This window comes from Schistocerca cancellata, chromosome 9, assembly GCF_023864275.1.
Source record: "Schistocerca cancellata isolate TAMUIC-IGC-003103 chromosome 9, iqSchCanc2.1, whole genome shotgun sequence".
In the NCBI taxonomy this organism is placed as follows: Eukaryota; Metazoa; Arthropoda; class Insecta; order Orthoptera; family Acrididae; genus Schistocerca; species Schistocerca cancellata.
The window spans coordinates 264671285-265248000 of NC_064634.1; positions in this window are offsets into that span (position 1 = coordinate 264671285).

A 576716-nucleotide genomic window follows, 5' to 3' on the forward strand; every position below is an offset into this window, starting at 1 on the left:
AATTTTCCAATGTTACAACCTCTCGATACACCACAGCATCATCTGCAAAAAGCCTCAGTGAACTTCCGATGTCATCCACAAGGTCATTTATGTATATTGTGAATAGCAACGGTCCTATGACAACGGTCCTGCGGCACATCTGAATTCACTCTTACTTCGAAAGACTTCTCTCCATTGAGAATGACATGCTGCGTCCTGTTATCTAGGAACTCCTCAATCCAATCACACAATTGGTCTGATAGTCCATATGCTCTTACTTTGTTCATTAAACGACTGTGGGGAACTGTATCGAACGCCTTGCGGAAGTCAAGAAACACGGCATCTACCTGTGAACCCGTGTCTATGGCCCTCTGAGTCTCGTGGACGAATGGCGCGAGCTGGGTTTCACATGACCGTCTTTTTCGAAACCCATGATGATTCCTACAGAGTAGATTTCTAGTCTCCAGAAAAGTCATTATAGTCGAACACAATACGTGTTCCAAAATTCTACAACTGATCGACGTTAGAGATATAGGTCTATAGTTCTGCACATCTGTTCGACGTCCCTTCTTGAAAACGGGGATGACCTGTGCCCTTTTCCAATCCTTTCGAACGCTACGCTCTTCTAGAGAACTACGGTACACCGCTGCAAGAAGGGGGGCAAGTTCCTTCGCGTACTCTGTGTAAAATTGAACTGGTATCCCATCAGGTCCATAGGCCTTTCCTCTTTTGAGCGGTTTTAATTGTTTCTCTATCCCTCTGTCGTCTATTTCGATATCTACCATTTTTCAGTCCGGAAACTTTTCTGTTTGAGTTCTCATGTACCGATTGACGGGAAGTAGGTCGTGGTGTCGGGCGATCCGTGGATGTCCCCTTGTTGGGTTCCGACGGATCAAATTTAGTTGGGCTCACCACCTGTTTCACCTAAGTGAACGACAGCAGACCGACCTCCCTTCAGTCTTTCTGAGTGTCACCGGTGTTTAATTATCTGATGTCACCAATTTTTAATTTTCGGGTTATAGTTAATTGTTTTGCGTTCTTAAAATTTTGCAAAATTATTTTTTAAATTTATGTTTCAAGCTTAAACACAGAGGCCTCCTGCCTTTAAATACTGGGTAATACATTTTAAAATTTTGAAGTTTAATTGTGACCCTCAGCCATTGGTATTACAACCTGCGTATGCTGCTTCTTTAAATTATTTTATTGCTATCTTAATTGGATTTTTATCTTGTTGATTTTTAAGATATCTTGTTGTTAAACATGCTGGTCTTCTGCCCTTAAAGGTCTATGGTAATAATTCTGAAGTTTTGAAATTTAATCCAGGCCCTCGGTCATTTGTGTTGCACCTTGTATATGTTGCCTTTTGGGTTTTAAATTATTTTATTGCTATCTTAATCGAATTTTTTAGTTTTTTGAAGATTTCTTGTTGGCTTATGCCTTCAAAGGACTGTGGTAATATGTTCTAAGATTTTTGGAAATTAATTGTGGACCTCAGCCATTTGTATTGCACTTTGCGTATGTTGTTTTCTGAATTATTTTGTTGCTGTTTTAGTTGGATTTTTAGGTTGTTAAGACTTCTTGTTGGAGACCTTCAGCCGTGAAAGAGTTGCTAAATTACAATAAAAGACAATTAGAAGCAGAAACTGACTTCAATCCTTGGCCCTTTCCACAATCCAATTACCTGTTATGCCCAAGGGGTTTAGCGGGCGTCTCAATCAACAACTGATATCTATCGGATAGCAGGATGTGGGAACATTTAGTCTTAACATTAAGGGTAACTCCTTCCACTTCCGAATCGTTTTGGAGCCTCCTTACAAAGCCATAATAATCCAGAAAAATAGCAGGAATGATTCAAAACTCATAGAGAAGAGCATAAGAGTAACACATGGTTGCTTTAGAAGAAAGGTGGCATACACGAAATTTCACCATATGTGAGCGGAAAATATATGTTACGTAAAACACATTGAATGAAGTGTTGTGAAACGAATTCATAACACCCAGAAAACCTCGTCTATATCAGAGAATGTGATATCTGGAAGTTAGTGTCTTCAAACCCGGCAGAAAGATCTAGTCTTCCCAAGAAAAATTGGTTTATATAATGCTTGCTCCATTATTAATGACGAATCTGTAAAAGCACTGGTTAGAAAAGCATCGAACGCTACGACTACTGCATGCTGGACCACAGCAGGGAAGTTCGCTGTCTTGTTGACGTGTACAGATTGTCCTCATTATCATATCCCGACTGATTTACTGCAGCGGATATGGACCAATCTGCTTCGACAGCTTACCACCGTATCTTCACAGCACTTGTGTCACTAACCAGTATTCATTCTCCCAAGAATCTCTAGCGCATCAAACGCATAAACACCGAAAGAAGTCCGGCCGCTGTGCCCGAGCGATTCTAGTTGCTTCAGTCCGGAACCGCGCTGCTGTTTCAGTCGCAGGTTCGAATCCTGCCTCGAGCATGGATATGTGTGATGTCCTTAGAACAACTTTGAACATGGCTGACGTTTGCAGCAACCGTATACACAAATTTAAAAAATATGTAAAAATCTGCCAACCGGTTGCATAGATTTTCTATACACCTTGACCAGGTTTCGTCACCTCTAAGGGTGACTTCATCAGAAGGTAAGGTAATTACCTAAAATGAATATGCCAGATTAAATATCTTATCTAATAAAAGTTTACATTATTGTAAACGAGTGTAAAACAATTAGTGCTTACTTGAAGAACATATCGTCAAAGATTAACAGTGATTTAAGAGCTGAGTTGCTCAAGTCATACATTAAAATATAAGACAAAATGATCTTCAAAAAATCAAACATTAAAACATAAGTAACACCGGCGTGGTGTGAAGAGACTGATTGTGTGGCGACTAGTCAACGTAATGTAGGGCGCGCCACAAGCGGGCCACTAGTAACGTGAACAGAACAATTTTGTATATTACACATTTTCTGAAGTAAATCATACATATAAATTATTGAGTAACATTTATAAATGAGCTTGAAACGCGATAAAACTGTACAAAGTTTTACGTAGCACAGGTAAAACCAGAGTTAAATACGACTGGAATTACATACGTAATGAATAACATCAGTTCATAACATGACACAAAATTTGAAAAGAAAGCTTGCATAACTAGGGCACATAGGTCATCAGGTGTGTTAGTAATGAGCGTAAGTTAACAGAGGTAAAATAATGTTTCTGAAAAGGAGGAGAGAACCTGGATTATAAGTATCATAAAAGTGAGAGCACTGGTTTAAAAGCATTAAAGAAATTTCTATTTTTCAACGGTACTTGTTCTTTCAACATGTCATCTTTGTTTGGAGTGTGCATGAAAATTTCAAGTTTTTTCAAGACATCAAGTTTTCTCCCTTTCTTTTCTCTATGCAGAATTGTCATTTGATTTAATTCTTTCGGGTTATGCCCTGTTATGAAAAGACGTTCTGCAAATGTTGAATTGTGCACATTAGGGCCTTTTTTGCCTTAAAGATGTTCTTTGTATCTTACGTTGATAGCTCTTCCTGTCTGTCCAATATAAAATGCTGAACATGTATTACAGGAAATTTTATATACCCCTGAGCCACGTAAAGGTTCATTTGAAGCTTTTAGATTTTGAATTAAATTTTTTTGTGAAATATTATGTGTGGAGAAAGCAAACTTGCAGCCGTCTTTTTTAGTTAACAGGCGCTGAATCCTATACGATATGTTACCTAAATAGGGTATTGAGATGTACTTTTTATAATTATTATTAGTTTGACCAGTACCTAAAGTGGTGACTCTTTCTTTAGTTCTTTTCTTTAAGGATGTTTTCCACTAGTGAGGGTTGATAGGCATTATTAAATGCTACTGTCTTAATTACATCAGTTTCTTTCTGCAGTTTTTCTGGTGATAAGGGAGTGACCACGTCACGCTGAATTGCTGAATGAAAGAAAGCTTTCTTATGAGATTGAGGGTGTGTCGAGTCTACAGGTACGGTACGATCAGTACTCGTGGGTTTTCCGAAAAATGTCAAAAATTATTTTATTCTCTATTATCGCCAACTTCAGATCTGGGAAATTTAATTTGCAGCGTAATTACCTTACCTTTTGATAACGTCACTCTTAGAGGTGACGACACCTGGTTAAGGTATATAGAAAATCTATGCGACCTGTTGGCAGATTTTTACAAATTTTTTAAATTTGGTGTCCTTAGATTAATTAGGTTTAAGTAATTCTAAACCTCATATTTTAAGTCCCATAGTCCTTAGAGCCATTTGAACCATTTTTGAACCGAAAGAGGTGGGGCAAAATGCATTCTGAATTACTCTTCATTCTACATATGGTCGAAGTACTATAGGGTGAATGCAGTGCAGCTTCGCGTTGGGAACGTAGAAGGGTCAGGGGGAGCTCAGATTCCAGTGACCGAGCACCTCTCTCGCTTCGCAGCTCCAACAGCATTCGGTAAATCAGTTTTTATTGCAAATGTTTCTGGGACAAACGTGATTTATGTGCGACGAGCGCGGGTCGCCCGATCGTTCTGGTACCCGAGTACGCCGCAGCCCCGATCGCCTGCGAAAGCGGCAATCCGCATGCACACTACTGTGCTGCTTCGTTAGTGCACGGTTCTCGTGCGCGCTTCGCACGCGCCAGTTAATTAAAAACAAACAGGCGATAAATTATCGGCACCTACGAATTATCAGCTTATAACATTATCCCAGGAGATAAAAGTAGAAATGTTCACATCCTATCCCTCTCCGTTATTGGCTCTCTTCCAGTTTGCAACGTTAAACACAGTTTTATAGGTGTTCTCACACGCGATACTTCAATCCTTGAGTGGTTCCAGGATAAGTAAAACGTGATGATGTGATATTAAGTAGGAGAATGCAGGCTGTTCCTTGTGACACGAGTCAAACGGGTTAACATCACGTTCACGACTGTATTACTAGATACGGAGCAAAACGTCAGGCATGATAACAATAAGAAAGGAAATCGAAAGTGTTCTTTTCAATGTACCAGTGGCATCTAGACGGATATTTGACCCTAATCCTTGCGAACAGCTTGAGTGCACGTGTTTAGGAGACTGAAAGGGCTGCCTTTCCAACAAGCCGAGAATAGCTGTATATCTCGACTTGTATAAAATGAAAATAATATAGTAACCCAGCTAATATCGTCGAACCAAAGCTATATTTGCCATGATGTCTAGGAAGACAGTTGCTTTAGGACACTCCTGCCTACAATGCATTTTGTCATAAGGCGAAATTTTACTTTCCAGTGGCAGCAGCTGCAGTTTTATCAGGAGGAGCCAAAAGATAGCCTACTAACCAAATTACGCGTGCTCCGGGCTAAAACATTTGATTTGCCGTGGAGAATGGAGATAGATCCATACCCACACAAAAATTAATGACTCGAACGAATGGTATTAGGTCCCGGTAACCGTCGACATATCTTCAGGGAGACTCGATATCGTGTGTCTAATGTATGGCACTGGTCTTGAAAATGAAAGTACAGTACTGAACGATAGGAATTTCTATCTGATTCATGAAGTTTCTGAAGCCAGTGAGAAAACTAAATTGAACATTAAACACCAAAACAGCTGAGCTTTGTTACGATTACTTAAAACATCATCTTCTTCACATCTGTCAGCAACAGTGAATAACTCTTGTTTATTGCTATGTTCCTTTTCCCGTTTTCCAAATTCCTCTCTCTCTCTCTCTCTCTCTCTCTCTCTCTCTCTCTCTCTCTCTCTCCACCTCAATTTCATCTTTCCATTATCATCAATAGATTTTTGTTTCGTAATATCAGCTGGCAGTTTACTCATAAGGAGTAAATTAATAAAATCGAATTACATGTTATAGATTAATGTGATAAAACAAATGTAGATCAACATACGCTTTTGGAATGGTTGCCTGCTGGCAAGAAACGAGAGAACAAGAATATACTGAGTACTTTAAGAAATAAGGAGGACACATATAAATTTACTATAACCTGTTTAAAAAAATTAAAAAAAATATCCTATAATTCGATGGACAACCGTGAATAAAAGTAAATTAAACGTGCAGCTTAATCGCAAAATGGTGTTTGTGTAATCATGTAATGCATTAAAATGACGTTTCCATTATATGAATTAATTACTGACGGAGTCAGTAACGTTTAATTTACTGGCTCAAATTTCAAAGTTATACCCAGTTAGTGACGTTTTGACGTCAAAGTCTCACATCAATACTTCTAAGCTGCGGTCAGACGATGTAGTGGAAGGAGAGATATCAGTTAAGAGCTTTCTTCCAATTCACACAAGAAAAGAAATTTTGAATTCTGCTTGTTTCAGGTTTAAATGATAATGTGATGAATTTACGACCAGTTACTGATCAGCTCTTACTACAATATCTACCATAAGTTCAATAATGAAAATGCGTGGTAAATATTTATCTATATCTTAACAATTCTACGACGAAAGCCACAATTCGATCAGAGTATACAACATGAAGTGGTGCTTGTGTATTACCCGAGAATTGGGGTACTCAACTATACAAACTGTGCAGTTGTCAAAATTCGTGCTAGGTCTCTCTGATGAATACACTTACATGCCTCTGACTCCATTGTCCATACAGTTAGTTCCTGAGCATTTAGTACTAGAGAGATATCCACGCCTTGTTTGCACTCAATGCATTTGACGTAAGAAACATGTTTACTGATGTATTAGGCAGCGTCCCACGGCACAGCTAACAGCTGAGTTCTATATGAGTTGCTTACATCTCACGGTTGACTTGACAGATTACAAAAACGTAATATTAGTTCTAGCAGGGGGAAAACTGACAGAAAGCTCAGCAGCGAGGTTGACTCCGCAGTCAGAGGTTAAGTCAGATTCTCTTCCCAAAGCTCTGATGGCAGAAATTCGTCACACCACTTTGAATTACACCAAAAACAACCTGCTGACTGCAGTTCATGAAATTTACGTATTACTTCATCCATAAATCGGCACCGTACTCTTTCTAAATATTTCTTCCTCTATAGGCAGCACATCTTCAACTTACCCAAGTTTAAGCTTATCCTTTAAGGATATTTTAGAATCCGTGACTATTAATTTTTTGTAAATAAGTTACATAAAACGGCAAAGAGTCACTTTTTTTTAATAATTATGTTTCATTCCATGAACCGCTTTTCGAAGTTTTCAGGTTCATCTTCAGATGGTTTCTGGAGGTTACATAATTATTTCTAGCATAATGACGGGTGCAGGCTTTCTAAAGTATGGGTGACACTTTTCCGTTACTGTCCATCTGCCTGCTTCTATTTTGATGGCCAGTTGGTACATCACTTCACATACATTTAAACAATCTATATTAATTTACTCTCCGACAGCCATACTTTGCCAGCATCCAGCACTTGATGTACAACTGTTGTTTGTAACAAAGATCATGACAAAAAGATACAGCTTACAGCTGGTCTTTGGTTGAGCCAAGTATATCTTTGACTTTCTTCGGTGCGCGAAAGATGGTCGTTATTTCCTGCTTCTTTAACATTCTTGTGATCTTGGCTCTTAGCGGTCCAGCAAACGGCAGAAACGCCAGACGTTTTTGCTTCCTCTTCCTCTGGTTTCTCCTCCCGCCTGTCGTCTGCACGCAAGGCGTGTCTTATTTGTGTCTCGGTGCAGCCGTGCTTTCGGAAGGTTTTCCGCAGATGTGCTAACTCAAGCAGCAAATTCTTGCAGTCACAGATCGACCTGGCTCATTGTACGAAGGTGTTCAGCACTGAGTTACGTTTTGCTGGATGGTGGCAGCTCCGAGAATTGAGATATAGGTCCGTGTGCGTCTTCTTCCTGTAGACCGAGTGTCCCAACGTACCGTCCGGATTTTTCTTGATCAAAATATCCAAGCAGGTGAAACAACCATTCTCTTCTACCTCCATGGTGAATATGATGGTGTCATGTACGTCATTGAGATGGCGTAGGAACTCCTGTAGTTTTTCCTTGCCATGGGGTCACACTACCAAAGGGTCGTCTACCTATCTGTAGAACACCTTTGGTTTATGGCGGGAGGTGTTCAGTGCCACAGCTTCAAAGTGCTCCATGTACACGCTGGCAATAACCGGGGCCGGGTTGGAACCCATGGCAACACCATTTGTTTGTTCATAGAATTTCCCCACCAAATTTGAAGTACGTTGTGTTAACACGAGACGAAAGTGTCTGAGTGTGTCCTCATCGAAGTGATCTTCGAATAGAGGTAAGAAATCACCCAGCAGCACTCGGGTGAAAAGAGAAGTGACATCAAAGCTGACTAGTAGTTCATTCTCGTCCAGGCGTAACTCTTGCAGTACCTTAACAAATTCGGTCGAGTTCTTGACATGGTGAGGGCAGTGACCCACGAGTGGTATTAACAGCTGTGCTAGGTGCTTGGCTACACCATACGTCGGAGAATTTATGGAGTTCAGTAAGGGACGTAGAGGGACATTTTCCTTATGGATCTTCGGGAGGCCACACAGTCGCGGTGGAGCCGGCGCCCGATGGTAAATCTTCCAGATGGTGTTTCTGTCAAGTCCTGAGCTGTTGAGGAGATCGATGGTCTTGCGCGTAAATGAATAAGTCGTCTTTTTCCCCACTTCTTTGTATGCTGGATCTTGTAGCAAGGTGACAATCTTTTGCCAGAAATGTTTTCACTTCAGTACGACTGCCGCATTCCCTTTGTCTGCTGCTAAGATCACTACGCCCCTGTCATCGCGTAGGTTCAACAGTGCCTTGCGCTATTCTGCCGTAATGTTGTTCTTCGGCATTCTTGCTTTCTCGAGTACCCTTCTGGTCTCCCTCCTCACTTCCTCGGCTGCTCTGGCCGGAGTCCACGTATGGCTTGCTCGACGTTGCTCATAACGTTACGTTTTGGTAACGGTCTTGGAGTCGGAACAAAGTTCAGGCCTTTCGACAGCACGGAGTTTGTTGGCTCTTCCAGTGCTCTTTCTGTCAGATTTTGACGGTGTTAATATTGCTGGCTTTCTCCTCCTGTTGACATCCTCCCGGAAGTCTGAAGAACTCCTCGCATTGTTTGTTGGTTGCTTTCTTCTTGTGGAGCTCACTGCTGGCGTACGTGTTGCCGTCCAGTCACTCCCTGGTGTATGCTGGGAGGGTGGAAGCCTGGTACAGACGGTGGGTGTGCAAAGTCCTGACGTTGTTGTCCAGATCCATTTTGGTAACATGTATGTGTTCCCATACCAAGGTTGAGCCAGCCCGTCGTAATAAGCGTTTTGTCCTCACCGTGTTGACAGGATGCAGCAAGTTGTGAAACTGCGGCATCCCTTCTTGTCCCGACACCTTAGCAAGAGGGCTGCTGAGCAGCTTTCCCTTTTTGATTCGTAGATCCTGCAGCATCTTGCAGCTGCGCTGGACATCCTCCCCGTAGAGGTGTGATATACGCTGTTGCAGTCTTTCGCGGCTTATTCCACTGCTGAATTCTTCTCGGGTTATCAGCCGAGTGGTGGAGTCGTGATGTAACCTCCAGAAACCATCTGAAGATGAACCTGAAAATCTTCGAAAACCGGTTCATGGAATGAAACATAATTATCAAACGGCTCTGAGCACTATGGGACTTAATATCAATTGTCATCAGTCCCCTAGAACTTAGAACTACTTAAACCTAACTAACCTAAGGACATCACACCACACCCAGTCATCACGAGGCAGAGAAAATCCCTGACCCCACCGGGAATCGAATCCGGGAACCCGGGCTCGGGAAGCGAGAACGCTACCGCACGACCACGAGCTGCGGACAAAACATAATTATCGAAAAATGTAACTGTTTGCAGTTTTATGTAAGTTTTTTTTACATTCAGTTAACAATCACGGGTTCTAAAATATCCGTAATGGGTAAGCTTAATCTGTTGCTACCAGGGCAGGTAATTTAACAATGCGCGAATTTCGGCAATGTAAACTGAAAATAACGAAACCCATCCTTGCAATGAGATTTAACGAAAAGGGTCTCTCAGAAAACTTGATTCCAAATTATATCTGAATAAAAATGAGTCAAAACATGTCAGTCAAGATTGCAAAAGCACGATGTGAAAATATTTGGTTAAAAGCCGCAATCGAATCTCATTACAAAAAGAAAGATCTTCTCAATTCAAAGCTGTACAATATGCCTTTAGAACTAAGCCATAAACGTGTTGTTCATGTACCCATGGTCTTTCTAGACTATGTCAGTTTATATGTCAACAGGGTCGTACTACCATCTCCTGTAGACATGAGAAAAAGATTAATGCTCTGATTTCAAAGAATGCAGTACAGCCCCCAGCATCTCTTCTCAAGTAGAACACAAGTTTCTTGACAAAGTGATAAATACTACAGAAATATCCATCAGTAGTAATGAATTAAAGCTATTAAACAAAGGCCTTAAGCACAATATTAGCTTCTAACTATATAAAAGCAACATTAAAGGCCTAATACTTAGCACAAAAATGGCATGAACAGTATCTAAACTAAAACACAATGAACAAAATGCTATAGCCCATAAAGCAAAATACATCATTATGAGAAAAATTCACCAGAACAAAAGGTACAAAAGATGAGTACTGAACATAGGACATTATGTGACACAAACAAGAAACTTTCAATCGAGAATGACCTTGTTGTCAGAGCAGACATGAGCAGCACATCTATTGTCATATATGAACCAGATTATATTAACAAAGCATTTGAATTCTTCAGGAAGAATAACATACAAGAAATAGCATACTACCCATCTCAAAAGTCCAAGATAAAATTATAAAGGTACATAAAACTACATCTTCTTGTTGACACCAACAGAATCAAACCACTGTGCAGTGATGAACCCATCAGCACCAAAACTGAGATCACAACCTAAGATCCACAATCCAGAATGGGCAATACATCCCGCTGTGAACTCCATCCATAGTACAACCTATAAAATCTCCCAAGAACTTAAAGATAATATACGCAAGGCATACATATTCGAAAATAGCCCCCCCCCCAATCATAAGCAATTATGAGCGCATCAATAGCATGGAAGATATCCCCAGCCCAGCCACAGCTAGTTTTGCATCTCTTGACATAGTTAACTCATATAAAAACATACATGTCAACTAAACAATCAAAATAATAAGAAATAATTTACTCAAACATGGAACAATGGGTAGAGCTGTAATCCACGAACTCATAGAGATCCTGGAGCTTATATTGTCACACTACTAATTCCTGTTAAACAACAAGTTTTACGTCCAGGAAGATGGATTAGCAATGGGTAGTTGTCCTGCTGGCTTGCTGGCAGACACCACACCCACCAACACCCACCCACCCACACACACACACACACACACACACACACACATATATATATATATATATATATATATATATATATATATATATATATATATATATATATATATATTGAAACAACGTTTTTAGATGCCAAACCCTAGATAAGCTGCTTTACTACAAACGATGTGTTGATGCCACTCGCATTATGTTCAATGGAACAACTGAAGAAATAGAAAATTCAGCCAAGAAATTACACAACAAAATTCACTCATTATGTTCAATGGAACAACTGAAGAAATAGAAAATTTAGCCAAGAAATGGCACAACGAAATTCAATTCAAAGAAGAACATGAAACACCAGAAGGCATTAACTATCTTGATTTAACAAACTGATATAAAAATCAAAAGCATAAATTTCAAATTTTCAGAAAGCCAACAGCCACCAGTATTACCATGCACAAGACCTGTTGCCATCCAGACGAACATAAAAAAACATTCCTCAGAACAATGGTTAGCCATATTCTTAAAATCACAATGGACACAACTGAAAGACAAAAAGAAACGGAAATTATTAAATCAATTGCCTCCAGCAATGGGTACAACCATGCAGTAGTATATAAACTAATCAATACAGAAAATTAAATCAACCAACTGCTGAACTACCACCCACAAACAAGAAGACCACATTTATAAGCCTTCCTTTCCTAGGAGAGATTTCTCGCCAAATTGTCAACCTCTTCGATACATACTACATAAAAATAATCTTCTTCACCGACAACACAATGCAAAATAAAATCATACACAGCGCCAAAACTACTATACAACAGTATCAGAAGTCAAGTGTATACAAACTCACTTGCAACTCATGTCCAAGCCTCTACATTGGACAGACTGGTAGAAGCTTCACAACACGATTTAAAGAACACAGAGATGTACTCTGTCTTAACAACCTGAATAAATCCAGCACAATCATTCTCCAAACAACACAGAAAAATATCTCCAAATACTCCATTTTGCCAACAAAGGTACCGCACTTGACCTTCTTGAAGAAACTGAAATATTTATCTACACAAATACATCTGTCTACTTACTCAATGACCAAACTGAATTGAAAAACAAGTTTTTCCTTCAGAATCTGGAAGATTAACTACTTCAAAACCAGTAACCACTCAACCAACCGCACACCACCTCCCCATCGCACTTCTCCCTAACATCCCCTGCCCTGCAAAAATCCCTCTCCTTACATCCCAACTACATCGGTGTCAATGTAAATATCCTTCCACAGAATAAAATGTGAATTATATTCCTAATTGGTAAATCCTTGAACCGTTAAATAAATCAATACTTTCATACATATTACTTCTAGATGGAACAAACAGAATCTGCCTTTACCAATATTCTAGATCACGTTTATATAATAACAAAAATAAGTCAGCAGTTCACATGATCTTTTGTTCTTGGTTTTTAAATATAAAGTGTACGGTCATACAAACATCTGTAGACCGTTACAAACACTGTAACTTTCCTGCATATTACCTGTAGCTAAAATAAACAGAATCTACTCTTACTAATATTCCAGATCATATTAATGTAAGAACAGAAATAAGTCGACAATTCATTTGAAGGTTTCTTATTACATAAAATTTAAATTTAAATAAAAAGGTGGTGGTCATACAAATAGCTGTATCACATTGCAAACACAATAACTGTGAATTATTGACTCCTAAGCATTCATGCTTATCTTGACGAAAATATTTACTATAAACTGACTGTATTCTATGTTAATATACAAACAGAAATAAGACATAAGATCATTTATAGTTTGTTAGTGTAGTATTTCATTTATTTACTTATTTTATTTTGTGCTCTCATGTAATCGCCTGTCTGATTAAAGTATTTGCCCTTATATCGACTTTAATACATATAAAGACAACTAATTACATCTGTGTGCAAATTAGGCCTACGCCATATCTTTTTGTCAAGATCGTTGTTACAAGCAACACTTGTACAACACATGCTTGATGCTGGCAATGTTCTTCTGTCGGATTGTAAATTAACACAGATTGTATAAAAGTGTGTGAAGTGATATACCAGCTGGGCATCGAATGGAAACCAACAGATGAACACTAACGGAAAAAAGCCGCCCATACTGTTGCAAGCCAGCAGGCAGCATTGCTAGAAATAATGATATAACCTCCAGAAACCATCTAAAGATGAGCCTAAAAATGTTCGAAGACCAGTTCATGGAATAAAATTTAATTATTCAAAAAAGTTACTGGCTCCTGTTCTATATTTCCCATTTACCCACAGCTGATGTGAGACAGAGATGCAGTACCCTTACTTATATGGAGAAGGAACATAATTTGGTGAACGGTGGACAGCATCTTTGCATCTCAGCGAAGTTCGGCAGAAATATTCGCCTCAAATAAAATCGAAATGTTTGTTTGTTATTAGATATTATTTTCTACGTTTTTAGTGGTCAGCAAACACTCAAACGCACACACACACACACACACACACACACACACACACATATATATATATATATATATATATATATATATATATATATATGTATGTATATAGTACACACGTTACAGACGATACTCATGTTGACAAGAGCTCGAACTTTTGGCTGCAGAACTGTCGACATGGAACCCAGCAATTCTACCACTGTGTAGTTATTTGTAATGGAATTTTGGCACTTAATATTGCTTCGAATCCTTGTGGTCCTAATTCATATTACGCATACGGAACCATGTTTAGTCTGAAGGCACCAGGTAAATGGTGAAGAGCACATTAGGTATTATAATTTGCGTAATCGTCACGGGGAAATCGCTGAACAATGTTACAATAATCTATCGTATCTGTGTCCGTCAACCCTGAAGGTGTACCGAGATCTTAGGGGAACCTCCTGTACATAACTTTATACTGAGAAATTCCAAAGACAGAAAGTGGCCATGATGGAGTTCGACAACGATGAACTCTTTTGTATTGTCCTGTGTAGAAATGGAGAACACACACACCAGATCAAGAGACAAGTTGCGTTCCGGCGAGTCGGCAAGATAAAGGAAAACAGGGTCTCAGCCTCGCTTCGACGTCAATACTGTGCAAAAGTCGAGCTCTTCAAAGGCGCGCAAGAATGTTCGGAGCTGCGATGAAAGCGGCTGTACGTTTCGCCCTGCTGTATGAGGAAGACAGGTTCCGGAATTCCGTTAATAGCAGGCGAGCAGAAGGAGCTCCTCCGATGGCGCTAGCTGACAAACGGGATATATCGTACCAAGTGTCATAAACTTTCCCGAGGGGATCGGCAGAATGCCAACCAAGAGCAGAGGCAGGGCTGCACCAAGTTTTGCCCCTCCCGAAGAACTGTAGATCGAAAGCAGGGTAAGGCAATAAGAAAGAAAGTCGGTTAATCTGGCAGAGAAGGGAGGCTGGCTACGTAGACCTCCTGTGAAGAGCGAATTAGAATTATGCGCACAACGGAACTTGTGGTATACCCCTCGTATAGTCGTAGCACGGATATTTTTGTTTGAATAATGCCTGTAAACACAGAAAATATGGATACTGTGATGATTATAGTCAGAACAGAACTCCAGAGGCATAAACTGAGAATAGCATAGCATGTAAGGAATCAGCAATGCACTGACGCCACATGAATATAATTTTACTCACCTATTATACACCCTGAGCATTCCATGCGACAATAGCCACAGCGTCATGCGTTTATTCTGATATAAATCTCCTGTGTTCTCCGCTCTTTTTGTAAATTAAGGATAGGTTGCATTATCCATTAAAATTTATGTTTCCCCAGGAAGCACTCGATATATTGCTATCGATTGTTTCACAAGGATGGAGCTTTGTTCATCAAGACCCATATTTTCACGTAATATAAGTTAATTATGATCTAATATGACAGACACATTCAGCTAATCTAGAAAATTTCTTGAAATTGTCGGTCTCTTTCTGTACTTTGCGAAAGGCTTGAAATTTTTTTAAAAGTATGTGGGACATCCCCTCATAAAGAACACTGCATTAGTATAATCTGAGTAAATTGCACCAGATTATCAATCAACTCCAAGATTATGGAATCATATCTCCTAAACACAGTATGATACAGTGGTATACTATTGGAGATAAATTCAGTGTTGTATTTGGATACTATCTGCAAAATTCCTTGCATATACAGTAATTACTGATGAAGACATAAATTAAAACTTCATGCATGACACAGCAGTTTACTATATGAATAGCGTAAATGGAGCCGGCAATAAACTATTAACTTTTTTGAAATGTTTTGTGAAGTTTTCAGTAGGTCAATAAGCTCTCTGATTCTCAAATACTGCATGAATGTAGTCTGGATATTAGCCTCAAGAATTATATGCCGTTTCTAACTGTAAAATGTTGTTTTTGTATCATCTCTATATGACCTCATCCCCCGAAAAGCTATGTATTGTACAGTAAAAGGAGTGACAAATTAAGATCTCATGCCTGATTCGGCACTTTTAATGCATAAGCGATGTTTTTTCCTTCCATAATTTTGTGGAGGGTGACAGGTAGAAAAAGTTTCGCTGATGTTTGAAACTATGTGCAAAGCTTGTAGCAAGTCACTGTGCGCTTTAATCCTCACGTACCCTACGGAAACAGCCCACATATTGGCACATGGTGAGTTAAGCTGCCTCCAGGCAAACATCACTTTATAACTCCAGTACTTCAGCTGTGTGGAACCATTCACGTAAGATTAAACCCTTAGTGGCAAGACTGTGTAAGCATTTTAAATTATTAAACTACGCCACTATTTGTATTAAAATTAGATTTATGTTTCCCCAGGAAGCCGTTGGACAGCCAACTTGCTATCGAGACTGAGATTCGTGCCTTAGGATAGTCACTTATTATTATACCCTATGTGATCAAAAGTATTCGGACACCTGCCTGAAAATAACTTACAAGTTCGTGGCGCCCTCCATCGGTAATGCTGGAATTCAATATGGTGTTGGCCAACCCTCAGCCTTGATGACAGCTTCCATTCTCATAGGCATACTTTTCAATCGGGTGCTGGAATGTTTCTTGGGGAATGTCAACCCATCATCACGTAGTACTAGACTGAGGAGAGGTATCGATGTCGGACGGTGAGGCCTGGCACGAAGTAGGCGCTCCAAAACATCCCAAAAATGTTCTTTAGGATTCAGGTCAGGACTTTGTGCAGGCCAGTCCTTTACAGGGATATAATTGTCTTGTAACCACTCTGCCACAGGCCGTGCATTATGAACAGGCGCTCGACCGTGTTGAAAGATGCAGTCGCCATCCCCGAATTGCTCTCCAACAGTGGGAAGCAAGACAGTTCTTAAAACATCTAAGTATACCTGTGCTGTGATAGTGCCACGTAAAACAACAAGGGTGCAAGAACCCTCGAAGAAAAACGCGACCACACCATACCACCACCGCTTCAGAATTTTACTGTTGGCACTACACACGCTGGCAGATGACGATCGCGATACCCACACCCTGCCATCGAATCGCCACATTGTGTACCGTGATTCGTCATTACACACTATGTTTTCCCACTGTTCAATCGTCCAATGTTTACGCTTTTCACACCAAGCGAGGCGTCGTTTGGCAATTACCGGCGTGATGTTTGGCTTACAAGCAGCCGATCGACCATGAAATACTAGTTTTCTCACCTCCCACCTAAATGTCATAGTACGTCCAGTGATTCCTGAAGCAGTTTGGAATTCTTGTGTGAGGGTCTGGGTAGATGTCTGCCTATTACACATTACGACCCTCTTCAAATGTCGGCAGTCTCTGCCAGTCAACAGACGAGTCGGGCTGTACGCTTTGGTGCTGTACGTGTTCCTTCACGTTTCCACTTCAGTATCACATAGGAAACAGTGGACCTAGGGATGTTTAGTAGTGTGGAAATCTTGCGTACAGACGTATGATACAAGTGACACCCAATCACCTGACCTCGTTCGAAGTCCGTGAGTTCCACGGAGTGCCCCATTCTGCTCTCTCACGATGTGTGATGGCAACTGAGGTAGCTGATATGGAGAACCTGGCAGTAGGTGGCAGCACAATGCACGTAAGATGAAAAAGTATGTTTTTCGGGGGTGTCCGGTTACTTTTTATAAGGATAGTTTAAGTTGCCTGGGTCAAGAAAATTAATTGGAAGTCAAAATCATGTCTTATGGTCAGTGACGTAATAAGTTTATCGTGAGACAGTTTCCGTGAACCAATCCGGCAAAACCTGTAATTAGATCAATGGTCAACTAGTTTCGGATGTTCTCTTATAATTACATTCTGAAGCTATCGAAGTATCGTAATTGATGTTCGAAAACTACAGATACTGCCACATTTAGCTCGTTTTAGTCAAACGGCGGTGGTCTAATTAATATTACGGTGCAATTAATATAATCACTTAAACAATGATACAAATGTATTGATAACTAACCCAAATCAGTTGCTATTGATTAATATATATGCTTGTGATTTATGTATGAACCATATCCTGTTTCATTTTGACTGAGGTATATTAGTTATGATATTCGTTTTTCTATATTTTACGCACTGTCTTCGTATGAGCCTGGTGCAATCTATATACTGTGAACGCGATTTACATGCAAGACCACCAGATATCCGTGAAGGTCGCTCAATACTATTTGAATAAGTGATTCGTACTGAAAATTGACATTTAGCGTCGTTAGATAGTAGAGAAATATATATCTGAATCATAATTCGTCTGACGCTGTACTAATGACGTAACAAGTCATTCTAACACAAGAAGACACCTATTTTTCAGACGGGCAGTTGGGATTTCCGGACGGTGTTGAGTTAGATGGTGTGTACTAGTAGCATGAGTCTTATGATTCCATTACATGTTACAGTTTTATGACAATAGTGACTGTGCCAAACTGTTCCGTTGTCTTGAATGATAATACACACAGATTATGTAAAGTTTTTCAATCATTTACAATCACCTCAAATATTTTATGATGCCATGTACTTACAACTATGTCAAAATGAGCTGGACAAGTCGCTACCTCGTATTCATCAAAACTTAGTCAACGTATGATACCTCTCGTAACATTACTGTTCAGAGGACCTGACTTGGAGAAGTCGATGGGTAATGTGACAAGCTCATGAATGGGGATTGTCATGTTGAAAATGCTTGTGTACCTGATATAATATTAAAGGATGCAAGTGACTGAACTGTTCATTTCCCCACAAGGTTCACTCTTCCTTTAACAAAGATCAGAGGCTGCATACAATAATAATTCATTGAAGAGTTTGGCATGAAACGTCCCCTTAGAAAAAGTATACACGACTGTGCTTAAACTGACACACAATATTTTTTTAGCGCAATGCAATCTGACTTTCAGAAATCCCTACAAAGGAATGGCCCTGACTAACATTAACCTATACGTTTCACAAATCACTTACCTCACCAAAAATCTTCGTTACTCGAACTACTGCAATACAGCGAGCGCCACTACTGCCAGCTAAATAAAAGATTCAAACTAATGCATTTCTTCCAATTAATCGCAACTCATTCTCTTATAGTCCACCCCTCTTAAACTAACTTAAATCTACTGAGCTCAGATGCTAAACTAAGGGACGAGGCAATGCAGCAGCATAAAACAATTAACACAAACATCAAGGACAAAAATTTTAAATAGGCAAAGCAATTGCAGTACTACAACTAATATAAGGCACTGTGCAGCAAACAAGAAAAATAAATCAGTAGTAAAACTAGCTTAGAAGAGTAACACAATTTAAAATTCAGTAGCGCTATGCCTGGCAAACAGCAGCAGCAAATATAAAAAAATATAAAACTTATATCTATACATGACAAAGCTCAAGCAGAAAAAATATTACAGTAAAAATGTCCATGTTTAATACCTATGTCACATCTTAACACTAGAGTGATGCATCACGAGAACTTACACTAGCAGATAAGTTACCAAATCGTAAAGAAATTATTTATGCAATTCCTGTGAAGGGAAATGTCTATTTATGTGCCCTCATTTTCTTGGAAGTAGATCATAAATTTCTTATTGACTGGATCTGTAGGCATAAAATAACTGTATTAGTACATATATTAAATTTTATTTTAACCAATGCTGCAGTGCAGCTAGGAACTAGATATTAAAGAAAATGAGCAATTATGTACAAAGGACGGCATGAAACATCATTCATTAGCCATATGGCATTTCATAAGGTAGTAAAAATTCCCTCAATTCTAGAGAAAGACGCTTGTCATAATCTGGTGTGCAGATGTAAGCGTGTCGTATTTGCGGTGCTTTCTACAAAGGTATGTCAAAAATGAGGATAATGGCCTCCCTTTTTTTTTCTTTTCTACCTGTGCCTCTGAAAGGCTTTTTTTCTGGGCGTCTGTCGCACAGCTGGGTGCCCACAACGCGTTACGTGCAGGTGGTCACTTAACTTTCTTACGGAAATATTTACGACAGCAGTTTCTGCTACAGTGACAGTGTCATATAAAAATATTTCACAGGTCAAGAATTTGCGTTACAAATCTGTAGAAACCAAATGCTATTGATATAACAGTGTCCAAAAAATTTTCGTCGGCATTGTAATACATTCATGCATTTACATACATTTCATAACTCTTAAAGTACGATTCTTGGTTTCCAACATCCTTATTCACAAACCAGAGTCCCTAACCACTACTCATTATTCCTTACCTCATTATACATATACATATTCATCGACACTTCTTCAATATTTCATCATAAGAGATATGTAGCATAATCAAATAACTCATATAGCATCAACCTATTAATCATAAACATACCTCAGCAGCATAATACACATCGTCGTCGTAATAATAACATCATAACACCTCAGTCAAATGTCAAAAACGTCGTTGCTTTCTGCAATAATTTCAAAACCTAAAGAAAATTCTCTGCTCATTTCAGTAGTGTAATCTACCTCAATCGTACTTTAAAAATCATGATCTCATACCAAATACATCATTCAAAGCTCTCATAGTATCACAATGGGTCCGAAAAAATATGAACAGTTCACACAGTACAGACAAAATACAATTTCGTAAGTGTGAAGTTATCCAACGGTGTAATTGTGTAAACATGTGTCACTGATGTAAACAAAAAGTTTATCTCTCAGTTAAATGATCAGATAGCTATGTAATTTATGTGTTAGAGGAATATGGTACCGATGTGTAAAGTTGTATAAGCAAATACCATATCAGCTAGGGCTCCTTGTGCTTGCCAAACACATGGTACACAAAGTAGGCGTGTACCCCCCTGAGGATTATTGTAATTATACCCTCAGGTGTTACAGATTACAAGAATGGAATGAAATGTATTACAGAAAACATTTGTATCATTGTACTTCAAAAATCTTTAAAAATAAATGATTTAAGTACAAAATTAATCACTCAAATACGTGTCCTGTAGCGCTAAATGTGCGTCTTGCTGTAAGATAATCTCTGTGGAAGTGTCGTAGTTATTGTCCTCTGAAAGCTAAGTTCTGCAGAAGTCAATGTACTTACCTCATGATAAACAAAAGTGAAATGCTTTGCGTATAGATTACTTAATTAGTACGCTTATTGTTGTGGTGAAGAAATTACTGTGCTGTAACGTATTGTTGTGCTACGGAAAAGGCTGTCTCATTGTAGCTATACCACAAAAGTTACTATTAAACATGTTTTATTTTCCAGAAGAATTCAGAAAAACTATGCAGATATAAAACAGATACACCGCAAAGGCGACATTGTAAATTGTCACTCATTAGTAACGTCGTGATAAAATCGTGTAGCTGTCACATAAACTAACCACTGTGTCATCTGGTATCTCTCAGAAAGTACTTTAATTCAGAATGTATTTCCAAGTAAACCAAAATGTTGCATTAAAATCTCATTAGCAGTACTGGTAAATGTTCTAAGTATGTCAGCCTTATAGTCGTTACGTAATTGTGCAACTAACAAGCAAGAATGCACACACACAATAACACTGTGACGTCTGTTCACAATAAAAATGCATTCGTAATTTCTGTTTAACTAAGTTCTCTTGGTTCTTGACTGGATATTTAACTTCAAACATTGTTGCATGATAACAGTTTCTAAGTGTGACAATGCATACTAGAAATGTGAAGCAAAACGTTTTATGGCAAAGACAAAGTTAAAAAGCAGATTGTCTCTCAATAAACGGTTTTACATGTGAAATGTGGTGCAATCCTTTACTCTTCCTAGTACACAGAGTTTCAACTTCAACGCAATTATCATGTGGTATCCGTCGGTAAAGAATACTGGAATTTTTCTCAAGGTTAGCGTCTATGTTATTTTTCTCTGAGCCAGCCGGCGCACGCGGCAGCCTGCGGTGCGACTCATTGTCTGTTCCTTTGTTGGCGCGCGTCGTTACTGGGATTAGGAGACCTAACTTCTACAAATTCACCGTGACAAGAGGGCCCTGCTCTGTTTGAAGCTCACCAGTTCTGATGAAATTCAGGTCTGTCGTTATGATTATATAGTCTGTCGTCATGTCGGTAGTTCCTGTACTTTCTTTCTTGTCGCTTAAATGGTGGAGAATTTCTCCCTGAGTCATAACTGCGCGCTGGACCATTGCGTCTAAAGTTATTCTGTCTCCCTTGATAATAATTATTTTGGTTCCCATATTGTCTGTTTCTCTGATTGTCTCTGTGATAGTCAACACTGCAGAGAGGTGATCTTTCCCTGTAATTATTACTACTCTGCCAACGGTTGTCATAGGGGTGGTGTCTGTTTTGGTCACGATTTACATTGAAAGAATATACTTGTCGTATATTATTTCTGTCATCGCAGAATTGTGACAGATGTGATCTGTAATTGTTGTGCTCCTGTTTTCGCATTCCGCGATTCTCAGTGTCAATTTCCAGTTCTTGTAACAGTCCCTGAAAGGCTTCAATGTCGTGTTTGCAACGTCCTGCCAAAATAATATGTCGTAAATGTTCAGGTAATTTGATTAAGCAAATGCATATGAGTTCTGAGGGGTTGTATGGGTTTGACAGGTACTGATTCTTGTACAACATGTCTTCAAAATATTTCACAAGACTGGAAAATTCAGATTGTTCGAAATGTTTCATCATTATGATGTTATGTTTTACTCGGTCTTGTGTAGCTTGAGACCAATATGCTGAGAGGAAGGCATGATAAAATTCTCCTTCACTGTGACAATCGTGAATGACCGATCCATTCTTACAGCTGGTTCATTCTCCAAGTAGCCACACATAAATTCTAATCTGTGCTCCAGTGACCAGTTGGGAGGAAAACAATGAGAGAATTGATGGAGCCATGCTTGTGGATGAACGTCGTTGGCAGAATTCTTAAACGTTTTGATTTTCGTGTAGTAATGAACAGCTTATAGTCAAAATCATCATGTCGGCGAGTCGCATGTCGGTCATTGTTACGTCGTGTCGGCGGTTCAATCTCAAAATTCGGTGCACATTGCCAATTTCTTTCATAACTTCCGAAATGCCCTGTGTTATTATTTTGTGGCTGTTCCGCATTTCTATGTCCCTCTTCCCATATTGGGGTGCGAGTGTCCTCTGAAATACGTAATTCTTGTATTACCTGTGTCAGCTGATCTTGTACTTCCCGGATTTCTCTTTGGTGTTGCGTATTAATTTGATTCTGATTTTGTTTGAATTTCCTAATTTGTTCGCACTCTTCTGTGTCATTAAAGACTACTGGTTTTGTGTCATTCAGATTATCTTCTACCTTCGTAGCTAAATTATTTAGCTGATCCAAAAGTTCAACTACTTTCTCTGATAATGAACTAATTTCCTCCATGTGTCTTTCTGAACCAATTTTCAGAGTATCTACTGTGTCCTTTAAGTTTTCTTGAGTTTTTGAAAGTTGCGTAACCAAATCGGTAGATACAACTCAGTCAATTTTAGCTTGCAAGGTCTCATGATTTTCATGAACAATAGTTTACAGATCTTTTATGGCTGCTTCGTGATTCTGTAATGCATTTTCATGCCACGAAAAAATAGGTTGAAAATGCTCACAAATTTGTGTTTTTACGTCATTACAGACTTTTTGACATTTCGATTCAATGTTATGAAACTCAGTAGTTAAATCTTCACATGTTTGTTCAAGCTTATGTTCCACTGAGTCTAACTTTTGAAGCTTTTGTTCCATTGTGTCTAACTGTTGCTGTGTTTGCCTCTGGTGTTGTTCCATTGTGTCTAACTGTTGCTTTTGAAGCTTTTGCTGTGTTTGTCTCTGATTTTGTTCCATTGTGTCTAACTTTTGAAGATTTTGTCCCATTTGTTGCATTAATTGTAATAACAATGCATTAGTGTTTGGAATCTGTTCCTCTACGCTTTTCAGCAGTGCATTTGCACCAGCAACATTCACATTTTGACAAGCAGAAAATGTGTCTTGACCCATTTGAGAAAACGGTGAGAACCCAAAACCTGAGCCTACAGTATTTACAATATTGTGTTCTGTCATTCCCAATTCCTGAGGCGAGGTGTTGCCGACCGATCGATCGATAATGCTTCCCTGTTTACTACCTGTTTCACTGTCTACACCATTATTTGGCGCCCGCTCCATTTCGCTACGCACAGTTACCAAATTACTACTTTGAATATTAGTTAATTCATTACATGGTGGCGTTAACACACTGCTTTCGTCTTCACTGTCATTTCTCAGTTTACTTTGGAGCCTAGTGTTACGTTTTTCACACGCCATTATTGTCACAATATTTCACACGACAACACAGAAAAACACAATTTGAAGAGCAAAAATAGGGGAACACATTGACATAGCACTGAAAATAATATCTAGTTAATTGCAAGCGTAACTTCGAAATACTTAGTGCAAATCTACATGCATGCCACAACTGCTTTACTGTACAACAATGAAAGGCTGCAACTACAAAGGAGATTCTCTCTACAATTACGCGCTAGCAATAAACAATAGCTACACTAATTACACAAACTACAAGAAAAAAATCAGAAGATTCCAGTGAGGTATCCAAGGCTAAGGGTCGACATATGAAACGTCCCCTTAGAAAAATTATACACGACTGTGCTTAAACTGACACACAATATTTTTTTAGCGCAACGCAATCTGACTTTCAGAAATCCCTACAAAGGAATGGCCCTGACTAACATTAACCTACACGTTTCACAAATCACTTACCTCACCAAAAATCTTCGTTACTCGAACTACTGCAATACAGCGAGCGCCACTACTGCCAGCTAAATAAAAGATTCAAACTACGGAAGTCACTAACTACTGATAGGGATAGTTAGCAAATGAAAGATTTTAATAGAGAACAAACACTGTATTTACCTTAATAATCATAATATATATAGCAGTTCAATTTCAAAACTCCGCCATCTCTCTCCCCACATCCACCACTGCTGGCGGCTCACCTCCAACTGCGCAACGCTACACGCTGTTCACATCCAGCTGCCGCTGCCCAACACTACAATGGCAGACAACAATGCAAACTAGCCACAGACTGCACACAGCACAGCCAGTGATTTTCATATAGAGCGCTACGTAACGTTGCCAATAAGAAAACATAAACAGCCTATTACATAAAGAAAACATAAACAGCCTACTTACAGGCAATCATTCTTGGCCTTTATGTATAGAAATCCAGAGAACATTAACTTGTGTAAATCTCTATTATGACGTGATTTGGCACAGCCATTATCAAATCTATGTGATAAAAGTAGACATAAGGAGCATTTTACATCAGTATATGAACAAACATATTTACAAAGAACTTAATATTTCTTAATAGATACCAAAGAAAACAAGGATGGAGAAATTCTATTTCGTCAACTGATACTGAACATACAGTAGAAAGGTGCTACGCTCATATATTGATTAGTTGTCTGTGATAGTCATCATCACACTGTAATATGGCACATTAAAACATTAAAAATTTTATTAATAAAATACTTCTGCTCTCCATATAAAAGACGTAGAGCATCAAATGTCGTTAAATATCAAAGTGATACATATACCTCTTTTTTCAAGTTTTACCATAATAAAAATTTGCACTAATTTATAAAGAGGTATTAAATGTGATTAAATATGAAACTGATACATCGACCTCTTTTTTTTCAAGTTTTACCTCAATAAAAATTTGCAGTAATTTATAAAAAGATGATATGTCAAAACATTTTGAGTAAAACATTAGGATTCACTCTTTTTATTTCATTAATAGCGTTTAAATGCCACATATCAATTATTAAGTAAAAGTATTTCGAAAATATAGATATATACTAAATTGAAGTAAACAAGTATAGTCCTTACACACACTGTGTAAAATACTATCAACATATTTATGACTGTAAACTTAGACTTAAAACACATGTGTTAAAATAATTTTACTAGAAAATAAAATAAGATCAAAGGTATACACTCATTTCACATCACGATTCCCAACCCTCTGGACCCTGCATATATATCACTGGCAAAGACATTCCTACAGGTACCACCATCCTTATCGGAACTGACGGCTATGAGGTAAAAGCTCTCGTCACTAATTACAGATCTGCACGAAACTTCCTTCCATTTGAGTATTCCGTTGGAAAAGAGATGGTGAAAAGGTGTGAAGGAAAGTCTTGTTAGTCGTACAGCTTCAGCAGACGGTTCCCAGTTGTCCTATCTGTCACTTCGTGTGCTTGGTGGGTGCTGAGCTGTGCTGCGGTATCCACACTTCCGCTACTTCAGCTCGCCCGACGCAGCAGTCCTGCCACGAATATGTACGTCGCAGCCAAGCAACTAGCCTGTTTACTGTACTCCAATTACTAGCATCAGAGTCCATAATAAAGGTGAATCCTGGTTATTTTGATTTTACAGATTGCACCATCCTAATATTATTAACCTACGTTCCGACTGCTTAGAAGGTGAATTGTAATTTTTCGCTGGTGTATACACATATTATTTCCACTATCTCTGGAAGGGAAGACCTTGTAAAAAATTAACTGTTTAATTTATACACTGAGTAATCAGTATAGATACCGAAGGGAGAATTGGAAACGGAATTAAACATTCGGGAGGAGATATAAAAATTTTGTGGGAGGAGATAAAGGACTTGAAAGTAATGGATAGCATCTTGAAACGATGAAATGACTATCAAGAAAAGTAAAAGTAGGATAACTTGATGTAGTTGAACAAAAGCAGTGGATGCTGAGTGTATTGGCTAAGGGATATAAGTGAGTTTTTCCATTTAGGGAGCGACGTATTTGACGGTGAGTGAAGTTGAGGGAGGACCCAAGAAGTAGACTGGGAAGAGTAAAATGTTTACTCGTTAATATTAAATGTTAGGTGATATTTTCGTATGTTTATGTCTAGAGTTTAATCTTGTATGGAAGTGAACTGTGGACAATGAAACTTCAGACAACAAGAGAATAAAAGATTCTGTAAAGTCGAGCATCAGGAAATGTTGAAGATTAGATAGCTATGTATGAATATTAATGAGAAGCCAAGGATTCAAATTAAGAAGAAAATGATAATTGATTGCACAACGTATGAAAGGATCAGTCGATAGAACATATCATGTGGTATCAAGTCTCAGGAGGAGAATTTGGAATACTTAACATTATTTCATTTTGACATTGCCAATACTATGAGTGTTACAAAGATGAGTAAATGCTGGTGACTGACAGTTTCTCATGATTTAAATAGTACTAGTACGTTAATTTACAAATTATTAGGTGCACTTAGACTAATAACTAATATCAGTTCTTGGTGTTTGCCTACTTTTAAGCAAGTTATGACTATTTTAGACATTATCCACCTTCACTACGTGCACGTTAATTTTTGCGCTACTTAGGACGTGGAGGATAAAGGAGATGAATTGACGTTTTGTATATTCTACATAGTTCACATTGAATTAGTCCTACACGTTCGCAGTTAGTCAGAGACGTGCAAATAATCAGTCAAAGAGAATCTCATCCATATCACATCTCTGTGTGGTTGGTGAAGAAGCCTCAGATATCACTGTTGCTCTGACATGACTGGCCCTGGTGAGTAGGCGCTTGTCTTAAGGTTTCAATAAATACTGCAATGCAGTGTTTAAAGCAAAAAAATGGTCAGTCGGTACAAAGCAGAACTCACTGGGGATGAACTCTTTCCTAGTATAAAACATGTAAATTGCACTAGTGTCTTCTGCACTAAAAACAACCCATGAAAGTGACTATTGCAGAACTATGCACTTTTCAGACAGTTACGTCTGAGGAAATATTTCATATTCATCTCTGTCTGCCGAAAAGTTTTAGCTATTTGCATATGAACTATTGGAAACCTAAGTTACACATTCAGTTCCACTGTTGTGCTGGACCGCCAGTGTTTCTTCATACTCTGATTGTATTTCGAAATGAAGTGGAAGGTGTATATGCCATGAATTGCTGTAGTTCTAATGGAATTCTTCATAGTAGCAGACGACCATACAAAAGAGCACAACTCTACTAAAAAAAAGGGTACTTGTAAAACGTAGATTACATCTAGCTGCAAGTGTTACATATCTGATTCCAGTACTCTGTAGGAGCACTGGCTATTATTCGTAAGAAAACTGCATTTGAAAATGTAGATGGTGTGTGTATGTTACAAGAGATTTCAATTTTATTGGAGTATTTCTTAATAGCAGGAACAAATACCAGACGTACCAATACTCAAGTGAAGAGGACTGACGGTCTCACATAACGAAACCCGCAACGTGTTGGATATTCTACTAGAGAAATAGGGGCGGGGGCTACCAGGTGTATTGTAGACGATCTTTGTAAGTGTAGACTTCCTTTGACAATATCACAGATAGCAAAAGAAACATTTTGAGGAAGGGTACTTGCTAAAGGCGGTCACAGACCCGGAAAATTTTAATAGGTGATCTTAGTTAATCCAACGCCAACATAGACGATGTATCTATTGTATTAAAGTTGCAGAAAAGTATTTTTCTCTGATTTATGAGCACATTAAAGCGATATACCACGCTTTGAAATTTTGTGTTGAAGCGAATAATACCTAAATCAACGCATGTACGAAGCAAACTTTACCTATTCCCTGTTAAAGATTCCGGATATAAAGCGCATATGCGGAGCTACTACTGTTATGCAGAAGTCTGCTATTTTTTTTTAAATTTAGACACATTATCTGGCTACCTTTCAGACAAGGAGAAACAGTGTTGTGTCGATATTTATTCTATTTATCTTCTTCTTTTGCTTGTATCTTTGTCCCACATCATTATAGCACGGTTATTAACAGATTAGACATGGTTACTTTAAGGGGTGGTCGGATACCCTTCATGTCACCGCCTTCCTACCCCCAGAGAACGGGATGTATACACCCAATCATTTTGGATGCATTCGTATTCATGTAAAACCGGCAAAAGGGTTCTAAATGATTGCGGAATGTTTAAATGAGGTGGAACTTGATTACCAGAACGATACACGCATACTAGGATTTGTAAAACCGTAAAAAAACCTGTATAAAGGCTGGCTGGCATACCGAGCCCCGTCGCTAATCAACCAGCTGTGTGGACAAATAGCTTCTGGATGTTCAAGTGTACATTTTTCTTTAAATATGCGAAGAGGGAAAATAAACTGGAATCGACTGTTGGGTCTTTTATCTAATTTCAGTGATTAGTCTTCGTAGTCATGTGCAACGTGCTAGTAGGACCCTGATTTATAACTTTTTATAGCTGAAACAATTCTTGTGTCACAAGTAATTAATGGGCTATCCGATCATTATTCACAGTTACTGTGAATATACCACACACCGTGCAACACTCAGACAGGTACACACATAACAGTGACGGATATTATTGAGAACAGGACAGAATGTCTTAAGAGTAAGTCAAAAGTGTGTTAATATTTGAGAATTGTTTTCTTAAAAAGGTATCCAGTAAATCCATAAAAAAAGTAAGAAACAGAAAAGCAAGGCAATTTAAATTTCTTGTAAGAAGACGAGGGAAATCTATCTAAAAGAGAAAATAAGTCATGATTCGACGTTACTTGCATTGTCAAGATATACTGAAATACTTTAAGCAAAGTATTCTCTAGACCAGGAATGAGTTTTTTACCACCGCTAGTATGCTTGTTATGTCCTCCTTGCTTCGTCCGCCATGGCTTATTTACCTCTCTCGGCAGAATCGCCTAGAAAATGAATGTTTGGAAAACACTAACAAGACGAAGGGACATGATGGCAGCACAACTAAATAGAAAGTTAAAAAGAAAGACCCATTTTTTGTGTAAAACATACTTTTGGAGTGAGATATATCACTACTACCTCCTGGGAAGGGGATGAGAAGAGAGTGACACGGAAAACGCCGTAAAAAGATTTGTGGATATTTATTTCCTGTATTTAGTTGACTTGGAACAGTTGTAAAGAAAGGCAATTGGTCTCTTAGTTGTGCTGTTTAGAACGAGCGCTGCAGCTAGCCTGTAACTGTGTTCTGTTCCAGGAGCAAAGATCATGTCCCACAGACGAATACCACAGATTAATTTTATATTCTGTCTGTTGTTGTATGGTGTGGTTAAAAAGATACAGACATAAGTGTGTTCAACATTCCGCGTGTCCATTGCAAAAATCGCCAGGCGCATTTTGTCTTATGGTCGGCAGATTTCTGCTGTTTCATTTTTGTCATGTTTATCTAGAGTCAGCCCAAACAAATGCTGCTCACTATACCCTTTGTCGATGAAAATCGGTGGTTTGTATTCACTTACAAACAAATTATTTTTGAAGCTGTATTGTACGTGACCATTAGATGGACCGATCCCAAATTTATCTTCGGGGGTATGCATTTCATCGAGATGTATTACAATGGAAAATGAAACAGGAAGAGCAACCAGTGGTACAGGGGAGACTGCAGCGCCATGGCCCACACTGACTTCTACCATCACGCATCAGCGGTACTTAGTTGCTTTTATCGTGGCTTGAGATAAAACGTGTGTCTGCTGTCCACATCTGGAAATCTTTAAGATTATCCAGTCGAATTCATTTTAGATTGAAAATATTCGGAATGAAGCTATTTGGTGTAAAGGAAACGATGTTTGTGACGCTGCAAAACTTGATGATGGTTTCGACTTCTTGTCTCACCGTCAGAACATGTGAAGTGTCTTATGTCCATTGTACGCAATTAAAAAATTGTGGATATAAAGTATTTCTAAAAGTATTCCCTTTTGCCAATTTTAAAGTGTTAAACTATAGTTCTTTTTTAAGCAGTTTTACATAATAAATTTTCTTTCAACTGTCATCAAGCGATTGTGTGGAAAGGTTTATGAAATGCACCATTAATCTAATTAATGTAAACGTGCAATTATCACATGATAGTGTTCAACAGATCATCAAAATATCAAAAAATAGTTCGAAATAAGAAACAAAAATTAAGTATAGACAGTGGGTTAATGGTACGGAAAATTAATGTTATAAACGAGGCTATTACAAGTCTTAAACGGATGCTGGAGAACAAGAGTAGTACCAGAGTTGTGGAAGACTTCAGAGATGATACTTTTCCACAAAAAGGAAGAATAAATCTTCTAAATACTTCTTACAAACTCTTCTAAAATTGTGATCATCTGAAGGAGAAATACAGCTGACAACATCCTAATCGAGAAAAACGCTTTCGATAGAAGAACAGAAGTTTGTTTCGGAAATTTATATAAAAACGAAGATAACGCACACTTTTAATTGAAATAATAAAGAGTTCATCCCAACGCATAGAAATTATAAGAAAGTCAGGAAAAGAGGAGACAGGCCCTTTAAATGTCTGGAGAATAGTTCGACAAGTACGTAACTGTTCTCCTGCTGTATTCAATGTATACTTAATGACAGATTTAGGCAGCGGAAACAGGTGGGTTAAGCAAAGTATCAGGTTAAAATCAGGACACACAAAGATGAGTAATCTGTTCTTGTAGCTGATTACCAAATTTATTATTCAATAGACCAGCAATATTCACTTTGCAATACGTGTCCTAGATCAAATAAGCAAGAGCACTCGCCTAAATGTTTCGGTACAAAAAATAAAGTAATGATCAAGGAAGACATATTTCCATTCTATCAAAAATAGAATTATCTGACCCATGAATCGAGGAAGTGTCCCATTTTACGCTTTTAGGCAGCAGTATTAGCTGTTAATATGCAAAATACGCCACCAATAAATATGAAATGACATGCGGCAGAGCACACAGCACACTACATGAAAATATAAGGAATCATGCAGAACTCAGATTGTGCAGTTAGTGTCTACCACTATTCTAGCACACAGAAATTAGTCTTAGACATTAACTAAAAACCACAAAAGCAGAATACACAGCGATTAAATGAAATTTGTAAGGAAAGAGAAAGATTGTGCTGTCAGAGATCAAACATTGTAATTGTTGTGGTCGTCAGTCTGAAGAGTAGCGATATACAAGGGTTGGTCAAAACCAGGGAAAAACAGCGACAGGCGCACACTTGAACATAACTGCATATGGTAGTCATCCTTGCAAGATGGGCAGTTGTATTTGAGCACGAACAGCACCTGAGCAATGTCGTTAATATCATGCAAGCGTTTGTCGGGATCAGAATAGTACTCTGTGTAGTTGTGAGCATTACGTCGGAAGTAAGTGAACGCGATGTCGTCAAATTGTTTGTGCTTCAGTAACCAATATAGCTGAAGTGCTTCAAGAGACACGGTATCGAAGATCTATACCTTGTAGAGGTGAACCGGGAAAACGTCTGCCGCTAAGACACAACGTGGACGAAGGGACGCGTTGAGCGATCGTGATAGACTGACTAACACACTCGTGAATTCTGTTAACACCAAAACAGTACGAAGGGCACACCATAATCTGGGACTTAAAAGGTAAGGCGACCGCGACTCGTGGTCTTGCGGTAGCGTTCTCGCTTCCCGTGCTCGGGGTCCCGCGTTCGATTCCCGGCGGGGTCAGGGATTTTATCTATCTCGAGATGACTGGGTGTTGTGTGTCTTTCATCATCATTTCATCCTCATTCACTCGCAAGTCGCCGTAGTGGCGTTAAAGAACTTCTGGAGCGGCGGCCGAACCGCCCCGCGAGGGGTCTCCCGGCCACCAATGCCATACCTCATTATTCATTACAGGGTAAGGTGAAATTTCAAAACCACACAAAATTGATGCAAATGCCCATAGCCGGAAACCGTCGTCCCGAAGCAAACGTGGACAAAGTCATAATGGAAGAAAGTCGTTTGGTCAGATGAGACTTATTGCACGCTTCCGCGAACTCCTGGTCTATTTTACGTCCCAAGATTGAAATATGGCTAGAGTTCGGTAATGATTTCGGCAACTTTTTCGTGATTTTCCACGGTCTCCAAGGCTAGTCTGGAAGGTCACATTACTGCCAAGGACTTTGTGATCCTGTAGGCTGGTGAGGCCCATTCCATTGTAACATCCACTCACTAGCCACCTCCATCATCCTTACATGAACCTACCTTTATACTCGAGGATCAGACCCAATATCTTTCAGCCACCCTTGCCAGGGTATTAGTTAAGATTTGTCAACGTATGTCATATGTTTTACCGTTTCCTTTTATTGTAATACATTGAACTAATTGTAATTCATGTTTAATTTCTTGGATAACAAATTCCTTACACTGTAATTTTTAAGTCAGATAAACAGGGCCACTTTACATGCGTATAGGCAACATACCCGACAACACCTTAATACTGGCAGCCGTGAACAATTGGAGGCCCTTGTTCCCCAGGGACATGTAAGTGCTCTGTTGTGAATAGCTTGAAGTCGACGGCCTGACTTGTTAATTGTTATTGGTGCCATCACGCCGGTTGGAGTTTCAACTGTTAGCTGCTCGACCGTTAAAGCAAGCGAGCTTTCACGGAAAACTGTTGCGTTCACTTGTTGTGGACAATATGGTGAAGCTTTTCGCAATAGGCAGTTATTTTGCTCTCATCCAATGTCTGAACTACATTTTCCTGTTTCCCTTTGGCCCTATTTGATATTTATGTCTTTCCTCCTGTCCACTGTTGCGAGTTAAAGGCGCTCGTTTGTGTCTTGATACTTGGCTCTGTCTGGCCGATGTTCTGGGCGCGAATAGCGATTTGTTGCGAAAGCGTATTACATTTCAAATTTTGTTGTTTGCTCGTCACGTTACTTGTTATGTGTGCTGTTCCCCTTTCTGTCATTTTGTTCTATAGATTTCGTTCCCTAACTTCTTTTACGTCGTGCTCGCCGCCATTCTTTAGACTGTCTTGAATCTTATTAACTTAGTGTTCATGACACTGTCAATGTCAATGGCCTTGGCGTAGTGGACCACCCGGTTCCCATCAGATCCTCGAAGTTAAGCACTGTCGGGCGTGACAGTCTAGGCCGCCATGCGCTGTTGCCATTTTTTCGGGGCGCACTCAGCCTCGTGATGCCAATTGAAGAGCTACTCGACCGACTAGTAGCGGCTTCTGTCAAAGAGATCCTTCATAACGACAGGGAGAGCGGCGTGCTGACCACACGCCTCCTACCCGCATTCTCAGATGAGGATGACACGACGGTCAGATGGTCCCGATGGGTCACTTGTTGCCTGAAGACGGAGTGCTTGTGCAAGATAATGTAAAGCTTAATTATAAACCACCTGACTCACATGTTATCTATTTTCTTATGTTTTACGACAATAGTGTTTATTCAGTGCTCGCCAACCTTTAATTAGTGGACGGTTTGAGCATTTAATTTGAACAGCCTTTAGCGCTTATTGGCTGCCAAATTGGTTAGTTTCATTGACGTCCTGCTTTTTATTAGGATACTGTTTAACGCTTCCCCTCACTGTGAAATATGTTTTATCCATTCAAGTAGAATAGCGTACAGCCGTGTGTAGACGGGACGGAGTAGCCACTATTTAATGCATTGTTTTATCAGGGGCCTCATTGTATGCTTTGGTCGATTTGGTGTCGTTCAGCAAAAAATTTTTTTAGAACAATTATTTATTTTTGTAAGACAGCTGGCCTGCTGAATATATCAGGTCCGTATTACTTGCCATCTGCTGTTTTTCGAAATAGCTGCCTGTGTGACAATTATCGTGTCATTTGTTTATTTACGGTTACTTCCCACCGGGCTTAGTTGATTCCGCCTGTAACCTCTGAGTGGCTGAGCGGTTCTAGGCACTTCAGGCCGGAACCACGCGACTGCTTTGGTCGCAGGTTCGAATCCTGCCTCGGGCATGAATGTGTGTGCTGTCCTTAGGTTAGTTAGGTTTAAGTAGTTCTCAGTTCTAGGGGACTGATGACCTCAGATGTTAAGTCCCATAGTGCTCAGAGCCATTTGAGCCATTTTTTTGTAACCTCTGAAATTGAGCTTTCGGCTTGCTTTGATGTTCGATATGTCAATTGTAGATCATTTAAAGCAATTGATGTCATCTAGATCCCGTTTGAGTATATCTAAGCGACATAGTTTAGAGCCCATCCTTAGTATAATGTTAACCTGAAGTTTTGTTCGGCCGTCAGTGTGTAGGCTTAAGATCTTCCAAAATAGTTATTAATTTCTGTAAATCCTGAAGCACCTTCACTGATCTGAAATTTGTAACGTGGTCGGCAGTCATTGTTCTTGTTATCCTGTATTTGTCATTTGTAGTAAATACTATTAAGGTTTCTTGTAGTGTAGCTCTTTCTGTTTAATTTGATCGTCGTTAGGAGTAAACTGGTCTAGATGGCCTATGCCTCATTTTCTTTGAGGAAAATTATATGCAGATTTACTGCTTTAAATAGCTTCGCCATGGTATGTATTTATCATGGCCTTTCAACCGTTTCTACAGTGGCTATATATATATATATATATATATATATATATATATATATATATATATATATATATATATATATATATGTGTGTGTGTGTGTGTGTGTGTGTGTGAAGTGGAAACGGTGGAGAATATTTTATCAATTCTTTGAAGCAACCAGACAGTGAACAGACAGTGAAATTCACAGCCACCGTTTCGCACCAAAACAATTAGAACTATTTTTTATAATTGTCAAAAAGTGTCCTACAATATTTCTCCTTTGCCACTTAATCTTACGTCTTATAATTATAAACGAAGCTATGAAATATTTTTAAAGCATTAGATTATTTTATTATTGGAAGTTTTCGTCCAGCTTCCAAATATCTCTTTTTTTTTCATTTCTCACTCACTGATTGGGAAAGAAATTTCGCAACTTAATTTATTATTGTTCTAATATACCTCACCGTACGAAAACAACAAATTCTTTACATTCATGGAGCCATTTGCCTTCTTCATGAGATTATCAGATCTGTCTACAGTACTATATATCAGTTCTGCTTCACTATATTTAAAACACTTGAGGCTATTGCGGTATATGTGTAACAGGTCATGGCATGTAATATCTTAGGTCATGAAAAAGACAAATGGCTCTATGACTGACTTTGACGTTTGCTACAGTGAGATTTAGGAGAACAACAACAAATTAACTCCCGCATACATTTTTTTCTATCACTACGTGAGAAATAAATGGAGAGTTCTGGAACTAGACAAAAATTTCGAGATAACTCGTAATAAGAAAATAATCTACTGCTTTAAAATTATTGAAATAAAAGATTAAGCAGCAAAGGAGATATCTTGAAGAGCAGTGTTTGGCAACTATGTAAATTATGTCTATATCTTTTTTCACGAAAAAGCCCTATAAAATATTTTCCACCACAGACCTCTACAATTTAGATAACAACAAGATAAACATTAGCAATTAGAATGCAACGATTTAAGGAAATGAGCAATTAAGACAGTATGCGATTTATTTAAGCAAAATATATTTTACAAAAGGATGAGCAAAGTACATTTCTAACAATAAAAATGATAATTTACATTTAGAGCAGAACTTCCAGTCTATGGAGGCATCGGAAGACAATAAATATTGTTTTGTCAGTGGTGGAGTTTGGCGTTCCATGGAATCATTGCTACAATGTCTAACTCTCTAGATAGAATTCATGGAAACTATCCTAAAATTATCCTGTGTATTGTGAGAGTACTTTGAAGTTTGTGCTGTTTTCAGAAATGCATTGGTTTTCTTGCAGCTATTAGCGACAGGTATTTCTCCAAATATTCTGCTACCCTACTCGTGTTGATAAAGTCCATTTGTTCCTTTGTAAATCAAAACAGCGCGAATCCATTTAATAACTAGAAAGAAATCAAAATTCGTATTCACTGCGTTACGAGACAAAACTTGGTTCACGACTCATAAATTTCCTTATATTACACAGAGTTGGCATGCCGAACTGCGCCATCACCTCAGTCAAGAAAAATATCGGCTAATACAAGAAATTCACAAAGGAGCAACGTAACATGGAACTAACTTGCTACCTAAAAAACTATTAACTCCACGTGTCATGCTGAAGCTATGACGCTTGAGTGCTTTTTTAAAATCATGAGCCTTTAAAAATGCCGAGAAAAATTAAAAAAAAATACATCTACGTAGATTTCACACCGGAATATTTGTATGTACATACTCTGACAAAGATTTTCTTTCGTAAGCTACGGAAACGAAATTTCACATCCAGGGATATCTTTAACAGGATACAGGCCCCTAACATACGAAAAATATCACTTAAAAAACAAAATCCTAATTCATCAATAGAATGTCAGACGGTTACTAAAGCCAATGAGTTCCGTCCTAGACGTCTGCCAATATCAATGGTCTTAAACACTTGCTTCAATACAATGAGCAGATTTCCTGAAATCGAAGAAAGGGTAAGAAAGGTAATGGGATAGAAGGGAAATGACGACTCTCTGTTGCACGGGGTTTGCGGCATAGCAATGGCGAAACTTAAAGAAATGTGTCGGCGGTCGACTCGAAGCCGGATGCTTACGTTTCTCTATAGTGATTGCCTTATGCGAATCGGACACGCCTTTTCGTCTGACCTGATTTTATGAATTGCTGCGTCCCTCGTCCACTGCAGCTTCTACTCCCTTTTCTTCCCGTAGGGATTCGAACGATATTTGTGTATGGGCACAGAAACATATGTTATGGAGTCGTCGCGCTCGATCGTATGAATGTAACTGAGTGTTACCTTTTCTGTCACACATGTCTGACAGGACAGACAACACTCAGTTACATTCATACAATGGCTTTCATTTAATGTCCAAACAAAATGTAATTAGAAAATTCATCTCTGGCTAAAATTTTTCACGAATGTTGATAGATTTTGTAACATCTGCCAAAGTAAAGTCAGTACTACCGGCTCTTGAAATGAAGAGTTAATGGTACGGTACTAGTGAAACTTCCTGTTTAGTGAACTCTTTCGGTATCAGAAGAAGAGATTGGCTACTCTCTGGCAAGAAATATACAATAGTTTTCAGAATGATTGTAGCTGTGTACATTGAAACTTATGGTGCACGAAAACTTTTTGTCAGCTTAAAATATTTTGTTGTTCTGAAAAGTCATCCAATATCTTTATTTTTTGCGGATTTTTTAAGTGCGTACAGAGATTTATACGAGTTGTTCGAATAACCCAAGTACATCAAGTATTCGTCTCCGCTATCGGCAGCCTTGCAGCCTATCGAAGTAGTCCAAAAGAGTAGGACACCGGTAACGAATTCTCTGGTTCAACTGCTCGTCCGGTCATACAGATTTAACTGCCCGTAATTCTAACAGAACCTGGATTCGTACGAAAAAATGACGTTTTGCCATTCGTGCACCCAGGTTCGTCGTTGAGTACACCATCGCAGGCGCTCCTGTCTGTGATGCAGCGTCAAGGGTAACCGCAGCCATGGTCTCGGAACTGATAGTCCATGCTACTGTAAACGTCGTCGAACTGTTCGTGCAGATGGTTTTTGTCTTGCAAACGCCCCTATCCGTTGACTCAGGCATGCGGATAAGATGCCTGTCATCTCGACTGCTAGTGATACGAGGCCGTTGGGATCTAGCACGACGTTCCTTATTACCCTCCTCAACCCACCGATTCCATATTATGCTAACAGTCATTGGATCTCGACCAACGCGAGCAGCAATGTCGCAATACGATAAACCACAATCGCGATAGGCAACAATACGACCTTTATCAAATTTGGAAACGTGATGTTACGCATTTCTCCTCCTTACACGAGGTATCACAACAACGTTTCACCAGGCAACGCTGGTCAACTGCTGTTTGTGTAAGAGAAATCGGTTGGAAACTTTCCTTATGTCAGCACGTTGTAGGTGTCGCCACCGGCGCCAACCTTGTGTGAATGCTCTGAAAAGCTAATCATTTGCATATCACAGCATCTTCTTCCTGCTGGTTACGTTTCGCGTCTGTAGCTCGTCATGTTCGTGGTGTAGCAATTTTAATGGCTAGTAGTGTAAGTAAGCGTGACAGACACGGACGGCGAATAACCCCAGCAAAGATACGTACTGCAAACGAGGAAATCCATTGACATGGGTGGCTTTGATGAAACGCATATTATTATTATGCAGAGCCTCTCAACGAGTACCTCGAAAACTGCAGAGCTGGTTAAATGTTCAAGTGCCACTGTCTGAACAGCTACGGAAAGAGGTAAAAGACAATGATACTACCAATCGGCGCTAAATGGTTGGACGTCCACGAATCTTCACAGAACGTGGGTTTCTGAGAATTGTTTGCTCTGTAATGTAGGGTAGATGATGGTGATGTATGGTATCTCTGCCAACAGAGCACAGCGCTACAGCACGCACAAGTGTTTCGGGGCAGGCGGTTCATTGATCATTGTTGAACATGGAGCTCCACAGCAGACCATCCCTACGTGTTTAAATGTTGACCCAACAACATCGTCAATTACTGTTGCAGCGGGAATGGGATCATCGGGATTAGTCTGTCGATCAATGGAAAGGTGTCGGCTCTTCGAGTGGATCTCATTGTAGCAATACTAGTCGACGTTCGTCTTCACAAACGCCGTCATCGAGGAGAAGCACGGCTCGATATGTGCAGGCCAGTGGGAGCAGTATTATGCTATGGGAGACATTCTCTTGCGCTTGCATGGACCTGTGGTAGTGAACGAAGACACGCCGAGACCAGCGAAACTCCTGCATCCCCTCATGCCGCGAAGGCGATGTCACTTTCAGCAGTATAATTGTCCGTGTCTAGGAGCCAGAACCATGCTACAGTGGTTTGAGGCACGTTTTAGTGAACTCATGTTGATGTCTCGGCTACCAGGTTCGCCTGATGTAAATCCTATGGAACCCATCTGGGTCGCTGTTCGGTCATATCACAGCTTACGTAAACCAGCGGTCCGTTATTTATCCGAATTACATGACCTGTGCATACGTACCAAATGGCACATACCTCCACAAGAACCTTCCAACAGACTGTCGCAAATCTGATGCACAGAAGTAGTATTTCATTCAAGCATGTGGTCATAATGTTTTGGTTCATCAGTGTGAGTTTCGCAAATAAATGAAAAATCACTATTAAGTAACGTAGCGGCCATGGGGTGTGGAGGCAGAACGGCAGTCAAGCAAATACCAAAATGTTTGAAGCATGGAAATCACTGATACTGTGCGTAGTAGGTTCTAAGTACAAAATGTGGCAAGCAGATCAGTTCTCAGGTAAGGTATTCCATGAACATTTTGGGAGTTCTTCGTCTATACTGTGCAAACCACTGTAAACTGCATGGCAGAGGATACTTCCTACTGCAGAATTAATTAAGATTTTTTCCCTTTCCCTTTCACGTATGGAACCTTAGTTCTCTGTATGAGCTAATCTTGTCTTCGCGATGCTGACGGGAGCGATACGTGGGGTCTTGTAGTATATTGATAGATTCCTCCTTTAAAAATAGGTTTCGAATCTTGGTAAGTAGACTTCCACGAGATGGTATTCTACTACCTTCATGTGTATGGCAGATCAGGTTCTTAAGCATCTTCCTGATGTTCTTCCATGCATGAAACGAACCGGCGACCATTAATGCTGCCTTTTTTTGTCTACATTCAGTATCATCTGTTGAACTTATTTCGTGCAGTGATTGTCTTGGACCCGACCGTTGTTACCATAGTATGTCTTCTTAAACATGCCAAGGTTGTTTGTAATACGAGAATGACTGTGAGTAAATGTGCATTATACTGTTGTTTTCACGATTCGGAATATCTTAATTGTCTGATTAATTTTTGTCATTTTGAAACAGACTTCAGCGTAAAAAAGGCCAACTCAATCATTTAAAGACGAAAAAATGGTTCAAATGGCTCTAAGCACTATGGAACTTAACATCAGAGGTCATAAGTTCCCTAGACTTAGAACTACTTTAACCTAACTAATCTAAGGACATCACACACATCCATGCCCGAGGCAGGATTCGAACCTGCGACCGTAGCAATTGTAGGGTTTCGAACTGAAGCGCCTAGAACCGCTCCACCACAGCGGCCGGCCTAAGACGAAGTAAGAAAATGCATTAGAGATATCTTGTGTTCGGAAATACCGACCCATAGTGTTCTATCAACGCACAACAGGCTACGAGGTACCAGACTGCGAATTAGAAACCCTTGATTTTCACAGAAACAAAGGTAATTGGCGTTACAAGCCGAATAAATTATTACTGCATTATTCCACTTTCACAAGCTACTCGAGACAATGGACCGCTGACGTTAAAAAAATTCCATTCTGTAGGTGGAGTCGTCCCAGCGGCTTATAGCTGTGCGCCGATCTTGGACTTGATGCTTTGCCCTCGGCGAAGAAGTTCACCAGCGACTGAGCTATCAAAGGTGCTCTCACGAGCCGTCATCACCTGCTTCACATCCGCCAGTACCTCATCTGCAACCTTACAAGCTACCAACCTACTGCTTGGTGTGAAGTTTTGTGAGCCGTGGTGTTCCAAATCGATTTACCTTTGCGCGAATATCTTCTTTGCCTTTTACATCGATAGAGATCAGTGCTTCTGGGGTGCATCCAGAGCGCACGGTAAAGGGAAGCGGATGCTCCCTATGGCTCGCTTGGTGAGTGGTCGCCACATAAAGAAGATTAGATTGCTTTCGTTGAGACACCATGTGCTATGGCTTGCAGTGGTAGTTGTGCACTCGCTGTTGACCTGAGTGGCCAAGGGATGGAACACTCCAGTGTCGCCCGCCCGGCTAGCCGCCCGGTCTAACGCGCTAGTTCCCGAATGGGAAGGCTTGCCGGTCCCTGGCAAAAATCTGCACACCGAAGTCCGGTGTGCCGGCCAGCCTGTGGATGGTTTCTACGGCGGTTTTCCATCTGCCTCGGCGAATGCGGGCTGGGGCCCCTTATTCCGCCTCAGTTACACTATGACGGCGATTGCTGCAGAGACACTGTCTCCACGTATGCGTACACCATAATTACTCTGCCACTCTAACATTTGAGGTTACACTCATCTGGTATGAGACGTTCCAGTTGAGGGGGGAAACGAGGAGTCGACTGTGGCCGAACCGCACAATAAGACTGAGTTCGGTGTGGGGCAGCGATAGGATAGGTGGACCACTGTGGCGTGTTTTGGGATTGTGAACCACTGAGGGCTACTGACTGTCGTCCTAACCGCCCTCTGCTTCAGGTCTGCTGTGCAGCGAGCTACCTTAATTTATAAACTGTATTTTTCTTACTTGTCACTTCTTCTTCTGTGTGTTGTTGCTTTTAGGACGCTTTAATTGTCGAGTGCTATTACTAGTGTTCCATAGATTTCGAGTTTGTTTTGAATACAGTCGGAGTGAGTCCCTTCAGTCAGCCATAGTGCCAGTAGTGTCAGTGTCGTCATAACCGCCGTCTGCTCCAGGTCTGCTGTGCAGCGAGCTACCTTAATTTATAAACTGTATTTTTCTTACTTGTCACTTCTTCTTCTGTGTGTTGTTGCTTTTAGGACGCTTTAATTGTCGAGTGCTATTACTAGTGTTCCATAGATTTCGAGTTTGTTTTGAATACAGTCGGAGTGAGTCCCTTCAGTCAGCCATAGTGCCAGTAGTGTCAGTGTCGTCCTAACCGCCGTCTGCTTCAGGTGTGCTGTGCAGCGAGCTACCTTAATTTATAAACTGTATTTTTCTTACTTGTCACTTCTTCTTCTGTGTGTTGTTGCTTTTAGGACGCTTTAATTGTCGAGTGCTATTACTAGTGTTCCATAGATTTCGAGTTTGTTTTGAATACAGTCGGAGTGAGTCCCTTCAGTCAGCCATAGTGCCAGTAGTGTCAGTGTCGTCCTAACCGCCGTCTGCTTCAGGTCTGCTGTGCAGCGAGCTACCTTAATTTATAAACTGTATTTTCCTTACTTGTCACTTCTTCTGTGTGTTGTTGCTTTTAGGACGCTTTAATTGTCGAGTGCTATTACTAGTGTTCCATAGATTTCGAGTTTGTTTTGAATACAGTCGGAGTGAGTCCCTTCAGTCAGCCATAGTGCCAGTAGTGTCAGTGTCGTCCTAACCGCCGTCTGCTTCAGGTCTGCTGTGCAGCGAGCTACCTTAATTTATAAACTGTATTTTTCTTACTTGTCACTAATTCTTCTGTGTGTTGTTGCTTGTAGGACGCTTTAATTGTCGAGTGCTATTACTAGTGTTCCATAGATTTCGAGTTTGTTTTGAATACAGTCGGAGTGAGTCCCTTCTGTCGGCCATAGTGCCAGTAGCGTCAGTGTCGACCTAATCGCCGTCTGCTTCAGGTCTGCTGTGCAGCGAGCTACCTTAATTTATAAACTGAATTTTTCTTACTTGTCACTTCTTCTTTTGTGTGTTGTTGCTTTTAAGAAGCTTTCATTGTCGAGTGCTATTACTAGTGTTCCATAGATTTCCAGTATGTACGCCATAGTGCCAGTAGTGTCAGTGTCGTCCTAACCGCCGTCTGCTTCAGGTCTGCTGTGCAGCGAACTACCTTAATTTATAAACTGTATTTTTCTTACTTGTCACTTCTGCATCTGTGTGTTGTTGCTTTTAGGACGCTTCAATTCTCGAGTGCTATTACTAGTGTTCCATAGATTTCGAGTTTGTTTTGAATACAGTCGGAGTGAGTCCCTTCAGTCAGCCATAGTGCCAGTAGTGTCAGTGTCGTCCTAATCGCCGTCTGCTTCAGGTCTGCTGTGCAGCGAGCTACCTTAATTTATAAACTGTATTTTTCTTACTTGTCACTTCTTCTTCTGTGTGTTGTTGCTTGTAGGACGCTTTAATTGTCGAGTGCTATTACTAGTGTTCCATAGATATCGAGTTTGTTTTGAATACAGTCGGAGTGAGTCCCTTCTGTCAGCCATAGTGCCAGTAGCGTCAGTGTCGACCTAATCGCCGTCTGCTTCAGGTCTGCTGTGCAGCGAGCTACCTTAATTTATAAACTGTATTTTTCTTACTTGTCACTTCTTCTTCTGTGTGTTGTTGCTTTTAGGACGCTTTAATTGTCGAGTGCTATTACTAGTGTTCCATAGATTTCGAGTTTGTTTTGAATACAGTCGGAGTGAGTCCCTTCAGTCAGCCATAGTGCCAGTAGTGTCAGTGTCGTCCTAACCGCCGTCTGCTTCAGGTCTGCTGTGCAGCGAGCTACCTTAATTTATAAACTGTATTTTCCTTAGTTGTCACTTCTTCTGTGTGTTGTTGCTTTTAAGAAGCTTTCATTGTCGAGTGCTATTACTAGTGTTTCATAGATTTCGAGTTTGTTTTGAATACAGTCGGAGTGAGTCCCTTTAGTCAGCCATAGTGCCAGTAGTGTCAGTGTCGTCCTAACCGCCGTCTGCTCCAGGTCTGCTGTGCAGCGAGCTACCTTAATTTATTAACTGTATTTTTCTTACTTGTCACTTCTTCTGTGTGTTGTTGCTTTTAAGAAGCTTTCATTGTCGAGTGCTATTACTAGTGTTCCATAGATTTCGAGTATGTAAGAAATAGTGCCAGTAGTGTCAGTGTCGTCCTAACCGCCGTCTGCTTCAGGTCTGCTGTGCAGCCAGCTACCTTAATTTATAAACTGTATTTTTCTTACTTGTCACTTCTTCTTCTGTGTGTTGTTGCTTTTAGGACGCTTTAATTGTCGAGTGCTATTACTAGTGTTCCATAGATTTCGAGTTTGTTTTGAATACAGTCGGAGTGAGTCCCTTCAGTCAGCCATAGTGCCAGTAGTGTCAGTGTCGTCCTAACCGCCGTCTGCTTCAGGTCTGCTGTGCAGCGAGCTACCTTAATTTATAAACTGTATTTTTCTTACTTGTCACTTCTTCTTCTGTGTGTTGTTGCTTTTAGGACGCTTTAATTGTCGAGTGCTATTACTAGTGTTCCATAGATATCGAGTTTGTTTCAAATACAGTCGAAAAGAGTCCCTTCAGTCAGCCATAGTGCCAGTACTGTCAGTGTCGTCCTAATCGCCGTCTGCTTCAGGTCTGCTGTGCAGCGAGCTACCTTAATTTATAAACTGTATTTTTCTTACTTGTCACTAATTCTTCTGTGTGTTGTTGCTTGTAGGACGCTTTAATTGTCGAGTGCTATTACTAGTGTTCCATAGATTTCGAGTTTGTTTTGAATACAGTCGGAGTGAGTCCCTTCAGTCAGCCATAGTGCCAGTAGTGTCAGTGTCGTCCTAATCGCCGTCTGCTTCAGGTCTGCTGTGCAGCGAGCTACCTTAATTTATAAACTGTATTTTTCTTACTTGTCACTTCTTCTTCTGTGTGTTGTTGCTTGTAGGACGCTTTAATTGTCGAGTGCTATTACTAGTGTTCCATAGATTTCGAGTTTGTTTTGAATACAGTCGGAGTGAGTCCCTTCTGTCAGCCATAGTGCCAGTAGCGTCAGTGTCGACCTAATCGCCGTCTGCTTCAGGTCTGCTGTGCAGCGAGCTACCTTAATTTATAAACTGTATTTTTCTTACTTGTCACTTCTTCTTCTGTGTGTTGTTGCTTTTAGGACGCTTTAATTGTCGAGTGCTATTACTAGTGTTCCATAGATATCGAGTTTGTTTCAAATACAGTCGAAAAGAGTCCCTTCAGTCAGCCATAGTGCCAGTAGTGTCAGTGTCGTCCTAATCGCCGTCTGCTTCAGGTCTGCTGTGCAGCGAGCTACCTTAATTTATAAACTGTATTTTTCTTACTTGTCACTTCTTCTTCTGTGTGTTGTTGCTTGTAGGACGCTTTAATTGTCGAGTGCTATTACTAGTGTTCCATAGATTTCGAGTTTGTTTTGAATACAGTCGGAGTGAGTCCCTTCAGTCAGCCATAGTGCCAGTAGTGTCAGTGTCGTCCTAACCGCCGTCTGCTCCAGGTCTGCTGTGCAGCGAGCTACCTTAATTTATTAACTGTATTTTTCTTACTTGTCACTTCTTCTGTGTGTTGTTGCTTTTAAGAAGCTTTCATTGTCGAGTGCTATTACTAGTGTTCCATAGATTTCGAGTATGTAAGATATAGTGCCAGTAGTGTCAGTGTCGTCCTAACCGCCGTCTGCTTCAGGTCTGCTGTGCAGCCAGCTACCTTAATTTATAAACTGTATTTTTCTTACTTGTCACTTCTTCTTCTGTGTGTTGTTGCTTTTAGGACTCTTTAATTGTCGAGTGCTATTACTAGTGTTCCATAGATTTCGAGTTTGTTTTGAATACAGTCGGAGTGAGTCCCTTCTGTCGGCCATAGTGCCAGTAGCGTCAGTGTCGACCTAATCGCCGTCTGCTTCAGGTCTGCTGTGCAGCGAGCTACCTTAATTTATAAACTGTATTTTTCTTACTTGTCTCTTCTTCTTCTGTGTGTTGTTGCTTGTAGGACGCTTTAATTGTCGAGTGCTATTACTAGTGTTCCATAGATTTCGAGTTTGTTTTGAATACAGTCGGAGTGAGTCCCTTTTGTCAGCCATAGTGCCAGTAGCGTCAGTGTCGACCTAATCGCCGTCTGCTTCAGGTCTGCTGTGCAGCGAGCTACCTTAATTTATAAACTGTATTTTTCTTACTTGTCACTTCTTCTTCTGTGTGTTGTTGCTTTTAGGACGCTTTAATTGTCGAGTGCTATTACTAGTGTTCCATAGATATCGAGTTTGTTTCAAATACAGTCGAAAAGAGTCCCTTCAGTCAGCCATAGTGCCAGTAGTGTCAGTGTCGTCCTAATCGCCGTCTGCTTCAGGTCTGCTGTGCAGCGAGCTACCTTAATTTATAAACTGTATTTTTCTTACTTGTCACTTCTTCTTCTGTGTGTTGTTGCTTGTAGGACGCTTTAATTGTCGAGTGCTATTACTAGTGTTCCATAGATTTCGAGTTTGTTTTGAATACAGTCGGAGTGAGTCCCTTCAGTCAGCCATAGTGCCAGTAGTGTCAGTGTCGTCCTAACCGCCGTCTGCTTCAGGTCTGCTGTGCAGCGAGCTACCTTAATTTATAAACTGTATTTTTCTTACTTGTCACTTCTTCTTCTGTGTGTTGTTGCTTTTAGGACTCTTTAATTGTCGAGTGCTATTACTAGTGTTCCATAGATTTCGAGTTTGTTTTGAATACAGTCGGAGTGAGTCCCTTCTGTCAGCCACAGTGCCAGTAGCGTCAGTGTCGACCTAATCGCCGTCTGCTTCAGGTCTGCTGTACAGCGAGCTACCTTAATTTATAAACTGTATTTTTCTTACTTGTCACTTCTTCTTCTGTGTGTTGTTGCTTTTAAGAAGCTTTCATTGTCGAGTGCTATTTCTAGTGTTCCATAGATTTCCAGTATGTACGTCATAGTGCCAGTAGTGTCAGTGTCGCCCTAACCGCCGTCTGCTTCAGGTCTGCTGTGCAGCGAGCTACCTTAATTTATAAACTGTATTTTTCTTACTTGTCACTTCTGCTTCTGTGTGTTGTTGCTTTTAGGACGCTTCAATTCTCGAGTGCTATTACTAGTGTTCCATAGATTTCGAGTTTGTTTTGAATACAGTCGGAGTGAGTCCCTTCAGTCAGCCATAGTGCCAGTAGTGTCAGTGTCGTCCTAACCGCCGTCTGCTTCAGGTCTGCTGTGCAGCGAGCTACCTTAATTTATAAACTGTATTTTTCTTACTTGTCACTTCTTCTTCTGTGTGTTGTTGCTTTTAGGACTCTTTAATTGTCGAGTGCTATTACTAGTGTTCCATAGATTTCGAGTTTGTTTTGAATACAGTCGGAGTGAGTCCCTTCTGTCAGCCACAGTGCCAGTAGCGTCAGTGTCGACCTAATCGCCGTCTGCTTCAGGTCTGCTGTGCAGCGAGCTACCTTAATTTATAAACTGTATTTTTCTTACTTGTCACTTCTTCTTCTGTGTGTTGTTGCTTTTAAGAAGCTTTCATTGTCGAGTGCTATTACTAGTGTTCCATAGATTTCCAGTATGTACGCCATAGTGCCAGTAGTGTCAGTGTCGTCCTAACCGCCGTCTACTTCAGGTCTGCTGTGCAGCGAGCTACCTTAATTTATAAACTGTATTTTTCTTACTTGTCACTTCTGCTTCTGTGTGTTGTTGCTTTTAGGACGCTTCAATTCTCGAGTGCTATTACTAGTGTTCCATAGATTTCGAGTTTGTTTTGAATACAGTCGGAGTGAGTCCCTTCAGTCAGCCATAGTGCCAGTAGTGTCAGTGTCGTCCTAATCGCCGTCTGCTTCAGGTCTGCTGTGCAGCGAGCTACCTTAATTTATAAACTGTATTTTTCTTACTTGTCACTTCTTCTTCTGTGTGTTGTTCCTTTAGGACGCTTTAATTGTCGAGTGCTATTACTAGTGTTCCATAGATTTCGAGTTTGTTTTGAATACAGTCGGAGTGAGTCCCTTCAGTCAGCCATAGTGCCAGTAGTGTCAGTGTCGTCCTAATCGCCGTCTGCTTCAGGTCTGCTGTGCAGCGAGCTACCTTAATTTATAAACTGTATTTTTCTTACTTGTCACTTCTTCTTCTGTGTGTTGTTGCTTTTAGGACGCTTTAATTGTCGAGTGCTATTACTAGTGTTCCATAGATTTCGAGTTTGTTTTGAATACAGTCGGAGTGAGTCCCTTCTGTCAGCCATAGTGCCAGTAGTGTCAGTGTCGTCCTAACCGCCGTCTGCTTCAGGTCTGCTGTGCAGCGAGCTACCTTAATTTATAAACTGTATTTTTCTTACTTGTCACTTCTGCTTCTGTGTGTTGTTGCTTTTAGGACGCTTCAATTCTCGAGTGCTATTACTAGTGTTCCATAGATTTCGAGTTTGTTTTGAATACAGTCGGAGTGAGTCCCTTCAGTCAGCCATAGTGCCAGTAGTGTCAGTGTCGTCCTAATCGCCGTCTGCTTCAGGTCTGCTGTGCAGCGAGCTACCTTAATTTATAAACTGTATTTTTCTTACTTGTCACTTCTTCTTCTGTGTGTTGTTGCTTTTAGGACGCTTTAATTGTCGAGTGCTATTACTAGTGTTCCATAGATTTCGAGTTTGTTTTCAATACAGTCGGAGTGAGTCCCTTAAGTCAGCCATAGTGCCAGTAGTGTCAGTGTCGTCCTAACCGCCGTCTGCTTCAGGTCTGCTGTGCAGCGAGCTACCTTAATTTATAAACTGTATTTTTCTTACCTGTCACTTCTTCTTCTGTGTGTTGTTGCTTTTAGGACGCATTAATTGTCGAGTGCTATTACTAGTGTTCCATAGATTTCGAGTTTGTTTTGAATACAGTCGGAGTGAGTCCCTTCAGTCAGCCATAGTGCCAGAAGTGTCAGTGTCGTCCTAACCGCCGTCTGCTTCAGGTCTGCTGTGCAGCGAGCTACCATAATTTATAAACTGTATTTTTCTTACTTGTCACTTCTGCTTCTGTGTGTTGTTGCTTTTAGGACGCTTCAATTCTCGAGTGCTATTACTAGTGTTCCATAGATTTCGAGTTTGTTTTGAATACAGTCGGAGTGAGTCCCTTCAGTCAGCCATAGTGCCAGTAGTGTCAGTGTCGTCCTAATCGCCGTCTGCTTCAGGTCTGCTGTGCAGCGAGCTACCTTAATTTATAAACTGTATTTTTCTTACTTGTCACTTCTTCTTCTGTGTGTTGTTGCTTTTAGGACGCTTTAATTGTCGAGTGCTATTACTAGTGTTCCATAGATTTCGAGTTTGTTTTGAATACAGTCGGAGTGAGTCCCTTCAGTCAGCCATAGTGCCAGTAGTGTCAGTGTCGTCCTAATCGCCGTCTGCTTCAGGTCTGCTGTGCAGCGAGCTACCTTAATTTATAAACTGTATTTTTCTTACTTGTCACTTCTTCTTCTGTGTGTTGTTGCTTTTAGGACGCATTAATTGTCGAGTGCTATTACTAGTGTTCCATAGATTTCGAGTTTGTTTTGAATACAGTCGGAGTGAGTCCCTTCAGTCAGCCATAGTGCCAGTAGTGTCAGTGTCGTCCTAATCGCCATCTGCTTCAGGTCTGCTGTGCAGCGAGCTACCTTAATTTATAAACTGTATTTTTCTTACTTGTCACTTCTTCTTCTGTGTGTTGTTGCTTTTAGGACGCTTTAATTGTCGAGTGCTATTACTAGTGTTCCATAGATTTCGAGTTTGTTTTCAATACAGTCGGAGTGAGTCCCTTCAGTCAGCCATAGTGCCAGTAGTGTCAGTGTCGTCCTAATCGCCGTCTGCTTCAGGTCTGCTGTGCAGCGAGCTACCTTAATTTATAAACTGTATTTTTCTTACTTGTCACTTCTTCTGTGTGTTGTTGCTTTTAGGACGCATTAATTGTCGAGTGCTATTACTAGTGTTCCATAGATTTCGAGTTTGTTTTGAATACAGTCGGAGTGAGTCCCTTCAGTCAGCCATAGTGCCAGTAGTGTCAGTGTCGTCCTAATCGCCGTCTGCTTCAGGTCTGCTGTGCAGCGAGCTACCTTAATTTATAAACTGTATTTTTCTTACTTGTCACTTCTTCTTCTGTGTGTTGTTGCTTTTAGGACGCTTTAATTGTCGAGTGCTATTACTAGTGTTCCATAGATTTCGAGTTTGTTTTGAATACAGTCGGAGTGAGTCCCTTCAGTCAGCCATAGTGCCAGTAGTGTCAGTGTCGTCCTAATCGCCGTCTGCTTCAGGTCTGCTGTGCAGCGAGCTACCTTAATTTATAAACTGTATTTTTCTTACTTGTCACTTCTTCTTCTGTGTGTTGTTGCTTTTAGGACGCATTAATTGTCGAGTGCTATTACTAGTGTTCCATAGATTTCGAGTTTGTTTTGAATACAGTCGGAGTGAGTCCCTTCAGTCAGCCATAGTGCCAGTAGTGTCAGTGTCGTCCTAACCGCCGTCTGCTTCAGGTCTGCTGTGCAGCGAGCTACCTTAATTTATAAACTGTATTTTTCTTACTTGTCACTTCTTCTTCTGTGTGTTGTTGCTTTTAGGACGCTTTAATTGTCGAGTGCTATTACTAGTGTTCCATAGATTTCGAGTTTGTTTTCAATACAGTCGGAGTGAGTCCCTTAAGTCAGCCATAGTGCCAGTAGTGTCAGTGTCGTCCTAACCGCCGTCTGCTTCAGGTCTGCTGTGCAGCGAGCTACCTTAATTTATAAACTGTATTTTTCTTACTTGTCACTTCTTCTTCTGTGAGTTGTTTCTTTTAGGACGCTTTAATTGTCGAGTGCTATTACTAGTGTTACATAGATTTCGAGTTTGTTTTGATTACAGTCGGAGTGAGTCCCTTCAGTCAGCCATAGTGCCAGTAGTGTCAGTGTCGTCCTAATCGCCGTCTGCTTCAGGTCTGCTGTGCAGCGAGCTACCTTAATTTATAAACTGTATTTTTCTTACTTGTCACTTCTTCTTCTGTGTGTTGTTGCTTTTAGGACGCTTTAATTGTCGAGTGCTATTACTAGTGTTCCATAGATTTCGAGTTTGTTTTCAATACAGTCGGAGTGAGTCCCTTAAGTCAGCCATAGTGCCAGTAGTGTCAGTGTCGCCCTAACCGCCGTCTGCTTCAGGTCTGCTGTGCAGCGAGCTACCTTAATTTATAAACTGTATTTTTCTTACTTGTCACTTCTTCTTCTGTGTGTTGTTGCTTTTAGGACGCTGTAATTGTCGAGTGCTATTACTAGTGATCCATAGATTTCGAGTTTGTTTTCAATACAGTCGGAGTGAGTCCCTTCAGTCAGCCATAGTGCCAGTAGTGTCAGTGTCGTCCTAATCGCCGTCTGCTTCAGGTCTGCTGTGCAGCGAGCTACCTTAATTTATAAACTGTATTTTTCTTACTTGTCACTTCTTCTTCTGTGTGTTGTTGCTTTTAGGACGCTTTAATTGTCGAGTGCTATTACTAGTGTTCCATAGATTTCGAGTTTGTTTTCAATACAGTCGGAGTGAGTCCCTTAAGTCAGCCATAGTGCCAGTAGTGTCAGTGTCGTCCTAACCGCCGTCTGCTTCAGGTCTGCTGTGCAGCGAGCTACCTTAATTTATATACTGTATTTTTCTTACTTGTCACTTCTGCTTCTGTGTGTTGTTGCTTTTAGGACGCTTCAATTCTCGAGTGCTATTACTAGTGTTCCATAGATTTCGAGTTTGTTTTGAATACAGTCGGAGTGAGTCCCTTCAGTCAGCCATAGTGCCAGTAGTGTCAGTGTCGTCCTAATCGCCGTCTGCTTCAGGTCTGCTGTGCAGCGAGCTACCTTAATTTATAAACTGTATTTTTCTTACTTGTCACTTCTTCTTCTGTGTGTTGTTTCTTTTAGGACGCTTTAATTGTCGAGTGCTATTACTAGTGTTCCATAGATTTCGAGTTTGTTTTGAATACAGTCGGAGTGAGTCCCTTCAGTCAGCCATAGTGCCAGTAGTGTCAGTGTCGTCCTAATCGCCGTCTGCTTCAGGTCTGCTGTGCAGCGAGCTACCTTAATTTATAAACTGTATTTTTCTTACTTGTCACTTCTTCTTCTGTGTGTTGTTGCTTTTAGGACGCTTTAATTGTCGAGTGCTATTACTAGTGTTCCATAGATTTCGAGTTTGTTTTCAATACAGTCGGAGTGAGTCCCTTAAGTCAGCCATAGTGCCAGTAGTGTCAGTGTCGTCCTAACCGCCGTCTGCTTCACGTCTGCTGTGCAGCGAGCTACCTTAATTTATAAACTGTATTTTTCTTACCTGTCACTTCTTCTTCTGTGTGTTGTTGCTTTTAGGACGCATTAATTGTCGAGTGCTATTACTAGTGTTCCATAGATTTCGAGTTTGTTTTGAATACAGTCGGAGTGAGTCCCTTCTGTCAGCCATAGTGCCAGAAGTGTCAGTGTCGTCCTAACCGCCGTCTGCTTCAGGTCTGCTGTGCAGCGAGCTACCTTAATTTATAAACTGTATTTTTCTTACTTGTCACTTCTGCTTCTGTGTGTTGTTGCTTTTAGGACGCTTCAATTCTCGAGTGCTATTACTAGTGTTCCATAGATTTCGAGTTTGTTTTGAATACAGTCGGAGTGAGTCCCTTCAGTCAGCCATAGTGCCAGTAGTGTCAGTGTCGTCCTAATCGCCGTCTGCTTCAGGTCTGCTGTGCAGCGAGCTACCTTAATTTATAAACTGTATTTTTCTTACTTGTCACTTCTTCTTCTGTGTGTTGTTGCTTTTAGGACGCTTTAATTGTCGAGTGCTATTACTAGTGTTCCATAGATTTCGAGTTTGTTTTGAATACAGTCGGAGTGAGTCCCTTCAGTCAGCCATAGTGCCAGTAGTGTCAGTGTCGTCCTAATCGCCGTCTGCTTCAGGTCTGCTGTGCAGCGAGCTACCTTAATTTATAAACTGTATTTTTCTTACTTGTCACTTCTTCTTCTGTGTGTTGTTGCTTTTAGGACGCATTAATTGTCGAGTGCTATTACTAGTGTTCCATAGATTTCGAGTTTGTTTTGAATACAGTCGGAGTGAGTCCCTTCAGTCAGCCATAGTGCCAGTAGTGTCAGTGTCGTCCTAACCGCCGTCTGCTTCAGGTCTGCTGTGCAGCGAGCTACCTTAATTTATAAACTGTATTTTTCTTACTTGTCACTTCTTCTTCTGTGTGTTGTTGCTTTTAGGACGCTTTAATTGTCGAGTGCTATTACTAGTGTTCCATAGATTTCGAGTTTGTTTTCAATACAGTCGGAGTGAGTCCCTTAAGTCAGCCATAGTGCCAGTAGTGTCAGTGTCGTCCTAACCGCCGTCTGCTTCAGGTCTGCTGTGCAGCGAGCTACCTTAATTTATAAACTGTATTTTTCTTACTTGTCACTTCTTCTTCTGTGTGTCGTTGCTTTTAGGACGCTTTAATTGTCGAGTGCTATTACTAGTGTTCCATAGATTTCGAGTTTGTTTTGAATACAGTCGGAGTGAGTCCCTTCTGTCAGCCATAGTGCCAGTAGTGTCAGTGTCGTCCTAATCGCCGTCTGCTTCAGGTCTGCTGTGCAGCGAGCTACCTTAATTTATAAACTGTATTTTTCTTACTTGTCACTTCTTCTGTGTGTTGTTGCTTTTAAGAAGCTTTCATTGTCGAGTGCTATTACTAGTGTTTCATAGATTTCGAGTTTGTTTTGAATACAGTCGGAGTGAGTCCCTTCAGTCAGCCATAGTGCCAGTAGTGTCAGTGTCGTCCTAACCGCCGTCTGCTTCAGGTCTGCTGTGCAGCGAGCTACCTTAATTTATAAACTGTATTTTTCTTACTTGTCACTTCTTCTTCTGTGTGTTGTTGCTTTTAGGACTCTTTAATTGTCGAGTTCCATTACTAGTGTTCCATAGATTTCGAGTTTGTTTTGAATACAGTCGGAGTGAGTCCCTTCTGTCAGCCATAGTGCCAGTAGCGTCAGTGTCGACCTAATCGCCGTCTGCTTCAGGTCTTCTGTGCAGCGAGCTACCTTAATTTATAAACTGTATTTTTCTTACTTGTCACTTCTTCTTCTGTGTGTTGTTGCTTTTAAGAAGCTTTCATTGTCGAGTGCTATTACTAGTGTTCCATTGATTTCCAGTATGTACGCCATAGAGCCAGTAGTGTCAGTGTCGTCTTAACCGCCGTCTGCTTCAGGTCTGCTGTGCAGCGAGCTACCTTAATTTATAAACTTTATTTTTCTTACTTGTCACTGCTGCTTCTGTGTGTTGTTGCTTTTAGGACGCTTCAATTCTCGAGTGCTATTACTAGTGTTCCATAGATTTCGAGTTTGTTTTGAATACAGTCGGAGTGAGTCCCTTCAGTCAGCCATAGTGCCAGTAGTGTCAGTGTCGTCCTAATCGCCGTCTGCTTCAGGTCTGCTGTGCAGCGAGCTACCTTAATTTATAAACTGTATTTTTCTTACTTGTCACTTCTTCTTCTGTGTGTTGTTGCTTGTAGGACGCTTTAATTGTCGAGTGCTATTACTAGTGTTCCATAGATTTCGAGTTTGTTTTGAATACAGTCGGAGTGAGTCCCTTCTGTCAGCCATAGTGCCAGTAGCGTCAGTGTCGACCTAATCGCCGTCTGCTTCAGGTCTGCTGTGCAGCGAGCTACCTTAATTTATAAACTGTATTTTTCTTACTTGTCACTTCTTCTTCTGTGTGTTGTTGCTTTTAGGACGCTTTAATTGTCGAATGCTATTACTAGTGTTCCATAGATATCGAGTTTGTTTCAAATACAGTCGAAAAGAGTCCCTTCAGTCAGCCATAGTGCCAGTAGTGTCAGTGTCGTCCTAATCGCCGTCTGCTTCAGGTCTGCTGTGCAGCGAGCTACCTTAATTTATAAACTGTATTTTTCTTACTTGTCACTTCTTCTTCTGTGTGTTGTTGCTTGTAGGACGCTTTAATTGTCGAGTGCTATTACTAGTGTTCCATAGATTTCGAGTTTGTTTTGAATACAGTCGGAGTGAGTCTCTTCTGTCAGCCATAGTGCCAGTAGCGTCAGTGTCGACCTAATCGCCGTCTGCTTCAGGTCTGCTGTGCAGCGAGCTACCTTAATTTATAAACTGTATTTTTCTTACTTGTCACTTCTTCTTCTGTGTGTTGTTGCTTTTAGGACGCTTTAATTGTCGAGTGCTATTACTAGTGTTCCATAGATATCGAGTTTGTTTCAAATACAGTCGAAAAGAGTCCCTTCAGTCAGCCATAGTGCCAGTAGTGTCAGTGTCGTTATAATCGCCGTCTGCTTCAGGTCTGCTGTGCAGCGAGCTACCTTAATTTATAAACTGTATTTTTCTTACTTGTCACTTCTTCTTCTGTGTGTTGTTGCTTGTAGGACGCTTTAATTGCCGAGTGCTATTACTAGTGTTCCATAGATTTCGAGTTTGTTTTGAATACAGTCGGAGTGAGTCCCTTCAGTCAGCCATAGTGCCAGTAGTGTCAGTGTCGTCCTAACCGCCGTCTGCTTCAGGTCTGCTGTGCAGCGAGCTAGCTTAATTTATAAACTGTATTTTTCTTACTTGTCACTTCTTCTTCTGTGTGTTGTTGCTTTTAGGACTCTTTAATTGTCGAGTGCTATTACTAGTGTTCCATAGATTTCGAGTTTGTTTTGAATACAGTCGGAGTGAGTCCCTTCTGTCAGCCACAGTGCCAGTAGCGTCAGTGTCGACCTAATCGCCGTCTGCTTCAGGTCTGCTGTGCAGCGAGCTACCTTAATTTATAAACTGTATTTTTCTTACTTGTCACTTCTTCTTCTGTGTGTTGTTGCTTTTAAGAAGCTTTCATTGTCGAGTGCTATTACTAGTGTTCCATAGATTTCCAGTATGTACGCCATAGTGCCAGTAGTGTCAGTGTCGTCCTAACCGCCGTCTGCTTCAGGTCTGCTGTGCAGCGAGCTACCTTAATTTATAAACTGTATTTTTCTTACTTGTCACTTCTGCTTCTGTGTGTTGTTGCTTTTAGGACGCTTCAATTCTCGAGTGCTATTACTAGTGTTCCATAGATTTCGAGTTTGTTTTGAATACAGTCGGAGTGAGTCCCTTCAGTCAGCCATAGTGCCAGTAGTGTCAGTGTCGTCCTAACCGCCGTCTGCTTCAGGTCTGCTGTGCAGCGAGCTACCTTAATTTAAAACTGTATTTTTCTTACTTGTCACTTCTTCTTCTGTGTGTTGTTGCTTTTAGGACTCTTTAATTGTCGAGTGCTATTACTAGTGTTCCATAGATTTCGAGTTTGTTTTGAATACAGTCGGAGTGAGTCCCTTCTGTCAGCCACAGTGCCAGTAGCGTCAGTGTCGACCTAATCGCCGTCTGCTTCAGGTCTGCTGTGCAGCGAGCTACCTTAATTTATAAACTGTATTTTTCTTACTTGTCACGTCTTCTGTGTGTTGTTGCTTTTAAGAAGCTTTCATTGTCGAGTGCTATTACTAGTGTTCCATAGATTTCCAGTATGTACGCCATAGTGCCAGTAGTGTCAGTGTCGTCCTAACCGCCGTCTGCTTCAGGTCTGCTGTGCAGCGAGCTACCTTAATTTATAAACTGTATTTTTCTTACTTGTCACTTCTGCTTCTGTGTGTTGTTGCTTTTAGGACGCTTCAATTCTCGAGTGCTATTACTAGTGTTCCATAGATTTCGAGTTTGTTTTGAATACAGTCGGAGTGAGTCCCTTCAGTCAGCCATAGTGCCAGTAGTGTCAGTGTCGTCCTAATCGCCGTCTGCTTCAGGTCTGCTGTGCAGCGAGCTACCTTAATTTATAAACTGTATTTTTCTTACTTGTCACTTCTTCTTCTGTGTGTTGTTTCTTTTAGGACGCTTTAATTGTCGAGTGCTATTACTAGTGTTCCATAGATTTCGAGTTTGTTTTGAATACAGTCGGAGTGAGTCCCTTCAGTCAGCCTTAGTGCCAGTAGTGTCAGTGTCGTCCTAATCGCCGTCTGCCTCAGGTCTGCTGTGCAGCGAGCTACCTTAATTTATAAACTGTATTTTTCTTACTTGTCACTTCTTCTTCTGTGTGTTGTTGCTTTTAGGACGCTTTAATTGTCGAGTGCTATTACTAGTGTTCCATAGATTTCGAGTTTGTTTTCAATACAGTCGGAGTGAGTCCCTTAAGTCAGCCATAGTGCCAGTAGTGTCAGTGTCGTCCTAACCGCCGTCTGCTTCAGGTCTGCTGTGCAGCGAGCTACCTTAATTTATAAACTGTATTTTTCTTACTTGTCACTTCTGCTTCTGTGTGTTGTTGCTTTTAGGACGCTTCAATTCTCGAGTGCTATTACTAGTGTTCCATAGATTTCGAGTTTGTTTTGAATACAGTCGGAGTGAGTCCCTTCAGTCAGCCATAGTGCCAGTAGTGTCAGTGTCGTCCTAATCGCCGTCTGCTTCAGGTCTGCTGTGCAGCGAGCTACCTTAATTTATAAACTGTATTTTTCTTACTTGTCACTTCTTCTTCTGTGTGTTGTTTCTTTTAGGACGCTTTAATTGTCGAGTGCTATTACTAGTGTTCCATAGATTTCGAGTTTGTTTTGAATACAGTCGGAGTGAGTCCCTTCAGTCAGCCATAGTGCCAGTAGTGTCAGTGTCGTCCTAATCGCCGTCTGCTTCAGGTCTGCTGTGCAGCGAGCTACCTTAATTTATAAACTGTATTTTTCTTGTCACTTCTTCTTCTGTGTGTTGTTGCTTTTAGGACGCTTCAATTCTCGAGTGCTATTACTAGTGTTCCATAGATTTCCAGTTTGTTTTGAATACAGTCGGAGTGAGTCCCTTCAGTCAGCCATAGTGCCAGTAGTGTCAGTGTCGTCCTAATCGCCGTCTGCTTCAGGTCTGCTGTGCAGCGAGCTACCTTAATTTATAAACTGTATTTTTCTTACTTGTCACTTCTTCTTCTGTGTGTTGTTGCTTTTAGGACGCTTTAATTGTGGAGTGCTATTACTAGTGTTCCATAGATTTCGAGTTTGTTTTGAATACAGTCGGAGTGAGTCCCTTCAGTCAGCCATAGTGCCAGTAGTGTCAGTGTCGTCCTAATCGCCGTCTGCTTCAGGTCTGCTGTGCAGCGAGCTACCTTAATTTATAAACTGTATTTTTCTTACTTGTCACTTCTTCTTCTGTGTGTTGTTGCTTTTAGGACGCATTAATTGTCGAGTGCTATTACTAGTGTTCCATAGATTTCGAGTTTGTTTTGAATACAGTCGGAGTGAGTCCCTTCAGTCAGCCATAGTGCCAGTAGTGTCAGTGTCGTCCTAACCGCCGTCTGCTTCAGGTCTGCTGTGCAGCGAGCTACCTTAATTTATAAACTGTATTTTTCTTACTTGTCACTTCTTCTTCTGTGTGTTGTTGCTTTTAGGACGCTTTAATTGTCGAGTGCTATTACTAGTGTTCCATAGATTTCGAGTTTGTTTTGAATACAGTCGGAGTGAGTCCCTTCAGTCAGCCATAGTGCCAGTAGTGTCAGTGTCGTCCTATTCGCCGTCTGCTTCAGGTCTGCTGTGCAGCGAGCTACATTAATTTATAAACTGTATTTTTCTTACTTGTCACTTCTTCTGTGTGTTGTTGCTTTTAAGAAGCTTTCATTGTCGAGTGCTATTACTAGTGTTCCATAGATTTCGAGTATGTAAGAAATAGTGCCAGTAGTGTCAGTGTCGTCCTAACCGCCGTCTGCTTCAGGTCTGCTGTGCAGCGAGCTACCTTAATTTATAAACTGTATTTTTCTTACTTGTCACTTCTTCTTCTGTGTGTTGTTGCTTGTAGGACGCTTTAATTGTCGAGTGCTATTACTAGTGTTCCATAGATTTCGAGTTTGTTTTGAATACAGTCGGAGTGAGTCCCTTCTGTCAGCCATAGTGCCAGTAGCGTCAGTGTCGACCTAATCGCCGTCTGCTTCAGGTCTGCTGTGCAGCGAGCTACCTTAATTTATAAACTGTATTTTTCTTACTTGTCACTTCTTCTTCTGTGTGTTGTTGATTTTAGGACGCTTTAAATGTCGAGTGCTATTACTAGTGTTCCATAGATATCGAGTTTGTTTCAAATACAGTCGAAAAGAGTTCCTTCAGTCAGCCATAGTGCCAGTAGTGTCAGTGTCGTCCTAATCGCCGTCTGCTTCAGGTCTGCTGTGCAGCGAGCTACCTTAATTTATAAACTGTATTTTTCTTACTTGTCACTTCTTCTGTGTGTTGTTGCTTGTAGGACGCTTTAATTGTCGAGTGCTATTACTAGTGTTCCATAGATTTCGAGTTTGTTTTGAATACAGTCGGAGTGAGTCCCTTCTGTCAGCCATAGTGGCAGTAGCGTCATTGTCGACCTAATCGCCGTCTGCTTCAGGTCTGCTGTGCAGCGAGCTACCTTAATTTATAAACTGTATTTTTCTTACTTGTCACTTCTTCTTCTGTGTGTTGTTGCTTTTAAGAAGCTTTCATTGTCGAGTGCTATTACTAGTGTTCCATAGATTTCCAGTATGTACGCCATAGTTCCATAGATTTCGAGTTTGTTTTGAATACAGTCGGAGTGAGTCCCTTCTGTCAGCCATAGTGGCAGTAGCGTCAGTGTCGACCTAATCGCCGTCTGCTTCAGGTCTGCTGTGCAGCGAGCTACCTTAATTTATAAACTGTATTTTTCTTACTTGTCACTTCTTCTTCTGTGTGTTGTTGCTTTTAAGAAGCTTTCATTGTCGAGTGCGATTACTAGTTTTCCATACATTTCGAGTATGTAAGCCATAGTGCCAGTAGTATCAGTGTGGTCCTAACCGCCGTCTGCATCAGGTCTGCTGTGCAGCGAGCTACCTTAATTTATAAACTGTATTTTCCTTACTTGTCACTTCTTCATCTGTGTGTTCTTGCTTTTATGAAGCTTTACTTGTCGAGTGCTATTACTAGTGTTCCATAGATTTCGAGATTGTTTTGAATACAGTCGGAGTGAGTCCCTTCAGTCAGCCATAGTGCCAGTAGTGTCAGTGTCGTCCTAATCGCCGTCTGCTTCAGGTCTGCTGTGCAGCGAGCTACCTTAATTTATAAACTGTATTTTTCTTACTTGTCACTTCTTCTTCTGTGTGTTGTTGCTTTTAGGAAGCTTTACTTGTCGAGTGCTATTACTAGTGTTCCATAGATTTCGAGATTGTTTTGAATACAGTCGGAGTGAGTCCCTTCAGTCAGCCATAGTGCCAGTAGTGTCAGTGTCGTCCTAATCGCCGTCTGCTTCAGGTCTGCTGTGCAGCGAGCTACCTTAATTTATAAACTGTATTTTCCTTACTTGTCACTTCTTCATCTGTGTGTTGTTGCTTTTAGGACGCTTTACTTGTCGAGTGCTATTACTAGTGTTCCATAGATTTCGAGTTTGTTATGAATACAGTCGGAGTGAGTCCCTTCAGTCGGCCATAGTGCCAGTAGTGTCAGTGTCGTCCTAATCGCCGTCTGCTTCAGGTCTGCTGTGCAGCGAGCTACCTTAATTTATAAACTGTATTTTTCTTACTTGTCACTTCTTCTTCTGTGTGTTGTTGCTTTTAGGACGCTTTAATTGTCGAGTGCTATTACTAGTGTTCCATAGATTTCGAGTTTGTTATGAATACAGTCGGAGTGAGTCCCTTCAGTCAGCCATAGTGCCAGTAGTGTCAGTGTCGTCCTAATCGCCGTCTGCGTCAGGTCTGCTGTGCAGCGAGCTACCTTAATTTATAAACTGTATTTTCCTTACTTGTCACTTCTTCTTCTGTGTGTTGTTGCTTTTAGGAAGCTTTACTTGTCGAGTGCTATTACTAGTGTTCCATAGATTTAGAGTTTGTTATGAATACAGTCGGAGTGAGTCCCTTCAGTCAGCCATAGTGCCAGTAGTGTCAGTGTCGTCCTAATCGCCGTCTGCTTCAGGTCTGCTGTGCAGCGAGCTACCTTAATTTATTAACTGTATCTTTCTTATTTGTCACTTCTTCTGTGTGTTGTTGCTTTTAAGAAGCTTTCATTGTCGAGTGCTATTACTAGTTTTCCATACATTTCGAGTATGTAAGCCATAGTGCCAGTAGTATCAGTGTGGTCCTAACCGCCGTCTGCATCAGGTCTGCTGTGCAGCGAGCTACCTTAATTTATAAACTGTATTTTCCTTACTTGTCACTCCTTCATCTGTGTGTTCTTGCTTTTATGAAGCTTTACTTGTCGAGTGCTATTACTAGTGTTCCATAGATTTCGAGATTGTTTTGAATACAGTCGGAGTGAGTCCCTTCAGTCAGCCATAGTGCCAGTAGTGTCAGTGTCGTCCTAATCGCCGTCTGCATCAGGTCTGCTGTGCAGCGAGCTACCTTAATTTATAAACTGTATTTTCCTTACTTGTCACTTCTTCTTCTGTGTGTTGTTGCTTTTAGGAAGCTTTACTTGTCGAGTGCTATTACTAGTGTTCCATAGATTTCGAGATTGTTTTGAATACAGTCGGAGTGAGTCCCTTCAGTCAGCCATAGTGCCAGTAGTGTCAGTGTCGTCCTAATCGCCGTCTGCTCCAGGTCTGCTGTGCAGCGAGCTACCTTAATTTATAAACTGTATTTTTCTTACTTGTCACTTCTGCTTCTGTGTGTTGTTGCTTTTAGGACGCTTCAATTCTCTAGTGCTATTACTAGTGTTCCATAGATTTCGAGTTTGTTTTGAATACAGTCGGAGTGAGTCCCTTCAGTCAGCCATAGTGCCAGTAGTGTCAGTGTCGTCCTAACCGCCGTCTGCTTCAGATCTGCTGTGCAGCGAGCTACCTTAATTTATTAACTGTATCTTTATTTGTCACTTCTTCTGTGTGTTGTTGCTTTTAAGAAGCTTTCATTGTCGAGTGCGATTACTAGTTTTCCATACATTTCGAGTATGTAAGCCATAGTGCCAGTAGTATCAGTGTGGTCCTAACCGCCGTCTGCATCAGGTCTGCTGTGCAGCGAGCTACCTTAATTTATAAACTGTATTTTCCTTACTTGTCACTTCTTCATCTGTGTGTTCTTGCTTTTATGAAGCTTTACTTGTCGAGTGCTATTACTAGTGTTCCATAGATTTCGAGATTGTTTTGAATACAGTCGGAGTGAGTCCCTTCAGTCAGCCATAGTGCCAGTAGTGTCAGTGTCGCCCTAATCGCCGTCTGCTTCAGGTCTGCTGTGCAGCGAGCTACCTTAATTTATAAACTGTATTTTTCTTACTTGTCACTTCTTCTTCAGTGTGTTGTTGCTTTTAGGAAGCTTTACTTGTCGAGTGCTATTACTAGTGTTCCATAGATTTCGAGTTTGTTATGAATACAGTCGGAGTGAGTCCCTTCAGTCAGCCATTGTGCCAGTAGTGTCAGTGTCGTCCTAACCGCCGTCTGCTTCAGATCTGCTGTGCAGCGAGCTACCTTAATTTATTAACTGTATCTTTCTTATTTGTCACTTCTTCTGTGTGTTGTTGCTTTTAAGAAGCTTTCATTGTCGAGTGCTATTACTAGTTTTCCATACATTTCGAGTATGTAAGCCATAGTGCCAGTAGTATCAGTGTGGTCCTAACCGCCGTCTGCTTCAGGTCTGCTGTGCAGCGAGCTACCTTATTTTATAAACTATATTTTCCTTACTTGTCACTTCTTCTTCTGTGTGTTGTTGCTTTTAGGAAGCTTTACTTGTCGAGTGCTATTACTAGTGTTCCATAGATTTCGAGTTTGTTATGAATACAGTCGGAGTGAGTCCCTTCAGTCAGCCATAGTGCCAGTAGTGTCAGTGTCGTCCTAATCGCCGTCTGCTTCAGGTCTGCTGTGCAGCGAGCTACCTTAATTTATTAACTGTATCTTTCTTATTTGTCACTTCTTCTGTGTGTTGTTGCTTTTAAGAAGCTTTCATTGTCGAGTGCTATTACTAGTTTTCCATACATTTCGAGTATGTAAGCCATAGTGCCAGTAGTATCAGTGTGGTCCTAACCGCCGTCTGCATCAGGTCTGCTGTGCAGCGAGCTACCTTAATTTATAAACTGTATTTTCCTTACTTGTCACTTCTTCATCTGTGTGTTCTTGCTTTTATGATGCTTTACTTGTCGAGTGCTATTACTAGTGTTCCATAGATTTCGAGATTGTTTTGAATACAGTCGGAGTGAGTCCCTTCAGTCAGCCATAGTGCCAGTAGTGTCAGTGTCGTCCTAATCGCCGTCTGCATCAGGTCTGCTGTGCAGCGAGCTACCTTAATTTATAAACTGTATTTTCCATACTTGTCACTTCTTCTTCTGTGTGTTTTTGCTTTTAGGAAGCTTTACTTGTCGAGTGCTATTACTAGTGTTCCATAGATTTCGAGTTTGTTATAAATACAGTCGGAGTGAGTCCCTTCAGTCAGCCATAGTGCCAGTAGTGTCAGTGTCGTCCTAATCGCCGTCTGCATCAGGTCTGCTGTGCAGCGAGCTACCTTAATTTATAAACTGTATTTTCCTTACTTGTCACTTCATCTGTGTGTTCTTGCTTTTATGAAGCTTTACTTGTCGAGTGCTATTACTAGTGTTCCATAGATTTCGAGATTGTTTTGAATACAGCCGGAGTGAGTCCCTTCAGTCAGCCATAGTGCCAGTAGTGTCAGTGTCGTCCTAATCGCCGTCTGCATCAGGTCTGCTGTGCAGCGAGCTACCTTAATTTATAAACTGTATTTTCCTTACTTGTCACTTCTTCTTCTGTGTGTTGTTGCTTTTAGGAAGCTTTACTTGTCGAGTGCTATTACTAGTGTTCCATAGATTTCGAGTTTGTTATGAATACAGTCGGAGTGAGTCCCTTCAGTCAGCCATAGTGCCAGTAGTGTCAGTGTCGTCCTAATCGCCGTCTGCTTCAGGTCTGCTGTGCAGCGAGCTACCTTAATTTATAAACTGTATTTTTCTTACTTGTCACTTCTTCTGTGTGTTGTTGCTTTTAGGACGCTTTAATTGTCGAGTGCTATTACTAGTGTTCCATTGATTTCGAGTTTGTTATGAATACAGTCGGAGTGAGTCCCTTCAGTCAGCCATAGTGCCAGTAGTGTCAGTGTCGTCCTAATCGCCGTCTGCGTCAGGTCTGCTGTGCAGCGAGCTACCTTAATTTATAAACTGTATTTTTCTTACTTGTCACTTCTTCTGTGTGTTGTTGCTTTTAGGACGCTTTAATTGTCGAGTGCTATTACTAGTGTTCCATAGATTTCGAGTATGTTATGAATACAGTCGGAGTGAGTCCCTTCAGTCAGCCATAGTGCCAGTAGTGTCAGTGTCGTCCTAATCGCCGTCTGCTTCAGGTCTGCTGTGCAGCGAGCTACCTTAATTTATTAACTGTATCTTTCTTACTCTTCACTTCCTCTGTGTGTTGTAGCTTTTAAGAAGCTTTCATTGTCGAGTGCTATTACTAGTTTTCCATAGATTTCGAGTATGTAAGCCATAGTGCCAGTAGTGTCAGTGTCGTCCTAACCGCCGTCTGCTTCAGGTCTGCTGTGCAGCGAGCTACCTTAATTTATAAACTGTATTTTCCTTACTTGTCACTTCTTCATCTGTGTGTTCTTGCTTTTATGAAGCTTTACTTGTCGAGTGCTATTACTAGTGTTCCATAGATTTCGAGTTTGTTTTGAATACAGTCGGAGTGAGTCCCTTCAGTCAGCCATAGTGACAGTAGTGTCAGTGTCTTCCTAAACGCCATCTGCTTCAGGTCTGCTGTGCAGCGAGCTACCTTAATTTATAAACTGTATTTTTCTTACTTGTCACTTCTTCTGTGTGGTGTTGCTTTTAAGAAGCTTTCATTGTCGAGTGCTATTACTAGTTTTCCATAGATTTCGAGTATGTAAGCCATAGTGCCAGTAGTGTCAGTGTCGTCCTAATCGCCGTCTGCTTCAGGTCTGCTGTGCAGCGAGCTACCTTAATTTATAAACTGTATTTTTCTTACTTGTCAATTCTTCTGTGTGTTGTTGCTTTTAGGACGCTTTAATTGTCGAGTGCTATTACTAGTGTTCCATAGATTTCGAGTTTGTTTTGAATATAGTCGGAGTGAGTCCCTTCAGTCCGCCATAGTGCCAGTAGTGTCAGTGTCGTCTTAACCGCCGTCTGCTCCAGGTCTGCTGTGCAGCGAGCTACCTTAATTTATTAACTGTATTTTTCTTACTTGTCACTTCTTCTTCTGTGTGTTGTTGCTTTTAGGACGCTTTAATTGTCGAGTGCTATTACTAGTGTTCCATAGATTTCCAGTTTGATTTGAATACAGTCGGAGTGAGTCCCTTCAGTCAGCCATAGTGCCAGTAGTGTCAGTGTCTTCCTAACCGCCGTCTGCTTCAGGTCTGCTGTGCAGCGAGCTACCTTAATTTATAAACTGTATTTTTCTTACTTGTCACTTCTTCTTCTGTGTGTTGTTGCTTTTAGGACGCTTTAATTGTCGAGTGCTATTACTAGTGTTCCTTAGATTTCGAGATTGTTTTGAATACAGTCGGAGTGAGTCCCTTCAGTCCGCCATAGTGCCAGTAGTGTCAGTGTCGTCCTAATCGCCGTCTGCTTCATGTCTGCTGTGCAGCGAGCTACCTTAATTTATAAACTGTATTTTTCTTACTTGTCACTTCTTCTGTGTGTTGTTGCTTTTAGGACGCTTTAATTGTCGAGTGCTATTACTAGTGTTCCATAGATTTCCAGTTTGATTTGAATACAGTCGGAGTGAGTCCCTTCAGTCAGCCATAGTGACAGTAGTGTCAGTGTCTTCCTAACCGCCGTCTGCTTCAGGTCTGCTGTGCAGCGAGCTACCTTAATTTATAAACTGTATTTTTCTTACTTGTCACTTCTTCTGTGTGTTGTTGCTTTTAAGAAGCTTTCATTGTCGAGTGCTATTACTAGTTTTCCATAGATTTCGAGTATGTAAGCCATAGTGCCAGTAGTGTCAGTGTCGTCCTAACCGCCGTCTGCTTCAGGACTGCTGTGCAGCGAGCTACCTTAATTTATAAACTGTATTTTTCTTACTTGTCACTTCTTCTGTGTGTTGTTGCTTTTAAGAAGCTTTCATTGTCGAGTGCTATTACTAGTTTTCCATAGATTTCGAGTATGTAAGCCATAGTGCCAGTAGTGTCAGTGTCGTCCTAACCGCCGTCTGCTTCAGGACTGCTGTGCAGCGAGCTACCTTAATTTATAAACTGTATTTTTCTTACTTGTCACTTCTTCTGTGTGTTGTTGCTTTTAGGACGCTTTAATTGTCGAGTGCTATTACTAGTGTTCCATAGATTTCGAGATTGTTTTGAATACAGTCGGAGTGAGTCCCTTCAGTCCGCCATAGTGCCAGTAGTGTCAGTGTCGTCCTAATCGCCGTCTGCTTCAGGTCTGCTGTGCAGCGAGCTACCTTAATTTATAAACTGTATTTTTCTTACTTGTCACTTCTTCTGTCTGTTGTTGCTTTTAACAAGCTTTCATTGTCGAGTGCTATTACTAGTTTTCCATAGATTTCGAGTATGTAAGCCATAGTGCCAGTAGTGTCAGTGTCGTCCTAACCGCCGTCTGCTTCAGGACTGCTGTGCAGCGAGCTACCTTAATTTATAAACTGTATTTTTCTTACTTGTCACTTCTTCTTCTGTGTGTTGTTGCTTTTAGGACGCTTTAATTGTCGAGTGCTATTACTAGTGTTCCATAGATTTCGAGTTTGTTTTGAATATAGTCGGAGTGAGTACCTTCAGTCAGCCATAGTGTCAGTGTCGTCCTAACCGCCGTCTGCTCCAGGTCTGCTGTGCAGCGAGCTACCTTAATTTATTAACTGTATTTTTCTTACTTGTCACTTCTTCTTCTGTGTGTTGTTGCTTTTAGGACGCTTTAATTGTCGAGTGCTATTACTAGAGTTCCATAGATTTCGAGTTTTTTTTAATATAGTCGGAGTGAGTCCCTTCAGTCAGCCATAGTGCCAGTAGTGTCAGTGTCGTCCTAATCGCCGTCTGCTTCAGGTCTGCTGTGCAGCGAGCTACCTTAATTTAAAAACTGTATTTTTCTTACTTGTCACTTCTTCTTCTGTGTGTTGTTGCTCTTAGTACGCTTTAATTGTCGAGTGCTATTACTAGAGTTCCATAGATTTAGAGTTTGTTTTCAATACAGTCCAGAGACAGGTAGTGCTATTTTTATTGTTTTCAACAAGTGGCTAGCAATCACAGTTTAGTCAATAATCAGCGGCCTTTAGTGAATTAGCAGTCTAGTTAAAAGTTGATTATCTCTCTTCAGTAAATGGATTCCTTAGGATGGATAGGATGTGTGACTGCTGTGTACGGACGCAGGAGGCCACTGTTCGCTGACAGCTGAAGGTGTTGATGGCCGCGGTCAGCCGTCTTCAGGCTGCTGCCTCGGTGGTTTGCGGCAGTGGGGAGTCCGGTGCGTCGCAAGGTACACCCCAGGAGATACATGCTTCATCCACTGTCCCTGCAGTCGAGACATCTTCGAGGGTACCGGGCGCGGTTGGGCCACCCTCACCCCAAGGGGAGTGGCGGGTTCAGCAGCGTTCGCGGCGCACAAGGCGGAGTGTAAATGTGGAGGCTGGCCGTGTGGCATCGACACCTCTGCCTGTGAGTGGACATGTGGCTGCTCCTTCAGCAAGGTCCGAGCAGGCACACGGGGGGAGGGGTTTATTAGTTATTGGGAGCTCCAACGTTAGGCGGGTGATGGAGCCCCTTAGGGAAATAGCGGAAAGGTCGGGGAAGAAGGCCAGCTTGCCGGAAGGTCTCATCCGAGATGTGGAGGAGGCCCTACCGGCGGCGATAGAGAGCACTGGGTGCACCCGACTGCAAATTGTTGCTCATGTCGGCACCAATGACTCCTGCCGTCTGGATTCAGACGTCATCTTCAGTTCGTAAAGGCGGTTGGCGGAATTGGTGAAGGCGGAAAGCCTCACTCGCGGGGGGAAATCAGAGCTAACTATTTGTAGTATCGTTCCCACAACCGATCGCGGTCCTCTGATTCGGAACCGAGTGGAAGGCTTAAACCAGAGGCTCAGACGATTCTGCGGAGATCTGGGGTGCAAATTTCTCGACCTCCGTTATCGGGTGGAGAAATGTAGGGTCCCCCTGAATAGGTCAGGCGTGCACTACACGCCGGAAGCGGCTACGAGGGTAGAGGAGTACGTGTGGAGTGCACATGGGGGTTTTTTAGGTTAGAGAACTCCCTCCCTAGGCCCGAGAAGTCGCCTCCTGAGACGCGGAAAGGTAGGAGTAGGCAAAATGCAACAGGGAATAACAACATTAATGTGCTAATAGTAAACTGCAGGAGCGTCTATAGAAAGGTCCCAGAACTGCTCTCATTAATAAACAATCACAACGCCCATATAGCACTAGGGACAGAAAGTTGGCTGAAACCAGACGTAAACAGTAATGAAATCCTAAATTCAGATTGGTATGTATACCGCAGAGACAGGCTGGAAAGTGAAGGGGGAGGCGTGTTCATAGCGATATGAAGTGCAATAGTATCGAAGGAAATTGACGGAGATCCGAAATGTGAAATGATTTTTGTGAAGGTCACAGTTAAAGCAGGCTCAGACATGGTAATTGGATGTCTCTATAGGCCCCCGGCCTCAGCAGCTGTTGTGGCTGAGCACCTGAAGGATAATTTGGAAATTATTTCGAGTAGATTTCCCCACCATGTTATAGTTCTGGGTGGAGATTTTAATTTGCCGGATATAGACTGGGAGACTCAAACGTTCATAACGGGTGGCAGGGACAAAGAATCCAGTGAAATTTTTTTAAGTGCTTTATCTGAAAACTACCTTGAGCAGTTCAACAGAGAACCGACTCGTGGCGATAACATATCAGACCTTCTGGTGACAAACAGACCCGAACTATTCGAAACAGTTAACGCAGAACAGGGAAACACCGATCATAAAGCGGTTACGGCATCGATGATTTCAGCCGTAGACAGAAATATTAGAAAAGGAAGATTTTTCTGTTAAGCAAAAGTGACAAAAAGCGGATTACAGAGTACCAGACGGCTCAACACAAATGTTTTGTCTCAAGTACAGATTGTGTTGAGGACCAGTGGACAAAGTTCTAAACCATCGTACAATATGCGTTAGATGAGTATGTGCCAAGCAAGATCGTAAGAGATGGAAAAGAGTCACCGTGGTACAACAACCGAGTTAGAAAACTGCTGCGGAAGCAAAGGGAACTTCACAGCAAACATAAACATAGCCAAAGCCTTGCAGACAAACAAAAATTACGCGAAGCGAAATGTAGTGTGAGGAGGGCTATGCGAGAGGCGTTCAATGAATTCGAAAGTAAAGTTCTATATACTGACTTGGCAGAAAATCGTAAGAAAATTTGGTTTTATGTCAAAGCGGTAGGTAGATCAAAACAAAATATCCAGACACTCTGTGACCAAAATGGTACTGAAACAGAGGATGACAGACTAAAGGCCGCAACACTAAATGTCTTTTTCCAAAGCCGTTTCATAGAGGAAGACTGCGCTGCAGTTCCTTCTCTAGATTGTCGCACAGATGACAAAATGGTAGATATCGAAATAGACGACAGAGGGATAGAGAAACAACTAAAACCGCTCAAAAGAGGAAAGGCCTATGGACCTGATGGGGTACCAGTTCAATTTTACACAGAGTACGCGAAGGAACATGCCCCCCTTCTTGCAGCGGTGTACCGTAGGTCTCTAGAAGAGCGTAGCGTTCCAAAGGATTAGAAAAGGGCACAGGTCATCCCGTTTTCAAGAAGGGACGTCGAACAGATGTGCAGAACTATAGACCTATATCTCTAACGTCGTGTATCGAGAGGTTGTAACAATGGAAAATTGTACTGAAATGCAGGAGGATCTGCAACGAATTGACGCATGGTGCAGGGAATGGCAGTTGAATTTCAATGTAGACAAGTGTAATGTGCTGAGAATACACAGAAAGATAGATCCTTTATCATTTAGCTACAAAATAGGTCAGCAACTGGAAGCAGTTAATACCATAAATTATCTGGGAGTACGCATTAGGAGTGATTTAAAATGGAATGATCATATAATGTTGATTGTCGGAAAAGCAGATGCCAGACTGAGATTCATTGGAAGAATCCTAAGGAAATGAATTTCGAAAACAAAGTAGGTTACAGTACGCTTCTTCGCCCACTGTTTGAATACTGCTCAGGGGTGTGGGATCCGTACCAGATAGGGTTGATAGAAGAGATACAGAAGATCCAACGGAGAGCAGCGCGCTTCGTTACAGGATCATTTAGTAATCGCGAAAGTGTTACGGAGATGATAGATAAATTCTAGTGGAAGACTCTGCAGGAGAGACGCTCAGTAGCTCGGTACGGGCTTTTGTTAAAGTTTCGAGAACATACCTTCACCGAAGAGTCAAGGAATATTTCTCCTTCCTACGTATATCTCGCGAAGAGACCATGAGGATAAAATCAGAGAGATTAGAGCCCACACAGAATACTACCGACAATCCTTCTTTCCACGAACAATACGAGACTGGAATAGAAGGGAGAACTAATAGAGGTACTCAGGGTACCCTCAGCCACACACCGTCAGGTGGCTTGCGGACTATGGATGTAGATGTAGACGAAGCCTCTCCGCCGTTTCTAGGTTCCCAGCTGAATACGCAATACACACACTCCAGGATCGCCGTGGTGTTATGAACCGCGTCACGGCCGGTGTGTTCGCTCGCCTGGGGCATAGCGACCGGAAACTTCCATTGGGCGTCCTTGTATGAGCCGTAGGTGTTGTGATACGGCAGTGGGACCGTGACTTCTCATCTGGATCGTAAACATCCTGTGGATCTGGCATGCTTTGTTCGCTTGTTGTGGAGACTTCCTTTGTTTAGTGGTGAGCGTTGATGAACTGCCTTGAAAAACTGTTGATCTTATGGGGAAACCTATCAGCTTTATCGGACCTTCGTTGACAACCACCACGCGGTTTTAGAAAGAGTGTAGGTATTAGGGCTTAGAAATATTTGTCCTGATAATCGTGAAGTAATTAGTGCCGAATGAGGGCACGTTGGTGACAGAGATTACCATTGTGATTAACTAATGGCCTAATTGTTTAAGACACTAGTTGGAGCCGTAAATATGTTTATATAGTTATTTTGAGAACAATCCTTAATCAATGGTAGTTTATAAATCCCAAGTAATTAAATTTTGTTCCTTCGTGGAAATACGAGGTGCATTCAAGTTCTAAGGCCTCCGATTTTTTTTCTCCAGACTGGAAAGAGAGACAAACATGCGCGTTTTAAAATGAGGCCACGTTCATTGTCAATACGTCCCAGAGATGGCAGCACCGTACGACAGATGAAATTTTACCGCCAGTGGCGAGACTGAGAACTGTTTTAAATACTTAAAATTGCGACGTTTTCCTTACTTGAACAGCGTGCAATCATTCGTTTTCTGAATTTGCGTCGTGTGAAACCAATTGAAATTCATCGACAGTTGAAAGACACATGTGGTGATGGATTTATGGATGTGTCGAAAGTGGCGTTCGAGGGTGCGACAGTTTAATGAAAGCAGAACATCGTGTGACAACAAACCGAAACAACCTCGGGCTCGCACAAGCCGGTCTGACGACATGATCGAGAAAGTGGAGAGAATTGTTTTGGGGGATCTCCGAATGACTGTTGAACAGATCACCTCCAGAGTTGGCATTTCTGTGGGTTCTGTGCACACAATCCTGCATGACGACGTGAAAATGCGATAAGTGTCATCCAGGTGGGTGCCACGAATGCTGACGGACGACCACATGGCTGCCCGTGTGGCATGTTGCCAAGCAATGTTGATGCGCAATGACAGCATGAATGGGACTTTCTTTTCGTCGGTTGTGACAATGGATGAGACGTGGATGCCATTTTTCAATCCAGAAACAAAGCGCCAGTCAGCTCAATGGAAGCACACAGATTCACCGCCACCAAAAAAGTTTCCGGTAACCGCCAGTGCTGAAGAAATGATTGTGTCCATGTTCTGGGACAGCGAGGGCGTAATCCTTAACCATTGCGTTCCAAAGGGCACTACGGTAACAGGTGCATCCTACGAAAATGTTTTGAAGAACAAATTCCTTCCTCCACTGCAACAAAAACGTCTGGGAAGGGCTGCGCGTGTGCTGTTTTACCAAGACAACGCACCCGCACATCAAGCTAACGTTACGTAACAGCTTCTTCGTGATAACTTTGAAGTGATTCCTCATGCCTCCCTACTCACCTGACCTGGCGCCTAGTGATTGTTGGCTTTTTCCGACAATGACTCTCCGTGGCCGCACATTCACCAGCCGTGGTGCTATTACCTCAGCGATTTTCCAGTGGTCAAAAGAGACTCGTAAAGAAGCCTTCGCCGCTCCTATGGAATCATGGCGTCAGCGTTGTGAAAATTGTGTACGTCTGCAGGGCGATTACGTCGATAAGTAACGCCAGTTTCATAGATTTCGGGTGAGTAGTTAATTAGAAAAAAAAACGGAGACCTTAGAACTTGAATGCACCTCGTATGAGCGGGTTCACTATAAACTGCGTGAATTCTTTTCCTCGAAGCCTTTGTTTATACACTCCTGGAAATGGAAAATAGAACACATTGACACCGGTGTGTCAGACCCACCATACTTCCTCCGGACACTGCGAGAGGGCTGTACAAGCAATGATCACACGCACGGCACAGCGGACACACCAGGAACCGCGGTGTTGGCCGTCGAATGGCGCTAGCTGCGCAGCATTTGTGCACCGCCGCAGTCAGTGTCAGCCAGTTTGCCGTGGCATACGGAGCTCCATCGCAGTCTTTAACACACACCGCCCGCATCTCGTGGTCGTGCGGTAGCGTTCTCGCTTCCCACGCCCGGGTTCCCGGGTTCGATTCCCGGCGGGGTCAGGGATTTTCTCTGCCTCGTGATGGCTGGGTGTTGTGTGCTGTCCTTAGGTTAGTTAGGTTTAAGTAGTTCTAAGTTCTAGGGGACTTCTGACCACAGCAGTTGAGTCCCATAGTGCTCAGAGTATAAAAAAAAAAAAGTCTTTAACACTGGTAGCATGCCGCGACAGCGTGGACGTGAACCGTATGTGCAGTTGACGGACTTTGAGCGAGGGCGTATAGTGGGAATGCGGGAGGCCGGGTGGACGTACCGCCGAATTGCTCAACACGTGGGGCGTGAGGTCTCCACAGTACATAGATGTTGTCGCCAGTGGTCGGCGGAAGGTGCACGTGCCCGTCGACCTGGGACCGGACCGCAGCGACGCACGGATGCACGCCAAGACCGTAGGATCCTACGCAGTGCCGTAGGGGACCGCACCGCCACTTCCCAGCAAATTAGGGACACTGTTGCTCCTGGGGTATCGGCGAGGACCATTCGCAACCGTCTCCATGAAGCTGGGCTACGGTCCCGCACGCCGTTAGGCCGTCTTCCGCTCACGCCCCAACATCGTGCAGCCCGCCTCCAGTGGTGTCGCGACAGGCGTGAATGGAGGGACGAATGGAGACGTGTCGTCTTCAGCGATGAGAGTCGCTTCTGCCTTGGTGCCAATGATGGTCGTATGCGTGTTTGGCGCCGTGCAGGTGAGCGCCGAAATCAGGACTGCATACGACCGAGGCACACAGGGCCAACACCCGGCTTCATGGTGTGGGGAGCGATCTCCTACACTGGCCGTACACCACTGGTGATCGTCGAGGGGACACTGAATAGAGCACGGTACATCCAAACCGCCATCGAACCTATCGTTCTACCATTCCTAGACCGGCAAGGGAACTTGCTGTTCCAACAGGACAATGCACGTCCGCATGTGTCCCGTGCCACCCAACGTGCTCTAGAAGGTGTAAGTCAACTACCCTGGCCAGCAAGATCTCCGGATCTGTCCCCCATTGAGCATGTTTGGGACTGGATGAAGCGTCGTCTCACGCGGTCAGCACGTCCAGCACGAACGCTGGTCCAACTGAGGCGCTAGGTGGAAATCGCATGGCAAGCCGTTCCACAGGACTACATCCAGCATCTCTACGATCGTCTCCATGGGAGAAAAGCAGCCTGCATTGCTGCGAAAGGTGGATATACACTGTACTAGTGCCGACATTGTGCATGCTCTGTTGCCTGTGCCTGTGGTTCTGTCAGTGTGATCATGTGATGTATCTGACCCTAGGAATGTGTCAAAGTTTCGCCTTCCTGGGACAATGAATTCACGGTGTTCTTATTTCAATTTCCAGGAGTGTATGTCCTTCATGTGTTCCAGGTAGCTTAATATTTGTGCTTGGAAGTCCTAGAGTTTGTACTGACGGCTGACCGGCGTTAAGTATGCCATGCCTTAGTGGTCCTATGTTACCGCTACGAGTGACTATTCAGTCACCTGATGCCAGTATCTATGCCCATTGCTTCTGGGCCTGATGCCTGAGACTGTTATTACTATTATTCTGGAGAAGACCTGCAGCCTTACTGATGTGTAGCACTTAAATCTTTACGTGGCTCAGAAAGCAGTTGATTTGAGTGCTGTGTAAGGCTTAAACTGGTTCTTAACTGTGTTAGCGTCTGGCAGTTTTCCTTCGCTTACGTTTCTTTGTAATATTTGCTTTCTTTAGTTCATTGTATACGTGAGCATTAAATGTGTAATAGGATCCTGTTTATTCTCTGGGAAATTTTATCCCTAGTAAACTTGCTTCAAAGTATTTTGTATTTATTACCCCACCAAGACCCTCACCGGTCAACCACCTAGCTCCAGGCTGTCGCGACAGTTAACTTGAATAGCTTAGTAGCACTCGAAAATCAAAGTTCCCATCTACGAGCCTCGGTTGGGCATACAGTTTTAATCTGGTGGACTTTCAGCGCACTCTCCTTTGCAGAGTAAAGCACATTCTCTGTGGGTGGAGTTCGGGATAACGGTATAGAAGAAGACAGATTACGTGTAACAAGTGCGCGTTCGGGAACTCCGCTTCGTCAGTACCAGATAAGGCCGCAGCAGACGGTAGAGTTGGCGCTGCGGTGGATTCGGCGTGATGTGTCCCAGCAGGGGGGTGCTCGGTGGTTTGTCTCGGGGGCGGCAGTAGCTCAATCCCGAGACGTATGGCGCCTGGGGGAGCGCTTGAGGCCAAGACGGATCGGCGGCTGGCGCTGCCGTCTTACCGTCTGGAGGCTCAGCCGAGCCTCCCCGCCACCCTCCAGCCGCCAAATCCCAGCGCGCTGGGGCACAAGTAGGCCGAGCGCAACAGCTGGTGGTGAGGGGCTGCTCCTTACGAACACACGTGGCAATAGTGGGACTCTTAAACATACAGGAATACAGAAATAAAAGTCGCTCAGGATTAAAATAAATGGAAACTATGGCGAACTCAAGGCGATGTGCCTGCAGGAAAAATGCGAAGATGATAAAAAGGTCGCCGGAAGTACTGATTCGGCTTGTAAACAAGTGAGACAAACTGAAAGTGATACCGTCAAGATTAAGAGTGTAAGAGGCATTCCATAGTGAAACGCAGTCGATAGGTGGGACCGGTGGAAAGAGTACACTTAAGGTATGTGAGAGGGAGGAGTAAGTGTTGACATGATAGAACAAGTAATAGCAGCCTATGCGGAAGACATATAGGATCCAGTCTTGGGATTAGGACTTAGCAGAGCTTTTATAATATGTGATGAAATAAGGTTAAAATGGTTTTAAGCGCTATGGGACTTAACATCTGAGGTCATCAGTCCACTAGACTTGTTCTAACTACTTAACCCTAACTAATCTAAGGACATCAAACACATCCAAGCCAGAGGCAGGATTCGACCCTGCGACAGTAGCAGCAGCTAGATTCCGGAATGAAGCGCCTAGAACCGCTCGGCCACATCGGCCTGCGAAACAAGGCGGGAAGCAGAATTGCGCCCGTAATTTCAGTCTACACAAGGTGATTCAGCTGCCCGTATCGATGGGTTCTATGCAACCCACGACGCCTCTAATATCATAAGGTAGATTTTCATATTCTCTCGCTCGTTATGCTCAAACTGTTAGACTTACAGAAAAAATGAACAGTACATTATTGTTGGAAATTTAATGTAGGTAAATTTTGTACTAGGACACGTTATGTATAGAGGCCGTAGTTTGAATGCTATTGAACAAAAACGTACAAAAGTGACCATCAAATGAACCCCCATACTCGGCCTCCATCGGTCACGATTTCTGGTACCTTGTTCATAGTACTCTCTTCTATCACTGTACCAAAATTTGCGACTGCACGAAATATTTCCAGCATTCGACATGTTTTGATCTTCATTTACTGGCCTAATTACTCCAGCACCTTAGTCGAGCACTTAAAAATTGTAAAATTTGCTTTTTTCTACATTTTGTCTGATAAAATTGTGAATATTGGCAATAAAAAATATAGTTACATTGTTGTGTTCGTCAGCTTCTCTGACTGCGAAACTGCTGTGCTTACAAGGCTTAAGTTTCGATCAAATGGTAAATGTCATTTGTTTCAGTGTAACGTATACAAAAAGTCATCTTCCTTTCGTTACCTTCATAGGCATATTTAAATTAATAATGTTAATAAAGTAGCCAACTACACTGGCGTAGTAAGAGCCGAATCTGCAGAGACAAAGAGGTCGAATATCAGGAATGGTTAGTGTAGAGGGAACTTCTACAATGGTAGGAGTCGGCGCCACGAACAACGTATTAGACTGGACTGGTGAGTGAATGGGTGTGAGTTTGTTGGAGCATTTGAACGTCACTTTCTACGTTTTTCCTGAATAACTGAAAAATGTGGTTTTCAAAGAAAATGAATCCATGCAAAAAATTTAGCTACATTAAATTTCCTACAAAAAGGTAATGTTCGTTTATTCTGCATGACTATAAATTCACACATTACGAGCCACAGAATATCAAACATTCACGCGTGGTTTTAGAAGACGTTTCAGGTTGCATAACATGCATCGGTAGGGGCAGATGAGTCACCCAACACATTGAAAAAGCAATGACGGAAGTAAACGAAAGTTCAAGAGTGGGATTGAAACTTAGGGTGAAAGGACGTCGAAGATAAGAGCCACTGATGACTCTGATGTCGTCAGTCAAAGTGAAGAGGGCAGGGTCTGTTGAATGGAATGAACTGTCTGCTGAGCTGGCACTCTGGGTTGACACTCAAGCGAAGGGAGACGCAATCCGCAGCTGTAAAGTGAAGGTGGAGGAAGGAGAAGGGAAACGAGGATCAGCAGAAACGAAAATAGCTACAAGCTTGACATCAATATCAGTGACGAAGGAACAGACGAAGGTAATGAAACACAACATGAATGGACATCTGTGTATTGGTTCAGAACTAGTGACACGGCCACAGCATTTGTGTTCTGCATTATTTTAAAGTTGTATTGTGTATAAACACCCACTAAAATCTTTATGATGAATACTAAACAAGAGGTGAGAGAGCCGCGAAGCCACCCAACTCGAACAACATATTCGAACCAGATACTGCTGGGTACCAACAAGAGAGATCGAGCACAGAACAGAAAGACTAACCCAATTATGGAGAGTAACGCTATATTTACGGCAAACCTGGATAATAATGAAAGAAGGTTGGAAACTTGGAAGAGTCGTGTGTACACCGGAAGGCAGCGGATATTAACAGGCAAAACGTTTCCAGGATTAGATGTAGAATCTGACCGTAATTTACTGGTTATGAAACACAGATTAAAACTGAACATTAAAACTGAAATGTAGTAAATTATGGAGACGGTACCTAAATAAATTAGAAGAAAGGATCATTTAACAAGACTAACTGGCACAGGGGAAATAAGTAGAAGAGAATAAGAAATGGTAGGTTTGAGATAGGGAATAATGAGGATCAAACGGACAAAAAGACTAAGCGTTCTAGAAAATTGTGGATGATACAAATGGTATAGGATTTAATTTGAGAAAGTAGTAAAAATAAAAATGCTGGAAACGAAGTAGGAAAAAATCATGTCCTAAATAACAGACGACTCACTCAATCTGCAGCTGTAAAGTGAAGGTGGCGGAAGGAGAAATGAAACAGAAAGGAAGGAACTCTTGCTGTAAGCTACAGAGGGATTGTATGTAGAATCAGCGACGAAGAGTGAAAATGTGTGACAGACCAGGATTCGAACCCAGGACGACACTGTTACTACGCAGTTGCGTTAATCACTGCGCCATCTAGCCACAGTGCTTAACACAATTGTTCGAAATACCTCAGCACGCCCCTTGGCCGACCCACATCATCATCTAGCCCCACCTATCGTCCATGTCCTCCATGCTCGCTAAATTCAGGTTTCCGCAGGAGGCCGAACGTAACTACGCATCCGCACTGAATGTGGTGAATTCATTGCCCAAGGAAGTGAATCAGTTACATATGAATGGTGATGTCTGTTCTCTGAATAAACGGATAACACTCATTCATATACCCCATAACGAAGTAGCGCAGCCCGCATCTCGTGGTCGTGCGGTAGCGTTCTCGCTTCCCACGCCCGGATTCCCGGGTTCGATTCCCGGCGGGGTCAGATTTTGTCTCGTGATGGCTGGGTGTTGTGTGCTGTCCTTAGGTTAGTTAAGTTTAAGTAGTTCTAAGTTCTAGCGGACTGATGACCATAGATGTTAAGTCCCATACAGCTCAGAGCCCTTTGAACCATTTGAACGAAGTAGCTGCGATAAACATTGTGTCCAGAGGGTGCAGTGATTAACGCAACTGCCAAGTAAGCGGGTGATTCCGGCGTCGAATTCCAACCCCGTACGCACTTTCACTCGTCGCCACTGATTCCGCATGATGTTCCGAGGAAACTGACATCAATAGCTTCCTTTCCTTTTCTTCCCTTTGTGCCCCTTCCTCTTTCAATTTACATAATATGTAGGTACTTACATGAGTAAGAATAGGCTGGATACTGTCTATAGGAAAAAGAGAGTGCTTTGATGAAAAGAGAGACTAACTGGAAGGCTGAACCTTGGAAATGAAGACAATCATGTAGGAAAGGAAAGGTAGTATATGAAGATTAGTTGGGCTTTATGGTACTGCAGAAGAATGTGACAGATAGTACATGCTGGTGAGGTGGAGTGTATGATGCTGCGAGAAGAATTTGAAAGAGAAATCAGACTTAAATCGAAATCTGTCCTAGAGGAGACGAGATTTCCAAAGCACTTTTCTTTAGAGTGCAGCCTTAACAAACTACACCATCAAGCGTGCAAGATATATAACGCAGGCGATGTACCCTCAAATTTTAACATGAATGTGATAATTCAAGTTCTAACAAAAGGCAGGTGTTTACAGGTCTGTATATTACGGAACTATCAGTTTCAGTTAGCAAAGGTTGTACAAAACTAACTTGTATTAGCTGCAGAAGAATATGTAACATTTATAAGCAGACATCCGGAGAGATCAATTAGAGTACTGAAGAAATGTGAGACACATAATGCGATACAGAACCTACGACGAATCCTAGAATAATTATTTATGTATTTATTTATTTATTTATTGCTTGTTTAGTTCCACCAGATTAAAGTCGTAAGGTTCTCTCTTACATCTGACAATGAACAACACATAAAGATATTACAAAACATTGAAAGGTATAATAATAACTATAGTTCAAAATGTTCAAATGTGTGTGAATTCCTAAGGGACCAAACTGCGTAAGTCATTGGTCCGTAGACTTTTTTTTGGTCAGCAGTCTACTGACTGGTTTGATGCGGCCCTCCACGAATTCCTTTCCTGTGCTAACCTCTTCATCTCAGAGTAGCACTTGCAACCTACGTCCTCAGTTATTTGCTTGACGTATTCCAATCTCTGTCTTCGTCAACAGATTTTGCCCTGTACAGCTCCCTCTAGTACCATGGAAGTCATTCCCTGATGTCTTAGCAGATGTCCTATCATCCTGTTCCTTCTCCTTATCAGTGTTTTCCACATATTCCTTTCCTCTCCGATTCTGCGTAGAACCTCCTCGTTCCTTACCTTATCAGTCCACCTAATTTTCAACATTCGTCTATAGCACCACATCTCAAATGCTTAGATTCTCTTCTGTTCCGGTTTTCCCACAGTCCATGTTTCACTACCATACAATGCTGTACTCCAGAGGTACATCCTAAGAAATTTCTTCCTCAAATTAAGGCCGGTATTTGATATTAGTAGACTTCTCTTGGCCAGAAATGCCTTTTTTGCCATAGCGAGTCTGCTTTTGATGTCCTCCTTGCTCCGATCGTCAACGGTTATTTTACTGTCTAGGTAGCAGAATTCCTTAACTTCATTGACTTCGTGACCATCAATCCTGTAATTAAGTTTCTCACTGTTTTCATTTCTACTACTACTCATTACCTTCGTCTTTCTCCGATTTACTCTCGAACCATACTGTGTACTCATTAGACTGTTCATTCCGTTCAGCAGATCATTTAATTCTTCTTCACTTTCACTCGGGATAGCAATGTCATCAGCGAATCGTATCATTGATATCCTTTCACCTTGTATTTTAATTCCTCTCCTGAACCTTTCTTTTATTTCCATCATTGCTTCCTCTATGTACAGATTGAACAGTAGGGGCGAAAGGCTACAGCCTTACTTACACCCTTCTTAATACGAGCACTTCGTTCTTGATCTCCACTCTTATTATTCCCTCTTGGTTGTTGTACATATTGTATACGACCCGTCTCTCCCTACAGCTTACCCCTACTTTTTTTAGAATCTCGAACAGCTTGCACCATTTTATATTGTCGAACGCTTTTTCCAGTTCGACAAATCCTATGAAAGAGTCTTGATTTTTCTTCAGCCTTGCTTCCATTATTAGCCGTAACGTCAGAATTGCCTCTCTCGTCCCTTTACTTTTCCTAAAGCCAAACTGATCGTCACCTAGCGCATTCTCAATTTTCTTTTCCATTCTTCTGTATATTATTCTTGTAAGCAGCTTCGATGCATGAGCTGTTAAGCTGATTGTGCGATAATTCTCGCACTTGTCAGCTCTTGCCGTCTTCGGAATTGTGTGGATGATGCTTTTCCGAAAGTCAGATGATGTATATCGCCAGACTCATATATTCTACACACCAACGTGAATAGTCGTTTTGTTGCCACTTCCCCCAATGATTTTAGAAATTCTGATGGAATGTTATCTATCCCTTCTGCCTTATTTGACCGTAAGTCCTCCAAAGCTCTTTTAAATTCCGATTCTAATACTGGATCCCCTATCTCTTCTAAATCGACTCCTCTTTCTTCTTCTATCACATCATACAAATCTTCACCCTCATAGACTTTCAATGTATTCTTTCCACCTACCTGCTCTCTCCTCTGCATTTAACAGTGGAATTCCCGTTGCACTCTTAATGTTCCCACCGTTACATTTAATGTCACCAAAGGTTGTTTTGACTTTCCTGTATGCTGAGTCTGTCTTTCCGACAATCATATCTTTTTCGATGTCTTCACATTTTTCCTGCAGCCATTTCGTCTTAGCTTGCCTACACTTACTATTTACTTCATTCCTCAGCGACTTGTATTTCTGTATTCCTGATTTTCCCGGAAAATGTTTGTACTTCTTCATTTCATCAATTAAGTGAAGTATTTCTTCTGTTACCCATGGTTTCTTCGCAGCTACCTTCTTTGTACCTATGTTTTCCTTCCCAACTTCTGTGATGGCCCTTTTTAGAGATGTCCATTCCTCTCCAACTGTACTGCCTACTGCGCTATTCCTTATTGCTGTATCTATAGCGTTAGACAACTTCAAACGTATCTCGTCATTCCTTAGTAATTCCGTATCCCACTTCTTTGCGTATTGATTCTTCCTGACTGTCTTGAACTTGAGCCTACTCTTCATCACTACTATATTATGATCTGAGTCTATATCTGCTCCTGGGTACGCCTTACAGTCCAGTATCTGATTTCGGAATCTCTGTCTGACCATGATGTAATCTAATTGAAATCTTCCCGTATCTCCCGGCCTTTCCCAAGTATACCCCATCCTCTTGTGATTCTTGAACAGGGTATCCGCTATTACTAGCTGAAACTTGTTACAGAACTCAATTAGTCTTTCTCCTCTTTCATTCTTTGTCCCAATCCCATATTCTCCTGTAACCTTTTCTTCTACTCCTTCCTCTACAACTGCATTCCAGTCGCCCATGACTATTAGATTTTCGTCGCCCTTTACATACTGCATTACCCTTTCAATATCCTCATACACTTTCTCTATCTGTTCATCTTCAGCTTGCGACGTCGGCATGTATACCTCAACTATCGTTGTCGGTGTTGGTCTGCTGTCGATTCTGATTAGAACAACCCAGTCACTGAACAGTTCACAGTAACACACCCTCTGCCCTACCTTCCTATTCATAACGAATCCTACACCTGTTATACCATTTTCTGCTGCTGTTGATATTACCCGATACTCATCTGACCAGAAATCCTTGTCTTCCTTCCTCTTCACTTCACTGACCCCTACTATATCTAGACTGAGCCTTCGCATTTCCCTCTTCAGATTTTCTAGTTTCCCTACCACGTTCAAGCTTCTGACATTCCACGCCCCTACTCGTAGAACGTTATCCTCTCGTTGATTATTCAATCTTTTTCTTATGGTAACCTCCCCCTTGGCAGTCCCCTCCCGGAGATCCGAATGGGGGACTATTCCGGAATCTTTTGCCAATGGAGAGATCATCATGACACTTCTTCAATACAGGCCACATGTCCTATGGATTCACGTTACGTGTCTTTAATGCAGTGGTTGCCATTGCCTTCTGCATCCTCATGTCGTTGATCATTGCTGATTCTTCCGCCTTTAGGGGCAATTTCCCACCCCTAGGACAAGAGTGCCCTGAACTTCTATCCGCTCCTCCGCCCTCTTTGACAAGGCCGTTGGCAGAATGAGGCTGACCTCTTATGCCGGAAGTCTTCGGCCGCCAATGCTGATTATTTATCAAAATTTAGGCAGTGGCGGGTATCGAACCCGGGACTGAAGACGTTTTGATTATGAACGAAAGACGCTACCCCTAGACCACGGGTTAAATAGACTTACACTACATAAACTAACTTATGCTAAGAACGGCACACACACCTATGCCCGAGGAGGACTCGAACCTCCGGCGGGAAGGGCCGCGCACTCTGTGACAAGACGCCTAAACCGCGCGGCCACTCCGCGCGCCTAATAACAATAGTAATAATGATAGTACTAATAAAATTAATAGTAGTAGTGGTCAATGCGGCAGACTTCCATGTGGCTACCCAGGTTCGAACCTGGTACTGCCACGTGGGAGGACTGGACTGGACTGGGGTGCACTCAACCTCGTAGTGTCCACTGACGGGTTACCTGAGTGAAAGCGGCTGAAAGGTCGCTACGTCGACATCGGCCGAGAATACTGCCCCACGCTCCTCCATACCGCTTCTGATGATGAAAGACTAAGTATGACAAGGCGGTCGGTCGTCTACCTCATGGGCTTCAGAGCCGATGTTAGGACTTCTTTTTGTCTTGTTTAGGAAAGTGGACTTCGTTTCAGATGCGAACTGAGCTGAGAGTAGTTCATCGACAGCCGTCACGATCGCTAAATACAGATAATTGAGTTTTTTGGATCTAATATGAAGTACACTACAGAGTTTTGAATACTCAAATCATCCCTATCGATGTCTTGTATATAATTAGTGACTAAAATAAATTATACATTAACAGATGACGGTTGCATTTTTTGATACGACACACACCTCATAGTTAGTATACCGAATGAATAGTCGTAAAAATGAGGAAGTTGCGAGTGTGACAGACGTCACGTTTCCTGACTTCTGTTGATAATGACACACAAAGAAATAAGTATCAAGCACTTCACCGGTCCGGTGATGTTAGAAACGCAACGCTGAATACCACTACTACTATGTTGACATCAAAGTGTTCGTAATTTTTTCTTCACACATTGATTTTAAGGTAAACGTGAATGAATTATTGTTTCTTATAAGACACATGAGAAATAGTTCCGTTAGCCATCAAGTTCTCATAGAGATTTATTTGTTGCATGTAGTAACTTCAGAACGCCCGCAACGACAGACATGCTTGTTGCAGCGTCGCTTCCGGAACGAGGAAGTGCACCGAGCACAGATCGAATTCGCCCCTCTTATTAACGATGAGGGTCTGTAACATGAATCGTCGACAGATTTAGGTATATTCCGTGTAAGTTTTCCGCTGACATTGTACACTAGTGTATACTCATTGTCAAGTTTTTTGGTTGTGTAGATATCTAATAATAATGTTAATTAATTTGGCGCATTAAGATATTATATTGTTACTGTACCTCTGGTCTTACATGTAACACTTCGTGAATGTAATAATTTGTCAAAATTATGTATATTTTACTGGTCCACAAATAGGAAAACTAAATGTAAAACCTGGATAAAGCCCTATCGCTACGGCAGTAGTGCAGTGGGACTGCAAAAGGTGGACTTACCCCGCCAGGCGCTACATTCCTTTGTGGCGAGTTTCATTTAGAGTTGTGATTGTGATACCGAGTGGTCAGCGGGAGCCATGTTCATCTGTTGTGGTTAATTTGTATGTATAAACTGAGACAAGAAGAGCTTGCAAGCATGTAAATTGTACAGTGGACTATCGACCATGGTATTGGGACTATTCGGTTAAATTTACGACACCAAACAGATTTATATCAGGACGTAGCTAACATCAAGAAGTAAGATTGCTTTTCCGTCAATTTAATGTCCACTGTAACTCCCCACAAGCACCACGACCTTCAGCAGAACTAAATCTGTACATCCAATGCACCAGGTACTAAGTATTGAATAACAACTTTTGTGGAGTTCTACGTTACGTGCACTTCTGTATTACGTGCGCACACCCATGATTATCCAGTCACTTCCCTCGCCAGGTTCCTCTCCAACTGAATTAACTCCAAGTATCCCGTTTTTGTTAATACGACAATGTTGGCAGTAAGACATTTTACAGTTTTATTAATTTGGTAGAGTATGAAGTTTGGTTAGATTACTGCACAGCAGTAAATGATTTACTATAAATAATTTGTCATTTTAAAGTTTCCTAAAGTGTGTTCATAAACGAAGCTTTTCATTGAAAGAAGAAGCTGCCATTAAAAAATAAACAAAGACAAAAACATAAGGGGCATATAGCTTCTAAGTAAAAGTTATAAAAAGGCAGCAGTATTATTTCACTTTGAACAGGTCTGTAAACTTGTAATTGTTTCTTTATTTGTTTATGTTGCTTTAAAGTAGCTTTTCAAGTTGTGTAAACATTTACAAAGCCAGTCTGAGTTTGAGTACGATGAGAGACTAGTTACTAGCTCCCCCGAATAACTGTTGAAGTAATTTTGCATTATTCATTATATTAAAGTTGTTAGTAAAGGTATTTGCTATTTTCTTAATTTGTGTGTTACTATTTTACAACTGATCATGGTTCATCAAACCATACAAGTTTAAGGGACGCCATAAGCTGCTTAATTTGTGTAATAAATAAAGATTAAGGCTCCTTCTGGTGCACGAGTGGCAATCAGTACAATCATTTATTCTGCACCAAAACTTTTCTTTTTAATAGTAAGCGCACTGGCCATTTATATAGAGGCTCTTAATGTGCAAATTTCCGAAGCTCATAGTAATCAATTCTGTTTCAAATGATGATCCTTCTTGTGATAGTTGGTGAAAATAATAGTAGTCCATGCTATTGCCAGACTGACTTCGTTAGTAGGTTCATATGCCTCCTGCATTAGTTCGTTATACTGCGTAGTAGTTTTTGCTAGTAATAAGTGGTATTGTGAGACAGTGTGTCATTTATAGGCCATTCTGCGTTTTGCATAAGGTCTAGCTGTTGTGCATGGCAAGTGTCTCTATAATATCGAGACTAACTGTGTTAGAAGAGATCAGTTAAGGTATAAAGTGAAATTAGTTTTCTTAGGTGAAGTTTATTCTCTCTTTGCCATAAAACTTAACACCGCAATGGTTAATTACGCTGGCGACAGCATGTATATATAATTACAGCCTACTTTCGTAATAGTACGTCAATTCAAAACCGTTCCTTTTGCTGTTGTTACTGCTCCACTTATTGCGCGATTACGAAACTATAGAGCGATTCCTTGTCATTAACTACAGCCACGGTCAGGCTAAGTGATTCACAGAAGGTTAACATTATCTGCGAATGCCGATTTCGTAAGAGCCGACAGTGTTACAGGTCGATTTGCTGGCGAACCTGGAAGCGGATTTGGGTGGTTTGCAGCATTCTGTTTGCCACATTCTGCTAGGTGAATACCGGGCCTGTAGCTAAGTTCAGCCGGAGTTACAGGATTCGTACATATGTTGAAAACTTTCGTTCACTTTCACATGTATAACACTACACGCAGACAATTGCGGCACACACATTCCGTCTCGGGGATGACCGGGAGACACCACGAAAAGCATATGTCTTCTCCTTCTTTTTACAATGACGAATTCGTGTACAACCATGCCGATACTGCGTCGGTGTGGGACAAAAGTACGAGAAAAAGAACTGGAGTATACTAACTTCAAAACGGCTCTTTGACGCTAGAGATCCTGGTAGAATTTGTGTCGCTGCAGCATACAACTATAGCAGAGAGGAGAAAACTAATTTATATTCTTTCGAAGTAAACAGTTGAAATCTAGTAGAATGAAAATGGTTGACTGAATTCAACCTAGATCATCATCAGGAAAAAAGATAGGTTGTTTGGTTCTGCGTTTTACTGAAGCTACTTGACCAAGTCTAGGGATTATTTGTTATAGTTTAACAAAGACTGTAAGGAACAGTACATAAGCTATACTCATGCAGATAAGACAAAATTGTGTTTTCAAGCGCAATATACGTCACCTCCCTCCTCGTGCCGTTTCCTCGAAACTAAACCGCCATTTCTGTTTTCAGAACGCGCAACACAAGTGTCTGCTCTCTGATTTTGCTCTGCCATGGCGGAAATGTGTGAATGTGAGCAACGGAGCGAAGACCTTTTTTTTCGTGTCAGCGTAGCACATAATAAATCTGTCAACACCGTTTCATTTTCGGCGGACGTATACGTCCTGACAGAAACCTAATCACGCATTTCACGCCTCGTGCGTGGCTGTCAACGTATGCTTATCAGCAGTTCCGCTTTTGCTGTGTTCTTTCCCCCTTCCCCTTTTAACTTCCGGCGTGCCTGTTCCAGTTTGTTACCACAGATCATTCAAATTGCAACGGCGGTCCTTTGTTCCGTTTTCCGTTGTCAGAAGTGCCCGTGCCCACCACTTTCATTTTCTCTGTGTTGTGACTTTCTCAGCTGACATTTCAATAACACCGGAGGCAGATTCAGTCAGAGGTTCGAGTGGATAAGGATGTTCTCGACGAGGAAAGTGAATCGGGTCCGTCGGAGTAGAAAGCAAAATCTCATTTTGTTCTGAGTAGTTTAATAAAGATCAGCATTCGTATTGCCTTAAGGAACAAAAATTCCGTGAGACGTTTAAAGAGACATCGAATGCTGTCTGTGTCACTGGTATTAAGTCACTTCTGAAATTCTTGGAATTCCAAGCAAGGTTTTATAGTCGATTTGAAAGCTTTTAATGTTCTTTCGATTTGTAAAGTACTTGTAGCAGATGTCGGTGGACAGACACGAATACAGAATGGGGTAGAGTTACGTAGAGTTTGTCGCTCCGACATGTTACAATAATCTGTTTTCTTGAACATTTTACTAATACATGTTATGGTACAACAATACAGTTGTATTTTGCAGGATAAATAGGCTGAAAAAAGTAGAGGAAATGTCTACATGAAATGAGCGACAGTTTATGAAAGTGTGGCTGGCTCTGAGCACTATGGGACTCAACATCTTAGGTCATAAGTCCCCTAGAACTTAGAACTACTTAAACCTAACTAACCTAAGGACATCACACACACCCATGCCCGAGGCAGGATTCGAACCTGCGACCGTAGCAGTCCCGCGGTTCCGGACTGCAGCGCCAGAACCGCTAGACCACCGCGGCCGGCTGAAAAAGTTTCTTGGGCAGTATATTGTATCGCTGTAACAAATTTATTATATAATAGTTTAGAGCCCTCTGCTTGGCTCCCGTAGACTGCACAATAAACACAGATTCTTTCCGTTTTTCTTCAATCGAATTTTTATGTTGTCCACAAACTCCAACACCCTTTAATCTTTTCTCGTTAATTAAGGTCATAGAAGCATGTACTTCTGACCGAAAAGCTGTTATGGTAGCTTGAGTTCATGGTTTTTTGTTAATCATGCCTCATACGTTCTTTTGGTGATACTTAAATAAAAATTTTCATCCCGTATCATATCTTATTTTACATATAACCAAGATGTGAAATGCCAGTTTTCATAGATTTAGCTTTCAAAGTATTTTGATACACCGACATATTTTCTTAATATTTTCTGTACCCTATTTAAGTTCCTAAAACGGTGAAAGAAGAATTTTTTCTTTCTAATGGAGAAGTCAAAAAATTTTTATAGTTTAATCTTTGAAAACGATTTCATAATGAAATAATTTCATAAATTTTTTCATCCCGTATTTCACTCTGTTAGGGAGTTGAACTTACAAAACCAATGAAACACGTAATTGTTCTTCCTTATTACTTCTAACTTAGAAGTCAAATAACTATTTTCGTAGTTGTAACTATAAAAATATTTTAGTAATTGCTTACTACTGATTTACTTCCAAAAAGATTTTCCCACACTATTTCACCTTAGTAGTTGACGTTCCAAATATACTGCAACTAGTATTTTTATTTCTGACTCAGAAACCAAACACCAATTTACGTAACTCTAGCTACGGATGTGCCTTAATAGTGACACATTTTCAAAAAGCTTTTCGTTACGTACTTCACTCCTTCGGAGTGGAATCTCGAACAATTCCATGTTAAACGATGTCTACGGTATAAGATCAACGCCCTTTCCATATTTCAAGATTCTACTCTTAGCAATCGGGGTCTGGGGATAATGTCATTCGTTAGTAATCAGAACGTCCTCAGTTGTGGTTTCTAACCTCATCACTGTTGAAATTTTGAATATAAATCATTCTTAACACACTCTTGCTTGGGGTGGGGAACTATCCCTTACAGACAGAAGAATCAGCAATGATCAGCTGCGTGAGGACGCAGAAGGCAGTGGCAACCATTGCATTAGACACATGACGAGTGTCCGCAGCACATATGGCCTGTAACTGGAAAAGTGTTATTACTTCGTCTCCCTTAGCGAAATATTCCGGCCTTGTCCACCAGAACCGTATGTTGGAGGGGAACGCCAAAGTTTAGGTGACCACGAGGAAAAGATCGCATAAATAATGAAGGGATAACGTTCTACGAATCGGGGTGCGTAATGCAAGCAGTCTGAATGTGGTAGGGAGTCTAAGAAATCTCAAAAGGGAGATCCAAAGGCTCAATCTAGATACAGTGTCGGTCAGTGAAGTGAAATGGAGAGAAGCCGGAGTGTTGTGGTCAGATGGGCATAAGGTAATATCAACATTAGCAGAAAATGGTAAACCATTAGTAGGAATCGTAATGCACAGGATGGTAGAGCAGAGTGAGAGCTACTGTGAACAGTTCAGTAAGAGGGCTATTCTCATCAGAAACGACAGCAAACCAACACCGACAGCAAGCGTTCAGGAAACCATCTCGGCGTTGCAAGCAGAAGGTAATGAAAGTATCTGAGAATACTTAACGAGTAATTCAGCACGTAAAGGGAGATGAAAACCTAATAGTCATGGGAGATTGGAATGCGGTTGTATGGAAAGGAGTAGGAGAAAGGCTTACGGAAGAAAATAGGCTTGGTAATATGAATGATAGAGCAGAAGGGCTAACTCTTACAACAAATTTCAGATAGTAAAAGCGAATACTCCGTTCAAGAATCACAAACCGAGGAGTTACATTTCGAAAAGCGCGGAAGATACGGAAACACTTCAATAAGATTACAGCACAGTCGGGTAGAGATTCCAAAATCAGATATTCGATCGTAAGGTTTACCCAGGAGGAGATATTGTTTCAAATCACAATTCTGTAATGAAGAAGAGTAGGTTGAAGTTTAAGTGACTACTGCGGAACTATCAGTCATTGCACAAAGAGATGGGATACGTAAGCACTAAGGAATTAAAAGATACGACCGAAGTTCCTGAGCCTATGGGTACTGCAGTAACGAATAGCTAACTAGGCAGTTCAGTTGAAGAGGACTGTACATCTACAAATAGGGCAATCACAGAAGTTGGAAAGAGGAACATAGAGACTTGGTAGGTAACTGCTTCGAATCAATGCACAACGGAAAAAAATATTTCAGTTAATAGACGAACGAATTAACTGCAAAACGTTCAGGAAAATACACGAATACGGAAATACAAGTCACTTAGGAATGAAAGAAATAGGAAGCAAAAGGAAATTAAGGTTAAATGGCAGCATGAAAAATGTGAAGAATTAGAAGTGAAATGATTGTCGAAAGGACTGACTCAACAATCAGAAAAGATAGAACAACCTCTGTTAAAATAAAAGCAAGGAGGGTAACATTAATAGTGCCACGGTAATAACATTGTTAAACAAAGAGGAGAGAGCGAATAGTTGTAAGAAAATACATTAACGCCCTCGTTGATAAGGAGGACATGTCTGATGAGATAGAAGAATGAATAGCAGTTGATAGGGAAGATATAGGCGTCCACTACTAGAATCAGAACGTGTGTGGGGGGGCTTAAAACCAAACAAGGCAGAAAGGTTAGATAACATTCCTACGGCATTTCGAAATACATTGGCGGGAAACACCAACAAAACGACTATTTATGTTGGCGTGCAGACTATATGAAACTGGCGATGTACCCTCACTTTCGTGAAAATATCATCCAAGCGGTTCTAAAGATGTAAGTACGGCAATAATCACAGTCAGCTTAACAGCTCATGCATTTAAGTTGCTAACAAGAATGATATACTGAAGAATCAAAGAAAATGAGAATCTATTAGACGAGATGAGTTTGGCGTTAGGGAAGGGGAAGGCTCCGGAGACGCAGTTTTAACGTTGCGTTTCACAATGGAAGCAAGACTGAAGAATCAAGACACGTTCATAGTAAGCATGTACATTAAAAAAAGCTTTCGACGGTGTTAAATGGTGCAAGATGTTCGAAATTCTGAGAAAAAATGTAGCTAAGTTACAGCAAAAATGGATCTATCATGTGCAAGAACCAAGAAGAAAGAACAAGAGCTGAAGACCCAGTACGAAGTGCTCGGATTAAAAAGGGTGTAATACAGGGACGTAGTCTTTCGCCCCTATTCTTCAATCCATACATCGATGAAGCAATGACGAAAATCAAAGAAAGGTTCGAGAGTGGGATTCAAATCCAAGATGAAAGGATTTCAATGATAAGATTTGCTGATGACATTGCTATCCTCAGTGAAGCTGAAAAAGAATTACAGAATTTCCTGAATGGAATACTCAATCAAATGAGTACAGATTACGGTTGAGAGTAAATCGAAGAGTAATGAGATGTTTCAGAAACAAGGGCTACGAGAAACTTAATACCAGAATTGGAGATCACGAAATACATGCAGTTCAGGTATTCTGATGCCTAGACTGTAAAATATGTTATGGACGCAGCGAGAAGAGTATAAGAAGCGTAGTAGCACAGACAAAACGGGCGTTTGTAACCTCCCCCTTCCTAAATGGCCTACTGGATTGCGATATAACTGACCGTGATCGCATATGCTTAATGAATTTGTACTGTGAGTAAGGTCGTCGTTACCGAAGGAATATAACGCCGGTTAGTTGGAGGAAAGTGTACAACAGACTCTTCTGAAGGAAGAATCTGACCTCAACTTAGTGCAGTCACTCACGAACCACACAAGAGGGAAAAAGGGTACCACGTGATATTTAGTACAAAATCACTGATAACATATAAAAAACACTTACTAGCTGAAAAGAAGGGATAATTAAACGGTCGCCAGCCCACTAAGGCAACGAATGTCCAGAATTTTGAGAAAGGTAATGGCAAATAAATTTAAGTAAATAATCACTAGCGTGGCAACGGGAGATTAGCATGCTTTATCGCAGCAAAATAGTTCACGTGAAAATAAATTGATCAGGAAGCACTGAGTCTGTAGTTCCTCTGAAAGACTAAATTCTGCAAGTAAAGGTAAGTGAAATTACTGGTTAAATAAATGACAGGGCTTAGCTTAAAATTGGTTATGTAAAAAAATGACTTTCAGTAACCTCAGTATAACGTAATGCAAAATTTAGAAAAGGGCAAGCAATTTACTTTTGATTATTCAAAGACAGAATTGAATTTACTGTAATCAAATGAACGGTTGGTTTTACTTTTACAGTAACAACAACAAAATACATACCAGGCTTGCAGAAATCACTCGCTAAGCTAAATACAGAATAATGGAATTAGCGCAGTCTTAATTTGTGCTATACTTTTAGATATTAGTTTTGCCAGTGCAATTTTACTTTACTGTATGTAACCTCTGTCATGCAACCTCTGTCATGCAATACAAGAATGAACAGTAACTGAGGCAGAAAATGTAGAGTGAAACTGGTAGTTACCAAATACACATAACTGGCAGTAAATATTTAATCAGTTTTCATATTCTTGCAACACTCGGTGATCACATTGAAAGTAAAAGGGACCCTTCTTGGTAGTAATGTCTGAGGACAATGACAATACAGGTGCACTACGAGTTTAACTGTTGCAACTTATTATTCAAGGTACTCAAACTTTGTGACAGAAATGTGGCTGGGTGACGCCTCTACATTATTATATCCCGTCACCTGACAGCCTTACAATGTTGTAACAGTGCGGACGACGAAGGATGTAGCCGACAACAATACTCAGCTGCCGTTGCTGCTGATGCTGCTATTCGAGGAGAACCGCGAGTCGTCTGCAGATCTACGGATAATTGTGGGACTGGTAATAGTGGGAATTGTAGCCTCCTCCGCCTGTCCACTCCTACCGTGCCCTCAATACTCACAGGTTAACGAATCAGTCGCGTCTGCACTGGCGTGAGCTTGGCTGCACACCGCGCTGGCGCCCAACAAGCACTTCCGCACTCCTTCATCTCTCAAGCTGCACTGCTTCCTTTCTGCTTGCAACGCGACGGAGATTGTCCATATGCAAAGATACACAATGGCACAGCTAATGCCATCTTGCCGTTACTATCGGCAGAGTTCAACGAAGTTCGCTTCGCTATTACCCAGCAATTTACAATATTTTCTTTACAATTACAATCACTTATACAGTCGACATTAAATATACAAGTACATCGATTACGTATTAAATACTAGTTTCTGTAATACTGCTTATAGCTTCAGAATCAAAAGTACAGTGCAAGTTATCAACGGATATAAAACGGCGAAAATTTTGGATGGTGCAGACTGTAGTTTATCTGCATTTTCGGTGTTACACGTTCCCGTCCGAGAGAACCCTGTTAGTATTAAACATAGGCCGAAACTGAGGAAGAATTTGCTGAGAATGTTCGTTTAGGGCGCAGCATTGTCAGGTAGTGAAACATGGACTGTGAGAAAACTGACAGAAGAAAGTCGAAGTTGCGATGCTACAGAATAATGTAGAAAATGTGGTGGGCTGGAAAGGTAAGGAATGAGGAAGTTCTCTGCTGAATTAGCGAGGAAAGGATAATATGAAAAGCAGTGACAAGAAGAAGGGACAGGCTGATAGGATATGTGTTATTAGGGACTAAATTAGATGCTGTTAGACGAAGCTGTGGAGGGTAAAACCTACAATGAAAGATAGAGATTTATGTACATCCAGCAAATAACTGAGGCCGTACCTTGCAATTTCTACTCTTCGATGAAAATGTTAGCACAGGGTTGGAATAATTCTCGGTGGGTTGATGACACAATGTAAGTTTTACCGGTTTGAGCTACGTGTTAATGAGTCACTGAATCACTCTGGCCCTTTTTTGTCCCTTTAGAGTTTAAATTTCGGAAAACAGTGGAACAGAGACTTCTTCATTTCTAATAGGGAAGCCAAATTCATATTCTCATACATTTGATTTTAAAATCAAATAGTTCATGAAATGTATCATTCCCTATTTCACTCCCACAGAGGCTGAATTTCCAAAAACACTTAAACACCTATTTATTTATATGCAACCGAGAAGTCAAATACCCACTTATGTAGATGTAGCTTTAAAATTCCTTAGTAGTTATTTAATAAACAGTTGTTTTTTTAAAAACTTCTACCACATTGTAAACCCCTTAGGGACTAAAGTTGCCAAAATCTTGGAACATGTTTATCGCTATTTCTGACCGACAAACAAACAACCAATTTTCGTAGGTTAACAAGGGCGTATTTTCAAAACCTCTCATATCCTCTCTCTATTCGCTATGGATGGAACTTGGAAAAATACCTGTATAAACGGCGCCTACAATATAAGATCAGCACCTTCTGCATATTTCAAGTTTCTGCTCTGAGCGGTTTGGCCTGGGCGATGATGAGCCATTCATTAAGAACATTGCCGTCTATATATGTAGACAGAGTATTTATTTTCTTATACTCTGCTTTCAAGTTAATCAATCTTTTTCAATGTGTCAGAACTTTCTGAGAGTTAAAAAGGATGTAAAATGTATGTTGCGTCTAAAATGATACTTTGCAATGCTAGAAACGTAATACTCAAAACAGTAATAGGTGTAATACCCTTGTAAAAATCCTAATGTGCTCGTTTATCTACACTCCTGGAAATGGAAAAAAGAACACATTGACACCGGTGTATCAGACCCACCATACTTGCTCCGGACACTGCGAGAGGGCTGTACAAGCAATGATCACACGCACGGCACAGCGGACACACCAGGAACCGCGGTGTTGGCCGTCGAATAGCGCTAGCTGCGCAGCATTTGTGCACCGCCGCCGTCAGTGTCAGCCAGTTTGCCGTGGCATACGGAGCTCCATCGCAGTCTTTAACACTGGTAGCATGCCGCGACAGCGTGGACGTGAACTGTATGTGCAGTTGACGGACTTTGAGCGAGGGCGTATAGTGGGCATGCGGGAGGCCGGGTGGACGTACCGCCGAATTGCTCAACACGTGGGGCGCGAGGTCTCCACAGTACATCGATGTTGTCGCCAGTGGTCGGCGGAAGGTGCACTTGCCCGTCGACCTGGGACCGGACCACAGCGACGCACGGATGCACGCCAAGACCGTAGGATCCTACGCAGTGCCGTAGGGGACCGCAGCGCCACTTCGCAGCAAATTAGGGACACTGTTGCTCCTGGGGTATCGGCGAGGACCATTCGCAACCGTGTCCATGAAGCTGGGCTACGGTCCCGCACACCGTTAGGCCGTCTTCCGCTCACGCCCCAACATCGTGCAGCCCGCCTCCAGTGGTGTCGCGACAGGCGTGAATGGAGGGACGAATGGAGACGTGTCGTCTTCAGCGATGAGAGTCGCTTCTGCCTTGGTGCCAATGATGGTCGTATGCGTGTTTGGCGCCGTGCAGGTGAGCGCCACAATCAGGACTGCATACGACCGAGGCACACAGGGCCAACACCCGGCATCATGGTGTGGGAAGCGATCTCCTACACTGGCCGTACACCACTGGTGATCGTCGAGGGGACACTGAATAGTGCACGGTACATCCAAACCGTCATCAAACCCATCGTTCTACCATTCCTAGACCGGCAAGGGAACTTGCTGTTCCAACAGGACAATGCACGTCCGCATGTATCCCGTGCCACCCAACGTGCTCTAGAAGGTGTAAGTCAACTACCCTGGCCAGCAAGATCTCCGGATCTGTCCCCCATTGAGCATTTTTGGGACTGGATGAAGCGTCGTCTCACGCGGTCTGCACGTCCAGCACGAACGCTGGTCCAACTGAGGCGCCAGGTGGAAATGGCATGGCAAGCCGTTCCACAGGACTACATCCAGCATCTCTACGATCGTCTCCATGGGAGAATAGCAGCCTGCATTGCTGCGAAAGGTGGATATACACTGTACTAGTGCCGACATTGTGCATGCTCTGTTGCCTGTGTCTATGTGCCTGTGGTTCTGTCAGTGTGATCATGTGATGTATCTGACCCCAGGAATGTATCAATAAAGTTTCCCCTTCCTGGGACAATGAATTCACGGTGTTCTTATTTCAATTTCCAGGAGTGTACATTCGACTGTGGCGAAGTGTTCATGGAGAATCAGATTCGTTTTACGGTATATACATTCGATTTTCAGGACAACTGGAATAGCTAGGTACGCATCTGTGCATGCTCGAATTCCAATAATTACACTATCACTACTTTTAAAGGGGCGGAAAGGCACAGTAGGAAGGCGTAGGTTTGGCATTCGGTGGGATTTGCCCTCTCTGAGCTCGAACAGTGAGGCATTATGTAATGCACAACGTTTTCTGTGTACTTTCTCCCACCGGAAAGTCTTGTGGGTGTCGAACAAATCACACAACCCTCTTTGAGTATTATCTCGCTCTTGCGTTCACACAAATGGGAAAGATCCCAAGAGGAACATCAATACTTGACAACTCGTCGAACAAAGCCACTCCCTTTATGAATGAATAACGCGTCGCCTATGTAAGTCGTTTAAAACGTATCCTTCCAAAATCATGTTAAGAGGTTTTATATTTTATAACGTTCGAAGCCAGAATCGCTAGTGCAGAGGACTAACAAACAATCAATACGCATCTTGTGGTTGAAGACGTATTGAATACTCGTTACATTTTGTTCATCGTCAGACTGGTTGTTACGGCCATGTGGACATAGTGCACAATTTGGTTGACAACGGAGCAGCTTGACCGCTGAGGAACAAGTCGAAGCATTCACACTTTGATTCATAACAGTTTTGACAAACTAAAAATAATCACAACAGGTTTAGACGCTGTAAAAGTGGGTACAACTGTTGCCTGAACCGGTGACAAAATGACTTGTTCCATCACCACATTTCTCTTAGACTGACACAACTGGATAATGTTTGAGTCGGTGCAGTAAATATTATACTGTATTACTTCGCAATTATGGTGTGCTATACAGAGCGCTACAACATATACAGACCACTTCTGTCTTTCTGCAACTGGACTTCACCCTCTGTCAGATCCCATTGTTTGTTGCTATCAGAAACAGATGCACCTCATCCTAGTCGCCTGTTATTAAATACATCTCCCATTATTTTAAGGCAATACACAAATCAATCTGCAACTGTGGATGACCTGAAATATATTAAAAGCTGGTATAAATCCTACAGAAAACACTGGTTCCATGATGCAATCAATTAGAGCACTGAAATCAGAAAAAATTTATCGCTTTTTCCTGCGTCTTGTTATACAGCAGAAAAATATAATCGATGAGACTCATTGAAAGTAGTTGGCATTTGTACACATGACACTGTCGTCTTGGAGATTACGTACAATAACAATTATCGACGGAGCTTCCAATGATGAATATGGTGCCAACTGTCTCTAAAAGCTTTTTAAAACTGTGTTTCCTATATCTAAGTAGTTGTTTGGCAGTAAAATAGTATTATAGCGAGGAACAAATGTTTCTGAGGTATCGGGAACGACGTCCAAGTGTAGCATGCCTTCATGGTACCCACTGGGTGTTTAATAATTATAAACACTTGGGGCTGCTGGAACACAAATAAGCTAGAAATATACAGCTATAGGTAGTGCGACAGAAAGAATTAGGAATACCTGATTCAGCATCATGATATTACTGAAAACAAAGCGTAGATATATTCTGTTAGCCGACAGACAACCACCATTAGGGGCAGCACTTTGCTGAGCATGCCAAGGCTCAACTATGCTCAACGAGAGCCGTGAGGCTTCATCTGATGTCTATAGTCATCTTAGCCTATGGATACCCGACGACAGTAGTAGGGAAAAGTTAATAAAAGTGAATTTTGTTAGTGTGGGTTGCCTACACCAGGGGGAGGTATGCACCCAGGGGCAAACCTATCGTTCTCCTTTGAATTACAGGTATTTAACCTATCGTTCTTCTTTGATTGACAGCTACTTATTATATAGTTATGCTTAAACGATCCTTCCTCTTGACTGTCAGGCACTTAATATTCCCCTGCCCCCCTCTCCCCACCACCCCGCAACCTCTCAGGAAACCTCCCCCCTCACTGCTACAGGTACGGTTTCAGGTCTGTGTTATTGGAATAGCCCCTCTCACTCTTACCAATTTCATTGACTACTTAAACTGATCAATTATTTAACCTCTCCCCCCTCTGGTAAATCCCCTCCCCTCCCAACCTCCCTCCCGCAAATCGGCGGAAAAAAGACGCAATTGATCAGTCATTTGAAGGGAATTCGATTGTGGTGTATGGAATATTGTTCATACAATTTAGACAATGTATAGAATACTGTTTAGTTACATTTGGCAGTGTGTGGAACATAGTTTATTAATTTAGTGAAAGAATTTGGCAAGAAATCGGTTGCTGTGTATGGAATACTGCCTAGTCAATCTAGAAAAAGTGTAGAATATTGTATATTTTAAAAATTTAGGGGATTCCAGGTAGTGTATAGAATATAGTTTATTATTTTAGATAATTTTTTCAGGAAATCGCCCACCACTCTCTCCACCCCATCCCCATCCACAAGGGCGCTTCCCCTCTCTACCTCCCATCCTCAACCTGGAAATGGGGGCTCTGCAGTGGAGAGCAAACTATCACGAAGGGAAATTCAAGGGTACATAGTTTTTTCTATAAACAAAATCAGTTTGCGGGGCTTGGATTTCACTTGCTCATTATTCTCTGCTGCTTGAAAAGATGCAAGCCTTGTGAGAGTAATTACATCGCTCGCACTTCCTTTTTTATTACGATTGCTCGAGGAATACCGTAATGGAAGACACATCAAATGTAATTACACACAGTTAAAAACCTTACGATCGTGAAGCACGCACCGCCCACTGTACCCAGTCCACTAGACCCCACAGGAAGCAACTGCACACACTACCAGGAGTCAGTAGGCACCAGCAGCCCCTGCAAAGCGAAGACGCGATTGTCTGTTGCCGAACCACGCGCAGTTGCCAGCTTCTGTCCTGCAAGGATGAGGCAGCAGCATCCCTTTGATACATGACACCTGAGAAATACCTGTCGAAATAAGTGTTCAACTAGGCACCGTTACTGCCGCGATAACGCACAGCTGCAGGTCGAGTGCTATAGGAATGTGTTCCAATGCTTTCCAGAACAGCACAGGGTCCATTGTTCCTAGCAATCGTTATGGGACAAGCGAGCTGCATATAGTCATGCACGTGTGTTTACCCATCCAGTGTGGCTGACTCATTGTTGCGAAATGTTTGCATAGCGATTCACTATTGCAAGTACATCTAAAAGGTTCACAGTGTTAATCAGACATCACATGGCTATGTTAGTAAAACACAAGTCACTCTCTGGGCCACGTGTAAGTGTTCACCATTGCCTGCGCGATGCCTCTCTACCTGTGGATACTGATGTCACTGGTCGGGCTATAGAAATCTGCACAGAATAACATCGACTGCTTTCTCCCCCGAGATCCCAACGGGACAGCCCGTCCATTACCCATCAGTCCCTTTTCAGAGTTGGTAAAGTGTGACAGAAATAGTTAACCGTCACTTTTGCTGTAGTTTTTGTGATGTATCAGCTTGCCTGAATGGAAATTCTGGCCCTAACTTGACCTGTTAACGAAAATAGCCCAGATTAACACCGAATTCATTCTTTCTGATACTCCTAACGGGATAGCCGTCCTTCACATTTCAGGCCCTCACAGAAATCTAAGTGTCCCAGAAATAGTTAATAGTCGCTTTTGTAGGTGTTTTCGTGATGTCTCAGCATATCTTCATGGAAATTCTTGCCCTAACAAGAGCTGTTTACAAAAATGGCCCAGAATAACGCCGAATGCATTGCTTCCGATGCTCCTAACGTGGCACCTCGCTTCCATCACGTCTTACCCTACAAATAGTTAATTCCTGCTTTCAGCATACGTCTCTGACACGCAAACGTTCTCACTTCTATGTAGAGGCTCCTACGTCCCAGCACAAAGCATGTCATATGAATGAATGGGGAATTTTCATTGGCTGTTCCTGAATTTACCTGCCAAATTACTGATGCTGTCAGTGTGGAAGCACTGTCCGCATTTTTCTTTCTGCAGACTAGACGCTCAGTGGAAAAACTATTCGGTACAGATTGCCATATTTCACCGACAGTCAAACACTGTAAAGAGGCCTACAGATCGTCAAATACATCCCACATACTCAAGAGGCCACAGTGCAATGCTGACGGAGGAAACTGTCTCCGTAAACATGGCCCATGGCAACAGCTGTCGATGAACGTGTCAGCCAGATAGAGGCCGTTCGGCCGTGGACGACCCCTTACCCCAGAAGCTTCTGAGTGGAAGGAGTTAGAATGCTGTCAATACTCCCACCTCAAACACTTGTTCTACTGAATCTCGTCAAATTTCCGCAGAGTACACGCGGTCCCAAAAGCAACTAAGCGCATACTGGGTATTAGTTCCCTCTTTACCTGTCCAGGCGAATCGTGAGTCAAATCATCATAGTTCAAAAGGTTTCTCAGACTCTCCGGACCGGTGTACAAAGGATAGCATGCTTGCTGCTACGCTTTGTACGGCCATCTCCAGACTCACAAGAATATTGGGAACCAGACATATATTTATCAGTGTAAGTATAATTAAATATAAGGATTGCTGCCACAGTGCGACACCAAGGAATGTACTGAATATGTCTCCTCTTACGATGTGGTTCTGCAACGAATCTCAATATCTATAGCGCACATAATTTTCCATGCAGGAAAATTATTTTTTCTTTTCCCTTACGCATGTCGATTTGCTGAATCAATACCTCCCTCACGATAGGACAAGCAATAGCGACCACCAGACACTTGCACATAAACCACGAAGACTGTTGTACAAAGGCGTGGTTGGTTCCCCTCGGCACAATGGCGTCACTGTTTCTGCTCCCGACCTGTTTGCTTACTTACTTGCTTTCTACGCACATCTCCAGACTCTAGGAGCATAAGAATTCATGTATTTTCACATGATTTGCCAGAACATACCATTTACGTGATACTTCTCGATATCAACCACATAGGAATATCGACCACATAGGAATATCGCTTGCTTAGCAGTATCGCTCGCACAACATAATTTCGAAGTTATACACTCGAAATTAGTTATCTAGAAACCCAAAACTTTGCGAGGTGCATCATTCTGTAAATCACTGAGTAACGAGAAACTTATCTCGTCTGCAAAGACCTTTACGTGAAAATTGGAAACAATTAGAGGTAACTGATATTTCCACTCGCGAATACCGATGTCAGTGATGTAACAGAGTGGAAATCATCCCTATAATTTACAAAGTCAACAAAGCTGTTTCCCATGTCTAGGAAACTAGCAACCGTGTCTTTCACACGTCTCTCATTTGATCGATGCACACACCACAATCGATGTTCCCTCAACTAAATCAAAGCGCGAAATGTGCGGAAGTAGTCAACTGCACAATTTAAATGGGAAGCAATAATGGTCGAGCGCAAACACATGTCCATATTGAAACTTCTCAAATTTCCACGCGATCGTGAAATATGTCAAGCACATACTAAGTATTAGTTCGCTATTCGGCCGTCTAGAGGACAACACGGTTAAGTCAGCTACATTCCTGCATCCCAACAGGCCTCTCCATTCATACAACTCCTACCGTTAGCTGGAAACGTGAATCATTCCTGCCACAGGCCACCGCCGGCGCACGACGCCTCCCTAGACAGAATCGTCCTAAGAAATCAGTCACAAACATATTTAGTCACTATACTTACGATTAAATTTTACGATTGTGGTCTCACTTGAACGATATTCGACAGTTAAGTATCAGAAATACACCCTGCTGATTGCTGCAGTCCTGGAAATAGAAATATCTGTACTATTCTTACGACTTGACATACTTTTCCCTTTGCTATCACAGTATTCCACGTCAAATCCATACCTTCCTCACAACTGGACACATTCATTCCCTTTGCACATGTCGGAACACACACACACATACTTTACAAGCCTGACGATCAGGGCGAACCTGTCAAGCATCGCCTACTACTAAGAATAATACTTGGCCAATAACTGATTGCTGACGATACGAAATAATATTGAGAGAAAATCAGCGATGGATGGTCATGTCTCGTAAGTTTCTCCTGCGAGTGATACCACTGTGTCCTAGAAAGAGTTTCGTAATTGTCTTACAAACCGCCAGATGTTAAAAGACACGATCGCAACAACTAGTTTATGTTACTGACACCAGCGGTCTTGATTGTACAGGGGCAAACAAGTATCCTTGTTAAAAGCTTTACTGGCTTTATAAATAGAGATATGGCATTACCTCCAGGGGACGTGGTTTTTCCACACAAATACCTCCACACTCAATATATACGGTGATCGTAGGAGGGTATAATATCAGGCCAACAGTGGAGTTACACGTCACCGACGATGCAACCTCCTAATAAAATTACCGATTTTTGAAAGTGATTCGATTAAGGAGTGTCATATGAAACTGGTATTTGCACTGAATCATGCTGCCACTAGATATTTCTCCAGTATTTGTAATGCATTTTGTCTCGATACCATGTCAGAGGTTAAGTGATATATCCACTGAGTTATAGGCGTCGGTTGATTGACAACAATCACAAACAGTTGTAGATGGTGTGCTGATTGAGGTCGTAAAAAACGTACACCATCTTTTCAGATCTCTAATGCTACACTTTCAGTAGACATGATGTTTAGGACTTGAAATCAAGTCTTTCTATCCAACGACAAACCTGTGTTATATCCGATGGAAAAGTCCTTTAATGATCACAGCCTCGAGTGCATCATATTTCTAGCCTCATATATCTCTAAACGAGTCACCTATCTCGAACTTCTCTGCTACAGAAAATTCCAGTGTGGTTTAAGGTAGTCCCAATGCACCTTGAAACTACCCCTTAGACACTGTGCTACCATCCCTCCAGCTTTGCGCATTTGATCGTTCCAATGTAAGTCGGAACTGAGTAGAAGTCGGAGAAAGCTATATATACCACCTGCTGCACCCTGTGTAGAAACAGGCTAAGCTGAGTTCTTGCGACAGGACTGTGTTTTGACCATTCGATGGACACTGGAACATGTTGCCATAGCCTTGCGAACTTTGCATGATGTGTAAAGTCAGTGCTAAGCAAAGCCTGCTCCTGCAACGCGAGGTAGTATAAAAGACAGTTCAGGAACTGGGGGAAGGACGTGGATTTTGCTTCTGCATTGTGGTGCTTTTCCAAACTACAAACAGATACTACAGATCCACGTCCCTCAGGGACCATTCACGTCTGTCACCCTAACATTCTATCATCGTTATTCTGTAGCATCCGAAAGAGAAAAATTACCAAATATAGAAGCTCCACTAACTTCATCCGACAGAGAACTTGATATCATTTTTACCAAATCTCTCACCTACCATATATCGAAAACAAATACCGAATGTGTGCCGTCATCGAGTAAACGCGACAATCCTATTAAATATACAGGTATTGATCCTCTGCACAGACTACTTTAAAGATTCATCACCTGTACTGTAGGACGATGACCGTATCCCACAGATAACACTGTAAGTCGCAAGAGACGCTCCCTGTAACCCTGTGTCGTTGTTTGAAGCAGTGTCGTTTCTGCTGTAAAACGCTTTGTACACTGCCATACATTTTGTTTTTCTGCCACGACTTCGAGGTCTGTATCAGGTTCTAGACTGACAATGACACGTTCCGATCCATTGCCTCATGCAGAAAACAAGACGTCATACAGTGTAAACCGCGTTGTCACTGCTGCTGCCATAACACACCAATCACACACTGAGTGATTTTAAGTAAAAGATAGCTACAAAATAAGGAAATTGGAAGAGTTCGGCGGCGTTGTGGAGAGTTTCCAAACTGCAGTCCCAAGGTGACAGATGACCTCCACACTTAAACTCATCTGTCACAGTGACGGAATAGCTGATGGCTCAGCGTTCCATTTTGACTGATTCCTCATATTGCAGTCATGTATGCGATCACTATTTCGGTCCTAGTGTAGTGGGACGCGAAATGGAAGCGTCACCCATCCACCAGTGTCAGCCCAGTTTGCAGGTGAATATAAGTTTAATTTAGTTTGTTTATGTATTTTTGTAAAATTTTGTAATCATGGTGAATTATCTAAAAGTTTTGTATTTTTTTATGTTTCATGTACGGAGAGGGCGGCGCAACGAACGGAGACAGCATCTTCGCTGCCGCGACCAGAGAGGAAATTGCTGGCCACAATACGTCGCGGGTCGACAGCCAAAGAGCAAGAGAAGATCCTGGAACCGAGTTGTTGCGTCGTGATTCTAAAAATTGAAAATGAATTTTTTGTACTCTTTTTTTATAACAATGACGTCATAGAGAGCTTAATCTTATTGGAAAAGTCAGTCCTAGTTTGTCAACGGTCAAGTTCACATCTGTATGTAGGAAGCTAATAAAATAGTGGATACTACTAAAGTTGAAACACGTGTTCTGAGGATTTATTCATGAAGAATTATGTGAATTGATTAATAATATATTTGACAGGATTATTGAATTTTGACAGCGGTCATCGCAACTTTTAATCTGAAAAGTTTATTCAATGTGTGCTTCTAATATCGATTAAACCAGGATAACGTGTGTCAATATAATTTCTGAGGAGAAACAAACGACATCTAAAATTGAAAAAGTTTACGTAAACCAATTGGCCCAAGTGATGTAATTATTTGCATACGACTCAACTGATGTTTTACAGTTTCGTTCAAGAACCATTCTGTGACAATTTAAAAAGAATATAAATCATTTTGAAGTGGGTTGTAACTAACGTAGGTGACGAAGTCTGCACATGGTCATATGTCGAAAGAAAATCATTTATGAGAAACTTACGTCGTTACACTACACTAGCCATCCACAGAAGGTGTTGCTCTTCCACCAAATCTCTTCCTCCAACTGAAACAAGCATTGGCAGTCAAACAATATGTGGTAACCAACAGTGTGCCAGTGGACAGATGGGATGGATAAGACACCATCGATATACTGTAATGATAAGCATCACAGTTGTTAGTGCGAACAATTTTAGCAATTTTACGGTAATTTCAACACCGACCAATGACGCAACAGCATGTTTCCAAGTCTCAATATCATAGGTAAACTACCACTTCTCTACTTTGCGAGTATCATTGCGAATCTAGATAGATGACTGTGCAGTATGTCCATCCATTGTTAATTCTCAAACACATACATCATCGAAGTATACCAGACACGCTCTACATATTTCTAGCACCTCGAGCATAGTGCATTATTTACAATCTACCTCTATGCGGATATTAGTCACAGAGCATTTTCACAGTCTTAGGATAAAATTAGAGACTGAAAGATCCCCTCCCACTGTCTTTGACCAGCCCACCCTGCAGCACCATCACCGATTTAATCTGCAGCTGACCAGAAGTATACCACTACATTCCGTGTCTCGTGAATGAATGGACCTTGCTGAGTCCTATACAAGTGTACAAGAGTCCTCCAGAGCGTCCATGTCGAGGAGGTTAGCACTCCTTATCTATGTATAGTAACAGATTTGAAAGTGTCGTGACGTAATAGCAGACGTGTAAGAGGAACAAGAAACAGATGATTTTTATGCGCGATTGGACCTTCAGACGGTTGCAGTTCAAGGCTTTTACATGAATCCACTCTATAAATTTTAAAGCATTGTTATAGTGTCTGGGATCAGTTCCAGGAGGGAATAGGTAAGAGAGAACATAAATGCAAACACTCCTAAGGCTACACGGTTCTGTACTTAAAACATGTTGTAATGTTAGATCGCTTGAGTTTCTGGCCTATCAGTTGTGTGGAATGCAGCGCTGTTAATACTGAAGTTTAAGAAATATATTTCCAGCGCATGACACACATCCTTCTTGCAGGTTTCTCTATGATAAACTACGGTAAGAAACTGTCAAACGAAAAAAAAATCATTTCCTTGAAACGGTGGTTCTGTGTGATACATGCACAATATAGCTCTCCAGAGATGTATGGCATCCACTGTTCACATCCGATCACGGTTCAGAAATTATACTATGCCCACATCAGTTCTATATAAAATGATCGCTAGTAATGGAGAATACCTATTTCAAAGATAAACGCATCGCAGCGGAGTCCGACATGTGAAATTACAAGTCATGCCTCCACTAACTCTTCTATGCGTTTACTTTGTAATAGTAATTCAAGGCGATGTGTCAGCCACACTGGGCGGGTAACCATACATGCACGGCTAGAACCAGCTCGCAAGTCCTGTTAGGATCGCTAGGAAGAATGCACCCTTTGCTGTTCTGAGAAGCATTGGAACAGATTTCTGTAGCGTTGGACCCACAACTCTGTGTCATCATGCCAGCAACAGTGCCTAGGTGAACACCTATTTCGACAGGTATTAGTCAGGTGTCATGCATCAAAGGGATGCCACCGTCTCATCCTTGCGGGACCTGAACTGACACCGGCACGTGGTACGAGCAATGTCAATGCGAGGGGGCTGCCAGTGCAATCTGACTTCTGGGAGTGTGTGCGGTAGCGTCCTGTAGGATCTAGTGGACAGGGTACGGCAGTTGGTGCTTGCTTTGCGATCAAAAGGTTTTTAACTGTGGGTAATTACGTGTGATGTGTGTTTCATGATGGTATTCTTTGCACAAACAGAATAAGGAAGAAATCCGATCGATGTAATTACGTCTCACAAGACTTGCATCTTTCCAAACAGCAGAGAATAATGAGCAAGTGAAATCCAAAGGCAACAAACAGATTCCTATTTATTAAAAAAATACCCCCTTGAATTTCTCTTGGTGAGATCCTTCCTCTCCACTGCAGAGCCGAGAGTTTCCAGGTAGAGGAGAGGAGGGGAGAGGGGATGGGGGCGAGGGGGTCAGGGAAGTGGTGGCAGGAGTAGTGATTGATTTCCTGAAAAATTCTTTAAATAAATATATAAACAATAATTCATACACTGCCTTGAATCCACTAAATTGTTTAAATAAACGATATTCCACACATTGTCTAGGATGTTTAAACAATATTCCATACACAGTAACCGATTTCCGGACAAATAGTTAAGCTAAATAAATAATCTATTTTCCATACACTACCATAAATAACTAAGCAATATTCTATACGTTGTCTAAATTGTTTAAACAATATTCTATACATTACAATAGAATTCTCTCGAAATGACCGCCAATTTCCAGTTGGGAGGGTGAGAGGGGAGGGCATTTACCAGAGGTGGGTGGTTAATCAATTGATCAATTTAATTAAGTTATTAATGAAACTGGTAAGAGTGAGAGAGGCTATTCCAAAAACTCAGACCTGAAAGCATACCTGTAGCAGCAATGTGGGTTGTTTACTGAGAGGTGTGGGGTGGTGAGGGGAGGGCGAGGGGGCGAGGGAATAACAGGTTAAGTGCCTGTCAATCAAACGGCAGGATCCTTGTAGCAGAACAGTAGATTAAGTACCTGACAATCAAAGGAAAGCTATAGGTTAAGTGCCTGTAAATCAAAGGAGAACAATAGGTTTGACCCTGAGTGCATACCTGCCTCTGGGGTAGGCAGCCTGCACTAATAAAATGCACCGGTAAGAACTTTTCCCTGTTACTGTCTGCCACGAATCGACACTGCATGAGGCTGCAGCAATGAGGACAGAAAACACTGTTTCCACTGCATGTTCCACAATGATGTCTGATGCACCTCAGCTCGTTCCAGCGAAACAGTCACAGCACGGTTGCTACAATGCAGTGCTCAGGAAAAGACTGGGTCACTGTAACTTTTCTTTCAGTCATCAACCCCATGAATTGTTTGTTCTTCTACAGTTCTTTATCTTTACAGCCATTAAAGTTATTCCTTAATGTCTTACAGATGTCCTATCAAACCGTTCCTTCTTCTTGTCAGTCTTTTCGAAGCCTTTCTGTCCTCGCCGATTCTGCACAAATCATCCTCATTCCTTACGTTATCAGTCCATCGTATTTTCAACATTCGTTTGTGACACCACAGCTCAAACGCCTCGATTCTCTTCTGTTTCAGTATTCCCACAGACCAAATTTCACTACTTTGTTATGCACTACATCAAACATATATTTTCAGAAATTTCTTCCGCAGATTAAGGCCTATGTCTGACACCAGTTTACTTCTCCTGGCCAGAAATACCCTTTTTTCCACCGCTAATCTTCTTTCCTCTGTCCGCCATGGGTTCATTTGCTGATTACGTATAATTCCTTAACCTCAGCAATTTGATAATCACCATTTCTGATGTTAAGTTTCTTGCTGTTCTTATTTTTGCTACTTCTCATTGCTTTCCTCGTCCTTCGATTTATTCTTAAAGCATATTCTGTACTTATTAGACTATAACAGATCCTTTAATTCCTCTTCATTTCCGCTGAGACTGGCAATGTCGTCGACGAATCTGACCGCCGATATCCTTTCACCGTGACCCTCAGACCTATTCTTCTACCTTTCTTTTGTATCCTTCACACGCTTGTCTTACTCCCATTTTAATCTGTGCAGTTCTTGGTCATCCAGTATTTTTGTTTCCTCTTGGTTATTCTAAATATTGTATTTTTCCCGTCTCTCCCAATGACTTGCCCCCATTTTTCTCAGAATTTCGAAAATCTTTCACCATTTTATATTGTCAAACATTTTCTTCCTGGTCGACACATGCTTTGAACGTATCTTGATTATTCTTCACTTTTGCTTTTATTTTTAACAACAGTGACAGAACTGCCTCTCTGGTTCGTATCTTCACCTTTCCAGAAGCCAAAATGATCGTCATAGAGATGTTCAAATCTCAGTTCCATTATTCTGTATATTATTCTTTTCAGAAACTTGGATACATGAGCTGTTAAATTGATTGTGCCACATTTTTCTCACTTGTTGGCTCTTGCAGTCTTCAGAATCGTGTGGATGCCTTATTTGATGGTAAATCGTCCAAAGTGCTTTCAGATTCCTATTTAAATACTGTAATATAGGTTTGATCTTTCGTCACGTATCCATTCCTCCCCTTTACAGAGTCCTTCAGTGTATTCTTTTGATCTATCCGATCCCCCCCTCTACATTTAGCAAGCTCACCACCCTTGCTTTTACTTTCACTGATGGTTCTTTTCACTTTTCTATATGATGAATGAACCCTTGCCATAATATTTCTTTTTCGAAGTCTTCCTGTTCATTTTATTCGTAAGAGACTCGTACATCTGATTTCCTGAATATCCTGAATATTTTTATAGTCTCTTCTTTCGTAGGACAACTGAAATATTATTTCTCTTGCCCATGGTTTCTTCGCAGCTACCTTCCTATTACCTATATCTTTCTTTCCAATTTTTATGGTTCCGCTTTTTAAAGATGTCCATTCTTTTTCAACTGAATTTCCTACTGAGCTATTCATTATCGCAGTAGCTCTAGTCACAGAGAACTTCAAGTATATCTCTTCATTCCTTAGTACTTCAGCATCCCACTTCTCTACACATTGTTTTTTCCTTTAAACTTCAGCTGGCTCTTCATTATTAGTAAATTGTGATCGAGTCTATATCTGTTCCTGAGTACGCCTTAAATATCTGATTTAAGAATGTCAGCCAAACGTTAATGTAATCTATCTAAAATGTTCCCTATCTCCGGGCCTTTTACATGTGTATCTCTTCCTCTTGTGATTCTTGAACAGGGTTTTCGCTATTAGTGGCTGAAATTTATTGCAAAACTCAATTAATCTTTCTTCTCACCCACATTCTTCTGTAACTCTTTATTCTACTCCTTCCCCTACAACTACATTCCAGTCTCCCATGACTATTAGATTTTCATCTCCATTTACATACTGGATTATCCGTTCAATATCCTCATATACTTTCTCTGTCTCTTCATCATCTATTATTGTCAATGCCGGTTTGCTATCTATTCTGATGAGAACAACCCTAACATTGAACTGATCGTATGAAGTCATTCTCTGCCCTACCTTCCAATTCAAAACGGATCGTACTCCTATTACACCATTTTCTGCTGCTATTAACATTATCATAAACTCCTAACTTCGTCCGAGCAGAAATTCTTGTGTTATTTCTATTTCACTTCACTGAGGGTTGTATCTCATGGCCACAATGCCTTACACCGTCCCCCCCCCCACCCCCGCCTAAAATTCCCTCTATGTCGCTGAGTTTCTGCCTTAGTTTAAAAATTTTGAAGTACAATATCACGGAGAAAAATGAGAAAATGCGGAGGAAAGACAGACCCAAAATCAAAAGTACAATGAAGGTACCAACTGCTGCCGGAACTATCCAAAGCCCCTTCTTTGAAAGTTGAGATTCAGCATGTTGGCAAAGGGTTCTCGAAACTGGGGCATTTGCTAGCAGGACCAGTAAGCCGCAGAGATAAACTGACAAAAAGCGACTGTCGCGCGGAGTGGTCTCCCGCCGGAGGTTCGAGTCCTCCCTCGAGAACGAGTGTGTATGTGTGTTGTTCTTAGCATAGGTTAGCTTAAGTAGTGTGTATGTCAAGGGACCTCTGACCTAAGCAGTTTGGTCACTTAGAAATTCATAAACTCATTTCAACATTTGAATGAAAAGCGAAATGGTCGTTATGAACCTCACCAGCAACGACAAAGTGTACTAAGTGACCAACCAACGATATTATCATATTACTATTTGTCCTCGGAAGATGTATCTGTCCGCAGGTTTGTATCAGTGAAACAGGCAGCTTCAACAGATCGAGTGAGGAAAGCCAATTGTTTCCTGGACCAAGACCAGTTTGCTAGGTGACCAACAAGTTAGCCGGCCGGAGTGGCCGTGCGGTTCTAGGCGCTACAGTCTGGAGCCGAGCGACCGCTACGGTCGCAGGTTCGAATCCTGCCTCGGGCATGGATGTGTGTGATGTCCTTAAGTTAGTTAGGTTTAAGTAGTTCTAAGTTCTAGGGAACTGATGACCTGAGAAGTTAAGTCCCATAGTGCTCATAGCTATTTGAACCATTTGCACCACGACAAGTTAACCGGTGCTGCGTCCTGTCTGTGGACTCACACTTATTTCATTTATCTATGTCACTAATTCCGATACGATAAAAATGCTCGTTGGTGGAAATGGAATTGCTGAACAACCTGTACCAAGAGGAGGTCGCTGCCACTGATGGAACCGGGAGGCTGATTTTGCTCCACATACGTTGCCATGATAATTGTTCATCGGACTTGGAGCTGGGAATCAATTCCCAGGGGTCAACAAAGATTTGGACGTGAGTTCCGGCAGCTTCAATATGTCAGCCCTCAAACAGCTGATGGCTACTTAGAACTCGTGGAAGAGTCTCAATTTAAAGTTCACAAAACCAATGTAAACGGGGGTCACACTAAAATGAACAGACGAGACGTAAATGTACATAATACCTGGGTGATCGTCGAATTGGAGTGCAGAAAATGTAAGACGGACGCCAGAATGGCCCAGTTCACCGAGGTTCCGTGGAATCGTGACAGCTTCGTATTGCAACCTGGAAACATAATGCCTTCATAAAGAGCGACCGACAACGGGTTCAGTATTTTAGTTATCAAGGAAGCTATGCAGGAAAAGCTGTGCGATGTAATGTGGCCTGCAATACGGCCGCAACGGCAGCAACCGAACCTATGTCACGGTATTCGGTCACAGGCTTAAGAATGGGTTGACAATAAAGACAACTCTTAGCCCGCAGGCGATGTCTGCCCACTGATCAATCTTTGAATAAAAATCATCAACAATGGCTGCATAAGACTTTTGGCATGAGAAGTTGCCCAAGTTCTACCAACGGACTTATCAAAGAGGCCGGGGGAGCGGACAGAGTTTGAGGACACTCCCTTGTCCTTTAGGTGGGAAACTAGGCCGCAAAGGTGGGACAATCTGCAATAATCAACGGTATGAAGATGCAGAAGGTAATGAAAACCACTGCGTTAAAAGAGCAAATTATGTCCACGGCACATGTGGCCTGTAAGTGAAAAAGGTGTCATGATCATCTCTCCATTAGCGGAAGATCCCGGACTTGCCCCCTTCGGATCTCCGGGACAGGACTGACAAAGAGGAAGTGACTGTGAGAATAACGTAGAATAACCAAAGACGGGACCCCACTGTACTACCTGGAGCTTGGAATGTCAGACGCGTGAACGCAAAACGAAAGCTAGAAAACCCGTAAAGGGAAATGGAGAGGAGCACTCTAGACATAGAGGGAAGTGGGGAGTCAGCAGAATGAAACAGAACGAAGGAAAGGATTGGCATGCATAGAAATCCATTGGTTTGCACGCCAGTGCGCTGTGCGCGTCTCATACCACTTTTATTTTGTAATCGTGGCACTATTCTGTACTATTATAGCGAAGTCAGCTCGTGTGCCGAAGGTCAACCTGGTATTTCACACATCTTTATGACTGGTAGATTACTTATCCAGTTGCTGTCTTGTATATTTCTCACTTTACATGGATTTAAGACGAATGTGCTACATGTACTACTACTTTTAAACAATGTGATGATGATGCCCCAGTAGGGTGAAACGCGTCATTGACATCAAATAATTTCCCAAGTCTGGCTGTTTTTATTCTGGAATAATTCTAAACCAGTTGCAACCCTCCACGATCGAAAAGAATTATTTTTACAAGGGATTTTATTTATTTCCGAAATATCGCCTCTGTCATTATCTCTGGAGACACGACACTCCTCTCAGTTACTTTCTTTGGTCGTCTCACAGGTCAGTATAAACTAAACTTAAAGGGGTTTGTTCGTGACCTGGTTGTGTTGTGTGTCACATGTTGTCATTAGATGATGGAATTACTTAATAGTCGATTACAGGAAATACGGCCTATGAACCTTCCAGAGAGTTTTAGTACAAATCTTCTGATTGCGAAGTTTGTCGGAAGCTGGTAATGTACACAACCTGCAGCAGGCTTGCGCCATTCTGTTACCGTCCTAGATCGTCTCATGAGTAATGGAGAAAGAAAACATATCGTTCTGAATTTTATGTGACGTATTATAATAAAACACTTCCTTCCTTCCAAAAGTTTCTTCTTTTCATCGTAAAATCGAATGTTCTAAGTGACCGCGACGTAATCGGATAGTACGTAATCGATAGTACGTGTTCTGTGATTGTCTGTTCCCCGTTGCTGGGAGCCAAGATGACGCTCGGCAAAAGGGGCCCACGTAAGAAGCAGCGGACGGCGCTATAGCAAAAATGGTTCAATTGGCTCTGAGCACAATGGGACTTAACTTCTGAGGTCATCAGTCCCCTAGAACTTAGACCTAGTTAAACCTAAGTAACCTAAGGACATCACACACATCCATGCTCGAGGCAGGATTCGAACCTGCGCTATAGCACCGTGCTTGGCTAGCAACAGGTAAGATGACTGGCGGAAGCAGTGGGCAGTTGGAGGTTAGTGTTTACCGAGAGCATGTGAGCGCTGAGTTTGGCTGAACATAGCTGGAACGCCGCGGTCTGGGCTTTGGAATGTTATCGATGCCGTCACGCTGGTTGGGCGTTTAACTGTCAGAAGGAAGTGACCCTGCTCAGGCAACCTTGCCTGCCTATATCATGGACTATGCCGAGGGCTTTTGGTAACAGACATTAATTGACTTTGTGAGCCCTTTGTTTACAGATATTGATTTTGTTCTTTACGTGCGTGTGAATAGCTGCATCCTGCTTCCTTTGGTGCCTTCTTGATAGTTGTATCATTATTTCAGTCTGGCTCTCGGTGGTAAAGGGACACGTTTGTATTTTGATGCTAGGTTCGTATTCGCGATTTGTGGCGAATGTGCAATACGTTTCAAATGTAGTTGTCAGATTGCAACATTAGTGAGCAGCGTGGCTGGATTGCAGCGTGCGCTAGAGGTGCTTCCTGTTATATCATTTAATAAACTCCCTGCCCTGTTTTAGGTGTCACAGTTGCCAGTTGCCGTTAAGTTGTGTTGTGTTTTACTAAAGCAATATTCAAGACATTTATTGTTAACGCCAACTGTAATATACCTACCTTCGTAACATCAACGGTTCCGAATGTTACTAAAATAGTGCTTATTCAACGTTCATCACCCTTTTCGTGGTTTTGGCCTATCATTAGATTACTGTTTGCTGCGTGCTGCTTGCCCGACTGGCTTTAATTTGTTAGTAAACTGCTTAGTGCTGTCAGTGCGTGTCAATTTACTTTTTATGCATTGCTTTTATATTTAAGTTGAATAGTCTTTAATTCTGCATGCATGTATGTTTGCGTGTGTGTGTGTGTGTGTGTGTGTGTGTGTGTGTGTGTGTGTGTGTGTGTGTGTGTGTTACAGAACAGATCAGCCATTGCCTATCAGTGACCTCATGTTACACTTCAGTCCGTTTGATGACATTCACCTAACAGATTTAATAGCCCATCTGTAGGAAAGGTATTTGTTTTGGAGGTCAGTTGGTAACATCAAGTCCGTCATTTGCTGTTTTCCAAAATGGATGCCTGGGTGATTATTATTTTGGTATTTGTTTCTTTACCACGTCGCCCGCTAGGCCATGACCATCCTGTCTGTGTATCTGATCGGCTACTGCCGTTGTCTGCTTATCTGTTATCCCTGAGGTTCAGCGTTGGCCTCTCCGTTCTTCAGTTATTCAAATTGTACATGGTTTGATGTTAATAGCTTCTCTTAAAATCATCGATGAAATGTGTGTGATATCTTATGGGACTTAACTGCTAAGGTCATCAGTCCCTAAGCTGACACACTGCTTAACATAAATTATCCTAAGGACAAACACACACCCCCATGCCCGAGGGAGGACTCGAATCTCCTCCGGGAATAGCCGGAAATAATCCACCCCTTTAGAAGTTCTAAGCAACACTGCCTAGAGGGGACCTTTAGTATAAGATCGGCCTACTGTTTTGCTTGGCCTTCGTGTTGTTCAAATGGCTCTGAGCACTATGGGACTCAACTGCTGAGGTCATTAGTCCCCTAGAACTTAGAACTAGTTAAACCCAACTAACCCAAGGACATCACACACATCCATGCCCGAGGCAGGATTCGAACCTGCGACCGTAGCGGTCTCGCGGTTCCAGACTGCAGCGCCAGAACCGCGCGGCCACTTCGGCCGGCCTTCGTGTTGTAAAGTTACTTACGGACATGTTGTGGGTTAATCAAATATCTGGCAGATCCTATAGCAGGCACACCAACTGCAAAGCTTGTTTCATCGACGGAGGGCGTTAATACAGTTACCCATTAACTTTAAAATTCTGTATGTGGTGTCTGTTCTTTCGGACAAGAGTAAAAGGACAGACACCACCCATATAATAAGGCAATGATCCCTTCAGTGCAGATGTACACTGAGTGCCAACTTGTACGGGAATCGGCCAGATGCAGCGATAATGAACAAGGGCCCTACATCAGTAATGTGTGGTATATGTTGAGAATTTGGAATTGACGGGAGGCGTGTTACGATAGTCCGAGCAGCTTCGGTGACCGCATTGTCTGGATGCTGCAGTGGTCAGTGTATCTGTAGTGGAAGCAGGCGGCCTGGGTTCGAGTACCACTCCGCCACAAATTTTCTACTTGCGTCATTGATATAAATCGATGGTCAAAGGCAACTAATGTCTTTAATGCCCCTAGTGTGTCTGTGTCTTAAAAATTCTGTTTAGTCTTGATCATGGTTGCTTTCTTCTTTGCTTTACGCCATTTTTGTAATTGCTAAGTATAATCATTAGTTCCATCAATTTATGTTCTTAACCTATAATTGTCTGTTTGACTCACACCGCAACTGCTTGGTACTTTTAAATTAATTTTTGCTCCACTGTGATATTCCTTTATTATCAGGCTTCTAGTTGATCTGTGCTGTCGGTGAGAATAATTTCTTGATCAGTATTCATCTGTAACTTTAAATGGTTGTACTGTTCTTATATGTAACCTTAAAGTATTTTGGCTTACAAATTGAACACATATTCTGTTAGGCCTTAAAGTTATTTTGCAGTTGCTGAGTAACCCGTGTGCAGCTCGCGTATTTGCCGTTGGTAGGTTCGCATCATGTAACAGGGATAGTGGCGTCTCGTTTCCTTCTTGTGTTGACTGGCGCCACTACGTTTGCTAACGTTGTCTGTCCGCGAGAGGCAGCAGCAACGTTTATCGATATCTAGTAGCGTAATACTATCTTTGGAAGGACGTCAAGTGTTTTCCGGGTCAGGTGTGTCGGGAGTTCGGTTGGGACGGAGTTGGAGGGAGGTCCAGCAGCATGAGGACATGCCGGGACCACTAGCAGCACGCAGGCATTGCTGAATCGAGGGGCTGTAGTTGCGAGGACCACAACCTCGGTATCCACTGGACCCAGAACGTTTGAGTTGAGTAAACATTAACCCAGCAGTGAAACCTCCACTATTTTGAGATCACGCCGTTTGTTCATGTGTTGCTGCTCGCAGGATCGCTGAGAGGAAGAGCAACTATTGGGGGTTTCGAGTTGGTGAAATTAATTAGCCATGCTCCACTTCTTATTCTAATCATTGAATTCTCCTTGTTTATTCATGAAGTTCAACCAGTGGTATTTTTCTGTAAGTGGCCGATAACGAATTAGTTACCTGCCCTGGTGGAAGCTTATTTTCACGGCAGTGTACTTTTCCTCGCCTTGCCACTGCTGTCCAGTAAGGCGTGTAGTTAGACAGCTTCCTTGATTGTGGTTCGGATATTTTGTTCCTTTGGACAACCTTAGTTGTAGTGGTTCCTTCTGCTTCTGGATGTTCTAAACACTGATTCTGAAGAGGCAGTGCTGTCCGCCGGTTCCGCCTTGCCTGGGTTATTCCATCGCTGTGTTAGTTACCAGACGTTAGGTAGATTTAGCAAGAGCGTTGGCCTGCGTTTAAACTGTCACTAGTTAGAGTTGCCATCCGTTAAGTGAATACAATTCTTGGCTGCGTGTCTCGTTGGTTACGAAGTTGAGCGACTTCTCCCAGGCCGAACCTTGGAGAACTGTCTGAGGCCCACCTCTCTCTTGTTTTGATCACATTGTGATGATTGTGTTTTTTAAAGAAATATTTTAGTGTCTCTTGAAGAGGTTTAACTGTTCTTAAGAATTGTTATCCAGGCCTTCAGTCTTTACTGTTTTTTAGTTATTACTATTGGGGCCTTCAGCTGGCAAATAATTTGATTTTCTGGTCAATAGGCCTTCAGCTGTGAATGAAATTTGTCTAAAGAAAATTTTAAGTACGTATTATCTCTCAACAGTGAAATTTTGAAGATTTTGTTTTTTAAAAAAAATATTTTAGTATCTCTTGGAGAGGTTTAACTGTTCTTAAGAATTTTCTATCCAGGCTTTCAGCCGCAAAATAATATGAATTTCTGGTCAATAAGGCCTTCAGCCATGAGTGCAACATTTTTATGAATTTTTTTACTAGACGTTGTCATAATAGTCAAATATGATAATTGTTCCTTATTGTCAACCTCATTTACCATTGGTTTCCAATAAAGTGTACGTGATTTTTTTTAAAAAAAAGAGCAACCAACGGTTACTGAGTAAGGCCGCGTGCACACCCAATCCTGCCTTCCCTAAGTCCTTTGTTTCACTGAGTACAGTCAATCCTTTTCTTGAATTTCCTGTCAACTACAAACGACACAGAGTGATTAACAATTTCATAGCAGCTGCTGTGTACTTGAATTATTTGGTAATTTTCTGGGTGCTTCTACGTGGGGCGACTTCTGTTGTTTCTTAATTATCACTCTACTCACATGCATTGCAAGGATTAGATGTAGCTGTATGTGCATTCTCATTGTAAATTATTCTGGTCTCAGCACCCCTCCACCTCACCAAATAGCTCCCTGCCACTTCATAAGAAGCTTCTTCTTCCGTTAATTAATTTAAGGCTCTGTTGAGCCTTAAAGCAAGTGTGATATATTGACCGAATTTTGAATGCTTTTAGCAGTGCAGCTTACTGTTGATAGTGGAAGAAACTTGCGGTACGAAGAACGAACAACTGAGGTTTTCAGTAGTGCAGTTATCTGATGGTGACAGTGAGCAAGTGAGACATAAAAAATCAGTTAATTAAATTCAGAATCGCGAGTTTGCAAAATAGTATTTAAAATAAAACTCATGTTTTACGACTATGTGTTACTAATTTGTTACTTATAAACAACCATGGACCTTGCCGTTGGTGGGGAGGCTTGCGTGCCTCAGCGATACAGATAGCCATATCGTAGGTGCAACCACAATGGAGGGGTGTCTGTTGCGAGGCCAGACAAACGTGTGGTTCCTGAAGAGGGCAGCAGCCTTTTCTGTAGTTGCAGGGGCAAGAGTCTGGATGATTGACTGATCTGGCCTTGTAACACTAACCAATTCGGTCTTGCTGTGCTGGTACTGCGAACGGCTGAAAGCAAGGGGAAACTACAGCCGTAATTTTTCCCGAGGGCATGCAGTTTTACTGTATGGTTTAATGACGATGGCGTCCTCTTGGGTAAAATATTCCGGAGGTAAAATAGTCCCCCATTCGGATCTCCGGGCGGGGACTACTCAGGAGGACGTTGGTCTCAGGAGAAAGTTAACTGGCGTTCTTCGGATCGGAGCGTGGAATGTCAGATCACTTAATCGGGCAGGTAGGTTAGAAAATTTAAAAAGGGAAATGGATAGGTTACAGTTAGATATAGTGAGAATTAGTGAAGTTCGGTGGCAGGAGGAACAAGACTTTTGGTCAGGTGAATCCAGGGTTATAGATACAAAATCAAATAGGGGTAATGCAGGAGTAGGTTTATTAATGAATAAAAAAATAGGAGTGCGGGTAAGCTACTACAAACACCTTAGTGAACGCATTATTGTGGCCAAGATAGACACGAAGCCCACGCTTGCCACAGTAGTATAAGTTTATATGCCAACTAGCTCTGTAGATGACGAAGAAATTGAAGAAATGTATGAAGAAATAAAAGAAATTATTCAGATAATGAAGGGAGACGAAAATTTAATAGTCATGGGTAACTGGAATTCGAGAGTAGGAAAAGGGAGAGAAGGAAACGTTGTAGGTGAATATGGATTGGGGGGGAAGAATTGAAAGAGGAAGCCGCCTGCTATAATTTTGCACAGAGCCCAACTTAATGATAGCTAACATTTGGTTCAAGAATCATAAAAGAAGCCTGGAGATACTGACAAGTTTCAGATAGATTATATAATGGTAAGACAGAGATTTAGGAACAAGGTTTTAAATTGTAAGAGATTTCCAGGGGCAGATGTGGACTCTGACCACAATGTATTGGTTATGAGCTGTAGATTAAAACTGAAGAAACTGCAAAAAAGGTAGGAGTTTAAGGAGATGGGACCTGGACGAACTGAAAGAACCAAGAGATTGTACAGAGTTTCAAGGAGAGCGTAAAGGAACAATTGACAGGAATGGGCGAAAGAAATACAGTAGACGAAGAATGGGTAGCTTTGAGGGATGAAGAAGTGAAGGCAGCAGAGGATAAAGTAGATGGAAAGACGAGGGCTGCTAGAAATCCTTGGGTAACAGAGGAAATATTGAACTTAGTTGATGAAAGGAGAAAATATAAAAATGCAGTAAATGAAGCAGGCAAAAATGATATACAAATGTCTCAAAAATGAAATCGACAGGAAGTGCAAAATGGTTAAGCAGGCATGGCTAGAGGACAAATGTAAGGATGTAGAGGCTTGTCTCACCAGGGATGAGTTAGATACTGCCTACAGGAAAATTAAAGAGACCTTTGGAGAAAAGATAACCACTTGTATGAATATCAAGAGCTCAGATTGGAACCCAGTTCTAACCAAAGAAAGGAAAGCAGAAAGGTCGAAGGAGTATATAGAGGGTCTATACATGGGCGATGTACTTGAGGACAATATTATGGAAATGGAAGAGGATGTGGATGAAGATGAAATGGGCGATATGATACTGCGGAAAGAGTTTGACAGAGCATTGAAAGAACTGAGTCGAAACAAGGCCCCGGCAGTAGACGACATTCCATTAGAACTACTGACAGCCTTGGGAGAGCCCGTCCTGACAAAACTCTGCCATCTGGTGAGCAAGATATATGAGACAGGAGAAATAACCTCAGACTTCAAGAAGAATATAATAATTCCAATCCCAAAGGAAGCAGATGTCGACTGATTCGAAAATTATCGAATCATCAGTTTCATAAGTCACGGCTGCAAAATATTAACGCGAATTCTCTACAGACGAATGGAAAAACTAGTAGAAGCCGACCTCAGGGAAAATCAGTTTGGATTCTGTAGAAATATTGGAACACGTGAGGCAATACTGACCCTTCGACTTACCTTAGAAGCTAGATTAAGGAAAGGCAAACTTACGTTTCTAGCATTTGCAGACTTAGAGAAAGCATTTGACGGTGTTGACTGGAATACTATCTTTCAAATTCTGAAGGTGGCAGGGGTAAAATACAGGGAGCGAAAGGCTATTTACAATTTGTACAGAAACCAGATCGCAGTTATAAAGAGTCGAGTGACATGGAAGCAGTGGTTGGGAAGGGAGTCAGACAGTGTTGTAGGCTCTCCCCGATGTTATTCAATCTGTATATTGAGAAATCAGTGAAGGAAACAAAAGAAAAATTCGGAGAAGGTATTAAAATCCATGGAGAGGAAATAAAAACTTTGAGGTTCGCCGATGACATTGTAATTCTGTCAGATACAGCAAAGGACTTGGAAGAGCAGTTGAACGCAATGGATAGTGTCTTGAAAGGAGGATATAAGATGAACATCAACAAAAGCAAAACGAGGATAATGGAACGTAGTAGAATTAAGTCGGGTGATGCTGAGGGAATTTGATTACGAAATGAGACACTTAAAGTAGTAAAGCAGTTTTGCTGTTTGGGGAGCAAAATAACTGATGATGGTCGAAGTAGGGAAGATATAAAATGTAGACTGGCAATGGCAAGGAAAGCGTTTCTAAAGAAGAGAAATTTGTTAACATCGAGTAAAGATGAGCGTCAGGAAGTCGTTTCTGAAAGTATTTGTATGGAGTGTAGCCATGTATGGGAGTGAAACATGAACGAAAAACCGTTTGAACAAGAAGAGAATAGAAGCTTTTGAAATGTGGTGCTACAGATGAATGTTGGCGATTAGATGGGTAGATCACATAACTAATGAGAAGGTATTGAATAGAATTGGGGAGAAGATGAGTTTGTGGCACAACTTGACTAGAAGAAGGAATCGGTTGGTAGGACATGTTCTGAGGCATCAAGGAATCACGAATTTAGTATTGGAGGGCAGCGTGGAAGGTAAAAATCGTAGAGTGAGACCAAGAGAGCAATACACTAAGCAGATTCTGAAGAATCTAGGTTGCAGTAGTTACTGGGAGTTGAAGAAGCTTGCACAGGATAGAGTAGCATGGAATGCCGCATCAAACCAGTCTCAGGACTGAAGGCCACAACAACAACTACAACAACAAACAAATGTTGTTTTTAATTATTTATAGAGAGTATTTTTTATACCCGTTTCAGTATTACGTAGAAAATGGGATATAGCTTCTAATGAAATTCATCAATGGGACTAGTGAGCCTATCGCAAAGAATTTTTTTGGAAGTCAGATATGAAAACGTAGTTTCACATTTTTTACGCAGTTACTCAGATGCATATTTTTGATAAATATCTTGGATAGCTTTGACCACAGGCAAGATGTGTCTGAACTTTAATGGTAATACTGAAGTGGCCGTCACAAAATAAGGTATCTTAAGGTCACATGCACTCCGTGAAGTCCGCTGGCATTAAGCGCTGTGATTCGCCAGCCTGACAGCTTTGTGAACAGTAGTGTGTCAATGCCAGCTGAATGTTCACTTCCATACGATATCGTGTGTTCAGAAGTGGTTCAGTCTTCCCTCGAATCTATGACAAAATGTACCACCGCAGCTGTAGCTTGTAAACTGACCTCCCCCTCTAGCATTACGTTTGCTCCAGAGTAGTATTCGATACCAGTAATATTTTTCGAAATTTGGTTAGGTCAATATTATCTCAGCTGTTTTTCTGAAAAACTTCGTATAATTTTAGACACAATGTGTTGTATTTCAAGCTAAAGTTTATGAAAAGGAATTACTTTAGTTTCGTTGTTACAGTCGATATGTACTACCTCGGAATGTAAAGTTAATTTTCTTTAGAAACATTTGAAATTACAAAATATTTGGCACATTTCAGATTTTTGTTATTAATTACGTAATCTAATACTGTTTATTGTGTTTATTTCTGGGATCATTTATAAAATAATAATCTAAACCAATATAAATTCATTTGTCAAGAAAAATTGTCAACCCCTTGGAATATTGTTATTACCGCAGAGTGCAGTTGTAAACACGCCTCTGACTTGATCGGATGGATGAACAATGTAATTTCGCGTTCGTTAATGTGAAAATTCAAAAGACAGAGTGATATAGTAAAATGTGAGACAGAAAATTATCGTAAAAATAAAAATTCTCGAACGACACTCTTCAAAATTATGTAGATCAATTGAACCATGAGAACCTAAATTGTGAGAATTTCAGTTTCAAGAGTCAGTCCCCTAGACATGAGGAACTGGAACCAACTGTGCGAGAGGAGGTAAGTAAAATGCTTATGGTACATCTTACTCTTCTCGTATCTTCTGCAAAAGACTTCACCGCAGTGTGCAGTAGCAACATCACAGATGGGAGGGATACGTTAAAAGCTCTAGGTACAGCGGTGGAGATATTTTTCCTCACATACATCATCAGCCGAAGTCCCCCAACCACGTAATAAGATGGACGTCCATAACTTCCTTGATAGTGCACTGACTTACGTTCTGGGAATTAATGGCGTTCGGCAGTAGCAGTCGAATTTCGACATCGTGCTTTTTTTTTTTCTAACGGAATTATATTGTTTCATCTGTGGAATTTGAAAGAATGTACTGAGAGAATTTCAAAGACATATGATAACAAAGCCGCAAACCACTGCCAGAGTGAGATGTTCCTGAAACGTCTGCCCTATTATACCAAATGTAATTAGGTACTTAAAACAGGTATGGTTCGTGCGTTTATTATCATGGCTATCATTCCCAATGCTGAAAATTTTGACATTCATCGTTGCTACACACTATAAAGCTGTGCAGTATAAGCTACAAAGTGATTATGACGAACGAAACGCATTCACAGGTGTGATTACGGTTAACCATCAGCTTTATAATGGAATGACAACAATGAAAATTTGTGCTGGAGCATGGCTCGAACCCGGTCGTCTTAACCGCACCGGTTTTCCGTGCGCGATTCACAGCCTGACTGAACGTTCCGTACGCCGTCGTTCATTTGTCACCACCCGCTCTCGTACACATTATGTGATTGCCGAAAAGGTGGAGGACATTTTCATTTTAAATCCGTTGCTTGAAACTATTGGATAAATACGATGTTCTGGAGAAACAATACTGCACGTTGAATTCCATCAGGCCTATGTTATAAGGTATCTCTCACCTTCGAGAGTCACCGGTGTTCCATAGTAGATCTGTTATCATAAATTACTCGAAGTGTGAAGTTTGATGAGTGTGCAAACCAATTTTCGTTTCCTGAACGACCGTTCCAGCGTTCTCCACATGTCCTTTTAAGAGGGTCTGCCAATCCACGAGTGGAATGGGTGGGACGGAGGGAATTCGTCATATTGATACCATACTGAATACTAATTGCCTTATGTCCAGCGGTATGTCTTTCTATAACTGCGGCAGTAGCCTGTCTTAGGAACTCGAGACACTTGGCCGTATTTAGGTCCCCATCAATAAAAAAAGGTAGCAATGATGTTGGTGTTGAAAAATAGGCACCAAACGATGATAGACGTAGAGTCTGTTTTTTATCCAATTGTTTGAATCAGCGTGGTTTTCAAGTGACGATTGGAGCATATTGCAAAGATTGAAATCGATATTTCTTCCTTAAACAAAATTTTACTTAGATATTCCGCTTTACTTCGCAATTTTCGTCGATAACTTTCGGAGAGATTTAACCAATTCTATAAGTCATTTCCATCAAGTGTAGCTGCAGCGAAATTTGAGGAGGATGAAATGCGATTGGAAGTTCTGTTTGCTGAAGAGTCCTCATTTTGATATCTCTCGTACTTTCGAAATACCTCTTAGTGACTTTTGCATTGTTGTTACTGCTGCTAAAATGTTAGTTCCATTTCTTTCCTCAGTTGTTCTCCTTTTCCCTTGGCATAACTTATTTTATAATTTCTAGACCATTTTTAAAAAGTTTCATATGACAGAACGTTAGTGCTTGGCCAGCTCTGAGTAGCCTTCAGCCTACAAACACACCGCTGCTCCAGTAGATTGGCGATATTCACCAAACACTGTATTCAATTTTTCTAATGTAGTACACCTTGTGGATGTACCAGTAGTTACAAGAGCATGCTACGTTATTGATACGACAGCAGAACGCAGACTGATGGACATCAAGCACGCAGGTAAACAGAAGAACCATGGGTGAGTTACGCGCTTCCTTTCAGTTGGTATAATAGGGACTATTTTTGCGGAATCTCTCCCTCAGATGGCGTAACGATAATTTACGGTGTTGTTATCTTGATGTTGTTTTATAAAGTCAGTTACCTCGTTGAAGCTGTCTTAGAAGTTTCTTTCAAATGCCACATAAAGTAGTGCGTAGTTCCATTAGAAAAAAAAAAAAACAGACGAAGTCGAAAAATTTGGAAATTTGAGGTAAGTTCTTACGGGACCAGACTACTTAGGTCAGCGGTTCGTAAGCCTACAAAGTACTCAATCTAACTTAAACTAACTTACGTTTTGGACAACACATACACCAATGCCCGAGGAGAGGACTCGAAAATTCGGTAGGGGAAGCCTCACGGACCGTGACAAGGCGGCATAGACCGCTCGGCTACCTCGCGTGGCCACTCGAAGTCGGTGCCGCAATTCGGTTCTGGCGTAAATTCAAGCACCGGGCACGCCAGACGGGAACGTTTGAGCAGAGAGGGCTGTGAAGAAGGCGTAAGCCAATGCCACACTGACCGACCTCTCTCTAGGACAAGAAAGTGACGGCAGCGGCTTCTACGCGAAGAGAACATACGCGCCGGGCCAACTGGTCGCGGCTAGTTCTACACAAGTGTCAAGACAAGCGACCTGTGTAGAAGCATCCTCCGTATTACTTCACTTGTTATTGATACGTTATGGTGAAGGACGCTGTTTAGTTTTCATGTCACCCTTTGCTGGCTACGAGTCTGTATTTCTCAAAGTAATGTCATTTATTTTCTGTAATAAAATTAATTAATACGATTTGCTAGAATTGTTGTCTAGAGTTACGGGAAAGCAGGTTCCCTAGACACCCCATATTTGACGAATGGATAGGATACTCCAAATTCGGTGGCTGTATACGATAAAAAGTACTTTCGAATGTCAGGAAGTCCGCCATATTATCAGCTATAACTTGGAGCAAACCGCAGCTCCAGCGACTTAACCCTGCTTCCCACGGGCTGCATGAAGTATCTATGGCCAGACTTCGTGACGAAATTAGCGTATTTGGTTTGGGGGGTCACGAATAAAACTCAGAGCGTTAAGTAGAGAATACAATCACTTTCAAGTAACTTACGCAATGTAAGTACCGTCCAGCGGGAAAGCTGTCTAGAGGCACGAATGTTGTTCTGTGTTCTATATTGACGTGGCGTTCGGAGTGACATCTCACGGCAGTGATGGTAGAACATCATGACGGAAGTAACACGTTTACAACCAACATAACTACTGTGCCTTGAGTCTATACTAGTAATTTAATGTGTATGGAAACCTTGCTAACGTGGCACAAAAAAAAAAACGAAAAAAGGAACATGAATGTCCTTAACGTTTATCAAATGTTACAACAATATTCCTCTTGTGAAGCAACTAAGGTGCGTTGTTGAGACTCACTGTTGCAGTTCATTGTCGTGGAGTCTCTGTGGTAGAGTTCCTTCCCACCCCAAGCCAAGAATCATTCCATATGCAGGTTTCATTCACGGAAAGCTGACAGTCTAGTCATCTGTCGCGCTGATGAAATATCGTACTGTATGTAAACGAAGCAAAGTTGCTGAGGTATTTTTCGGAAAACGTTTTACACCACATTTTTGGACTTGCATGATTTTTCTCTAGGCAGTTACTCTCAAATGACTCCAGAAAAACCATGGTAAACAATATTTAATTATTTCAAATGGTTCAAATGGCTCTGAGCACTATGCGACTTAACTTCTGAGGTCATCAGTCGCCTAGAACTTAGAACTAATTAAACCTAACTAACCTAAGGACATCACACACATCCATGCCCGAGGCAGGATTCGAACCTGCGACCGTAGCGGTCACGCGGTTCCAGACTGAAACGCCCTTAACCGCACGGCCAAACCGGCCGGCTTTAATTATTTGAAATTGTCTCATGATGGGGTGATAATGGGGTGATAATCTTTTCTGTATTGGCCACATTTATTGCGATACTTCAATGTTCGAAGAATTTTCAGTGTACTAGTAGTGTGAATTACAAATATTAATCTGAGGAAAGCAGAAATTAGCAGTCTGAGCTTGTTGTCATATTTCCGAAACGCATTCCTCAACCATCTGTAGAAGTATTTCGAAGTCTTGGGTATTCCCCTGCAAGAAATTTCTGAATTTGATTCAAGAAGATAGAGCTCATGTCTTAACAATCTTTAAAAGTCCCTAATATCTTTACCGCTAGTAGAAATTAGTTTACCAGTGTTTTATATAATTTGAAAGTGTCACAGACAAATAATATCTTTCATCGTACCAAACAGAAAATCTTGTTTGCATCGGTCTGACTGAACGGGAGCAGGAAGCTGCAAAACTTTCTTTAAGTAAACAAAGTAGGGCTACAAACAATGAAGCGTTTTGCTCTACTCTTAAATAGTTAAAGAACACTAGTTTTGCCATCACCTGGATGTCACTTAAGTGACTTTTAAGTGCCTACTCAGTTATCGAAGTGGGAAAACGGAAGCTACATTGTAACGAGGAATCCGAGCTACGTTTCGTTTCGGGCAATTCTCCATATCACTTAGAGGTGAACAATAGGTTCAAAGGCAGAGTGAAAAAAGTTGGTTTATCGGTATTAGATCCTACAACCTTTTGGTCTATAGCTAAACGCTCAGCCATTCAGAATAAAAGAAAAAAGAAAACAAGAAAATGGCATGACTCATCATGGTTATGCTTTCTGCTAACTCACGGCATTGCTGCACTCTCGACTCATTTTCACAACGTAATTTTAATTCATCATCATTCACAAAAATTGTACGAAATGCTTACAAAATGTATACAAAAATCTTCATCGTTTATCAGTGTATCTATTATGGAAAACCGGATTAAAATCCGCCCAACAGTTTCTGAGACTAGCTTGCAAATAGACGGGCAGTAGGATGCGACTTATAAAATACGGCGCTGCGGTCGGCAACGCCTATATGAGACAACAAGGGTCTGGCGCAATTTATAGATCGGTTACTGCTGCTAGAATGGCAGGTTATCAAGTTTTAAGTGAGTTTGAATATGGTATTACAGTCGGCGCACAAGCGATCTGAAACAGCATCTCCGAGGTAGCGATGAAGTGGGGATCTTTCCGTACGACCATTTCACGAATGTAGCGTGAATACACTCCTGGAAATGGAAAAAAGAACACATTGACACCGGTGTGTCAGACCCACCATACTTGCTCCGGACACTACGAGAGGGCTGTACAAGCAATGATCACACGCACGGCACAGCGGACACACCAGGAACCGCGGTGTTGGCCGTCGAATGGCGCTAGCTGCGCAGCATTTGTGCACCGCCGCCGTCAGCGTCAGCCAGTTTGCCGTGGCGTACGAAGCTCCATCGCAGTCTTTAACACTGGTAGCATGCCGCGACAGCGTGGACGTGAACCGTATGTGCAGTTGACGGACTTTGAGCGAGGACGTATAGTGGGCATGCGGGAGGCCGGGTGGACGTACTGCCGAATTGTTCAACACGTGGGGCGTGAGGTCTCCACAGTACATCGATGTTGTCGCCAGTGATCGGCGGAAGGTGCACGTGCCTGTCGACCTGGGACCGGACCGCAGCAACGCACGGATGCACGCCAAGACCGTCGGATCCTACGCAGTGCCGTAGGGGACCGCACCGCCACTTCCCAGCAAATTAGGGACACTGTTGCTCCTGGGGTATCGGCGAGGACCATTCGCAACCGTCTCCATGAAGCTGGGCTACGGTCCCGCACACCGTTAGGCCGTCTTCCGCTCACGCCCCAACATCGTGCAGCCCGCCTCCAGTGGTGTCGCGACAGGCGTGAATGGAGGGACGAATGGAGACGTGTCGTCTTCAGCGATGAGAGTCGCTTCTGCCTTGGTGCCAATGATGGTCGTATGCGTGTTTGGCGCCGTGCAGGTGAGCGCCACAATCAGGACTGCATACGACCGAGGCACACAGGGCCAACACCCGGCATCATGGTGTGGGGAGCGATCTCCTACACTGGCCGTACACCACTGGTGATCGTCGAGGGGACACTGAATAGTGCACGGTACATCCAAACCGTCATCGAACCCATCGTTCTACCATTCCTAGACCGGCAAGGGAACTTGCTGTTCCAACTGGACAATGCACGTCCGCATGTATCCCGTGCCACCCAACGTGCTCTAGAAGGTGTAAGTCAACTACCCTGGCCAGCACGATCTCCGGATCTAATACTGTTTATTGTGTTTATTTCTGGGATCATTTATAAAATAATAATCTAAACCAATATAAATTCATTTGTCAAGAAAAATTGTCAACCCCTTGGAATATTGTTATTACCGCAGAGTGCAGTTGTAAACACGCCTCTGACTTGATCGGATGGATGAACAATGTAATTTCGCGTTCGTTAATGTGAAAATTCAAAAGACAGAGTGATATAGTAAAATGTGAGACAGAAAATTATCGTAAAAATAAAAATTCTCGAACGACACTCTTCAAAATTATGTAGATCAATTGAACCATGAGAACCTAAATTGTGAGAATTTCAGTTTCAAGAGTCAGTCCCCTAGACATGAGGAACTGGAACCAACTGTGCGAGAGGAGGTAAGTAAAATGCTTATGGTACATCTTACTCTTCTCGTATCTTCTGCAAAAGACTTCACCGCAGTGTGCAGTAGCAACATCACAGATGGGAGGGATACGTTAAAAGCTCTAGGTACAGCGGTGGAGATATTTTTCCTCACATACATCATCAGCCGAAGTCCCCCAACCACGTAATAAGATGGACGTCCATAACTTCCTTGATAGTGCACTGACTTACGTTCTGGGAATTAATGGCGTTCGGCAGTAGCAGTCGAATTTCGACATCGTGCTTTTTTTTTTTCTAACGGAATTATATTGTTTCATCTGTGGAATTTGAAAGAATCTACTAAGAGAATTTCAAAGACATATGATAACAACGCCGCAAACCACTGCCAGAGTGAGAGGTTCCTAAAACGTCTGCCCTATTATACCAAATGTAATTAGGTACTTAAAACAGGTATGGTTCGTGCGTTTATTATCATGGCTATCATTCCCAATGCTGAAAATTTTGACATTCATCGTTGCTACACTATAAAGCTGTGCAGTATAAGCTACAAAGTGATTATGACGAACGAAACGCATTCACAGGTGTGATTACGGTTAACCATCAGCTTTATAATGGAATGACAACAATGAAAATTTGTGCTGGAGCATGGCTCGAACCCGGTCGCCTTAACCGCACCGGTTTTCCGTGCGCGATTCACAGCCCGACTGAACGTTCCGTACGCCGTCGTTCATTTGTCACCACCCGCTCTCGTACACATTATGTGATTCCCGAAAAGTGGAGGACATTTTAATTTGAAATCCGTTGCTTGAAACTATTGGATAAATACGATGTTCTGGAGAAACAATACTGCACGTTGAATTCCATCAGGTCTATGTTATAAGGTATGTCTCACCTTCGAGAGTCACCGGTGTTCCATAGTAGATCTGTTGTCATAAATTACTCGAAATGTGAAGTTTGATGAGTGTGCAAACCATTTTTCGTTTCCTGAACGACCGTTCCAGTGTTCTCCACATGTCCTTTTAAGAGGGTCTGTCAACTAACGAGTGGAATGGGTGGGACGAAGGGAATTCGTCATATTGATACCATACTGAATACTAATTGCCTTATGCCCAGCGGTATGTCTTGCTATAACTGCGGCAGTAGCCTGACTTAGGAACTCGAGACACTTGGGCGTATTTAGGTTCCCATCAATTAAAAAAGATAGCTATGATGTTGGTGTTAAAAAACAAGCACCAACCGATGATAGACGTAGAGTCTGTTTTTTATCCACTTGTTTGAATTAGCGTGGTTTTCAAGTGACGATTGGAGCATATTGCAAAGATTTAAATCAATGTTTCTTCCTTAAACAAAATTTTACTTAGATATTCCGCTTTACTTCGCAATTTTCGTCGATAACTTTCGGAGAAATTTAACCAGTTCTATAAGTCATTTCCATCAAGTGTAGCTGCAGCGAAATTTGAGGAGGATGAAAAGCGATTGGAAGTTCTGTTTGCTGAAGAGTCCTCATTTTGATATCTCTCGTACTTTCGAAATACCTCTTAGTGACTTTTGCATTGTTGTTACTGCTGCTAAAATGTTAGTTCCATTTCTTTCCTCAGTTGTTCTCTTTTTCCCTTGGCATGACTTATTTTATAATTTCTAGACCATTTTTAAAAAGTTTCGTATGACAGAACGTTAGTGCTTGGCCAGCTCTGGGTAGCCTTCAGCCTACAAACACACCGCTGCTCCAGTAGATTGGCGATATTCACCAAACACTGTATTCAATTTTTGTAATGTAGTACACCTTGTGGATGTACCAGTAGTTACAAGAGCATGCTACGTTCTTGATACAACAGCAGACGGAGTAGGTGAGTTACGCGCTTCCTTTCAATTGGTATAATAGGGACTATTTTCGCGGTATCTCTCCCTCAGATGGCGGAACGATAATTTACGGTGTGGTTATCTTGATGTTGTTTGATAAAGTCAGTTACCTCGTTGAAGCTGTCTTAGAAGTTTCTTTCAAATGCCACATAAAATAGTGCGTAGTTCCTTAAAAAAATAGATGAAGTCGAAAAATTTGGAAATTTGAGGTAAGGTCTTATGGGACCAGACTACTTAGGTCAGCGGTTCGTAAGCCTACAAACTACTTAATCTAACTTAAACTAACTTACGTTTCGGACAACACATACACCCATGCCCGAGGAGAGGACTCGAAAATTCGATAGGGGAAGCCTCACGGACCGTGACAAGGCGGCATAGACCGCTCGGCTACCTCACGTGGCCACTCGAAGTCGGTGCCGCAATTCGGTTCTGGCGTAAATTCAAGCACCGGGCACGCCAGTCGGGAACGTTTGAGCAGAGAGGGCTGTGAAGAAGGCGTCAGCCAATGCCACACTGACCGACCTCTCTCTAGGACAAGAAAGTGACGGCAGTGGCTTCTACGCGAAGGGAACATAAGCGCCGGGCCAATTGGTCGCGGCTAGTTCTACAGAAGTGTCAAGACAAGCGACCTGTGTAGATGCATCCTCCGTATTACTTCACTTGTATTTGAATTATGGTGAAGGACGTTGTTTATTTTTCATGTTACCCTTTGCTGGCTACGAGTCTGCATTTCTCAAAGTAATGTCATGTATTTTCTGTAATAAAATTAATTAATACGAGTTGCTAGAATTGTTGTCTAGAGTTACGGGAAAGCAGGTTCCCTAGACACCCCATATTTGACGAAAGGGTATGATACTCAAAATTCGGTGGCTGTATACGATAAAAAGTACTTTCGAATGTCAGGAAGTCCGCCATATTATCAGCTATAACTAGGAGCAAACCGCAGCTCCAGCGACTTAACCCTGCTTCCCACGGGCTGCATGAAGTATCTATGGCCAGACTTCGTGACGAAAATGGCGTATTTGGTTTGGGGGGTCACGAATAAAACCCAGAGCGTTAAGTAGAGAATATAATCACTTTCAAGTAACTTACGCAATGTAAGTACCGTCCAGCGGGAAAGCTGTCTAGAGGCACGAATGTTGTGAACGTGGCGTTTGGAGTGACATCTCACGGCAGTGATGGTAGAACATCATGACGGAAGTAATACGTTTACAACCAACATAACTACTGTGCCTTGAGTCTATACTAGTAATTTAATGTGTATGGAAGCCTTGCTAACATGGCACAAAAAAAATGAAGAAAGGAACATGAATGACCTTCACGTTTATCAAATGTTACAACAATATTCCTCTTGTGAATCAACTAGGGTGCGTTGTTGAGACTCATTGTAGCAGTTCCTTGTCGTGGAGTCTCTGTGGTAGAGTTCTTTCCCACCCCAAGCCAAGAATCATTCCATATGCAGGTTTCATTCACGGAAAGCTGACAGTCTAGTCATCTGTCGCGCTGCTGAAAGATCGTACTGTGTGTAAACGAAGCAAAGTTGCTGAGGTATCTTTCGGAAAACGTTTTACACCACATTTTAAGACTTGCATGATTTTTCTCTAGACAGTTACTCTCAAATGACTCCAGAAAAACCATGGTAAACAATATTTAATTATTTGAAATTAGCTCATGATGGGGTGATAATGGGCTGATTTCGCGAAGCGAAATGTAGTGTGAAGAGAGCTATGCGAGAGGCGTTCAATGAATTCGAAAGTAAAGTTCTATGTACTGACTTGGCAGAAAATCCTAAGAAATTTTGGTCTTATGTCAAAGCGGTAGGTGGATCAAAACAAAATGTCCAGACACTCTGTGACCAAAATGGTACTGAAACAGATGATGACAGACTAAAGGCCGAAATACTAAATGTCTTTTTCCAAAGTTGTTTCACAGAGGAAGATAGCACTGTAGTTCCTTCTCTAGATTGTCGCACAGATGACAAAATGGTAGATATCGAAATAGACGACAGAGGGATAGAGAAACAATTAAAATCGCTCAAAAGAGGAAAGGCCTCTGGACCTGATGGGATACCAGTTCAATTTTACACAGAGTACGCGAAGGAACTTGCCCCCCCCTTCTTGCAGCGGTGTACCGTAGGTCTCTAGAAGAGCGTAGCGTTCCAAAGGATTGGAAAAGGGCACAGGTCATCCCCGTTTTCAAGAAGGGACGTCGAACAGATGTGCAGAACTATAGACCTATATCTCTAACGTCGATCAGTTGTAGAATTTTGGAACACGTATTGTGTTCGAGTATAATGACTTTTCTGGAGACAAGAAATCTACTCTGTAGGAATCAGCATGGGTTTCGAAAAAGACGGTCATGTGAAACCCAGCTCGCGCTATTCGTCCACGAGACTCAGAGGGCCATAGACACGGGTTCACAGGTAGATGCCGTGTTTCTTGACTTCCGCAAGGCGTTCGATACAGTTCCCCACAGTCGTTTATTGAACAAAGTAAGAGCATATGGACTATCAGACCAATTGTGTGATTGGATTGAGGAATTCATAGATAACAGGACGCAGCATGTTATTCTCAATGGAGAGAAGTCTTCCGAAGTAAGAGTAATTTCAGGTGTGCCGCAGGGGAGTGTCATAGGACCGTTGCTATTCACAATATACATAAATGACCTGGTGGATGACATCGGAAGTTCACTGAGGCTTTTTGCAGATGATGCTGTGGTGTATCGAGAGGTTGTAACAATGGAAAATTGTACTGAAATGCAGGAGGATCTGCAGCGAATTGACGCATGGTGCAGGGAATGGCAACTGAATCTCAATGTAGACAAGTGTAATGTGCTGCGAATACACAGAAAGATAGATCCTTTATCATTTAGCTACAAAATAGCAGGTCAGCAACTGGAAGCAGTTAATACCATAAATTATCTGGGAGTACGCATTAGGAGTGATTTAAAATGGAATGATCATATAAAGTTGATTGTCGGTAAAGCAGATGCCAGACTGAGATTCATTGGAAGAATCCTAAGGAAATGCAATCCGAAAACAAAGGAAGTAGGTTACAGTACGCTAGTTCGCCCACTGCTTGAATACTGCTCAGCAGTGTGGGATCCGTACCAGATAGGGTTGATACAAGACATAGAGAAGATCCAACGGAGAGCAGCGCGCATCGTTACAGGATCATTTAGTAATCGCGAAAGCGTTACGGAGATGATAGATAAACTCCAGTGGAAGACTCTTCAGGAGAGACGCTCAGTAGCTCGGTACGGGCTTTTGTCAAAGTTTCGAGAACATACCTTCACCGAAGAGTCAAGCAGTATATTGCTTCCTCCTACGTATATCTCGCGAAGAGACCATGAGGATAAAATCAGAGAGATTAGAGCCCACACAGAGGCATACCGACAATCCTTCTTTCCACGAACAATACGAGACTGGAATAGAAGGGAGAACCGATAGAGGTACTGAAGGTACCGTCCGCCACACACCGTCAGGTGGCTTGCGGAGTATGGATGTAGATGTAGATGTAGATAATCTTTTCGGTATTGGCCACATTTTTGCGATACTTCAATGTTCGAAGAATTTTCAGTGTACTAGTAGTGTGAATTACAAATATTAATCTGAGGAAAGCAGAAATTAGCAGTCTGAGCTTGTTGTCATATTTCCGAAACGCATTCTTCAACCATCTGTAGAAGTATTTCGAAGTCTTGGGTATTCCCCTGCAAGAAATTTCTGAATTTGATTCAAGAAGATAGAGCTCATGTCTTAACAATCTTTAAAAGTCCTGAATAACTTTACCGCCAGTAGAAATTAGTTTACCAGTGTTGTATATAATTTGAAAGTGTCACAGACAAATAATATCTTTCATCGTACCAAACAGAAAATCTTGTTTGCATCGGTCTGGCTGAACGGGAGCTGGAAGCTGCAAAACATTCTTTACGTAAACAAAGTAGGGCTACAAACAATGAAGCGTTTTGCTCTACTCTTAAATAGTTAAAGAACGCTGGTTTTGCCATCACCTGGATGTCACTTAAGTGACTTTTATGGGCCTACTCCGTTATCGAAGTGGGAAAACGGAAGCTACATTGTAACGAGGAATCCGAGCTACGTTTTGTTTCTGGCAATTCTCCATATCACTTAGAGGTGAACAATAGGTTCCAAGGCAGAGTGAAATAAGTGGTTTATCGGTATTAGATCCTACAACCTTTTGGTCTATAGCCAAACGCTCAGCAATTCAGAATAAAAGAAAAAAGAAAACAAGAAATGGCATGACACATCATGGTTATGCTTTCTGCTAACTCAGGGCATTGCTGCACTCTCGACTCATTTTCACAACATAATTTTAATTCATCATAATTCACAAAATTAGTACGAAATGCTTACAAAATGTATAGAAAAATCTTCATCGTTAATCAGTGTATCTATTATGGAAAACCGGATTAAAATCCGTCCAACAGTTTCTGAGACTAGCTTGCAAATAGACGGGCAGTAGGATGCGACTTATAAAATGCGGCGCTACGGTCGGCAACGCCTATATGAGACAACAAGTGTCTGGCGCAATTTTTAGATCGGTTACTGCTGCTAGAATGGCAGGTTATCAAGTTTTTAAGTGAGTTTGAATGTGGTATTACAGTCGGCGCACAAGCGATCTGAAACAGCATCTCCGAGGTAGCGATGAAGTGGGGATCTTTCAGTACGACCATTTCACGAATGTAGCGTATATATTAGGAATCAGATAAAACATCAAAACTCCGACATTACGGCGCCAGGGAAAATGTCCTGCAAGAACGGGACCAACGATGACTGAACACAATCCTTCAACGTGACAGAAATGCAACCCTTCCGCAAATTGCTGCACATTATTGAGATTATTTAGGATGCCTTGCAACGTGCTGTTCAGAAGAGATCTTCTCTCCTTTGTACTCTTATGGATATAATGAGGGCCCTGCGGGATTCATGGTCTCATTTAGCTCCAGCACTTTCGTGACGAAAACACTTACAGCCGTCCTTATGATTTGATTTTATTTTGTCGCCACCAGTTTCAACGCTTCAATGCGTCATCTTCAGGCTCTTTTTGATGATGTACAGGTTGATATGATCCCCATGCATAACCCATCATTACTGGATACGCAGATAATGTGTGAGCACTCTGATCGTCAACTGCCAACTTACATATGAGAGTTGTGTCGTTCATGGTAGAGGTCTGCAGCTGGTTTCTATGGGCATACAAATAGACTGACGTTACAGAACAATTAGATATAGTATCGTTTAACAGAGTGAGACAATATCATATATATCAGGACTCAGTTTCGTCCCATGTAATCGTGACCCTTACGAAAATATCTCCCCCACCTAGCCGGATAGCGCCCTCCTATCAAGTTGATTTGTCTCCTAAGATTTTCGGCGTACATATACCATTGCTATCTTAGTTTACTACAATAATGTACTTATCTGGAGACTCTTTCTGGGTATGTACCCTGTGGCGTGCAGGTTGTAAGCTATGTTTGTGAGATGGAAGCTTCAAAACACAGGAAACAAATGGTACTGGACGGTATGTTATCTGACCAGCTCTTGTTGTCCGCCGTGGACTTGTTAGACTTGTTAGAGCACAGTGTTTGAAGTTTAATGTCTAATAACACTGTGCTCTGTCCGCAGGCTATTGAAGTTCGCAATAGTTAACGGCGACAATGTCCTTTTTTTGAGTCACCAGTCATCTGACTGGTTTGATGAGGCCCGCTACCAATTCCTGTCCAGTACTAACCTTTTTATGTCACAGTAGTACTTGCAAACTACGCTCTCAATACTTTGTTAGCTGTATTCCAATCTCTGTCTTTCTCTACGGTGTTTAACCTCTACATACTTCTTAAGTACCGTGGAAGTTATTCCCTGGTGTCTTAACATGTGTAAGTTCATCCTGTCCCTTCCCCTTGTCAATGTTTTCTACTTCATTCCTCGCCGATTCTGCTGAGAACCTCCTCACTCGTCACCTCTTAAGTCCACCTAAATTGCAACTTTCTTCTGTAGCACCAAATGTCAAAGGATATGATTCCGTTCTATTCTGGTTTTCCCGAAGTTAATGTCTCACTGTTGCACAATGTTCCATACGTATGTTCACAGAAGTTTCTCCCTCAAATTGAGACCTAAGTTTGATAATATTAGACGCTTCTTGGTCAGGAATGCTCCTCGTTTTTGTTAGTGTTAGTCTGCATTTGTCTTCATTGCTCCGTCCGTCATGTGCTATTTTGCAGCCTAGGTAACAGAATTCCTAAACTTCATCTACTACATTACCACCTATTAGGCTGTTACTAAGTTGTCACCCGTAGTCTAGGGGTCGCCGGCACGGTAGATGAGCATGTTCAGGCAGAGGGTTAGCTACCCTCTGTAGTAAAAAAACTGAAAGAACGGATCAACGAAGAACCTGAACGGGTGTCATCGGACGTCCGCCCCGAACAATTTCAACGAATAACATAGAACAAAATGAGATCAACTATTAAAAAAAGGGGGTATCGTCGTTGATTCACAAGTAAAAGCGCCTTCGGCCCCAGGTTCTAAACTGGTTAAATTTTCATTCATAATCAGCTTTGGTGGCCGAAGGCAGAAGAATCAGCAATGATTAACGGCATGAGGATGCAGAAGGCAACAGAAACCACTGCATTAAAGACACGTAACGTGTATTCACAGGACATGTGGCCTGTAATTGAAAAAGTGATCGGCGGTATAGTACACCATTCTGATCTCCGGGGGGGGGGGGGGGGCGCAAAGGGGGAGTTGACCATAGGGAGTAGATTGAATAATCAACGAAAGGATAACGTTCTACGAGTGCGGGCATGGAATGCCAGACGCTTCAACGTTGTAGGGAAACTATAACATCTGAAAAGGGAAAAATCAAAGGCTCAGTATACCTACAGTAGGGGTCAGTGAAATGAAATGGAAAGACGACAAGAACTTCTGGTTAGATGCGTATGGGGTAATATGAACAGCGGCAGAAAGTGGTATAACATGAGAAGAATTCGATATGAATAGAAAGACAGGGCAGAGAGCTGTTCCTGTGAACGATTCAGTGATAGGATTATTTTTATCAGAATCGATAGCACACAGCAGTGACAACTATAGTTGTGGTATACATGTCGACATCGCAATCTAAAAATGAAGCGATAGAGAAAGAGTATGAGGATATTGAAAGGGTAATACAATACGCAAAGGGACATGAATATCTAATAGTCATGGGGGACTGGAATTTAGTTATAGGGGAAAGCGTAGAAGTAAATGTTATAGAAGAATATAGGTTTGTGGCAAGGAATGAGAGGAGAAAGACTGATAGAGTTCAGCCAGTAATAGCGAATACTCTGTTCAAGAAGCACAAGAGGAAGACGTATACTTCGAAACGTCTGGATGATACGGGAAGATTTCAGATTACATCATGATCACACAGAGATTCCGATATCTGACTCTCGATTATGAGGCATACCCAGGGGAAGATACCGAGCGAGACGGCGCAGTGGTTAGCACACTGGACTCGCATTCGGGAGGATGACGGTTGAGTCCCGCGTCCGGCCTTCCTGGTTTAGGTTTTCCATGAATTCCCTAAATCGCTCCAGGCAAATGCCGGGATGGTTCCTTTGAAACGGCTCGGCTGACTTCCTTTCCCGTCCTTCCCTAATCCAATGAGACCGATGACCTTGCTGTTTGGTCTCTTTCCCCAAAAGCAACCTCAACCAGGGGAAGATATAGACACTGATCACAATGTGGTAGTGATAAAGAGTAGGCGAAAGTTGAGGAAGAATCAGTACACAAAGAAGTAGGACACGGAAGTACACAGGAATGATGAGATACCCTAGAAATTCTCTACGGTTGTAGATACAGCAGTAAAGATTAGTCCTGTAGGCACTACAGTTGAAGAGGAATGGACATGGGCGCTCAACTGCGTGGTCTTCAGTGCCCATGCAAAATAACAACTTTTACGCAGTCGAAGTTCTACGCTCCCCAACCTAGCCACTGTCACCATTGATGATGATGATGGTGATGAAGAAATAATGAGGACATCACAAACAGCCACTCCCTGGCAAAAGCAAGGGTGGTAACATTCAGAGTGAAACCGAAATTCCATTGTTACATGTTGAAACGTCCCCTTTGAACAATTGTAAACGACTGTGCTTAACCTGACACACAATATTATTTAGCGCAACGCAATCTGACTTTCAAAAATTCCTACAAAAGAATGGCCCTGACTAACATTAAACTATACCTTTCACAAATAACTTACCTCACAAAAATCTTCATTACTCGAACTACTGCAATACAGCGAGCGCCACTACTGCCAGCTAAATAAAAGATCCATACTACGGAAGGCACTAACTACTGATAGGGATAGTTAGCAAATGAAAGATATTAATAGAGAACAAACAATGTATTTACCTTAATAGTCATAATATATATATAGCAGTTCATGACAAATTTCAAAACTCCGCCATCTCTCTCCCCACATCCTTGGTATATATATCTGAGCTCAGTAGATTTAAGTTAGCTTAAGAGGGGTAGACTATATAAGAAACTAACTATGATGACTTGGAAGAAATGTATTGAGAAGCTATATGAAAATGGTTTGGGCAAAAAAAAAAAAAAAGGATACTGTACAGTGGAGAAAAATCATTTTAGACAGAGGATGTGAACAGAATACAGAAAGCAAGCTTAAATAGGACTTTTGGGAATAATGATGAACGAAGGGAGATCTCCATGCAAAATACTGCAGTAAAACAAACCCTGTCCTTTCCTTTTGTGTTATTCCGCTATATGTTTGTGTACCCTTGCGTATTTGTGCTTTTCCTGTCTTTATGTGTTTAGCTGATGAGAGCTATGTTGTAGACATTTTCTAATACTCTGTTATTTACTTCGTAAAGATGTTTAGACATTATTTATACTGTTTGGTTGCTCACATGTGAAGGTGGTGCTTCAAACGTTCTTCTGATCTTTTATGTATTTACTTATGTCATAATTCCTATAACACTGATGTACATGTTTATTTCTATTCTGTTGTAAAGCCTGTACTACAAATGTTATCTGTATTGTTATGTTTTTAATGATGTATTTTGTACCTTTGTAATTGTATTCTCATGTTGTAATATTGTAATTGACACCAGTTAATCAAATTAAGTAACTTGTAAGTTCCATTTCACTGCACACGTTTCTGTTGGTCATACTATATGGACAATATGTGAGAAGTTGGGACTGTTAGTGTTTGCACGTGTGTTAATAATTCAGCAAGGGACTGGATAACAGCATTGCTGGTTCTAAGGACAATTCCAAAAAACTTTGTGAGTGCACAAGTGGTGGTCTATGGACTTGCTATATTATCTGCAAGACTCTTCAATGGTGATTGTGCACCTGTACAGTCACAACAGATGGCTGCTAACCGTCTCTACAAGGACTACAGCGGGTCTACACCTATGATGACCCACCAATACCATTATTTCTACAAGGACTGCAGTGGGTCTGCGCCTCTGGTGGCCCACCAATATCATATTCTCTACCAGGACTACAGTGGGTCTGCTCTGTGATGACCTACCTACCAATATTCTTCAAAACTTCGACTGACTCTGCTGTGGGTTTGCTCTGTTGTTGCCCATTACCAGTCAGCATGTCAAGAGTCAGCACTGTCTTTCTGTTGGAAGGACACCACTACTTCTTCAAGACTGCATGGAAATCCACTACTTCTGTGTGCAATTTTTTTTACTAATGAGACTTTGTGAAAAAAAACTGTAATTACTATTACGATGAATGATCAGGACTGTCTTTATGGACTGTGAGAAAATTTTAGCTTTTGACCAACATTATATCAATAAGTGTGTGCATTGGATATCTTTGTTAGTGTAATTATGAAAATTATTTTCAAATCATTATTGGCCACTGCCCAAAAATATTTTGTAAAATTTTTTTTGGGTAGCATGGGGGCTATGTAAGTAGGCTGTTTATGTTTTCTTATTGGCAACGTTACGTAGCGCTCTGTACGAAAATCACTCACTGGCTGTGCTGTGTGCAGTCTGTGGCTAGTTTGCATTATTGTCTGCCATTGTAGTGTTAGGCAGCGGCAGCTGGATGTGAACAGCGCGTAGCGTTGCGCAGTTGGAGGTGAGCCGCCAGCAGTGGTGGATGTGGGGAGAGAGATGGCGGAGTTTTGAAATTTGTCACGAACTGCTATATATATTATGACTATTAAGGTAAATACATTGTTTGTTCTCTATTAATATCTTTCATTTGCTAACTATCCCTATCAGTAGTTAGTGCCTTCCGTAGTTTGGATCTTTTATTTAGCTGGCAGTAGTGGCGCTCGCTGTATTGCAGTAGTTCGAGTAATGAAGATTTTTGTGAGGTAAGTTATTTGTGAAAGGTATAGTTTAATGTTAGTCAGGGCCATTCTTTTGTAGGGATTTTTGAAAGTCAGATTGCGTTGCGCTAAATAATATTGTGTGTCAGGTTAAGCACAGTCGTGTACAATTGTTCAAAGGGGACGTTTCAATGTAGAGGGGAGAGCGGATAGGTGAGAAGAAGATGTCGCTGATGTGATGGAAGAAGAAAGAGGAGTCGATTTAGAAGCGACAGGGGATCCATTATTAGTATTTAAGAGAGCTTTGGAGGACTTAAGATTAAATAAGGCAGAAGCGATCGATAAAATCCCATCAGAATTTCTAAAATCATTAGGGTAATTGGCAACAAGACGACTATTCACGTTGGTGTGTAGAATGTATGAGTCTGGCAATATACTGTTGTTAGGTGTCAAACAAATAACACACCTTACACTGAATTCCTGAAACAATTCCGATTAACTCGATATGTCTCACGACATACTAACGTGGAACTGAACGAATCACTAGTAATTGTACGCAAGCAATTTCACGGACCCCAGCTCCGAGACACAATTCTGAGGGAAAGAGAATTTTACGAGGGCAACGGAAGTCCCATGTAGGCCGGCACAGTTCCCCACATCGGACACAATGAGATGCCCACCACCACAGCGTAGGCCGCCGACCAAAAGTCGCCCTTGTCCTTGTTTTTAACGATGATCCTTCGGAAAAATTTTCCACAGGAACACGTCGGGAGAGGCCAGATAGATTTTCCGGAAGTAAAATGTTTGGAAAAACCCAACACGAAACATAGGTGACTCATTGTAGCCACCTGCGTTAAAAACTTGCATGAAAGAAAAATCTGTTTATCTCAGTATCACGGAGAAAAAGTTAAACTTTGCCCTACGGAAGAAACGACGCCTGTGATTGACTGCCAAAGCTCTAGCGGACACCATGCTTGGCTGAAAGGTAAACGCTTGGCCACCAGCTTTGAAATAGGCAAATTGCGGGCAGGGTAATTGGCTCTTCACTTACTGATGTCGTTGAGTGTTTGAGCAAGGCGACTCGAACCAGGCTGAGAGGATTACGAGAGTCTTTATGTGAACACTTGTTCACAGGCTCGTCTTAACTCGTAATGAGTTAAACTGCAAAGTCTCCTAGTAAGGAGAATCGCACCGAACACTGACAGTTAACTCTTGCGAGCGGCCGGCCGGTGTGACCGTGCGGTTCTAGGCGCTTCAGTCTGGGACCGCGTGACCGCTACGGTCGCAGGTTCGAATCCTCCCTCGGGCATGGGTGTGTGTGAAGTCCTTAGATTAGTTAGGTTTAAGTACTAAGTTCTAGGAGACTGATGACCACAGATGTTAAGTCCCATAGTGCTCAGGGCCATTTGAACCATTTCTTCCGAGCGATTTGAGGGCAACGACGTATGCGTTGTTCCAGCCAAATAGCGTGTACTATGCTAAGTAGCTAGGGAATACCTAGGAGTCTCGGATTCACAAAAGACGTAGGGAATGTATCCGACTGGTGTTGAACAGTTGAGAGAGATTTAGAACAGATTCTCAAGCTCACTGCTCGCGCCGACAGCCGTCACTGCTGCCGACGACGTAAGGTAAACAAACGTGCGCCCTCTCCACGCCAGCAAGTATGCAGTTGACAGTCAGAACTGCGTTCTTCTCCGTCTCTCCTGCTATTTTTTTTTTTTTTTTTTGTTTTTGTACGCTCACGATGACCTGTACATATACATATTCCCGATTGTCAGGCCTAACTGAAGCACAAACGAGAGATGTCCCATCTAATGAAAAGGACTGATCAGCCACTGTACAGTCATCAATTGTTTTAACTGTGTACTTCTTTTTGATTGCTCTTTACCGACCCCCGTTCAATTTTGGGTGTTTTCATTATGGATTTTAGCGTAATTAGTATCTCTGGTCCCAACTGTATTTAATATGTTTGTATTTTTATCGACCCCAGACATGGTCATCAACCATTGAAGAACCATATTACTGTTAGGAATTTCGTTTCACATTTGTGAAAACTCAGCATCAATATTTTACCATCATGTACGGAATTTTCATAACATTACTATGTCATGAATTTGTATTTAGAGTAAAAATAAACCTTAATTCTAAAATATAAGATTTGCATATTTTGCGAACAAATTGCTACGCCTGAACCCATACACTAATTTCTTGTCGATAACGTTTCCACTACGGGTAGTGTGGTGGAACCGTCATTAAGATCATTGTCTGATTAATTTACTGTCCATACTGCTGCACTCTTCTGAACTCTGCATGTGTGACAATGTCTCTTCCTACCTTGCACGCCAAAGGTTCAACCCAAATTCCTAAAACACTCACAGAGCGTCCTTTCGCAACTTGTAAGTAGGCTCTTTATGTTTTTATGTTGGTAACACCACGTAAAGCTCTGTATGAAAATCACTGACTGTGCTGTGTGCAGTCTGTGGCTGGTTTGCATTGATGGAATATTTACTATTGTAGTGTTGGGCAGTTGGATGTGAACAGCGTGTAGCGTTGCGCAGTAGGAGGTGAGGCGCCAGCAGTGGTGGATGTGGGAAGAGAGATGGCAGAGTTTTGAGAGCGGATGATCTGGACGTGTGTCCGTCAGAAAAACGAAAATTGTAAGACTGGATGTCATGAACTGATATATGTATATTATGACTTTTGAGCACTATTAATGTAAATACATTGTTTGTTCTCTATCGAAATCGTTCATTTGCTAACTATATCTATCATTAGTTAGTGCCTTCAGTAGTCAGAATCCTTTATTTAGCTGGCAGTATTGGCGCTCGCTGTATTGCAGTAGTTCGAGTAACGCAGATTTTTGTGAGGTAAGTGTTTCATGAAAGGTATAGGTTATTGTTAGTCACGGCCATTCTTTTGTAGGGATTACTGAAACTCAGATTGCGTTGCGCTAAAAATGTTGTGTGTCAGTTTAGTGTTGATCACAATAAGTAAAGAGAGAAATGTCTGAGTACGTTCAGTTCTGCTCAGCTGTTTGAAAATACAATAACGTAAGAGTTTTATCAGCACAGTAAAATCATACATTTTTCTAAGGGGGGGGGGGGTTTCAAACTGAGGTAGGAAGATAGATCAGAACCAGTCACACACGTGTTAGACCATCTGACTATCAGAAAAATATCATCCACGCAGTTCCAAAGACTGCAAGAGCTGTCGAGCGCGAGAATTATCACAAAATGGCTCTGAGCACACTGCGACTCAACTTCTGAGTGCATCAGTCGCCTAGATCTTAGAACTAATTAAACCTAACTAACCTAAGGACATCACACACATCCATGCCCGAGGCAGGATTCGAACCTGCGACCGTAGCGGTCACGCGGTTCCAGACTGAAGCGCCTTTAACCGCACGGCCACACCGGCCGGCGAGAATTATCACACAATCAGCTTAACAGCTCATGCATCCCAGCTGCTGACAAGAATGACATACAGAAGAACAGAAAAGAAAATTGAGGATGTGTTAGATAAGGATCAGTTTGACTTTAGAAAAGGTAAAGGCACCAAACAGACAACTGTGACGTCGCGGTTGATAATGGAAGCAAGATCAAAGAAAATTCAAGGCACATTCAAGGGATTTGTCGACTTGGAAAAAGCGCTCGACAATGTAAAATGGTGCAAGATGTTCGAAACTCTGAGAAAAATTGGCGTAAGCTATAGGGAGGGACGGGTCATATACAATATGTGCAACAACCAAGTGGAAATAATAAGAGTGGACGACTAAGAACAAATGCTCCGATTGAAAACGATGTGAAACAGAGATGTAGTCTTTCGTCCCTACTGCTCAATCTGTACATTGAAGAACTAAAGATGGAAATAAAAGAAAGGTACAGGCGTAGAATTAAAATGACACGATTCTCTGATGACAATGCTGTCCTCACTGAAAGTGAAGAAGAGTTACATAATCTGCGGAATCGAATAGACACACTAGTGAGTACAGAATATGAATTGAGAGTAAACTTGAGAAAGACGAAAATAACTGGAAGTAGCAGAAATGAGAACAGCGAGTAACTTCACATCTGGATTGATGGTTCAAATGGTTCAAATGGCTCTGAGCACTATGGGAGTTAATATCTGAGGTCATCAATCCCCCAAACTTAGAAGTACTTAAACCTAACTAACCTATGGACATCCCACACATCCATGCCCGAGGCAGAATTCGAACCTGCGACCGTAGCAGAAGCGCGGTTCCGGACTGAAACGCCTAGAACCGCTCGGTCACAGCGGCCGGCTATTGATGGTCACGAAGTAGCTGAAGTTAAGGACTTCTTTTACCTAGGCAACAAAATAACCAATGATGGAGGGTGCAAGGGGGGCATCAAAAGCAGGCTAGCAATGGCGTAAAGGGCATTCCTGGCCAAGAGAAGTCTACTAGTATCAAACATAGACCTTAATTTGAGGAAGAAATTTCTGAGAGTGTACGTTTGGAACATAGAATTGTATAGTAGTGAAACATGGTCTGTGGGAAAACCAAAACACAAGAGAATCGAAGCATTTGAGATGTGGTGCTACAGACATATGTTGAAAATTAGATGAAGGTAGTGAATGAGGAGGTTCTGCGCAGATTTGGAGAGGAAAGGAAATGTGGAAAACACTGACAAGGAGAAGGGACAGGAAGATAGGACATCTGTTAAGACATCAGGGACTGACTTCCAGGATACTAGAGAGAGCTGTAGAAGGCAGAAACTGTATAGGAAGACAGAGACTATAATACATCCAGCAGATAACTCAGGACGTAGGTTGCAGGAGCTACTCTGAGGTGAAGACGTTGGCACAAGAAAGGAATTCTTGGCGGGCCGCTCCAAACCAGTCAAAAGAATGATGACTCAAAAAAAAGTTTCTCGGTGTTTATTTTTTCATATTTATTCGATTTACACTGGACCTGTCTCTGCACTCAAAATATTCTTTCCATTCAGCAGATCTTGTAATTCTGCTTCACTTTCACTGAGGATATCAGTATCATCAGTGAATCTTAACTCTGATATCCTCTCATCTTTAATTTTAATCTCACTCTTGAACCTTTCTCATATTTCCGTCATCGCTTCTTCGTCTTATATACTGAACAAGTGGGGCGATAAACTACATTGCTGTCTCACACCCATTTTAAGCCGTGCTCTTCTTTCTCAATCTTCGGCTTTTATGAGTCGCTCTTGGCCTTGCACATAATGTACCCGTCCTTCCCAATAGCTTGCTCCTACTTGCTGAGGATTTCGAGCATATTGCGCCATTTGGCACTGTCGAGTCTTTTTCCAGATCGACAAATCGTATTACAGTCTCTTAACTCAATTATTTGTTGCCAGTAGATGTTATCAGTGATAGCTGTGGTTTTTTTTCCCAATCGGAGGGCTCGCGGAAAGTCCGCAAGTGGAAAGTCTGTTTGTTACGCTGCCTTAGTGATGGAACGTCCCATACCTCGGTTACACCATTTTATGATCATATGTCTTTATGTTAACACCACATCTTAAAAACGTTCTTTAAAACGTTCTTCTAGACGTTGCAGGTTCATTTGTCAAAAGGGTAGGGAATCGCCAAGGACTGTGTAGATCCACGTTCTCAGTAAGCTGCCAGAGGTAAGACAACCATCTGTTTTCGTCCGCCTTGGGAGCCCCTGCATATGAGAGCTCGACCGTCAGCTCCATGCGCGTACACGTACAGCACAGCGTGTGAGAGGGCCGCAGTCGAGGGCGGCGTTTTCTGCTCCGCGGAGATGATGCCCGGCGCCGGCGGGCACGTCTTTGTTTTTGCGGGGCGCCGCGCCGGAGGGCGGTGGGCGGTTCTGAAGCGACGCGCAAAAGCTGTCTGCCCCTCCGCCCCCGCTCTGGAACACTTGCCGCGCGCAGCGGCCCCGGGCGCGTCGGCGAGACCGCGCGCTAATGGCTGCGCGCGTGTTTACGCCGGTCTGAGGAAGGAACGGCGAAGAAAGCGCCTGTCGCGGCCAGGAAATGACGCCCCGAGGCCCTCTGGACCTCCGACCCTCTCCATAGCTTGTCTCCCATTTGTGTGGACCGCCTGAGATCTTTGTCTGTGCTCTACACCGCGCGCCAGACCGCAACGCTTCTGTCTCATCTCACCTCTTCTTACCACAGAGCATAAATGTCCTTTTTTTTCGCAGTACTGCCTGGCATGGTTGATTATGCGTGAAACTCATGTATCTCCGAGTCCCTACTAATCACCATTTCATTTTCTACGCGTAAAAAAGAGGAGAAAAATGATGAACGAAAACGAACAGCGGTAGATTTGTTCCACTGGCTAAGGTATGAATGACAAAAGACAGTGGGTTTACCTCCTAGAGAAGTAAAACATAGTAATTACGCTGAACGGGATTTACTAAGCTATTTAGCTAGTGCAGTCTGATGTGACGGGCGTAAATGCACTCGCCAGTAAAACGGAGGGTTCTTTGGTTTGCCCCAGGTCGAGACCGAGTTCATATTGTAAAATATAAAATATTAGTTCTGTTTATTACAACACAGGGTGATTCAATTCATACTTGAACCACAAATATTTCGAACATGGGAGACTCTGTCGATACGTGGTTTTCACCGAATTGAATTCTATGCAAGGGTACCTACGTGGTGCATTCAAGTTCTAAGGCCTCCGATTTTTTTTCTCCGGACTGGAAAGAGATAGAAACGTGCGCATTGTTTTAAAATGAGGCCGCGTTCATTGTCAATACGTCCCAGAGATGGCAGCACCGTACGGCAGATGGAATTTTACTGCCAGCGGCGAGAATGAGAACTGTTTTAAATACTTAAAATAGCGACGTTTTCCTTACTTGAACAGCGTGCAATCATTCGTTTTCTGAATTTGCGTGGTGTGAAACCAACTGAAATTCATCTACAGTTGAAGGAGACATGTGGTGATGGAGTTATGGATGTGTCTAAAGTGCGTTGGGGGGTGCGACAGTTTAATGAAGGCAGAACATCGTGTGGCAACAAACCTAAACAACCTCGGGCTCGCACAAGCCGGTCTGATGACATGATCGAGAAAGTGGAGAGAATTGTTTTGGGGGATCGCCGAATGACTGTTGAACAGATCGCCTCCAGAGTTGGCATTTCTGTGGGTTCTGTGCGCATAATCCTGCATGACGACCTGAAAATGCGAAAAGTCTCATCCAGGTGGGTACCACGAATGCTGACGGAAGACCACATGGCTGCCCGTGTGGCATGTTGCCAAGCAATGTCGATGCGCAACGACAGCATGAATGGGACTTTCTTTTCTTCGGTTGTGACAGTGGATGAGACGTGGATGCCATTTTTCAATTCAGAAACAAAGCGCCAGTCAGCTCAATGGAAGCACACAGATTCACCACCACCAAAAAATTTCGGGTAACCGCCAGTGCTGAAAAGATGATGGTGTCCATGTTGCGGGGACAGCGAGGGCGTAATCCTTACCCATTGCGTTCCAAAGGGCACTGCGGTAACAGGTGCATCCTACTAAAATGTTTTGAAGAACAAATTCCTTCCTGCACTGCAACAAAAACGTCCGGGAAGGGGTGCGCGTGTGCTGTTCCACCAAGACAACGCACCCGAACATCGAGCTAACGTTACGCAACAGTTTCTTCGTGATAACAACTTTGAAGTGATTCCTCATGCTCCCTACTCACCTGACCTGGCTCCTAGTGACTTTCGGCTTTTTCCGACAATGAAAGAGACTCTCCGTGGCCGCACATTCACCAGTCGTCCTGCTATTGCCTCAGCGATTTTCCAGTGGTCAAAACAGACAGCCTTCGCCGCTGCCATGGAATCATGGCGTCAGCGTTGTGAAAAATGTGTACGTCTGCAGGGCGATTACGTCGAGAAGTAACGCCAGGTTCATCGATTTCGGGTGAGTAGTTAATTAGAAAAAAAACCGGATGCCTTAGAACTTGAATGCACCTCGTACAACAGTGCAGTTTTGTACAACAGTTACGAATTTTTAAATGTGGGAGTCCCTATTGACAACAGAATCCAGTAAGTGGAATAAATGAGAATTTCAATGGTATCTGTTGCAGGAAGCAAGTTCAAGTAGATTATTAGTTATCGTACCGTGAACATAGTAAACACCGACCGTTGTTCCATCCTGTTTGCTGCGCGTTGTCGCTGCGCAGTCTAGGGCGCCTTGTCACGGTCTGGGCGATTCCCCCCCCCCCCTCCCCCCGTAATATTTTCTGTGCAAGTTTTAGGTGATTCTCAGCGTACAACAACAGTTACTTACGTTTTCAGAATCTACAGTATTTCCATAGTGGTGTCATGAGAATTTACAACTGTCTCTGAAGATTAACGCCTCGTTTCAAACAGATATACTGCAGTCTCTCACTTGGAGTACACTTTCACTTACAGTTATGCCTAAGATATTGATCATACAGCTCGCCTACTATAAGACAATGCTGTCGTTTTAGCCGATGATTGATGACTGGGCAGTGTGGTACCGTGCTCGCCCGGATGTAGACGAAGGTCTACGGTGGCGTACCGAAATGTGTGTGGCCACGGCTACTCCGCTGTTGCTCATTGGTCGATTCGGCTTGCATCGATTGTCGTTTGTTGAGATTGTATTGCCAGGTACCAACCTTGCTTTGGCATCTCGATCTTCGGACGACAAAATACAGCCACCGCAAGCTATAGCTACAACACTGCAGGCCATTAAACCTGCAGCAGCAATAGCAAATCACTAAATGTTACTCATTGTCCACCCACAGTGTAGTCGTAAGAATACATCGTTAAATACATATGTGGTTTAGGGGTATACAGAACTCTTAATTTAATCCATAGTATATCCAATTCTGGCAGCAGCAATTGATTTAAACTGGCAGTACTTCGAGGAACATCTGGGTTCTAATGATAATTGTGGGTATGACACTTCATTTTGTTTCAGCCCTATGTCAGAGTCATCAGCTCTAGTGACAGGCGACTTCTTACGTGATAGTCTATCAGCAGCTCATCAGCACAAGAAGTGACAGTGTGACGTCTTAACACTGCGCAAGCTCAATTTGATAATTACATGAATTAAACAATTAATCATAATCAATAAGAAACATAATTAACTAATTACATGCTAACTGAAGCAGTATTTCTTACGATAAAAATGGTGATAACGACTGGAGAATATGTATAGTTGGGATATTTTAGTTTTAACTCAGCAGGATTATCAGAATATATTCGGCCTCGGCTGATGCGCGAGGGGGCAAGTTAGCGCGTTCGTGGGTAGACACGTTCGGAGGTCCCCAATATTGTAAGTCAGGATAGCAGGCTAACCCAGTGCCGTCTCGAAGGTGGATGAGCAGGCATAGGGATACTGGAAAACGACCTGGAGTAACAGAACGTAGTTTCCAGGGGCAGACACCCCTTCACTTTGGATCCTGTGGATGGGTCCACAAGCGGACTCGGCACAAGGAAAATTGGTCCACCTTGAGTTTTATTGTAGTCGACATTAGAGAACTGCCAGCACTTGTTAAAGTATAGAGTTGGCCTCCATGTCAGACAACCGTAGACTAAGATGTAATTAGAAGCAGAGACAACATTTGGTGAGCTATAGTGTCTGACGTGACTGCTGGCAAGAATGGTGAGTAGCGGAGCGAAATGGGACTAGTAAATGAGACGCGACTCGGAGGTGGGACCGAACGGACGTGTACCAAGTATCACTCAGTCTTCATTGCGTGATAAGCTTTGCTATTCCTCATTCTAGGCTAGTAATAATGCCTAGGTAAAGTCGCACAGGCAGTGGACATTAACAATGTTGTGAAGTGTATCTGTACTGCTAACACACTGCTGAGACTTTGACGCAGGGAGTTAAAGAGTGATGCTTATGTCACGCGCGGGGCATCACTTCCGACTGTGGAATTATGTTGAGCGCAGCGTACTATTGTAAGCGTACTGTCATATCGCTGGCTTGATTGTGAATAGAGATGGGCAAACTGAAACACGTAACTGTTTCGAAACAAATTAAACAGTACATTGTAATGTTTCGATACGCTGTTTCGAAACAGTGAAACAATTTGTGTTTTGTAATCTAATAAACCTACACATTTTATCATCTTGACTGTCCACTGTATAAGTATGTCCACATAAACACAAATGAGTTGCGAGAGCGCTAATCATATCACAGAAAGTATGAAATTATCACTTAGGCGTCTTGGCAGTTTCGTATTTCTGCAGCAAAGGCGCTGCTTTCGTGTCGTGTGACTTTCATACTTTTCAATTGGCTGAGGACAGCCATAGCTGAAGACAGAAGAACCACCACGAACGGAACTGGAGGTGGGAGCAAACTGCAGAAACAACGGATATGCTACTGGGATTCCCACATTCCGTTAGTATGGGTAATATACCCATCCTGCTAAATTGCATGCACACAAAGGGAATCATTGTGGATAATAGGCACAGTGACTATAGACTCACAAATAACGCCAAATAATTCGAATAAATAACAAAATATAACAGAAAAAATTTTGTCTTTCAAGGTGTTTCGAACCGTTATCATAAATTCACCATGCTTCCTAGTCCTTTCCGTTCACCATTACACTATCAGTGATACGTCAAACAGATTGCTTGCAATTATACCTACATCAAATTTATGTCTAATAATTGTCACTCTACGCCTCTTTTTATTCAAAATGTTGTAGGCTTACTTACGTTTCTTAATATGATTACTGTACATACACAGAGAAGCGTATGTTATCAAAAAGTGTAATTTAACTTAATGATTTTCACATATTTATTATTTTGAATGTGAATAGTATGCGTTCTTTTATTGCTTGGTTAGTGTTTATAAAGCAGATGTTACGCCATTTCGGAATGTGACAGTCAGATAGAAACGAAGCTTTATTTTCGGATATCTTAAGCTTCATGCTATTGCTTGTCAAAAAGATTTTGACACTCTTGAAAGTGTTTCACGAAGTGGTATGTTAAATGTGTTTCAGTACCTGTGCCGAGCCCGAATCTCGTCCGACACAGAGGGGAATGAAACATCACTGTTTCGATACAATTAGTCCGTTCCAAGCACTGGTGGACTCAAGCAGCCTTATTTTGAAACAATGATACAGTTTCTGTGTCTGGCTCGAGACCGAATCTGGTCCGGTTATACGAGACAGGGGTGGAATGAAACACCACTGTTTCGAAACAATGAACCGTAGCCGTTTCGAAACACTGAAACAGTTCCACGTATCGATACACTGTATCGATACATAGAAACAGCGGCCAAGTCTAATTGTGAAGTATCTTTGCAGGCAGCCGCGTTTGCAAAGTCGAGCACTGGACACGGAGCTGTTATGTTGTGCTGTGGGTAGCTCTACATATGGAAGGCTTTGGTATGGATGTTCGAGTGTTGCTACAAGTGCCGTTACAGTGAAGTAATGAGATCGGGAGGTGAATTCAGTGAAACGGGTCGCAAGGTAGTAATGAAATATTGGCAGTGTCGCCGATGAAGTGTTTGAGTATCCGCTCGTTGCGTGTCGTACCGTACAGCATTAATCATCTGCGCCGTGTTCGGTCTCCCAGAATGAACTAATGTGAATCAGTAAAAATTAATTACCACAAAAGAGTGAAATCAATTGCGAGCGTGAGAACATGAGTTCAGTCATCGCGTATCCGCATCATCAACAATCAGCCGCGCCACGACGGTTACGCGCACGCTCGTACAAGTGGGAATTAATAGCTGAAAAATTAACTCTATGAACAGTTGTATATCATTACTAATGTCAAGGAGGACTGGTACCATATATCTGAGTATGCGTGACGAGCGTAAGAACTTTCGTTCGATCATTCGGCTTCCGCATCATTAACAATCACACTCGTCGCGTTGTTTAAGCGTACGATCGTCCAAGTGATGGCGAAAAACCAGGGGCAACAGATGAAAGGATGCAGTAGAACCGCCAGGAATATCTGCCAGGGAGCCGGAGTTGGGAAGTGCGTCCAACGGCGTAGACGGATGCAGTATTTACGCTGCTGAGCGTGCAGTGAAGGCTCAATGTCCGCCAAGCGGAGTGGCCCCGCAGTTCGAGGCGCCGTGTCACGGACCGCGCGGCCTCTCCTGGTGGAGGTTTGAGCCCTCCCTCGGGCATGGGTATGCGGGTTTTTCTTAGCATCAGTTAGGTTCAGTAGTGTGTAAGTCTAGGGACCAATGACCCCAGCAGTTTGGTCTCTTAGGAATTCACACACATCTGAACATCAGCTCAATGTCCGCATTATTGTCACAGCGAAGGGCACGGTTGTCATGTTTGTATTTGTTTTTTGTCCGTCATTATCTTCACCTGATTCCGTACGAATTTTGTTCATTGCGTCTCCTTCGGGCCCTCGCATTTTGTGCTTACTTGACAAAGTATGACTCTCTTAGAGCGCTTTCTAATGAGTCTGTTTTGTCATTACATTTGCCAGTGAGCAGCTGCTGGTACCCCAATGGCAGTTTCATGTAGCATTATCTCCTCATCACTATGTGGTTGGCCCAGGTAAGGATTCCCGTTTACAAGAGTCTCGAGAAACTGTATCAGATTGCGGCACCCCGATGCTTCGTAATACCTTCCTAACATAGTAACCTGTTTAATCATTTCTTGGGTGTCCATCTGACCATCAGCTCTTTAGGAAAACCTCTCTGATTCGCCGTAAGTTAAGCAGTTTGCAGCAACGCTAGGTACGTGCTCTACTGTTGAATCTTCCAAGCATCCACAGACAAATTACATTGTCTATATTAGCGGCGATGACTCTGACAGCACCATATCATATTGAGAAACCCCTGACTTGGGAATTGATTAAGAGTGGTTATCTTTTTAAACTTGATAATTTTGAATTAGGAGAAAGCGTTTTAAGTCGATACAGTCATAAAATTTTGACCCTGGATTTTCTCTAAATTCTGGCTGACGGGCTCCCAAGATTTCATGGCCGACCACTCAGTGAATGCTGTAGTGGCCCCGTCTCCTGTCATCAGAGTCGTGCAGTGGTGCCTCCATGCGTCCGAGTAGACTTGGCCACTGTTTCTATGTTTCGATACAGTGTATCGATACCTGGAACTGTTTCGGTGTTTCGGAACGGCTATGGTTCACTGTTTCGAAACAGTGGTGTTTCATTCCGCCCTTGTCTCGGATCTCGAGCCAGACACAGAAACTGTATCGTTGTTTCAAAATAAGACTGTTTCAGTCCACCTGCGCCTGGAACGGACTAATTGTATCGAAACAGTGATGTTTCATTCCGCTCTGTGTCGGACGAGATTCGGGCTCGGCACAGGTACTGAAACACAACATACCACTTCATGAAACACTTTCAAGAGTGTCGAAATCTTTTTGACAAACAATAGCATGCAGCTTAAGATATCCGAAAGTAAAGCTTCGTTTCTAGCTGACTGTCCTATTTTGAAATGGCGTAACATATCCTTTATAAACATTAACCAAACAATAAAACAACGAATACTATTCACATTCAAAATAATCAATATGTGAAAATCATTAAGTTAAATTACACCTTTTTTTATAACATACGCTTCTCTGTTCATGTACAGTAATCATATTAAGAAACGCAAGTAAGCCTACAACATTTTGAATAAAAAAAGGCGTAGAGTGACAGTTATTAGACATATACATAAATTTGATGAAGGTATCATTCCAAGCAATCTGTTTGTCATATCACTGATAGTGTAATGGTGAACGGGAAGGGCTGGGAAGCATGGTGAATTTATAGTAACGGTTCGAAACACCTTGAAAGGCAAAATTGTTTCTATTATATTTTGTTATTTATTCGAATTATTTGGCGTTATTTGTGAGTCTGTAGTCACTGTGCCTATTACCCACAATGATTCCCTTGCGTGCATGGAAATTAGCAGGGTCACACGACGCCAAAGCAGCGCCTTTGCTGCGGAGAAACGAAACTGCCAAGACGCCTAAGTGATATTTGGCGTTATTTGTGAGTCTGTAGTCACTGTGCCTATTACCCACAATGATTCCCTTGCGTGCATGGAAATTAGCAGGGTCACACGACGCCAAAGCAGCGCCTTTGCTGCGGAGAAACGAAACTGCCAAGACGCCTAAGTGATAATTTCATACCTTCTGCGATATGATTATCGCTCTCGCACCTCATTTGTGTTTATATGGACATGCTTATACAGTAGACATTCAAGATGACAAAATGTGTAGGTTTATTAGATTACAAAACAAACTGTTTCACTGTTTCGAAACATTACATTGTACTATTTCATTTGTTTCGAAACAGTTACGTGTTTCAGTTTGCCCATCTCTATAGCGTTGTGTACTGCGCGCCACTTACTGCAAGCGCTCGGCCGATCATCGTACATCGTACACCATTAAGCTTTTTTTTTTTTTTTTTTTTATGGACTTGTAGTCCGAGGTGAAGGTTCAGCATCACCGGTCTGTTGCGGTCTAACTGTGTTGGTGGGCCAGTAAATTTCTTTTTTTTTTTTTTTTTTTTTTTTTTTTTATGGACTTGTAGTCCGAGGTGAAGGTTGCAATACAGCATCACCGGTCTGTTGCGGTCTAACTGTGTTGGTGGGCCAGTAAATTTCCACTGTGCAGTGACTTTGTCACTGCAATTCACTTTGGAGGTGTGGCGGTGGGGCTTGTAGTCCCGTACCACCCTCTTACGGTGATAGTACTACATGAGTCAGGCAGAATTTATTGCCTAACATGGGCAGGTGCAGGTGTGGCGACACCATTAAGCATGCGCTCCTCTCATATATCGGTCTGTGTCGGGCTGCGAGTTGAGTTAAAATAATTTAGTCTTTGACGTTCCTTGTGACCAAAAAATTCACGGCAATGCGCTGTTGCCTCTGGCTGAATTTCTACACGAGCGAACCCGTTTACACATTTATCTCATCTCGTGCGCCAGCTCATTCTGCTGGGCAGTGAGACGTGTTTTCTTATCTCTGATTCTAGCATTTCTTCCTACGTCTTTTCAAGTTCTCTCTGTCCTTTTTGTTCAAGAGAAGAAATAGTCTTCATGGTTGCGCTCACTTCGCCATTTGCAAGCGCTACCTGATCTCGCGCAATTTGGACATTTTTCGTGCATCTCGAGGTACTAATCTGGCTGTCTTAGCCTGACATTTACGCTCCACCGCTATTTCTCGCGTCTCACCTGACGTTCGCTTAATGTTTACTACCTTACTTTTACGCCATTGACTTCATTTCTGACATGATTTATGTATTCGAAAAACTCTGCAGCCCTCCTTTGAATTTCCTTAATTTCTTTCATAACTTACTCTTCTCTCTCTTACTCCTTCTCTTGTCACTTCTGAATTTCCCTAACATCTTTAATGAGGATATCCCGTCATTGGTGTTCTTCCGGCCGTCTCTTTTCTTGCTTTTCCTGTGGTCTCTTCTCTGCCTCTTGCATAAATTGAATCATCGATTGTAATTGTGCGCTTTCAGTTACGTACCCTGGAGTCAATTACTCAATTACTCCATGACGTCTTGTGCGTGAAATAGGACTGTAACTTTCCCTGATTTTATCTCTTTCCGTACTTACAGAATATACAAGACCTGCCGCCTCGGCGTCGTTTTCACTTTTATTTCCCGAGTAAACTGAACCCTCATCACCGGACTATTCTGCATTTCATGATAGCGCTATATCTGCAAACTGATTTCAATAAACTTCTTGCGCTGTTCTATTCTGTTCTGAATCAATGGCTGGCTCTTGTTTCACTCAGGACGACACTATTGCGCAGCCTTTCTCATTATACAAACAAACTTTGCTTCTTGTAAGCATTTAAATACATTGCTACTTACACAAGTCTGACTCTTACGGATCACGCTCCAAGACGCTTTTCTGATTTTCTTCTTAATAATACACACATTTATGCATAAGGCTATGAAACATGCCAATGACATTCTGTCATACACAGCCCCAAAATAAAATGTCTTCCACAAAAACTTGTATAACACCGCTGGCAACAACGAAGCATCAGCAATGAAGCGACGCAGACGTCACTGACAACAAAACTAGAAAGAAAAGCACAAACAAGCCATACATCGAAATAGAATGACTACACCATACTACTAATTGCTAAGATACAACGCATAGCGCCAAAGCTGAGTATAAATGTTCTCAGTGCACCATAGTCTCGCTTTGAAAAAAGAGAAGAAACACGCCTGTTCCTCAACATAACGCACTAACTACCTGGTGGAGAGAGTATGAATGACAACATTGGTGTATTTGAGTTTGCTAAGTAATAAGTTCTATCAAACCCTTAATAATCACAACTTTCCGGAGAACCAGATGGTAAATCTTACACAAAAAATGACGAACACAAATCAGATAACGAATTGTTTTTGATAAGCAAAACATACATTGGAGCGGAAGCTACACAAGTTCTGCCCTGAATTAATGTCTCTTACAACTCAGTCTCACTGGGTCTACTCGTATCCAACGGAATTTCGAATGGAATAGTCCAAACTATGATTCGCCTGAGAACAGGGAGCTGTAAACATCATTTAGAGGAACATTTACTAGCTGTGACCATTTAATAACCATATGTCCAGCAGAACTTCACGCTTTCACCTTTGTTCAGGCGGCACCAGAAAACATCGCGCTGTAGGGAGGAGTTGCGGCTGCTGTAATGCTCTGAAGCTCCACGAAAATATGCAAACTACGCTATCTGTCGTTCTCAATATCAAAACGGAGAAACTTCCCTTTCAGACCCCTGAAATCCAGGTAGGTTTCAGTGTGAGGTTCGTTGGTCGGGCCAAACCAATTTGACTCACAGTCACGACGTAGCGGGCTGGAATTCTCAAATGTCAGACGGCCGACTCGGCACTAATAAGTTCACCCTCGTGACACACGATATATCTGAGATGATATGCAGTTGCACAGCCGGTATAGTTGTAAACTGCCACAGGCTTTTAGTCCACCACAAGATACCGCCCGCAAGCCGAACTCACTAGGGAAACACCTGAAGTTCTCCACTAGAGAAGGACGAGAGGAAGAAGTGCACCTTTGAATCGCAACCATTTTTCACAAACACTCGGTAGGGGACCTGAGTTAGCAAAACGAAACCGCGTCCACATAGCACAAATCAATCGAATTTTATTCTACTCATTGAATCTCCTCTCTTGACCGTTCTGCTGGCCTGGTGGCCAGTCGAAACACTGCGCCGGGTTTCCCACGCTGGGGCAAAGCCTCTCCTTCGCGTATACTGAGGGGAATCAGAGCCTCCAAATCTCTCTTGTGTGAAAAAGGAAGACTTTAGACTAATGAAGCGTCACTCTCAAGGTAAGTACAGTCATGTTTTGGTAAAAGACAGAGTCCTTCATTTACGGAGTGATCTAATTCTTCTGGGCCGAATTTTTCAATATCTGAAAGAAGGCTGTAAAGCTTACCAGACAGTCGTGACTTCTAAATATGGTATTCCCGCTCACAAAAAAACCTGGCGAAGTCCGGGAGTCATAATGGGGGCTATAGACGTATCTCCACTAGAGACATCCGCCAGTCACTCTGTTCGTATCGTCCCAGCCTCTAACATGAGAATAAATGGAGTTTCATAGCTTTCCCACCGTTTGCGGAGAAGCTTAATTTATTGGAGGCTCTCTTAAATAGCTTTCTCTATCAATTTTCAGCCATCCGGCCAGATTCCATGATACACTGGCGCCGGGCGTACTTAAAATGTTTTTCGGACAGGCACCCTTCTTTCCGACCCGGTGAGGCAGGGGGAGAGACTTTTGACCAGAAGTCCCTCTGAAGGTCAGAACCACTGAATAGTGTTCATCTCTCCCTCGGTTCTTGGTCGTCTCTCCTACTGCCCCCCCCCTCCCCCACTTAATAAAAATAATATTCAGGTCTCACATGTAGTTACAAGAACATTTTGCACACTATTTACTCATGCAGAAAAGTCATTAATCACACGTGGCAGAGGCATTACCCAGATCAAGCCCAAAAAATATGAATTATTATCTACCTGTCTTTGTTGTTAAAATGAGGGTGTAGAATGTCACGTCTCAATGCCTATTATAGTTTTCACATGAATCTGTACACTTCCCAGAACAGTTTTATAGACTGAAGACTAATTTATATTACGATATGATGTCAGTGTCTTAGGCATGAATTTGTCACCTGACGATAAGGATTTTGTATTTCGTTTAACATGATGCTGTGAATACTACCATGAACCTGATGACGTCAGGCGACTGAAACTGGTTGTACAAGTTGTAGCGTTGCTCTTGGGGAACGAAAATAAAAAGAACTGTTACTTTTTTTTTAATGTCGAAAAAGTGAATATTTTGGTGGGCCACTTGGCAACAGAATCAGGGATTGATTACACTATTATAATAACATACGTTGAGCATTAAATACCTGAATAAGAGCAGCATATTGATATATATATATATTTATATTTGATATCGTTCGGAAGAAACATTATCATTTCTCTGCATTTTTATAGTCGCGATGTAGTCATACCCGGATCAACACTAAGGGACCAGAAGATTTATAGACTTTAAAAGAAATGCAACACTACACAATTAAAAAAAAAGGAGTTGGTTCAGAAATAATAGGAAAACGATAATGTTCCTTCTGCCTCATGCTGCATTCGGCCCATCAGCGTGATCGTATTTCTGGTGATGAAGTAACACAAAAATAATTATCATACAGGTAAATAAGGAGATGGAATCATCAAGGTTAATTTAAGAAAATAAGCACACTTATCTTTAACACACGTTTTTTAATGCTACGTACCTTTTCATATTAAATTACAATAGATGACCATTGTGGTTAGATACTTTATACATAACAGTAAAAATGTCCTCTTGACGCTGTCTGTTCGATATCAGTTACAAGAAACTACATGTTTTCTGTTTGAAAAAAATAACAATTAGCATATTCACTCAATACTTTCACTTAGAATATAAAATACAGTTGCGGAACGCAGCAAGTCCGTGTCCGCCTCTCATGGAATACAAACAGTAAAAGGTGAGGCGCCAAAAACCTCATTTGTCTTGAAACAACAGAATTCTTTTTTACACCATTAATCGATACATGTACATAGAGATTTACTGGCACCGCGCAAGAACGGCAAAAATAAAGAATAATAGATTCTGTCGCTGCTATGCGATGGTTCATTTCTTTTACTTTACAATTGTTCGATAACTTTAGGCCATCAGGCGTTTACTATTGAGCGTATATTAATGTTTGTGAGGCGAAAATTACTAATATTACAAAGTATTCTACTAGCAGTTCAAGGCAGTAATAAGTCGTTGTTCAAATATATAACACATGGGTGGGGGAGGCACCACCGCCTGAAGATATGTTAAAAAGGTGTTTGTTTTTATGCCGCCGGCCGAAGTGGCCGCGCGGTTCTGGCGCTTCAGTCTGGAACCGCAAGACCGCTACGGTCGCAGGTTCGAATCCTCCCTCAGGCATAGATGTGTGTGATGTCCTTAGGTTAGTTAGGTTTAACTAGTTCTAAGTTCTAGGGGACTAATGACCTCAGCAGTTGAGTCCCATAGTGCTCAGAGCCATTTGAACCATTTTTTATGCTGTCAGTGGGTGCCCGATGTGCCATGAATCGTATGATGAGCATGGCAGGATGTATGAGTGACGACACCGGATTCCACGTTATGTGGCTTGTTGACAACTACTGATCATTAAAATTGCTACACCAAGAAAATGCAGATGATAAAAGGATATTCATCGGACAAATATATTATACTAGAACTGACATGTGATAACATTTTCACGCATTTTGGGTGAATAGTTCCTGAGAAATCAGTACCCAGAACAACCATCTATGGCCGTAATAACAGCCTTGATACGCCTGGGCATTGAGTGAAACAGAACTTGGATAACGTGTACAGGTATAGCTGCCACTGCAGCTTCAACACGATACCACAGTTCATCAAGAGTAGTGACCGGCGTATTGTGACGAGCCAGTTGCACGGCCACCATTGGATAGACGTTTTCAGTTGGTGAGAGATCTGGAGAATGTGCTGGCCCTGAGCAGCAGTCGAATATTTTCTGTATCCAGAAAGGCCCGTACAGGACCTGCAACATGCGGTCGTGCGTTATGCTGCTGAAATGTAGGGTTACGCAGGGATCGAATGAAGGGTGGAGCCACGGTCGTAACACATCTGAAATGTAACGTCCACTGTTCAAACTGCTGTCAATGCGAACAAGAGGTGATCGAAACGTGTAACCAATGGCACCCCATACCATCACTCCGGGTGATAGGAATACAAACTTCCAATAAGCGTTCACCACGATATCGCCAAATACGGATGCGACCATCATGGTGCTATAAACAGAACCTGGATTCATCCGAAAAAATGACGTTTTGCCATTCGTGCACCCAGGTTCGTCGTTGAGTACACCATCGCAGGCGCTCCTGTCTGTGATGCAGCGTCAAGGGTAACCGCAGCCATGGTCTCGAGCTGATAGTCCATGCTGCTGCAAACGTCGTCGAACTGTTCGTTCAGATGATTGTTGTCTCGCAAACGTCCCCATCTGTTGACTCAGGGATCGAGACGTGGCTGCACGATCCGTTACAGCCATGCGGATAAGATGCCTGTCACCTCAAGTGTTAGTGACACGAGGTCGTTGGGATCCAGCACGGGGTTCCGTATTACCCTCCTGAACCCAGCGAATCCATATTTTGCTAATAGTCATTGGATCTCGACCAATGGGAGCAGCAATGTCGCGATATGATATTCCTCAGTCGCGATAGGTGATGGTACGCATTTCTCCTCCTTACACGAGGCATCAAAACTACGCTTCACCAGCCAACGCCGGTCAACTGCTGTTTGTGTATAAGAAATGGGTTTGAAACTTTCCTCATGTCAGCACGTTGTAGGTGTCGCCACCGGCGCCAACCTTGTGTGAATGCTCTGAAAAACTAATCATTTGCATATCACAGCATCGTCTTCCTGTCGGTTAAATTTCGCGTCTGTAGCACGTCATCTTCGTGGTGTAGCAATTTTAATCACCAGTAGTGTAGACACGATAGGAAACTACGTTTTCGAAGTTAACATTATAAACACATTGTGAGGGTGAAACAGGCGGAACAGAGTGTAGAGGCAACGACAACATAAGAGCTCCGATGGTGGAGCATCTTGAGCCGGCATTGTGCAACAGATGCTCAGAAATATCTACTAGGTATTTTTTTCTGAACGGTAAAACACGATGGTTACACATCTGAGTGCTGAAATTGTCAACAAAAAATTCGGCTTTTCCTTTCGATTGAGAAGAGAATCTTGCACTTCGGGTACGTTGAATTCCATTTTGTTGGAAAAACTGTTGAAATTACGATGAAGAAATCTGCGAACAACTATCCAAAAACGTCTGTGGGGCAATCGTTCTAAGTAAAAGGAAAAAAAAAGAATCAGATGTTTTGGTTGTACTAGCACTAGTATTAGAACGCACAGGAAAGATAAAAGGATATTTGCTAAATGCATCAACAATTCTGTGCCATTTTGTGTTCCAGAAAGAATGCATATAGATGCATTGCCAGGAAGCATTAGATGGAGGCCAATTGAAAAATTCTTGGTGTTCTCCTGCCGCGTTATCAGCGCATGTATTTCGAGAGGCGGTCATATCTTCTGTTTGTATATCCAGCTCTCGCTGTGTATAACACTGACGCCCTAGCTGCTCAGTTCATACGATTACCCACTGTCGTTTATGTAACAGTTGCAACACAAGTTTAAGGTGTTCTGGGTGTTATCGAGAGGCGAATGATTACGCTCTTTGGCTGTTACACAGCCACGATTTCCTGCATAATGCACTAAGGGGCATGTATGGCGACTCTGAAGCTTTTACAGGTGTAGCGGACTAGTGGGGCATGCCCCTAATTCCAAGGAGCGATCCTTGTACATGTGCTTCATCCACTGATCGTTTATACCCTAGCTGGGTTAGGGGCATGTATCTGGCAGTCATGGAGGAAGTTCCCAGCTGGCAAATGGAGCGTGGAGTCCATTCATAGTCGAGAAGCTGAGTGGGCGTCTCCAGAGCAGCGCTTGACTAAGTGCACGACACCAGCAATCCGCAATACGTTTTCGATGGCGGATCCACTCACGCAAAGGCCTGGATAGTGGTTGGAGTGGATCCTTGTGCGTAATAATTCCCGGACAACGTGTAGTATGGATCCACCCCACTGTATGTTAGATCCTCCTATGTTAGGTTCGACGCTTCCACCACATTCGGTGACGATGAAGTGCGAGAGAGAGAGAGAGAGAGAGAGAGAGAGAGAGAGAGAGAGAGAGAGAGAGAGAGTGCGGGACCCGTGCCTGAGAACACAGCACATTAAATAGCTTAATTGCGTAGTGTTTACAATAGAATAACATCAGGCCCCTAATTCCAAGGAGCGATCCTTGTACATGTGCTTCATCCACTGATCTTTTATACCCTAGCTGGGTTAGGGGCATGTATCTGAGTTGGGTGGTGTAAACAGTAGTAGCAGACCACAATTGAAATGTAAAATGAGCAGGTACTTGTGGAAAATCGAGGCAGCAACAGCATGAGAAATCAGCTCCGTACAAAGGGCAGCTCTCTGTTGCAGCTCCCTACACGTTGGAGTGGAAGTCAAGTCAATATGCAGAACTGTTTCCAGACTTACAGTTTCCATCAACTGTACCATTCCCGAGTCTGTAGGAATGATCTCTCATGCATCGGCGCAGGGTAATGAATTATTCCCTTACTTCAAGTTTCTGTTATATTCCTTGCGCAGCCATGAAACATCGACTGCACACCATCCAGCGCAGCGTCGCTAAACGGCTTCAAGAAGGCGGTGACTCCTTCCTTGCTTGTGTCCGTCCTGACCCCCACAGTAGCCGACACAACATCCTTTGCTTGCAACAGTTGCCGAGTCTCATATATGACAGCTACGATACGGTGGTTAGTATACTCTCAACTATCTGGCTCGATTAATTTCATGCTTTTCCCATCTGAAATGCTTCCATGAAGCTCATCAAGAAGAGGGAAATTCTCCGGACCTTTAGCAGGTAGACGAATATTACCGATATAAAAATCAAGCCACAACTAGTTATGTTAGCAATAAGAGCACATACATATCGAAAAAATGTGGAAACTTTTGCAAACTTTGGAATAATACTCTTGGCTTTGCAACTTAATAAAAATATCACGGAGTTCAGTAGCCTTGTAAAGAGAGTGAGTCTCTTATTTATAGAGAGGGCGAATTTCAGTTGAATTCGGCATGGAATCCTATCGTTGATAAACTTCATGACCTCCGTAGTCGGTGCAGTTCTATGATGAAACCACGGGAAGAGAATCGAACTGATATAGATGCGGCGAGTTCTCACCACTGAGGGTGCGCGGCGCAGCAGAATCGGACCCATTCAAGAAGCGCATGCGCAACGCCAAGTGAATCCACCATGCATGTGCCGGCCGGGCCTCAAATACCAGAGCTCAGTGCGTTTTCGCCAGTATCACCTGAAGATGGCCACAGGACTTTGCGCCGAAATATTGTGGCAGTAAGTTACAAACGTCCGGCAGATCGCCCGAAAAGTTTGTGGAGCAATATATGTACGCCGGGTAAGTTCTAACTCTTACTCTCCTGCAAAGGCTCAAATGGCTCTGAGCACTATGGGACTCAACATCTTAGGTCATAAGTCCCCTAGAACTTAGAACTACTTCCTACACTTTAGTCATAGATTGCTATCCTATACCCTCTTACCACGTATCAGCGCAAAAGTTTCTCAGCAGCTGCGCACTTGTGCATCAGTAGGAGGCAATTCTTTCAGCAGCAGCTAAAGTACATTTACCCGCCAATTTTGAGTGGTATTGTGGTCTAGAGCATACAGCAAGGTGAATGTATATACATGCACATTCAGAAAGGGGGCAAAACCCCCATCAGACGTCCTAAGTTGCGTTCTATACACCAAGATGAGCACCTCTGGTTCATTAAGTCTGGGGTAGTGGAACTCGACGTAGTTGTCTCTAGGACAAACAGCTCCAGCACAAGCAGATGTCTCTATGAGTAACGGAATTCATCCTGAGTCAGTCCTACTACATCACGATTATTTGCTGGAAAACATTCCTCCTATGTTCATTCATTATCGTCTTTTTCCATACCCCATGTCTGGCAACAATATCTCATTAGTTGATCACATTTCCCACCAAAAATAAATACATTACTTTCGACTCTAGCATTTCTCCCCTCAATTCACAAGTGGGAGCGGGTAATAGCGGAAAATGAGGGTGGGCTGGGGGTGGCTGTATGACAGTCTCGAGCACTCTCTGGCGGCTGTATTGTGGAATAGAAAAGTTGGTATTCGAACTTTAAGGAGAAATTACACGCAAAGGTGACTGGAAAAAGTGAGGGTGGGGGGATATGGAAAGTGAGAGCAGGGCAGCGGAATGTGTGGAGGGCAATACAGCTGCTGGATAACACTACCAAGAACACATATCCTGCCAAAACTCGAAATAAATAAAGGCTGTACCTTATGTCCTTCCTCACCAGCAGCTCATCACTGACACTTTTCCCACTAGTTCAGAAGTGGAGGAGGGGATGGGAAGTGGGGGAGGGCAAGAGGGAAGTAAGGGATGGGAGGGGGCAAGTGAGGAAAAATGGGGAGGGGCAGGTTAAGTGGTTCAGAAATGAACTGGAGAGAGGCCGACAAATGAGAAATAGGGGAGGAGGAGAAGAAAGAGGGGGAGGGCTGATGGGTTTCTCAGATGGATCAATTATCCCCAGGGCCTCATAAATCAATTACCATAACAATAGGTGTCCCCAGGAAATCATAGATTAATTAGCACAACAACAGGTTAAGGGGATTATGTCAGCAGGGTAGTTAATTAGCATATCAATGTCGTATCAAAAGTTGCGTTGTGCTCTCTTTGCGCCGCTACTCCTGTCATACTGTGCCTTCTTTTTGTCAGTGTTTGCCATAAATTCCTCTCCTCGACGATGATGCAGAAAACCTTCTCATTTCTTACCATATCAGTTCTAATACTCAACATTTTTCTATAACACCACATCTGAAATCCTTCTAATCTCCCACAGATCATTTTTCACTTTCATACAATGCTGTGCTCCGAACGTCTGTTCCCATAAGGCCAGTGCTAGTCTGCTTTTTATATCCTCGTCACTCCATCCGTCATGGGTTATATTGCTGCGTAGATCATCAGCGAATCCTTTCACATTGATCTTAATCCTACTCTTGAACCTTTCTTTAAATTCCACCATTGCTTCTCCCATAGACAAACTGTGTACTACACGTTTCTCCCTGTAGTGTTCTTCCTGTTATTGTCAGAATTCACTTCAGCTTCCACCATTTTGTGTTGTCGAACGCTTCTTTCAAGTCGCCAAATACGATGAAGGTATGTGTTGAATTTTCTTCAGTCTTGCTTCCATTACCAGCTGCAACGTCAGAACTTTCTCCGCGGTGCCGTTATCTTTCCTAAAGCCAGACTGATCATCATATAACAGATCCTCAGTTTCCTTTAATATCCATGTATATATTTTTCTTGCCAGCAAGTTGCATGCATGAGGCGTTCAGCTCAGTGTGTGAAAATTCTCGTACTTGTCGGCTCTTGCTATCATCGGAAGTGTGTGAATGATGTTCTCCCGAAAGGCTGACGATCTACTACCAGTCTCACACGTGCTACACTCCAATGTGAACAAATATTTTGTTGCCACTATCACGTTATGAAACAAATCCATCCACTCATAACTCAATGTACTCTTTGCACCTATGCTCTATTGCCTCTGCATTTAACAGTTCAGTTCCCATTAACCTCTTAGTGTTACCGCCCTTATTTTTAATTTCACCGAAATTTATTTTCAATTTTATATATTCCAAGACAGTCCTTCTGATAAAAATTGCTTTTTGGATTTCTTTTAATTTTTTGTGCAGCCATTTCGCCTCACATTCCCCAAACTTCTTATCTGTTTCATTCCCAAGTGACTCGTATTTCTGCAATATTGACATTCCCTGAACATTTCTGCATTTCCTTCATTCGTCGATGAACTGAGGTACTTCTTCTATTACCCATGTTTTCCTCGTCCTTTTTGGAAATGTCCATTCCTCTTCAGCTGGGCTTCTGAGTAACTCGTTACCGCCCGCGTCTCGTGGTCGTGCGGTAGCGTTCTCGCTTCCCACGCCAGGGTTCCCGGGTTCGATTCCCGGCGGGGTCAGGGATTTTCTCTGCCTCGTGATGGCTGGGTGTTGTGTGCTGTCATTAGGTTAGTTAGGTTTAAGTAGTTCTAAGTTCTAGGGGACTGATGACCATAGATGTAAGGTCCCATAGTGCTCAGAGCCATTTGATTAGCCAACTCGTTACCGCAGTATCTATAGTCTCAGAGATCTTCAAGCGTATCTCTTCATCCCTTAGTATTTCCGTAACCAACTCCTTTGTGCACTGAATCTTCCTGAAGAACCACTTAAACTTCAGTTTCTCTTCATCACTACATTGTAATCAAAGTCCACATTGATTGGCCATAACATTATCACAGTCTACCTAATAACCGGTAAGTCTACCTTTGATAGGATAACAGCGACTACGCATCATGGCATGGAAGCAATGAGGTCTTGATAGGTCACTGGAGGGAGTTGGCATCACAAGTCACCTAATTACCGTAAATTCCGTGGAAGGGGCAATGAGTACTGGCGCCACATTCAATCGTGTCACTCCTGTGTTCGATCGGGTTCAGATCTGGCAAGCAGGGCGGCCAGCACATCAATTGAAACTCGCCTTTGTGCTCCTCGAACCACTCCTTCATATTCCTGGCCTTGTGACATGGCGCATTATCCTACTGAAAGCTGCCGCTGCCGTTGGGAAACATGATCGTCATGAGGGGGTGTATGTGGTCAGCAACCAGTGTACGATATTCCTTAGCTCATGGTGCCTTGCGCGAGCTCCAGTGGACCCATGGATACCCATGTGCATATTCCTCGGGCATAATGGACCCGCCGCCAACTTGTCTACATCCGGCAGCAGAGGTGTGAAGGAGCCGCTCCCATAAAAGACGACGGACTGACGCCCTCCCATCGCCATGATGAAGAAAGTCTCGGCATTCATCACACCATGCCACGCTCTGCCACTGCAGCAACGTACAGTGCCGATGGTCACGTGCCAATTTTAGCCGTAGTTTCCGATGCCGTGGTGTTAACTTTGGCACACGCATGAGTCGTCGTCTCTGGTGGTCCATCGTTAGGAGTGTTCGATGCGGTGCCTGTTCAGACACACCGGTAGTCTGCCCAGTATTAATATCTGATGTTAGTCCTGCACCCATCTTATTTAATCAGTCTAATCAACCTACGACGTTTGACATCTGTAATGAGGGGTTGACCTACTATACGACGTCTGGACGTGGTTTCACCGTGGTTTCGTCACGTGTTGAAAACACTTACCACAACACTCCTAGAACATCTGACAATTCGTGCAGTTCCCGAAATGCTCGTGCCGAGCCTTCGTGTCTTCACAATCTGGCCTCGGTCAAACACAGGTAGCTCGGGCGGTTTCCCCATTCTACGCACTGACAGCACGCCACTGATACTGCATCCACCTAGTGTGTGTCTGACCAGCAGTCATTTGTCGCCAGTTGAAGCTGCTATCGCCTGACGGGTTTATATCGATGGTTCAAATGGCTCTGAGCACTATGGGACTTAACTGCTGAGGTCATCAGTCGCCTAGAACTTAGAACTAAAACCTAACTAACCTAAGGACATCACACACATCCATGCCCGAGGCAGGATTCGAACCTGCGACCGTAGAGGTCGTGTGGTTCCCGATTGTAGCGTCTAGAGCCACTCGGCCACTCCGGCCGGCGTTTATATCGATGATAGGTCGTTGGTCATGACGTTCTACCTGATCGGCACATATCGGCTTATACGTACAGCTTACAATTCAATATTTGATTTCGGAAATTCTGCCTGACGAATAACGGTACCTAACTGAAACCTTGTAAGTATATCCCAGCCTTATCCACGCACACCTCAGCTCTTGCGACTCTTCAGCAGATTATTCATTATTTCGGGCTCAAAGTTTATGTAGAACTGAATTAGTTTCTCCTCTCTCTGTCTTACCAACAGGCTCACATTCTCCAGCAACCATTTTTCTTCTCCTTCCCCTAAGACAGCATTCCAATCACGGATGACTATTAGATTTTCACATACCCTTTTCGTACTGCATTACTCGTTTAATATCTTCAAGTTCTTCCTCCATCTCTTAATCTTCTGCTTGCAACGTCGGCATCTAACGTAAGCATCAACCTTTACTGTCGGTGTCAGTTTACTGACGATTCTGATGAGAACAATCCCATCACAGAACTGTTCACAGTTTATGAACAGTAGGGCAGACAGTGAGTTCTTGTGAACAATTCTGTGATAGGGTTGTTATCATCAGGGTCGACAGCAGACAAAAAAAAAGTTGAGGTATATATGCAATGGCCCAAGCAGAATATGAATAGATAAAGAAGGAATTTGAGGATATTGAATGGGTAATTCAATACGTAAATGGAGATGGAAACCTAACACCCTTGGGCACTGCAATGCGGATCGGATGTAGGAGAAAGAGTAGAAGAAAGCAGAATATGAACTTGGTAGAAGGACTGAGAGAGGAGAAAGACTGAATTTTGCAGTAAATTTCAGATAGTTATGGTGGATACTATCTTCAAGAGGTGTGAGTTACAAGATGATTTCAATTGTATTGCATCATGCAGGCAGAGATTTCGAAATCTGATAAAAGACTGTAAGGTTTACCCAGGAGCAGATAGATTCAGATCACAATTTAGTTACGATTAAGAGTAGACTGAAGTGTAAGAGACTCGTCAGGAAGAAACAATGCGCTAAGAAGTGGGATACATACATATTAAGGAACGAAGACATGCGCTTGAAGTTCTCCGAGGCTGTAGATACTACAGTATAGAATACCTCAGCAGGCGTTTCAGTTGAAGAAGGAGGAAAATCTCTAAGGAGGGCAGTGAATGAAATTGGAAAGAATGATATAGATACAGGAGTGTTAACTACGAGGGAACAATGGGTAACAGAGGGAATACTTCAGTTGATGAACGGGGAAGGAACAAAATTGTTTATGGTAATTCAGGAATACAAAAATACAAGCCACATAGGAATAAAATAATTGGGAAATGCACGGAAGCTGAGGCGACATGGCTGCATCAAAAATGTGAAGAAATCAAAAAAAGAAATCGTTGTCGGAAGGACTAACTCAGGGAAATAGAAAGAACGTTCTGTGATATTAATACCGAGGGCAGTATAATTAGTACTAGAATGGTAATACCCCTCTATGAGGGTGACTACTTATCTTATGACATGACAGAAAAAGAAACAGGTGTCGATAGGGAGGAGATAGGGGATCCAGGATTAGCCAGTATGTAACTGTTTTGCAGGACTCGCGGTCAGATAAAGAAGAAAGAATAGATAACATTCCATCGAAATTTCTAAAATCATTGGCGGAAGTAGGAACGAAACGACTGTTCACATTGGTGTGTAGAATGTGTGAGACAGGTGACGTGCCATCAGACCTTCAGATAACCATCGTCGACACAGTTCCGAAGTTAGCAACAGCCGACAAGTGCAAGAATTATCACAAAACCAGCTAAACACCTCATGCTTCCAACATGCTGGGAAGAATAATATATAGAAGAATGGAAAAGAAAACTGAAGAAATGTTAGCTGATGATCAGTTTGGCTTTAGGGAAGGTAAAGGCACTAGGGAGGCAGTTATGACGTTGAGTTTGATATGGAAGGAAAACTTAAGAAAAACGACAATGTGAAATGGTGCAAGAAATTTTAAATACTGAGAAAAGTAGGTGTAAACTATAGGGAAAGATGGGTAATGTATATAAGTACAGGAACAAATAGGGAACAAGAAAAGACGAAGAACGAACTGATAAGACTAAAAATGGGTTAATACTGAAAAGTACTCTAGAGTGTAGAATATGGATTAAGAGTAAATCGAAGGAAGACGAAAGCAATGAGAAATAGCACAAACGTGAGCAGCCAGAAACGTGTCAGAAATGGGAGTCACGAAGTATATGAAGTCAAGGAATTCGATTATCTTGGCAGCAAAAGAACTAATGATGGATGGAGCAAGGAGGACATCAAAAAGCAGACTAGCACCGGCAAAAATGGCATTCTTGGCCTAGAGATGTCTACTACTCTAAAATTAGCCTTAATTTGCGGATGGAATTTATGAGAACTTACATTTGGGCCACAGCTTTGAATGGTAATGAAACATGGACTGTGGGGAAACTGGAACAGAAGAGAATCGAAGCATTTGACATGCGATGCTATAGATGAATACTGAAATTTATGTGGACTGATAACTTAAGGTTTGAAAAGGTACTTTATTAATGAATGGACTAATACTCTTACAACAAGAAGGGATAGGACGATTGGGGTTGTGTTAAGATGTCAGGAAGTAACCTCCATGATTCCAGGGGGTGCTGTACAGGGAGACACAGGTTGGAATGCATCCAACAAGTAATTGAAGCCGTAGGTTACCATTGACACAGGAGATAATTTAGTGGCGGGCCGCATGAAACCAGTCAAAGACAGACCAAAGAAAAGTGGGCAATTGGTTGTGCTCGTAAGGTAGGTGCTTCCGTAAGCATAGTATTCGAAGTGTTTTGTTTTTCAAGAGGCTCCGTGTTGATGATTTATACCGTATACCGGGAAAAGGGGAAAGTGTCATGCGCTAAGTCACAAAGTGTGATCATGACGGATGGACATTGAAGAGGTCTGTGAAGATAAATAACTGCATAACTGAAAGTCGCACTCACGAACACTTTCACCACCAAAACAAGGCGAGGGTATCGCTATAAGCAAGAAACTACAGGTCGAACCAGTAATCAGTGATGCAGGTACCCCTCCCACCACCTCCCCCACCCCTAAGAGTGAAACATGGCGGCGGTTTGGTGAGGATGTAGGTAGAACCAAGACAGAAGGGGAATCGAAGTGTTTGGAATGTGATACCACAGAAGAATTTTGAAAACCATTTTGCCTGATAAGGAATGAGGAGGTTCTCCGTCGAATCGGTGAAGGGTAGAGTATTTGCGAAACACTGACAAGGAGAACGGACAGGACGGTAGGACATGTGTTAAGACATCGGGCGAGAAACTTCCATGGTACTACGTAGTACTAGTGGAAGCAGTATAGGGTAAAAACCGTAGGGAAAGAGAGAGATTGGAATAGATCCAGCAAATAATTGAGGACGTAGTTTGTATGTTGGAAGAGTTACGCTTAAGTGGAAAGGTTGGCACAGGAGATAAATTCGTCGGAGGATGACTTTTGGCAGCACCTACCGGAGATCCAAATGAAAGGGATATTCCGGAATCTTTTGCCAATGGCGAGATCATCATGAAACGTTTTCAGTTATATGCCACATGTCCTGTGGATACACATTATGTGTCTTTAATGCAGTGGTTTCCACTGGCTTCTGCATCCTCATGCCGTTCATCATTACTGATTCGTCCCCAATGGGGGAGTAATGATTGCAACTTAGGAACACTTTCAAACCTTACAGGCATTAGCAGAATGTAGGTGACTTCTTAATCCGGAAGATTTCGCTCAACATTACTGATGAAGTACTAGTATGTATCTCAATAGGTACACACTGATAGCAAACCTGCAGAGAGATGAACGTTTTGCGGTTGATACTCTGAAGGCGACGGTGCAATGTGCTGGCATGGAGACGACTCTCTTAGTCTGAATTGTGATTGACGAATTGTTTAGCTGTACGAATTTTCGGGGAGAGGTAGTTAATATGAGACAAGTGTCCTACAAAGCATTTGTATGTACGATTCTGTCGCTTTAATCTCCTATTCCTGTTTGAACTGCGAGGAGAAGTTGGGGATATTCATAATAAGAGACAGTATGTACCTAAATATTCTGAAGTCGAAATTTGTATGAAACAGAACTTACATTTCGTTTAGTTTATGTACCCACTTTCTGGGTATGTGTCACTTTGATGTCAGTGTCGGGACTGCGCAAGATGGAGAAAGGGGTTTTTGTGATCAAGTGCTCGTAACATTCTGAGGCGCAGCGCCTTGCATCGCGACTGTGTAAGCAAGAGACGGAGGCGAGCAGGTAGATTCAGCGAGTCATGGTTATCTCATAACTCAAGCTGTCAGATCCAGGAGCTGGCTGCAAGTAGCTTCGACTGGGCCGAAAGGTGTCAGAATCTTACGGACTATGAAATATACGTAGTTGAAAAGTATTTTGGAAACAAAACTGACCTGTAGTGGCTATTACGACTTCCATTAATTATTATTAATTTCTTTTATTATTGGTGTGAATGATGGGGGAGGGGGGGCAAAGTATTAGATGAAAGAATAGTCTCATGTATATTAACTGAGTATACGTTAGCCTGAGAACTGTGCACTGAGAGTGTGTATCAGACTGAGGGGAAATTGTAAACTGCAGCTAGATCGTTTATGGCACAGACAAAAACGAGATTTATTTCACAATAGTATTGTTATTTAAAGAGGGAGTTATTTTAATATTTGCGGATCTTATAAATTTGTTTGGAAACTTCTCGTGAAAGTTATTAAGTTCTGCTTTATCAAAAGTATAGGACGCGGGATTGCGCGGTGTAATACTGATACTGAATCGGTTACGATGTATATAAGCCAATCAGGAGACTGTAAGTTCGAGCGTATTTTGTGGCCTAAGATAATAGCTTGGTAAAGCCTACGCGCAGTTCGGAGCTCTGCCTTCATGTTCGGATAATTTTAGGTAATAATGATTTAAACTTGACCGTGGAGTGCTGGAAAGTGGATGTGAATGTATGACAAGAAAGAACGCGTGAAAATTTGATTTTAATATTCAAACTGTGTCTTTTGAACAATCAAAATCCGCGGGCACGTTACAGAAGCAGTGAGCGCAAACTGAACTTTCTTAGTGGTCAAATTTCATAACATTTGAGCGAGCATGCGGTCACAGATACTTCGTTTTGTAATCCTTTCCGGTTCTAGGTTTGGTTCGATACCACAAGCTAGCTGTTACAATTGAATGTGACTTCATGTGTATGATGAATCTGTAACTTAAGAACAGCTCGGACTTGGCAGTGTTTTTCTATCTCCCTATATCGGAGATTTTATTCGGAGACTACCTCTCAGTTAATTGCTCAGCCAACCCAATACTGCAAAACATTTTCATGCGACGTATAAAGATGTCTAGTGCGGCTAGTTTTCACAGCAGCCGACGAGCATTACGCATCTTTCTAACAGGTAAATGGTGTGGACAAGATTCCATAAGAAGAAATTCGCCGCAAGGTGAGTGGACAGTATCTATATAACGAGTGCAAATAACTCCGCCATTGCAATTTCCTTTAAAACCTCTAAATGTTTGATCCATCAAAGGAAGCGGCTGTGCACCCAGCGCCCTGTTCATACTGTTGTTCGTGGCAGTAGTTGTCGAGCACCCTATGAAACTGCAGCTTCGAAACTGCAATCAAGTTCCTCAACGCCGTGAACTTCATGAGCTAAGAGTACTGTAAGCAAAATACTGGGACCAGGGTTTCAATGATATAGAATCTCTGTCCCCATTCTGTTAGCAACACGGTTTTGAATAATGGAGTCGTGAAGAATTTTGTCGAATTGACGATCCGTAAGAGCAGTTAAATTTACAGTTCCTAGCCATGCTCTTCAGTTCGTTCATTGAAAGACATGATTATGACGAATCTCATATTGAGATAATCATTTCCTTTGGGTATTTTAGACGTGGACACAAATTTGTGACTCCTTACAAGGATCACAGAGCAATTCAGATGAGTAAAATAATTAATCTGACGCAGTGTTATGCTCTACAATAGGTTTGTTATACGAGTCAAACTTTGAACAATAGCTAGCGTGCATTAAGATACTTAAGATTCGCTTTATAAACGTCGTGTGTGTGTGCCCGTGTGATTTTTTCTTTTTTTTTTGTGTGTCTTAGGTGTGGAAGTACTGCAAGGTAAACCCTTTACGTGATATTTGGATACATACTTTCAGACACGGCGCCTAGAAATTTAGATTATTCGGATACTTTAGAGAACAGTCAGGATGCCAGCTTTGGGGCTGTATTTTGATTCTCTGCTTAATTTAATGGATGTTAAAATCCTGCAATGGAATTAATGGCTTAAATACTAGGATCTGACTGGCGAAGAAGGTTGCGGGGGGGGGGGGGAGAAGGGGTCGGGGCTTGTCATGTAGTAATGATTACTAAAAACTACTCAACAGCCAAGATCGAAAAAATATTTTTTTACTTAAATAAAAAATATTCTTACGATCTTAGCTATTGAATGATTTTTAATGATTAAACAGATCGTCCTTCAGTTCCCTCGAAATGAGAAAATTCAGTCACAGTGATCTCGTCATTGTTAAGGGTGATGACGTCACTAATAAGAGGGATGACGTCTCCGATCAGAGCGATGGCGTCACTGATAAGGACGATGGGGCATGTGACATTGTGGGTAGGTGGCAGACCTAGAACTACGAGAGCCCACAGCCAAACAATGTCACGTTTGCCATGTCAAAAAATATTGACAGTACCTATTATCACAATACGACAGATATTCTAAATGCACATAGCTTTTATCATTTTCTTACGAAAACATTTATTTTCAGACGTTTAGCTCGTGTGATGCTGTGGGCAGCAAGATGCGCAACTCTGACCCCGATAGAACATATGTGGGACCAGTCGGACGGCAACTTCAATCCATTGCCGGTATCCTGGGGTGTGAAGGACCAATTAGAAGAGTTGTACGCCATCTTGCCACAGGGAAACATCCAAAGGCTGTATGACACCCATAGTAATGGGTTCAATGCATGCATCCATGCTAAACGTCACAGCAATTAGTGGTTCATAATGTGAATTCGATTGTGTTACTGTTTAAATAACATCACATACAATTTTCACGGGCGACGTTCTATTTCTATTGCTCTTCTTTCTTTATGTGCTTCACTTTCTTATCAATTGATGAATATATCTGAATGCTGTAGTTAGAGATGTCAAATTAAAATATGGCTACATCTTATCGAAATCTACACCTTGAATCAGTGTCTTTTGCAGACTATTTAGCCTGGACTACTAATTCGCTGGAGGATTTTCGAAGACTTACCCATAGCCGTAAAAAAATCCAGAGACTCTATATGAAGCATAAAAATCGTAGAGCGAAAGTCGTAAAACATTCGTTGTTTTAAACTATCGTTTCTGGTGTATGCTTGTATCTAAGAAGCAAGAGTGGACTGAAACATATCTGTAGTAATAATAGACAAGGGGCTGAAACCGAATTATATAAGAAAAACCTTCGTATCCGACTGTTCAAGAACTTTGAAATAAAGGTACTTCGTTATGGTAGGGATGCATGAGCTTTACGATCATCGGATAAGAGAGTTATGACAGTCCGTGAGATAAAGTTCATCCATCGAACAACAGGCTACACAGAAAGGGATTAGAAAGGAAAATATGGATACACTATAGTAAAGTGGACTTCAACTGCTCTGGTCTTTTTACTTCACTACAGAGGAAAATGGTTGTAACCGGAAACACAACAAACAGTTGTGTACTATATACCAAATTGTAAAACAACTGTGAGACGCCCAATAAAGGGACGAAAGAGGAAATGTAATTTCAGGCAGTAACAGCCGTCCTATTGAGATGTAAGGATAATGATCACGAGAATGATGGCATTTTTTAATCACTGCATTTTATCAGTTAAATGACTTATGACCGGTCCTTAATATCCTTTCAGCATTTCAAGTAAGTATAACTAAGAGGTTCAAATGGTTCTGAGCACAATGGGACTTAACATCGGAGGTCATCAGTCCCCTAGAAAGTAGAACTACTTAAACCTAACTCACCTAAGGACATCACACACATCCATGCCCGACACAGGATTCGAACCTGCGACCGTAGCGGTCGCGCGGTTCCAGACTGAAGCGCCTAGAACCGATCGGCCACAACGGCTGCAAGTATAAATAAGACAAATTCTATGTATGAAAGATTCACTGGTATCTTAAACATAGGAGCAGATACTTGAAATACCGAACGAAATTATTAATTGAATGACATCTTTAAACAAAAGATTATTATCTCAAATCTGCCAGATGTAACATTCGGTATCTTTACATCTACCTAATATTGTAAATACAGACAGCCAGGCAGTTTCTCAGTTCATTAACATTTATAATTTTAGAGCATACAATGATAATTAGGTGATGCACCACATAACAAAAAAAGCTGTCTTCCGCCATAAATAATCTGTATACTAAACAACTTACATCAGTGTGATGCTTTGTAGTGTTTTCCATGCACGCATTCCGGCTCCAGGAATAACGTGTCAGCGAGCGCTTTGGCAGGCGGCATCTGGCTCTGTGGATCAGTCCCGGAATGAGCCTTCTTTATGCTCTGCTATTTTCTAAAGCATCGGCAGTAGAATTAATTTATAGTCAAAGTTATCACGCTGGTCATAATCCCAGCCACCATAAAATTTGATTGCTTGGAAACTTTACGGTCGTATTGAATTCCGAGCTTATATTGCTGCAACAAGAACCAACAAACAGGAAAAAAGAGAGAAGAATTTCAATCACTTTGCGGTTCCGGCGTTGTATCATAGATTGTAGGTCAGCTATATTCAGCCAAGGCACGTAAACGAACTTTAGTTCGGCTTCTTATTTTCCTCCTGACTATAAAAAGAATTTCAGTAATCTGGGACTCGAAAAATACAACAAATGTTCGTAATTACAAAAATGTTATACTACGTAAGCTTTTAAACTGCTTAAACTATTCAATAATCATGTGCACATAGGCCTAATCAAATAATTCATGTTACGCTAGTATAAGTCAGCACCTATAGTAAAGCCGGTCGCTGTGGCCGAGTGGTTCTAAGACGCTTCAGTCCAGAACGGCGATGCTGCTACGGTCGCAGGTTCGAATCCTGCCTCGGGCATGGATGTGTGTGATGTCCTTAGGTTAGTTAGGTTTAAGTAGTTCTAAATATAAGGGATTGATGACCTCAGATGTTGAGTCCCATAGTGCTTAGAGTCATTTGAACGCACAATAAAGCTGTGGGCCGATATACTCAGTAAGGCTTGAAGATTGCCATAAGAACTAAGTAGCACCTGTTTTAGAAACGACATGGACTTAAAAAAATGGTGTAATTCTAAAAACAACACCCTTACTCTGATGGAGGAGCGTACACGCTACCTAACGCAGTCTAGTGAGGAATTCGGAGTTGAAAAATTTATCAAATAATAGGCATCACTTGCTATTCTCATATACACCCTAAGACACAAGAAGAGACGTAGCATGGAAGTATTAGCCGAATGGGACGGAAGTCGGTAAATAAATTGCACATTTACAGGCAAACAAATAATTACAATTTCAGAGAGATTGAGAGGTCCGTCCAAGAGAAAGAGTTTCACAAAATGAGCAAGTCACTAACACCTTGCTCCATATCTGCAAGCAATTTTTCGTCTTCGCACTGGTTGATGAAATTGTTGGATGTCCTCCTAAGAAGGGATATCATCCGAAGTTATGTCCAACTGACCCCTTAGATCGTCAAAATCCTGAGTAGGTTGGAGGTCCAGCCCTTAACGCTCCAAACGTTATCAATTGGGGAGAGATCCAGCGACCTTGCTCGGCAAGAAAGCCTTTGGGAAGCACGAATACTGATTGTAGAAGGACACAAAGGAACTACACTTTTGGAAATTGAAATAAGAACACCGTGAATTCATTGTCCCAGGAAGGGGAAACTTTATTGACACATTCCTGGGGTCAGATACATCACATGATCACACTGACAGAACCACAGGCACAATGACACAGGCAACAGAGCATGCACAATGTCGGCACTAGTACAGTGAATATCCACCTTTCGCAGCAATGCAGGCTGCTATTCTCCCATGGAGACGATCGTAGAGATGCTGGATGTAGTCCTGTGGAACGGCTTGCCATGCCACTTCCACCTGGCGCCTCAGTTGGACCAGCGTTCGTGCTGGACGTGCAGACCGCGTGAGACGACGCTTCATCCAGTCCCAAACATGCTCAATGGGGGACAGATCCGGAGATCTTGCTGGCCAGGGTAGTTGACTTACACCTTCTAGAGCACGTTGGGTGGCACGGGATACATGCGGACGTGCATTGTCCTGTTGGAACAGCAAGTTCCCTTGCCGGTCTAAGAATGGTAGAACGATGGGTTCGATGACGGTTTGGATGTACCGTGCACTATTCAGTGTCCCCTCGACGATCACCAGTGGTGTACGGCCAGTGTAGGAGATCGCTCCCCACACCATGATGCCGGGTGTTGGCCCTGTGTGCCTCGGTCGTATGCAGTCCTGATTGTGGCGCTCACCTGCACGGCGCCAAACACGCATACGGCCATCATTGGCACCAAGGAAGAAGCGACTCTCATCGCTGAAGACGACACGTCTCCATTCGTCCATCCATTCACGCCTGTCGCGACACCACTGGAGGCGGGCTGCACGATGTTGGGGCGTGAGCGGAAGACGGCCTAACGGTGTGCGGGACCGTAGCCCAGCTTCATGGAGACGGTTGCGAATGGTCCTCGCCGATACCCCAGGAGCAACAGTGTCCCTAATTTGCTGGGAAGTGGCGGTGCGGTCCCCTATGGCACTGCGTAGGATCCTACGGTCTTGGCGTGCATCCGTGCGTCGCTGCGGTCCGGTCCCAGGTCGACGGGCACGTGCACCTTCCGCCGACCACATCGATGTACTGTGGAGACCTCACGCCCCACGTGTTGAGCAATTCGGCGGTACGTCCACCCGGCCTCCCGCATGCCCTCTATACGCCCTCGCTCAAAGTCCGTCAACTGCACATACGGTTCACGTCCACGCTGTCGCGGCATGCTACCAGTGTTAGAGACTGCGATGGAGCTCCGTATGCCACGGCAAACTGGCTGACACTGACGGCGGCGGTGCACAAATGCTGCGCAGCTAGCGCCATTCGACGGCCAACACCGCGGTTCCTGGTGTGTCCGCTGTGCCGTGCGTGTGATCATTGCTTGTACAGCCCTCTCGCAGTGTCCGGAGCAAGTATGGTGGGTCTGACACACCGGTGTCAATGTGTTCTTTTTTCCATTTCCAGGAGTGTACATAAATTGCCTGCCAGTGAGCACCGATTTATACCAATACAGCACGTTGAAAATTTGTGACAGTCAGACATTCGAACCCTGATTTCTTTGTTACCAAGCAGATGCGCTAAACAATATGCCATCCGGCACATTGATCGCTACAACTGCACGGATTACCATAGGACGCTTCCCGTCAGTTCGAAATTCTCAACTTACACTGCCCACTACTGGGGTAGTGGCCCTTCTCATTAGCCTAATTACTCACTGCATCTCGCCGATTATTGCCAGAGTTCGTGCTCGGTGTGAATCTGCACTGAAAAGATCATTGGCTTCATCGGCGTAATTACATACACACATCAAAACAGTTTTGCATCACCTTAGTTCAGAGAGTTCCAGAATATGTACAGAAAATTGAAATTGTGATAAACTAAACATCATTTCCGCCCCTTTTATTGCTAATGAAAAACTACGAAGTGAATGTTGTACCACCATACAACGAGACCTTGATAGGTGGTGGTCAGATTGCTGTACACATCGGTACCTCTAATGCCTCGCAGCACGTCCTCTTGCAGTCGTGCATGGCTATATTCGTCGTGGCGTACTATTCACAGGTTCATCAAGGCACCGTTGGTCCATTTTGTCCCACTCCTCAATGGCGATTCGGAGTAGATCCCTCAGAGTGGTTGGTGGGTCACGTCGTCCATAAATAGCCCTTTCCTATCTATCCCAGGCATGTTCGATAGGGCTCTTGTCTGGAGAACATGCTGGTGACTCTAGTCGAGCGATGTCGTTATCATGAAGCAAGTCATTCCCAAGATGTGAATGATGAGGGCGCGAACTGTCGTCCATGAAGACGAATGCCTCGCTAATATGCTGCCGATATGGTTGCACTATCGGTCGGAGGATGGCATTCACGTTTCGTACAGCCGTTACGGCGCCTTTCATGACCACCAGCAGCTTACGTCGGCCCCATATAATGGCACCAGAGAGGTAGTACTGACGCTGTGGTTGATAATGGAGGCAATACTAAAGAAAAATCAAGATACGATCACAGGATTTGTCGAAGTGCAAAAAGCGTTCGACAATTTTAAATGGTGCAAGATGATAAAAATTCTGAGAAAAGTAGGGTTAAGCTGAAGGAAAAGAAGGATAATATACAGTATGTAAAAGCACCAAGAGGGAAGAATGAGACTATAAGATCAAGAACGACGTCCTCGAATTAAAAAATGTGCAAAGCAGGGGTGTGGTCTTTCGCTTCTACTGTTAAATTATATATCGAGAAAGCAATAAGAGAAACGAAAGAACGATTCAAGAGTGGTATTAAAATTCAAAGCGCAGAAGAATTACAGTATGGGTTGAATGGAATGATCAACCTAATGAGTACAGAATATGGATTGACAGTCAACCGAAGAAAGACAAATGTAACGAGAAGCAGCAAGAATCAGAACAGCGAGAAACTTAATATCACGACTGGTGATCACGAACTAACTAGATGTAAATAAAAAAAAAATATGCTATCTGATCAGCAAAATAAATCGTGAAGGATTGAGGAAGAAGGACATATAAGGCCGACTAGCACTGGAAAAAACTGCATTCGTGTCCAAGAGAATACTGTTACTATGAAAAATAGCTTTCAGTTTGAGGAAGCAATTATTGAGAATGTGCGTATTGAGTCCACGATTGTATGGTAGTGAGAAATGGTCTATGGGAGAACCGAAACAGAAGAGAGGTGTGGTGATACTGAATAACGCTGGATATTTGGTGAACTGATAAGGTAAGGAATGTAATGGTTCAAATGGCTCTGAGCACTATGCGACTCAACTTCTGAGGTCATCAGTCGCCTAGAACTTAGAACTAATTAAACCTAACTAACCTAAGGACATCACACACATCCATGCCCGAGGCAGGATTCGAACCTGCGACCGTAGCGGTCACGCGGTTCCTTTAACCGCACGGCCACACCGGCCGGCAGGTAAGGAATTTGAAGGTCCTCCGAAGAATCGGGTGAGGGAATGAACATACGCGAAACAGTGACAAGAAGAACCACAGAGGTTATAGGACATCTGTTAAGACTTAGGGGAATGACTTTCATGGTAGAAGAGGGGCCTGTAAAAGGTAAAACATGTAGAAGAGGACAGAGATTCGAAGGCGCCCGGTAAGTAATTGACGACCTACGTTGCAGTTGCTAGTCGGAGATGGAAAGATTGGGAGAGGACAGGAATGCGTGGTGGGCCGCATCAAATCAGTAACAAGACTCATGATTCAAAAGAAAAAAAGTAGCAACGATGATATCCTACATCCTACACCCCATTTTATAACCATTCATGTCAAGCCGTTCTGTTTTTACATTTCAGCAAGATAATGCCCACCCGCACACGGTCAGAGGTTCTCCTGTTCGCCTTCCTGCTTGCTAAGACAAATCTTGGCCAGCAAGGTCGAGGGATCTCCTCCCAACTGAGATAGTTTGGAGCAATATGGGAGTAGCCGTCCAATCAATCCCCGGCGTTCACGATCCTAAGCGCCTGTTGGACAAAATATGGCATGATACTCCTGAGGACAATATCCAAGAAATACATCAGTCAATGCCAGTCCGACTAACTGCTTGCATAAGAGCCAGAGACGGACCACCGCGTTACTGACTTGCTGAATTTCTGAATATCTGTCCGCCCCATTAGCCGGTGCGACTGATTGCCACGTAGCAGGCTTGGAATCAATTTTCGGATGGAGATCTCCGGTTGGAAACTGAGTGTTTTGTTTTGTCATCGTCCTTTCATCATCGTCGACACGCAAGTCGTCCAGCATGGCTTCAGTTGAATGACTGGGGACTCCTGACGTCAATGCCGTACGATCATTGTCGAGACCTTTATCCTGAATAAATCATCCAATTTTTCTGAAATTGTAATCATTTATTTGTCTATGGAAATACATCACATTTACCGATTTCCGACCCATTCATGGTTCGTAGATATTTTTGTCTTAGTGTATATTTGTCCTACATTATAATTTACATGGGCAGTGCGCTACGACAGGGTCGGCATTTATAAGCTATCTGTTCCGGGAAGTTTTACGGGTATGGAATTCCTAGTAGGCTCAGACACATATACGTAAGCAGTCTGTAAAAAGCTGGGTCACAGGGCAGAACACAGTGCCTTGAACAATAAGAAAGGGGAAGCACTACGCTCCATATCTTGATTTTACGAAGGTCATTCAGTAAGTGATACAACGTGCTACGGCGTAAAGTCAAGTTCCGGCACACCAGACGGGAACGAGAGACCAGAGACGTCTGTGACAAGACGTCAGCCAATTGCATGCTGACCGATCTCTCTCTAGGACAGGGCTTAACAACTGGCCGGTTGTGAGCGCGAGTACTCGCGTCTGCTCAGGCACGTGTTCGCGAGCAGGTGCAAGGTGGAGGAGTAGGGGTGGGAGGGGAGGGAGGGGAAATGCGCGCGCACGTTTGAATGTGATCTCGCGTTCTTAGCAGATTTAACTAGCCATCTGAATGCTTTGAACATTTTACTACAAGGTAAAGATACGGTAATTACTCACTTCATAGATCGAATACGAGCTTTTAAAATGAAATTGACACTTTGGGAGAGTCAGCTGGAACAGGAAACCTAGCTCATTTTCCTAAATTATCATCCATGCAAGATGTTCACAAGGACTGTGAACGTTATTCACATAGTTTAGTTGTTCAGCGCTTTCTAGATCTGACAGCACTAGACAGTGATTTTGATCTGTTCTCTCCAAATTCAGCGAATATTTAAGAGATTCGTCCTGAGCTGCAGCGAGAAATTATTGACCTGCAGTGTGACAGAGAATACAGATACAAATTTCAGAACAAGAAAAACATTTTGGAATTCTACAGACACTTCCCTCAGGATAGATTTCCTCGTTTGCACAAACTGGCGGCTACAATAATATCAATGTTCGGTTCCACGTATGTTTAAGAACAACTGTTCTCTGCAATGAAATGTAACAAGCCGCGCCTCAGAAACGCATTGTGTGATCGAAATTTAAGCAGCACGCTGCGCCTAAAATGCACAACAACAATTACTCCGAACATAGACGCAATTGTAAAGGGCAAAAAGTACAAGATAACCGAGAATCCCACACTTCAGTGACACCTTTTATTGTGTAACAGTTCACAAATTAATGCGAATGTAGAGGCATACACTATGCTAATAAAATTATGTGGCATGTGTACATTCTCCTTTATTTGTTTCATTTGTCGCAGTAATAATTCGTGAGTGATATCCCTGCAGGTGGCCGCGGATTTACATTGACTGGCGGCAGCTGTTGTGTACCCCACGTGACTTTCCCCACTCTCCGCTCTGGTCCGGTAGTGGGGGTAGCGTGCTCGCACCGCTACGTGCTCGCGCCTTGCTGCTCACAGCCTGCTCCGCGAGCTCGTATGTTGTGAAGTCCTGCTCTAGGATGACAACACTACAGCAGCGGCCTTCTTGTGAAGAGAACATAAGCGCCGCGCCGACTGGTCGCGGAACAGTTCTACAGCAGCATCAAGATTAGGCGCTTCAAGACCAGTGACTTGGGAATTTTATATACTAAAGAAAGTTGCTTACCTGCATGTCACCCTTTGCTTGCGACACGTGTGTGATAAGTCAAAGTTAAGTACTGTCATTTTTCAATTCGTAATAAAGCTCATTAATACAATTTATCTGAATATTGTCTAGCGATCCGAGAAGGCAGGTTTCCTAGTCACCCCACACTGCACGGGTAGACAATAATCCAACACAACACAAGTTTTTTTCTGGTCCAGTGCCGGTGGAAAAAATGCGGAATTTGTTGAGGGACATCATGGAATATTCCCGATTCAGCCAGAATACACTACTGGCCATTAAAATTTCTACACCAAGAAGAAATGCAGATGATAAACGGGTATTCATTCGACAAATATATTGTACTAGAACCGACGTGTGATTACATTTTCACTCAATTTGGGTGCAAGGATCCTGAGAAATCAGTACCTGGAACAACCAACTCTGGCCGTAATAACGGCCTTGATACACCTGGGCATTGAGTCAAACAGAGCTCGGATGGAGTGTACAGGTACAGCTGCATATGCAGTTTCGACACGATACCACAGTTCATCAAGAGTACTCACTGGCGTATTGTGACGAGCCAGTTGCTCGGGCACCACTGACCAGACGTTTTCAATTGGTGAGAGATCTGGAGAATGTGCTGGCCAAGGCAGCAGTCGAACATTTTCTGTATCCAGAAAGGCGCGTACAGGACCTGCAACATGCGGTCGTGCATTATCCTGCTGAAATGTACAGTTTCGCAGGGATCGAATGAATGGTAGAGCCACGGGTCGCAACACATCTGAAATGTAAAGTCCACTGTTCAAAGTGCCGTCAGTGCGAACTAGAGGTGACCGAGACGTGTAACCAATGGCACCTCATACCATCACGCCGGGTGACATGCCAGCATGGCGATGACAAGTACACGCTTCCAATGTGAGTTCACCGCGATGTCGCCAAACACGGATGCGACCATCGTGATGCTGTAAACAGAACCTGGATTCATTCGAAAAAATTACGTTTTGCCATTCGTGCATCCAGGTTTGTCGTTGAGTACACTATCGCAGGCGCTCCTGTCTGTGATACAGCGTCTAGGGTAACCGCAGCCATGGTCTCGAGCTGATCGTCCATGCTGCTGCAAACGTCGTCGAACTGTACGTGCAGATGGTTGCTGTCTCGCAAACGTCCCCACCTGTTGACTCAGAGATCGAGACGTGGCTGCACGATCCGTTACAGCCATGCGGATAAGATGCCTGTCACCTCAAGTGTTAGTGACACGAGGTCGTTGGGATCCAGCACGGCGTTCCGTATTACCCTCCTGAACCCACCGATTCCATATTTTGCTAACAGTCATTGGATCTCGACCAACGCGAGCAGCAATGTCGTGATATGATATTCCTCAATCGCGGTAGGCTACAATCCGACCATTATCAAAGTCGGAAACGTGATGGTACGCATTTCTCCTTCTTAGAGGAGGCATCACAACAAAGTTTCACCAGGCAACACCGGTGAACTGCTGTTTGTGTATGAGAAATCGGTTGGAAACCTTCCTCATGTCGGCACTTTTTAGGTGTCGCCACCGGCGCCAACCTTGTGTGAATGCTCTGAAAAGCTAATCATTTGCATATCACAGCATCGTCTTCCTGTCAGTTAAATTTCACGTCTGTAGCAGTCATCTTCGTGGCGTAGCAATTTTAATGGTTAGTAGTGTAGTTTCATGAAGTTCTGATAGGTGGCAACGCTTTACGTAGCCTTCAAATTGGCATCTGTAACGGAGGTGCTTTCCAAGCAGAGGGTTGTCGCTGTGTATCTTTTGGCATTGAACAGTAGCACGGTGAATCATTGGAGCAAGCGTCTGTCATCTTCGCAACACGGTGGCGCATACCTGTCACGGTTTCTTACGTGTTGGTTAGCCGGCCGCTGCTGTGGCACCTGCAATGTTGGAACGTGTGGACACTCTCATTGTGGATGATGGATGGACCGCAGTCAAACACCTCGCTGCTCAAACGTTCGTTTCTGTTGGTAGTGCTCACATACTCGTCCACCAGTAGGGGTACACAACGGTGTGTGCCAACTTTGTTCCTTGCCGCCGAACAAAAAACCATATAGAACATCGAAGGACCGTCTGTGCGGAACTGCTTGCGCATTACGGGGCTGACAGCAACAATTTTTTGGTGATCTTTGTCACAGGGGATCAAACAAAACGGCAATCCATGGAGTGGTGGCACAGCATCTCTAATCCGAAGAAAATATTTAAAGCCGCACCCTTAGTCGGTAAAGTCATAACGACGGTCTTCTGGGACTCTGAGAGGAGTTATCCTGTCTTTTATCATGCCTCATGGTGCAATAATCAACTCTGAAGTGCGCTGTCCTACCCTGAGCGAACTGAAGAAACGAATTCAGCATGTTTGTCGAAACAAAAATGCTAACCACGTTCATCTTCTCCATGACAATACGAGGCCTCACTCTCGTCTGGGCACAAACATCTTCATTGGACTGCTCTTCCACGCTACAGCCCGGATCTGGCTTCTTTCGACTCCCAATGAAGGAAACACCCCGCGGGAAGCAATACGTGAGTGATGTAGAGGTAATAGATGCAGCAAGACGTTGGGTCCGACGTCGACCAGTAGAGCGGTACCATGTGGGCACACGGGCCGTCCTAGTAACGTGGCGTAAGCCCGTCGCATTAAACGGAGATTGTGTTAAAAAGTAGGATTTTGTAGCCAAAAGAGTGATGAATATCATGGTGTCTAGGATGTCAGAGTTATTCCACTCTGATTTCAGGAAAACAACATTTGCTTTAGTTTTGAACGCCGCTCTGTGGCGAAACAAGCTCTGTATCATGTGAGAGATATAGAGGCGAGCGAGTATGCCGTGATGTAGCCCTGTGCATTGCTACTAGCGCCACTACATCATAACGCACCTGTGCGTACAAAGTATTGCACCATAATTTAAGGATGGAATTAAAACTAAAGTCGCTTTTCCAAACTTTGTCGCCATATGCTTAAGTATATTAATATTTAAATTGTTAAATCTCAGAGTGATCAGCTGAATACGTTTCCCTAAATACATAGTTTTAAATAAAAAACAAGCGTCGCTAAATAATAAAGTCACAAAACCAAAAATCGGTCAGAATGTGCTAATGTTGGGGAGAGTCTGATAAAACAGGGTAGTCTGATGAAACAGGGTATCGTACTTTTCACGTCTGATATGTGCTGCTATTTCCCGGCAAACATAGTAACCTCTTTCCCACTTGATTCTTGGAGTAGCTGCAGTTCGTTAAAAGCAACCGTGAGTTCTCTCGGTGGAAAAGTGTATTTTTACAGTGTTGTGTTGTAATATTCGACTGTGAATTGTGAGTCTGTGTTTGCAAGACACTATTTTGAAGAGTGTGAAGTACGTATGATATAAGCTAAACGTTGTATGCACTACAGATCGTTGAGTGTTTCAAAATGTTTGTCCCGCTAAAGGGCTATTGAAATCAATTTGTTCCTAACATGGCATTGTAGGATAAAACAGGGTGCCACTAAGATTCATAAAATAGAGTATTACACCGTGTTATAGAACTGATTTAAAAATCGCCGTTTGCGTTCTTCAAATTGTTTATATAGTTTGTTCAATTGGAATATTTATTTTATTATTATTATTATTATTGTTCACAGGATCAAACATAAATTATGTCATAATTATGGCGCCTTATAAAAGGAAAACTGCCAGAAGAGAGTATGAAAGAAGCTGTAGCGGCCGTTTTGGCCCAAACAATGGACTATTTGAAAGCATCAGAGTCTTTCGGGGTTCCTCAGAGTACTCTGGAAGCATGTGTTAAAAAGGCCCGGAGTGGAATGTGTTTAGAGGATGCTAGAAAGAAAGGTAGGTCTATTTACTATTTGAGAAGAAATTAATTAAACGCTGATATTATTATTAGTATTGTTGCGGTTGTTGTTTTACGTCTAGGGTGCTACAAACCTTTATTTAAACAGGAGCAGGAAAATAAACTGTCTGAATATATCCCATTAATGGAAAGCAGATTGTTTGGTTTGACCATCGACGAGGTGCGGAGCCTTTCTTTCGAACTGGCAGAGAAAAATAGCTTGCCGCATAGCTTCAGCAATACTAAGAAGATGGCAGGTAAACGCTGCTTCTATTCGTTTTTGAAGAGAAATCCATAAATAAACCTGCGTTCTGCCGAGCCAACATCTCTTGCCAGAGCAATGGTCTTTAACCGTGCAGTAGTGAAGCAGTTCTTTGGTTTTCTGTTAGGACTTTATAATAGGTACAACTTCACAGCCGATAGACTCCATAATGTGGATGAGACAGGAATAGCAACAGTCCATAATAAGCAATCAAAGGTGCTTGCCTTGAGAGAAAAACGTCAGTTTGACGGTAGCCTGTATGAGTGCTTCTGGAATTTATTTGCTCACATTGTTTGTGCTCCCTAGACAAAGAACCAAGCCTGAGCTGCTGGATAATGCTCCGCCAGGATCTACCGCTGAGTATCACCCTATCGGATAGATGCAGAGAGAAATTTTCCTGTTGTGGTTTAGACGTGTTGTTGGATTTTCTAAACCAGCTGCAGAGAAACCCTTTCTTCTGCTCTTGGATGGTCACTCAACACACACAAAGAGTAATGAACTTATTGATATGGCTATAGAAAACCATGTTCATCTCTTATGCTTTCCCACACACCACACCCACCGAATACACCGCCTGGATGTCGCATTCATGACCCCACTGGGTAATTATTACTCTCAAGAAGTTCGAAAGTTGCTTCAGTGTCATCCTGGACGTGTGTTAACCATCAATCAAGTTCCAGGGCTGTTTGGGACAGCATTCATGAAAGCTGCTTCTATTGAGACTGCTGTAAATGTGTAATATCTCTTTATATTCGATGAATTATTCTGATACAATTCTACCCTTTAATGACGTTTATTAATTTTCTATCTTCATACTCGCAGAATCCATGCGAAAAGTAGTTCATACAATAGCTATGCCATGAGCGCATAAGTATTCTTTGTAGTACTCTCTCTGGTGGTTGTTAGAAAAGAAAAAGAAAGGGAGCTTCCGAGATTGTCTTCGTGCCGATTAGCCTGAGCTTGGTTTGGATGAACTGTAATCTGATTATTGAGATTTATCACAGAAGCTAACTGATACGAACTGTACGATTAAAAGGAAATACATATAGATGGCTCCTTCAAATAAAAGGTGTGTGTTTTAAATTTGAGAATTAATGATATTTATCGATATATTGCGTAGTTGTTAATCAGAAGGGACTTCCGAAAGACTGGATACGAACCTGCATTTAATAATCCAAGATCTCCATTACTTCTTCGGAAGGTTAAACTTCATCAAAGCCAAATATCCGCTTGATCTGAGGTTTCCCGACTGATTATACAACGCTCCCAAAATTACGAGGCATTTTATTTGTACAGATTAGCAGATTGCCGCAAAGCACGAGCCTGCAGAGAAGAAGAATCATCGCCTGATTTCATTCCAACAAGTAAAATTTCAGAATCATTTTGAGTGACTGAGCTATGACTATGTTTCCTATCATGATTGACTGATTTTCGAAGGAATTGAGAGCTACAGAATTACGTAGATAGGAGGAAAAATTACAGTGGCGACAGTATGACAGGACTCTCTTGGATTGTTATATAATATATGCATTTTTTGTTTCATGAAACCCAACGAGAACGAGAGGTAACTAATCTGAAGAGAGATTCGGTGCCCAAAGTAAAAGATTGCTGATACCAAGAAACGATTTCAACTATTGGACAACACCGAGACTTCAGAACAAGGCCAGAGAAATCTAATTTTTTTATCCTGTAGTTAAAATAGTTTCAAATCAATTTAGAAAGAACTTTTTCCAGATAGTAGTTAGATGTAGAACTGTATATTGTGTGATTTTCGTATCAGGACATTGAACTTTATACCTTCTGTGAAGTAATTTGAAAGTTAAGTGTGTCTACGACAGTAAATTTGAAACTGTATTTAGTGATTAGAACCTGATATTGAAGGTTATTTATTGGTATTGACTAGAGCGGCATTTGAAATGTCATTGAATCAGCAACGAGACGTGCAACAGCCATCAGCTGTTTGCGCAGGAGCAGAGGCCACGGATAGCAATTCTGAGACTGTTGTGGCTAGCGATAGCAATATAAATAATCCCGCTGGTTCAGAAAACATTCGTACAACAGCTGATCAGAGTGTTGTGACACATTAGTTGTTATTATGCAACAGTTGTCTCTATTAGCCGAAGGCCAAGCGGAGGTAAAACGAGACTTATCCATTATACAAAATGAACTCCAAAATCAATTAGCCGAAAATCAAACACAATTACAAAATCAGTTAAGAGCAACCTTTACCGAATTAGATCAGAGATTACATACCCAGACACAAGAAATAAAAGAACAGGCAGTAAGTACCGAACAGAATCTTATTGCTCAAATTGAGCAAGTCCGCCAACAATGCCAAGAAAACAATAGTAAATTAAAAGCGGAACTAACCGAATATGTATCCGTCAAAATTGACACGATACAAAAACAAGTAGAACTGTTTCCTCAAGTAATACGAGCTCAAGGGGACATATAGTGTTCCGTAGCTATGATACCAGAAATTATAGAATCCCAAGATAATCTAAAGAAGCAATTTGACGAAGTGAAGGAAAAACAGGAGACAGTGGAACATAGAATGAATATACTTGCGGGAAAGTTTTCAGAAATGACATTAGAGCGGCAAAATTTTCCTTCAGAAACGATAGAAGAAACTGTGAAAGTAGCTTTGCAGTCAATTTCGGAGAGTTCCGAGGAGAATTTTTTCAACAAAGGGTTAAAGGAAGTTCGTGAACAACTTGGCGAAGAATTCTCGCGTTGGAAAGAAAATATCGAAAGATCACTAAATCTCTCGCAGCAGGATTTAGAAACAGCGAGAAGTAGGAAACAAAACTCTCAATCTGCGCGTGACATTCCGCCTACGTCAAGATCCGATGTAGACAGAACTGGAACGTCACAAGTTAGATTCGATATAACGGATAGCCCCAGGGAAAAGTACGAACAGGATGATTTTTGGAATCGTAGTACCGTTGAGGAGAAGATGATTAAAGAGAGACAATTTCAAATCTTTAACCCTGACAAAAAGAATGTTCATCCTGTAGTCTTTATTCGAAGTTTCAGAGGTCTATTTCCACGATCTTGGACAGAATGGCAAAAGATTAGTTTTGTATCTGGATATATACAAGGATCAGGAGCATTGTGGGCATCCGAACAAACATCTTCCTGTAAATGTTACAAAGAATTTGAGCAGGCTTTTCTAGCAAAATATTGGTCTGCTGGAATACAAGAAAGACTTAGTCAGGAAGTATTATATCCTGAGCCTTTCTCATTTTCTAGAGGATCTCTAAAGAGATATTTTGAGAAATACATTAATAAATCTTTGTATTGGGATGTACCGATTCCTTTGCCGGATATACTTAGGATACTCAAGTCCAGACTACCCACCAGTATAAGGAATCAACTGTTATATATAAATGATAAGGATATAGACTCATTTATGACTACGCTTGATCGTATTTATATAATTGAGGCGGACAATAAAAGGGCAAGAGAAATGTCATATCAAAGAAGAGTAATAGAAGCGAATCCGAGCTGCAACTCGAGTGGGAATGGCAGTAAAGGTAGCAGTAACAATAATCATAAACAACTACACTCTCCGAGGAGACTTAGAAATGGACAAAATGCAAACAATAATTATTACCATAATGGAAACTTTAGTAATGGTGCAGCGAGGGTCTATTTTAGGAGCAATAGGAATTTTAATCGATATAATCCAATGTATGGCAACACAGGACAGTTCTACCAACACCAGCAGAACAACAACAATAATTACACGAATCAAGCAAGACAATATAGACCGAATTCACCACAACAACCGATAATCACTGAAGTATCTGAAGAGACAAATACCAATCGGACCAACAGTCAGTCAAACTAAACATGACCGCATCGTGCACCGGAGGAGCGGTCAGGGGATCTGTTAGGGGCGAAACAGTAAAATTACAATTGTTAAGATATAATGATGGTGAGCTGTTGACTGAAGAGTTAACAAAGGATTTAATAACGTGTCATAATGACAGATCGAGTGTTCCGGTATCGGAAGTATTTGTTGAAATGGAGAAAGTTTCAACGAAGGTGATATTAGACACCGCCGCTTCCGCCAATGTCATCTCAGGCGCTCTTTTTCGGAGAATTGTTAGGAAGAAGAAGGTACCAATTTTGCCAGTACAGAACTGCAAAATCATCGGAGCTGTTGGAGCACGCTCTCCCAATGTCAAAATACAAACACAATTAGAGATGAAAATGGGAAATGTAGCAATAAAATGCACGTTCCTTGTAGTGGAGAAGTTATTAGTGGACTGTATTCTTGGTATTGGGAGTATGCAGGAGTACGATTGTCAGAGTGATTTTTTGGAAGGAATAGTTAAATTTAGATTAAATGGAGAAGAGATAGCACTGGATTTAAATAGAAAGGAAACGGTGCATGAGAAATATTGTCGCGGTGCCATAATTCAATTAATTGACACTACAAACGGTTGTTGGAAGGAGCTTTCAAAGGATTTTGATACAACAGGAGGACTTTAACCAAACAACAATGATAAAAGCTAGTGAATCAAATCAGCTTACCGGAGAACAAAGGCAGCAGTTTCATTATTTGTTAGAAGCATATGAAGAGATTTTTGATGAGAAACCAGGAATTATTAAAGGGTATATTTGTCACCTACAAGTGAAGCCACATCAGACTTACTGTTACACGCACTATCCGATCCCATGGCGTTTAAAACAATCTGTTCAAAGGGAGATAAATAGAATGTTAGAATGAAACTTGATTGAGCCATCAACTAGTCCATATTGTTCTCCGCTCTTAGTCGTCCCAAAACCTGGAGGTAACGTTAGATTAGTTCTGGATGCGAGAGAGATTAATAAAATAATAGTACCTGTAAGAACTCATCCGGAAAATATAGATGAATTAATTCAAAATTTCCAAGGTGTTTTGTACTTAACTAGTGTTGATTTGAGAAGTTCGTATTGGCAGGTCCAAATGGATGAAGAATCTAGGAAATATACCGCGTTTATCTATGCTGGGAGAAGTTACCAATTTAGAGTTGTCCCGTTCGGACTTAATATTAGTGCCGGAATATTTATTTCAGCGTTGGATTATGTTCTTAGACCAGAATTACGTAGTCGTATAACTGTGTTTGTTGACGACTTATTAATAGCCACGAAAACATGGGAAGAGCATTTGCATATTTTGGAAAGGATTCTTGCTGTTTTCAAGAAAACCGGAATTACAGTAAACTTACAAAAGTCTCATTTTGCTTTACCACAAATTAAGTTCTTAGGACATATGATAGATGCGAAAGGTATCCTGCCTACCGAGAAGAAGATAAATGCAATTCGAAATTCTCCATCACCACGGAATAAAAGACAGCTGAAGGGATTTATAGGTATGGCATCGTTCTTCCGTCGTTTCATAAAGACTCAAGCCATGAATTCTGAGGCATTAAACCGGCTTCTACGGAAGGATGTGCCATGGCAATGGATTGAAGAATGTGAACTAGCTTTTCGAGACATTAAAGACCAACTCGTTAACGCATCCTTATTATATCACCCTGATATGAATTGTGAGTTCTGTCTGTCCACGGATTCATCGGATGTTGGATTAGGTGCTTGTCTCTTCCAAATAAGGAAAATAAAAGGGGTACCAACATTCTGTCCGATAGCATTTGCTAGTCGAGTGTTATCGCCCTGTGAAAGAGCCTATACGACCACAGAACTTGAAGCACTTGCGGTTATCTGGGCATTCAAGAAGTTTAACTATTATTTATATGGTTCGAAAACGATTGTGTATTGTGACCATCAATCACTAACCTTTTTGCAAACATGTAAATTATTACATCCTAGACTGTCACGTTGGACAATGACACTACAACAGTACCAATTTAAAATTATTCATGTGTCTGGCGAAGAAAATATCATTGCGGATGCACTGTCAAGATCCCCAGAAGATTTAACGCCGGAAATAGAATCAGTAAATACTTCGGATTTTCCAGTATTACTGTAGCAGGACAATATCTACAAGACTTATTATGTACATCTTTGTAGAGATATGGGAAATTTACCACGAAAAGACCCTCGATGGAAGAAGATAATTCAGCTAAAGGAACAACAAAATACAAGGGCTAGTTTAGATCACTATAAATTAGTAAATGGAGTATTATTCTTCAGATGTGGGAAGGATAACAATCCACGGTGGTGTGTATGTATCCCAAAGGAATATGAGGAAACATTAATTTGGTTTACCCACTTATCATGGGGACAATTTGGTGTAATTAAATGTGCCAATAAAATAGGAGCATACTGTTATTTTGCGAATATTCGGAGAAAAGTGCACCAAACAATACAAAACTGTTTACTCTGTCAAAAGGGAAAACCGGATAATAGAGGTAGTAAGCATGTTCTGCACTCAATTATTCCACGAGAGCCAAGGGCGTTAATTTCGTGTGATATCTGCGGCCCTCTCCCACGATCAAGAGGAGGAGTCAAATTCATTGTTTGATTCTTTGACGTGTTTACAAAATATGTAAAACTATATCCATTAAAGTGTGCTACTGCCAGAGCTGTTGTAGTGAGATTGGTGCGTGACTATCTTCCGCATGTAGGTTTACCGAAATCCATAATTACAGATAATGCCAGAATTTTTACTGGATTTAAATGGAAGCAAACATTAACACAGCTTGGTATTCGACAAATTTTGACATCATGTTACCATCCACAAGGTAGTCCAATAGAACGAGTTTTCCGAGAATTAAACCGATTTATGCGTACATACTGTCACAGTAAACAAACATCATGGGCTGATTATTTGTCAGAATTTGAAGAAATATTTAATAATCTGACACATACCTCAAGTAACTTTACTCCAACAGAGCTTATGTTTAGTAAGATTGAAAAGAACTTCTGGATAAACCATCTGCCAAAGTATGAAGACCAGAATTTAAAATGGGAGGGAAAGATTCGACTCGCACTTGACAATTTAACAATGAAGACAATACAACGAAAATTGACATATGATAAACGGATTCACCGGATTCAGACGTTTCATCTTGGAGAAAAGGTTTTATTGAGGCGACACATCCATTCCTCGAAACTGATGAAGAACATAAAGAAATGGAATCTTATTTATACCGGACCATATGTTATTGTAAATATACCAAATCCGGGATCATACTTGTTGGCATATCCCGAATCGAAAAGAATAAAGGGATTATTCCCGCATAATGATATTAAGAAATTTTTTGAAGGATCGTAGATCTGTGATACCAAATATGAAGAAGAATTTAGAGTGGAATGTGACTATGAGTCGAATGTGTATATAAATATCAAGAAGTTTATGTTGTCTAGAGGTTAAGAGACAGGAAGATTACTCCTGTGATAGGTTAAGAGACAGTGAGATTACTCCTGTGATAGGTTAAGTGACAGTGAGATTACTCCTGTGATAGGTTAAGAGACAGTGAGATTACTCCTGTGATAGGTTAAGAGACAGTGAGATTACTCCTGTGATAGTTTAGCACAAAAATTTTAAGATAGGTAGAAGAATTTGTTAATTACTAGTGTTTGTAAGTGTGGACTATGAGCAGAAGCCACAGTGATATACAATGAAAGTGCATCTACATTTCCTCAAGATACGGCACTTATGTGAGAATTGCGTGTGAAACTTGAACAGTGTGGGATATGTAGGTAAATACGCTGTGTGTATGATGTGCGCTGTTCGCGCAAGAAAACAAATGAACTGTGAAATGCAGCAACAGTCGATAATGTCACTGTTGCAAACAATTGAAGAAACTCTCTGGTTGCGCGAGAGAAAATTATTATAATTTTTAGATTTTTTCATTATGCCTTCTTTACCAGGAGAATTAATTTAAGAATTTTAATTAACATTTTAAGAATAGCAGTTGGTGTTTCATATTATGGACATAATTGTTGAAATATATTTCCATAAATGTTCATGAGAAGATGAAGAAGATTCTGCGAGTGGATGATTTGTTAAATGAACATACGTCATCATTAATGATATTTATTTGCAAGTGGATCTATAAATCAATTAATTATAAGAATAATGAAAATTTTTCAAATTATTCCTTTTGTGGAGTCAGTGTCATATGCCTATGTTTAAAATTTTTCATCAGGTCTAAACTTAAATTTTATCCATAATTTCGTAATTGAAAGCAAACCTCGGACAGATTCAATTCTCTACTTCCACCTGCACTATAACAAACCGAAGATTAGATCTAAAAACTTTTTTTGAGAGGAATACATTCGATATGAGCTACAACAAAATTTAAATGCCCACAGTCTATTTGACAATATTTTGGACAATCAGCAGTTGTAATTGGTATTGAGGACTACAAAAAAATTTGCGATTGTCAGACTGATGGATGTTCCACTCTAGTACAGATGGAAGAATATAAGAATCCATTCCGATTTTGAGTTCAACGATGAAATATGGACTTCGTTGCCTTAATCCACTCTCTTCCAGGGGTTTATTCAGTCAGAACCTTTTCTTATTCCACTGTAAAGCTGTTTCATGTTCCTGAGATCATCTTGCTGTTTCTACGGCACATTACCAGCTTCTATCCTGTACCATAAGCCATCGCCTGTCCTCCGTGCCGCCTCCACCAAACGCTGTACGTCGCCTACCCGGTGTCCGTACCCAGTGTTCCTGTTCCATCGACTTCACAACGAGATTATCGGCTACATCGTCGAAAGAAGAATTTTGAAAATTTTTTGAGCAATATTGTAAAATTTTTTTTGGCTATGAGGCACTTTTCCTTCGATCTAATCTATGGAGCTTCTATATATTCAAAATTACTGGATTTAGGCTTTCCTATCTTCTTTAATGCCTGAGCTGGGGTCTATTCTTCCGGGTTTTCCAGGGTTTCCCTGTGAAGGCCAGTTCCCAAATGGGTAGACCTTTTTCGTAATTACACCCATCTACATCTTCCCTGGTTATGTACTCGGGATGTGGGTATACCCCGGTACATGTAAAAGCTACAGCTTAGGTATTCTCGTAACTTATTGTCTTAACATGTTACCCATACTCTCTATAGTAAAATTCTACTAATTCAAAATATTCTTCTTTTGAATAAACAACCCAACAAATTTTTTCTGTTAGCTCGCAAAGTTTATCATCATTAACTTTGCTCGCTTGGAGGGGCAATTGTAATATCTCTTTATATTCGATGAATTATTCTGATACAATTCTACCCTTTAATGACGTTTACTAATTTTCTATCTTCATACTCGCAGAATCCATGCGAAAAGTAGTTCATACAATAGCTATGCCATGAGCGCATAAGTATTCTTTGTAGTACTCTCTCTGGTGGTTGTTAGAAAAGAAAAAGAAAGGGAGCTTCCGAGATTGTCTTCGTGCCGATTAGCCTGAGCTTGGTTTGGATGAACTGTAATCTGATTATTGAGATTTATCACAGAAGCTAACTGATACGAACTGTACGATTAAAAGGAAATACATATAGATGGCTCCTTCAAATAAAAGGTGTGTGTTTTAAATTTGAGAATTAATGATATTTATCGATATATTGCGTAGTTGTTAATCAGAAGGGACTTCCGAAAGACTGGATACGAACCTGCATTTAATAATCCAAGATCTCCATTACTTCTTCGGAAGGTTAAACTTCATCAAAGCCAAATATCCGCTTGATCTGAGGTTTCCCGACTGATTATACAACGCTCCCAAAATTACGAGGCATTTTATTTGTACAGATTAGCAGATTGCCGCAAAGCACGAGCCTGCAGAGAAGAAGACTCATCGCCTGATTTCATTCTAACAAGTAAAATTTCAGAATCATTTTGAGTGACTGAGCTATGACTGTGTTTCCTATCATGAATGATTGATTGCTCGAACGAATTGAGAGCTACCGAATTACGTAGATAGGAGGAAAAATTACAAATGCATTCCGTAAAACTGGAATCTTCCCATTGGATGCTGATGTTTTCCCTGATTTGGTGTATCAGCCTGCTGAAACAATAGGCACTGATCCCCGGTTGGACAAAGATGATGTCCCACCTTCTGAGGCTACTTCAGAATCATTAAACAGAGAAACATCTTCTCCAACCACACCAGAGTCTTCCCAATCGGATAGGCCTAAGCCTTCAACTTCAGCTTTCCACGTCTCTCCGAAAGACATAAAAGCAGTTCCGACAGCTGAAAGAGAGGAACAAAAATATGATAGAAGAAGAGGAAAGGCACCTGTTCTTAAAAGTTATAAGGAAGAATTAAGTCATCTATGAAAAAGAGGAAAACTCCCAAAAGGGTATTTCAAACGGGGCCACACTGTAACAGTTCTAGGCCTATTGAAGTCGGGAATGTTGGATAGAAGTAAGCAATGAAAGTTGGAAAAGTACGGGAGTATAGCACATCGTCAGAAGGGGAAGGAGAACATAATAATACAGCTTGCATTTACTGTAAAGAACGTTTCTCCAATTCTATGTCTGAAGAAGGCTGCGTGAAGTATTATAAGTGCAGTGAATGGGCTCATAAACAGTGTGCCGCCATTAATGATGACGATGATCAACCATATAAATGTGATTTTTGTACATGAAGTGATTTTCAGGGTTTGTAAATGGAGTTTTTTTCTAATTTTCATTAGAATGTACTACTCTGTTTAGCCAACTAGTCTGATAAAACGGGGTAGTTGACACAAGTGTAAAAAATTCTTTTCTGTGACGAGGCGTTTCTTTAAAATGTATGTTTTTCATGCCAAATTGTAAGCACACATATTGGAATATTAGTCATTATAAACTCAACAGATTGGCACATGTAGTTCATTACATGTTCCCTTTGTTTATTAAGTACCCTGTTTCAACTGACTCTCCCCTTTGTCAAAATTAACTGTTACAAGTGTCAACTTGATCGGAACAAAATTTGGTCAGAATCCACGCTTTTACAAAAAATTGAAGGCGCTAAATATTAGACTTACAAAATGCAAAATTCGTATGAAGTTTCAGTTGGATGTAAAAACATTAACTATCGGACCCCATTACGCTACCCCTAATAGTTTTCAAGTAATTGACTGAGAATTAAACTTGAAATAAAAACGTTCATATCAGTAGTAGATTAAGTATCATTTGTACTAATGATAGAAAGTTCTGATTACACCACTGATTAAATCCATTAATTAATAAAGCTATAACATGTTTCAAGACTTGATAACAATCAATACAAGGTCTCTTAAAATTGTAGCTTAGAGATCATGTTCTACTGTCAGTTCCGTTCAAAAAATTTTTTCCAGAAAAATTTACACGCAGTCGGGTTGAAACTCTTTCTGAGATTAAAGCCAACGTTACTCCACTGATATAAGAAATACGAAAATTGTAAAATTATACACAACTGGGTTATAAAATGATTTGTGTCCGAGGAAGACGTCGTTAGATGCTTCTACTTGGGGATAGAGCTGATGACGGCAGGTGTTCCCTTCGGCCGTCCGCTGTGCCCATGGATAAAGACGGTCTGAGAGGTAGTAACATGGTTCGACTTCACTTCGCTGCCACACGGTCCGCGACAGTCAAACGCCGGCTTACGCGCTGCCCCGAGGCCTACGGGAAAGACAGGCCGCGGCTCGTGCGTCATAAAGGTGGGCCTGAACTCGCTCGCTTGCTCATCTTAGCAGATATGCTACGTTTCTACACCTGTTAAATCGTAACTAGGTCTGTAGGGAGAAACGGGAATTGGATATTCTATTGGAATCCAGTATAATGGAGTCTTACTGTTATTCGTCCTACAATGATCGGGAGCGCATAGGCCTACTTATCGGTTAAGGCTGTGCTGGGGTACAGTACAATTAAAATCATGCCAAAATGTTTATCAGTTGCATAAGGCACCACTTCTTGTATGAAGTGAGGACTGCTAAACAGAAGAGACTAAATGCTATAAATAAGCCGTTATGCCATTCATGTCCAGTATTGATTTTAAATTAAATTTTGTTGACGTACTGTTAATCAGTAAGACTTCATAATAGGAGATTCCAGTAGAAGATGCTATTCTCGTTAGTGATCTAAAAGGTTGTAGAAGTGGTTATGAAATTGCAGTGGTGTAGCCGATTTATTTATATGAGTGACTGCATTGTGTATTTTGCTAGTTTCTGCTCGATCTATAAAGAACTTTCTTAAATTGTCTACATGTCCATAATGTAGGTTTTTTATGTCGATAAATCCCCTTCCTCCCTCCTTTCTGCTTAAAGTGAATGTTTCTGTTGCTGAATATATGTGATGTATTCTATATTTTTTGCATTGTGATCGTGGAAGTGTATTGAGTGCTTCTATGTCTGTGTTACTCCATTTCACTACTCCAAATGACTAGGTCAATATTGGTATAGCATACGTATTTATAGATTTTGTCTTGTTTCCTGCTGTCAGTTCTGTTTTCAGTAATTTTGTTAGTCTTTGCCTATATTTTTCTTTTAGTTCTTCTTTAATATTTGTATTATCTATTCCTATTTTTTGTATTTATCCTAGATATTTATAGGCATCGGTTTTTTCCGTCGCTTCTATGCAGTTGATGTGGTTATCCAATATGCAATCTTGTTGTTTAGTGTGTTTTCCCTTGACTATGCTATTTTTCTTACATTTGACTGTTACAAAAGCCATAATTATAACATTGCTGAATACTTCTGTTATCTTTAGTAATTAGTTGAGTTGTTGATTTGTTGTTGCCAGTAGTTTTAGATCATCCATGTATAGCAAATGTGTGATTTTGTATTGGTATGTTCCAGTAATATTGTATCCATAATTTATATTATTTAGCATGTTGGATAGTGGGTTCAGAGCAAGGAGGAACCAGAAAGGACTTAGTGAGTCTCCTTGGTATATTCCACGCTAAAACTGTATTGGCTGTGATGTGATATTATTTGAATTTGTTTGGATATTAACTGTGCTTTTCCAATGTTTCATTACTATGTTTAGGAACTGTATCAATTTAGGATCTACTTTGTATATTTCCAATATTTGTAGTAACCATGAGTGGGGTACACTATCAAACGTTTGTTGGTAAACAATGTATGCGTAGTGTAGCTACCTTTGTTTAGTTTTAGCTTGATATATCACCTCTGCATCAATTATCAGTTGCTCTTTACATCCTCGTGCTCCTTTGCAACAGCCTTTTTGTTCTTCATTTATAATTTTGTTCTGTGTTGTATGTGTCTTTAGTTTCTGTGTAATGACTGAAGTTAATATTTTGTATATTGTTGGTACGCATGTTATGGTGCGATATTTTGCTGGGTTTGCTGTAGCCGGCCGAAGTGGCCGTGCGGTTAAAGGCGCTGCAGTCTGGAACCGCAAGACCGCTACGGTCGCAGGTTCGAATCCTGCCTCGGGCATGGATGTTTGTGATGTCCTTAGGTTAGTTAGGTTTAACTAGTTCTAAGTTCTAGGGGACTAATGACCTCAGCAGTTGAGTCCCATAGTGCTCAGAGCCATTTGAACCATTTTTGGGTTTGCTGTGTCTGCTTGATCTTTAGGTTTCAGGTAAGTTATTCCATGTGTAAGTGTATCAGGGAATGTGTAGGGGTCTGCAATGTAACTGTTAAATAATTTAGATGTGAATGTGTTGAGGTGAACTTGTTTAGCCAGAAATTTGCTATTTTATCTTTTCCAGGGGCTTTCCAATTGTGAGTGGAATTAATTGCTTTGGTGATTTCATGTTGCAAAATTATCACTTCAGGCATTTGTGATATCATCTTGTATGTGTCTGTTTCTGCTTGTATCCACCATGCATGCCTGTTATGCTGTACTGGGTTTGACCATATGTTGCTCCAGAAGTGTTCCATGTCTGTTATGTTTGGTGGATTGTCTATTTTAATGTGTGTGTTATCTATTGTATTGTAAAATTTCTTTTGGTTTGTGTTGAATATTTGGTTTTGATTCCTTCTATTTTCACTTTTTTGTATCTTCTAAGTCGTTTGGCCAATGCTTGTAATTTCTGATTCTTTTCATGTAATTGCTCTATCGCTTCTTGTTGTGAGATTTTACCTAACCTTTTTCGTTTTTTGTCTAATATTTCATTTCTTATATACTGTGTTAGCTGTCCGATGTCTTTCCTCAGTTTTTCTATTCTGATCTGTAGCCTGTGTTGCCATGCTGGTTTTGTGGGTTTCTTCTGTGTGTTAGATGGTTCTGATGTCTGCCTAGTGTGTATATTTAGTGTAGTGAGTGCTCCTATATAAACCAGTAGTTGTAACTCTTCCATAGTTTTATTTTCATTTACTTTGTTGTTTATGATTGTGTTGATAGTTGTTATTGTTGTTTCGACATGTGGGCTATTTGGTGGTCTATGCAATAATGGTCTAATGTCTGTATTTGTGTCTGTATACTATATATGTCAGGTGAAATTTTTCTTCTGTATCTAACATGCGTGTCACTTCGTGTTCTATTTGTGCTTGTTCTGGTGACTGTCTTGAGATTTCGTTTTCCTCTGATTGTTTAATTGATGCGTGTTGTTCTTTGTTTGTTTGCTCTGGGATGTTTGAGTCCATTACTGTATTTTCTTCTTCTTCTGATTGCACATTATTTTGTCCCTGTATTTGTTGTACTTGTTCTTTGATGTTTTCTAATTCCGACTGGGGTATCCTGTTATTTTTGATTATTACACGGATCTGATCAGCTAGTCGTTGTTCTGTTAAAAATTTTAATCCTGGGTACCTGGTAATAAATGTTGTGTATACTTGTGATCTGTATCCAGTTGTGTTGGTTTCTATGTTTGTTGCTTTGTAATAACAGAACATTAGGTGTCGGTTAACTTCATCTGACCATCTCATCCTCTGTCGTTGTTTTCCTTCTAGAGTGGTTGCAGGAAGCATATCCAGCAAAACACCTCTATTTGGATTTAAATCATTTTCCGTGTGGGTAGCAGTGTCGTTACCATTGTGGACGGGCATAGGGTTCAAGCGCCGTCCCGGCCATGAGAGCGCTTGTCCGAGGCTTCATTAGTTCTGTCCTGAACCAACTACTCACACTAAGAGGGGGGTTAGCCCTATTAGTGTTTTGTTCTTTTCGTCGCCTTTTACGACTGGCAGAACATACCGGAGGCCTATTCTTTTCCCGGGCCTCCACGGGTATTATTATTATTATTATCAGGAGTACTGCTGTGTTGTGCGTGCGAAATTTTCGTAATTATAATTGAATCCGTTAGGATTCAAAACTTAATTTTAATTATAATTCCTGATCCCGCTGAATAAACAAAGAGTAGACATATTTCTTTCAGTGAACGAAAGAAGAATGTGCACTTGCAGACTAGAATCTACGCTCAGTATGTTCTCCATCGCTTTCTGGTTGACAACAGAAATAGTTTTCATGAGTTCATAGAGGTCGGCGAATAATGTACCTTACTTCTTATGAAACCCCGCCGCCCCACATCTCGTAATTACATTTAAATTAGTTTAATCAGACAATCGATCGAACTAACTTTTAACATGAAACGATGTTCTCGAACAAGCTTTTGGGTCTGATTATTAGCTTCCAATGGATAACACTGCCTTTAATTCCTCTTAGCTTCCGTAGACAGTTGTCTCATAATGCACATTGTGGACAATTTATATGTACGTGTTCACTTTACTTAACCAATGAACTACATTTAAATTAACTTGTCACTCAGTATACGGATTATTAAAGCGGTACAATGACTGGGTTAGTGAATAATGAGATAGATTTCAAAGATTAGTGTGAACTCACGCTCGATGTTTATTCATCATTAACTTTAAAAAGTTCATTAGACAGTACACTTCCGTATAAAAATGAATAAAACTGGTTTCCGCTATTAACTAACAATAACACCGCGTTAACTGTGAGTATGGAACATCCTACCGCTTGTATTTCTACACATGAACACGCCGAGCATCGCGAGCATTATATGGACACATGGGTGAGAAACACTTGAAAAATCGATCAAACTTTCGCACATATATTCAATGTACCACCTAGTGGCGGTCACTTTCTGATACATTCTACAGCATGCAGCACTGTGAGACGATGACAGAGAGTCGCTAGAATGCCAACAACTTTATTTACTTCAGTTCCCAAAAAGTAGTTACATTTCAAAATACCACGAGTATACTCGTCTTCTGTACTTGCACACGAATGACTGATACAGACCAGAGATAATTCTGTCGCAGCACTGATACCATGGGCGCCATTGGATGGAAAGACACGTGGTCCTTCTGTGCACTACCACAAGGAAACAACCTAATATTCCGACACAAAATGTACAGTAAGTCGTATCGTATGTCTAATTTGAAGAAACGGATTACCTGCTTGTAATTGTCCTCACTATAAAATCAGCACACGTTAACAAGCGATCGTACAAAGGTAGGAAGACAGTGAATTTCGTTAAATCGAATGGGAATTTGAACTGCGAACTCGCCTGAAGCATAGTAGTTTACACTAATTATTCCTAAGAACCGGGAGTGGCCTGATTACTGCAAACTTAAAGGAGTATCCGATTCCATTGTCTGATCACTACATGGGGCCAACGGTCCGATACTCAATGCAATAAGGCTATCTCAAAAAAAAAAAAAAAAAAAAAAAAAAAAAAAAAAAAAAAAAGATCGTCCCCCTACATATCCCGACACTGAAACGTCGGTTAAAACTGATAAGGCAATATAATAACGTACTCGAGTAAAATTTCTAGTACTCTAATACTTTCATAATTCCGATACTGAGTAGAGTGTGTCGGTGTCTGTCTCACCTAGTCTCCGAGCCGAAAGTATTTTTTTGTTTGCTACAACGGTATAATTCGATCTATCCCTGGGTTGACAGTTAAAAGCGTTACGTACGCTACGCAGTTTAACAGTTCACTGGAGGCTTCTGGAGATATCTTCTTGTTCTACTCGGCAGGGAGTCTCATGTGTTACCGGAGTGTGACACTGAGGCATTGAGGCCTGCCTCAGCTGTGAAATTGTGTGTAATATCCAGGCACTGTTCAGTCCGGGCTTAACAAATCTTGCCTTTTTTTCGTACTATGATTCGTGTATGAATGTGATTACCTAATCACATTATGGCGTGTGCAGAGGGAACGCTTGTGTCTTTATATCACGAATCAGGTTACAAACCATTTTCAAGCTGGATTTGTGAAGCAAAGTGCGCTTATAAAAATAGGAAATTCAAACTGCACTTACAAATCAAAGCAGGTGATGAAAAACAGAAATGAATTTTTTTTTTTTTTTTTTGTATAAGAATTGTCTTTGTGGTACAGGGTACTCTGCAACAAATTAAATTGTATTCCTACACACCATTTTTTCTAGCCAATTTTTTCTAGCCATAAAACATAATGCGGTCGAGAAACAAAATAGATTCGTAAATACGAGAGTTATTGATCTTGTTTGTTCCTTGGGTAAGCATTCAGAGGAATCCTTGAAGATAAAAGCACAGGCAGCATAGGAAGCCACTTGATAACGAGATGTTAACTAACGTTTTCTTTACTTTCTAGAAATAAAGTGTTGTACAGTATTAATCTACAACTGTTCTGTTCAGATCACGTTGGATTCCTGCCACTGGCCATCGCAATTTCTCTCCGTCCGTGCTGACTTACACAGTAGACGACACAACAAATTGTATTCTTACATGTCTCTGTAACATTTGTTGCTGCTCTATGAAGCAGATGGTAGCGGGAAATAAAGGATTAATTCATCATTGTTCTGACGTTCAGAGCTGTCGAACAGTGATGCACGGTTGTGCCAAGCTACTTTGGATTACTATACCTACTCTGGACAGATAACGTAGAAAGAGACCTCAGCCTCTTTGGGGATCGATTGCAGAAACCTAGGTTCTCATGAATAATTTCTTACATGTTCTTCCGTTGTATCCATTTCCCATTGTCTATTAAATTTGACACACATCTAAACCAGATCTTCCGCTTACTCGAATCATTGTGACTTAACGCTGCCGTAGCTTAGAAATTGCAAAGATCCTAAACCCCAGTCTCAGAGACAACGGCCAATATGGGACATGGCGTGTCGCACTTGCTTTGCACTGTCCATCATTTTGCTTGTTAGTAGCCTCACTGCAAGGGAAGATTATTTCCTTTATTATCGATTATTTTCGAAAAGTGATTGTACCAGTTGCAGAAATTTTTATATCTCACGACTTCTGTTCGATACTCTTGAATCATCATATACACCTCCGTCCTATCCAATGTATCAGACAGAGATAATTACGAGGTGCACCATCACAGTCGTTAAGCAACTAGTGCCGGTCTCTTCGGCCGAGCGGTTCTAGGCGCTTCAGTCCGGAACCGCGCTGCTGCTCCGGTCGCAGGTTCGCGCACTGCCTTGGGTATGGATGTGTGTGATGTCCTTAGGTTAGTTAGGTTTAAGTAGTTCTAAGTCTAGGGGACTGATGACCTCAGATGTTAGGTCCCATAGTGCTTAGAGCCATTTGAACTGTTCGAGTAGCTAAACCGAGATCACAAGGGACTCACCAAATCCCATCTTCACTTAATTGGCTGTTTCCACTACCTTGTAATATACTAATGGGAATATCTATGTGGTGTGACATACATATCGGCTATTTCAAGAAAGTATTACATGTGTAATATACTAACGGGAATATCTATGTGGTGTGACAGACATATCGGCTATTTCAAGAAAGTATTACATGTGATGATGATGATGTTTGGTTTGTGGGGCGCTGAACAGCGTGGTTATCAGCGCCCGTACGATTACCCAATCTTTACTCAGTCCAATTGCGCCACTTTCCTGGATGATGATGAAATGATGAGGACAACACAAACACCCAGTCATCTCGAGGCAGGTGAAAATCCCTGACCCCGCCGGGAATCGAACCCGGGACCCCGTGCTCGGGAAGCGAGAACGCTACCGCGAGACCACGAGCGGCGGACAACATGTGATGCACTGATTCATTTCCTCTGCCTGCACTGTTAAAAGATTTCCTCATCGCCGTGTTCCACGTTGGTAACGGACAGAAAGAAGTAATGGAAACTTCGTGTATAGATAACTAAGATTCGTGCATGCAGTGACGCATTGTGGCTTTTATGACTTCGATTTCGATAAGCATTTCAGCTCTGATCCCTAGGGCGGTTTTTCTAACCTAAAACGCTTTCATGTGCACGCCACACATGCTCTACCACAGTAGTAGTCGCTTCCTGACCTATTAAGGGGAAACCTACACTTCCACACAACAGAGACCGAGAAATACGCATCTGATACCGTTGCAAAGTCGTCTAGGCCTTTGCTCCAAACCAGAGGATCTTGATGGACACTGGTCACGGTGCTACAGTGAGCTCACAGTGCACAACGTATACAATGTTTTCGTCAAATCATCCATTCCCCGAAAGGTACAGCGAATGTTCTTACAACCCAAGCGGCAGGCATCATTCGTACCGTCATGTGCGACTATTACTAGCCGAGTGCAAGCTGTACGCTCGATAGCCACCGGCAGGGCATGCTTCACGTCACGGACGGGTCCCCCTGGGAAACAAACCTAGAGGACATCGGCGTTCTATCCCGACCTATCTGTGAGTGGCACCATTAGCCGCCTAACATTGGAACTCTCAATTACTAGCACACCCACCCTCTGCACTTGCCCGGACTGGGCAAGAAAATAGGTCACTGGCCCAACAGGAGAGGCATCCCGTTCAGGCTCAGAGTTGTTGTCAACACTGAATAGCAGCAGGTACCTGTTGCTAAAGCATAACGAGCCAGTCGCGCAGCACGTTCCCTTTTTAAGTTCCGCCAAGTGACACGCGAACCCATCGTAGCCATTCCTTCTCGAGTGAAGACGGTCCAGTGAGATATTGCGTATCGGAAGATGCACCGACAATCAGGCCACCAGGGGATTCCAACGGCAACGAAGATGTCGCAGGTCTCGTTATCGGTGCCCTGATGTCGCCGTCCTTAGGTTGGTTAGGTTTAAGTAGTTCTAAGTTCTAGGGGACTGATGACGTCCGATGTTAACTCCCATAGTGCTCAGAGAAATTAGAACCCTTTAACGAGGCGAATAAATAAACACAAAAATCTGTTTTGCAGAGTTCTGAGACCGCAAGATCCATAGTCTTTTAAAACAGAAATAAAATTATCTCATGAATGTTGTCGTACTGACAGTTGCCTTTTAATAGAGACTCTCCTAACACATAAGCTGTTGTTGTTGTGGTGGTCTTCAGTCCAGAGACTGGTTTGATTCAGCTCTCAATGCTACACTACCCTGTGCAAGGTTCTTCATCTCCCATTATGTACTGCAACCTACTACCTTCTGAATCTGATTGGTGTATTCATTCTTAGTCTCCCTCTACGATATTTACCCTCCACGCTGCCCTCCAGTACTAAATTGATGATCCTTTGATGCCTCAGAACATGTCCTACCAGCCGATCCCTTCTCCTAGTCAAGTTGCGCCACAAATTTCTCTTCTCCCCAATTCTCTTCAATACCTGCTCATTAATTATGTGATCTACCCATCTAATCTTCACCATCCTTCTGTAGCACTACATTTCAAAAGCTTCATTTCTCTCCTTGTCCAAACTATTTATCATCCATGTTTCACTTCCACACATGGCTACAGTCCACACAAATACTTTCAGAAACGACTTCCTGACGCTTAAATCTATAATCGATGATAACAAATTTCTCTTCGTCAGAAACGCTTTCTTTGCCATTGCCAGTCCACATTTTATATCCTTTCTACTTCGACCATCATTATTTATTTTGCTCTCCAAATAGCAAAACTCATTTACTACTTTAAGTGTCTCATTTCCTAATCTAATTCCCTCAGCATCACCCGAGTTCATTCAACTACATTCCATTATATCCTCTTTTCAAAACACTGTTCATTCCGTTCAACTGCTCTTCCAGGTCCTTTGCTATCTCTGACAGAATTACAATATCATCGGTGAACCTCAAAGTTTTTATTTCTTCTCCTTGGATTTTAATACCTGCTCCGAATTTTTCTTTTCCTTCCGTTACGGCTTGCTCAATATACAGATTGAATAACACCTTGGAGAGGCTACAATCCTGTCTAACTCCCTTCCCAACCACTGCTTCCCTTTGGTGCCCCTCGTCTCTTATAACTGCCATCTGGTTTCTGTACAAATTGTAAACAGCCTTTCGCTCCCTGTATTTTACCACTGCCACCTTTAGAATTTGAAACAAGTATTCCAGTCAACATTGTCAAAGCTTTATCTAAGTCTACAAATGCTAGAATTGTAGGTTTGCCTTTCCTGAAGCTATCTTCTAAGATACGTCGTAGGATCGGTATTGCCTCACGTGTTCCAACATTTCTACGGAATCCAAACTGATGTTCCCCGAGGTTGGGTTCTACCAGTTTTTCAATTCGTCTTAAAGAATTCGCGTTAGTATTCTGCAGCTGTGACTTATTAAACTGATAGTTCGGTAATTTTCGCATCCGTCAACACCTGCTTTCTTCGGGACTGGAATTATATTCTTCTTGAAGTCTGAGGATATTTCGCCTGTCATACATCTTGCTCACCAGACGGTAGAATTTTGTCAGGACTGGCTCTCCAAAGGCTACCAGTAGTCCCAATGGAATGTTGTCTACTCCCGGGGCCTTGTTTCGACTCAGGTCTTTCAGTACTCTGTCAAACTCTCCACGCAGTATCGTATCTCCCATTTCATCTACAGTTACATCCATTTCCATAATATTGTCCTCAAGGTCATCGCCCTTGTATAGACGCTCTGCATACTATTTCCTCCTTTCTGCTTTCCCTTCTTTGCTTAGAACTGGGTTTCCATCAAAGCTCTTGATATTCATGCAAGTGGTTCTCCTTTCTCCAAAGGTCTCTTTAATTTTCCTGTAGGCAGTATCTATTTTACCGCTAGTGAGATAAGCCTCTACATCCTTACATTTGTACTCTAGCCATTCCTGCTTAGCCATTTTGCACTTCCTGTCGATATCATTTTTGAGACGTTTGTATTCCTGTTTGCCTGCTTCATTTACTGCATTTTATATTTTCTCCTTTCATCAATTAAATTCAGTATATAATAAAGCTACTGAGTGAAATAAATATGCAAAGTCTGATGCACTGTTCTAAATTATACGCTGTGTACTAACACGAGGGTTAAGCGTAGTCTCTTATGTGGCGCTTCTGACGGCGGAAAAATTACATGTGCAAACTGCCTCAGACTGGGATATGCACTAACGTTTACGCAAGAACAAAATGTTAGGTGAAGTAGGTAAATCAACTTCTATACTGCTGTCTAACTCAGTGGTGTGTAATATTACGGTATATTGTTAATTTTTACTTGTTGACCGTCTAACTATAATTGAATAAACACAATTATCGTACCACGTGCAGTTCGCCTTTATTTTCTTCAAGGTATCTCCAGTCGTCTAGAATATGTCCAAATGTTTACTATTGGTTTACATTTTGGGAAAATATATATATAGGTTATAAACTGTTTTGGTGGTTGATATTTCTGTGGCTTAGTAATACTGTAAATTCAGCTTACAGTTTCCGTGGAAGACAATAGTACGAGGGTTGGAACCTGAATAGTGGCAACTATTTATTTACAACAGATACAAAAGAGTTAGGTGTTTCAACCTGTTAGTGCTCTTCACAGTAGTCACCAGTGCTGTGTAGAACCAGTTGCCAGCGGTGTGAAAGGCGTAGTATACCGTCAGGAGAGCCTATTCTGTTGATGGTGCGAATGGAGCGGTTGACTGCCTACCGAATCTCTGGAACAGTTCTGAAGCGAATGCTACGAAGCGGTTCCTTCATCTTCGGAATCAAATCAAAGACACAAGGACTTAAGTCCGGTGTGTATGAAGGATGGCACAGTACTTCCCAGTCCCACCGACGGAACAGAGCAGCACCAGCTTGCGCTGTATACGCCCGGGCATTGTCGTGCAAACTGATGGCTGGGTTGCGCAGAAAGTACCGCCCGCTCCATTCGCACCATTAACAGAACAGGCTCTGCTAACGGTATACTACGCCTTCCACATTGCTGGCAACGTGTTCTACACAACACTGGTGAGTACTTTGAAGGACAGTAACAGGTGCAAACATGTAACCCTGTTGCCTCGGTTGGGTCCGCCCCAATAGCTGAACAGTCAGCACGTAGGAATGCCACGCACGGTTCCACGGGTTCGATTCCAGGCTGGGGTGGGAGATTTTCTCCCCTCAGGGACTGGATGTTATGGTGTCCTCATCCTCATTTCATCCCCATTGTCAACGCGCATGTCGTCCAATGTGGCGTCCCACTCAGTAAGACTTGCACTTGGCGGACGAACTTCCCGCCTGGGAACACCCAGCCACTGACGCCATAAGATCTTCTCCAGTTTAGTATCGATTGTGAATAAATAGTTGTCACTATTTAAGTTCCAAGCCTCGTAAATTCCACATCTAACCATACCCACTACAAGAAGCCTGCTGCACTGAAATTTATGTTGTATAGATTAAACAGGATTCCACTCTACAAGAGAAACTGTGAAAAAGAAATGAGTACAGTGGGTGTGATACACATGTAGTACACAGTCTCAATCAAAAAATAAGAACATAAATACAAAATAAACATAACATTTCCAAAATACAAGGTAACTCACTAGCTGCAAACTCATAAACACACACACGCACACACAAAATAACAACATCACACAGGAAAGAAGCAGATGGTACACTATACTTACACACACAGATTAAAACAAAGAGCGGCAAACATACTAAAGAAACAGGGCATCCAAATAGCACATAAAACTGTGCAAATCCTCGAATCAAATTTAAGCCAACCGACAACCAAGAAAGACAAATTACCAGGGTCAGGAATATACAAACTTGGATGTCATAGTCGTGATGCAGTATACATAGGCATGACATACAGGAATTTTAAAACATGATACAAAGAACACATCAGATGTTGAAAGTACTAAACAAATCATTTCACATTTGCAGAATACGTAAAACACCATAACCAGAACCCTACAAACGTGGAACAATATAATTCGCATATAATTAGAATAAACAACTATGACATATACCATGTACAAATGCAAGAAAACTTATACATCCAGAAAGCTATTTATGAAAACAAAAATGTGATAAATGTGCACACACACATCAGCACAGACTCCCTACTGCACTTAATAAAAGAAATGATAAGATAAAATGTATCCCTCTTGCACATTCAGCCAAATTAAATCAAATATATATTTTCCCCTCTCTCTCTCTCTCTCTCTCTCTCTCTCTCTATCTCTCTCTGTCTTCCTCTCCTTCCCGCCTCCTTGTCACAGACTCACAGACACATCCACACACAAACGTATACACTCACCCCATACAACCCCACAGCCCCACACACATACACTCACACATAAGACACATACACCTAAGCCACACACACACACACACACACACACACAATCAGATCAAATATATCTACAAAAATTTAAAAAAAAATATTGCACTCGAAACCTGGCAGTAGCAATAAATTTTTGAAAGCAGCATACGACAGTCGGCAATATAAACCCAAAGAAGTATCTAAACAAGTGTTTAGTTCCTAGTGTTGTAAAGTTGGGAAACAGAAATCGAAATGGCACTTATAAGAAGAAGAACAGCGCCACAAATGGAACTAAAACACAACATGTAGAGAATCGTCGAAGCATCCTGTAAGCAGAATTTAATATATTACTACCCCGTAGAAAAACTAGCCACCAGAACTGTTTATAACCTACACATACAGGGTTATTGCAAATGATTGAAGCGATTTCACAGCTCTACAATAACTTTATTATTTGAGATATTTTCACAATGCTTTGCACACACATACAAAAACTCAAAAAGATATGTGACCCTTCAGTGATTCGGCAGATATCAAGCCGATAATCAAGTTCCTCCCACACTCGGCGCAGCATGTCCCCATCAATGAGTTCGAAATCATCGTTGATGCGAGCTCGCAGTTCTGGCACGTTTCTTGGTAGAGGAGGTTTAAACACTGAATCTTTCACATAACCCCACAGAAAGGAATCGCATGGGGTTAAGTCGGGAGAGCGTGGACGCCATGACATGAATTGCTGATCATGATCTCCACCACGACCGATCCATCGGTTTTCCAATCTCCTGTTTAAGAAATGCCGAACATCATGATGGATGTGCGGTGGAGCACCATCCTGCTGAAAGATGAAGTCGCCGCTGTCGGTCTCCAGTTGTGGCATGAGCCAATTTTCCAGCATGTCCAGATACACGTGTCCTGTAACGTTTTTTTCGCGGAAGAAAAAGGGGCCGTAAACTTTAAACCGTGAGATTGCACAAAACACGTTAAATTTTGGTGAATTGTGAATTTGCTGCACGAATGCGTGAGGATTCTCTACCGCCCAGATTCGCACATTGTGTCTGTTCACTTCACCATTGAGAAAAAATGTTGGTTCATCACTGAAAACAAGTTTCGCAGTGAACGCATCCTCTTCCATGGGCTGTTGCAACCGCGCCGATAATTCAAAGCGATGGGGTGTCAGGGCTTGTAGCAATTGTAAACGGTAAGGCTTCTGCTTTAGCCTTTTCCGTAAGATTTTCCAAACCGTCGGCTGTGGTACGTTTAGCTCCCTGCTTGCTTTATTCGTCGACTTCCGCGGGCTACGCGTGAAACTTGGCCGCACGCGTTCAACCGTTTCTTCGCTCACTGCAGGCCGACCCGTTGATTTCCCCTTACAGAGGCATCCAGAAGCTTTAAACTGGCAGTTGGTGGATCTTTGTTCAACTTCGTCCTGAAGTGTCGTTGCACTGTTATGACTGACTGGTGTGAGTGCATTTCAAGCACGACATACGCTTTCTCGGCTCCTGTCGCCATTTTATCTCATGCGCTCTCGAGCGCTCTGGCGGCAGAAACCTGAAGTGCGGCTTCAGCCGAACAAAACTTTATGAGTTTTTCTACGTATCTGTAGTGTGTCGTGACCATACGTCAATGAATGGAGCTACAGTGAATTTATGAAATCGCTTCAATCATTTGTAATAGCCCTGTACATTGTCCCAAAATGTAAAGTAAATAGTAAAAATATGATCATCTTCCAGGCCACTGAAGTTGCCTTGCAGAGAATAAAGGCGAAACGCATAAGGCACGAATATCGTGTTTCATTCAGTTGGGGTTAGACTATCAACAGGTAAAAATTAACAATATAGCGTCATGCACAAGTACGGTTCATTTCTTCACAGAGGCGCGGGGAAAAAAACCTAAATTACTCTGTATCGGACAACCACTGCTGCTGCTACGGCTGCAGAGGCATATTCTTGTCTCGACGTCTGTTGTTTGTTTGTATTATATGGCTCCTGAAGCAGAGAGAGAGAGACTTTTTCTTCAGTTCAGCATTTACTGTGAGGGCTCTGTCAAACAAGAATAACTGTAACATGTATTCAAGCATAAGTAATTCCTGCTGTAGGAAACTACATTGCTGCACGTTTAGCTCACTCGTGAAATCTCCAAGACATGCTCTTCGTGTTGTAATCGCCTCGACTGTGTCAGATAGAGCGTGATCTGGCACTTCAGAACTGCTGGTCCGACGCCCTTAAACAATTCCTGAGTGTTCTGTAACGGGTAGCAAGAATAAATCCACCTGCGCTCAGATTACTCATTTTGTAGAGCATATATCGGAGATTCAATGCACGTGGGGATGGTGGCCGATCCCAAAGACCTGGGACATGGTGTGCTGTCAGTAATCTGGTCCCAGTTGCAGACAGTGCACCGTGGGTCACAGCGGAGTATGTTAGCATGACATGGACCAAGTTTGGCTGAAACGAAGTCAGTGCTCGCTACGCAGTAGCTGTCCATGGACCAAGTGATGACGCTTAATGATGCAGGCTGACCTGGCGATAGCTTGCAGCAGAGATGGTTTCATCGAAGGAGTGAACTCATCCCGCTGACGCCAGGCTGATGCCATCTGTCGATGGTAGTCCTAAGCAGGTAATTGGCTGGATGGCTCTTAGTTCAATTCACAGCCCATCATAACTAAGGCCCAAGTGTTACCTGCAACAGCGGACATTGGTAGAAGGACGATGCTCATCGGGTAAACACGGCGCTGGCCCACCGCGTACTGGTCGCTGCCATGATATCCCAGTGTTGATAACATATATATCTGTTTCCTACAGTTTTACGTGTATATAAGCGATGCAGTCTGCAGCTAAACCTCCTAGATACTATTACGACGGTAGCATTAAGCCAAAATTGTAGCTTTCTCTGCTCTTATGATGAAAGGCATCACTCTTCTAGGGTTCCTTCTTCCATTTTTTGGGCAATTAATAAAAGAATTTAGCCATTGTCGAGGCTAACGTGTCCTTAATTCTGAGAATAAATATTAACATTTGCAAGAGAAGTACTTCTTTACCATATTTTAACTCCATGAGATATACAAAACTTACCGAATTTACTTTCAAATTAATAATTACTCTTCTGACCGATTTAATGTGGCCCACCATGACTTCAGTTCAGAATTGCACTTTCACACAGTAACCTCATTTCTTATTTGTAGGATATATCCAAATCTCCGATTTTCTCTACAGTTTTTACATTCTACAGCTCCTTCTAGTGCCACGGAATTTAATATCGTCGATCCCGTGGAAAATGTCGTCATTACTAATTTGATCAGTTCACATAATTTTCAATACCCGAACATAGCGACACATTTCAAATGGTTTCTTTCTCCTCTTTTCCGGTTTTCGCACGGTGCATGATCTACTTCCTTACAAAGTTGTTATTCCAGAGGTATATCCTGAGAAATTTTTTGTCAAATTAAGCCTTCTCTTGGCCAGGAATATGTTCTGGCTTGGTCCACCATGTGTTATTTAGTTTCCAATGGAGCATAATTCCTCAATTTGGTCCATTTTAGTGTTAAGTTTATCGATAAGCTCATTCCTGCTTCTACTCTTTACCTTGTTGATTCTTCAGTTTACTCTCATTAATATCCTGTACTTTTTGTAGTGCTTATTCTGTTCAGTACCTCGTGACATTTATTAATAAAAGAAATAAGTTTCTTGTATGGTTCTGCTATCATTGTGAAAATTTTGTAAATAAAACCAACCATATCGCTTAATAGATTTCCTTATCGGTTACGCCGTTTCGGCTAGTATCATCATAAGTTATCAAAAACACTTTGAACTTGCAGAATAAGCTTCAGTATCTGTATGAAAAGCTAATTCTAAACGCATTTTGCCATAGATTACCCTTTTTTTCAGGATTTCGAACATCTAGCACAATTTTGCATTGTTAGTCCTTTTTTAAAGGCGAACAAAGCTTATGAACGTGAACTGATTTCAATTAAACCTTGCCTCGTTTATCATTCCTAACATCAGAACTGTTTCCTCGATGGTTTTACGTTTCCGAAAGCCAAACTGATTGTCATATAATAAATACCCAATTTCATTTTCCATTATTATGTATGTTATTAACGCCAGTAATCCTGATGCATCAGTTAATTATACAACAGTTGTCGCCTTATCTGTAATTGCTTCCATCTTGATTGTACAGATAATTACCTACCGCTTTGAAGTAATTCTACCGGCTACTACTACGTTGAACTAGTTTAGAAAGTCCTCACTTGTTTTAGTAACTTTAAAATCTTTGCTGTTAGCCAGAATACGTCCAACTATTATCTGAATAAGATAATCAAACTCCATATGCCCACCTCCCTGGATCCCTTTGGTCTAACTGAGTTTAAAACAAGACGCTTAGATGATAGGTGCATATACCAACAGTATCGAATCGTAGTTACCTTCCTCCTACTTCAGTGTGATGTAGACATGCTGATACTCATATCCTCAAGCACACCAACAAAGTAAAAAAAAAGAAAAACTATACTATACAATATACTATGCAATACTGTACAATACCATACAACAATATTATAATACGGTAATGTCACGAATATTTACAGTTACCTGAAAAGTTAGCTGCTCCTTCCCTTAAAAGCACCTTTGCAGATAAGATTAATGGTTATGTTAATCTGATGTGAAACTAACAAAAAGGAACAACGTGAACTGCCACTGTAAACCGGTAGGTCAGTATTCCGTAAGACTGACTGTTTAAACTTCTGTCATATGTAAAATCGTTTAACGCGAACTAAGTTATTCCATTAACAAATAATCCCTCTGGTAAGAATTTTGTTTAATCCAGTACTCAGCATTAACTGTAGTCGTTATATTCAGTTTCAATACGGCACAAGCTATGTAAAGATTAATCTTTTACCTTGTTCCTATGAAGCAAAAGCGTGTTGGTAATTTCCTCTACTATATATATATATATATATATATATATATATATATATATATATATATATATATATATATATATATATATATATATAAAGGTATTCAGAAGAAAGATCTTTTCAATGATTACAAAGTCATTTGCCGTAGTAAGGATGAGTAAAATTTATGGCTTCATACATTAGCTGCCGCGCGGGATTAGCCGAGCGGTTGTGGGTGCTGCAGTCATGGACTGTGCGGCTGGTCCCGGCGGGGGTTCGAGTCCTCCCTCGGGCATGGGTGTGTGTGTTTGTCCTTAGGATAATTTAGGTTACGTAGTGTGTAAGCTTAGGGACTGATGACCTTATCAGTTAAGTCCCATAAGATTTCACACACATTTGATCACATTTTTCGATACATTAGCTCTAACATTTTCACCTGTGACAAGGTTGCACACTCCATCTGTGAGAGGGCTTTGTGCTGGTAATAAAATAAGAGGCAATGAAACTCTGCTCACTGCTTTACCTAAGAAATGCAGAACTGCAGCTCCACTTCATGAATGCCTATTTGTTAGTCCGTTATAATACTGTCTTCACACTTTGTAATATTCATTTATCTCGTTTTGTTACGTAATAACCAAGCTGCATCTGTTTTGACGATAGCTTGACCAAGGCAAGATGCCGGTTGCTATCATTTCAATACTAAACTGAATTAACAAACAAGAAAGTACATTTCTGCTGCTTGTCTAACGCGCAACATTGTCGTTGTGTGCTCACTGAAACTAATTTACTGTTTAGGAACAGGAAGTGGGATCAGTATTTGTCAGTATAATATTGCATATACGATTTTGTTGTCTCAACAAAGATAATTGCAGACCTATTTGCTTAAATGGAAATCCGTCACTATTACTACTAATCACTTGTAAGCAGATTACGATTTGGCAGTCGCATTGTTCAAAGCTGCCCTAAGTGAATCAGTTCACTTCTAGTAACACAGTTCTCAGAACGAGCGAAATTTACAGTCTGTGTTCGATCCAAAATTTGGCAGAAAATTGTGGGTTTCACGGTGAAGGAGATATCACCACACACATATGGGGTGTCTTGAGATTACTTCTGATTCTGTGATGCGCGATGCATGACTATTTCTGCTTCTTGGCGCCCTCGATTCTAGGTCTTGTAAAACTCCTCTATTTTCTTTCTTCTAAATTTGAAATTCTTGCGATATAATCTTCTGAACTGAATTTCTGAATTAGATTTCTTCTCGAAATTTTGATGTGCTATGGCAACAATATAATAGCAGTTGTTTTCCAGAAGTCTCTGAGATATATTCATCTCCTCATGTTAGAACTGATTTCCCCGCATCAGTGCAATTTCTCTGTGATATTCAACGTCTCTGTTGTCAATCACAACGAGAACTGTTCTGTATTCCGCATAACAGTCAGGTTATCGATAATTAACTATGTGCTCGTGTCCATCCGCCTATATATCTCAGATTCCAGACCAAGAGTGACTTCTTTCATTTGTTACTTCCACATCTACAAACTTTTTTCATAGATTAAGCATCCCCATCTGGGCAAAAGCTTCAGAATACAGACACATTTCATGTAATTATATTGACAGAATAATATCAGAAATGCATACACTAGACTGCCTTACATTTTTGTTTATATTAAGAAATGAAATAAACAGAAATCACAGTGGATGAATAAGAACAAACTGTACGATCCATCGAAACGTTAGACTGGTGTGAATCTCTCTAGCGGTAAAAAAGGGGCAGGAAATATGTGCGTCATAAATTTGTCCGAAAGTCTTATTACGTTTCTCTACACCAACAGATTCTAAACACCATCTCGAATACCCTCATGATTCAGATACCCGCAACGGAGTATTTCAGGAATGTGCAAGGAATGTTAACTATACCTACCGCAGTATTTGATTCCAAGTCTTTCAAATCTCAGTTTGACACCAATGCCGAATCCCCTATGTCTTTTGTACTGTCACCAATTTCTTCTTCGTTTCGTATACTGCCGATACCCGCAACGGACTATTTCAGGAATGTGCAAGGAATGTTAACTATACCTACCGCAGTATTTGATTCCAAGTCTTTCAAATCTCAGTTTGACACCAATGCCGAATCCCCTATGTCTTTTGTACTGTCACCAATTTCTTCTTCGTTTCGTCCTCAACCTAATCCTCCCAGTCGTACATGGCGTCAATGTACTTTTTCGGCCCACTCTCTCTTTTCGCTGCATTTAACATTGTAACTCCTGTTCCTGTCTTAATATTGACATTCCTGAGTTTTTTCTGACTATACTCCTCACCCGGACGTTCTCTAACATTTATTAACATGTTTCCCATGACCATTTTATTATAGCTTCCCTGCACCCCCTGCTTATTTCATTTCTAATTGATGTTTGCCGCTGTGTTCCAGTTTCTCCTGAGCATTTTTATATTTCTTTCGTCAGTCAGTAGGTATCTATGATTTCGTCACCGTAACCTACCTTATACCAAATTTTTTTCCTATATCTGCTATTCCTCTTTTTGGAGATGAACATCAACTTAACCGTCATCTGTGGTATTCCTTATCGCAGTAGCTACTGCCCCAGAGAACTTTAACCGCACAGCATCGTTCCCAGTAGTTCAGTATCCCTCTCCATTTCACATAGCTCCTTCTGAACCTACCTTATTGGTTTTAAAATGTGATCGGAGTCTAATCACTTCATGGTTACATGGGATTAGCGCGAACTTCAATGCAAGACGCTTATAACAGTTTCCTCAATGAAAATTTGTCTCGCAACGTGGCAGATAATCCAAAGAGATTCTGGTCGTATGTGAAGTATGTTAGCGACAAGAAACAAGCAATTCCTTTTCTGCACCATAGAAATGGAGATACTATCGAAGAAAGTGTTGCCAAAGCAGAGTTACTAAACACAGCCTTTCGAAATGCCTTCACAAAAGAATACGATGTAAATATTCCAGAATTCGAACCGAGAAAAGCTGCCACAATGAGTAAAGTAGAAGTAAATATCCTCGGAGTAGTGAAGTAACTTAAATCACTCAAAAAAGCAAGTCTTCTGGTCAAGACTGTATACCAATTAAGTTCCTTTTGGAGTATGCTCATGCATCAGCTACATACTTAACAATCATTCGTTCGAAGCAAAGTCCGTACCCAAAGACTGCAAAGTTCCACAGGTCTCATCAATATTCAAGAGAGGAAGTAGGAGTAATCCACTTAACTACAGGCCCATATCGTTAACGTCGATATCCAGCAGTATTTTAGAACATATATTGTATTCAAATATTATGAATTACCTCGAAGAAAACTGTGTATTGACACACAGTTAACATGGGTTTAGAAAACATCATTCCTGTGTTGAGTGCCATTGACAAGGGATTTCAGATCGATTCAGTATTTCTGGATTTCCGGAAGGCTTTTGACACTGTACCACACGAGTGGCTTGTAGTGAGATAGCGTGCTTATGGAATATCGTCTCAGTTATGTGACTGGATTTTTGATTTCCGGTCAGAGAGGTTACGGTTCTTAGTAATTGACGGAAAGTCATCGGGTAAAACAGAAGTTATTTCTGGCGTTCCCCAAGGTAGTATTATGTGCCCTTTGCTGTTCCTTATCTACATAAACGATTTGGGACACAATCTGAGCAGCCGTCTTAGGTTTTTTGCTGATACTGCTGTCGTTAACTGACTAATGAAGTCATCAGGAGATCAAAACAAATTGCAATACGACTTCGAAAAGATATCTGAATGGTGCGAAAATTGGCAGTTGGCTCTAAATAACGAAAAGTGTGTGGTCATCGACATGAGTGCTAAAAGGTATTCGTTAAACTTCGGTAACACGATAAATCAGTCTAATCTAAAAGCCGTAAATTCAACTAAATACCTAGGTATTACTATTGCCAACATCTTAAATTGGGAGGTACACATAGTGAATGTAGTGGAAAAGGCTAACCAAAGACTGCGTTTTATTGGTAGGACACTTGGAAAATGTTATAGATCTATTAAGGAGACTGCCTACCCTACGCTTGTCATTCCTCTTCTGGAACACCTGAAACGTCCCCTTAGAAACATTAATGAATTACTGTGCTGATAAACCTCTTACATTATTTGATTTTCAAACAGCTGAGCAGAACTGAACGTACTCAGACATTTCGCTCTTTACTTTTCCCGACCAACACTAACCTGACACACAATATTTTAGCGCAACGCAATCTGACTTGTAATAATCCATATACAAGAATGGCCCTGACTAACAATAACCTATACCTTTCATGAATCACTTACCTCACAATAATCTTCGTTACTCGAACTACTGCAAAACAGCGAGCGCCACTACTGCCGGCTAAATAAAAGATTCTAACCACTGAAGGCACTAACTACTGATAGGCATAGTTAGCAAATGAAAGATTTTGATAGAGAACAAACAATGTATTTACCTTAATAGCGTTCAAAAGTCATAATATTTATAACAGTTCATGATATCCAGTCATACATATTTACTGTGTCTGATGGACACACCGTCCAGATCATCCGCTCTCAAAACTCCGCCATTTCTCTCCCCACATCCACCACTGCTGGCGGCTCACCTCCAACTGCGCAACACTACGCGCTGTTAACAGCCAACTGCCCAACACTACAATGGCGAATATTCCAACAATGCCAACCAGTCACAGACTGCACACAGCACAGCCAGTGATTTTCATACAGAACGCTAGGTGACGTTACCAACAAAAAAACTTTAACAGCCGACTTACACACTGCTGCGCGGTGTGGGATCCTTAGCAGATAGGACTGACGGACTACATCGAAAAAGTGCGAAGAAGTGCAGCACGTTTAGTATTATCGCGAAAAATGGGAGAGAGTGTCACAGAAATGATATAATATTTGCACTGGACATCATTAAAAGAAGGGGTTTTTCGTTGAGACGGAATCTTCTCACGAAATTCCTATCACCAACTTTCTCCTCCTAATGCGAAAATATTTTGTTGACACCGACCTACATAGGGAAAAACGATCACCAAGATAAAATAAGGGAAATCAGAGTTCGTACGGAAAGGATTAGGTGTTCATTCTTTCCGCGCGCTGTAGGAGACTGGAGCAAGAGAGAATTGTGAAGGTGGTTCGATAAACCCTCTGCCAGGCACGTAAATGTGATTTGCATTGTATCCACGTAGATGTAGATATAGATGTCACTTCTCAGTCGTACATTTTATTCCCAAAATCTCCTTGTCGTCATGGTGTAATCCATTCGAGATCTTCAAAGTGTCTCCAGGTTGTTTTCTGAAAATGGTATGATACAAACCAAAATGGCACTGAAGCATACTGTAGATAAGCCCAAATTTCCAACACAAGAAGAGACCCCACGAGCCGTTGAAAACGTTAAGATGATTTCACAGCTAATATAATGAAAGAAGAAACAGTTACGTCCTCACTGAACGTCCGAGAACGAAAGCACATCAGCTGCACTGAATGTATCAAGAATATTGTTGCTTCATCTACGTCACAAACGTAACAAAGTAGTTAACGTTTTTCTAATACTGATAACGTACATCTGCGCTACGTTAAGTTAAACAACATTCAAGAATAGTCACATTGATAACGAGCATTTCTTCTTACTGAATTATAACACAGTAAATATATGGAAAAAATAACGAAAACAGTGACTAGGAGTATCGAAATATTGCGGCGAACACTTGTATATGTACAGTATTTTGTAAGCAAATCTTGATAATAAAGATATATGATCACTGTTACTTTTAAGGAAACACGTAGTTCAGCGAGCAACGCAATTCCAACATCCAAGATTTATTTTGTTCAGTTTTCCGATTATAGTGTAAACGCAAAAAAAGATGACTACGGTGCAAGATAAGCAGAAAAGAACACAAGCAAACCTCATATAAAATACCTATCTAAACATATACACTTGATAACGAGAATAAAAACCCGAAACGCGTCGTACCAAGCATGGAAAAATATGTAATTTGTGCAGTGTTTCATTATTTAAGTCATGAATGGTTCTGTTGCTGGCAATCCGAAATCATCAATTGTCCTGACTGAAATTAAGTTGTTAGTGCTCAGCCAGCAAATGAAAGCAATATGCAAGTTGAAAAACATGAAAAGAAGATTACAAAACGATTGCACACTTAAAATTAAGTAAGGTTTTAGAAACTGCACAATTGCAATCACAATATCAGGATACACAGGATAAAGACAACTTTCAGTAACACAATTCCTGGCACAGTACGTCGCTCAGATATACACAACAGATCTCAATATAAAACAATAATACACCGTGCAAACAAAATTCCATAGAACAAGAGGTAAAGTAATTAGATAACACTAAGTAAATTGCATTGGCTAATGTCTTCAACTCATTCGTGTTAGACAAAATGCAGAAAAAAATCGCTAAAAGGAAGAAATTCTGGATGCTTAAAAGGAACTAATATCATAACCACATGCCTGGCCAGCATACCTTATGTAGATCACGTTTCCATAGAAGTAGGGAACCTACTTAGGTCACATAAAATGGAAGTACCTTTCTTCACAGATAACAAACTGCAGTAGAAAACAGTGTACACCTTAGAAGAAAAGAAATTATCAGGCTCATGAATATACGAAATCACATGGAAAACTCGCTTATGGTACATAATACGACAGACTCGCTGGAATTTACGTAGTACATTCAGTGAGCTCATCGACTCTTACACACGTAACCAATCCGCAAAATCTGCAATAGCAAAGCACGTAAAAAACACCTGGACATCCATTCAGAAACATAGACGAACCACTTAGGACACTCTGCAACATAGATGAAACTCTTAAGATACGCCAACACTTCCATAAATTGTATATAATCGATTTAAGGGAGAAGTTGGAAATTTCTATACGCCATAAAAAGCAAAAGAAAACAATTCTCAATGACGATCTATGTAGAGAATCAGTTTATTTCTCCTGGAAATGGTAACTAATAAATTCGATAAGATATTTTCATTTCCTTCTCGACACCACTTAAAATCTGTAACAAAATTGAACATAAAGCTTAATCGATAACTTAAGAGACAGTAAGAGTTAGTAGCTGTAAAATAAATTTGTAATTTACAACTTTATGTAAATAATGTAATCCACAAAAAATTTAACATCTCTGACTGCATACTAACTCTTTGTGAAATCGTGCTGTTATAATATCTCTGTAACATATTTTGATTGCTAAAACAAATAGTGTGAGTTATGGTTTGCATGTGTTTTGTATTCTGAATAATAGAGTAGGCACAATACCTGTATGCAACACACAAAAGTACTATTTGTAACATTAGCATAAATATTACAGCCCAAGATAGATTTTGTTCAATTTTACAATTGCAGTACAACATGAAAAAAGACGACCACGGTGCTAGAATAGCATAGAAGCACACATGTAAACTTCACATGAAGTAATTATGTAAACAGATGTACTTGACAGAATAAATTCCCAGAATGTGTAGTGTTACGCATTAAAAAACAGGTAGCTGGTGTTCTGCTTCATTCTTTAAATCAAAACATTATTGTTTCCAATATGCATGAGGTGAAAGTTAAGAACGAAATGTTTTACTTATTACTGTCCTTTTAAAGTATGAAAGACTTGAAGGATTCGCTGCAGAAATTATGTACTCCATACATAGCTTAGCACTTGTGTCACAGTGTTATTTGCCATACTCCGAAACAGCTGTACAGATTCTGACGTAGTTTTACATGTATATTCGGTATGTCTGAGAATCGGTCGTAATCTGTTTTTCATACCACTAAAGGATAACAGTGGTCTACCTCAAAAATTCTTTTCTTATGTTTTGGACAGAACTTTTTTTTAAATTTTTTATGATGTGGCACTAAAAAATACATGCAACCTTAAAAAATACACAGAACCTTCAATTTTCACCCTTCTACCACCAATCCCTATATTCAATAGCGATTTTAATAACATAATAATTTACAACTCCGGTCGATAACTGATCAGTTATCACTTGATCTGTTATACCCGCTAGGTGTCTACCGGTAATAGTCTTTAACTATTCGATAGATAGATAATTGAAGAAAACGTATCAAAAGCAACGACTCTAATATCACTCTTTGAATCGACGCAATTAGACCGAGAAGTTTAACTAGGTAGGATAAGTCATTAGCCAAACCGACATTTAGGCCTAGCGCACACGCATCGATTTTTGTCGTACGGAAAGATATCGTACGAACAAATTCTTTTAGTGATCAAAGAAGTTCCTATATTCTCCTTTGTTCCTCTAAAAGAATTTAATGGTACGAAATTTTTACGTACGATAAAAATCGATGTGTGTGCGCTTGGCCTTATTCATAATGCTGGTGAACACGGGCCAAAACGAAATTGCCGCTATGTTTGTATGCTCATGGACGAGCCGTGGTTCGGCTGCAATTGTTAAATCCGCGTGATCTACTGTAGAAACGCTAGAACTAATAGTGGCCGACGTACGATCAAAGAATAAATACATTATTACTATACTGCTTTTCATCATTGAGTTATTCAATTTGTTCTACTTAGGTGTGTTTTGTACAGTGCACAATGTCAAAAATGCGCAAAGGGACTTCTTTGGGACCTCGAACACATAAACCTGCAATCATGCGAAATACAAAATCCAAAAGGACAGAAGAACAAATCCACCAAGGTAACACTAATGCGCGTGTGGGCATGCCGCAATTGCGTCAAGCAAAATCAGAAGATGAAAGAGTTGAAGCGAATGAACAAAGAAGATTAGAACAAAGATAAGCACGTCGTTTTATAGTCAACCGACGAAGAGCAAATGAACAACAACGTCGCCACTGTGGCGTAATGTACAAGATCCATCCGCCAAAACATTCTCATAACAATTGTTAGATATCGGAGATGGAAAAGTTACTACAGGTGGAACTAGATGCATAAAATTACCGACTGATTTCTGCACAATCATTAATTCGCAAGATCCTCTGACTGACCAGATAGTTCCCTATATACACACACATACACTAAACATGAGTGGATGGCAGAAAGAGCAGTTTTAGCAGCAAAAATTGCGGACGTCAACGAATTGAATCTCAAGATACAGCAGTTTTTGCCAGGGGACTTGTGTCATACAATTCTACTAATATAGTTTGCGATGCCACCGAAGCTGTGAATTATCCAACAGAGTTTTTGAACTCATTGGAATTACCACGCATACCACCGCATAATTTACAACTGAAGGTTGGATCTCCGGTTATTTTGCTTAGATTTGAGCACAGCATGTTTTTCACACTTACAACTATACGTGGCATGCTCTCGAGTGGGCAAGTCATCCAGTTTGTTTGTGTTAACTAAAGATGGGATAACAAAAATATTGCACACTCTATTGCATTAAGGGATTGATATTGTTTTTAAGTATAATTTCAAAGAATAAATTACAATAAATTAAAAAAGTAAATGTTTGGTGTTTTGTCATTTTTATATTCTTTCATCGGTCAGAGCACTCCCTGCCTCTTCGACTCATACACCACATCATCACGTACATACAATAAGTTAGCTATTTTTTCTACCAAAATATTCCCTAGAGATAATTTATATGGCAAAACAACGTTTGGCGGGGCAGCAATAACATATGAAGATTTTCAGAGGCGGAACGAAGTTCGCCGGATTCTTTGAAAGTAATTTTCTTTAGATATATATTAGATTAAACATATGGAATTCTTATCATATTGGTCCTCACTTCTAAAGCAGAAATTTTTCTGTTGAGCAGTCTGTTTATAGTTTCTCAGCTACACTTAACAACTTTTTGTTACATTTGTTATCATAGACCATTTGTAAGTTGTGTTTGATTACTAGGTTCTCATGTTCTTTGACACACTTCTCGATTTCTCTTCTAATACTCTTCATAATGTTTTGTCTTTGCTTTCGTATTCCTAAAATAATATGTAAGTCCCTTTTTGCTTTTTTATAGTTATAGGAGTAAAGAACAATACTTTATACAAGGTGTTACAAAAAGGTACGGCCAAACTTTCAGGAAATATTCCTCACACACAGAGAAAGAAAATATGTTATGTGGACATGTGTCCGGAAACGCTTACTTTCCATGTTAGAGCTCATTTTATTACTTTTTTTCAAATCACATTAATCATGGAATGGAAACACACAGCAACAGAACGTATCAGTGTGACTTCAAACACTTTGTTTCAGGAAATGTTCAATGTGTCCTCCGTTAGCGAGGATACATGCATCCACCCTCTGTCGCATGGAATCCCTGATGCGCTGATGCAGCCATGGAGAATGGCGTATTGTATCACAGCCGTCCACAATACGAGCACGAAAAGTCTCTACATTTGGTACCGTGGTTGCGCAGACAAGAGCTTCCAAATGCCCCCATAAACGAAAGTCAAGAGGGTTGAGGTCAGGAGAGCGTGGAGGCCATGGAATTGGTCCGCCTCTACCAATCCATCGGTCACCGAATCTGTTGTTGAGAAGCGTACGAACACTTCGACTGAAATGTGCAGGAGCTCCATCGTGCATGAACCACATGTTGTGTCGTACTTATAAAGGCACATGTTCTAGCAGCACAGGTAGAGTATCCCTTATGAAATCATGATAACGTGCTCCATTGAGCGTAGGTGGAAGAAGATGGGGCCCAATCAAGACATCACCAACAATGCCTGCCCAAACGTTCACAGAAAATCTGTGTAGATGACGTGATTGCACAATTGCGTGCGGATTCTCGTCAGCTCACACGTGTTGATTGTGAAAATTTACAATTTGATCACGTTGGAATGAAGCCTCATCCTTAAAGAGAACATTTGCACTGAAATGAGGATTGACACATTGTTGGATGAACCATTCGCAGAAGTGTACCCGTGGAGGCCAATCAGCTGCTGATAGTGCCTGCACACGCTGTACATGGTACGGAAACAACTGGTTCTCCCGTAGCACTCTCCATAAGGTGACGTGGTCAACATTACCTTGCACAGCAGCAACTTCTCTGACGCTGACATTACGGTTATCGTCAACTGCACGAAGAATTGCCTCGTCCATTGCAGGTGTCCTCGTCGTTCTAGGTCTTCCCCAGTCGCGAGTCATAGGCTGGAATGTTCCGTGCTCCCTGAGACGCCGATCAATTGCTTCGAACGTCTTCCTGTCGGGACACTTTCGTTCTGGAAATCTGTCTCGATACAAAGGTACCGCGCCACGGCCATTGCCCCGTGCTAATCCGTACAACAAATGGGCATCTGCCAACTCCGCATTTGTAAACATTGCACTGACTGCAAAACCACGTTCGTGATGAACACTAACCTGTTGATGCTACGTACTGATGTGCTTGTTGCTAGTACTGTAAAGCAATGAGTCGCATGTCAACACAAGCATGGAAGTCAACATTACCTTCCTTCAATTGGGATAACTGGCGGTGAATCGAGGAAGTACAGTAGATACTAACGAATCTAAAATGAGCTCTAACATGGAAATTAAGCGTTTCCGGACACATGTCCTCATAACATCTTTTCTTTATTTGTGTGTGAGGAATGTTTCCTGAAAGTTTCGCCGTACCTTTTTGTAACACCCTGTATAAAATGACATGAGTAGCACATTTGTACTTATCCTCAGAATTTTCTGTCACACTCGTTCTTACTGTCTTTTATTGTTAAATGTGTTTTGATGCACCTTTGGTGCCGTATTTCACAGTTTTTGTAGGGAAATAGCGGAGTTTAAATTATGTCATCCTCATAATTCCTCTCCATGACATTAGCATAGTGGCAATGAAGGAAACATTCACTTACTGCAGTTACACTTGTTTTGTTTCTCATGTCATCCTGTAATTTCTTTTTCTCTCCTGGTTATTACATACTACTCACCCAATTGCGCAAGTTCTTCTATTCGTCTTCTGCCATCTCCTACCTCAAAACGAGGTTGAAATTTTCACTTCATATTCTGATATTTACCAGGAGGTGTAAACTGTGTATCGTAATGCTGCTACTAATTTTACTCATACATTGACCAAATTGATAGATTTCATGTGAAAAACTTCACACATTGTGGATTCGGTGGTGAATAATAAAGAATACCTATTTAAATATAAGAAGTTTTCAGATATTAAATTTCTGGAATAAACAAATTCACTTACACATAAATATGAAGAATTATGTCGCCTATTGACACCAGATTCATTGTCAGTACTTCTATGCCTGTTTCAGAGGTGGGATGCTTATTTACTGTAGATGACCACATTGCTGACGAAACGTCTACCAGAGTCATCGTTATGCTTGTGTTCAGTAGAATGAGAGTATTTATCCACACGAGCGGCATATTCTTCTTTCTCAGCCATTCCTTGGTTTCTTGGTAATTTCCTGAACTTGGATACCTGTGTCAACTATCAGTTTGGCGGCCAAAGTGGTTGCTTGTGTAACCTGGGCATAAAACTGGTTCTGCATATTTGTATGCTCTGTCATAGATGACATCCTTCTCGATGTTTAACTGATATTACTATAATAATGCATGTGACTTAAGAGAAGAAAGAGAGAAGTGACGCAATAATCTTTTTGTGTTTTCTTGAAGTACACACATGACTAATAGCGAGGTATGTATGGCTTTTACTAGCCCTTTTTGATTTATAAAAATGAGACTGAATGTCTCACATTCTTCCTTCTGAAATTCTGTTAGTTATGGCGTTGGCTAGTTTCTGAAGATGTGAATTTTAGTAGGCACTCTGTAACTCTTTGCCCTGAGGATTTACGAAGATTTCGAAATTCTCAATTCAATTTTGACCTCTCTCTCTCACTCTTCCTCTCTCCTCCCCTCCCTCTCTCAGTCACACCCACTCTCTCTCTCTCTCTCTGTCTCTCTCGTGCACACACACACACACACACACACACACACACACACATACAAGGAAATAGGCACGGAATTAAAGCAGTGATGTGGAATAACCGTAATGTTGGGAATGAGAAAAGTCGTTGAAAAACGTAATGAGTAACGCAGAGGAAACTTCAATAAGGAAAGTTCCCTAAGTAGTAACAGCTGGGCAAAGCAGCCAATTCCAGACGGTAGTGAAGCAGAAAGCTACGGTGATTGTCGTAATGTGAACATTATCGCAATTATGTCACGAAAGCCATTACAGCAGCGAGGCGACAGCTGCTGCCAACATTAGGGACGGCTGGGATCCTCGCCTCCATAGAGAGGTCAGTGTTCACAGCGATTACAGCGGCTGAGGCAGGAAAGAGGGGACGCGACGGACTGGAACTTTCCCCGCGGCGTGCTAAGAGCTGCAGCAGCGTCTGTAACACAATGCTAATCCTGACTCCGCTTCGTCCCAAAATGGTGAGGTTTTGAATTGCTAATTTATAACCGTGGCAAAAGGCAGGCTTATGTGAGCGTTGTAGATGTGGGTATAGACGGCGAAGAGCCCTTCCTCCTCGTTTTTACATTAACAATTAACAAAATTATAAATGTAGGTTGGTTCTAAATCTTAAATCTCCGAAAATTCTCCAAATACTGCTTTAAAATAGTGACACATCCTTAAATTCCAGTATGGGCTTTATTTTATATACCTACTGTAGTGCAATTTTATAATATACGCAGTATATACATGAACTGGCGGAAAAAGTCGCAACACCATGAAGGAGTTGTGTGGCATAAATGGAAGTTGGTAGGCGTGTTTCTATATGTGCAGAATGATTTCTATTCCAATTTCGCCCCAGTCTCATAAGAGAAGTCTAGTAGCGATACTATGGGGATGTTAATGAGGCTTGCTTTAGATACACGTGCAACGGTCGTGAGCATTAGTTACCTTTGGGATTGGACACGGTAAGCTGATGTTAGTCAAACTTAACTTTCTTTGAACGAGGTCGCGTAATTGGGCTAAGAAGAAAATGGCTCTGAGCAGTATGGGACTTAACTTCTGAGGTCATGAGTCACCTAGAATTTTGAACTACTTAAACCTAACTAACCCAAGGACGTCACACACATCCATGCCCGAGGCAGGATTCGAACCTGCGACCGTAGCCGTCACGCAGTTCCAGAATGTAGCGCCTACAAATGCTCGGCCACTCCGGCCGACTTGGGCTAAGAGAAGCTGGATGTACTTGCTGCGATATTGCAGAAAGATATGGCAGGAATGTATCTGTTGTACATAATTGCTGGGAGCAGTTGTCGCGAGAATGTACGGTCACAAGAAGGTTGGGCTCCAAATGGCCACATGGCACCAACGATAGGGAAGACCATTGTATTCGGTGTATCGCTCTGGCTCATCGTATCGCATTTACAGCAGCAGTCTGTGCAGCAGTGGGCAAAACAGTGGCGCATCTAACTATTACAAATCGGTTACTTCAAGGTCCGTTCCTAGATAGATGTCCTGTAGCGTTCATTGCATTTAGCCCACACCAACACCAGTGGAATCAAGCGAGAGCTCACTGGAGGGTAGGGTGGAGGTCTGTTGTGTTTTCTTATGAAAGCTGGTTGTGCCCCAGGGATGCCAGCGATTGATGTGTGTTGGTTAGAAGAAGGCCAGACCATGGCTGGCAATCAATCTGTCTGCCTGACAGACACACTGGACCTACACCCAGAGCTATGGTTTGGGGTGCGAATTTGTATGACAGCAGGAGCACTATCCTTATTATCCCATACACCCTGGTTGCACGGCTTGACTGCCAATCTGGGAAATCGGCGTGTCATGTCATTCATGAACGGCATTACACGGGGCGTTTTCCAACGACGTACCTCTCCCCAGATGATACTGCTCTAAACCAGCATACGCTACAGACTGGTGACTAGTTATGTTGCCCAACGAGATCAACAGGTCTGTCTCCAGTCGAGCACATATGGGACATCAACAAACGCCTACTCCAGCGTCATCCACAAGCAGCATTAACCGGCGCTGTAAGGCCCGACCAAGCGCAACAGCCATGGAAGCTCATATCACAAACTAACAACCGCCACCTGTGCAACTAAATGACTGCAATTTTGCGTGCTTGCTTTCAACATTCTGACGACTAAGACGGTTATTAACGTATCATTTCATATTCGCAATGGCTTATCTCGCACTTATATTAACCACTAACGTTGCAACGTTTGCAAGTAACTTACGGAAGTTCAGCCAGGTAACACTTTCAGCGACTTCTGATAATTCGGCGGGAGAACACCCCGCCATTTTCAAGGCAAACTGTAACGGACAGGCGATGTACATACAAATTTAAAACCTCAGTTCTCGGACTGATGCAGGAAAGATAACACACACACTGAACACTAGTACCATCAAAGATGACCAAAGTCAGAGCTATCGATAGTGAGACTACCAACTCGCAGGTGAGATAGCTTTGACTCTGTCCCACTTTTTTCGACAAGGGAGTTGGATTCCAAACAGTGTTTAAACAAAAACCTCCACCCCAGTTAACGAGATTTCTCGCTAATTTAATCTCAACTGCCTCCTTAATAACACTGTCCCAGTTGCTGAACGTGCATGCCAATATCTCAGTGTTATTATATAACATGGGGTGACCAGTATCCAAGCAATAATCGGCAATAGCAGATCTACTTGGCTGCTGTAATCTTATGTGCCGTTTATGCTCAGTACATCGGTCCTCCAAGGTCCTGATTGACCAATATATGCCATGCCGTAGCTACAAGGAATGCGATATACACCCTCCTTACGCAGACCAAGACCATCCTTAACAGAACTCAAAAGCTCTCTAATTTTAGAAGGAGGCTGGAAAACACATTTCACATCGTATTTCCGTCAAAAACGACCGATCTTGTTGGAAGAGTTTCTACGTAAGGCAAAAAGGCAGTAGACGTAGGTATCGACTCAGAATTATCACCAATTACCCGATGTACAGTTGGTCGATAGCGAAGAGCACATTCAATATTTCTATCACTGTAACCGTTTTGACGAAACGTAACTTCAAGGTGGGACAGCTCAGCTGTAAATGTCTCAGCGTCAGAAATAACATGTGCCCTGTGTATCAAGGTACGAAATACCCCTTCACGCTGAGCCGGATGGTGACAACTATTAGCCTGTAAGTACAAGTCGGTGTGAGTACGTTTCCTGCAGACTGCTTGTCCCAATGATCCAGCATCCTTCCTCCTAACCAACACGTCAAGAAAGGAAAGGCAACCATCATCTTCCACCTCCATCGTAAAACGAATGTTCAGGTGGATCGAGTTCAGCTGTTCTAGAGAGGCATTAAAATTCTCCCTACTGTGCATGTCAGGATGTGGCTGAGGTGGAAGTGGGGTTTAAAAAAGAACAAGTGTTAATTTTTCAAATCCGGTCGGAAAACTGCCTCCCGTTTATTGAGAAAACATCTACTGATTGACCTAGCCGGGGTACATTATGTGAGTTTAGCGGCCCTAAGGCGCAAACAGATTAAGCCGGGGCTCGAAAAGTGCACGGAGGCAACCGGCCAATGCGTCTGATCTCGTCGGGGACCTGTCAGTAAAAGAGGGCGATCCACAGGCCTCGTCCGCGCAGCTCGGCGCTGTGGGCGCTCAAACGTGATCTCCTGGACCTTTCTGATTGTCTGCTGTGGGAGCTCTGCCTAGGCAAGCGACACTTCCCTAAGCGTCACCCCGTCAGCAGAAAGGTTGTTTGTTCGTCGAGCACGTGAACAAGCCGTGGGATGGCGGCACATACTGGAAAAATCTGATGTGTCGCCAACCCATGGCTCGTGCACGGCTTTGTGAAGATCCATTGCCATCCATAGGTCACGCATTTAAAAACAAATTCCCTTTTCTTTTATTGAAAATAAAGGACTCCCGTACTCAATCTGTCAGCACCTGTACACTACCATGAGACCGAACAACAAAGTTATCGTCAATATATCTAAAGAAACAGGCGGGTTTCAAAAGCGCTGACTGCAATGCACGTTCCTCGAAGTCTTCCATAAACAAATTTGCGATCACAGGAGACAAACGACAACCCATTGGAACCTCATCTGTGTGCTCGTAATACTAGACATTGACTAAAAAGTAAGTGTAAGTCATCAGATGCCGAAAGAGCTTAGTTAATTCAGCACCAAACCTAGCCTCAATTAACCATCTAAAATTAGAGCGCTTTTGAGTTCTGTTAAGGATGATCTTGGTCTGCGTAAGGCGGGTGTATATCGCATTCCTTATTGCTGCGGCATGGCATATATTGGTCAAACTATCAGGACCGTGGAGGACCAATGTACTGGGCATAAACGGCACACACGTTTACAGCAGCCAAGTAGATCTGATATTGCCGAACATTGATTGGATACTGGTCGGACCATGTTATATGATAACACCGAGATATTGGCATGCAGGTCCAACTATTGGGACAGTGTTATTAAGGAGGCAGTTGAGATTAAATTAGCGAGAAATTTCAATAACATGGATGGAGGTTTTTATTTAAACTGTGTTTGGAATCCAACTCTCTCTCATGTCAAAAAACAGAGAGACAGAGTCAGTAATACCTCACCTGCGAGTTCGTAGTCACACAATCGATAGCTCTCACTTTGGTCATCTTTGTCGGCACTAAGAAGGGAAAACAGAAAGGTGGAAGGAGTATATAGAGGGTCTAGACAAGGGCGATGTACTTGAGGACAATTTTATGGAAATGGAAGAGGATGTAGATGAAGATGAAATGTGAGATACGATACTGCATGAAGAGTTTGACAGAGCACTGAAACACCTGAGTCGAAACAAGGCCACGGGAGTAGACAACATTCCATAGGAACTACTGACGGCCTTGGGAGAGCCAGTCCTGACAAAACGCTACCATCTGGTGAGCAAGATGTATGAGACAGGCGAAATACCCTCATACTTCAAGAAGAATATAATAATTCCAATCTCAAAGAAAGCAGGTATTGACAGATATGAAAATTACCGAACTATCAGTTTAATAAGTCACAGCTGCAAAATATTAACGCGCATTTTTTACAGACGAATGGAAAAACTGGTAGAAGCCGACCTCGGCGAAGATCAGTTAGGATTCCGCAGAAATGTTGGAACACGTGAGGCAATACTGACCCTACGACTTATCTTAGAAAATAGATTGAGGAAAGGCAAACGTACATTTCTAGCAGTTATAGACTTAGAAAAAGCTTTTGACAATGTTGACTGGAATACCCTCTTTCAAATTCTGAAGGTGGCAGTGGTAAAACACAGGGAGCGAAAGGCTATTTACAATTTGTAGAGAAACCAGATGGCAGTTACAAGAGTCGAGGGGCATGAAAGGGAAGCAGTTGTAGGGAAGGGAGTGAGACAGGGTTGTAGCCTCTCCCCGATGTTACTTAACCTCTTATATTGAGCAAGCAGTAAAGGAAACAAAAGAAAAATTCGGAGTAGGTATTAAAATCCATAAGGAAGAAATAAAAACTTTGAGGTTCACCGATGACATTGTAATTGTTTCAGAGACAGCAAAGGACTTGGAAGAGCAGTTGAAAGGAATGGTTAGTGTCTTGAAAGGAGGATATAAGATGAACATCAACAAAAGCAAAACGAGGATAATGGAATGCAGTCGAATTAAATCGGATGATGCTGAGGGAATTAGATGAGGAAATGAGACACTTAAAGTAGTAAAGGAGTTTTGCTATTTGGGGAGCAAAATAACTGATGATGGTCGAAGTAGAGAGGATATAAAATGTAGACTGGCAATGGCAAGGAAAGCGTTTCTGAAGAAGAGAAATTTGTTAACATCGAGTAGAGATTTAAGTGTCAGGAAGTCGTTTCTGAAAGTATTTGTATGGAGTGTAGCCATGTATGGAAGTGAAAAATTGACGATAAATAGTTTAGACAAGAAGAGAATAGAAGCTTTCGAAATGTGGTGCTACAGAAGAATGTTGAAGATTACATGGGTAGATCACATAACTAATGAGAAGGTATTGAATAGGATTGGGGAGAAGAGGAGTTTGTGGCACAACTTGACAAGAAGAAGGGACTGGTTGGTAGGACATCTTATGAGGCATCAAGGGATCACAAATTTAGCATTGGAGGGCAGCGTGGAGGGTAAAAATCGTAGAGGGTGACCAAGAGATGAATACACTAAGCAGATTCAGAAGGATGTAGGTTGTAGTAGGTACTGGGAGATGAAGAAGCTTGCACAGGATAGAGTAGCATGGAGAGCTGCATCAAACCACTCTCAGGAATGAAGACAACAACAACAACAACAACAACAGTGTTCAGTGTGTGTGTTATCTTTCCTGCATCAATCCGAGAACTGAGGTTTTAAATTTGCATGTAAGTCGCCTGTCCGTTACAGTTTGCCTTGAAAATGGCGGGGTGTTCTCCCGCCGAAATATCGGCGGTCGCTGAATGTGTTACGTGGCTGAATTTCACGGAAGTTATTTGAAAGTAGTGTACGCCAGGAGAAACGCAGATCTCATTTGCAACGATATTCACTTAAACATGTTACCTAGAAAATGGTATTTCCTGACTTCCGCTGCTCTACAGTAGTTATTTTTTAATGCTGCGAATTTGTTCGGTCACTGTACATGTCATGTATCAATTGGAAATGTTGTTGCCAAAAATCTTCAGAAGTTTTTGACCGATTTACATCAAATTTGTACACGTTACTCCGCGGATGGGCAACCGACCAGCAGAAGAAATTCATGGGACAGAGAGAGAGAGAGGGGCAGAGAGAGAGAGAGAGAGAGAGAGAGAGCAATAGCAAGGCGCTCGCACTTGAATCTGTCGGGGTATGAATGTTCGGTTACTTCCATCGCCTCTTGGCAAGCTTTGAGTTTGCTACTCACTACGCAGACGAGTGAAAGTTTTGCTTACTCAGCGCATGTACAGTCGTGGACAAAACGAGCGAGACCCCTCGCCTTTTCGTTATGCTGATCCGCACGGCTTTAAAGTCTGCTACACAGCATAACAGGCAAGGCGACGAAGTGCTACCAACATACTATGCACTTGCGTGAAATTGACAAATTATCTGAACTTTTTTAGGCTGTTTTCAATAATTTGTAAGACTATATTAATGCTGATTAGTGTGTTAAATAGAACACGTAAATATAAGACAGAACTGAAAGAAGAAACGCTAATTGGTATGAACTGTACCAATAAAAATGAATTTCAACTTATCGAGATAACATAACTGTTTTAGTAAGACAAAGAACGCCGCATCGTTACGAATTAGCAAAATATTATCCGCTTTCGGCCGCGAAACGGTCTGTGTCAACGTTCAAACCAGTCATACTGGATTACCGTTGCTGACTTACCATGAAAGTGTGCAAATTTAGCAATGCGTGAAGATTCATAACGAAATTCAGTTAAAAATCATTCAGTGCCACACTTAAGTCAATTCCATTATTGACAGAAGCGGAAAAAGTAGGCAGTAACATGTATGAAATTCTACAAGAGTGTCATATTGACATGCACAGGGCGCCAGTACAGAATAAAGGTAGCGATAAAACGTATTGGGGCCGCGAGAATTTCTTAAAATTGCTTTACTGATATTCTACCTGCCTCCATCGAGATTAGAACCGAAAACAAACCAGACCTTCCTTTCACTACGCTAGCAGACAACCCATGCAAACCTCTATTATTACCCCAGACATGAATAAGCCGGCAATTTCGCAATGAAAATGGCATATTGATCTGCAGATTCTGTTGCATAGAGCTTAATGGACTCAAAAACATGAATTTTCTTCCTTTATGTCACCGCTTATGTGACAACCATTCGGGATGTTTATCGAAATAACAAAATACTGTTATTAGAGAGTAAATTTAGTAGGATATTTCTGCACCACCCCAGGAAATAAACGGCTCCACAGCTGCCAAGCGTATTCTACACAGTTTCAAATTCTCCACTAGACTCGCCACAGCCGCAAAACGTTCATTAGCCTCAGTGTTTCTTAAGCTAGCTAGCAATGGGAATGTTGGCACTTCTAAAACGCGGTAGCATTAATACTGGGATGTGAACTACCACGTGTATAGGCAAATGGATTCTATTTGCATTCCTGTAAACGTGATTTGGATCGAAAGCGTAGCTACGATTAATATGCTGATGTATCGACTGCAACTAGAACATTTCGAATAAAGAGTAGGGGGTGTTATTTATGCAGCCCTCATCTTCAGTATCTGTCGTAGCTGTTTTCGTTGTTAGGATTTCGTCACCTAAACCGGTAAAAACGGAACCCTACAAGTCTCACTTTCTTGACCGTCTATCGGTCTACCCAAACTTTAAAACCCGTTTACCTCCATAGACATAATAAGCGGAAATGTATCGCACTTCTTGTGGTAACCGGTCCCCTGGTGATGTAAAAAAGTGAGCTTCTATGTCAACGCAATCTAAAGATACGGCCGTTTAAAAAAAAAAAATTTACGTGAAAGGTCAAAAAATGGCTCCAAGAACTATGCGACCAAACTGCTTACGTCATCAGTCCCTAGCCCTATAACTACTTAAACCAACCTAACTTAACACACATCCACGCCCGGGGAAGGATTCGAACTGATGGCGCAAGCAGACGTGGGATCCGCGATATGACGCCGTTGAAAGCACGGCTAACCCGCGCCGGAAAGCTGTTAATATCATCTGATGTTGCTAACAAGTTATTTACTTCTGGTGAATGATTTTCTGCGCAGTTCATATAAGATAGAATAACTAAAATATATTTGATGTTACGGAAGACGAAGGGTGCCTAATTCATTTCCCTCTCTTTACTTATTATGTTACATTCGCAATCTGAGCACACGTATTATCCATAACCACACTTTAGCGCCACACAGATACGTGAATGCAACACATTGGAGTACAGTTTTAGACATAAAAACTGACCGCCGGCCGCCTGCCACAGAGACTAAGTCCGAGTCTATTCACATAACGTAGCCAATAAAACTGACCGGCCATCTGCACAATCTGGCAACACTGTAAGATGCGGAAGCGTTAGGAGGAAGTGTTGTCTACTTCCGAGATGTTCTCGGATTGTGTGAGCCCGTGGTCTAGTGCTAGCCGGCACAGTAGCTCAGCGTGTTCGGTCAGAGAGCCGGTTGGCCTCTGTAATAAAAAAACTGAGTGGAAGGATCAACCACCGAACTTGAACAGGATGTCCTGCGACGTCCGCAATGACCAAACACAACGATCGATAATGAAAAATAAAAAAAGAAAAGAAAAAATGATAATCGTCATGCATTCTAAGCTTATGGTCTCCTGTTCGTGTCCAACAAATTTTTTTTTTCCACATTTCGGTCTAAAGTTATGATTCTGATTGAGCATCGAAGATAAATCGCTTAACATTCTACCCACCAGCAATGACAAGTATTCCAGAAACAACTCCGCAGGACAGCTCGTGGCTGCGCCGCGATCATAACAGCTTACGCTCGAGCGTTTCCTCACGCTGCAGCGGCTACCGGCCACCGGCCAGACGCCACCCGCCGCCTGAAATCCGGCGCCGCCCATGTGAACGCGGCGCCACGCTGTCAGTGTATGTATCAACTGTCATTTTCGAATTTGAAGTTCTAGTTATCATCTTGCAGTTAAACATTCGATTTTGCACACTTGAAAATCATGAACTACAGTTAAGCATTGTAAAATTGAGTCGCAAGTGGAAAAAGGTGTAACACCTGAAACACAACGTTTATTTTTGGTATAACAGAGGGGTGAATGCAGAGGAGGCAGCTAGAAAGATTTGAACTGTGTTTGGAGCGAATGCTTTTGGTAAAAATACGCCAGAAAAAGATATTCGTGTTTCAACAAAGATCGTTCTGGCATGAATGATTTTCCACATTAAGGAAGTCTCGACTACTGATATATGTGATAGATTACCATTTAACCATCATGCGACATTTGCATTCAACAGGCAAAGTTCAGAAGCCTGGTGTAGGAGTACTGCATGCTCTAATTCGAAACAACAAAAATCAACGGAGTGACTATTATTGAACGTCATCAGGTCACTCATCGAGCATTCCTTTCGGTCGAAGTGTAAGAAAATCGAGCAACAAAACTACATCACCTGTGCTACTGTATGATAACGCACTATGTTGATTTGAGAAACAAAACAATCCAAGAGATTGATAGAAAAGTCGTCTGTCAGGCACTTGTATTGATAGGGAAGTCCTCTCTCAAGCACTTGTCCCTCTCGTCATATATTTGTAAAATTTTACCTTTCCCGCTCTTGATCGATCAACCGTCAAGGCAATTCATTTCTAGACGGAAATACTCTTAAAACTACTCTGGTTTAATGACATCGTTAGAACCAGTAGGCTTCTACAGGCGTAGAATTTGTAAACAACTTTAGCATTGTCAGATCGTTTTAGATATCGTGAAAGAAAATTCTGCTGCTGATTAATTTCTCTTTGATAATTACTGTTGCGTTTAGTAAACTAATGGAAAATGCAATTAAAATATTCACTGTACTAATATAAATTAAATTCAGCTTACTACAGAAACATCACGACAGCAGTCTATCTTAATAAAGCATTATGTGTCTGTGAGACGATCGAACCTATTTTAACACGAATTAGTAGGATATTACCAACTTTTGACTTCGAAAAGATCTGTATTTATTTCATTTCCTGTACCATTCGCAAGTATTATGAAAATGTGACATTTCATAGATAAAATTATGTATTCACAACAACAAAAAATATGTCGGCAGAAAACAAAAGTGGCATTATGAATTTGGCAGTACCGTAAGGTTTTCGCTCTGACACTAAGAGTTACTGAAAGTAGCAAGACGAATTTTGCTCGAGCGTTTTCTTACGATTCCCTTATTGAGTTTTTATCTGCCTGCTTGTAGCTGTGCTACAAAAGAATTAAAAATCCGGCTTTCAGCGAGTCGCGAATGGCGAACGAAAGCAGCTTGCACCTGTTAGCTAAGCATGTTACCTGGGAACTGGTTATTTCCTAAACTGGGAAGACGTCCTTTTGTGATTGAATTGTTGGCAAATGTCAGTCAGACGGGTGCCGTTGGTCTAAGTGTTACGGTGTGTTGAATTTGTGCCAATGATTTTTCTACAGGTTTCTTCTGTCCCAAATAGAGAGTTGAAATATCCCACTAGTATTTTCACGTCATCCTGGTGAATTTTGCTCATAGTATTTTCGAGTGTGTTCCAAAATTTTTCGACATTTTCGGAGTTTTTCTTATTTTCGATGTTGGTGGGGACACGTGCATTGATGAGTGTATATTTTTTACTGTGGCTCTGAATGAGCATAGTCATAAGTCGCTTGTTGATGGGCCGGCCACGGTGGCCGAGCGGTTCTAGGCGCTTCAGTTCGGAACCGCGCGACTGCTACGGTCGATGGTTCGAATCCAGCCTCGGGCATGGAAGTGTGTGATGTCCTTAGGTTAAGTTAGGTTTAACTAGTTCTAAGTTCCAGGGGACTGATGACTTCCGGTGTTAAGTCCCATAGTGCTCAGAGTCATTTGAACCTTTTCATTGTTGATGGGTGTGATTTCTTTGACAGAGTTGATGATAGATCTGTGTTCGAGAAATGCAATACCGAAGATTGGTACGCCTTTCGCTACCTTTTGTTGTATTTTGCTTTTGAAGACGCAATGGTTTCCCTAATGCAAGGTTTCATTGTCAGTTAGTCGTGGTTCTTGAAGAGCAAGGATGAGAATTTTTTGTCGGTGGATTTCTTTTGTGAGATTATTTAGTTTTCGTGTTTGGATCATTGTATCGATGTTTACTTTTAAATGTATGTTTCTTCCTTGTAGGGAAATTTACCAGAGATCTTCGATGTTCTCTGCCGTGCTAACCTGGACTCCCCAGAATCCGAAAATCCAACTGCCGCCTGTCGACAGCCGGGTTGTGTACCACCTGGGGTAAAGTTGACTTTGCTTGCATAGTTCATGTTTGCTTGTGTTTCATTGGTTTGGCTTGGGTGATACGAGGACCGGACAGGACCAGAGGGTGTTGAAGCCTTTGAAAGCAAATATTTTCAGCCAAGCTCATTGAGCTAAGAGACGGTGACCAGAGTAGCGGTGAATTTCACTCAGACGTGTCTGGATTTTGGGTTCAACGGATTTGGTAGCCGTTCAGGATTGTGTTAGTATTTGGTTCACCCCTAGTATTTGATTTCCTCGGTACCACCCATGTGGGGGAGGGTTTCCCCTATCCGCCACACGCGATTATTATTATTATTATTATTGTCATTATGTCATCAGCAAATCCGATATGGTGTATCTTCCCACCACTGAAATAGATGTGTATTGTTCGATTCAGTATTTCCATCACATAAATGTGGGTTATAATTACGTTACATTGCTGCTAGAAGACATATTTCTCACTTTTTCTTAGCCAGTTGCTACCTGTTACTCCATCATAGGAATTTATGTGCGCAGCATTGTTGCAATACAGACGTTCAAATTATCCGATTTCTGTAATTTCGTTTCGATACCAGATAGTTCTAATCGGATTCAGCTAGGCAGTCTTAATGTGGATATCTGACTACGACTCTCATCATGTGATAGACTGGGCAAATCACATTCTTAATCGGACTGTTGAATATAGATCACTTATCTCTGACAGGGCCTGAATTCTTAAACACTGTGGAAAATAATAATCCAATGTGCTTATCACAAATACGTTATTTAAATATAAATACATGGACTAACGAGATAAAAGTTTATTTACAGGAGCAGAGCCCCATCCATCATAGCAGAGCAGTGCGTGATTGGTTTCAGGCCCAAGAGAGGATAAAGCTGTTGTCGTTTGTTCCACGATCACCAAACATCAACCAGATAGAGAATATGTGGGCAGAGGTAACAAGGCCATTGCCACGTGGATCTACAAAAGCAAGCGACCTTTGGACAAATATAGAAAACATATGTTGGGAAGTAAACCATCACGCTACACTGTCGACGACTTAATGAAATCAATTCACTAAGCCTTCCAGAAATCTTACGTAAGGATCGTGGGTGGGTTGGTTACTAAAAGTATAAAAAAATGTTCAAATGTGTGTGAAGTCTTATGGGACTCAACTGCTAAGGTCATCAGTACCTAAGCTTACACACTACTTAACCTAAATTATCCTAAGGACAAACACACACACTCATGGCCGAGGGAGGACTCGAACCTCCGCCGGGATCAGCCACGCAGCCCATGACTGCAGCGCCCTAGACCTCTCGGCTAATCCCGCGCGGCTACTTAAAGTATACTCGTCCACAAAACCCATGTGGACAATTATCTGATAATCGGTCAAGATTTGCTTTGTGGCAGCTCTTTACCATACAAGACCATTTACTTTCAGGCTCCTCCTTACAATTCTTGCAGTGCAAGGTAATTGAAAAAACTCATCCACTCGACGCCAACTGAGGAACTGAGTGGTGCATGTGTTGTTCAACACACAGTAGTTGTCAGACTCACTAGAATCAATGACTGTGTGTGTGTGTGTGTGTGTGTGTGTGTGTGTGTGTGTGTGTGTGTGTGTGTGTGTGTGTGTGTGTTTTCGTGTTCATGCACAATCTGAATCAATACTATTAACATTAGAGAGAAAACCAACAATAAATAATTCATCAAATATGACTGAAAAGTATTTTAATGCGATGGGAAGTTACTAACTGAATTTTCACCCAACCCACGTCCTGCATATTACGTTAAGTAAGATGTATTAACTCCATAGTATCGTTAGCAGAGACAGTGCGCTCTTGTTGTCGAGGCTCGCGACAAGCGCAGCGATCAGCAGTGCCCAATGCCGCCGCGATTTGTTTATGTTGGCTGAGCGTGGATACTGCAGCAGACGCTTCGCCATAAACAGAAAGAAATCACCTTGTCTCTGACCGCAGTGAGCGGATATCACTGCCTGCGTGTTCTTATAGTAACCAACGTGAGACTCTACTCACAGGAGCCATGGAGCAATTGCAATGGGTATCATGTCATTAGTCATCAGAATATTAACCAGTGATGAAATGTCCACTCTATAAGAATCCCAAGAAAATAGGAACCTTCTCACAAAGGAATGTGAGGTGATATCAAAATTTATCCAACATACAAAAATTAACTGCAGGGCTTTCATGTATGCAGTAGTAGCACACAAGGAAATATTATGTCTTGGAAGCGTATATTTCATTTCTTCTTCTCATTTTAACGCCCTTGTTTTAGTATGAAGTGGGAAAATAAACACGAAAAACTCAATTTCCTGAGAAGCATATAAGTCATTTCCTCTTCTCATATCATAACTTTTGTTTTAGTATGAGGTAAAAAAATAAACAGTTTAGGGTTCTGAAACATAATATGACACCAGATTCTTTTCGTAGGCGCTATCGGAAACGCAAAAAGCAGGGAGCTGTCCATTGTTTTGTCCAAAAGTCTGTTTCCTTTCATGCATTACTCACGTTAGGAGATTCTTATTTAAGGACTTGTGGGCATCAAGTTCTTCAGCAGAACAAGCCTTATGTTATTGTGCTAATTACGGTATGGAAAAAATGCAACAAAGACGAGTTCCCCTGGAGCACATGTCTGTATTCAGCAATGACCGCCAGCTGCCACAACACTTCACAGAATCCTTGCGGCGGGCAACACAACAGTGCGTGCACTTCAGACTTCATTCAGTAAGACGTCAGGAGATGGATGGAAACGTCAAATTAACGTTTCTTTCCGAGTCGTATTCAACCCAGAATGAGGTGTTATTAAGGTAGTTGAACGTTCTAGCAATTACACTTATATAATTCCTATTTGAGTATTCAGATAGCCAAAAGAACCCGTTAGTGCGAAACCATCTGGAACTGCATTAACATCAAACTGCAAGAACTTGAGACAATACGTGGACTCTTCTCTTCGCTAGGTGACCTATTACTGATATTTAGGATTCTCACCTGCCTAGGCGTAATGGAAACGGAACTTCAGAGGCGCTTTCCGCTATTCTTGACAAACATGAGAAACTTGTAATCACTGCGAGTTACAACTGCGTGATGATAATGGTTCAGGTTGTCAGTAGTTGTGGTGGTGTTATGCTGTCAAACTGCTTACAGCAACGTTAACGGTGGCGCACATAATTTAGCGCTGACTACCTACCTAAGTAAAGATAGTGTTGTGGCGTCGTCGCTTGTCTTTATTTGGCCTCAGCTTGAGTAATCCGATTTAACGAACATAGTACTACATTCGCGGGCTGCTAATGATACAGTATGACTACAGAGATCATCGTGCGGGTACTACATTAATTCTGCAATGAATTGCTTAAAAAATGTTACCCTCAGCTATGCAGCTGGAATGACTCATTACACAGGTACTCTATGTTGCACTTGGTTAAGTGATCAGTTCGCTGCAATCCTGCTTCTTATGTTTGTAAATACTTGTATACGTCAAAAATGGTTCAAATGGTTCTGAGTGCTATGGGACTTAACATCTGAGGTGGTCAGTCCGCTAGAACTTAGAACTACTTAAACCTAACTAACCTAAGGACATCAGACACATCCATGTCGGAGACTGGAGTCGAACCTGAGACCGTAGCTCTCGCGCGGTTCCAGACTGTAGCGCCTAGAACCGCTCGGCCACCCTGGCCGGCATACTTGTATACTGACCATTCGTTATTTGACTAAATATGAACTACAATCTAATTCGCATGTATATGGCATGGGTTAGCTCCGCACGAAGGTATGACTAAGGATTGGTTTCCGTTGGAGTCCCGTTATTTTGATGGCAAGACTAATGTTCGCGAATCACCGCTATTGCCTCAAAAAACAATTGCATCTTAAATATCGAAGGACCGACGTCCGCACTGTCACAGCGCGTTGAAATACAGCAACGACAGCAGATGAAAATTTGTGACCGACTGAGCTTCGAACGTAGACCTGCTGCTTACTAGACAGACATTCTGACCACTGCGCTATTACTTTTTTTTTAAGTTTGAGAAGAATTTCAGCACCAGGTAGGCGGAGGCAAAGAGGGCAGGGGTCGAAAATCCGAGGCCTGGCCACAGTGCCTCCCCCATACCTGTCACTGAGCAGCTGCATTATTCACATGTATTCCATGTTTGCACTCATATATTCCTTTAAATTGTTGAACAAAATTGAAGTAGTAATTAAGGTAAAATAAATTACAGATTGTCGCCTCCAATCGTGTGCGATCCTTGTGGAACATAACTTATAACAGTGAACAGGGTGACGGAAAAATAAATAACAACCATTCATTCAGAAATATATTCACGATTTAAGTTATTATGCACTGGATGCATATGAAGTCTGCAAGGAAGCCATATATTTTTCAACAAATGGAAGAAGTTTCGGAGCCGGAGGGGGTTTGCCAAATTAGAACAGTTGTGATTTAAGAACCGACGTAAAAGAATATTCCAGGAATAAAAAAAAGTGAAAGAATAGTATTCTGCTTCTAATCAATAAAACTGTCCATCTCTTTGTAGCCCACATAAAGCAATAGATAAAAATTTTTAAAAACATTCCTTATATTTGTTATTCTTCTTCAGCTTAAAATGTTCTTCTGCAATATAAAACATGCACTCTTCTAAGTTTTGTTTATTACGACGTACAACACAAACTGTCCCAGAACCCACGAATAACTGTTATTCTTTGCGGACGGGTAACATTTCCAGTCAGGTTTAAAGCTTCAGTTATCGGTACATGACTTTCTGCGGTTCTGTGGATAGTGCTAATTTCTTCCTAGAACAGAAAACTTTAGATGAGCCGCGGAGACCCAAATAATTATACAGGAAGTTTCAGGAGGAATAATAAATATTGTAGGAGGTGGTAGTATAGACAAGTTGCAGAAAAAATGCCATATTACATGTGTCCAACTTTTATTTCGTACATACAGCTGGGTTCAATGCATTTATGTTTCGTATGTTGGTCCTTACAGGACCCAGTTGTCTACATTTCCTTGAAAATGATTTCCAGCGTTATTGGAAGAGGTTTATTTGGCTACAGGAATGCCTATGTTCCTCCAGCATGACGGGGATCCTGCAAATTCTAGGCGTCAGGTGACACATTATCCAGACCTAACATTTTCTGGAAGATGGATCATTAGATATGGGCACTTTTCTTGGCCTTCAAGGTCCCTGGACGTTCTCTCTTTGGATTTTTGCCTGTGGGGATGGTTAAAGGCGAAGTCTACAAAGAAAAAGTAAACCCAAGAGCCGATTTGATCGTTCGGATTATGAATAGTGCAGCCCTCATAAAAGAACGCAAAGACGACCTCAGAAGATCTAGAAGTGGTGTTATCAAGAAAAGTCAAACGTGCATTGAAGTTGGTGGGGAAATTTTTGAAAATCAACTTTGAACGTCCTCATTTGCCTTTGATTTGAGTTTGTTAGCGTTACGTACACTCTTTGCCATAAAACTCGACCGGCGGCCGGCCGCTTCAGAGGCTAAGTCCGCGCCGATCGCGACATAGGACAAAAAAACTGGCCAACTCGCTAATTCTCTAAGTCCGGTTATCTGCACAATCTGGCAACACTATAGACTGCGGCACTTCCTGGAGGAAAACTTGTCCCAAGATAGAGAGACTCTGGCCTGATTACGCCTGTGGTCTAGCGGTAGCGTGCGTTGTTTCTGTTCATAATGTCAGTGGATCGAGAGCAGCTGGCATAAAATATTTTTATAGCCTCTTCTGTCTGAATGCTGAAGACGTGAATGTAATGGTAGCGCAGATTCAATCTATTTCACTTTGTGCCACACCGATATCAAAATTTTATCTAGTAACGATTTTGCGGCATATTTCCTGCAGACTGTCCTCCTCTGGACGCCGTATGCGGCAAAGCTCCGGGATCCATTTGCTGGCTACTGGCAGCGGCCGTGGCGACAGCAGCGGCGCTGCACTCCCCCGTTCTTTATCGAAAGCACCTGCTACCGCTCATCGCTTTTGATGATTTAAAACGCTTTATTATTAAATGTTGCTCCACAGAAAATTTCTACAATTTCCATTCACGCTCAAAAGCAACGGAGACAGACGCCCTGATTAGTAGGCGGGTAATCGGCAAGAGCTGAGTATGGCCCGAAATTAATTTTATAGACTGGGACGAAATTAAACCACCTCACTACATTCGATGAATTTATAAATGCTTCATACCTCGTTTCTTTTCCTTTCAAACTTAATTATTTGTGCAACTTTTGGTCAATGTTTGGATGTTTTCGTCAAGCCAGAGTGAGCGTCTGTGGTGTAAAGCGTATTACAGTTCTTGTTTCATTCCTTATGGTAAGTCTATGCGATAAACTGTGTGAATACCTTGCAATGCATGCTCTGTAGCAGTGCAGGCACACTGCACATTTGGAGTTCCACGTACGGGTTCGTGAAGTATTTATTGTTGATCGGAAGTGATTCGAACTTATAGTACAAGCACTGCAACGCACAAGGGAACCTCTGAGCTAACGACACACTGGCGGCCACAGGCGGACTATAGTCACTGCGATGTTGCCTGAGCCTCAAAACGCAACCTTAAACACACAAACAGAGGAGGTGGAGATTACTGTTTTAACATCCCGTCGACCACGATGTCATTAGAGACGGAGCACAAGCTCGGATTAGGGAAGGATGGGGAAGGAAATCGGCCGTGCCCTTCCTAAGGAACCATCCCGGCATTTTCCTGAAGCGATTTAGGGAAATCATTGAAAACCTAAATCAGGATGGCCGGCCGCGGGATTGCACCGTCGTCCTCCCGAATGCACACACAAACAGGTGTTACTTATGTGAAGAACGCCGTTCTTGGAGTCCAGAAATTAAATATACTTTCTAATTGTGTCATCTTGCAGTGGATTATATCGTACGAGTCTTCGATGTGGAAAACGAATGTCAAGTGAATTTAGCGAGGTAACGCCGACCTACACCCGGAAGTAAATGCACTATCAGAGTGTTGACAAATACTTGCTACGACGCTGCCATTTCTCGGCTCTCTGACGAGGCAGCTCTTCAGCGAAATGCTTGCCGTGATTCTCCGATACGGTTCTTCAGAGTGGAGACGCGCGCGCAAGTTTGGTTTTTATGCGGCGTTCTCCCCTGATGGTTTCTGACGTCGCCTTGTGGGCTATGTATACATATGAGACATTCAATTATCATTAATCCAGAATGATACAAGTTTCAGCTTCCGGCGTGGAAGAAGGCTGTTGACGCCGACATTATATCATTTCAACGTAGGGAAAGCAAAACGGATCATTCAATGTTTCTCATTCAACATAAAGCATGTGAGATAAATTTCCGTAACGTTCATAATCATCTAAAAATACAAACGAAGTAAAAATACACCGGAAGCTTATTCGAATGGAATATAATGTAAGATACCAAACGCTTTGCACCTCGATGTCGAATTTGTCCACTTGCAATCGTTTGCAGCATGCACATAGAATGTCATGATTACCACGAGAATGAAGAAATGTGTTGGTAAGGATGGAAGCAAGAAGAGACGCAGTCAACAAATATTCTATTCCTCATGGCATTCATTTCATTTGACACGTAAGAAGAGGTAAAGCGGGAATTTACTTTCGTTAACACGAAAGATATGCCGCACATATTGATAACGAGGAAGTCTGCGTCTTCATACGTTTCCTCCTTGAAATCTGTATGCTCTATTATATACTAAGTAGCCCGATCATTGTTTCAGTAATGTTACCCTCTTGTTTGACCCCGTAACGATGAACAGATTCCAAATGCATGTCTCTGCGTGAAAGTAGCTGTTCGAACCCTTCCTGGGTTGTTTTTTGTGTTTTATTGCTTGGAATTCCTGAAGCAGACCACTGTGCCTTCCCCCCTCGTGGGTTAGGTCTCAAAACTAAACCGCTTTGTATCCAATGGCATAATTTATTCATACAGCATCAGCATAAGACTCTTCCGAGTGAGAGAATGACAATAACTATCGTAACAAGAACAAGCAAATAATGAATGATGTTTATTCCAACGCAGAACGAGAATGGCTTTAAATATAAAAATCTATATCTATATCCATATCTATTGATCTTTGAGTTGGCACAATGCAAATATATTCTTAGCATTTAGTTACTGAATTTAGTTCTGGATGTTTGCAGAGAAAAGGAAAAGTCGGTACTTCTCGCTAGTGTAATATAATGTGAACACGACTCAAGCAGGTCCTCAAGCAGGCACTGCTGCATTCTGTTCCCTGACATTGCTCTGATGACGGTTAATGCAGATAGTTCCGATTACGAAATACAAAACGTATTGTAGGTTAGTTCCTAGGATAGTAACATTGAATTTGCGTTGTAGATGGCACATGAACGTGATGACTATCCATATTACTCATCAATATAAAAAGACAATATTTTGGGAATTTAGTAGGATTACTCAAAATGAATTCTGAAATTGGGTGACTGACCGCACAGGTGCTAAACGTCGTCAAGAGTATACGATGTCCTAATCGCATTAGGAATATGAAGATCGTCTTCGACAGCTCGCCACTTTCACATTGCTATCTCCACCCTACTCCAGACAGCTCTCGGTGGAGTTGCACTACGTTGCCAATGTTATGGAAGGCCTTCAAACCGACAACAGACCACATATTGAAAAATACAAGCGAATTCTCTTGCAGCGTAAGCTTATTGTAACTAATCTAAAAATTATTGGAGAGGAACATTGTCCTATTCAAAAAAAGTAAAATGTTACACACTATTGACGTCAAACGGACATTATCTATGTCCTGTCTTGTGTCCTACTCATCTATAATATCAAGTGTACTATGAAATGATTATATATAATGGATTATAAGGTAATGCATTGATACCAGATGGTGGGGGCCGGCCGATGTGGCCGTGCGGTTCTAGGCGCTTCAGTCTGGAACCGCGTGACCGCTACGGTCGCAGGTTCGAATCCTGCCTCGGGCATGGATGTGTGTGATGTCCTTAGGTTAGTTAGGTTTAAGTAGTTCTAAGTTCTAGGGGACTGATGACCTTAGAAGTTAAGTCCCATAGTGCTCAGAGCCATTTGAACCATTTGAACTATTTAACACAAAATGACATTAAAAATTTAAGTTATTCACGAGCAGCTAGTTGAGAATATGTATGAACATTAAATGACACGACGAACCGTCATGTTCTGCATATGGATTCAAACCCAGCTCATGCAGACTAAGCAAAGATTTCGTGACTGACGGAAACTAACAGTCATTCCTGATTAGGCATACAGAGAGTGATATACCTCGATTTTAGACAGTATCAGTTAGCAAATATCAACTTTAAATTGCATAACGCAAACACTTTTAACAGACGTGAATTCCTACCCAGCATCTATTGTCCCTGTTAACGAACTACGAGAGATGTTAAATATTGCTTCTTCACAACTAACTTACTTGAAATGCCGTGAGGTAAAGCTGTGTGTTGGACACGGATTCGAACCCGGAACCTAATCGGATTGCCATCGAAGCACAGTCAAATGTGACATATCGGAATTTCGCGGCAGTAACTAGATGTTTTAACTGAAATGACGAGACGAAACATTAATTTTTTCCTTCCCAGGACTCCAACCCGGCACCTATCGCTGTTATATTCTAGAGAAAACTAACGTTAAATATGGGTTTGTTGCACCAGCAGTGACATGTGAGCATGTTTGAACTGAAATAATATGACGAAGAGTTCAGCGCTCACTGGGAATAGAGCCCCACACATATCGTTGTTGACTACACACAAAGAGACGTCAGCTACCGAATTTTTCTCCACCAGCTGCTCAGAATAGCATCTTGAACTTACAGTCATCTCGCAAATAATTCTGTGTCTCACTGGGAGTTAAAAACGTCGGATATCGTTAGTGTTGACAGCGAATGAAAATACATTAAAAATCAAAATTATTATCCACCAGCAGATAGGTGTTCTCATGCTAGAGCTTGATAATACATAATTAAATCTTTAGTGCCGGGCCAGGATTCGATCCCATTCACGCATAATATGTGAAGGTGTTGAGGAATCTGCAGTTTTGAACAAACAACAAATTGTAGTCGAGCTGTATTGCCACGAAGGGATCAAATTCCGCGTTAAGGGCGGTCTGAGTTGCATTCCCAGTTCAGAACCAATTTTATCGACATACAGAAGCTCAAATAAAAGATGGAATAAGTGTCCTGTGACCATACATAGCGTTTGTGTCGTCACTTGAAATAAATAACTAGTATAAGAAAGGTTACTGGTGATAGAGTTTCTACATGTCGCCACTCCAGACTTTATTGTGGTTCAACCTACCGTCTACTTGGTAAAGAAGGAATATCATCTTTAATGTGAATTTTCAGACCACGCAGCCATTATATCTCCTTCATTTGGTGTAGCCAGGAGAGAATGGAATCTGTCTCTCCCTATCTAAAATCATTGACAGAAGTGGGAATCGAACCCAGACCATAGGTATAACAACCTACCATCCGTCCAACAGACCACGAAATCCTCTTCTCTGCGAGTCATTTTTCTATCGTAACGCAGTTGCGCCACACTGGATGAGAATTCTGACACACAGGCTCCCTGTAGTAATTTGCAGCATGTTCAGTAAATTCATTTACTTGGTTGACCGAATCACCATGAACTAGCTGCCTCGGCTACCCAGTGCATACATTCGACTATTTTGTAATCACAGAAATAAAATCACGTTACTGCCACCTACACACAACTGCCAACATTGTAGGATGCAGAAGTTTAAATAGGAAGTGTTCCTTTCCACTTGAGCTATTCTATTGCGCTATCTGTTACTAGAAAACGTCGTTCAGTCCAAAAGAAAAGCTGTAACTGTTTGTCTCTCAGAAGTCAAGACCTGGCCATATGCATAATCTCACAGTGCTGTGGAATCCAAAAGTTCTGGAGGAATAGTTGCCGAGCTCTGGAGCTGTTGTAGCTACGTGTCAGCTTGTAGCATAGATAAGATGTCGCGAGTTCGAATACATTCAGTGCTACATTTTTTAAAACGCAATTCTGCTCTCTGCTGAAGTTATCAATCTAATGGAACTTTGAACATAATTCCCTTCACTTCTCAACCCAAAGTAGTCGCATGTGGAAAAAGGACTAACTACTGTGACATTTTGTTCTATTCAGGTTTAATAGACAGCAGGCAGCAGATGCATCTCGAAGATGTGCAGGGAGAGCGCATCGTGCCATAATATGTCAGAAAAGTATTTTCTACATTAGCCGTCGTGTGGTAGTGATATTTGATTCTTCTTCAAACTTTGATTTAACTCAGAACAAATTTTCTACATGCATGTAATCAATAAACTGCATGTGCATTGTCAGACTGTCATAGGTAACATCAGAGAATTCGCATATATCGTTGATGATTAATTTCTCTCTCATATTTTCTATTGTTTTAACAACACTAAAGGAAACCTTACGAAAATTGTGCACTGTATTATAAGAAATGAAATAAAACTAACCATGATAACCTTACGACGAAAGTATCTGTACACAAGCATGCCTCTATCGACACGAATTAATAAAATTCTACTCACTTAGATTTTGATTGGGTCTGTGTTTAATTGGTATGCTGTGTCATACTCAAGAGGTATGCAAATGTGGCATTTCATAAATATAGTTACGTATTCCTAGAAACCCAAAATTCGCTTGTCAGCAGCGGAAAGAGGCGTTACCTGTTGTGCAGCATTGTAAGTTTTTCAACATTGCACTATGAGCTGAAAGCATTTTCTTGCGATTTCCTTATTGATGTTTGATCTGACTGCTTGTAGCTCTTTCACAGAACGGATAAAAACGTTTCAGTCAGTGAGACTGGAACTGCGAACCGTAACAGACGCTGTTTCACAGGTCAGCACGTTACCACACAGCTGGCGAGGAGGTATGGGTCTCAGCTTCCTATTACGACGACAATAGTAAATAGAACTCGTAAACCGCTATTTAAAGGTCGAGATTAGTTGCGATTTCCACCAGCAACGACTTTCCTGGGCTGAAAACCGTAAATTTTCAATCTTTTGTTACCCTTCAAGCTATAATAACTCAGATTATTCAATGGAAAAGACAGGTAAAATCAAGTGAACTTTGAGGCTTAATTCCGTGCACACCAGGAAGTAACTCGTCGATCACAGAGTTGCCAAACATACGTTGCCTTGTTGCCAAATCTCAGTTACAGTACCAGCAGGAAGAAGACGAACCGATGTGATCCTACAGCGGTCTGGGAAGTGACCATAGCTAGTGTCTCCAAGTCGCGGCTGCTACGGCCTGGAATACGTAATGCGTCTGATTCGCTTTCTGTAACTAGGTTTGGGGACTGGAGCGAAGTTACTAATAATACTCAGAACTGACTGCAAACTGAGCATCATAAATCAGTAACTCTCATTATTGTTTTTATATTTCTTTCGTAAGTGCACTCAAAAATAAGAAAGTCATTCACAGGCGTTTTCGTGCCTCGCCGATAGTCGAGCACAACATACAAATAAAAATAAAAAAAGAATGTAAATGCCTGAACCCACGCATTGCACCTGTGATAGCTCGTTCCACCAGACCATTGTGGCCACATTACCCAGCCCCAGGAGTGTGCTGTAACGGATGATGTGCTTAGCTTACAAAATTAGTCACGGTGGAAAAAATGCGAGTCTATTAAATGGTCAAGTAGAAGCAAGCTTCTGACGCAGAGATTATGCTATTCTCATGTCAGCAGGATGTAAAGACTCTTCTAGGCATTATAGGCTGGATGTGAAGCCATTTTGATTTTTCACAAATTCAGCAAATTTCTTAGTTCGAGAAAATCCACTGTGAAGTGTGAAGTTGCGGGATAATTCGATTATTACTGTTATTATTAATATCATTTTATTCATACTGCTGCTGTAACACAAGTGCTTGAACATCATTTAGTGCCTTTTGGTCACTATAGAAGTAGTTTCCCAAGTACAGGTTCTTTCCCTGTATTCATAGTATTGTATACGTGTGTGTAAACGCCTTCCAATGACCACTCAAGAAAGACAAGGATACACAGTCTAGCTTCAATATTATAAATACGCCTCAGTTTGTGGATGAACTCAGACTTAGGTTGATAACAATTTTGAAAATATAGCAGCACTGTACCCATTGGTGTTAAACTCGTTTTCAACCAATGATTCCCACAGCTACAGGGATACTACTTGTGATACCTCCTAGACAAAATACTTACGCAGTGTTATCAGACGAAAAGATCAACCTGACACAAACTGTGGGAAGTTTGTTTTACAACCTTCGTACCTGGATATTCAGCTTTTTCCTATTTGAGATATCTGTGAACGTTGCTGCTTAAGACGATTTAAGCATAAATTAGTTTCCCTCAGCTTCGACAATGTTTAAAGAAATCGTCTTATCGGCACTAAATCGTGGTTTGTGAATTGTTTACCGGCCGTACTCTTCCGTATTTTGCCGGTTGGAAGGCGAAAGCTTACTGACAAATTTCACACAGAAATTACTGTTACAGTGTACTTATGGAGCCAAATGAGACAATTGCGTATTTTCCGGTGAGAAAGAGCACTGGCAAACAGTCTTCGCTCCATTAGGTTATTTAAACTGGTGTCACTCTAAGCTAGAATTTATGGTCAGCGACTAAGTGTAAGGTCAACGTTTCGAATGCGAGTTTTGCGACTGTGAAATACTTTTATACATTATAGAAGCGAATATTAAATTTGCACTAATATTGCGAAAATTTTGTACTTGGACAGCTTAGAATGAAAATACTTCTGTTTATTGCAAAGGGAAACAATAGATTTTCTAAAACACTGTCTGTCATACACTACTTGAAACAGGTCATGTCGACCAAATCATGTGGAAGAACTAACAGCAACGTATATCGGAAGGCAGTAAGATCTCTTGCCTTTTGGTTTGTCAGTACTCGATAGCCATTTCTAGGCGAAAGTAAATGAAAAAAGGCAGTGCGTTTTTTTTACCAAGTAACGTCTTCGTCAATTACTTTAGTTTTAATGTAATCTACGAGTAATTGCTGGTGTTTGATATTAACATGAAAAGGATTCCGTAGACAGGGAAAGAACCTGTACTTGGGAAACTACTTCTATAGTGACCAAAAGGCACTAAATGATGTTCAAGCACTTGTGTTACAGCAGCAGTATGAATAAAATGATATTAATAATAACAGTAATAATCGAATTATCCCGCAACTTCACACTTCACAGTGGATTTTCTCGAACTAAGAAATTTGCTGAATTTGTGAAAAATCAAAATGGCTTCACATCCAGCCTATAATGCCTAGAAGAGTCTTTACATCCTGCTGACATGAGAATAGCATAATCTCTGCGTCAGAAGCTTGCTTCTACTTGACCATTTAATAGACTCGCATTTTTTCCACCGTGACTAATTTTGTAAGCTAAGCACATCATCCGTTACAGCACACTCCTGGGGCTGGGTAATGTGGCCACAATGGTCTGGTGGAACGAGCTATCACAGGTGCAATGCGTGGGTTCAGGCATTTACATTCTTTTTTTATTTTTATTTGTATGTTGTGCTCGACTATCGGCGAGGCACGAAAACGCCTGTGAATGACTTTCTTATTTTTGAGTGCACTTACGAAAGAAATATAAAAACAATAATGAGAGTTACTGATTTATGATGCTCAGTTTGCAGTCAGTTCTGAGTATTATTAGTAACTACGCTCCAGTCCCTAAACCTAGTTACAGAAAGCGAATCAGACGCATTACGTATTCCAGGCCGTAGCAGCCGCGACTTGGAGACACCAGCTATGGTCACTTCCCAGACCGCTGTAGGATCACATCGGTTCGTCTTCTTCCTGCTGGTACTGTAACTGAGATTTGGCAACAAGGCAACGTATGTTTGGCAACTCTGTGATCGACGAGTTACTTCCTGGTGTGCACGGAATTAAGCCTCAAAGTTCACTTGATTTTACCTGTCATTTCCATTGAATAATCTGAGTTATTATAGCTTGAAGGGTAACAAAAGATTGAAAATTTACGGTTTTCAGCCCAGGAAAGTCGTTGCAGGTGGAAATCGCAACTAATCTCGACCTTTAAATAGCGGTTTACGAGTACTAGTTACTATTGTCGTTGTAATAGGAAGCTGAGACCCATACCTCCTCGCCAGCTGTGTGGTAACGTGCTGACCTGTGAAACAGCGTCTGTTACGGTTCGCAGTTCCAGTCTCACTGACTGAAACGTTTTTATCCGTTCTGTGAAAGAGCTACAAGCAGTCAGATCAAACATCAATAAGGAAATCGCAAGAAAATGCTTTCAGCTCATAGTGCAATGTTGAAAAACTTACAATGCTGCACAACAGGTAACGCCTCTTTCCGCTGCTGACAAGCGAATTTTGGGTTTCTAGGAATACGTAACTATATTTATGAAATGCCACATTTGCATACCTCTTGAGTATGACACAGCATACCAATTAAACACAGACCCAATCAAAATCTAAGTGAGTAGAATTTTATTAATTCGTGTCGATAGAGGCATGCTTGTGTACAGATACTTTCGTCGTAAGGTTATCATGGTTAGTTTTATTTCATTTCTTATAATACAGTGCACAATTTTCGTAAGGTTTCCTTTAGTGTTGTTAAAACAATAGAAAATATGAGAGAGAAATTAATCATCAACGATATATGCGAATTCTCTGATGTTACCTATGACAGTCTGACAATGCACATGCAGTTTATTGATTACATGCATGTAGAAAATTTGTTCTGAGTTAAATCAAAGTTTGAAGAAGAATCAAATATCACTACCACACGACGGCTAATGTAGAAAATACTTTTCTGACATATTATGGCACGATGCGCTCTCCCTGCACATCTTCGAGATGCATCTGCTGCCTGCTGTCTATTAAACCTGAATAGAACAAAATGTCACAGTAGTTAGTCCTTTTTCCACATGCGACTACTTTGGGTTGAGAAGTGAAGGGAATTATGTTCAAAGTTCCATTAGATTGATAACTTCAGCAGAGAGCAGAATTGCGTTTTAAAAAATGTAGCACTGAATGTATTCGAACTCGCGACATCTTATCTATGCTACAAGCTGACACGTAGCTACAACAGCTCCAGAGCTCGGCAACTATTCCTCCAGAACTTTTGGATTCCACAGCACTGTGAGATTATGCATATGGCCAGGTCTTGACTTCTGAGAGACAAACAGTTACAGCTTTTCTTTTGGACTGAACGACGTTTTCTAGTAACAGATAGCGCAATAGAATAGCTCAAGTGGAAAGGAACACTTCCTATTTAAACTTCTGCATCCTACAATGTTGGCAGTTGTGTGTAGGTGGCAGTAACGTGATTTTATTTCTGTGATTACAAAATAGTCGAATGTATGCACTGGGTAGCCGAGGCAGCTAGTTCATGGTGATTCGGTCAACCAAGTAAATGAATTTACTGAACATGCTGCAAATTACTACAGGGAGCCTGTGTGTCAGAATTCTCATCCAGTGTGGCGCAACTGCGTTACGATAGAAAAATGACTCGCAGAGAAGAGGATTTCGTGGTCTGTTGGACGGATGGTAGGTTGTTATACCTATGGTCTGGGTTCGATTCCCACTTCTGTCAATGATTTTAGATAGGGAGAGACAGATTCCATTCTCTCCTGGCTACACTAAATGAAGGAGATATAATGGCTGCGTGGTCTGAAAATTCACATTAAAGATGATATTCCTTCTTTACCAAGTAGACGGTAGGTTGAACCACAATAAAGTCTGGAGTGGCGACATGTAGAAACTCTATCACCAGTAACCTTTCTTATACTAGTTATTTATTTCAAGTGACGACACAAACGCTATGTATGGTCACAGGACACTTATTCCATCTTTTATTTGAGCTTCTGTATGTCGATAAAATTGGTTCTGAACTGGGAATGCAACTCAGACCGCCCTTAACGCGGAATTTGATCCCTTCGTGGCAATACAGCTCGACTACAATTTGTTGTTTGTTCAAAACTGCAGATTCCTCAACACCTTCACATATTATGCGTGAATGGGATCGAATCCTGGCCCGGCACTAAAGATTTAATTATGTATTATCAAGCTCTAGCATGAGAACACCTATCTGCTGGTGGATAATAATTTTGATTTTTAATGTATTTTCATTCGCTGTCAACACTAACGATATCCGACGTTTTTAACTCCCAGTGAGACACAGAATTATTTGCGAGATGACTGTAAGTTCAAGATGCTATTCTGAGCAGCTGGTGGAGAAAAATTCGGTAGCTGACGTCTCTTTGTGTGTAGTCAACAACGATATGTGTGGGGCTCTATTCCCAGTGAGCGCTGAACTCTTCGTCATATTATTTCAGTTCAAACATGCTCACATGTCACTGCTGGTGCAACAAACCCATATTTAACGTTAGTTTTCTCTAGAATATAACAGCGATAGGTGCCGGGTTGGAGTCCTGGGAAGGAAAAAATTAATGTTTCGTCTCGTCATTTCAGTTAAAACATCTAGTTACTGCCGCGAAATTCCGATATGTCACATTTGACTGTGCTTCGATGGCAATCCGATTAGGTTCCGGGTTCGAATCCGTGTCCAACACACAGCTTTACCTCACGGCATTTCAAGTAAGTTAGTTGTGAAGAAGCAATATTTAACATCTCTCGTAGTTCGTTAACAGGGACAATAGATGCTGGGTAGGAATTCACGTCTGTTAAAAGTGTTTGCGTTATGCAATTTAAAGTTGATATTTGCTAACTGATACTGTCTAAAATCGAGGTATATCACTCTCTGTATGCCTAATCAGGAATGACTGTTAGTTTCCGTCAGTCACGAAATCTTTGCTTAGTCTGCATGAGCTGGGTTTGAATCCATATGCAGAACATGACGGTTCGTCGTGTCATTTAATGTTCATACATATTCTCAACTAGCTGCTCGTGAATAACTTAAATTTTTAATGTCATTTTGTGTTAAATAGTTCAAATGGTTCAAATGGCTCTGAGCACTATGGGACTTAACTTCTAAGGTCATCAGTCCCCTAGAACTTAGAACTACTTAAACCTAACTAACCTAAGGACATCACACACATCCATGCCCGAGGCAGGATTCGAACCTGCGACCGTAGCGGTCACGCGGTTCCAGACTGAAGCGCCTAGAACCGCACGGCCACATCGGCCGGCCCCCACCATCTGGTATCAATGCATTACCTTATAATCCATTATATATAATCATTTCATAGTACACTTGATATTATAGATGAGTAGGACACAAGACAGGACATAGATAATGTCCGTTTGACGTCAATAGTGTGTAACATTTTACTTTTTTTGAATAGGACAATGTTCCTCTCCAATAATTTTTAGATTAGTTACAATAAGCTTACGCTGCAAGAGAATTCGCTTGTATTTTTCAATATGTGGTCTGTTGTCGGTTTGAAGGCCTTCCATAACATTGGCAACGTAGTGCAACTCCACCGAGAGCTGTCTGGAGTAGGGTGGAGATAGCAATGTGAAAGTGGCGAGCTGTCGAAGACGATCTTCATATTCCTAATGCGATTAGGACATCGTATACTCTTGACGACGTTTAGCACCTGTGCGGTCAGTCACCCAATTTCAGAATTCATTTTGAGTAATCCTACTAAATTCCCAAAATATTGTCTTTTTATATTGATGAGTAATATGGATAGTCATCACGTTCATGTGCCATCTACAACGCAAATTCAATGTTACTATCCTAGGAACTAACCTACAATACGTTTTGTATTTCGTAATCGGAACTATCTGCATTAACCGTCATCAGAGCAATGTCAGGGAACAGAATGCAGCAGTGCCTGCTTGAGGACCTGCTTGAGTCGTGTTCACATTATATTACACTAGCGAGAAGTACCGACTTTTCCTTTTCTCTGCAAACATCCAGAACTAAATTCAGTAACTAAATGCTAAGAATATATTTGCATTGTGCCAACTCAAAGATCAATAGATATGGATATAGATATAGATTTTTATATTTAAAGCCATTCTCGTTCTGCGTTGGAATAAACATCATTCATTATTTGCTTGTTCTTGTTACGATTGTTATTGTCATTCTCTCACTCGGAAGAGTCTTATGCTGATGCTGTATGAATAAATTATGCCATTGGATACAAAGCGGTTTAGTTTTGAGACCTAACCCACGAGGGGGGAAGGCACAGTGGTCTGCTTCAGGAATTCCAAGCAATAAAACACAAAAAACAACCCAGGAAGGGTTCGAACAGCTACTTTCACGCAGAGACATGCATTTGGAATCTGTTCATCGTTACGGGGTCAAACAAGAGGGTAACATTACTGAAACAATGATCGGGCTACTTAGTATATAATAGAGCATACAGATTTCAAGGAGGAAACGTATGAAGACGCAGACTTCCTCGTTATCAATATGTGCGGCATATCTTTCGTGTTAACGAAAGTAAATTCCCGCTTTACCTCTTCTTACGTGTCAAATGAAATGAATGCCATGAGGAATAGAATATTTGTTGACTGCGTCTCTTCTTGCTTCCATCCTTACCAACATATTTCTTCATTCTCGTGGTAATCATGACATTCTATGTGCATGCTGCAAACGATTGCAAGTGGACAAATTCGACATCGAGGTGCAAAGCGTTTGGTATCTTACATTATATTCCATTCGAATAAGCTTCCGGTGTATTTTTACTTCGTTTGTATTTTTAGATGATTATGAACGTTACGGAAATTTATCTCACATGCTTTATGTTGAATGAGAAACATTGAATGATCCGTTTTGCTTTCCCTACGTTGAAATGATATAATGTCGGCGTCAACAGCCTTCTTCCACGCCGGAAGCTGAAACTTGTATCATTCTGGATTAATGATAATTGAATGTCTCATATGTATACATAGCCCACAAGCCGACGCCAGAAACCATCAGGGGAGAACGCCGCATAAAAACCAAACTTGCGCGCGCGTCTCCACTCTGAAGAACCGTATCGGAGAATCACGGCAAGCATTTCGCTGAAGATCTGCCTCGTCAGAGAGCCGAGAAATGGCAGCGTCGTAGCAAGTATTTGTCAACACTCTGATAGTGCATTTACTTCCGGGTGTAGGTCGGCGTTACCTCGCTAAATTCACTTGACATTCGTTTTCCACATCGAAGACTCGTACGATATAATCCACTGCAAGATGACACAATTAGAAAGTATATTTAATTTCTGGACTCCAAGAACGGCGTTCTTCACATAAGTAACACCTGTTTGTGTGTGCATTCGGGAGGACGACGGTGCAATCCCGCGGCCGGCCATCCTGATTTAGGTTTTCAATGATTTCCCTAAATCGCTTCAGGAAAATGCCGGGATGGTTCCTTAGGAAGGGCACGGCCGATTTCCTTCCCCATCCTTCCCTAATCCGAGCTTGTGCTCCGTCTCTAATGACATCGTGGTCGACGGGATGTTAAAACAGTAATCTCCACCTCCTCTGTTTGTGTGTTTAAGGTTGCGTTTTGAGGCTCAGGCAACATCGCAGTGACTATAGTCCGCCTGTGGCCGCCAGTGTGTCGTTAGCTCAGAGGTTCCCTTGTGCGTTGCAGTGCTTGTACTATAAGTTCGAATCACGGTAGAAGCCGCTGACTACAACCTTTTATTTTCCATTTTATTTAATGGAGTTGCAAACTGCTAGTAAAAATTTCTTATGCGAAATCTGAAGAATGCCTTTAAACATCAATCTTCGTCCGATTTCGACTTAGTAAATTAAGTTAATATCATGGATTTCTGCTTTGCAAATTCCAAGGTGCTTCACTGTAAAATAGGTCCTGAAAAGATTCAAACCGACTGTCAACGATATAAATTTGAGCTTTGTTCGTCATATAGGTCTAACATGTCGGAAGGTTGTTTATGAAGTGCACCTGTTCATTAATATAGTTCCCATCTTCTAAATTTTTGCAATAGCATTTAACTGTAGACGTTTTCTAACACCGGCGTTAGCAATGCCTTTCCGTTGTCTGAAACCTTCAAAACGACAAATTTTTCTAGTTGAAATCTGATGACCTTAACTATCACTTCCGATCAACAATAAATACTTCATGAACCCGTACATGGAACTCCAAATGTGCAGTGTGCCTGCACTGCTACAGAGCATGCATTGCAAGGTATTCACACAGTTTATCGCATAGACATACCATAAGGAATGAAACAAGAACTGTAATACGCTTTACACCACAGACGCTCACTCTGGCTTGACGAAAACATCCAAACATTGACCAAAAGTTGCACAAATAATTAAGTTTGAAAGGAAAAGAAACGAGGTATGAAGCATTTATAAATTCATCGAATGTAGTGAGGTGGTTTAATTTCGTCCCAGTCTATAAAATTAATTTCGGGCCATACTCAGCTCTTGCCGATTACCCGCCTACTAATCAGGGCGTCTGTCTCCGTTGCTTTTGAGCGTGAATGGAAATTGTAGAAAATTTCTGTGGAGCAACATTTAATAATAAAGCGTTTTAAATCATCAAAAGCGATGAGCGGTAGCAGGTGCTTTCGATAAAGAACGGGGGAGTGCAGCGCCGCTGCTGTCGCCACGGCCGCTGCCAGTAGCCAGCAAATGGATCCCGGAGCTTTGCCGCATACGGCGTCCAGAGGAGGACAGTCTGCAGGAAATATGCCGCAAAATCGTTACTAGATAAAATTTTGATATCGGTGTGGCACAAAGTGAAATAGATTGAATCTGCGCTACCATTACATTCACGTCTTCAGCATTCAGACAGAAGAGGCTATAAAAATATTTTATGCCAGCTGCTCTCGATCCACTGACATTATGAACAGAAACAACGCACGCTACCGCTAGACCACAGGCGTAATCAGGCCAGAGTCTCTCTATCTTGGGACCAGTTTTCCTCCAGGAAGTGCCGCAGTCTATAGTGTTGCCAGATTGTGCAGATAACCGGACTTAGAGAATTAGCGAGTTGGCCAGTTTTTTTGTCCTATGTCGCGATCGGCGCGGACTTAGCCTCTGAAGCGGCCGGCCGCCGGTCGAGTTTTATGTCAAAGAGTGTACTAACAGCTGTATCTCTGTCCTCAATAAAAAGTGGACGCATTTTCATGGAATTTTTTTATGCATTTCGTCTGTACTACCGCCTGCTAAAATATCTACTATTCCTCTTGAAACACCCTGTATATGGATATATGTGTGATGTCTGTTCTTTCGGACACGTCCGAAAGAAAATGTTTCATGGCATTCTGCAACGACCTACGATCTAGTTGTACGGGCTGATAGAGATTTCAGAGCTGCTTGGCTGTCTGAATAAAAGTGGATGCTACGATATTTGTAGGGTCTACTCTTATTCTCCTCCGTGCACTTGCTGATAGAAGATGTCATGTAATACTGTGGCCATCTTCCCTAAAGAGATTCTAGGCAGTACACCAGACCCGGTACATTCATCTGTTCTCGACCTCTCAGCAAACCACTATATTATGTCTCCTGCACGGTTTAGTGGTTCGTTCTTCCACTGCTCCCTGCCTCCAACTGTTAAAGGGCAGGGTTTATTGAAACAGCTACAAGTTATTGTATAGTTAGTCGGCATTTCCCGAGCCAGCGCCATACTAATTTGGGATTCCGTATATTCTAACTATATCCAGCTATATCCAATTTTTAGCCTTTATGTCCCTGCCGCTGTCTCCATTTTAAGCCACAGGTGTAAGGCTGGCATGTCTAGCGTAATATCAATCCCAAGAGTGGATGTCCTGCTAATTCCATCTGTTTGTGAAAGCAGATCAGTCTCTGCACTTTGCCAGACTCCATAGCAGCCACCTTCTGTTCGACTTTGTTCATATTATAGGCCTATAAATTACCAATGGTCTTTTTACAGTGGTGTATATCCAGTAATTACTGGGTTTAGACCCAATTTTACCCTACAGCAGCTTCTAGTGCTTATAAGATTGTCTTTCGCAGTGGAACAAATTATTTATGTGAGGTGTTCATAATATTTTTCCTTCTAGGGCTACCCCTAGATACATTACAACCCAGCTATATGTATGTTCAATAAAAATTGGACACATGTTATATGTCATTGTTTCTGCAATTTGTCTATACTATCATCTCCTACAATAATTACTATTTCTCCTGAAACATTGTGTATAATTATTTTTTTTTTTTTATTTTTTAAAAAAAAAAAATTCTTTATTAATAATCATTGTAATTATACAAATTTAACCCACTTCCTTAAGCTCATTAGTGGGTCCTAATAGTTATACATTTATATGTTATTATGCAGCTAGTTATTAGTTTTAAAGTGAGCTACTGTTACTTTCACAACAATGGGCACTTAATATCTATATCTACTGTCTATACCTAATTCCTATAACTAAATTAACTTATGTATACTGCAGCGTCACATGTGTGCCAGTAAGAATATAAACCTACTTAATATGCCTTGTTCTTCGAGCTAAACCCGAAGAACATGCCCCTGGCACTGGGCAGGCCACGACTTTATGATTCGCTGCAGTTGCTATTCTAAGTTCCTAAAAAACTAAGTCCTACAACTAACTTATCCTACGTCATAATCGGTGTGTCTTAATCGGTGGTTGGTCCCTACTCCCCCTAGTCCTGCGCATGGCGGATCCTAACTTGGGTGAAGTCAGCCAGTCCACGCACAGGCGGTATGGGACTAGGGCTCTTGGTCACAATCGGTAATTACTATCCTTGTTATTACTGTCTCTCTCTTAAATATTCATTTAGAACTTTACGTGATACCTCGTTTGCCAAGGTATTTAGAGTCTGAAAAGTCTCCTCTCGTCGAAGTAGTTGGTGTGTGTCATGATTAGGAAGTATGTCTCGTAAGGTGTTTGCGACATCATTGAAGAGGGGACATTCGTAAACAACATGTTCGGGTGTTCCCTCCGGATCGCCACAGTCGCACGCTGGTGTTGCCCTTTTCCCAAATCGACATAAGTATGTCGGGTAGGGTCCATGGCCAGTGAGGAAGTGAATCAGACCTCGTGTAGGCTCGAAGTATTTCATACCCAGGCGTTCCCTCACATCAGGTAGAAACTGGAAGGTTCGTCGTCCAGCCTCTTCTGCAGCCCAAGTCTCCTGCCAGAGTTCCTCCCCTCTTCTCCTTATTTCTCTTTTGTCCCCCACTCTGATACCCATAATGTCTACAGTCTTTTCGTAGTTATCCCTCTTTGCCCAATACCAGGCCGCCTGTTCCCTTATTTTGATGTCCAGAGGGCAAAGCCCCATTATGACTAATAGGGCCCCCCCTGGAGACGTTCTGTAAGCACCCACAGCTCTTAGCAGCATGCTTCTTTGGACCCTTCTCACTGCCATGGCGGGCACTACCCTCGTGAGCCTGTGCGCCCAGACTCCCGAGCCGTAGCCCACGACTGATGTTAGAATGCTGTTGTGATATAGCCTGATTAAGTGTGGAGGGAGATGGAATCTTTTATGTCCTATTGAGATGAGATTGTTTAGTATCTGAAGGGCTCTCTGGGTGACGGTTTCAATATGCTTACCGAAGCTCCACCTCTCATCAATGATGACTCCTAGGTAGCGTGTCTCGCGTCGTCTCAGAACTGGTGAGTCGTCTATTCTAACAGTCGGATTTCTAATGAGATGTCCTTTTAGCAAGAGATAAGTAGATTTGCTGGGCGATATCGTCATTTTAGTCGCATGGCACCACTGTTGAAGTTTGTCTAGTACTGTCGCTATCTTTGGTTCGATGTCTTCGCGGCTACGGCCGCCGACCAACAGGAGGAGGTCATCCGCGTAAGCTATCACCTCTAGCACCTCTTCACTTTGTTGTAGTCTGTCTAACAAAGGCTCCATGTGGATGTCCCAAAAGAGGGGTCCTAAGACGGAACCTTGGGGACATCCTTTAGTTATTGTCTTGCCAATTCTTTCGCTAGAGGATGATAGCCAGACCTCCCGATCCTCGCAATAGCTCCTCAGACAACCATATAGCGGCCCTGGACACTCCTTCTCCCGCAGGCAGGAGAAGAGCGAAGGCCACCACAGGTTGTCGAAGGCGCCACTGATGTCAGCCATGATGCCAACCACGTATTTGTGCGGGGTCGAGCCACAGACCTCGGCCGCCAGGGCGATTGCATCAGATGCCGACCGCCCCGGCCGGAAACCGAACTGCCTGTCACTCATCCCGCACAACACTCGGTGTGCTGTCAGTCTGTCAGCTAGCAACTTTTCTAGTATTTTCCCAAATATATCCAGTAGGCAAATCGGCCTGTAGGATTTCGCTTCTGCGGGATCCTTATCTGGTCCTTTCTTAATGATGACTACATGTGCCTTTTTCCATGTCTTAGGGAACTTACGCTGTCTAAGGCATTCATTGTACAAGTGCGTCAGTGGTGCAGTCAGCTGAGGCGCCAGAAACTGCACCACCTCCGCCACAATGCCGTCTGGCCCAGGTGCTTTCCCTCTTTGTAAGGATCTTATATGTGCCGCCACCTCCTCTTCTGAGAAGGGGTAGACAGCTGTCTCGTTGGTGTATAGTTCCCGATCTTGATCTCTGAGTAGCTGCTGCATCTCTGTTTCCCCATCCGCATTGTCGTCAGGCAACAGGGAGTGGAGGAGGACCCCCGCAGTCTCCTGCCAGGACTCCGTCATCCTATCCCCGTACCTGACTGTAGATAGCTCCAGAGGAGAGCGGATTTTCTCTCTTACTAGCTTATACGGGAGCCCCCATGGGTCAGTGACCAGCTGATTGAGAACAAAGTTTTCCCAACTTCTCACTCTGACTTCTCGAAGTTCTTTTTGGAATTTTCGCTTTTCTTCCCTGTACAGCTGCAGCCACCTTTGTCGTTCCTGCCAGACGACACTGTGTTGATAGTACCTCCTCAGCCTTCTGACAGACTGACGCAGTTCGCTTAGTTCTGCAGACCATGGTGACGGGGAGGCCGCCATGGCCCTCCTCCTAGTAGGTACGGCTGCCCTCACCGCTCTTGTAACTGCGTTCACCAGTTCCTCTGCCCTCCGGTCCACGTCCAAGTCTAAGTGCATGTCGTCTTCCGGTAATGGAGGAATGTCACACTCCCTCGCTAGTCGTTCCCAATCTGCTCTTTTATAGTTTAGTTGTACTTCCCACCCCGTGGCCCAGTGGCTCTCTCTTTTCCCTATGGTAAAAATTATCAGATTATGGTCGCTTGTGGTGGCATTCTCTGTAACTCTCCAGTTTTGAAGGCTATTGGCTGTGTTCGGAGTCACAAGGGTGATGTCAATGTTTGTGCCCTGTCCCCCACCTGCAGCGTAGGTGGGAGGATTGCCGGGTCTGTTGGCCACCACAAGTTGTGATTCCATAATAAATTCTTCGACCTTTTCACCATTTGCATCTCTTGTGCCACTGTACCACAGGGGGGATTTAGCGTTAATATCAGCAGTTATTATGAGTTTTCTTCCCCGCAACGCCGTGGTAACTCTCGCAAGGTGGTCTAAGTGAAGTTCTATATTGTCCCCGTACTGAAAGTACATATTGATGAGAGTTATAATTCCCGTGGGGGATTGAAGCTCCACGACGTTGCAGTGGCTAGTTGTGAACTGCGAGAGTATGGTGACCCTCAGTAGTTTATTAGTGATTATAATTGCCGCCTTCGGGTCATCCCCTCTACTGACTATTTGCCAGCTAGCAGCAGCAAAAGCTATTTTCCCAGCCAGGGAGTATGGCTCCTGTAGACAGAGTACATCAAGTCTCCTCTCCTCCACCTCCCTTCGGAGCTCCTGCATTACGAGTCTGCTGTTGTGTGTGTTAAGCTGTCCTATATTAATTTTAGTCATTATGGGTAGTAAGTGTGTATTCGGTCATATGGCCAGGTCTTATTCCAGTCAAAAGCGATTCGTCCATGTGCCACAACTGATTGTTGGTAGATGTCGTCAAGATTAAATTTCTCTCCTCGTCTTTCGAATGCTTTCTTGAGCAGGTCGCGCAAGGCTCCAAAGTCGGTGGGGAGATTCACAGATTTTAGCTGGATTCTGTCAACAGCCTCCATAACCGGAAAGGTTATTTTCCTACCGTCTTCGTGTCCTACCCGGACCACATGTCGTAAGGCAGTGGTCAGGGTAGCCGGCTGCTCCAATCTGGATAGCTGCATGGTGTACTCCAGGTTGGGGTACACCCTGACCGGATCGACCGGTGGCAGCTTAACTATTGACGTGCATTGTGTGGTGGGGCTCATACTAGAACTCGTCACTACATTTTCTTGTATTGGTTGGTTGTTTATGTTACTGTCCTTATAAGATGCTGGAGCCGCAGGATGCCCTTGCCGCTGTTGTTGTTTCGGCTTTGTTTCCCGGCGTCCGGAGGAAGGAGTTTCTGCCATGGGGAGATTTGTTTGTATTCCTATATCCATTGTTGGAAAATCAGTTTGTACTGCTATGTCCTTGGTTTCAGTTTTGAAGACTTCCGTAAGTGACTTCAGAAAGGCCTTGAATCTATTTGCCCGCATGGCATCCCTCCTCCTTTTGCTCGGGGACTTTCGCTTTGGCATCCTGTTCGGTATGCTGGGCTCAGCCATAATCAGTCCTAGAAATCAGTCTCTGCTCCAGCATTCTGTATGTGGGGCAGTTCCTACCGGTGGTTCCACAAGACTTCTTTCCTCGATTTTTACAGGGTATGCAAACTGCCGCCGCCTTGCAGTCTTTGCGGCTATGACCTTTTTCCCCACACTTGGTGCACGCCGGCTCCCTGGTACACAGCCTTAGGATGTGGTCCAGGTCGCCACAGTTGTGGCAACGAGGTACCACGACATAGTCCCTTGTATTGATGGCATGAAAACCAACATACAATCTGCCCATTGTTGTTACATTTTTCCACATCGGTGCCGATACTTCGGCGACGTGATGAACAACATCACGACCCCGCGGCCCAGTCTTAAATTTCAACTTAAAGTTGTTCTTGAATTCATCCTCATTCATTTTATCAAAGTTTTGTAACCTTATTGTTTCTGCTAGTTCCTCATTTGTCATGATTGCAGGTACGTCATATAAAATGACGAGAGGGTTTCTTTTTCTCGGTGGTTCACATTTGACCACCGAGTTTAGTTTCTGGTTGTTCAGTAGCTTTTCTTTGTCCTCCTCCGAGGCAACTTCAACGATCACGGAGTTTCTACTTGGTTTTACCTTATTAATTTTAATCTTGTCTTTGACAGGGTCTATGGTTCTTGTAAAAATTTCCTGTATTTTTTTGACACTGGTGTCCTGCCCAGGTAGAGTCCTGAGGAAGACAGCTGTGTCTGTTCTCTTAGTGACCTTATCAATAGTATCTCTAGTTGTGCTCTGTAGGCGCTTGGTGGGCGCCTGCGCAGCCACAGCTGCCCACGTCTTCGCCGGTTGCCTTCTCAACCTGTCATTTTCTTTCTCGAGTTCTTCTACTCTTCCCTCAAGTTTGGCGTGGGCAATAGCCCATGCAGCCAGTTCATTTTTTATGATGCCAAGTCCTGCTTGGCTGATTTTGCCGTTCTTTATTTGTTGCTCCATGAGCAACGCGATTCTAGAGTATCTCTCCATTACTGTCTCATTCTCTGCCTGTCCCTGCTCGTCCTGGGGAGAGGGATCAGGCGCAGCGGAAGCTCTTCGAGGCGCACACGAATCACTCGTCTCAATTGCAGCCATGATTTACGAGTGATCAAAAAGGGGGTGGGAGCCCGTCTCTTGCCCCGGACCGGCTCCTCTGGCATGGGGGGGGACTCTTGCAGCTCGCCCACCGACCTCGCCCCTAGGTCAAGGGCACTCCAGAGCTGCAGGGTTCAGCACGCCGTTGCCAGCGCACTGGTCCCCGTCGAAGGCCTCGTCGTCGACGATTTCACTCGACGCTCCTCGGCAAGTGCACCCCGCACTCCGGAGAGGCGGATGCACCCCTCGCCCTTCGCCGCCTACTAGCCCGAGTTTCCACCTGAAGGCCAAGGACCCACTCCTACTCAGGTGGTGGGTCGGTCCCCCAGTCGTTCGGCGGTCTGGGCCCATCTAACCTAGCCCAGGCGATGTCACCACCTCCTGGGTATGGCAGAACACGCCCCGGTTACCCAGGGGCGCGGCGAAGCACCCTTGCCGACTCGCGCCGCGATCCCACGCCGACAAACGAGGTCGCCGGCATGCAGAGCACCTGCTGGTCTGTGCCCTGCGAACAGAAAGGGACTGGTGTTCGGTCCCTCGACACAGCTCCCCCTGTGCCACGCACCCTTCGCTTTCGCATCGGGTTGGGTCGCAGCTCTCCCTTTTGACGCAAGGCAGAATGCCAAGCTTGACGTCTGGCACCACGGGAAGGCGGAAAGAGCCACTTGGGAAGGAGAGGCTATGTAAGACGCATCACTTCCCCGAGTGAGGACTGTCGCGGCACGCTCGACGTAAAGCGATACGCTTCAGTGCGAGCCTCCGTGCCTTACGGCGCGCTGGTGACGGGCGGGCCCGCACCAAGACGCGCCGTCGAGCGACTGACCTCACGCCAGACGTGTATAATTATTTGGCTCTCGACGGGTCATCTAAAGTTTTCAGTGCTAGACGCACGGCATCGTCCGAACCCTGACGCACGACATCGTCCGAACCCTCGCGGGAATACAGTGTGGCCGCGAGCGAGTGGAATAATGGTCGATGAGGAGGGGGGTGGGGAAGGGAGGGGGGAGTACCGCACATGTGGTATACGGCAAAGATGGGAATTCGCGTCTGATGAGGAGCGTGTGTAGATATGTGCTGCAGAGAGGTTGGTTGCTGTGTCCCGACAGTGCCCACCGTCGGAGCTTCGAGTCCTCCCTCCGGCATTGTCCATATTTTAAGTTAGATTAAGTAGTGTGTAAGCTTACTTGGTCCCATACGTTCTCAACACAAATTTACAAAATTTTAAATCCAAAATACTGCATCTCGGTTCCTACAATAGTGCAATAAGTGCGCACTGGTTAGATGTAACTGAAGTGAGTCTCCATCTGATTGTGGTTAAGGGCGAACCCCGAGCGAATGGCCACGAACAGTTGGGAGCGGAAACTTAATGTCATCGGAACCGTGTTGAAGGACCATGATATGCGATCGTTAGAGTGACTGCAGAAAGTTCAGTTTATAAATACATACATACGTAGCAAAATTTATCATGTCACAGCTGTCTTACCGATACTGCAGGTCACTGCACATAAAATATTAGCTGTAGCCTCTTGGTATGTGTGGAAACAAAATATCTTCAAAGTACCCTTTCACACGGCGACTTTGCACAGGCAAAACAGAGGACTTGGAATTAAAGACGTGCCTTTAAACTAATACATGCCACTAAGACAAGCATCACGAAACTTCTGTTCCTCTCGCTAGATCCTGGAGATAGGAACGCTCCTGTTAATGTAGCACGCCAGCCTAGATTACGTCCGAAAGTACTATGGCGATTGGAGCTGTATAATTCTTCCACCAGCACAAACCAACACTAGAACCGTCTATGATTATATTACCAGACATCGTCTACACAAACCAATTCCGGTGAATTAACCTACAAAAAACTGGAGAAACGTCTGGAAAAATATCAACAATAAAATTATACCAACTAGAGTCAGTGCCGTATGGTGCGACGTTGTAAACGAAACCATACCCTCAGCGGAACGATTACGAAAAATCAAATTGAGACCATGTTCATACTGCGACAAATGTGGGCTTCTAGAAACTGTAGCGCACATCTTCTTATGTGAAAATAGAATCAGAATTTGGAACTGAACTACGAAGAAATTAGCACTATCCACAGAACCGCAGAAAGTCATATACCGATAACTGAAGCTTTAAACCTGACTGGAAATGTTACCCGTCCGCAAAGAATAACAGTTATTCGTGGGTTCTGGGACAGTTTGTGTTGTACGTCGTAATAAACAAAACTTAGAACTTAGAAGAGTGCATGTTTTATATTGCAGAAGAACATTTTAAGCTGAAGAAGAATAACAAATATAAGAAATGTTTTAAAAAATTTTTATCTATTGCTTTATGTGGGCTACAAAGAGATGGACAGTTTTATTGATTAGAAGCAGAATACTATTCTTTCACTTTTTTTTATTCCTGGAATATTCTTTTACGTCGGTTCTTAAATCACAACTGTTCTAATTTGGCAAACCCCCTCCGGCTCCGAAACTTCTTCCATTTGTTGAAAAATATATGGCTTCCTTACAGACTTCATATGCATCCAGTGCATAATAACTTAAATCGTGAATATATTTCTGAATGAATGGTTGTTATTTATTTTTCCGTCACCCTGTTCACTGTTATAAGTTATGTTCCACAAGGATCGCACGCGATTGGAGGCGACAATCTGTAATTTATTTTACCTTAATTACTACTTCAATTTTGTTCAACAATTTAAAGGAATATATGAGTGCAAACATGGAATACATGTGAATAATGCAGCTGCTCAGTGACAGGTATGGGGGAGGCACTGTGGCCAGGCCTCGGATTTTCGACCCCTGCCCTCTTTGCCTCCGCCTACCTGGTGCTGAAATTCTTCTCAAACTTAAAAAAAAGTAGTAGTGCAGTGGTCAGAACGTCTGTCTAGTAAGCAGCAGGTCTAGGTTCGAAGCTCAGTCGGTCACAAATTTTCATCTGCTGTCGTTGCTGTATTTCAACGCGCTGTGAGAGTGCGGACGTCGGTCCTTCGATATTTAAGATACAATTGTTTTTTGAGGCAATAGAGGTGATTTGCGAATTAGGCTTGCCATCAAAATAACGGGACTCCAACGGAAACCAATCCTTAGTCATACCTTCGTGCCGGAGCTAACCCATGCCATATACATGCGAATTAGATTGTAGTTCATATTTAGTCAAATAACGAGTGGTCAGTATACAAGTATGCCGGCCAGGGTGGCCGAGCGGTTCTAGGCGCTACAGTCTGGAACCGCGCGAGAGCTACGGTCTCAGGTTCGACTCCAGTCTCCGACATGGATGTGTCTGATGTCCTTAGGTTAGTTAGGTTTAAGTAGTTCTAAGTTCTAGCGGACTGACCACCTCAGATGTTAAGTCCCATAGCACTCAGAACCATTTGAACCATTTTTGACGTATACAAGCATTTACAAACAGAAGAAGCAGGATTGCAGCGAACTGATCACTTAACCAAGTGCAACATAGAGTACCTGTGTAATGAGTCATTCCAGCTGCATAGCTGAGGGTAACATTTTTTAAGCAAATCATTCCAGAATTAATGTAATACCCGCACGATGATCTCTGTAGTCATACTGTATCATTAGCAGCCCGCGAATGTAGTACTATGTTCGTTAAATCGGATTACTCAAGCTGAGGCCAAATAAAGACAAGCGACGACGCCACAACACTATCTTTACTTAGGTAGGTAGTCAGCGCTAAATTATGTGCGCCACCATTAACGTGGCCGTAAGCAGTTTGACAGCATAACACCACCACAACTACTGACAACCTGAACCATTATCATCACGCAGTTGTAACTCGCAGTGATTACAAGTTTCTCATGTTTGTCAAGAATAGCGGAAAGCGCCTCTGAAGTTCCGTTTCCATTACGCCTAGGCAGGTGAGAATCCTAAATATCAGTAATAGGTCACCTAGCGAAGAGAAGAGTCCACGTATTGTCTCAAGTTCTTGCAGTTTGATGTTAATGCAGTTCCAGATGGTTTCGCACTAACGGGTTCTTTTGGCTATCTGAATACTCATATTGGAATTATATAAGTGTAATTGCTAGAACGTTCAACTACCTTAATAACACCTCATTCTGGGTTGAATACGACTCGGAAAGAAACGTTAATTTGACGTCTCCATCCATCTCCTGACGTCTTACTGAATGAAGTCTGAAGTGCACGCACAGTTGTGTTGCCCGCCGCAAGGATTCTGTGAAGTGTTGTGGCAGCTGGCGGTCATTGCTGAATACAGACATGTGCTCCAGGGGAACTCGTCTTTGTTGCATTTTTTCCATACCGTAATTAGCACAATAACATAAGGCTTGTTCTGCTGAAGAACTTGATGCCCACAAGTCCTTAAATAAGAATCTCCTAACGTGAGTAATGCATGAAAGGAAACAGACTTTTGGACAAAACAATGGACAGCTCCCTGCTTTTTGCGTTTCCGATAGCGCCTACGATAAGAATCTGGTGTCATATTATGTTTCAGAACCCTAAACTGTTTATTTTTTTTACCTCATACTAAAACAAAAGTTATGATATGAGAAGAGGAAATGACTTATATGCTTCTCAGGAAATTGAGTTTTTCGTGTTTATTTTCCCACTTCATACTAAAACAAGGGCGTTAAAATGAGAAGAGGAAATGAAATATACGCTTCCAAGACATAATATTTCCTTGTGTGCTACTACTGCATACATGAAAGCCCTGCAGTTAATTGTTATATGTTGGATAAATTTTGATATCACCTCACATTCCTTTGTGAGAAGGTTCCTATTTTCTTGGGATTCATATAGAGTGGACATTTCATCACTGGTTAATATTCTGATGACTAATGACATGATACCCATTGCAATTGCTCCATGGCTCCTATGAGTAGAGTCTCACGTTGGTTACTATAAGAACACGCAAGCAGTGATATCAGCTCACTGCGGTCAGAGACAAGGTGATTTCTTTCTGTTTATGGCGAAGCGTCTGCTGCAGTGTCCACGCTCAGCCAACATAAACAAATCGCGGCGGCATTAGGCACTGCTGATCGCTGCGCTTGTCGCGAGCCTCGACAACAAGAGCGCACTGTCTCTGCTAACGATACTATGGAGTTAATACATCTTACTTAACGTAATATGCAGGACGTGGGTTGGGTGAAAATTCAGTTAGTAACTTCCCATCGCATTAAAATACTTTTCAGTCATATTTGATGAATTATTTATTGTTGGTTTTCTCTCTAATGTTAATAGTATTGATTCAGATTGTGCATGAAAACGAAAACACCCACCCACACACACACACACACACACACACACACACACACAGAGAGACACACAGTCATTGATTCTAGTGAGGCTGACAACTACTGTGTGTTGAACAACACATGCACCACTCAGTTCCTCAGTTGGCGTCGAGTGGATGGGATTTTTCAATTACCTTGCATTGCAAGAATTGTAAGGAGGAGCCTGAAAGTAAATGGACTTGTATGCTAAAGAGCTGCGACAAAGCGAAGCCTGACCGATTATCAGATAATTGTCCACATGGGTTTTGTGGACGAGTATACTTTTAGTAGCCGCGCGGGATTAGCCGAGCGGTCTGGGGCACTCCAGTCATGGGCTGTGTGGCTGATCCCGGCGGAGGTTCGAGTCGTCCCTCAGGCATGAGTTTATGTTTTTGTCCTTAGGATAATTTAGGTTAAGTAGTGTGTAAGCTTAGGTACTATGCTCCTTCAGAGCCCCAGTAAAAAATATACACTCATCAATGCACGTGTCCCCACCAACATCGAAAATAAGAAAAACACCGAAAATGTCGAAAAATTCTGGTTCAAAATGGTTCAAATGGCTCTGAGCACTATGCGACTTAACTTCTGAGGTCATCAGTCGCCTAGAACTTAGAACTAATTAAACCTAACTAACCTCAGGACATCACACTCATCCATACCCGAGGCAGGATTCGAACCTGCGACCGTAGCGGTCGCTCGATTCCAGACTGTAGCGCTTAGAAGTGCGTGGGAAAAATTCTGGAACCAAGTCGAAAATACTATGAGCAAAATTCACCAGGATGACGTGAAAATACTAATGAGAAACTTCAACTCTCTATTTGGGCAGAAAAAACCTGTAGAACAATCTTTGGTACAAATTCAACACACCGTAACACTTAGACCAACGGCACACGTCTGACTGACATTTGCCAACAATTCAACCCCAAATGGACGTCTTCCTAGTTTAGGAAATAACCAGTTCCCAGGTAACATGCTTAGCTAACAGGTGCAAGCTGCTTTCGTTCGCCATTCGCGACTCGCTGAAAGCCGGATTTTTAATTCTTTTGTAGCACAGCTACAAGCAGGCTGATAAAAACTCAATAAGGGAATCGTAAGACAACGCTCGAGCAAAATTCGTCTTGCTACTTTCAGTAACTCTTAGTGTCAGAGCGAAAACCTTACGGTACTGCCAAATTCATAATGCCACTTTTGTTTTCTACCGACATATTTTTTGTTGTTGTGAATACATAATTTTATCTATGAAATGTCACATTTTCATAATACTTGCGAATGGTACAGGAAATGAAATAAATACAGATCTTTTCGAAGTCAAAAGTTGGTAATATCCTACTAATTCGTGTTAAAATAGGTTCGATCGTCTCACAGACACTTAATGCTTTAATAAGATAGACTGCCGTCGTGATGTTTCTGTAGGAAGCTGAATTTAATTTGTATTAGTACAGTGAATATTTTAATTGCATTTTCCATTAGTTTACTAAACGCAACAGTAATTATCAAAGAGAAATTAATCAGCAGCAGAATTTTCTTTCACGATATCTAAAACGATCTGACAATGCTAAAGTTGTTTACAAATTCTACGCCTGTAGAAACCTACTGGTTCTAACGATGTCATTAAACCAGAGTAGTTTTAAGAGTATTTCCGTCTAGAAATGAATTGCCTTGACGGTTGATCGATCAAGAGCGGGAAAGGTAAAATTTTACAAATATATGACGAGAGGGACAAGTGCTTGAGAGAGGACTTCCCTATCAATACAAGTGCCTGACAGACGACTTTTCTATCAATCTCCTGGATTGTTTTCTTTCTCAAATCAACATAGTGCGTTATCATACAGTAGCACAGGTGATGTAGTTTTGTTGCTCGATTTTCTTACACTGCGAAAGAAAGGTGTCTCAGTTGTGGCAACAAATGCCAGCTGTGTTGCACACACCCTGGGGGCAGAATTCGTAGCCCAAAACACACTTTTGGAATTATCAGATGTAAAATATCATGTTCTCGTTACTCTTTCCTCGAGTTTACGTCTTTTGGTGGGGCACAGCCTTTATTTCTTCTTAGGAAGTTGACAATAAAGGCAACAAAATACGTCACCAGTAACAGTACTGCATAGGAATGGTCGATGAGTGACCTGATGACGTTCAATAATAGTCACTCCATTGATTTTTGTTGTTTCGAATTAGAGCATGCAGTACGCCTACACCAGACTTCTGAACTTTGCCTGTTGAATGCAAACATCGCATGATGGTTAAATAGTAATCTATCACATCTATCAGTAGTCGAGACTTATTTAATGTGGAAAATCATTCATGCCAGAACGATCTTTGTTGAAACACGAATATCTTTTTCTGGCGTATTTTTACCAAAAGCACTCGCTCCAAACACAGTTCAAATCTTTCTAGCTGCCTCCTCTGCATTCACCCCTCTGTTATACCAAAAGTAAACGTTGTGTTGCAGATGTTACACCTTTTTCCACTTGCGACTCAATTTTACAATGCTTAACTGTAGTTCATGATTTTCAAGTATGCAAAACCCAGTGCTTAACTGCAAGATGATAACTAGAACTTCAAATTCGAAAATGACGGTTGATACATACACTGACAACGCGGCGCCGCGTTCACATGGGCGGCGCCGGATTTCAGGCGGCGGGTGGCGTCTGGCCGGTGGCCGGTAGCCGCTGCAGCGCGAGGAAACGCTCGAACGGAAGCTGTTATGATCGCGGCGCAGCCACGAGCTGTCCTGCGGAGTTGTTTCTGGAATACTTGTCGTTGCTGGTGGGTAGAATGTTAAGCGAATTATCTTCGATGCTCAATCCGAATCATAACTTTAGACCGAAATGTGGTAAAAAAAATAGTTGGACACGAACAGGCGACCATAAGCTTAGAATGCATGACGATTACCATTTTTTCTTTTCTTTTTTTTTCTTATTGTTCATTATTGATCGTTGTTTTTGGTCGTTGCGGACGTCGCAGGACATCCTGTTCAAGTTCGGTGGTTGATCCTTCCACTCAGTTTTTTTATTACAGAGGCCAACCGGCTCTCTGACCGAACACGCTGAGCTACCGTGCCGGCTAGCACTAGACCACGGGCTCACACAATCCGAGAACATCTCGGAAGTAGACAACACTTCCTCCTAACGCTTCCGCATCTTACAGTGTTGCCAGATTGTGCAGATGGCCGGTCAGTTTTATTGGCTACGTTAAGTGAATAGACTCGGACTTAGTCTCTGTGGCAGGCGGCCGGCGGTCAGTTTTTATGTCTAAAACTGTACTCCAATGTGTTTCATTCACATATCTGTGTGGCGCTAAAGTGTGGTTATGGATAATATGTATGCTCAGATTGCGAATGTAACATCATAAGTAAAGAGAGGGAAATGAATTAGGCGTCCTTCGTCTTCCGTAACATCAAATATATTTTAGTTATTCTATCTTAAATGAACTGCGCAGAAAATCATTCACCAGAAGTAAATAACTTGTTAGCAACATCAGATGATATTAACAGCTTTCCGGCGCGGGTTAGCCGTGCTTTCAACGGCGTCATATCGCGGATCGCACGGTGCTTGCGCCGGCGGTGTTTTTATGTCTAAGGCTGTACACTTGAGATATTTCGTTTCCCATGAAATGGTGGCAGACGATGCTGTGGTGTCTTCGAAGCGCGAGCTTCGTCAGTGCAAGATATCTCATCACAGCTGAGCGTACGTTTTCTTCCTGCTGCTAGTCTAATGGACAATGGCAATACTGTAGACTACTTTTTTACAACTGTGTGATCATCGATTTATGTTCGTGGGTGGTTTATAATTATGTTAGTAAAATCACTCGATATTTTTATGTCCTTTAAATTACATTTGCTTCATGATTCGTATTGAAGACGTAGGAAACGTATGTTATTTGGTCCAGGAAGCACGTTCCAACATAAATTGATGCTTACACTGACATTTATGTTGCGAATTAGTCGTCTTATCCATCACATGGATAACGAGGATGCTCCGTTTCGCTACAGTTGTTTCATAGCTAACAAGGGAACCTCCCTATAAGTTGGCGCAGTGGATAGGCCTTGAAAAACTGAACACAGATCAATCGAGAAAACAGGAAGAAGTTGTGTGGAACTATGAAAAAAAAAAGCAAAATATACAAACTGAGTAGTCGATGCGGTCTGTGATGTCCTTAGGCTAGCTAGGTTTAAGTAGTTCTAGGTCTAGGGGCTGATGACATAAGCAGTTTGGTCGCATAGTTCTTGAAGCCATTTTTTGACCTTTCGCGTAAATTTTCTTTACATAAACGGCCGTATCTTTAGATTGCGTTGACATAGAAGCTCACTTTTTTACACCACCAAGGGACCGGTTACCGCAAGAAGTGCGATACATTTCCGCTTATTATGTCTACCCGTTCTGGAGGTAAACGGGTTTGAAAGGTTGGGTAGACCGATAGACGGTCAAGAAAGTGAGACTAGTAGGGTTCCGTTTTTACCGGTTTAGGTGACGAAATCCTAACAACGAAAACAGCTACGACAGCTACTGAAGATGAGGGCCGCATAAATAACACCCCCTATTCTTTATTCGAAATGTTCTAGTTGTAGTCGATACATCAGCATATTAATCGTAGCTACGCTTTCGATCCAAATCACGTTTACAGGAATGCAAATAGAATCCATTTGCCTATACACGTTGTAATTCACATCCCAGTATTAATGCTACAGTGTTTTAGAAGTGCGAACATTCCCATTGCTAGGTAGATTAAGAAACACTTAGGCTAATGAACGTTTTCTGGCTGTGGCGAGTCTAGTGGAGAATTCGAAACAGTGTAGAATATGTTTGGCAGCTATGTAGCCGTTTATTTCCTGAGGTGGTGCAGAATTATTCCACTAAATTTACCCTCTAATAAGAGTATTTTGTTATTTCGATAAACATCCCGAATGATTATCACATAAGCGGTGACATAAAGGAAGAAAATTCATGTTTTTGAGCCCAGAAAGCTCTATGGAACAGAATCTGTAGATCATTTTACCATTTTCATTGCGAAATTGCCGGCTTATTCATGTCTGGGGTAATAATAGAGGGCTGTTTGCCTGGGTTGTCTGCTAGCGTAGTGAAAGGAAGGTCTGGTTTGTTTTCGGTTCTAATCTCGATGGAGACAGGTAGAATATCAGTAAAGCAATTTTAAGAAATTCTCGCGCCCTCAATACTTTTTATCGCTACCTTTATTCTGTACTGCCGCCCTGTGCATGTCAATATGACACTCTTGTAGAATTTCATACATGTTACTGCCTACTTTTTCCGCTTCTGTCAATAATGGAATTGACTTAAGTGTGGCACTGAATGATTTTAAACTGAATTTCGTTATGAATCTTCACGCATTGCTAAATTTGCACACTTTCATGGTAGGTCAGCAACGTTAATCCAGTATGACTGGTTTGAACGTTGACACAGACCGTTTCGCGGCCGAAATCGGATAATATTTTGCTAATTCGTAACGATGCGGCGTTCTTTGTCTTACTAAAACAGTTATGTTATCTCGATAAGTTGAAATTCATTTTTATTGGTACAGTTCATACCAATTAGCGTTTCTTCCTTCATTCACGCATTGCTAAATTTGCACACTTTCATGGTAGGTCAGCAACGGTAATCCAGTATGACTGGTTTGAACGTTGACACAGACCGTTTCGCGGCCGAAAGCGGATAATATTTTGCTAATTCGTAACGATGCGGCATTCTTTGTCTTACTAAAACAGTTATGTTATCTCGATAAGTTGAAATTCATTTTTATTGGTACAGTTCATACCAATTAGCGTTTCTTCTTTCATTCTGTCTTATATTTACGTGTTGTATTTAACACACTAATCAGCATTAATATAGTCTTACAAATTATTGAAAACAGCCTAAAAAAGTTCAGATAGTTTGTCAATTTCACGCCTGTGCATAGTATGTTGGTAGCACTTCGTCGCCTTGCCGGTTATGCTGTGTAGCAGACTTTAAAGCCGTGCGGATCAGCATAACGAAAAGGCGAGGGGTCTCGCTCGTTTTGTCCACGACTGTACAGTGCCATTCCACCGTCGCAATATTTTAACAGCAAAGAGAAACATGTTTCCAGCTCGGACGCGAAATTATGTGTCGTATACTCATGTTAGTGCCAAGACTGGGGAGAAAAGCTCACCACTTTGAACGGATGATAGGATCAGTATTTTCGCTTCCGTATGAGTGCTGAAAAAATGCACACATTACACACTGCTTGCTGCTTTCGTTTGTGCTACACATCGATGGACCACGAACGTAGCCAGTCGGCGACAATTACTGGATAATTACAGAATACTCGCGAAATGTGCCGATTTGAACAACGTCAGCAGGGGTCTTAGCTTGGTGGACAAACTAGATATTGGTTGTCAGTTCAAGCGTTACATACTGTGTTACTTGTTTGTTAATTTCGTACAAGTGTTTCCGTGCGTCTCCACTGAGTTCTTCGCAAAACGTCTGGAATTAATGAGAGATAAGTCGATGTTGATGAACGTCGTCAAATGTGTTCAAATGTGTGTGAATTCCTACGGGACCTAACTGCTGAGATCATCGGTCCCTAAGCTTACACACTACTTAATGTAACTTAAACTAGCTTACGGTAAGTACAACACACACACCCATTCCCGAGGAGGAGCAGAACCTCCGACGGGGGCGGGAGGGTGTTGGGGCGCTAGCCATGACAAGACGCCCAAGACCGCGCAGATACTCCGCGCTGCGATCGTCGTCAATTACTGGAGAAATGGACGGAGAATTATATATTTACAGTGTGCAAAGATGAACCTGTTTGCTTGTTGTGTAGTGAATCACTATCTGTTGTGAAGCGATGTTATATGAAAAGGAACTTTTCTAAGAAACACGTCGATTAGCAACAGGGTGCAGGGAAATTGCCGAAAGTCAGAGTTAAAATATTGATTTCCAAAGTTCATCGAGACGAACAGTTGTTCGCCAAATTGGTGTGACGGCTGAGGACATAAAAAACAGTTCGTGTAGTCGTGTTGCCACATTCGAAGCATGTGTGATGGCTTTAAACGAGAGCACTGTTTTGTCTAACATAGCTCCGTTAACTGTTCTCGTTCGTGGTGTAGATTTTGTGTGCAATACAACGTAACAATTGTTAGCATTACAGCCATTAAAAGGAAGCACTACTGCTGAAAATATTTTTGGAGAAGTGTCAAGAATCACCGAAAAGTTCTCTTTACAGTGGCGTCAACATGCTGTAATTCGTTGCGATGCCGCACCTGCGATGGTCTGTTCATCCGAAGGTTTCATTAGCATATTAAAAAAAAAAAACAATCTGCTGAATTAAGTACTGATAAAGCAAATTTAACAGTCCTTCACTTCATTATTTACCAACAAAGTTTATCTGCTGCCCGCTAAGTAAGAATATGACCGAGGCCCAAAGGTCACCAAATGTTGTCTGTGCCTGCTTTACTTTCACCAATAATCGGATGGACATATGTTACACAAATTTATTTATAAGATATAATTGTAGATACAGTCTACAATATCGATCAGTTGTTAACAAACTTTTTTAAAGAATAATGTACACATTTTCTGTGGAAACCAAATGTGAGAAAGAAAAGTATGTATTTGGATCTGCTGTGAATGTGTGCGGTTTTACTTCCATTCTCGCAAAAACTTTTAAAAATGATAGTAGGGCATTTAAACAAGTAGAAAATGGTTTTCCCAAACATATTCTTTGTCCATACATAAATTTTAAACATAAATTGTATACACAAGAATGTATTGTTTGGTTTTCCTCCTTGCGGTCAGTTTTCACTGAAAGTAGAAAAGTTATATTTATAGCGTATTGACTTGTAATTAGTAGCCCGACTCCTCCAAAGTCGGCCGGCCGAAGTGGCCGTGCGGTTAAAGGCGCTGCAGTCTGGAACCGCAAGACCGCTACGGTCGCAGGTTCGAATCCTGCCTCGGGCATGGATGTTTGTGATGTCGTTACGTTAGTTAGGTTTAACTAGTTCTAAGTTCTAGGGGACTAATGACCTCAGCAGTTGAGTCCCATAGTGCTCAGAGCCATTTGAACCTCCAAAGTCGTCTGAACACAGGATGTTCCTAGTCCCTTCATGTGTACATTATGTCCACTACTGGCCGTATTGGATGAGCCTTGTGCCTTCATGTTTACCATCAGTAAATTGTTCAAATTCAAATGGCTCTCAGCACTATGGGACTTAACATCGGAGGTCATCAGTCCCCTAGAACTTAGAACTACTTAAACCCAAGCAACCTAAGGAAATCACACACATCCATGCCCGAGGCAGGATTCAAACCTGTGACCGTAACTGTCGCGCGGTTCCAGACTGTAGCGCCTAGAAATGCTCGGCCAATCAACTGGCTTGGCCACTTGTGGATGATGGTGGTCACCAGAGGTTACAGTGGTGTGTAACATTCACTAGACAGCTTATCACTGCAGAAAACCATTCGATAATTAAATGACAATGACAACCGATAAGCAACTACATCATCCCTCAGCTATGCATAGTACACAGATTAACACGAGGGAAGGAAGTTCGCCATTACATGCCAAATGGCATTAGTGATTGATACGTTGGATGAACTGGGGTCCCTTTCATAATTGATAACAGTTCTCACCGACGAACGGTGTAAAAGCCTAATATTTTCCATGTGGTCTGTATCTTTCACAAGACTATGCAGTGATCAATGATGGCTGAATGAAAGAGTTCCTATATGTAAGACAGTAGTAGTGATAATATATTTTGCAATAAGAGACAGATATTAAAGTAAGTTATGTGTGCTCGCTTCATTAGTTTACCGCGTAGAAGTTCCTCTCTTAGAGGCAACTTCTATTCCCAAGTCGTTGGAAATTGTGACCTTCATCACTTGAAATTCATTCAACTTATTCGAAGCGATCGGGAATATTGTTTAGATCCAGTTATCAAACTTCGAAATTAATGCTACGGCAGCAGCTGTTTCTTCTAACTCCAATCCACAATGAAAAGTTAAGAAAACGCTGGAAGTTGAGACCTGTCTAGTGTTCTCGTTAATTTTAAATTCTTAGGAAGTTTTCCTTCATCGGAATCTGCGTTGTTGCCCGCTTGTACAAAACAAAGCGTTCTTCATAATCTTTCGTATCAGTTTTTTCTGCTTGTCAATCCGTTAGCGTCTGAACGTTCTGAAACTAGAGAGGATTCGCCCAGCATATGAAAACAGATCATACTTTACGATTACAAGAATATATGACTTTGTTTCTTTAGGAGTCAATGTAATTATTCTGAACAAAGTAGCCAGAAACCTCTGCTGTCGTAAAATTTCAAGCCATATTAGAATGTGCTACTAAGAGACTTCCTCCATAGCAAATAATGACGTGCGACACTATAACCGACATACCGCACATCCTTGTGAGTACTGCTGGAAGGAACGTTTATCTGTCGCCAATTTAGGACATAGCGATGTTTTAAAGAGAGAGCTACATACACCCTACTTTCAGCTCGTTAAGACTTTAACACCCTAACTGCATGTTACTGAAACAATTACAATGTGGTGATACTGTTATGACAAAGTCGCTGTAGTTTCTGTCGTGGCCTTGAATCCAGAGACTAGTTGGACGCAGCTCTTCACGTTAGTGTCCTATGCAAGAATCTTCAGGGTCTGCCATATCCCTCGACATCTTTTCAATCGGACTATGGCATAAATTTCTTTTTCCCCCATGTACTGTGTCCAGTCACAATATTTAAACAATATCTATATAACTGATCACTGGCTGATATGTAAAAAATTTAACTGTATATTAACAGAAGTTGCTGATCTAGTTGGCATTTATGTTTATAGGCTATCAGTCAAGAAACTGATTAAATTGAATTAATAATATTTTTTCATGGGGGTGCGAATAGATTTCTCTCTTTGCAGAAAGGAAATTAGGGTCTTCATTGACCAACTGGTGTTAAATTTCTGTCTTAAACTTCAGACAAATGTTACTGTGGTTAGCTCTTGTAATACAGCTGACACCAACACTGCACATTATACTTACCACAGACAGTCATAAAAAACTTTCCTGAAATCCTTTATAAGCGAATGGCTGCCTCTTCTGTGAAATGGTGCGCCTGATTTAAGACGCAAGAGTTCACGTAATGCACTGCTACGAAACACAGCGTGCAGGATGATACTGTATTCTGAGTTAGTTGTACATCACCATTCGATTCCATGTTTTAAAAGTTTACGTGAATCGCAAATACCGCCTTGCAGGATTCGACAAATTCGTCAGAGTTCACGCTTATCTGTAGCCTTTGTCGAGAAAGAGCTTGGTACATGAAATTGGACTTACTAATTATCTAGGAATTCATTGATCGTACCGTCATTAGTGTAGATTACATTTTCAGAATTTCTATAGATGAAAACTTTCGTATCATTTAAAACAATGAGCAAATTTTCGTCCCACAGCGGACGTAATATGATAAAGTACAACTTTTCCTTTTAACTAGAACTACTCCGAAGAAAATCTTAAGTTCTAAACGCTATGCCATGGAGTATGCATCCCTCGTCCAGAGAGTACATAGTGAAGTCGCTGCAGTCGCATAGCAAAACTTTGCATCATATCGATCTTACACATATACCGAGGAGTTGGTAAGGGAATGGAGAGAGCATATTACTCCCCGTGATAGACAATAAGTCACTCACGACTTTAACTACCACTACTTTACAATAACTGTCCTATTTAAAAACACATAACTCTTCATAAAATTATCATACGAAATTCAATATTGCAGCTTGTCTTGTTTCGTCAACGATTACTAGTACCACCAGTGAATTTCGTCATTAACTTTGAAGTTTTAACTCTGTGAATTCGAGAAATAAGATAACTTGCATTAACTTAAGTCCGAATTTACAGTGAGCATAACGGATCAGTACTTAATCGGCTTATTCTCGTTTGGTCCTGCATGACATTGAGTTTAGTAACCAATGCGGAGTTTCAAAAAGGACAGGTGCCTTAAATTTACTTTAGCTCCTAATATAAAGGTGGAATTAACAATTTAACCCTGGGGTTTCCGTTCGGAAACTGGCTAAAACGGAAACGACGGGAAAACCTCGACTTAATATCGGTCAACCCTGGTTTACATGAATTTAGCAAAACATAAGTCATCATAGAATTTGATTACACTTCTGACAGTTTTATAATTGACGCTGAACTACGAGCTATGAAATAAAATTTATTTAAAGGAGAGTAGGAATAAAAAGACGCCACGACAAGGACAGAGTGTTGAAAGTTGATTACTTAGTTACATGTTCCAAAGATCATTTGACCGATTATTATCGAAATGGTGTCAGTTTACAGAATATACACATATGTTTGGTGTTAACGATAGCGAACACATCATAATTTTTAGTTCTGCTCATGTAGCTACACTTTTTAGTGCCTACCAGTTTCTAAGTAGAAATTTGCCAGTGGAATAGAAAGAGTTGTCCAGGAGAAATTATTTTAAATTAGATTTAAAACTTGTTTCTCAACTTGTTAGATATTTTATATTACTGTGAAAATGATGAAAAACTTCTGTTGCTGCATATTGATCTCCTTTCAGAGGCACTATCAGCTTTGAAAATGGGTAACAAAGGTGACTGTTTTCTCTAATGTTTTAGGTGTAGGCATCACTGTTCCTCTCAGATCTTGATGGATTAACTATGACGAATATCATTAGCGAATATATGTATTTCGAGGACGCTGTTAAAATACGTAGCTCCTTGAAAAGGTACCTACTTGACATCTGTGGGTGAACACCACATATGGATATTGACGTAGGGACTCCAGCCGGAACACGTCACCTCGGCACCCTCTTCATATGAGTAAGCCGTCGTACCAACTGCCTGTAGGTCCACAGCGCTGGTGCGAGCGCAACTGCCCTCTAGCTCAAAGCACGACCGCGCACCGTTGGTGAAAACTCGCGGAATCGGTAAATCGATATCAAACACTGTGGGCATATTTTGATCACCGAAACCAAGACCGTCATTTATTAATGTCAGACAAAACAGGGTTGCAAATCTTCCTTAAGGGGTACCCCTTATATCTGTTTATAATGTTGTCAGATAGCTGGATTTCAATAGCTTCTTTCATTACAGAGTCCCAATAACGCGATGGAGGCGCAGCCACTTGTACTCCATCGTACGACATTTTATGTCGTTCAGTAAGACAAATTTCCGCAACCGCAGATTATCTGGTTGAAATAAAAGTCTATGGAGATGGTGCTTCACGCTTAGTTTGTGGACCGTCCAATTTGTTTGTCCAAAACAGACTTCCCCGCAAAGACAGGGAATTTTGTAGACACCGGGCTTCCTCAAACCCAAATTATCTTTCCTGACTCAAGCAGTGCTCTAGTCTTAGCTGACGGACAGAATAGATTTTTAATGTCAAATCTCCTTAAAGTTTCTCCTATTTTGCAAGAGATGCTTTCCTTGAAAGGTGAGAACGCTGCCGATTTGGTTGTATCTTCTGTTGGTTCCCGTGAAGATCCCATCTGTAGAGCACGACTGATCTGATTGTCGGTATAACAAATCTGCTTGAACACTGCTTTTAGACGATCCAGTTCCTGCGTTAAGCTATCTGCATCTGAGATTGCATAAACTCTTTTTAACAACGTACGTAGGACCCCTTTGCGTTGATACGACGGATGATAACCTGATTCACGAGGATATCGGTCCGTATGTGTGGGCTTACGCGCTGTGGACCAACAGGCGGTGTATAAAGGATCCGCCACTGAGGTTTTATTTCAATTCCGGTGAGTTAATGCGACGGCTTACTCATCTGAAGATGGCGGCCAGGTAGATCGCCGAAACATTGTGTCAAGATGATACCCGATGTCCGGATGGAGACCCGATTTGAAAATCATCAATTACCGTACCGGAAAAGTCTACGAAGCCATAACACCGCATATTATTCCTGCTGCTCGTTATTGTGCAATCAATACTTTCTTTCTAAGTGATGAGTTACCCCAGAAAATTATTCAGTTTGGTGGTTACTGAGTGGAAATATGCAAAATATGTCAGGGGCTTTATACGTTTGCTTCCAAGATTAGCAGTTATACAAAGTAGTTGAAATTAATTGTTTGAGAATTTCAGCAATATCCTTCTTCCAGTTTAAGGAACAGGATAGGAGTTGATTTTCATAGTGTTGATCTGGAATGTGGTGGCTGTAGTCATCCTTCATAGCGTCTATTGGGTGACAGATGCATAGGAAGAAACGCCTCAGGTACGATTCGCTTGACCCTCTCAGCTCCGGTCAGCAATGGTGACGGGAATACATGCAGCATAATTACAAACAAATTGTATAATAGCTCCTTAGTTAGAGCTATAAGAAACGGATTGTACACTCATTTGGATATTTTTGTTTAAGTAGGTTGACCTGAATCCATTTTCTTCAAAAATAGTTCAAATGGCTCTGAGCACTATGCGACTTAAATTCTGAGGTCGTAAGTCGCCTAGAACTTAGAACTAATTAAACCTATCTAACCTAAGGACATCACACACATCCATCCCGAGGCAGGATTCGAACCTGCGACCGGAGCGGTCGCTCGGCTCCAGACTGTAGCGCTTACAACCGCACGGCCACTCCGGCCGGCTCATTTTCTTCGGAAATGGTAACTTTACAGATAAGAAAAATTTTAGTTTAAGAACTGTAGCCGGCCACGGTGGTCTCGCGGTTAAGGCGCTCAGTCCGGAACCGCGGGACTGCTACGGTCGCAGGTTCGAATCCTGCCTCGGGCATGGATGTGTGTGGTGTCCTTAGGTTAGTTAGGTTTAAGTAGTTCTAAGTTCTAGGGGACTCATGACCACAGCAGTTAAGTCCCATAGTGCTCAGAGCCATTTTAAGAACTGTAAATATGCTCATTGTTGTAGTTTCAAGTAAATTCACAAATGATCAAGGTAAATGGTACTACATGATGGGAGAAGTGCATTAACATGATCATACTCACTGGCAGTTCCATGTTAAAGTCACTCCCATCATATTTACGTTCACAACCACGCGTGATCGTAGGACACGGCGACAAGAATATAGTTGAATCAGCCAGTTACCATGCTGCATCCCATCCGTCAGTTCAGGGTTCCACGTGGGTTTCGCCTATGGAACAAATTAAAAATTCTTGTAATCATCTCTGTATACATCCACTAGTCATATCAGTTCACTATTATTCATTGAATAATTCTCACAACAATTACAATTAATCTCTGCGTACATGGAAAGAAGTACCATTTTGAAATAAACTAGTTCACCAGCCACCATTTTCAATAAGAACACCCACTTTTGGACAACAATTTTTTTTAATGTTATGTTGAGCAAGAGCGTTGCGCGACTTACATCTCGTGAAACAAGTAGCGTTATCAGAGATAGTAGCGGTCAGCTTCTTGATTCTCGGCAGATATTCGTCCAATAATTGGTTTTAAACTAGCGCACGTGTGATAGTAGGTATATCCGCTTTGCACTTTGACATATATTTTGAACACATCTAGGAGCGTCACAATGTATTTACACTACTCTCTTCCATTGGGAGGAGGCTGTAGACGTCTACGGAAATTAAATGTGGTGGTTTGTCCGGAAGAACTCAATGAAGAAATGCTTTGCTACCTCGATTATTTGGCTTCGACTTTTGTCACACAGTGGACAATTTCAATAACCATTGCACATTTCTCCCAATGATTCCATAATAGCAGTAGGAACCTATTTTACTTGCACACTTCAAAATAAAAATGACCCCACATCACATGTGTGTGCCAAATAAGAATATCTTCATAAACTGTCAGAATACTTATGCACCACTTCTGCGATTGAGGATTTCTTTTAAGAATGTGTCCTCATTTACTATCTGGTAATACTACTTTGGTTTCTCAATACCACGTTTCCGTTTACATATACAATGAAAAAATCGTACTCTTGAATCTATAAATGCCATCTAGCCAACCTAAGATGTAACAGTTTATACTTCTGAAGAGAGTTCAGCATACAAAGATCTCAGCATGCAAAAAGAATCGGAAACGCTCACTCAAGGCTATCACTTCGAACTCAGTAATAGTATAAGATACTCCCAGTCATTGTTGAAAAATCCAAAAACCTATCAGGATGATGCAAATTGGAGAACATATTAGCCCTAGTTTAATTATTACAATCGTTTTTCTGACATACTGGTGTCCGCTGCCAGGTTACATCCTTCTTCAGCAATCGAAGCAATGGTTCAGCATTCATAGACTGATCTTGAACCATCCGTCTGAAGAATGATGCTAATTCCATATACCGAAAAATTCTTAATCGCTCGTACGTTCTCACTGTCAGATGGATTAGCATTCGAATCTATGTGATTACTGAGATACTCGCTTCGTTCTAGAGCAAAATTTGGCTTCTGAAAACTAGCGGTAATCACACTTTGCTTAAATGCCACATACACTTGTGTGATTGGGGCAAAGAACTACTCGTGTGTTGCTGTTGTTGCTATTAGGAGATGGTGCGCAAGAAAATGGTAGTTGACTCCTCAGTTTTTGTCCAAACATTGCATCTGACACCAAAATAAAAACTCCTGAGCTAACCTTCAATCCAGAGCGATGAACCTTGAAATGATGTGACCATCCAACATAAATGAAGGCTGTATATTATATTGAATCTGGTGTTATTAGCTATTGTCAATAAAAATCTCTGAGATCCCCCATGAGACTTTTGTATTACATCAACCACCACAATGATTTTATTAGTCACCTGAGCATCGAGTACAACAAACACCATTCATCCTGGTTTAGGCACTAAAAGAAGTGGGCTACAAAATGGACTGATAGACATCTCTCTCAAATCTCAAACCAATATCCTCTTAGTTTCGTCTTCAGCAGCCTTCTACAGTGAGCAGGGAATCTGATAAAAGCTGTGCCAAAACTTTTATTGAGTACACAACCATATACGTCATGTCCTTTGTCGATGTCAACTCATGCCTGAAAAACATCTAAATATGTGTCTGACAATTAATGGTTTTGCTGGACTTCCGAGACCAGTGGAAGCGCGCACTTTTTCCATAGCAGTAAATTCTCTGTGTTATGGCTTTTCGGATACATAGCAGATACAGCTGATTCTGCCTGATGTGTTGTCTTTCACTCCCTTCTTGCTTAATAGACTCTAATTGGGTAACCGCTACCTAAATCCAGATTGAGACACGACCTTCTGAAAAGTCGAGCTTTTCGTCTTTTTCACAAAAGAGGTCTACATCTACATCTACATTCATACTTCGCAAGCCACCTGACGGTGTGTGGCGGAGGGTACCCTGAGTTCCTCTATCGGTTCTCCCTTCTATTCCAGGCTCGTATTGTTCGTGGAAAGGAGGATTGTCGGTATGCTTCTGTGTGGGATCTAATCTCTCTGATTTCATCCTCATGGTCTCTTCGCTAGATATACGCAGGAGGGAGCAATATATTGCTTGAATCTTCGGTGAAGGTATGTTCTCGAATCTTTAACAAAAGCCCGTACCGAGCTACTGAGTGTCTCTCCCGCAGAGTCTTCCACTGGAGTTTATCTATCATCTCCGTAACGCTTTCGCGATTACTAAATGATCCTGTAACTAAGCGCGCTGCTCTCCGTTGGATCTTTTCTATCTCTTCTATCAACCCTATCTGGTACGGATCCCAGACTGCTGAGCATTATTCAAGCGGTGGGCGAACAAGCGTACTGTAGCCTACTTCCTTTGTTTTCGGATTGCGTTTCCTTAGGATTATTCCAATGAATCTCATTCTGGCATCTGATTTACCAACGATCAACTTTATATGATCATTCCATTTTAAATCACTCCTAATGTGTACTCTTAGATAATTTATGGAATTAACAGCTTCCAGTTGCTGACCTGCCGCCATCATGCCCTACAGGAGATTTCAACTTCGTCGTCGCACAAAAGTTTACAAAAATATAGAAAACATTGAACTTACTACAACATCTGGCGACAAGAAGAATCGCATACCAGTGAAGAGTGTTGCAGCCCACGCTCTCGTCGATGGATCTTGTGTATTTCTTGGATGTTCACTTAATTTTAACTTGGATATAAACGATATATTCTCATATGGAAATGGATGGTTCACTGTTGCCATAGTGAGAGGTGGTAGTGGAGTTTCTAGTGTACCAGGACTTGAAAGTTTTAATGATAGAGATGCAGTCTACCATTAACCTTCAATCACTACGAACATGAATTCGCTACATTTTCTAGTGTAATTGTATTTTGAGTCTGCACCCGGACTCTAAGAGATTTCATGCCAGTCGCTCCAATAATCTTACAATATCTTGCTAGGAATATGGGCAAATTCTTCTGTTCCTATGTTGTGAAAGAAATTCACTGACAAAACTTTCACAGAAGCACCTATGTCTAAAATTATATTTACAGATTCACCTTCTACCACGACCCGTATCATAGATTGCAGTACCCTCAGACATGTCTTGTCACGTGTTTCAGTATTGGCAGTAGGCTATTCTCTGTTGTCCTCCCCTTTGCTGCACCTCAAAAATCTTACTACTGGCAATTTACCCCAACCCCGTCAATCAGCTTCCTGTCTGGCGTCAGAGGCATATGGTCTTAGGTAGTCTGACTAACGTTCTGTGGATGATTTTCTTCGTTAGTCACTACTGTAATTACTGGCAGTCGACTTCATCAGTCACTGTTGCTAGTAAGTTGCACCATATTTTAATTCCATTGCTGATTATTTTGATTATCGTGGTTCATTGGGTTATAAGGTGTTTATTCCTATTGTCATTGTCTCAGTTCGGTAGGATATTATTCCAACTACACCTCTCTGAGCCATGACTTATAAAACTGAATGTCTGTTTGTTGTCCACTTGCCGATTCACATTTGTTTTGTGTGCCGGCTGACTGCTATTTCTAAATTTTCTAGGCCGTCTGCTGCTGGATTAGTCGCATATCTTGCTCATGCATTTTCTTGCATAAGGTCAGTGGCACCGAATCTTCTAAATTACGTTCCGTTACATGCAGGAGTTTTTCCCTGATATCTATGGGCAGATTATTGTTTAATTATCCGACATTATCTGTTTTTGCTAGTGGTCGATCTCAGTACTTTGGTTTGTTTATATATTTCTCGAAGTATTTTCTGAAACGTTGTTTTTGCAACGAAAATTGTTCAGAATCCAAGACTTGCTTGCATTACGTTTCCTGTCTACTATGCAACCAATTCTTATTTAAGAATGCCCTTTCGTAAGTATCATATGTCTACGTAATTTTAGTTACCCAACTTTCTCCTTCACTTTTTTATACCTTCTGCTTATCGTTTCATGATCTAGCTAGAACATTTTTGAATCCTTTTATAAGGAGTGCCTGGTTTATTAAATTGTTTCTCAGTTATGAACATCTGAAACTGTCCATGCTTCAAAGTGCCTCTTCCATAAGTATAGCAACGTAGACATTTGTAGTGAGGTAAGCTACAGGGACTCTTGGGTAATATACAATATGTACAAGAGCCAAGAGGAAATAATAACAGTGGACGAGAAAGAATAGAGTGCGCGAATTAAAAAGGTTGTAAGACAGGAATATATTCTTTTTCCCCTACAGTTCAATTTTCAAATTGACGAAGCAGTGATGGAAATAAAAGAAAGATTCAGGAGTGGAATTGGAATCCAGGGTGAAACAACGTCAGTGATATGATTCACTGATGACATTGCTATCCTGAGTGAAAGTGAAGAAGAACTATATTATCTCCTGAATGCGATGAACAGTATAATGACTACAGAAAATGGATTGAAAGTAAATCAAAGAAAGACGAAAGTAGTGAGAAAAAACAGGAATGAGAACAACGAGAAACTAAATATCAGGATTAATGGTCACGAAGTAGATGAATTTATTGAATACTACTACCTAGGCATCAAAATAACTAATGACGGACGGAGCAAGGGGGACATCAAAAGAAGAAAAGCACTGGCAAAAAGGGCATTCCTGGCCAAGAGAAGTCTACTAGTATCAAACATAGGGCTTGATACGAGAAAGAAATTTTGCGAGAATGTGCGCTTGGAGCACAGCTTTCTATAGTAATGGAACATGGACTATGGGAAAACGGGAACGGAAGAAAATCGAAGCCTTTCAGATGTGGTGCTACAGACGAATGTTGAAAATGAGGTGGAGTCATAAGGTAAGGTATGAGAAGGTTCTGCGCAGATTCGGAGAGGAAAGGAATGCGTAGGAAACACTGACAAGGGGAAGGACATCTGCTAAGACATGAACGAACGACTTCCATGGTGCCAGAGGGGGCTGTAGAGGGCAGAAACTGTAGAAGAAGACAGAGATTGTAATACATCCAGCTGATAATTGAAGACGTAGGTTGCAAGTGCTACTCTTAGATGTAGAGGTTGGCGCTGGAGTAGAATTCATGGTGGCTCGCATCAAACCAGTCAGAAGACTGATGAATCAAAAAAAAAAAAAAAAAAAAAATGTGGGTATCACCTCAGGATTTTAACTCATGTTATTTGTCGGTTCTGGATGATATGACAATGCTTCTCCACTATATGTTTCACAGCTCGAGGTATAAATCACGTGCTAATGTGTAACCATCTTGTATTGCCCCTTGCACCTATTCTGCTTCTTTAGACTCGTTCTTCACTTGAAAGATTGCCTGAGTTACACGTTGGTCAACGTTAGAATCTATTTGTCGTCGAATACTGTGTATATCCTCCTGGATTTCTGAATCATATGCTACAATGCAACCAGGTTAAGTTTGAGAGACTGCCTACTTAATGTGCTCACCTACACGTTGGTTAACTCGCTCTTCCATTACCTGAGCCCACGTATTCATTTCTAAAGAAATTAATCGATTATGCTAATCAGACTTTTCCTGAATTGTTTTCTCACGGACTGAATTAATACTGGATACTAGTCCTAACAACTCCGCAACAGTGTAGTAAGTAGTTTCCTGCCGGGTTTCCTATTCTTTTATTTCGCTAGTAAGCTATGTCATCTTTTGTGGAAATTGTTCATGTGACATTTTTAGTTCTAGTTGCCAATTATGTAACTTTTGTGGCAATACTTGCCTGTTGCTGAGCAGTCGAAGTTACTTCGTTCTGTATCACAATAAAGCCCTGCTTAGAGCGCAAACTTGCTAAGTCCTCCATGCTGGGTAGACGGGCTCACTCCTCCTTAGTGTTCATTTTGGACTGCCTAACAGAAAGTGATCTTAAATGTCTTAACATTTTTACCATTGGTGTGTAGAATGTATTTCGCAAAAATATCACCCAGTCAATTCCGAAGAGTGCAAAAAATAAATCACCCTCTTACATCAACACTATCTGAAGTCGGGTTCAGGTCACGAATATTACTAAGTCACTCCTTTCGGGCACTAGTTGCATAGAGTCTAGTCAAAGAAGGAAAACTACGGGATATATCTTGTGGAATTTTTCTTAGCGCTAGGATGGAGTGTCCTGAGCTGAGTACTAAAAATCCTTACTGGTGGGCTGTGATCGTTTGAGGGGGGGGGGGGGGGAGGGTGGGCGTTTATAGGGCACATTTTAGGTTTATCTCGAATAACACGGCTCGTAGGGAAAATGTTTCGCAGTACAAATATAAGTTACATTAAATTTACTAAAAAAAATACTATTCATTTATTTTCTGGACTAATACTTTCGATATATGAAGATAGGAAGAAGAAAGAACAGATACCATTGATAACCGTGCAGCTTCTCTAGAATAAGTGATAATTACTTGAAACCCTCAGCTGCCGACAGGTGTTGTTGACATAACTCGATGGGAACAGCTGAAAATGTGTGCCCCGACCGGGACTCGAACCCAGGATCTCCTGCTTACATGGCAGACGCTCTATCCATATTTTTTTCTTCAATCTCATTTTTTTCGGTTTCGTTCGTTACATCTTCTCGGGGTGGACGTCACAAGACACCGGTTTCAGTTCGTCGTTGACCCATTAACTCAGTTTTTTTTTCTTTATTGCAGAGGCAGCTAACCCTGTGACCGAGCACGCTGAGCTATCGTGGCGGCGTGTGCCCCATCCGGGAATCGAACCCGGCATCTCTTGCTTACATGGCAGACTCTCTATCCTTTTAAGCCACCGAGGACACTGCAGAGACTTATCCAGTGCATAAATTATCATTTATTCTAGAGAAGCTGCACGGTCGTCAATGGTATCTGTTCTTTCGAGAATAGTTACTATCTTCATATATAGTTCAATGCCTACCCGGCCATTGACCTTCGTCTGTGCGAATGCGCACAGGTGGCCCGAAATTCTACGGATATTGTCACCTAAGTGGGGGTGGGTAATGAGTGGATGGGCAAAGACGGGCAAAGTATCTATTAGGAATATTACGTAAGTAGACTGTGAACAGCTGGGAATGTGGGTCTCACGGAAACCGTGCACGGGATATATTCCTGCAGTCGCACCATTCATCTGTGCCCGACTCAGATGGATACAGCGTCTGCCATATAAGCAGGAGATACAGGGTTCGAGTCCCGGTCAGGCCACACATTTTCAGCTGTCCCCATCGAGGTATGTCAACAACAATCGACGTTACAATGGATAACTGTTTAACATTAATGTTCATCTTTAAGTGAAGTGAATTAATAACAATTATAAATTGTGTGTAGCACAGCTAAGTGCAGAAGAACCGTTTAAGGGATAAATTGTGCTCTGGGAGTAACAAGATCCAGGGCGGCGATCTGTAAGGTTAAAGTGCAGGGAGAGGTACGTCACCGAATTGTGTTCTCGCACTTCCCTCCGCCATAGATCTGAAAACCGAAGGCTGAGCGGGTGATTCGCCACTCTGTCTGTCCAGCTACGTCACAAAAAGCAAATACACGGCGATTCATAAAGTTATGTGGACGCACTACGGTGCGCCAAAAGAATCACGGGCGACGCAGTGTGCAGACATGCTTTGGCTTTCGTTTATTTTGCGCAAAATGGGCTAGCACTACATGGAAGATAGATGTGACTTACAGTGGAGAAATAACACAGCCATACGGCTGATATAATACATATACCTTGATTTCGACACCTCTAAGGATATCTTCATCAGAATGAAAATTTACAGTTACACTGCCGGAAGGGAACAGTCATAGTTTACAGCTGGTACGCTCCAGTCAAAACTCGAAAATAAAAACCGTTCTAGCCTTTCACACGCACGCCTTACAAGTAAGATCAGACTCTTTACAAGGTGTACGTATATTATCTTTAATTTTTGATTTGAGCATGGCGTCTGTGAATTTTGACTATTTCCTTACATTACGAATTTTAAATTTTCATTGTGATGAAGATATCCTTAGACGTCTCGAAACCTAGGAAAAAGTCAGTTACATGTAACCGGTTGGACGTGTTATTTCTCCATTGAAACTAGTAAACGAAAGACGGTCATGCTCAAAACTATAATATATGTGTTACTGAAGCACATAATCCATGTGGTCAGGCTCTACTTAAATTTCTGCAAAGTGTTGTAAACTTGTAGAGTGGAAACAGAATCTTAGTCATCTACTACAGCTGCTGTAGTGTTCTTCCGGGAAAGGCAACTTGCTCTGCATTAACGCTGTTCGCTTTTCAGTTTACAGACACATCATACCTGCCCCTCATTTACCGTGCAGGTTTGTTATGTGAGCCGAAAAAAACAGATATACAGAGCTAGTGCTTACATAGTGGAGCTATTTTCGGTGTATTAAATGAGTGGTTAATTGCAGTTGTTAAGTGAGAAATTATGTAAAAACCGCAACAGCAGAATTTACATCTACATCTACATCCATACACCGCAAGCCACCTGACGGTGTGTGGCGGAGGGTACCTTCAATAACTCTATCGGTACTCCCTTCTATTCCAGGCTCGTATTGTTCGTGGAAAGAAAGATTGTCGGTATGCCTCTGTGTGGGCTCTAATCTCTCTGATTTTATCCTCATGGTCTCTTCGCTAGATATACGTAGGAGGGAGCAATATACTGCTTGACTCCCCGGTGAAGGTATGTTCTCGAAACTTCAACAAAAGCCCGTACCGAGCTACTGAGCGTCTCTCCTGCAGAGTCTTCCGCTGGAGTTTATATATCATCTCGGTAACGCTTTCGCGATTACTAGATGATCCTGTAACGAAGCGCGCTGCTCTCCGTTGGATCTTCTCTATCTCTTCTATCAACCCTATCTGTTACGGATCCCACACTGCTGAGCAGTATTCAAGCAGTGGGCAAACAAGCGTACTGTAACCTACTTCACCTACTTCCTTTGTTTTTGGATTGCGTTTCCTTAGGATTATTCCAATGAATCTCAGTCTGGCATCTGATTTACCGACGATCAACTTTATATTATCATTCCATTTGAAATCACTCCTAATGCGTAATCCCAGAGAATTTATGGAATTAACTGCTTCCAGTTGCTGACCTGCTACATTGTAGCTAAATGATAAGGGATTTTCGCAGCACATTACACTTGTCTACATTGAGATTCAATTGCCATTCCCTGCACCATGCGTCAATTCGCTGCAGATCCTCCTGCATTTCAGTACAATTTTCCTTTTTTACAACCTCTCGATATGCCACAGCACCATCCGCAAAAAGCCTCAGTGAACTTCCGATGTCATCTACAAGGTCATTTATGTATATTGTGAATAGCAACTGTCCTACGACACTCCCCTGCGGCACACCTGAAATCACTCTTACTTCGGAAGACTTCTCTCCACTGAGAATAACTTGCTGCGTTCTGTTATCTAGGAACTCTTCAATACAATCACACAATTGGTCTGATAGTCCATAAGCTCTTACTTTGTTCATTAAACGACTGTGGGGAACTGTATCGAACGTCTTGCGGAAGTCAAGAAACAGGGCATCTACCTGGGAACCCGTGTCTAAGGCCCTCTGAGTCTCCTGGACGAATAGAGCGAGCTGGGTTTCACACGATCGCTTTTTTCGAAACCCATGCTGATTCCTACAGAGTAGATTTCTAGTCTCCAGAAAAGACATTATACTCGAACATAATACGTGTTCCAAAATTCTACAACTGATCCACGTTAGAGATATAGGTCTATAATTCTGCACATCTGTTCGACATCTCTTGTTGAAAACTGACATGACCTGTGCCCTTTTCCAATCTTTTGGATCGCTACGCTCTTCTAGAGACCTACGGTACACCACTGCAAGAAGGGCGGCACGTTCCTTCGTGTACTCTGTGTAAAATCGAACTGGTATACCAACAGGTCCAGTGGCCTCTCCTCTTTTGAGCGATTTTAATTGTTTCTCTATCCCCCTGTCGTCTATTTCGATATCTACCATTTTGTCATCTGTGCGACAATAAAGAGAAGGAACTACAGTGAAGTCTTCCTCTATGAAACAGCTTTGGTAAAAGACATTTAGTATTTCGGCCTTTAGTCTGTCATCCTCTGTTTCAGTACCATTTTGGTCACAGAGTGTCTGGACATTCTGTTTTGATCCACCTACCGCTTTGACATAAGACCAAAATTTCTTAGGTTTTTCTGCCAAGTCAGTACATAGAACTTTACTTTGGAATTCATTGAACGCCTCTCGCATAGCCCTCCTCACACTACATTTCGCTTCGCGTAATTTTTCTTTGTCTGCAAGGCTTTGTCTATGTTTATGTTTGCTGTGAAGTTGCCTTTGTTTCCGCAGCAGTTTTCTAACCCGGTTGTTGTACCACGGTGGTTCTTTTTCATCTGTTACGATCTTGCTTGGCACATACTCATCTAACGTATATTGTATAATCGTTTTGAACTTTGTCCACTGATCCTCAACACTATATGTACTTGAGACAAAACCTTTGTGTTGAGCCGTCAGGTACTCTGAAATCTACTTTTTGTCACTTTTGCTAAACAGAAAAATCTTCCTACCTTTCTTGATATATCTGTTTACGGCTGAAATAATCGATGCAGTAACCGCTTTATGATCGCTGATTTAGCCCGCCGGAGTGGCCGAGCGGTTCTGGGCGCTCCAGTCTGGAACCGCGCGTCCGCTACGGTCGCAGGTTCGAATCCTGCCGCCACGAGTCGGTTCTCTGTTTAACTGCTCAAGGTAGTTTTCAGATAAAGCACTAAAAAAAAATTTCTCTGGATTCTTTGTCCCTGCCACCCGTTATGAACGTTTGAGTCTCCCAGTCTATATCCGTCAAATTAAAATGTCCACCCAGAACTATAACGTGGTGGGGAAGTCTACTCGAAGTATTTTCCAAATTATCCTTCAGGTGCTCAGCCACAACAGCTGCTGAGTCAGGGGGCCTATAGAGACATCCAATTATCATGTCTGAGCCTGCTTTAACCTTGACCTTCAGCCAAATTATTTCACATTTCGGATCTCCGTCAATTTCCTTCGATACTATTGCTTTTCTTATCCCTATAAACACGCCTCCCCCCTTCACTTTCCAGCCTGGCTCTGCGGTATACATTCCAGTCTGAGTTTAGAATTTCATTACTGTTTACATCTGGTTTCAGCCAACTTTCTGTCCCTAGTATTATGTGGGCATTGTGACCGTTTATTAATGAGAGCAGTTCTGGGACCTTTCTATACACGCATCTGCCAACTGTCTACCACACTGAAGAATCTGCCCCAAGGACAACATAAACTCAATACGAGTTCGTCAATGGCGATTACATCGTCTCCATTGTCACTGGCTGGAATACTTTTCACTGGCGCAGTGGTTAGACACTGGATTCGCATTCGGGAGGACGACGGACCAATCCCGCGTCCGGCCATCCTGATTTAGGTCTTCACTGATTTCCCTACATCGCTACAGGCAAATGCCGGGATGGTTCCTTTCAAAGGGCACGGCCGACTTCCTTCCCCGTCCTTCCCTAATCCGATGAGACCAATGATCTCGCTGTCTGGTCTCCTTCCCCGAAACAACCAACCAACCAACCAACCAATACTTTTCACAGCACGAAGAATATCAAATGCACTACCGCAGCCTCATCTCTTCCAAAATCTGAAAAGATTCAATAGGCTTAAATTGTCTCCGTCTGCAACAGAAGTGAGTCACCTAGGCGTTATAGAACTTCAGATATTTCATCGTAAGTCAGGCAGTGCACTACAGCAGATTACTGTTGTAGACTTGAACGTCATCAGGCCCACTCCATCTGATATACTCAAACCCATGTTGGAAGACATAGTGTGGACGTGCAATAACTGAATCAACTCAGTGCAGCCCACACTAGTAGTACCAACAATTCCTGAATGGGAATGGTTTATGCAGTCTATCGCTGACGCAATCATAGGCGAGAGACGTGTCGTAAAATTTTGGTTATTTATTAACTCACCACCAAATGACTGCAACACAATTTTATGGTTTTACAACACGCTGTCAACGATAGAGAGCATCAAGGTGCCGCATACACCAATCCAATCGCTTTCCCACAAATACTACATAGGCAATTTGTAAAATAAACACAACTCAGCTGTTGTATACAGGTGCGTATTTTACACATAACTGCAATGAACAACTGCAAATAAATACTCAGTAAATAAACTAGATATAACTTGATTATGTAATTCACGTGTTAAGTGAAATTTTTTGTCTATCCTCACAAGAAAACTTGATAGGAAATTCTCGGGTGGTATAACCTGTCTGTAAACTGAAAATCGCGTCGTGCTTGTGCTGGAGAAATTCACCTTTCAGAAGAATGCTGTATCTTCCATACGAGATAACTTTATTTATTTATTGTTCCGTGGTACCAAATTAAGAAGTCTCCATGGTCATGGAACGAGTCAATACATGAAATTATAACACGATAGTAGAAACAGATAAAATGAAATATAAGAAAAATATTCAGGCTACAATTCGTAAGTTTGAATAAACAAAATCAACAATGTTACACTGGAATTTGCCTATGTTTTCAGCTCTTGCAGGAGCTCCTCGACAGAATAGAAGGAGTGAGCCATGAGGAACCTCTTTAGTTTAGACTTATAAGGGTTAGGGCTACTGCTAAGATTTTTGAGTTCTTGTGGTAGCTTATTGAAAATGGATACTGCAGAATACTGCAATCCTTTCTGCACAAGAGTCAAGGAAGTGCATTCCACATGCAGATTTGATTTCTGCCTAGTATTAACTGAGTGAAAGCTGCTAACTCTTGGGAATAAGCTAATACTGCTAACAACAAACGACATTAAAGGAAATATATACTGTGAGGGCAATGTCAGAATTCCCAGGCTATTGAATAGGGGTCGACAAGAGGTTCTCGAACTTACACCACACATAGCTCGAACAGCCCGTTTCTGAGCCAAAAACCTTTTTGAATCAGAATAATTACCCCAAAAATAATACCATTTGACATAAGCGTATGAAAACATGCGAAGTAGACTACTTTACGTGTTGAACTGTCACTTATTTCAGATACTGTTCTAATGGTAAATAAAGCAGCATTTAGTTTCTGAACAATATCATGAACATGGGCTCTCCACAACAGTTTACTATCTATCCGAACGCCTAGGAACTTGAACTGTTCCGTCTTGCTTATTATATGCCCATTCTGTCTGATCAAAATATCGGTTCTTGTTGAATTGTGAGTTAGAAACTGTAAAAACTGAGTCTTACTGTGATTTAGCATCAAATTATTTTCCACAAGCCACGAACTTATTTCATGAACTACATTATTTGATACTGTTTCAATACTACACACAAGATCCTTCACTACCAAGCTGGTGTCATCAGCAAACAGAAATATTTTTGAATCACCTGTAATACTAGAAGGCATATCATTCATATAAATAAGAAACAGCAGTGGCCCCAGAAACGACCCTTGGGGAACGCCCCACTTAACAGTGCCCCACTGGGACTGGACATCACTACCACTCTCAATATTGCGGAGAATTACCTTCTGCTTTCTGTTATTAAAGTAAGAGGCGAGCCAATTGTAAGCTACTCCCCTTACCCCATAATGGTCCAACTTTTGCGGTAATATTTTGTGGTCAATACTGTCAAAATCCTTCGTTAAATCAAAGAAAACACCTAGCGTTCGCAACCTTTTATTTAATCCGTCAAAACCTCACACAGACAAGAGAATATAGCATTTTTAGTTGGTAACCATTTCTAAAACCAAACTGTACATTTGACAGAAAATTATGTGAATTTAAATCCCCCAGTAACCTTGTATATACAACCCTCTCGACAACTTTAGCAAACACCGATGGCATAGAAATAGGTCTATAATTGTCAACATTATCACTGTCTCCCTTTTTATAAAGTGGCTTCACTACCGAGTACTTCAACGGGCAGGAAACCGACCACTCCTAAAGGAAAAGTTACAGATATGGCTAAGTACTGGGCTAACATACATAGAACAATACTTCAGTAAGAAACTTCCTGGCAGATTAAAACTGTGTGCCCGACTGAGACTCGAACTCGGGACCTTTGCCTTTCGCGGGTAAGTGCTCTACCATCTGAGCTATCGAAGCACGACTTACGCCCGGTACTCACAGCTTTACTACTGCCAGTAGCTCGTCTCCTACCTTCCAAACTTTACAGAAGCTCTCCTGCGAACCTTGCAGAACTAGCACTCCTGAAAGAAAGGATATAGCGGAGACATGGCTTAGCCACAACCTGGGGGATGTTTCCAGAATGAGATATTCAGTCTGCAGCGGAGTGTGCGCTGATATGACACTTCCTGGCAGATTAAAACTGTGTGCCCGACCGAGACTCGAACTCGGGACTTTTGCCTTTCGCGGGCAAGTGCTCTACCATCTGAGCTACCGATGCACGACTAACGCCCGGTACTCACAGCTTTACTTCTGCCAGTATCTCGTCTCCTACCTTCCAAACTTTACAGAAGCTGTCCTGCGAACCTTGCAGAACTAGCACTCCTGAAAGAAAGGATATAGCGGAGACATGGCTTAGCCACAGCCTGGGGGATGTTTCCAGAATGAGATTTTCACTCTGCAGTGGAGTGTGCGCTGATATGAAACTTCCTGGCAGATTAAAACTGTGTGCCCGACCGAGACTCGAACTCGGGACCTTTGCCTTTCGCGGGCAAGGGCTCTACCATCTGAGCTACCGAAGCACGACTCACGCCCGGTACTCACAGCTTTACTTCTGCCAGTATCTCGTCTCCCTTACTCCACAGAAGCAAAGCTGTGAGTACCGGGCGTGAGTCGTACTTCGGTACTCACAGCTTTACTTCTGCAAGTATCTCGTCTCATTTACTCCGCAGAAGTAAAGCTGTGAGTACCGGGCGTGAGTCGTGCTTCGGTAGCTCAGATGGTAGAGCCCTTGCCCGCGAAAGGCAAAGGTCCCGAGTTCGAGTCTCGGTCGGGCACACAGTTTTAATCTGCCAGGAAGTTTCATATCGCGCACACTCCGCTGCAGAGTGAAAATCTCATTCTGGAAACATCCGCCAGGCTGTGGCTAAGCCATGTCTCCGCTATATCCTTTCTTTCAGGAGTGCTAGTTCTGCAAGATTCGCAGGAGAGCTTCTGTAAAGTTTGGAAGGTAGGAGACGAGATACTGGCAGAAGTAAAGCTGTGAGCACTGGGCGTGAGTCGTGCTTCGGTAGTTCAGATGGTAGAGCACTTGCCCGCGAAAGGCAAAGGTCCCGAGTTCGAGTCTCGGTCGGGCAAACAGTTTTAATCTGCTAGGAAGTTTCATATCAGCGCACACTCCGCTGCAGAGTGAAAATCTCTATCTGAATACTTCAGTATTCTGCTAGATACCCCGTCATATCCATGAGAGTTCTTGGTCTTTAGTGATTTAATAATTAAACTAATCTCCTTCTTGTCAGTATCATGGAGGAGCATTTCAGGTAACAGTCTCGGAACACTTTCTTCTACGAGCGCTACATCATTTCCTGTTGCGACTAGGATTCTATTTTGTCCACCTGATATATTTAGAAAGTGATTATTAAATACTGTACATATATGCGACTTATCAGTAACACGGACATTCCCACTACGCACTGATTCTATATTCTCGACCTGTCTGTGCAGACCAGGCAGTTCCTTTACGACTGACAATATGGTTTTAATTTTATCCTGAGACTTAGCTATTCTATCTGCATACCATATACTTTTTGCCTTCCTAATAACTTTTTTAAGCACCTTAATATACTATTTTTAATGGGCAGCTGCATTTAGATTTTGACTGTTTCTAACGTTTTGATATAACTGCCACTTTGTTCTACAGGATTCTCTTATCCCTCTAGTCAGCCACCCAGGCTGCCTGTTTGTGCTAGTACCCTGTTTTGAACGTTCTAACGGAAAGCAACTTTCAAAGAGCACGTGAAAGGCTTGAGGAAAGCATTATATTTATCATCTACTGTATCAGCACTATAAACATCTTGCAACTCTTGTTCCTTGATAAGGTTAACAAAGGTCTCTACAGCAACTGGATCAGCTTTCCTAAGAAGTTGATAACTACACTCCTGGAAATGGAAAAAAGAACACATTGACACCGGTGTGTCAGACCCACCATACTTGCTCCGGACACTGCGAGAGGGCTGTACAGGCAATGATCACACGCACGGCACAGCGGACACACCAGGAACCGCGGTGTTGGCCGTCGAATGGCGCTAGCTGCGCAGCATTTGTGCACCGCCGCCGTCAGTGTCAGCCAGTTTGCCATGGCATACGGAGCTCCATCGCAGTCTTTAACACTGGTAGCATGCCGCGACAGCGTGGACGTGAACCGTATGTGCAGTTGACGGACTTTGAGCGAGGGCGTATAGTGGGCATGCGGGAGGCCGGGTGGACGTACCGCCGAATTGCTCAACACGTGGGGCGTGAGGTCTCCACAGTACATCGATGTTGTCGCCAGTGGTCGGCGGAAGGTGCACGTGCCCGTCGACCTGGGACCGGACCGCAGCGACGCACGGATGCACGCCAAGACCGTAGGATCCTACGCAGTGCCGTAGGGGACCGCACCGCCACTTCCCAGCAAATTAGGGACACTGTTTCTCCTGGGGTATCGGCGAGGACCATTCGCAACCGTCTCCATGAAGCTGGGCTACGGTCCCGCACACCGTTAGGCCGTCTTCCGCTCACGCCCCAACATAGTGCAGCCCGCCTCCAGTGGTGTCGCGACAGGCGTGAATGGAGGGACGAATGGAGACGTGTCGTCTTCAGCGATGAGAGTCGCTTCTGCCTTGGTGCCAATGATGGTCGTATGCGTGTTTGGCGCCGTGCAGGTGAGCGCCACAATCAGGACTGCATACGACCGAGGCACACAGGGCCAACACCCGGCATCATGGTGTGGGGAGCGATCTCCTACACTGGCCGTACACCACTGGTGATCGTCGAGGGGACACTGAATAGTGCACGGTACATCCAAACCGTCATCGAACCCATCGTTCTACCATTCCTAGACCGGCAAGGGAACTTGATGTTCCAACAGGACAATGCACGTCCGCATGTATCCCGTGCCACCCAACGTGCTCTAGAAGGTGTAAGTCAACTACCCTGGCCAGCAAGATCTCCGGATCTGTCCCCCATTGAGCATGTTTGGGACTGGATGAAGTGTCGTCTCACGCGGTCTGCACGTCCAGCACGAACGCTGGTCCAACTGAGGCGCCAGGTGGAAATGGCATGGCAAACCGTTCCACAGGACTACATCCAGCATCTCTACGATCGTCTCCATGGGAGAAGAGCAGCCCGCATAGCTGCGAAAGGTGGATATACACTGTACTAGTGCCGACATTGTGCATGCTCTGTTGCCTGTGTCTATGTGCCTGTGGTTCTGTCAGTGTGATCATGTGATGTATCTGACCCCAGGAATGTATCAATAAAGTTTCCCCTTCCTGGGACAATCAATTCACGGTTTTCTTATTTCAATTTCCAGGAGTGTATATTTAACATGTGTTGCAGCACAAAAAACTTTTAGAGTTAAAATTTGTGCATAATGATCTGAAAGGCTATTCACCTTTTTGCTAACAGAATGCCCTTCTAGTAATGAGGAATGAACAAAAATGTTTTCTATGGTTGTTCTACTGTTCCCTTTCACTCTCGTTGGAAATAATACGGTTTGCATAAGATTATATGAATTAAGGAAGTCTACCAGCATCCATTTCCTTGCATAATCACTTATAGAATTAATATTGACGTCACCACATATAACGAACTTTTTGTATTTCCTATACAGTGAACCAAGAACCTCCTCTAGCCTTAGCAAAAATTTTGTGAAATCGGAGTCTGGGGATCTAGAATTAACAACAGTTAGAAGTTTAGCTCCCCTAAATTTAACCACACCTGCACAACATTCAAACACCTTTTCAGTGCAGTACTTTGAAACATCAATTAACTCAAATGGGATACCGTTTTTCACATACATGGCTACTCCCCCATACCACAAAGAGCTCCTAGAAAAGCTGACAGCCAACCTGCATCCTGGTAAAGGAAGCCTCTGAATTATCTCCTTCTTTAAGGTGTGTTGAGATATACCAATAACTTCAGAGTCAACATCTATAAACAGTTCAGTAACTATACCTCTAATACCTTGTATATTTTGATGAAATATACTAATTCCCTCATTAATCGGATACCTAAGCTTTGTTGAAAGTGGTTCCTTTGTTAGAGGGACTTCCCTTAAGCAGGAATACCTATCAGCTGACTTCAATCAAAAAAAGGTACAGCTCTTACACCCACTACTACAGGAATTTTCCCATGAGTGATCCCACCACCCCCACCTATGCTGTCACCTATAAGCTTAGCTAACCTCCCCTTTCCATACCTGTTGAGGTGCAAGCCATGTCTAGTGAAACCCGCCCTGCTGATAGACTCCACTGACACCACTGAAATGTGACTCATGCCTTCTGTCATCAGCGCACCCCCAAGTCTCATGTTATTACGCCTGACGGCTGTATCAAGATGAGGCCGATCGTGACGCTGAAACAGTTCCACGAAATGTACATTCGTGTTGCCAGTCTGAGTGGCTATCTTTTCCAGGTCACCATCTATGTCATACTCCCCATCCTTATCAACACTATGTAGGGACATAGCCCCCCTATGTTAACAGTCACCTGAGCCAATCCTGCATTAGGCTTCACAATGCTGGTGACCTGGTACTCACTCCCCATCACTTCCTGCAATTGCTGGCCTACAGCTCTACTATGAGAACTACCTAACAGCAGAACCTTCTTCTTTCTCTTAGACTTTGCAACTGTCCTAGACACCGTAAATGTTGAGGTCTGCTGCATACTTCCTACATCTACAGCTACTAGAGATTCCTCTCCACTAAACTCTGACACTTGGTCATATCTATTGCAAACACCAATAGTAAAACTATCTGAAAATCTCCTTCTCCTAGCAGATCTCTTGCCAACAGCCAGCTCCCATTCCCCAACCCCCTTCTCCCTCTCATCCTGTCTAGCTCCTCATGTGCGTTTTTCAACTGCACCTGAAGGGCACAGATCTTACGCTCCTGCTCCTCTATCAACTTACTCTTGCTACATAGCCTGCAGTTCCAGGAGAGGATCTCACCGGAATGCTCACTGGCTTCCCCACTGCATTCCCCCCCAGTGAAAATACTTCGAACAAGTCTCACACCGCAATCCACTACTCACGAACCTACGGCAAAGCCCACACTTCTCACTCATGGAAAAATTTTGCAGTTATTGAAACAAGAAAACTACTTTATCTAAGTTCCGCTTCTACAATAAGAAGATGTTAAAAAACTTACTACAATAATCACAAACTTGCTCTACAAGGGAAGTAACTACTATTATTGACAGTATTAATCAACACCAAATGATAATATAACAAAATACTAACACAGAAAGAAAATCAAACGTCTAACGGCACAGTAACTGAAATGAAAGCAGCTCTCAAAAATTTCTTCTTAAATTATTTCACCAGAAAACACCAAGAACACCGGTTGAAGATTACTAAAGTTCCTAAATAAACCACTATACCCAAACAATTAATTAGTACTTAGCTTTCGATGCGCCGCTACAGCTGTAACTGGTCAGCGCGGAATGTAAACACAGGTAAGAGGTTAAGTTGCTCGATACGAAACACTCACAAATATCAGGTCACAACACAAGAAAGGCAGAGGTGAATGAGGAAACCACTAATAAGTCACTTATATACTAAATATTACCACAAAAACCGTTAAAATATATATCTGAAACCTAAAAAACATATGAAAACCTAGAGAGCGATCTCAGACGCAGTCACGCGCTTATGACGTCACACTAAAGACTAAGAATCTATTTCCCCTCTAGCCATATGGAACAGTGTGCAGAGAGTTACGCAGATTCGGTCCACATGCGATACTTGCTATAGTGTTAGTAGTAACTCATATTGCCTTCCATGTAATGTTAACACACGTTGTGGAAAACAAACACCCGCCGGATATGTCTGCTCACTGCGTCATCAGGCAATCCTAAAGCACGCCGTCGAGAATACGTGTAATTTAGTGAAACACTCTGCATTTGATTTTGAAAATGTTGTTGGAGAAATCATCCAGCAAATATGATCATTGAAATTAATTTAAGTCTAGATCACAAGGGGCGTTTATTAAAAGGTGATCAGTTTCAGGCATCACATGATCATCTTCAGACCTACAACTATACTGATGGACAATGGCTCTCCATGGAGCTGAACGACGACAGTCAACTGCTCCCATCATCTTCCTTCTATCGTCATTTAGTGGTTCCAGCTCCATGCACAACCATTGCCCATCCATAAACTTGTAGGTCTGAAGATGATGGTTCAAATGGCTCTGAGCACTATGGGGCTTAACATCTGAGGTCATCAGTCCCCTAGAACTTAGAACTACTTAAACCTAACTAACCTAAGAAGATCACACACATCCATGCCCAAGGCAGGATTCGAACCTGCGACCGTAGCGGTCGCGCGGTTCCAGACTGAAGCTCCTAGAACCGCTCGGCCACACCGCCCGCCTCTGAAGATGATCATGTGATGATCAAACCGATCTCCTCTCTGTTAACGTGCTTAGCGATCGAGACGCTTCTAATTAATTTCACTCTAAAGTTGCTTGTTGTGATGTAATTGGGACACAACAGGGAATCACCTGCTCGATCTTCAGTTTGCTGACTTATGACGGAGGAATGTGCAGGAACACAATCCAGTGACCTACCTCCCCTGTAGCTTCTACTCCAGACTCCCCTACACCTAATTGCACCCCCAGAACACAATTTATCTCTAAATTCACTTTGACGTAGTACACACATTTATTACTCTCTTTTAACCTGCTTCATTTAAAGACAAACGTTAATTTTATATGACTAACACAATTAGTTTTGTAAGCCGCAATTCCTCTGTCTTCTGCAACCCGGGAACTATTAGTTCTAGAAAAAAACTTATGAGAACTTTTTTTGTAAGAAGTTTAATATAATTTAAGTTATTACTGAGAAACATTTTCGCTAGGAGTCACGGTTTTCGAATTATTCCAGAAAAAAGTGAGAAACTGACATTCAGTAGCCGTCGCACCGTAACGCTCACACCCCATCGCTCAGGATTTTTAATATATTGTTCAGGACACTTCCTCCTAGCAAAGCGCAAAAAACTTTTACTACACGATTTTCTCATGATCGACTATTTTTGTTCTCTGTTGACTTAACGTTTCGATTCTGCATGGATATCAGTATGGCCTGCTTATTCAATATACTGCACTCTTTTACGGTACTCGTAGTAGACCAGCCATCACGAACAGAAACATCGCGAAACGGTAAAAGGAATTCACGGTAGTTCACGATTCTCCCTCTGTCAAATCGCGACAAGTAGTGATAGTAGCTTTTTCAATTTAGTCGAGACATAATACTTTTTTAACACAAAAAAAAAAAAAATTTAAAACGCGATTGCTGAGTGAGAAACCTGTTGCATTATCATATTGACTCCAGTATTATTCAGTTTAAAAAATTAACAAATTTTAATGACTTGCGAAAATAAAACGGAAGAATACATTATTGGATGCAACTGAATCATGGAAAGAAAGCCACATATTTGGGGAAATATCCTGTGAAAACAAGGGAGATACGATTTTACAACGTGCTTACGGGGTCATGTTGACCCAAGTAGTACTGTATCAGAATGGCTCTAAGCACTATGGGACGTAACATCTGAGGTCATCAGTCGCCTACACTCAGAACTACTTAAGCCTAAGTAAGCTAAGGACATCACACACGTCCATGCCCTAGGCAGCATTCCAACCTGCGATCGTAGCAGCCGCGTTGTTCCGGTCTGAAGCGCCTAGAACCGCTCGACCACAGCGGCCAGCAGTACTGTATCGAGTCGACATAAATTTATCCCAGACATAGTTAACTGGGCGTGCCAGCTTCACGTGGCTATCTCAGCCAATCATGTAACACGATTTTGTATACGTCTCTATGGCAATGCCCCAGTGTTTGCAGAACTGTAAACATAGCTGTTGTTTTTGCCTACAGCCGTTTGTGGTTCGCATTTGAAATCTGGCAACAGCGCTGGTAACTGTCAATGATCGTTCTCACGTTTGCTGGACTGTTGGAAATGTAAAACGAGAGCTAATGGAAGAAACCCTAAGAATGGATACTGCGGAAAAATAACATACCCATTGTTGCAGGTGTTACGTATAACAGCTGTTCAACATAAGTTCTTCAATTTACATTGACAGAAAAAAAAATCACAGCACCAAGAGGGAGTTGTGCGACATAAACTAAAGTTGGTAAGCATGTTTCTACGTCTAAAAGATGACGTCCATTAAAATTTCGCGCCAGTCACAAACCAGCGGCGCTAGCAGCGCGACTATCAGGTTGCAAATCAGGTTTGCTTTAAATAGACGTTGTAACAGTCGTGACCGTTTGTTATCTTTGAAACTGGATGTGGTACGTTGGCATCAGACAAGAATGTCTTTATGGTGACAAAGAGCTCATTACCAACACCTCACTGAGTTTGAACGAGGTCGTATAATAGGGCTACAAGTGATTAACACCGTAATATCACAGGTCATTTTAAGCGCAAGGTAAACCATTGCAAATGTGACATTCTGGTACAATAACAACCAGTGTGACCTCCAGAATGTTAAAGACAAGCATGTAGGCGTGCATGCATTGTGTTGTACATGTTTCAGATATTTGTTTTTGGGATGGGGTTCCAGGACTTCTACACTTGGCGATACTGCAGAAAGACTTGGCAGGAGTGTAGCCACTGTACATGACTGCTGGCAGAGGTGGTCACGAGAATTTACGGTCCCAAGAAGCCCGGGCTCCGAACGGCCACGTGGCACTACCGAGAGGGAAGACCGTTGTGTTCGATGTGTGGCTCTGGCGCACCGTACTTCGTTTGCAGCAGCAACTGGAGCGGCAGTTGGCACCATAGCGACACAACGAAAATTTACAAATCGGATACTTCGTGGACAGCTCAGAGCAAGAAGCCCTATATCGTGTGATCCACATACCCCAAATCCCTGCCATTTTTACCTTGGGTGCTGTCAAGCCAGAGGTCATTAGAGGGCAGTGTGGACGTCTCCTGTGTTTACTGTTGGCCAGAGCGAGGTCAGTGTAGGGCCTGCGACCAGTCTGTCTGTTTGTTAGACACACTTGGAGTTACGGTATGGTTTGCGATTTCTTATGACAGCAGAAGCACCATCATGGCTATCCCACGTGCCTTTGTACGGAAGCAGCCTACTCACGCCGTATAAAATTCTCATCAGTCTTTCCATTGTGTGCCAGCCAGTCCGCAGTAACTAGCTCTGACGTCATAAATGTTGCGCAATACTTTAAAAATCAAGTAAATAACCTGAAACGTTTCTAGCATGTCAGGAATAATACTAAATCAATATGTGTTGAATGTCAGTTCAATAACCTTAACCATTTTCGAAATTTGGACGTTTTTCTGTAAAAATCATTGGCGCAACAGAAAAGAGCTAGAGACTTAAAAATTTATATTTCGATTCCTTATTCATAATAATTTAGTAGAAACAGTCTTCTGGATCTTACAAATTAAGATTTTAGTTGAAATTCAATATTTTCTGGTTTTTGTCTTAAAAATTAAGGAAGCAAGATAGATTAAGTAGGCTAATAAATAAGGCTAGGATGTTTCAATTTAAGTTGAACGGAGATCCGCTATAATCATAAAGATGTTAGAAGTTTCAATTGAATAACTATAAAACTATAGCGATAGCGTATCTCCAAAGGGTAAGTTCAGAGCTCGTCTAATGCGTGTAGTGTAATTAAATTAATTCTCTAGCCCAAAATATTTTACTTAGCCACGTCAGACTTATATTATGATTACTTACTTGTGTGCTGAATGCACATTTAAATTGAGAGCTTCATCGGCCATCAGCAAAGGAAGCGATGATTAATTCAATAACTTAAAGTGGTGCATTACTAGCCCAGCGGGTAGTCGGGAGAGCCGATTTGATCAGACGTTCCCTTAGCCGTCCGCACCGCGGCTTTATAGATAAGAACGCTGCGCTAGGAAGCAAGGCCCCAGTTCTCTCCAGACGCTGAATAGCACACCATCTGCGTCGGCAGTCGCGTCGCGTCGGTATCATTGCTATAAACAGCCTCGGATTCCGTATTAAGTTACTCGGGATACGCGTAACCATGAAATAATTTTCGAGTGAAGTGTTAATTCTGGGATGACTTTAATGATCTATCTTCAGCTTGCGTATGTCGTATTTTCACGTGCCGCCGCGGGACAGACATTCTACCATTATTTAGCGTGGCGTTTGATGAACATTATCATCAAATTACGGCGAGCATTCACTTAAACATTTAATTTGGACAGTTATAGTTGCATCAGCGCATTAGACTCTGAACTGCTCTGTTAGTCAGAGTGAGATGTTAGTCAGATTGTGTGGATCCTTTTTTTTTCTCATCAGTGACTTTCAGAATATAGCGAACGTTTTTACAGGATCGTTTTTGATTATGAATCCCAGACAATCTCCTAATTCCTCAGAGGTACAAGCTATAGCTATAAGTGTATTTCTCAGATGAAGTGGGGACTAGGAATTCCAATTACAGGCTTCACGTTTTGCTAATCACTTTTCGGTTGCCAATATTGTAGTTCGAGAGCCAGTGTTGAGAACGGCAAAAGACAGCATAAATAATAGGAACATTTATATAACGATTAATTCCACCTGCCGCCCCACATATGGTTAATCGGCCGGGAAATGCATCTACATTACATTACAAACCAAACATTATATAACAACATTAAATTCCCACCAGCCGCCTCACATATGGTGCATCGGCCGGGAAACAAACTGAGTAAAAGTGAAAGTGATTTTTAAATATTCGGATTCGGGAGTGAAATGCGACATGCAACTGAGTAATAGAACAGTGATAGTGTTACGTGTGTATGTAGACGACGCAATTGGATTATCAACGCATCTGGATTGACGGAGCTGGCACTGAGTCTAGCGGCGCTGCCGGCATCGCGAGAAGCCAGTTTCGCCTCACCGCAGTCGTCCGCCGAAGCAACCGGAGCCGCGCCTGCAGTTGCGGGCCCCGCAAACACACAACAGCCGTCGGAGTGCCGTCTGCAGTTCAACGCGCTGCGTCGCATCAGTAATCCTGGTACGCCGCGCCGGCAACGCCATACGTCGTGCAGAAGGAACTAAGTTAAGTGAAAAGCTGTTAAAAATTTTACTAACCTGCACTAAAAGACTGACGGCGATGGAACCGCCAGAAGAAACTGAGGTTAAACTTAAATCAGAACCTATGTCTGTTGAGGGAACTGTAAATCCAGACAACGGTTCAAGTGTAAATATGCATGAAAATAGTAATATTAAAGTGAAATATGAAGTATTGTCTCCTGACAGTAGTGTAAAAAGGGGCAATGATTCAATAATAGAGACCCCTGTAGTAAAGCAGAAATCAGAAATTGTTAATTTATTGGATGATAGTTTGTCTGATGAGTTAAAAACCAAACAGTCATCAGAGGTGGTAGAGAAGTTAGATATGAATGATCAATCAGAAGTTTCATTTAGTTTTGATGATTCTGGTGTTGGAGCTAGTTTTTCGTCACCCGAGTGTGATAAAAAGCCAGCTAGTGAGCAACCCAAAGATACTGGGGCTATTGATTTAAATGTAATATTACAAGCAATAGCTGCCAGTAATGCTAGAATGACAGGTGAATTAAAGTCTGAAATAACTGAGGTCAAAAGCAGTAAAGCAAAAATGTCAGCCAGTAATGCTAGAATGACAGCAGGATTAAAGTCTGAAATAACTGAGATCAAAAGCAGTAATGCAAAAATGTCAGCCAGTAATGCTAGAATGACAGCTGATTTAAAGTCTGAAATAACTGAGGTCAAAAGCAGTAATGCAAAAATGTCAGCCAGTAATGCTAGAATGACAGCTGAGTTAAAATCTGACATATTTGAGGTAAATAACAGAATTGTGGCCAACCAAACCAATTTTAATAAACGGTTTGAGGCAATGGACAATAAATTAGAATCCAATAAAGCTGAATTAGAAACCTCCTTCAAGGCTAGTTGCAATAAGTTGAAAGAGGATCTGGACAGTTTGAACTATAAAATTGATTACAACCATGAGGATATTAAAAAAAAGGTTGCTCAACAATTTTCTGAAATGTATAAAACAGTAAAATCCGAAGTTGCTGAGGTCCGCAAAGACTTCCAAATGGAAGATGCGAAGCTGGAGCATAAGTTAACAGAAAAGATCGAGGCGGAATCTGAACTGTGCTCAGATAGGTTTAAAGATGTTAATATAAAAGTAAACATATGTCAAGCAGAAGTAAATGCAATCAAAACTGACACTACTCATATTGTGCAAAGAGTAGATAATGTTGAAATGAGAGTAGAAAATATTAGTACTAACATTGCGAACATTGAGAATAAAGTAGCTTCAGTAACTTCTGGTAATGGTAGTATACACCAAGTTGTAGCTGCAAACGCCGCTTTTATCGGGTGTCGGCAGTTCTTGCGGTTCGATCCAGATAAAAATATCCACCCGCTAGATTTCTGGAACGATTTTGAAGATGTGATTCCACCAAGTTGGTCTGAACGAGAGAAAATCTCATATATTAGAAGCCATTTAGCAGATGACGCCATGGGTTGATCAGCTGATGTTATGTTGAAGTGTATAACATGAGCGGAATTTAAAACAGCTTTCATTAATGAGTATTGGTCTAGTAATAAGCAAAATGAAGTGTTGACAGAATTTTGGAGTGGAAAACGCTTCAATGTAGGCAAGGAATCTATTGAAGAGTTTGCCAGGTCATGGATCTCACGTTTTTCACATTTGGCCGAAAAGCTAAAACCTTAAATGATAATACTAAGTCTTGAAGACAAACTGCCATGGTATTGGCAAACTAGAATTATATCTGCCCCTAGAGACAATCTGGATCGTTTCATTGAGTATTTAGAACGTGTAGAACGTGTTGCTGCCAATGAGGAGCAAGCATGTAATAACAGAAATGCTAATAACACTAGTAGTAATTTTAAGAACGAGCAGAATGGCAATGTAAACACCAGAACAATAGGTGTTCGCCATCCTAAGAGAGGTAGGAATTGGAGATATAATTATCAGAACCAACAATGGCATCCAAATGATAGTAATTTTGTTCGGAACAAAATTATGCAGGTCAACAACAATGCGGAAAGCAATGCTGTGCCAGTTAACTACAATTGAAATAAAGGAAACAGTAGTAGGCCGAGACAGGAAAACTAGTTCCCGTCTACGAGGACACTGGCGCTCACCAGCCGGTTACTTTTCCCAAGCCAGTAGTTACAGTAATTGGTATGACAGATCAGAACACTCAGACTGAACATGTGGATGAGGGGTCGGTAGCATCTAAGGATACAGTAGAAATATTAGATCACTCACTGTATTTGATAGATACCGTGTTAGAGACGCTTTCTAAGTGGGAAGAGGAAGAGAAGGTGCAGCAGTGTAACGGTAAGGAAGAGCTGCAAAATACTGAATTGTCAGGTGAAGAAGCAGAAGAAATTCATGCTTATATTTACCATGAGGATGATGTGCTCTTATCTAAAGTGCCTGTGCGGGATGTTGATAATGTACTAATAGCTTTAGGGCAGGAGGTAAGTGAGAATGTAGAGGGTAGCCTGTTGGGGGTAGATGAACCAAGTAGCTGTGACCAGTTGTCACTAGAGAAGGAACCCGACGATAATAGTGAAAGTGGTTTAGCTGTAACTAGTGTTATGCCCGATCTGAAGACGCAGAATCGCTCAGACTACAGTAATTTGTGTCATGTTCAGCACACTAAATGCAATGAAGTCGTGCGGAGTTTCGATTTGAAATTAATAGACCGACTGGAAAAGGCAGCTGAAAATGTAATTCAGGAAACCCCTACACACTTTGACCTAAATGTAATGGAGACAGATGTCGATCACTTTAGTTGGAGACAAATCCTAAAGGAACTATTAGATGAGTTTGAGGAACTACCTGCACAAACTAGAATAAGCCACCCTATAATAATAGTGAATATGTTGGGTATCAATGTACATTGTCTCTCAGACAGTGGAATTGAGGTGAGTGCGATATCTCAGTTCATCTTTGATGCGTTACCTGATAAAGACAAGCTTACAGTAATGAGGGTATCAGGACTAAGAATAATTGGTGCTACTGGCAAGGTGTCAAAAACGGTAAAGCAAGAAGCTTTGCTGACCTTTAACATTAATGGTAATTTAATTGATTATCCATGCTTAATTGTAAACAATCTCAGTATTGAGGTTTTAATTGGCATAGATTTCTTCTCAAAATATCACAGTGTTGTTCACTTTGAAAGAAGCCAGTTAAAAATGGTCTTGCCTATAACTGGAGTAATTACAGTACCTTTTAGTGATAAAAATGTAGTAACTAATGATGAAACTTGGGAACTGCCTATACGAGTTCTGAAAAATAGGGGATATTGGGACGAAGGTGTTAATTTTAGTAAAAGTAAGCTAAACACAGAAGAAGAAGAAGCAATTATTTTGGACAAAATAGAAGCTAAATTGCAGGAAATCTATAAAATTTCAGCTAATCAGAAGGAAGAACTGATACAGGTTTTTAAAAAGGCATCATAAGGTGTTTTCAAATCGACTTGGCGCGGTCAAAGGTTATGAATATCAATTAAAGGTGAAACCTGGCCAAGTGTTTTTCAGGAAACCATACCAAATACATGCAGCTATGAAGGAGGCGGTTCGAAAGGAGATACACAGAATGCTAGAGTGGGGTGTGATTGAAAAAGCGGTCAGTGAGTACAATAACCCTCTTGTTGTTATACCAAAAAAAGACGGGAGTGTCAGATTGGTCTTGGACGCTCGTTGGTTGAATGAAATAGTGGTTAGGGAAAGTGATAGACCGCAGAACATTGACGAGTTATTGCAAAAGTTCCGGAGAGTTAAATTCTTAACTTCTATGGACATCACGTGTGGATATTGGAATTTACCACTGGCGGAAAGTTCAAGGAAATACACAGTTTTATTGTACGAAGGAGTTTGTTACCAATACCGTGTGGTACCTTTCGGACTTAATATCTCTGGTTGTGCTTTCGTACGTGTGATGTGCCATGTTTTAGAACCAGCCTTAATTAATAAAATAATAGTCTACGTAGATGATCTGTTAATAGTAACTCTTACCTGGGAAGAACACATAGTTTTATTAGAGGAAGTGTTAGAGGCTATTGAGAGAGGTGGCATGAAACTAAAGATTGAAAAGACAGAGTGCGTTAAAGAGGAAATAGGTTTCTTGGGATATATGATAAGTGGAAAAGGTATTCTGCCTGACCCAGGCAAGCTAGCAGTCATAGAAAAATTTGAGGCTCCAAGAAACAAATAGCAGTTGAGTTCGATGTTCGGTCTTTTCGGCTTCTATAGGCGGTTTGTTAGAGATCAGGCCTTTAATGCGCCCTGTCTTCACCTCCTGCTGAAAAAGAATACCCCTTGGGTTTGGACAGCAGAATCAACAGGCGTTTGAGGTGCTTGAACAGTCTTTAATTAATAGTCCTATTTTACATCATCCTGATTTTGAAATACCATTCTGTATGTCTGTTGATGCTAGTGGCTATGGTATAGCTGTGGAGGTATTCCAAGCAGAAATAGAGAACGAACGAGAAGTGCACAAGACTATAACTTTCGCAAGTCGATCTTTACAGGCAGCAGAGAGAAATTATGGCATCTCAGAACTGGAAGCATTGGCAATTGTATTTGGGGTACAGAAATTTGAGCAGTATCTAATGGGTCACAAGATAATTGTTTACAGTGACCATAAGGCGTTGACCATTTTAAAGACCTGTAAGTTGAGAAATGCTCGTTTTGGTAAGATGGTCATTGTATCTCCAGCAGTTTAACCTTGAGGTTAGATGTATACAAGGGAAAGATAATTTGGTAGCTGATGGGTTATCTAGAAGTGCGGAGCTCTGTGATGACGCGGGAATTACAGCAACGGACCTAAGTGAAGTACGAATGTTTGCGTTGCACGAAGTAAAGGAAGAAAGTGCATTAAAGAGGGTGATTAAGAACTTGAGACGTGGGCAGAAAGCAGATGATCAGCTGAATTTAGTGAAGAGCTATTTAGGAAATGCGAACTATCCTAAGGTTTCGCAATACTATTCTGTTTAGGAGGAAAAAGGTAGGTGTTTCTGAGTGGAAGCTGTGCTTTCCCTCACAACATGTAGCCTTACTAATCGACTATGTACACCTGAAGTATGGGCACTATGGTGCAAAGAAGTGCATTGCAAAATTAAAAGAGAAGGTTGTGTTTGAGAACATGTACCGCCGTGTTGCCAAGCGTCTAGCATCTTGTGTAGTGTGCCAGAAAGTCCGTGCTGCTAACACAAGAATACAAGGGGATATGCATTCAGTAGAGCCAATTGAAACCCTAGAATTACTGGATTGTGATTTGTTTGGCCTCTTCCTGCTTCGAGAGGTGGGTGCACCCATGTTTTTGTTGTTGTGGATGGATTCAGTAAATAGTAAATATGTTAAGCTATACCCAATTAAAAGAGCAAATTCAAAAACGTTGGTAGAAAAGTAGGAAAAAGATTTCTTCGTGAACGTTGACGTTCCGAAGAATTTGCTGTCAGACAATGGGCCTCAATTTACTTCTGATAGATTTAAGGAATGTCTAGATAAGGCCGGAGTGAAACATCTAAAAATATCTGCGTATTTCCCCCAAGGAAATATGAATGAACGTATTATGAGACAATTGAGTAGGCTTTGCAGGACTTATTGTGCTCGGAAACACTCAAGTTTGGCAGAGCACATGAAGTATTTTGAGAATGTAAGTAACAACTTAAGGCATGATGCAACTGGTTTTGCGCCTTGCGAATTGATGTTTGGACAAGAACGGTACAGTGTGATTGCAGATATGGTAGAATTCCCTATTCTAACGCAAATATCCACAGACGAGAAGAAGTTGTAGGCTAGGGCAAATATAAGGAAACGAGTATTGGAAAGGAAGAAGCGTCATGACGCAAAAGCTGTACCCACTAGTTTTGAAATAGGTCAGTTAGTCCTTGTCAAAACCAAGGAAAAATCAAAGAAAATAAATGCAGAAACAAAGAAATTCATGTTCGTATACCAAGGACCTTTCAGGATCACGGAAAAACCACATGCTAATGCATATAGGCTATAGTACCCTAAAAGTAAAAAGCTGTTAGGTCTCAGGAACGTGATCGACCTTAAGAAGTTCATAGGTAGTGTATGAATTCTGTAGGGAGGAGGTTGTTCTGTAACCTCTACACAGTATGGCAGCTGTGCAGTCCCAGCTGTGTGAGATCTTCTTTCCCATTTCAGATCTCGCTCATTCTTCATCTTTCCTATCCACCAAAATTTCGGCTCTTCCTCTCAAATACTAAAATCTTCCGTTATGACTATCAAGCCAGCATTAAGCTAATGGTTTCTGTAGGGAGGAGGTTGTCCTGCAACCTCTTCACAGTGTGGCAGCTGTGCTGTCCCAGGTGTGTGAGATCTTCTTTCCCATTTCAGATCTCACTCATTCTTCATCTTTCCTATCCACAAAAATTTAGACCCCTTCTTTCCAATATGAAAAATTTCTGAAACCAGTGAATTCTGTAGGGAGGAGGTTGTTCTGTAACCTTTACACAGTGTGGCAACTGTGCAGACCCAGCTGTGTGAGATCTTCTTTCCTTTTCAGGTCTCACTCATTGCTCTTCCTTCCTGTCTATCATAGTTTCGACTCCTACTTTGCAATACAAAGATATTCCTTCATGGCTATCAAGCCATGAGTTCTGTAACCATTCTATCCACCGATTACTGAAGAAAATACCTAATGTGACAAACTTAACAGTGACGTAAACAGCAGAGAAGTATGATGTAATTAAGATACAAATGCATTTCAGTAACAAGTATGTATAGAACCCTGGTAATATTGTAAGTACAAAGTGTTGTTTTATTGGAAATGGTCCCGCAATAATATTTAAAAAAGATATACAAATTCATGTACAAGCAGGATCTGAAGTGGCAGTGAAACCTATTGTATGCTATACAACTAAGAGATTGCTTAGTGTTATGAAAAATATGCAGATAAGTTGTAAGAATGAACTCACCTTGTGTAGCAAGGAATGGCAGTGTAATAGAATTGAACAGTGTTTGTGGTTGAGACGTGAAGCACTCGTCCCTGAAGTATTTATAAGGTTGGAGATGGCCATTATTTTGGTGTTGGGTGTGCGGTGACACACCTACAGGTATTGAGGTTATGAGTTGGAGGCGTGAATTCGGCCGTAGGTACCCTTATGTTAGATGAGACAGAGCAGCTCATGGTGTCCTATGGGTTTAAGGAATTTAGCACTACGCTCGTCCATAATTACCTGATGCACTTCAGTGGTAGGTCGAGAGAGAATACCTGTGGTTTCACCGTCCGATCGAGTGGAAATGGATTGCCACGTGAGCAAACTGATCAGCTGCAATATACTATAGATATGAAAGAAATGTGCTATCCTGTGCTTTAAATTTTAATGGAGTGAGTATTACTTAAGTTCATGCAATAGCAAAGTAAGTAAGTACATAATGGCAGACGTGAATTATTATTTATAGCTCATCATAAATACACTTCGATGAAGTATGTACATAACTGCAGATGTGGAACTGACACAGCAGCAGAGGACCAATAAATGGATTTAGTAGTCAACTAAACGTAGTGTGTTTTGAACACTCAGAACTATACTATTACCACAAATTACTCACATGTACAAAGAAGCTGAGAAGACAACTACTAATCAAATATGCTCATTCTATCTCTAAGAATAAGGTAATCGAAGATGAGTCAGCTAAATAAATAAAATACAAATGTATCAGGAATGTACCGAGCATTGGTTCAGTATTCTGGTCCGGAAATAGTAAATGGAGAATACATAGGATTCATGATTGTATGCCTTGAGCATAAATTTTCTCTAGTACGTCACTAAAGGCGTTTTGAGCCATTTGTTTACCGATTTTATGACAGTTAAGTAACCGCGAGAGTAAAATTGAAAAATGTCTGTTAACTTTGTTCCAGCAAAATATTGAAAGATAAAATGTGTATATCCCCATTTCCTTGTGACCCATCCTTAGATAATAAGTGAACAGAGTCTGAGGCACTCTTTTTGTTTGTTCTACAGGACAAACCAGATAATGGCAGCATGGTAGCTGTGTGAAAATGTGGAGTGACTTGGACACAATTCACAGTGACCCCTCCCCTTACCCCATGTAATTTAGAGTAAACGTGAAGGACGCACGCCATAGCAACTTCCCCTCCTCTACCCTTGTGAATGGAAGTGTAGAATGCAAGCCAAAGCGGCTACAACCACGTGTGTAAAAATGAAATTGTCATGATTTGTAAAATTTTCTTTCAGGTTTAGAAAAGACTGCTAAGATATAATCATCTATTTATGTATCACGAATAACTGTGTTAATTTCTTTGATTTTTGTATGTAAAAATGTATTTAATGGATTTAAGATTTTCATAATATTACATATTTTTATGTGTTTGTTTGTCTAAGGCAATATGTATGCCAAAGTTTTTCATTGATTTTGTTTAAATTTTGAGTGATAATGTTGCTTAAGAGGCAGTGAACATGCCAGCAATTTAAATAATTGAAGTAGGTAATCAGTTTTCTTTTAATATTTCTATATGATTACATTTCAATTTTAAATTTTCATTGGGAGTTAAGCTGTGCTCTTGCTTCCCTTTTTGTAATTAATTTTTTTTTCATTCATTAACATTCAAAAAAAATTAATTAGTGGGTGATGTAGGGAAGCAGCCTACTCACACCGTATAAAATTCTCATCAGTCTTTCCATTGTGTGCCAGCCAGTCCGCAGTAACTAGCTCTGATGTCATAAATGTGGCGCAATACTTTAAAAATCAAGTAAATAACCTGAAACGTTTCTAGCATGTCAGGAATAATACTAAATCAATATGTGTTGAATGTCAGTTCAATAACCTTAACCATTTTCGAAATTTGGATGTTGTGTACAATGTTCTGCATAGTCAGCATGTACACAACTTTCTCACTAGAGTGCGCCCCACTAAGCACAACAGCACAGGCGCAGCCCACCGTCCATCTCCGCACTACGAGATGGTGCTGCCATAGAGACGGACCAAATTCTGCTTCCGCCGATCCATGTATTAATATGTAACGCAGCCAATGAGAATGCTGCTTATGTAGAACCTTTTCTCCTCATGGATCACACTCGCGCAGTGATACATGAACGCGCGAGGTATTATAACGAGTGTACAGACCTCCAATTAGTCGATCAGCATTAGTCTGTATCAGTCTGTACGAGTTCTACATTTGTCTGTACCAGTCTATAGTCAACTTTAAGTCTGCACCTAATAAAATTACCATATTCCTGTACAATGCCATGAAGATAAATGTATAGACACTTTTGTCAAGTATGAGAGATATATAAGAGAATAAGGTTAACATACCAATACCAAAGGAACTTCAGACTGTCAATAGTAGATAGCATCCAGAACCAAGTTAAGTAATTTTTATGCTTGTTATTATTTTAATAAATGTGTGTGAAAATTAATCAAGTTCTGTTTAAAGGTGGTCACCATCAATCTGCTACTCTAAGTGTGCAAGTGGCATTTCTGTCGTCTGACCTAATGGCAGAAGATAAACACGCCACGATAAGACCACGAGACATATTGCTGACACTCGGCTACTTCGTTAGAGCGACAAGTCCAATAATCTGATGGTGTGTGTACTGAAGGTCTTACAGTACGCACACCACAAAATGTTAGCCCCTGAAATGTTTTCATTCTGTATATAATTATTTTATTTTGTTGCGATTTGTTTTCCGTCAGTGTATCTTCATAATTGTGAGGAACTCAAGTTGGAAGATACTCACTGCAAAAACCATGAATAAATTATGTTGTGTTTAAATTTAAAATGAACGGAACATCATTAGTTACATTATACTCAGCGGGAGATAGTCATATATTTTGAAAATATTATCTTTGAAAACAAGGGCGATACATATTTCTGTGTTGTTTATCGGGTCGTATTAGCCCCAGCGGTACTAGGATGGTCAAGAGTCACAATAGTGGAATAGCAACCGCACGTATTCCATTCAGCCAGGAAAACCACCGTTACCTGGCGCTCTCGAGTTTATGCCCACTTCGCACACGGCCTGGTGTGTGTGGTCGGATAATATCATCACTTCGGTCGGTGTCTTTATTTCCTTTTGGCTCGCTCATCATTTAAGTCGGCAGCGGCGTTTATTATCGTCGTTTTGCGACCACTACCGCCGAAATCGATACGGCTGCGCAGCGCGTTATCGTTTCATCGCAGCGTCGTGATTTGTGACGCTTAAACAAACGGGCGCTAGCAGCGGCTCCATACCGTTGTGTGTGACGGCACCCACACTCTGCCCCGGAGCGATGAAAAGGAAGTTAAATAAACCCGAAATTTCGCGCATTCAGGGAGATTTTATTTCCCGGTGACGGAAGCTCCAGCCGAGATTTACGGCACCGTTTGCCTCTGAACTTTGGTGCTACCCATGTCGAAGAATGCCACCTCGACAAGGACTTCCATCGGCATGTTTGAAGTTGCAGTATCCATTGCAGACATCTCACTCTACACCATTCGTGTAACTGCACTTTAGATACGTTAGGCAACTAAATGATTCTTAAAATTAGAGTTTCGTGTACTATTTCAATTGTCCGTTGGTTATCGTTTTTTCTATTGTTATTACGAAGTATCATGTAAGAACCTCTCCAGTAGCCACCAACTGTATGGAAAAAATAAAAACGTAAAATGTAAATTACAGTATAAGTGAACGTGAATTTCCATTCTGTCTTGGATTGATACATTTTGTAAAGGCTTGAGATTCGTTTTGGAAAAATAGAAAAGAAACTGAAGTGGCCGATTTTGAGAAACAAGGTAGTAGTATAATGAGCTATTCAATTATGTCACAGTATTCATTCACATTCGTAACAGGACTCAGATAGGAAAGTGCAATGTTTCCAGAACGGTTTCCGGGTGACCTATAGTAAGTTTTCAGATCATTAATTTTAGCAATACAAAGGCATTTTCTATGGAAGTGCATTACCAAGGGTGGACTGGAGTACTACTTTATGCTCACCCTAAAAAAAAAAAAAGAATGAAAATCTGTAAAGTCTTGCGGCACTATCTTAACAGCATACATTTTCGAGAGGTGCTGATGTGTAAGTAGAGTCCAGAACCAGAAAACACCATCTGGTGGACTCTTAATAATATCAACACATATGCAATTACGTTTTCTACCAATTTAACGACCACTACAAAAAAAATTAAGATTTGCAAATTATTGGGAAGTAACATCTGCCACAGGGTCTTAGTGTGTTACGATTGAAAAACGTAAAACAGGTGAGTGTATAGATTTTTGTATCAAAAGACATGAAATATATCAACAAATTGCTTCAATCTCTTAACACAAGTTAATTATTCTCTTATGTTGATCGAATAACATTCCTGTGACTACGTTGTCGTTCTGTTTGCAAGATGTGGCGATACAGAGCAAAGATTTAACGGGATGCTGCTGTAAACTATATTCATACTGAAAACGAAGCGATGAATAACTAGCGCCTCACGCCGTATGGCCAGCGATTCAGTCGGCAAGGGCCTTTCTCCTGAAGTACATCTGCAACTCTTCCGAATCACTAATTCTTCGTCATCTCGGAAGCAGTCAAGCTGCGAGCACGATATGTAGGGTGGTCCATTGATCGTGACCGGGCCTAATCCCTCACGAAATAATGTCAAACGAAAAAACTAAAACGAACGAAACTTGTCTAGCTTGAAGGGGGAAACCAGATGGCGCTATGGTTGACCTGCTAGATAGCGCTGCCATAGGTCTAACGGATATCAACTGCATTTTTTAAAAATAGGAATCCCCATATTTTATTACATATTCGTGTAGTACGTAAAGAAATATGAATGTTTTATTTGGACCACAGATAAATCGCTCAATTTCCACGTTACGAGTAGGACTTGACTGTTGTCCGCTTCCCTGTGTCTTGCATACATGTTCGTGCTGCAACCTGTCGTCCGTGAGTGTTTTACTGCACTTGAGGTCGAACCTAAGCTGCGGTCACGTGAATCTATCTGGACCGTGTGAAACGGCAATGCAATTTTACACATTTATTAATTACGGAAATTTCTTAATTAATTTGTAACCTCAAGTGCTTTAATATCTGCAATCTAAGTTATGAACAATTTTTGCCTCTGTAGCTTCAACTGAATTACCACAGTGGTAACATCAGTTCCGTCAGATGCCCGAAGTTAAGCGCTGTCTGGCTTGGCTAACTTCCAGGTCTGCCGCCGGCCGAAGTGACCTTGCGGTTCTAGGCGCTGCAGTCTGGAACCGCGAGACCGCTACGGTCGCAGGTTCGAATCCTGCCTCGGGAATGGATGTGTGTGATGTCCTTAGCTTAGTTAGGTTTAACTAGTTCTAAGTTCTAGGGGACTAATGACCTGAGAAGTTGAGTCCCATAGTGCTCAGAGCCATTTGAACCATTTGAAACCAGATCTGCCCAGTGCTGTGAGGCTGATTGAGGAGATAGTTGACGAGAACGAGGTGCTCCGGTCACGAAAACTCAAAATGGACGCGTTAGCGGTGTGCTGAGAACGTGCCTGTCCATATCTGCACTCAGTGACGCCTATCGTCTGAGGATGACACGGCGGTCGGTCAATACCATTGCGCCTTCCGAAGCCTCTTCGGACTTCCAGCCATTGAGGATATGGGTTTAAAAACGCTCCAAGATGTCTTCAGTGTCAATAAGCGGCGTCTCCCAATAGACACCTTTCTGAAGCCTTGCATATGCAAAGACCTCCAGCCACCTATGCTGATGGAAAGAAATGGTTAATGTAAAGTAAATAAATTTTGGGAATTCATTTGTTTTGGTAGCGCATTTATGTGATTAAAATTACGAGATCACAAGTTAATATAAAAGCGAGATAGCCATTACAAATGCTTTTCCGCGGGAAGTTGCGAGCTGGGACCGGCTGTGCTTGGGCGGCGACGTCCTCCTCTCTAAGTGTCAAGGCCAGCCGGAGTGGCCGAGCGGCTCTAGGCGCTACAGTCTGGAGCCGAGCGACCGCTACGGTTGCAGGTTCGAATCCTGCCTCATGCATGGAAGTGTGTGATGTCCTTAGGTTGGTTAGGTTTAAGTAGTTCTAAGTTCTAGGGGACTGATGACCTCAGATGTTAAGTATCATAGTGGTCAGAGCCATTTGAACCATTTGTATTAGCCGTATGGTAATCTAGTGGGGTTGGTAGCTGACTCGTGACCGCGGAATTACGCGCCCTTGTTTTGCTTGTTCGCCTAGTGTGAATTTTGTCTCCGAGACATCCTTTTCTTATTTGAAAGCGTAGATCAAATTCTTGCAACTGAGCGTGATGGTTCCTGCCGTGTAAAAGTATCACTGCCGCCCCTGTATTATTCCCGGTACCTTTGTAAATCAGAGAGGAGCTGAGTTGCAAATTTCTGGCTTTTTACGTTTATCAGTCCATGCTTGGCAGTGCTTCTGGAATTATTTTTATATTCTACCATGTTTTGCAATACCCACAGTGCGTATGTACAGTAACAACGGCAGTGTACTGGTGGTTCCTGTCAAGGCGCACCCTTAGTCTGTTCCAGCGTCCCAATGTGATATTTTGCCTAATGGATCTCTTGGCTCATAGCTCCACCGCATATGTGCTTCTACGCGCTAAGCCGGCCTCCTCCACCTTCGCTGAGAAGATCGACGCTCGTCAAATTATGTAATTATAATCTATTAACTGTTTCATCTAACTGCGGTTTTCCTCGTTCTAAAGTCCTAAGTGGTCAGTGGAGGTCTCCACTAGCCAACTTTCCTAATTGTATTGTAATAGCTCTTTTATGTTACTGCTGCTTTCTCATTGTAAGGGCCTAAGCAGGCAGTTATTCTACGTGAGTTTGGTGAGCCATGTTTCAACAGTGTATTTAGTTTTTAAACTTGGTGAAGTTTTTTAATTACTACTTTTCTTTTAATGTCGAGGACTGTAATAGTAGTGGTTTTAGGGACGTCGTGCTCCGTTTGGCTACAGTTTACTGTATTTCGTAGGCACGATGCCTAGATTGAAACAGATTCTTTTGAGTTATTCCTTATTTTGTCGGGTCATCGCCCTATTGGGTTCCATCTATTGTGTTTGGTGCTACCAGTCAATCGTGTAAGAGTAAAAGCATATAATCTGCATTGGGTGGCTTAAGCCTCGTGCTGAGGGAAGTTATCTCCGCCGAACAGCCTGCGGGGAGCCGCGCGGTCTTAGGCGCATTGTCACGGTTCGAGCGGCTCCCCCCGTCGGAGGTTCGAGTCCTTCCTCGAGCATGGGTATGTGTTGTCTTTAGCGTAAGTTAGTTTAAGTTAGATTAAGAAATGCGTAAGCCTAGAAACAGATGAACTCAGCAGTTTGATACCATAGGAACGAACCACAAATTTCCAAATTTTTTTTCTGCCGAACATTTAGGTCGCTTGTTATTAACTGTGACCGATCTTGCAAGCGGTAGAGTTCCTTGACAATGAAACATTTTCCTTTAGTAATATAAAATAAATTAATAAAAGAAACAGAGGAAAAGAAAAGGCCATAGTGCCAGATACGAAATTTGTTTCTCACCAGAGATTTAGAGGTAGCGTCTAGTCCCACAATCTTGATATTACGTATTCATTGTCGTCTTTCCTTTTTTTTTAATTCGGTCTGTTGCGCCTTAGCTTCTTGCTTGTTTAGAGCCAAGTTTTCAACGTTCTTGTCAAAAGGGATGAAAAACTGTATGTAACTTATTTGCACTCATTACTATTTTCCCAAGTTGTGCCCTCTGTTAAAATACAAACAGTCTGTGATCGTAACACTTTGCCATGAATTGACATTAAAGGATTCCAGTTTATAAATTTTTCCGCAAAAAACTGTAATTTGATAAAAGGCCCCATTTCGTTTTCAAACTGTTGTTAGTATTTTATTTTAACTGCTGTTTATAGTGTATGCAGCTGATTTAAAAAAATGTTTCTCCTGCCAGTTTGTAAATGTTAATAAAGTTTGAGTTTGTCAGATGGTAAATGATGTGTGCTTAGAACCACGGCCCAGTCCTTTTGCGTGTTTGATTTTGGATAAGCCACACTCAGCAAGGTGGTATTTCACACGGATTTTATTGTACAGGTGTACGATTTGTGGGATGGATTTCCATGCCTGTTGCACTTGGATGCTCAATACAGGGACGATTAATGCGGTTTGTAGATGACGCTATAATTGTCGTCCGGTAACGGCCCATATGTGCTCGATTTTGATACAGATCTGATGGGGTCATGTTGGGTTGCAAGAACGATATATGGGCAAGAGTTATCTAAAGGAAAGCTCTGCCTGGAATGCTGTTTGTTGATGCAGCACATCAGGTCGGATTGCAGATTTACGTAGAAGTTTGCAGACTAGGTGTACCATGGAGAGAGGTTGGTTGCAGGCCTTTAACTGATCTCTTTATAACCAACACACGGCCATCACTAGCAGCGAGACAGAACCAGCTTTCACCTAAAAACACAGTAGAACTCAGCCCTACCCACCAATTAGCTCTCGCATGACGCCACTGAGGCAACGGCCTTGCCTCAGTGGATACAGCGGTTCCCATGGGATCACCGAAGTTAAGCGTTGTCGGGAGTGGTCGGCAGTTGGATGGGTGACCATCCGGGCCGCCAAGCCCTGTTGCCATTTTTCGGAGTGCACTCAGCCTCGCGATGCCAATTGTGGATCTACTCTACAGAATAGTTGCGGCTTCGGTCACGAATACCATCATAACGACCGGGAGAGCGGTGTGTTGACCTCACGACCCTCCTATCCGCATTCTCCTCTGAGGATGACACGGCAGTCGGATGGTCCCGGTAGGCCACTCGTGGCCTTGAGAGAGAGTGCTTTTCTTATGACGCCCCTGAATTCATAAATGGAGATGTTTTGTAATCGGTAAGAGGCACGACAACGGGGTTATAGCTTGGAGATGTCCTTGAAATAACAAATTTGTAAGAGTTCGTTATGTCAATGTGGTGCCAAGTCCTGTTCAAATTGATGAAGTAGATGCAGTTGAGGCGGCGTGGTCATACGCCAAAAACAATGGCCATTTCTCTCGGCAGTGTCACGTGGTCGTCCCGAGCCCAGTCTTCTTGAGACCGTACATTCTCGTGACCATCGCTGCCAACAGTCATGGTCACTGCCTACTTTCCTGCCACGTCTCTCAGCAAAATTGAAGAAGGAACATCCAGATTCTCGTAACTCCGTCACGCGATCTAGTTCAAAGTCAGTGAGGTGTAGGTTGTGGAGCCTTTGTCATCTTAAAATCGTTTTCGAATGAAGTCAACGCACCAAGACTAATCACAAAACTAACTAACCCTCGCGACGTGTACAGCGAGTGTTTAACGCAAAAGTAATCAAAATCTTTCAGATGTTGTCTGTTCAGATGTCTATTAAGATGCAGAAACACACCTCCCAGTTTTCGTTTATTTAGCACAACTCCTTCTAGGTGTGCCGACTTTTTTTCGGCCAGTGTATTTTGAGTTAGGTGTCAAGTGTTTGGGAAGCCTTCAACAGCTGCCTGTGCCCTAGCGCGCAGGGACCGAGCGCGGGAGCTTACGTGCTGCCTCTCCCCTGTGGGCCCGCGGCTGACGTCACGGGACGTGGGCCGGGCGCGTGACGGCCCGGCCGGCTGCGGCTGTTTATCCTGCAGGGACTTGGCGCGGGAAGTTTGTTCTGGCGGGTCGGGCCGGAGCCGTAATTACGGGCCTGTCGGCGCCCGGCGGGCTCACACCCACACACCCCGGTGGCACTGCCACGCCCCTCACACTTCCTCACCTGTCACGCTGTTGCGCGGCCGAGCACGTTCCGATAAATTTCTGCTGCTGGCCCATCCCTGGTCCAGAAAAACCAGTACTTTTATGGGGAAGTGGGGGGAGGGGGAGGGCGTAATTTAGTGAGTGGCTTTCAGCACGAGATTCTTGTTTCTCTGAGGCCACGTTCACTGTGTGATAACGTGCCCCGGCAATGCCTCTGCGACGTTTAGGTTACCGTCGTCGCTGGCGGCGCATTGTACCTGTGTATCGGAGCTTAAAAGCAACTGATATAGATTTGGATGGACAGTTTAATAAACAGCAGTTGATTGGGGGACCAGATGCTTTTCATGGATTGGGTCTGCAATTCACTTGTGATGTACAAGCAGTGTTTGGAGGCAATACAAGGCTCACATTGGCTGTTGTATGGGGCAATCACGCAGACTATGGTGGCCTTGAAGCATTTCCAAATGCTAACATTTTGGCCTGCAAGACTTGGAGTATAGCTGAGACTACAGGACTGTTGGCTAAACAGCCTTATGGTACATTGGTTCCCAGCATTCCATTCACTTTGTGCACCAGAAGAATGAAGTAGTTGAATGCTGATGAGTACCTGTTTATATGGGCCACTAGGGTAAGCAGAATTGGAGTAACTTCAACATGGCGCACTGTCTGGCTTACACCGACTTACCCCGACTTACTCCATCTTTTCTGTTCAGTATTCACCACACGTTTCCTCCGAATCATAATGGATGAAGTTCATCACTGTAACTGTTCATTTACAGGGCGTAGAAGAAGAACAACTACCAGTAACAACATAACGGGATTTTCTTTCACATACGACCTGTTTCGGACTTGTGCCCATCTTCACGTGATTTACATCCATGTCACCATACTCATTGTTGGAGATCATTGTCTAAATCAAAAACAACTTGTAAACAAGTCATTTCTACGCATCTTTAATAAAATATTTAAAAAATCGGAATCTGTATCTCATGGTACCCTGACAACTAGCAACTTTTTGGAGGAAAATATGATATTTGTTTCACCATATACAGTTTTCCCTCAACCATTCAAGATATTACAAAATAATGGCAGTGTGGTTCCACAGTCATGTAACAATTTTATTTTAATAAAACGTAATATCTGTCATACATATGTGTGTGTATCATCTGTATATTTGTCCGCACAGACGACGAGTTAGAGAAAGCATTCGACATAATAAACAAATATGAACAACTATCTGGTGCGAAACTAAATAGAAATAAGTCTGGCATAATGAATATTGGAAGCGGATTAGGAGTTCCCATTCATGGACCAATAATGGAAATGGTCACCATGACATGTCATGGGGTGGAGTATACAAGGAATATTCGGCAGGCCATCGCAGTTAGTTACAGAAGAATCCTCAACACCATCCGTGCTCGTATACGTCAGCACAACCTCCGTACTCTTGATGAGATACAAAGAGTAGCTCTCGTGAACATCTGTTTATCCTCTAAATTAAAATACGTGGCGCAAGCCCTGCCAATGCCGAGGGAAGTGGCGAACAGGATTTTGGCTGCTTTTGGCCACTTCGTCAGCCGCGGCCACATCTCCAAAGTCAAGTACCAAACGTTGACTGTACCGACTGAGAACGGAGGATTGAATCTCACAGACGTGTACAATAAAGCACAAGCTTTGTAAAACATATAAACTGTAGAAGTGGTCAGTCAACAGTGTTGCCGCATTTCTGTTAAATGAAATGGCGCCGGCCAGCCAGGACGCCCCAATAGACGTTCACCACGTCCCAAATGAACTAAAACATTTCTTTGTACAATATTGCTACATTAGACTGGGAACACCCGTGAAAGATGTCATCAAAGTCAAGAAAATATACCAAAACTTAATGAACTTTCAGACGAAGAACATCACAGAACAAAAATACGTCGGTCACTCTTGGCATGAAGAATATACACCACCCGCATTTACCAACAAAAGTGCGGTCATTGTGCTACAATTTTGTGAATAGGAAATTTCCAATGAACTCCAGTCTACATTCCATTCATATGGCTCATTCCCCTTCGTGTACCACTTGCAACCTGATTGACGCAGATGAACATCAGTTTGTCTGTGGAAATGCAAATAATATATGGTTGTCAATCAGAAAAAAATTAGCAACTATGCAGAGAAAACCGCCGTATTTGATATCGCCATCGTGCCTTTTATACGCGGAAGAAGAACTATACCCCACCTGGAAGAAAAATGCTGTCAACTGGTTGAAGGGACACGCGGTATTATACCTGCTGCCCAGTAAAGAAAGGAGCGAAGGGGATTTTTCGACGTACATCTCCGACCAGCATCACAAGCTACTACGCATGAATAATTATTATGATACATACGCCAACTTCCTCAGAAGAACAGTCATGTGAAATCCATTTTCGAGGATGCGATTCAGAACATGAAGAAACGAGAGACAATTTGATCTTTCAAAAACAAATACGATCAAGTGACGAACATCACTAGCTGGTTTAGGGCGCGCGTTCGATTCCCGGCTGGGTCGGAGCTTTTCTTTGCTCAGGGACTGGGTGTTGTGTTGTCCTAATCATCATCATTTCAGCCCCATCGACGCGTAAGTCGGCAAAGTGGCGTCAAATCGAAAGACTTGCACCAGGCGAACGGTTTACCCGCCGGGAGGCCCTCGTCACACATTTTTTGTTATCTCTATATTTGTAAATTGTCTTCACGGGTTTGCCGACGGATCACGTTGTGCAAATTCCACAATATTTCCTCGTAGCAACTGTCCGACATCTTCAGGTGGTCAACCTTGCTGTTGGCTAGGTACGACTGACGGTAGCCGCACGTCGACTTACCGTTTCTAGAACGCGTGCTAAGAATACGCAGGCGCAGAAATCGCGCACGCGCAATTATTTGCAGTTCAGATGGTGCCATATTGAATCTCCTGCCGAAAATCGCAGAGCGGCTCTCCTGTGCGTGCGCTGTACGCTGCGTTTGCGAACAGTGCGGCTAGACTTTACTCACCAGCAGCCGTATTGGACCAATGTTATTACGGACCTGTTATCGAAGAATCTTGACTTTCGCGTCATGATTTAACAGCAGCCAATGCAGGGTTCCAGACTGTGCTCAGTTCAAATCCGGTGTCCTTGTTGATGAGATTATCAGCCGTACAGATGTGCATTTCTTCCTTAATGACGCAGTCTCAGAAAGAAGATGCCTGGGATAAAACATCCGTCTTCTCATAAATCATCCGATGTCCTGTATTCGGACAGTGTTCCGCAGATGCCGACTTTTCCGGTTGACGAAGACGTGTACGAAGCTGATGTTCATCACAGCGTTCTTGTACTGTGCGGTACGTTTGGCCTATATACGATGCCCCACAGTGATAAAGAATCTTGTACACACCACATTTCCTCAGGCCAAGGTCATCCTCAACAGATACCTCAGTTTTGTAGTTGGTTGAAAAACACACTTAATATCATATCTTCCGAGGATTCTTCCGATTGTTGACGACATGGCAAGACTATTTACAACACATCCGCCAGAAATACTTGAACAGTCACATTTCTATATTTCATTGACTTAAACTCTTTTACCATAAACTGCGTTTTTTTCAAATTATACCACGTTGAGACCGCATCTGTGTCTAAAGTTGCCAACATCTGAAGTGCCACTACTTTATCAAAGACGTAAGATGGAAACACCAACAACTACCATGGTAACTAATATACAGTTTTCGTGTAAGAAAAGTACCAGGATGTGATAAATGCAATGTGAAAGCGTTATAGATACACCAGATTTACGTAAGATCTACAATACGAGGGTTTTTCGGAAAGTAAGGAACGATCGGACGCGAAATGGAAACCACAGTGAAAATCCGATGAAATTTTGCACAGGCGTGCTGGGCAGTGTCTCCAGTACGCCAGTCGATAGCATTACGTCGTTCTTTTTAGTTCTGAGCACACAGGGAGCACATAAAGATACCTAGAACAATTGCGTCTCCCGCCAAGTGCGTGGGCTTGGTGAGAAGTTTCCCCTGAAGCTATGCAGCCAACATTACACAGCTGTCGTGCGTTTTCTTATCCTCAGACGCATTCTGCAAGGGCAATGAAGATGCTCCTGCATCTTTTTCAATTTGAAATGTTTTATTATGCACATTGCGGCTCTTATTTGTCTCCCTCTGAGTTTCATCTCTGTTCTCTGGCTATCAAGAGAAGATTTTGGAACAGACAACGAGCTGAAGGTCAGCTTAGGGAATTGGCGAAAAGCACTGGCGCCTGCCTTCTATAACGAGGGTATTGGAAATTTGGTATTAAGCCACGAGAAACGTCTTAGTCGGATCGGTGACTATGGAGATAAGTAGCTGTAAGTTGTAGCTAACTCTTGCAAATAAAACATATTTGATTTTCACTGTGGTTTCCATTTCGCGACCTATCGTTCCTTGCTTTCCCAACAGCCCTCGTATTTAGCAACACATGTCGCTTAGCGACTTCCAAACGTTTCATTACTGTCCGTTTAGTTACCATCACGTTATTAGTTTTTGATTTAGACAGTGTTCTCCTACGCTGAGTATGGAAACATGTACCCGAATGTAAACCACATTAAGATGGGCACAAGCCACAAACTAGTCGTGTGTTAAATAAAATCACCTTCTATTGTGACAGGTATCATTTATTTTTCTACAGTCTTATGGCTACATTTTATAGATAGCCTCAACGCGCACCGTTCTTCGATTTGGCAATGTTGTACTCCCATTCGTGTTACCTTGATAATGTTGTACATGGAAGTTATTCAGAGCGTTACAAGTAAAGTTATTGTTTTCAAAATTAAATTTCACTCTACAGCAGAGTGTGCGCCGAGTTTGAATCTCCTGGTAGATTAAAACTGTGTGCCCGACCGGTATTCGAAGTACTGACTTTTTCCTTTCGTGGAAACATGATATTCCATTAAATTACATGAATTGTTAAAAAATTTCTCGTTTCCAGAGACATTTTCCTCGCTATCTCCAGTCTGCTTTCTCCTGAATTTGCTCTCTACTTCGCTGTTTTAAGTGGCTTATCAAAAAATTGCTTTGTAGAACAGGGAATCAGTGAATATAGGCCGTTACATCATCACTGAACACGTCTGTAAGTAGCTAAGTAAATAAAAGTAGGAAGATATTTCGGCTTATGAAGAGCAACAAGGAACAGTTTCGGGATTACCTGGGCGGTCAACATGATAATTCACCTCCAGGACCGAAAATGTTAAGGGTCATAAATTAAAGATGAAGAATATTGTTTAGCACTCCTTAGGCACGCGCCGGGCAAAATTGAGAGGGTCGGAAGCTTGACAACGAAGCCGAAACTAGTGTAAGGTGCGTAATTGATGAAGCGCTCAACGGATTCCCAAGTAAAATTCTATATTACAGTATGAAAGAAACTCCAAAGAAATTTTGGTCCTGTATTAAATCAGTAAATGGATAGAAGTCATCTGTCCAGAAACATTATGAGCGTAATGACATTGAAAAGAAAGATGAAAGACAGAGATAAGACCGATATACTAAACCTCCTTTTCAAAAACTGTTTTACTGAGGATGAGCGTAGTGTGGTTCCTCCTTTCAATCGTCACACGAACGTCAAAATGAGAAATGTGTGTGAATTCTTATGGGACTTAACCGTTAAGGTCATCAGTCACCGGCCGGGGTGGCCGAGCTGTTCTAGGCGCTACAGTCTGGAACCGCGCGACCGCTATGGTCGCAGGTTCGAATCCTGCCTCGGGCGTGGATGTGTGTGATGTCCTTAGGTTAGTTAAGTTTAAGTAGTTCTAAGTTCTAGGGGACTGATGACCACAGCATTAAGTCCCATAGTGCTCAGAGCCGTTTTTGTCATCAGTCCCTAAGCTTACACACTACTTAACCTAAATTATCCTAAGGACAAACACACACACCCATGCCCGAGGGAGGTCTCGAACCTCCTCCGGGACCAGCCACACAGTCCATGACTACAGCGCCCCAGACCGCTCGGCTAATCCCGCGCGGCAAATGATACATATTTAAAAGTGATACTACGAGACAGGAGATCGACTGAAGCTGCTCTACAGACGAGAGGCCGATGGAAGTAGCGAGATAGCAGTACGATTACACAGCGGATACGCGAAAGACCAGGCTATTTTTCTAGTACCAGTGCGCCTTAGGAAGCCGAATGGGCGAAATGTTCCCAGAGATTGGAAAAAGAAGCACAAGTCATTTCCGTTTCCATTATGGGTCGTTGAACAGACGAATAAAACTGTAGACCTATATCTCCAACGCCAGTCTATTGTAGGATATAGGAATAAGTTCTATGCTCGCATGTAGAGACATTCCTGCGGGTTGAAAATTTAACCACGGTCGTGTGAAAGCGACGTCGCTCTGTTCGTACACGCTACCCATAAAACAACAGAGACTTGCGCCCTGGATGATGCCGTGTTCCTTAGCAAAATACGAGTGTACGGATTATCAGACAGTGTGCGTGACTCAAGTCTTTACAGCAAACTGAACACAAAATGTTATTCTGAATGGAGAGAAATCTTCATATGTGTCAGTAATTTCGTCATACCACTAGGGAGTGTTATAGGACCATTAACTGTCAGAATATGTAAATGACCTACACTGTAACGTCGGAAGTTCAAAGAGGCTTTTCGTGGATGAGACGTCGAAAAGATAGAAAAGTGAAGTGAAATGCCGGAAGACTTGCTGGGGTTCGACGCTTTCTGCAAGGACTGGCAGCTGACACTCACAGCAAAGAAATATGATGTGTTGTGATTAAATAGACTGAAAGACCAATTACTGTGCGATTACACGATTGAAAAACAGACGCTGGCAGCAGTTACATCCATTAAACAGCTAATTGTGGGCGTAAACATTATTCTGAAATGGAATGACCACATAAAAACTAATTGCAGGTGAGAAATCCTCAGGAAGTTTAGTCCACCCAGCAAGAAGGTAGCTTACATAAACTCGTTCGACGAATACTTCAATATTGCTCAGCTGCCTGGGGTCCGAACTAGATTCGATTGCTAAGGGAACAGAGAACAAGCAAGAAAAAGAACATAGCTTTTCGTTACTTAAGCACGAAAACGTTAAGGAGATATTTAGGGAGCTCCAGTGACAGACAGTGCAAAAGACGCGTCCCGCATCATGTTTTTATTTAAAACTAAAATTCCGAGAGCGTACGTTCCTAGAAGACTCAACCAATAATTACTTCCTCTTGTGTATATCTGGCGGAAACGCCGTCAAGGTAAGATCAAAGAGATTCGAGTCCACACCGCGGCCTATCGACAGTCTTTATTCCCGTGAAACATTCGCGACTGCAACATAAAAGGAGGGAAATAGCGCTACACAAAGTAACCTCCACCACACACCATCAGGTGGCTTGTGGAATATAGATGTATAGGTCGATGTGAAACGGTGTCGTCAATAATTGATCTCTTACATGAACGCACTAATATTAGAGTAAGCAGTTAAGTGACAATTAACGTTTATTTAATAAATGACACTGGTTCCTTTGTTACATACGCAGAGAGATAATCAAATGTAGCACTGATAGAGGCGGGGGTCACCGAACAGATGACTTCGTGGAATTTAAAAATGATGGTACATTTAAAAGTGATGGTACACGGGATAGTAGCTGACGAATACTCAAGAGATTTTCGAAAACTTCTTAATTCCATCGTGCAGTAAAAGTAAAAACAGCAAACTAAATATTACAAACTGTCCCTCGATATTCATCACTGCTGTAATCTTAGTTCGAAGTCCACCGCAAAGCATTCCCTCTGAAGGACCCCTTCCGTTCCAACGGTGTTTCAGCGTACTGCATTTTGCACAGGATAGGAATCTGTTATGAACCTCTACCGGACCAGAATAATACATTCGAGTGCAACTTCTCCCAGGGGAGTTCCTCCTGCGGCGCTTGTGGTACCTTATAAGCCTCTCACATTGTACATTCAGTGGCCGCTACAATCGTTTGTATTGCTTTGCCTCCCGCTGCTGCCTCAGATCCGTGCGACTTAACAGTGAATTCACCTGCGCACTCTGTTTTGAACCCCGTTGCCTTAAACACTTAAACATGCTGTTTGTGTCCAGTGCTTTTACTATCTCCGAAAAGGGAGTACAATCTGTGTAAAACAGTCCAACACGATTGACAACAGACTTGAGGAAACCGTAGAATCACACTGTGTACTTTTTTCTCAAAGTTCATAATACAAACCTTTATTGAGTTATTTCATTGAACTATCGGCTTCATTTTCCTGTATCGTCGTGACTGAAACCACTGTACAGTACAAGAAACCAATAAAGCTTTGTGTTATGAATTCTGTTCTGTTGACAACTGCCGAAAGAAAATAATACAAATTATGTTCTACGTTGCAGCAGAAACTCTCCTTCCGTATTACAGACAGGTGTACCTTGGCGTGGATTGAACACTTGGTATTCAACGAAGAAGTTCAATAGAGTTTACCTATTCCGGCGAATAAGTTACTTTGATTACGAGCCTCTGGAGTTCCAATTGAGACTGAAATACCTACTGAAATCAGTTTGTTTGCTATTCACTATTGTTATAGTCATCAGTACTAAAGTTGGTAATATATATGCAGTTCCCCAGCTTTCCTCTTTACCATAACCACTGTATCGTAAATCACCAATGACCTTTTTTTCTTTTTGGCAGTCTTCTGACAAGTATGATGCTGTCCACCAAGACTTCCTCTCGTGAACCAGCCTTTCACATCAGAGCTATAATTACACCCAAAGCATTGAAAATTTATTTGTATGTATTCCAACATGTCTCTTCCTACAGTGTTGGTCTTGTGTGAATCTAAACATTGACGCATAAGAAAATCGCAAAACCTAGAGGATGGTGTGGGCCGTAAACGAAACTTGGTAGGAGTGTTTCTTTATGAAGACTGTTCAAATTTCGCCCCAGTGGCGTAAGAGTGACGTTACTACCGCCCCTATGTCGATCCAAATCAGGTTTTTTTATTGTAAAAATACAGCAACCAGCCACTTTTTAAAGCGTTTTATTTACGCCAATATGCATTTCTGGTTTGCACCCATCTTCAGCTGGCAAATTACATGGATCTTCAGTAACTACAGTAGTACAATCTCGACAGCAGTTTGGATGCTGCAGCAGGCCTGTGCAAAAGCAACGATTGCAATCATTTACTTCAATTTCGCGAGTTTAAAGTTACGCACTATCAGTTGTTCACTTTACTTACATTCTCCTCTCCTTGTTTTTTCTTGGCTTTTCTTCTTTCTTGCAACAACACAAACACTTTTTATCACGTATTTTACACAGGCGCACTGCGTTATCCGCCATGTTGTCGACTGACAGTTTTTGTTTACATACAAATGGTTTATCTATGGACAGAGTTATATTTTTCTTATTTTTTTTTTCGAAAGTTTCGAGGTTATAAGATAAGCTACTGTTTTCTAAACATTGACTTGGGTGACAGACGTATTCTAAGTACAATGCACACAATTTTTTTTTGTAGTATTGAAGATGCTAAAGTAACATAACACATTTATACAACGCAGTAATTCATACATTTACAATATAACAAAGATACAATTAAGATTTTTATGTTTTTTACTATTACCTGCATTTCTTAGGTTTATATTAGATTATGTTATTACTTGATTGTGCTTAGTGAGTGGTTGGATAAGTAGAGTGTGGAAGTTTTTCAGAAATATTCGGTTTGGTAGCTCTGTTTGGTCGTTAAGTATGTCAGAAGGGGGTGCATGTTTATGTGAATAAATTTCGATTTCTTCTAGGAGGTTCATTCTTTTTCCTTTGTTGGCTAGGTGGAGGACTTGTAGGTTATGGGATATGTTAAGAGACATATGTTTAGAAAACAGTAGCTTATCTTATAACCTCGAAACTTTCGAAAAAAAAATAAGAAAAATATAACTCTGTCCATAGATAAACCATTTGTATGTAAACAAAAACTGTCAGTCGACAACATGGCGGATAACGCAGTGCGCCTGTGTAAAATACGTGATAAAAAGTGTTTGTGTTGTTGCAAGAAAGAAGAAAAGCCAAGAAAAAACAAGGAGAGGAGAATGTAAGTAAAGTGAACAACTGATAGTGCGTAACTTTAAACTCGCGAAATTGAAGTTAATGATTGCAATCGTTGCTTTTACACAGGCCTGCTGCAGCATCCAAACTGCTGTCGAGATTGTACTACTGTAGTTACTGAAGATCCATGTAATTTGCCAGCTGAAGATGGGTGCAAACCAGAAATGCATATTGGCGTAAATAAAACGCATTAAAAAGTGGCTGGTTGCTGTATTTTTACAATAAAATATCATAATCCACAGCCACGGAGCTCAACAGTCCAAATATAATGGACACATTGTTAAATCAGGTTTGTTTTGAATACTAACGGTCGCGAGCATTAGTTACCTTTGAGACTGGGAATAGTAAGTTAATGTTAGTTAAGAATGCCCTAAGGGCACCAAAGACACCAGTATCAAAAGTCACTGACTTTGACAGTACACATGATGAAAGTGATTTAACATAGAGACACACGGAATTCACCTTTGCTCAGCAGGTTGTGTAATAGAGCTACGAGAAGCTGGATGTTCCTTTTGCCATACTGCAGAAAGACGCGACAGGAAAGCATCCACTGTACTTGACTGCTGGCAGCGGTGGCAACGAGAATGTAACGGTCGCCAGGAGGCCGGCCTGCGGACTGCCTAGCGGCAGTAACCCGATGGAAGACCAACGTGTTCAGCGCATGGCCCCGACGCATCGTAATGCGTCTACAGCAGCAATTTCTGCAGTGGTTGGTACACAATGATCTGTCACAAATCGTTTACTTCAAGGAGAGCTCAGAACCAGACGCCCTGTAGCGTGCATATCACTGAACCCAACCCACCGCCACTTGCGACTTCAGTGGTGTCAAGCGAAACCTCATTGGAGGGTAGGGTGGAGGTCTATTGTGTTTTCTGAGGAAAGCTTGTTCTGCCTCGGTGTCAGTGCTGGCCGTGTATAGGATAGAAGGAGGCCAGCTGAGCGCCTGCAACCGATCTGTCTGCGTGCTGCACACACTGGGCCTATACCTGCAGTTACGGTCTGGGGTGTGATATCGTATGACGGCAGGAGCACTATCGTCCTTTTCCCAAGCACCCTGACAGCAAAGTTACACGTGAATCTTATGATTCGAACTGTCGCGCAGGCGTTAATGAATATCAGTCCATGGGCTGTTTTTCAACAGGGTAACGCTCGCTCTCATGCAGCTACTGCAACCGAACATCTTTTACAGAGCGTCGACATATTACCGTGGCCCACTTGATTACCAGATCTCTCTGCAATCAAGCACATAGCGGACATCACCGGACGACAAATCCAGTATGATATGCAAACGGCAATAACCGTTCCTTTGTTGACCGACCAAGTGCAACAGGGTGCCCTTCCATCCTTTCTTGTGCAGGAAGTGCTGAGTACAGGTGAATTCCGTGCGTCTCCATTCTAAATCACTTTCATCATTTATATTACCTAATGATCAGACATGTTGTGTCGTATTGGCTGATTGTGTGGAAACCGTGATCTTTGGTAACCGATAAACCGAGATAGGCTTTACAGAGAAGAAACAGAATGACAACCCATACACCGACGTCCGGAACCTCTACAACGCAAGTGAACCTGATGTAGCGTACATGATCTACATCAAGGTGTACATATAGAAATTTTAATTTTTTTCCGTTTCATCTTAGTTATTCTCTGTACGATCATCGATTATCTATGAGGCCTAACAACTTCGTTTTGCATGCACGTGATTTATTATGTACGTTCTCTATATTGTGACATGCTGCAGCTGTGAACGCTTTACTTCTCAGTATGGACATAGATGTAATCTCACACATTCTTCAGCTCTGTGTATTAAGATATTAATTTTGAGATATGACGTTAAATGCGTCGCTTAGCACTATTGTACCGATTATACGGTATAAATATTTATGTTCTGACCACGAAATACGTCCCAAAAACTATAGTAAGCTGTGTTTACCAGCTATTATGTGAGACACTCACTTGTGTATATAAGTTCACATGTCTGTCACACAACTGTTAGTCTAAGACAAAGACATACTCTCAAATTTTATCGAAAGTACTGTAAGATTATTGTACTTCCGTTGTATATACATGAATATCATGTTCTAGCTCCTTTTTATTTGTGGTGTGCCGCTATGTCTTCAAGATGCAATTGAAATTAGGCAGTGCCCGTAATTAGTGGTGAAAATAAAATATTTCAGACACTGCCTGCCTTAACTGATGTATGGGAGCGACGGTACGTCCAAATTAGATTTGACCGTTGGCAATTTTCAGCCATATTCTTCTACAATTGTATTCCAGTCGCGTTAAGAACTTTAGGAAATGCTTAGCTTAAGGACCTAATAAGAGACATGTAAACTATGAGAGTGCGCTGGTGTTACTTGATTAAGTTCCTCTAGAAGACAGTACAAACGCGAGGCGCGTTTAGTAATTAGTACAATATGTTTTTTCTTGGCCCGTTTCGGATGAAGCAATGTCGAATTTGCTGTAGGTCATCGCGGAATATTCAAGTATGTTACATCCATTGGATAGTAAATTCAATAAATAATGTATAAAGTATAGAAAAAGTGACATTAAAAATTAACAAACAATATTTTTAAACGTATGAAAGTGAACGAATTCTATTGTATGGATATTTTGTTCAAAAAATGGCTCTGAGCACTATGGGACTCAACTGCTGAGGTCATTAGTCCCCTAGAACTTAGAACTAGTTAAACCTAACTAACCTAAGGACATCACAAACATCAATGCCCGAGGCAGGATTCGAACCTGCGACCGTAGCGGTCTTGCGGTTCCAGACTGCAGCGCCTTTAACCGCACGGCCACTTCGGCCGGCGGATATTTTGTGTAATTACGTCAGATATTAATTATGTGAAAGACCATCAAAGAGGTGTAGATGCAGACATATAAGAATTGCTGTCATTGTAAACGGTGTATAAACAGCAACTCACAATTAGAGTCTCTATCTATTGATCTTAAATGCTGGTTTGCTTTTGATTTTGTTGCTCATGTATCGAGCTACTTTTGTTTAATTTTTTTATAAGAGCGATAGTTCTTACCTGAAGTTATTGGTCGGTATTGTAGTAAATGTACTATGGTTACGTTTCTTAATACATTGTAAAGCAATATTGAACGTACATGTATCCATTTATGGGATAACAACCTCCATTTGCCACTTATTTCCGATCTTACAACACTTTACCACACCTGCTGCGGAGGCGAAAAGAATTACCACTGACCAATTGATCTGCCATAACGAGGACTTTTTTAATTTATGTTTATTGAAAACGAACAGCCCAACGGCAGGAGCAACAAATGCTTAAAATATGGAATAAGAGAGCTTGTCGTGTACAACATTTAAACACAAAAAAATGTGATTTAAATACGAGAATTGACGAAGTAGAAAAGAGTAAAATATACGACCCTGGTTTGATCGTATTAAACTGCGTAAGTAATTGACATTTCAATTCCAGTATCAGTCATCCAACATTTCTTAGAAGAGATTTTATTGCCTATAAGTAGATGTGCTTTGTGGTAGATAAAAGTACATATACCTAAACAAACTTCTGCATTACCTCGGTTCCGAGAGTGCCAGAAACTGTACGGAAAATTGTAATAGAGAACAAACGTAAACATCCTTTCCTTCCTTTTTATTGGTCATGAAAACCACACATTGCGTGTTGTACCACCATACAGCGAGATCTTAAGAAGTGGTGTCCAGATTGCCGTACAGACCGGTATCTCTAGTACCCAATAGTACGTCCTCTTGCATTGATACATGCCTGTATTCGTCGTGGCATACTATCCACAAGTTCATCAAGGCACTGTTGGTCTAGATTGTCCCACTCCTCTACGGTGATTCGGCGTAGATCCCTCAGAGTGGTAGGTGGGTCACGACGTCCATAAACAGCCCTTTTCAATCTAACCCAGACATGTTCGATAGTGAAACTTCCTGGCACATTAAAACTGTGTGCCCGACCGAGACTCGAACTCGGGACCTTTGCCTTTCGCACACTCTCGGGCACACAGTTTTAATCTGCAAGGAAGTTTCATATCAGCGCACACTCCGCTGCAGAGTGAAAATCTCATTCTGGACGCATCCTCAGGCTGTGGCTAAGCCATGTCTCAGCTGTATCTTTTCTTTCATGAGTGCTAGTTCTGCAAGGTTCGCAGGAGAACTTCTGTAAAGTTTGTAAGGTAGGAGACGATATACTGCCAGAAGTAAAGCTGTGAGGACCGGGCGTGAGTCGTGCTTCGGTAGCTCAGATGGTAGAGCACTTGCCCGCGAAAGGCAAAGGTCCCGAGTTCGAGTCTCGGTCGGGCACACAGTTATAATCTGTCAGGAAGTTTCATATCAGCGCACACTTCGCTGCAGAGTGAATATCTCACTCATGTTCGATATTGTTCATGTCTGGAGAACACGCTGGCCACTCTAGTCTAGCGACGTAGTTATTCTGAAGGGAGTCATTCACAATATGGGGCAAGATGGGGGGCTCGGATTGTCGTCCGTGCCTTGCCAATATGCTGCCGATTAGGTTGCACTATCGGTCGGGGGATGGCATTCATGTATCGTACAGCCGTTACGGCCCCTTCCATGACAATCAGCGGCGTTCGTCGGCCCGACACAATGCCACCCCAAAACAGCACGGAACCTACACTCGCTGTACAGTGTGGCTAAGGCGTCCAGCGTGACCGAGTTGCCCCCACAGACGTTATAACACTACTACGTACGTTATGCCAAATATGACGTTAACGGGAGTATCGAACATGGATTTCGTGATTATGGCAGTTAACAGAAAGCTGAGACTTTAATTTTATAAGTAATGAAAGTAGTAAAGTTCACGTAAATGAAATAATAAACTGTAGCCAGCCTAATAAAACACAATACCTTCAGACATAAAGTTTAAAGAGAAATCAACGTAGATTACTGAATTTACTTTTGTTAATGCTCCTTTTTAAACAGGCAATGCATACACACAACTACTGGACGAACTGAGCAAGGGATAGCAGTAGTTATCATCTGCATAAAATTGGCATTCACAAAAAAGATAAATGGCACTTCACTCCTACTCATAATAATTGATATCTCAATCCTTAATTGATTCAGCATCAAAATGTTACCAAAACCATCACGAGACTAAAATGATGCGTAACCAGAGTCCTGGTTTAAACTAACACACAAACACACACACACACACACACACAAACACACACACACACATACACTACAAATGCAGATAAATAATACTGTACAAACACTTTTTACCCTCTCTCATTTATGGAAATGCTTCAGATTTCCTTGGCAAAAAACAATTTTTAGTTTAATTTTCTCATAATGGAAAAGAATATAGTGGGGGCCCATAAACTTTCATTTACTCTATAGGCCAATTCTGTAACAATTTTAGAGACAAACTGCATTACATTAATATGGTTTCTAAACCCACTTGAACTTGTTTATGTTTCAATACTATATAGCAATTTACTGAATTAATATTTTCAAATACAACTTCAGAAATTAGTTACTAGTAATAGTCGCAACGAAGTTAAGTTTCATGAAATTTCAAATTTTGTACATCTTTTTTTACCCGCGAAGAAGGTGATTTAACTAGCATCATTTATACACTCTGTCACTGAAACTTTGGCACATTCAAAGTGGAAACAATTCAGAAACAGGATACTCGGTCTTTAGCACGTTTAGGATAGAGCCCCGCATGGGTTTCATGATCAGAGCAACTTAAAAGTTCAAACACATATTTTTATTACTGAAATTATTATTGAAAGAAACACACAAATATAGTGCTCCATACTATTATACGTAACTGATTTCCCGAAGTTAGCGGAGCAGTGGCGAAACAGTGGTGGCAAGCACGTGGCGGCCAAGTGGTCACATCTCTTGCTGTTTAAGGCTCTTTACCAATTTCTTCTTGGCTACGTATTAATTATTTTGGTGTAATTCCATAATACAAGAGCACCATATTAAGTGAAAACCACATCCCGGGCAATTTCAACATAAATCGACTTCTGTGTGCCTCACTTGGCACCCACCGTGTTTACTGTACAACTGCTGGCCACTGTCGGCGTAATATGCTCTCTCTCTCTTGCCGCCAAGATTGACCGCCAATATCACATTTTCCCACGGGTCAGTCCCGTTCCGTAGCGGAGTGGGTTCCCTAAGTCTTTTAAGTTATATCATACAATTTCCGTGAGTATGAAGCAGTATTTGTTTTTTAAAAACAGTCATAATTTACAAAATTTCATTATTGCTCAACATTTTGTAAGTTAATATATTACATATATTCCAAATATCAACTTCCCTTACACAACTCAATGAACTTAATCAGTAAAGAACAACCACTTCATGGTCACATACATAGAATTACTTAGTGTAAACTACTGACAATCGATACTGGTGTCACAACGTCTCCGGCGTTTGTCTGGTTGAAGGTATATGCGACACTCATCGGTGAAGAGAACGAGCTGCAATTCTGAGCGGTCCATTCGGTATGTTGTTGGGCCCTTCTGTATCGCGTTGCATGGTGTCGTGGTTGCAAAGATGGACCTCACCATGGACGTCGAGAGTGAAGCTGCGCATCATGCAGCCTATTGCGCACAATTTGAGTCGTAACACGACGTCCTGTGGCTGCAGCAAAAACGTTATTCAACATGGTGGCATTGCTGTCAGGGGTCTTCCGAGCCATTATCCGTTGGTAGCTGTCATCCACTGCGGTAGTAGCCGCCGGTCTGCCTGAGCGGGGCATGTCATTGACATTTCGTGTCTCCCTGTATCTCCTCCATGTCTGAGCTACATCGCTTTGATACACTCCGAGACAGCTGGACACCTCTTTCCTGGAACAATGTAAAAATGCGGACGCGATCGAACCGCGGTATTGACCGTCTTGGCACGATTGAACGACAGAGCCGCGTACCTCCATCCTGAAGGAATCACTGGAATTGATCGGCTGTCGGACCCCCTCCGTCTAATAGGCGCTAGTCATGCATGGTTGTTTACATCTTTGGGCGGGTTTAATGAGATCTCTGAACAATCGAAGCGATTGTGTCTGTGATACAATATCCACTATAAACGTCTGTCTTCTGGTGTTCTGGGAACCGGCGTGATACAAAACTTTTTTTCATGTCCTTATATGAGTTACAGAACCTAAATATATTAAGTGCAACAGTATAGCTTATGTATTTGTTTTTTATTAGCTGCCACGAAATAAGAACCAGTTAGTCTGCGAATGTGTTAGCTATACTCTGTGAATTTTCACCACTTGCAGGCGATATTAATACGAACAACGCACACAGCACCGACTCTGCACTTCTAACACATCAAATATCTTAACACTACTTTTTGTACCTTAGACACCACACGCTTCAGCCGCTATAGTTCTTGAAATTCCGTTAGATGGCGGCGCTGTACGTAGCATTCAAAGTGGCGTCTATAAACGGAGGTGCGTTACAAGTAGAGAGGCATCATTGAGTTGGCTCAAAATATTGTAGGTGCTTGCAGAGCGTCTGCCATAGACTTCACAGTGAACAAAAGCACGGTGAGTTGTTGGGCGAGGCGTCTGTGATCAACACAAAGAGGTCGCGCAGACCTGTCCGATCTCCTGCATGACGGCCGGTCGCAGAAAGTTGCGCTGCGCTCAGGAAACTAAAGAAAAAGTTTCAGGGTGTTCGTCGCCACAAAAATTGCAAAAAACTTCTTCTCCATCACAACACAAGGCCTCACACAAATCTGTGTACCCTAGAAGCTCATAAAACATCAATGGGCTCTTTGTGACCCACCCTCCATCTCTGATCCCGCACCTGCCGACTTTTGTCTGGTCCAATGAAGGACGCTCTAAACGGGAAGCTGTGCATCGATAAGCAGGAGGTACTGATTAAACAAGGCATTGGTTACAACGAGTGGAGTGGTACCATCAGGGCATACAGGCCCTTCGAGTGAGGAGGCGTAAGGGCACTGCGTTAAAAAGTTATACTGAAAATCACGGTTTTTGCTGCAAAAAGAGCTTAGCACAGTATGGTGTATTGAAATCCTGAATAAAACGAACCTGCTTCCAGAACAAAAAGTGTTGCATTTTTCGCAAAAATGAATTGCGTTAATCCTCACAGGTACTGCTTAGGAGCAAATTCGATACTTGAACTCGTGACGTAAAGTAGTGATAATTGTTCTGTGGGTGAATGGAGTTACGAAAGCCTAACGCTAAGAATAAAGGAAACGGGTAACTGCCAAGAGGGAAATGTTAATGAGTAAGGTATGAAGCACGTCTGAAAGAGTTTTTAAAAACGACACCTTTTTCCGCTTCTCCGATTACATCACGATGGCGAGAAGAGCGGAATTTACGTAACTGTGCCACAGCCGGCAGCTCGCTAATTTCTCATCGAGTCACCTGAAAACAGTTGTAACGTGTTGGGGCCGGCCAGGTGGGGTCGCTGAACAAAGCGAAATAATGAACTTCAGCTCAGACGTTGGCCGCTGCCACGTTGCGCGGGGAAGCGCAACTTCAATTTTTGCGCCGGCCGTCTAGAAAAACAGAAGACACCGGCTGGGAGCCGAGCGGCAAGAATTGTTCCCTGGAGCGCGGCCGCTTCCAGGTCGGTCAGACGGAAGGCAGGCCGGCTTGAAAGCGAGAAACAAGTGACGGCGCTCTGCGGTGGGCAGGCTGGGCGATGAGTTTTGTGCGCCCGCTCCACAGAGGAAAATGTACGAAATGAATTTTGAATTCAGTTCTAATTCTATAGACGTCCCTCGGGCATTTGCATCTGAATGTGAAAAGGAAATGAGTGCTGCCGCGAACTAGGGGGCAGACAGTGGGGGCTGAGTTCGTCAACTAAATAATTGGTTATTTGCGGGGGTGAAGAGTTCGCCCGTAGTGCAGTCGGCTCCATCTGACCACTGGTGGGAAGAATTGAGCAGCACTGAGCCAAGCTCTCGTTCATTTACCGAATTCAGAAACGCATTATGACTTTTGTACTTCATGCTACCGAGTGCTAAGTAATCGGGAGATAGTAAAGTACGTTCTTACGATTAATTCCTTTAATTTTACGTTCACATAGTTCGTTGTCGATTCTGAAATGGTATAGTGACGATCGTTTAGTGATGATTATGGAGACGAAATGTTATCTAACAACTGAAAATTGACTGATTTCGTGAGTATAACTGACTTCGATTTCAGTATTATATACATAAGCAGTTAGTTACTTAGTTATACGTTCTACAGATAATTTGAACGATTTCCTTTATCGAAATAATTACAGGATAAGAACATACGATTGGTGTGTGAATACATATTCTTTTAATTCTACTCCTTCAATTACACTTAAAAAATTTTCTTTTTTTTTCATTTTTCGTGATGTATCAGTTTTTAACTAGAAATTTATGAGTGGACTAGAAGAAGTTGTCCAGGGGAAACGATATTAGGTTAGATTTAGAACTTGCTTTGCTTACTGAGATTTTATTTTATTGGGCAAATGAGAAAAAATTAGTTTGCTATATGTTGAACTATTTCCTAATCCTCCGATAATAAAGGTCATTTTGCTTGTAGTGTTGCAGGTATGTATATCACTGTTTTCAAATTCTGGTGGACTGTTTACGACAAACTTCATTTGTGAACAGGTACAGTGCAGTGGTACCGTCGAAACGTCTAACTCCTTCAAGTGATACCTACATGACGACCGTGGGTGAACATCACATAAAACTTTTACTGCTCCCTTTTGTACATACAGAGCTTCCTTCCTAATTCGTGAGCTATCCCACAAAATTAACCCATAAAATTTTATAAATGGAAATGTGCAAAATATGTCAGGACGTTCATTCCTTTGTTTCCAAGACTAGCGATTACACGAAGAGCAAAAGTAGCTCAACTCTATACTCCGAGAAGCTCAGTAACATGCTCCTTCTGTTTCAAGTTTTCCTCATTATATACATCCAGATATTTGGAGCTTTCTATCCTGTTACTTAATTCTGTGCGTGCTACACCAATTTGTGGTATGACTGTGTTTTTGTACCGAAATGAATGTAGTGCTTTAGTCCAAATTTAGGGAGGGTCCAGTTTCAGAGACCCACTCATTAATTCATGAAAAACATCGTTCAAAATCTCTTCTGTGGCTTTCACTCCATTGGGATTTATTACACCTTCATCGTCTGCAAGAAGTACAAATTCTGCTTTTTGAATGACAATTGGGAGGTCTTTCACATAGATAAGGAACAGGAGTGGGCCAAAAATTGCAACCTGAGGGTCTCCCTCTGTGATATCTTTTCAGTCAGTAAAATTTTCTACTCTTCCAATTTCGTATTATACACTTATCGTTTTGGATTTTGTTTGTTATGTATGGTTCAAACCAGCTGTGTGTAAAGCCACCAATTCAACGAAACTTGTGTGTTACATGATGTACATTTTATATTAAAACAATCGTCTTGGTGTAGTCTGTGCTCTTCCTAAAGATATTATATTTCATTGTTACGAAAACATTATTATTCTGGCGAACAAATGAAGAAGCCATCAGTCCTGAGGACGAGCAAACTTTTTCCCTTGTTCGGTTTTTGAACGCCCTTTATGTGGAACTAAGTCTATCGCAGGCAGACAGAAATGTAGACGAAAGTGAACGAACAGATTATGTATTGGTGTGCTCGTTAAGATATTAAATATATTGTGCTAACATAGGTATAATTTAAGGTCGAAGGTGACCATTAGTAGTTACGAATCGATTGGTTCTCTCATGTCAATTGTAGGCATGGATGCAAAATTATTCCTGACCACAGAGAGGTATTGGAAGAATGACACCATCTTAATACAAGAACACTTATCAAAGGTGCATGGGGGCTTAATTAAATAAACATGATTATGCAAATAATTTTTACTGTCTGTCCGGTTACGCAGTCTCGTAACCGGTTGGCCCTGACCATTATTTGTACGCAATCTGACTGCATAGAATAACAACAAGAAATGAAACAAAACTTCCGTTAACACAATTAATTAATTAAGTCCCCAGCAACTATAAAACCTAGGAAACAACAAAACACAAGTGTAGCTGTTCTGTGTGTGGAAGTGTGATTCAACGTACACATCTGGCACGGTTCTTCCTCAATAAGACCAGATATTTTAAATACCATTTACACTGAATTAATTAAATAAAACTGAAATACTATAATTGCACATAGAAACCACAATACAGTCTGATACAAGAACACGAGCCAGATGCTTGTTGACTGAACTTGTTACCAAGAGGCATTATTGTTTAAGACTTTGAAATAATAAAAAAAAGTAATTTTTTTTACCTTCATATATATTGACGAAAAGTACACTCTAGTCCATCAAAGCAATATGACAACATCTGAACAAGCACTCTCCATGGGATATTCTCAACAACGACACGCTACTGCAACATCTCCACAAGCACTCTCAACCACCGCCTCTCGACAAGAACTCACTACCACCGCTTCTGAACAAGCACTCTCCATGGGATATTCTCAAAAACGACACGCTACTGCAACATCTCCACAAGCACTCTCTACCACCGCTTCTGAACAACTACTGCCTGTGGAGGCGGCTGAATAATACTCTTTGGCGCAATCTCTGGCGCTGTGACTCAGTGTAGCCACCTTTCAAAGGTAGCATATATCAATAAATTCTGTAATAATAAGTGCTTTTGGTTCAGTGTATTGACAGTTAAGTAATACAAGTTTGCCGTTCTATTTCAAGTACCTATCAACACTTCGCCTAAATTCCATTTTAAAATTGCCACTTACTGTGTGGAAAATTAACTACAATGAATGCTTCGGTTGTGTGGTTCATTAAAGTAAGAAAATAGAGATAAAGTTGATGGGACGTATTGTTGCAGTACCTTATTAAACTTTATTAGTTTTCAGTCAATTATTAAAAATCTCAAGATTTAAGTAACTTCAGTGTAATGGTAATTCCTAACTTAATTTTGTATTTGGAAAGTTGGTAATGTTTGGAAAGCACGTAAATTGTGATCTGTTTTTTTTTTTTTATTCGTGTACAAAAATTAATAATAAAATTTCTGGAAATATAAATTAATTTTCTATTCTAAGTAGTACAAACAGACTTAGTTTCGAAATTCGTCATTTCAGTACGTGGTGACCGGCATTAGCAAGAAGATTGATTTGTGTTCAAGAAGAACCGTCTTAAGCTGAATTAGTATTGGTTTCTGTCCCAGCGGCAGTGATACCATGATGACTTAGGGGGATATATTAACAATTGGACGATAATAACAGGTAATAGTGAGATGAAAAGGATACTTCTATTCTGGAGACAATGAGCACTAATTTGTCCACTAAATTCTCCATAAGAAGTATGAAAACCTAGTTAATTTTCAGACACGTACACAGGCGCTTACTGTTACTGATACAGTTTAATTGATTGCAAATTAATGTTCAAGTGCAAAATTACTGTTTTTAGTGACGTGTCCAAAATTATACGTCACGAAAAACAGTTAAGGGTCCAGCTAGTTAATACAGCTTAATAGACTGACCAGACACTCGTAATAAAAGACAGTAAAAGAACACAGAACTACGAATAGCACTGAATGTCTAGTTATACGGAGATATTTTGTACAAATATCCAAACGTTTGACTGTCACATCACCCAATCAGTCATGATGATGGAAAAGTCCTAGATTAATCTCTATATGTAAAAAGCAATGTACCGACTGATTCCAGAATGAGATTTTCACTCTGCAGCGGAGTGTGCGCTGATATGAAAGTTTCATACCGACTGATTGACTGACTGCCTGACTGATCATCGGAAAGCCCAAACTGCTAAGGATAGAAATCAGAGATTTGGAGAAGGTGTGGATCTTTTACTGTAGGCGTCGTTAAGAACGGATTTTTTAAACTCCAATCCTAAGGGCTTTAAACTGGGTGTGAAGGTTATTTAAAAAATTGTTGCAATAAGGCAATTTTGAAGCTAGACCTACGAAAACTGGTATTTTGTTTCTCTGTCAGAAAAGAAGAAATACGTGTTTCAACATTTCTGGAAATTTAACACTGTTCTTTTTTTGGTCATCAGTCCGAATACTCGTTTGATGCAGCTTTCTACGCTACTCTATACTGTTCCATACTGTTCGAGCCTCTTTATCTTCGAATAAGTACTGCAACCTACATCTCTCCAAATCTGCTTACTGTATTCATCTCTCGGTCTCCCTCTGCGATTTTTACCCCACACTTCAATCAGATACTAAACTGGCGATCCATTGATGTTTCAGAATGTGTCCTATCAGCCGATACCAACTTCTGATCCAGTCGTGCCTCAAATTTCTTCTGTCTCAATTCTGTTCATTATCTCTTCATTCGTTACGTGATCGACCCATTTAATCTTCAGGATTCTTCTGTACCACCCTGTTTCTGAAGCTTCTATTACCTTTGTACCTAAAATGTCAATGATCCAAATTTCACTTCCATACATGACTACACTCCAGATAAATACCTCCAGATAAGACTTCCTCCCACTTAAGTCTCTATTCGATGTTAATAGATTTCCCTTCGTCAGAAATGCTTTTATTGCCATTGCCAGTTTAAATTTTTTATCCTCTCTACTTCGGCCACCATCAGTTATTCTGCAACCGAAATAGCAAAACGCATCTACTACTTTCAGTGTATCTGATTCCCTTAGCATCACATGATTTAATTCGACTACATTCCAATATCCTTGTTTTGCTTTGTTGATATTTATCTCATATCCTCCTTTCAAAAAAACTGTCCACTCCTTTCAGCTGCTCTTCCAAGTCCTTTTTTTGTCTCTGATAGCCGGACGCTGTGGCCGAGCGGTTCTAGGCGCTTCCGTCTGGAACCGCGTTACCGCTAAGGTCGCAGGTTCGAATCCTGCCTCGGTCATGGATGTGTGTGATGTCCTTATATTAGTTAGGTTTTAGAAGTTCTAAGTTCTAGGGGACTGATGACCTAAGAGGTTAAGTCCCATAGTGCTCAGAGGCATTTGAACCATTTTGTCTCTGATAGACTTAGCATATCATCGGTAAACCTCCAAGTTTTTCTTTCTTCTCCCTGAGCTTTAATTCCTAATCCAAATTTTTATTTGGTTTCTTTTACTGCTCGTTTAGCGTGCAGATTGAGTAACATTTGGATACGCTTCAATCTTGTCTCACTCCGTTCTCATCCACCATTTTCCTTTGATGCCCCTCGACTCATTCTTCTTGAAGTCTCATTCATCTCGAATGCGTTTTGACATGGCTGATTACCCCAAGGCTGGTAGTAGTTCTGAAGGAATGTAATCTCTCAGCTCATTTAGGGTTTTGTCAAATCCTTCTCGCAGTATCGTATCTTCTATCTCATCATCGTCTACGTCAGCTTCTCTTTCTATAATATTGCTGTCAAGTTCATGTCCCTCATATAGGCCCTCTATATACTCCTTCCACCTTTCGTCTTTCCCTTCCTTCTTAGGACTGGTTTTTCCAACTGAGCTCTTGATATTCATACAGCTGCTTCTCCTTTCCCCGAAGACCTCATAATTTTCCTTAGATGGTGTCTATTTTTCCGCTATTGAAATACGCTTCTAAATTTTTACAACTGTTCTCTAGGTATTCCTGCTTAGCCACTTTGCACTTCCCGACCATTTCCCTTTAACACTACAGGGGTGAGACAGTTGGTGAAAGATTTTTTTGAAAATACGTTGTTATTAAAGAACTACATCTATGACCACTGGTGTTTGACTTCTCGGTTACAAGTAAGAAATACGTATTTCAGCGTTTCATGGAAATTGAACCGCTAATGGGGTAAAATATGGGATCACATTTTTTAGGGAGATATTTTGTTATGAAAATATTTTATAGCTAAATCTATGAAAATTTCATGTGGTTTCTCAGAAAAAAAACAAATCTGTGTTTCAGTGTTTCTGTTTTTGGAAATTCACCCCCAATGTGGGTGAAATGGGGAATGAAAATTTATATGAAACTATTTCACTGTGCAAGCATTTCTGAAGCTAAATCTATGAAAATTTGTATATGTCTTCTTCGTTAGAAATAAAACAAATTCATGTAATTGTTTTTGCAAATGCAACCCCTAAGGGCATGAAATGTGGTGGGACTGATTCACTCACTCATCGTCGCCCAGCCCAAACAGCTAACGACAGAAACCTGAAGTTTGGAGAGAGTGTGGACCTTATACGAGGTGCATTCAAGTTCTAAGGCCTCCAATTTTTTTTCTCCAGACTGGAAAGAGATAGAGACATGTACATTGTTTTAAAATGAGGCCGCGTTCATTGTCAATACGTCCCAGAGATGACAGCACCGTACGGCAGATGGACTTTTACCGCCAGCGGCGAGAATGAGAACTATTTTAAATTTTAAAATGGCGACGTTTTCCTTACGTCAACAGCGTGCAATCATTCGTTTTCTGAATCTGCGTGGTGTGAAACCAATTGAAATTCATCGACAGTTGAAGGAGACATGTGGTGATGGAGTTATGGATGTGTCGAAAGTGCGTTCGTGGGTGTGACAGTTTAATGAACGCAGAACATCGTGTGACAACAAACCGAAACAACGTCGGACTCGCACAAGCCGGTCTGACGACATGATGAAGAAAGTGGAGAGAATTGTTTTGGGGGATCGCCGAATGACTGTTGAACAGAGAACCTCCAGAGTTGGCATATCTGTGGGTTCTGTGCACACAATCCTGCATGACGACCTGAAAATGCGAAAACTGTCATCCAGGTGGGTGCCACAAATGCTGACGGACGACCAAATGGCTGCTCATGTGGCATGTTGCCAAGCAATGTTGACGCGCAACGACAGCATGAATGGGACTTTCTTTTCGTCGGTTGTGACAATGGATGAGACGTGGATGCCATTTTTCAATCCAGAAAAAAAGCGCCAGTCAGCTCAATGGAAGCACACAGATTCACCGGCACCAAATAATATTTCGGGTAACCGCCAGTGCTGAAAAAATGATGGTGTCCATGTTCTAGGACAGCGAGGGCGTAATCCTTACCCATTGCGTTCCAAAGGGCACTACGGTAACAGGTGCATCCTACGAAAATGTTTTGAAGAACAAATTCCTTCCTGCACTGCAACAAAAACGTCCGGGAAGGCCTGCGCGAGTGCTGTTTCACCAAGACAACGCATCCGCACATCGAGTTAACGGTACGCAACAGTTTCTTCGTGATAACAACTTTGAAGTGATTCCTCATGCTCCCTACTCACCTGACCTGGCTCCTAGTGACTTTTGGCTTTTTCCAACAATGAAAGACACTCTACGTGGCCGCACATTCACCAGCCGTGCTGCTATTGCCTCAGCGATTTTCCAGTGGTCAAAACAGACTCCTAAAGAAGCCTTCGCCGCTGCCATGGAATCAAGGCGTCAGCGTTGTGAAAAATCTGTACGTCTGCAGGGCGATTACGTCGAGAAATAACGCCAGTTTCATCGATTTCGGGTGAGTAGTTAATTAGAAAAAAAATCGGAGGCCTTAGAACTTGAATGCACCTCTTACTATAGGCATTGTTTAAGAAAGGTTTTCCCGAAATTCGATTCCAAAGGAAGTGAAATATGGGATGAAAGGCTTTTTGAAAGAATGTGGCTATTAAGAGAATTTTGAAGGTAGACCAACGAAAACTGGTAGTTGCTTCCTCACTCAGAAAATAAAAAAATGCGTGTTTCAACATTTTTTGGAAATTCAGCCAGTAAGAGGGTTAAATAGTGCGTGGCAGTTTGAAAATAAATAATTACCAAGAAACTACGAACGGATTTTTAAAGCTACATCTGTGACAATATCTGTGTTTTAGTGTTTCTGGAAATCCACCCGCCCCCACATCAAGAGAGTGGAATATGGTATGCAAATTGTTAATAAAATATTTCGCTGCATTAAAAAGAATTTTGAATCTAATTTTTTAAATTGGTATTTCACTTCTCGGTTTGATACTAAGAAATATTTCTTATAGGATGAAAGTTGCTGTGTGAATATCTCCACAGAAACGCAAAAGGCTTGGTAAGAAAAACTTTGGTCTCCAGGTACCAGAATCGTTTTCCGGTTAGAGGTACATTATGAAAAGATCATGATTATATGGCTTTAACTAACGTGAAAAGCTTAGAAGATGTTGCAGTTTATGAAAAACATAAAAATTCGATTAAATAAAACCAAAACAGAAAAGACTCTGCAGGCCCTACAGTCTACGCGGGCAAAGCACGGCGTTAAGCTAGTGTAAGCTAATCCTTTTGAGCATAGAAGCGATGTAAGCGGAGTGGTTGAAACTGTAAGAAACAATAAAGAATCAAAAGGTTTGTGGCAGTAACTACATATTCATATCTCCTTTTTATCATAATCTTTAGCTTTGTTTTTACTTACATGATCATCCTTCTTTGCTAGTTTTGTAGTCCACACAGCTGAAATTTATTTTTACATAGGATATGGGCAGTTGACCGCAATTTTAAATTCCAGAGTGAATGAGGCTGGATGTAGTACGATCTCAAAGACTTTTCGTCTACGTCTCTATTCCGCAGGACACTCTGTTTACCAATATTTATCACTCTTCCTATTCGATTCGCGGATGGTGAGCGGGATGAAGAAAGAGAAACGCTTTTCTCTGATGAATAAAGGGAAATGCATTTCTCTGATATTTCGTTAATGGTAATTTTGGGAAATTTATGTTAGAGAAGGTAAAATGTAGCCAGACTGTCCTCGAAATGTATGCTCTTGCAATTTTCTAGGAAATGCTGACAATATGATTTTAAAAATCTAAAATATGTAACGAGTGACATTTGATTACGCTATTCTTAAAAACATGTAACGAAGTACCTCGTTTCGAACCGACAGGTCCGTCATCAGATGACCATTGACACTTAAAATTACGTACGTGCAGTGCACGCTGCTTTTCGTTTTGGCGGAAGTTCCTAGGGGTAATAGCGCCATGGAAGGTCTTGCATCATTTGACAGCACCGCTAAGTGTGTAAGGTTTCCAGCTTATTTTTGTACTCGAGGAAAGCGATGCGAGCTTTATATTTTTAGTAGCAGTGTCATATTTGACATTTTACACTGGATATTTTTCAAACGTAAGTCTTCCATAGTTCATATGCTACACCTTAGAGGTTCTGTGTACGAAGATGAGATCTTTGTTTATTGGTAGCATTGCAACGGTCACCAGATTTCTGTGGAGTGTAAGCGGGTGTTTGACATATTACTAAGCAGTATAAAAATTGCTGAAAGTGTACAGAGATAAAGATGCAGAGGATGTTCAATATTGAAAATATCATGTGATAAAGATTGATTTGGGAAGGAATAAGATATTCAGATAATGTTGTTGCTGCTTTGCTTGTTCACTCGAAATTGATGACGAGTTTGAGAAAGGTATATTTTTGGCGATTTCTCTTTATCGGTTCGGATCAGATTGTTTGATTGTCGAGACGAGATCAAGTGATATTATGTATTCACATCGCTTGCATTGAGTGTTGGAAATTCACCACTCCTTTACGCATCAGTAAGTAATTTGGTGTCAGAGTAATGTATTTTTGTACAGGTGAGATTTGTAAAGTTGATTGACACTGTTAAAAAATCATAGTTTCCATATAGTTTTTGAATACTGGTGTCTTTCAGCCATTTAATGAGTCGACATTCTACCACCGACTCCTCACGAAAATTATGTTTGGTAATTCTGTGTCGCCGCCTTGTACTTCGAGGAACACAGTGGCTACAATTATAGTTTAATGTGCTTAGCGTAGTTGCACGATCTTGCAGTGCGCTGAATTTTAATGTCCATCACGCTCGAGCTGTATCGAGTTTCCTTTGCCACTATTAAGACACCACCAAAATTTGTTAGGGGCACATTAAGGTCACAGTCAGGAAACAATTAAATCGTTGAGAGCTAAAATTGGCATTTTCAAATTAGCTGCAGGTTCAGTTTACGTGGAGATCAGTTTAGATTTCATTTACTTTGTCAAAGGAACGCAGTGTTACAGTGGAGTGCTACATTTGCGTTTGAATTGCATAATGTTTGGAAATTTGTTCTAAACGGTTAAAATGGCTCTGGGTACTATGGGACTTAACATCTGAGGTCATCAGTCCCCTAGACTTAAAACTACTTGAACCTAACTAACATCAGGACATCACACACATCCATGCCCGAAACAGGATTCGAACCTGCGACCGTAGCGGCCTCCCGCTTCCAGACTGAAGCGCCTAAAACCGCTCGGCCACACCTGCCGACTGGAATTTAGTTTAGTCAGTCGGTGTACATAAAATGACGGGGCATATTCACAGAAAAAATAGTCTATTTATACTTTCAGAATTCTATCTGTAATTTATGCAGCATATTTATTCTGTTAGCGTTGATTGTTGGAACTGCATACCACGTACTGCGACGTCCGTCACTGTAGCACTGTTTGCTTCAGTTGCCAATACAGAATTTCACAAAATAGCTTATTCTGAATACAGTTCTACGTTTTGTGGTATTTTGGTGAAAGTTAATTCAAGTGCAATTGCACAGTTTCAGATAGTTTTCCGATGCCTTTTACGAGGAAGCCTTTACATAATTACACCACTTGCGTTATTCAGGATCACAATACAGAATACAAGAAAGTTTTAAGTATAGGGAATCAGTCAGATTTAGTTTAAGTTCACAGCATCAATCAAACCTTTCCTTTTTATAAAACTGTTGCAATGTGCCTAAAACTCTGGTTTGGAGTTCCGATTATGTACACACGCTTATGCCTTCACCATGCCTCTCTGGGATGTCAGCCCTAAGTCCTGTATATCCAGACAGTTGAACAGGTGGAGAGGACACGCATGGCTTTAGCCACGTGGAAGTCTCGTTGATGGAAAATAAGACTCAGCTTCATCTAAAATTTGGACAAGGACTGAAAATTAGTGTCTACATTACTAAGTGACTAACACGGGGTGCGTCAACCTCGTCCCAGTCACACATTTCCTCTCTAACGGCTTCAAGGAGCAATAATTATTTGATCTTCCACATTTCACGTAATTATTGGCCGGCTTTAAAACAATTAAAATGCTGCTATAATCTACTCATTCAGAGGTTAATCTCATTTTCCACTTTCAACTCAGCAAGATAAGTGCGAGTATCACACCTGGAAAGTTAGTACATGTATTCAGGCAACATTACTCGTGGCACGCAAATACCTTTATTATGATTGTCCACTTATTGAGAATGAGACGACTTAGTGACTTCCAACAAACATTACAAAGAAGTTGAAACGCCCAAGACACTTTTTCTCACTGATATCGCGCACAAAATCATGAGAGGGAAAAAAGATTAACACTTACAGCAACTTCCCCGTTCTTGCAGCATGAAGCATAACTTTTAATTTATTATGTCCTTATTAGTTACTCCTTTCACAACATATTATAAGACAGATTCCACATATACCGGTGAGTGTATAATATATAACACATAGTTGAGGGGTACGACTTCATAAACAGTGATATGCGTGAAAAGCTAATCTCCGTTTAAAGCGGAACGCATATTATCCTCACTCTACTCATCCAACGTCCGACAGTTTGAGCATTTAGCAGTTTCCAAAAAACTTTCAACATATTTTCAATAACCTTCCTTAACTTTCTCTGTCTTACATTCTTAGTGCAAACTATATAACACATCTGCTAACGTCCGCCTCCGTAGCGTAGCGGTAGCGTTACCGCCTGAAACGCAGGGGGCCCGGGTTCGATTCCCGGCAGAGGACTGAGTGTTGTGTGTCTTTCATCATCACAGACTCGCAAGTCGCCGATGTGGTGTCAACTAAAGAGGACATGCAATAGGGCGGCCGAACTCCCCCGAATGGGGCCTCCCGGCCAACTATGCCATACGCTCTTTTCCTCTGCTAACAGCTCAAGATACGTTCAAATAAAGTATTAAATTGCTATAGGAATCGTTTTTAATGATTTTATTGCACGTTTATTTGACCGCTTAAATTGCTTCAACCCTCAGGACCGAGGTATCATTGGAGTATCGAATCATTGTTTGATGAGGAAATGCTCATTAGAGGAACTGCAAGATCGAGAATAGTGGTCGTCAAAATTGTTTGCACAAAAGTCAACACACACTATAGGCCAACACCTGGGGCCAAATGTGTACCGATCTTGTTGTTATTTGGTGACCTACATAAATTAATATCTTATGAGCCCCCAGTTGACTAGCTACAGTAAGGGCGCGATAAAATGGTCACCGGCCCCTTAGTATTCATCGTTAAAACTGGGCACCATTTGGAACATTTCGCGTAGACTGTTTTATATATCATATTGTTGCCACCCTCAGCGACCCCAAAGCTGTGACACTGATTTAGCTTCTTGTGCTCTCTGTCTGAGCGGGCGATTAATTAATTTTTTATTTTACGGCTTTCATTGAACAAATATTCTCATTTATAGAAAGGTTTGCACAAGTTGTTGCTATTCAGTACCACAATGCAGTTCATTCAGTTCAATAAAACGATTCCGTAGTACGGTGATTACAAAACCATTATTATTATTTATTATTATATGAATGGTGGTTTGCTCTTCTGTATGCCCGATATTCTTCATTTTGAGATTGCTCTTTGTGTTCCCCATTTATTGATCTACGTTTGCAGTCTTATTTGTATGTCCAGCAGTATTCTGGTTTGCTCTGTTCTGTTTTCTGTGTCATCTTCTATAATTTGGCGTTCTCTTATATATTCCTTAATTTCTGTTATCCATTCTACGTTACTATTGCTATTGCTCAATCTTTCTGTTATTACCTAAGTAAACCCGTTATCTGTTGTTCTCATGACATGTCCAGAAGATGAGATAGCTTTCTTCTTGATCGTGATCATTATTGGTGGTGTTTTCTTGTATCTCCAATGCTCATTTACCTGATATTGCGTATTTTACGCATGTCCTAATTGTTCTTGATTTCTTGAGTCTTCCTTATATATCTTGCATAAAAACTTTTATGTACTGTCTAGGAGAGAGATTCCTCGGTAGTAGTCCAAATCCACTCTAATCCCCCTTCTGCGTAGGGAGTGAAAGATGGCCACCGTCCCAAAATCAGGAAATTGTTCTGTTACCCAAAACTTTGTTACAGCCTTGTGTAAGGAGGTCTTCATGGTGTTACTCGAATATCTCCACATTTCACAAAAATCTCCACATGCCTTCTAAATTTTTTGTCCTTTCAGAACTGTTTCTACTGCTTAGAAAGTGGGAGGCGGGGGTGGCGAGGAATTTGTTAGGTTTGGTTTTAATTGGGGTATTTTCGTCAATTTGTAAGAGTTATTTTGGGTTCTTCAAAATTAAAAGTTTATTAAGTCATTTTTCCATGGTTTCGGCAGTTTTCTTCATAACTGTGTGCCATTCTTCTATCTTCATCTTTCACTACTAGCGTAGGGTGCTCATAGTCTTATTGCTGTCTCTCAAAGATTTTCTAGTATATATACAGGATGATCCATTGATCGTCACCAAATATCTCACGAAATAAGCGTCAAACGTAAAAAGTAGAAAGAACGAAACTTGTCTAGCTTGAAGCGGGAAACCAGAAGCCGCTATGATTGGCCCGAAAGATGGCGCTGCCATAGATCAAACGGATATCAACTGCGTTTTTTTTATATAGGAACCCCCATTTTTTATTACATATTCGTGTAGTAAGATAAGAAATGTGAATGTTTTAGTTGGACTACTTTTTTCGCTTTGTGATAGATGGCGTTGTAATAGTCACAAACATATGTCTCACAATTTTATACGAACAGGTAGGTTTTTTAAATTCAAGTACAGAACGTAGGTACGTTTTATTTCGGTTGTTCCAATGTGATACATGTACCTTTGTGAACTTATCATTTCTGAGAACGCATGCTGTTACAGTGTGATTACCTTTAAATACCACATTAATGAAATAAATGCTCAAAATGATGTCCGTCAACCTCAATGCATTTGGCAATACGTGTAATGACATTCCTCTCAACAGCGAGTAGTTCGCCTTCCGTAATGTTCGCACATGCACTGACAATGCGCTGACGCATGTTGTCAGGCGTTGTCGGTGGATGACGATTGTAAATATCCTTTAACTTTCCGTACAGAAAGAAATCCGGGAACGTCAGATCCGGTGAACGAGCGGGCAATGGTATGGGGCTTCGACGACCAATCCACCTGTCATGAAATATGCTATTCAATACAGCTTGAATCGCACGGGAGCTAAGTGCAGGACATCCTTCATGTTGGAAGTACATCGCCATTCTGTCATGCAGTGAAACATCTTGTAGTAGCATCAGTAGAACATTACGTAGGAAATCAGCATACATTGCACCGTTTAGATTGCCATCGATAAAATGGGGGCCAATTATCCTTCCTCCCATAATGCCGCACCATACATCGTGGATTATCCCTTGCCCAATAGCGCATATTACGCCGATTTACGTTCCCGCTATTGGTGAATGACGCTTCGTCGCTAAATAGAACGCGTGCAAAAACCTGTCATCGTCCCGTAATTTCTCTTATACACAGTGGCAGAACAGTACACGACGTTCAAAGTCGTCGCAATGCAATTTCTGGTGCATAGAAATGTGGTACGAGTGGAATCGATGTTGATGTAGCGTTCTCAACACCGACGTTTTTGAGATTACCGATTCTCGCGCAATTTGCTGCTACTGATATGCGGATTAGCCGTGACAGCAGCTAAAACACCTACTTGGGCATCATCATTTGTTGCAGGTCGTGGCTGAAGTTTCACATGTGGCTGAACACTTCCTGTTCCCTTAAATAACGTAATTATCAGTCGAACGATCCGGACCCTTGGATGATGACGTCCAGGATACCGATCAGCATACACAGCACACGCCCGTTGGGCATTCTGATCACAATAGCCATACATCAACACGATGGTAAACGGTCCATTTTAACACAGGTAATGTATCACGAAGCAAATATCGCCCGCACAGGCGGAATGTTACGTGATACCACGTACTTATACGTTTGTGACTATTACAGCTACACCTATCACAAAGCGAAAAATGTGGTCCTACTAAAACATTCATATTTCTTTACGTACTACACGAATATGTAATAAAAATTACGATTCCTATTTAAAGAAAAGGCAGTTGATATCCGTTTCACACATGGCAGCGCCATCTAGGGAGCAACCATAGCGCCATCTGGTTTCCCCCTTCGAGCTAGACGAGCTTCGTTCTTTGTAGATTTTTCGTATGATGCTCATTTCGTAAGATATTTGGCCCGGTCTCTATCAGTGGACCACCCTGTATGTATAGTGTGTCTTTTTCGGAGGTCTCCGAAAGAACAGAAACCATTTAGTTCCTGCAGCCAGTATGAATTAAGGCACAACGGAATTAGAATACGCATTAACTTAAATCAATGTGGAAGATTGAATATTTGTCTCGGACAAGGATTCGTAACCGGGTTTCTTGCTGACTAGTCAGACGCGCTGACCACTGCGGTATCCTAACACAATGGTCGTTGAAACATCACGGCCTACCCTAACAAGCCTCCCATCACACTCAACTTGGGTCTGACGGGAAGCATTCTAGGGTAATCGGCGCAGTAACGATGACTACCGTATCTGGATGGCACAGTGGTCAGCGGATCTGCAAGAAGATAGGACACTTGGTTTCGAATCCCAGTCTGGCAAAAATTTTCTACCTTCGCCATTGATTAAAACCAGTGTAGTTGTTCCTGGATTTGGTTTTGTGGTAATTATCTTCTGTAGAGTTTATAATGCGTTTATGGAATCCTCTCCTAATTCTTCTAACGTTTTGCTTGAAATTTTTCGTTTCGTTTTTGAGGCAGATGATATTTCCTTTTGTTTCATGTGTTTCAAACTGTAACCGTGCTTGGTGTATTTCTTCATGGACTTTGTCACATTCTGGAGTCCACCATGCATATTCTCTTCGTGGGTCCAAAGGAGCTCGTTTCTCGGCTTGTTTTGTGAGAATTGGTGTCAATTCTTCTAGACCACCTGTTGCTTTAATGGTTTGCGTAATTTGTTGGTATTTGTCGTTTTTAATTGGCTTGCGTGAGTCTCATGTCCTTATTCTATTAATTCTTCCATCCTTTCTCTTTACTGGAATGAATTTGAATTTAATTTTAACCAAGCATTGGTCTGAGCTTGTGTCTACTTCTCTTAATCCTGTAGCATTGCAGATTTCCTACGAAAATTTTTGCCGATACAGATATGGCCTACTTGCAATCCCCCTTCCTCCTATGTATTTCGATGCTCTAACTTTATTTGGCTTTCTCTTAAAGTATTTTGATTTGGATATAAGGTTGTGTTGTCTGCAGAGTTCTGCAACACGTTGACCATTCTAATTTGTAAGGTTATTGGACTCCATTTTCCAATTATATATTTATATTTCTTTTCTCTTTCCAGCTTTTCGGTAAGTCCCAGAATTTATCTACCTCTTCTTTTGTTTTTATCAGAGTTTCTTTTCTTTCATTTGAGCGTTTATGATTGTGTAGGTATTACTCGCTGTGTATGGACCACTCTTTGGTCAATCTTCAGCAGCCACTTCTAACTGAAGGTATCCGCTATTTAAACCCAACATCGAGAAGTACCTGCTTTTGCCTCGGTTATCTGTGGACTCCGTTGTATTCGGTATACTGTATGCATCTGTTGTAGTCCTGCTACTCAAGTAGCGATCATGGCAACGAAACCGATTCTTCTGTTAACCATCTTTACGCTTCTTAGCTACGACTACAATTCCTGCCCCACTGTGAACTATTTCTTTCCCCTATTATTCCGTTAACAACTGTTGACCTATTCTAAAACTATTTCTTTCCCCTATTATTCCGTTAGTCAACTGTTGACCTATTCTAAAACTATTTGGAACGACCGTGGTATTTTGAATGGCCTTCTGTATAGCGGTGCTTCCTTCCTGCTGGAAACTTGGGTTGTGTTACTGGCGTGGCTGGCAACGGCCATCTAGGAAGAAAACAAGATCCTAGAATTCCAGCAACAAGTCCTCCAACTGTGCTCTTTATGGTCGTTTCAAATGCTTCAACTTCTCACGAAGTACAGCACAGAAACGTCTTTTGCATCCTTTTAACTAATACCACCCGTGTGGCAATCTTATTCCTGTGGAATCTCTGGTGTAGGTAATGGCGTTCCCTTCAACAGCTTTACATTTTCGACGCCATAACTATGCACGTTGACTCGTACGGTACCACTTTTCCTCCGATCTTATACAGTATACTAACAATACTACGTTTCACCAAACAACACACTGTGTCTAAAACTTCACTACCCTCCAGTGGCTCTGTTACATGAATTACACGTACTGAAAAGTTTGATTCCACAATCACGCACACTGATTTTCCGCCACCTTTCGACACACAGTCATGCTACTGAGGCCTTAATGGTATTTGTCGTTGTTCAACTGGACCGTCTTGCATACTAGACACTCTTCGCGGACGATTAACATTGTCAACAATCTCCTGAAATCGAAATGTTTTCCCACTCAGTTCCACTACATGTCGGCGAAGTTCAGTTATGGCATGACGTTGATACAGAAAATCAAACCCTAGGATCACGCTGTAACCCTCGTGTCATGAGGCACCACTTCCACACACTGCCTAAACGTGGCCGTCACAACCGAAAAATTCACCTATACTGACCCCCACGCTCGTACATCAATATCTCCTACCCACGTGAATCACATCGTCGTGGGCTACACTGCCTCCTACCCACTAATTCACTCGGGTCTACTGATGCATATACTCAGGTGTCCAACAATACTTTACGCTCTCTTCAATCCACAATATGCATTATAGTAATTTCGGCCTCTGCATCCGTTCTGACAGAATTTGATCGTACTGAGAATTCCGATCGGGGACCCTGGGACTCCCTTCTAAGTTTAACGGACTATTCCTAATGTTTGTTTGCCCTATAAGATTGTCGTTGGCCAAAACCTCCTCTACCGCCATTTCCACTAAATCTTACTCCATTTGTACTGTGTGTTCCATAATTAGTGACATTGTCTTTGTATATGTCTCATTCGACCGCCATTAAAACACTTAATATTCGGTGTAAACAGATGTTTCCGCTCTTACGTCTGTCGACCAATCGATTTCTTTGTATTCCGAAGCTAACCTGACCCTTCATAAAGATCCTTAGGCGATCCCATGCACACTCTCCTAGACGTTTCCGCTGTCTCGACCCTTAAAAGAGCGTCGAAAATTCGTTTCTCGACTTCTTGCACCGCCACTTTATTTATCTCCTCTTTTAACGAGAGCTCGTACGTGTTAAAGTTCATTTTCCTATCTCTATCCGAAAAGTCTTCTACTGCCTCATTACATCTCCTGGAAACCGTCCGTAATTGCTCGCGAGAAAATTGTGATCGATTATACTTCATGTTGCGTTGTTCCAACCTCTGTCTCAACTGGTGAAATTTGTGCATTTCGCTGTGCTTCTTTGCACCTTACGAATAATTTTGCCTGTCCTTACAAACACAGACTTGCCTTCTGCAACAACGGTTTATGTGATCAACCCCCTATGTCAGCTGATGACTTAAGATCCTCTGTAAACGCCAACACGTCCTCAGCCGCCTTACCAGAGATAGGAGGGGTAAAATTCACGAAAGACGGATCCACTGCTAAAGTCTGCAACCTTAACACTTCTATGTCGCGATTCTTTCCTGCTAGTTCATTAAATAACCACATAACCCACTCTTAGTTGAACCACCTGATGCACTAATGTCAGCCCCGCTTCTTCACTGGTGAGACCTTGCGTCTCTGCTTTTGCCCCTGCGTCCATTATCCCCCATAAAAATTACACTGCAACAAAGTAATACGCACAGAACAGTTATTCCCGCAGTGTTCTATCAAGTTACTTCTTCTCTCTAATCAAGAGCCACCTGTACTCTCTACATTGTCTAGCTATGTGCGCGAAACAGTTAAAAGTAAAGCAGTCCATTGCTGATTCAGTACAAGCTGCAGAATGCGATGTACAGGTACTAACAATTCAGTTTTATCAATACTCCTAAACTACGACAGATTCATAGGTTCCTCTAGTTTCGTAAATGTAACTTCTGTAAAAGTACGTCCTCTAAACTTAGACCTCGTGATTATCAGCACAAAAGAACGAAATAGACTCGCCCATCCCAATGACGACATTTCAGACTGTGGCTGAGCTCAAATCTCGACCAGCGCGCCTCAGGCACGAAGCAGACAGCGGCTGGCATTCTGACGCAGGGTCCCTCCCTGGGCCTCAGCGTCGGTGGCACCAGGGACGGACAGCTGGCTGTGCCACAAAGTCCTGTGAAGAACCCGGTGCAGGCTAGTCTCGAACCAGAGGCTGCTGCTGGCGCTGCCCAATCGTCTTGCGGTCTGCCGGTGCTCCGTCGTCGAATCGAATGGCGTACTATCCTCAGATTCAGTCTCTTTTAACCATTGTTACTGCCCATTTGTTTCTCTAAACATCGCCCTTAACAAGGAAACTCACCGGAGAGTGGTAGCAACGACCCTGTCATTGCATCGTTGTCTGTTGTGCAGGGCAGTTTACCGCTGCGCTCAGATATCCTCGCTTGGCAACCCACCTACGCATCTGATATTGTGCCCTACATGTCGACATAGCATGGCTGACGGCCAGCGCTGTTACAACACCATTCGCTGGTCACCTCCATGCTACTTTCACTTACGCTAAGGATGTAATAGTGTTACCTAAAATACTGTTTAGTGCCACTTCATTTGTTTTAAATATGAAAGATGCTTTTCATAATGCCATTGCTCTAAAATCAGTTACTAAGATTATTGTTTTAATATTGACTATAAATTTTGTTCCAGTTGTGGTCACTGCTTCATAAATCCTATAACCTTGTAATTCGAATGGGTCTTCTATAGTGCTTCTTATTTCTTGGGCACCGCTAAGAAAATTTTTGTTTATATAATTCGTGTGTGACATTCTTGAGCATTACGGCCTTAAGTAGTGAGTTTCATTTGTGGTGTCAAACCGTTTACTTGCTTCCGCTGAGTCTTCGTTTTGTGTGTCAGTGCGCATTAGGGTAACTGAAAACCCTCCGATTCATTGCTGTCTCCTAGTTGGTTACCCACCAAACCCGATGTACGCTTTACCTGTATTTTCATAAAGACGTTCTTATTTTTCTCCTAAAAAACTTTTCCATATTTGCCACTCAAAAGTAAGTAACCTTAGCTGGAGCAAATCTCCATTTACAACTACAGTTGTTACCACAGAGGCTGTATTTTGTCTGCGAGAGCTCTTATATTTCACTCACGTCCGGCAGTGGGTTGGTTAGCACCCACCTATCCCCTACTTTGGAGCCATCGCGTAGAAGTATCACCACCCTTTCTTAGCTGGAGGAAACCTCCATTTACAACTACACTTGTTAACTACAGAGGCTGTGTTTTGTTTGCGAGAGCTATTATATTTCACTCACGGCCGCCAGTGAGTCAGTTAGGACCACACCTATCTGCTACTTTGGAGCCATCGCGTAGAAGTATCACCTCCCTTTCTAAGCTGGAGGAAACCTCCATTTACAACTACAATTGTTATCAACAGAGGCTGTGTTCTGTCTGCGGGAGCTATTTTATTTCACTCACGTCAGCCAGTGAGGCGGTTAGGACCCCACCTATCCTCTACTTTGGAGCCATTCCGTAGAAGTATCACCTCCCTTTCTTTCTGGTGGAAACCTCCATTTACAACTACAGTTGTTAACCACAGAGGCTCTATTTTGACTGCGAGAGCTACTTTATTTCACTCACGTCCGCCAGCGAGTCGGTTATCACCCCACTTATCCGCTACTTTGGAGCGATCGTGTAGAAGTATCACTTCCCTTTCTTAGCTGGAGGAAACCTCTATTGAGAACTACAGTTGTTAACCGCAGAGGCTGTGTTCTGTCTGCGATAGATAATTTATTTCACTCACGTCCGCCAGTGAGTCGGTTAGGACCCCACCTATCCGCTGCATTGGAGCCATTGCGTAGAAGTATCACCTCCCTTTCTTAGCTGGAGGAAACCTCCAATTACAACTACAGTTGTTAACCACAGAGGCTGTGTTTTGTCTGCGAGAGCTATTTTATTTCACTCACGTCCGCCAGAGAGTCGGTTAGGACCCCACCTATCCGCTACTTTGCAGCAATCGCGTAGAAGTATCACCTCCCTTTCTTAGCTGTAGGTAACCTCCATTTACAACTGCAGTTGTTATCCACAGAGACAGTGTTTTGTCTGCGAGAGCTATTTTATTTCACTCATGTCCGCCATTGAGTCGGTTAGCACCCCACCTGTCCGCTACTTTGGAGCCATCGCGTAGAAATATGAGCTTCGTCTCTTATCTGGTGGAAACCTCCATTTACAACTACAATTTTTAACCATAGAGGCTGTGTTTTGTCTGCGAGAGCTTGTTTATTTCACTCACGTCCGCCTGTGAGTCGGTTAGCACCCCACCTACCCGCTACTTTGGAGCCACCGCGCAGAAGTATCAGTTCCCTTTCTCATCTGGTGGAAACCTCCATTTACAACCACAATTTTTAACCATAGAGGCTGTGTTTTGTCTGCGAAAGCTTTTTTATTTCACTCACGTCCGCCAGTGAGTCGGTTAGCACCCCACCTACCCGCTACTTTGGAGCCATGGCGTTGAAGTAATACTTCCCTTTCTTATCTGGAGGTAACATCCATTTACATCTACAGTTGATAACTACAGAGGCTGTGTTTTGTCTGTGTGAGCTATTTTACTTCACTCACGTCCGCCACTGAGTCGGTTAGGACCCCACCCATCCGCGCCCTGGGAGCCACCGCGTAGAAGTATCACCTCCCTTCCTGCTCTGATGGCGTAGTGGGTTCTTGGCGATTAATTGAATAATAACAGTGACGGTACTGTATTTAAATGCCTTGTGCCGTTAGAGTCTCGAACGGAAGAGTTTACTAAACATTTTGAAATTTCAAATTCATTTCTAGAAATACGAACCTCAATCGAAGGTGGTCGTTTCTACAATGCGCCTTCACGAATCCTTATCACTTCCACGCCAAATTTTATATTATAGAAACTGCTTGGTACATTTGGGTACAACTGTGAATTGAATAGTACTGGAAGAGAAACAACAAAACCCTACCTCTCTCACACATCCTTTAAACCTGCAGTGCCGCCGACCGGAGTGACCGAGTGGTTCTATGCGCTACAGTCTGGAACCACATGGCCGCTACGGTCGCATATTCGATTCTTGCCTCGGGCATGGATGAGTGTGATGTCCTTAGGTTAGTTAGGCTTAAGTAGTTCTAAGTTCTGGGAGACTGATGACCTCAGCAAATCCAATAGTGCTCAGAGCGATTTGAACCATCTGAACCCACAATGGCCACGCCACTTACCCCTCTGCCCGTGAGGTAAGCTGCCAACGTTATCCACCTAGCAGCCGACTGAACCAACGTCAAATAAAATCAAGCACATCTTGACAAATTACCGTCTCTGTAAGTATTTTTGTTTTTTTACTTAGCATGAAATCTACACTCAAAGGTAGTATACGTTTAGCGATTCGGCTGTTCGCTGTCAATGGATTTTATTATAAAATACGGCTTACAACCGCTGGCAACACGAATACTTGATAAGGCCAGCGTGTGACCCACGAGGCGGAGTTTGATGAACCCTGCTATGGTAGAACGCCGACTGAGGCACTCCTGATTATACTAGGTTCATTACTACTGGGCATAGACGTACGATGTAGTGGTGCGCAAATGCTGCCCAATATCGCATCATAAAGCGTAAATGTGATAAGGTAAAGGAGATATTGAGCACAAGATCCATGAAAGCAGGTAATGATAGAGAACAACCATAAATACTATACGGGGCAGAAGCGGGGGATGTGGACCTACCCGTTTGTACTTAACATCAAAGACAGTTGTACAGTGTCATACTTCTTCCCACCAACGGACCTATAAACTACTGACTGAATTTTTCAATCAACAGTAAGTAATCACACGTCTGTCAATGTCGCACCCAAACAAGATCACGACGGAGGCCATGCCCTGCACTGCTTTGGTAAACGTTCAAATTTTGCCAAATTGTTTTGAATGTTCCCTAGTGGATCCAGTCTGTACACGAGAGCAGAAACTGCGGTCATGCTGCACTCGAAAGGGCTGCCATCAAGTTCAATTGGGAAACAGCCCCACAGAAGCGTCCGTGGTTATCAGCTGCGTCAAAGGTTGTTCAAGACGTCATCCTGTTACTTATCGCAATACGAACTGTAATTTTTGATTGTGAAAGGTGCGGGAATCAACACCCCAAGGAACAGTTGGTTTCCTTTACGCCACTCGCTGAGATCCTTTCGAGTCGTTTATGAGAGCGGTGTGTCTGAAATCTTTTGCCCGGCTACCCATAAGAAAACCGTCTTGATATCAACGCGTGGTGTCACCGTTCTGACCTGATATCACAAAGACGTCAAATGAAAGGTGAAATAAGTGAAAGAGGGGCTGTGACCATCTTCCTTCCGTGACGACCTTCCTTTCGTGTAACACGGTGTCGTTGATGTTGCGCAGATTTATGGTGAAATTTGGTGCCGTTCTGACATCATTATCGCACGACGCATGATTATCTGAGTGCTGGTCCCTCTCTTTTTTCTTTTCTTTTTTTTTTTTTTTTTTTGCATTGTCGACACCTTGCTGTCTGAAGCGTCGTTGAGTTAAGTCGCAGGGCGCTACACTTTTCCACAACTACAGACTAAGGCTGTATCCACCTTAGATCCAAATTTTAAGCTTACACGTTGCAGTGGGACCCAGTTTCGGGGTTTCCCCTAATAGCGTTGAGCAGTGTTGATTACACATGCCTACACTCTAAAAAACTTGCAAATAATTTCTCAAAATAAGTGTTGTACGATCAATTCTGAAAAATTACTTTCATTTTTTGTATCATGTCTGGATTTTCACAAAAGAATATCTCTTATTTTGCACATTAAGTGATCCAAAGAAAAATATTGAAATAAAATTTCACTCTATGTGCTGTAAAAATACTACCCCCTGTGGTTCATTGTCCTGCTGACGTTATAAAGAAATTTAATAATCCTGTTGCCGCTTTTGACGACTTCTTCAAATAATTTAAATTGCGACCCACTAACGGAAACTGTCATCCTAACTCACGCCACGTCGTAATGCCACAACCTGCAACTCAACAGCAGTTACAACTAATATACACGGGAGGGAGGGAAAAAGGGAGGTAGGGAGGGAGGGACAGGAGAGAGAGAGAGAGGGAGAGAGAGATAATGAGAGGGGCAGTGGGTGGGAAAGACTGGGGCGCATGCGCCCGTTGCCGTCCATCGAACGACAGATCGGAAAAGAGTGTTGTGTTTGGGCAATTCATCCATCAGCGTATGAGCACTAGGAGAGAGTTTTCAGTAACTGTCTGATTAATATGGTGGTAAATGGTGAAGTACATTAAAAGTAACTGTTTCGGACAAAATATTTATATGTACAGATATCTGCTACTGATTATATGAGATCTAGTTAATTGGTTACTCTCGGATCAAAACGAAGGGCAGACGTCATGTTGCAACATAAGCCTTTATGAATCACGAACACGCTTTGGTCAGAAAATAACTTTCGGTCAATTGGTTCAAATGTCTCGAAGCACTATGGGACTTAACATCTGAGGTCATCAGTCCCACGAACCTAACTAACCTAAGGACGTAACACAAATCTATACGCGAAGCAGGATTCGAACCTGCAGCAGCGCGGTTCCGGACTGAACCGCGTAGAACCGTCAGCCACAGTAGCCTAACTTTCGGTCATTTTGAGGGGAGAGAATACTATATCAGGCTAATACGACAGCCAGATGTAGTTAATAGCCCCAAGTGCCTGTTTATAGGTAACACATTCTTCAGAGCTAGGATTAAACCTCGGGGGGAGCGCTCGAGTTATTCTCAAGACTCAACCCACAAACAAACATTCTCTCTCTCTATCTATCTCTCTCTCTCTCTCTCTCTCTCTCTCACTCACTGACTGACTTCCTCACACACGCGCGCGCGCGCGCCTACACACACACACACACACACACACACACAGACCGCAAGTGCTCGGAGTAAATTGAATGCCACATGGTACGACAATTCCAGCCGAAAATGGTGGGTTCGGTTGTCTGCTCCGAAGCGCAGTGTATTTCAGTCCCTTCTCCTAAGTTGGCATATCAGGTGTCACTTTATAAAGGCACATTTTATTTTATAACTTGTCCATCGTGAATAGTCCTAGCGAGGACATCGAACTGTGATTTCGTCTGATAGCATAGTGCCCCATCACAGATAATATGATTACACTCTTGTCATGGCAGTGTAATTCCAGAGTTTGTTCTAATAGCTGGTTTACCGTCTGCACGATTCTATGTGAGCAGCAAGTTGTAATGGCCAATTGTGGTGTGTCTTTTCATCGTCGCATTAACTGTGAGTATAATGTGACACTTAAGTACACGTAGAAAAGGCGGGCCCGTTGCAATAAAATGTTCAGCGGTTCATTATTAACTTCAACAGCAACCGTTCGCTCCTCTGATGCAGAACTTTGCATTCCCTCGACGTCACATTGGGCAATAGATTAATGTGGTGGCAGCGTGTGCAGGAATTGCAAGGGAAGACGCACGCTCTATTCGTGAGAATACGGTGCTGTGGTCGGCAATACCTACAAAAGACAAGTATCAGGCGCAGTTTTTAAATCGGTTACTGCTGCTACAGTGGCAGGTTACAAAGATTTAAGTGAGTTTGACCGTGGTGCTATAGTCGGTGCACAAGCGCCGGAACACAAGTAGCGATGAAGTGGGAATTTTTCCGTGCGACCATTTCATGAATGTACAATGAACATCAGGAATCCGACGAAACATCGACCATCCGACATCACTGTGGCCGGAAAGAGATTCTCCAAGAATGAGAGCAACGACGATAGGAGAAAATCGTTAAATGTGGCGGAAGTGCAAGCCCTCCGCATACTGCTGCAGAATTCTATGCTAAACCAGTGTCAATGTGCGAAAAATTCAACCATCATCGATTTCGGCTCTCGGAGCCGAAGGCCCACTCGTGCATCCTTGACAAAATCATGACACAAAGCTTGACGCCTCACCAGAGACAGGAAACATGTTGCCTGGTCAGAGGAGTCTTGTTTAAAATTGTGTTGAGCGGATGAATGTGTACGGGTAAGAAGATAATGTCAGAAATTCATGGACCCAGCATGTTAGCAGTACTGTGTTTAAGCAGGTGAAGGCTCAGTAATGCTGTGGGGCGTGTGCGTTTGGAGTGATTGGGATCCCTGATATGTCTAATTACGACTCTGATAGGTGACACATACGTAAGTGTCGTGTCTGATCACCTGCTTTCATTGATGTACATTGTGCATTCCGAATGTCTTACGCAATTCCAGCAGGACAGTGCAAATCCCCCCCCCCCCTCCCACACCTTTCTTCAAGAATTGCTACAAACACATCCTCTGGTCACCAAACTTTAAAGACCTGAACAATATTGCCCATATCTGGGATGCCTCGCAACGTGCTGTTCAGAAGAGATTCCACCCCTTCGCAGTCTTAAGGATTTATGGACAGCCTTCGGGGATTCATGGTGTCAGTTCCCTCCAGCACTAGTTCAGACGTTAGTCGAGTCCATAGCAAGTCGTGTTGCAGCACCTTTGCATGCTCGCAGGCGCCCTACACGATATTAGGCAGGTGTACCAGTTTCCTTCGCTCTTCAGTGCAAGTAGGCAACGCATACTTGTAATTATCATGTAGCTTTGTATACTCAAGGGAGCTTCAGGGAAGACGTTATCAACGTAACCAAAAATTCCATTTCTCTGTGCAGGCGGTAGGTTTTTATGAGCTAAGGGAGACACATTTCTGCTTGTCTAGTAAAAATTATGAAGCTCAAACTGGTATGTTACCCACTAGTCAGCTGCTATTTATTGATAAACAACAGAGGAAATCCTTCTAAGTCTCTGGTGACACTTATGAACCTTAAACCAGTTTATCTTCCATAACCACCACAGCAGAGAAAAATCAGTTTACATATTTCACTTTTATTTTATTTTTATTTTATATTTTCAAGTACATTAATATGGAGTCCAGACGTTCAGCATCTTCTACGCTTGTGAGGTACAGCAGTGTTACATTACCCTTCGCTGTCTCCAAGTGTCTTGTAATGCACTACGCTGTCAAACACATGGTGTGCTTTCGTGTCGTTTGCCAACATCTTCGACACAGCCACCATCCCAATTTTTGCGCTTCCAGCGACTTGAACATGGCGTTGTCGTCGTCATCAGATACATCCAAGGTTCTGAGAAAGAGCGTGTATAAGTGAGCAAAAGTTTACTGCGACAAGTGGAAGCTCATGCGTCCGCAATCACTGCAGCATACCTCCGTACAATTCGCGAACAGCGGCACCTCCTCTGCTTTTGCGCTATCGGCGACTTGAACACTGCGGCGCCATCCCAATGCATTCGCTTCTGCAGCACACCGTCTACTCGCAACGACCCGTCTCTGATTCTCTTTCTCAGCTTCCCAGCGTCCTTGCTTATTTAGACGTTTAACAATGTTAGGAGTGGTTTCCATTGAAATGTGTTATGACAACATTTGTTCACCCATTGTCCGTTACAATTCCACATCCACCTACCGATACAACACAGCCATTGATAACAGAAGAGGCAAGGAAACATACACCGCTTTTTTGGACTGTGTCTATGTCTGATATGTAAACTGCAAACTTGTTGACTTTAATCCCCAGATCATTTTTAAAGTAAACTGCATGCGCTTTCGACTTTACTACGTTTTTAATCTCATTTTAATCTCATAATGGAATCAACGTACTCCTCGCATTTATTGACGATTATCACGCAAAATACACAATATTACGTACCTTTAATGTTAGTGAAAAATGTGGAACAGTTTTTAAGGCGCCAGTTTGGTATTTGTATGATACCAGGTTTAGTTCCACTGACAGTCATCTGTCAATTCATATTTCGCGGTTCTTTTCACAGTTTAACACAACCATCGAATACCACTCATTCCTTTACCGACTTAACTTTCGCCTCTTAGAATTGTTTACGAGAGGTATTAAATTTTAAGCTTCCTTCTTCTTTATTTTGACTGAATGTTATGGAGCTAGACTTCTGGTACAAGAAGCCATCATTATGCCAACAGCTTTTCCAAAGAGGGCTGACGTTATGAAAGAGTTTCAGGGAACTGTCTTCGCTCTGGGATTGGAAAGTATCCTTAAAAGTGAGAATGAATTGCAGTAATCGTTCATATGGCCATGCAGAATGGAATGGTGGCTATGGCATTTAAGATGCATAAGCTGTATTTACAAGAAAATTCCTCTTTTATACGTGGCGGATTACATATGAGTAAAACCAGTCAGAAAATTCATTACCCCTTCCTCAAAATAAGTCAATATCCATCACTTGTATAGTAGGCAAAATATGAGCTTGATAAACGGAGGACTCTGGTTTGATCCTAATTTACTAGAGAACTATTAACGTAGATTGAAAGATAGCTGCGGAGTTACATTGCGTCCCTGAGGTAACAAGTACTTCTATTCAGACTGTTTAAGCAAAGAATGAGGCTGCGATCGGATTCCCTACCAATGTCCTATCGGTCAATAGAACTATAGACATCACTTTACGAAGACAGTTTCTGCTTCGTTTTGTTGGACCTGGCCCTTGCACCCCGTGTCACTGTGCGGGAGAAGAAACTGGTATTTGGGCCTCCTAACTTCTTTGACAAGATTCTATATACAATACACTGCCTTACAAACAAACAGGTAAAGCACCTGGAAGACATGGTCCAACGTAAATGTACCCTACTGGCCATTAAAATTGCTACACCAAGAGGAAAAACAGATGTTAAACGAGTATTCATTGGACAAATATATTGTACTACAACTGACGTGTAATTACATTTTCACGCAATTTGGGTGCATAGATCCTGAGAAATCAGTACCCAGAACAACCACCTCTGGCCGTAATAACGTCCTTGATACGTCTGGGCATTGCGTCAAAAAGAGCTTGGATGGCGTGTACAGGTACAGTTGCCCATACAGCTTCAACACGATACCACAGTTCATCAAGAGTAGTGACTGGCGTATTGTGACGAGCCAGTTGCTCGGCCACCGTTGACCAAACGTTTTCCATTGGTGAGAGATCTGGAGAATGTGCTGGCCAGGGCAGCAGTCGAACATTTTCTGTATCCAGAAAAGCCCGTACAGGACCTGCAGCATGAAGTCGTGCACAATTGTGATGAAATGTACGGTTTCACAGGGATTGACTGAAGGGTGGAGCCACGGGTCGTAACACATCTGAAATGTAACGACCACTGTTCAAAGTGCCATCAATGCGAACAAGAGGTGACCGAGACGTGTAACCAATGGCACCCCATACCATCACGCCGGGTGACACGCCAGTATGGCGATGACGAATACACGCTTCCAATATGCGTTCACCGCGATGTCGCCAAACACGGATGCGACCATCATGATGCTGTAAACACAACCTGGATTCATCCGAAAAAATGAAGTTTTGCCATTTGTGGAGCCAGATTCGTCATTGAGTACACTATCGCAGGCGCTCCTGTCTGTGATCAGCGTCAAGTGTAACCGCAGCCATGGTCTCCGAGCTGATAGTCCATGCTGCTGCCGAAGTCGTCGAACTGTTCGTGCGCAAAATTCTTGTCTTGCAAATGTCCCCATCTGTTGACTGAGAGATCGAGGCGTGGCTGCACGATCCGTTACAGCCATGCGGATATGATGCCTGTCATCTCGACTGCTGGTGATATGAGGCCGTTGGGATCCAGCACGGCGTTCCGTATTACCCTCCTGAACTCACTGATTCCATATTCTGCTAACAGTCATTGGATCTCGACCAACGCGAGCAGCAATGTCGCGATACGATAAACCGAAATCGCGATATGTTACAATCCGACCTTTTATCAAAGTCGTAAACGTTATTGTACGTATTTCCACTCCTTACACGAGGTATCACAACAACCGTTATTCAGGCAACGCTGGTCAACTGCTGTTTGTGTATGAGAAATCGGTTGGAAACTTTCCTCATGACAGCACGTTGTAGGTGTCACCACCGGCGCCAACCATGTGTGAATGTTCTGAAAAGCTAATCATTGCATCTCACAGCATCTTCTTCCTGTCCGTTAAATTTCGCGTCTGCAGCGCGTCATCTTTGTGGTGTAGCAGTTTTAGTGGCCAGTAGTGCAAATTTACACGCATCCCCGCCTTCGGCGGTTATGTAAATGATTATAAATGCAGTAATATGCGACGTGTAGAACATGCATCACAAAATATAAGCATTCTTCGTTTACAGTAATGTTACTAGACCTGGTAGGGTGTATGAGGGTTACGAAGTGTGTCAGATGTTGAGTGATTACAAAGAAGTACGCAGAGTTGACGCGTAATAGCGTAAAGCAGTGTTATCAGCAAGAGCTTCATTGCGGCCTCATTGTGTGACTCTAGTTACCTGGTTGGTGAGATTGTGCTATTTCTTGATTTGTAGATCATTCAGATGCATAAGTGACCGGAATTTGGACTGCATGGGACAGTGAGAGCACGCGCACTCTTCATGAAAATTCTGGTCGACCGTGTACGACCATCTCAACATACGATCGCCGTCTTTTGCACCAATCACACCACAACATCATCATATCTGTGTCAGCAATTAGATTACGTGTAATGGGTTCCCATCAGCCTGTGTATCATCGAAAATCTTGTGCGCAGGCCACTGTGGCTGAGCGGATCCAGGCGCTTCAGTCCGGAAAAGCGTTGCTGCTACAGTTGCAGGTTCGAATCCTGATTCGGGCACCGATGTGTGTGCTGTCCTTAGGTTAGTAAGGTTTAAGTAGTTCTAAGTCTAGGGGACTGATGACCTCAGATGTTAACTCCCATAATGCTTAGAGCCATTTGAACTTTGTCACCCCGCTTACTAATGCCACAACCTACAACTCAACAGCAGTAACAACTAATATAAACGGGAGGAATGGAGAAAGTGAGGAGGGAGGGAGGGAGGGGAGAGAGGAGACAAAGAGAGAGAGATAATCAGAAGGGCAGTGGGTGGAAAAGACTGGGCGCATGCGTAGGTTGCCGTTGTGCGCACGACCGATCGAATAGGAGTGTTGTAGTTAGGTAACTCACCCATCAGTGGAGTTTAGAAATTTGCATGATCACTAGAAGTGAGTTTTCAATAACTGTCGGATTAATGTGGTGGTAGATGGAGAAGTACATTAACAGCAACTATTATGGCCAAAACATTGTTACATGCAGATATCCGCTACTGATTATATGAGATCTAGTTACTTGGTTACACTCGCACTAATATGAAGGGCAGTCGTCATCTTACAACATACGCCCTTATAATTCATGAGCACGCTTTGTTCAGAGAAAACTTTCGGTCATTTGAAGGATGAGAACAGTGTTACTTTCAGGCTAATACATCAGCCAGATGTAGTTAGTAGCCACTAGTACCTCGATACAGGCAACACACTCTTCTGAGCTGGGATTAAAACTCAACGGGAGCGCTCGTGTTAGCCTCCAGGCCCAAAAACCAAACAAAAGGGGCGCACACACACACACACACACACACACACACACACACACACACACACACACACAAACACAAACAAGCAAACAAACCGCAAGTACGCGGAGTAAATTGAATGCCACATGGAACCACAATTCCAGCCGAAAATAATGGGTTCGGTGGTCTGCTCCTCAGCAGAGTCACACAAGTGTATTTCAGTCTCTTCTCCTAAGCTGGCATATCAGGTGTCACCTGTTACGGTATGAGTCTGATACTGTCAGTTGGTCTGTTCACAGAACATGATCATACGTTTTTGTCCTATCGTGAACAGTCCTAGTGAGGACATCGAACTGTCATTTCGTCTGATACCATAGTGCCTTATCATACATAATATGATTACTCTCTTGTCATGGCGGTGTAATTCTACAGTTAGTTCCACTAGCTGGTTTACCGTCTGCACGATTCTATGTGAGCAGCAACGCTAGTTACGAGTAAGACAGTGAGGTGCACTTCGCGAGGTAGTTATAATAGCCAGTCCTGGTGTGTCTTTTCATCGTCGCATTAACTGTGAGTATCATGTGACACTTAAGTACACGTAGAAAAGGCGCGCCCGTTGCAATCCCCATAAAAATGTTCAGCAGTTCATTATTAACTTCAAAGTAAAGTGTGTCAGCAACCGTTCGCTTCTCTGAGGCAGAACTTTGCATTACCTCGATGTCACGTCGGGCAATAGATTAATGTGGATCCATCGTGTGCAAGAATTGCAAAGGAAGATGCAGGCTCAATACGTGAGAATGCGGCGCTGTGGCCGGCAACACTTACAAAAGACAAGTGTCGGGCTTTTAAATCGGTTACTGTTGCTGCAATGGCAGGTTATCAAGATTTAAGTGAGTTTGGCCGCGGTGCTATAGTCGGCGACCGAGCAATTAGACACGAGTAGCGATGAATGGGGATTTTCCGTATGACAATTTCAGGAGTGTACCGTGAACATCAGCAATCCGGTCAACTCTTCGAAATTGCAACGGCCGGAAAAAGCTGTTACAAGAATGGGAGCAACGACGACTGAAGAAAACTGTTCAAAGCGACAGAAGCGCAAACCGTCCTCAAACTGCTGCAGATTCTATGCTCAACAAGTGTCAGTGTGCCAACAATTCAATGAAACATCATCAGTATCGGCTTTTGGAGCTAGAAATGACAATGAGCACTATGGGACTTAACTTCTGAGGTCATCAGTCCACTAGAACTTAGAACCACTTAAACCTAACTAACCTAAGGACATCACACTATTCCATGCCCGAGGTAGGATTCGAACCTGCGACCGTAGCAGTCGCGCTGTTCAAGACTGTAGAGCCGAGAATTGCTCGGCCACCCCGTCCGGCCTTTCGGAGATAAAAGCCCACTCATGTATCCTTGACGACTGCACTGCACAAAGCCTTACGCCTTACCTGGAACAGGAATCATGTTGCCTTGTCAGAGGAGTCTCGTTTAAAATTGTATCGAGTGTATGAACGTGTTCGGGTATGATCATAATATCATAAATCCATGGACCCTGCATGTCAGCAGCTCAGCAGCGGAGTGTTCAAGCTGGTGGAGGCTCTGTGATGCTGTGGGGCGTGTGAGGTTGGAGTGGTATGGGATCCCTCATATGTCTAAATACGACTCTGATAGGTGAGACGTACGTCAGGGTCGTGCCTGTTCACCTGCGTCCATTGATGTACATTTTGCATTCCGACTGAACTAGGCAGTTCCAGCAGGACAGTGCGATTCCCCCCACCATCTTCCAGAATTACTACAGCCACCAAACATCCCAGACATGAACATTATTGACCATATCTGGGATGACTTGCAAACATGTTTAGTTATTTATTTAGTTATTTATTGTTCCGTGGGACCAAATTAAGGAGAAGTCTCCATGGTCATGGAACGAGTCAATACATGAAATTATAGCACGATATTAGAAACAGATAAAATGAAATATATAAAAAAACATATTCAGGTGACAAGTCGTAAGTTTAAGTGAAGACAATCAACAATGTAACACTGAAATCTGCTTATTTTTTTAGCTCTTCCAGGAGCTCCTCGACAGAATAGAAAGAGTGAGCCATGAGGAAACTCTTCAGTTTAGACTTAAAAGAGTTTGGGCTACTGCTAAGATTTTTGAGTTCTTGTGGTAGCTCATTGAAAATGGATGCAGCAGAATACTGCACTCCTTTCTGCACAAGAGTCAAGGAAGTGCATTCTACATGCAGATTTGATTTCTGCCTAGTATTAACTGAGTGAAAGCTGCTAACTCTTGGGAATCGGCTAATATTGCTAACAACAAACGACATTAAAGAAAATATATACTGTGAGGGCAATGTCAGAATTCCCAGATTTTTGAATAGCGGTCGACAAGAGGTTCTCGAACTTACACCACATATAGCTCGAACAGCCCGTTTTTGAGAGAAAAATACTCTTTTTGAATCAGAAGAATTACCGCAAAAAATAATACCATACGACATAAGCGTATGAAAATATGCGAAGTAGACTACTTTTCGTGTTGAAGTGTCACTTAATTCAGATACTGTTCTAATGGTAAATAAGGCAGCATTTAGCTTCTGAACAAGATCCTGGACATGGGCTTTCCACAACAGCTTACTATCTATCCGAACGCCTGGGAATTTGAACTGTTCCGTCTCGTTTATAATATGCCCATTCTGTCTGATCAAAATATCGGTTCTTGTTGAATTGTGAGTTAGAAACTGTAAAAACTGAGTCTTACTGTGATTTAGCATCAAGTTATTTTCCTCAAGCCACAAACTTATTTCATGAACTACATTATTTGTTACTGTTTCAATATTACACACAAGATACTTCACTATCAAGCTGGTGTCATCAGCAAACAGAAATATTTTTGAATTACCTGTACTACTAGAAGGCATATCATTTATATAAATAAGAAACAGCAGTGGCCCCAAAACCGAACCTTGGGGAACGCCCCACTTAACAGTGCCCCATTGGGACTGAACATCACTACCACTCTCAATATTGCGGAAAATTGCCTTTCTGTTCTTAAAGTAAGAGACGAACCAATTATAAGCTACTCCCCTTACTCCATAATGGTCCAACTTCTGCAGTAATATTTTGTGGTCAACACAGTCAAAAGCCTTCGTTAAATCAAAGAAAACACCTAGAGTTCGCAACCTTTTATTTAATCCGTCCAAAACCTCACAGAGAAAAGAGAAAATAGCATTTTCAGTTGTTAAACCATTTCTAAAACCAAACTGAACATTTGACAGCAAATTATGTGAATTTAAATGCTCCAGTAACCTTGTATATACAACCTTCTCGATAACTTTAGCAAACACCGATGGCATAGAAATAGGTCTAAAATTGTCAACATTATCAATGTCTCCCTTTTTATAAGGTGGCTTCACTACCGAATACTTTAATCGGTCAGGAAACCGACCACTCCTAAAGGAAAAGTTACAGATATGGCTGAGAACTGGGCTAACATACACAGAACAATACTTCAGTATTCTGCTAGATACCCCTTCATATCCATGAGAGTTCTTGGTCTTTAGTGATTTAATTATTAACTCAATCTCCCTCTTGTCAGTATCATGGAGGAGCATTTCAGGTAACAGTCTCGGAACACTTTTTTCGAAGAGCGCTATATGATTCCCTGTAGGGACTAGGTTTCTATTTAGTTCACCTGCTATATTCAGAAAGTGATTATTAAATACTGTACATATATGCGACTTATCAGTAACACGGACATTCCCACTACACACTGATTCTACATCCTCGACCTGTCTCTGCAGACCAGCAACTTCCTTTACGACTGACCATATGGTTTTAATTTTATCCTGAGACTTAGCTATTCTATCTGCATACCACATACCTTTTGCCTTCCTAATAACATTTTTAAGCACCTTACAATACTGTTTGTAATGGGCTGCTGCATTTAGATTTTGACTTTTTCTAACGTTTTGATATAATTGCCACTTTGTTCTACAAGATATTCTTATCCCTCTAGTCAGCCACCCAGGCTGCCTGTTTGTGCTAGTACCCTGTTTTAAACGCTCTAACGGAAAGCACCTTTCAAAGAGCATGAGAAAAGTCTTGAGAAAAGCATTATATTTATCGTCTACTGTATCAGCTCTATAAACATCTTGCCACTCTTGTTCCTTTATAAGGTTTACAAAGGTCTCTACAGCAACTGGATCAGCTTTCCTGAACAGCTGATGACTATATTTAACACGTGTTGCAGCATAAAAATCTTTTAAAGTTAAAATTTGTGCATCATGATCTGAAAGGCCATTCACCTTTTTGCTAACAGAATGCCCTTCTAGTAATGAGGAATGAACAAAAATGTAGTCTATGGTTGTTCTACTGTTCCCTTGCACTCTCGTTGGAAAGAATACGGTTTGCATTAGATTATATGAATTAAAGAGGTCTACCAGCATCGTCTTCCTTGCACAATCACTTATACAATTAATATTGACGTCACCACATTTAACTAACTTTTTGTATTTCCTATAAAGTGAACCAAGAACCTCCTCTAGCTTTAGCAAAAATGTTGTGAAATCGGAGTCTGGGGATCTATAAATAACAACAGTTACAAGTTTAGCTCCGTTAAATTTAACCACACCTGCACAACATTCAAACACCTTTTCAGTGCAGTACTTTGAAACATCAATTGACTCAAATGCGATGCCGTTTTTCACATACATGGCTACTCCCCCACACCGCAAAGAGCTCCACGAAAAGCAGCCAGCCAACCTGTATCCTGGTAAAGGAAGCCTCTGAATTATCTCCTTATTTAAGAAGTGTTCAAATATACCAATAATTTCAGAGTCAACATCTATAAGCAGTTCACTAACTTTATCTCTAATACCTTGTATATTTTGATGAAATATACTAATTCCCTCATTACTCGGATACCTAAGCTTTGTCAAATGTGATTCCCTTGTTAGAGAGACTTCCCTTAAGCAGGAATACCTATCAGCTGACTTCAATCTAAAAAAGGTGCAGCTCTAACACCCACTACTGCAGGAATTTTCCCATGAGTGATCCCACCAACCCCACTTATGCTGTCACCTATAAGCTTTGACAACCTCCCCTTCCCATACCTGTTGAGGTGCAGGCCGTGTCTAGTGATATCCGTCCTGCTGATAGACTCCACCGACACCACTGAAATGTGACCCATGCTTTCTGTCATCAGCGCGCCCCCAAGTCTCATGTTATTACGCCTGACGGCTGTATCAAGATGAGGCCGATCGTGACGCTGAAACAGTTCCACGAAATGCACATTCGTGTTGCCAGTCTCAGTGGCTATCTTTTCCAGGTCACCATCTATGTTATACTCCCCATCCCTATCAATAATATTACCAGCCCCACCCACAATCACTACCTGATCCGCTTTAGTAAAATCCCTACATAACCCCCTTATGTTAACAGTCACCTGAGCCAACCCTGCATTAGGCTTCACAATGCTGGTGACCTGGTACTCACTCCCCAGCACTTCCTGCAAATGCTGGCCTACACCTCTGCCATGAGAACTACCTAACAGCAGAACCTTCTTCTTCCTCTTCGACTTTGCAACTGTTCTAGGCACAGTAACTACTGAGATCTGCTGCATACTTCCTACATCCACAGCTACTAGAGATTCCTCTCCACTAGACTCTGACAGTTGGTCATATCTATTGTAAACACCAATAGTAAAACTATCTGAAAATCTTCTTCTCCTAGCAGAACTCTTGCCAACAGCCAGCTCCCATTCCCCAACCCCCTTCTCCCTCCTCATCCTATCTAGCTCCTCCTGTGCGTTTTTCAACTGCACCTGAAGGGCACAGATCTTAAGCTCCTGCTCCTCTATCAATTTACTCTTGCTACATAACCTGCAGTTCCAGGAGAGGATCTCACAAGAATGCCCACTGGCTTCCCCACTGCATTCCCCCCAGTGAAAATACTTCGAACAAGTCTCACACCGCAATCCACTACTCACGAACCTACGGCAAAGTCCACACTTCTCACTCATGGTAAAATTTTACTTTTTCTAAGTTCCGCTACTACAATAAGAAGATGTTAAAAACCTGACTACAATAATCACAAACTTACTCTACAAGGGAAGTAACTACTATTATTAACAGTATTAATAAACAACAAATGTGAATATAACGAAAGACTAATACAGAAAGAGAATCAAACGTCTAATGACACAGTAACGAATCTGTAAACAGTTCCCAAAAGGTTCTTCTGAAATTATTTCACCAGAAAATACCGAGAACACTGGTTGAAGACTTCTAAAGTTCCTAAATAAACCACTATACACAAACAATTAATTAGTACTTACTTTTCGATGCGCCGCTACAGCTGCAACTGGTCAGCGCGGAATGTAAACATAGGCAAGAGGTTAAGTTGTTCGATACGAAACACTCACAAATATCTGGTCACAACACAATAAAGGCAGAGGTGAATAAAGAAAACACTAATACGTCACTTATATAGTAAATATTATCACAATAACCGTTAAAATATGTATCTGAAACCTAAAAATACGTTGTTAGGAAGTCTGGGATGATTTACAAGGTGCTGTTCGGAAGGGATTCCACCCCATCGCAGTCTTACGGATTTATGGACGGCTTTTCAGGATTCATGGCGTCAGTTCGCTCCAGCACTAGTTCAGACGTTAGTCGAGTCCATACCAAGTCGTGTTGCAGCACCCTTGCATGCTCGCAGGGGCCCTACACGATATTAGGCAGGTGTACCAGTTTCCTTCGCTCTTCAGTGCAAGTAGGTAACGCATGCTTCTAATTAACATGTAGCTTTGTATACTCAAGGGAACCTCAGGGAGGACGTTAATCAACGTAACCAAAATTTCCATTTCTCTGTGCAGGTTGTAGGTTTTCATGAGCTAAGGGAGAAACATTTTTGCTTCTCTAGTAAAAGTTATGAACCTCAAACTGGTATGTTACCCGCTAGTCAGCTGCTATTTATTGATAAACGTGAGAGGAAATCCTTCTATGTCTCTGGTGAAACTATGAGCCTTAAACGAGTTTATCTTCCATAACCACCACAGCAGAGAAAAGTCAGTTTACATATTTCACTTTCATTTCATTTTTATTTTATATTTTCAAGTACATTAATATGGAGTCCAGAAATTCAGCATCTTCCACGCTTGTGAGGTACAGCCCTGTTAGATTACCCCTTCGCTGCCTCCACGTGTCTTGTAATGCACTAAGCTGTCAAAAACAGTGTGCTTTCGTGTCGTTTGCCTACATCTTCGACACAGACACAGCCACCTTCTCAATTTTTGCGCTTCCAGCGACTTGAACACGGCATTGTCGTCGTGATCAGATACATCCAAGGTTCTGAAAACTGAAATAGTGTGTATAAGTGAGCAAAAGTTTACTGCAAGTCGAGGGACCGGGCAGTCTGAGAACGACTGAGCTCCCACGACTTGCAGTGGGAGCTCAGACATTCTCAGACTGCCCGGTATACTTTCGCACAGTTCGTAAACAACATCGACACCGCCACCTTACCAGCTTTTGCGCATCCGGTGAATCGTACATAGGGGCGCTATCGTCGTCATACACACACCAAAGGCTCTGGAAAAAAGAGAAAAAGGTTACTGCAAGTTTTTAGAGCGTTCTCAGACACTACAGCATACCTTCGTATAGTTCGCAAAGAGCTGCTTCGATGCCGCCACCTCCTCACCTCACGCGCTTCAAGCGACTTTTACACTGCGTCATCGTACTCAAATACATCGTAGGCCCTGAAAAGAACACGGTACTTGAGAAAAAGTTTACTGCGAGTAGTGAAAGCTCATGCGTCAGCAGCCACAGCGGCATACCTCCGCATAATTCGCGAACAGGGGCGACACCGCCACCTACTAAGCTTTTGCGCTTTCAGCGACTTGCACACTGCGGCGCCGTACAAATGCATTCGCTTCTGCAGCACGTCTCGTCTTTGATTCTCTGTCTGAGCTTCCCAGCGTCCTTGCTTATATAGGAGTTTAACAATGTTAGGAGTGGTTTCCATAGAAATGTGTTATGACACCATTTCTTCACCGATTGTCCATTACAATTCCACATGCATCTAGCGATACAACACGGCCATTGATAAAAGAAGATGCAAGGAGACATACAATGGTACTTGGACTGATTCTATGTCTGAAATGTAAGCTCCAAACTTGGTGATTTTAATCCGCAGACCATTTTAAAGTAAGCTGCAGACACTTCCCTGTTTACTGCGTTTTTTATCTTCTTTCGACATCCACAATGGTATCACTGTATTCCTCGCATTTATTGACGATTATCACGCGACATATACCATTTATGTACTTTTAATGTTAGTGTGAGAGGTGGAACAGTTCATAAGGTGCCTTATTGGTATTCGGATAATACTAGGTTTAGGTCTCCTGATAGTCATCTGTAAATTCATATTTCGCGGTATCTTTTCACAGTTTAACACAACAACCGAATACTACTCATCCCTCTTCCGTCTTAACTTTCGCCTCTTAGAATTGTTTGCGAGAGGCATTAGATTTTAAACTTCCTTTTTTATTTTGACTGTATGTTATGGAGCTAGACTTCTGGTACAAGAAGTCACCATTATGTCATCAGCTTTTTCAAAGAGAGTAGAAGTTATGAAATAGTTTCAGGGAGCTGTCTGGTTCTTGGGATTGGGAAGTATCCCTAAAAGAGGAGGTTGATTAACAATAATCCATTATATGACCATGCAGAATGGAATGGTGGCTATGGCATTTAAGATGCATAAGCTGTATTTACAAGAAAATAGCCCTTCTATCGGTGGCGGATTACATATGAGTAAAGCCCGTCAGAAAATTGATAGCCTCTTCCTGAATATAAGGCAGATTCCATCATTTTCGCAGTAGGCAAAATATGGGCTTCCTAAATGGAGGACTCTGGTACGATCCTAGTTACTAGAAAGCTATTAACTTAGGTTGAAAGTCATCTGCGGAGCTACGTTGGGTCCCTGCGGTACTAGTACTCCTACTTAGACTGTTTAAGCAAAGAATGAAGCTGCGCTCGGTCTCTATACCAATGTCCTATCGGACAATACAAATATAGACTTCACTTTACGAAGACAGTTTCTGCTTCACTTTGTAGAACTTGGTCCTTGCACTCCCGTGTCACTGTGAGGGAGGAGAAATTGGTATGTGGGCCCGCTAACATCATTTATAAGTATCTATACAAAATACTCTGCCTGACAAAAAAATAGTATGGCACCTGGAAGAAATGGTTGTACGTCAATGTAACTTCATACGCGTCCTCATCTTCGGCGGTTATGTAAATGATCAGAGTTGCAGTTCTGTGTGGCATATAGAACAGGCATCACAAAGTATTATCATTTTTCGTTTTTAGTGATGTTACTAGGCCTGGTACGTACTGGGCGTTACTAACAGTGTCAGATGGTGAGTGATTTTAAAGAAGGACGCAGAGTTGCCGTGTAAGAGAGAAAAACAGTGTTATCAGCAAGAATTTCAAAGCGACCTGATTGTGGGTCTTCAGTTAGCTGGTTCGTCGCATTGTGCAATTCCTTGAATTTTAGATCATTCGGATACGACAGCGACCGGATTTTGCAGTGCACGGGACAGTGAGACCAGACTTACACTTCGTGAAGGTTGCGGTCGACCGGGTACGACCATCTCAATATACAGTCATCGTCTTTCGCACCAACCACATGACAAGAACATCATATCTGTGCCAGCCATCTGATAACGAGTAATGGGCTCCCACCAACCTGTGTGTCATCCCACATCATGGACAGGAGACTAGGCAGCAGCCAGGCTACAGCGTTACCGTCCAACACGTAACCTACTGTAAGTACGAAAACACAAACACATCCATCTGGAGCTGTGCTGTGACCGGGAAGAAAGTGCTGACGAACGGCGTCGTATTGCGTTCAGGGATGAATCACTGTTTTCCACTGCCTCTAATGACCATCTCCGACAAGTATGGCGGCGATCAGAGAAGACTCCCTATTCTCCTAATACTTCGGAGAGACACAGTGGCGATTCTCATATCAACATCTAAATCTTCATACACATTCTGCCAGCCACCATATGGTGTGTGATGGTGTGTGACGGAGAGTACCTTGTGCCACAACTAGTCGTTTGCTTTTATGTTCCACGTGCAAATGGAGAGAAGGAAAACGACTGCCTCTACGACCCCGAACGAGCTCTATTTTTTCTTTTCTCTTATATGCGGTTCGTATGCCAAATGTACTTTGGTGGCAATAGAATCGTTCTAAAATCAGATGCAACAGCCTGTTCTCAAAATTTCCTCAATAGTGTTCTGCGAAAATAAAGTTGTTTTCCCTCCAGGGGTTCCCATTGGAGTTCAGAAGGTATTTCTGTAACCCTTGCCTGTTGACCGAACCTAAATATAAGGAATCTGGCAGCACGCCTCTGGAATTCTTCGATGTCTTGCTTTAATTCGACTTGGAGGAGAGCCCAAACACACGAACAGTACTCAAGAATGGATCTCACGAGTATTTCATACGCCGTCTATTTTGCATGTGGGCTACAGTTTCCTAAAAATCTCTCACTAAACTATAGCCGACCATTCGCCTTCCCTCTTACCGTACTTACTTGCTCCTTCCATTTCTTACCGCTTTTCGACGTTACGTCTTTGTGACGAGACTGTACACAGCAGCATACTGCTAATACAATAATCCAATATTACAGGAATGTTTTTTCCACTCACCTGCATTAATTTAGATTCTTAAAAGCTTGGAGGAAGATGCTCTTTATCACACAAAACAGAAATTCAGTCTAAGTCATCCTGTCTCTCAACCACGACGCTTTCCAATACAACATAGTGTTACCAGAGAACAGTTGGAGATTACTGCTCAACCTGTACGCTAGACGTGTTATGTATATAAAGAACAGGAGAGGCCATATTACTATCCGAAAACATTTTTCGTGTGCTGAGAAGACTTTCGTTAACAGTCTAAAGTGTGGCACCTTGTCAAATGCATTTCGGAAGTACAGGAACATGGAATCTGCCTGTTGGTGTTCATTGCGTGAGTCGTGCTTGGGTGGCACAGTTGGTAGAGCACTTGCTCGCGAAAGGTTAAGGTCCCGAGTTCGAGTCTCGGTCCGGCATTCAGTTTTAATTTCCAACGAAGTTTCATATCACCACACACTCAGCTGCAGAGTGAAAATATCATTCCCATTCCGTTAGTGTTTATCGGCGGTTATTCACTGTTCCGCGCATGCTTCACTTCCTCGGGGTAATGTTTTGATATCCAGTCAGTATTTTGAAATCTAGTCAGTCCGTGTGTGGCAGTCTCAGCTTTCCGCCCCGACGTGGCTTCAGCTGAGGTTCTGTTTACTCCATACTTCACCCCTCTCCCCCTTCCTAGTTCCTTCCGGTGTGTTTTATAATCTTTTCTTTCGTCCCATTTCCTCATATGTTCCAGTTTCATGTCATGCTCTTTACTCCATAATTACTGCTTTCTGTGAAATTATCCAAATCTTGAAAAAGTGTTAGGGTAGAACTATGAAACTGGCCTGCCACAGAATGTAAGAATTAGGACTTCCGGACATTTTTTGTCACTTTCATTTGTCTTTGTGCAGAGTTTCATACGGTCTCTCTTCTTTTTCTTCATATTTGCACCTGATGATGTAATGTAAAATTACGAAACCGGTCGTACCTTTAATAAAGGATTTACAACAGCTAAAGCGCTTTTCTTTTCAACATGCAAAAGTTTGGCTGTGGATGCTCACACTTTAAACTGCTATGTTCACTCATAAAATATTATAGGGTACTTCCCGTTGACAAAGAATTTCAAATTAAAACATTCTCGAATGCCTTGAAATGACTAGAACAGATATCCTTCCAGGATCTATGTCGACAATAGACAAAAATCGCTGAGGTCCTCGATCGTCGAAACGGTTGAAAACACATAATGAAGTTCGTAGATACCCTTAGTGCGTGAGTGCAACTCGCATCTGGCCAATTTTGTCATCTTGCTTCTGTTTTTCCATCCATTGTTCATGTTTGATGCTGATCCCACACACTATAACGTTGCTGCATTGCTGCAGAATGCTTAATAATTACAATGCCCAGAGGCACTTACACAGAATTACGTGCCTGCATAACATGTAAGCAAGCATGTCGCTGGATCGAGTGTTCTGTCGCCAGCACCTTCTACGTCTCTGGCCATCTTAATGAGCCATTACTGTAGCTAGTCTGTTGAGGGCTTACGAGATACTAATTTAAGTAGGTTACCAATTAATAACGAGATCGGCAGATATGCGGCCCAAGATGCCGGTCCACCATGTCAGTATTGGCTCTTGAGAAAAGAAGTTTGATTACCACTATTCAATACGCTCTTATCAGGAGCAGTAGTACACGGCTCGCCGAAGAGCACATGCTGTCTTTGCGTTCCTGATTCAATGAGGCCATACCCTCGACTGGTAGCCCACAATAGTACGTTCTAACTTGACTTACTTAGAGGCAGCTGAAAAATGCTTTCTGCAGATTTTGCTGTTTCATTCTGAATCTTTATTTCTATCTGGTAAAGGATATCTACTGTACAACAAAGTCCGGATTTTCATCGTTGTTTATTACGATGTACCTATACACTTGCATTTCCCTCAGAGGTCGGTCATTTATTCTGACTTTGGGGGTTTCTCGATGTTCAAAATTTGCATTGAGGAGTAAAATCAATCGAGAGTGAAAGAAAGGCTAAACAACAATTCTAGGAGGACCAATGCAAAGAAGTGACTGAAATGAAATGATCAAGGTGAGAAAGCTGGAATCTGCCAACAAATCAATTAAATACTTCTTTAAAAACAGACAACTAAAAGGCAGTAGAATCCAGAATGAGTATGGAACAGTATTTAATGAACAGATAGACATAGTAGAAAGGCGGAAAGAACACCTTGAAAAAATGTGTATTAGAAATAATGAAGATCTGGAACTGGAGAAAGCCAAGAATCTCGATCCGGAAAAGAAGGGAGACTGTATCTTGCTTGATGAGGTCAACCTTGCAGTCATCCATCTATAACCTGGCGAAGAGATTGGAGTTCTGATATACCAGCAGAACACGGCAACGTCACTAGGTAACAGCTACATGAGGAACTGTTCCATCTCATACAGGCTATATACAAAAACAGGGAGCTCCCAGCAGACTTTAAAAAATGTATCACGGATTCAATAACAAGGAAAATATCTGTAACTAGTTGAGAACAATATAAGACCCTCAGTTTTGTCTTGAATACCTGGACCCCTGTGATTCTAAGGTGGACAGAAGGCAGGATAGATACAGTGATCACTAACTACCAATTTGGCTTTAGAAGAGGTGTAGGCATAAGACAAGCAGTACTCGGTTTACGATTAGTTTTTGAGAAATGAATAAAGAAGGGTTAGGCACATATATTATCTCCATCGAATAAGGAAAAGCATTTTATACGGTAGACTGGCAACAGAGATGCTGAGAGAGAATATCATAAAGTACGAGGACAGAATAGTAATGCAGAGACTGTTTAGAGAAGACAGGGTTGTGAGAAGGTGTCGAGAACATTAAGGAAAAGCTATTATTAAACTGAGTGTACGAAAGGGCCACTCACTCTCCCTTGTCTTGTTCAGTGGATACATTCAGAAGGCAACAGATGAAACTAGGGAGAAACTAGAAGCTATAGGAGGTCCAAAATTCGTGGTGACAAAATAGACATGTTAAGAGTTGCCGATGATATCGCAGTGCTAAGTGAAGATGCAGACCAATTAGAAGCGATGCCGGGCCAGATGGAAACCACCGTCAGCTCTTCCTATTATATGGAAATTAATAAAGGTAAAACAAAAATCTTGGTATTGAACAGATAAAACACGTCCAATGCTCACTTTAGAATGAGCGACTGGAAACAATAGAATCAGTTGCTTACCTAGAGAGTAAAATTACATCATGAGGAAGATCGAGGAACGATACCGCAGGACGAATCCACCAGGAAGAAGCTCCTTTCAAGAACAGGAAAAACCTTTCGGCATCGAGCAGCATAGACAAACATCTCAGGAAAAACCTCATACTGCCGTTTGTTTGGAGTGTGCTGCTGTACGGGAGTGAAACATGGACACTCGGAGAAGCACAAAAAGCTAAAATTACTGTCTTCGGGATTTGGTGCTATAGCTGAATTCTCAAGGTTTCCTGGGTGAACAAGACGTCAAACGAAGAGACGTGCCACAGAGTGGAGGAGAGGAAGTCTTGTCTCCTGAAGATAATCGAACACAGAAGGAACACATGGGCCGGCCATCTGCTGAGACATGATGACATCATTAAATGTATCACTCAAGGAGCAATAGAAAGGAATATACCAGAGGCAGACTTAGACTAGAATACATCGACGAGCTGCACGACCTATACAGCTCTCAAGTGGAAGGCCGAAGACAGAAATGCATAGCGGACTGCTGCTAACCAACTTGTTTGTTGAAGATCTAAGGATGGTACACTGTTTTGTGTGCTGTTATCGTTACTTTATTTTGTACACCTCAGTTACTAAGGCAAGAACGCACTCCGGTATATAGTCCTTGTGTGTCTGCACTAACATTAACCAAAGCCAAATGCTTTCGTGATGGTTGCTAACGAAAAAAGTAACCAGTATATTTTGAAGCATTCAACTTACACAAATATTTGGTTGTAGCAGTTTTTGGGGATATGAGATGGAAACATGCCTAGGGTCCAGTCATATGAAAACAGGTGACAGACGCTGATTCGTTGGTAGGGCACTGGGACAATGCAATCAGTCTACTATGGAATTTTCTGACAAAACACTTGTCCCCAATATCCCGGGATACTGCTCAATTACTAACAGAGGATACTGAACATTTACGAGGAAAGACTATACGAAATACACAGGTTTGTCTGATCCACTCGAGAACATCGCGGGAATGCTGTAAAATTAGAACTGGTAGACACTTGAAAGCTGAAGAGGAGTTTAATAAATAATTTTTTCGCGTACCATATGTGAAGAGACCGGAAAGAGTCACCAGTAGGTGATACAATGGGATGTACCCTTTACCATGGCCGGCCGTTGTGGCCGAACGGTTCTAGGCGCTTCAGTCCGGAACCACGCGCCTGCTACGATCGCAGGTTCGAATCCTGCCTCGGGCATGGATGTATGTGCTATCCTTAGGTTAGTCAGGTTTAAGTAGTTCTAAGTGTATGGGACTGATGACCCCAGATATTAAGTCCCATAGCGCTTAGAGCCATTTGAACCATTTTTGAACCTTTACCACGCACGTCATATGGAAGGCCTTCATTTGGGTCTCTTGACCACTACACGCAGAAGAAGCCCAGTTTGACTGTGGCCGAACCGTTTGTTTCCAGTCTTTTACATTACGACGCAATACGATACTCAGAAAACCTTTATGTCAACTGACGCCGCGGATGCCTACGCAACAGTACTAAAAACGACATAACGTCCGCATCATGTGTCTCTGCCACATAACATAGCTCAATGAAACTTGGACCATACATGGAAAGAACTACAGAATAGTATAGCATTGTACTGTACTGTACCGTACACTACAGAAGGCAACTGAAAGAAATTCGTAATGAAACGAAAAGAAATCACCTTTTTATTCAAAGAAAATTATTACACTGGAGTTAACGCGATTCATAATGCTTCCACGAATATTATAAAAGGCGAGAGTTGATTCTTAAAAAGGTGTGTGATATCCACTGAAAGCAACGCATGCTCTGCAATGTACTTATATGCTGGCCACGAGTTTGGATGCCAACTGCAGAATGGTCGTTGGTGTGTGTGTGTGTGTGTGTGTGTGTGTGTGTGTGTGTGGGTGGGTGTGCGTGTGTGTGTGGACGGTCTGCAATACATCTTCCCAACTCATCCCACACGTGGTCGAGTGGTCGATGGTATTTACGTCGAGGGAGCGGGGAGGCCAGTCCATTCACCAAAATCCTCTCCTGCCAAGAGATCCTCGCTGTTGGACGGTGTCGCGTATAATCATCTATAAAAATGAAGACAAGGCCCAATGCACCCCTGAAAAGACGCTGATGGATAAGTACAGTGCCACAATAATGTTGACCAGCGAGTGTACCGTATTCAAAGATCTGGAGACCAGTACGCGCTTGCCACATTATGCTTCCTCTCGCAATAGCAGTCGGACTACCAAAACGAACACGATCCTACGTTCCTGGGTGCACTAGGAGTCCACCTCTGTTCCCACCACTGGTTATATAAACCTAGCCCAGTATTGTCGAACATAACCGTTTTAACTCTGAAGACGTTGAAATGTAAAAGGATGAGTGAAATGATTTACACTCTCTCCATGGCCATCAATCACCAAGCTCTAGGCTTACATTCAGCATGGCACATGGTCGTACCTGGTCGACCGGAACCTTCACGAAGAGTACGCCTGCTCTCACTGACCCGTGCCCAAATTCGGTTCAGTGAGAAAAGTCCCCTTACAAAAATTTATGAATTACTGTGCTGATAAACCTCTTACATTATTTGATTTTCAAGCAGCTGAGCAGAACTGAACATACTCAGACATTTCGCTCTTTACCTATTCTGATCAACACTAAACTGACTCACAATATTCTTAGCACAACGCAGACTGACTTTCAGTAATCCCTACAAACGAATGGCCCTGACTAACATTAACCTATACCTTTCACAAATCACTTACCTCAGAAAAATCTTCGTTACTCGAACTACTGCAATACATCGAGCGTCACTACTGCCAGCTAAATAAAAGATTCAAACTATTGAAGGCACTAACTACTGCTAGGCATAGTTTGCAAATGAAAGATTTTGATAAAGAGCAAACAATGTATTTGCCTTAATAGTGTTCAAAAGTCATAAAATATATATATATTAGCTCGTGGCATCCAGTCTTACAAATTTACTCCCTCTGATACACACACGTCCAGATCATCCGCTCTCAAAACTCCGCCATCTCACTCCCCACATCCGCCACTGCTGGCGGCTCACCTCCAACTGCGCAACGCTACGCGCCGTTAACAGCCAACTGCCCAACACTAAAATAGCAAATTCCAACAATGCAAACCAGCCACAGACTGCACACAGCACAGCCAGTGATTTTCATATAGAGTGCCACATGGCGTTACCAACATAAAAACCTAAACAGCCTACTTAAAACTGGCGTATCCGAATGATCTAAAAATCAAGAAATTGCACAATCCGACCAACCAGCTAACTGGAGACCCACAATGAGGACACTTTGAAACTACTATTGATAACTCTGTTTCACTCTATTACACGTCAACTCTGCGTCCTTCATTGTAATCACTCAACATCTGACACTGTTCATAACCACTATATATCCCACCAGGTCTAGTAACATCACTGAAAACGAAGAAGGCTAATGCTTTGCCATTGCTGTTCTACATGTCGCACAGAATTGCAACTCTAATCATTTACGTAAACACTGAAGGTGTGGACGCATGTAAAATTACATTGCCGTCAGGCCATGGCTTCCAGGCGCTTTACCTTTTTCTTGTCAGGCAGTGTATTTTTGTAGCTTCTTGTTAAAGGTGTTAGGAGGCCCATACACCAGTTCCTTCTCCCTCACAGTGACACGCGAGTGCTAGGACGTAGTCCTTCAAAGTGACTCAGGAACTGTCTTCTTAAAGTGAAGTATATAGTTTTATTGTCCGATTGTACCTTGCTACAGAGACCGATCGCACCTTCATTCTTTCCTTAAACAGTCAGAATATGAGTACTGGTACCACAGGGACGCAACGTAGCTTTGCAGCCGTTTTTCAACCTACGTTAATAGAATTCTAGTAACTAGGATCGAACCAGAGTCCTCCGTTTAGCAATTCCACATTTTGTCTACTACGCAAAAGATGGAAACTACCTTATTTTGAAGAAGCGGTAAGCAATTTTCTGGCCAGTTTTATTCATATGTAATCCCCCACCTATAAAGAGTACTTTTCTTTTGAATACAGCTTATGCATGCTAAATGCCAAAGCCACCACTCCATTTTGCATGGTCATATAATTGATTATTGCTAATCATTCCACCTTTTAGGGATACTTTCCAATCCCAAGGGTAAGACAGCTCCCGGAAACTCTTTCATAACGTCCGCCCTCTTTGATATAGCTGTTGACATAATGGTGACTTGTTGTACCAGAAGTCTAGCTTCATAACATAGAGACAAAATTAAGAGAAAGGAAGCTTAAAATTTAATGTCTCTTGCAAACAATCACAAGAGGCGAAAGTTAAGACGGAAAAGGGTTGAGTAGTATTCGGTGGTTGTGTTAAACTGTGAAAAGAAACCGCGAAATATGAATTCACAGATGGCTATCAGGAGAACTAAACCTAGTATCATCCTAATACCAATCTGGTGCCTTAAGAACTGTTCCACCTCTCTCACTAACATTAAAAGTACATAATATCGTGTACGTCGCTAGCTAATCCTCGTTAAAAGCGAGGAATACAGCGATACCACTGTAGATGTGGTAAGGAGATTAAATCGCAGTGAAGAGGGTAGTGTCTGCAGCTTACGTTAAATTGGTCTGGGGATTGAAATCACCAAATATTCAGTCTACGTATCCCACTTAGAATCTGTCCATAAATGAGTGCATGTTTCCTTTCCTCTTCTTTCCTTAATGGCTGTGTTCTATCGCTAGATGCATGTGGAATTTTAATGGACAATGGGTGAAGAAATGATGTCATAACTCATTTCTATGGAAACTATGCCTAACATTGTAAAACATCTATACAACCAGGGACGCTGGGAAGCTCAGACAGAGATTCAGAGACGGCTCGCTGCGAGTAGACGGCGTGCTGCAGAAGCGAATGCATTTGGACACTGCCGACGTGTACAAGTCACTGAAAGCGCAAAAGCTAAGTAGGTGGCGGCGTCGCCGCTGTTCACGAATTATGCGGAGGTATGCCGCGTTGGATGAGGACGCATGACCTTCCACTACTCGCAGTAAACTTTTTCTCATGTACTATTTTTTTCTTAGGGCCTTCGATATATTTGAGTACGACTACTCCGTCTAAAATTCCCTTGAAGCGAGGAGGTGGCGGCATCAAAGCAGCTCTTTGCGAACTATACGAAGGTATGCCGTGGTGTCTGAGGACGCAAAAGCTCCCAAGCCTTGCAGTTAGCTTTTCCTCCTTTTCTTTACCAGAGCCTTTGATGTTAGTATGACGACGATAGCGCCGCTATGTACAATTGACTGGAAGCGCGAAAGCTGGTAAGGTGGCGGAGTCGGACGTGTACCGTGCTGTTTGAGAACATATGGGATCCCACGTCTTGAAGTAAACTTTCGCATATGCACATTTACATACATGCTCTCTTTTTTCATAACCTTGAATGTATCTGATCACGTCGACAACGCTGTGTACAAGTCGCTGGAAGCTCAAAAGTTTCGAAGGTGGCTGTGCCGAACACGTTTGCAAACGACACGAAAGCACACCGTGTGTTTAACAGCTTAGGGCATTATAAGCACTTGGAGACAGCGAAGTGGTAATCTAACAGATCTGAACCTCACAAGCCAAGAATATCGTACGCGCATGCTATATTTCTGGACTCAATATTAATGTACTTGAAAATATGAAATAAAAATGAGATGAAACTAAAATATGTAAACTGATTTTACTTTAATTGCTATAGTAGTTATGGAAGATAAACTGGTTTTAAGCTCAATTTTCACCAGAGACTTACGATTTCCTCTCATGTTTATTAATATATAGAGGTAGACTATTGGGAAACATACCAGTTTGAGGATCATTATTTTTACTAGAGAAGCACAAATGATTCTCCCAAGCTCAAGAAAACCTACAGCCTGCACAGAGGAATAAAATTTTTATTTATGTTAACGTTCTCCCTGAGGTTTCCCTTTAGTATACAAGGCTACATGTTACTCAGAAGTATGCGTTGCCTATATGCACTGAATCTCGAAGGAACTGGCGCACCTGTCTAATATCGTGTGGGTCCCCTTCGAGCAAGCTAAAGTGCCACAACTCGACGTGGTAAGGACTCGAATAATGTCTGAACTAGTGCTGGGGGGATATGACACCATGAATCCTGCTGGGCTGTCCATAAATCACTAAGAGTGCGAAGGGGTGGAATCTCTTCTGAATAGCACGTTGGAAGGCATTCCAGATATGGTGAATAGTGTTAATATCTGGGAATGTTCGGTGGCCAGCGGAAGGGTTTAAACTCAGAAGAGTGTCTGTAGCAATTCTGGAAGGGGGGCGGCGGACGGGTCGCACTGTCCAGTTGGAATTGCCCAACTCAGTCGGAATGCACAATGGACATAAACGGACGCAAGGACATACCTGTACACTCAAGTAATCAGACAGGATGCTTACGTACGTATCACCTATCAGAGTCGTATTTAGACATACCAGGGATCCCATATCTCTCAAATTGCGCACGCCCCACAGCATTACACCAGCTTGACCACTTCCCTGATGACATGCAGGGTCCATGGATTCATGATTTTATCTCTATAATTGTAGACGTTCATCCGCCCGATACAATTTTAAACGAGATGTCTGACCAGGTAACATGTTTCCTCTCCCAGATGAGGCATAAAGCTTTGTGTCGTGCAGTCATCAAGGATAGACGAGTGGTCCTTTGGCTCCGAAAGCCCATATCGATGATGTTCCGTTGCATGTTCGCACACTGACACTTGTTGATGGCCGAGCAATGAAATCTGCAGCAGTTTGTGGAAGAGTTGCGCTTCTGTGGCATTGATCGATGTTCTTCAGTTGTTGTTCCTCCCATTCTTGGGTGATCTTATTCCGGCCCCAAGGATGTCGAGAAGTGGTCGTACGGGAAAATCCCCACTTCCTCGCTACTTGTGTCCCATCGGTCGTGCACCGACTCTAACACCACTGTCAAACTCACTTAACTCTTGATAACCTGCCATTACAGCAGCAGGAACCAATTTGGAAACTGCGCCTGACACTTGTTTTGTAGGTGTTGCTGACCATAGCGCCGTATTCTCACGTATGCAGCCTGTGTCTTACCTTTCAGCCCCTGTACACGCTGGCACCACGTTAATCTATTGTCCAACGTGACAACGAGTTATAGCAACGGGAGCGCCGTCTCTACGTGTACATAATTGTCACAAGGCACCCAAAGTAAATGCGACGATGAAAAGACACACCGCTATGGGCAATTACAACTTCCTCGCGAAGTAGAGCTGACTGTCTTGCTCTTGACGAGCGTTGCTGCTAACGTAGAATCGTGCAGACAGTAAACCATCTAGCGGATCAAACTGTAGAATTATACCGCCACGACTAGGTAGGAATCATATTATGTGTTATAAAGCACTATAGTATCAGACGGAAAGACAGTTCGATGTCCTCGCTAGGACTATTCACGATGGGACCAAAACGTATGAGAGTGTTCTGTAAACAGACCTACTGACAGCATCAGACTCACACAGGAACAAGTGATACCTGTTCTACAAACTTAGGAGAGGAGACTGAAATACACTTGTGTGACTGTGCTGCTGAGTAGACCACCGAACACATCATGTTCGGCAGGAATTCCGGTGTCATGTGACATTCAATTTACCTCGCGCTTGCGGTTTGTGTGAGAGAGATAAAGAGAGAGAGAGTGGGAGAGAGAGAGAGAGAGATAGAATGTGTGAGTGAGTGAGTGAGTGAGAGAGAGAGAGAGAGAGAGAGAGAGAGAGAGAGAGAGAGTGAATGAGTGAGTGAGTGAGAGAGAGAGAGAAGCATAATGTTTGTTTGTTTCGGGGTTGGGTCTTGAGAATAACACAAGCGCTGCCCTTGAGGTTTAATCCCAGCTCAGAAGAATGTGTTGCCTATATGCAGGCACTCATTGCCGTTAGCTACATCTGGCTGATGTATTAGCCTGAAAGTAACATTGTTCTCTCCCCTTAAAAATGACCGATATTTATTTTCTGAACAATGCATATTCGTGAATTATAAGCTCTTATGTTGTAAGGTGACGTCTGCCCCTCGTATTAATTCGAGTAAACCAAATAACTAGATCTCATATAATAAGTAGCGTATGTATACACATAACGTTTTGTCCAAAACAGTTACTTTTAATCTTCTTCACCATCTACCACAATACTAATCAGACAGTTACTGAAACCTCTCTCCTAGATATCACGCAAGTTTGTAATCTACGCTGATGTGTGAGTTGCTTAAACACAACACACCTTTCCGATCTGTCGTGCGAAGGAAGGCAACGGACTCATGCGCCCCAGTCTTTCCCACCCATCCCCTCCTCTCATTATCTCTCTCTCTCGCTTTCCACTCCCTCCCTCCCTCCCTCCCTACCTCCGTTTCTTCTTCCCTCCCTCGTATAGTAGTTGGTAGTGCTGTTGAGTAGCTGGTTGTGGCATTACGAAGAAGTGTGAGAAAACATGACGGTTTCCGTTGGAGGGTCGCAGTTTAAATCAGTTGAAAAAATCATTAAAAGCAGCAGCTATTATTAAATTACTGTATGACTTCAGCCTTACAATTAACCACGGGAGGTTGCGAAAATTTATTGCAACATTCATGTCTCCGCAATATCGATTCTTTCAGGAGTGCTAGTTCTGCAAGGTTTGCAGGAGAGCTTCTGTTAGTTTGGAAAGTAAGAGACAAGGTACTGGCAGAAGTATAGCTGTGAGGACGGGGCGTGAGTCGTGCTTTGGGTATCTCAGATGGTAGAGCACTTGCCCGTGAAAAGCAAAGGTCCCGAGTTCGAGTCTCGGTCCTGCAAACAGTTTTAATCTGCCAGGAAGTTCCACTAACGGAATGTTTGGGTACGTGGAGTACAGAAATATGCTAATAAGAATACAACTGTCGACTGAAAAACTTATTGATATAAGAATAAAAGCCTGGAACCTGTAGTGGGCAGAACATCTAAAATTAAAAAATCTAGAATATAGTTACTATGTCCTTATTTTTTTAATTTAAGGAAAATTTAAAAATGTTGTAATAGCAGCGATAAAAGCACCAAGGAAGAGGAGGTAAGGGGAAGACAGCGGATGAAACAGGCTATTCAGTTAGGTAATCAAAGTTGGCCAAAATAGCTTAACGCATTAACACAGTTTAGGAATTTAGTATCTGATTTGAAGATTTTTTTTTAACCCACGAAATATCTCCAGCTCTTTCTTGCTATGGAAGTGTTTCGGATGGAGTGGGTAAAGAGTTGGCTACAAAAGATATCGTTAAGCAGATGTCATTCTTAAGAATGATTGGTTGAGGTTGAAACGCAGGGACTGGACGAAACGGGAGCCCCACAATTCGTCGGGTGAGAACCTCGTCAGGCTGTTCACCACACTGACAACGAAATCCATCTTACACTTTATCCATCAGAAAAATGTGACGAGGTAATAATAGACGAACATTCCCCTACAAGATATCTTTTATCTTTTCGTATCCTTATGTTACGGAATCTGGATATCCAAAGTGTTACAATATAGCCCAACGTAATTTTAAGATTTTTATGTGTTATCTTGATACATTCTGTTATTGTCTAATTTCGGTTAATAATGTACCATGGAGCAAACAAAGCGTCAGAGCATGCAAATATACGGCGCCTGAAACCCTTCACACAACCTACATTCTTATTCTGCATATCAAGAATGTGTCTTGGAAGTTTGGAGGCAATTTTCCACACACTGTGTAGTATGTCAAGCAACGAATATTGTGAAATTACATTACTTTTCCGCTGTATAAGGTACAGATATCATAACCGTTAACAAAATTCACGCAAAAGACGTCGTAGGTATTGAAACGTCCCCTTTGAAAAATTACACTCCTGGAAATTGAAATAAGAACACCGTGAATTCATTGTCCCAGGAAGGGGAAACTTTATTGACACATTCCTGGGGTCAGATACATCACATGATCACACTGACAGAACCACAGGCACATAGGCACACGCAACAAAGCATGCACAATGTCGGCACTAGTACAGTGTATATCCGCCTTTCGCAGCAATGCAGGCTGCTATTCTCCCATGGAGACGATCGTAGAGATGCTGGATGTAGTCCTGTGGAACGGCTTGCCATGCCATTTCCACCTGGCGCCTCAGTTGGACCAGCGTTCGTGCTGGACGTGCAGACCGCGCGAGACGACGCTTCATTCAGTCCCAAACATGCTCAATGGGGGACAGATCCGGAGATCTTGCTGGCCAGGGTAGTTGACTTACACCTTCTAGAGCTCGTTGGGTGGCACGGGATACATGCGGACGTGCATTGTCCTGTTGGAACAGCAAGTTCCCTTGCCGGTCTAGGAATGGTAGAACGATGGGTTCGATGACGGTTTGGATGTACCGTGCACTATTCAGTGTCACCTCGACGATCACCAGTGGTGTACGGCCAGTGTAGGAGATCGCTCTCCACACCATGATGCCGCGTGTTGGCCCTGTGTGCCTCGGTCGTATGCAGTCCTGATTGTGGCGCTCACCTGCACGGCGCCAAACACGCATACGACCATCATTGGCACCAAGGCAGAAGCGATTCTCATCGCTGAAGACGACACGTCTCCATTCGTCCCTCCATTCACGCCTGTCGCGACACCACTGGAGGCGGGCTGTACGATGTTGGGGCGTGAGCGGAAGACGGCCTAACGGTGTGCGGGACCGTAGCCCAGCTTCATGGAGACGGTTGCGAATGGTCCTCGCCGATACCCCAGGAGCAACAGTGTCCCTAATTTGCTGGTAAGTGGCGGTGCGGTCCCCTACGGCACTGCGTAGGATCCTACGGTCTTGGCGTGCATCCGTGCGTCGCTGCGGTCCGGTCCCAGGTCGACGGGCACGTGCACCTTCCGCCGACCACTGGCCACAACATCGATGTACTGTGGAGACCTCACGCCCCACGTGTTGAGCAATTCGGCGGTACGTCCACCCGGCCTCCCGCATGCCCACTATACGCCCTCGCTCAAAGTCCGTCAACTGCACATACGGTTCACGTCCACGCTGTCGCGGCATGCTACCAGTGTTAAAGACTGCGATGGAGCTCCGTATGCCACGGCAAACTGGCTGACACTGACGGCGGCGGTGCACAAATGCTGCGCAGCTAGCGCCATTCGACGGCCAACACCGCGGTTCCTGGTGTGTCCGCTGTGCCTTGCGTGTGATCATTGCTTGTACAGCCCTCTCGCAGTGTCCGGAGCAAGTATGGTGGGTCTGACACACCGGTGTCAATGTGTTCTTTTTTCCATTTCCAGGAGTGTATATACGACTGTGCCTAAACTGACACACAATACTTTTAGCGCAACGCAATCTGACTTTCATAAAGCCCTACAATAGAATGGCCCTGACTCACATTAACCTATACCTTTCACAAATCACTTACCTCACAAAAATCTTCATTACTCGAACTACAGTAATACTGCGAGCGCCACTACTGCCAGCTAAATAAAAGATTCAAACTACGGAAGGCACTAACGACTGATAGGAATAGTTAGCAAATGAAAGATTTTAATAGAGAACAAACAATGTACTTACCTTAATAGTCATAATATACATAGCAGTTCATGACATCCCGTCTTACAAATTTCAAAACTCCATCTCTCTCCCCAAATCCACCACTGCTATCGGCTCACCTCCAACTGCGCAACGCTATGCGCTGTTAACAGCCAACAGCCCAACACTACAATGGCAGACAGCAATGCAAACTAGCCACAGACTGCACACAGCACAGCCAGTGATTTTCATACAGAGCGCTACGTAACGTTGCCAATAAGAAAACATAAACAGCCTACTTACATAGCCCCCATGCTCCCCACAAAAAATTTTACAAATTGTTTTGGGCACTGGCCAATACAGATTTGGAAAAATTTTTCATAAGTACAGTAAGAAAGTTATCAAATGCACACACTTATTAATACAATTTTGGTCAAAAGCTCAAATTTTCTCACAGTCCATAAAGACAGTCCTCATCATTCATCACAGTAAAACTGCCGTTTCTTTTCTCAAAGTCTCAGCAGTAAAAGACAATGCACACAGAAGTAGTGGATTTCCATGCAGTCTTGGAGAATTAGTTTTGTCCTTCCAACGGAAAGACAGTGCTGACTCTTGACATGCTGACAGGTAATGGGCCACAACAGAGCAAACCCACAGCAGAGTCATTTGACGTTTTGAAGAAGATTGGTAGGTAGGTCATCACAGAGTAGACCCACTGTAGTCCTGGTAAAGATTACGGTATTGGTGGGCCACCAGAGGTACAGACCCACTGCAGTCCTTGTAGAAATAATGATATTGGTGGGCCATCAGAGATGCAGACCAACTGTAGTCCTTGTAGAGATGGCCAGCAGCCATCTGTTGTGTCTGTGCGGGTGCACAATCACCATTGAAGAGTCTTGCTGATAATATACCAAGTCCATAACCACCACTTGTGCACTCACAAAGTTTTTGGAATTGTCCTTGAACCAGCAATGATGTTATCCAGTCCCTTGCTGAATTATTAACACACGTGGAAACACTAACAGTCCCTACTTCTCACATATTCTCCATATACTATGACCAACAGAAATGTGTGTAGTGAAATGTAACTTACAAGTTAATAATATGATGAACTGGTGCCAATTACAATATTATAACATAATAATACTATTACAAAGGTACAAAATACAGCATTAAAGAACATAACAATACAGATAACCTCTGTAATACAGGCTTTACAACAGAATAGAAATAAACATATACATCAGTGTTACAGGAATTATGACATAAGTAAATACATAAATAATCAGAATAATTATTGAAACATCAACTTCACACATGAGCATTACAACAAAACAGAATAATTAATGTCTAAACATCTTTACAAAGTAAATAACATATTACTAATGCAAATTATATTTGAGGATAACAGTATTCCTCATCATAGTTCATGTAGCTGAGTATTAGAAAAATTCTGCAACATAAGTCTCATCAGATAAACATATAAATACAGAAAGAACATAAATACACAAGGGTACACAAACATATAGCGGAATAATACAAGGAAAGACAGGGTTTGTTTACTGCCGTTTTTGCAAACAAAACTTTCTTTACTTCTCGGAGATCTCCCTTCGTTCTTCATTATTTCCAAAAGTCTTATCTATACCTGCTTTCTGTACTTTTCTCGTATAACCTCTCAGTGCATTTCTTCAAATTCATCGCAACTCATTCTCTTATAGGCTACCCTCTCTTAAGCTAACTTAAATCTACTGAGCTCAGATGCTAAACTAAGGGAGGAGGCAATGCTGCAGCACAAAACAATTAACACAAACAGCAATGACAAAAAAAATGGAAAATTCCAAAGCAAGCTACAGTAAATCTAAATTACCAAGCAATGCAACATTACAACTAATATGAGCCAATGTGCAGCAACAAGAAAAATAATTCAGTAGTAAAACTAGCTTAACAGAGTAATACAAAGTGAAATTTAGTAGCACTATGCCTGCCAAACAGCAGCAGCCAATGCAATAACTTACATCTGAACATGACATAGCTCAAGCAGAAAAAATATTACATTAAAGACAACAATGCAGACAAGGAAAATGTATATTCACATCTTAATGTCTATGTAATTAAAGTGGTGCACCACAAGAAGTTATTCTACCAAAAAAATTACCAAGTAGTAGAAAAGAAAATTCCATATGCAATTCCTGTGTAGGGAAATGTCTTTTTATGCTCCTTCGTTTTTTTGAATATATCATAAGATTATTTACTGGATCTGTAGGCATAAAATATTTATATTAGTACATGTATTAAATTATATTTCAACCAATGCTGCTGCAGCTAGAAATTTGATATTAAACAAAATGAGTAAATAAATACATAAAGCAAGCCTTATGGCATTTCTCTCAACTAGCAAGACAATAGCCGTGAAATGTTTCTCATCGTTTCATTAGGCATTTTAGTGAATATCATAAATTAAGAGCTCCACAGTATAATCATATGTTTTCAAGTTTGAGCGTGTCGTATTTGCGATGCTTTCTACAAAATGAATGTCAATAGCGAGGATAATGGCCTTCCTTTTTTTTCTACCTGTGCCTCTGAAAAGGCACATACTAATGGCTTTTTCTCCAGGCGTCTGACACAGCTGGGTGCCCACGACGCATTACGTGCAGGTGGTCACTTAACTACGGAAATATTTACGACAGCAGTTTCCACTACAGTGACAGTCTCATATAAAAATATTTCACAGGTCAAGAATTTGCGTTACAAATCTGTAGAAACAAAATCCTATTGACATAACAGTGTCCAAAAAATTTTCATCGGCATTGTGATACATCCAAGCATTTACATACATTTCATAACTCTTAAAGTACTGTAACGTTCCCTGGCAAACTCATGCTATTAATGAACTAAAATTTATTTGTACCATATACGCCGCTCTGAGCAATTTGTATATACTGTAATTATTGAACAAAAAATATTACTGAATTTTGTGTAAAAGACATTTGTTATTATTGTAATATTTTTTGTAGTAACATTCTCTCTGTATTTAGGATGGTAATATTTCTATATTCATTATGTAATTGCGAAATGTCTCAATATCTGCGATAACAGAGATGTGAAATTTAGCCAGAGGAAAATAATGTTATGAGATTACAAAGAAATGTTAATAGTCAGCAGTAGTATAAAAGCACCACGTACTGTGTATTCTTTGGTCATCTCCGTGTAGAGCTGAATGCGAGAGGAAGCTGTGACGAAGCGTTTTATGAATGGGTAGACTTCTTTTGTCTGTATCTAGATTTAGCCGCCATTAGAGGAGAAATTACAAACTAATGTGAGTTGAATTATTGTTGGGTCTAAATATATCATAATTTATCAAAAGTGTGTATTATTAATGTAAATTAGCGTGCCCATGTCATCTATAATATTTCTTTAAAGAATTTTCAGCATTTTTAGCGGTGTTGCTGGGCTGTGCCACGACCGATCGATTTGCAGTGGCGGCACATTTAAAAAATTGTTCCGCTAAAGAAAAATCAATCAAACCCGTAAATTGGGAACAGATAAAAATTAGCAGTGAATTAAGAAAATGTTCTTCTTTTACAGTGATCCTGAGACTGATGAATTTTAAACTAATTATACATTTGTGCATTCATAGGCGGATAGTTAATGTTGAAATTTAACAATTTTGGTTCTTTCAAATAACTTAAATGTATAGCGAAGTATGTTTTATCAGTGATAATTAAATGTCGGCTTGGCAATATTTAACCATTTTCTGCTAATAGAGACAGTCTTGTGTTCCATAGCTAATGCGGGGAAAGAACTCAGTAAATATTTAAAAAAAAAACACTGCATTTAGAAAATGTGTGCCAAGGCCGAATTATGTAAAGGATTTAATTCTCAACTAAATATTCTTAATCAGTTAATATGAGTTCACGTAATTTTTAAATGTATGTAATTCTTTTGAAAATGAATTTTTATTACCACACGTAAATAAGAGAAAGGTTCTACAACAAAGTTCGTACTTACAGAAGAAAGTTAAAGAAAGGCAAATTAATTAACTAAAAGCAAAAAATTTTAAAAAAAAAGGTAACTGATTATTATTATTCTTTAATGAAAAAATTTCATGCATTGTATTTTATTAAATTGGCGCCCAACGTGGGGCACGAATATGCAGTGGCCACTAAATACCCATGAGATAACTAGGGAATTATTATAGTCAAACTTTGTTGGAGAACAATTAATAATTTTTCCATGTATTGTATGTATTGCCTAACCAATATTGTGTGGTAATACCTGCATATGATTTTTTGCATGAGAACACTATATACCCAGAGGCAAGCTGAAGAAGAGAGCTCATTATATCGAAAAATTAATTACCTACCACAATATCAGAGGGCAGCTGCACCCAAGATAGATCACCAAAAAGTAAAGCTACAGTGTAGTTGTCCTGTGGGTAGTAAAGTAGCCTCAGTGCAGTGTTCTCGGATCATTAGTGGTGTGCTTGTTGTTAGTGCTTTTTTTTTAAATAACAGGACATTTGAGTAGTTAGTCACTGTAGTATATAATAAGTGTGTTTCAACAAATGACCATTTCTTGTGTGATTATGTCAGTGAAACCAGAGTGTTAGGATATTTAGTTCAGATTTTGTTTCTTTTGTTGACTATGTTTAGATTGCGTAGTCAGAAAGATATCAACATGGATAATGAACAACAGTTAGTAAGTAGTGATACCAAGTTAGAAAGTGGGACACAAAGTAATGTTAGTGGCGTAGTTCAGGAAGTACAATGTGAGAATCTGGGGGCAGAAGGGCAAGAAATGTTGCCACTGCCAGCCAGTGATTCAGTTGATAGCGGAAATACTGTGCCACCCGCAAGCACTGGACACGGACCAGAGAGTGGTGAGGTATCAGAAGTGCAATCATTAAGAGTTATGTTCGAGCGCATGCTCAATTTCCAAGCTGAATTTGTACGTATGCAAGCAGAACGCGATAGAGAACGTGATGCTAAACAAGCAGAGCGTGATAGAGAACGTGATGCTAAACAAGCAGAGCGTGATCGACGCCTGCATGAGAGAGACTTGCAGTTAATGCAATCCTTGGAAACTATGCAAAATGGGATTGTTAGTTTGAGACAAAACTATGAAACCATACCCAAAACGGTGCAAGAACTGAGCGAAAGAGTAGATAGTATCCAAGTGGCTAACGCCAGTATCGTAGATGAAATCAGTGTACTGACTAACAGGGTGGAACAATTAGAAATTGACACAAATCAAGTAATTGAGCACAAAATGTCCGAACAAGTGCACGAAATTGAAAACGAATTTGTAAAAAAAATAGACGAGAAAGTGCACGCCGCGATTGAAGCCAAAGATGTGGGCTCAAATGCGGAAATGCAGGACCTAAAAAAGGTGGTACACACTGACTTTCCGCTGTGGCAGCGGAATGTCAACCGTCGTCTTGCCGAGCTAGAAATCAGCTTGCGGCACGACGACCCAAAGGCGTATGTCACACCAGCCAGGTCCATTTTTTTTTTTTTTTAAATGGACTTGTAGTCCGGGGTGATAGGTTACAATACAGCATCACCGGTCTATTGCGGTCTAACTGTGTTGGTGAGCCAGTAAATTTCCACTGTGCAGTGACTGCGTCACTGCAATTCACTTTGGAGGTGTGGCGGTGGGACTCGTGGTCCCGTACCACCCTCTGACGGTGATAGTACTACATGAGTCAGGCAGAATTTATTGCCTAACATGTGCAGGTGAAACAATAATAGGCATATAAATACAGCAGTAAAAAATTGCGACTGCGAGACAGAACAGGCAACCAATGTTACCGAAACAAATAAATGTCACTCCAAAATAGTGATTGAAGAAAGCCAGATTAGAAACCGACAGTTTCAGATCTTTACAACGGAGAAGAAATCTGTTCACACTGTAGTGTTTATCAAGGGATTTAGAAACAATCTGCCTAGCGTTTGGAGTCATACACAGAAAATACAGTTCGTTATGTCTTACATACAAGGAGATGCTGCATTATGGGCAACCGAGGCAGCTGACAGTTGCGACACATATGAGCAATTTGAAAAGGCATTCTTGGCCAAATATTAGTCAACATGTATTCAGGAGAGATTACGGAAAGAGGTATATAATCCAGAGCCGTATTCTCCACGATTAGGCAATTTGCGGAAATATTTTGAGAAGTACATTAATAAGACCCGTTATTGGGACGAGCAGATTTCATCCCGGGATTTGATCAGACTTTTGAAATCACACTTGCCGTTACACGTAAAGGAAAAACTTATACACGTGCCGGAGAATGACATGGAACATTTCTTGTCTGTTCTGGACTCAATTGACCGGATCAGGAGGATGTTAAGGAAGCCTCTGAACAGGCTAGAAGTAACGGAAACGGTTACAGAAATGGTCGAAATAACACGCCTCCACCAAATAATGGAAACGGCGAAGGTAACAATAGGAGACAAGATTATGTACAAAACGGGAATAGAGGTAGAGACCGGAACGGCAATAGTCCGCCGGTGAATAATGACCGGAAAAGGAGGTCTCATGACCGATATGAAACAGGCCCACCAAGCAATAGTAGATGGAAAAATGCCAGGGAGCCGTGGAACACTAATACCTATAATGATGCAAACCGAACTTGGACACAGAACCAGAGGCCCAGTCCGGACCGGCAAAACAGTGAAAGATATGACAATAACCGACCGCCACCACAAAATGCGCCAATTGCGCAACCGTGGCGGCCGACGCAACACAACTTACACATAGTGGAGGTCAGCGACACTGAGCAGCCACACCCATCCACCTGTAATAATTCAACAAACTAGATTCAGCCGAGATACGCTCTCCATCGTCGGCTGAGGTTTGGAGTGAGAGCAGCCCGACACAGAACAAAACATCGGGAATCTGTATCCTCAGGTATAATGACGGGGTACAGATGGGACATGAATTGATAACTGAACCATCCACGTGCATAAAGGAGCACAAAGACAAAGTACAAGCGATAATAGAGATCAAAATTAACAATATTGATGTGCAAGCGATCGTAGATACAGGTGCTACTGTCAGTGTCATGAGTATGGACTTATTCAGAGTACTGGGGAAAGAAAAGCGTATGCTGACTTTTCCTGTGAACAATTGCAAAGTCACTGGAGCCATAAGTGCACAGCGACAAATAATTAAACTCCAAGTGCGGGTAGAGATGTATATAGGGGAAGAAGCCATAGCGTGCTCATTCCTGGTAGTAAAGGGTTTAAGGGTAGCCTGCATTTTGGGGGTAGATTTTTTGAGAGAAAGGGACGCAGTAATCGACCTTTCTCGGGGAAAATTAAGTTTGATGAACGCGGGTAGGAAAATAGAATTGTCCATGCTCAGATCTGAAGAGGTACCTGTGCCTAATTGTAATGCTATTAACATAAAATGTAGGAATCAGTGGCTACTACATTTAGACAATCATTGTCAAGGACAAAATCTCTATTATCCAGACGTACAAAGTGATCAATTAAAAGCAAATGTGGACGCACTTGTGAACAAAGTATCACAGTCCGAAAATTTGAACTCAATGCAACAGCAGGATTTGGTACAGTTATTATCTAACTATGCAGATGCATTTTCAGAACGACCAGGAATTGTTAAGGGATATCAGTACAATATCGAGGTGAAGCCTCACATTCCTTGGTCCAAGAAGGAAATAGTAGCTAAAGAAATAAGAAAACTGATCGAGTGGGGAATAATAGAACCGTCTTTGTCCCCTTATAGTAGTCCTTTGGTGGCGGTAGCAAAAGAAGACGGACAGGTACGGTTAGTATTAGATGCGAAAGACATAAACGAAATTATTGTACCTGTCAGGACTCATCCGGAAAACTTAGATGAGCAAATTCAAAAATTCCATGGAGTGCAATATTTGACATCTGTTGATATGAAAAGTTCATTCTGGCAAATCCTGCTCACACCTGAATCGAGGAAATATACTGCATTTATATTTGGGGGAAGGAGCTACCAATTTAGGGTACTACCTTTCGGCTCAAATGTAAGTGCAGGAGATTTCATAACAGCCCTCGACGCGGTTTTAGGTCCGGATTTGCTGCAAAGGGTAATAGTGTATGTAGACGATCTGGTGATTGCTACTGCCACCTGGGAGGAGCACGTGGAACTACTGGATAGAGTCTTAGAAAGGTTTAAGCAAGCGGGAGTAACAGCGAATCTTGAGAAATCCAAATTTGGACGTAATCAGATTAAATTTCTAGGTCACATAATAACACCACAAGGCATCAAACCTGACAGCAAAAAAACTTGACGCAATTCGTGGGTTTCCTAGCCCGAGAACTAAGAGACAACTCAAAGCGTTTATAGGTCTTGCATCTTTTTTTAGACGGTTTGTTCCAAACCAATTAATGAATAACGAATCTTTATTGAGCCTGTTGCGTAAAAATGCGCACTGGGTGTGGACAGAAGAATGTCAACGCGCCTTTGACGCTATCAAAAACGCCTTGGTGAATGCATACATACTGCGACACCCAGACATGACAAAAGATTTTTGCATAGCGACAGATTCGTGTTCATACGGTCTGGGCGCTTGTTTATTTCAGTGGGACGGGAGCAACGACCCCACAACAATCAATGTAATCGGATTTGCCAGCCGCACACTAAATAGCTGTGAGAGAGCATATTCCGCTACCGAATTAAAGGCTCTTGCAGTGGTTTGGGCGGTAAAGAAATTAAATTATTACATCTATGGCAAAGAAGTCAAAGTATTCAGTGACCACCAGGCTCTGAGCTATTTAATGTCTTGCAAATTATACCATACCCGCTTGCTAAGATGGAGGTTAGCATTACAGGAATATAAAATTAAGATTATGTACCTAAAAGGACAAGATAATGTTGTAGCTGACGCCTTGTCGAGGCTCCCACTAGGGCAATCCTCAGTGTCAAAGATTTTGGAACAATCGGAGGAATATCGAATACTCTTAGTACAAGATAAGGTACATAGGAGGGACTTTTTACATATGTGTAAGGATATGTCTATATTGCAGGAAACTGATCTGATTTGGCGAGATATCATTAGCAAAATTAAAGAAGGAACCAATCTTAAAAGTGTTCAGAATTTCAAAATAGTAGATAATATTCTGTATTATAAAACAGGTGTGTCAAATGACCATGGAGTCGTGTGTATACCGCAACAGGCTATCCCAGCTGTAGTGTGGCACACGCATTTAGCACGGGGTCACGCTGGGATAGGCAAAACAATAAGGATTTTATCCAGATTCTGTTACTTTAAGGGAATAAGCCAGCAGACTCGCACCATTATCAGGATTTGTCCTCTGTGCCAAAAAGCTAAGTTTCAAAATAAGTCCACAAGGTTTGAACTGCATCCTATAGTGGCTAATCGGCCACTTCAGTTAGTATCAATAGACATAGCAGGATCCTACCCACGAGCCAGGGGTGGATTAAAGTACATTTTAGCGGTATATGACCTTTTCTCTAAATACTTAAAAATATACTGCCTTAAATCAGCCACTGCTCGTGGAATAGTTATATAGTTAGGGAAAGAATATTTTACACAGGTGGGTAAGCCTGAAGCGATAATATCGGATAATGCTTCCTATTTTACAGGCCATACCTGGAAGAACTATTTACATGAACAAGATATAAAGCACATACTAATATCCCGTTTTCACCCACAAGCAAGTTTAGTAGAGAGAACATTTGGAGAGTTAAATAAATTTTTCAGGTTATACATTGCATGTAAGCACACAAGATGGCCAGATCTGATACCTAAGTTTTTGGAAATTCACAACGCAACCCTGCATGCTTCTACGGGGTATCCACCAAACGAGATTATAATGAATAATAACAGAGTTCTGAATGAGTGGCTGGCACCTTTGCCTAAGGTCCCAGTCATTCCTGAGCCTAAGGAAGAGAAGATAAGAAAAGCAGGGTGCAACCTTACCAGGTGCGCTCAGAAAAGGAAAGAAAAATATAATCGACATGTGACGAATAACCAAAAATTTAGTGTTGGGGACTTGGTGCTCTTACGCAATCATCCTAAGTCCTCGGCATCCTTGAAACAGAATAGCAAGTGGCAATTGGTGTACAATGGACCTTTTAGAATAGTAAGTGTGCCACATGAGTGTAGCTATCTCTCAGCAGATCCCCACTCAGGGAGAGTACGGGGACTGTATCCGCGTAAGGATGTCAAAATATTCCTACAGTAAATGACTAATAGTCCTATGTGGACACCATTCTTTTGAAAATAAATGAACATTAATGATGTGTGATCTGTAGAGATAATGTACTAGTGTAGAAGTATTTAGTTATAAGGATATGATTGACTTTCTCTTTTGTTTATGAATATTTGTGTTATGTCTTCTATTAATTAGGGTTAGCTTAAACATGCTCTAGATGTCTGCACAGATAACCTGATTAGAGCAATTATTTATAGTGTTAAATTGTGACAGAGATCAGTCAGGAGGAACATTTTAGTAGTGATTACTTTGTGTACTGCATAATATTCTATATGTGTGTCAAACTTGAAATATTTCTTGGTACAATCTTTTCTATTATATATGTATATATGTATATATGAGTAGCTGTCAGATTGACAGATTCGAACCCAGAATAATATCAATAATATGAGGCCCTGAGAACTTTATTATCAAACCAGTGTTATCAAAGAGAATAATGCACCCAGTAGTGACCAGAGGGCACCATGGGAGGCAAACTTGTTGCAAATTTAAGTAACGCAAAGTTACGCACAAAAAAGCTTCAATTGAAGCATGTGCAGATTCAATCAGTAAAATAAGGAGCTAGCCTGATACAGTCCAAGTCAATTTTAGCCTACAGAGACTACACTGTAGTTACGTAGGACCTTGCAAGTAAAGTGAGACATAATTTCAAAGGAGTTATTGAACATTATGCCTGAATCCGGCTGGAATGCACAAATAAAATCTACTCGAACATGAATATAGATGATTTTTGGGCAAACTAATACGAAATTTTAATATTTGTTACCATGTATGCAAATATCACACACCTTGGTAAAGAGCGAACAAAGAAGTTACGAATGTGCTGTTACAAAAATTGCACAACGGACTTTGTAAAAAAAAAAAAAAGGAACTTCAACAAAAGTGCAGTATTGTGTGGCAGAGACAGACAGTGACTGTTAAACCTGCAGCAATACGTCACGAAGTTGTTTTGTACAAGTAATAAACTGTATCATCGCCGTGTGTGCAAGGAACTAGCACGACACGAACAGTGAGCCGATAACGGACGGTGGACCAAGTTAGTGTCAAACTTTAACTCTTTGTGTGTCAAGGGACGCTAGGAAAGCGCATTGACTACAGAGATACATTTTGTCCTAAGGTGAAAACTTGCGTGTGACGAATGACAAGTCATGACATGGTGAAAAAATATTGTGTGCCCATAAAACGTGTTACTGTGACAACGAAACATTGTGCAAACCAGACTAGTGAAGGCCTACTGAATAATAACTGCCAATAACTGTGTGCGTTTTTTCCCACAGCAGGAAAAATGCCCATAAGGATTGTACACTGTTTGTGAACTTGTTGCATGTTTGCCGGAGCACTGCAAGAAGATGTCACACGGGCGATCTGATATACAACGCGCATCCGGCTACCTCAGCCATGCAGCGGCCGCAGCAGCCCGTAGCAGACCAGACAGCCACACGCCTCTCCGCGCCGTAGCTGTCAACACCGGGGGCGGTGACCTACACGGAGCCAACGCGCCGCGACGAGCGCAGCTCAACAGTCACTCCGCACCGCTCACCAACTACAGCATTATTGACATTTTCCAAAATATTTACACAAACTGCATAACATGTCAATGACTCCAATTTTGATAAACATTGAACATTTATTATGTATATCCGTAAACTGATAAGAGAAAATGAACACTAACAAGTGTACGAGATGGATTTGTAACACGTAGGTAGTGGAAACATTATGAAAAGTGATGCTGTGCTAAGTGATTTAAGAAAAAAAAACTAAGTGATATATCCTAGGACAAGTGACCTTGCAGTATATCGCAAAATTAATAATAACGAGTTGTTAATCACACACAAAAAACTTTCGTTGAACTGTATGTGACTTTGATATTATGTAACCGTTGATGACAAACTGCTAAATTAATTCAAAAGAATGACTGTTAAAGAGATAAGATTAATCATGAATCAACTGGGATGGCTGGGCTCCGGCACAGTTTTGCCCAGGTTTCCTGTCCGCCTTCGCCCAAATGGGGGTGCCATGAACATATATAACCCTGGGACTAATTAAAAGAGCCATTCCATAAAAAAATACAGAATTGTAAAGAACGTTACTGGCACCATTGTGTCAAAGTATAGAAACTCTTTGCCAAATGTTGCCAGGGGGCAATGTAACGTTCCCTGGCAAACTCACGCTATTAATGAACTAAAATTTATTTGTACCATATACGCCGCTCTGAGCAATTTGTATATACTGTAATTATTGAACAAAAAAATATTATTGAATTTTGTGTAAGAGACATTTGTTATTATTGTAATATTTTTTGTAGTAATATTCTCTCTGTATTTAGGATGGTAATATTTCTATATTCATTATGTAATTCCGAAATGTGTCAATATCTGCGATAACAGAGATGCGAAATTTAGCCAGAGGAAAATAATGTTACGAGATTACAAAGAAATGTTAATAGTCAGCAGTAGTATAAAAGCACCACGTACTGTGTATTCTTTGGTCATCTCCGTGTAGAGCTGAATGCGAGAGGAAGCTGTGACGAAGCGTTTTATGAATGGGTAGACTTCTTTTGTCTGTATCTAGATTTAGCCGCCATTAGAGGAGAAATTACAAACTAATGTGAGTTGAATTATTGTTGGGTCTAAATATATCATAATTTATCAAAAGTGTGTATTATTAATGTAAATTAGCTTGCCCATGTCATCTATAATATTTCTTTAAAGAATTTTCAGCATTTTTAGCGGTGTTGCTGGGCTGTGCGGTGACCGATCGATTTGCAGCGGCGGCACATTTAAAAAATTGTTCCGCTAAAGAAAAATCAACCAAACCCGTAAATCGGGAACAGATAAAAATTAGCAGTGAATTAAGAAAATGTTCTTCTTTTACAGTGATCCTGAGACTGATGAATTTTAAACTAATTATACATTTCTGCATTCATAGGCGGATAGTTAATGTTGAAATTTAACAATTTTGTTTCTTTCAAATAACTTAAATGTATAGCGAAGTAGGTTTTATCAGTGATAATTAAATGTCGGCTTGGCAATATTTAACCATTTTCTGCTAATAGAGACAGTCTTGTGTTCCATAGCTAACGACGGGAAAGAATTCAGTAAATATTAAAAAAAAAAAAAACCACTGCATTTAGAAAATGTGTGCCAAGGCCGAATTATGTAAAGGATTTAATTCTCAACTAAATATTCTTAATCAGTTAATATGAGTTCACGTAATTTTTAAATGTACGTAATTCTTTTGAAAATGAATTTTTATTACCACACGTAAATAAGAGAAAGGTTCTACAACAATGTTGTACGTACGGAAGGAAAGAAAAAACAAAAATTAATTAACTAAAAACAAATTAATTATTTATTATAATTTAATGAAAAAATTTCGTGCATTTCATTAAAGTACGATTCTTGGTTTCCAACAACCTTTTTCTCAAATCAGTGTCCCTAACCACTACTCATTATTCCTTACCTTATTACACATATACATATTCGTCGACACTTTTTCAATATTTCATCATAACAGATACATAGCATAATCAAATAACACATATAGCATCAACCTATTAATCATAAACATACCTCATCAGCATAATACACATCGCCGTCGTAAAAATAACATCATAACTCCTCAGTCAAATCTCAAAAACGTTGTAGCTTTCTGCATTAATTTCAAAACCTAAAGAAAATTCTCTGCTCATTTCAGTAGTGTCATCTACCTCAAACGTACTTTAAAAATCATGATCTCATACCAAATACATCATTCAAAGCTCTCACAGTATCACAAAGGTTCCGAAAAAATATGAACAGTTCACACAGTACAGACGCAATACAGTTTGATAAGTGTGAAGTTATCCAACTGTGTAATTGTGTAAACATGTGTCACTGACGTAGTGAAAAATGTTTGTCTCTCAGTTAAATGATGAGATAGCTGTGTAATTTATGTGTTAGAGGAATATGGTACCGATGTGCAAAGTTGTATAAGCAAATACCATATTAGCTATGGCTCCTTGTGCTTGCCGAACACATGGTACACAAAGTAGGCGTGTACCCCCCTGAGGATTAATGTAATTATACCCTCAGGTGTTACAGATTACAGCAATGGAATGAAATGTATCACGGAAAACTTTCTTTGTAATTCTAAAATCTTGAAAAATAAATGGTTTAAGTACAAAATTAAGCACTCAAATGCGTGTCCTGTAGCGCTAAATGTGCGTTTTGCTGTAAGGTAATTCTGTGGAAGTGTCGTAGTTATCGTCCTCTATAAGCAGAGTTCTGCTGAAGTCAATGTACTTACCTCATCATAAACGAAAGCGAAATGCTTTGCGTATAGATATCGTAGTTATTGCGTACCTTACCGTGATCAAGAAAGTACTATAATGTAACGTATTGTTGTGCTACGAAAGAGGCTGTCTCATTGTAGCTAGACCACAAAAGTTACTACTAAAATATGTTTTACTTTCCAGAATAATTCAGAAAAACTGTGCAGATATTAAACAGAAACACTGCAAAAGCAACATTGTAAATTGTCACTCATTAGTAGCGTCGTGATAAAATCGTGTAGCTGTCACATAAACTAACCACTGTGTCATCTGGTATCTCACAGAAAGTACTTTAAATCCAGAATGTATTTTCAAGTAAACCAAAATGACGCATTAAAATCTCATTAGCAGTACTGGTGAATGTTCTAAGTATGTGAGCCTTATAGTCGTTACGTAATCGTGCAACTAACAAACAAGAATGCACACACACAATAACACTGTGTCATCTGTTCACAATAACAATGCATTCGTAATTTCTGTTTAAATAATTTCTCTTGGTTCTTGACTGGATATTTAACTTCAAACATTGTTGCATGTTAATAGATTCTAAGCCTGACAAAGCATACTAGCGATGTAAAGTGAAAAGTTATATGGCAACGACAGAGTTAAAAAACAGATTATCCTTCAATAAACGGTTTTTCATGTGAAATGTGGTGCAATCCTTTACTCTTCCTAGTACGCAGAGTTTCAACTTCAACGCAATTATCATGTGGTATACGTCCATTGTAAACTAGAAGGAATTTGTGACTCAAGTGTTTCTTCTTATGTGATAATGAATGATCTTTAATGAGAACTTTCTGACCAATGTATAATTTCTTTGCATTTGCTTTACCGTGTAGTTTTCTCCTTTTGTTTGCTGCTGATTTTATATTTTTAATAGCCAAATCAATTATGTCCTTGTGTCAAAGTTTACGTGTATTCGGGAAAGGTACAAGCTCTCTGATTCTGTTCGGTGGTTCTTCATTCTTCAGTACAAGAGTAGGTGGTAAATCACTGGAATCATGAGGCATTTCATTCAGCACATTTTGAAATAAGTGTAAATATCTGTCCCAATGCTGATGCTTTCTGTGACAATAAAGTCTGCAAAGCTTATTGATTTCTTTCATAATCCTTCGGACGGGTTACAATGTGGTGAGTACAATGAAATAAAAACAGGTTTGATTTTATGATTTCGAAGTATGCGTGACCAAACAGCAGATCTGAATTGCGGTCCGTTATCTGAAATGACTTTACTAACGTGTCCAACTTCACGTAAGCAATTTTTAATAAAGACATTGGATACAAACCGTCCAGTGGCTTTGGGTAACGGAGTGAAAGAAATGAATTTTGAAGTAAGTTCAACAGCGACTAGAACGTACGAAAATCCATTCGATGTTCTGACAAGGGGTCCCAAGAGATCAACAGCAGCAAATTCTTTTAATTTAGAAGGTATAATAGGAAGCAACGGAGCAAGATGTGAGATAGTAGATGGTTTCGCCTTTTGACAAAGTTTACAAGTAGGCAAGACTCTTCGAATTCTCTTTTCCATATTGTTAAAATAACAAGTCGTCTGAAGGATATGATAACATTTTCGTGGACCAAAATGTGCATAGCTGAAATGAATGTACCAAATGAGCTTATCAACAAAATCGCCAGGAATGCAAAGTACCCATAGCTTGTCAACAACAGTGCAGCTTCTGAACAGTATGTTGTTTCTAACCAGATAATAATGCCGAATCTGAGTGTGCGGCTTTTCATGCCATTTACTTTTGATGTTTTTCCAAATCGGATCTTTATCTTGTTCATGACCAATGTCCTTTAAAGATGTGGTGATGAAGTTTTCAAAGGCGACTTTCTGAATGTAAAGAATACTGAAATTTTTCTCGAGGTTGCCTTCTGTGTTACTTTTTTCAAGTCCAGCCGGTGCGCGTGACAGTGCGTCCGCAACAATGTCCTCCTTGCCGGGAATGTAGACTATTGTGAAGTGGAATTCTTGCAGAAACAACGCCCAACGTTTTAACCTGTCATGATTTAATTTTGAAGACATAAGAAATTGTAATGCACGATGATCACTGTATACTTTTACGTGCTTACCAGAAAGAAAGAAACTGAATTTGTTAAAAGCCCAAACGATAGCTAAAGCTTCTAATTGAGTAACGGAATAATTTTTTCAGATTTTTTTAGCACTCGGCTAGCAAAAGCAATGGTTTTCTGAACATTAGTGTCATTTTCTGTGGCTTCTTGAAATAAATGGACACCAAGACCGACTTTAGAAGAATCCGTGCTAAGGCAGAAATCTTGTGACAGATATGGATGAGCTAGTATTGGCGCGTTAAGTAGCGATTCTTTCAAAGAATTGAATTCTAACTGTGCTTGTTCGTCCCAGTTCCAAATAGTATTTTTTCCAGTGAGAGAACAAAGTTTTGGTGTAACAAGAATATGCATATTCAGAAAACGACGGTAAAAATTTACGAGACCTAGAAAACTGCGGACTTGTCTTTTTGTGGATGGAACTGGAATGGCTCTGATTGCTTCTAACTTTTCAGGATCCGACTGAATGCCTTCAGAAGCAATAATATGTCCCAAAAACCTCACCTTTGACCTCCCGAATTCTGACTTTTCCAAGTTAACTGTAATTCCAGATTCTGCAAAAATACGTAACAAACTGTTGAGGATGCGATTATGTTGTTCCCTTGAAGCTTCTGCTATTAGAATATCGTCCACATATAAGGTGATGTGACGTTTTAAGAACTCAGGTAATGTGGAATTTAGCCCGCGAATGAATGCTGCCGAAGAAATGTCCAAACCAAAAGGAAGTTTCCGAAACTGATAACAAACGCCGAAACAAAGGAAAGCTGTGTATTTTCTACATTCCGGATGAAGTTCGATATGATAAAAGCTGGATCTGAGATCAATGGAAGACAACACTTTTACACCATTAAAATTTTGAAGAAGTTCTTCCAACGTTTGCGGCCTGTCTGTTTCAGGAATGATGAGAGTATTGATTTGTCTCGAATCTAAGACAAGCCTGATCGATCCATTTTTCTTCTCAACAACATGTAATGGATTGTTGTATGAGCTTACTGCAGGCTCAATAATGCCCTCGTCAAGCATAGATTGTACTTCTGTTCTAACACGGTCCCTATAAAGCGCCGGAATTACGTATGGTCTAACACAAAATTTAGTATGCTCATGAACACGAAATTGGTATTGAAATCCCTTGATTATTCCTGTTCTGTGAGTAAAAACTGTGGAATGTGCTTGTAAAATCTCAAAAAGGTCCTCCCTATCAGTGTCATTACAATTCTCAATTGTTTGAATTTTATTCTGAATTAACTCATTAGTATCAAATGCGCTGTCGATATCATCCCTGTCAGTACGTGCAGAGTGATTGTTAGTGACAAGTTCCGTCAAAAATTCCGAACTGTTGTCTAACAGAAGGTAAAGCCGATTAATTTCTTCGTCATGGTTTGAGAGCCAATCTTCAAATTTCAAAGCTACTGACTTACCTTCTTTTTCTAAACTTATTTCAGCATCGTGAAAGCTTAAGATTGCTTTGTATTCATTCAAAAAGTCTACTCCCAGTATAATTTCCGTCGACAATAATGGAACAATAAGAAAGTTCATAGAGAAGCTGTGGCTTTGACAAAAGAATTCTAAGTTGGTTTGTTGGCGTACATCTACACTTTTTCCAAAGATTGCACCTTGTAATTTAATCTTACGTAATGGAAGTGTGGGGCAATCGTTCGATTTGTTGCATTTGCTAAAGGCTGTTTCACTAATTACTGAAATGGGACTGCCAGAGTCAAGTACTGCCATAAATTTTACATCATTTACTGTAATGTGAATCACAGGATATGCAATGTTGTTATGTTTTACATCGTGTTCTTGGAGTGAGATGTCCCTAATATCTTCCATTTTTACGTAATTACTAGCTATGGCAGCTGCGTCGTTAATGTCATACATACGTTTTGTGGCTGCCAGCGGTATGAGTCATTGCCTATTGTCTCTTTGTTGGCGCGCATTGTTATTGGGGTTTGGAGACCTAACTTCTACAAATTCACCTTGTTGAGAGGGCCCTGCCCTGTTTAAATCCCGCCAGTTCTGATGCAATTCAGGTATGTCGTTACGATCATATCGTCTGTCGTCATGTCGGTAGTTCCTGTAGTTTCTTTCTTGTTGGTTAAGTGGTGGAGAATTTCTCCCTGAATCGTAACAGTGCGCTGGAGCGTTGCGTCTAAAGTTATTCTGTCTCCTGTAATAATAATTTTTTTGGTTCCCATATTGTCTGTTTCTCCGATTGTCTCTGTGATAGTCATTACCGCGGAGAGGTGATCATTCTCTGTAATTATTACTACTCTGCCAACGGTAGTCATATGGGTGGTGTCTGTTTTGGTCACGATTTGTGTTGTGAGAATGGCCTTGTCGCGTCCAGTTATTATTTCTGTCATCGCAGATTTGTGATGGATGTGACCTGTAATTGTTGTGCTCCGGTTTTCGCGTTCCGCGATTGTCAGTGTCAATTTCCAGTTTTTGTAAGAGCCCCTGAAAAGCTTCAATGTCGTCTTTGCAACGTCCTGCCAAAATAATATGTCGTAAATGTTCAGGTAATTTGATTAAGCAAATGCGGATAAGTTCTGAGGGGCTGTATGGGTTTGACAGGTACTAATTCTTGTGCAACATGTCTTCAAAACATTTGGCAAGACTGGAAAATTCAGATTGTTCAAAGTGTTTCATCATCATGATGCTATATTTTACTCGGTCTTGTGTAGCTTGAGACCAATATGCTGAGAGGAATGCATGGTAAAATTTCCTTCACTGTGACAATCGTGAATGACCGATCACATTCTTTGAGCTGGTTCTATCTCTAAGTAGCTACACATAAATTCTAATCTGTGCTCTAACGACCAGTTGGGAGGAAAACAATGAGAGAATTGATGGAGCCATGCTTTTGGATGAATGTCACTGCCAGAATTCTTAAATGTTTTGAATTTACGTGTAGTAATGAACAGCTTATAGTCAAAATCATCATGTCGGCGAGTCACATGTCGGTCATTGTTACGTCGTTTCGGCGGTTCCATCTCAAAATTCGGTGTGCCTTGCCAATTTCTTTCATAATTTCCGAAGTGTCCTGTGTTATTATTTTGTGGTTGTTCTGTATTTCTAAGTCCCTCTTCCCCTGTTGGAGCGCGAATGTCCTCTGAAATATGTAATTTTTGTATTACTTGTGCCATCTGATCTTGTACTTCCCGGATTTCTCTTTTGTGTTGCATATTAATTTGATTCTGATTTTGTTTGAATTTCTTAATTTGTTCATACTCTTCTGTGTCAGTGATGGCTATAGGTCTTGAGCCATTCAGATCATCATCTACCTTTGTAGATAAGTTAATGCACTGATCTGAAATTTCGGCTACTTTATCCGTTAGTGAAATTATTTCCTCTGTGTGTTTTTCTGAATCAAGTTTCAGAGTGTCCATTTGTTTTGAAATCGTATCTACTGTCTCCTTTAAGTTTTCCTGAGATTTTGCAAGTTGCGTAACCGAATCGGTAGATGCAACTGAGTCAATTTTAGTTTGCAATGGCTCATGATTTTCATGAACTGTAGTTTGCAGTTCTTTTATGGCTGCTTCGTGATTCTGTAATGCATTTTCATGACGCGAAAAAATAGGTTCGAAATGCTCACAAATTTGTGTTTATACGTCATTACAGACTTTTTGACATTTCGATTCGATTTTATGTAACTCAGTACTTAAATAATCACGTGTTTGTTCAAGTGTGGTGTCTAACTTTCGAAAATTTGTTCCATTGCGTCTAACTGTTGCTGTATTCGTCTCTGGTGTTGTTCCATTGTGTCTAACTTTTGAAGCTTTTGCTGTGTTTGTCTCTGATGTTGTTCCATTGTGTCTAACATTTGAAGCTTTTGCTGTGTTTGTCTCTGGTGTTGTTCCATTGTGTCTAACTTTTGAAGCTTTTGCTGTGTTTGTCTCTGATTTTGTTCCATTTCTTGCATTAGCTGTAATAACAATGCGTTAGTGTCTGGAATCTGTTCCTCTACGCTTTTCGGCAGTGCATTTGCACAGGCTACATTCACATTTTGACAAGCAGAAAATGTGTCTTGACTTATTTGAGAAAACGGTGAGGACGCAAAACCTGACTCTACAGTATTTGTAAAATTGTGTCCTGTCATTTCGGATTCCTGAGGCGAGCTGTTGCCGAGCGATCGATCGATAAGGCTTCCCTGTTCACTAATTGTTTCACTGTCTACGCCATTGTTTGCCTCCCGCTCCATTTCCCTATGCACAATTACCAAATTACTATGTTGAACATTAGTTACTTCATAACACGGTGGCGCTAACACACTGCTTTCGTCTTCACTCTCATTTCTCAGTTTACTTTGGAGCATAGTATTACGTTTTTCACACGCCATTATTGTCACAATATTTCACACTACAACACAGAAAAACACGATTTGAAGAGCAAAAATAGGGGAACACATTAACATAGCACTGAAAATAATATCTAGTTAATTGCAAGCGCAGCTGCGAAATACTTGTTGCAGATCTACATGCATGCCACAACTGTTTTACTGTACAAGAATGAAAAACTACAACAACAAAGGAAATTCTCTCTACAATTACGCGCTAGCAATAAACAAAAGTTGCACTAATTGCACAAACTACAAGAAAAAAATCAGAAGATTCCAGTGAGGTATCCTCGGCTAAGGGTCGACATATGAAGCGTCCACTTTGAAAAATTATATACGACTTTGCTTAAACTGACACACAATATTTTTAGCGCAATGCAATCTGACTTTCAAAAATCCCTACAATAGAATGGCCCTGACTCACATTAACCTATACCTTTCACAAATCACTTACCTCACAAAAATCTTCATTACTCGAACTACTGCAATACAGCGAGCGCCACTACTGCCAGCTAAATAAAAGATTCAAACTACGTAAGGCACTAACTACTGATAGGGACTGTTAGCAAATGAAAGATTTTAATAGAGAACAAGCAATGTATTTACCTTAATAGTCATAATATATATAGCAGTTCATGACATCCAGTCTTACAAATTTCAAAACTCCGCCATCTCTCTCCCCACATCCACCACTGCTGGCGGCTCACCTCCAACTGCGCAACGCTACGCGCTGTTAACAGCCAACAGCCCAACACTACAATGGCAGACAACTATGCAAACTAGCCACAGTCTGCACACAGCACAGCCAGTGATTTTCATACAGAGCGCTACGTAACATTGGCAATAAGAAAACATAAACAGCCTACTTACAGTATACATCAAACATGTACGTAATTGCAGTTTGGGTTCTGCTGTAATTGTTATCATGCGGAAACGACAGCAAGAATATGATTCTTGTCGAAGTCGGTAAAAAGTAGAAAACATTATTTGCATTACACGGGAGAATGGAACTAATGGAAACAGACTAGAAGTAGTGATCTTCGCGATACATTAGATGCTATTCTCACTTTACTACGTTGGTACATAGCGTTTCTCCACAAGTTTAATAAACACATCAGATAAACAAACAGAAAAAATGAACGTTTGGCGCCGGCCGGAGTGGCCGAGCGGTTCTAGGCGCTACAGTCTGCAACCGCGTGACCGCTACGGTCGCAGGTTCGAATCCTGCCTCGGGCATGGATGTGTGTGATGTCCTTAGGTTAGTTAGGTTTGAGTAGCTCTAAGTTCTAGGGGACTGATGACTACAGCAGTTAATTCCCATAGTGCTCAGAGCCCTTTGAACCATTTGAACGTTTGGCGTTATTGGCCTGGAGGCCCCTTACGTGGCAGGTCCGGCCGCCTTGGTACAGGCCTTATTACATTTGACGCCACACTGGGCGACCTGCGCGCCGGATGGGGATGAAATGATGATGAAGAGAACACAACACCCAGTTCCCGAGCGGAGAAAATCCCCGACCCTACCGAAAATCGAATCCGAACACCTTACGACGGCAGTCCGTCTCGCTGACCATTCAGCTGTCGGGACGGACCAAACAAACAGAGATTTCAGTCTTCAATAATATATTTTCCTTAATATTTAGTCTGTTAGTGGTGGGTTAACTTTACGATTCCACCACTGTAGAACTCGTCTGGTATTGAGGCGAAATACTCGTCGAGGCATCTTCGTGCCGCATTTTCATCCGTTTGAAACTGTTCCTTGAAGGTTATTCGAAAGAGAGCAGAAAAAGTGAAAATCTGAGTTTGCAATATTCGGTGAACAAAGGTGGCTGTGGACTGACTTCTCAACCCAACTCCAGTACACTGTTTTTTGTCAGTGTAACAGAATGCAGACGGGCGTTATCGTGGAGTGGCATCACTTCACGCGGTTTTTCAGGTCATTGTTCTTACATTCCGCCAGCAAGTTGCTCAGTGGTTGACAACAAATATCAGTACTCATGATTACACTTGGGGGAAGCATTTTTTGGACTCAAACAGAAGTATATGTTGGATACCTTACGATTCCTTGACTTAGCACTCCATATTCTACTGCCGAGAGCCCCACTCAGCATCTCCCAATGACGAAATGATAATATGCAAACGGAAATAGTAACAGTGAACTACAAATAAAAATGACGATGAGGATGATGTTTGGTTTGTGCGGCACTCAACTACACGGTCATCGGCGCCCGTACAAAGTCCAAATATTTTTTTCACAGTCCAATTTTTTACACAGGTCTGTCGAGCCACTGTGACAAATGATGGTGATGAAATGATGAAAACACAAACAACCAGTCTACTGCAGAGAAAATCCCCATCCCGTCCGGGAATCGAACCCAGAAACCCGGGATCCAGATGTAGCAACGCTAGCAACTCGGTCACGAGGTGTGGACAATGACAACCGATAAATAAACCCATAGTAATCGAGATACCAATATGCTAAATAAATACGCTACTAACCTATGAACCACCCTAATACACATGGACTTAGTGAAAATGTGAATCTACTTTCCCAGAAATTGTTTGGAAATGATCTTCCTAATCTTAAACATTGTGGAGAATATACAGGGTTTTTAGTGATGTTTCACATGTGTGGAACATGAATAAAAACCAAGGGGATTCTCCACAATGTTTAATACTGTGAGGGAGTAAATATGGCATGAAAACTTGGGCTGACAATTGGTTAAGTGATTTTTTCCGGAAAAAGAAAGCGTTCGGTAGTTCGGTACGTGGTACAAGTTCCACATTGTAGACTAGCAAACTACATGCATGCATTCTGCCAAGGTGAAGAATACTGCAAAATGGTTCAAATGGCTCTGAGCATTATGGGACTTAACATCTGTGTTCATCAGTCCCCTAGAACTTAGAACTACTTAAACCTAACTAACCTAAGGACATCACACACATCCATGCCCGAGGCAGGATTCAAACCTGTGACCGTAGCAGTCGCGCGGTTCCGGACTGAGCGCCTAGAACCGCTAGACCACCGCGCCCGGCTAGAATACTGCAAGCCTGCTTCCTTCAGAACTGTGGGCGCTTTTGCGTCTCTCGTATTATTTATCACTAAACCAATGCGGCATGCCTCATCAAACATCAACCTGATGTGTACTTATATCGGAGTTATTTTTTTTAAAATGTTTTCATTGGAATAACCGGCAAACATATCCTTGAATACAAAATACACATTACAGAAGGAATAGCGTTTATACATTTGTTATTTCTGGGCAGCAGACACTTCCAACAGGAAAAACCCTCGCAGCGTTTCGAACTTTCGACTGAAAGAGACTCAAGTTATAATTAAGAGCTGCAGCCACTGCTTCTGCTCCCTGCCACAGTAGTGCGAGAGAAATTCAGGGTACCACTCAGTAAATGTCGATCAAAACCGCCCAATCAGATCCTACCACAGCACTGCTTACGACTAGTTTGATATGGCCATCCAGGAACTCCTGTCCTGCGGTAACCTTTTCATTGCAGCGTAGCACTTCCACCCTACACTTGTTGGATGCAGTCAAATCTCTATCTTCTCCTGTAGTTCATACCATCTACAGTTGCTTATAGTATCAAGGAAGTTATTCCCTGTTGCTTTAACACTTGGCCCCCATCCTGCTCGTTATTAGAGCTGTCTAACGGGCACATATATCTTTTCCATGCTTTTGTGCTTTTTCCCGAAGCACTCAACATCTGCAGGGTGATTTTGCAGGCTGAGACATCTTAATATTCTCGATGTAGTAGTTTCATTTAAGTTGGGGGTAAGAATCTCTGTCCCAACACCAGCTACTGCCAAGTCGGTATTTGTATTAATACGCATGTCTCCCATTTCTCTTAGTGAGGCTTGTTATTTGCCGTCTGTGCCAGTTCCTGGTTCAAATCCTCCTAGACGTGTGCAACATCCTTCCAAACTCGTTGAACAACGCTGATTTGCATGGACTCAGCAGGGGACTGACGTATGCAGCAAAAAGTGTCTTCCACTGCTTGCGGAAGTGACAAGACACTGTCCAGCTGTCATCTCAGGTTAATGTCTCATGAAGAAACTCGCCACTATAAGAAATTCTGGCCCCTTAATCTTCAACAGTCTCGTCCTTTAAAGCGCTAGCTACTGATTCAACAATTTTCTCGGTGTCCACTTTTTGTCATGCGAGTTGATTGTCGACATTACTGGTGTAATGTCTCAGCTTCATAGGAAGTCATTGTTCGCCCTTCTTCAGTCTCAGCTTCAAATGAAATCAGTTTTTTTCCTTTGTTCAGTAATTTGATCAAAGGCATCCCAAAAGTGATAAGTCAGTAAAAAGAATTTAGCCTCGTGCTGAGGTAACCACGCAAGCAAGTTATTAAATTTGCTGAACTGCCTTCTCTTTAATTAGCTTTTCAATTTCTTCATTCTGCCCCACCTCTTTGACCAATGTAATGTTCAGCTCCATTATCATGCTCCTTAGTTTGATGATTTTCCGTTTCTTGGCTCTGTTTCTCAGCTACTTCCGCCTACTGCTTATTGTTGAGGTACATTAACATCGAAATGAAACGTGCCATCACAAACGTCCCTATTTATCTGCCAGCCATTTATATTGGCGGGTCAATAAAACCCTTCGTGGTATTTCTCTGCTAAGTCCCCATGGAGAAGACCAGATTGTGCGCCTGTTCGGAATGTGTGAACTGCGCTGTGGAGTGGTCTGCACCAGTCGCGAGTGGCGGCTCTTTGTCACCCAGCGGCTGCGTCAGATCACTGTCGAGTGCTGGCCATGTCTGATGGTGCAGGATCGGGCTCAAGGGAAATACGGGCCCCGCAACGGGCTTGTCATGTCACTAGTTGCATTGCCCGACATACATGGCGAACGCTTGGATACGTCCAGGACCACGCGAGAGATCAGTAAATCAATGAAAAGGTACCCAAAATAGACCTTAACTTTGCCATATGTTATCGAGAGCATAGATCTATTTCAACGAGTGGCTACGAAGTTTTAAGGTGGCCTCAAATAGTAATTTGATCGTCTCCAGACATGGTCACAGCTTATAAGACCTGTAGTGCAATGGGTTGAGACCTGTGCCACGATGCCCTTACATCATGGTGGGAATAGTATATCGCCTGCTTCCTCTGGCCTGACTGGGAGGATAGGTACCATCAAAGCAGAGAGACTCAATGGTTTATTGGTCTAAGACTATTGAATTGGGCCCTGCCAGGTCCGAATCATCCGACCATCATCTCGGCATCTCTCGTGTTCCTGCTGTGTAAGGGGATTAGCGGTCTGGTATGGACCAGCAGGTTCAATGCCTTCTCCTGCCCTTCAGCTGACCGAGTCCTCATGGCAGGCCCCTGTTGCTCGACGTTTGAGAAAGTAAAGGTACACTCCACAAGTGACTTTGGGACATTGCTCATGTATAAGCAAAAGAATCATGCTCGTCCCCTAATATTCATTTCAGTGTCATTCCTCAGAAGAATGGGCAAGTGGACAAAATCTGTTTCCTGCAGCACAGCTTGCTTCGCGAATAGGTAGTAGAACCTCCTCATTCCTTACCTTATCAGTCCACCTAATTTTCAACATTCGTCTATAGCACCACATCTCAAATGCTTCGATTCTCTTCTGTTCCGGTTTTCCCACAGTCAATGTTTCACTACCATACAATGCTGTACTCCAGACGTACATCCTCAGAAATTTCATCCTCAAATTAAGGCCGGTATTTCATATTAGTAGACTTCTCTTGGCCAGAAATGCCTTTTTTGCCATAGCGAGTCTGCTTTTGATGTCCTCCTTCCTCCGACCGTCATTGGTTATTTTACTGCCTAGGTAGCAGAATTCGTTAACTTCATTGACTTCGTGACCATCAATCCTGATGTTAAGTTTCTCGCTGTTCTCAATTCTGCTACTTCTCATTACCTTCGTCTTTCTCCGATTTACTCTCAAACCATACTGTGTACTCATTAGACTGTTAATTCCGTTCAGCAGATCATTTAATTCTTCTTCACTTTCACTCAGGATAGCAATGTCATCAGCGAATAGTATCATTTAAATCCTTTCTCCTTGTATTTTAATTCCACTCCTGAATCTTTCTTTTATTTCCATCATTGCTTCCTCGATGCACAGATTGAAGAGTGGGCGAAAGGCTACAGCCTTGTCTTACACCCTTCTTAATACGAGCACTTCGTTCTTGATCGTCCACTCTTATTATTCCCCCTTGGTTGTTGTACATATTGTATATGACCCGTCTCTCCCTATAGCTTACCCCTACTTTTTTTAGAATCTCGAACAGCTTGCACCATTTTATATTGCCGAACGCTTTTTCCAGGTCGAGAAATCCTATGAAAGTGTCTTGATATTTCTTTAGCCTTGCTTTCATTATTAGCCGTAACGTCAGAATTGCCTCTCTCGTCCCTTTACTTTTCCTAAAGCCAAACTGATGGTCACTTAGCGCATTCTCAATTTTCTTTTCCATTCTCCTGTATGTTATTCTTGTAAGCAGCTTCGATGCATGGGCTGTTAAGCTGATTGTGCGATAATTCTCGCACTTGTCAGCTCTTGCCGTCTTCGGAATTGTGTGGATGATGCTTTTCCGAAAGTCAGATGGTATATCGCCAGACTAATATATTCTACACCAACGTGAATAGTCGTTTTGTTGCCACTTTCCCCAATGATTTTAGAAATACTAATGGAATGTTATTTATCCCTTTTGCCTTATTTGACCGGAAGTCCTCCAAAGCTCTTTTAAATTCCGATTCTAATACTGGATCCCCTATCTCTTCTAAATCGACTCCTGTTTCTTCTTCTATCACATCAGACAAATCATCACCCTCATAGAGGCTTTCAATGTATTCTTTCCACCTATCTGCTCTCTCCTCTGCATTTAACAATGGAATTCCTGTTGCGCTCTTAATGTTACCACCGTTGCTTTTAATGTCACCAAAGGTTGTTTTGACTTTCCCGTATGCTGAGTCTGTCCTTCCGACAATCATATCCTTTTCGATGTCTTCACATTTTTCATGCAGCCATTTCGTCTTAGCTTCCCTGCACTTCCTATTTATTTCATTCCTCAGCGACTTGTATTTCTGTGGCTAAAATGGCTCTGAGCACTATGGGACTTAACTGCTGAGGTCATCAGTCCCCTAGCACTTAGAACTAATTAAACCTAACTAGCCTAAGGACATCACACACATTCATGCCCGAGGCAGGATTCGAACCTCTGACCGTAGCGGTCGCGCGGTTCCAGACTGTAGCGCCTAGAACCGCTCGTCCACTCTGGCCGGCCTGTATTTCTGTATTCCTGATTATCCCGGAACATGTTTGTACTTCCTCCTTTCGTCAATCAACTGAAGTATTTCTTCTGTTACCCATGGTTTCTTCGCAGCTACCTTCTTTAAACCTATGTTTTCCTTCCCAACGTCTGTGATGGCCCTTTTTAGAGATATCCATTCCTCTTCAACTGTACTGCCTACTGCGCTATTCCTTATTCCTGTATCTATAGCGTTAGAGAACTTCAAACGTATCTCGTCATTCCTTAGTATTTCGGTATCCCACTTCTTTGCGTATTGATTCTTCCTGACTGATGTCTTGATCTTCGGCCTACTCTTCATCACTACTATATTGTGATCTGAGTCTATATCTGCTCCTGGGTACGCCTTAAAATCCAGTATCTGATTTCGGAATCTCTGTCTGACCATTATGTAATCTAATTGAAATCTTCCCGTATCTCTAGGCCTTTTCCAAGTATACCTCCTCCTCTTGTGATTCTAGAAAAGGGTATTCGCTATTACTAGCTGAAACTTGTTACAGAACTCAATTAGTCTTTCTCCTCTTTCATTCCTTGTCCCCAGCCCGTATTCTCCGGTAACCTTTTCTTCTACTCCTTCCCCTACAACTGCATTCCAGTCGCCCATGACTATTAGATTTTCGTCCCCCTTTACATACTGCATTACCCTTTCAATATCCTCATACACTTTCTCTGTCTGTTCATCTTCAGCTTGCGACGTCGGCATGTATACCTGAACTATCGTTGTGGCGTTGGTCTGCTGTCGATTCTGATTAGACCAACGCAGTCATTGAACTGTTCACAGTAACACACCCTCTGCCCTACCTTCCTATTCATAACGAATCCTACACCTCTTATACCATTTTCTGCTGCTCTTGATATTACCCGATACTCATCTGACCATAAAGCCTTGTCTTCCTTCCACTTCTCTTCACTGACCCCTACTAAATCTAGATTGAGCCTTTGCATTTCCCTTTTCAGATTTTCTAGTTTCCCTACCACGTTCAAGCTTCTGACATTCCACGCCCCGACTCGTAGAACGTTATCCTTTCGTTGATTATTCAGTCTTTTTCTCATGGTAACCTCCCCCTTGGCAGTCCCCTCCCGGAGATCCGAATGGGGTACTATTCCGGAATCTTTTGCCAATGGAGAGATCATCATGCCACTTCTTCAATTACAGGCCACATGTCCTGTGGATACACGTTACGTGTCTTTGATGCAGTGGTTTCCATTGCCTTCTGCATCCTCATGTCGTTGATCATTGCTGATTCTTCCGCCTTTAGGGGCAATTTCCCACCCCTAGGACAAGAGAGTGCCCTGAACCTCTATCCGCTTCTCCGCCATCTTTGACAAGGCCGTTGGCAGAATGAGGCTGACTTCTTATGCCGGAAGTCTTCGGCCGCCAATGCTGATTATTTATCAAAATTTAGACAGTGGCGTAGATCGAACCGGGACCGAAGACGTTTTGATTATGAATCAAAGACGCTACCCCTAGACCACGGGGTCCCCTTTCTTCTACCTAGCTTTCACTTAGATAATATGTAACTTCGCCCAGATCATAACCTGTAGTTTTGTTCAAGCACTGGAGATATAATTTCAGCCATGTTTTCCATATATCTTTGGAAGTGGAAACGATCACGCGCCGCCTGTTCCCAAAAACCTATATGTGCAGCAGGATAGGCGAATTCCGATGCAGTCATTACATATATTTAATTTTCTCTATCTTAAACGTCACAACCCTCATGTTATAAACTAACATCTCGTGCATTTTGAACTGCCTTTATATACATTTGTAATGTATGGTAACGAATAATAATTTTTGGTCCAGACATAAATACTCGTAGTGGTAATGCAGCTTTAAATCCACAAATCTTGTTGTTTTTACAATACACTAAGTAATACTGCTATTAAATTCACAGCTCTTGTTATTGTTTGAATTTTTTTCTTTTACAGTTCTTGGTTTAAAAAAAAATTATAGGACTAACTGAAAATTATTTTACATTACATTGCAGTATTGTTTACAGCTGTTGCAGAGGTATAGCTTCTCTTACCGTGATGCTATTACTAATGAAATTCTACTCAAAGAGAAGACTTAATTTATACTTTGAACTGGGTGGGTCAAAATTATTTCCACCTCAAGCAGCTGAAATAATTTAAGAATACAAAGAAGCGGACAGATCTAAAATGTTCATCCAAAACACATGTACCAAAATGAACTGGGAACTCACACTTAAAACTAGTATGACTTGGATAGCTAGCAGTAGGTGAAACTTAAAACCTAGTGTATTTACATATTCACTCATACAATCACACACACACACACACACACACACACACACACATGAAGTGTAAAATACCGACATATGTTAAACTATTTTTCTCCTTCATTAGAAATTTTTTATTTGTTTTGATGGTTTTGGTTCAATTTTTTAACTTTTTTATGTATGTATTGCACCTTTTTTAATTTTTTGATAATTTTTATAATTTTTTCCAACACACATTAATTATACTGTATATTCATGCCTAGATTTTATGCTAGATATTTAGCAAAAAACAGAATATATTTACACAGAGGCATACATATTTACACCGACATCCACTCAAACGCACTCAGAAGCACACACACAGACACACATAAGCACTCACACATGTATACACGCCATACATAACACATATAATATTTAAACTACGATTAAAGAGCCATACCATTTGGTACAATCTCTCACTCAGCCAGTCACTCACTCACTCTTTCTCATTCTCATCGTAGCAGTACCCCAACCCCTCTCGTGCTTCAAGTAAATAGTGTGAGTGCGGGGAGGTCCGCATCAAAAATGGAACTTTTATCGCCATTAGGTAACAATCCGGCTTAAGATTGCAGCACAATGTACATCTCGTGTCCTCGCGTTCTAATACTAGTTTGCTGTATCAAATGCAGAGGTTGTGGCAGAGCACTGCGAACGCCACCGTACAGGCACTGCAGGTAGTTTCCGACCGTGAGGACACATGATGCCACACGTCACACACCCTTAGCCTACCTCTGGGTGGCTCCATATATTAAACCATATGCACACATTTTGGATCTCAGATCTACACATTCCACAATCGGCAATCCATCCGCCTCATCTTTCATGAAGCCGATAAACTTCTTGCTCTGAGGTACAATACCATAAGGATTATTGGCTGCGCATCCCACTGTGTAGAATTCATTACTATGGCACCTAATTACTGCTTATAGATCGCAGTTCTTCGCCCAATAGATGAAGCTATCTGTAACCACATAAAGTAACTTTGGCACCACTAAATGAGTTTTAGCAAACTCATGGTGGAAGCAGTTCATGTGGAGTTTAGAGATATCCAGTTTACGCGTGCACAATAGATTGGTTTCGTAAACTTTACTGAAATCTTTGACATTTCCACAGGAACAAAGTTCTCATTGAAAATAGTGACCTGCTTAAAATTTCGTCTGGCAGTGCACTTCCTTACTCTCCACTGCCCATCCCATTCGGTCCTAATCAAAATATCACATACATTTCACTCATTTGGCATAGTTTTACCGAAAATGGAAGTATTCATCAAACTGTATAAATCTTCTTCGAAATCACGAGTCGCATCCCTCCCTCCCACCCCCCCACCCTCTTTGCGGTATTTAATTCAATTTACTCCTCCAACTGGGGCGACTGACTGAAGGAGAGAGCCCGAGTGGTTCTACCTAGCTCCATCTCTAATTCGAGACACTGCTGGAGATTATGATAACTAATTACATACCTCTGCTTGTGTTCAACAATGGCCAACAGTTTAAGGGCAGTGCTTACTCGCAGAACTTTTTTCTCTGGACATAACGGCAAGTTGCTTGTCATTTCCGACAAACTAACAGGGTGTATGAGGTCTGCCTCCACCACATACCCTACATCAGAATCAGCCACCCGACCCGTCATTTTTCCACCTAATACCTCTAATTTGTTTTAGAGCACCCACTGAAACCCACCAACCGGCAGAGGCTGCATCATGGCATACCTGTATAAGTTATTCACATCCAAATACAGGATATAACTTGACTCCTGGGATGCATTGAACCTCGCACTCACAAGAGGATTATTAGCCTTGGCATGTCTCTGGACATGCAGGAAAAGTACTCCATGGGTCCCACACTCAAAGAAAAGAAGCATATCAGCATCAGTCAAAAGTTCGATGCTGTGCTTCGTTTTCTTGAGCATTGCATCCCAGGACAATCCAGGTGCTGTGTGATAAAAGGTGGGGTCCAGAGAGTATGTGTCAATGCATACACCCTGAAACTTTTCATCCATGAATGTTAAGATCTATTCTTTATCGAGATGTGCACTCTGGATTTTGTTTAATTTTTCTTTCATAAGCCAGGACTAACCATGCAAAACAGGCGTTATTCCTCTCATTTTAACCGTTAATGCAAGCCTGCTTCTTCTTAATATCCTCAGGGAGCCTGGACCCTCCATTTAACAGATCATAGACATGAGTATGGATATCAAGGTGTGGTATTTGGCTGAGTGCTTTAGCTGACTCCCTTATTCCCATATCAGGAAAACTGGCCAGTAAGACACCCAAGGTGGATTCACGATACTCCTCGGCTACTGATGTACTCCAAGACATAACGCCATTATCGCCCCATATGTAGTGCTGGGTTTCCTCCTAAGCAACACCCTGCTGTGTTGGTAGGTGAGTTCACGGCAGAGTATTGCGTTACATTTAATGGCATTGCATCTCGGATCATCTAGGGCTTTGAGGAGCTCTGCCTCCAGCACTGGGAGGCATTCTTCTAGAAACCTGAATGCGTCAGAAACCCCTCCCCTTCCCCCCCCCCCCAGCTGGAATCTCATTCTAGTAAATGAGATACGCCCCTCAAAGACCCAGCAACTGCCGAGTATTCTAGAGGGGTCAGGATGCTGTTAATCTGATGTCCTTCACTATCAGGGAGGGGTTACAGAACTACTACTAGCTACAGCTTCATTAATACTACAACTAGGGGGCGATGACATCGACCCAGTGGATGAGGGCGCTGCGGATGAGGCGCCTTCAGGGAGGAGGGGTATATGCTGAGGCACTCATACATTTCGTTGCTGGTGAGGGCGAACAGCCGGAGCCTGAGTAGGAGGAGGTGGCGGCAGTGAGCTACTGTGGGAGCGTACAGGCTGCGGCGAGAGCGCTCGTTGATGCTGGCAAATATTTGGGCCTTCACCATCGCCAGTCTGGGGGGTTAAAGATGGTTGACCTAACCTGACCACCCACAGATGCCAGAGGGTATGCGGTATTGCAGGGGCCGGCACTGCAGCAGCCATGACAACAAGTGGCACTTTGCATGGCGATGCACGCCACTTGGGAGTGTGTTTGACACCTGCACCCACAATCACTGCTCTAGATGCACATGCCACAACAAATTCTTGGCGTGGTAAGAAACGAATAACGGAAAAAGCACAACACTCAAGATCTTTTAAATATTTACTGTAAACAAACAACGACAATGAAGTACATCAGCATTCCAGAATAATAATTATATGCTTTAACGATGACAGTCACATTATAATCAGCTTTTACGCTCTGGGTCTCAGGACTGGGCAGTACAGTCGATCTTTGTGGTAGTTCTGCCACTCAGTCAAATACCTAGATCTTCTCTTCCAGCAACCACCATCTCATGCTCCCACTCATCCATTTCACCCTCACCTGAATTTTTGGAGTTGTGGAGCCAAAGATCCATCACACGAAAGTCGACTACAACAAGGTAATGATTATAAAAAAAGATGCAGTTTGACTACAGAGAGATACTGTTTACACATAACTACGAAAAAGTTAAATAATTAAATAAATGTTCATAGTAGGTGGAAGTGATGACCCCTGGTCATCATTCTCGACGCCTACCCAGAACAGAATCTTAATATCCTCTTGATCTGTAGCAACATCTACAATAATGAATAATATATGCCTCATACAACTATATATAATGAAGAAGAAAAGATCTAACGGCCATATATTACAACTGTATTTACGTTCTTTCTGCATTTCAGCCACCAGAAGCAATTCAATGTCCCTCAGTTGCTGTCCTGATGCTGCCCTACTGAGACAAAAAGTTTTATAAACACTTGTTACGATCTGAATACATCAAGAGCTGTTTACTGAACATGTAAACTATCAAACAGAATGTGGAGATGTACTTACATGATGGTAGCGCGAGCTCTTCTGTTTGCTATAGACTTTCAACTTCCAGGTGCCGCTGCTCTAATGCTAGAATGATAGTAGAAATGTTATTAGCACTTGTTAACATTTGAATGCTGTAAGAGATTCTTTCTGAACATGTAAACTATCACACACAGAATTTTGAGATGTAATTACATGATGGTAACACAACCACCGCGCACCTCCGCTTGCTGTAGACTTCTAGCTTCCAGCTGTACCTCTAATCCCTACCAACATTTTGGGAATGAACGCTGTAATAATAAAGAAAAAGGACGTTTATAGCGACGTGTTACGAAAATGTATCACAATCTCGAAAAATTTGAATAATTTGCTGTGAATACCTTGTGTCACACTGACACAACTAGACACTTCCAGGATTCTCCACATGAGGCAGGAAAGGCTTACGATTGTGGAAGAGGCTGTAATCAGTTACTCTGTTGTACAACAAATACGTAAACTTTATTTAAAGTAATTAAAATTTTAAAACAATCTCTTAAAAAACACAATCGACTGTATGTTGCCTGAAGGCCTTATCACAGGAAAAAATTCCACAATTTGGGGCCGAAGCCCACCAACAACAACCTCAAGCAACAAACGGCTGAAGGCCTGAATTAGAAGTCAGAGCCAAGGTAGACCGCCCAAAAATATGGACAGTACAATACAAGAGGCTCTCAAACAACACATCGTGTCGGACAGCATCAACACGATGAGGAAAGGTACACTGCTGGAAAAATACGCTAACCTCCAGGGCAGGTAACAGTGGTGTTATTGGATACAAGGCAGAAAATACTGCTAGTTGCATATCACTAATAAGAATAATACTAAATTCAAGGATGAATAACAGATAGAGAGAGATGGCTGCAATATTTCAGTGCCTCGAAACACTTCAATCATTGTTGCCAGGCACAGTGTCCTTGGGAGCAACAACCCGCCGACCAAAGGCGAGATCTCGGAATAGTCGAGGTTGCTTTAGCAGTTAACTCTTCACTCACCTTAAACGTCCAGGGTTCGGCGTGCAAGGAAGTCGTCACTCTCGCAGCTGCCCCTTCTCAATCCGGCAGTAGCAGCAAGCTGCCAACGGCCCCGGCTTGCCCCCACGTGCTGCACAGACCTGCTACCTGCTGCACCCCCTAACGAACTAATGTCCGTTCGCAATCCCACCAAGATCCAGTACGCAGACAGCATCAAAATAACTGCTCATTCAAAACCACAAGACACACACACAGATCCGGGAAAACAACTCCACCAACAACTCACGATACTAAAACCAGTCACTGTGAAACAACATGGACGAATTATTAGTCGGAACAAACACAGAGAAGCAAGAAGCGGTCGGAAGACCAAATGAACGTCTTCCGCTGCGACGACCGACCGAACGACCAAACAATGGTCGTCCTCACTCAAGTCGGGCATGGGGAAGATCCCAGTATAAATTGTCGACTGGAAACTTATTGCCATGAGGTCACCTCGATGTGCGGACACACACACACACACACACACACACACACACACACACACACATACACACACACAAGTGAAAGTTGCACTACTCGAATATGACGGTCCATTCAACTAAAACGCGCTGAATCCGGTCCTTGACGTGGTCGTGCACTCTCGCGATCACAACCGTCCGTCGGACGGTGACAGTGTGTCGCCAGCTGTCGGGCTAGTACTGGCTGTCAAGACCTCGCTGCTGCTCTGTCCCAACTCAACTCGCTCGACACATGACGACCTGTAAATACTAGAGGCCGCTCCAAAGATGCATTCAACACACAAGTGAAAGTTGCACTACTCGAATATGACGGTCCATTCAACTAAAACTCGCTGAATCCGCTCCTTGACGTGGTCGTGCACTCTCGCGACCACAACCTTCCGTCGGACGGTGACAGTGTGTCGCCAGCTGTCAGGCTAGTACTGGCTGTCCAGATCTCGCTGCTGCTCCGTCCCAACTCAACTCACTCGACACGTGACGACCTGGAAATACTAGAGGCCGCTCCAAAGATGCTACCAGAGTACGCGCTATCGATAAGCGCTGCTGCTGCCACTCATGGACAGTGAAGGCAAGCAGACATAGTGACGCCAGTGAACACACTATTACAAGTTGCCAAGCTATGAACGTCACCAATGGGAGCCACACACGGCTCAGGTACTGTCACAGACTGATAATGATTGTGGTAGGGTTTGGCCTTTATACACCTTCAGACTCCACCCTCTATTTTGCAGAGGACCAGTAGCAACTCGAAGTGTCATAACATCAAGTTATAAGTAGCCTTTATTTTTCTTCAAACAGGCTTGGTACAGGTGTTTGAGGAAAATACCACATCTGTGGAGGAGGAAAATTGTCTGAGACTAACAGCCTTTGTTTATTTTCAAGTGACTGGAATAATGAATGCAGCTGCTAGCTTTAGAAAAACACTCTTTGTTCATTCTGATCGAAACAGATAGCATGACATTTCTGACAACAGCTGGACCCTTCTAAATACATATTGTTGTTAGGCAGGGTACAGCGGTTGGGTGAGGAAACTAACCTCGACATCTTATTCTTCAAGCAGGCTTGGTGCTGGCGGTTGCTGTGGGAGAAAAAAATTGTGAAACAGCTTGAGGCAACTGTCTGAAAACATCATTCGTTTGCTGGGAAGTAGATGGAAAGTTGTACACATCTGCTGTCTTTAGAAAAACACCCGTTGTTCATTCTGAGAGAGACATAGTCTGGCATGTCCAATGGCAGCTGCATCCCTTGAAATATATGTTTCTGTTTCCCTTAGGACAGAGCTATGTGGAAAGACGCTAAACTCCGAAAACAAATCTGTTGTTCTTATTAGATAACTAACAAAGTGCGCCGATTTCTAGTTGCTGGGTGTTGCTCCCTCCCCCCCCCTTCCCCCCTGTGGCATGGGCGTCGAGGGTCGGGGGTCTGTTATGGAGGCAGACAGTCGTCAGTGTACCATTGGACATCTAGCCAAGCAGTGCATTGGTAATGGTTGTGTCATCTACGGGCACCTGAGGGTTACAAAATCATGTGGCAAGGCCCTCAGCGTGCGTGGAGTCGCGAGTAGGCAGGTGTAGGCTGACGAGGGTCTGAGCCAGAGGTTTTGCAATGGCTGCTACCTAATGCAGGGTGGAGGGGTGGGGGGCTGGCGGCGTGGAGGCTGCTACACCACTATTGCCTGAGTCTGGCAGTGTACTACGGAACATGTTAATGGCTTTGTAATCACACTGTACGAAGCGATGAAGCGAGCAGGAGTTAATGAAGAGTACCCATGTCCTACGAAATGCAAATTATGTCCTTCTCAGAGCCTAATTCTCCAATTTCCCATCCTCTGTATTGGTTTTTTCCGATTTGTACAACCTGTTCCCGTTTTATGAATAATTTCCATCACCAATGTTCGTTAATATTACGTCCTCTAAACTGACAATTGATAGAACTGGGAAAATCCGGAACTGCCACCAAAATTCGAAATTCCCGCCAAAATTCTAAATTCCTGCTAGTACAATAGGTGGGAGAGGGGGAGGGAAATGGTGGAGAGGGTGGAGTGGGCTTGGGCCTCACGTGCAGGCCGAGAAAAACACACGATGTCATCTGGAGGCGGGGATGACCGTGGTTGGGGGGTAATTAATTAACCAAATTGATTAATTTGCGTATCAAACAGGTATCAAAGTCGCACCGAGAACCCCATCTCCCTACTGCTAGTGTGTCTGTGTAGTACCGTTCCAGGAATTGTTTCACTGGATCTTTACACAAGACAGATTTGCCCTGAGGTGACAGAAGTCATGGGATACCTCTTAATATCATGTCAGACCCCCTTTTGCCTGGGTTAGTGCCAAGCTCAACGTGGCATCGATTCAACAAAATGTTGGAGGTCCTCTGAAAAAATAGTGTCAAGCTGCCTGTAAAGCTATCCATAATTGCGATAGCCTTATTGACAACTTGGGTCTATGGCTTCGTACGCCTGCGCTATACTCCAACCCCACTATCGGTTCTTACCAACTGAAATCGGGACTCGTCTGACCAGGAGACGGTTTCCCAGTCGTATAGGATAATACCCACGTGATCACGACCCAGGAAAGGCGCTGCAGGTGACGTCGCGCTGTTGGCAAAGGCACTCGCGTCAGTCGTGTGCAACCAGAGCTCATTAACACCAAACGTCGCCACACTGTCGTAACAGATATGTTCGTCGCATGTCCAACGTTGATTTCTGCCGTTACTTAATGCAGTGTTGCTTGTCTGTTATCACTGACATATCTACGCAAACGCCGCTGCTATCATTCGTAAAGTGAAAGCCGTCGGCCACTGCGCAATGTGTGGTGAGAGGTAAAGCGTGAAGTTTGATGTTACTGGCACACACTTGACACTGTGGATTTCGTTCCCTTACGATTCCCGCAAACGAATGTCAGCAGCTTACCACAAATATCCAAAAATTTACCGACAAACATATTCCGCAAACCACTATGCTGTACCACTACTGTTCATTCTCTTTACTGTTCCACTCGCAAAAGGAGCGAGAGAAGAGTGTCTGTCTATAAGTCTTCTACGATTCCTAATTTATTTTACTTTGCCGTCAAGGTTTTTATACGAAATGTACGTTGATGGCAGTAGAATCCGTCTACAGTCATCTGCAATTTTCTCAGTACCGATTTGAAACCTGGTAGGTTACGATTGTGGACGGGGCCTTAATCAGTTACTATTGGTTGCCTTTTACAGTTACACACAATTTATTTTAAATCAGCAATTCCATACTCAACAATAAATAAAAAATACCAGAAGTTATTAATGAAGGAATAAACAGCTGTGTTAATAATCGTGTTTTGACTGAGTTACTATTTAGCAAATCACCATTAAATACAGATACAGCAGATAATGTTTTACAGGCAAGCAACTGTGATCTGGGCAGAAGGCCTTACACGCCAGGAATGACAATAAATTAGGAACTGTTTAAACACTAACAAATTAGGTATTGAAATATTTAAGGGGCTCCGGAAAGGCTCAAAATCATGAAAAGTTCAATTTTTACTTTTTTGCGTTTTCTGAATCTGCAGACTATTGCCTTTTAATAGATATATAATTTATTCAATTCCGAAGACTACAAATATTTTTAAATTTTTTTTGAAATGTGTTCTACATGGGCGTGACCCACTGTGGCGCTGTTAAACTGCTGTCAAATGGTGTTATTATTAACGTCCGTGTTCATCAGGTACATTTTACTGATGTGAGATAAAGTATGTGTTGTGGCTAACCTGTGATGGTTCAATATACATCGCTGGTGTGATTGTCGATTGTTTCATGTTTATTTACTCTGTCGTTATCTCGAAAATATTCATAATTAATTCTGTTTCTTGAGTCTCTGTTTTGTTGAAGTATAATAATGAGTAAAAGTAAAGTTATTAGAAATCCTCTGAAGGCTTTTAAGAAAAGGAGAAATGTTGGAAAGCCAAAGGTATGTGTTATTACTGTAAATAATAACATTCTAACATGGTACGAGCGATGCTTGCTTTAGACAAGGAACGCCTTCGGGCTGCAGACAGGGTTGTAAAGAGTCTAGAAATACAAGCAAGAGTAAACAGGAGGAGGAACAAGAGAAAGCTGGAGGAGGAGTTTGCAGAGGATGAAGATAATCCATCCTATGGACCTGGAATGCACTAAAAAGTTAATCCAATCTTTGTCGCTCGATTCCCAAAACTTTTATTTTCTCATACTAATTACATGTTTTCTAAGGATCTTCCAAACATATTTGTTTCAAACCTTCAGTAAATGTTACACAGTACCTTCTACATAATTTAACACAGACTTTTTCCTAAAAAACTGTATATTTTTGAATATATAAATAAAAATTGCAAAACAATTTTGTGAATTTTCATTACAATTGAAAAAAATCATCTTTAATAACTGAACTAAAATTTTGTAAAATCCCTGTGTTAAGTTGTAGCCCATATTCCAATAAATAATCTGTAAAAAGTCAACTTCCTACCTCAAATACTTTGTGAGGAAAGATGTAATTTATAAGCGTTATTTTAACATTGCAAGTCTAGGGCGTTCCGGAGCCCCTTAAGGCAAGTCGCCACAAACACAGCAGAAGGCATCAGATGCCAGGAATGGCAGTAAATAAGGCTTACTGCTAAAATACAAATACCAAATTAGAATTTTAAGGCAAATGATCACAATCTCGGCAGAAGGCCTTACACGACATAATGGCAATGATATATAAAATTTAGTAACCTGCTGTAAAGCAGCAAATACAATAGCAAAGTTTAATTGAAAGTAACAAGCTACTGATCACCAATGAGTGAAATAAGATGATGGTAAGCTTTGTACATTGAACTACTGGCCATCAGACCTCCTTTTAGTATACACATGTCTTACAAGGACCAAGGAGCCACAGACGATGCTCCAGGAATCAACCTTTGAGAAGGTCCGGCAACAAACAATTTTGCGAGCGATGAGATAGGCAGCCAAGAGCAGTATTCACTTCACAAGACGGTAACTCATACTAGTGGCAGTCTAACGAATGGCTAACGATAATATTGATGAAGCTATCTGACGTCCGAGAAACCAAATGCAACGATAAACAATTTGCCAAAGCCGGAACCGGCGGTCTTCACTGCGTCCCCGGAATACTGTATTTACAGCGCCTGGAGCGAGAAAGGAACCACTACCACCAGAGCAGAAAGCACTCCACACGTGCTCTTCGCCTCGGCGACACTACGAGTAGCTACACGTACCCAAGTCACTGTAGAATCGAGAGATATCACAATGATGGAGGCTTCTCTACTTGGATTGAAATGCTCACAGGAAAACCTCCCCAGCAGCGAACCACCGAAACGAACCATTCAACATGAATGGACGTGGCTTGGGTACTTGAAGCCACTATTCATCTTTGACGTCATGGGTCGGTGAACCACGAAGCTCGTAGCGATCGGACTGCTGCACACACTCTCCGACACTGCGCAGGGACCGGCAGCTGACCCATCCGTCTGCACCGCGCGGAGATAACTTCCCTGGTCCGCAGCAATCGACCGACTGTCTGCTGGTCCATCTGCGACTTCTGCTCCGTCGCGACTGCAGTGCTAGAGCTTCTTCCACTCACTTCCAGATACATGATGGAGGGAATACTGGCTCTGACCCAACTATGCAGAGGAAACACGTCCACTGGCTAAGGGGCATCCCTGCACGACGAAAGAACCGACCCAAGCCGCACAAGATGGTAACTAAAGGCGCCCAGAAGCGCTCAGAGAACCAGTTACAAGTCGCCCGATGAGACAACTGACCTATCAGAGCCAATACGCAGACAAAACTTAAATAACTTGTCAGTCAAAATCAGTCAAACTACACACACAACTTGACAAACACCTGCTCGAAGACCTGAATGATACCCGACAGTAACTAGGCAGGCACGAAGACAAATCGGGAGTCGATGCACATACACACAGGCGACTCATGAACGATTGGCGAGCCAAAACGCGTCGTCCTGTAGGACGACCGACCGTGGCCTGGCTCAAGTGATGCGTGGCGGCAATGGTCGGGCGAGCCATGTCGCCGCAGACCTTACTGCTGCTTCAACCCGACTGCACTAGTGCCGCATTGCAACTCCGCGACTAGCAGGTCCGGACGGCGGTCCAGACGCGTTCCAACAGACTGGCAGCCCGAACTCGAGACCCGAACTCCTGTCGACAGACAACGACCAGGAAGTAACAGCTGTCAAGCAAAGATACTAAGAGAGGGGATATATCGATATGCGCTGCTAGCGCCGCTCACGGTCAGGCAAAGCAACAACTCGGTGACAGTAGTAATTTAAATTAACGTAATGAGGTGGACGTACGTTAAAACATGGTGTAATATGGATGATGGCGGGAACATGAGCCACACATGGCTCAATATGTTAGTTAAATGCGCAATGGTGATGGGAGCAGTCACATTACGACTCGGAAGAAGCCAGATAAATCTCTAAAACGCGTCACTAGTAACTAATACATACCGATGGCCTCTTTTGGTGCGAGGTAATGGCCCAACATAATCACTATAGAGGTTGCCCATGGTGCCAGATTCTAGCTCGGGACTAATGAACCGCTGTTGAAGAGCGTTTTTCGTTTTTTTTCCAGACGAGTGATTCCACATCCCTAAATTTCGGGAAAGCGTTTCATACAGTGTCCCACTACAAAATGTTATAGACTGTCTGAACATATGGAGTATGTTGTCACATACATGAGTGGCTCTTAGATTTATTAAGTGATGAGCCAGTACGTTATCCTGGACAGTGAGAGCTCATGAGAGACAAGGATATCCTCAGAAGTTTCCTACATGCATAAGAGATATGACGAACAGAGTGAGCTGAAATCTGCCACTCTTTGCTGTTGACTCTGTTGTGTACGCTAAAATGTTGCTATTGGGTGACTCTACAAGCATGTAGGTTGACTTACAAAGAATTTCTGTTTAACGAGATGAGTAGCAGCTTGCTCTAAATGCAGAAAATGTGAATTAATGCAGATGAGTAGGAAAAAAAGAACTGTAAATTTCGAATACAGTATTAATGGTTTCATGCTTGACACTCACGACGATTATAAAACTAGGTGTAACGTAGCAAACTGAAATGAAATGGATCGACCAGCTAAGATAGATAGTAAGTAACGCGAATGGTCAAATGAGTGAAATCTAGGAAAATGTTGCGGATAAGTCACATTCTGTTTTTCATGGTCGTCCCTTCACCTGGGAACATCTTCGTGACGCCGTTGTAGCGATTTTCGCGTTGCCGCTCTCGGAGGATAGGCACCGTGAAGTCACAGAGGGAACTCATGATTACCAACATCAGATGAGTCTGCTAAACGGGAATCGCAGCGTTGCTTCAGGTGCGGTCGAACAGGGCATTTAGTTCGTACTTGCGTTCAACCGCGGACACCCAGAGTCAATAAACGACGCCTGGCGGGGCAGCGACCCCGGGGTCGAGCCTTTAAACCCTGGTCCGCCCGTGTCGCTGCTCGATCATTGCCCCCACTGCCTTATATGTGTTCTCGAGTATATGGAGAACCTATTTGTGTCCTTCTGGATTCTGGTGGCTCCTTTTCATTGTTGAGCTTGAAATGGTTTCCTGAATTTGGTCGTCTTGCGAGACTTAGGCCGTTCCATTCTTCGGTGCAGAGACATCAGGTTGCCAACGGGCAGGTGTTGCCTCTGCATGGTTGGGTCCGAGGGAGTATCTTGGTTTGAGATATCTCGTGGCCCTTGTCTTTTGCCTTGGATAAGGATCTGCCGGTCGATTTGATTTTGGGATGTGATTTTACCTGTGAAACTGGTCTTGTCTTGGATTATTCGGGAAACACGTTTTTCTTTAAGTTCGCTGCTGGTCAGAAATTTCTATTCTGTGAGTGTACTAAACGTAAGGTCATCGAGAAGCGGGAATGCTGGCTGTTGATCCTAAGGTTAGTAAGTTTTATCTCACCCATCTTTCTTCTCAGCAGACCTCTGAACTAGGGGATTTGTTGGAGAAGTTCCCAGAGCTTCTCTGTATTGGACTGGGGGTTACTAATGTTCTTGACTACCATATTCGTCTGTCTGACCATATTACCGTCAGGAAGCCCCCTTATCGTCTCTCTCCCCTGAGATGAAGATACTAAGGGGAAAGATCTAAATAATGCTTGAGCAGGGAGTTATTAGGCCTTCGACATCCGCTTATGCGTCCCCTATGTTACCCGTCCCTAAAGATCGGGAGGAAGACTTTCGGTCTATTGTTGACTACCGTCACCTAAATAAGAAGGTTGTCCTCGAATCAATTCCTTTGCCTGATCTTCATAACTCTTTTACTTTGTTTGCCGGGGCTAATTGGTTTACTATGCTCGACCTGAACGAAGCCAATTATGAGATTCCCTTAGCCGAAGAATGTAAACACGTTAAAGAATTTTGTACTGATTGGAATCTGTTTGAGTTTAATAGGGTCCCCTTTCGTTTGGCTACTGGTCCAGCCGTCCTTACTCGTTTGCTGGGTAACATTCTTGGAGACTTGAAATTAACCTGCGTTTACAATTACCTGGGCGATCTGGTAATTTATAGTCGTTCGTTTCAAGAGCATTTGGAACATATCCAGCAAGTTTTGGCTAGGTTGTAGGGGGCCGGCTTGACTATTAAACCGAGTACGTGACATTATCCAGGCAGCAGGTATCCTTCTTAGGTCACCTAGTATCAGGCGAGAGTATTCACATTGATCAGGAGCGGACTAAGGCCCTGAGAGCCCTTCTGCCGCCCACTGATAAGCATTTCCAAGTTCATAGGGATGGCGAATTATTTTAGGCGTTTTGTCCCTGATTTTTCTCGGCGGCTTCTTTACGTGAACTTCGCCGAAAAGAGGTGCGTTTTGAGTGGGGACCTGCTCAAAAGGTCGCGTTTGAACATACTAAGGCGGCTATAGCCATCCTCTGGTTCTCGGGGTGCCTCATTTTAATAAGAAATTTACTGTCCAAACCGACGCACCTAATGCCAGAATTTTTGCTGTCGTCCTACGGGAGTTCGAGGGTCAAAGGCAGCCATTAGCATATGCGTCTCGTCAGTTAACCAGCGCCCAGCTTAAATATTTTGTTTACGAATGTGAGGCATTGGCCGTCTTGTTCTCACTGGATAAGTACCGGTTTCATCACGAACGTAGAGTATTTCAACTGGAGACCGACATCAAGCCCTAAGCTGTGTGCTAGCCAGGCCGCGTAAAACTCGCCGTTTCGCGACGTGGGCGGTACGCAGTTCGGAGTTTCAGTTCGAGGTTAAGCACATTGGAGGCACTGAGAATGTGCTCGCGGACGTCCTCAGCCGTTTGTTTACTGAGCAACCATCTAGTGAGGGCCCCCAAGAGGATTGGAAAGGCAATCTTAGTTGTGTCGTGTTAGGCGGTATTCCTCATTTGCTTAGTGCTATTGCCCACCTTCAGCATCAGGACCCCACTTTGGGACCCGTTAAGAAACAGCTTTCGGCGGTGGAGCGTTTGGATTAATACATTATCAGGAAAGGCATTTTGTGTAAAAGGGTGGGACGTAACAAGGAGAGACGTGGAGACTATGCCTCGGCTCTTCTACAACCAAGGAGATACTGGCAGAAGTAAAGCTGTGAAGACGGGGCGTGAGTCGTGCTTGGGTAGCTCTGTTGGTAGAGCACTTGCCCGCGAAAGGCACAGGTCCCGAGTTCGGGTCTCGATCCGGCACACAGTTTTGATCTGCCAGGAAGTTTCACTTCAAAGTATACTCACACTGAAAAATACTTTGGAATTCATCCAATTACCCGAAAGCTTTAGAATGACAGAAGAGAAACTAAATATCAGTCACGAAGGTAAGCCAAAGAGAAAAGTATACTTCTCTTACAGAGAACCAGGATTTTAAATGATATAAATAAATAATGCTGTTCTGCTCTTAAATTATGGGTTTAAAAATGTTTTTACACGTTTGGTTGTTGCGCACGTGCCTGATACGGTGGTGCGAAAATTGTAGGAGGACTGTCCTCACATGCCACTTCTTGTGTACACTGCTCTGTGGATGATAACATGCTAGAAGTGCAAAGTTTATAGAGATGTGATAATGCCTGAGAGTGCGAAATTAGTTAATGGCTGAATAATGAACTGACGTATTATTTCAGAATTGAAGGTCAGACTGCGCAGAAGGTGACTTTGATTAGGAAAATTACTACGTTCCAAAACACTGTAGTATTAAACAAAAGCTAAGGTTTGTATCTGTGTTTATTTTCGGATAATCACAACCGTCAGATCTCTGGCGACTGAAGCGTGGGGTTACTCGTGACTTTGTCTCTCTGCGTCTCCCGCGACTGCCGTTATCCCCCGGAGGCACGGAAGGAAAAAGGGGGATCGTCGACATGAAATCTCGTTCCGCGTCTCTGTTTGAAGAGGCCGTCATCCAATCAGACGTCTGCAAGGGACGCTGTCGCGCAGCCAATCTGCTGAGCAAACTCTGTAAACAGCGGGGCTTCCCCGCGCACTGCCGCTGCGGGCGGCCTCCCAGAAACAATAAGCAGTGATTAGCAACAGTTGAGGGGAGTCCGCGCTGGAGTGGTCTGCCGTGGGACCGGCTCAAGGAAGCATAGGGTGGCCCGCAAGTAGCGCCGCAAAGTGTCGCCACTGCATCCAGCCTTACTGGAGCCCACAGATTGAAGCTATGACTCAGCAAATCTATCAAGTCAACTGAGCTCTCTTCTGGTGCTGTGGGAAGAACACAACTAAGACTGCATGGACATAGATTTATATATATATATATATATATATATATATATATATATATATATATATATATACAAATGATTCTGCCACACTCTATGGGAAGAAAGTTGTCTCACTTCATCTCTTTTACGATTTTAAGGTTAATTCGCTGTTGGAACAGTGCTGTACAGAATTGCAGATTGCTACACTGACTACTTGTTTCATCCGGTATATACCGCAAATTTAGCGCTTAATAGTTGTAGAATGAAGTTTTAGTGTTAAACATAAATATTACTGTTAGCGCTATAGTCTACAAACGGACTACTCGTCGTCGCCTCAGCATATATCCGGTCTTCTACTCAAATCGTGAAAAAATTCTGTCCTTTCCCAATTTGACTCAACATCATCTCATAATTATCGGATCTGCGCATCTAATCTTCGGTATTCTCATGTAGTGCCACATTTCAAACGCTCTTATTTTATTTTATTGACTTCAGGCAAAGCTGATTTCACCAGATAAAATTATTTCCCAACGACACAAACTGTTTGTATAACAAAATATGAAATATAATTGTACATAGACTTTTTTCTACGCTGTACATCAGTCTGAGAGCACCAAAAGGAAAAAAGGAAACAAGTTTTTAACATAAAATCGAATTTAATACGTACCCTATAAAACATAAAAGAATATTCTCAAATTTTAAAGTTCCGCCGGCCGTTGTTGCCGAGCGGTTCTAGGCGCTTCAGTCTGCAACCGTGAGACCACTACGTTCGCAGGTTCGAATCCTGCCTCGGGCATGGATGTGTGTTATGTCCTTAGGTTAATTAGGTTTAACTAGTTCTACGTTCTGGGGCACTGATGACCTCAGATGGAAGTCCCATACTGCTCAGAGCCATTTGAACCATTTTAAAGTTCCTTTTTGAAAAAGCGGGGAAATATCACCTACATTTAGCAAAGAACCTATACATATCTACATCTACGTACATACTCCGCAATCCACCACACGGTGCGTGGCGGAGGGTACCTCGTACTACAACTAGCATCTTCTCTCCCTGTTCCATTACCAAACAGAACGAGGGAAAAATGACTGCCTCTATGCCTCTGTACGACCCCTACTCTCTCTTATCTTAGTGGTCTTTCCGCGGAATATATGTTGGCGGCAGTAAAATTGTACTGCAGTCAGCCTCAAATGCTGGTTCTCTATATTTCCTCAGTAGCGATTCACGAAAGGAACGCCTCCTTCCCTCCAGAGACATCCACCCGAGTTCCTGAAGCATTTCCGTAACAATCGCTTTATGATCAAACCTACCAGTAACAAAGCCCCCCTCTGAATTGCTTCTATGTCCTCCCTCAATCCGATCTGATAGGGACCACGAACGCTCGAGCAGTACTCAAGAATAGGTCGTATTAGGGTTTTATAAGCGGTCTCCTTTACAGATGAACCACATCTTCCCAAAATTCTACCAATGAACCGAAGACGACTATCCCCCTTTCCCACAACTGCCATTACATGCCTGTCCCACTTCATATCGCTCTGCAATGTTACGCCCAAATATTTAATCGACGTGACTGTGTCAAGCGCCACACTACTAATGGAGTAATCTAACATTACAGGAATCTTTTTCCTATTCATCTGCATTAATTTACATTTATGTATATTTAGAGTTAGCTGCCATTCTTTACACCAATCAGAAATCCTGTCCAAGTCATCTAGTATCCTCCTACAGTCACTCAACAAGGACAATTTCCCGTGCACCACAGCATCATCAGCAAACAGCCACACATTGCTATTCACCCCATCCAAAAGATCATTTATGTAGATAGAAAACAACAGCGGACCTACCACAATTCCCTGGGGACCTCCAGATGATACCCTCACCTCCGATGAACACTGTTCATCGAGGATAATGTACTGGGTTCTACTACTTAAGAAGTCTTCGAGCCACTCACATATTTGGGAACCAATCCCATATGTTAGTACGTTAGGAGTCTGCAGGGGGGCACCGAGTCAAATGCTTTCCGGAAGTGAAGGAATATGGCACCCGTCTGATACCCTTCATCCATGGTTCGCAAGATATCATGTGAAAAAAGGGCGAGTTGCGTTTCGCAGGAGCGATGCTTTCTAAAGCCGTGCTGATGCATGGACAGAAACTTCTCTGTCTCGAGGAAATTCATTATATTTGAACTGAGAATATGTTCGAGAATCCTGCAACAAACCGATGTTAAGGATATTGGTGTGTAATTTTGAGGATCCGTTCTTCTACCCTTCTTATATACAGGCGTCACCTGCGCTATTTCCAGTCGCTCGGGATTTTACGTGGGCAAGCGATTCGCGATAATTGCAAGCTAAGTAAGGAGCCAATGCAGTAGAGTACTCTCTGTAAAACCGAACTGGAATCCCATCAGGACCTGGCGATTTATTTATTTTCAACCCATTCAGCTGCTTCACTACACCAGGGATTTGTATCACCATGCCCTCCATACGGGAATCTGTTCGAGACTCAAACGGCGGTATGTTTGTACGATCCTCCTGCGTGAAAGAATTCTCAAATGCAAAATTTAAAATTTCAGCTTTCGTTTTGCTGTCTTCCGTTGCCAGGCCAGACTGATCAGTGAGTGACTGGATGGAAGCTTTCGTCTCGCTTACCGATTTTACGTAAGACCAGAATTTTCTTGGGTTTTCAACAAGATCTTTTGCTAAGCTGTGACGGTGGTAGTGGTTGCATGCTTCGCGCATCGCTCTTTTTACAGCTGCAGGAATCTCTACTAACTTTTACCAGCCCTCATTCTCCCGATCTTTCTTGTACCACAAGTGCAACTGTCTTTGGTTCCTGAGCATTCTCTGAATTGCGCTGTTAAACCACGGTGGGTATTTTTCGTCCGTAACCCTCTTTTTCGGCACATAATTCTCCAGTGCGTGATTTACAATGTGTTTAAAATTTGCCCATAATTCTTCCACGTCCATCGTACCGGAAGTAAATGAAGTCGATTCATTTACTAAGTGGGACGCTAACAACAAAGGTAAGAGACAATACAAGAGAAAAATATACCGTAATTTTTAGACTATTAGTGTGTAACTATTCTTCGGCGATTCTCTTTATCACATCATGTTAGTATACGTATTATACAATGTCCTTATCAATGATGCGGGAATCACAGATTGGATTGGCAATAAAATGTAATATAGGTCTAGGTTTGTCAGTATTCGGGTCACGAACTAAGAGTCTTTCAATGGTAACAGTTTATTTTCTCGTCAGCGCCACGTCAAGAAACAAAGGGTGGCGCGGAATATGTTAGAGAAAACACCAGTAACATGTGCCTTTCGTGTATAGTATACCTCCACTAACTATGTCAATTATGTTTCTGCTATGAAAATGATATGGTAAGATAGCGGTATGTCGGTGGGAAACTAACGCTGTATCATTTTCTCCTGATAGTTAGCACGTTCGCTGCCACTAATATCAACGTGTTCCAGTATCCATTGTAGATAAATCAGTTGACTCAGCTGATTTTCTGTACTGACACTAAAATGACGGCAAGTGAATGAGGTGAATGGTAAGTTGCTGGATACATTAAATAAAAAGAACGTAATTTATTAAAATATAAATTAAAATACACTTGGCCCAAAAAATACGGGAGTAATCAGGTTACAAGATTTTTAAAATATTGCTGTATACCCTGTATCAGTATGGAAATGTTGGAAGCAATTAGTATGTAACTCATTCGGGGAAAGGTTAATTATGACATTATGGTACAGATTAAAGACATACGTTTTCTCCGACATTCACGGATATACAACCCTCTCTCTAAAATGGTTGACGTTTACGAAGTCCTAAACACAATGTCGCGACAATTAGTCATTTTCTGATACAAGCTAGTACAAAAAGTAAGTTGGAGTAGTGCAGCTGCACCACAGTGCCCCATAGCCACCGTGAAAAGTATCACAGTTATAAATTAAAATGAAATTTAAGTAATTCAGTTAGGGGGTAGACTAGTTCTAGATAAGTCTTACAAGTAATGGTTAACTGTAATAATGACCAGCGGAAGAAAGACCTCCCAGGACCAATACCCATCATCAAGACAAATCTTGAATTTACTTACGTAATGTAAACGTATGGACTGCGCGTGTAACGGGACGCAAAGCACTTCAAGCAGTCAACGCAACAGACAGATAGCAATACTAAACAACCAAAAGGAGGCAAACAGTTAATTAGTTTGCTCTGTTTAAGAGCAATAGTACATAGTTTTAGTTTTGGAGGCACCAACTGAAGGAATATCACAAAATTGGTTACCATAAGTAGATACATGTCAGCTGTAATTTTCGGGTACCTAAACCTTTTTTCACAGTAACGTCCAACTGTCAGTTTTAAGTTTGGGTCCGGTAAGTGACCCAATATCGTGAGTAACAGCAGGATAGGTTACAGCCTTAAAGTAATAAATTACTGTTAATGGCACGGAAAGTAATATTTCACAATATAACCGCGCCAACACAACGTTAATAAACTTCCTGACGAATTAAAAATTAATGCTGGACCGAGACTCGAATTCGGGACCTTTTCCATTCGCGAGCAAGTGCTCTACCATCAGAGCTACCGAGCCACGGCTCAGAGCCCACCCTCACAGCTTCAATTCCGCCAGTACCTCGCCTCCTTAAACTGCCAGGAAGTTTCATGTCAGTGCACAGTCCTCTGCAGAATCAAAGTTTCATTCTGAAAATATCCCCCAGGGTGTGGCAAAACCATGTCTCTGCAATATCCTTTCTTCCAAAAGGGCGACGTTCGCAGGAGAGCTTCTGTGAAGTTTCGAAGGTAGGAGGCGAGGCACCGGCAGAACTGAAGCTGTGAGGGCCGACTGTGAATCGTGCTTTGGTAGCTCAGATGGTAGAGAACTTCCCCGTGAAAGGCAAAGGTCCTGAGTTCAAGTCTCGGTCCGGCACGCAGTTTTAATCTGTCAGGAGGTTTCACATCAGCGCACACTCTATTGCAGAGTGCAAGTTTCATTCTGACAACACTAAGGAATTTGAGGCATCAGTTATCGTCTACAACCTTTAAAATGAAATTGGCACAATAGCGTGTAAAGAAGTCAGGTAGAGGAAAACGTGCCTCAAGGCAAGCAGTTAATGGCGTCGACAGCAAAAACATTTAAGAATACTAGTGGTGTGGCGCCTCCACATTAAAATACAGCCCCTGCAGGGCACTCTGTTTAGTGACGTAAATCAGCTATTAGTCTGCCTTAAAACTACATATCTACAACCCTAAAAATACAAGATTATGTAATAATGAATGGTACAAAAACGTTCACATTTGAGATGGTAGACGCCGCAATAAATAAGAAACCATGAACTTGCAATCAGCATGCCCTCTCTTTTAAGAACTCCACAGCAAATTTTAATGTCAGTGGTCTATGTACAAACTGTGCCAGTCAATGTTTTAATGGTTCAGAAACTTAGTGTTATGGCTGCATGAAACTTATGACTAGGATTACACACATAAAACAAGTAACGCAAAAGTACTGGATGTATACTGTTTATACGATTTAATCAACACACATATGCACATATTATAACTGCGTGTTACAATTGCTAGCACATTATTACAGCGAAACATTTAATAACTCTTGAAACGGCACTAAGAGCTACGAACATTCCGTATTCAATGTACATAATAATGACACATGGAGAACAAAATGCTGTATCATAGAGATTGACTAAATGCTCCGGTCTGTCATTCACCAGGGAGCGCAGTCTTGAACGAATCCACGGTGTTTCCGCTCAACGGAGATTAAACGAAACATGGGAGTCACAGCAGACTGCTCAGTTCCCAGTCTCCACTGCTTCCATTAGCATTGCTGAGACGAATGTGCACTGTCATGCTCTTGTATACACGGTTGTGCGATACCTCAGCTGTACTTCTGATCCACCTCCAACTGCAATCACTCTGCCAATGCAGTCAAACTTAAAATCCACTTTCGACATCGGCTGTACTGACCTCTCAGAGAGCCGACCATCCGCCACAGATATTCCAGTCTGTCGCTATAGCGTTATTAACCTTGAAAGACATCGACATAGCTGGCGTGCGTCACAGAGAATTCTCAGCGTATCGGGTGCAAAGAGATTTAGAGCTTTTACTTCGGCTGCTCCCGTTAGATACTATAGATCAAATGTCTAGACAGTACTTGTTACATATCACGACTACGTAAAGGATAGCTTAATGAATGACGTTTAGTTTCACGGTGAATATCGACGCTCCTGTTAACAACAAGAACTGTACCTACCTTGTTTCTTTGTCAAAATATACGGTTCAGTAACGATTTTTTTAGGACACTGGATCCTTTCGTTATATGACCATCATTCGCATCACATCTGTGATCGGCATGCTGCAGTCACAATGCGATCGGGAGATCAAGCACAAAGCGAGGGCGAGGGGTCCGGCTCACGCCCATAGGTGTCCGTTATATGGTGGTATCTGTAATAACATTTGTTTGTGGTGCAGTGTGTACAAAGGCATAAATCACGTCAGAACTCCAGTTGTCAGCTGGGCCAAAGTACACGTGCCCAAAGGAGTGTTGCTGTCTAGTCAGGAGTCATGATGTCTCCACAACAGGTCAGTGCCCCATCTTGAGTGCTGGGCTGGTGATAACGGTGGGCGAAGAAGGTGCTGCTTGGCCAGTCGATTCACAATGACCTAGTACAGCTCCCACCTCAGTACTTTCGAAGACAGCGCATTGGTGTCACTAGGCCCTGATGAAGCGCCATAGATCGGCCACAACTGCAGTCAATGCTCACGAGTCGGCCAGGAGGTTTCGTCAACACGCCTTGTTCGATCGATGTGAAAACAGCAGCTTCCAGCTCCCCTGCAGTGACCCAGCAATGCAGGAGGGCTGGCTGCTTACCAGTCTGCTCATCGACAGTGACTCCATTGGGAGCAGTGGAAAATCACGGCTCTGGAAAGCATCAGGTTGGTTGCCTCTCAGTGTAGAAGTCAGCAAGCAGGTACCAGTTACACATCATCAATTAGCTTGTCGTGAGTTCACTGAAATTCAGATGTCTTTCATTCTCGCTGGTTCTAGCTACACAGAGAGAAACGCAGCATGGCAGAATGTTTTCTTGACATACGAAAGCCTCTCTATTTAAATGGCTGAGAGCGTAGCTCTGACATAGTGACTGTGAGAGTATGAGGGCAATTCTCCTCGTTTATCAGACCTTTCAGCGCACCTGGCCTCGCAGTGGTAATTCAGTAGCAGCCCCAGGTTGCCGGGCTCAGTTATTTTCTTCGTTTGATTTTGTATTGGCGCATGGGTGGTGAAATATCATAGTATTACCTAATACTGTCTTGTTAAGCAGCACCAGAGCGCTTGTATTTTTTTCTGACCCTTTCTGTGGTCTACTGCATTGGCGGTACGCTTTGTTGACATACCGATCGGTATGTTCCAAGACTAAGCTCTTTGTTCCAAGGTGACCCAATAGGTATTTTTAAAAAATCTTCCTCTATTTCAAAAAATTTGTCACCCAATTTGCAACTGCTCTTTGTGTACATGAATCTCATAAATCCAATTACGCAACTGCACATGGTCCTAAACTTTGTCATATTGCCATTATGAAGTTTTGACTTGGCTATCGCATGTTCCAGTATCCTTAATTTCCTTTCATATTAGCTACATTAATTTACAGTTTCCTTGGTCTACATTTCTCGATTTATGCCAGTCAGCCACTCAACATGTATCAGATATGGTGATGATGATGATGATGTTTGGTTTGTGGGGCGCTCAACTTCGCGGTCATCAGCGCCCATACGAAGTCCCAGTTTATTCACAGTCCAGTGTGGCCCAAGTGAGGAATGATAACGATGATGATAAAACGATGAGGACAACACAGACACCCAGTCTCTGGCCAAAGAAAATTCCCAACCCATGTATCTGACATAGCGATACAAGTAGAGTATGGATGCTTCTATGTTGTTGCTGTTGTGGTCTTCAGTCCTGAGACTGGTTTGATGCAGCTCTCCATGCTAATCTATCCTGTGCAAGCTTCTTCATCTCCCAGTACCTACTGCAACCTACATCCTTCAGAATCTGCTTAGTGTATCCATCTCTTGGTCTCCCTCTACGATTTTTACCCTGCACGCTGCCCTCCAATACTAAATTGGTGATTCAGTGATGCCTCAGGACATGTCCTACCAACCGATCCCTTCTTCTAGGCAAGTTGTACCAAAAAATTCTCTTCTCCCCAATCCTATTCAATACCTCATCGTTAGTTACGTGATCTACTCACCTAATCTTCAACATTCTTCTGTAGCGCCACATTTCGAAAGCTTCTATTCTCTTATGGTCCAAACTATTTATTGTCCATGTTTCACTTCCGTACATGGCTACACTCCATACAGATACTTTCAGAAACGACTTCCTGACACTTAAATCTATACTCGATGTTAACAAATTTCTCTTCTTCAGAAACGCTTTCCTTGCCATTGCCAGTCTACATTTTATATCCTCTCTACTTCGACCATCATCAGTTATTTCGGTCCCCAAATAGCAAAACTCCTTTACTACTTTAAGTGTCCCATTTCCTAATCTAATTCCCTCAGCATCACCCGACTTAAATCGACTACATTCCATGATCCTCGTTTTGCTTTTGTTGATGTTCATCTTATATCCTCCTTTCAAGACACTATCCATTCCGTTCAACTGCTCTTCCAAGTCCTTTGCTGTCACTGACAGAATTACAATGTCTTCGGCGAACCTAAAAGAGTTTTTATTTCTTCTCCATGGATTTTAATACCTACTCCAAATTTTTCCTTTGTTTCCTTTACTGCTTGCTCAATATACAGATTGAATAACACCGAGGACAGGCTACAACCCTGTCTCACTCCCTTCCCAACCACTGCTTCCCTTTCATGCCCCTCGACTCTTATAACTGCCATTTGATTTCTGTACAAATTGTAACTAGCCTTTCGCTCCCTGTATTTTACCACTGCCACCTTTAGAATTTGAAAGAGAGTATTCCAGTCAACATTGTCAAAAGCATTCTCTAAGTCTACAAATGCTAGAAACGAAGGTTTGCCTTTCCTTGATCTTTCTTCTAAGATAAGTCGTAAGGTCAATATGGCCTCACGTGTTCCAACATTTCTACGGAATCCAAACTGATCTTCCCCGAAGTCGGCTTCCACCAGTTTTTCCATTCGTCTGTAAAGAATTCGCATTAGTATTTTGCAGCTGTGACCTACTAAACTGATAGTTCGGTAATTTTCACATCTGTCAACACCTGCTTTCTTTGGGATTGGAATTATTATATTCTTCTTTAAGTCTGAGGGTATTTCGCCTATCTCATACATCTTGCTCAGCAGATGGTAGAGTTTGGTCAAGACTGGCTCTCCCAAAGCCGTCAGTGGCTCTAATGGAATGTTGTCTACTCCTGGGGTTTTATTTCGACTGAGTTCTTTCAGTGCTCTGTCAAACTCTTCACGCAGTATCGTATCTCCCATTTCATCTTCATCTACATCCTCTTCCATTTCCAAAATATTGTCCTCAAGTACATTGCCCTTGTATAGACCCTCTATATACTCCTTCCACCTTTCTGCTTTCCCCTCTTTGCTTAGAACTGGGTTTCCATCTGAGCTCTTGATATTCATACAAATGACTCTCTTTTCTCCAAAGTTCTCTTTAATTTTCCTATAGGCTGCATCTATCTTACCCCAAATGAGATAAGCCTCTACATCCTTGCATTTGTCCTCTACCAATGCCTGCTTAGCCATTTTGCACTTCCTGTCGATCTCATTTTCGAGACGTTTGTATTCCTTTTTGCCTGCTTCATTACTGCATTGTTATACTTTCTCCTTTCATCAATTAAATTCAATATTTCTTCTGTTACCCAAGGATTGCTACTAGCTCTCGTCTTTTACCTACTTGATCTTCTGCTGCCTTCACTACTTCATCCCTCAGAGCTACCCATTCGACTTCTTCAGTATTTCTTTCCCCCATTCCTGTCAATTGTTCCCTTATGCTCTCCCTGAAACTCTGTACAACCTCTGGTTTAGTCAGTGTATCCAGGTCCCATCTCCATAAATTGCCACCTTTTTGCAATTTCTTCAGTTTTAATCTACAGTTCATAACCAATTGAATGTGGTCAGAGGCCACGTCTGCCCCTGGCAATGTCCTACAATTTAAAACCTGGTTCCTAAATCTCTGTCTTACCATTATATAATCTATCTGATACCTTTTAGTATCTCCAGGATTTTTCCATGTATACAACCTTCTTTTATGATTCTTGAATCAAGTGTTAGCTATGACTAAGTTATGCTCTGTGCAAAATTCCACCGGGCGGCTTCCTCTTTCTTTTCCTTCCCCCAGTACATATTCACCCACTATGTTTCCTTCTCTCCCTTTTCCTACTCTCGAATTCCTGTCACCTATGACTATTAAATTTTCGTCTCCCTTCGCTGCCTGAATAATTTCTTTTTCTCATCATACATTTGTTGAATTTCTTCGTCATCTGCAGAGCTAGTTGGCATATAAACTTGTATTACTGTAGTAGGCATGGGCTTCGTGTCTATCTTGGCCACTATAATACGTTCACTATGCTGTTTGTAGTAGCTTACCTGCACTCGTATTTAACCTACTCCTGCATTACCCCTACTTGATTTTGTATTTATAACCCTGTATTCACTTGACCAGAAGTCTTGTTCCTCCTGCCACCGAACTTCACTAATTCCCACTATATCTAACTTTAACCTATCCATTTCCCTTTTTAAATTTTCTAACCTACCTGCCCGATTAAGTGATCTGACATTCCACGCTCCGATCCGTAGAATGCCAGTTCTCTTTCTCCGGATAACGACATCCTCTTGAGTAGTCCCCGCCCGGAGATCCGAATGGGGGACTATTTTACCTCCGGAATATTTTAGCCAAGAGGGCGCCATCATCATTCAACGATGCAGTAAAGCGGCATGCCCTCGGGAAAAATTACGGCTGTAGTATCCCCTTGCTTTCAGCCGTTCGCAGTACCACAACAGCAAGACCGTTTTGGTTAATGTTACAAGGCCAGATCAGTCAAGCATCCAGACTGTTGCCCCTGCAACTACTGAAAAGGCTGCTGCCCTCTTCAGGAACCACACGTTTGTCTGGGCTCTCAACAGATACCCCTCCGTTGTGGTTGCACCTACGGTGCGGCTATCTGTATCGTTGAGGCACGCAAGCCTCCCTACCAACGGCAAGGTCATGGTTCATGTCTTCTATGTCTGAGACAAAAGTATGAAAGTAGCTATCAGTACCACACCAGGATTAGTGAATCTAATACTTTAGGTTACCCAAATCCTCCTTCGGCTCACCTGGTATTGTTCAATATGTGGAGTATTTCGCCGATGGAAGTTTTGCCCTGCTACGATTCTATCATTGTGTCTATGGAATGCATGAAATCAGGGGACAAGTTGTGTTGAAGGTAAGTTTGATTTTGCACTGTTAGTGTTTCAAGTAGTTTCTCTGGATGGCCAAATGGTGATATTCTCCTTAGATCACTCTTGCAGACCGTTCCGACAAGTAATAGTGTTAACTTTTCCATGCTCAGAAACAATTAACATTTCTTGTGTCTTTACTTCAACTCATTTTCTTATCGCTGTCCATTTTACTGGATAAGGCTACACTTAGTGTTGTGTCTAGACAAGACAGCCTCGACACAATGAGAGGAAGCCGGAAGGCACGCGCTTAAACTCACGCAGGCTGGCGTGAGGTCTGAAACAGGATACGTAATGAATGCTATAAAGAAAAGTACGTAGCTTCTGGAATACTTAACTTTAATCCACATTTGTAGAACATCGCTCTTGATGATACATTAATAGAATCTCAATATCAATTGAATACGGCGCCTTGCTAGGTCGTAGCAAATGTAGCTGAAGGCTATGCTAACTATCGTCTCGGCAAAGGAGAACGTAATTCTCAGTGAACCATGGCTAGCAACGTCGGCTGTACAACTGGGGCGAGTGCTAGTACGTCTCTCTAGACCTGCCGTGTGGTGGCGCTCGGTCTGCAATTACTGACAGTGGCGACACGCGGGTCCGTCGTATACTAGCGGACCGCGGCCGATTTAAAAGCTACCACCTAGCAAGTGTGGTGTCTGGCGGTGACACCACACTTAGTATCACCAAAACTACGCATTCATCCCTACCACTGGAAGTCGAACGACCATGTATACTTTGACTATTGTATTTACGTATACGTTTGCTGCGTGGTAAGACATTGTTGTGTTTCAATATGAGATTAAACAGTCAACCGGTTGCACGCAGACTTTAGGTACAGTGCCCCAGGTTTCGACACATACAGGGGATGTCCTCATCAGAATGAACAGTTGCTAAATTCTATAAAATAATACACGGAAAATGAGGTATGACAAAATACACATTAACAAAGATGACAATTTTCATGACCCACAGAGGTTACTTACGTAATACTACATTGCAAAAAAGTAATAGTCGGACGGACAGACAAACAAGTCCGCGGTAGCAGAACACATCATTATCGAGGGACAAAACTTCGAATTAAAAAAAAAAAAAAAGAAGAAGAAGCTGTGCAGCGCCTACGGTTTCTGGGACTCGATCTTCAAAGAGGCGGTGGAAATACGTCTGCACAACAATTTAGTAAACAGGGATAGCGGTTTTCAATTCAGTTCAGCGTGGAGTCCAGCAACTGACAAAATACGTCAGGAACGCTCCGATGGGCAGCGGATTCCGCAGGCAGAGTGGATAGCCACCGGTTCTCACGCCGGGCCGCGCCACTGCACCCCACCACCACCGACGCGGTACCCCTTCCCGAGCAACGTGATTTGCCGGCCTACAGAAGCGGACGACGGCCAAGCAGCTATACAGATATGCAGCACACAGCATGCCGACACTTCGCCAGAAGATGATGGGTGCGAAACTCATTGAATCGTTGTGACTACACGACGCTACCACTCGACTGATAACCTGAGAAGAATTCATCATTGGAATACGCCGAGAAATACTGTAACCGCATGAAAAAATAAAAATGGAAATGAGGATGCACTGAACTAGGGAGTACAATGTGATGTGTATTAGTGGCTTTTCGAAAAATACTGAAAGATAATCTGTAGTTGTCAATATCAATACTGAAATCCAAGTAATTAAGCTGACAGTCGTTATTTTGTAACTCATAAATGAAGTTAATATGTTCATGAAGGCTGTTAAAAATTTCAAACAAATGGGAATTCTATCCAGGGAACCAGTGTATTTGATCAGAATGTCATCTATGTACCAAGCGTAAGACAAAGAACCAAGATAAACAGCTGAAAAATTATTGAGGAATTTCTCTTCCAGCGAATTAATGAAAACATCGGCCACGATGTCTGCCAGTGGGTTACCCCTGCCAAGTGGTCGACTGATGGTATCATTTTCCATCGAAAACAAAACAGATGTGTTTTACTACAAGTCTTAGAAAACGAATTAGGTCAATGAGTTGCTGAACACAAATATCTTTTTTGAAAGTACGTAAGTTTGTTTCGGCGATGTCAATGGTTGTTTGAACAGGTACGTTCCTATATATATATTTGTAATGTCTTCCAAAAACAATTTCATATCCCGGTTGCACTGGTGATCTTTGATTTAACTGACTAGATTTTCACTATTGACAACGGCATATGTTTACATTCGGGCGTATCGGATGGTGACTTTTGTGTACTTCAAACTAGGAACGCATTTTAGGGGCTTGTGGATTCATATTCAAATGCTGTTTTTTTATAAAATGTTTCACGGCTAGCCTATTTTCATTTTGTGTCATGGCGGTCGGATCCACATCTAGTTCCGAAACATGACTCTCCTGAAACAACTGAAAAACTTATAGTCATATACTCTTTCTGAGTAACAATTACTACAGCTTTCTCTTCCTCGGGCTTCGTTATATTGGCATTGTTTTAGTTTAGATTGACATTAATATCTTTAATCAAACTCTTATCACAATCATATTGGCAAGGGTTTCTAACTGCAGGTTTCTCAAAAATACCACATACGTCATGAACAACTCTCGTTTGTCGAGAAGCATCTACTTTGAGGCTGTCAAGGCCTGTCTTTAGATCTACAATCACAATTTCTACTACACTTTTATCTGACTTCTTAGGCATTACATTGTATTTAAGTCCTTTTTCCAGCAAGGCAGTTTCGTGTGTTGGAAAATCTATTTCAGTCTCGTTCAGTATTTTCTTTAAAAATGTATGGAAAGATTTTTGAAAACTACTCAAAAATGTTAAGGTCTCACATACTCAAAAAATGTTTCTAAAATTTTTTATGTCATTCTGTCCTTTACGTAATAGTAATTTCTGTAAAGCCTAGCAGATGCTCTATTATACTGAGAGGAATTCATCAGAATTTATTCATTCAGCCATTCGTCTACTATTTCCATACCTTTGTTATCTGACAAGCTTAATGAAGAGATGAAAATAATAAAAGTTATTACAGTTAATAACAGCTATGATCCCACGTTAGTTGACAAGATCTTCAAAGTCAAAACTGACGCTATATCGACCACTTTAGGCTGCTATGCTATTCCTGAAAGTAACGAGTAAAAAAGTGTTTTGTCCATTCCATTTTTAAGCCACATTTCGTATAAAATTCATTGTCTTCTGATTAAAAAATATGGATTAAAAGTTGCCCTTTCCATGAGTAATAACTCGCAAAAACTCTCATTCACAATCTCGCGTCCACAGTTGCTCCAATACACGATTCAGGAGTTAGAAAATCACTCGTGATACGTCTCTCATTTACCGTATAGGACAAACTGGACGGTCTTTTAGCGTCAGGTACAAAGAACATTTGCTGGGGAAAAGAAGCACTAATGCACACAATTCCACTTTTGATGATCAGTTACTAATATTTGGATTTAAACCGGAACGTGTAGAAGAAATTTCCGTTTTACATAGAAAAAGGCAAGGTCATAGGCTCAATGTACTTCAAGAGCTAGAGGTATTCAAGTATATTTGCCGGCCGGGGAGGCCGAGCGGTTCTAGGCGCTACAGTCTGGCACCACGCGACCGCTACGGTCGCAGGTTCGACTCCTGGCTCGGGCATGGGTGTGTGTGATGTCCTTAGGTTAGTTAGGTTTAGGTAGTTCTAAGTTCTAGGGGACTGATGATCTCAGATGTTAAGTCCCATAGTGCTCAGAGCCATTTTTTTTTTTCAAGCATATCTTTAAGAACAATGGCCTCATCCTCAATGAACAGTTACAACTATGTATGAAAAATTTTTTCAACGGTTTTAGTACACTGCTCGCGGACTTTTGATGCCTCTACTTTTACTATATTTTTCCTGCTTCTGGTTTCGAAATCTTATTTTCTTCTCATCTGATAGGTATGTGCTGCTAAAGCTACCTTCATATAAATATTTCCTGGACTGCACGGCTGTTTATAAATTGTTTTCTGTTTCATTCTGTCCTTTACGTAATAGTAATTTGTGTAAAGCCTAACAGATCGGTCTGTTGTACTTAATCTGCATGACTACTGTGTAATTTCAAAATGATATTTATCTCTCGTTATATTTTGTTTTTGAAATTAACTGTCGGTTTTTTCAGATATTTTTGTTATATTGTTTGAAATGGGCACATGCAACTGCCCGCGGCTGATAGGCGGCACAACTCGTGTTGTTTTCGTGGCAACAATGCAAGCCACTGGGCCGGTCAGTCTGATGTTCTCAGCTGGGTACACACGGCAAAAGTTACGACGTTTTATTTTACTTTTGACTTCAGAACGCTGCTCAAAATTCTGACTATTGCTATTTAGCAATGGAATTTTCCGTAAGTAACCTTTCTACGTCATGTGGGTTAATGTGTTTTTTGTCATACCTGATATTATAAGCATTATTTTATAGGGTTTAGAAACTATCAATTCTGAGGGGAACCCCTAGCAGGTGTCGAAACCTAGGTTAACGTACCTAACTTTTATTGCAACCGGTTGGCTGTTTAATCTTATATTGAAACGGTTGCTGAATAACAGCCATGTTCAGAGTTGCTGTGTTTTCATTCGACTCCTCTCTAAAGTATGTAGCTCAAATGTAATATCTTTTTTTGCTAGTTAGAACCCTGTCAATAGTTCTTTTGTTAACAGTAATACCGAACTGAAAAGTTGGTTTACCGCATGATAAACGGATTCGTGTAGTGCCCTCACGTCAATTCTCCCATCATTGAGCCGATCTGGTAATGCTTGTAAGGGTCTGGCTACTGATAGTTTGCTGTCCAGTAAGCACAGTCGTTTCTGTAATTCTCCTCAATCACTGATCATTGTTTCCATGGTAACCTGGGTGCACTGGGCTAATCCCGTGGTTAACTAATGTATCATCTTGGTGCTGTCGAGAACTCCTTGCTCTAAATTCCACAATGCTGGAGAACGTCACCCTGCTATAGCTTTAGCAGTGTCTGCCAACATCTGCACTTCCCTGAGAGTATTGTTCAGTTCGTCGATATCTTCATTCTATCCCGTTCCGAACACTTGTTCTAAGAATTTTCCTACTACATCCAAGCAAAGCACCCTCTTTTCCTACGAACTAACGTCTGTGGTACAAGGTCATGATTTGCGTCAGTTGAGGACAAATGCGCTCATCCACTCACAACCACCATGTAATACGTATGGACTCGGCCGCTTAAATACAATGGCTGCCAGAACACAAGATCACATTCTGCCATGCTGCCATTCGGTCCGTGTTGCTGCAGCCATAGAGGATTACATTCTGTTGACTTTCAGCTCCTACTTACTTGCTGACTTCTTCACAGAGAGGTTGGCAGCCTGATGCACACCACAAAAGTGGTCTGCATTGGTGCCTGTGTAATCATCGCAGATGAGGAGACTGGTGTGCAGCCTAACCTCTTCCACTACTGGGTCATTACGGATGATCTGCAGGCTGCCGTCTTCCCAATCACCAGGCGTGGCTGATGCGAGCAGCCACCCGCCCGACTCATGAACATCTGCTACCGTTTGGTAAATGCACGGTAGCTAAAATTCATGGTGAATCCTTCGTCTGTCCTTTATTTTACACAATTTGCTGCTAGCTTAGGTCAAATGACAATTATCAAGCCATGGTGGCGCAAAGGACGGGAAATTTACACCACAAATGGAACAATAATTTCCTCTTTTCAGCCACCATGGTATCTAAAAAACATGTACGATAATAGCTGTGTATAACAGTTCTTGTAAAGTAGCAACGTCGACATCGACAGCTAGTAACACACTGGCGGTGTGTTCACATCGCTGACACTGCTTCACAACGTGACCTTTCTCTCTGCATCTATAATATTTTACTTGCGTACAAAAAATGCTGTAGGTGTTCTAGTCGCAGTTTTGACTTCCTCTAACTGCGTTGCGAACGTAAGAGTCACAGCTACATTATCAGGATTCTCAATTCTTATCCTACGTACATCTTTGCGGGTTCCAAGTACAAAAAACATGAAAAGCACTATTCTCGGGTTTCCACAGCAGAACTCTGCGTTTTGCGTCAGCTGGCATATCCGTGCAAAGATCGAGAAGCTTATATCCGAAAAGACTTCTACTGACTCCTGGTTTTTCTATGTTAAGGTACCCAGCATTCACCGTTAAACCTTGTGCTGTTATTGAGTTGTCATTAGGCACCATCTAACTGCTGGAATCTTCCTGCCTTTCTCTCATCGTAATTAGCTACACGGTGTGCTGAGTTGTCCGATTAACCACTCATTGCGGCGGTAGCCCTACCATTCTCATTGAACTCATATACAACCTCGAGTGACTTGCCTAGAACAAAGTGTTATTAATGTAGCTGCTGAAGAATAGAAAGGACATGAGGAGGGTACAAACACAACTGTCATAGCTTCCTCAGACCTTCACTGTAGCTGCTGAACCCGATCTGATAAATCTTCTGACTGGCTACAAAACTTCTACTTTTCCTGCTGCTGCTGGGAATTGAAACTTGTCAGAGCTAGTACCTGCTCCATCAAAGCGGCAACAGTCTCACCTGTAGTAGCAGAACGTGTGCCTTGCATTTTACATAGTTTACAACTGCTGATGCAAGAAAAAAATAATAGAAATGGGAAATCTCAGCCCTCCCAAAACGTATCAATAACTACACAATAAACTTTCGAGTTTATAATCTCTCATCGAGAGACAGAAAAATCTTGTGGCAAATGCCTTCATGCCTATACAGCTTATAAAACTGACGTCGAACTGGTGTTAATGTCGTTTCCTTAACATTCCCTCTAATAGCGACTAATCGACAGGTTCTTGTCGTTTCACTAACGGCACCTTAGGGGTACATCAATAGTACCCTACCGATATCCCAGTGATTTGGTACAGCCCAGAAGAAATACATAAATAAACTCCGAAGGCGTTCAAAGAAGAAAGAGTTTGCTCACCACAATACATTGCGTTGGTAGTGGTAGACGGTAAAAGTCAGTTCTGACATAAATGTTGATGTCAGAGTGTCGGAAGACTAATTCCTGCCATTATTGCGATTCTCATGCTGTGATCGTATTGTGATCAGGAGATCGACAACATAGATTGAAGGTTACTGGTCCAATGCAAGTCCGGAAGCATCTGTGGCACAGCGGTACAGTAATGAAGAGAGCAGTTGCCTTTGGTGGGGTGCGTGGTGATGGTGACAGGCCGGAGGGCCCAGCAAAAACATTGCTCACAGTAAGAAGAGTTTTTCTCAATCTAGACACATGCCTTTTCATGGCTTCGCGAGGCAAAATATGCCTGACTCAGTCGTCCCTGACTCGAAGTGATGTATAGGTGGTTGCTTCTGCCACGATGACAGGAATATGCGCAGCCATCCCAAGCCTGACAGGAGTCCTGTCGACAGTCACTGTCCTCTGTGGACTATGGGTGTGACGTTAGTGATGCGTAACTACTATGTTGGTAAAGTGGTTCAGACAACCACTCGGCTCCACACGTAGCCAACACACTGGCGTTTGGGGGCAGATCCCTGGCACGAGTCAGATGGCAGGTAGTACTGTAGAACTAAGTCCTGGAGAGGGAACCCATTGCTGTGGCCGCAAGCTTATGGTGCTGTGGCACTGAATGCTATCAAAAGCTTACGCCTGGCGGCGGCTGGTGCAGCCTGGTCTCGAATCCATGACTGTTGTTGGTGAAGTCTTGTCTGGCGTGGCCCTGGCATCATGGTTGTGCTGCTGGACTCTGGCGACCGGAGGTGCTTTTGCCTCAAAATTCCTATTCATGTCGCTTCGAGGTGCATTTGGTTCACTAACGTCTGTCCCTAGTCACGTCGCCCATAACAGGAAACTTGCGCATTGGCCCACTCGTTACAGTTATTACCTTTATGCACCGCAGTTTTCTGCCGTACGCTGTAAACTCGCCTCACAGTCCCCTTACGTACGTGGTATCCTAACACAAATGTCGCCACATTGCGAAAGCTAATGCAGTACATTTATTTCCCATGCGTAGTGTAGAAAGATATAAGTTTAACTGCGGCCAGGCATAAGCGCACATGCAAGAGAGGAGTACTGACGCCTAGTCAATGAGTCTAGATGTCGCCGTCACAGTTTAGTGCCATGGAAATGTGTTGGTAGCAGTGGCGGACGAGGGAGGCACTGCCTGCCTTGATGTTACACGTTGAACTATTTATTTATTTATTTAGCGTATCACATTTAAGTACATTTCAATACTGGATCACGCTATTCTACATTACATAATATGACATATATTCACAGACAAATATCTAGTCATTGTATACTTTCAATGGATTTTTTGAATGCCGTGAGGAATTCTTCAACGTCCCAACTGAACGCCCTAGCACTGCATTCTTCTCTGATGTGATGGATAGTCTGCTTAGATACGCCGCAGTCATATGCTGGCGAAGTCAGCAGTCCCCATTTTAAGAGTGAGTCAGCGCATCTTCCATGCCCAGTTCTTAGTCGGTTAAGAGTTGACCATATTTTGTGGGGCTGATCAAACCCAGGAACTTCCTCAGTAATATAAGGCATTAGGCGGGAAGTTGTTGGGGCATTCTCTTCTCCAAGAGTTGATGTCAGACCCAGTGAGGCTGTCGAGAGCAAGAGGAGGATGTCTTGAACTAAGCCTCTTGATACTCAGATAAAGTATATCGATGTGTACCGGTAGTTCACGATTTGCTTCGATCTTGTTGGATTCCTGACCAAGGCTGCTTCTCGTCGTATTTTGGGGGGGGGGTGTTATATGACTCAGGGCAGTTAGCCATATGTTTGGGGAAATCTAACGGTTCCTGAAATAATGTGCATGGTGTTGTTACGTTTGACATCAATTTTGTTCACATGACTACTGTTTAGCCATACTGGTGCACAGTATTGCGTCGCAGAGTATACCAGGCACAGCGCAGACGTCCTCAGAGTTGCGCCGTTGATCCCCAGGTGGATCCGCAGAGTTTATGGATGAGGTTGTTTCTTGTTCTCACCTTGGTAGTTGCTTTTGTAAGGTGTGATTTAAATAACAAACTTCTGTCTAACGTGACCCCCAGGTACCTTGCCTCCTTGTTGTGGTTGAGGTGTGTGTCGTCAAGGTATACTTCCAGAGTTCTTTCGGCTCCTCTGTTATTGAGGTGGAAGCAGGTTACTTCTGTGGGTGTAAACCTGAAATGTGCCCCGCACGTGACCCTCTGTGGTGCTAAGACGGCAACAAAACTGGCAACCAGACAATCCATCTGAATCTCCTGACTATTCGAGAAGTACATAACGGGGGCCTAGTAAGACTGCCATCTCAACACTCTAGAAGACAGCCCTTCGAGAACTCAGGTGCAGGCTGCCGACTGTGCTCCAGGATATTGATAGATGTGAAGACTAGATCCTCCTCGAGTACCGTGCATTGACAAAGACATCAGCTCGTGCTTATGGGAAGCCTGATCAGTGAGAAGATGGAAGCCTGCTGATTATCGGTGATGATCCAATAGTGGACAAAGGCATTCTGCTCACCTGTCTTCTCCTTCATGATGACTCCATAGGCAGCATCAGGTTAACTGTCTCTCAGTGCTGAAGTCAGCAAGCAAATAGCATGCTGGCCATCATCAGTTACCATGTTGTTGTTTCACTGAAACGCAATACGTTGTCATTCTCTATGGTTCTAGCAACACAGACAGAATGGCAGCACGACAGAATGTGTTCTTGTGCTCCGACAGCCTTTCTGTTTATAGGGCCGAGCCCACACCAGTGACACAGTGGCTCTCAGAGTATGAGCGCATTTGTCTTCATTTATGGGACCCGTCAGCGCTCCTTACCTCGCTGTGCTAATTCAGTAATAAGTCTTGGTCGCCGAGCTCAGATGTTTTCTATCTATGTTTCGTTTGGATTTGGCATTTGCACCCGGGTATTGAAGTTAAATAGAGTTACTTAACAATGTCTTGTTAAGTAGCAAAGAAGTGTTTTCTGCCTGCCCCGTTCTGTGGTCTGTTCGATTGGTGGTACTTCCTGATTGGCACAAATGTACATTGCTGGCCTACACTATTTCGAGCTCGTCTGAAGAATTTTAACCAAATTTTAAGCCTGCACAATAAAACTGTTTCGCTGCGAAACATCACACTGAATTTTTGAATGAATATCGATTAACTAACGTCACTTGGTCGCTTCGAAGATGTTTTAAGATTGTGCTGTCGGGTTTTCCAGAATTCCACAACACAATATGAAATAGGTAATAGGCGTTAGAGTTTTTGAGTTCAGTAAGACATAATTAGTATGAGATCTATACTGACAATAATATGTATCGTAATTGATGAGCGGTAGAGGATCTGACCTTCAGCATGTATCGACTACATAAGCGCTTAGGTCCCTTAACTATAGGGGGAACTGTCAGTTCTGCTCGCATGAGTAGTGTGGTTGTCAGTTTAATATACTCTTAATATACCCCCCCCCCCATGAACCATGGACCTTGCCGTTGGTGGGGAGGCTTGCGTGCCTCAGCGATTCAGATAGCCGTACCGTAGGTACAACCACAACGGAGGGGTATCTGTTAATAGGCCAGGCAAACGTATGGTTCCTGAAGAGGGGCAGCAGCCTTTTCTGTAGTTGCAGGGGCAGCAGTCTGGATGCTTGACTGATCTGGCGTTGTAACAATAACCAAAACGGCCTTGCTGTGCTGGTACTGCGAACGGCTGAAAGCAAGGGGAAACTACAGGCGTAATTTTTCCCGAGGGCATGCAGCTTTACTGCATGGTTAAATGATGATGGCGTCCTGTTGGGTAAAATATTCCGGAGGTAAAATAGTCCCCCATTGGGATCTCCGGGCGGGGACTACTCAAGAGGATGTCGTTATCAGGAGAAAGAAAACTGGCGTTCTACGGATTGGAGCGTGGAATGTCAGATCCCTTAATCGGGAAGGTAGATTACAAAATTTAAAAAACGAAATGGATAGGTTAAAGTAAGATCTACTGGGAATTAGTGAAGTTCGGTGGCAGGAGGAACAAGACTTCTGGTCAGGCGAATACAGGGTTATAAATACCAAGTCAAATAGGGGTAATGCAGGAGTAGGTTTAATAATGAATAAAAAAAATAGGAATGCGGGTAATCTACTACAAACAGCATAGTGAACGCGTTATTGTGCCCAAGATAGATACGAAGCCCACACCTACTACAGTAGTACAACTAGCCCTGCAGATGATGAAGAAATTGAAGAAATGTATGATGAAATAAAAGAAATTATTCAGATAGTGAAGGGAGACGAAAATTTAATAGTCATGGGTGACTGGAATTCGAGTGTAGGAAAAGGGAGAGAAGGAAACGTAGTAGGTGAATATGGATTGGGGCTAAGAAATGAAAGAGGAAGCCACCTGGTGGAATTTTGCACAGAGCACAACATAATCATAGCTAACACTTGGTTTATGAATCATGAAAGAAGGTTGTATACATGGAAGAACCCTGGAGATACTAAAAGGTATCAGATAGATTGTATAACGGTAAGACAGAGATTTAGGAACCAGGTTTTAAATTCTAAGACATTTCCAGGGGCAGATGTGGACTCTGACCACAATCTATTGGTTATGACCTGTAGATTAAAACTGAAGAAACTGCAAAAAGGTGGGAATTTAAGGAGATGGGACCTGGATAAACTGACTAAACCAGAGGTTGTACAGAGTTTCAGGGAGAGCATAAGGGAACAATTGACAGGAATGGGAGAAAGAAATACAGTAGAAGAAGAATGGGTAGCTTTGAGGGATGAAGTAGTGAAGGCAGCACAGGATCAAGTAGGTAAAAAGACAAGGGCTAGTAGAAATCCTTGGGTAACAAAAGAAATATTGAATTTAATTGATGAAAGGAGAAAATATAAAAATGCAGTAAATGAAGCAGGCAAAAAGGAATACAAACGTCTCAAAAATGAGATCGACAGGAAGTGCAAAATGGCTAAGCAGGGATGGCTAGAGGACAAATGTTAGGATGTGGAGGCTTATCTCACTAGGTGTAAGATAGATACTGCCTACAGGAAAATTAAAGAGACCTTTGGAGATAAGAGAACCACTTGTATGAACAAAAAGAGCTCAGATGGAAACCCAGTTCTAAGCAAAGAAGGGAAAGCAGAAAGGTGGAAGGAGTATATAGAGGGTCTATACAGGGGTGTTCTTCTTGAGGACAATATTATGGAAATGGAAGAGGATGTAGATGAGGATGAAATGCGTGAAGAATTTGACAGAGCACTGAAAGACATGAGTCGGAACAAGGCCCCCGGAGTAGACAACATTCCATTGGAACTACTGACGTCCTTGAGAGCGCCAGTCCTGACAAAACTCTACCATCTGGTCAGCAAGATGTATGAAACAGGCGAAATACCCTCAGACTACAAGAAGTATATAATAATTCCAATCCCAAAGAAAGCAGGTGTTGACAGATGAGAAAATTACCGAACAATCAGTTTAATAAGCCTCAGCTGCAAAATACTAACACGAATTCTTTACAGACGAATGGAAAAACTAGTAGAAGCCGCCTTTGGGAAAGATCAGTTTGCATTCTGTAGAAATGTTGGAACACGTGAGGCAATACTGACCTTACGACTTATCTTAGAAGAAAGATTAAGGAATGGCAAACCTACGTTTCTAGCATTTGTAGACTTAGAGAAAGCTTTTGACAATCTTGATTGGAATAATCTCTTCCAAATTCTAAAGGTTGCAGATGTAAAATACAGGGAGCGAAAGGCTATTTACAATTTGTACAGAAACCAGATGGCAATTATAAGAGCTGAGGGACATGCAAGGGAAGCAGTGGTTGGGAAGGGAGTAAGACAGGGTTGTAGCCTCTCCCCGATGTTATTCAATCTGTATATTGAGCAAGCAGTAAAGGAAACAAAAGAACAATTGGGAGTAGGTATTAAAATCCATGGAGAAGAAATAAAAATTTGAGGTTCGCTGATGACATTGTAATTCTATCAGAGACAGCAAAGGACTTGGAAGAGCAGTTGAATGGAATGGACAGTGTCTTGAAAGGACATAAGATGAACATCAACAAAAGCAAAACGAGGATAATGGAATGTAGTCGAATTAAGTCGGGTGATGCTGAGGGAATTAGATTTGGAAATGAGACACTTAAAGTAGTAAAGGAGTTTTGCTATTTGGGGAGCAAAATAACTGATGATGGTTGAAGTAGAGAGGATATAAAATGTAGACTGGCAATGGCAAGGAAAGCGTTTCTGACGAAGAGAAATTTGTTAACATCGAGTATAGATTTAAGTGTCAGGAAGTCATTTCTGAAAGTATTAGTATGGAGTGTAGCCATGTATGGAAGTGAAACATGGACGATAAATAGTTTGGACAAGATGAGAATAGAAGCTTTCGAAATGTGGTGCTACAGAAGAATGCTGAAGATTAGATGGGTAGATGACATAACTAATGAGGAAGTATTGAATAGGATTGGGGAGAAGAGAAGTTTGTGGCACAACTTGACCAGAAGAAGTGATCGGTTGGTAGGACATGTTCTAATGCATCAAGGGATCACCAATTTAGTATTGGAGGGCAGCGTGGAGGGTAAAAATCATAGAGGGAGACCAAGAGATGAATACACTAAGCAGGTTCAGAAGGATGTGGGTTGCAGTAGGTACTGGGAGATGAAGAAGCTTGCACAGGATAGAGTAGCATGGAGAGCTGCATCAAACCGGTCTCAGGACTGAAGACCACAACAACGACATACTCTTAGCGTCCACAAATACGCAGAGCTGGTAATTACTTGCTGGCTAGAACCTTCAGTTTTGACGTGGTAGCTTCGTCATGCAAAATACAACCACATTCCTTCTTGTTCCTTATAATTGGTTATTAGGTCCACAATTTACGCAAAACATTGTTTTTTCATGCGGCCCAAAGATCTTTCGGCACCTCTGTGCCATCATCAGTGGATTTTAGTTATTAAAATCTGTGAAACGTGAACGCATTTTAAATCACAACTAATCTACGAAAGTTCATTTCTTATTGTTATTGCCTTAACTATATATGTATTGCAAGAGGATGTGTACATTACCCCGTAATAATAACTTGTCACTTGCAACACAGCGATGCCCTTGGGGGATGTGGAAGAAAAGGAAACATTCTCTGGAGAAAATCTCCTATGGAAAGCTCATTCCCTGACTATCCTCTCAATTTCATATAAACATCAAGTCTGAAGCATATTCTCTGACGATGTACTTCTTTCTCACTACCTCCCGTCGTTTTGTGAAGTTTGTTGGGGTGCGTCGTCTTCTGCGCCCGTTATCTTACAGTTCATTCAACTCGCTCAAACGAGCAAACTATTCAATGTACAATCGTGAAACAGGCATCAGAGTATTCCAAAATAGTTGCTCTACGTTTCGGTTTCAATGATACATGCGGCAACAAATTAACACGGTTATAGACAATTAACAAAAATGCAGTTCCGACGACGTTACCGAATTTTCGACGTGGAGGAAATATTTTGTTTTTGGTGCTGGGTAAGCCGGCCGTTGTGGTCGAGCGGTTCTAGGCGCTTCAGTCCGGAACCGTGCAGCTGCTCCGGTTGCAGGTTCGAATCCTGCCTCGGGCATGGATGTGTGTGATGTAGTAAGGTTTAAGTAGTTCTAAGTCTAGGGGACTGATGACCTCAGATGTTAGGTCCCATAGTGCTTAGAGCCATTAGAACCATCTTTTGTTTTTGGTGCTGGGTAAACACGCAATTCGAATGAGATCTTAAGAATGGATCACATTTTCATTATCTCCAAACCGGAACTCTGTGCGAGTTTTCTAACACGAGATAAATTTGGCTAAATGTGAAACATGACGGTGAGTTCGCTCGTCAAGTACTTGAGGCCACCAGTGCGGTTCTGTTATGTTTCGTTGTGTGTGTGTGTGTGTGTGTGTGTGTGTGTGTGTGTGTGTGTGTGTTTGTGTTTGTGTTTGTGTGTGTGTGTGTGTGTGTGTGTGTGTATGTGTGTGTGTGCGAGTGTGTGTATGTGTGTTAGCTTTTCAGCTGTTTGTGTTGTCTTTTCTGTAAACAGCTAAAAAGCTCTCACACACAAACATATACACTGCAGTAAGAGAAACAGAGAAAGTAAGCAAAACTTTAATCCTGCGCCAAATTCTCATAGCAAGTGAACGCCGACTGGGTTGGGACACACAATAATAACGTTTTCGCTGTGTTTAGGTGAAATGAAGAGAGCTCTTTACAACAAAAATAGTGCAAAATACTCCTATGTGTAGTATTTGTGTGTGTCTCTCAATAATTATCAGAACTTACAGATCTGCCACAGCGCCGGCCGTTGTGACCGAGCGGTTCTAGGCGCTTCAGTCCGGAACTGTGCTGCTGCTACGGTCGTAGGTTCTAATCCTTCCTCGGACATGGATGTGTGTGATGTACTTAGGTTAGTTAGGTTTAAGTAGGGGGACTGATGACCTCAGTTGTTAAGTCCCATAGTAGTTAGAGCCATTTTTTCTGCCACAGTAAAATGTAAATATTAGCAAATATATGCACGAAATATCACAACACAATAAAATTACATTTAAGGATAAAGTGATATGTTGACGCGCCAGCCAAATTCACCTAACATCGCTTGGTACCAGTCGACAAACTCTATACAGGAATCTGTGCCGATAGTCCTGCAAAACCATATAGTATAAGATTAAGGTGATAACAAAAACAAACAAAAACTTTTCATAGCCTTAATTTTCGTAGATTAGTTATCACTCGACACATGTTGACATTTCACAGTTTCGAATACAGATAATCCCCTGAAGATGGACTGAGGTGATGAAACCTGTTTTCGTCATATTGAGAAACTATGTGGACTTTATATCGAAAACCTTTAACTGCACCCACGGAAATGCAAGAGCTGCGACTTTAAATAATGACTATTGCTTCTAATTAACTTTTTGTACATTTGTAAAAGGGACCTATGGTCAGCGACATAATTAGCGTAAGACAAAGCTTTCAAGATATTAGTTCTGTACGCTGCAGATCGTTGATTTATCTGTTAATATATCTATTAATTCAATATCAGTAGACGCTAAAACGGTATGGTTAGTAATGAGCAAAGAAACTGGTTTGAGACTGCCCTTTGTCCAACAAAGATAGACAGATTGCATTTTGCAGACACCACATCCATTAGTATCTCGTGTAATCCAGTTACCGTACTTTGATTTTTCAATAACGGATATTGCATTTCAGCCGCGCGGGATTAGCCGAGCGGTCTTAGGGCGCTGCAGTCATGGACTGTGCGGCTGGTCCCGGCGGAGGTTCGAGTCCTCCCTCGGGCATGAGTGTGTGTGTTTGTCCTTAGGATAATTTAGGTTAAGTAGTATGTAGGCTTAGGGACTGATGACCTTAGCAGTTAAATCCCATAAGATTTCACACACATTTGAACATTTGAACTTATTGCATTTCACTGCAGGTAGCTACAGGCAAGTTTATGGACATTTTGCATGGAATATTTCACAACGTCGTCCACATATTTATGTTGGTAGGAAAATGTAAGAGTCTATCAAATGTGTTCAAATGGCTCTGAGCACTATGGGACTCAACTGCTGAGGTCATTAGTCCCCTAGAACTTAGAACTAGTTAAACCTAACTAACCTAAGGACATCACAAACATCCATGCCCGAGGCAGGATTCGAACCTGCGACCGTAGCGGTCTTGCGGTTCCAGACTGCAGCGTCTTTAACCGCACGGCCACTTCAGCCGGCCAAGAGTCTATCAGTCTCGCAGCGATACATCTTTATAAATAATGGACTGAAGGGCTCCCTTTGTGGCAAAATATGTGGTGCTTAATCCTAAAATACTGTGGTGTAGTTAATGCGGGCACCAATTAACAATCTTCAGTGGTATGACGATGTCACACAGATCTCCTCACTGAATTCTGAATCATAATGTATTTATTTTACACAGACAGAACCCAGTATGTTGCATGGAAAGCCCCATTATCAAAGAAACAAAAGTAATATAATAGCACCACAAATGCTTGTAACGTTCTGTAATACCTCCACGGGAAGATATTTCGCTGCCTCACAAAGCTGGCTTTCCATGACGAAGTGAAGATCGTACCTCACACAGAAACCGCCGGAGATGCGGACAGGACAGCGTTCTGCTCCCATGCAGGGGGTAGATTGGCAGATGGCCTCAGATCGCTTAATAGACAACTTGCGAAGGGCTTGACGGACAATGAGAAACATGTCGGTAATACATGGATCCCTACAGGTGCTACAACACACGTAAAAGAGCCAGGAATTCGAAGAGAGAGGCATGTGAAACTATTCAACTGTGGAATAAGTCAATTTACTTGAAACATGTTTGGCGGGCAGTAAGAAGATTGCTTACAAGCCTTGAACTTCAGCAGATTCTTAGACGAAGCACAGACTTAAACCTGGCCAGTCCAGGGACAGAGACAGTCGTTGTAAAGACATATTGTGTGGCTGCTATCACAGCAAGAGCTAGGTTAACGCTGGGAACAGTTTCGAAAGTGAGCAAGCGCGAAACATGCCAGTTACCGTGTTTCAGAGCAGCCCACGCGCGACAAAAAATTCCACACTGCACTGGGAGGCGTAGTCATGAAACTCAATCAGTTATTGATTGGCACTGAAAATTAATCCGTCAATGATAAAATGGGGAGAAATTAAAATTCAAGGAGTCTATGATGACAGGAAAATGATGAGAAGCGGAGGGAGAATCAGGGAGCTCTCAAGCAAGAGGATATGGAGACTGTTGCGCCCATCGCCTAGTTGGTTAGCAGAGTTTTTTTCTGGTCCTTACTCCATACGAATGGCCATTCTCACTTTCTGACTTATTCCTATCCTTATCTGTGTTGAATGGGAGAATTATTACCGTCCAGTGCTTGGGAACGAAGCACTCGACTGAGCACTACAATACGCTTGCTTAACATACACCTTCTTACACCCTAATATCGCTGCTTCGCCTACACAATCTACAGTGAGTATTCTACGTGGAGATCGGTCCAGGGCATCGCCGGAAAGACGCGACACCGAGAGCAGCTACCACCCCGTGCCGTACACCCGTGAGGCGACTACCTAAATCGACACAGCTTGTGCAGCCGACTTCAGCGTATGACAAATGACTGTGAACAATCGTGAGATAATCTATTCACCGCTGCTTCAGCATGGTAACTGAGTCGTGACCACACCGAGTCAAATGAGACTTGTCGCTGTGTAATAGGTACTGTAACAAAAGCAAAGATTTCATATTTTATACAAATGATGAGACAGTTTCAGAACCTTTACTGATTTCATAAAGATATGATTTTATTTACGTAAACCGAAGCGGCGAGTGAAAATTTGTACTACGGCCGGGAAACGAACATGGGCCTTTTGCTTACTAGGCAGATTGATAGCCAAAATAGTGGTTCAAATGGCTCTGAGCACTATGGGACTTAACATCTGAGGTCATCAGTCCGTTAGACATAGAACTACTTAAACCTAACTAACCTAAGGACATCACACACATCCATGCCCGAGGCAGGATTCGAACCTGCGACCGTAGCGGTCGCGCGGTTCCTAACTGAAGCGCCCAGAACAGCTCGACCACACCGACCGGCTATTGATAGGCATAAAGACACCTTGGCACCGGGGTTAAGGATTACCCTGCCACGCTTCCCTTCTCAATTCAGGTTCTATATACGTAAAAACATATCTGTATGAGAGCAGTGAAGTCTCTGAAACAGTGTCATTTCATTTGTACAAGTACCTGGATTTGGGTGTCAGGTTGCATCCGGTATTTACGTTAGATGATGAGCTGCTCTTCCCGAACAGGGAGAGAGCCTCGGCAATTCTGTTCGTGTGTAAGGGAGAATTTGGATCGAGGACGGAGGTGTGCCAGCGTAATACCTGCAGTTAAATGAACGGCTATGCGAAGGTGGCTTACTACCAGTCGGCATCCAGCCGTGTTGCGGAGGGGACCTGTGTGGGGCTCCGTGCGGCGCTCCGCGAGCGAGCCGTGGTTTATTTCCGCGGGTAGCGGCACTCTAGTGTAAACAGATCAACCCGAACTACGACAGCGCTGTCATCTACTTCTACATTTATACTCCGCAAGCCACCCAACGGTGTGTGGCGGAGGGCACTTTACGTGCCACTGTCATTACTTCCCTGTCCTGTTCCAGCCGCGTATGGTTCGCGGGAAGAACGACTGCGGGAAAGCCCCCGTGCGCGCTCGAATCTCTCTAATCTTACATTCGTGATCTACTCGGGAGGTATAAGTAGGGGCAAGCAATATATTCCATACCTCATCCAGAAACGCACCCTCTCGAAACCTGGACAGCAAGCTACACCGTGATGCAGAGCGAATCTCTTGCAGAGTCTGCCACTTGAGTTTGGTAAACACCTCCGTAACGCTATCACGCCTACCAAATAACCCTGCGAAGAAACGCGCCGCTCTTCTTAGGATCTTCTCTATCTCCTCTGTCACCCCTACCTGGTACGGGTCCCTCACTGATGAGCAATACTCAAGTATAAGTGAAACGAGTGTTTTGTAAGCCACCTCCTTTGTTGATGGACTATATTTTCTAAGGACTCTCCCAATGAATCTCAACCTGGCACCCGTCTTACCAACAATTATTTTTATATGATCATTCCACTTCAAATCGTTCCGTACACATACTCCCAGATTTTTTACAGAAGTAACTGCTACCAGTGTTTGTTCCGCGCCGGCCGCGGTGGTCTAGCGGTTCTGGCGCTGCAGTCCGGAACCGCGGGACTGCTACGGTCGCAGGTTCGAATCCTGCCTTGGGCATGGGTGTGTGTGATGTCCTTAGGTTAGTTAGGTTTAAGTAGTTCTAAGTTCTAGGGGACTTATGACCTAAGATGTTGAGTCCCATAGTGCTCTGAGCCATTTGAACCATTTTTTTTTGTTTGTTCCGCTATCATATAATCGTACAATAAAGGATCCTTCTGCCTATGTATTCGCAATACGTTACATTTGTCTATGTTAAGGGTCAGTTGCCACTCCCTGCACCAGGTGCCTATCCGCTGCAGATCTTCCTGCATTTCGCTGCAATTTTCTAGTTCTGCAAATTCTCTGAATACTACAGCATCATCCGTGAAAAGCCTCACGGAACTTCCGACACTATCTACTACGTCATTTATATATATAATGTGAAAATCAATGGTCCCACAACACTCCCTTGTGGCACGCCAGAGTTTACTTTAACGTCTGTAGACGTCTCTCCATTGAGAACAACATGCTGTGTCCTGTTTGGTAAAAACTCTTCAATCCAGCCACACAGCTGGTCTGACATTCCGTAGGCTCTTACTTTGTTTACCAGGTGACAGTGTGCAACAGTATCGAACGCCTTCCGACATAGAAAGGCTACAATTAAATTAAAATTCCTAGTCCAGCACGCACGAAATAAGGCATACGAAGTAGAGCGTTTACCCAGTGAAGTAATGCACGTCGACGCACAGGAACGTCTCGGTATACAGCTTTCTATACTATCCAGCCCAGTTTTCCTGAAATTTTCTAATGAAGCTGCGTGCGAACGACTTATTCGCCGTTTCCACGAGTGCATATTGTGTCCACCATTTGGACGGCCACGTCGGTGTAGTGACTGTCGGCTATGCAGGAATCGGCGTTCGGCTATACGAATCTTCGAGTTGCCGTCTGAAGTTGCGGCCACGCTTGTCGAGAACACGCTGCGGCTCTACGGGGAAGAAAAGTGGCGTATGTTCGAGAAGTATCCTGTTCTGAACGGAGTGCGTCAGGTGTGAATCGAAGTGCGCAAACACATCCTGTCGTACGTGACCGTTGGTGGATGCCGATCGGTCCACATTTATGATGTTCAACTGCGGATTTGTACGGGGTGCGAGTAGGAAGAGCATGTTCTCTCTGAATACCTGCGGCGACGCCTCGTCCAGGTACCACGTGCAGACAGGTTGTTTCCTATTACATACTCTGAGGCAGCGAGGAACATGACGGACGCGTACGTTGTTCCGTTCAGTTACCGACCCCGCGGTCCTGGTTTCTGAACCCATGATGACACGACCTGCTCTACTGCAGCGACCACGTCTGCACTGGAGCCGTGTGAGGAAGGAGAGCACCAGAAGATCGACTCGAGCTTGGACGCGGGGATGCGGGAGGCGCTAACATTTTGTCGTGATCCACAGGAAGCGGACACGCGTTCCCACAAGCAGAAGTCGCCCAAACGACGAAAGAAGAGCAGGCTGTCTGCAGAAATGCTTCGCAATGAGAATCAGGAAAATACCTCTGCGTCCCGGACTGTGGATGTCACTCCACCGGTTCCTGGTTGACGATGCTCAACCCATTGACGAGCCCCCTGGCGATTTTGCAGCTAAGACACCAGGTGAACGTCACCCGTCGCCTAACGTAGCACATCTCCAGCTTGAGGACTGCACGTCAGAGATGGAGATGGTAAGATTGATGTCGGAACCGAGCGACAAACTGATACCCATGGCAGGCGGATCATCGGACAGACTTCTTGTCTCTGTCGATCAGTAATATATTTGGTACAGGTGACGGGAACAATTAGACGAACGACGTGATGTATTTGGTGCTGGTGACAGAGACGGTCAGACGGCGACGTGTGCAATGTTCAAATGTGTGTGAAATCCTATGGGACTTAACTGCTAAGGTCATCAGTCCCTAAGCTTACACACTACTTAACCTAAATTATCCTAAGGACAAACACACACACCCATGCCCGAGGGAGGACTCGAACCTGTGCCGTGACCAGCCGCACGGTCTATGACTGTAGCGCCTGATACCACTCGGCTAATCCCGCACGGCCGGGCGACGTGGCGCTTACTGGGTTACACGACTGCAAGATACGTCATCGTACTATCCAATGACCCAGGTGTAACGGATAGGTTCAGTGTCAACGGCATTAGTTTCGCGATCAGAATCCTGATGTTAAAGGACATTACTCCGGCAGCGCGTGTTAATAACGTGTTTCTTCAAGAGCTACGGCCTGATATAGGCCTGGATCTTTATGGACATATGTCTCACGTTAAACCAACTAGCGACGGTGGTGGTGGTACGGCGAAACTACTAGGCGATGGCCTATAACCAACCGATATTCAGTATTTGCCACCAGTGCGAGGCGTTGCGCTCACCATCGGCGCAGTCCACCTTGCGAATGTGTTTGCTCCGTCTGGCACTGCGAAGCGTCGTGAGCGAAAATTCATTACTGAGGTAGCTCCATCGTCTCAAGGCTTTCGTCTGCGTCGTGACTCTGTCACAACAGAAGAGCCGCAATAGAAGACCTTGGACTCTTAACATTAACGTTCTTCGGGAAGAGTCTCGTCGTGTAGCCGTCACTGATACCTGGTAGAAATGTGAACGACGACGTCGTACCTATGATTCCGCGACACGGTGGTGGACATACTCCGCTAAACCAGCTATTCACTGCCCGCTCACGGCCTGTATACGACACAGGGTGCTTTGGCTCCGATCGGTCTAAGGAGAATATAGTCGCAACAATCTTCGCCAGAGCGCCAAAAGGCCGACCACCAGACATAGGCACAGCTTCTACAGATCACGGTTGAGTTTGTACGGCACGCGGGTTAGAGCGAAACTGCAAGATTCCATGCCAGAGGAATGTGATTCTCTTTCTCACATCGTCAGATAACTGAGACTTTGTAAGAGACGACTCATCGCGGCAGCTATTTCGGCGGATGGAAAACCTGCAGACACACACACACCGCCATCTCCAGTGTCCCCATTAAGTATTACCGCACTCTCTGTCTAGCCGGTCAACGGCCTGAAAATTACGTTGAGGACATCGTGCACGACCTGCTAACTTCAGGGAGTGAGCATGGCGACGCCACATTCTTGGAGGCCCTCACGCGGGAACAAATGCTCATTGCTCCGTCGCGAGGCGTGAGAAACAAATCCCCTGGATCCGATGATCTCCCACTTGAATTTTATAGCACCTTTTCTCACCATATGGGGGAAGTCTGGTGGCAGATGTGTTGCGAACATCTGGATCCAGACTTTCACGTCCTCCTCCCCCCCCCCCCCCCCGAAATTTTCGGTGGGAATGCTCATCCCTGTGCCAAAACCAAACCGGGGGTGCAGACCGCAAGCGTTCCGGCCGTTGACATTAATGAATTCAGATTACAAGCTGTTCGCTCGTATACTTCGCGCTCGCCTCCTCGCCACTGTCAAACATGCTATTCATACCGAGAAAATATGTCTGGAAGGTGGCAGTAGAATACACACGACGTTAAGCTCTCGTGGAGATGTGGTTGCGTTCATGTCGCCATGCCGCTTAGAAGACGCCATCGTGACGGTTGACGTAGACCACACATTTGTCCGAATTGAGCTCCATTTCTTGGAGGCAGCCTTAGAGATAAAGGGCCTGTCCGCAATACCGGCTGGTGTGGCTCTCCGTTTCATCTATGGAGCCCTTACCATAGTCCTGGTCAATGGCTGCCACTCGCCACCGTTCACTATTGAGTGCTCCATGCGACAACGATGCCTTCTGTCAGCCTTTAACACTATTACTGCAAGTCCGCGTCAAGAATAACGCTCTATTGCAATGTGGCATTACCTTCTGGGAGGATTTTTGAAATTCGACCGTGTTTTAATCTAATGGGCAGAGGGTATCGAACAGTATTTTAGTTCCTATGGCAGGTAATAGAGAGACTATCAGACTGAGTTTTGGAGATACTGAAAGTAATAAAAAGCATACAAATGAAATAATCGACGGTCGCCAGCCTAGTTACGCATAATACTTTGAAACATTAAGTTTAAAGAAAAATTAACGGATTGCTGAAGTTACTTTCGTTAACGCTCCTTTTAAACAGTGCAATTAATAAACATAACTAACGAATGAACTACGTAGTGGTTAGCAGCAGATAGCTTTTACACAAACCAGCAAACATAGAGAACTAAATAATACTTCAGTCATAGTAAAAAAAGTTACTATTCCAATCATTTATTGATTCAGTTCTAACTCAACGTTAAGATGTTACTAAAGACACACTGGACTGAACTTGGGCACGGAGAGACTTCTGATTTCAGCTAACGCATACATACCACAAATAGAATTAAATAATCTAACACCTATACTTATTATACCTTAATTATTAGCAATGTCACAGATTTCCTTTAATAGCAACGAAAAACCCAATTATCTTTCTATTTGTGAATACATTACTGTGGAGACCCATAAACTGTTACTTTCTCTACATGCAAATTCTGTAATTATTTCGGACACCAGTTGCAATTTAATAACATTAAATTTGAGCTCACTTGCAATAGTTTATGTTTTAATACTTTAACACAAGTTAGTCAAATACTAAGCTCAACCAATTTCTGAAAATACTTCATAATACTAATCAATGCAAGTTACTTTTCACCATTGTCCACTATATGTGCCTTTCTCACCACCTGTGAAGCAGGTAGCTTTGACAACAACATTCACATATTTTAGCACAGAACTTTAGCACCTTTAACGCAACAGCAAACCATTATATTTTCAGAAACGGGTTGCTTGGTTATCTGTACATTAAGTACAGGACCCTGCATTTGTTTGTGATTAGGACAAATTTTAAGGTGCTAACAGAGTTATGTCACTGGAATTATTACTGAAAACAACACCCACATAAATATAGTGGTCCATACTGTGACAGACATCTGAATTCCTGCAGCTGGTGGAGCAGTGGCGCAATATTGGTGGCAAGCACGTGGCGGCTAAGTGGTCCGATGCTTTTGGAGTTGAATGCTCTTTATAAATTCTTCTTAGCGACGTATTTCATTCATTTCAGAGCCATTCCATGATAACAAGAGGACCATACGTCAGCCAAAACCACATCCGAGGCTATTTTAACATAAATTAGCTTCGAAAAGTCTCACTTGGCACCTGCGTTGTTAATAGTACAACGTCTAGCCACTGACTGCGTAATGTGCTTCTCTCTTGCCGCCCAGATTTACCGCCAGATCGCCGTTTAACCACGCGCCAAGCCCCTTCTTTAGCGGGGGAGGTTCCCTACGTCTTTTAAGTTTTACCATACAATTTCCCTAAGTCTGTAACAGTATTAAAATTACAAATTGGCTTTTATAAATAGGCATAATTTAGAAAATTTCATTAATTTTAAACATGTGTTAAGTTTTTATTTAACATATGTTAGACATATCAATTTTCCTTTCACAACTCAATAAACAGTAAAAAGCAACTACTTCATAGTTACATACACATAACAATTTATGAACTACTTACAGTCGATAATGGAGTTACCAGACTTCCTACTTGCCATGGCCCTCAAGCCTGCACTTCATGTTCTACGGCAGCGTTTGGAGAGCATTCGTCTCCACAATGTGCATTTTAAATGCTGCACCTACGCGATGTAGTTTTCTTGGCGAGGTCGGCAGAAGATATTTATACGACGATCACGTGGTTTAGGAGATTCGGCGAGGTGGCCGGGAGCCGTATCAACCTGCGGAAGTCGAATTTCATGGATGTGGGCGGAAGACTGAATACGAGCACGCTAGTACCCATTAATAAGGTTCCGGCGATAAAAGGTCTGGGAATGACCTTCCGTGGGAACGTGCAGCGTACAGCAGCAGCTACGTATCGCCGACTGCTTGATGTGATCCGCACGCAAGTTCGCTCCATACCTTTCGAACACTTGACTTGATCATGCGGGTACATTTTGTCAATGTGGATCTCGAATCACTACACACACGTTCACCCAATAGCCGCTACGCTAGCTACCAAGTTCCAGGCGGCCGTACGTCATTTCGTCAGTTGTTCAAGACCCGTTACGAGGCACCAACGTTTGCCACGCAAGCAGGCGTTATTGGAGTGATAAACGTGCACAATAGGGAGCGCGTCTAGGGCAGACGATGCGTCGCCTACGTACGTCGGACAGGAATACCCTTACTGGTAAGTTGATGGAGGAGGTGACGCTTCAATCCCGACTCACGACCCGTCCTCACAACAGAACTGAAGCTATAAGAACGGGTTGTGAGTTGTGATTTGGTAGCTCAGATGGTAGAACACTGGCCCACGAACGGGAAAGTTCCCGAGTTAAGAGTCTCTTCCGGCACACAGTTTTAATCTGCCAGGAAGTCTCTCACCTATCTGGTCGACATGAGTTTTCTGTTTGATGTCCTACCGACCACGCGGGCTACTAAAATCAAGGACTTCTACCACTAGTTGCAATGGATACTGCCTGTTAGTGTGACTGAACGCCAACATTCGTCGGTTGGCTGGAAGCGAGTGTGGATGGAGTAACAAACACCCCCTTTCCCTTCCACCACGGTGAGGGCGCTGCGTATGTGATAATTACTGATGAAATTCCTCACCCGAAACGTTTATACATTACACATCTTGCCGAGGACCATCTCTGCCCCAGATGCGCCGCTGTCGACACCGACGTGAACCGTTTCTTTCGTGATACGGCTGCCGACTGCTGGCTCCTCACACGACACATGTTGGCATTGCTGCTGGGACGGACGCCTCAGTCCGTCGAGCACGCCGAATGATCCATCGCGATGTCATTTACTATCCTGCTACTTGTCATTACGCCCCGGTGCGAATTAAGGGTATGGCATTGTCAAACTGTTCCAGAGAGAGCGTTGCAAGGTTGTTAGGTTTTTGCCACTATTTAACGAGCAGCTACAATATTATACGGCGCAAGGCGCTCTTTGCGAATATCTTGGGGCCGTTGTTTATGCGCCATCCAGGCCATTGTGGTGCACCGGGTGTGAGAAGAAATTGACGACTAAAGCACAACATGGACTGATGAGAGACATCAACGGTAATGATAATGTGTTCCACCCTCGCTCAACGGGAAGGTGACCTGGATATCCCACCGTCTAGCTACTGTGGACACCTCCCGAATAAGATCATTTAAAAAAAAAGCAGCAGAAAAAATGGAAGAATTTTTTTTTTTCATCAGACTGGTTTGATGCGGCCCGCCACAAATTCCTTTCCTGTGCTAACCTCTTCATCTCAGAGTAGCACTTGCAACCTACGACCTCAATTATTTGCCTGACGTATTCCAATCTCTGTCTTCCTCTATAGTTTTTGCCCTCTACAGCTCCCTCTAGTACCATGGAAGTCATTCCCTCATGTCTTAGCAGATGTCCTATCATCCTGTCCCTTCTCCTTATCAGTGTTTTCCACATATTCCTTCCCTCTCCGATTCTGTGTAGAACCTCCTCATTCCTTACCTTATCAGTCCACCTAATTTTCAACATTCGTCTATAGCACCACATCTCAAATGCTTCGATTCTCTTCTGTTCCGGTTTTCCCACAGTCCATGTTTCACTACCATACAATGCTGTACTCCAGACGTACATCATCAGAAATTTCTTCCTCAAATTAAGGCCGGTATTTGATATTAGTAGACTTCTCTTGGCCAGAAACGCCTTTTTTGCCATAGCGAGTCTGCTTTTGATGTCCTCCTTGCTCCGTCCGTCATTGGTTACTTTACTGCCTAGATAGCAGAATTCCTTAACTTCATTGACTTCGTGACCATCAATCCTGATGTTAAGTCTCTCGCTGTTCTCATTTCTACTACTTCTCATTACCTTCGTCTTTCTCCAATTTACTCTCAAACCATACTGTGTACTCATTAGACTGTTCATTCCGTTCAGCAGATCATTTAATTCTTCTTCACTTTCACTCAGGATAGCAATGTCATCAGCGAATCGTATCATTGATATCCTTTCACCTTGTATTTTAATTCCACTCCTGAATCTTTCTTTTATTTCCATCATTGCTTCCTCGATGTACAGATTGAAGAGTAGGGGCGAAAGGCTACAGCCTTGTCTTACACCCTTCTTAATACGAGCACCTCGTTCTTGATCGTCCACTCTTATTATTCCCTCTTGGTTGTTGTACATATTGTATATGACCCGTCTCTCCCTATAGCTTACCCCTACTTTTTTCAGAATCTCGAACAGCTTGCACCATTTTATATTGTCGAACGCTTTTTCCAGGTCGACAAATCCTAGGAAAGTGTCTTGATTTTTCTTTAGCCTTGCTTCCATTATTAGCCGTAACGTCAGAATTGCCTCTCTCGTCCCTTTACTTTTCCTAAAGCCAAACTGATCGTCACCTAGCCCATTCTGAATTTTCTTTTCCATTCTTCTGTATATTATTCTTGTAAGCAGCTTCGATGCACGAGCTTTTAAGCTGATTGTGCGATAATTCTCGCACTTGTCAGCTCTTTCCGTCTTCGGAATTGTGTGGATGATGCTTTTGCGAAAGTCAGATGGTATATCGCCAGACTCATATATTCTACACACCAACGTGAATAGTCGTTTTGTTGCCACTTCCCCCAATGGAAGCAATAAAATGTAATGAAAGTATTCAAACCTTTCCTTTACCCTTTCCTTTTTTTTTTAACAACGATCAGAGGCGCATTCAATTTTTGTTCTTGAGTGGAGCCTGAAGTGGTGGCAAACTACCGTCCTAGTTAGCTTTTAGGACGAAAGTGAAGGTGGCACTAGCTTTGTTTTTATTTGAACTTAGATAGGTTTTTGGGGGTAGTATTGGTAAGAAATAAGTAATGAGTTGCTAACACACCTACCTAGCCAGCTCGGCCTTGGTACAAATTTTCACTCGGCGTCTCAGTCCCCGTACATAAAATTTCATGTTTTAATACAATAAGTAATCTGTTTCATTTGCGTTTCAGTGCCTTAATGTCATAACCTTTGCGGTTTAATTTAACTGTATGATATGAACTGAATTATTAGCTACCAGTGTGGGACCATCTCATTAGTAATCTGCATATTGTTTCATCCCAGAAATGAGAGTTCTCAGTTCACAACAGTATGTGAAAATTACATCTGATAGATGCAGCAGGAATCCCTGACTGTTGACTTTTCTGCAGTTCCTACACTCAAATAAAGTTAAAATTTATATTGCACCTGTTGAATTGAAGAATGTACTATATTTAAAATAGAAACACAGTCATGGTGTAAAAAATACAATACTCATATCTCATTCCCATTTAATTTAGAACAAAATATTTCATAGCACACTTATGAGAACCATAGTACATTAATTTATGACCTTTCACAATAAAGGCTTATTATTCGTTAACACAGTAGTTAAAATTTTGCATTCAGGCTGGCATGAGCCCTTTCAACATGGCACTATTGTTTCGTTCCTACCCCTCCCCAGTCCGAGCCTCGTCTCAAGCGCTGATGCTCTTATCGTCAACAGGACGTTGAGCCCTAGTTTTCATTCTTTGTTTTCTTACTGCCTCAGAGGCTTCGCGTTTCGCCTCATTCGGAGTATTAGATAATTTTGTCCTACTTTCAACGATGTGGAGAACTGGCACCTGTTTTATCCTATGAGACGATTGCTTCCTTACTGCGGGTGGTTGATGTCATAGTCGATACTGCAAATTGTGCACTTTCTGTTTAACTTCGTGGAAGCTGTACACGAAAACTGGTACCATCGTCCAGTGCATTCTGGAGATATATTCCACGATGCTAATTAATACTGAGTAATGCAAATTTTTCTCTGGCCAACCAAATCATACACGTGTTTTACTGAACACTATCGTAATTTACTATCAGTCAATTGATGACCTGGCTTGTGACTTGTGCTGAACATATACAACTATATTCGGAAGTTTCATAAAACCTGTGTGGAGTTTTATATGTCAGTGATCCAGCACATGAGTTTTCTGTTCAATAAAACTGTGCTGAGGCACTGACGTAAGCAGGTGACTTTATTCAGATGTATGAAATCTACCGTTTAGTGTTGCTTAGCTGCCCTGCAAATTTTGGTACTTATTAAATACCTACATGCAAAATTAAATTCGTAATACATGTTTCTCTAGTGTGAATATTTCTCCACTGACGACTTATTTACACAGAAGGAAGACAGAGTTTCTGCGTACTTTTATTTTTTCCTATTTTCCACTATAGAGCTGAACAGTGTTTAGGTAGTTAAGGTATTCATCTAATGAAATATTTTCTGATTTATGAAATTAACTATGCACCCGATCATAACCATACTGCAATCAGTTCGCTACAAAGTGAACTACAGTTTTGAACTGTAAATTTAGTTAATATGTATGATCTTCAAACTATTGGGCGATACCCAACAGTATACACTGAGGTGACAAAAGTCACGGAATACCTCCTAATATCTTCTCGAACCTTCTTTTTCCCAGGGTAGTTCATCATCTCGACGATATCATGAACTCAACAAGTCGCTGGAATAGCTCTGCAGAAGTATTAAGACATGCTGCCTCTGTACTCGTCCATAAATAGGAATGTGTTGCTGGCGTAAGATGCTGTGCATGAACTGACCTCTCGATTATGTGTCATAAACGTTCGATGGCACTCCCGTCAAGAGGTCTGGGTAGCCAAATCGTTATCTCGGATTGTCCAGAATGTTCAAATCAATCGCGGACAGTTGCGGCCCGGACACATGGTGCAATGTAATCCATAAAAATTCCGTCGTTGTTTGACTGAGTCTCCAAGTTGCCGAACACAACCAGTTACAGTCAATTATCGGTTCAGTTGAACCGAGGCCCAATTACATTCGCTGTAAACACCATTTTTTAGCCACCACCAACTTGCACAGTGCGTTGTTGGCAACTTGCGCCCATCGCTTCGTGCAGCGCCACACTTTAACCCTAACATCAGCTCTTACCAACTGAAATCGGACACACCTGATCAGGTTATGATTTTTCAGTCCTCTAATGCCCAACCGATATGTTCACGAGCCTAGGAGAGTACTGCAGGTAATGTCGTACTGTTGGCGAAGGCATCCTCAAGCTCAGGATGCCTTAAACCAACTACCAAAGACAAAATTTATCCAATCATAGGGACAGCACCACCCACTGTCCGCATACAAGTAGCCGCCGGGATCTAAAGATCAAAACAAGAGAATGATCCTCGACACCCGATGCATATGCACCGAAAACAACGTGTCCGGCTGAAATCCCGCAGGAGTTCCATTGAAACTATTGAAGAGCTCGCCACCAAGCCCGTCGCAACGCGGCTATCTCTTTGGGAAGGGATGGTACCACACTCAACATTGGAACTACTTGAGAAGGGATCTGCAGGAATTCAACTAACTTTTACAACATGGTTTTCATTAAACCGGCTGCGCACTGGGGTAACTGGGTGCAAATCAAACCTATTTAAATGGGGCTACAGTAATAGCGATAGGTGTGAATGCCCAGCAATACAGGACTTGGACCACCTATTGATTTGCCCACATATGTCTATAACATAAACTAAAGCCGATATTTTCAAAGTCAATGACAAAGCAACCTACGTTGCTAATTACTGGGAAGTGAAGATATAATTGGTGCATCCGGATACGGAAGAAGAAGAAGATGCAAAGGCAGGAGCGGCGCTGTCTGCTGCCATAGCCCATTACCGTCAAGTATCGGAGCTCTATCCTAACGGATACGCTCTTAGTACATACGACACTTTTTTCTGTGGTTTTTTCATGCAGTGTTGCTTGTTTGTTAGCACTGACAACTCTACGCAAAGGCCACAGTTCGTCGTTAAGTGAAGGCCGTCGGCCACTGCGTTGTCTGTTGTGAGAGATACCGCCTGAAAATTAATATTTTCGACAAGCTCTTCACACTGTGGATCTCGGAATACTAAATTGCCTGACGATTTCCGAAATCAAATGTCGCGTGTGTCTAGCTTCAGCTAACATTCCTCATTCAAAGTCTGTTAATTCCTGTTGTGCTGCCATATTCTTGTCGCAAACCTTGTCACATGAAAACCTGAGTACAAATGACAGCTTCGCCAATGCACTGCCTTTTTATAATTCGTGTACGCGGTACTGCCGCCATCTGTAACGTGCATATCGCTACCCCCCACCCCTTTCTGTTCTTCTTGCTGGTCATGTATGCACATACATTATTAGCATTAAGTGCACTTATGAACACATTTTATGGTGTATACTTCTCATGAACCTTGTTATGAGATCTGCTCTGTTGGCAGTATAGTTATGACTGGTTGCTTAGGCAACTTAATAGACCCGATATACATTTACATCGCACCACCGCAATCCACTTTAAGGCAGTTTTGGGGGGTCTGTATACTGAATGTTTATATGTCATTGAAACATTGCATAATGAAAACATGTGCATTGCTTATCATGTCATATATTAGAATTTATCTCCTAAAATTGTAACAACTAATTAGTAACACACAGTATTTCTGTACTACATATAATGTTTGTAATCTTGTTTGTATGTAATTTTATTTATTCCGTTTTAGATTAATCTCATACATTAGCAAAGAGATATTTTACTGTACCCATATCGACTATAGCAACTGTAAGTTAACATCGTTATGACTGTAAGCTCTTTGCAAATATTGTTCTCGTTTGTAATATGAAGCTGGGCCACGTTTTGTAAACGTTATTCGTGTGTGCTGCGTGTGTAATTAAGATGATGAGATTGAAAGTGACGTCCATTGACTGGAATAGCACTCACATAGTGCATATTTAAAAGTGTATTAAGCTTGCGCTCGAAAACATTAACGCACGAATATTTCGTCAGGCAGAACTACATAGCTCGTAAGTACAATAACCTGCACGTTTACTAAGTTTAAAACAGAAAACTATCTCATGAGCAATTAGATTTTGTAAAAGAAGTAAATCTTTTGTAAAAATACCATTACCGATATGACAACAAAAATATTTCTTTTCTTTCCCAGTGCAGCAAACGAATAACAGAAACAAAACTAGGTCCAACTTAGAATGCCTGTAACTGCCATCTGAAGATGGATTTGTAAAGAAAAATCCGAAACCGGTCATGGTCTGAAGATAATAAACCTTTTTAAACCATACAAGTGGCTGGTAGCTGTTTTTTATAAATGATAAACCTTACTACAACAGCCACGTTTCTCAACATGTCGACTTTCGACAAAATAGCGTAGAAATAAAGTTTATATGTTGAGTGCAACTGACAGTAACTTTGCACACATATAACCTCATAAGCTCTCTCCTGCTAGCTCAGGAATCGCTAGTACATGAAACAAAAGACAATATTTTATCCGACAGCAGCAGGCGTGTTAACGTTTTGTCTACTTAACAGCTTAGAAGTACAGTTTAAAAGCTGAAAACGCCATTGTAGAATTACAAAGGTGGCTTAATGTAGAAAAACGCTATAACATGAAATGCAGCCAATATAAACAAACCATTTAATAAACAAAACTAAAATATGAGTCGACTTAAACAGAAGAAACTTTTCGATAACTGCAAGAGGGAACACGAAATCAAATGTCAAGTAAAGGCTTTATACCGTTGAAGAAGTTTTCATTACCTAAATGTAGCTGCTCATTAAGAATGAGGCCATCATTTCGAGATATATGTTTAAAACATCCTAATTCTTCGAGAATATCTAATGTACGCCCTTTCTTCTCGGTGTCCAAAGTGTTGACATCGTGAATAGCCCTAGGCTCGTGACCTGTAATAAGAAGGTGGTCGGCAAAAAAAGCATTTTGGGTGCTACTGCCATTTTTTCTTGAAAGATTTTCCTTGTATCTGACTGTAAAGGCACGTCCTGTTTGGCCTATCTAGTAAGAAGAGCAGACGTTAGAGTTTTCCAGAGGAGAACGAGCCGATTTTAAACTATGAATAAATTTTTTTTTCAAATATTATTGGTTGAAAAGGTGACATTACAGTTGTATTTAACACGAAGAAGGCTTTGAATATGACAAGAGATGGACCCCAAGAAAGGAGTAGAACAAAATTTCTTTAGGTTGGCTTCAATAATAGTGGGGACGGAAAGTGATTTTTTACGTAACAAAGTTTCAGTTACAGTCTGTTATTTATTTAACCTGTAACATCATTTAACTTTTCTTCAAAATTTTGTATTTCAGCCTAAGTACCTGCAAACTCAATGCTTCCTGAGTCATTTTTTTTTTCGTGTATTTCTGTGTTGTACAGCTTTCTGTTGCCACTCCAGTGATTATTAGCTGAAATTTTTGCCAATAACTTTTTGGGATTTGGGATATTCATTGCCCTACTGGCCTGGCGACCGTTTGATTACCTTCTTTTTTTCCTAATCAGTATTTTTTGTTAACTATACTTGGTACCATTTCCCTCCTGTGTTGTTTCAAAATTATTATCAAATGGTTCAAATGGCTCTGAGCACTATGCGACTTAACTTCTGAGGTCATCAGTCGCCTAGAAGTTAGAACTAATTAAACCTAACTAACCTAAGGACATCACACACATCCATGCCCGAGGCAGGATTCGAACCTGCCACCGCAGCAGTCACTCGGCTCCTGACTGTAGCGCCTAGAGCCGCACGGCCACTCCGGCCGGCCGCCAGCCACCGTACGGTCTATGGTGGAGGACACCCTGTACCACAACAAGTAGTTTCCTTTCCTGTTCACCCCGCAGACAGCGCGAGGGAAAAACGACTGTCTGCATACCTCCCTACGAGCCCTAATTTCTCGTGTCTTATCTTCGCAGTCCCTACGCGAAACGTGTGTTGGCGGCAGTAGGATCGTCCTGTAATCAGCTTGAAATGAGGGTTCTCTAAAATTTCTCAGCAGCGTTCTTCCCAATGAATGTTTTCTTCCCTTCAGGGATTACGTCTTGAGCTCCCTAAGCGTATCCGTAATACTTGCATGCTGATCGAACCCACCGGAAACAAAGTTCGCAGCTCGCCTCCGATTGCTCCGATGCTGATTCGGATCCCAAACACTCGAATAGTACTCAAGCTTAGGTTGCAATACCATTCTATTTGTTGTCTCCTTTACAGATGAACCACAGTGTCCTAAAATTCTCCCAATAAACCGAAGTCGACCATTTGCCGTATCAACCACAATCCTTATACGCTCGTTTCATTTCATATCGCTTTGCAACGTTACGCCCAGACATTTCAGTGATGTAACAGTGCCAGACAGGATACTACTAACGCTGTATCAGAAAATTACGGGTTTGTTTCTCGTACTCACAGCATTAGCTTACATTTTCCTACATTAAGAATCAGTTGCCATTCATCATACGAATGAGAAATTATGTCTCGGTCATCTACTATCAATCTATAGTCACTTGTCTTCGACACATTCCTTTACACCAAAGCATCTTCAGCGAACAATCGCAGATATCTGTCCACCCTGTCTACCAAATCACTTATATGTGCAGAAAATAGCAACGCTCCTATCACACTTCCCTCTGGCACTACTGAAGTTACCTCTATCTCCGACTAACATTCGCCATCGAGAACAAAATGCTGGGAACTATGACTTAAGAAGTCTTCGAGCCAGTTACATATCGGTGAAGTTATTTCATGCGCTCGTACTTTCGTTAACATTCTGCAGTGGGCTATCGTGTCGAATGCTTTTACTATATCTATAAATGTGGAATCAGCCTGTTGCCATTCAACCACAGTTCGGAGTATATCATGTGAGTAAAGAGCAAGCTGGGTTTAGCACGAGCGATTCTTTCTAAATCCATGCTAATTCGTGGATGTGAGCTACTCGGTCTCTAGGAAATCTGTTGTACTCGAACAGAGAATATAGTCTAGAATTCTGCAGCAAAGCGGTGTTAAGGATAGTGCTTTGTAATATTGCGGTTCCGTTCTTTTACCCTTCATATATGCAGGAGCCAACTGGGCTTTATTCCAGTGGCTTGGCACTTTGTGCTGTTTCAGGGATTCTCGATGAATGCAAACTAAGTAAGGGCCCAGTGACGTGGAGTACTCTTTGTAAAACTGATGTAAGTAGGCTGTTTAGGATTTTATGTTGGTAACGTCATGTAGCGCTCTGTATAAAAATCACTGACTATGCTGTGTGCAGTCTGTGGATCGTTGGCATTGTTGAAATATTCGCTATTGTAGTGTTGGGCAGTTGGATGTGAGCAGCGCGTAGCGTTGCGCAGTTGTAAGTGAGCCACCAGCAGTGGTGGATGTGGGGAGTGAGATGGCGGAGGTTTGAGAGCGGATGATCTGGACGTGTGTCCATCAGAGAGAGTAAATTTGTAAGACTGGTTGTCAAGAACTGATATATGTATATTATGACATTTGAACACTATTAAGGTAAATACATTGTTTGTTCTCTATCAAAATCATTTGCTAACTATGCCTAACAGTAGTTAGTGCCTTCAGTAATTAGAATCTTTTATTTAGCTGGCAGTAGTGGCGCTCGCTGTATTGGAGTAGTTCGAGTACCAAAGATTTTTGTGAGGTAAGTGATTCATGAAAGGTATAGGTTATTTATTGTTAGTCAAGGCCATTCTTTTGTAGTGATTATTGAAAGTCAGATTGCGTTGCGTTTAAAATATTGTGTGTCAGTTTAGTGATAATCAGAATAAGTAGTGAGCGAAATGTATGAGTACGTTCAGTTTTGCTCAGCTGTTTGAAAATCAAATAACGTAATGGGTTTATCAGCACAGTAATTCATAAGTTTTTCAAAGGGTACGTTTCACCGAATTTGGATTCCATCCGGATCTTGCCATTTACTCGTTTACAACACTATCAGATGTTTCTCTACTTAAGAGGTGCTTATTACTGTGTCATCCATACGGGACTTTGTGCGATGGTCGAACGATGGCACCCTTGTACGATTCTCTTGCGTGAACGATGTCTTAAACGTGGACTTCAGAATTTCGGCCTTCCTCTTGCTATCTTCTACTGCCAAACGAGACTGATCAACGAGTGATCGAAAGGCAGTCCTATGTTCGCTTAGCGATTTTACATAAGGCCAGAATTTTCTTTTGTTCTCCGCCAGATCCTTAGCCAAGATATTACGGTGGTAGATGTTGTATGCTTCATGCGTAGATTGTTTACCAGATACTCGAACGGCTACGAATCTTTGCCTGTCGTCATTTGCGCGTCCTCCTTTCAACCGAGAGTGTGACAGCCTTTGCTTCTCTTCGTTTTTCGAATGTAATTATTAATCCACGGCGGGTCTTTTACGTCCTTAACCCACTTACTAGACACATATTCGTCCAGAGCACGATTTACAGTTTGTTTAAACTTTGCTCGTAATTCCTCTATGGCTATCATTCTGGAATTAAATGATTGCAGTTCATTATTGAAATGCGATGCTAACAACTGCTTATCTGATCTTTCTAGCAGAAACACTCTCCTAGCTCTCTTAACTGATTTATTAACTTTCGTAACCATAGTAGCTATGATGTCATCCTGATCACTAATTCCCATCTTTATATTGATGTCATGGATAAGGCCCGGCTTGTCTGTAGCTACAACGTCCAAGATACTCCCACTACTTTTTGGTCGCCGAACTAGCTGCTCAAGATAGTTTTCGGAACATGTGTTCAAAAGTACTTCACAGTGAATCCATACATGTCCCAGTCTATATACTCGGAAGGTTATTCACCACCAGCTAGTAATGCATGATCCAGGTATTTAACACAGCTGACCATAGACTTTCTCTGAATGACTCCATAACTGTCGGTGAACACGTTCAACAATTGACATGGTATCACCGAGACCTCTTGTGCTTGACCAGATAATTTTACTATCACAATCAATTTCAACTGCGGTAGAGACAACATTTTTGTCGACTGCAGTGAACATTCTCCCTTCTACGGCGTCTAATCTGTCTTTCCGATAAACATTCCGAGGCCCGCTAAGTATGTCAGAGCTTTTTGCTTCAGATTTTAGCCAGCTCTCAATCCCAAGAACAATTTTCCTCGAGGGCAGTAAATTCGAGACCGTTGTTACGAATACTTCGACAATTTACTGATAAAATTTTTTCAATCGATCTGTCTTTCCGCTGAACGCGGCCCGATTTCCCTAAATGCTTATCAACTGGCAAGTGTTCATGAGAGTACCTCAGACTACCGCCTAGCTTTAAAAAGAACCCATGTGCACTCCACAGGTACTCTGCTACCCGAGTAGCTGTTTCCTTTGTGTGGTGCACTCCTGAACTGTCGAGGGGAGCCCTACAAATACCCATCCGATAACGCAGTTCCAGAAATCTGCAGCCAAAACCGTCACAGAGACGAAGAAGCGTTTGGTTGAGACCCTACACTCGGCTACATACTAAAGGACCCCGATTAATTCTGCGAACGATGTTGCAAATTGAGAGCTCTGCCTGCACCCCACGTGCAGTCTGACCGCCTCCACTAACGGTCTGTAAGAACTGAGACAGGCCTGAGAACCCATGCGACATGAGTCGTTGCTGCTGACGTGAGTCGCAACTTGCAGACGACTTCACCCTGTACGCTCGACAGCCGTAGGCATATTGTCTCTCTTTCCAGCTGTGAACGCTACCTTCCTAAGAGGCTCCATAACGCCCGTAACATTTGAGCTCCCAATACCTAGAAAACCCTTGCCCACGTGTTCCTCCTCGAACCTTGCTGAAGAAACGGTCGTCTGTTCACTCACAGGGTGAAGGGGCGAGACCATACGTCCAGCCTCCACATTAGACCTCCAACTCGAGAAACGGGAATTATTCAGCTGTTAAGAGTGAAGTTTCTGTAGCTAGCAAGAAGGACAGTGGCTGTTCATGTACCTCATCTTGGAATGCACCTTCTGCGGAGATTCCCGATAATTTCCAGAAGTCTTTAAACACATTGTGCGAGTCGATCTAGATGCAATAAGATTTAGACATGGTTGTCATTCGCCAGAGACCATTACACATCTAACTTGATAACTGCATAATAATGAATATGAGCTATATCACCTGAGTGGCATTCTGTTCCCCCGAAAAATTTGAAAATGGTATGTGACTGGTCAATGTCCCACGACCTTCCCACGGAGTTTGGTGTGATTTTCAATCATTCTTCCACGATGCTTTGTTATCCACAATGTATACTAGTCTAAGACTTCCTAATGCGAAATATTTTGACCTTCCTCTCAGTATGAATCTTTAATTCAGAAGCTTCCATAATGAATTGATTGGTGAAGGTGCCAGATCTGCGTGCAAGATTAAAATCGATGTTTTCTAGTGTCAACTCCACAGACCCGCAGTCGACCGGACTGAAGGCGATAAAAGACTTTCGATTCAGAAGAAGACCCAGTCATAGAGCAGCAACCATATTCCATCATAACGCGGACATTTAAAGGTGTCTGAGAGTCGCAGGATCTGCTTACAAAAGAATAAAAGCCAACCTTTTAAAATGTGAATCCTATTGACGACTTTTGACTAGAGTTATTTAACCTTTATTGACTGTGAATGTCGACTGTCTAGCCTCGTGCGCAAAGATTTAACGTGTAGAGCCACAAAGATGTGGTTGTTGGTTTGTAAGGAAATTGCATTTGTGGTTAACCTCTTCTGTTCAAAGCAGTTGGTTAACTAACGAAGCCCTTTGTGTAAGCTGATGGCTTAGCCCTTCGTTTCAAGACGTTTTCTACGTTTTTTAAGGTCACAGGATACCCTAATATCGGCCACTGCCCACAGTATACACGTAAAAATGTAGAGGCCTTAAAAGATCTTGTGCTAAGCCTTTGTATAGGGTTCTGGTAATATTTAGGCTATCTGCCTTACTTCTTATTGTAATTCTATGGTGCAAGTAGTGGCGGCACCAGATATTTAGTATTGAAAGTTAATTCATGTCACATAAGACCTGTCGAAGAGGAGGAATTTTGACGTCATCATAGTCATCTTTAACGGCCAAGAAGGCTGTTGTTGTCCAATAACTGAGTATCGATTAAAGTGCGATTGCTGCGAAAACTAGATACTCTATTATGAAAGAAGTTATTGTTCTCAACAAAATCATTTAAAGTTTGTTCTTGATCATGTTGAACATAATCTCGTAGAAACAAATGGTGCAAAGGAATCTCGCAAGAGTGGGACCCTTAGAAACGTTTGGGGGCAAGCCTCCACTGATTGTTTCTTGAAAATCGTGTGGCAACACTATGTGTGTAGCTTTCTCTTCGTAAACGGATATAAAGGTTACTGAGTGTATTCATTCCTGGGGTTGTTTCACTCTTATATAAACAACGAAGTAGTTCGTTAGTGCTAAAGGGATTGCCTAATTGATAGACAGAATTCTGAACAAATTATGCCGGAGATTAGTTGGTTTATTAATACGGAGTAGGACAATCCTGGAGCTGTTACGGCCTATAAGGTTTTTCCATGTTATCTGCTTGCTCTAACTACATTTAAAAAGTGCCTGGACTCTTTAAAAATGTTAACTTTTCCCCAAAGATACCGTGAGGAGTTACTCAGTGCAATTTTAAATAGGAAAATGATGAAATACCTTATGCGCCATCCAAAACTTTTCGTCGTTTAATATCGGGTGATAAACTGTAATTTGCAGCTAATTCTGAATCTGTAATCTTTATTTCAGAATTTATATTTAATAGGCAATGAGTGTAATTATATATTTAATTGTGAACGTCTATAATTGGCTATAATTATAACGTAAATGTTGTAAACTGCTTGCTAATAACTAAGGGAAATGTATTTAAACGCATCCAAAGCAATGAGAAAACGGCATTAACAGTGATGTTTATCTTTACGTTTGGAGAGTCTCTGCCACTCTGCGAGCAAAGAGGACAGAGTGGCTTCAGTCTTGAAAGAGTGCGTAAGTGTTTATTGCGCGCTCCCGCAGATACGGTGTGCAGCTATGATCGCGTCAGTGTAGGCGCATCTGTTTTGTTAACTCATGACTATTGAGATCCCCGTCGGAGTGGACTGGCAGTGGAAGCTGCCATTATAACGGTCCCATAGTTATCCGTGGATCCGGAGACGACTAGTGGTTAACAACTAGGAGCAACAGCAGCAGCTCACCATTGTCGTCTGCCACATTCTTCGTCGTCCGCACAGCTACAACACTTGAGACTGTTAACTAACAAAGTGTAACTAATGTTGTAGCGTCATTAACCTGTGTTATTACTCTCCAAAGTTTAATAACTAAGTATCCTGAATAATAACGTGCAACATTTGAAACTTGTAATGTACCTGTGTTGTCATTATCCTCAGACATTTTTACCAAGCAGGGTCCCTTTCCTTTCCATGCAATCACAAAGTGTCTTAAAAAGGTAAACATTCATTAACTATTTATCTCCAGCTTTGTTTGTTTGCTGATGACCAGTTTCAGTCTAAATTTTGCTGACTCAGTGACTGTTCATTGTTGTAGTGCATAAAAGAGGCTTAACTAATCTGAAATTTTGAGTATTAACTTGACTCACTTAAAGTAAGGTAAAATGTCACTAGCAAAACTAATAGGTAAAGATACAGCACAGATTAAGTGTGCACAATTCATTTATTCCATATTTAGCTTACCAAGTGATTTCTACTGGCTTTGTACATATCTACTTGCTCTTATATTATAAGTTGCTCATTCAGTCCCATCGTTCAATAATGAAAAATAATTTGCTTGCCAATTCGAAATTTTACATTACGTTACGGTAAGGTTACTGAAAGTCGCTTTTTAGGTAACTTAATTTCATTTACCGTCTGTCTTTTATTCAACCTGCAACATCATTTAACTTTGCTTTCAAAATTGAGTATTTCAGAATAAGTAACAGCAAATTCAGTGCTTTCTGATTAATTTATTTTCTACTAAACTTGTGTTGTGGAAAAGCGTGACAATTTTTGTTGTCGTGCGATGATTAGTTGAGTAATTTTCTTTCCCATTAATTTTCTTAAAATTCTGGATACTCATTGTCCTAGTGGGCTGTGGCCCGTTTAAATATCCCATTTTTTAGATCAGTACTATCGTATTAAATTTTTTTTCGCCCTTATGTGGTTCGTGAAGGATTCTACAATATCCACCCAATTCAAATTTATTATTAGTATTTGGATTTGGTTTAAAATAGATTCATCCTTCAGAAGGGTCTGTCGTAAACTTTGCTTCTACTAACAGGTATTATTTTCCTTTGGTAACGATAGCATTACTCACTGTAAAATTTCATTAGGCATACGTGATAAGTCATTTTATCGATATCCAGTAGGCCGATTAGGAATCGGGAAGTTACACAGCTTCAGAAAAAAGTTAATCTCGCTAGAAATAGTTCGTCCTCGTATCACATTCCAGGCTTTGGCTGTCATCTGCCTGATAAATATAAAGTTTTCATAAAATGTATTTGATAGCACTGCTTCTCTTAACTTCGAATAGCAAGGCGTTCTAGAGTCGGCACTGGTTGCAAATGGGGAAGTAATTTCGAGAAGGAGCAGACCCTTATGGTCCGTCTCCTGAGAAGGATCATCTCGGAAATGACAAACCGGGTTGGTTGTTCGCATGCTATTTTCGACATCGCATGTGGTAAGTGTCTGAATGCGGGTGAAACCACGAGTTAGCGACAAGTAGGTGAATGTCGACGCTAAGTCACAGAACATGGAAGTCGAGCTCTTTCTCGCTCTGGAAATCAGAATAGGTGGAGATCTGTGGCAGATCTAGATGGAGATCTGTGGCGGATCTGACGACAGACTACTGTGCTGGTGCACAACGTTGAACTCACAGTTTTGAACTTAAGGCTCCGAGGTACATGACCCCTAACTGCTCCTGTGGACAAACTCCATTGTCATTTACCATAACAGTGTGCGTGCAATCATCGAAATTGGATAGTACATCAATGACAACCTGTCGCATTTGTTGGATGAATCATACACTCCTGGAAATTGAAATAAGAACACCGTGAATTCATTGTCCCAGGAAGGGGAAACTTTATTGACACATTCCTGGGGTCAGATACATCACATGATCACACTGACAGAACCACAGGCACATAGACACAGGCAACAGAGCATGCACAATGTCAGCACTAGTACAGTGTATGTCCACCTTTCGCAGCAATGCAGGCTGCTATTCTCCCATGGAGACGATCGTAGAGATGCTGGATGTAGTCCTGTGGAACGGCTTGCCATGCCATTTCCACCTGGCGCCTCAGTTGGACCAGCGTTCGTGCTGGACGTGCAGACCGCGTGAGACGACGCTTCATCCAGTCCCAAACATGCTCAATGGGGGACAGATCCGGAGATCTTGCTGGCCAGGGTAGTTGACTTACACCTTCTAGAGCACGTTGGGTGGCACGGGATACATGCGGACGTGCATTGTCCTGTTGGAACAGCAAGTTCCCTTGCCGGTCTAGGAATGGTAGAACGATGGGTTCGATGACGGTTTGGATGTACCATGCACTATTCAGTGTCCCCTCGACGATCACCAGTGGTGTACGGCCAGTGTAGGAGATCGCTCCCCACACCATGATGCCGGGTGTTGACCCTGTGTGCTTCGGTCGTACGCAGTCCTGATTGTGGCGCTCACCTGCACGGCGCCAAACACGCATACGACCATCATTGGCACCAAGGCAGAAGCGACTCTCATCGCTGAAGACGACACGTCTCCATTCGTCCCTCCATTCACGCCTGTCGCGACACCACTGGAGGCGGGCTGCACGATGTTGGGGCGTGAGCGGAAGACGGCCTAACGGTGTGCGGGACCGTAGCCCAGCTTCATGGAGACGGTTGCGAATGGTCCTCGCCGATCCCCAGGAGCAACAGTGTCCCTAATGTGCTGGGAAGTGGCGGTGCGGTCCCCTACGGCACTGCGTAGGATCCTACGGTCTTGGCGTGCATCCGTGCGTCGCTGCGGTCCGGTCCCAGGTCGACGGGCACGTGCACCTTCCGCCGACCACTGGCGACAACATCGATGTACTGTGGAGACCTCACGCCCCACGTGTTGAGCAATTCGGCGGTACGTCCACCCGGCCTCCCGCATGCCCACTATACGCCCTCGCTCAAAGTCCTTCAACTGCACATACGGTTCACGTCCACGCTGTCGCGGCATGCTACCAATGTTAAAGACTGCGATGGAGCTCCGTATGCCACGGCAAACTGGCTGACACTGACGGAGGCGGTGCACAAATGCTGCGCAGCTAGCGCCATTGGACGGCCAACACCGCGGTTCCTGGTGTGTCCGCTGTGCCGTGCGTGTGATCATTGCTTGTACAGCCCTCTCGCAGTGTCCGGAGCAAGTATGGTGGGTCTGACACACCGGTGTCAATGTGTTCTTTTTTCCATTTCCAGGAGTGTATTTTCTGCTACACCTGGTCGATGGTTGTGTGCGGATATGGTCGTCGCGGTCGCTGGACATTCCTTCATACTTAAATCTTCCCCGATGGCGATAGAAATATCTAGCGGGATAACCGTTCGTGTCAAGTGCTAATGCTGCTATCTTGTTGTACTTTAGAGGGCATTATAATTATCTGACCTTGACATATGTTACACCAAATTCGAGCGATATGATCCTGGTGGAATACCTCTGGGAGCCTTTCAGTCTCCAGCTGCTCACTCACGAACAGCTGGCCCGTAATTTAATAGAACTGCGTGATCTGCGACCATATATTCGATAGTACTCATGCTGCGTGGTAGATATACTGCGTTCTGTGGTGCATCAACACGCTATTAAGGAGGTGATTTGGCTGGTAACTGTTAAAGAGTCGAATTTGGAAAGTACTAACATGCTGCGACTTAGGCGTTGCTGTCTGAAGCACTTAGTGCATGGGGATGAGGACCGTCAATTTCAGCCAGATTTTCAAGGAATATCTTTGTCGTTTGAACAGTTACGAGCATCGATGACGGCCTTGCCTTTCTCGAAGGTGTCCAAAATCTGCCGAGTAGGTATTATGATGTTGGTGTCTTAGTAGAAAATGCCTAAGAGCACGGCGAGTGCCCCTTTCAGTACCCTTCGCTTCAATATATCAGAGACGTCAGAGAGTTCAAATAATCCACAATTCTTGATGGAAGTGGGGTTAGTGCCGAAGGAGAGGAAAGTAAGCTTCAGTACGAAGTTAATACCATAAATACACTTCTTGTAAAGAACGTAATGTATTTGTCAGCTGCACTTGTCTCTACTTCGACTGAAACTGGATCAATAGCTACGGCTTTATAATAACGTAAATAGTTTTTCGTGCTACTGTCTTTTGCTACTGTCGATGAGGAACTCAACAGGGAAGTTACGAGGACCAGTTATTAAGTCTTAATGTTCATCTCGAAAAGATAATGTGACGCAATCAATTTTTTCTTCATTTGCAGGCGAATGCGCGCTGTTCTGATACACACTGAAATTCACATGCCCCAGTACCGCAGCGCGCCGTTAGAGAAGCCGAAGCTAAATGACGTAGCCCATAGATAGATGAGACACAGGAGGTTACACTTGTGTCTAGTGTCGCTCTACGGTGTCTTTCGTAACTATATTCTCTGATGTGATAATTAAGACTTTATATGACAACCATCGTGCATCTCTGCTGGAACCACAATTTCATTTGTCATGGGCAAACGATGGAGATGACAGCTAAGTAAAAATAGTGCTGCTTTTTCTCTCTCTGCTTTAGATGAGACGTGAAGAATCTCCCACACCGTCATAAGCAGTGTAACGCTGTGAGCAGTGTAACGCTTTGTAATGTTTAATAATAACTGTGAAGAAGCATACGAAAAAATACATAAGTAACAAATCCTTCGGACTAGGGTTGTTATTTCACGGTAATGTTACATGTTTCGCTCTAGTATTACTATACACAGTGCAGCAATATCTCAACGGAACTGAAAATGCCATCAGAGTAGGTTAAAGCCTACATCGTTATAACCACTAAGGTCTCTCGAGATTTTTGGTTATCTACTGTCAGCAATAATATGTGACGAGATGAAGCCATTAATGGTTGTTTTTCCCTGGGCAACAGGGTCAGGTGTTGAAGTGCGAATGCGTGGGCGGACGCAAAACAGTTACACTATACTGAGAGGCATAGACCACTTAGTGGTGCAGTTACGGCCATGCACGAAAAGTCAGGAGGAAAAGTTTGTGACGTGTTTGTTGGGAGACAGTTCGATTCAGAGAAAAACCAACCAGCAGACAGATGTGTGTACAGCCAACGAAGCCGTTGCGCGCGAATATTCCAACTTGCCCGCCAGTTGCAGTGTCTCCAAATGTGTTTATCGGTAGCTTCCCTATAACCGAACAAGTGAGCAATAGAAAAAATGGGCATATGGCCGTAGTAAAGACTGAACCCGAAAAAAAGTCTGAGCATTATCGTGTGGGGTCATCTACGCTATGAGAACAACTGACAGTAATTACATCGTACCGGCGGCTTGAATTTGCGCGCGGAACTGGCTGATTGGCTAACTCGGAAAAGTCGCAACGTATCGATTTATTTTCTTAATAATTATTTCTCAATACAACCTACCCAGCAACACACTTACAAGGTTTGAGTCTGCTACAAACTAACTTGTACACATGAAACTATTTGTGTAACGCGTGATCACTCGAGGCATATGAGTCTTGCATCATCATTTTTCTTGAAACGATAGAAAGTCTGTTACCATATATCATGTGATATTTTCAAACAAATTGAGTTTCTTTAATCCCTTGACAGCTTTACATGCCTTGAAAATGAAAATTTGTGTTATTTTCCATTTGTTTCTCTTGCAGATTGCATTTAACGGTCGATAATGCAGGGTGTATCAAAAAGAATCAATCAACTTTAAAAAATCGTAACTTTTATGTTACTTTAGATACGCACGTGAACAGCGTAGTGTTGGAATGATCAAACTGTCGAATTTTAGATGGCTCTCACTAGGTAGCAGCAGTGTGCGGCAGTTTTTAAATCAAAGGATTACCGAACGATTGATTGTTCGCACTGGACAAAATGATTCAGCTTTACATTACTGGGCTCCAAGGTCACCGGGCCTGACTGCTTGTGATTATTTCATGTGGAGGGTTTATAAAAGACTGTTTATGTGCCTCCGTTACCAACAACAATGAATGAACTGAGACATCGCATAACAGCAGCTGTGGAAGCTGTAACTCAAGACATGCTCACTGCAGTGTGGTTACAATTTGAATACCGCACTGAGTGACACATGCCGTGCTTCTCAAGGGGGTCATATTGAATTCCTATGATAAGGTATGAAAAAATCTTTTTGAGATTGCTCTTCATCAAAAACAAAAAATTATTTTATGTGTTTTTTTAGTTTCAGAAATATAAATCTGCTAAATCGAATGATTCTTTTTGATACACACTGTACTTCTGCTTATATGTTGTCAGTTATAGATTACTGGTGTGCAGTACAGTAATAGTGTGACAGATGGATAACTAAATAGAGAATTAACAGGATGGACTCAGCTGCAACGGTCTTAAACTTCAATACAGTACTTATAACTTGGCACAAGACCATATTGTACCTCGGAACATGTTTTCACATTTGGGAAGAGACTTTATTTGCCTGCAGTAATTTATGTTATTCCAGAAAAAGAGTGTGCCATACAAATACCGAATGGCATCACTTAAAAACTGAACAAGACCAACTATTACATTTCTATTTCTAGGATGACTATAGACGAAAGACAGAAAGGAAACCGTCTCCCTTACTGCAAAATGCGCATTGTGTAGTTTACGAAGGCCCGCGACAAAAAGAAATTTACTGCTTATGTGCCTGAAGATTTAGCCATAATGTAAATATATCTACATCTACATGGATACTCTGCAAATCACATTTAACTGCCTGGCAGAGGGTTCATCGAACCACCTTCACAATTCTCTATTATTCCAATCTTGTATAACGAGCGGCAAGAATGAACACCTATATGTTACCGTACGTGCTCTTATTTCCCTTAATTTATCGCGGTGATCGTTCCTCCCTATGTAGATCGGTGTCAACAAAATATTTTCGCATTCGGAGGAAAAAGTTGGCGATAGGAATTTCGTGAGAAGATTCCGTCGCATCGATAAATGCCTTTCTTTTAATAATGTCCAGCCCAAATCCTGTATCATTTTTGTGACACTCTCTCCCATATTGCGGGATAATACAAAACGTGCTGCCTTTCTTTGAACTTTTTCGATGTACTCCGTGTAGTGTAGGCAGTTTCCGTAGTAGGTCTCTTAAATTTTCCTAATCCCCTTCCAATAAAACGCAGTCTTTGGTTAGCCTTCCCCAGGACATTTTCTATGTGTTCCTTCCAATTTAAGTTGTTCGTAATTAAGTAAAGAGAAAACAAAAGACTGTGAGTGAATATAAAAGTTATAGGTTCATAGCCTCCGTCAGCCAAGAGAAAAGGAAGAAGAAAGTACAGAGAAAAAAAGCAATTATTCCATAATGACGCTTACGAACCAGTATTCAGTGGATATGAAAGAAAATAACACCGTTGCATCTAGAACTACCAACTAACTTGCGAAGCAAATTTATGTCTTGAGAAGATGAGACAAATTATTAGAATAAAAATGAAAATATGGAGGTCCTGAATTGCTGAGAACCAGAGAAGTGGAAGGAGTAAATCTAACTCGAAGTTGTGAGAACTTCTCTAGATTTTCTGCTACGCGTGTAAGAGCCTACAGCGATGCACACACACATGATTTTATCGTACCGAGATGGTGTTCGCAGCTAGAAACATGCTTGTGTGTTTTGTGCTCCAGATTTCCCGCGAGCGTTTATCTTCGGCCGGCGGCGTGTTGCCATAGTGGGCGGAGTCCCGGACACGCACACTCCCCGACCGCCCACGCCCTGCGCCCTACGGCGTGAGCGATGGTGGCGCCGCGGCGTGTTCCGGAACTGTCGCTCTCCACGGACGAGGGCGCACTTGTCCGCTTGTCCGGCCCTGATTGTCTGATTTATCTTCCTCCCACTCCCTCCTCCCCGCTGCCCACCGTCGCCGTGCGTCAGCTTGGGACCAGTACAGCGGGGCGCAGGGACTCCTGCGTCTCGGAGGGGAATCGATTCGGCGAGTTTCTTACGGCGAGGACGGCTCCGGCGCAGACAGTGTGGCGGGGCGAGCGGCCGTCCCGCTGCTACGTGTCGCGGCCCGCTGCGGGCGCCGCGCCCGGTCGCTGATGGATGAGGCGCCCCGGCTGCGGCGATGTAATCCTATCTAACGCGCGCCGGGACACCGTCAGTGTGGTACCAGCTGGATCAGGGCGCCACGAGAAACAAACTCAACGAATCGAGCCTCAGCAGGCTCTACCTCACACAGTCTATGGCAATAGTTCCCAATCCGGGCGTAATTACCGCTGAGAGCTAAAATATAATTTTGTTGGTGGTTAAAACAAAACGATTGTATGTAAGTCTGCAGGCTTTGGTGGCCGTTGTCACTGAAATTAAAATCTTGCAACGTCATGTTTCTTCTAAAATGTTCTACGTTTCGACCCCTCTGCTGGGATCTTCCTCAGGATCTTTTGATGTCCACTACTCCTAGAACACTGTCAGAGACTTTCTTCTTTTTGTTTTTTTTTCTTTATTGTTATTTTGAAACCTGTTTACAGGCAGGCCTGCAGCAGCATACTACGCCGCTCCTTGGCCGCAGAGAAACACAAAGATCCATAGGAAGACAATTAGAGAAAAAAAGATGGTGGACATATAGACGGAGACAAACACTTTTTAAAATACAAGGTGCCATTCACGGGCACGTACAATTGTTCAGACACTTGGACACAGACAGAGACGAAAATTTTCACACGTGAACCTAGGTGCACAAAACGAATAACACTGAACCACTTAAGCACAAAACGACGGCACACACAGACCACGAGGCGTTGATCTCCGGCGCGCGAATGTTCACTAACCATGTACGAGTCCGGGGACCTCCCCAGAGAGGGGGAGGGGTGATGGGAGAGGGAGAGGGGAGAGCAGATGCCATAGGCAGGGGAGTTAGGGGGAAGGGTGGAAGGGGGCGGGGAAGCCCGGGGGAAGAGGGGTGGAGGGAGGGGACGGGGAAAAGGAAAGAGAAGGGAGGGAGCGTGCCTAAAGGAAAGGACACAGGAAGTGGGGAGGGGACGATCAAAGTTGATAGGAGGAGTGGATGGAGGGGAGGAGGACATCATGAGGGAGGGGGAGCTGGCGGAAGCCACCTTGGGAGAGGGTAAGGAGGGTGGAGAGATGGAGACCGGGTGGGACGTGGGAATACACATGCGGCAGCGGTCAGGGGCGGGAGAGGAGGGGCGAGACAAGTGGGTGGGGAGGATCGAGTTTGCGGGAGATGTACAGGATCCGTCCCCCTTCCAAGGAAAAGGAGGAGGTGGGGGAACGGAATGAGATCGTACAGGATCCGCGTGAGGGAGGAGGGACGGATGCGATAGGCGAGGCGGAGAGCATGGAGTTCAAGGATTTGAAGGGATTTATAAAAGGTAGGGGGGGCGGAGATCCAGGCCGGATGGGCGTAACAAAGGATAGGGCGGATGAGGGATTTATAGGTGTGGAGTATAGTGGAGGGGTCCAGACCCCACGTACGGCCAGAAAGGAGCATGAGGAGACGGAGGCAGGAGTGTGCCTTTGCTTGGATTGTCCGGAGATGGGGGGTCCTGGAGAGTCGACGATCGAGGGTGACGCCAAGGTACTTAGGGTGGGGTGAGGGCGATAGGACGGCCATATATGGTGAGATAGAAATCAAGGAGGCGGAAGGAAGAGGTGGTTTTGCCTACAATGATCGCCTGGAATTTGGAGGGATCAGAGACGAGTGTCGCGTCCACTTGTAAAGGGGGAATTTTCTGGCGTTCGTGCTGGAGAAGTGATAGTATTGGTGAAAATTCATATGGCTACCATTGGTGGGCCATAGTCATAGGCTAATACAGAAGAAGAGGCGTTGGTAGCTTATCTCGTGTGGATACCATTGGCGGTCATCGTCAGTGGACAGAAAGGCACTATTCCACACAATGCTGGAGAAGGGTTATTGGTTGAAATGCCTGCTACCGCTATTGGTTGGTCGTCATCAGTGGCTAGATTCGAAACGGACAGAGCAAGAGAGGGGGAATGTTTACCCAAAATATTATTGTCCGCTGAGGTGACTTGCAGCGCGTTGTTTAGGGCGCTACCACACCGCGGCCGCGTATTTACTTCCTTGATGGCGGGGAAGCACGATGCCGGAAGCCTATAGCCGTCCTCTCTATTGCAATTAGATACATTCTTAGAAATACCCCCTTTATAAGTGGACGCGACACTCGTGTCTGACAGTGTTCTAGCAGTAGTGGACACCAAAAGATCCTGAGGAAGATCCCAGCAGTGGGGTCGAAACGTCGAACATTTTACAAGAAACATGACGCAGCCTAGTAACCCAGAAGATTTTAATTTCAAAACGATTGTATTTCGGTCATGAAAGTACGCGTGGGGTTAGGGGCGTTCAGTAAGCAAAGTAGTAGATTTTTTCCTTGGCCAATTTCCGTTGAGAAAATGCGCCATTTGTTGTGGGACATTGAAGAATATTTCCACTACTCCCCCTATACTTTCATGAAGTTCCAGTTGGTGGTGGTGCTATACATAACCTTCAAATTAGTGTCCGTGAACGGAGGTGCGTGGCAAGCAGAGAGCTGACATTGAGTTTGACTGTCATCGTCACAACAAAGTCACACAGACCTGTGCGATCTCCGTCATACATCTCAGATCTCGCACCTTCTAACTTCCATCTGTTTGGCCCTATGATGGATGTGCTCGGTGGGAAGCAGTATCTGAGTGATGAGGAGGTTTTTGATGAAGCATAACATTTGCTGCGATGACAACCAGTTGAGTGGTACTATGCGAGCATACGTAATGGCCCTCACAGTAAGGAGGTGTAAGACCGTCGAACTGAACGGAGATTATTTTTAAATACAGGGTTTTGTAGCTAGAAGAGTGAGGAATAACATGGTGGATTAGGATGCTGAATAAAACCGACCTTCTTTAAGAAATAAATGTGTAGCATTACTCATTGAATGGCCTTTGTAAATTATTTTTAAAAATCAAAACTATTGTCACTACGTTATATGACTCAGCATGGATTTTCTAAGTACTGATTACCCAGTTACTAATAGCATTAGTGTATGACACGATGTGGTACATGTTACAGCTTGTGAAACTAATATATGAATAACATCTTCTTCACATAATTTACCCACTATGCAAATATTTGGCACTACAAACCGTGCATCTGTGACAGTAAAATCCAGACATATTCGTGCCGTGTGCTTAAATATCCGTGAAAAACTTTTTCAGTGTCGTAGGTGTAGTTCCTGCAAAAGACCAGAAACAGTCCTGTTATTGACTTCGCCACAATAAACGAGATAACAGACAGCTCAGCACAACTAGATTTAATTGTTAGTTGAACGGTTGCCCATAAAGTAAGTTCCGATCGGTCGCAAAATGGAAACCTAATTGAAAATCTGAAATGCTATATTTGCAACTATTAGCTACACTTTTCTGCTACTTCTTTAAATAGTCATCGCTCCTACTTGAACATTTGTCCATAGCTTTGTACTAACTTTCCAATACCGTCATTATAGAAGGTGCCTATTCCTTACCCTGACCGGCAGCTCGTTGACTGTGACAAATTAATGTTTCCGTAGCCAGTGCTTCATGTGAGCGGAGATGAAAACCTAAATGTGTCTCGTGCTTATTATATGGTAGTTCCAACATTTCTCATGGAAAACGCTGCAGGAGCGTCTTTATTGCCCTGTTGTGTGCGACAGAGAACTGATACAAAGAAGGAAACGCTACCGCGCGGGGTAGCCGTGCGGTCTTGGGGATCTAGCCACGGTTCGCGTCGCTACTCCCATCAGAGGTTCGAGTCCTTCATCAAGCGTGGGTGTGTGTGTGTTGTCCTTACCGTAAGTTGGTTATGTTACCTTAAGTAGTGTGTAAGCCCAGGGATCGATGACCTTAGCGGTTTGGTCCCATAGGAACTTACCACAAGTTTCCAATTTTCCAAAGGAAATTTTTGACAGTTATGTTATGTAGGGTTGCATGAAATCAGGCAAAATATCTGTGCGAGCACCCATACATGGCGGGAGCCCCTATCTTGTAGACGTCTTTACGCACTCATTGTGTGTTCTGAACTGTAAAGGGCAATGTAACGCGATGTACAGGTATACTAGAGATACTGACAAAGACCTCTGTGCAACGCTTCGTCAGATTTTCACTGTAGTTTCTATTTTGTGACAAATCGAAGTCTACTTTCTCGACACTCCTCGTACACTATTCTAAGACCTACATTGTATTCTTCTTTTTTCTATTTCTATCATCTATGGAGCATGTGGAGTAACTTCCTCACGAATTTGTCTTCTTTTCAGATTTTCGGTCTTATCAGCATTTCTCTTTAGTTTCACTCTGTTGTTTTTTTTCCTACATTTGTCCATACCATGATGCATCTTCTGACCTCTTCCTGAAACTTCCTGAACTTTCTAATTTTGTTTCGAAAGGGTGGTCTGTAAAGAATTTCTCCTTTTGTAATGGTAATTTCTACTAAGTCCTTTTTAATTTCCCTGAACCAACAATTTCCAGTTAGGGATATTTGTCGAATATTCAAATATTTTATTCAGTCTTTCTGGGTTCATTCGAACTAAGTGACCATAAAACGAAGCTCCCCTTTTATTGTGAGCATCAGATATAACTTTTAGTTTGAGGGAAGATATCTTCATTACTTCCTCTTATGGATGTACTCTTGCACTGAGTATTTTCCGTAATACTTTCCTTTCCTTTTTCTCCAACTTTTCAGTTTTTCTCTTCCTTGAGGGCTTAATAGTCTGCTGTGTAAAGGTATTTTGGTTTTATTATTATTATTATTATTATTATTATTATTATTATTACTAGTAGCAAGACTAATTTATGTCACTTCAGAAGTAAGGTGACCAGCAATCAACTGATTGGTAAATCATGTATAATACACCCATTTTAATCTGATTAATTATAAGTACGGTTGTGGGTGAAGCAATTGTGGCTAGGGAGAGAAGTGGTGTAGAGGAACAATGCTTTGTAACAATGTGTGTAGTTAACTCTCTTTTCTGAGGAGGAGTTGTAGATGCATTGACAATTGCTTCGTCAATCTATAAAAAAGCTTTTAGAAATAATCGGTACCAAATGTCTCATTGACTCATTACTTCATGTTTTAGTAAAATGCCTACAAAAATTAAATATAATTTATCATTTGCCTTTATAGGAAGAGCGTCTACAAATAACATTATTTTTCATTCTATAATTTAGTTAAGCACTAACGTTGAAAACGCCGATACAACGAGGGAATGAGTGCTGGTGTGGGGGTGGAGCGGGGAGGGGGAGGGGGGGGTTACTAACTAATATCTGAACTCAGAAGTAACGGTCTCATAAAGGTTGTGAACCACTGGTCTACGGCACATTATTCTCCTTGACGCAGAAACGTTATATAACCGGGGCAACACTTGGAATAGGCATTTCCAAATGAGTGAATGCTTTGATCGAGCAGCTTTGACTGACAAGAGAAAATGTTCACATGTCAAGGTAATTTTGTACACGTGCACACGGTTGACGGGTAGGTAAATGAGTACAAATGCCAATCTCTATGACAGGTAGAATAACCATCAGATCTCATTACTTCGTAATGAGCGTTCTTAACGGGGTTGGTAGAATGCATGAGGGGTATGATCAATGTGATATATTGATTGATAATTTTGAAGAATACGGATACGTCGTCGACTCGTTTGAGTCTGCATTATCAGCAGCGGATAGAGTCTGAAAGGGGCTTCATTGCGAGTCAGCATCGTCCAATATCCACTATGTGCGGTATTAGGACATCACAGTGGCCCGATGCTGGAGTACAAGGGAATGTGACAGTGAACACACTCGTCGTCAAGGTTGAACATCTTGAGCACCACAATTGAAAATCGCTATATTTTCCATCAAACACCTTCACAGATGCGACTGCATTCCGACCATACGTCATGGAGTGTCTGCAACATTCTACGGTATACTGCAACATTGGTCGGAGACTGTTAGAAATCGGCCTGCAAAATTACCATTTCATGAATAGGCTGTTCTTCACAGCAAAACAAACGGCTGTGTCTTGGGCGGGGATATCATTGTGTCCAGCGATGAATCATTGATTTTTACTGCGCATGATGACAATCCTCGGTGAGTATAGCAGAAGTGGGGAGAGGTTCAAGTCTTGCAATGTTCTGAAGAGACACATATTCGTTACTACTGGTGTCATGTTGTGTAGAATTAGATCACAGCTGGTAATTACCAAGAGAACAGTACGTTCCAAACATCCGAGGACCTCATGTGTTACCTCTCATGTAACTTTATCGTGGTGGTATTTATTTAATTTAGATTCGCTTTGTTTACTTCCTCCAATGCCCCAGCAGACGTTCATTGTATATTGTTAGATTCTGTAGGGCTTCAAAGTTCACCTATCTCACTACTAATAGAAACGGAGCTATCTTCTTGGTCTCCTTTTAAAGAGGAAAGATTAAAACTTTTCTTGGTATATTCGTGGTGACTGGACGTCGCGACACCGAAATATGCTGATTAGCTAAGACCATATGGTCAACTTCTTAGTAGCGAGCAGGACCACTTTTTAATCTTAAAACAGCAACAATTCCACGTGGTACAGTTTCCACACGTCTTCGGTGTGTCTCTGCAGGTATGTACCATATAGCACAAGCACTTGTCGTAAATTACGAACTAGTTATTATGTGGGCACCGATTTGGCACCCGATAACGCCCATCGACTTTAGATTAGGCGAATTCAGCGGTCACATTAATATGAGTTCTCTATCTTGATCACCAGACCGCTGTAGCGTGGTTCCGGCCTTGTGACACAAACAGGTATTCTGTTGAATGATGACATCTCTATAACTACAAGTGCATCAGGAGTTAGTTGCTGTCACTAGCCACGCAGTACCAGGAGAGCAGGGTGTTCTACGCCCATCTTTTGAAACACTGTTATCTAGTCAGTTACTTTATATTTCAAAATTTTACGGTAACGGTATCAAGAAACTGGTCTCTCATTTGGAGAACAAATGTATTCCTTTCCAGAGTGACATTCTTGAGAAACAAATATTCAGACATGAATATTAAAGATGTACGAGCTGAAGGTCATTTTATTTAAATGTATTGCAGAGTTTTCACATAAAACATTCGGACGCATTGATTTTCAGCACGTCCTCGAATCTTGTAGAATTCTGCGCTCATCTGCACCCATACCCCAAAAGCCACATCATGATGAGTGGCTAAGGGTACTTTGTTCATCACTATTTTCACTTATATACCAGTTCGAATAGTGACTGTTAAGCTGAGTAACGATTGTTGGAAAGCCTCTGTGTGTGTTCTAATGTCTCAAACTTTCAATCATGGCCATTTCCAGATATATACAGAAGATGAAGAGGCCGTAGCAAGCTGCTAGTGGAGTAGTAAGGTGCTGAGTTAGCGAACTGCATATATTTAGCCAATGGTTAACAATCAAAAACAAGTTGAACAGTTTGGAATTAGTAAAACGCAGAATTTGATAATAAATGCAATTCATAAATGCGTGATTGTAAAGTGATAATTAAAAAAAAAAGATCGCCTAACGTTGGCGGACTTGAAATAAAACCTCCTTCCTTTTCTACTCAATATGATTGCACAGTTGTAGCAAAAAATGTTAAATCAATTATAGAACAAGGACGTCAATGGATCAAACGGATAACTGCACTTAGGAATTACACAGACGGCTAACGCCTACCACGACGAGCGCTTTACTTACAAATTTCATTAAGGAACAAGATGCCTGGTCACTGGAGATCAGTTTATGGCAAAACTGACCAGTCTTAATTGAATAATATTTCACTACTTAAAAAACTTCAATAATTTGAAGACAGATACAGGACAACAGAATCAAAGGTCATCGACCATGAAATCAAGTTCTGTATTGGGTGAAAGTGCTTTAGGATTTACACAAAGTTTTATTAAGAATACAAGGTGCTGGTTAGTAATTATTATTGAACATTAAGCTTACGCCCAAACACTCCTCGGCGGAGTAGTAGGCTATCACGTTAGTAAACAAACTTAAGTGGGATTTTGGAGAAATCTGCTGTAGTAAATCGCAAGGGAAAATATAATATTTCCAGTTGAAATATAGAATTCAAAGTACGGCTAACACTTAATCTCAGATGACAATAGCAAGCAAACTAGGTTGTGGCAGAAGAAATATAAAGAAAGAATTAGCTAAACTGGACAGGATGAAATAGCGAAAAAACAAATACCAATATAATTGCTATACAAGTGACTAGCTATTTTCCAAAAGTAGGTAACTTTTCCACAGTGGTAGGAGAAATTTATGTTCCTAGAAATGATCTAATGAAAGCAACCAGACCACCTAAAACTTACAGTGAGGCCCCCTTTCCGGCATCGTTCTTGAATTCAATACACGAAGTGTTAAATAATGGATAATCTACCATGTGAAACTTACACATAAAGAGAATTAATCACTTTTCTAATAAAATGGCAAACAGTAATAAATTAAACACGGCTGGCACACACTGATTATGTAATACACCAGATAAGAAGCTTACAAAATCTTTTTAACCGCAGGCGTGGACTTGCGCACACAAGGAAGCAAGCAACGATACCTAGTACCACGGTAAGTAGAAACCAACATTCAAATTACAATCCACGTGTGCCAAAAATCAGAAATACACGTGCAGAACGTCGGCTAGAGACACCCCAGAAGAAAAATAAAAATGAGCCCCTTTCCTCAAAGTAGGGTACCGGAGGAAAGATCACAAATACCAGATAAATCAGAAAAGAACCTTATGCCGTCGGCACACAGACCGTGCATCCAAACGTTGAGCGTTGAACGTGCCGAGTTTCTGACGTCATAGCGTGGAATAGCACGTTTGGGAGTCTCTTCGAACGTGCAAAGCAATATCTGGCATGTCAGATATTCTGAGCGAGCGTCTGAGCGTTGACCAGTGAAACGGCACAACGCCATCTACGTGACACGCGCGCTGTCTCCCTTCAGTACAGAGTTGTGAGGTGCCATATTGGCATTCATTTCAAGCCTATATGTACATATGCCGTTTCTGAGCACCAGCAAACTGAGAATCACTGGAAAACCCTTTATCAGTTGTATGATTCGTTCCAATAAAATAAAGAGAGACATCATATTTGTGGCAAAAGGATTATTGTAACTTGTGTATTATGACAGTAGGCTGCTTGGAGGCAGCGACACACTGAAGATCCACCCAAAGTGCAATGTTCTTGGTACAATTTGTTATAATTACATTTTTAAAAAAATGTTCAAATATGTGTGAAATCTTAAGGGACTTAACTGCTAAGGTCGTCAGTCCCTAAGCTTACACACTACTTAACCTAAGGACAAACACATACACACATGCCAGAGGGAGGACTCGAACCTCCGCCGGGACCTACCACACAGTCCATGACTGCAGCGCTTTAGACCGCTCGACTAATCCCACGCGGCAATTAAATTTCAATTAGTAACATAATTATCTGTGCTTAACGTTTTTAGCAAAGGCTAACACATCATGATTACGAACTATGAGTTTGTTGGGACCTTTTTTTGAGGGGTGACTTTGTTCGATTGGCTTATTCTACAGGACAGCTTGCTCTACTTGTATAAAGATATTTTCCTCCTTTTTCTTTTACGCTTCGTAATTCACATGTTGCAGAGATTCTGCTACTGGGTAGGAACAGCGATCAAGTAAGACTGACCTTTGGGTTTTACTAATTGTGGGAATGATGAAATAATGTTTATCTTATGCGGAGAAGTATTCCAAATTTGTACCGCACAGTTTGTAATGGAACTTTTATAAGCCTGTGTCCTTATTGACTGGACATGGTACTGTCCTTTTCGTGGACGATGGAGGAAATGTGCGTTTTAATAGAGCTAACGTGGGAATTTTACGCGCACCCGTTGAGTAAACAGTGTAATTTACGAACTAGAAACATCCCTCAACTGCCGCTGGAGTGTGTTGCGATCGCGTATACCACGTTGGGGCCCACGTACCGTATGCAGAAGTCGCATCGTTCCTGAGCGATCAGCAGCACGTTGAACTTGGCACGCTCAACGTTACCGTTCGACACCACGGTCCGTGTGCCGACGGCTTTACTGCAGTGGGACACATGTGAGTTAAGAACAAAATTACTGGCGTTACAGGCAAGGGCTTACTATATAGGCACACAACGGTTACCCGTGTAGTTTGACGTCCTCCAAAGGTCGAGTAGCCGAAAATTAAATTGCATCCCGCGTAACGGCGCCAATAACACTCCATGGGCCAGGACGCCTCTACCCAGCTACGTTCGGTCCAATTAGCGGTCACAAGTCCTAGGTGAAACTGGTCCTCCTACTTCCTACATCGCTAGCAGCAAGTCTCTTATGTTTGGTGCACACGCCCCTGTATTCCTGCCCAACGCTGCTCACGTGCCATCTTGCGAGCCGGAGTGCTCCATCTCCCCAGCAACGCAGCAGAGATATACACAAGGGAGATACTATCTATAACTAAGCCCCAGTAATGTCGTACGCACACGCACAAACAAAGCGAATACTTTAATCGACTCTTCTTTGAATATATGCCCTCAGAGTTTTAATTGTAAAGAACAATGTGGAGCATGACGCCTTTCCTGTCACCTCTTGCATTACAGTTATGATAGTATCTTTCTGAGGCTTTCCCACACTAAACAAATCTGTAACGAAGGGGAATGCTTCTTATCGATCTTTTTTCATTTCGTCTGTCAATCCCCTCTAGTACGAATCCCACATGAGAAATGCACAAGTATTGGCTGGACATCGGTTTTATAAGCCTCCTCCACCGTGGACTGACTACACGCCCTGAGGATTCCTCCAACGAATCCCAGTGTTGCATTTGCTTATCCCAAGATGTTTTTTATATGGTCGCTACCCTTTAAATAGTTCTGTACACATATATCCGGATATTTAGTTTGAAATGATTATTCGGCGATCAAGCAAACACAGTGCAAAAAATGTGGAAATTTGTGGTAAGGTCTTATGGGACCAAACCACTGAGGTCCTCGGTCCTCGGTCCCTATGGTTACGCACTACTTAATCTAACTTAAACTAACTTACGCTAGTGACAATACTCACACCCACGCCCAAGGGAGGACTCGAACTTCCAACGGGAATATCCTCACGGGAAACATAGTGTACCTTAAGGTAAAGGTAATAAATAAAGATCAGAAATATAAAAAAAAAACATTGGAGAAATGGAGCTGGATGTCAATGAATCAAAAAAGGAGAGAAACAGACAGCAGTGCATAATACAGTAAAACCGCCAAATAAATGCATATGGTGGAACCCGGCCATACTCATTTTAGAATATTACTTTCACGTGAGAGATTTTTAAGGTATTTTGTGCTCTTTCATTAGAGTATACTGTTTTAGTATGTGACACGCAGCAGTTTCTCCACACAGGGAAATCACATAGGAGTATGAAGCTATACATAATTTGTCAGTGGCTTTTTCATCCCTGAGAGGTTCGCGTCGGCCGGATATTTGTGATCACGCAATGAACCTGTTCCTCATCCAAAAACAGTATGGCTGTTTGACTTAGAAGTTGTAGGAAATCCTATAGAAGTATGGAGCATACCTAGCGTATCCCCTTCGCTATTATATCTCCTCTCTCATTTCTCAGAATTCCTATGGATTCCAGTATCTACTACAATGACAGAATATTCTGCATCTGTCACAGAAGAAGAAGGTTTTTCAGTATCAACTGGACCCTGCATGTTACAGATCACATAGAGATAAGTGACAAGTTCACTTAGCTTGAATGTAAGTCGAAACCTAAGGGCACGTACTAGGAAGCCAACAGAGTGATCGAAGCCATACGCTGATTTCTGGGTACCAGCAAACATCTCGCGTAAATGATTGTGGTTATCTAATACATTACACTTCCAGAGCAATATTTCAATCACAGTCAAGTATTTCTTGGTTTCCGAAAAGTATCTGTTTCTGTACGCTATCGACGATTATTAACAGAAATAACCTGGATTTGGTTAGTAAGTGAATCCACTAGGTTGTGCAGGAAAGTCGCATCCATGTAAAGTCGCTCGTTGGGGATTTGATCGCGCAATTGCACCAACATTCTGGGTTTGATGTTTTTTCTCACCTGTTGTCCCAGAGTGTCCCAAATTTCCTATGGGGTTCAAGTCAAGCGATTTTGCAGGCCAATCGAGATGTAATACGACTGACGAATTTTCAGAAAACCAGTCACATATTCTTACCGTCCAATCAACTATGAAAAACTGGACTATTAATAGCTTCCTCGTCATGCAGATTTTGACTGAAAGGTCATACCTGGTCATTCAGAATGTTGAAATAAATATAGGGCTGCTGTGGGCGATCCCCTCAGTGCGCGGCCACCAAATCGTGCTAGATCATTCAGAATGCTGAAATAAATATGAAGGCTCATGTAGGTGATCCCCTCAATTCATGATAACAAAAACACCTCTAAATCACAGACCCATCTCCGTCTTGAATCTGACCTTGCACACAGTGGGAATGATCGCTTAATTTGCCCACGTGGACTCCACGATGTGCTTCATTTGATTACACGCAAAAAGGTGATACGTCAAACCACTTTGCGTTTCGCCAGTCAGATACTGTCCACGTTGGATGATTTTTAGCCTGTTGAAGACGTGCAGCTTGGGTTTGTTGGTTGATTAGGGGGAAAGGACCAAACAGCGACGTCATCCGTCCCAGAAGATTACAGAAGAATGGCGAAGAATGTCGGCCATTCCTCTCAAAGGAACCATCCCAGCATTTGCCTGAAGAGATGTAGGGAAATCAAGGAGAAACTAAATCAGGATGGGAAGACGTGCGTTTAAATCGCCGTCCTCCTGAATACGTGATGGATGGGAAGCTTGCTTGTTCTCCAGATCCTGCAAAATCCATTGTCGAATTGCGACGAAGCACTTGGAAAAATCCATCGCAGGATGTCGCTCGTCACCTCTGTGAGTGTTTGTATGAGAGAATTCACGTCTACGTAGCCGCCAGTGTGGTATACACTGCGTATCTATGCTATTTGTCGGACATCCTGCGTGTTGGATTTGGCATGAATTTACTGTCATATAGTCCATGATGAACTATCTGCCACCTTACGCGAAATGTCCGTTGGCGGCATTAGAATCGCTTTGTAGTCCGCCTCAAATGCCCGTTCTCTATACTTTCTCAATAGCGCTCTTCGAAAAGAAAGTCGCCTTTCCTCGAGTGATTGCCACTTGAGTCCCCGAAGGACCTCTGTCCAACGCGTTCTTGTTGGTCGAAACTACCAATAAGGAATCTAGCAGCCCGTCTCTAAATTGCTTAGATGTCGTCCTTTAATCCGACCTGGTACCAACCCCAAACACTCGAGCAGTACTCAAGAATAGGTCGCACTAGGGTCCTATATGCGGTCTTCTTTACAGCTGAACCAGTAAACCGTAGCTGACCGTTCGCGTTCTCTATTACAGTCCTTATGGTTGATCCCCTTTCGTATATCTCTACTACGTTACGACTAGACTTTTAATCCACGAATAACGTCTTTAAAAATATAATTGATAATGAGAACATCTTTCAATGATGATTAATTTTTACTTTTGGTTATTATTTAGCTTTTCAGATATTCAGTAGTCAAAGTTAATTAATGGAGATTGTAACAGATGTACTTTCGTTGGGTTCAAGCCTATGTAGGTAACGCGCCGTTTCCTATCTTGCCATAGGGTTATTTCAAGGAGTCATGTAATGAACTATTGCAATTAATAATATTTTCTGCCTCGTATTGCATGAGAGCATGATTTTAATATTAGGGGATAACACACTTCTGAGGCTAGTTCTAATATACTAAGTCGTAGACAGACATTATAACACAAAATTTCATGTGAAATCTCTCACCGATACTGAACAGCTGACAGTTTCGATTAACTTTAGCTCTCTTTTAGTTGCTTTCATAATATTTAGCTAAGAAAATAATTGTAAAGGCTCTTCGATACACGTAGTGAGGCCAGTAACACATAACGTTGTTTAAAGCTCAACTACTTGGAAAAAAATCATAAAATAGTGGCAGCGAGCTGCTCTAGTCTTGTGACAGAAATTTTCTGTATTTGTTGCTCTGACATGAGCGATGATGGAAAGTAAAATGAAATAAATTCAATTTGGCCGCTTAATGGTGGCGATCTATTCGGTCAGGCGCTGCTAAATTATTTTGCCGTCGGCCAGCTATGAAAGCTGAAATAATGCAAATATTTGACATAGGGCACACCAAACTACGGAATAAAAGCATTAGATAACCACTTTTAAACCAGTGTTTATTTTAACAGTTAAATTATTATATATGCGTTACAGACCTAAAATGGCTACGTAAGATTTTATTACACCTACGACGAACAAATAAATATAGAAATACCATATATAATAATACTAATTCATACGGTTGGACGAGGAATTCAGCCTTATCCAAGGACACTTTGGAGTTTTGTTTCATCCAGACATGTTTTAGCACCTTTGGTGCTGTCTTGAAAGGGTTACTTTATTTCCATATTGTAAAATTATTTCATATTAACGTTTAGAGAAATAATTTGGTACAAAAATTTACATTGGTCAATAAAGTGATTGTTGTTAAATATTACATATGGCTATAATAGCTCACAGATGAGATATGTAATACTAGGCTGAATCATTGTACACTCCTGGAAATGGAAAAAAGAACACATTGACACCGGTGTGTCAGACCCACCATACTTGCTCCGGACACTGCGAGAGGGCTGTACAAGCAATGATCACACGCACGGCACAGCGGACACACCAGGAACCGCGGTGTTGGCCGTCGAATGGCGCTAGCTGCGCAGCATTTGTGCACCGCCGCCGTCAGTGTCAGCCAGTTTGCCGTGGCATACGGAGCTCCATCGCAGTCTTTAACACTGGTAGCATGCCGCGACAGCGTGGACGTGAACCGTATGTGCAGTTGTCGGACTTTGAGCGAGGGCGTATAGTGGGCATGCGGGAGGCCGGGTGGACGTACCGCCGCTCAACACGTGGGGCGTGAGGTCTCCACAGTACATCGATGTTGTCGCCAGTGGTCGGCGGAAGGTGCACGTGTCCGTCGACCTGGGACCGGACCGCAGCGACGCACGGATGCACGCCAAGACCGTAGGATTCTACGCAGTGCCGTAGGGGACCGCACCGCCACTTCCCAGCAAATTAGGGACACTGTTGCTCCTGGGGTATCGGCGAGGACCATTCGCAACCGTCTCCATGAAGCTGGGCTACGGTCCCGCACACCGTTAGGCCGTCTTCCGCTCACGCCCCAACATCGTGCAGCCCGCCTCCAGTGGTGTCGCGACAGGCGTGAATGGAGGGATGAATGGAGACGTGTCGTCTTCAGCGATGAGAGTCGCTTCTGCCTTGGTGCCAATGATGGTCGTATGCGTGTTTGGCGCCGTGCATGTGAGCGCCACAATCAGGACTGCATACGACCGAGGCCCACAGGGCCAACACCCGGCATCATGGTGTGGGGAGCGATCTCCTGCACTGGCTGTACACCACTGGTGATCGTCGAGGGGACACTGAATAGTGCACGGTACATCCAAACCGTCATCGAACCCACCGTTCTACCATTCCTAGACCGGCAAGGGAACTTGCTGTTCCAACAGGACAATGCACGTCCGCATGTATCCCGTGCCACCCAACGTGCTCTAGAAGGTGTAAGTCAACTACCCTGGCCAGCAAGATCTCCGGATCTGTCCCCCATTGAGCATGTTTGGGACTGCATGAAGCGTCGTCTCACACGGTCTGCACGTCCAGCACGAACGCTGGTCCAACTGAGGCGCCAGGTGGAAATGGCATGGCAAGCCGTTCCACAGGACTACATCCAGCATCTCTACGATCGTCTCCATGGGAGAATAGCAGCCTGCATTGCTGCGAAAGGTGGATATACACTGTACTAGTGCCGACATTGTGCATGCTCTGTTGCCTGTGTCTATGTGCCTGTGGTTCTGTCAGTGTGATCATGTGATGTATCTGACCTCAGGAATGTGTCAATAAAGTTTCCCCTTCCTGGGACAATGAATTCACGGTGTTCTTATTTCAATTTCCAGGAGTGTATTTAGAGAGAATGATTTCAGAATATTCGAAAGCGAATAATGAGAGGTAAGAGCCCCAAGTTTCATGATCTGTGTTGCGTGCTCACTTATATTTTACCAAGTACAATTCCTGAGTACATAAAATACACCATATAGTCACCGTGTAAAATCCAGTCACCAAACGCGTAAAATAAAACAGAGCCGATAACTCAAACAAATAAGAACTGCAACACCACAAGATGTTTATTTACTTATTGGTATAACTACCACAATATGTTTATAAAACGCGTACCGTCTGTGATTCAGTATATTAATAAGTTTTAAAAAATTAATTATTTTTTCTAATAGTTTGTCTGTACATCCACATGTGATCTGCTAATTACATAAGACTCATATATATTTCGTTGAACAGCAAATTGACGACAACATATGGGGACGCCGTAGGCGTGACTGTGTCAAATAGCACACCGGTAATACTGGATTCGAAAATAAGGGGCTTGTTTTCCTTTCTCATCTGCATTAACTTACACTTTCCTATATTTAAAGCTGCCAACCTTTCATCACACCAACTAGAAATATGGTCTAAGTTACCTTGTGTCCACCTGCCACCCGACGGCGACACTTTCCTATACGCCACAGCATCGTCAGAAACACTCACAGTCTCGTGCCTACCCTTTCCGCCAAATACGGTGATTTTTTCCACCATGTACAAACTCTGGGGTTTGACGGATAAGAGGTTATGGAACAAAAATGTTCTAATGAACTTTGAACTTATTTCGGAAATGCATGGTTTCCATTCTAGAGACCATTTACTCAATCATATTTATAGAGACTGCAGTTTGATACGCGCTGTGCCAGGGAGCCACAGTTACAGTATGCATCGTTTTCTCCTAGAAGGTGGTAATGTTTGTCATACATCATGCCCTAGCGCCATCTCCTGCCACAGTAACAGGTACTGTTGTGTCCGATTCACTTCTCTTGCTGACTCATCTTGTACTCGATGTGACACAGCGTTGTACGCAATCGTTCCGTATTCGAACCGAGAGTTTGACGGCATGGTGTTTACTTACTGAAAGGCAAATGACAATGGACGGCGGGCAGCAAGGTTTCCTTAGGAGACTTATCCCCACCGACGACAGCCATAGCATTCAACGTTTTACAACAGCGTATCGCCTTTTGTCTGAGACAGGATCGCTTCAGGAAGCAGAAAATCATGTACCGAAATGTTCGGACAGCAGATTTGGAGGAAAATGTGATTAACACTGTGGAAGGTGACCGCCGCGTCAGTACCAGGCAGTTGACCCCCCAGTACAGGGCAAGTCAAACGACATTTGGAACAGTCACCATGATAATTGTTGCTACGTTTATTACTTACAGCATGTGCGTATCTTACTGGAGACAGACTTTCCACATTGGGAACAGTTTCGAAACTGGATTCTTCACTAGGGAACCACGATTTTGGGATTTGTGACATAGATCCCACTCTCAGATGAGGCCACTTTTACACGAAATGGTATCTTCCATTTTCATTACAGTCATCTGTGAGATAGTATGCCGAACCCACACGGTATGGTGACAGTGAATCATCAGCATCGGTGCAGCCGAAACGTATTAGCCGGGATAATTGGAGATCGTATTTTGGTACCAGTCTTCTTCCTCGTCGGCTAACAGACAAAAGTATCGGCGTTCTTTGCGGATGGCTTCACCTCCCTAGCTAGAAGAAGTGCCGTTGCTGATTCGAAGGGTTATGTGCCTGCTACATGATGGTGATCCAGCCCACTTCGCCGACTCATCTCTATCGTGCCTTGCCTGGTAGATGGAGCTACAAGGGGGTCTCGTTGCATGGGCTGCTAGTTCATTGGATCTCAACCCGTGTGATTTCTGGTTGTGGAGCTGCCTCAAAGGTATCGTGTACGTAGAGCCCATTCGAGCTGTGAAGACACTGGAGCATAGTATTCATTCTGCCTTTGTTCGGATGCAGCCTGGCCGATTTGTACGTACGAGACAGAACATGCTGTGGCGGGTACACACATGCGTTGAGGCTGATGCAAACCATTATCAACATATACTGTAACTGTGACTACATGGTACAGCACGCGTATTAGACGGCAATTTCTGTAACAGTGTATGATTGGATAGATGTAAACCAAGAATTTCCGGACGTGAATTCATTAGACTTTCTTTCTTCCGTACGCTCTCGTGGATCAGTCTCTAGATTTTGTACATGACGGGAAAAAAATCACCCCTTATACACGGTGAGTCACTAATTATTGCCGCCTACAATAACTCCGAAAGTATCAGAGTAGCTGAAAAGAATGTGGGCAAATATTGCATGAGACAACAGGTCCCATAATATGAGGTTGGTTTTTTATTGCTAGTTGGGGTCGCGTCAGTGATATGAAAGTCAACTTCGTTTTTTTAAATGGGATGCTATAGTTTGGTACTTATTTTTATTTTCTGATAGTGGCTATCGAGACGAATCCAATGATGTGTAACAGTAAGGTCTATGAAGGTCAACGAAGGTCACAAGGTCACAGAGGTGGCACGAACGCCAATTTACAGAAGGTGTTCGAAATGATGACAACTGGTATCAATGCAGAGCTAAAAATAAACGTCGTGTGACCAGGGCCTCCCGTCGGGTAGACCGTTCGCCGGGTGCAAGTCTTTCGATTTGACGCCACTTCAACGACTTGCGCGTCGATGGGGATGAAATGATGATGATTAGGACGATACAACACCCAGTCCCTGAGCGGAGGATATCTCCGACCCAGCCAGGAATGGAACCCGCGCCTTTAGGATTGACAATCCGTCGCGCTGACCAAATTTTTTTTTTATTTTCAATAAAGATCACTCCGTTAAAAGGAGCATGTAGATCATTTAATGGTATAGTATGCGCATTACATATTGAGTGGTGAGAGAAGCATGACTTTCATTATCAGCTGTCAAATCTGCACACTGACTGCACCTGGCACATCCCAACAGCGTGGTGGGTCGAGGAAGACTGCCTGAAGATAGTTGCCAAAGGTTTTCCGGTAGTGTGACCATCTATGAACCTCATTGTGGGCTTGCTGCAAAATATACAAAAATTCAAGTCGCTACTTGGCAGCATCCCCATAGAGGTCCAACCTTTGACCCAGATGATCGACTGTGATTTAGTCGCCGGAGAGTAGTCACTCTCCGGATGTAAGAAGGAAGCAAGTGTAATATGTTGCGGGGTCACACGGAGGTAGCAAGCTACCATCGGTCTTCCTAGAAGCCATACGTCCTCCTCCGCGACACGAGTTAAGCGGTGATAGTCGTCATCCACTTGGCAGCATTTCGGGCATAGTGGAATGTCAACTAGTCCAATTGCATGGCGCCGTTGGTTGGTGTTGAACTTGCCACAGGTGACAGAGAGCCACAGTGCCCGAACGAAGGTAGGAAGGTATTTTTGGTGCACATGTCTCCAAATCTTCGACCAATGCAACCAGGGGTGTTTGAGTTCAATGACATTACGACTGATCCGTCGTAGCAGCCAAGCATAAAAATCCTTCGAGCGTGGCGGTCTCGTGCGCGGAAGCTCATCTCTGATATAACTAAGTTCCAAGATAAATGTTGATACATGAGCAAAATGTGGCGTAATGTTGTCCACCGCCACCGGAGGTGAGAAGGACGCTGGAACCAGGAGATCCAGTAGGCGGGCTGTAAGGGAATCACCCCGCTACGCCATTGCTTGTACATCGTGGCTAGAAGGAGCGCCGTCGCTCGGCAGTGAACATTCGTAAGTCCGAGTCCCCCCTTGTCCGTAGGGAGCGTGAGCGTTGCGTATCACACCGTGAGGGGCGATACAATCATCACAAAATAGCCTAGTGCTGATTGAAGTCGACGTCCGAGGGGCAGGATCTGCGAAATATGCACCATTCGAGAAACCACATAAGAGTTCAGATACTCGACTCGTTGCAAAGGATCAAGGCGCCGTAGGAGATGTTGTCGGACCATGGTACGTGTTGTCTGTAAAATACGTCGGTAGTTAACTGCCGCAGTGTGTTTAACAGATGAGGTAAAGTCTATGCCGAGATAGCGGAATCGTTGAACATAAGGAAACAGACTGATTTCTTCCGGCGCAAGGCCCCTTCCAACCGGAATTGCTGCCCATTTGTTCATGTTCACTGCACTACCCGCCGTCACACTGTGGTCCAACAACAGTTCAAGGACCGTCTTCACCTCTTCCTCAGAACGAACGAGGAGCAGGAGGTCGTCCGCATAGGCATGACATTTGAAGTTGTAGCCCCGTAGTTCCATCCCCGAAAGGGAGTTTGTTAGCCTCCCAATTAATGGTTCCAACGCTGTCGCGAACAGCAGCATCGAAAGAGGGCAGACCTGGCGAATGGATCGTCGAATTTGAATGGGCCCTGCTATACGCCCATTAACCTGTACCAAAGATTGTGCGCCCCTATAAATCCTTCTAATGAGACCAGTACAACGGTCTGGAAATCCCATTAGTTCCAGTATAACGTACAGATAGTTGTGGCGCACCTTATCAAAAGCACTGTCAAATCAACCGCTTTAAAGCCGGCACTCCTCCGCTAGCGCTATCACATCACGGCATTCGCCAGTAGCTGTTTGCACATTCATCGATCCACCCGGTGTCGTCTGTTCTGGAGAGAGAACGCTGCGAATTACCATACGACTTACGAATTAAGATACGACATACGAATTAACATACGACATCGGAACGCTAGCAACCGTGCAAAGATCTTATAGTCGGCATTAAGCAGGGCGATGGGGCGATAATGTGTGACCGTAATCCCTGGCTTCAATTTATGTACTGGCACCAAGAAGCCTTTCATAAATGCCGGTGGAACAGGCGCATCGGAATTTAACATCTCGTTGTATATTTCCGTCCATCGCGGTGCCATTTTGGTAAAACCCCAGAAGGAAGCCCATCAATGCCTGGGGACCGATTCAGCGCACCTTGTGCGATCGCATCATGTACGTCCCCACAGCTCCCGTGGCTTCCACCGTCAGTGTACGGGAGACGTGCGTGGCTATACGGTCGAGGTCATCGACAGGGGCTGCTTCTTCCCGATAGATGTGTTGGTAATGGTCGACAAATGCTGAGACAATGTCCGCTTGACGCGTCACTCTTCGGTCTTCGCAGGTAATTAATTCCCGTACCAAAACGCGTCGTCGGTGATTTCGTTCATTCACGACGTGGTTCATGGAAGGAATCTCGTGCCTTATCGTATCGTGACATATGGCGCGTACCATGATTCCCTGAAGATGTTTCCGAGTTAAAGCCACTAGTTTAGCTTTTATCCTTTTGCGTTCGATCCAGATGTCCTGTCCCGGCGGACCATCATCCAGGTCGCGCAGCGCTGCAAAATAAAAGTCGGTCGTACGGCGGCGCCATTCTGCCATCTCCCTGCTATATGAGATGAACGTACGGCGAAGCGCCGGTTTAGCACAAGTCAGCCACCAATCAAGCATCGTCGCATACCTTCCAACCCTTCGCTCGCACATCGTCCATGTCTCAAGGATCCGTTGACGCCATTCAGGATCATGTAGATGTTGAATGTTTAGTTTCCACGGGGCCTTACTGTTCCACACCTCTCTACGGGGATGAAGCACCGTACAGATGTAAGCGCTGTGATCGGAAAATGACTATGGCCAGCGTTCCGCGTCCTGGACATCATTTGCATGAGCCCGTGAGGTATAAATGCGATCTAATCTGGTCGCCGAATGACTTGTCACATATGTATATCCCAGTGCATCTCCATGTCGTAATTCCCACGTGTCAGTAAGTACAAGTTCGTTCACAACGATTCGCAACTCCTGGCTGATGTTTGCTTGCAGACATTGGTCTTTCTGGCTGAGAACACAGTTGAAATCTCCACCAATTATTACACATCCATAACGTCCATGGAATAGTTGGGCAATGTCTTCTGCATAAAATCGCGCCCTTTTCCGCCGCAGATTATTTCCCGACGTTGCATAAAGATTGATGATGCGTGTCCCGAACGTCGTGAAAGCCATTCCCATGGCCGACGGAAGATAACACACGTTTTCCACTGGGAATCCATCGCGCACGTAAACTGCCACCCCACTCCCATTGTGATCTCCATGTGACGAATAGGATTGGTAGCCTGCGATGTATGGGAGTGCAGCTATGTGGACTTCCTGCAGCAAAGCAAAATCCACATCAGATGCCCAAATCATTTCCTTCAGTAGGTGTAATTTGGACGGTGAACGCACTTCATTTACATTTAATGTCGAATTACGGTTCGCATGGCGTTGAATCCCACTCTGTCGGGGAGCAACAACTTCTCCCTGCATCGGCGCTGGGGGCTGAGTTAGAAGACGTTCTCCCGCCCCTCTCCCTTCACCTTCAGCAATTATTAGGCCGTCTTCGTGAGTGCCGGCTGCCTCTGTACGTCGTCCGGCGCCTCCTCAATATCGTCATACCACATATTTTCAGGCAGTGATATATTCGTGTCCATAGCCACAGCATCTGCGTCTGGAGAGCCAACTGGCTGTGATTCCTCTTCAGCATCACCACGTCCCGGTACCGTTAATGTGACAGACCGCTGCCGGTGTGCCCGAACAGTTTCCATTAACTTGTCCTGTTTCGTAGAGGCTGTTGTGCCGTCTAGGTCCACAGGCACATCGTCGTCGGGGCAAGAGGAGTCATCCCGAGGAGATGTCGTGCGACCCCACCGTTTCCTCCTTTTCGGGGAACGTTGTTTGCGTGACCTTCCTACCGTGTCCTCAGATTGTAGGGAATCACGGGTGCCCGACAGAAAAGCATCCGTAGGAACTGGAAATGCTTCGAGTCCCATCGTTATACTTGGCGGGAGTTCGGTCGAAACTGGTGTCGTCACAGAGTGCGTTCCAGACGGAACAATATCCGTAGAACTGGAACTATTTCGTGTACTATCAGTGTGCTTGGTGGGAGTTCGGTCTCACCTGATGTTGCCGCCGTAGATTGTACGCTCGATGAAGCAGAATCCTCTGTCATCCTGACGTCTGCTACAAGGTTTCGAAGAGTGCCATCTTGATCTTTCATCGGGGCTGTGTCCTTTCGGTCATCAGCGGACGCTGTGAGGGCTTTTGCATACGTGCTCGGTAGTACTGTTATCGCTGGCGACGGCTCCCGCAAATCTGAAGGCAGTTGCGTAACCCGCCGTTGCATACAGTTCGACCTGAGGTGTCCTTCCAGGCCACAGCTAGAACATGTACGTGGTTGACCATCGTAAATCACCACCGTCCGACAACCACCAATTGTCAGATTGGGCGGTACATGATTCTGAAGATCAATAGTGATCTGTCGCACTCCGTTAAGGACGGGGTACGTGGCGAAATGTGTCCAGCTTTCTGCTGTGTGACCATGTACCGTGCCGTATGGCTTAAAAGCCTCGATAACTTCGTCAGCCGGGAGCTCAAATGTCAGCTCAAAAACACGTATTGTCCGTATACCCAGACCAACATGTTCTACAGTAACCATGCCGACATTCCCGTCACCATGGGAAAATCGGAGACCTGCTTTTGTCGCCTGTAGAATTCTCTCACATGCCGCGTCATTTACCATCTTAACATACACCGTGGGGCTAATGATGGACAGGTGAATTGCGACAATATCGTTTGGCGGTATCTTGACTTCCTCTCGAATGAATCGCTCCACTGCTAAAGCCTTTGGTCGTTCGTAGTCTTTGCCGAAATTGAATCGACAATTGTGTCTCGTATATAGTGCAAATAGTAAATATTCATCTAACGTGCCGTTGAGGTGTAAACCCCATTCGACGGTTTGGCAATACAACACTAATAGGAACGGTAAAACTAGTATCGTCGAATCAAGCGAATGATGTATTCCTTCCAAGAACAAGTCGATAGGCTTCTCATTTACCGAGAAAGACAACGAAATTCAGTCGTAGCTAGAGACGTATAGGCTGAAAGATATCCTCAACATACTCACCCTACACGTCGTGTATATAACTACCTGTATAATAATTTGAGAACAACTGGATTTTAAACGCATCGGAAACATAGCCGGCAAAGGAAAGTTACTGACGAGGAAACGGAAGTTGGTACTCCTGTCACTGTGGTTCGAGAACCCTTTGTCAGTTCGCGTCAAATCGCAAGGGGAATGTGGCATGAGTCAGGGTAGTGTTATTCGTGTTCTGCATCGCCATAAATATCGTCCTTACCATATCAGTCTGCATCAAGAATAAACTGGTACGGATTGTATGCGTCGCAATGAATTCTGTCGATGGGGTAAGCTTCAGATTGAAAGGAATGACACATTTATTAATTTGATTTTGTTTACTGAAGAGGCTACATTCACGAACCATAGAAATGTTAGTTTGCATAAAATGCATTACTGGGCAACTGAAAATCCATTTTGGTTGCAGCAAGTTGCACACCTTCCTACCTCTGAAGCGACCCCAACTAGAAACAAAAAACCAACGTCATATAATGGCCCCGTTGTCCCATGCAACTTTTGTCCCACAAACCTTTCAGCTCCTATCGTACTTTCGGAGTTATTCTTGGTTAAATGACACTCTCCTTTTGGTTTTGCATCTTTTTCTGGCAGTACACACACACACACACACACACACACACACTGTAAGAGGTCCATGATTAAGGAATTTGTTGTTAGCGCACTCGAGCAGATGTAATTTCGATGGATTGTTCACGCCCTGCCTGCGATATGTAAGCTATAAGAGAATCTCAGACCAAAGAGCAGTGTTGACTGCAGTAGGAACTGTGTGTTAGTAACAGTAAGTGCTAGCGAGCAATCGGCCTATCGAGTTGACTGGGCCGGTCGTGGGGAGCGATGGCGGAGCCTGAGCGTTGTAGCATAAGGTAAAAGCAGCCACGCGCATATGTAGTATTGTTATATCAAGTCCCATGTAAATGTGTCTAAAGAATCTCTTAATAATAATCTTTCTTATAAAAAAGTAACTTTTGACAATCAATCATCTCAATTTAAAGATTTTACTAATTTCTCCAATACATGGTCATCCCAATTATTGCAAAGAAAGATCAGTTGTTCTTTTTATACACAACAAATCTATCGGCCAGCATTGCACTCGGCTGTGCCAGAAAATTTTCTTATAGGAGCAGATATATATGCGTTATCTGGCGACCTTATTGAGGTAAGAATTTTCTATTTATTCAGAATGATCTTTCAGGGCTGACGCAGCACTGCTGACGTCCAAAATTAACCAGTTTAAATTCACAGTCATTTATTGAAAGCTTATAAGTCAGTCACAATTTTTTATTGCGAGATTAGTCACATTGTATTTTTGGTAGGTTACGGAATTCATTTATCTGTTAGTATGCTCCGCAGAAAGTGAATGATATAAATAATTATATTTTTTCTATAGGGAGATTACGGAATTTCACTGAGGGGAGGTTACACTTGGCGACCCTGCCAGGGTCGTATTTTTGTGAATTTCTGAGAAGTAGTCGGTTATATATCTCCTCTTATTTACTTAATGTTAAATGGAGTTTGCATCTGGCGCAACACATTTACTAATTTTGTCACTCTTTCTTTCGCAGAGCATCGGCAATTTATTGCTCTTTGTTGTAATTGTATTTGTTCCATTTTTGCTTTGTCTTTGTTTCATTTTGTGCTTAACTTTGATTCGTGAAAATGCCGCGAAAAACTGCTAACAGTACATCGCGATGTGCAATGAGTGAAAAAGCTGACTAATAATTTGACCGATAATACTAGCGACACTCAGTGTCATAATGATAATCGTCTAATTACAGATAATCAGTGTGTACCGACCACTAGTAATGATTTTAATTCTAATGATGAGCAAACAATTTCAATTGTGACCACTGTTAATTTGTACTTCCTCCTTTCATCAATCAACTGAAGCATTTCTTCTGTTACCCATGGTTTCTTCGCAGCTACCTTCTTTGTACCTATGTTTTCCTTCCCAACTTCTGTGATGGCCCTTTTTAGAGATGTCCATTCCTCTTCAACTGTACTACCCACTGCGCTATTCCTTATTGCTGTATCCATAGCATTAGAGAACTTCAAACGTATCTCGTCATACTTTAGTACTTCCGTATCCCACTTCTTTGCTTATTGATTCTTCCTGACTAATGTCTTGAACTTCAGCCTATTCTTCATCACTACTATATTGTGATCTGAGTTTATATCTGCTCCTGGGTACGCCTTACAATCCAGTATCTGATTTCGGAATCTCTGTCTGACCATGATGTAATCTAATTGAAACCTTCCCGTATCTCCCGGCCTTTTCCAAGTATACCTCCCCCTCTTGTGATTCTTGAACAGGGTATTCGCTATTGCTAGCTGAAACTTGTTACGGAACTCAATTAGTCTTTCTCCTCTTTCATTCCTCGTCCCAAGCCCATATTCTCTTGTAACCTTTTCTTCTACTCTTTCCCCTACAACTGCGTTCCAGTCACTCATGACTATTAGATTTTCGTCCCCCTTTACATAGTGCATTACCCTTTCAATATCCTCATACACTTTCTCTATTTGTTCATCTTCAGCTTGCGACGTCGGCATGTATACCTGAACTATCGTTGACGGTGTTGGTCTGCTGTCGATTCTGATTAGAACAACCTGGTCACTGAACTGTTCACAGTAACACACCCTCTGCCCTACCTTCCTACTCATAACGAATCCTACACCTGTTATACCATTTTCTGCTGCTGTTGATATTACCCGATACTCATCTGACCAGAAATCCTTGTCTTCCTTCCACTTCATTTCACTGACCCCTACTATCACTAGATTAAGCCTTTGCATCTCCCTTTTCAGATTTTCTCGTTTCCCTGCCACGTTCAAGCTTCTGACATTCCACGCCCGACTCGTAGAACGTTATCCTTTCGTTGATTATTCAATCTTTTTCTCATGGTTACCTCCCCATTGGCAGTCCCCTCCCGGAGATCCGAAGGGGGGACTATTCCGGAATCTTTTGCCAATGGAGAGATCATCATGACACTTCTTCAAATACAGGCCACATGTCCTGTGGATACACGTTACGTGCCTTTAATGCAGTGGTTTTCTTTGCCTTGCCTTATGAATCATAGACGCTACCCCTAGAGCACGGGTACCTAGTACCTAATGTACTACCAAACATGATAACATTGAATATTAATACAACATTTCATTGTCTTGGCTACACTGATAAATACTTCAGGGAAGAGAACTTCAGAGTGGCTCACTTGGTGTTGTGCTTCTGTAGAAAGATATGGACTTCCAGTGCAGCTACGTGCAACCTACTGTGCTACAACCATGTTGCTGTCCTTCCCATTCCTTTCCTAGTTCTTATAAAATGTTAGAGACCTATACAGTGCGTATGCACTTTATTTCATTTCCTGATGTATTCAGTTCGTATATAAAAAAAAGAGATTCAAAAAACTTTTACAGTGCGTGTGCACTTTATTTATTTTCTTAATGTATTCAGTTCTTGCAAAAATGTTAAAGACTTTTACAGTGCGTGTGCACTTCATTTCATTTGTTAATATGATCAGTTGTCCTAAAAATGCTAAAGACTTTTACAGTGCGTGTGCACTTTATTTCATTTTTGCCAAAACAGACATAATGTCTTATGGGATAACAGCAATCAGTGATTTTATAATGTTACTTAAAATCCGTTTTGATTGCAAAATTTTTTTTTATTCATATGACCGGTTTAGGTTCATTCAGAACCATCTTCAGGTCTGATATTTCCGTTACAGGAGTAACCCGCCCAAATCCAGCAACTTTCACATGCTACGTCACAGTGTACTTTATTTAATTTTTAATGTTTTCAGTTCTTGTAAAAAAAATGCTCAAGACTTACACTGTGCGGGTGCACTTTATTTCATTTCTCAATATGTTTAAATTCTTGTCAAATGGTAAAGATTTATACAGTGCATGTGCATTTTATGTCATTTGGTAATGTATTTTGTACTCAGTGCCTGTGCACTCTATTTCATTTGTTAATATGTTTTGTACTTATATTATTTATCAATAATGTTATATGTATGTATATACTCTGTGACTGTAGACTTAGTAAAGTAAATAGATTACAGAAAAATTTGTTGCTCATGGCAAGTCCAATTGACTCACCATCGCTGCCAAATTTTTTCCCCCTAGTGGAAAGTTATGTAAGAGGTCCATGATTAAGGAATTTGTTGTTAGCGCACTCGAGCAGATGCAATTTCGATGGATTGCTCACGCGCTGCCTGCGATATATAAGCTATAAGAGAATCTCATACCAAAGAGCTGTGTTGACTGCAATAGGAACTGTGTGTTAGTAGCAGTAAGTGCTAGTGAACAATCGTGTGTATCGAGTTGGCTGGGCCGGTCATGGGGAGCGATGGTGGAGCCTGAGCGTTGTAGCATAAGGTAAAAGCAGCCTCGCGCATATGTAGTATTGTTATATCAAGTCCCATGTAAATGTTTTAAAAAAATCTCTTAATAATAATCTTTCCTATAAAAAAGTAACTTTTGACAATCAATCATCTCAATTTAAAGATTTTACTAATTTCTCCAACCATGGTCATCCCGATTATTGCAAAGAAAATTCAGTTGTTTTTTATACACGACAAATCTATCGGCCAGCATTGCACTCGGCTGTGCCAGAAAATTTTCTTATAGGAGCAGATATATATGCGTTATCCGGCGACCTTATTGAGGTAAGAGTTTTCTATTTATTCAGAATGATCTTTCAGGGCCATGACGCAGCACTGCTGACGTCCAAAATTAACCAGTTTAAATTCACAGTCAGTAATTGAAAGGTTATGAGTGAGTCACAATTTTTTATTGCGAGATTAGTCACATTGTATTATTGGTAGGTTACGGAATTTATTTATCTGTTAGTAGGCTACGCAGAATGTGAATGATATAAATAATTATATTTTTTCTGTAGGGAGGTTGCGGCATTTTACTGAGGGGAGGTTACAACACTAACTCAGAGTAACGTGTTGCTTTGTTGTAGACTTGCATTTCAGCACGCTTTGCCGTTGCACACCACCCGTGGTGAAGGGCCCACCGCTGTTCCATCAAATTACTGTTCAGCGTACACCAGAACCAGACTAGACGACTCTGCAATCTGGACTGTATGTACAAACTAGGGAGCAGCGCAGTTAAAGCGTTGCGGTGGTAGTTCCCGCGAAGCTCATTCGCACCTTGTACACTGAATTTAATTAAATTAAAGAATGAGGCGTAATATTTTTCGTGATGGAGTGCTGCGGTGCAACTCACGCGTATTATTCTGCAGTGTTACTTAGCTTCTAGGAAACGCCATACTAAAATTACAGTCTGCATCCTTGCTCGAAAGACATTACACACAGAATTCGAATGAAACACGCTTCTTCCGAGGAAATGGTGAAAAAAGAAACGGAAACTACAAATGCAATGCACTAAGTAGTATTTCTTCTGGTACCCATGGTTTCTTCGCAGCTACCTTCTTTGTACCAATGTTTTCCTTCCCAACTTCTGTGATGGCCCTTTTTAGAGATGTCCATTCCTCTTCAAGTGTACTACCTACTGCGCTATTCCTTATTGCTGTATCTACAGCATTAGAGAACTTCAAACGTATCTCGTCATACTTTAGTAGTTCCGTATCCCACTTCTTTGCGTATTGATTCTTCCTGACTAATGTCTCGAACTTCAGCCTATTCTTCATCACTACTATATTGTGATCTGAGTTTATATCTGCTCCTGGGTACGCCTTACAATCCAGTATCTGATTTCGGAATCTCTGTCTGACCATGATGTAATCTAATTGAAATCTTCCCGTATCTCCCGGCCTTTTCCAAGTATACCTCCTCCTCTTGTGATTCTTGAACAGGGTATTCGCTATTACTAGCTGAAACTTGTTACAGAACTCAATTATTCTTTCTCCTCTTTCATTCCTCGTCCCAAGCCCATATTCTCTTGTAACCTTTTCTTCTACTCCTTCCCCTACAACTGCATTCCAGTCGCCCATGACTATTAGATTTTCGTCCCCCTTTACATACTGCATTACCCTTTCAATATCCTCATACACTTTCTCTATCTGTTCATCTTCAGCTTGCGACGTCGGCGTGTATACCTGAACTATCGTTGACTGAACTGTTCACAGTAACACACCCTCTGCCCTACCATCCTACTCATAACGAATCCTACACCTGTTATACCATTTTCTGCTGCTGTTGATATTACCCGATACTCATCTGACCAGAAATCCTTGCCTTCCTTCCACTTCATTTCACTGACCCCTACTATCACTAGATTAAGCCTTTGCATCTCCCTTTTCAGATTTTCTCGTATCCCTGCCACGTTCAAACTTCTGACATTCCACGCCCCGACTCGTAGAACGTTATCCTTTCGTTGATTATTCAATCTCTTTCTCATGGTTACCTCCCACTTGGCAGTCCGCTCCCGGAGATCCGAAGGGGGGACTATTCCGGAATCTTTTGCCAATGGAGAGATCATCATGACACTTCTTCAAATACAGTCCACATGGCCTGTGGATACACTTTACGTGCCTTTAATGCAGTGGTTTCCATTGCCTTCTGCATCCTCATGTCGTTGATCATTGCTGATTCTTCCGCCTTTAGGGGCAATTTCCCACCCCTAAGACAAGAGAGTGCCCTGAACCTCTATCCACTCCTCCGCCCTCTTTGACAAGGCCGTTGGCAGAATGAGGCTGACTTCTTATGCCGGAAGTCTTCGGCCGCCAATCCTGATTATTTATCAAAATTTAGGCAGTGGCGGGGATCGAACCCGGGACCAAAGACGTTTTGATTATGAATCATAAACGCTACCCCTTTTTTCTTTTTTTGTTATTTTTTTTATCTTTTTTAGACGCTACCCCCTTTTTGGACCACTTTTTTTCCTTAAAAAGCCTCTTAGGAAAATAGAACTAAAAAAATAAAAAAATAAAAAAATAAAAAACCTAAGTGCCACCGCCACTTGTCATCCTATAACAAAAAAATCTGATCCACTTCAGGCGTTGGCTCCTGAGTAAACCCTGCCCAGAGAGCTGCCTATAGACCAGGGGAAGTATGGGAAATCAAGGTTAGGGCTATCCGTTGCCACTTTTTTTTTATATGATTACATTTAGGGAGCGTGTACAAATGAGAATTCTAGTAACTAAGTGTTACAAGTAAGTGTTACAACAACAAAGGTGGCATAAAAGAGTAATCAAAAAATAAAAATATAAACCACTGATGTAATTCTAACTATAAGGTTCTTCAATAATGTAACTGGTTCCACTTGGAGCCTCGCCATCGTTATCTGTAATCTCCAATAGCGCCTTTGAAGGGCATCTGCATCGGAGGCATTCTGCTTCGCTAGTGCCTCAAGGAAAACAGTATCCTTGCAGCAGCTTGTCTCTTCCTTTGGTCATGGCTGACAAGCCAGAACGTTGAGCCGTTAGTGTGATGCGGCACAGCACATTAACCACAGCCTGGCACTCCCCATCTGAGTGGGGGGTTAACGAAAACGCTGCGTAAATAATTTGCGAAGAGCGTACGGTATTTCGGTGTGCGTTCGAGGGCATTGTGAGCATTTTGTAGGAACCACCAGTAATCAAGCTGCTCTTTCTCTCCGTCGCTAAAGATGTAGGCGACAGTAAGTCCTTTGAACCATGTAAGCGCATGATATTTTGCAGCCGGAAAGTAAGTTTCATCGGGACAGAGTAGGGTCTGCGGGTCAATCATACCAGGTGTGACCCGGAGGTAACAAGCGAATATATTCTGTGTTAGTGCCAAACTCCGGACGATGATGCGCAAGTAAAACGATGTTCATCGGTATCCAAAAGGTGACAATCTGGGCAATAAGGGGAGTCTGCCAGTCCAATAGTGTGAAGTCGCTGGCGTGTGGCATATTTTTTGTTGGCGATCTGATACCACTTCGAACGCACCGTGGATGACAGAAAGTGGTGGTGTATCGTTATCCACACTCTTGGCCAGTGACCCGTAGGGTACTTGTTTTCCACCACGTTATGGTGAACAGCCCGCAGAAGGTTGGTATAAAAATCTTTCGCGTTTGGTGGACGTGTGGCGGAGAGGTTCGAGCTGACATAGCTGTAATCAAGAATGAAGGTCGACACTTGGGAGAGCTGTGGTGCGACGTGCGCAACCGACACCGGCGGGACGTTAGAGGCTGGCATCAGAACCTGTAGTAAACGACCCGTGAGAGAGGTATATTGACTTTTCCATCGTTTCCTCATGTTGCTCATGTAAAGGGCAGCTGCTCTCGCCCTGACGTTCACCAATCCCAGCCCTCCTTTGTGCACTGGGAGGGTAAGAGTGTCGTATCGTACTTTAAAGATATGACCTGCGGAAACGTAGTAACTGAAGGCCGCCTGAAGCCGGCGACCTATCTACAGCGGTCGTGGGAGGACCTGTGCCACGTGGTTGAGTTTTGATGCTAAGAAAAGAGGTTCAGGTATTCAACACGTTGTAGCTGATTCAAGTCTCGGTGCAGATTCTGTCGCACCATTGCGCGTATGATCTGTAATAACCGTCGGTAGTTTGCTGCAGCTGTTTTACGTACATCTTTCTTGAACGTGATTCCCAAATATCGCAGATCAGAAACTGGTGGGAGGGGAGCTGGGAGGGGAGCGAGAGCTTCCGGTCCGAGACCACGCCCAATGTCCAACGCCGCCGACTTGTTGATGTTCAGAAGACTGCCTGCGGCCTGTCCGTATCGCTCAATCCAGGTTAGTACGCTTTGAACTTCGTCATTGGAACGAACCAGCAGTAGCAGGTCGTCAGCGTATGTCCTATAGCGAAAGGTGACGTTCGCAGCGTGATGCCAGATAGGCGGTGGTTAAGGCCCCCTAGGAGTGGCTCGAGTGCGATTGCATAAAGGTAGGTAGAAAGGGGACAACCCTGTCGTAGAGACCTCTTAATGGGTACTGGTCCTACCGTCCTTCCATTGACATGGACTTGTGAGCTAGATGCGGTCCAAAGACGCCGTAGGGTGTCGATGAGGCCCGGGGGGAATCCCATACAGTCCATCACTCGTAGGAGGAAGTTGTGGTGCACTCTATCAAAGGCGCGGTTGAAATCGACGGAGACGATCGCCGCTCTCAGACGGCACGCAGAAGCGATCGCTATTAAGTCCCTGCATTCACCGGTGGCCATGTGTATGTTGGCTTCTCCCCCCTGCGACGTCTGTTCCGGAGCGAGGATCATCGGCAAAGTCGTCTTAATACGGCTCGCCATAATCCTGGTGAAAATCTTGTAATCGGCGTTCAGCATTGTAAGCGGCCGATAGTCGTTAATCGATAGCCCTCCACCTGGCTTGTGTACCGGTATGAGGAGACCTTCTACAAACGATGGCGGCACAACACAGTCTGGAGACATAAGTTCGCTGAACATTATAACCAGCGAGGCATCATGATGTCACGGAAAGTCCGGTAGAATTCGATGGGCAATCCATCAGGTCCAGGAGATTTATTGGCCGCACCTTTGTCCACGGCGTCTTCGACTTCTTTGAGTGAGATTTCCTCTGTTAGTGCATTCACGGTAGCCTCGTCGATAGTACGTGTTACCTGCTGTAACACTTCAGTAGTGGCCTCGTCATTGACGGTTCTTTCCTTGTAAAGATGACGAAAATGATCCTCCACCGCCTTTACTATGGTTGCTTGGGTCGTACATAAGCGACCGTCGTGTGTCCTGAGTTGTGTGATGAAATGTTGGCGTTGTCGGAGCTTATCCGCCACAACGTGGTGCATAGTGGGTTCCTCTGCAACCGTTCGGTCGTGCCGTCGCGAGCGGACTACTGCACCTTCTAGTCGACGCTTCGTCAATGATAGTATGTGAGCCATGATTCTGCTTTGGTCATGTTGTCTCTCCGGGGAAGGGGGTAAGGCGTCGAGGTCCCTGAGTGCCGCGTAGTAAAAATCGAGGGTCTGTCGATGCCACGCAGTCACGTCCTTGCCACATCGCATAAGTGTCCTACGGATTGCTGGTTTGGCACAGAGGAGCCACCACTCCAGGGTCGAGGTGTATCGTGGGTGGCGGCGTTCACAGTCAGTCCACGTTGCTGCAACTTGCCGACGGCAATCCAGGTCCTGGAGATGAGTTATGTTGAGCTTCCAAAAGCCATTGCTGCGCCAGACTTGTTGGGGGCGTAGGTGTATAGTGCAGAAAAAGGCACTGTGATCGGAATAGGCTTGAGGCCATAATTCGGCGTCCACCACACCTTGTGTGAGATCTTGTGACACATATATGCGGTCAAGTCGGCTGGCCGAATGACTGGTAAGATGAGTGTGGCCAGAGCGGTTACCGTGGACTTTTTCCCACGTGTCGCACAAGTGAAGTTCTTGGATCATCGCACCCAGTTCCGGACAAGGCATGTAATGTGGGATTTGGTCCTTGGGGTGAAGTACGCAATTAAAATCGCCGGCGAAGACGCTGTGGTCGTATCGTCCAAGGAAAAGGGGAGCGACATCTGTGGAGTAGAATCTGGCGCGGTCGTGACGTCTTGTGGTACCCGACGGCGCGTAAACATTAATGAATCGGGTGTTGAGTGCCGTAAATGCTATTCCTCGCGCGGATGGAAGAAACGTGACGTCGGTAACTTCAATACCTTCACGCACTAATATTGCCACTCCGGTGTCTGCAGGGCTACCGGGCGTCACATGTGTGGCGTAACCGTAAAAGTGCGGGAGTGCAGTCATTTTCACTTCTTGTAGGAAAGCAAAGTCAACCCCCATGGCTCGTATGGTTTCTTTCAAAAGTTGGATCTTGACAGGAGAACTGATCATGTTGATATTCATTGTCGCCAGGCGGTAAGCCTGGCAACGCGTTGTTTGGGCGAGGTTATCCATGTTGGAGAGAAGCGAACATCGGAAGTGATGTCACCCCCCGCCAAACGCGGTCCTCCTTGTGCTGCTTATGTTGCATGATCCGGCGGCGCCTCAGCTGGCCGCGGGTCGGGATCTTGTGTCTCGACGTCCTCGGCCCACGAAGCGGGCGCGGATGTCTGTTCATGTTCCATAGCCTCGGAATGTTTGGTAGTAAGGGACCTGGCGACTTCGCTGCCTGCACTGGTACATTCCCGCTGCTCACTGTTTCTGTCAATGGGCCGATGTTCGAAAGCTGCATGTTTTTCTGTCTGTTCTGCAAGGTTGGAGTCAGTGGAAACAGCCTTAGCTTCGCGGCTGGCTTCTTGAGTGGTCAGTAGTTCTTCCCCGGCCGAATGCGAACCGCTGTGTTCCGACACGCTCCGACGACGGCGCTTTCGGCGTTTCGGTGATCGCTGTTTCCGTACATGGCTTTCATTGTCAGAAGACGGCACTGACTCACGCTCCGCCGGAACAAACGCTTCGGTCGGTACAATAAGGGAATCAATTGCCATCTTGCCGGCGTTAATGTCTGTCGCGTTCGGTAGCTCCAGAGTCGTAGTACTATTATCCACCACTGGCCAGGTCGGCGGATCATCCAGGTTTTTGTCCGTGGAAAGTGATTCTTGTACCGCTGAAGCGGTCGGCCGTGTCTGTTGTGTGGAGAACGTCGTGAGCGCCGCCGCTTAAGTCACGGGTAGAATTGTCTTCGCCGCAGGTGGTGCAACGTCCTTCGGTGGGAGTTGTGTGATCCGACGCTGGAGGCACTCGGAACGAAGGTGTCCTACTTTGCCGCATCCGGAACACGTCTTAGGCTGGCCGTCATAAATAACTATGGCCCGGCATCCTCCTATCTGTAGATAGGATGGCACGTGTCGTTGGAGATCTATGCGCACTTGGCGTACTCCATCGAGTACTGGATACGTCTTAAACTGGGTACATTTTTCAGCCATGTGTTCGTGTACCGTGCCGTAGGGCCGGAGTGCCGCTACAACTTCTGCCGCCGGGAGTTCAAATGGAAGTTCGAATATGCGGATAGTCCGCAGTCCCATTGCGGCATGGCTGACGTCGACGTTGCCAACATTGCCATCTTCGTGGCAGAAGCGGAGTTCTTGTTTCATCTCACGAAGCACCTTGTCGCATGTAGTTTCGTTTATGAGCTTTACATAGACCGTGCTACTGACGATCGAAAAGTGAATGCCGACAATGTCGGCAGCCGGGATCTTGGCTTCCTCTTTTAAAAAGCGTTCGACTTCAAGCGCCTTTGGTCGGGTAAAGTCGTTCCCAAATGTGAATTTCAAGGTTGATCTTCTGCATTGGTTTGCCATGGTCTTGTAGCGCTACGGCGTCACGTTAGTGTCGGCCGAAGAAAGTAAACAAGGCGCGCGGGCTCTCTCTGACAGCGAAGAGCGCACACCGCACGTCTGCTTCGCTCGGCTGCAAGAGCCGCACTGACCCCTAGAGCACGGGTACCTAGTACCTAATGTACTACCAAAATGATAACATTGAATATTAATACAACATTTCATTGTCTACACTAATAAATACTTCAGGGAAGAGAACTTCAGAGTGGCTCACGTGGTGTTGTGCTTCTGTAGAAAGATATGGACTTTCAGTGCAGCTACGTGCAACCTACTGTGCTACAACCATGTTACTGTCCTTTCCATTCCTTTCCTAGTTCTTACAAAATGTTAGAGACCTATACAGTGCGTATGCACTTTATTTCATTTCCTGATGTATTCAGTTCTTATATAAAAAAAAAGAGATGCTAAAAACTTTTACAGTGCGTGTGCACTTTATTTCTTTTCTTAATGTATTCAGTTCTTGCAAAAATGTTAAAGACTTACAGTGCGTGTGCACTTCATTTCATTTGTTAATATGATCAGTTGTCCTAAAAATTCTAAAGACTTTTACAGGGCGTGTGCACTTTATTTCATTTGTTAATGTATTCAGTTTTTGTAAAAAATGCTAAAGACTTACACAGTGCGTGTGCACTTCATTTCATTTGTTAATATGATCAGTTGTCCTAAATATGCTAAAGACTTTTAAAGTGCGTGTGCACTTTATTTCTTTTCTTGATGTATCCAGTTCTTGTAAAATGCTAAAGCCTTTTACAGTGCCTGTACACTTTATTTCATTTTTGCCAAAACAGACATAATGTCTTATTGGATAACAGCAATCAGTGATTTTATAATGTTACTTAAAATCCGTTTTGATTGCTAAATTGTTTTTTATTCATTTGACCGGTTTCGGTTCATTCAGAACCATCTTCAGGTCTGATATTTCAGTTACAGGAGTAACCCGTCCAAATTCAGCAACTTTCACATGCTACGTCACAGTGTACTTTATTTAATTTTTAATGTTTTCAGTTCTTGTAAAAAAAATGCTCAAGACTTACACAGTGCGTGTGCACTTTATTTCCTTTCTCAATATGTTTAAACTCTTGTCAAATGGTAAAGACTTATACAGTGCATGTGCACTTATGTCATTTGGTAATACATTTTGTACTTAGTGCTTGGGCACTCTATTTCATTTCTTAATGTGTTTTGTACTTATATTATTTTTCAATAATGTTATATGTATGTATATACTCTGTGACTGTAGACTTAGTAAAGTAAATATAGAAAAATTTGTTGCTCATGGCAAGTCCAATTGACTCACCATCGCTGCCAAATTTTTGCCCCCTAGTGGAAGGTTATGTAAGAGGTCCATGATTAAGGAATTTGTTGTTAGCGCACTCGAGCAGATGCAATTTCGATGGATTGCTCACGCGCTGCCTGCGATATGTAAGCTATAAGAGAATCTCATACCAAAGAGCTGTGTTGACTGCAGTAGGAACTGTATGTTAGTAGCAGTAAGTGCTAGTGAGCAATCGTGTGTATCGAGTTGGCTGGGCCGGTCATGGGGAGCGATGGTGGAGCCTGAGCGCTGTAGCATAAGGTAAAAGCATCCTCGCGCATATGTAGTATTGTTATATCAAGTCCCATGTAAATGTTTTATAAAAATCTCTTAATAATAATCTTTCTTATAAAAAAGTAACTTTTGGCAATCAATCATCTCAATTTAAAGATTTTACTAATTTCTCCAACCATGGTCATCCCGATTATTGCAAAGAGAATTCAGTTGTTCTTTTTATACACGACAAATCTATCGGCCAGCATTGCACTCGGCTGTGCCAGAAAATTTTCTTATAGGACCAGATATATATGCGTTATCCAGCGACCTTATTGAGGTAAGAGTTTACTATTTATTCAGAATGATCTTTCAGGCCCATGACGCAGCACTGCTGACGTCCAAAATTAACCAGTTTAAATTCACAGTCAGTAATTTAAAGGTTATGAGTGAGTCACAATTTTTTATTGAGAGATCAGTCACATTGTATTATTGGTAGGTTACGGAATTTATTTATCTGTTAGTAGGATACGCAGAATGTGAATGATATAAATAATTATATTTTTTCTGTAGGGAGGTTACGGCATTTTACTGAGGGGAGGTTACAACACTAACTCAGAGTAACGTGTTGCTTTGTTGTAGACTTGCATTTCAGCACGCTTTGCCGTTGCACACCACCCGTGGTGAAGGGCCCACCGCTGTTCCATCAAATTACTGTTTAGCGTACACCAGAACCAGACTAGACGACTCTGCAATCTGGACTGTATGTACAAACTAGGGAGCAGCGCAGTTAAAGCGTTGCGGTGGTAGTTCCCGCGAAGCTCATTCGCACCTTGTACACTGAATTTAATTAAATTAAAGAATGAGGCGTAATATTTTTCGTGCTGGAGTGTTGCGGTGCAACTCACGCGTATTATTCTGCTGTGTTACTTAGCTTCTAGGAAACGCAATACTAAAATTACAGTTTTCATCCTTGCTCGAAAGACATTACACACAGAAATCGAATGAAACACGCTTCTTCCGAGGAAATGGTGAAAAAAGAAACGGAAACTACAAATGTAATGCACTAAGTAGGATTCAGCACTGACACTCATAATCTCAGCGCGTATAAGTGGTCAGTAATCTTAGCAACCGGAAGCTGGTTGCAACTTTAATCAAGATGTAATACGGCAGTCACGCGCTACTTTTTAAGTAGTGATGAATCACTGAAAATTGTTATTTAGGCAAATACAGTGAGCAGCTGTTGTGGAACGGCTATAGATTCCTTTTATTGGTATTTTAAGAAAAAGTGTTTTTTGTATGTGCGTGCAGAGTACGCCTTCGACAGTTCAGTTTTTGATTATACCCAGTCTAACGACGTGTATTATGTAATTTCGGATTGACTGTGTTCCTCATTACCTACGTCGGTCAACTTACAGCTGTTTGTTGCTTTCTGTTTTTTACAGATCCACACGTCTTTCAGGTAAACTTTTTTTCAACGAATCGAGTAAGTGCATACCATTCGCGGCTTTGTGTTGAACTGTGTACACAGCATGCTAGTTTATTTCACAAGCTACAGCTTCTAAACATGAAATCCTAGAAAGTCAATCGCCCTAACTATTTTACTTAAGAACAGAGAAAAGTAGATAGAAATACACATTTGGAAAGGAACGTTTCTGTAAATTACATAATTTGTATCAATTTAAGTCAAATAACAACAAATACCAGATATAGTTGCGAATTCGTCAATGATTATCTAATTAGTGCCAGACAGCAATATACTACTCCTCAGTTAAGTAGTAGTCTTTCTCTTAGCAGTATAAAGTTCACTAAAAATAATTTCGTTTGAGAACAGAATCACAGTATTTCAAATGTAAACAGATTACTTCTCTGTTGTATTCTGGGAACTTTGATTTGCTTTTCATGATTATTTCAAACATCTTTTATAAATATTTTAACTCTCAGGTTACAAGTAATACTAGAAAGGAGCCAGAAGTTAGTTCTATGAAGTTTGTTGCAGAGTGTAGTTTGCAGCATAGTTTGCTAGAAGCAGTTCATGGTTGTTTTATTCTTTGAAAATGTGCGTCAATTGAGCTTATTTGTTCCACAGCTCGTGTTTTGTTTAAAATGGATCATAGTGCAACTTTTTTATATCGTTTAGTGGAAGAATGTGTAATCTTTCCCACTGCAACTTTCTAGTGTGATGTAACTGCTGACAAGAGAGAACGCAGAAAAAAACTAAAAAAAATGTAGAGAGTGTTATAAGTCATCATGTAGTGTCCTTTCTTTGACTAAGAACCGAGGCGTCATTGAAATAATATCACGAACAATGTTTAGTAGAAAATCTCAAAGAGATGATTACATTATTAGCTTAAACTCTCTTCTATTACCCTTGAGTATCGGTTGCAATAAAGCACCATGCAAGTAGCCTGAAAGTTGCACACAAATACTAATGTTGAATAGGGGAGAGCGTTTTAGGCTCGACCAGGATATACACTCTTAAGAAAAGAAAGTCCGTGCACACAAAAGGAATTATAAGAATGGGACGGAAGTCAATAGACACAATGTACATGTACAGAGAAAAAGAAAGATCGCAATTTTAGAAAAATTTGATGATTCACTCAAGTGAGAGAGCTTTACAATTTGACCAAGGCCATAATGCGTTGTTCCACCTCTGGCCCTTATGCCAGAGTTATTCGGCTTGGCATTGACTGTCATAGCTGTTGGCTGTCCTCGGGAGAGATATCGTGCCAGATTGTGTCCAATTGGCGCCTTAGATCGCGATAATCTCGAGATGGTTTGAGAACCCTGCGCACAAGACAAGCAACAGACACTCGCGCCATGTGTAGGTGGGTATTAACTGGCTTAAATTTAAGCCCAGGACAGCTTGCCACGAAGGTCAACAAAACAGGACGTAGAATATCTTCGACGCAACGCCGTGCTGTAGTAGTGACGCAGAAGACCACCAATGGAGTCCTGCTGTGAAAAGAATGTTAACACAGACCATCACTCTTCGTTGTCGGGCTTTACGGCGTGCGACATTCAGGTCGGTAGGCTCACCCCACCGCTGTCCGGGGACTCTCCAGACACTTCTTCGGCTTGGAATCTGATTGACTAATGTAGATGTGTCTGGAGGCATCCCCAACAGCGGTGGGATAACAGACTAACTGCTGCCCGGCATACGGACCGACCACAAGGAATGATGATCTTGAATGCCATTTCCTTTCATAGCAGGACCCCTTTGGTTGGCATCGAGACACCGTTGCAGCACTGCGGTAAGTCGACGATTTACTACGCCCCGTTTTCTTACCCTTCATGATAAACCATTCTGGTCTTACAGTGCAACAAGGTAATGCTGATGTGCACTCGGCAAAACTTCCTGCTACTTGTCTTCTGCTTTGCAACCCTACTTTGGCCAGAAATGTCGCCGGACCTTATCCCATTTGACAATGTTTGAAGCATTATCGGCAGGGCCCTCCAACTGTCTGCCAACTGTGTGATTACCGAATACACTTCTTCGAGTAACTGCAAGATGTTATGGCAAATTTCATTGCTCCTCTGGGTCACTGCAGGCAGTGGACATGTGGAAAACATTTCTGAGGACGAGTTTATTTATTATCTTTGTACTGTACAGTTTCATCTATTGGCAGCTGTTGTAAGTACTATTACGAAACTTCTATGTAAAATTCTTACAGCTTTCACAAAAAGTATAGCATTTCTATCAATCTCAATTTTAGAATCAGGGAGTCCTTTATTGAACATCTTGTAAGTATAGAGTCCAAATGAAAGCTGTAAATTTAATTAATACCGAAGTAATTAACATATTCATGTAGAAACATTAATTATTTCACGAACATTCATCTCAGAAAGGTTCAGTTCTAGAAACAACGTTTAAATACAAAATTCAGTTAAATGAAGTGCAACAGGAAATCATTTTCAAATTTTTAAGCTATAAGAGAAACGTGGTTGGTTTTAGTTTTCTCTAACACTTATATTGCTTTATGCCCACAAACCAGTTCAATCAAATAATTACAAATATAGAATGCACGCCAACGACCTGGCTTACTGTGATGATGTTCGCATGGCATCGTTGGCCGTGAGGCCCCATTTGGGGTAGTTCGGTCGGCAAGTGCAAATCAGTCGACGGCACATTGGGCGACTAGGATACCGGTTATAAGGATGAAATGGTGTTGGGGACAGCAGAACACCCGGACCCCCAGCGGAGAAAATCTCCAACCCGGCCGGGAATCGAACCCGGACCATCTTGCATGGGAGGCAAGCACGTTACCACCCAGCTAAGAGGGCGGACTGGCTTACTATAAGAGAGGCCGTTTAAAACTTCAAACAATTCGTTCATTGTTCAGTAGTCACTTCAGCCAATAATAATGTTACTTAAAATGCCATTTGTGTGGTAAATGATAACGTTTCTAAATAAAACCCTTAAGACAAGAGGGTGGCCATTGATCACCTCTCCTTGAACATATGAGTCGCCCGTTGCCGTTTGCCAGGTATTTGTTTTAGACACTTTTAGCTTGGCAGCACGTTAGCTAGTCACAGGCGGGTGTTTTGATTTCTTCAATTTATTTGTTCATCACATTTTACTAATAAATAAATAAGTACAAAGTTGGCTATCTATCTGTATATCGAGAGAAGGACATGGAACGTACGTGTATTTTTGAACAGTGAACCTGTGAACATACAGCACTGGACTACTTAAGCGAGCATAAAGATAAGTTCAACTATTGGTCTTAACGTAGTCCTGCGCTTGTACCGTTAACTTACAAACTTCGAAACGTGCCTAAAACCGTGTAGGGTCTCATCAAGAACTTCGCAGTCCTGTGGCTGGATAGTGGCTGGATCTCACTACCAGACACGTCCTTTCATTTCGAAAGAGCTGCTAGGGACGTGGGTGCTTTATATATGAGCGTTGTAGAGCAATCGCTTAAGATTAGCAGCACTTCTCCGGCAAGAGCCCGGAATAACTGCTCGCAGACTCGCCACTGGAGTGCAGTTAGCAAAGTCGGCGCTGAGGAACGGCCGAGCGGAACTCTGGTCCCGAGTCTCGCGCTGAATAATGGCCCCACGTCCTTCGCCGTAATGGGAAGGAGTTCATAAAAAGACGGTGCCATTGGGAAGGACAGCAGCGCACAGATAAAAGCAAACTTCTCGCAAATCTGTGCTATTTCAGAGAGCATAAATATCTAGGACCCACTATATAACTTCAAGCAGGAAGGAAAATTTACTTATTTTATCTTAATTTCTCCCGCTGACAAATTAAATTCTCTCCGTCTTTTGGGAACGCTCGTCTCGAGGATAGTCATGTTTCTTTCAGATTTATACTTTCTGAGTATAAACAGACTTTTATCACTACATTAATTGAACGATCCACTACAGAAGTTCAACATGCAGATGAATTTCATCAGCTACATAATTTATTCCGTCGCAAGCGTCTTCACGATCTTCTACTGTGCAATATTCTCCGTATACCATTTCCTACGACAGTCTCTGTCCATTGTTCTTCCGCTACCCTTGAGAAATACGCCAATACTATCTAAATTCTTTAAGGCCATGATGATGGTGGTCATGGAAACGGTGGCTACACTACGATTGGTAATAAACGCCAAAGTCGTTAGCGTACTCACGAAAATATTTAGAGAGAATGATTTCAGAATATTCGAAAGCGAATAGTGAGAGGTAAGAGCCCCAAGTTTCATTATCTGTGTTGCGTGCTCACTTATATTTTACCAAGTACAAGTCCTCAGTACATAAAATACACCATATAGTCCTCGTGTAAAATCCAGTCACCAAACGCGTAAAATAAAACAGAGCCGATAACTTAAACAAGTTCTTTTATTAGATGAGTCCCAAAAAAAAAAAAAAAAAACCAGGGACAAGTGTGACCCAACCAGTCCACAATCACACTGTAATATTCGACCCAGCAACTTAGATAGAGGTCACACGTAGCACATAATGCTAAAACATGGAACTTCCTGGCAGATTGAAACTGTGTGCCAGACCGAGACTCGAACTCGGGACAAGTGCTCTACCATCTGAGCCACCGAAGCACGACTCACGCCCGGCCCTCACAGCTTTAGTTCTGCCAGTATCTCGTCTCCTACCTTCCAAACTTTACAGAAGCTCTCCTGCGAACCTTGCAGAACTAGCACTCCTGAAAGAAAGGATACTGCGGAGACATGGCTTAGCCACAGCCTGGGGGATGTTTCCAGAACGAGATTTTCACTCTGCAGCGGAGTGTGCGCTGATATGAAACTTCCTGGCAGATTAAAACTGTGTGCCCGACCGAGACTCGAACTCGCGAAAGGCAAAGGTCCCGAGTTCGAGTCTCGGTCGGGCACACAGTTTTAATCTGCCAGGAAGTTTCATATCAGCGCACACTCCGCTGCAGAGTTAAAATCTCATTCTGGAATGCTAAAACATGTTTCGTAAATTCATATGTTACAGATTTTTACAGTTATTCGTGTTTAGAGGTTGTACCACTATCTTGGCTTTAGCGATTAAACGAAGTTTTCCATCTACTGCGACACCAATGATTCCACTTCGATCACTTAAGCATCCCGAGGGTCTATGCTAATAGAGATCTCTCATCGCTCACCAGTTGCACTTCGAGAATGTTGGCTCGGTATCAATGGCTGAGCTCTCTAAAACGTTCGAGAATTTCCGTGACTTAAAGGTGACTAATCAAATGCCACGCATGCGCGCCCATAAAAATCTCACTGTCTCCACCCACACACACACACACACAAACGCACTCACATACCTGCAAAATGAGTTTCATAACCACCCACCTCGTGGTAAATTTAAACTATTGGTTCCGTTTGTAATGCGCATAAGCAGTGATATGTGCGAGTAAACGCGTAGAAGTTTTAAGGGCTCATCTGCACTCGAAAGCGATAATACAATTTTTCGCGCTGTCAAAGAGACGATATGAAGCGCTATCGATAAACAATACGTAGTTGCGGTGAAAAAACAGCAAATGTTTTAATATTATGCTTTAGCTTTTTCTCCTCTCGCGCTGGTTAGATTGGTGAGATAATCTGTTTCTGTGAGAACTCATTTGGTCATTGCTCCGTAACTCCAGACAGTTCGTGACATACTGAAAATAGGCAGATTTAAAGAGGCGCATCGACGTTTAAATTAATATACTGCCAAGCAGCAATTATTATTCAATGTAAGTGTCTCTTCAAAATTTATGTTCATAAGTGAGCTCTCGTATATATATTTCATTAATCTCTATGTCTCTTTTCATTTTAGTGGTTTCAACAATGATGAAGCGGCAGCGACATGGCAGAGGTTTGTATGCGAGCTTATGAAAATTATAAAGTCCGAGCATAAAAGAACCAATCTTCACGGAAATTTTACTCCAAGAAGTCCGATATTTCACACGGTAATGCCAAAGTACTGAGCAAACGCACGACCTCAGCCACCAATTCGATTGTTAGCACGCCAGACCATGTGGGAGGAAATAATATCGTTTAATCTTAATAGTTTGAAATATTAATGATTGTCTGATCTTTGTTCCCATCCTCACACGCAGAAACAAGATCACTAATATTATTATTTATATTATTTATAAAGTCCAGCTGCCAGTGTTTCGGTGTGTAACACACGTCATTACTGCATTGGCTTGCGCCACGGACATTTTTGGCTAGTCTCGTTTCGTTATAGCAATATAATTATACGAATAAGGACGTACGTCCGTCAGTATTCGTTTCTGAGTGAATCGCCCTGCTGTTGATAGGACTAGTTTAGCGTGACAAACATAAACGCAGTCGCTCCCGTCCATCAGTGACTTTTGGAAACAGTGTTGGAACACAATTTCTACGGCCAGAGCCAGCAGTCTGAACGGGATTTAATTCCGGCAGACACGCTGGCCGCACTATCAATTGATTTCCTCGTGTTGCAGATACACTAATGTGTTAAATATGAAATTTAGGTAAGGGAGGGAAAGGTTGAGAAGTCATGTCCAATCGCAGAAGGCACTGTGGTAATGCAACGACGAAAGTTGAAAATTTGCGCCGGACTAGCACTTGAACACTTTTACCGCTCCTGATAGGTGAATTCACAGCTTCGGCCATCCGGACACTGTCGCTTACCGACTCGTGTATTTCGAACTTATCACCTTCCGGAGTCCAGCGTCCCATTGGAGTTCGGACGGTAATTGTGCATTCGCACTAAAACAAACGTGAAGGTATTGTTACTCTCTTTTTCAGAAGTGTACGTACATAAGTGGTCGGACACGTCCGACAGAAGAGAATCACCGATGTGTGGTTGAGCTTGTAAGCTCCTCCTCTGTTACGATATCCCTGGATGAAATGCTGCTCACCTCTTTACGCTTGGGCTACATAAGCAGCAACCTCTCGCACTTTAAATAATGGTAGAATCCTGTCTGCCAAGCTAAAGAAAGATCTGTGACGGCTGTAGCTTAACAAAGGTGTTGGCAAATAAGAAACTAAGACTACATTAATTGTAAAGGTTCCGTCTAATTTTCACTGTACATCCATCTTAACAGGTACTAATTTCTGAAAAGACCATGTGACAGTAGTACACGCACAGCGTTAACCGTAATAAAAATTACTCCACACTTTAACTCTCAAGAATAGGGAGGCTTGCAATGAACCACGAACATGTTGTTAGACAAAAATCCACACAGAAACTCCTTCTCTCATACTCCAATCGAGCTAGCAAGCTCTTTCGCTGCACAAGTGGCCCGCGCCGGGTGGACGAATGAAAATACAGAGCGCAGATACTTAAATGACCGTCAAGCAACTGACTGAACAATATAAGAATGGAATGTCCCCCGTAAATGATTCGTGGGTGTAGGTTCTTACAAAAGGCACTAAAAATTTAACAGCAAAAATATTGTTTCGTCAACCTACCTAATTAAAACTCTAGGCCCAATTTTATCCCAATTTATTACAATGACTGCAAGTAAGCACGTATATAATAAAGAAGGCAATAATTACATATTAATGCAAGCACTAAATTACAAAGTGTGACAAACTAATAATTTTAACCAGAAAGAAGAATTTCGGCCAGAAAGTCATACGATACCCTCATGTAATAAACGGAGTCTGTTCGGTCATGGCTGAGTCCTCCAATCTAGTTGTTAAATCATGGAACCTAATCATATTACATTTAGTGGACTGAAGAAAAGGCCAACTTCCTTTATCCCCTGTTAGGGTATCCTGCCAGATAATCTCAGCTTAATTAATGAATAGCAACGACAAGTCCTGTGTACGGATTAGTCCTATGTCAGCCGCTAATGATACAGTCGCCGTGTGATCGGCTATGCCACAGAGATACAAAGGTAGCCTCCGAAGTTGGAACGTCAGCTTCTCCACGTCTGCAAGTCCGTACCGTCTGTTTCCGCATCTTCAGCCAAAAGAATTCACCTCGAAGTTTCTCCTCCGAAGTGAAAAAGTTTCTCTTTCCTCTCTGCTCTGCACACAGTACTTCAGTAATAAGTAGGTTCGTTAAACACTAAACAATGTAATGTTCAAGGGAAAACAGCAACCCAGCACCCCACATAGAAAATGTGGAAATGCTATTAGATTTAGTGCCCGAAATTTCCAGAAAGTGGCGCCCTGAATATATATAGCCCTGAATATATATTTGGAACTGCCAATGGGCTTCCTTCCCAACTTACGGGACACGTCTTTATCCCACGTGGAGTGATGCTACGCCGAACAAAAAATGTTAAAAATAAACAGCAGCCAAGCTTCCCGCTAGGAAGCTGGGATGAAAATTTCCTGACTCATGTGGAACCCTCTGTTTTTCTAACAATAACTTTACCGAGGACCATAAAATACTTTTTAAAACTCATACAGCGGAAGTACATGACATGCAGTGAACTACAATCGACCGGTGAAAACAAGATACAGATTTCGATAAAGTGAGTCAATAGCAAGGATATGTGAGATGTGTCAGACAACAACTTCACAGAAGCGTTTCAAGATTTATATGCATTATGCAGTCCATACATATTACGAAAATGTGTGTATGTAAGTTTGTATGTTCTGTATGTATGTATGCATGTATGTACGTATGTGTGTATGTGCGTATGTTCCATATCTCCCCTAAACGAGTGATGCGATTTTAAACAAACTTCGTATTGACAAACTGCCTATTGGCTTCTGTCTCGGGTTCTTCGGCCGACGTTCATCTAATGATTTTTCTGACGTTTCGCCAGCACGAGTGGCTGGCATTGTCAAAGCTTCACCCTCCATTGCCGGTGGTGAACAGGAGGCGAGCTCGCGGCCGCAGGCTATATGTACCTGGCGCGCCAACGTCCGAGGGCTTCTCCGCGGTCATTTCTGGTGCGGTTCTGCTCTTGCTACCTGCGACGGTCGTTCGCTGCAGTACGGGAAGCCAGGATCCGTTTACCTTAAGGCTTTCCTCTTTCTTGTTGAAATTGTTCGCGTGTTTTTGGATTTCTACAGCTTCTCTGAACAAGCGCGTGTGATATTGCTTCTGTCTGTAGAGAAGCACTGTCACACGCGCTTGTTCAGAGAAGCTGTAGAAATCCAAAAACACGCGAACAGTTTCAACAAGAAAGAGGAAAGCCTTAAGGTAAACGGATCCTGGCTTCCCGTACTGCAGCGAACGACCGTCGCAGGTAGCAAGAGCAGAACCGCACCAGAAATGACCGCGGAGAAGCCCTCGGACGTTGGCGCGCCAGGTACATATAGCCTGCGGCCGCGAGCTCGCCTCCAGTTCACCACCGGCAATGGAGGGTGAAGCTTAGACAATGCCAGCCACTCGTGCTGGCGAAACGTCAGAAAAATCATTAGATTAACGTCGGCCGAAGAACCCGAGACAGAAGCCAATAGGCAGTTTGTCAACAAGTGGCCACGAAAGCCTTAACAATTTTGTAAACTTCGTATTCATATACGTTACTGTTAGACGACAATCGGTTTGGGGGTAAGAATCACGCACCTATCAAAGAGATGGGAGTGGGCGTGAAAAATAAGTGTAGCCCGCGATACGTGAAGTCTCGCACATTATTCATCCAGTATTTGAGAAAAACACAATAGCGACATGCAACAAACTTTGTACCTAGTTTAAACTTTTTACGAATTTTTTTCTTACTGACAGTCCTCACAAAATGATGAAATGAAATACGTTTATCGTTTACTACTCCTCTGCTGTTCATACAGTAGAAGAATCGCTTAGACATAATGCTATAATTTTTTACTTCAAACAAAGGAAAATCCAGGCTGGAATTTAACAGTATTATGAAAACGATAGGTCCTACTCTCCATATAGAGGAGATGCTGAGTCGCAGATAGACACAACGAAAAGGCAGTCACAAAATAAGCTTTCGCCTAACAAGGGTGTGTGTGTGTGTGTGTGTGTGTGTGTGTGTGTGTGTGTGCTGTCAAGTTTTGACAAAGGCCTTGTTTTCCGGAAGCTTATTTTGTGACAGTCTTTTTGTTGTGCCTATCTGCGACACAGCATCTCCGCTATATTGAATGTATTCTGTTTATTACTAAATGTATTCAAGTCACAGGTTTCAGACGATGTGCATATGTACGAGGGAATGTAATCGCAAAATTATATCTATGTATGACACATAGTTCAAGTGATATGACGTAAACAATGAGATGTGTAAAAAACTCTCGTATCATGTATGTCATTTAAATGTATTACTTCTTTGCTACAAACTCTATTCGCAATAAATTTCGCCGAGAATATCCACATATTCCGCTGAATGCACCTACAAAATTATATCACTGTACTACACATAGGTCAGGAGATATGACGTCATAAACATGAAGCGTGAGGCCGGACGCTGCGCAGTACGGGCGTGGACGCTCAGCTACAAATAACTACGTAGGCAACGTCGAGTTTCTCCGCTAGTAAATTGGCATAGAAAAGAGAGTTTTTATATACATAAACATCTCACAAGCTTTTTATCCATAAAGTAACTCCCAGATCAGTAACACAGTGAAAAAAGACGCTAAAACTCGGAAAGGTGACATCTCCATAAAACGCAACTGTCTCGGTTCGTCTGTCAACGACACTTGATTCAGATCACGGTTACGGTGGAAAACACCGAGGGGGCCATATCAGGGACTTCACAATTTTTTCGGTAATGTAGTTTGTTCCAATGACGTGATAGGTAAACAGGTGTTGGGAATCATTAAATGCGGCTCTTTGTGTTCCACTCTCGAAACCACTGCGCGGCATGAATGCAACGCAATGAGCGTCGATCACACAGGGGATTACCTGTAAGTCGAGGTATCGCACGGGGACTCTAGCGTGTTGTTTGGACGCCTTATAATATCTAATACCTTATGTGAGAGTAAAACAATTAACTGTTTCGGAATTCGCAAAATCCAGTGGAAACCAGGTATAAAGTTTACCTACTCTTTCCGCCGACAGTTCTTGTTGTGAGATTATTCCATGGAAATCGAAGATAAGCTTGGCTGCTGTGTTTGCTGAAGTGCCTATTGGCGTAGGGCTGCGCAAAGAATATGCTTTTTTTCGTTCGCACAATTTTGTCACCACTTTAGGAGTGCGTGTGGTTCAATGGCTGGGGGAAAGACTGGATGCCACTTCACCTAGTTGCTTATATCTGATATACCCCACTTACCCAAGTAGGGGAAGAGGAACTAAAATTTAACTTGGAAAACGAACGATTTGTAGTTGAGAGATGAAGGCTACAACAAAGTCAGTCTGAAAATATTCGTAATCCGGCCGGGATCAGATCCGATCCCGATCACTAGCAACGTCGTCAGCCCTGACATAAAATCTTGCTGCTGTCACTTGTCTGCACATGTACCACTCCCGTATTTAGCAAACTACTCTCTTACACATATGTGTCTGTCGAGATCAGTAATGATGTATTATAGACTCTGTGCTTAGGTTAAGTTTTCAAGAATTTCGTGAAAAATTTTTGTCGCCACTTATTTTGACAATACCGTCCAAAAATTGATTAAAAAACTTTTCTTAATTTTCATTGTGCGTGAGTGAAAGCAGGCTTACATAAAACATTGTCCTTCTGCCCTGAGTTACCCAAAAATTCTGAAAAACTGTTAATAACGGTCGATTCCAGAGATCAATTAACAGTTTGGGAGGATTTATTAAGTAACGGAAGGCACTCGCTGTGCCCGTGATGTTTCTTACAATTTGAACGCTGATTACCATTTATACCATTAAAGTCGACACATCGGTAACAGATTAACGTCACATAAACCAGCCAAACTACGTAGCATTTTTTACAGCTAAATTCCTTATATTTTTCTGAATTACAGTCATTTCCAATTCTTCGTTGGCATAGCAAACACAACTTTGTTTCACTGCCATTGTAATGTTTGATATATACCACGATATAAATACGTAGTTTTCTCAGCATTGTCTTTTTTCCCACACCCTGAAATTCTTCAGCAGCTGGTTTAGGCGATTAGTTTTATGTCTGACGAAGCATATCACCCTATCATGAGCTTTCCTATGTTGGTTCCTAGCAGCCGTGTGTCTTTTCTACTTTAAGTTCTGTATGGCTGTACGATGTTCCCAACCCTGGAACTCTATAAGTTGAAATAATTATATAATTCGACTATCAGTACAACGTATTTCGTTACACTAGTAAATGCACTATCGCAGATCGGAGGAGATGTTGGTGACATTTCGTCACCGAGACCACAGTGGACGAATACCGTAGGACGAATACTACTGACAGGTTGTTTGGCACAACAAATGTCGAGCTCTTGTCTTATACCACTCTTTCACTGTATCAACCAAGAAAAGAAAGTGGTTCATCATAGCTTTCATTACTGATCTGCTGGTGGCACTCCAAGGTCACGAATTTAAAAGTGGGTACTAGAGTCACAAGTTGAAACTGGTAGCCCCTATGAGATCTTGGAATTAGCCCAAAAATATCTGTTGCAGTGATGTCTCATGATCGTGTCGGTACAATTGGAAGCATTGGTTCCAGGTGTGTGACTGTTGTATGTTTGGCTGTCTCGCATGGTACACAATTCCTTGATACCTTCCGATTGGTCTCCATGTTGAAGTGAACTGATCCCTTAATTTATTGTAATACTTCTGAAGCCTGAAATGCTCATGACTGAGATGTACATACCATTTTAATTTACTGTGATTACGTAGTCTTTCCCGGCGTAATAAGTCATCTTAATTGATTACCGAACTCTTCTGGCACATCAACAAGAAATTGCTCTCATTATGATTGGTGTCTCTGAACTATACATTATTCCTAATTGGCTAACACTCATAGGTATTGACTGCATCACCACCTTACCATTTCATCTTGACTTCTTTCAAGAAGGGATCCTTTTCCTGCTCCTTGGCAAAATCAGCAAGTTCATTTACTACTAGATTTTCGAATGTTAGTTCTTTTATGCACAGTACATCAAAATTAATTTCCTTTAGGTTATTCTCATTCTTGTGTTTCAGTCCTGTAGGCACTCACGAGAATGAGGTGGTAGCAGTGTTTTCTGTCCCAAGTTATGCATAAAATAGAACCTAAAGTCGTGTAAATAAAGGGGTCAATAGCCGAGGCATCCAAGTGTGAGTCTCGTTGTCATTAAAAACTCCAGAGGCTTGTGATCGCTGTACCAAATTTACCAATGCTACCAAATGCGGCAGACTGATTTGCTAACCTCCTATCCTGTTTGATCTCCTGAAACCGATAGCCCCCAAGACCAGTTCGTGACATATTAGTTGACGTACAGAACTCCGTGCTTAAATCTGGATGGATCAGAGATGGTACGTTCACGAAAGCTTGAACAGACGTCGCGCTTTCACCAGTGGTTCCTATAACACTTCAGACTCTAACTGTTGTACTTCGTCCAGTTCCGTTACCTCCATGTCACATTCATGCCGATAAACGACAAAAGCTAGTTGTCATAACCGTCTCTTAAAACGCTTGTTAAGGATTACCAGCCTCAGGAACGCACTTACTTGACATTTCGTTCTTCGTACTGAATTATTTTTGATCGTCTGGCAGTAAATCATCAGCAGATTTTACATGGCAAGGGAATTTTGCTTCCTTACACCTGAGCTCTGACTTTGTTAGGTTGACTGTAACTCCATTCTCCTTGAGGTAGTAAGTAATTGATCTGAAACTTTTGTACAATGAGTGCATCACTAACGTACAGTGTTACTTTGTTCTTCATGTAACTCAGTCCCTTAATGAAGGGAGATAACGACACATTTAATCTCAACAGAAACCTCTTAACGTGATAGCCCTGCATATGACACAAAAATGCCATTTACGTTTGGACCGCAGGGTGCAGCTCAACCTGACAGTAATGCATGAGGTAATCCACAAATGCAAAGATGTATACCGTACACCATGAAATCACTGCAGTAATTCATCGAGCGTTTCCAGTCTATTGGTTTATGCTTCAATTGTAGTGTATATATGATGAGAATCAAGCACAACCAGATAGATCCACCCTTTCTCGTGATTCACCACAGGGGACTGTTATATAAACGGGCTACATCTTCTGTTACACATCCTCTTGAAACAGCTTTGATTCCTTGAAATATTAAGACTGGTTTAACATAAACATTTCTCGTTGGTCCTTCACCTCGAACTGACAGAAAAGCATTGTGATCGTTTCAGGTGCAGCCAAAAACATGTTCACATTTGACAGCAATACTCTCCGTAAGCCTGTCCTCGTGACAGCTGGGTCAGTGTGTCGTAGCTTCATTTCTATTTCGCTACCAATTGCTTGGATATAATGAGGTCATACTGAAAGGTAATGCCTCTGAAGCTTTTAAACGAAAAATCTTAATAAAATTTAACATAAGAAACGTTATTAACATTATACGTCTTTATTCTTCATGTCTAAATAATTATTTCTCAATATAGCCAATTTGGTAATGAACAGATATCTCCTAACAGTCAGTTGGAACTGTCACTGTAGAATGTTTTCACATTGTTGACGGAGCCAGAACTTCACCTCTGCTTGCACCGCTTCATCACTATCAATATCAAGTCCTCGAAGGTGTTCTTTGAATACGGGAAACTAATGAAAATTTTAAAGGACCAATTCGGGACTTGTGGGGGATGACTCATGACTGTCAGCCCAAGGCACTGGATTGTTGGAAACGTTACAGTAATCTTGTGTGCTCTGGGATTATGAGAGTGCTCCATATGTGGACGAACTTTTGCAGTTCGAAACTGGATTACAGCATGCACTTACTCACACCGACATAGTTACGTTACACACTGCCATGTTACATACTACAATTCGAATCATGCAGTGGCAGAGGGCTGCAATACATAGATATGAAGAATAAAGATGTAGAAAGTTAATAATATGTATTCTATTTAAAAAGGCTTAAGTGTCCTAGCAACCAAGACTTGTCCACAATGTCAAACCTTATAGACAAATGCATAGACATTTCATATTTATTTAGGAAGTGAAGCCCTAGCACTGCCTCAACTATGAATCCCTGTATGATTATGAAGTTGGCACTAAATCAGTATGTCTGACACATGAAATCGACTCAAACTTGTTCTTTGATGATGTCACCCCTTATCTTAATTTTCTCTGTCTTATACACCGCTGCTCCCTTCCGTACACATGATATACACATTGAACTAGCACCGATATCCAGCAATATCTATCACGCACTAAAATATTCTGCCAGTTGTTTTACATTAGGTACGAGGTGGACACAACTACTTACTCCGCTCTCCTCCCCAAGTCGTGTTTTCTGAAGCTTCTGAATGTCTACAAAGAATGTCTCTTTGTTATCATACTTCGGACAGCCATCCCTGGAATGGATGTTATTAGTCCTTTCAGCAGTTCATTTCTTTCCTCCCCATTCCACTGATTATTCCGAGGGTTTGGGTTATGGGTTCCTACTATTTCGACCTCCTGCTTTTACTGGGTATTTCTTCCACCATTACTACTTCATTTATCTGGTCTGTATTGCAGGCCTAATTGTCAGTGTTCCCGCTGACCAATCAGTCTATTACTGCTTCGCAAGATGGGTGCCACGCTCTTCAATTCTGATTGCCTTTTTCATATCTCTTCATTTGGAAGTGATTACAGCTCCTTCTCTCCTGGACGAAAATCATACACGCGCACTTGAAGTAAGTGTTGCAATGCTTTCAAGACTTGCAAATTACTGCCCACTATTTTGATCTTTGTAGTCAAATCATCAAATAAATCACAATCAACTCTATCGATTCTTATGCTGTGTTTATGAATTGAATGTGGCGAAGCATGTCTTTACAATACTGAATCGAATCTGACCATCTCGAATCTGTGTATGTGTACATCATGATAATTCTAACTTTATATTGTTTAGACTTTGACCAGTACTCATTCAGGAATGCATACTTATTCGTAAAATCTTGTATGTCTTGCTGTCTCCCACGATTACTGGAATTTGTACAGCTGCTTCTTCAAGAAAATGCGGATAAACAAAACATATTCTTAGTGTATGTGACAACGATGTTGGCAATGCCTCTTGAAACTCTTCTCTAGAAATTTTGGGATGTAAACTATTTGAAGAAGTTGAAAACTAAAAATATTTTTTTATTGAGGCAAAATATTTTCTGATGCTATCATCTTCGTCTTGTTCTTCTGTGTCTGTTAATGCAGCTGCATTTATGCGTGGACATGAATGTGTGTACATGCCTACAATACGACAAAGTCAGTGTGTTAAGTCTCGCAATTCTTCGCTTTCTTGCCTCTCCTCTACTTCGTCCATTACTTTTCCATTAATTTTCGAGTTGCTGCTCCCATCTTTTTCCTTCTGTAATGCACCCAGCAATTCGTTGTTCCACCGATTTATGTGGTCCTGTGTTTCCTTCAGTTGTAATCAGTCTAGTTTTCCTCGTGATCTTGCAAATTTGTCGGAACTGTTCTATCAGACGGCAAAATGAAGCGGTAGGGAGCTGGTTCTTGAGTGGAAAGGTAGTGGAAAACCAAGTAAAGTATCTTTTAACACCCGTTTAATAAAAACAGTCCAAATCTTTTAAGTTAGAGACATACGCCAATAATGGAATCACAGGAAGCGAAAAAATTTAAACTTAAAAAGAAACGTGCAGTTAAGTAGCAATCAAAGCATAACAAGTCTCGAAAATTAAAAATACAGGTTAGGACTAATGAAAAGCCTTCCATAGTTACAATACGAATAAGTTATAAACCTAAACCAATTAAACCACAGTGTCTCAACAATGGCTATTATATACTTTAACAAATATAGCAACTGCTGCATTGGCTGAAGCCTCAAGAAAAGGTACGTTTCATAAGTCAAACAACGTAAGTTTACGAGCAGAACAAAACCTACAACTGCAAAACCGACTTACGGCCAAATAAGTTAAACGTTAGCCCTGTGACGGTAAAAGGCCAATTCTAATTATTCGTAGCGTCTGCACCAATGGCTTATCCCAGTGAAGTACTAGGTAGCACAGAGAATACCAGGAACAGTTACCAATTAAAAATGAATACTTATACTAAAATGGTAGCCAGAACCTAAACCTAAAATTTTTCTTACATATTACTTGAAGAATACTTCAATGAGAGAAATATGCTTAATTAAAGGCCAGTGGTCTTGCAAACAACTTTTACAGTGGTGAACACGCTTTAAGGTTTGCCTGTGACTTTTCTAAGAAGTAAGACTGCCACTAGAAACTACATAGTAACATTCTCAACAAAATGGTCAAGGAGACAAGAGGCAGAACTTATATAACAGGTCGTCTCTAAGCGACGTTTGTTCACTTCACCATCTAAAGAGAAAGTCATTTTCATACCAACACATCGAAACAGGATTAAAACTACATTCGTTAAAATGCCGGACACTAAATAAAAGGCAATAAAATACAAGGTATCTTCAAGGTAAATGGCAGGCGTCAAATTTCAGAAAAATAATGACAACAAGTTCACAGAGTGAAAGTAGGGAAAACACCTTAAAGACACTAAAAGTCACTCACGGATTTCAGTAAAGTGGTTAGCACAAGACAAACATAATGCCCGTTCGAGAAAATTTGCTAAAACGTTAATTAACGCCAACGAGCGCCTGCAGCTCACAACACCAGACTGTAGTAATGACACAAATACTAAGTAGGCGTAGAGGGAACCAGAATGTCACCACAGAGCACAAAAATAGTGCGTGCCTGTTACTTAACGATCTCAACATTGTCATCAGTACCGGCTGACAACATTTCCCCCTAGTAGGCTTTCATCCTTCAACGGTCTGACGGATGACAATTTCCGATGCGGCATAGTTAATATTCTCCAGGTGAGGCTGTCACTTTCCAGCAAAGTTTGGTTGGAAAGTGGTGAGCTAACGGGCAACATGCTCTTGAGTTTGCAAGAAGTTGTCTTCCGACTTTCCTTTCCAGCCTGTCTGCGAATTCACGTGATAGATGATGAAGGCCGACTTGAAGTTGCGATTCATATGTTCCGCGAAAGATGGATATGGATAGTAGGGGGTGGTGATAACATCAGCAACACAGCTGTTAAAACGGAGTTTCTTGAAATCAAGAAAAACAAAAGCAAGCGCATTATAGCTGACCAGAACTTTGTGGGCACCAAAGACAGAGGAAACATGTCTAAATTGCTTAATGGCTACACTCGTAGTACCTGGTCTTTTCGCAGCAGCCAAACAAAACGGGAGAAGGCGTCCACTACGACCAGCACGTTCAGATTACCTTATATAATACGGGGTATCAGACATCTCTAAACAGAACAATCACAGAACTTGGATAGAAAAATATAGGCACAAAGAACGTATGTGCTAATACATTAAAAATGCTCCGGGAGTGTCAAGAGATGCTATAAATTGGAAGTGCAGTGCTTCTGAAGCAAGATGCCTACATGAAAAATATGAAATAACCGAAAAAGAAATGTTTGTCTGAAGGACTGACTCAACATATAGAAAATGAGAAATGGTGCTTTCAAACGCTGCACAATTTCCACGCTAGACAACACCTAACGCAAAAGAAAAATCCGATGTGCTCAGTTCGCCTGGAAATAGTTACAGTTCTTCCGACAGGTAGGCAAGCGCTAACCAAACCAGCTGCCTCCCTATCTCTGATCAGTAGGACTTGAGATACAACCCCTTTTGGGTCTTCCTGGTACCAAAATAGAAAAGTTACGGTACACTAAAATGTAAATGTCATTGCTTAAGTGAATATTAGTATACCACTCACTTATTTTACATTCCCTTCATGTTCGACAGTGTTACCAAATGCGTCAAGCGTTCCCGCCTCTCGCCAAATGAGGGTGGGTGCAACATTGTCCTAAATGATCCTTTTGATTATACAGGTGTTATGGTGTTGGGAGACGTCCAAATCTTTGAACATGGTGAACTCACTAGTCAGTGATATTGTGAAATTGTTCACCTTCCTCACGTACGTTTAATTCTTGGGAACACAGGATGTATGGCGAATGGACTGGCCCTTACGTTCCCCAGATTGCAGGACGTTGACACACACGAACAATCTTTAAGCGTGGTCAGACCTACTAGTGCAGAGACTGAACACCCTATCACAAGAACTATTTACCAATATTTTGGCAGCATGGGTGCACGTTGGAAGGCAAGCATTGCCGTCCGTGGTGATCACACGCCCTATTAAGGAAGAACTCTGTTCTGTCCTTTATAGTGCCGAGGGGACCGCTATGAATCGCACTGACTTGAGTGGAATTGCTGTCTTTCACACTTGTGTCATTTCTGTTTGTTTCATTATGTACCTTATAGCAGTTCTTTCTATGTGTGATCTGAGTTTCTTCGGCCTGTTATTTGGCAGTGGCACATGCTGTTAAATTTACTTTCAAACGTGAGTTTTGCATAGCAGTGTATAATGACGGACTCTTTTATAAACGGTAATGCTTCCGAACAATAGTAACCAATTGTATTTCTAAATATTTTTTTTGCATCTTAGTATAAGAGTTGCGTAGTTGTTTATAGTTAGTGGCGCTCCGAAGTGGACGACTAGGCTCTCAGCACTATGGGACTCAACATCTGAGGTCATCAGTCCCTTTGAACTTAGAACTACTTAAACCTAACTAACCTGAGGATGTCACACACATCCATGCCCGAGGCAGGATTCGAACCTGCGACCGTAGCGGTCGCTCGGTTCCAGACTGAAGCCCCTAGAACCGTTTGGCCACTGCGCCCGTCGGTGGAAGACTATTGCTGTATTATTAACGTCCACGCTACCTCTGCTGACATATCCGTCTGTGGTGATTCCGCAGTTCGGGCCGACCACAAAACCCAACAACGTCCGATCTGGTATCCTGTGCCCGTTGGACAGCGTTGGTCTTCCTAGTAAGTGCGGATATGAGACAAATCTTTAATCACAACAACTACGTCTTGCAATCTAACCAGAACAAACACCAATTTGTTACTTGAGCCTGGGATAATTCAGTTCTTTCGTGTTGTTCTACCATGTTCACTCGAAGATGAAGACTGTTAGTAATCGCCGATGGCAGTTACTAAATCTTACAATCTAGAGATCGCCATTGGAGATTCCAAAAAAACAGTCTTCAACTTCAAGCAACCATGGTAGAAACACAAGAAAGAACTGAATTATCCGAGACGCCAGCCAACAGATTGGTTTTCTGTTACGTTCGTAGGATTCTGAGTGCCAGACATACCACATAGAGAAGGATCGGAGCTTCTCAAAAAATGTTAGAGGAAAACTAAAATTTTTCATAAAATCGCTGAACCTGAACACTATTGAAACCAGGGCCACTGAAACACCTCACGTATACGCTCGACAGCTTCATCGTCATAGTTCTGGAATTAATAGAAACCAACTTTACAGACGAAAATCACTCCGAGAATTACGGGTTCCATAAAGGAAAATCTGCAGTGCACATCAACGCAGGACCGAAACAACATGGAACAGGTTTTGCGGTTCACAAGCCCATCACTGATCCAGTTACTAACATTACGTCACGTTCATAAAGATTATAGTCACTATCATTAAATTCAGGAAACATAACTACACACTGATCGACGTGCATGCCCCAACAAGTGATTAGAACAGAAAACACCCACAGGTGACGGAACACCTACGCGAACTTCTGGAAGAAATCACGCATAAAATTTCCAGACCGTCAAGTTTCTACTAGGTGACTTGAAGGGACAGTTAGGAAAAGAAAAGGTACACAGGAGAATCAGAGAAACTTGCAGTGTTCATAACAGTACCAATAAAAATGGTGAACGCCCCATAAGCTTCTGCCAAAACATTTATGTCTAAATTATGTTTACACAATTCCATAACTGCACACAAATACTAAATACGTGAAAATCTCCCCATAAAATACTCGGAGAATTCCAGATTAACTATACTGCTCTCTGCAGAAGGAAAATAAATGGAGTCCTCGATGTAAACACCAGACGAGGGTTCTTCGTATCAGATCACAATTTACTCCAAATCAAAGTAAAATTTCAGAGCAACAGAAAAAGGACGAGAGTAAACTAGAGTTTTTTGAATTGTATCTAATTCCTAGAACAGTACAAGAAGAAGTTGAAAAAGTTTACAGGGTGGATACTATAAGCTGGACTGAACTGGCCGAGAAGCTGATACGCAGAGTAATTGTGAAATACCAATCAGATATTTCAGTTCTCTCGTCAGCTGCGAGGAGCCATTGGATCAACGTACAATTTGCAAATCCTACACCAAATCGTGATTCGCTTCCACGTTCGCACGAAGTGGAAAAAATAATCAAATCTTTGAAAGGCAATAAAACACCTGGTGAATATGGATTTATTGTAGACTTGCAGATATTTCACAATAAAAAGATAACACAAAATAATAGCAGAAGTATGGAAAACAGAGGAAATTCGAAAAGAACGGATGAGTAAATTGATATACGCTTTCCACAGGAGATTGAAAATACATTCGAAGGATTACAGACGAGTGCCTTCTGCGGTAATTTATTAGATTCTCTCTAAGGCTTTTCTGAGCCGACTTCAGCCTACCCACAGATTGGCATCAGCTGCTTTTTGGGAAAGGGAGATCTTGTGTTCAACAGATCTGGCCCCAGAAAACTATACTTCACGTCAAACGATACCGGGACAGATGAGTAGTCATGTTTGGGGATTTCAGCCTACGACTTTGTTGGTAGACAACCGCTGTTTAATACACTCCTGGAAATTGAAATAAGAACACCGTGAATTCATTGTCCCAGGAAAGGGAAACTTTATTGACACATTCCTGGGGTCAGATACATCACATGATCACACTGACAGAACCACAGGCACATAGACACAGGCAACAGAGCATGCACAATGTCGGCACTAGTACAGTGTATATCCACCTTTCGCAGCAATGCAGGCTGCTATTCTCCCATGGACACGATCGTAGAGATGCTGGATGTAGTCCTGTGGAACGGCTTGCCATGCCATTTCCACCTGGCGCCTCAGTTGGACCAGCGTTCGTGCTGGACGTGCAGACCGCGTGAGACGACGCTTCATCCAGTCCCAAACATGCTCAATGGGGGACAGATCCGGAGATCTTGCTGGCCAGGGTAGTTGACTTACACCTTCTAGAGCACGTTGGGTGGCACGGGATACATGCGGACGTGCATTGTCCTGTTGGAACAGCAAGTTCCCTTGCCGGTCTAGGAATGGTAGAGCGATGGGTTCGATGACGGTTTGGATGTACCGTGCACTATTCAGTGTCCCCTCGACGATCACCTGAGGTGTACGGCCAGTGTAGGAGATCGCTCCCCACACCATGGTGCCGGGTGTTGGCCCTGTGTGCCTCGGTCGTATGCAGTCCTGATTGTGGCGCTCACCTGCACGGCGCCAAACACGCATACGACCATCATTGGCACCAAGGCAGAAGCGACTCTCATCGCTGAAGACGACAGGTCTCCATTCGTCCCTCCATTCACGCCTGTCGCGACACCACTGGAGGCGGGCTGCACGATGTTGGGGCGTGAGCGGAAGACGGCCTAACGGTGTGCGGGACCGTAGCCCAGCTTCATGGAGACGGTTGCGAATGGTCCTCGCCGATACCCCAGGAGCAACAGTGTCCCTAATTTGCTGGGAGGTGGCGGTGCGGTCCCCTACGGCACTGCGTAGGATCCTACGGTCTTGGCGTGCATCCGTGCGTCGCTGCGGTCCGGTCCCAGGTCGACGGGCACGTGCACCTTCCGCCGACCACTGGCGACAACATCGATGTACTGTGGAGACCTCACGCCCCACGTGTTGAGCAATTCGGCGGTACGTCCACCCGGCCTCGCGCATGCCCACTATACGCCCTCGCTCAAAGTCCGTCAACTGCACATACGGTTCACGTCTACGCTGTCGCGGCATGCTACCAGTGTTAAAGACTGCGATGGAGCTCCGTATGCCACGGCAAACTGGCTGACACTGACGGCGGCGGTGCACAAATGCTGCGCAGCTAGCGCCATTCGACGGCCAACACCGCGGTTCCTGGTGTGTCCGCCGTGCCGTGCGTGTGATCATTGCTTGTACAGCCCTCTCGCAGTGTCCGGAGCAAGTATGGTGGGTCTGACACACCGGTGTCAATGTGTTCTTTTTTCCATTTCCAGGAGTGTAGCTTCGAAGAATAATGATAGAAAGACAAGAGCCGTCATCCAGAAAACGTTATCAAGAACAACAAAAAATCGAAATTCATGGTGGAAATC